Raw genomic sequence first — 576,716 nt, forward strand, 5'->3', positions numbered from 1 at the left:
GGATCTGAGTAGGAAAATTGGTACTGCCTCTTAGCTGGGCCTCCTGTGTGACTCCTCAAATCTGCCACCATGACAACAAGTTTTTGGCTTTCCATTCTTTCATCCTAAAATTGGAGCATGGGTGGTATCCCTAAACCAGGCAGACGTGCAGTTCTGGTCTTAGCGCATCAGGTTGTTGATCACTTTAGTTAGTATCTCTGTCATTTTCAGGCTTTTAAATTTTCCTCAATAGCTGAAATTTCTTCCATTACTAGCTAGCTTTTTCTTTAGACATTCTACATGAGGTCTTTTGAGTTTCTCAAGTTGTTTTCTTGAATTGTATAAGACCTCTTTAATGAATTATATAAGGAATTCATATATTTTTAACTGCCTTCTTTCCTAATATGTTTTGGGTTAGTATTTTCAGGTATTCCCATGGGGTGACAGAAACCAGAGGTGAGTTTTGGGAGCAATTAGTACCCGAAGTAAGTACCACCATCAACCTTTTATCTGGAAGGAAGCCTCCAACTCAGATGGGAGATTCTAGTAGGGCTCAGTGGACTTGAGGGCTGCTCAGGAGCTGTATGTACACTGCTGCTAGAAGTTCAGAACTTGGAGCACCAAAAGTAACACTGTAGCGGGCCTTGTCATTGTTACTTAAAAATACCCTATTACCTCCTTCTCTGGCTGTTTTCAAGCAATACAAGCAAGAGCCTAACTTTCAGGGGCACTGTATCATTCCTTTCTCAGCTGGAGGCTTGTTCTTTGCCCCTAAGACTTACTGGTCCTGACTTAGACTAAGCAAGCAACCTTTAAAATCTGAAGTTGGAAAGGAAATAATGACTTAGAATTATAAAACATTGTTACCTGCAAGAATGACCTTATAACCAACACTTCTGGTGAAGCAGTAGTCCTAGTGTGACTTCTATCTATTTTAGATAGCATTTTTCCCAATTAATAGGGCCCCCTTCAACACAGTGTTAAACAACTAAGTATAAAGAGGCATTTATAATCGCTTGTACCTTCTGAAAGACTGTATTTCTGATAAGTGACTTGTATGGACGAATGCAATATTTAGTTCGCAACTGAGAAGATTACTGCATAATAGATCACACACTGATTAAGAGCATAGCTGTGCTGAAACTGTGGTACCTGGCAGTCTTAAAGCATTTAACATTTAAGTTCTTATGAAATTAATTTGACACTACAAGGAGTAAGCTGTAACATTCATACAGAAAATGTCAGACATCTGATAAATGTTACTTACCAAATGGAACTGAAAGCGATATGGTGAGGAAAAAAGTCCTTGTCTCTAGCAAGCTTCTGAAGCCTAGGCAAATTATTTAGCTCCTTAAAATGGGATTTTGACATCCTGAATTTAATGTGTCTGAAAATAAAGTGTGTGACTCATGAAATAAAGGACACTAAAGCGAAATTTTGAAATAATGAAAAGTTTAGGCCAAAGAGATAAAATAAAAACAGCTGTTGGGAATGAAAAATGGCTGTAGGAATTTAGTTACAAGTACTTCACAAAAACATTTTCATCACATTTACATAATGCAGCATTACAACACAAAGCTAGCTGCTCTCCTGACCAAGCACATTCGCTTTTCTAACAAAAAAAAATTTAGATACGTTTCTTTGCGTGGAATTGTCATATAGGATTTCATTTTTTGGTACAAAACATAGAAAAAAACATTGGCACATTATGTAGTGATAAGTCATTTTTTTCTTCCCGTGTACTAGTTTCAAGTGTTCTGCAATTCCAATTTTCATTTGAAAAAAGTAAATACTATTCAGTTAATTCAGCCTCTGTTTATACCTCTTAAAAATGCAGCATGGAGTACAGAGGATTTGAAAAGGAAACAAAGATATTTTGTTTAGTTTCTAATATTTACAATACATAGAGAAGGGTTGATTGGTAAAAGACAAAGGAAAATCTCAAGTCTGACTTTATGTAATCACAGAAAGTTTTCAAAAGAGCTGTATAAAAATATGCACTTGTGCTTTAGAAGCTTTTAGCATACAATTAAGAGCATAAAATAGTATTTACTGCTTCCCTCTTATGCCTATTTTCTGATATATTTACATATCTTGCAGTCTTTTCTTTTTTACATCATTAAAGCAAAATGGCAAGGTCTCAAATACAGATAGGTTAAAAACTTCTGAACCTTGAAACTTCCCCATTCCTCCCCAAATATATATGTATAGATGGTACACTGCACAACATTCTCCATGGACTTACACCCAGTAAATTTAGAGTGCTTTAATAAAAATTTTAAACAGCAAATGTATATAAATTCTTTAAAAAAAAAAAGTTTATGAAGGGCATTCAAATTTAATGGCTTTTATATACTCACTATGGTGCCTTGTGACTGCTTCTGTAAACCAGAAATAAGGGAAGCTCTTGGATTCCCCCCATAACAAGGTGTGGGTCCCTTCTGCATCACAAAGGGCTTTCTGTTAAGATGAATTCCTTTTATATGAAAGAGGGCTGCTGCAGCCAGTCTACAGAAGGCACTCACCAGGCCAAGGCTGTGGTGTACCGTGGGGCTCACACCATCGATCAAAAGAACTGCTTAGCCATAAGAGACGGTGAAACTAACTACTTTTTATCAATAATTTGGTCCCAGTTGTTTTGCTCATTTTTTATCTAGTTTTTTTTTTCTGTTAGGTATTATGAATTCTTCTCTTGAGGAAAATAGTCAAGCTAAACATGATGGTGACTTTTATGGTAAGAGACAAGCTAAACACTAGCTAAGCTGCTTTGTCATCCAGCAAGATGGGCTCACAGGCACCAAGTCTTTGCTGCTTGTGTCCTGCTAGTTACAGTAAACTAGCTCCATGGCTTGAGGAGGACACACAGGATGACACCAAGACAAAGGATTTTGCCATGTGTTCTGTTGCTAAGTGTTCAAAAGAACATAGATTTTTCTTCATGGCACATAACTTTCTCTAAATGCTGTTTGGGGACTTGAATAGTTCAAAGTCAAATATTAAACACCAGCTCCTTAACCTACACCTCTCCTTTTCAGTATAAAGGAATGCCTCTCATCCACACTGCTGTGATTCATAGTGCCCTTCACAGATCATGGGGTCCCCTTCTCTGTCTTGGCATCAGCTGTCAGATGGAAGTCTCAGACTTTTGCACTTGAGGTCATCTAATGTCTTCCAGTGTTTGTAGTTATCAGCCAAATGTTGCATGAGAGCTGGCAGATGGGCAAAGGCTGCAAGGACATCAAAGAATCACAAGTTAGGTGGCTGGAACATTGGTAAGGCCAGGGCTCTGTGGGATAGATTTGGGCTCAGAATTGGAAGAGAAAGTACCCTAGTGCACATTGTGGCGTGAGAAGGTGGGCTGTCAAACACTACTGTCTGAAATACTAATGGGCCCTTCTAGTTACAAATTGAAAAGGCACTCATCAGCAACATTCCATACAGAGTGTGCTCAGTCTACTCTGATCACAGATTCTGTTTGTATTCTTTCAAGAGTCTCCTCCAATGACAGGCTAAACCTGCTGCGAGCTTTGGAAACCTAGGCTTCCAAGAGGTTACCTTGTTGATGCGGTTACCAAACATCCACTGAGTTTTCTGTAGATGAGGTTCTCTGCAAGGTGCCAGGGATGCAGAAAGTGCACATACCCACCATACCTGGCTACAAACATTGGACAGCTAACTTTTTACACACACCAAAAAAGAAAAAGTAACATTTCACTTACACATTTAGGCCTAGCCTACGTCATTAAGGGTTATCATCATAAAGTCTAACAAAATACTCGGTAGGGGTGACAGAACACCAACTGTCTTACCATCCCAAGCATCAAACATGTCTGTTATGAAGTAGTCAATGAAGGAGATTTGGGATTTGGGGATGCTGCAGGTATTCCGGTCAAACACTGGCATCACCACAGGGAGCCCCTGCCTCTTCTCCTCATCAGTCTACAAGAAAGGAGAACACACAGAGGGCTGCGGCACACGGGGAGCTGTCACAGTAGCATCTCATTTCTCAGAACAGCTCTGAAAATGGGGTCCTCATCCAGTTGTAGATAGGAAGGAATAGGTGCAGCAGGCTCTTGGGGCTTACATAAGTCAACTACCTGATGAGCTGTGGTGACTCAATTCAGCTCTTTGCACTGCGAAGCCTCTTGTACCCTACCAGAGCCTCTCCCGAAGCACTCATCTCAGGGTTCTTAACCCCTTTCTGGAAATTATTGCCAAAGTCACACTAGTAACAGTAGGTACTGACAACAGCTGACATATACAGTGAGGGTGCAGAGCACTGGTGAGTGGAGGTGCTTCTGCCACAAATGAACCAAGGCACCATCACCAAACTGGGCCAGTAGTTACATGCCTGAAGCTTAAAAAGCCATTTTACTTATAAACACCCTCACTGAAGTAGTAAGAATGATTAATCGTATTAAATTTTGACCTTTGGTATAGGTCCTTTTAAAATTCTGTGTTTTGACAAAGTTTAGACAAAGCATAAAGCCCTTACGCTGCACACCAAAGCCTGATAGTTGTCTTGAGAAAAAGCAGTTATGCAACTGAACCGAACCAGCCTCTTCTTGTGGCACATTATTTTTACTTGAATGGCAAACTGTGATTGTTCAGATTTGGGTGTTGGTCATGTGGCTCTCTCAAGGAATGTGTACGTCTGAGTACTTTACACATCAGAGTGTATGTCTGTATAAGGACATAACGTACTGAGCTGAATATTCAGATCGCCATTTTCCTGATGGCGTGCTGAACCAGAGGCCAGCCTAGGTCAAGTGCTTGTGAACATTAGTATAGTCCTTTTTGGGAGAAGGACACCTGACCAAGGAACTTATATTAAGTAACTTAAAAGTGCTGCTTTCCTCTTCCCCATTCATGTCCTTAGAGAATAATTAGGAATAGGATTTCAGGCCCTCTCTGGGGAGCCCATCAGCTTTTGGCTCAGCTTGCTCATTTCAGGTTAATCAAGGAGGCATCCTTAAAATCCCCACTGTTGTTCAAGGAGTGGTTTGGGTTTTTTAACGTCACCCCTTTCTTTCTGGCAAGCTCAGAACAGCCTGTCCTACTTTCCTTCAACTCAGGAGCTCCTCTTCCCAGCCTTGAAAGCTGCAGTTAACTTCCTGAGTACTTGGCTAGCCATCCCCCCGCCAGCACTTCTGGACATTATGAGCCATTCTTTATCCTGTCTTAGTGGTACCGTCCAGCCCTACAGGCCTTCCCAAAGTGCGTGTGACTCATAGCCATTTGTGTGTTTCTGTTTCGGTCACACACATACACTGCAGTCCTTAGTGCCTCCTCTCTGGAAATAGGCCTGTGTTGCAAATGGCATCTTGTGGTCTACTAATTTCTGGATTTTTTTTCCTTCAATTCTCTCACACTGCAAAGTGAACTATGCATTACTACTCTTCTTATATAAAAATTCTGTTTTTCTTCCTTAACTAATTTTATACATGATGCTTTCTCTCCCATAAAGCCCTTTCCTATTTCCACAGATCTAAATCTTTTCAAACAACAAAAGCACAACTTTAATAACCATTTCTCCTTAAGCTCTGTTTTTAAATCTAGGAAACATATCTTTCTGAACTCTGATAGCACTTAACATCCCTCCTTTAGAGATCCTTCCTATTTTTAGCAATGTGTGGACCTATCTATGTCTATACCTCTCCCCTACGGTATTATGAGCTGCCCACAGGCAGGATTGCATCTTATTCCTTTCTCTGTTCCCCACAGTACTCTGTAGAGAGAATAATAACCTAGTAGCGAATGGATGGTGGCCCAGTTTTTGTGGAAGTTCAGGACCTAAAAGTTTGACAATGAAAAGATACTTCCAAAGGCTCAGTTTATCCTCTTTCCCCTAGACAGACTGACCTGTGACCAGCCACATCAGTCACTCTTGATGGAACCATAAGTCTACTCTGGTCCACGGTGAGCCATTTCTTTCCAGGGAGGATTCATTTACTAATTGATAGTTACTCAACTGGAAAATTTCCAGAGTTCTATGACCTAGAGCCATTTCCAGAAGAGAAGTGAAGCTTCCCTAGCTCTCTAGGCAATGTACCTGTGCAAAATACTCCTCAGAGATCCTCCCAGCCCATTCGATGCACAGGTCCAGGGGGCGACATGGATTGGCTACATCTGCACACTTTATCATCATACGCTTGATCAGGATTTGGTTTTCAGGGAAGTTTTTCCCAGTAGGGTTGCATTCACAGTCGCTGCCTTCAATCTGGAAAACAAATGGGTCAAATTAGGGCTAGGATGATGGCAAGACCACAGTGACCAGACATTAGATGTCAGCACACGGCCCCATTTAGACCTGACTGGGACTCAAGTTTTCCCATCTAGTGTAGTCTATAATCTCATATATACACTGACATTTCCTTGTACAAAAATAACCTCAGTCAAGACGAAAACAGTTTAAAACATTCAAGTCCCTCTTAACCACCCATCCCATCCCTTGTTGCCTTCTTCCCCAAAAGTAACTGCTGCACACAGGATTTAGTTTTGTTTTTAGGAGTCTGGTATGTTTTAAAGGAGAGCTTCTCTCCCAGTTTTATCAGAATGTGTAAAAACAACTTCCAGGTGTTGAAAAATACATTAAAGATAGGAAAAAACACATAATATGACCCTTTAATCATTTCTTCATGTATTTCCACTTCTTAGGCCTGCCAGCTCCCTCTCTCTGCTATGACCTTCTGTCCCACCTTGTTTCTTTCTCTTAAGGCATCTTCCACTCATACTTTCCTGGCTGCCGGTCTGCCTGAGAGGTAGCGAGGCATGAGCCGTGTACATTCTGGGGGGCGCTAGGAACGGTGGGCCAGGCCAGGACTGCGTGTGTTTGGTCATGCTTACAAAGACTGGTTGTGCCTTAGTACATATACCTAGTGATGGACGGTAGGGTCCTGAGCCAGGGGCCAGGTCAGGAAGTAGGCTTATGTGACTGCAGTGATAGGAGGCCAGTTACACAAAACCGGGAGGATTGCTCATTTCTTCTATCAAAGACATCATCAGATTGTGTGAAAACACTCAATTAGATTTCCAGAGCTCTGCCGCGCTGAAAACCTACATGACATGTAAGGGGTTTGAGACTAGACCTATTTATTAAACCATCATTGGACAGAATTATGTTCTGAAGGTTATTCTTTTGATCACTTACTGCTGGGAAGATCCTGCTTACCACAGGCGCTGTGGTAAATAATCTCAACAGAAGAATTAGGTAACCTTTCTCAAGTCTAAATTCTGTGATTCTGTGTAATTTTTCCCTCCTGAATCCCCAGATCCCTACTCCTATAGAGTCCCCTGGAAAGAGAGGGCCCTGGCATTATGCTGTGGAATCCCTGGGGTGATGGAGTAGAACAGAGGAGGTGGACACTGTCCCTTCCTCCAGGCTGGTCATGTGATGGGTCCTACAGTTTCCTTACTGATAATCAAGTTGCTTTTAAGACAGCCATTCATCATCCATCCACGTGTAGAACCTTTTTTCAGTGGAAATGAGCAAAAAAAGCTTTTCTAAGTTTACAGGACTATGAACAACAACATGGTTTTGGAGGTCAGTTGATCTCATTTTAAACAACTGAGATGTGACCCCTCTGTGCATGTTTTTAAACCCAAGTTTGTAGGGGCCTCAATGCCAGACTAGGGTATATCAGCAAATTTTAAAAAGGGAAAATTGACAACTGCTTTTCTTTTCAACTAGCACTCACAATTTGACTACATGTAGTCCTCAGGTACTGATATGTTTTGATGCAAATTGGCAGGAATATGGTTCTTTAAAACATCCATTTTTTTCCCTAATACTAAATTTCAGTTTCTATTTTATTTTTTATTTTATTAAGTTGTTTAATTCTACTATAGTTAATATACAGTGTTGAATCACTATATTATATACCTGAAACTGACTTAACAGTTGTCTACATCACTCAACTGTTCATCATGCTAAGTGTACTCTTTCATCATCCTCACGTATCTCCCCCTTCCCTCCAGCCACGTCTCTTCTGGTAACCACCAGTTTGTTCTCTGTAGTCGAGAGTGTTCTTGGTTTGTCTCTTTTAAAATACCATTTTTGAGGTCTAAAATGTCAGAGAATTAGAAAAGACTTTGGATTCCCTAAGATACCACCATTTAGGCCAGCGTCTGCTGTCTGCAGGCCTCTTCTTATTCTTTGGGGGCCTACCTCCTCCTGTTACCATCGGTCTTACATCAGGCCTCTGAGATAAGGAGCTCAGTTACTGGGGACACTGTGGCCAGTACTGCCAGCCTTTCTTTACCAACTCCGAGCAGATACCCACCTTGTATTCAGGGTGAAGAGAAGCTGCGTTGAAGCCAGAGTACCCTCTGATGGAAATAATACTCTGATGTATCTTATGACCGGGGCAATTCTTACCTCAGCTGCCATTGGCTTATTGATGCTGTTCACAAATTTGTTCACATGTTCAAAGTGTTTGGTCATCTCTGTTGCTAAAACCATGTCAATAATAGCTTGGCGCAGTGTTCGATAATGGTTCCTAAAATAACCGGAAGACAAAGGGCCTTGTTCATATCATGTCCAGAAGTAGAACCGTTCTGCTCCCATTTCACCACACTCCTCACAATGTGGGAGGAAGCTAGGGGCACAGAGTTAAGAAATGAGTGCAGATCATAAAAAAGTTTACACGCTCATCTTCCCATCAGCCGGGACTTTTTGACACCATTCCATTTACCCCAGTGAAGCTGACCTTCCTTGTATGGTGTGTGTGTGTGTGTGTGTGTGTGTGTGTGTGTGTGTGTAATGTCACCAGTAGGCACTTCTTTTACAAAGTGTCTTGGCAACTGAAAAACAGTGAGGTGAAAATGACCTGTTCCTTCCCTACACGACTGGCGCAGCAACCTGATGCGCTGTCCCCGTTGCCTTCAATTCAGATGCTGTGATTTCTAGTACAGCGAATTGGCAGTACTGCTTTAGATGATGGCATTGGGGGATCCCTGGGTGGCGCAGCAGTTTGGCGCCTGCCTTTGGCCCAGGGCGCGATCCTGGAGACCCGGGATCGAATCCCACGTCGGGCTCCCGGTGCATGGAGCCTGCTTCTCCCTCTGCCTGTGTCTCTGCCTCTCTCTCTCTCTCTCTCTCTGTGACTATCATAAATAAATTAAAAAAAAAAAAAAAGATGATGGCATTGGAATAATGTTTTCCCATTAATAAGTACTATCTAAATTAGAAGTTCAATGTATGAAATAACAAAACAGCCAAAAATTACTCTCCAGTTCCTATCATCATTTTCTAACTTCCAGGAGCCAGGATGGAGAGCTGAGTAAAATTGGCTCTTGGAGAAAACTCTTGCACAAGTTTCATTATTTTTTTTTAAGATTTATTTATTCATTCAGAGAGAGAGAGACAGGCAGAGACAGAAGCAGGCTCCATGCAGGGAGCCCGATGTGGGACTCGATTCCAGGTCCCCAGGATCACACCCTGGGCTGCAGGCGGCACTAAACCGCTGGGCCACCGGGGCTGCCCTCTTGTACAAGTTTTAAAAACAGTCCTTGACACTGGTGAAACTTTCTGAAGGTGAAATCCTCCATGTTTTCTCAGATTTCTGGAAACCACAGTTTAGGTTCATGTTGACGGATGGCCCCTGAGCCCAGAGTGAGCTCTGTGCTCTGCTTGCCGGTCCAGAAGTCTGCTCTCCAGCCTGGCTGGTGCTGTTTCAAAACAACCACAGCCTGACTGTAGGCTACAGCAGCCGAAGGAACTAACTGTTCCTGTCTGTGCGTAGCTGGCCCACGCTCACTGGATAGAAGTACAACAGCCAGGAAGGGGGAAACCCGCCCAATCCTTTGGGCTCTGACAACTCTGCTGAGACCTGTAGAACAATGCTTATCTCCTCATGAGTTAGGTTTTTAAGGGGCAAAACTTGAACTGGGGCAAGATGAGGAGGGATGCATTTTCCTTGAGGTACACAAAAGGCAGGATGTCCTCCTGGGACATAAAAATACCTGCTGCACCGACCAGCAAGACAATATTTCTAAGTATTTTGCAGTTTGTAAAACATGCTCATGAACTCACTGAAGGTGGAATGAAATTCAGATGAAAGTGATCTGAAAAGCACAGTTAAGCTTATAAGGGCAAGATTACTATTTGACCGTCCGACAATGGTCGGCTATTGTTATTTCTCCTTTTCCTTACCCTACGAAGGAGCTAAGGACTGAATTTCCCACTTACACTTCACAAACCTGAGCACAGCAACCCGAGCACAACAAACCTGTCAATGTTCTTGAAAATGTTGCATTTGCTGTCCTTGACTGTGAGCTGGAAAGCCAGGGCCGTATGGTGACTCTCCAAGACGGCGGTGTCATTATAGAGCACAGCGAGTTCGCTGCCTGCGTTGCACAGGAATGAGTTGGTCCTTCCGGGGTGATCCACATCGTGCACGGTGGCAGCAATCAGTGCCGCCACCTCATCCAGCTGGTCCAGGCTTCCCTGGGGTCGTGGGGAGGTAAGGCTGAACGTTACCATTGAATGACACAGACCTACGCTCCTATCAGTCCCTCAGGAGGGATGGGATTATCAGAATTACTGTTCTAGTGTGATGCGCCTTCTCTGACCTTCTAGAAGTTGAGAGGCTGCCTAGGATACATCGCATTGCCTGGCTGTGCTGTGGAATCTCTGGAGGGAAGCAGTAGTCTGAGCTGTGACAATGAACACCTATTCCAATGGATGCCTAAACTGTTCCCAGAATCCATACACTCCAGTTTTGCAGGAAGAAGGCAAACAGGCCTTTTCAGATGCTTGCCCTGTGGTATTGCTGGGACTCTTGCCCATGAGTGGAGAGAGCAGGAAGTGGCCCATGATGCAAGTATTATTTAATTTGCTTACTCATGCAAAGATGGAGAGAAGGGCAGTAAATGGCACAAATACAACCGAACTCTTCACACAAAGGGAAACGGATTAGAGCCAAGCAGTACAAGACAATCAAGGACAAGAAAAAATTTTCTCAGGAAAACTGAGGCTAAGGCAGCCCTTGCAGTTAGGAACAGAATTCAGCTCCAGGCTAGCAGGTGGCAAAGGCAACAAGGGAGACCCGCTTTCTTGAGCTCTTGTTCCATAATCTGAGAATATAAACCAGAGCGTAAGGGCATACAAGTGGTTTTTTTTGGGGGGCGGGGGGGCATACAAGTGTTTTCTCAAATTATGGCTTTAGGAGGAGGTCATGAAGCAGGCTACTAGCCTGTTGCAGATGCGATCCCTCAGGGGTTCACTCACTCATTGGGATAGGCTTACTGGGCTAGGGTTAGGGCTCGGCGTGCTGGCACTACCCTAACTACGGTGGCGAAGTTTCCACACTAATGGAGCTGACAGCTTGCTGAGGAGGGCACAACACACACACAAGTGCAGGCAATTTACCGTGAGGAGCTAAGAAGGGGTGGACAAGGGCTCTGGGAGTGTAACCCCAAGGCCTGGTCTAGTTTAGGGCAGTGGTGGTGGTTCAGCTTTGTGGGGTGATGGAAATGCCTGTGCTGTCCCTTTGGTAACCCCTGGCCCCGGGGAGCTGCTGGACACTAAAAATGTGGTCAGTGCAACCGTGACCGGAATTGCTCATTTTATTTAACTCTAGTAGTAAACGGCCACATGTGGCCAACGGCCACCACATGGGGCAAAGCGCGTGCTGAGCCGGTGCCTTCTCCAAGGAAGTGACTTGTGCTGGAACCTGAAGGGGGAACAGAACCAGCCCGGCAGAGTGACGGGAGAGAGTTCCAGGCAGAAGAAAATGATGTTCCTGAGGTGAAACCAGAAGCCTGGTTGACTCGGGAAGCTACACCGCGACGGCGGGGCGGGGCGGGGCGGGGCGGGGCGGGGCGGCGGCGCAGGGAGGGGCGGTGCCGAGGAGAGGCTGGGGGCGTGTGGCAGGAGCCGCCCTGCCCCGCCAGGAGCCAGGGGTCTGAGGCTCGGCCTGGGAAGCTCTCTAGAAAGCCGCCCCTCCAGGGGAGCCGCTCCGCTCCGGGCCTGACCCGGAGGGGGTTTCCGCCCTGCGCCCGTGCACGTGCCTAGGTTTCCTGAGCCAGCGGGGCGCGGACGCCGCTCTCGTCTCGCCGCCTCTCCTCAGGCCGCCTCCCTGACGCCCGGGGCGGCGCGGCTTCCGGTCGGGGGAGGTCGCGGAGGTCGCGGAGGTCGGGGGAGGTCGGGGGAGGTGGCGGAGGCCGGGGTCCCCGGCGCCTGGGCGCGTGCGCCGCCCGGCTGGGGTCGGAGCGGACGCCCAGGGGCGTTGGGTGGGACGCGCCGGCGGCCTCGCAGTTGAGCCCGGTGTGTGGCGCGGCGGCCCCGGGGCACCGAGGCCCACGGAGGGAGCCTGCAGCCTCCGCGCACGGCCTTCCCGCGTCAACCACGAGGAGCGCGTCGGGCCGCCGCCTCCGCCTCCGCCTCGCAGCAGCCCGGGAGCGCTGCCTGCCCGGCCGCGCGGCTCCGTGGCGGTTCCTGGGAGCCCAGGACGGAGGAGGACAGTACCGACGTCACGGGCCCGTGCGCCTGGGCCTGGGCGAGGTGCGGAGCTCGGTCGCCGCGGGGAGAGCGAGCGCAGAGGGATCCGGAGGGGCGGCCCGGTAAGACATCCCGGGCCCTCCTCGGGGTCGCGGGTCTGGGGACAAGCCTGGGAACAAGTCCTGCTCAGCAACCCCGGCGGCCGCCCAGCCCGTGCCCTCGGGCTGCGGACCAACGTTCTGAGCTCAGGGGCCCCTTCCACGCCAGTTCTCCAGGGTCCCTCGCAGTTGTGCATTTTCTGATTCTCTGGCAAGATGGTCAGAATTAGAAAATGTCTTCTGAATTTGGAAGTATAGTCTTAGCCTTGTTTCTATTGCTTTTCGAGAAATTCAAGCAGATGTTGAAGATGCAGAACTCACAATGTAAAGAAAATTTCTTAGGGTATGGGAGAATAAGGGAGGTAATAGTGACCAAGAACCCCCTGATTTATCAAGCATGTCATCTCTGTTTTTCTAGAGTGGTTCTGCTTAAGTGAGGTTCATGGCTAACTCAAGACTTCAGGGGCTGCCTTCACTCTGGTCTTGCGTTAATGCTGTAGGTCTTGTCCGCCTCTGGCAGCCTGCAGCCCCAGCCTACAGTGGAGGCCTGGGAACCTATCCATCCGCAGTAAGCATCTGGAAAGGCCTTGGCTCCTCAAAGAAAGGCCCTTACCTATCAACATAGGCACATGTCATCTTTTTTTAGCCATTAGGTGATAAAGATCTTCGAAAGTATTATTTTGGACCACATTCTTTGTTGATGATGAAAGTAAATACCAAGATCAGCTTTTGGCTGACCAGTTTTGGCAAACTCCCCATTTTGGTGACATTTCTGCTGCTTCCGGCTGACCCACTCACGACCACTCTTTTAAGTACCCAAGGTCTTAAGAATAAGGAAATGGTCTCGTCAGGCTGTTGCAGACTGTTAGGAATTTTAGTCTCTAAATAGCAGTTCTTCCAGGGGCATCCACATTCTAAGCCTCAGTTCTAATTGTAGCAAAGGAATTACAAGCTTTACTGTGCAAGTGATAGTAGCTGGGAAGGAGGGGAGAGGGAGATTTCTTGCCGGGTGTACATAGGGCTGTTCTATAAATCAGCACCTGTACATGCCAGTACTGACTTATAGGTAAGATTAAAGGACATCTCAGAATTATGTAAGTCATCAATATATGATGTCCACATTCACACCTACATCAATATATGATGTCCACATTCACACCTACACAAGACACACATACACACACACGTTTATTAGTAGACTGTGGAATGGCTCATTATTGTCTTATAATATGCCGATGGCCAAATTCTGATCCTAATATGTAACCTCTAGACTGAGTAACCATTTGCTGTAATAATTAAGTCCTGTCCAAAGGGCTCCTTGTGAAGACTTGGAGAATGGGTTCATGAAACAGCCAAGCATGTAAAGGAGTCCCTACAGTGACATAAATTATTATTTTAGGCATTTGCAAGAGAGGAGAGCTGGGAGAAAAAGGCCATGTCTTTATAACACCAACATAAGCAGTTAATTTGATAAAAGACCATCAGATTGGTTGCTATATGTACATAGATAGATGTTTTGCCTTCTATATTTATTAAGATTAAGCTCTTGGACCTCCAATTTGGGCAGGTAGCTAGATCATGATAACAAAATCATACCTTCACTCTTTCCTTTCCAAGGAAGAAGGCAGTGGCATGCAGGACATCGGCGGCATGGGTGGAGTTATGGTAAGCATTGGAGGAGTGGTAGTTGGCTTCAATCACTTGGAGCCAGGCCCGAAGAGTAGTTTCAGAGCAGTGCAAAAATTCACATACTCCAAAGCGAGAAAATACCTTTAAGCCCAGGTAAACCAATGGCCTGGAAAACAGGAAAACAAACCTGATTCATGATATTCACTGGTCTTGAAACTGCTTTTTTGATGACACTGGGGAATAGAGGCATTTTTCTTGAGATGTTTTTACTTCATGTGCACAAAGGCATAAAAATATCCCTTCCCCAAATCAGAAGGAGATAGAGCATCTCCTCATCAGTCACCTCTGTACAACTAGGTGCCTCATGGCAGTCATTATATATGATTTTTAGATTGTCTTTAAGTCATATGGTCCTTAGTGGTTCCAGCAACCAGGACCCCTGACAGTCTCCTCTCCATCTCTACTTCCATATAAACTCTGCGCTTCCTCTGTGTTCCCTCAGGAAGTTACTGAGCCTAAGGACAGTGGTCTCAGTGAAGTCCTGTCATTTACAATCATGTTACTTAATTTACAGGTGAGAATCATTCACATCCTATAGACCAACAGCCCCAGAAGAAAGCTGCCCTTCTACTATAGAAGAGGCCTTACTGCATTAGTCTTTTCCCTGCCTCCGAGAGAGATCAAAAGCCAAGTCTGTGGTGCTCTCAAACTCACTTTGTAAGGTGGAGCTTCAACAAGTTTGGGGCTGAGAGTACTTGGAACTCTTGGCTCCCTAGCACAAAGGAATGACCTGAAAAGGACACTCAGTAAGTCCTCATCCTCGGGCATCACCAGGCTAATGGCACATCTTACCCACTCTGTCTCCATAAAGGAGCTCACTCAGGGGCCACAGTCTCTGCTTGTTCGACATTCCAGCATGGCATGAAAGGTAGAACCTGTGAAGTTTCTTGTGGCAAGAACTCACGTCTCCCTCAAAGTTTCCAGATGTGAAAGTCTTGAGCGTGGCCATCAATCTTTCCCCACCTGCAGCCAGAGAAGTCACATACCTTTTATGTGTAACAGCTTCCAATTCAAAGATGTTGAACTCCCAACTTTCCTCATTATCAAGTAATTGAGCGATACAAGGGGGGACATCGTTGATGGTTATTGGCATCGCAAGGTGACTGTGACTCTGGTGCACATCTGAGCAAACAGATGGGGTTGGGGAGGCTGGTTAATTGTGGAATCTTGAGTGCCCCTGAGCATTTGTCATCATCTCATGGTTGCCAATATAAAGGGAGTCTTGAACTTCCAAGGGTAGGAAGATTTTTCACTTCTGAGTTCTTCTCTTACATTATGAAACTTCAAGACCCCCCAGCAGAGAATAAAAATTTTAAAAAATTCCTTTTAACTGTCTGTTTAAATGTACAGAGATCTGCACTTCTTATTCGGACATGCTCAGAGAAGTAATTTTAATTAGGAGACCTGGTTTCAGATGCAGACCCCAAAGACCAGGAACTGCAATGAGACCAACAGGAAGTAACACGAAGGCCCTCCCTGAACAGTAACCCCCACACAGGGGAAGGCACAAGCTGGAGGCCAGTTAGCACTATAAAATGGACAGATGACAACTTACTCTTAGTGAACACATACTCGTTTCCTGACAACCTTCTCAAGCCATCCTGGAATAAAGAAAGCTCCTATTAGAACTGTGCTTTACATGAGCCTAATCATCATTCTCTCCTTTCTTCCATTAGCCAAAGAGAGCTGAATCCTGAATCCCCTCATCTGCAACTCCAAGTTGAAGCTAAAAATTCAATCAGAACAGTATCTACAAGAAGGAGATACTTCTTGTAGATACTTCCCTTCTATAGAGATTAGCCCTGGGAGATGGAGAATTGAGAACGAAGCGGAGAGGACTTCATTCAGGTTTCACACCCGACCTCTCAGTTGCCTTTGTTCTCATACCATCTTTGTCGTCTGGCATCCTGAAGCCACTTTAGTGCAGTCACAGAAAGGGACCTGCCTTTGGATGCGGGTTATTTTGAAGAGACCCCACTTGCCATCATAAGGACTATGTTATTCTTAGATTTATATATTGGGGGACAAAAGCCATAGGCCACATTTTGGGGATGACTTAATGTAAGGCCTTAAATAAACAGTGGGCTAATTTTTGACTAATATCTAAATTTTTTCCCCCACTGTATTTTCTGTTTTGCAACGTGAGCACTGCAACCAGCCTTTATAAGAAAAGTTTCTGGAGGGGATTCCTGGGTGGCTCAGCGGTTGAGCACCTGTTTTCGGCCCAGGGCATGATCCCAGGGTCCCGGGATCAGGTCCCACATCGGGCTCCCTGCATGGAGTCTGCTTCTCCCTTGGCCTGTGTCTCTGCCTCTGTGTGTGTGTGTGTCTTTCATGAATAAATAAATAAAATCTTTAAAAAAAAGTTTATGGATTTGGGATATTTGGAGGGAGGGCAGCATAAGGGAGTGGAAAGAATTCTTATGGTCTCCATTTACTAGACTCTTGAACCAGGCCCCAGATGTTCATGCATCTCTGTTTCCTTCCCTCTGCTTTCTACCCTTGAGTACCTAATTATTTAGATCTTTGCTTAAAAGTCATTGATAATTGCTCATTTCTCTCTCTAGAAAGCGTATGCCAAGGTTTAAAGTATTAATGAGAAGGGTGCCTGGGTGGCTCAGTCGGCTAAGCATCCAGCTCTTAATTTCAGCTCAGGTCATATCTCAAGGTCGTGAGATGGAGCCGCACATAGAACTCACAGGGCGTCTGCTTGCGTTTGTCTCTCTCCCTCTGCTCCCCTCACCCCACTTGTGTGCTCACTCTCTAAGATAAATAAATAAATAAATCTTTAAAAAAGAATTAATGAAGGGCTCCCCTGAAGTCACATCTTGGATCTTTAGGGCAAGAGCTTAATTTTTAAAACGCGATGAGTAGGTGAGTAACAGTGGCTACAAGTGTCCTGCCTATAAGGTAGGTACCACAAGGTATTCCTGTTTCGGTTTTGCCTTTTTCCTGTTCCCTAAAGCCAAATAAAAGTAGGTGGTATCCTACACTGGATCCTCACAGCAGAACCTGCAGAGGGACCACAAGATGGTACAGCAACAGGGGGAAGGAGGGCACACAACTTGGTTCCAAGACCAGATGCTCCTAAAGAGGCTGTGCTGTGGCGCCCTCCTGAATGACCCTTGCCAGGCTTCTCTATAGCTCAAGGCTACTCTGCCCCGGGACGGGCCAGCCGAGGCCAGCCTGGGGACAGGAGAGGAGCAAGAGGTCACCCAAATTACAGGCTCATTAAAGACCTTCAACAGGAGCAAGAATAATGGACTAGAAAGCCAGCATTTGGTGACAGGGCGGGACAGAAACCTTTGAAGTAAACACAGAGATGACTCCTGGAGTTTAGCTTCCCCCTGAGGAACTCCTCCAGTTTCAGCCTCTGGTAAGGACTACACATGAATAATGTGAATCTTCTGTTTTCTTCACTTGCTGATAGATGATGATTATGCCCAATGGATCACAGCACAACACTAGAACAGAGGAGCCAGGGCAACTCTGCTCTGCATCTAGCACATTCCAAAGGCAACTTCTAAATGCGCTGTGGTTTACAGAAAGGATTCTCTAGCTAAGATGTTGGGAACCAGTGCTGCAGCCTAAGTGCAAAACCTTTCATGATATAAAGAGCCTATAGTCCGAGGAGATCTAGCCATAACCCTCAACCGGATACTGGCCCGGGTCACGGGGAAGAGGTCAACAAGGGTTCCACCGCCATCTTAGCCCTTGAGCAACTGCCTATTACTCTTTACTGTAATGAGGATTCTGAAGGACTGTCTCCCATTGCAGTGGTCTGTTAGCTCCATGGAAGGATAAATTCAAGAATTACTTGGATTATACCACACATTAATTTTGATGCAGGTGCTTCTGATTATGCTGACGTTAGCCCACGTGACACGTGTTTCTGCAACTATGGCCATCAGTTTCTATGTTACATATTCTCTGTATTCTGGAAGGCACTTCATGTCCGTCCCCTGCATTTCTGGGTTTTCCTCATCACTCACAGTCATCAGGCCTCCAACCAGATCACTGGTATGGGGATCTTCATCTTTGGTACCCAGCTGAGGGGAATACAGTTCTGTGGTCCGTAAAATTTCTAAAACTCTGTCCAAGGCTTCTGCTACTGTAACAGGGCTGTTTTCTTGGGCTGCATTGATTATATTTATAACCTAAGGAAATAAAGAGAGAAAGAATAAATTGGAGGATATTAGAATTCTAATTCCCCAAAGTTATACATATGCTTGGAATCCATAAGAAATCAGATGGTAACACATTTTATTGTTAAAAATGGTCAAGTTTCCATGGAACCTGTCCGTTCTTTCTGTGGTGTGCCTTTCATCCTCCCCTGCCCCCAAGGGTGTTCCTGCCTCGGGCTCTATATCTTCTCCAGCTCCTTGCTCACCCTTTTCTAGCTCTCTGCTACAGATTGGAGCTCCTGGGAGATTGGTGCAGGTCCTTCTCTCACTCCAGTCCTTCCAGAGATAAGCTATTTCCATGCTTTTGGCTTCATATGATCCATATGCCATAGACTCTCAAATTTACATCTCTGTCTCAACTCCTTTTTGACCTTCAAGTTTGTGTATTTGCCTACTTGACCTATTTCTTGAAATATCTTACTTACATGTCCAAAACGACATTCATGATACTACCCCCTTCTCCCCAATGCAAGTAAGTAAAGAAATCGAAGAAAAAAATGAAAAACAAGAGCTCCTTCTTTGGTTTCTACACTGGAGTAAAACAACACTTTTATTCACCTGTGCTGAAACCCAAAACCTGGGAGGCAGCAGCTGACAACGAGCTTTCCCCAGTTATCCGTCCACCCCCCTAGTGTTGTTCATCACCAAGTTCAATTGATTCTACCCCTAAATATTTCTTCAGCTCTTCGTTTCTATGTCCGCTGCTGTACCTCTAGTCCAACCAAGACCACTTCTTGGACTGGAAATCTGGGAAAGCCCCTAACTGGCCTCTTCTCTTCCATTCTTGACATTTCTATTCCCTTCTCTTCCCCCTCTTCAAACATCCTTACATGCTTCAGTTCTCACTCCAAACATTATTTCCTCGGCAGAGAACTCTCTCTGGTCACCTCACCCAACAGAAATAGGGCCATAATTTCATTTTCTCTTAGAACCCTATTGTTCTCCTTGCTAACAGTTATTGCAATTTGTAACTAAAGATTTATTATGTATTTATTTAATATGTTTCCTCTACAGACTGTAAACTCTAGGTATCAGTAGTAATCCATTCATCACTTTATCTCCAGAAATTAGCCTAGTGCTGGGTAGCCCTGACTGCAGAGTGGAGGCAGCAGCTGCCACTCACCTTTGTGATGGGAGCCTCGATGGTCATGGAATGGATCCTTGCCATGGATGGATAGCGACGATTCTGTAGGCTTGGTGCTGAAGAGAAGTAAAGAAAGTTTTATCTGGTTCTGGTAGCTCAGCTCGGCTCAGTGCACCGAAGGAGCCCTTCATGGACTGGGGACCTGATCCTCATAGGAATGCTTCTCCAGTGCCCTCCACAGAGCAAAGGATTGCTCATCTTTTAATTCTAAGAGGCTGAGAGATCATCAAAAACTACTTGCCAAAGTCTAGAATGGGTGCTCTGGCCTAGAACTTTGATGACAGGCAGGCTTTATGAGTCCCAGTTCCACAAGGGAAATTTCAGAGAAGGTTAATGGGATCCTGAGGCCCATCTCAACAACCTCACATACCCCAGGACTCACTTTACCATAAATCACTAAAGCCCAACTTTGGCAGTTCCTCACTTTCAGGTCCCAGCTGTTGGCCACGTAACTGGATAACTGCAGTGTGAGGGAGGAGGCATGGTCCATGGTCAGGGTCAGGCGTAGATGAGAGTCCACTTCCAGTAGTAATTAGGGCCAAACTGTCCACCTCCCAGAGCCTCTAGGTTCTTAACACCTAGAATCCAGTGGTGGTTCTAGTTCTAATCTACAGAAACTTCCATTTTAAATTTATTCTATTTTAAAAATTTATTTTTAAATTCCAGTACAGTTTTTAAAAGTGATATATTAGTTTCAAGTTTACAATATAGTGATTCAGCAACTCCATACGTTACTCAGTGCTCACCATGGTATGGTATGCTAAGCAGATCTACATTACCTATTTCACACATCCCCCCGCCCCCAACCTCCCCTCTGGTAACCACCAGTTTGTTTTCTATAGGTAAGAGTTCATTGTCTTTATTTGCTTCTTTCTCTGACTGACTTATTTCACAGCATTATACTCTCTAGATCCATCCACGTGGTTACAAACAGCAAGACTCCATGCTTTGTCATAGCTGAGAAATACTACATTGAATCAGTGTTTTTGTATTCTATGGGTAAATACCCAATAATGGAATTACTGAATCTTATGGTAATTCTCCGAGGAACATCCATACTTTTTTCCGTGGTGGCTGCATCAATCTGCATTCCCAACAACTGTGCACAAGAGTTCCTTTTTCTCCATATCCTCACTACCACTTGTTATTTCTTGCATTTTTAAATTTTAGCCATTCTAACTGGTGTGAGGTGATATCTCACTGTGGTTCTGATTTGCATTTCCCTAGTGATGAATGATGTTGATCATCTTTTCATGTGTATGTTGACCAACTTGATGTCTTCTCTGGATAAACATCTTCATGTCTTCTGCCCATTTTTATTCAGATTATTTGTGTTTTTGTTGTTGTGTAAGTATATAATATAAATATATATATATACACACACATACATATGTATAATATCAACCTTTTATTGAGAGGTGCATTTTTAATTATCTTTTCCTATTCAGTAGGTTGGCTTTTAGTTTCTTGATTGTTTCTTTTACTTTACAAAAGCTTTTAATTTTGGTGTAATCACAATAGATTATTTTTGCTTTTGTTTCCCTTGCCTCAGGAGACATATCTAGAAAAATGCTGCTATGGCCAATGTCAGAGAAATTACTGCCTGTGCTCTCTTCCAGGACCTTTATGGTTTGAGGTCTCACATTAATGTTTTCCCATTTCGAGTTCATGTGCATGGTGTGCGAAAGTGGTCCAGTTTCATTCTTTTGCAATGTAGTAGTCTGGTTTTCTGACCACTATTTGTTGAAGAGACTTTTTCCCATTGCATACTCTTTCCTTCCTTGTCAAAGATTATTTAACCATATAATCATAGATTTGTTTCTGGGCTCTCTATTCTGTCCCATTGATTAATGTATCTGTTTTTGTTGTTGTTGTTGTTGTTTTGTTTGTTTGGTTGGTTTTTTGCCAGTACCATATTATTTTGTTTACTATAGCTTTGTAGCATATCTTGAAATCTGAGATTGTGATACTTCTAGTTTTGTTCTTCCTTTTCAAGATTGCTTGGCTATTTGGAGTCCTTTGTGGCTTCATACAAATTCTAGGATTATTTATTCTACTTCTGTGAAAAATGTTGCTGGTATTTAGATAGGGATTGAGTTAAATCTGTAAAATCCTTGGGGTAGTATAGTTATTTTAATAATATTTGTTCTCGGGGATCCCTAGGTGGCGCAGCGGTTTGGCACCTGCCTTTGGCCCAGGGCGCGATCCTGGAGATCCGGGATCGAATCCCACGTCAGGCTCCCGGTGCATGGAGCCTGCTTCTCCCTCTGCCTGTGTCTCTGCCCCTCTCTCTCTCTCTCTCTCTGTGACTATCATAAATAAATAAAAATTTAAAAAAATATTAAATAATATTTGTTCTCCCAATCCATGAGCATGGAGTATCTTTCCATTCATTTGTGTCATCTTCAATTTCTTTCATCAGTGTTTTATATTTTTCAGAGTACAGGTCTTTTCCCTCCTTAGTTAAGTTCATTCTAGGTGTTTTATTAATTTGGTGCAATTGTAAATTGGATTTTTAAAAAAGATTTTATTTATTTATTCATGACAGACAGAGAGAGAGGCAGAGACATAGGCAGAGGGGGAATGCGGGACTCAATCCCAGGACTCCAGGATCATGACCTGAGTGTGAAGGCAGACGCTCAACCACTGAACCACCCAGGTGTTCCGTGTAAATTGGATTGTTTTCCTAATTTCTCTTTCTGCTACTACTTTAGTGGTGCAGAGAAACACAAAGGATATATGTACATTCATTTTTTAATTCTATGACCTTACTGCATTCATTTATGAGTTCTGGTAGTTTTAGAGTTTTCTCTTTCTCTTTTCACTTAATATGGCATTTGCACATAGCAAAAATTTTACTTCTTCCTTATGAACTTGGATGCCTTTTATTCTTTTTTCTTATCTGACTGCTGTGTCTAGTATTTCCAGTACTAAGTTGAATAAAAGTCACAGTGGACATCCTTATCCTATTCCCAATTTTGGAAGAAAAACTCAGTTTTTTGCGTTGAGTATGCTGTTGCCTGTGGGTTTCTTAAATGGCCTTTATTATGTTGATGTATGTTTCCTCTAAACCTGCTTTGTTGAGGGTCTTTATCATCAATAGAGGTTGTACTTTGTCAGATGCCTTGTCTGAATCTATTGAAATGATTATATGGTTTTTGTCCTTCCTCTTATTGATATATCATGTTGACTGTTTTGCAAATATTGAACCTCCCCATTGCATCCCAGTTATAAATCCCACTTGATTGTGATGAATGATTTTTTTTTAAAAAAAAACATTGCGGGATTCATTTTGCTAATGTTTTATTTGGGGATTTTTGCATCTAAATTCATTAGAGTTATTGGTCTCTAGTCCTCCTTTTTTTGTAGCATCTGTATCTGGTTTTGATATCAGAGCAATACTCTCATAGAATGAATTTTGAAGATTTCCAGCCTCTTCTGTTTTTTTGGAATCATTTGAGAAAAATAGGTACTAACTCTTCTTTAAATGTTTGGTAGAAAATAAATAAATAAATAAATAAATAAATAAATAAATAATATATTTGGTAGAATTTGCCTGTTAAGATGTCTGGTCCTAGACTTCTGCTTTTTGGGAGCTTTTTGATTCGTGATTCAGTTTCATTGCTGGTAGGTGGTCTGTTCAAATTTTCTATTTCTTCCTGATTCAGTTTTGTAAGGTTCTATGTTTCTAGAAATTTATCTATTTCTTCCAGGCTGTTCAGTTTGTTGGCATATAATTTTTAATATTATCTTATAATTGTATTTCTGTAGTATTACTTCTCTTTTATTTCTGATTTTGAGTCTTTTTTAATGAATCTGGCTAGAGTCTTAACAATTTTGTTGATCTTTTCAAGAACTATCTCCTGGTTTCTTTCATTCATTCATTCATTCATTCATTCGTTTATTTAAGTTTTAATTTATTTCTGCTCTATTACTTCTTTCCTTCTGCTGGTTTTGAGTTTGATTTGTTCTTTTTTTCTCACTCCTTTACTGTGGTTAGGTTGTTTTTGATTTTTTTTTTGTTCTTGAGGTAGGTCTCAGTCGCTATAAACTTCCATCTTAGAACTGCTTTTGCTATACCCTGAAGATTTTAGACTATTCTGTTTCCATTTTCATGTGTCTTCATGCATGTTCTCATTTCTTCTTTGAATTCTCAATGGACCCACATTCATGTTTAGTAGCATGTTATTTAACCTCCATGTATTTATGTTCCTTTCAGCTTTTTTCATGTGGTTGATTTCTATTTTCAGGTGTTGTGGTTGAAAAAGATGTATGTTATGACTTTGATCTTCTTATATTTGTTGAAAATTTTTTGTGGCCTAATTAGTGATCTTTTTCTGGAGAATGCTCCATCTATACTTGGAAAGAATCTGCTGTTTCAGGATGGAATGTTCTGAATATATCTGTTATATCAATATGGTACAGTGTGTCATTCAAAGCCATGATTCCTTATTGATTTTCTGCTTGGATAATCTGTCCATTGATGTAAGTGGGGTGTTAAAGTCCCCTACAATTATTGTATTACCATAAATTACTTCCTTTATGTTTGTTATTAACTGCTGTATGTATTTGGGTGCTCCCATGTTGGATGCATAAATATTTACAATTGTTCTATCTTCTTGTTGGATTGTTCCCTTTATGAAATATTATCTTTGTCTCTTGTTATAGTCTTTGTGTTACAGTCTGTTTTTTCTAATATAAGCATCATTACCCAGCTCTTTCTTTCACTTCCATTTGCATGATAAATGCATTTCCATCTCTTCACTTTCCATCTGTATGTATCTTTAGGTCTGAAATGAGTGTCTCATGGGCAGCATATAGATGAGTCTTGTTTTTTATCCATTCCATAACCTTTTGTCTTTTGATATTCCAATCAAACATTCCAGTTTAGTTCAAAGTAATTATTTATAGGTATATGCTTATTGCCACTTATGGTTGTTTTTGTGGTTTTTCTCTGCTCCTTTCTTCTCTTGCTCTCTTTTCTTATGGTTTGCTGGCCTTCCTTAGTGATATACTAGAATTCCTTTTTACTTTTTGCATATTGCTGGTTTTTTAAAGTTTATTTTAGGAAGAGAGAATGCAAGTTAGAAGAAGAGCAGAAGGAGAGAGAGAACCTCAAGTAGACTTCCCACTGAGTGCAGAGCCCAAGTGGGGTGGTGGTGGCTTTATCTCACAACCCTGAGATCATGACCTGAGCTGAAACCATGAGTCAGCTGCTTAACTGAATGAGCCACATAGGTGCCCCCATTACTGGTTTTTGGTTTGTGGTTACCATTAGGTTTATATGTAACATCTTATTCATGTAACAACAGTCTATATTAAGTTGATGGTCACTTAATATGAAACCATTCTTTACTCCTCTCACCACTCCCATGTTTTAGGTATATGGTGACATCCTTTTATTTTGTGACTCCCTTGTCTGGTTTCCTGCTTTTTTGTGCTTCCTACATTTCCTACTCTTTCGTATGGTCTTTCCTTTCCACTCAAAAGAATCCCCTTTAACATTTCTCATAGGGCTGATTCAGTGGTGATTAATTCCTTTAACTTTTGTTTGGGAAACTTACTCTCTCCTACTGTGAATGATAACCTTGCTGTATAGAGTATTCTTGGCTCCAGGTATTTTTTCTTTCAGCATGTTGACTAGATCAAGCCTTCTCTTCTGGTCTGCAAAGTTTCTGAAAAATCAGCTGATAGCCTTATGGGCTTTCCCTTGTATGTAATGGTTTCCTTTTCTCCTGCTGCTTTTAAAGTTCTCCCTATCTCACTACTTTTCATCATTTTAATTACTATCCATCTTGGTGTTGACTTCCTTGAGTTCATTTTATTGGGGGCTCTCTGTGCCTTCTGGATCTCTATTTCTGTTTCTTACCCCCAATTTAGGACATTTTCAGCTATTATTTCTTCAGAAAATTTTCTGCTTCTTTCTCTTTCTCTTCTCTTTCTGGGATCTCTATATTGTAAATGTTATTGGGTTTGATGGTGTCACTGAGTTCCCTAAGTCTATTTTCATTTTTAATTATTTTGTTCTCTCTCCTGTTCAGCTTGATTACTTTCCATTACTCTGTCCTCCAGATTGCTGATCCATTCCTTTGCTTCCTCTAGCCTACTATTTATTCCAGCTTGTGTATTTTTAGTTTCAGTTATTGAGTTCTTAATCTGTGGTTCTTTTTGATGGTTTCTATATTTTTGTTAAGGGACCCACTGAGGTCTTCCATTCTTTTCTCAAGTCAAGTTCAGTGAGTATCTTTATGACCATGACTTTAAATTCTCTATCAGCCATATTTCTTTTCTCTGTTTTGTGTAGCTCTGTTGCTGCGATTTTGTCCTATTCTTTCATTTGGGACATATTCCTCTTTCTCCTCATTTTGTCTCTGTTCTTATGTACTAGGAAAGTCATCTACAACTCCTGCTCTTGAAAGTAGTGGCCTTGTGAAGAAGAGGTCCTATAAGGCCCTGCAGTGCAGTGTCCTCTGTTCATCAGAACCTGCTACTTGAGGGCTGTCTTCTCTTTGTTGTATGCACCCTACTGTTGTGACTGAGCAGTTTTTCCTTTGGTCCAGCTGACTGCAATGGCTTTTTGCCTATTGTGGGCAGGGTTTAGTTCCTGTGTTACTAGTGGGCCAGTCTGGGGCTGCCTTGGGCTTGAGTTGAGTCAGGCCAGGCATTTGCCAGAGAGGCAGGAACACTGTTTTCAGGGCACTTCCCTGAGTGTGGTCCTGAGTGTGGTCCTCTGAGAAACTTCTTGGCAGGCAGGGCTTGTAGTCAGACCAGATGCTGGCCCCTAGACCACTGTTAGGGCTGCACCCAAACTGTTGTGTGTGGTTATCTTCCCCTGTTCCCAGAGCAGGAATGACTTTGGAGTGCTGCTAGTCTCTGTTGGGGTTGCTTGCACCTAGCAGGCTTTGGATGGGCTCTGGCCAAGGGCCTATTGTGAGGTGGCAGGTCCACAGGAGAATAGGAGATCCACAGTAAAACTAACCCGATCCAGGCTTCCTTTGGCAGCACCTGAAACCCCGGGCTGAGGCTGGGCTTGCTCAACCCTCTAATGGCCTTCATTTGCCAACTACCCTGGGGCCCACAAAGCGGAGCCACCTCAGGTTCACTGTGGTCTTGGGCAAGTCAAGCCACCTGGGTCCACCATCTGTGCTTCAAATAGCCAGGCTTAGTGGGCTTAGACCTATTAAGTAGGAGACTCTAAGTGAGGGCCCCCTCCAGCAGCCACAACTGTCAGAGCTAGGCCCTAAGACCTGGTACTGTCCCCCAGCTGTGCCACCAGGACCTGGGAAGAGGTATGTCCCTTTCTGACCCAGGTGGACCCTATGTTAGGGTTTGTGTGGGTCTGCTATGTGAAGAGACCTGGAGCTGGGACCTGGCTGAAGAGGGCGAGTTTGCAAGAAAACACCAGGGTGAGATGCACCGTTAGCCAGCTACGTAGTGAGTATGGGCACTGCACTGGTTCCAGTAGGTATCCATGTACCCAAGCTGCAGGGAGGAGAGGAAGTTGGTGCCTGCCAGCTCTTTTGTTTCTGGAGAAGTCTTCCGACCATCCTTGCCCCTACAACACACTCTCTGAGGTTAGTAAACAACGTCCCTCATGTATACCCCAAGCATTATTCAAGCTATTGTTTCTATGCTCTATTTCTGAGGGGCTGTTTGTTGTTCTCTCTCTTTAAGGGCAGGCACTCAGTTTCTCTCACTCTCCTGGCTATCTCAAACTGATTTTTAAAGTACTAATGTTAAGCCCACTGATTGTGGAAACTCTTGAAATTTTGCTCTTCTGTTTTTCAAAGCCAAATGTTATGGGGGTTCCTGGTGCCTGGGGTACCTGGCATGAGGCTCTTTTCTTTCCCCTCTCCAGGGCTGTGTGTCCCTCCCTCCCACGGGTCTGATTAGCTCCCAAACATGGCTCTTCCCTTCCTACTCTCCCCTGTGTGGACTCCTCTCCACACTCAGCTGTGGACTTCTGCTGGTCTTTGGGTTGTTAACTGGGTTCCATCTAGCGGTATCTGTGGGGTGAGGTAAGGGAAGGGTCGTCCTACTCAGCCATTTTGTTTGCCATTTTTGTTTTTAACAGGTAATGCTTCCATGAGGGTAAAAATTCAGAAGGGAGAAGCTTTACTCTAAAAGCCTTGTTTCCAGGGTGTCTGGGTGACTCAGTTGGTTGTGTCTGCCTTCAGCTCAGGTCGGGGTCCTGGGATTGAGCCCTGGGCTGGGCTCCCCACTCAGTGACAAACCTGCTTCTCCCTTTGCCTCTTCCACTCCTGCTGTTTGTGCTTACTGCTCTCTCGTGCGCATTCGCGCTCTCTCTTCATGATCACTCTCTCAAATAAATAAAATATTTAAAAAATATTTAAAAAATAAATAAAAGCCCTATTCTCATCAGATGTTCCTACTACTGCCTGTGAGGCAGGTAGAAGGGACAAAGTCCTCATGTTATAACCGTGATAATTTAATCTAGCCGGTATCCAGAGAGCCCCACCCACCTGCTGCTCAGCCATCACTGCAGCCCTCTTCTGTGTTCTGTACCCCCGCTTCTTCATGTTCTGGAGATGACGATCCTGTCTCAAACTCTACACTGAAAACCCAACTAATTCAGTTTGAATTCTCTCATCCATTATCCTCTCCACCTAAAATGTCCTACGTACATCTGTATATATTTCAGTCCCTCTTTTTTTACATTCTTGGCCCCCATCCTTTGCGTGTCCTGTGATTTATCCATCTTCCTCTCTTAATTATTCATCTCATCTCTAGTCTTCGGTTCTTGCTAGTTTAGCCACTTCCCTCATACTCGGCTTTCCCACTTTGGCCCGAAGGACTGCAAAGTCCCTTACTTGCCCTTCCTATTTATTCTCTGAAGTGGCCATCCTGTTCTCTCCTTTCTCTCACAGTTACTAACCACTCCTCCTCATGCCCCTTAGAATGAATGAGGGAAATCCCACTAGTCTGTTCTCAGTTCTTATGCTCGCTGCTCTCTGCGGCGTGTCCTACTGCTGGCCATCTCCTTTCTCTTGCTCCCCTCTTGTTCCTGTTTCACGACCAGCTCTCCTGTGCTCTGCACTGGCCCTATTTCTCCTGCCTCCCCGCTCACTGAAGGTGTGCCTTCAAGTCTTGGACTTAGACTCTCTTTTCTCCCCCACCTGCCCACCGTCAGGCCCCCACTCCACACACACGCCTTAGAGATTTCCCTCTGCTTACAGCTTCACCTGTCACCTCTAGGACTCCCAAAGCCACATCTCTAGCTCTGAATACCTGTCTTACATTTTAGCTTCCTTGCCACATCCACCAAAATAAAATTCATCATTTTCTCCTCAACCCCTAACCCTAGCCATACATGGATACTCCTACTTTTGAAAATATTACTCATATTTTCCCAGGTACCTAGGAATGAAATTTCAGAATCATCCTTGACTTTCTCATTGCCCTGCAAATCCAAATGATTACTTATGCCTGACTGAACTCAAATAATGTTCTGATAAATTCTGCTTTGCAGAGAAGAACTGTTGTGCTGCTAAATTCTGTCTCACAGTGTTTCTATGACATTTTATTAGGGGTAAAGGTGTGTAACAGGTACACTGAAAACTGGGTTTGCATTTAAATTGGGAAGCCAGGACTCTGGGTTCCCTCTCTGCAACTAGAGTGACCACTGAGCTGCTCTGGTGGTTACGTGGCTCAACACACTTCAGGCCATCCAGGAATAATCATAATATCATTTCTAAGAGGACAAATACTGTAAAAGTAAAAAAATAAAAATAAAAAGGCCTAAAAATATTCAGTTTATAGAGAAAGAAAGCAAGTTTCATTAAAACCCTATTACTTGGGGTTTTATTTATATGCTGACAAATTCTTGAGTATATTTCTCTGTCATCTTCTACACTTTAAAAAGGTCAAGGAAATCTGAAAAACTTCTTACCATCACTGCCTCGAGATGATATCGATTTCACATCAATGGACTCTTTCCGTCTGTTCTTGTATCTGAATGAATGAGACTCTAAGGATTTCAAATTAGTAACAGAAAGTGAGTAGTTTTTAGCTTATTTACAGGTGAAGTTTAGACACATTTCCCTTTATTAAGAAAATGAGATTCCTTTTTAAGCACTACAAATATTTTCAAGAAACAGCAAACTACTTTTTCTTCAAATCATCAACACAAAATTATCAGTCATGTTAATTGTAAAATGATACTCTTGAGGCACCTCATTATATCATGGTAATAGGGCTTATTATTAAGAGTTTTTTCATTTGATTAATAAAATACAATTTTATTTTAAAAATAAAAATTAAAAGGGATGGGATCCCTGGGTGGCGCAGCGGTTTGGCGCCTGCCTTTGGCCCAGGGCGCGATCCTGGAGACCCGGGATCGAATCCCACGTCGGGCTCCCGGTGCATGGAGCCTGCTTCTCCCTCTGCCTGTGTCTCTGCCTCTCTCTCTCTCTCTCTCTCTGTGACTATCATAAATAAATAAAAATTAAAAAAAAAATTAAAAGGGATGCCTGGGTGGCTTAATTGATTAAGCATCTGACTCTTGATTTTGGCTCAGGTCATGATCTTAGGGTCATGGGACCAATCCTCGCATCTAGCTCCACACTCAGTGGGGAGTCTGCTTGAGATTCTTTCCCTCTGCTCCTCCCCACCCCATTGGCGCATGCATGCTCTAAAATAAATAAATAAATCCTTAAAAAAATAAATATTAAAAATTGGGGGAAATTTTTGGGAGTTCATTTTGACTTGAAGAACAGTACATGTAACTGGGTGGGGAAGACTATTAGGGGATATCTGCTGAAATAAAATACTAGTGAAAGCACAGAAACTTGAATTTATTTGAGAAACTAATATGGAGTAATTTTAGGCCCCTCTGAAAGGTCAGACCTCCAGATGGTCTTCTAGGTTGTCCTGAGGATGTAATTTTATCAAATGAGACATACTGCCAATCCCAAGAAGGAAAAGAAGAGGCACATTTTTAATACCAACAATTTGTATGACTTAACTCTCACTTTTGTACCTATTTTCTGAGGAGGAAAAAGCACTTAAATTTTGCTTAAGTCTTTCCCGACTTTGAATTTAACACTCAAAATGTGCTGTTGAATTAATACAAGACTGAAGCACATAGTGCACAGGCTACCAGTCAGGACCAGGAGACAAAAATGTCAGGGCAGCAGAGTTGGCTTCAGAAACTTGCATTTTCAGGGCACTGGATACTTATGGGAGTAACCCAAGTAGCAAGGAGAGGAACTTCATCACAACAGAATTGCTCCTTACTGGGCTAAGAGAGGAGGCAGACAGGCAGGTTCCAGCAGAGAGAGTGCATTTCTAACACCAATAGTCCAAGAAAGAAAAAAAAAAATTCCCATGTTCATAATCCAAGAAAGAAAAAGATGAAATAATACTCTTTTAAGAATTATCTATTAACACCACAAAAGGTACAAGATAAAACAGCAGTTAAGAGAACAAGCTCCAGAGCCCAACTGCCAAACAAAATTCATCTCCACCATGCCATCCACCAGCTGTGTAACCTGGAGGATGTTCGTTCTCTGTGGAGAGAGATCTATCCACATCTATCAAGTGGAGCATCTCATTCATAGGCTCTAGAGGCACATAGGAGTTCGTCCGTGGAAAGCACCTTGCACCGTGCCTGCCACACAGTAACTATGCAGTTCGTGCTGGCTAATGTTACGGGTTACACCTGTTCATTTGCAAATATACCTTCTTTCCAGGCACGTGTGGGATCATGTTACAATATTGCTCTACCATTTGCTGTTTTTTTTTTTTTTTTTTTTTTTTATTCATGATAGGCACACAGTGAGAGAGAGAGAGGCAGAGACACAGGCAGAGGGAGAAGCAGGCTCCATGCACCGGGAGCCTGACGTGGGATTCGATCCCGGATCTCCAGGATCGCGCCCTGGGCCAAAGGCAGGCGCCAAACCGCTGCGCCACCCAGGGATCCCTATTTGCTGTTTTCACTTCAAAATATGTTTTAAATACTTTTTTCCGGATCACCTTTTTAACCATTTACTGTAGTGTCCCAAAAAATCTGGTTCAATTTTAAAAACTTAAATCAATAAGTAAACTTGAATCCTATTTATACAACATAAAGTAAAAAAGCAGAACTATTATGAAGTTGCTCCAATCACCATAACTATACAGCCTTGTCTTAAATGATGTAACTTAAAATATTTACACTGTCCCTTTGCCTCATTTTGTCTTCCAGATTCTATATTGGTGATTTTCCTGACCTTGGATAGGAGTTTCAATATTTATAAAGGTCTCTATGGGTGGCAGTACTTTAAATGACATGGTTAGGATTATATGGCATCTTTCAAACCCTGAAAAAGTCACAGTTATTACTTGCAAGACATTCCTTTAAGTCCTGTTCAGGGATTTAATAATCACACATTCCTAACACTCATTTACCACATAATAAGTTGTCTAACTTAATAAAGATTTAAGATTATATTCAAGATTTTAAAAATCAAGAATTCCTCAAAATTTAAGTTAATAAATAAAACTAAGGTAGTGAAGTTAGTTAGTCTCATGGCTGTAACCATGGCTAGCTGGCTGAATTCTAAATCATTTACTAGAAATTATTCAAAAACATCTAATACTTATTTTTCATGATTTTATCTTAGCTAAAACTAAGAGAATATAAGCAATGGAAATTATTAAAAGCTTGGAGAAATTATTCTTCAATAAAGGCCATTAAATTCAAATAATTCATCGTTCATTCTCCCAACAGATGTTCATGGAATGAATTTAAAAACCAGAGAAAATAAGGATAAAGGAAATTTAAATAAATTTATTCAATGGCAAAAGGGATATAGTGTCAACAAATTTTTAAAGAAACAGCTAACATTTACTGAGCACCTACTCTGCACCAGTGTGTTTCAGTGTTTCAGTATAGAAGTTACCTTATATGATCATTACAGCAATTCTGAAAGCTACGTAGTGTGACCTTCATTTTACCACTGAGAAAATGGGAACTTGGAGAGATTACACAGCTCAAAGTCAAAGAGCTGGTCAAATGGCAGAGCCTATGTTTTCTAAGATGGGATAGTTTCAACTTATCCATGTTCCATGAGCATTTTTATTGAGTCTGTTATGTGCAAGGCAATGCCAGCCACCGTAAAGGATGTGAAAATGCTAGCAACGGTTTTTGTCATCCAGAAGCTACTAAGTTAGCTAAAATGACACTCTTGCTGTAAGTGTTACAAGAAATAAACTAAAACATCAGAGAGAGAGAGAGAGAGAGAGAGAGAGACACGGAGACAGAGACAGAGAAACACACACCCAGAGGGAGGGAGAGAGGCAAGGGCAGAGGAAGGACAAGGAGAGGGGAATGGGAGGATGACACCCAAGGGTTAAATGTCAGGTTACTAATGGATATTAGGTAAACTTCTTCCTGTAGGCTTCATAACAATGAGATGGACTTTGTTAATTCATTTTACAAACAAAGAAACTAAAACTCAGAAGAATCAAATTAGGCCTGAGTAGGCTAAAATACGGACCATCCCAGAAACAAGGAGAGGGACTAAATATGTAGCCCAGGGTCTAACTTTATGCATTAGCAGCGGGGAAAACCACTAACGTGTATGCAGGAGGAAGAATTTTAAATCTTTGAGAGCAGACTGATTTTTCCCTCTAATGATCAGAGAACTCCTAACCTTTCAAATGCAGTAGTCATCTGGTCTCGGCCTCATTTGAAGGTAGAGGACACGAGGACACGAACGGTCAGAGTACTGCCCAAGATACAAAGCAAGGGAGTGGGCGCTGAAACGGTGCCTCAGTGCTCTTGACCTCCAGGCAGGGCAGTCCGCCCTTGCTCATCATACTGTCACCAAGAGCTACTACTGTCACCAGAGCTCCCCTGGACTTCTGGGCCACTCTCTCTTTTGGGTTTATCGGTGCTCCAAGGTCTCTAGCCAGCAAAATAAAACCAGGATGGGGAAAGTATTCAGTAGAAAAGGTTGCCATGAATCAAGATTCCAGACTTTTGAAGCAATTTTGCTTTTATTCTGGCTCTCCAGCCTTCCAGTATCAGTGCTCAAATTTTAGTGATCCAAATTCTGGGGTGGTAAGTGTCAATCTCAACTTTTTCCAAGTAATTTACAGACTTGAACCCACAAATGCCACTGGAGTGTGTAAGAGTGAAATTGAAGTATTCTCACCTGTCTGAGAATTGTCTGCTGAATCACGATGAACCTTGTGAAGCTGAAGTTGTTCAAAAGTTTGGTGAAACAAGAGAAAGAAATTTAAAATATGGTATTAGCTACATTTCCAGCCAAACAATTTCATTAAAAAGCCTGAAGATTTAAGACATCAAGAAGTTACACAGATAATATGAACAGATGAAAGATGTACACCAAGTGATAATACAACGAACGCGCTATTACAATCAGACACATAGAATGGCCGAGCCTGAGAGCAAGGGATTGCCCAAGGGATGTACTTTCTAACCAGGACATCTACCCCTTCCCCCAGCTGTTTCCATTTGGACCACTGCAGAAATGCAGAAAGATAAAAAGCTATAACAAAATTTTTTATAAGGCTAATATGTAACCTACTTATATTTCAGACATGTTAGAAATTTTTCTATAGTATAAAAGTACTCTGAATTTAAACCGAGGGTTTTTAAAAACCTCTCTAAAAAGTTCTTCAAATGCTCCTCAACAATACAGTTGATTTACAAAATGTTTATTCACAATGAGATCTGAACTTATGCAGCTTAACACCTAGTTCCTTCTTACCAAATTTTTTTGTGTCCTAATGATTTTATGCTAACTCAATAAATATCTGTGAAATGATCAAGTCATTAATACTAGGAAATAATAAACATGCTTTGGGATATTGATTTTTTTCTGTTTATAATTAAGACACTGTTACGGGGGTACATCTAGCTATAGCACACTTATAATCACGCTGCTAAATCACCTGTTTCTAGTTTACTTGGACAATCAAGTCTTTGTACCTACTCAATGAGTGGGATAAGTTAATTTGAAAAACGAGACAGGGATCCCTGGGTGGCGCAGCAGTTTGGCGCCTGCCTTTGGCCCAGGGCGCGATCCTGGAGACCCGGGATCGTATCCCAGGTCGGGCTCCCGGTGCATGGAGCCTGCTTCTCCCTCTGCCTGTGTCTCTGCCCCTCTCTCTCTCTCTCTCTCTCTCTCTCTGTGACTATCATAAATAAGAAAGAAAGAAAGAAAGAAAGAAAGAAGAAAGAAAGAAAGAAAGAAAGAAAGAAAAGGAAAAACGAGACAACTCTGAAGGAAGAATGCTATGGTTTAGCAGGACCAACTGTAAGTGCCAGAAGTTCCCCATAGATCAGATAACAGGTACAATGTTCTGGCTTGATGAACCATTGAAAAATAACCACATAAAACTGAAGTGTTAAAAAGAAAGGGGGGGGGGTTCTATGAATCACTCCACCTAGTCTGGTCCACATAATTACAGAAATAATTACACAGCTAGCCCACGTGAGCTCTCGGTCAAAATGTGACTAAGGGCTGTGATACGTTTATCCCATAACTCCAGGACCTTGTTATTTCTTCTGTGAATAACTGCTTTATGTTTTTCCTTTATACATAAAGACCATTTGCTTAAAGGTACTGAGTGCAGCGTGATTTTTTTATACATACCAAGTGACAAGTGAATACTTTTGTCTTGCAAATTGTTACTCAATAAGCTTTAGCTCAAAGGCAAGTATGATCTTTACATACTCAGCTTGTTTCTCTGAATCACAGTCCCTCTCTGCTTCAGGAACACGGTCCTACGACTTTCCTGATTACCCAAAACAGCCCATCTCCTCTTTTGTTGACCATCACAGGTGAGCCGAACGACCTGCGCAGCTCCTACGAGGTCGGCTCAGGTTTTGTGTTCTGTCCAGATGGAGCCGCTGAAGGCAAGGCCCGTGGATGCAGGCCCAGCCCTGCCTTTGGGGCCCGGGCACCCTGGTCCGGGGAAGGAGAGGAGGGCAGGGGGGAGACGAGGCCCCCGGGGCGGGGGGAGGTCTGCTGAGGGAACTTTCCATCTGCCGAGATTTCTCCCCCAGGACACAGATTTTGGCGCTTCTGGAGCTGGACACACTACCCGGCGCACGACCACTGACCCGAGGTGGCTCATCGGCCTCTGACCGACGCTCCAAGGGACAGGAACAAAGCCTGGGAGCACTCCCCGATGTCACTTGCTTTCAAGCCGAGGCTCTGCCCGCACCTGCCGCCGGGCCCTGCGCCAGGCCCCCTTCCCCATCCTCTGCCCAGCATTCCTCGGGGCCTGGGCCCAGGGCTCTGCCCCCCTCTTCCGACCACCGCCCCTCCCGGCCCCTTTTACACCTGAACATTCGCTCACAGGAACCAATTCTTTAGGCATTCCAACTTTGGTCCCGGAGCCTGAACCCCCAGGCATAACTTGGCTGGAGTGCTTCCCCTGGGACTGAGTTCCCACATTTCCCACCTGCGCTGACGGGATCAATGGGGGGAGGTGCTCCCTAGCTGCTGTTTTCAGGGAGGCAGGCAGGTAGGAACCTGGGCCTGAGGCTGTCCTGTGACCACGACCACAGCAGCAGTCCCCCACCTGTCTGGCACCTGCTGGCACCCCTACAGCTACAGTCGGTCTAGGCAGGACGGTGCCCCTGAGCCTCTGACAGGGAGCTGAGGTGTCCGTGCCCGAGCCCCCCACCGGGTACCCACAGCGTCCAATTCCCAACCATGGTCATCTGGCTCTAAAGCCCCTTCCCCTCTGTCATGCCGCTCCCTACAGGGGGACCTGGAAAGGAAGCTCTGGGCCCAGGCCTGTTTAACTGGGGTCTCAGGACACCATTCTCTGTGTGCGAGCAGGCCAGCTGTTCAAAATACCGTCTCCTCTGAAATTATGGAGAAGGCCTGAATCTCTGCTCTCACCAGTTTCTGTGACATGTAAGCCAAAGCAAAGCATAATTCAACGTCCCCGTATCAAGCACTGTCTGTGGACTGTTTTTGTCTGGTTTTCCTCTTGTGAAAGCAAGCCTAAAGTGTAAAATGTGTCCACAGAAGTAATGACTGGGAATTCTGCTATGTGTGTCCCCAGGAAACCCAAAGCCTTAGTGCTAAGTTACTACAGCGTGAATACTGCTGGCCTTGGCCCACACGGCTCTTGCCAGAGCTCAAAGCTGGGATTTCTTAGCAAGTCCTTGGAAGCTTACACCTTGTTTTTTGGGGAAGAACGCATAATTTTAAACCTTTATTTAAAATGTTATAGGTTCCCACAAATGTGATGCTGTCCTTGTGCTAAATGCTTTGTTTACAAAAATTTGTGCTTGGCTCTAAAAGGCACTACAAATTCTAGATTTTGTGTGTATGTGTGTGGGAGAGAGATTTCAGGGTCATCTTATTGTTTTCCTCATCAGGAATAACCATTTAAAATTTTTATTTTCTCCACACACCCACCACAGTATCTAAAACTAAGAGCTTTTGTCAAGGCTGTGGAACAACTGGAACTCTCATACAGTGCTGGAGAGAACAGAAGCTTGTATAATCTCTCTGAAAACAGGGGTGGCAGTTTCTTATAAAATTAAACACATACCTAACCCTAGGACCCTCCTCAGCCTGTAGTTCAGCTCCCAAGTGTTTACCCAAAACAAACAAAAGCATATATTGTTCATAAAAAGACTATTCAAAGGAGCCTAAAACTGGAAAACCCCCAGATATTCATCAATGAGGAAAATTAACTGTGGTCAACTGATGCAATGGAATACTATTCAGCAATAAAAAGAAAAAAGGAAAAAGTTACTGATATATACAACATAGATGCCTCTCAAAACATGGTGACGAGTCAAAGAAGCCAAGCATAAGAGTGTAGACACTGTACACAACTCTAAGACAGGCAAAACTCATTGACAGTTAAGTATTCAGAACAGTGTTCCCTTTAGGGGTGGGAGAGGTTGGAGCAGAGGCAGGGACCACCGGCAAGGCCAGGAGAGCACTTCTGTGATAGTGGATTTGAGACCTTGACAGGGCCTGGGTTACAGAGGTATATGCCCTTGTCAAAACCTAAGGAATGCTATACTTAAGAGCTGTACGTTTCTCTATGTATAATTTTCACCTAAAAAACGAAAAAAAACCTGGAAACAAATACTGAACTCTAGTTAATAATACATGTGACAAAGTACCAAGAGGTGAAATGTCCTGAGATTTACAACTTAGTTTAAAATCTATCAAAGAATAAGATGGATTGATGAATAAATCAAGGGTAGATGGACAGATTGATGATCAAGCAAATTGATAATTACAGAACATAGGTGGTGGCTCCATGTATATCTCCTTGCAGTTCTTCTAACTCTTCTATAGGTTTGAAAAATTTCAGAATAAAATGTGAGGAGATTATACATTCAACTGAGAATATGGGTTCATAGCTAAAAATTGCAAGTCTGAACTATACTTTTTAAATCTGCAGAAATAAGTAGAATGAAGGAGATCAAGAAAAACTTGAAATTGGGCAAGATGAATTACAGGCCATGGTCTCCAGGGCTCCCTACCTACCATGAGCCTAGGCATCAAAATGATGCTCCACTTAAACCATAACTAGTCAATTGTAAATAGTAGCTGTCTTAGAAGCATAGACTTACCCAGTGAACTACTAAATAGATTGATTTTAATGATTTCATTGACTGATTTTATGAATTATATGATTATAAATGAACCTAAATTCTCTTACATCTTATGGGAGAAAACCCCTGAGAAATAATTATATGTAAACAACACTCTTAATACAATATGTTTAGCTTTTTATTTTATTTTTTATTTTTATTTTATTTATTTTTTATTTTATTTTTATTTTATTTTTTAAAGATTGATTGATTGATTGATTAATGAGAGACACAGAGAGAGAGAGGCAGAGACACAGGCGGAGGGAGAAGCAGGCTCCATGCACGGAGCCCAACGTGGGACTCGACCCCGGGCCCCCAGATCAGGCCGTGGGCTGAAGGTGGCGCTAAACCGCTGCGCCACCTGGGCTGCCCTAACTCTTTAAAACTGAAAAGCTGTGAGACTTTTTAGCGGTTAAAATGAGTCAAGGCTAGGATCAGTACAGTAATAAGCAAGTAAGCAAATAAATACTAAATAACTCCTCCAACTTTCATTTCAGAATCCCCAGCCCCGCCCCGAAATGTGACCTGCATTTGGTAGAAATTCCAAAGCTGCTTTTTGTCATTAAGGAACAACCAAGTCCTAAAAGGCATCAGTCTCAATTAAAATCAGCAGATAGCCCAGTATTTAAGCCTGCAGGTCATCTCTGATGTGCCTTTTTCCCTCATCAAATATGGTGAAATCTCCCTTCTCAATAGCTCCGGGACGGCCCCCCTCCTTCCCTCTGCGGCCAGTGCACAGGGCCCGCAGCTCTCCCCTGGCCTCAGCCACCCTCTCCCGGCCCAGCCCATTCTCAAGTCTTCAGTGTAACCTTGAAAAGCTACATTTAATCCTGTCATCCCGCTGCTTAAAACTCCCACTTCCCAGTGGTCTTAGAGCCAGCCTGGTGGGCCAGCCTGGCATGGGCTTTGTGTTGTGGCCTGGCCCCTGCCGCTCTTCTGGGCTCGCCTCTTGCAGGCCACACTGGCCTCCATTCCTCCCTCTTGTTTCCCTAGGCTCTTTACTACCAGAGTCTTTACACATGTGACTCCTCTGCCAAGGAGGAATTTCCAAATCCACTCTCTTCCCTTTGCCTCCTTGCTTCCTAGATCTTCACCAAAAGGCAATTTCCACAGGGAAGCCTTCCCAGATGTTTCCAGCCCACTCCAGTCCCTCATGAGGTCAAGTCCCTCTGCCACATATTCTCCATGGACTTTACCTTTACTGCATCTTCTACAATTCATAACTTTGTATTCATGTGATTGTCTGTTCTCCCTTCAAATTATAAGTTTCATTTAAGAAGGAGCTGCATCTTATTTGATTACCTTTGTATGCTCAGTGCTAACACGGTACGTAGCTCATAGAAGCACAAGAAATTTGGGTGCCTAAGAGAATCAGATTAAGCAGGTTCTTTATCTTATAGGCTGTGGTGGACATACTTAATGATTTGGCCACCATATTGGTCTTTGGTGATTATACTTAACACTGATGTCTCTAAAGACATTAAATAGCAAAGTGTTTCATGGTAAAATAACAATAAAAAATTGTCCATTTTTTAAAACAAATACAGCATTTACTAAAAATTATATCCATATTCCCCGACATTGCCAAATCTATGACAGGCAAAAGAAGTTGGTATGATGGTGAGAAATTGAGGCCCAATACCTCAATGCCATTCCCTGAGCCCACTCCCTGCACCTCTGAGCCATTCCTTGTTACATTTCTAATGTATTCAGTGGAGAAGTAAACATGGTATTTAAAAAAAATTGTCCATATCCATACACATTTATAATGAAATGAAAAGTGAGTTTGAAATATTTCTTGATTATATAGAAGAGTGCTGGCTTTGATGGAAGAAGATTCTGACCAAAGTTGTCAAACTCAGGCTGTACAGACATAACCTGTTTTATCGTGCATCTCTTCATTGCACTATGCAGATATTGCCGATTTTTTGGTTTTTGCATTTTAACAAATTGGAAGTTTCTAGGAACCCTATGTCAACAAAGTCATTTTTCCAATGCCACTTGCTCACTTCATGTCTCTGTGTCCAATTTTGGTAATTCCTGCAATATTTCAAGCATTTTCATTACTACAGTATTTTTTATGGTAATCTGTGATCTTTGATGTTACTACTGTAATTGTTTTTTGGGTGCCGTGACCACGAGCATGTAAGATGGCGAACTTAATCAACAAATGTTATATGCTCTGCTGACTGGCTGTTGCCCCATCCCTCTCTCCCTCATCAAGCCTCCCTGTGCCCTGAGACACAACAATGTTGAAATTAGGCCAATTAATAACCCTACCATGGTCTCTCAGGGTTCAAGTAAAAGGAAGAGTTACATGTCCCTCACTTTAAATCAAAAGCTAGAAATGATTAAGCTTAGTGAGGAAGGCTGTTTAAGGCCGAGAAAGGCTGAGAGAGCTAGGCCTCTTGTACATAACAGGTAGCCAAGCTGTGACCGCCATGGAAAAGTTTGTGAAGAAAATGAAGAGTGCTTCTCCAGTGAACACACAAATAATAAAGTAAAACAGCCTTACTGCTGACATGGAGAAAGTTTTAGTGGCCTGGATACAAGCAAAAAAATTACAATTCACTGAAAGCTCAGTGTATGGTTAGCATTTTTCACAGCAATAATGTATTTTTACGAATGAAAGACCTTGATGTGTGACAGGAAGCCATCAAAATCCCAGACAACATAGGCAGAAACTTCTCTGACCTTGGCCGTAGCAACTTCTTATTAGACACATTACCAAAGGCAAGGGAAACAGCAGCAAAAATGAATTTTTGGGACTTCATCAAGATAAAAAGCTTCTGCAGAGCAAAAGAAACAAACAGAACTAAAAGACGCCTATGGAATCGGAGAAGATACTTGCAAATGACACATCTGATAAAGGGTTAGTATACAAACACATAAAGAACTTATCAAACTCAACACCTCAAAAACAAATAACCCAGTTAAAAAATGGGCAGAAGATACGAATAGATATTTTTTCAAAAAACACATCCAGATGGCTAAGAAATAGCTCATCTCGCGCATGTCAGGATGGCTAAAATTAACAATATAAGACACAACAGGTGGGAGGATGCAGAGAAAGGGGAACCCTCTTGCACTGCTGGTAGGAACGAAAACTGGTGCAGCCACTATGGAAAACAGTATGGAGCTTCCTGAAAAAGTTAAAAATAGAACTACACTATGGTCTAGCAATTGTATTGCTAGATATATACCCAAAGGATACAAAAATACTAATTTGGAGGAATACATGCACCCTGATGTTTATAGCAGCATTATCCTCAATAGCCAAACTATGAAGAGAGCTCAAATATCCTTCGACTGATGAATAGATAAAAAAGATGTGCTAGATACATACAATATAATATTAATCAGCCATCAAAAAGAATGAAATCTTGCCATTTGCAGTGATGTGGATGGAACTGAAGTCTACTGTGCTAAGTGAAATAAGTCAGTTAAAGAGAAATACCCTATCCCTTCACTCCTATGTGGAATTTAAGAAAGAAAACAGATGGTCATATGGGAAGGGGGTACAAAAAAAAAGGAGGGAGGGAATCAAGCCCTAAGAGACTCTTAACAATAGAAACAAACTGAGAGGTGATGGAGGGAGGTGGGTTGGGGATAGGCTGGATGGGTGCTGTGTATTAAGGAGGGCACTTGTTAGGATGAACACTGTAAGTGATGAATCACTGGATTCTGCTCTAGAAATCAATATTGCACTGTTTGTTAACTACCTAAAATTTAAATAAATACACAGTATGTTTAAATCAAGGTATGTACATTGCTTTTTAGAACGAATGCTACTACACACTTAACAGACAACAGTATAGTATAAACATAATTTCTTAAAATTTATTTATTTACTCACAAGAGACACACACACACACAGAGACACAGGCAGAGGGGAAAGCAGGCTCCATGCAGGGAGCCCGAAGTGGGACTCGATCCCAGGACCCCAGGATCACGCCCTGGGCCGAAGGCAGGCGCTCAGTGGTTTAGCTGAACCACCCAGGCTGCCCTATAAACACAATTTTTATATGTACTGGGAGACCCAGTAATTCATCTGACTTGCTTTATTGAGAAATTCACTTCATTGCAGTGGTCTGGAAGCAAGACTGCAATATCTCCAAAGTATGCCTGTATATTGGTTGTTTTTGTGTCACCCTCACTCCCAAATATTATGAAAAGGGGTCAAACTCTGGTTACAATGAAGATAAGTACTATCTCTAAACTGGTATAGCTTGAAGTCAACTTATTAAGAAATGTTTTAAGATTGAACATACTTGACCAACAACTTCAAGACAAAACTGAACGCTTCTGTGTATCTGATAAGACTTCAGTGACACAGTGCAGTCTGAATGCTGGATGAGAGATATGATCACAGAACCAGAGTAATTTGAGACCCTCCCTTCATTTACATGTAATAAAAAGGGCAGTGAGAGCGGTATAACACAGAATTTCTTTGATCATCTTCCTCTACTGAAAATGCTTTGATGAGTATTTCCTCAGATGCTAAAAGTATTTGATGTATAGATCAAAGATGTTTTCTATTTTCAAAAACTATTTTTGTTAATACACTTCTCAAAATTCCCACCCAAACAGCAAACCAACACCAAACAGTGTTCCCCCAAAACAGCAACAGAATACCCCATGCAACTCTCCAGATCCCTACCCTCAGCGATCACAGATACACAGCTCCTAAACCGTGGGCTGGCTGTTGCCACCGTTTTCATGTATTCCCAAGTCTGGGTTATCAAGAGACTGTAGCACCAAGACAAAGGCGAGACTGCATATGTGCCAATCTTGATATTGGTGCTCGATCTCTTTACCTCAGTGAATTTTATGAGTCTTATGTACTCCATACAACAACATCACCTCTTCCCTTTTACCTTAAAATATTACTTATGCCAAAGCAACATGCTTTGTTCTGATATAAATGATCATGCAGGGGCACCTGGCGGCTCAGTGGTTGAGTGTCTGCCTTTAGCTCAGGTCATGATCCTGGGGTCCTGGGATCAAGTCCCACATTGAGCTCCCCGTGGGAAGCTTTCTTCTCCCTCTGCCTATGTCTCTGCCTCTCTCATGAATAAATAAAACCTTTATTTAAAAAATGATAATGCCTATGAACTTTTCAGATGATACAAGATTAAAAAGAAAAATCTCAAGTTGTTTTGTTTTGTTTTGTGGTAATTTGGCATATGCCAAACAAGAACACATACCTCTCCTCTCCACAGTTTGGTATGTTCTGGGAAAACTTCAAACATCCCTCTTCTGTGCAATGCCAGATCTAGTATGTTCAGATGTCACTGGTATCCCATAATCAACATTTTCTTAGCGCACGGCTTAGTGCCCACTGGCCCCATATCCAACATGCATTTGCAAGAGCCATTACAAAGCAGCACTCCTATAGCCAGTGATAACTCCTTTTAAATGGAAACACATTTAATTCAAGGTACCATTCTGGCTTTATGTTTTATCTTTCTTTTTTCCTTGTCCAGTTTCTCTTTTAATGGCTTTCAAATACCTACACTGTAAGTACCACTTTGCTTCATACCTGGCAAATAGTGAATTTCTCAATATGGAAATATGATAATGGTTTTCAAACTTCAGCAACAATCAAAATTGCCTTAAGAGCTTGTGTGGGGCATCACCAGAGTTTCTGATTCACTAGGTCTGGGTGGAGCCTAGAATTTGGATCTCTAACAAGTTCCTAGATGAGGCCAATGCTGTGGATCTGGGGGCCATGCTGTAATACATGGGGACCCCTTACTCAGAGCTCACTGGGCACCGCCAACTTTGCTGACACCAGGGAGCTTGTCCAAACGACCGACTCTCAGACCCACTGAATCAGAATCTGTATTTTTACAGTTAATCTCCAGGTGGTTTTAACATTATAGTTTGAGAATCACTGATTTAAGTGGAAAAATCTCAGGTGCTTGCCAACAGATGTTTAAACATCTCCGTTTCTAGTTGTGTAAACCTGGGAAATTTATGAGCTTCACCAAGTCTCAGTTTCCTAATGGGTAAATGGGGATCAATGCCTACTATTTAGGATCTAAGAAGATTAGGATCTAAGAATGAAATAATGTGCAAAATACCAAGCCTGGTACCTTCTAGGTTGTTTTTTGTTTTGTTTTGTTTTTTTACCAGAATCACCTGGAAGGCTTGTGAAAGCACTTTGTCGGGCTCCACCCCATAAGTCCTCTGTTTCAGCAGATCTGGGTTGAGAATTTGTGTTTCTAAGTTCCCTGTGAGGCTGTGGCTCCTGACCCAGTGGCCTTTCTCTGAGAACCACTGGACTAGTCCATAGAGGGCACCCAGATAATGCTGGTTCCCTTTGCCTTCTCTCTCACAGATGTATCCCTGTTAGTCAAGACTCTGGATTCAGGGATATTTATATTGTTTATTATTTCAGTACTGATTTTAGTTTACAAAACCATTTCCATGAAAGCATTCATTGAGCATATGTGCTGTCATTCACTTATTCTGTGTCCCCTCACTGCTCAGTGACAAAGAGAAACATATCAATAGCTTCAGAAAGTAATTTCATTTTGCTTCAAGTTTCTCGCTCTTAAAGAACTGTCATGGACTGACGGCACTTTTGTGAAACACATTTATGTGTAAACTGTTATCCCTGCTGGATTTTGTCTAGAGAATGAGGGAATTGCAAAGATCACATTTTCCCACTCCTGTTCCACTAGTGCTCAACAGAGAGTCATTCAAATGTTTAATGACACCAGGGGCTTCATTTGCACTGCCATTAGCCTAAAACAGAAGCAATCAGCAGGACCTTTGCCTCATAAATCAGGCCCTTTGGTAGCTACAGCAAAGCCAGGACAGCACAAAGGAAAAATTAATAATAATGAGAGCAGAAGAGTACAACAGCTTTATCACTGTGTGTCCTAAGGTTCTGAAAATGCTGTTCAGTAGAATCTTTGTTTACATTTTGTGAACAATCACCCCAAGGAGAAAAAGGGCATCTCTAATTGTAATCTCATTTTCTAGTTCAACTCAAGAAATATTTATCGGGCCTAAGAGACAAAGATGGTTGGAACACAGTCCCTGCTTTCCAATGATTTACTGTATAACAGGGGACAAAATATAAGTCCTGTCACAACGCATCTATTCATTAAGTGTTCGCTGAGTGTATATACCCTGTGCCAGGTCATGTTTTAGGCTCAGGAGATGTGTCAGAGAACAAGAGAGAGGTCAGTAAACTGGTTCAGAAGTGCCAAAGACAGTATTGCGCAAGGGGTGGGATGCTTATAAATAGGTCAAGAGCATTCCAAAACACGACACCAAATCACCTTGAATCACATCATCAAGTCATTTATTGTTCAGTGTTTTTCCAAGCCTTCTGTGTCCATCAAGGGGAAAGCCTCAGGATAGTGCTGCTATCTGTAACACCCACCACCTTGTAAAGAAAGGGGGCTCAGTCTCACAGTTCAGACAGCCCTGGCTGTCAAGAATTCAATACACTGAGGGGGTTTCTCTATTATATCTCTATTCACTGTTACCTTCTCTTAGTACTAGCGATTATGGTATTCCGCTTTATGGTAGTAATTGTCATAAGGATACTAAGTTTTAAAAGTGACTCTTTCTAAAGAAAAACATGAAGCATAATTAGGTCAGATGATGCCTAGATATGCAAACAGTCAAGGTCCAGGAGTGCCCTAAATCTGGGAAACAGTCGTGAGTGATGTGCCCATCCTTGACCTCCCAAATGCTGTGGCTTCAGGGGAGAACCAGAGCCAGAGGCTGCAGCTCATGAGCTGGAGACGTTGTAGAAGTCACGCTGGCCAGCTCGCAGCTGGATGGACCTGGCAGGCCCTTCCAAGTTTAGTGTCTCCATATGTCAGATGGGTAGGTGCATGCCCAACAGGGTCTGGCACAGCTCCCAGGGGCCATTCCCATCTTCCCTTCCCAGTGGCACTCAGCACAGCCCTCCACTGCCGGGTCACTGGCAGCTGCCAGTCTGAGGGCTGATGCCACCTGTTAAATACTAGTTAATGAGACTCTTCACCTTATTTGGACTGCATAATGCTCCTTTAGGAAGGAAGGCACCAGAGAGGCGTTAAACAACACTCCTCAGTCCTGAGAAGCAGTAACAAGATGGATGAATCAATCAGGATTCATAATTTTTTAAAAAGTATATAAATCCCATGCAGCAGGGACAGATTCCTTTCCCCTTCCAGACACAATAAAAATGCCACTCAGGCCCAAGCAGGAACAGCGTTACTAGAATGGGCTGTAACTGGCCCAAGCAGGAACATCGTTACTAGAATGGGCTGTAACTGGCCCATTCCTTCAAGTTAGTAGTGCCTATGAGTGGAGTCTGGTGATGACAGACTAACGGCAGGAGGACGCCGAAGCTTCCCGGGAGCACAGCTGATCAAAGGGAAAAGATGGCGTGAAATACAGTCATGAGGTCCATTCTCACTTTAAACAGAGATGGAGTTTCATTTCCCCTTATTTTAGCTTTTCTGTTCTATACATTCCAGCACTACTAGGCTGAAGATGTACCAGAAAAAAGTATCTAAAATTCTTGTCTGAAAGCTGCTAGAAGCCCAAACAGACTTAAAATTTAAATACTTTTTATAATAGTTCTGGTCCTGTCCAGGTAACGATTTGGGATCATTCAGACTGGTCCATTTGTCTCACCTGACCCTCTGTGCCTGGGGCTACCTGTGTGGGGCCTTTATCACCAGAAGGTTCTCACACTAGAACCCCTGGAGTCTCAGGCTTCCTCAAGAGATCCAACTAGTAGCCACTGCAAGAGGGTCTGCTTCAGTAGAGAAGACAATGTAGTATAACGATAGGGGCCTGTCTACCACCCTCCCAAGAGGTATATCAGTAGAAACTCCTAGAGATACAGCTGGAGCTTCCTCGGTGCCACATCAGGGGCACAGCATCTAAATCACCACACATGTGGCAACTATTTGAAAGTTTCCTGGGATAGGGATGGTCTGTCTCCTGGTAACTGTCCCAATGTCTAAAAGTCCACATTAACAAAAGAATTCCTCAAGAATTAGAGATCCTAAGACAGATCCATAGGTGTATTCTATCAGACATTTTGGATGGGTTAATATCTATTTTTCTCAAACTATTCCAAAAATAGAATAGGAAGGGAAGCTTCCAAATACATTTCATGGAGCCAACAATACCCTGATGCCAAAGCCAGACAAAGACACCACAGAAAAAGAGAAAACTATAGGCCAATACCCCTGATTAACACATATGCAAAAATCCTCAACAAAATATTACCAAACTGAATTCAACAACATATTAAAAGCATCATTCACCAGGATTAAGTGGAGTGATTCCAGGATGCAAAAATGGTTCAATATCTGCTAATCAATCAACCACAGTGATAAAATGAAAATCACTGAGAAAATCAAAATCATATGATCATCTCAATAGTTGCAGCAAAAGCATTTGACAAAATCCAACATCTGTTCATGATAAAAACTCACAACAATGTATGTTTAAAGGTAACATACCCTCAACACCATAAAGGCCATACAAGACAAGCACAACTAATATCATACTCAATAGTGAAAAACTGAGTTTTGCCTCTAAGATCAAGAACAAGACAAGGATGTCCACTCTTACCACTTTTGCTCAACTCTGGAACTGCTATGCACCGATCAGACAAGAAATAAAAGGTGTCCAAATAGCAAGGAATAAGTCAAAGTGTCACAATGTGCAGATGGCATGATACTCTACATAGAAAATAAAGACTCCACCAAAAACTATTAAAAGTAATAAATGAATTCACTGAGTTTCAGGGTACATAATTAATAGATGGAAATTTGTTGCATTCTGTATACTAATAACAACGTGGCAGAAAAATAAACGAAGAAAGCTACTCCATTTACAATTCCATCAAAAAGAATAAAATACCTAGGACTAAACCAAGGGGGTTAAAGACCTATACTTTGAAAACTATAAAACACTGATGAAAAAAATTGGAGATAACACAAATAAATGGAAAGTATTGTTAAAATATGCACACTCCCCAAAGCGATCTATAGATTTAATGCAATCCCTATCAAAATATCAAAAGAATTTTTCACAGAACTAGAACTAATAATGCGAAAATTTGTATGAAACCAGAAAAGACCATGAATAGCCAAAGCAATCTTAAAAGAAGAACAAAGCTGAACATATCAATCCCAGATTTTAAGATATGCTATGAAGTTACAAATCAAAACAGTATGGTACTGGCACAAAAACAGATACATAGATCAATGGAACAGGATATAGAGGGCAGAAATAAACTTATGTTTGTATTGCCAATTAGGGGAGGCAGGTGGGGGGATGGAAAGACTGGGTGACTGGTACTGAGGGGGGGCACTTGACAGAATGAGCACTGGGTATTATACTATAGTATATACTATACTATACCCAACCCTACAACAAAGGAGGCAAGAATATACTCTGGGGGAAAAGCAAGTCTCTTCAGTAAATGGTGCTGGAAACACTGGTTAGCTACATGCAAGAGAATGAAACTAGACAGCTGTGTTACACAATACACAAAATTAACTCCTAATGGATGAAACACCTAAATGTAAGAGTGAAACATGTGCAATAATCTCTGGACAACAACCTTAGCAATGTTTCTAGATCTGTCTCCTCAGACAAGGGAAACAAAACCAAAAATTAACTACTAGGGCTACACCGAAACCAAAAGCCTTTGCACAGCAAAGGAAAACATCAACAAAATGAAAAAGTAACCTAGTAAGTGAAAGAAGGTATTTGCTAAGGATGCATCTGAAAAGAGATTAATATCTAAAATATACAAAGAACTTATATAGTTTGACATCAAAGTAACAGATAATCTGATTTAAAAATGGGCAGAGGACCTGAATAGACTTTTTTTCCAAAGAAGACATAAAGATGGTCCACAAATACATGAAAAGATGCTTAACATTATCATCAGGGAAATGTAAATCAAAAGCACCTATCGCCTCATGCCTCTTAGAATGGCTAATATCAAAAAAGATAAGAAATAACCAGTGTTGGTGAGGCTGTGGAGGAAAGAGAATCCTCATGCACAGTTGGTGGGAATGTAAATTGGTGCAGCTATTATGGAAAACGATGGAGGTTCCCCAAATAATTAAAAATAGAATTACCATAGAATCCAGTAATTCCACTACTGGGTATGTACCCAAAGAAGACAAAAAGACTAACCTGAAAAGACATATGTTCCCATATGTTTATTGAAATATTTACAATACTCAAGATATGGAAGTAACCTCAGTGCCATCAACAGAAGAATGGATAGAGAAGATGTGGTATGTACACACACACACACACACACACACACACACATGCATACGGGAATATTATTTGGTCATAAAAATGAGTGAAATCTTGCCATTTGAAACAATATGGATGGACCTAGAGGGTACTATCTAAGTAAAATAAGTCTGACCGAGAAAGACAAACCCCATATGATTTCACTTGTATGTGGAATCTAAAAACAGAACAAATGAATAAACAAAAAAAGCAGAAATATTTCTGTAAACACAGAGAGCAAACTGGTGATTACCCGAAGGAAAAGGGTAGAGGGGAGAGGGAAATTGGGTGAAGAGGAATGGTAAGTACAGGCTTCCAGTAAGGGAATAAATAAGTAATAAGGTTAAAAGGTACAGCATAAGGTATATACTCAATGGTATTATAATACTATTATATGGTGACACATGGTAGCTACGCTTGCGAGCATAGCATAATGCATATAGTTGTGGAATGGCTATGTTGTATACCTGAAACTAACAAAACACTGTGTGTCAACTACCCTTAAAAAATTGTCTGATCACATATAAGAAAGAAAGAAAGAAAGAAAGAAAGAAAGAAAGAAAGAAAGAAAGAAAGAAAGAAAGAAAAAGAAAGAAAGATAGATAGATAGATAGATTGATTCTAGAGGTGAGAGGTGTGTGATTGTCCAGTTTAGTCTGAAGCCTTAGGCAGTTAAGTCATCACTGACCTATCACAGAGGGAGGAGGTGCTGGAACCAAGGGCACAGAAATGAAAAGAGATAGGGTGGAAGGACAGATTAAGTGTTCATGCTGTCTTCTGATCAATCTTCAGTGCTCAGAAATAGCAAATATTTGGGTAAATACTAGAAAAAATTTCTCTTAATTTTAAAAAACATATGTTTAGGGAAAAAAATCATAACACTGTCTTGTGGGGTTTATAATATATGTGGATGCAATGTATATGAAAATTATAGCATAAAGGACAGGACAGAGAGTTGGTAAATGTACTTTACAGTTGTAAGTTTTCCATATTTCACAAGAATTGGTACAATACTGGGTTAAGTAGACTGGGTAAGGTTATGGTTGTATATGATACTCTAGATTAACCATTAAAAATTGCAGAGATATGGGGTGCCTGAGTGGCTCATTCAGTTAAATGTCTGACTCTTGGTTTCAGCTCAGGTCATGATCTCAGGGTTGTGAGATTGAGCCCCAAGTCAGGCTCTGTGCTCAATGCAGAGTCTGCTTGAGATACTGTCCCCTCCCTCTCCTTCTGCTCCTCCTCTCCCCATTTGGGCACATGACCTCTCTCTAAAATGAATGAATGAGGAGCACCTGGGTGGCTTAGTGGTTGAGTGTCTACCTTTGGCTCAGGTTGTGATCCCAGGGTCCTGGGATCAAGTCCAGCTTTGGGTTCCCTGCAGGGAGCCTTTCTCTCTCTGCCTGTGTCTCTGCCTCTCTCTGTCTCTCATGAATAAATAAATAAAATATTTAAAAAATAACTTTAGCTTGCACCTTAGGCTAGAAAAAGGACAGCGAGTAAACCTGAAGTAAGGCGAAGAAAGGAAACAATAAAGATCAAAGCAACAATCAATAAAAACAGTGCACATGCACAAATACATACAGATAAAACTGGTGAAACCTAAGGTTTCAGGCCCAGATGAGAAATTCTATGAAACATTTAAAGGATAAATCATGCCAACTCTCAACCTCATCCAAAAGCAAAAATGAATACCAAAACTAAACAAAAACAAAGAGGAAGGAAAACTTGCCCACTTATTTTCTGAGGCCAACATTACATTGATTCCAAAAGTAGATATTATAAGAAAAACTAACATCCCTACATGTATATACATGCAAAAATTCATAACATTTTAGGAAATCAAATCCAACAAATGTGTGTAAAGGATAATACATTCAGTGGAGTTAATCCCAAGTGAAGTTTGATTTAATATTTGAAAATCTATCAATATAATTCACCATATTAACAAACTAAATGAAAAAACTCATCAATAGTTTTTTTTCTTTCTTTATTTTTTCATCAATGGATTTTTTAAAATCATTGATAAATCCAACATCCACTTCCAATTTAGAAAAAGAAAAACTTTAGTAAACTAAGAAAGACTTCCTTGACCTAATCAGTATTATATACAAAAAGAATTATAGTTAATATCATATCTAATGATCAAGGAATGAATGCTCCCCCTACCCCCAAGAATGAGGAACAACGCAAGGACGTCTGCCTTATACTTTCTATTCCATACTGTAATGGAAGTTCTATATAGTGCTAGAAGGCAAGAAAAAGAACTAAAAGCTGAGGGAGGGGCAAGATGGCGGAAGAGTAGGGTCCCCAAATCACCTGTCCCCACCAAATTACCTAGATAACCTTCAAATCATCCTGAATATCTACGAATTCGGCCTGAGATTTAAAGAGAGACCAGCTGGAATGCTACAGTGAGAAGAGTTCGGGCTTCTATCAAGGTAGGAAGACGGGAAAAAAGAAATAAAGAAACAAAGGCCTCCAAGGGGGAGGAGACCCGCGAGGAGCCGGGCTGAGGCTGGGGCGAATGTCCCCAGGACAGGAGAGCCCCGTCCTGGAGAAGCAGGAGCTGCACCGACCTTCCTGGGCGGAAAGGGGCCCGCAGGGAGGTGGAGCAGGACCCAGGAGGGCGGGGATGCCCTCGGGCTCCCGGGGACACTAACAGACACCTGCGCCCCGGGAGAGTGCACCGAGCTCCCTAAGGGCTGGACCCAGAGCAGCTCGGAGGCGGCTCCGGCAGAGGAAGAGGCTCGGTGTGGAGGGGGTTGTGCGACCGAGAGCAGCTCGGGGGGGCTCGAGGGGCGGCTACGCAGGGAGGGGGCTGCGCGGCCGGATAGCGAAACCAAGGGCTCAGGCCCGGGAGCACAGGGCGCTGGGACACAGGCCAGGATCCGGCCTCCCCCCGGGACAGGCAGAGACTGGGAGGGCCCAGGACAGCAAGGATGCTCCTGCCCCAGCTGAGCAGATCACCGCCCCGCCCCGGAGCCACCAGGCCCTGCAGACAGAGAGCTCTGTAGTACTGCGGGAGCTGACTCCAGGGCTCCAGAGCTGGCTGCCACCACTGGGGTTGTTCCTACAGGGGCCTCATGGGGTAAACAACCCCCACTGAGCCCTGCACCAGGCAGGGGGCAGAGCAGCTCCCCCAAGTGCTAACACCTGAAAATCAGCACAACAGGCCCCTCCCCCAGAAGACCAGCTAGACGGACAAGTTCCAAGGGAAGTCAAGGGACTTAAAGTACACAGAATCAGAAGATACATCCCCGTGTTTTTGTTTTTGTTTTGTTTTTTGCTTTTTGATTTCTGTTTGCTTCCCCCAACCTTTTTTCCCTTTCTTTCTTTTTCTTCTCTTTTTTTCCTGTTTTTTCTTCCTTTTTTCTTTTTCTCTTTTCTTTCCTTCTTTCACTCCTCTCTTTTTCTCCTTTTCCCAATACAACTTGTTTTTAGCCACTCTGCACTGAGCAAAATGACCAGAAGGAAAACCTCACCTCAAAAGAAAGAATCAGAAACAGTCCTCTCTCCCACAGAGTTACAAAATTTGGATTACAATTCAATGTCAGAAAGCCAATTCAGAAGCACTATTATACAGCTACTGGTGGCTCTAGAAAAAAGAATAAGGACTCAAGAGACTTCATGACTGCAGAATTTAGAGCTAATCAGGCAGAAATTAAAAATCAATTGAATGAGATGCAATCCAAACTAGAAGTCCTAACGACGAGGGTTAACGAGGTGGAAGAACGAGTGAGTGACATAGAAGACAAGTTGATGGCAAAGAGGGAAACTGAGGAAAAAAGAGACAAACAATTAAAAGACCATGAGGATAGATTAAGGGAAATAAACGACAGCCTGAGGAAGAAAAACATCCGTTTAATTGGGGTTCACGAGGGCGCCGAAAGGGACAGAGGGCCAGAATATGTATTTGAACAAATCATAGCTGAAAACTTTCCTAATGTGGGAAGGGAAACAGGCATTCAGATCCAGGAAATAGAGAGATCCCCCCCTAAAACCAATAAAAACCGTTCAACACCTCGACATCTAATAGTTAAGCTTGCAAATTCCAAAGATAAAGAGAAGATCCTTTAAGCAGCAAGAGACAAGAAATCCCTGACCTTTTTGGGGAGGAATATTAGGGTAACAGCAGACCTCTCCACAGAGACCTGGCAGGCCAGAAAGGGCTGGCAGGATATATTCAGGGTCCTAAATGAGAAGAACATGCAGCCAAGAATACTTTATCCAGAAAGGCTCTCATTCAAAATGGAAGGAGAGATAAAGAGCTTCCAAGACAGGCAGGAACTGAAAGAATATGTGACCTCCAAACCAGCTCTGCAAGAAATTTTAAGGGGGACTCTTCAAATTCCTCTTTAAGAAGAAGTCCAGTGGAACAATCCACAAAAACAAGGACTGAATAGATATCATGATGACACTAAACTCTTATCTTTCAATAGTAACTCTGAATGTGAACGGGCTTAATGACCCCAACAAAAGGCGCAGGGTTTCTGACTGGATAAAAAAGCAGGACCCATCCATTTGCTGTCTACAAGAGACTCATTTTAGACAGAAGGACACCTACAGCCTGAAAATAAAAGGTTGGAGAACCATTTACCATTCAAATGGTCCTCAAAAGAAAGCAGGAGTAGCCATCCTTATATCAGATAAACTAAAATTTACCCCAAAGACTGTAGTGAGAGATGAAGAGGGACACTGTATCATACTTAAAGGATCTATTCAACAAGAGGACTTAACAATCCTCAATATATATGCCCCGAATGTGGGAGCTGCCAAATATTTAAACCAATTAATAACCGAAGTGAAGAAATACTTAGATAATAATACACTTATACTTGGTGACTTCAATCTAGCTCTTTCTATACTAGATAGGTCTTCTAAGCACAACATATCCAAAGAAATGAGAGCTTTAAATGATACACTGGACCAGATGGATTTCACAGATATCTGCAGAACTTTACATCCAAACTCAACTGAATACACATTCTTCTCAAGTGCACATGGAACTTTCTCCAGAATAGACCACATACTGGGTCACAAATCGGGTCTGAACTGATACCAAAAGATTGTGATCGTCCCCTGCATATTCTCAGAACATAATGCCTTGAAATTAGAACTAAATCACAACAAGAAGTTTGGAAGGACCTCAAACACGTGGAGGTTAAGGACCATCCTGCTAAAAGATGAAAGGGTCAACCAGGAAATTAAGGAAGAATTAAAAAGATTCATGGAAACTAATGAGAATGAAGATACAACCGTTCAAAATCTTTGGGATGCAGCAAAAGCAGTCCTGAGGGGGACATACATCACAATACAAGTATCCATTCAAAACCTGGAAAGAACTCAAATACAAAAGCTACCTTACACATAAAGGAGCTAGAGAAAAAACAGCAGATAGATCCTACACCCAGCAGAAGAAGAGAGTTAATTAAGATTCAAGCAGAACTCAACAAAATCGAGACTAGAAGAACTGTGGAACAGATCAACAAAACCAGGAGTTAGTTCTTTGAAAGAATTAATAAGATAGATAAACCATTAGCCAGCCTTATTAACAAGAAGAGAGAGAAGACTCAATAATAAAATCATGAATGAGAAAGGAGAGATCACTAACTACCAACACCAAGGAAATACAAACGATTTTAAAAACATATTATGAACAGCTATACGCCAATAAACTAGGCAATCTAGAAGAAATGGACGCATTCCTGGAAAGCCACAAACTACCAAAACTGGAACAGGAAGAAATAGAAAACCTGAACAGGGTCAATAACCAGGGAGGAAACTGAAGCAGTCATCAAAAACCTCCCAAGACACAAAAGTCCAGGGCCAGATGGCTTCCCAGGGGAATTCTATCAAATGTTTAAAGAAGAAACCATACCTATTCTCCTAAAGCTGTTTGGAAAGATAGAAAGAGATGGAGTACTTCCAAACTCGTTCTATGAGGCCAGCCAGCATCACCTTAATTCCAAAACCAGACAAAGACCCCACCAAAAAGGAGAATTACAGACCAATATCCCTGATGAACATGGATGCAAAAATTCTCAACAAGATACTAGCCAATAGGATCCAAGAGTACATTAAGAAGATTATTCACCATGACCAATTAGGATTTATCCCCAGGACACAAGGCTGGTTCAACACTTGTAAAACAATCATTGTGATTCATCGCATCAACAAGAGAAAAACCAAGAACCATATGATCCTCTCATTAGATGCAGAGAAAGCATTTGACAAAATACAGCATCCATTCCTGATCAAAACTCTCCAGAGTGTAGGGATAGAGGGATCATCCCTCGACATCTTAAAAGCCATCTACGAAAAGCCCACAGCAAATATCATTCTCAATGGGGAAGCACTGGGAGCCTTTCCCCTAAGATCAGGAACAAGACAGGGATGTCCACTCTCACCACTGCTATTCAACATAGTACTGGAAGTCCTAGCCTCAGCAATCAGACAACAAAAAGACATTGAAGGTATTCAAATTGGCAAAGAAGAAGTCAAACTCTCCCTCTTCGCCGATGACATGATACTCTACATAGAAAACCCAAAAGCCTCCACCCCAAGATTGCTAGAACTCATACAGCAATTTGGTAGCGTGGCAGGATACAAAATCAATACCCAGAAATCAATGGCATTTCTATACACTAACAATGAGACTAAAGAAAGAGAAATTAAGGAGTCAATCCCATTTACAATTGCACCCAAAAGCGTAAGATACCAGGATAAACCTAACCAAAGAGGTAAAGGATATATATCCTAAAAACTACAGAACACTTCTGAAAGAAACTGAGGAAGACACAAAGAGATGGAAAAATATTCCATGCTCATGGATTGGCAGAATTAATATTGTGAAAATGTCAGTGTTACCCAGGGCAATTTACACGTTTAATGCAATCCCTATCAAAATACCATGGACTTTCTTCAGAGAGTTAGAACAAATTATTTTAAGATTTGTGTGGAATTAGAAAAGACCCCGAATAGCCAGGGGAATTTTAAAAAAGAAAACCATAGCCGGGGGCATCACAATGCCAGATTTCAGGTTGTACTACAAAGCTGTGGTCATCAAGACAGTGTGGTACTGGCACAAAAACAGACACATAGATCAATGGAACAGAATAGAGAACCCAGAAGTGGACCCTCAAATTTATGGTCAACTAATATTCGATAAAGGAGGAAAGACTATCCACTGGAAGAAAGACAGTCTCTTCAATAAATGGTGCTGGGAAAATTGGACATCCACATGCAGAAGAATGAAACTAGACCACTCTCTTTCACCATACACAAAGATAAACTCAAAATGGATGAAAGATCTAAATGTGAGACAAGATTCCATCAAAATCCTAGAGAAGAACACAGGCAACACCCTTTTTGAACTCGGCCATAGTAACTTCTTGCAAGATACATCCACGAAGGCAAAAGAAACAAAAGCAAAAATGAACTATTGGGACTTCATCAAGATAAGAAGCTTTTGCACAGCAAAGGATACAGTCAACAAAACTAAAAGACAACCTACAGAATGGGAGAAGATATTTGCAAATGACGTATCAGATAACGGGCTAGTTTCCAAGATCTATAAAGAACTTCTTAAATTCAACACCAAAGAAACAAACAATCCAATCATGAAATGGGCAAAAGACATGAAGAGAAATCTCACAGAGGAAGACATAGACATGGCCAACAAGCACATGAGAAAATGCTCTGCATCACTTGCCATCAGGGAAATACAAATCAAAACCACAATGAGATACCACCTCACACCAGTGAGAATGGGGAAAATTAACAAGGCAGGAAACCACAAATGTTGGAGAGGATGTGGAGAAAGGGGAACCCTCTTACACTGTTGGTGGGAATGTGAACTGGTGCAGCCACTCTGGAAAACTGTGGAGGTTCCTCAAAGAGTTAAAAATAGACCTGCCCTACGACCCAGCAATTGCACTGTTGGGGATTTACCCCAAAGATTCAGATGCAATGAAACGCCGGGACACCTGCACCCCGATGTTTATAGCAGCAATGGCCACGATAGCCAAACTGTGGAAGAAGCCTCGGTGTCCATCGAAAGATGAATGGATAAAGAAGATGTGGTTTATGTATACAATGGAATATTCCTCAGCCATTAGAAACGACAAATACCCACCATTTGCTTCAACGTGGATGGAACTGGAGGGTATTATGCTGAGTGAAGTAAGTCAATCGGAGAAGGATAAACATTATATGTTCTCATTCATTTGGGGGATATAAATAATAGTGAAAGGGAAAATAAGGGAAGGGAGAAGAAATGTGTGGGAAATATCAGAAAGGGAGACAGAACATAAAGACTCCTAACTCTGGGAAACGAACTAGGGGTGATGGAAGGGGAGGAGGGTGGGGGGTGGGGGTGAATGGGTGACGGGCACTGAGGGGGGCACTTGACGGGATGAGCACTGGGTGTTATTCTGTATGTTGGTAAATTGAACACCAATAAAAAATAAATTTATTATTAAAAAAAAAAAAGAACTAAAAGCTATCCAGTTTGGAAAAGAAGTAGTAAAACCATCTTTTTTTTTTTTTTTTAAGTGGATGACATCATTGTCTATTTGGAAGAAAATCTGATGGAATCTATAAAAAAGCTACTAAAATAATAAGCTTAGCAATGTTGCAGGATAGAAATTCAATGTGGAGAAATCAACTGTATTTGTATATAATAACAATAAGCAATTAGATACTGAAATTAAGAAAACAATACTACTTAAATAGCATCCCAAAATATGAGATACTTTGAAAGAAATCTGAAAATGGATAGCCAAGACTTGTACACTGCAAACCACAAAATAATATGGAGGGCAGTTAAAGAAGATCTAAACAAATGGAGAGCTAAATGATGTTAATGGATTGCAAAACTCAATGTGTGAAGATATGAATTTTTGCCTAATGTTCAGTTGTAATTCCAGAAGGCTGATTTGCCTGGAAATCAACTGGAGAGTTGATTCCAAAATTCATACAGAGACAAATGAACTAGAATAACCAAAACAACTCTGAGAAAAAAAAAAAGGTTTAAGGATTTACAAACCTGATTACAACATTTATTATGAATCTATAGCAATCTCGGCAGCATTCAGATAGACAAACAGATCAATGGAACAGAACACAGGGCCCAGCATTAGAACCACATGTATATGGTCAATCAATTTTTGATAAAGGTACAAAGGCAATTCAGTGGAGAAAGGACTGTCTCATTAATTGGAGCTTGAAGCAACTGGTTATCCAAATGCCAAAAAATAAAAATAAAAAGGAATTTTAATCCACACCTCCCTCCATATACAAAAATGAACTGAAAATGGACCATAAACCTTAACGTAAGAGGTAAAACAATATATCTTTTGAAAGAAAATATGGGAGAAGGGTCTTGGGTTAAAGATTTCTTAGACACGACAACCAAGGGACATTCCATAAAATATTGATCAATTGGAATTCACAGAACTCCTGTACTTTGGGAAGACACTAAAAAGGGAATGAAAAGATAAGCCACAGGTGGGGAGAAAATATCTGCACATTTATGATAAAGAACTTTTTTCTAGAAAACATAAAAAACTGTCGAAAGTTAACATTAAAGAGACACAACTGAATTCAGAAATGAATTAACTATTTGAACATATGGTTCACCACTGAAGATACGTAGTTTTTATGTAGATGCTCAACATCATTAGTTGCTGGGGATTAAAAATTAAGATATAAAAGAAATATAACTGTCTGATTATGAGTGCCTAAAATTTAAAAATAGACCATTCCAAATGATGGAAAGAATATATGTGTTTGTGGTGATGGCTTCATGGATGTATACACACATCAAAGTTCATCAGATGGTTCATTTGAAGTGTGTGCAGTTTAATGTATGTCAGTTATTCCCCATTCTTTATTTCTTTTAACAGCTGTTAAAAAAGGAATAATTATCTGAGGTTCTACCCTAAGAAGCCAGGGGAAAATAAGACCAAGGTGAGTGGAAGAAATGCAGGAAATAATAAGGGTAAGGACAAGACCAAGAAAACTGATCAACTAAACAAACAGAGAGAAAATGAACAAAAGCCTATATGTCAGTTCTCCTCAAAGATTAACAAAACTGATAAATCTCTACCTACATAGAGCAACAACAAAAAAGACAACAAAAATACCTAACATCAATGATAGACAAATTGGAATTTTCCAAAATTTATGAAAAAGTAGGAAAAAAAAATGTTCCTCTCAAAAATCTTTCCACATAGGAAATTCAGGCCAACATATCTTCATAGGTGACTGTGATAATACATTTAAGGAAGAAATAACACCAATTATATATTATGTAAACTTATTCAGGAAATAGAGGAGAAGGCAATATATTTAAGGCCCTTTAATAGGTCAGCATAATCCTAATATGCAAAACCTAATGAAGAGATTTAAAAAAATAGACCAAGCTCCTTCATAAACAGATGCAAAAGACAGGACCTTTCCTATATGATAAAATCATACACAACCTATAAAGCAACTACTAATATTAATAAACCAAGCTAGTTCACAGGATATAAGGTTAGTAAAAAATCAACTATATTTTTATATGCTAGCAGCAAACATTTGGAAAATGAAATTAGAAATCAATCTCATTTTCTGTAACATCAAAAAACATTAAATACTCAGATATAAATTTAACAGAAATATGTAAGACTTCTATACTGAAAACTACATAATGGTGCTGAGAGAAATTAAAGATTTCAGCAAATGGAGAACTCTACCATGAGCACTGATTGAAAAAATCGATATTCAATTTCAATTCTCTCCAACTGATGTGCAGCTTTAATACAATCCTAATTTCGGCAGGCATTTTTTTTTTGAGGGGGGTAAATGTTAAGCTAATGTTACAACCTATATACAAATGCAAAGAATGTGGAATCCCAAACCAATTTTAAAAAGAACAAAGTAAAAAAATAAAAAATAAAAATAAATAAATAAAAAGAACAAAGTTTAATAATTTTTGTAACTCTGAGACTTACTATAAACAATTAAGAGAGTATAACTGGCATAGGGATTGACAGATTGATGCATGAGAACAGAGCCCAGAATAGAACTATAATCAGAACAGAGTCCAGAATAGACCATATAATAATTTGATCTTTTTGGCAAGGGTGCCAAAGCAATCCAATAGGAAAGTCTTTTCAAGAAATGGTGCTTTATTAACTGTATTTTATGGAAAAATATTAAGCTTGGTGCCATCTCACAACATACACTAAAATGAATTCTAGATGGATTATAAACTTATGTGTAGAAGATAAAACTACAAAGCCTTCAGGGAAAACGTTAAATAAATTTATGACTTGGGGAAAGCTAGGATTTTCTTAGGTCTCAGAAAGCAATAACCATAAAATATTGAAAAATTTATTCAAATTAAAAACTTCTGTTCATCAATAACACGGTTAAGAAAATGAAAATTCACAGAGTAGAAGAAAATATTAGCAAGATATATATCTGAATATAAATGTCTGTTATATATAAAGAAATTCTACAACTCAATAATAAGAATACTGTTGCTGAAAATGGGGAAAAGATTTGAATAGAAGGAGCAGGGGAAGATAATGGAGTAAGAGGATCTTGATCTTACCTCTTCCCAAGGACACATTGGGGTAAGAACTATATATAAGGCATTTACTCTGAAAATGACCTGAACAGTTCTTCCACAGCCAATGAAGGAAAAAAAAAAAAAAAAAGCCACAAACAGAATAACAAAAGGGTCAGGGATGTTAGTCAGGAATCAGAACCGTAATATACCTACCCACAAACAGGAGGGATATCACAGGGACAGAGGCCCTGAGCATCCCAGCTCTGGGGACCTGCACCAGGAAGATGAGACCCCTTAATGTCTGGCTTTGAATATCAGTTGGGCTTAATTCTGGAAGAGACAGAGGTCTACAGGAAAGCAAGACTCTTCCCTTTTTGGGCCAGCATCCTACATCACTTGGTCTAAGACCCCAAACAGAGGCAGTATTTGAAAACTACCCAGGCTATGTCTGAAGGAGATTTATTGACTTCAATAAGGGCATGTACCAGAGGGGCAGGAATTTGCATGAACTTTCCCCAGGAAAAATGCAAATGGGGCCCATTTTTCTTGCCCTCCTTCAGCCCAGTTGGCTGGACACTTGGTGGAGCCTTTTCTGAAACTCTCCAAATACCTTGCAAACATCAATTGCCCTATCCCAGTGTTCTTAGCAGAGACTACCCCACACAACCTGACCATCCTGGCAGGTGACCCTCAAAAGTAGCTCCTTCCCTGTCACACCTGATGGGCAGTTCCTGTAAAGACTGGACACCTCAAAAGTGACTCCAGGCCTCCCCTGGCACGCTCTCACCACCAGCACACCCATGGCAGTTGCACTAGGCCTCTCAGTCAGCTATGCCAGAAGTCACCCCAACCAGCACAGCGCCAGCAGCAGTCATGGCTGGTCAATGCACCAGTCAGGCTGGGTGCTGCCCTGCCTGCATACCTGTACCAGCTACAGCCAGGCCTCCCAGCTAACCATGTCAGGGGGCCAGTGTGGCCCACCAGTGTACCTGTGGCAGTCATGGCACAGTCACAAATGTAGCCCACATGAAGGACACCCCTAGAGCATCTGGTTCTGGTAACTAAGGGGATTTGTGTTACTGGGTCCCAAAGGATGCCTTCTACATAAGATAACTACTTGAAAAACTTAGAGACATAACTGACTTATAAAGTACATAGAAACAAACAGTTAAATAAAATTAGGAAACAGAGGAATATATTCCAAGAACAGGGATTATGTTCCTAAGAACAAGACAAAAATCTCTGAAGGAGAACTAAATGAAACAGAAATAAGCCACCTACCTGATAATGTAATGTTCAAAGTAATGTCATCAAGATGTTCGACTGGCCATGAGAAAAGAGTGGATGAAGAGTGAGAACTAAAAAACAGAAATATATAGAAAAAGAATCAAACCTGAAGATTACAATAACTGAAATGAAAATACACTGGAGGGAACTTCCAGCTGATTAGAAGATTCACAATGGATCAGTGATATGGAAAACAGTAGTGGAAAGCACACAAGCTGATCAGTAAAAAAAAAATAAAAAATTCAACGTGAGGATAGTTCAAGATCTCTATAGTAACATCAAGCATACTGATATTCACATTATAGGGATCTGAGAATGAGAAAAGAGAAAAGGACAGAAAACATAATATTTGAAAAATAATAGCTGAAAACTGCCTTAACCTGGAAGAGAGAACAAACAACTAGGTCCAAGAAGCTAAGAGCCCCAAACAAGAACCTAAAGGTGTCCATACTAAGACACACAGTAAGTAAAATGCCAAAAAAATAAAGATAAAAAGAGAATCTTAAAGGCCATGAGGAAAAGCAAATAGTTTCATACAAGGGAAACCCCATAAAGCCATCAGCTAATTTTTCAGTAGAAATTTGGAGGCCAGAGGGAATTGCATGATATACTCAAAGTGATCAAAGGAAAAATCCTATAACCAACAATACTCTTACCCAGTAAGGATATCATTTAGAATTGAAGGAGAGATAAAGAGTTTTCCAACAAACAATAGTTAAAAAAGTATTTACCACCAGTAAATTTGCCTTATAAAAAATATTAGAAACTTCTTTACATTAAAAAAAAAGCCATAACTAGGAAAAAATCATGAAAGGAAAAAATTTCACTGGTAAAAGCAAGCATATAGTAAAGGTAGCTCAATCACTTACAAAGGTAGTATGGTTAAGAAGAAAAATATAGTAAAATTAATTTCATCTACAAAAATTAATTACACAAAAGAAAAAAATGTTAAATATGCCATCATATACATATATGGGGGACAGTAAAAATTCAGTGCTTTAAGAATGTGTTTGAACTTAAGCAACCACTACTTAATACAGACTACTATATACATGGACTATTATACATGAATCTCATGGTAACAACAAACCAAAAACCTATAATGGATACACAAAAAATAAAGAGAAAGAATCCAAGCGTAGCATGAGAAAAAGTCATCAAATCACAAGAGAGGAAGAGAAGATGAAAGGAAAGAAAGATCTACACAATTACAAAAACAACCAAACCCAAATTAACAAAATGGCAGTAAGTGTATACCTATCAATAATTACTTTAAATGTTAAAGAACTAAGTACTCCAACCAAAAAACATACAGTGAGTAAATGGATTTAAGAAACCAAAACAAAACAAGACTCATTTATATGCTGCCTACTAAAGATTCATTGTGGACCTAAAGACACAAACAGACTGAAGTGAAAGGATACAAAAAGATATTTTATTCAAATGGTAGTGAAAAACAAGCTGGGACAGCAATACTCCCATCAGACAGAAGAGACTTTAAAACAAAGACTGTAATAACAAAGGGCATCACATAATAATAAAGGGATAAACCCAATAAAAGGATGTAACAATTGTAAATATCTATGCATCCATGTAGAAGTATATAAATATATAAAACACATGCCAACAGACCTAAAGGGAGAAACTGACATAAATGTGGTAATAGTAGGGGACTTTAACACTCCACTTAACATCAATGGATAGATCACAGAAACAGAAAATCAGTAAGGAAACAGTGGCTTTGAACAACATATTACACCAGATGGACTTAGCAGAAATATACTATATATATACAGAAAATAGATGAATATACATTCATCCAAAATCGGCAGAATATACATTCTTTTTGAGTGCTCATGGAACATTCTTCAGGATAGATCACGTTAGGCCACAAAACAAGTCTCAAACTTAAGAGCAGTGAAATAATATCAAATGCAATGGTTCAAAATCTTTGGGACACAGATAAAGCAGTTTTAAGAGTACGGGGATAACTCAAAAACTGAGAAAAATCTTAAACAATCTAACCTTACACCTAAAGGAACTAGAAAAAGAAGAACAAGGCCCAAAATTAGTAAAACAAACAGAAAACCGAAACCAAATGATAAAATACAAGCAGAATTAAATGAAATACAGACTAAAAAACACAATAGAAAAGATCAATGAAATAGTTGGTTCTTAAAAAAAAAAAGAAGAAAATGTAGAAATCTTTAGTGAGATTCATCAAGAAAAAAGAGAACACTCAAATAAAAGAAAAAAAGAGGAGGAGACTTCTGGGGAAGATGGCAGAGTAAGAGAACCCAAAACTTACTTTGTCCCCAAGATATAACTAGGTAACATTCACATAAATCAGTGCTAACAACCCAGAAGACAATCCAAAGTCTGGGTCATCAAACTCCACAGTTGAATGTACGGAGAGGCCGTATCAAAGAGGGGAGAAAGGGCAAAGACATGGTGGGAACCTAAAACTCGGGAGGTTGACGGCCTGAGGTCAGTCGGGGAGCCCCAGGCACAGAAAGCCTGAGAAACAGACCAACACACCAGGCATCCTGCAAGGAGAATTCCTATGGCATTTGGCTTTGAAAATCAGAGGGGCCAAACTTTCTGAGTACTTACAAGCAGCAGAACGTAAAGCCTGAAACTTTAAAAAGTAATAACATTCGTGTTACAGGGATCCCAGAAGAACAGAGAGAAAATGGGGCAGAAAATTTCTTTGGAGAAATAATAGCTGAAAACTTCCCTAATGTGGAGAAGGAAACAGATACCCAGATCCAGTAGGCATAGAGATCCACCACCAAAATCAACCCAAGGACGTCCACACCAAGATACACAGTAATCAAAATAGCAAAAAGTAGTGATAGGAAAAAAAAATTTTAAGCAGCAAAAGAAGGCAGTTATACAAAGAAAGCCCCATAAGGCTATAAACAGATATTTCAACAGAAACTTTGCAGGCTAGCTGACAGTGGCATGACACATTCAAAGTGGGGGCAGGGAAAAATATGCAACCAAAAATACCTTTCCAGTAAGGCTAACATTCAAAATAGAAAAAGAGATAAAGAGTTTCTCAAACAAAAACTAAAGAAGTTTATGACCACAAAACCAACCCTAGAAGAAATATTAAAGGAGACTGTCAGTGGAAAGGAAAGATCATAACTGAGAGTATAAAAAGTAGGAAACACAAAAGCAGTAAAAAATAAGTATTTCTGTATAAAATCAGTTAAGGGTTTCACAAAATAAAAGGATGTAAAATATACCATATATCTAAAACTTAAGAAACCATCAACTTAATATAGACTGCTATATGCAGAAGATGTTATATACAAATCTAATGGTAATCACAAATCAAAAACTAGTAATAAACATGCAAAGAATAAAGAGAAAGGAATCCAAGTATATCACTAAAGAAAACCTGCAAACCATGAAAGAGAACAAGATAAATATAAGAGAAAACCCACAAAAATGAACACAAAACAAGTCACAAAATGGCAATAAAAACATAACAGTAATTACATTGAATGTAACTGGACCAAATGCTCCAATCACAAGACACAGGATTGCAGTAGATAAAATATAAAACCAATGTATATGCTGCCTACTAGAGACTTATTTCACACTTAAAAACACCTACAGACTGAATGTAAGGGGATGGAGAAACATTTATCATGAAAATGGATGTCAAAAGAGATAAAAGCTAGAGTAGCAATACTTAGACAAACTAGACTTCATTTTTTTTTAAGATTTATTTATTCAGAGAGAGAGAGAGAGAGAGAGGCAGAGAGAGAAGTGAGTTCCATGCAGGGAGCCCGACGTGGGGCTCAATCCCGGGTCTCCAGGATCACGCCCTGGGCTGCAGGCGGCGCTAAACCGCTGCGCCACCGGGGCTGCCCCAAACTAGACTTCAAAACAAAATTTGTAACAAGAGACAAAGAAGGGCACTATGTAATAATAAAGGGGACAATCCAACAAGAAGATAACAATTGGGAACTCCCAACATGGGAGCACCCAAATAGATAAAACAGTCAATAAACAAACATAAAGGAAATACTTGATAATAGCACAGTGATAGTAGGGGACTGCAGCACCTCACCTGCATCAATGGACAGATGGTCCAGACAGAAAATCAACAAGGAAACAATAGCTTTGAATGACATGATGGACCAGATGGATATTTAACAGACATATTCGGAACACTCCATCCTAAAAGAGCAGAATACAGACTCTTTTCAAGTGCACATGGAACCTCCTCTAGAATAGATCACATTAGCCAAAAATCCAGCCTCAACAAATTCATAAAGATTGAAGTCATATCATGCTTCCCTTCTGACCAAACACTATCAAACTAAAAACCAACTATAAGACAAAATCTGGAAAGACCATATGTATGTGGAGATCAGTAACATGCTACTAAACAATGAATGGGTCAACCGAGAAAGCAAAGAAGAAATAAATTACATGGAAACAAAGGAAAATGAAAACACAATTGTCTAAAATGTTTGGGATGCAGCAAAAGCAGTTTTAAGAGATAAGCTTATAGCAATACAAGCCTCCCTCAAGAAGCAAGAAAAATTTCAAAACAATAACCTAACCTTAAACCTTAAAGAAGTAGAAAAAGGAAAACAAACAAAACCCAAAACCAGCAAAAGAAATAATCAAGATTAGAACAGAAATAAATGACACAAATAAATGACACAGAAACTAAAAAGAAACAATAGATCAGATCAATGAAACTAAGAGCTGTTTCTTTGAAAAGATCAACAAAATTCATAAACCCCTAGCCAGACTCATCCAGAGACAGTGAGCAAGAGAGAGAGAGAGGATTCAAATAAAATCAGAAATGAAAGAAGAGAAATAGAGACCCACACCACCGAAATACAAACCAATTTGAGAGAGTATTATGAAAAAGTATATGGCAACAAACTGAACCACCTAGAAGAAACAGATGAAGTCTTAGAAACATATAACCTGTTAAAACTGAAACAGGAATACATAATTTGAACAAACCAATTATCGGCAAGGAAATTCAATCACTAATTAAAAAACCCAACAACAACAACAACAAAAATCTAGGACCAGACATCTTCACAGGCTAATCTACCTAACATTTAAAGAACTGATACCTCTTTTTCTCAAACCATTCCAAAAAATAGAAAAGGAAGGAAAAGTTCCAAATTCATTCTATGAGGCCTGCATTACCCTGATACCAAAACCAGATAAAAACATCACAAAAAAAGAAAACTATAGGCTAGTAGCTCTAATGAATCCTCAATAAAAATACAAGCCAATCGAATTCGACAATGCATTAAAAAATTCAGGGGCACTTCGATGGCCCAGTCAGTTAAGTGTCTGCCTTCAGCTGAGGTCATGATCTCAGGGTCCTGGGATCAAGCCTCTCATAAGGATCCCTGCTCAGTGGGGAGTCTGCTTCTCACTCCCACTGTTCTTGTGCTCTTGCAGTCTCACTCTCCCTCGCAGATTATTAGATAAAATCTCCTTAAAAAATTCATTTACCACCATCAAATGGGATTTATTCCTAGGATGCAAGGGTGTTACAATATTCACAAATTAACCAATGTGATACATCACATCAATAAGAGATAAGATAAGAACCATATGATTATTTCAACAGATGCAGAAGAGCATCTCACAAAGTACAACATCCATTCAGGACAAAAACCGTCAACAAAGTAGATTTAGGGAGAAAATACCTAAACAATCAAGGCCATAAATGAAAAACTCACAGCTAAAATCATCTTCAATGATTTTGAAAGATCACAGCTTTCTCCCCAAGTTCAGGAATAGGACAAGAATGTCCAATGTCATCACTTCTATTCAACATACTACTGAAATTCCTAAACTGCAGCAATCAGACAACAAAAAGAAATGAATTGCATCCACAATGGTAAGAAAGAAATACAACTTTTACTATTTGCAGATGACATTTTCTATATGTAGAAAACCCTAAATATTCTACCAAAGAACTACTAGAACTGATAAATGAATTCAGTAAAGTCACAGGATACAAAATCAATATACAGAAATTTACAATTGCATCAGAAATAATAAGATACCGGGATGCCTCGGTGGCTTTGAGAGTCTGCCTACGGCTCAAGGTATGATCCCTGGGATCCCAGGATGGAGTCTCCCATCGGGCTCCCCACAGGGAGCCTGCTTCTTCCTCTGCCTATGTCTCTGCCTCTCTCCGTGTGTCTCTCATGAATAAGAAAAATCTTTAAAATAATAATAATAATAATAATAATAATAATAAACCTAGGAATAAACTTAACCTAAGAGGTGAAATACTTGTATTCTGAAAACTATAAAACACTGATGAAAGAAATTGGAGAGGACGTTATGAAATGGAAAAATATTCCATGCTCATGGATTAGAAGAATATTGTCAAAAATGTTTATACTACCCAAACAATCTACACATTTAATACAATCTCTATCAAAATACCAATAGCATTAGAACAAAAATCCTAAAATGTGTACAGCAACACAAAAAATCTTGAATAGCCAAAGCAATCTTTTAAAAAAATTGTTTTAATTGGAGTTCAATTTGCAAACATATAGCATAACACCCAGTGCTCATCCCGTCAAGTGCCCCCCTCAGTGCCCGTCACCCAGTCACCCCATCCCTTTGCCCACCTCCCTTCCACTACCCCTTCTTCATTTCCCAGGGTTAGGTGTCTCTCACGTGCTGTCACCCTCACTGGTATTTCCTACTCATTTTCTCTCCTTTCCCCTTTATTCCCTTTCACTATTTTTTATATTCCCCAAATGAATGAGACCATATAATGTTTGTCCTTCTCTGATTGACTTACTTCACTCAGCATCACACCCTCCAGGTCCATCCACGTCGAAGCAAATGCTGGGTATTTGACGTTTCTGATGGCTGAGGAATATTCCATTGTATACATAGACCACATCTACTTTATCCATCATCTGCGATGGACACCGAGGCTCCCTCCACAGTTTGGCTATTGTGGACATTGCTGCTATAAACATCGGGGTGCGGGTGTCCTGCCGTTTCAGTGCATCTGTATCTTTGGGGTAAATCCCCAGCAGTGCAATTGCTGGGTCGTAAGGCAGGTCTATTTTTAACTCTTTGAGGAACCTCCACACAGTTTTCCAGAGTGGCTGCACCAGTTCACATTCCCACCAAAAGTGCAAGAGGGTTCCCCTTTCTCCACACCCTCTCCAACAGTTGTGGTTTCCTGTCTTGTTAATTTTCACCCTTCTCACTGGTGTGAGGTGGGATCTCACTGTGGCTTTGATTTGTGTTTCCCTGATGGCAAGTGATGCGGAGCATTTTTTCATGTGCTTGTTGGCCATGTCTATGTCTTCCTCGGTGAGATTTCTGTTCATGTCTTTTGCCCATTTCATGATTGGATTGTTTGTTTCTTTGCTGTTGAGTTTAATAAGTTCTTTATAGATGTTGGATATGACCCCTTTACCTGATAGGTCATTTGCAAGTATCTTCTCCCATTCTGTAGGTTGTCTTTTAGTTTTGTTGAGTGTTTCTTTTGCTGTGCAGCAGCTTTTTATCTTGATGAAGTCCCAATAATTCATTTTTGCTTTTGTTTCCCTTGCCTTCATGGATGTATCTTGCAAGAAGTTGCTGTGGCCAAGGTCAAAAAGGGTGTTGCTTGTGTTCTCCTCTAGGATTTTGATGGATTCTTGTCTCACATTAAGATCTTTCATCCATTTTGAGTTTATCTTTGTGTGTGGTGTAAGAGAATGGTCTAGTTTCCTTCTTCTGCACGTGGCTGTCCAGTTTTCCCAGCACCATTTTTCAAAGAGAGTGTCCTTTTTCCAGTGGATAGTCTTTCCTGCTTTGTAGAATATTAATTGACCATAGAGTTGGGGGCCCATTTCTGGATTCTCTATTCTGTTCCATTGATCTATGTGTCTGTTTTTGTGCCAGTACCACACTGTCTTGATGACCACAGTTTTGTAATACAACCTGAAATCCAGCTCTGGTTTTCTAACATTCCCCTGGCTATCCGGGGTCTTTTCTGATTCCACACAAATCTTAAGATGATTTCTTCCAACTCTCTGAAGAAAGTCCATGGTATTTGATAGGGATTGCATTAAATGTGTAAATTGCCCTGGGTAACATTGACATTTTCACAATATTAATTCTTCCAATCCATGAGCATGGAATATTTTTCCATCTCTTTGTGTCTTCCTCAATTTCTTTCAGAAGTGTTCTGTAGTTTTTAGGGTATAGATCCTTTACTCCTTTGGTTAGGTTTATTCCTAGGTATCTTATGCTTTTGGGTGCAATTGTAAATGGGATTGACTCCTTAATTTCTCTTTCTTCAGTCTCATTGTTAGTGTATAGAAATGCCACTGATTTCTGGCCATTGATTTTGTATCCTGCCACACTGCTGAATTGCTGTCTGAGTTCTAGCAATCTTGGGGTGGAGTCTTTTGGGTTTTCTATGTACAGTATCATGTCAAATGTGAAGAGGGAGAGTTTGACTTCTTCTTTGCCAATTTGAATGCCTTTTATTTCTTTTTGTTGCCTGATTGCTGAGGCTAGGACTTCTAGTACTATGTTGAATAGCAGTGGTGAGAGTGGACATCCCTGTCCTGTTCCTGATCTTAGAGGAAAGCGTCCCACAGTGTTTCCCCATTGAGAATGATATTGGCTGTGGGCTTTTCGTAGATGGCTTTGAAGAAGCTGAGGAATGTTCTCTCTATCCCTACAATCTGAAGAGTTTTGATCAGGGATGGATGCTGTATTTTGTTAAATGCTTTCTCTGCATCTATTGAGAGGATCATATGGTTCTTGTTTTTTCTCTTGTTGATATGATCTATCACATTGATTGTTTTATGAGTGTTTAATCAGCCTTGCATCCCAGGGATAAATCCCACTTGGTCATGGTGAATAATCTTCTTAATGTACTGTTGGATCCTATTGGCTAGTATCTTGTTGAGAATTTTTGCATCTGTGTTCATCAGGCATATTGGTCTGTAATTCTCCTTTTTGGTGGGGTCTTTGTCTGGTTTTGGAATTAAGGCGATGCTGGCCTCATAAAATGAGTTTGGAAGTATTTCATCCCTTTCTATCTTTCGGAACAGCTTTAGTAGAATAGGCATTGTTTCTTCTTTAACGTTTGGTAGAATTCCCCTGGGAAGCCATCTGGCCCTGGACTTTTGTGTCTTGGGAGGTTTTTTATGACTGCTTCAATTTCCTCCCTGGTTATCAGCCTGTTCAGGTTTTCTATTTCTTCCTGTTCCAGTTTTGGTAGTTTGTGGTTTTCCAGGAATGCGTCCATTTCTTCTAGATTGCCTAATTTATTGGCATATAGCTGCTCATAATATGCTTTTAAAATCATTTGTATTTCCTTGGTATTGGTTGTGATCTCTCCTTTTTCATTCGTGATTTTATTAATTAGAGTCTTTTCTCTTGTTTTTAATAAAGCTGGATAATGGTTTATCTATCTTACTAATTCTTTCAAAGAACCAACTCCTGATTTTGTTTATCTGTTCTACAGTTCTTCTCATCTCTATTTCATTGAGTTCTGCTCAGATCTTTATTAACTCTCTTCTTTTGCTGGGTGTAGGTTTTATGTTCTGTTCTGTGCAAGGTTAGCTTGTGTATTTGAGTTTTTTTGAGGGATGCTTGTATTGTGATGTATTTCCCTCTCCGGATGGCTTTTTCTGTATCCCAAAGATTTTGAACAGTTGTATATTCATTCTCATTAGTTTCCATGAATCTTTTTAAGTCTTCTCTAATTTCCTAGTTGACCCTTTCATATTTTAGCAGGATGGTCTTTAACCTTCATGTGTTTGAGTTTCTTCCAAATTTCCTCTTGTGACTGAGTTCAATTTTCAAAGCATTATGGTCTGAAAATATTCAGGGGAGAATCCCAATCTTTTGGTATCAGTTAAGACCGGATTTGTGACCCAGTATTTGGTCTATTCCAGAGAAAGTTCCATGTGCACTTGAGAAGAATGTGTATTCAGTTGCATTTGGATATAAAGTTATGTAAATATCTGTGAAATCCATCTGGTCCAGTGTATCATTTAAAGCTCTTATTTCTTTGGAGATGTTGTCCTTATAATATATGTCATTTGCAGAAAGTGCCATGTTGAAGTCTCCCAGTATAAGTGTATTATTATCTAATTATGTCTTTACTTTGGTTATTAATTGATTGATATACTTGGCAGCTCCCACATTAGGGGCATAAATATTCATGATTGTTAGGTCCTCTTGTTGGATAGATCCTTTAAGTATGATATAGTGTCCCTCTCTATCTCTTACTACAGTCTTTGGGATCAACTTTAATTTATCTGATATGAGGATTGCTACCCCTGCTTTCTTTTGAGTACCATTTGAATGGTAAATGGTTCTCCAACTTTTTATTTTCAGGCTGGAGGTGTCCTTAGGTCTAAAATGAGTCCCTTGTAGACTGCAAATAGATGGGTCTTGTATTTTATTTTATTTTATTTCATTTCATTTCATTTTATTTATTTTTTATTGGAATTCAATTTGCCAACATATAGCATAACACCCAGTGCTCATCCCATCAAGTGCCCCCCTCAGTGCCCGTCACCCAGTAGGGTCTTGCTTTTTTATCCAGTCTGAAACACTGTGTCTTTTGATGGGATCATTAAGCCCATTCACATTCAGAGTTACTATTGAAAGATATGAATTTAGTATCATCATAATACCTCTTCAGTCCCTGTTCTTGTGGATTATTTCTTTGGGCTTCCTGTTTCTTTTACCTAGCCCCCCTTAATATTTCTTACAGAAATGGTTTGGTGGTTACATATTCTTTCAGTTTCTGCCTGTCCTGGAAGCTCTTTATCTCTCCTTCTATTCTGAATGACAGCCTTGCTGGATAGAGTATTCTTGGCTACATGTTTTTCTCATTTAGGACCCGGAATATATCCTGCCAGCCCTTTCTGGCCTGCCAGGTCTCTGTGGAGAGGGCTGCTGTTAATCTAATATTTCTCCCCATATAAGTTAGGGATCTCTTGTCTCTTGCTGCTTTAAGGATTCTCTTTATCTTTGGAATTTGCAAGTTTCACTATTAAATGTCAGGGTGTTGAACAGTTTTTATTGATTTTAGAGGGGGATCTCCCTATCTCCTGTATCTGAATGCCTGTTTCCCTCCCCAAGTTAGGGAAGTTCTCAGCTATGATTTGTTCAAATACACTTTCTGCTTCTCTGTCCCTTTCGGTGCCCTCTGGAACCCCAATTAAACATAGATTTTTCCTTCTGAGGCTGTCATTTATTTCCCTTAACCTTTCCTCATGATCTTTTAATCATGAAAAAGGAAAACAAAGCTGGAGGCATCACAATTCCAGACTTCCAGTTTTATCACAAAACTGCAGTAATCAAAACAGTATGGTATCAGCACAAAAAGAGATCAACAGAAAAGGAAATCAAAAATAAACTCACAATTATGTGGTCAACTGCCTCTTCAACAAAGGCGGCAAGAATATGCAATAGGAAAAAGTCTCTTCAACAAATAATGTTGGGCAAACTGGACAGCTACATGAAAGATAATGAAACTGGACTACTCTCTTACACCATACAAACTCAAAATAGATTAAGAAGCTAAATATGAGACATGAAAGCATAAAAATCCTAGAAGAGAGCACAGGCAGAGAAATTCTCTGACATTGGCCATGCCACCATTTTCTAGAAAGGGCTCCTACAACAAGAGAAATAAAAGCAAAAATAAACTACTGGGACCACAACAAAATAAAATGCTTCTGTTAGTGATGGAAACAGTCAACAAAACTAAAAGACAACCTACTGAATGGGAGAAGATATTAGCTAATGACATACCCAACAAACAGCTCCCAAAATATATAAAGAAATACAACTCAACAACCAAAAAACAAATAATCTAATTAAAAGTGGGCAGAAGACACAAACGGACACTTTTCCAAAGAAGACCTCCAGATGGCCGACAGACACATGAAAAGGTGCTCAGTATCACTCTTCATCAGGGAAACTGAAATCAAAACTACAATGAGATACCACCTCACACCTGTCAGAATGGGTAAACTCAACAACACAAGAAACAGCAGGTGTTGGTGAGAATGTGGAAAAAAAGGAACCATTTCTCACTTTTGGTGGGAATGCAAATGGATGCAGTCACTGTGGAAAACCATATGGAGCTTCCTAGAAACTTTAAAAATAGACCTATTCTATGATCCAACAATTGCACTACTGGGCATTTACCCAAAGAATATGAAAACAGTAATTCAAAGAGATACATGCACCTCTATGTTTCCAGCAGCATTATTTATAATAGCCAAGATAATGAAGTAGCCCAAGTGTCAACCTATAGATGAATGGTTAAAGAAGATGTATATATATATATGCATACAATGGCACATTACTGGGTCACAAAAGAATGAAATCTTAACATTTGCAATGACATGGATAGAGCTAGAGTGTATTGCGTTAAGTGAAATCAGTCAGTCAGAAAAAGACAAACACTATATGATTTCACTCATAGGTGGAATTTAAGAAACAAAACAAATGAGCAAAAGTGGGGGGGGAGAGAAAGAAACAAAGAAAGATAATCTTAACTACAGATAACAAATTGGTGGTTACCAGAAAGGAGGAAGGTAAAGGGATGGGAGAAATAGGTGACAGGGACTAAGGAATGGACAGGTCATGATGAGCACTGGGTGATGTTTGGAATTGCTGAATCACTATACTGTACACCTGAAATTAATATAACACTATATGTTAATACTGGAATTAAAATAAGAAAAGAAACAGACTCTTAATTATAGAGAACTGATGGTTAACCAGAGGGGAGGTGGTAGCAGGGGAATGGGTGAAAAAGGTGATGGAGATTAAGGAGGGCACTTGTGATGAGCACTGAGTTACGTAGGGAATTGCTGAATCATTATATTATACACCTATAACTAACATAATACAGTATATTAGCTATAGTGGAATTAAAATAAAACTTTTAAGAATAAAGAGAAAATGTTATGACATCACATAAATACAAAGAATTATGAGACAAATCCAAATATATATATATATATACATACACACACACACACACACACACACACACACACCAGCATAACGGATAACCTAAAAGAAATGGATAGTTCCTAGAAACACAAACTCTTCCAAGAGTGAAATCAGAAAGAAATAGAAAATCTAAACAGACTAAATTACTAGTAACAATTGAATTGGTAATCAAAAAAACCCCCAACAATAAGTCCAGAACCAGATGGCTTCATAGAAGAATTCTACCAAACATTTAAAAAAGAATTAGTACCTCTTCTCAAATTAATCCAAAAAGTACCAGAGGAAAGAATGTTTCCAAACTTATTCTATGAGGATAGCATTACCCTGATACCAAAAGCAGACAAAGACACTACAAAGAAAATTACAGGACAATATCCCTAATGAACATAGATGCAAAAATCCTCAACAAAATATTAGGAAACTGAATTCAATAATATATTAGGAAAATAATTTACTATGATCAAGTGGGATTTATTCCAAGGATGCAAGGTGTTTCAAAATTAACAAATCAAAGTGATACAATCACATTAACAAGATGACAGATTAAAAACAGCATGGTCGGGCAGCCCGGTTGGCTCAGCGGTTTAGTGCCACCTTCAGCCCAGGGTGTAATCCTGGAGACCTGGGATCAAGTCCCACGTCGGGCTCCCTGTATGGAGCCTGCTTCTCCCTCTGCCTGTCTGTGTCTCTATCTCTCTTTCTGTGTGTGACTCTCATGAATAAATCAATAAATAAAATCTTTAAAAAAAAAAACAGCATGGTCATCCCGATAGATGTAGAAAAAGCATTTAACACAGTTTAATACCCATTCACAATAAAAACACTCAACAAAGTCATCATAGAGAGAACATAGACTAAACATAACAAAGTCCGTATATGAAAATTTCACAGCTAATGTCATGCTCAAAAGTGAAAAAATAAAAGCTTTACCTCTAACATCAGGAACAAGACAAGGATATCCACTCTTACCATTTTTATTCAACATAGTACTGGCAGTCCTATCCATAGCAATCAGACAAGACGTAAAAGGCATCCAGTTAGCAATAAAGAAATAAAACTTTCACTATTTGCACATGACATGATACTTGTCATACATAGAAATGCCTCAAGACTCCACCAAAAAAGTATTAGAATAAATGAATCCAGTGATGTTACAGGATACAAAATTAATACATAGAAATCTGTTGTATTTCTATACATTAAGAATAAAGTAGCAGAAAAAGAAATTAAAACAACTCCATTTGTAATTGCACCAAAAAGAATTAAACACCTTTGAAAAAATTTAAGGACGTAAAAGACCTCTATTCTAAAAGTTCTCAAACACTGATGTAAAAAAACCAAATACAAAATAAGCAAATGGAAAGATATACCATGGTCATGTATCAGAAGAATTAATACTGTTAAAATGTCCATATTACCCTAAGAAATCTACAGATTCAATACAATCCCTATTAAAATACAAATAGCATAATTCATGGAGCTAGAAAAATTATCCTAAAATTTGTATGGAGCCACAAAGGACCTCAAATAGCCAAAGCAACCTTGAGAGAAAGGGACAAAGCTGGAGGTATCACAATCTCAGATTATAAGATATACTACAAAACTACCATATTCAAAACAATATGGTACTGGCACAAAAACAGAAACATAGGTCACTAGAACAGGATAGGTAGCCCAGAAATAAGCCCACAGCTATACAGTCAATTAATCTATGATGAGGCAAGAATATACAATGGGAAAAAGCCAGTCTTCAATAAATGGTATTGGAAGAAGCAGACAACCACATGCAAAAGAATGAAACTGGACCATTTTCACACCATACACATAAATAAATTCCATATGGATTAAACACTTCAATATGAGTTCTGAAACCATAAAACTCCTAGAAGAAAACAGGCAGTAATCTCTTGGATATCACCCTTAGCAATGTATTTATGGATAGGTCTCCACAGGCAAGGGAAACAAAAGCAAAAATAAACTACTGGGGCTTCACAAAAATAAAAAGCTTTTTGCATAGCAAAGGAAAACACCAACAAAACAAAAAGGGAACCTACTGAATGGAAGATGAATTTGCAAATGATACATCTAGTAAATGGCTAATATCCAAAATATTAGATAGATATTAGATGTTGACTTATGCAAATCAACACCACAAAAGCAAACAATCCAGTTAAAACATAGGCAAAGGACCTGAATACACATTTTTCTGAAGAAAACCTACAGATGGCCAACAGACATGAAAAGACGGTTGGCATCACTAATCATCAAAAAATACAAATCAAAACCACTATATCACCTCACATCAGCCAGAATGGCTAGTATACAAGAAAAAAAAATAACTGATGAGGTTGTGGAGAAAAGGAAACCCTCCTGCACTGTTGGTGGGAATGTAAATTTGGGAAAACCACCACTGTGGAAAACGGAATGCACGTTCCTCAAAAATTTCAAAATATAAATACCATATGACCCAGGAATTCCATTACTGTATATTTACCCAAAGAAAATGGAAACACTAATTGGAAAAGATACATGCTCTCCTATGTTTATTGCAGCATTATTTACAATAACTAATATATGGAGGCAACCCAAGTATCCATTGATAGATGAATGGATAAAGAAGATGTGGTGTAGGGACACCTCGGTGGCTCAGCAGTTGAGCGTCTGCCTTTGGCTCAGGGTGTGATCCTGGAGTCCCAAGATCAAGTCCCACAAGGGGCTCCCTGCAGGGAGCCTGCTTCTCCCTCTGCCTGTGTCTCTGCCTCTCTCTGTGTGTGTCTCTCATGAATAAATAGAATCTTTTAAAAAAAAAAGATGTGATATATAAATTTATATAAATTTGTACAATGGATTATTGCTCAGACATAAAAGAAGAATGAGATGTTGCCATTTGTGATAATATGAATGGACTTTGGGCATTATGATAAGTGAAGTAAGTTAGACAGAGTAATTCAAATACCAATTCCATTTATATGTAGAATCTAAAAAACAAAACAAACAAAAAAGACTCCTTTTTTTTTAAGACTCCTAAATAGAGAGAACATACTAGGGATTGCCAGAGTGGAGGTAGGTGGAGGGATGGACAAAATAGATAAAGGGAATTAAGAGATGCACGCATCCAGTTATAAATAAATTTCAGAGATGAAAGGTTTAGCATAGAAAATATAATCAATAATATTGTAGTAACACTGAATGGTGACTACACTTAAGAGGATGAGCACTGAGTAATGCATTTAAATACTGAATCAGTATGTTGAATCAATGTGCCCCTGAAGCTATTCTAATAATGTATGTTAATTTACTTTAATAAAAAAATATGGGGATCTCTGGGTGGCTCAGCAGTTTGGCGCCTGCCTTTGGCCCAGGGCGCGATCCTGGAGACCCGGGATCGAGTTCCACATCGGGCTCCCTCCATGGAGCCTGCTTCTCCCTCCTCCTGTGTCTCTGCCTCTTTCTCTCTCTGTGTCTATCAGAAATAAAAATAAATAAATCTTTAAAAAATAAAAATAAATAAAATAAATAAAAAAATATAAACGAACAAAATTTTAAAAATAAATTTTAAAAGAGAAAGGCATACCCATAGAACCTACCATGATTTGAGGAAAATGTGAAGTCATTACAGGACAAAGCAAAAGAAAATTAAAGGATCTAAAGCTAGAGAACTTAATGGCAGCCTAGGATGGTTTGACATTTTAAGAGTTCTAGATTTTAAAATGTCATGAGAACAGGAGAAGCAGCTTCTACCAATCAAGAGGCAACAGACACGTTCACAGACCTCATTAAGAAAATCACTGGGGATCCCTGGGTGGTTCAGTGGTTGGGCACCTGCCTTTGACTCAGGTCATAATCCCAGGATCTGGGATGAAGTCCTGCATCGGGCTCCCTGTGAGGAGCCTGCTTCTCCCTCTGCCTGTGTCTCTGCCTCTCTCTCTCAGTCTGTGTCTCCATGAATAAATAAATAAAATCTTAAAAAAAAAAAAAAGAGAAAGCAAATCATTGAGGAGTAGGGGTACCTGTGAACAGTTTTTTAGTACAGCTAAAGAGCTCTACTCTGGAAAAAAAAAATGTCACAAAGATTATTCATAAAGAAGAGAAGAGAGCACCAGAATTAAGGCAAGAATGGATAGGCTAACTCTACTATTTTGTGCAAGTAAAGTCAGCTTTTATGGTCAGGACTCTCCCATCTATAAAGCTGCTAGCCCCTGAGTCTTGAAGGGAAGAGAGAAGTCCCAGCCACCAGCCTGACAACAGCTATACAATGAGAAGGCCCGGAGAACGAGAGTTCTCGCTGAGTTCAACACCAAAGGTGGCGAAGTGGTGTACCTGCCCTCAAACATAATGTGTCGTATGCAGCCTCTGGATCCAGGGAGTCATAAGGACCTTTGAGGCTCATTAAACATGGTACTCTACAAAAGGGATTGTCGATGCCGCTGAAGACAGCTCCAACACACAGAACATCAGCAGTCTGCAAGGATTACACCATCGAAGGTGCCACTGTGGTTAAAGAAAAAGCTGTAAAGGCCATCAAACCAAAAACAATGAATTCCTGCTAGAGAAAATGGTGTCTAGATGCTGGGTAAGATCTCACAAGCCTGTGACAAAGCCGATGAAGAAAATAATGAAAGAGTGGATATGGCAAAAAAAAAAAAAAAAAAAAAAAAAGGTAGGGAGTGGAGGGTTTCAAGATACAGACCTTGGAGAAATTCAAGAGCGGACAGACATTACACCAGAGGAATTAACGGCAAATGGCTTGATGAGGGAGAGGAGTACTTGCGAACCAGTGTCCGAGGATGAGGCAGGGGATGCAGAAGCAGCAGCGCTGGGAGACACACTGGCAGGACCCGTAGGTACTGCTCAAGGCCGCTGTGACCTCTTTTATGATGCGGCCCCTCCCAGGTGGAGGCGCTGCAGCTGGAGCAAACGCAGGAGGAGGACTGGTAATGTACACGAAAAAGCCAGTCCGATAGGCATTTCAACGTATTTCTGTGAAGTTTCGCCAAGTGTGCGTGCTCCTGCCTTCCCCCTGCCACCTACCTCCGCCCCCCGCCCCGTCCTGCCTATGGCCCCCCGACAGCAAGACCAGCTCCTCGGGTTCCTCCTCCTCAGTCTACTCCCTGTGAAGATAAGACGATGAAGATGTTCGTGAGGATCCACTGCCACTTAATGCGTAGTAAATAATCATGCCATATAGTCAACAAACTTGTCAGTTGCGTACACGTGTGCCTTCGTGTGGAAATCTAGTAACTGTACGGCAAAAACTGTATCACGGTCACCATCGTCGTCATCACCATCATCCCCCGAGTAATCATCGTGTAGAACAGGGCAGGCAAGACTTGTACTGGAGTAGACGGCCCGCTCTTACTAAGGTATAAGGTTAGTGATAGTTAATATGATTCATAATGTGCTTGTTTGGCTTTATAACTCTGCTTTCAAAGAATTACATTACTATACAGAACGTCTCTCATAATTGGAGAAACTGCATAGCAGCCAATCATCTTAGGTAAGTGGTTTTTAAGAAAATATAAGGATGTTTCTAATACAGTATTATGAGCATGACTGTAATACTATATGCCAGAAAAATTTTATGGCCCTTCATTTGCTAGTGTATAGGCTAGGCTACCATGAGGCAACCCTATTGATTACACTAGACTACAATAAAGCAATCACAGTGCTGCCTCATTATCAATGCATGAATCGTTAATGTAAATAAATACAAATTTCCTTTTCACATCATCTTGTCATTTTTGATGTCTGTTGTAAGATGTATAACATACAGCACTCTATCATGTAAGGCAATACTGGTGTTGATACTGATGACTCATTTTGTAAACAGATGGTGTAAACCACAGTATCAATAAATACAGAACAGTACCGTCCATGTACTTTCTCTTATAACATTTCTTGAAACATTTTCTTAAGCTTACTTGATTGTAAGAATACAGTATATAATACATATAACACACAACACATGTGTTCATTGATTATTTTATTAGTAAGGCTTCTGTTCACCCACCAGCTATTGGTAGTTAAGTTTCAGGGGAGTCAAAAGTTTTAGGAGAATTTTTGTGTTGGGGGTCGGCACATACAACCTCCACACTGCTCGAGATTCAACAGTGTTAGTCACCCTCCTAGCACTGTATGGCCTAAAGATTGGAGAAGACGCTGAAAGCCATTGGAACAGTAAGTGTAGTGGGACAAAACCTAACGAAGTGCCTCTCTGCACTGTGATGCAGCTACTGCAGCAGAGGCTCGGAAAGGACAGACGGTCTCTGGAGGGGACATTCAACAGGAGAAAGTGGATCCTCAATCTGCCTTTGAATATCTACCTGAGGCTTGAGGGATAACACTAAAAAGTGTGTCAAGAAGCTGAGCTCTCCAGAGGGGAGTTTCCATGGGGAAAGCATGCACCATGTCAAAGGAGGGACAAGGAGCCAAGCGCTACGACTGTTAAGTCAGACCTCATAGGCAACAGGGAACCAGTGGAAGTTTCTAAGATGCAAATCAATGATCCGAGTGGCATCTTGGGAAGATGAATATGGCATGGAGTGCAGGATGGCTGGGAGGGAAGAGTGGCTTTAACTCAGTGATGTTGGAGAAAGTTAATGTTCTTCTGGAAGAAGAAAAGATGGATCTGAAACACCATCGTGAATCATACTTTTTTCTCTGAATATGCTACCCAAAACGCAATGCTAAAAGTCAAGATTTCTCTCAGGAATCAGACGACTTCCATACTTGAGGAACCCCATCCTCCCAGGGGGAAGTATCAGTCATAAAAGCCATGCCAGCTTCTTTGGCTCCTGCTGAGGAGCTGGAGGTGACAATCATACTCCAGAGGGATGCCCAGTGGAGCCAGTTTATGAGAAGTATGAAAAAAAGAAAAAATAAGTAAAATTAAAAATAAGTGTTGGTTGTTTGTGCCAAGATGTATGCACAGACAACTCACTTAGGTCTGAGATGCAGTGATGTTAGAACCTTAGTAAAATGTAAATATAAAACTTGCCAGGCTATCATTCTATGTTGAGACTCAAAAGTCAAGGACACTGCCAGCAAGACCAGGTGGCAAGTGTGCTTTGGGACAGAGATTCATTCAGGTACAAGAGGGTGTAGCTCTTCTGCACAGACTACTCCCAGGGACGGCACCCACTCTCTGCTCCTACCACTGAACCCAGAGGAGTTCAACTGAGTCCCACAAAATTGAATGCTGGCTCACCTCCAGCTGCTGCATGAGGAACAAAGTCATTATGAAACAAGTTGCTTTCCTTTCATTGTTACAGAGAAATGCTTGCTTTGTGTTTTCTTGGGAAACCGAAGTTTATATCCTGTTCTTTTTAAGTTTACAAACAGTAGTCAGCATGGTCTGAAAAGAACTTTTGAAAGGTCTTCTTCCCCAGCACTTTACCCTCTTGCTCCAACAGGAGCTGATGAGTTGAAAGGCCCCAAAGGGGCTCTTGCCTCTGGAAGGGCTGTTCCAAGCTGACTCTCGTCATCTACTGGCGCTGATGTCCTGAGTGGATACCTTGCACTGAAGGGCCCTTGCTGGGCACCAGGATGCTGCTGGTCATGAGCAAAGCCTAGAACCATGAACCGCCCGCCCCCCCGCTGACATTAGATTTTTAAAGATGCTACAGTTTTAATACCACTTTAAACTCTTAATCCAGGAAACGGCTCCAGAGCAGCTGCTCCAACAATCCTTGTTAACCGACTCATCAAAAGTAAGGCAGCATGCCCAGGGACTGCCCGGTGCTGTAACCTAGCACCTCCAGTGTGTACCGGGAATGATTCTGCTGCTGCGGCCCATGGCGAGCCCCCACTCACCCTAAAGGCTGCATTTCCATAGCGATGAACTCCCCAGGCTCAGGCACAGAGGCTTTCTCTAGGTGCAGGGTCTCAAGGCCACAGTCAAGGATCATGACCTGCCCTGCTCACTGGTCTGAAGCAAAAAGTGGCCCCTGCCCAAGCCCAGTCAATCTGCACAGCTCACCGTCCCCTACAGGATGCTGTTGCTGGGTTCCTTCTGGGGAACACTGTCCCATCACCATGACTATGTAGTCCAGGGACAGGATTAGGGTATTACCCCTCACACAGACCACTTACAGAGAACACTGTGCTTCAGTGCCTAAGGAGTGCAGGCAGTCACCTCACCAGGGGGCCCGACAGGGACCAACAAGGTGTGGCATCTCAGCCCTGGACAGCCACAAGGCCAATGATTTATTGAAAATTACTTTTTAAAAAAATAGATGTTCTCATGGCCTAAAGGGTGCTAGGTGAATTTTTCAAATTTAAATTGAAACAGAAAACTTAATAAATCCCATCTACACCACTACTTTCCCTACCAGATCTCATAACCGTGAAACATTAATATGGAAAAGAAATGGAGAAAAATGCTATCAATCAGCTGAAATGGATAACAAGCCTCGGGATGTAGACCGTGGAATTAATTTTGTTGTATGTGTCCCCAATCTGACTGTAACTGGGAAGTCAAGTGCCTTCAGGTCAGGCCTGCAAAGAGAGAGGCTCCCATATCTGGAACCAATCTCGGGAGGAGTGACATCTGGGCAGAATGTTACCTACCACGCGGGAAGCATCCCTCACATGCTAGGCTCTGCGCTGGGTATTTCCTCAGGAGACAGGCAGGCTCCCCTCTCCCCACAGAGCCAGCAGGGACAGCAGTTTTTCCCAGTAGGCCCTCTCTTAGGTCAATGCCTGTTCTCGAAGCCCTTCTTGACACCTTGCTGGAACTGAGTCCATGGTACGCTCCGTGCTCCCTAGTCCAGATATGGACTGTGGATGAACACAAAGAGGAGCCGCTACTACACCCTAACCCTGCAGCTTTTCTTCCCCTCGATACAAACATTTTCATCCACAAACATTTTTTTTGTGTGCCCTCTGTGGGCCAGGGTGAAGAACGGACTTACAAAGAAGATGAAGACCTGGTCTCACCTCTGGCAGTTCCCACAGAAGCCTGGCCCTCCCTGTGTGAATTAGACACATGCCATCCTTCCATTTGCCTACCTTTTTGTGCCTTTTGGTCAAACCATACTTCTGTCCCTCTATAAAATGTCCAGCAGTAAACTTCCCCAGACTCATCTGACCAATCTTGCAGATCCAAAAACCTCAGAGGCTTCATTCTGTAGCCTTGTGGCTCTTGACCTTGACAGTATATTAGACTCTCCTGGGGGGAGCTCTCTGAAGTGCTCATGCCCAGCCTCTACTAGATCCATTCCATCAGAGCCCCTAAGGCCCAGGAGTTATTTTGTTATTGTTGTTTTTTAACTCACCAGGTAATTGTTGTGTGCAGCCAGGGCTCAGAAACACTGCACTAGCTTTTCATATTCCTCACCTTTTAGCACAAGAGCTTACGGGTGCTGCTGCTCTCCAGAACTGGTGGACAGATGTAAACATTCCTCCCATTGGGATTTCCATGACAGAACAGGCCCAATGTTCCTTATGGAATATCACCTCCTTATTAGGAAACTGCCTTTTACTTCTTTTGTAACCGCAGGGCCAATTCTCTGTAATTAAGACTTAAATTCCTTTTAACAATTCTAATGACCTAAAAGCTTCTCATAAAACTCTATTAATAGACTCAAAGCCATGTGAAGGCAGGCTGTGCTTCTGGTTTCTCTGCATAATATCGTAGCTCTGGCTCATGTTCAGAATGAAAGATAAACAAGCACCAGGAGAACAAATGGCACCAGTTGAGACCAGGCCCTTTGCTTCCTTCCCTCTTACCCCCCATATACAAACATCTCACTTGTTCAGCATACAATTCTACAGAAATCTTGCTTAAGATAATTAGGAAAATATAGTTTAACCCATTCTTTACACTGTAATTCCGGATTTAGGTACAGAATGGTCAGTAAGAAGAGGAGTAAGTGCATGCTTCATCCAGTCTCCTGGAGCACAGCTCTGAAATCCTAATCAGAAGCTCGGGAAATCAGGACACCTGGGTGGCTCAGTGGTTGAGTGCCATCAGCCCGGGTTGTGATCCTGGAATTCCAGGATCAAGTTCCGCATCAGGCTCCCCATAAGGAGACTGCTTCTCCCTCTGCCTATGTCTCTGCCTTCTTTCTATATCTCTCATGAATAAATAAATTCTTAAAAAAAAAAAAAGCTCAGGAAATCTAAGCAAGAATTTGACTTCAAGATTCAAACTTCTCCAAAATGAGGTAGAAAATGTTTAATAGAAAACCCTCCAAATTATTCCTTCTTCTCACATCTTTTTCCAGCAATGGCACTGGAGGAGCCCATCCTTACTGAAATTGTGTTCTTAAAAATTCTCTAAATAAGGTACCACATTTACAGCCACTCTGGAAAACTGTGTGGAGGTTCCTCAAAGAGTTAAAAATAGATCTGCCCTACAACCCAGCAATTGCACTGCTGGAGATTTACCCCAAAGATACAGATGCAGTGAAACACCAGAACATCCGCACCCCAATGTTTATAGCAGCAGCGTCCACAAGAGCCAGACTGTGGAAGAAGCCTTGGTGTCCATCGAAAGATGAGTGGATAAAGAAGATGTGGTCTATGTATACAATGGAATATTCCTCAGCCATTAGAAATGACAAACACCCACCATTTGCTTCGACGTGGATGGAACTGGAAGGTATTATGCTGAGTGAAGTAAGTCAATCAGAGAAGGACAAACATTATATGGTTTCACTCATATGGAGAATATAAGAAATAGTGAAAGGGAATAAAGGGAAAAGGAGAGAAAATGAGTAGGAAATATCAGTGAGGGTGACAGCACGAGAGACTCCTAACTCTGGGAAACAAACAAGGGGTAGTGGAAAGGAAGGTGGGCAGGGGGTTGGGGTGACTGGGTGACAGGCACTGAGGGGGGCACTTGACGGGATGAGCACTGGGTATTATGCTATATGTTGGCAAATTGAACTCCAATAAAAAAATATACAAAAAAAAAAGATACCACATAAAGAAAAGCCCAGAATCTTGAATAAAACCATCCAGGATGAACACTGTGCTGACTACAGTTGAAACAACAGATCCTTTCAGCAAGGATGCTTGAGTTACTATAGCTGAGTTGTTTTGTTTTGTTTTGTTTTGTTTTTAGATTAACCAACTAAGCCACTCAGTCATCCCTATTTTTCTTTCTTTTATTTTTTTTAGATGAGATGAACTACTGGGAGATCCTTCAGAATAAGGACTGTTGACTGGATGGCACACCAGTAAAGATTTAACAACTGGCTCACTGATAAATGCATAAATATCCACACCTAAGTTTACTGTAAACACTACTGATTAAAGAGGTCAGTAAGCTATGGCCCAGGGGTTTTGTAAATATAATTTTACCTGGTTTTCTAAGTGTAATTTTATTATAACATAGCCCGGCTCATTTAATTACATATCACAATTGGGTTATGACTCTTCCTGCTATAGTGGTGGAGTTGAGTAGTTGTGACAGAGACTATAGGGACTTAAATATATACCATCAGAGTCTTTAAGAAAAAAATTTGCCAACTTGACATAAAAGATGTGTAGCAATTTCTAAATACTAAAATAGAAAATATTCTTTCCATAAATTCTATACAGCCAATTGATTCTCATAAAACACTTTTGCTTGACTTTGCTGACCTCTTGTATGAGTAGCCTAGTGATGGTTTCAACTGATGAATATGTAGAGTTTCAACATGAATATGAGTTGACATTTTCACTTACATTAAGCAATAAGGTGAAAGGTGTAATAGAGGTGTAAATAAGGTATAATAGATGCATAGGAACTCCACTCATTGGTTAATGATGTGAATAACTTCTTTGTTGAATCATGTAATAGTTTCTGAATACTGGAGGGGTATTTCTTTATTTTTTTGTGCTATTCATAGTGAAACTGCTACAAATTTGATGTGCATTTAAATTTAATCTGTATTATTAACATTTTCTCCACCATTTTCTCAAGTCTAGAAAATCAACCAAAAAATAAGTCCTGGGAATTTTCAGGTTTAAGAAGGTGACATAGGAGACTCCAGAACTTACCTCTTCCCACAGACACACTAAATCTAAAACTATATATGAAACGATCACCTCTGATCTTTCTTTCTCTGAAAGAAATCCAGAAACGAGCTGAACAACTCCTATACATCAGGCAATTGAGGAGAAAAAAAACCTACATCAAAGTGGGTAGGAGAAGCTAAGAAGCAATATTGCCATAAACCCCACCCCCAGTGGGTCAACACACAATCAGGAGGAAACCCAATTCCTAGCTTATCTGTGGAGTGAAGGGTATGAACCCCAAATCTGGCACCTCAATTTTTATGACTTTCACCTCAGAGATGGACAAACAAAAGATCTAATTTTGTAAGCCAATGGGGCTTGCATTCTTGAGACCCACAAAGCTATAGAGAACTAATAGTTCTTAAAGGGCTCATGAAGACTCACGGTGGCTGACATCTAGGGGACTTTGATATCCAACTTATATCAATGGATAGATAATCCCTACATAAAGACATAAGGAAAGATTGTACTGAAACACATTAGACCAGATGGACTTAACACATATTTGCAGAAAATTCCATCCGAAAGCAGAATACACATTCTTCTCAAGCACACATGGAACATTCTCCACAAGAGAGCATATGTTAGGCCACAAAACAAGTCTTAATAAATTTAAGAAAACCTAAATCATATCAAATATCTTGTCTAACTATAATGCTATGAAACTAAAAATCAATTACAAGAAGACAACGTGAAAATTCACAAATATGTGGAGATTAAACATCATTCTCCTGAACAACCAATGGTCAAAGATTTAAAAAAAAAAAAAAAAAGGAGTTAAAAAATACCTTGAGACAAATGAAAACAAAATGCCACATACTAAAACTTAGGGGATTCAGTATAAGCACTTCTAAGAGGTAAGTTCACAATAATCGATATCTACATTAAGAAACAAGAAAGATCCTGTATAAGTGACCTAAACCTTATACCTCGAGGAACTAGGAAAAGAAAAACTAAGCCCAAAACTAGTAAGAGGAAGGAAATAAAGATCAGAGCACAAATAATGAAATAGAAACTAAAACGACAATAGAAGAGATCAATGAAGCTAAGAATTGGTTTTTTTAAAACAGGAACAAATAGGCAAACCTGTAGCAAGTCTCGCCAAGGAAAGAGAGAGGACTCAAATTAATAAACTGAAAAATAAAAAGAGGAAAATAAATAAAATAAGGCATTACAACTAATACTACAGAATACAAAGGTTCAAAGAGACTTCTATGAACAATTATATACCAAAAGTTGGACAACCTAGAAGAAATGGATTAATTCCTAAAAGAATACAACCTACAAAGACTGAATCATGAAGAAGTAGAAAATCTGAAGAGACCTATTATTAGCAAGAAGAATGAATCAGTAATCAAAAACTTCCCAATGTAGAAAGGTCCAGGACCAGATGGCTACCTTGATTAATTCTAGCAGACATTTTAAAAAGAATTAATGTCAGTTCTTCCCAGTCTTCCAAAAAATTGAAGAAGGAACAGTCCTAAAATCATTTTACCAGGCCAGTGATATCCCAATATCGAAGCCAGACAAGGACACCACAAGAAAGGAAAGTCACAGGCCAACATCTCTCGTGAACACTGAGATAAAAATCTTCAACAAACTATTAGTGAATTAAACTCAACAGCATATTAAAAGGATCATACACCATGATCCAGTTGGATTTATCCCTGGGATGCAAGGATGGGTCAACATTTGTGTATCAATGTGATATACCACATTAACAAAAATGAAAGATACACCATAGCATCATCTCAATAGATGCAGAAGTATTTGATAAAATTCAACATTCACGATAAAAATTCTGAACAGCTTTTCAAAAAAGATGGCACTGAAAGCAAATAAAGAAACTTCTGTTCTTCCCAAAGCTGAAGCCAAAGCAAAGGCTTTGAAGCCAAGAAAGCAGTAGTGAAAATCATCTCGCTGTCACACACACACACACACACACACACACACACACACACACGAAGATCCACATAGCACTGACCTTCTGGCAGCCCAAGGCACTGCAGTAAAGAAGGCAGCCCAAATCTCATCAGAAAAGCTTGACCATTATGCCATTATCCAGTTCCCCGGAACCACTGAGTCAGCAATGAAGAAGTCAAAAAACAGTAACACACTAGTGTTTACTGTGGATGTCAAGGCTAACTGGCACCAGAACAAATAAGCTGTGAAGAAGATCTAGAACACTGACACAGCCAAAGTCGACACCTTTATTAGGCCTGATGGAGAGAAGGTGGCCTATGTTCAGCTGGCTCCAGACTATGATGCTTTCAATGTTGCCAACAAAATTGAGATCACCTAAAGTGAGTCCAGCTAATTATAAATATTTTCACCATTAAAAAAAAAAATGAGTATAGAGGAAATGTACTTTTACATAATAAAGGCTCTATGTGACAAAGCCACATCACACTCAATGTGGAAGAACTAAAACTTTGCCTATATGACTGAGAACTAGATAAGGATGTCCTCTCTTAACACTTTTATTCAACATAGTACTGGAAGTCCTAGCTGTGGCAATTCGCCAAGAAAAGAAAAGATATCCAAATTGAAAAGGAAAAAGGAAAACTGTCACTATTTGCAGATGACATGATCTTATATATGAAAAACCCTCAATAAAGCTCCACTTTTATTGATAAAAAAATTTAACCAAGAAGGTAGAAGACCTTTAATCTGAAAACTGTAGAATATAAGACACTAATAAATACTGAGAAAGATATAATTGGAAACATGTTTCTCTGCTCACGGATTAGAAGAATATCATTACATTGGCCACACTACCTAAAGCAATCTACAGTTTCAATGCAATCCTTGTCAAAATTCCAGTGGTAATTTCACAGAATAGAACAACCCTAATATTTATATGGAAGCACAAAAGACCTCAAAGAGCCAAAGCAATCTTGTACAAGAACAAAGGTGGGGTCATCATGCTCCCCCATTTTAAAGTGTATTACAAAGCGAAAGTATTCAAAACAGTATGGTATTGGCATTAAAATAAACACACAGATGAATGGAACAGAATAGAGATCCCAGAAATGAACCCCCAAATATGTGGTCAATTAACGTATGACAAAAGAACCAAGAATATACAACGGGGAAAGGAGTCTCTTCAATGAATGGTCTGTGAATACTGGACAGCCACATGCAAAGAATGAACCTGGATCATCTTAGACCATACACAAAAATCAACTGAAAAGTAGGTTAAAGGCTTATATGTAAGCTCTGAAAACATAAAACTCCTAGAAGAAGAAAAAAAAACAGAATATCAGGATCTTGACACCTGTCTTGGTGATGGTGTTTTGGTACCAAAAGCAAAGGTGACAAAAGAAAAACAAACAATTGGGACTACAGCAAACTAAAAAGTTTCTTCACAGCAAAGGAAACCAGGAACAGAATGAAAAGGGCAACCTACTGAACATTTCCAAGTCATATATGTGATAAGGGATTAACCCCTAAAATTATATAACAAACTCATACAATTCAATAGCAAGCAATCTGATTTTTAAATGGGCAGAAGATCTGGATAGACATCTTTCTAAGAATGACATACAGATAACCAACAGGTACATGAAAAGGTGCTCAACATCACCATTCCTCAGAGAAACAGAAATCAAAACTACTATGAGATATGAACTCTTATTACTTAAAAGACAAAAAAATAACAAGTATTTGAGAGGATGTGGGGAAAAGGGAATACTTTTACACTGTTGGAAATGTAAACTGGTTTAGCCACTATGGAAAACAGTATGGAGATTACTCAAAACATTAAAAATAGAACTACCATATGATCCAGCAATTCCACTTCTGTTTTTTATTAGAAAGAAATGAAATCACTTTCTGACAAATTTATGTACCCCCTGTTCACTGAGATATTATATCCAATAGCCAATGTATGTAAACAGCCTATGTGTCCATCAACTGATAAGTGGAAAAAGAAAGTGGGAAATACATATACAATTGAATAAAAGAAGGAAATATTCCCACTGGCAACAATATGGATGGACCTTGAGACATTATGACACATGAAATAAGCTAGACAGAGAAAGAAAACCCCATTCACCATATCATCTCACCTATATGTGGAATCTATAAACCAAACCAAACCCCGATCTCCTAGATACAGAGAACAGACTAGCTGCTTAGAAGAAGGAAGTAGGTAAACTGGGTGATGGTGGTCAAAAGAGACAAAGTCCCAGTTATAAGGTAAATAAGGACCGGGGCATAATGCATGCAAGTTGACTGTAATTAACAATACTGTATTGCATATTTGAAAATTACTAAGAGAGTAGATTTTAAATGTTCACAAAGAAAAAAATATTTTAACTGTGGAGTTAATATATTAACTAAATTTACTGTGGAGATAATTTTGCAATACATGCATCAAATCATTATGCTGCACACCTAAAACTATACAATGTTATATGTCAGTTCTACCTCAATGGAAAAAAAAAAAGAACCAATACAGACATACTGTAATCTAGATTAAGCCACAAATATGGATTAAAAGTTTTTGGGTTTTGTCCACTCAAAATAGCTTTCCTGATCATATTTCCCTACAATGAGTTTCTTCGTTCAGAATTTACTATGGGTTCATGTTGTCATAGAATGAACTTCAAGACATAAATAGCTACATATACATACATAAACATTGCTTGAGAGGGAGGGAAGTGTCCATTCACTGTTTGTCTTCATTGTAATGGTATTAAAAGGAGCATTTAAATAGCAAACTAAATAGGTTTTGCCTAAACATAAAAAAGATGTCCTGATTTGTAGTGTTTGCTGATTCGCCTGGTCTAAACATACTCCCAGTCTGTTTGAAGCTACCAACATGATGTCACTGACCGGGGCAGCTCCGCTCCATATGGTATCTCTGTCACACAGATGAAACAAACATAAATGACCTCCAGAATATAGGTCATAACATAATGTGGTAACATATTGAAGAAGTTCTAGATTTTGAATACTTATTAGTTTTGAAAAAATGAACTTCGTGCTTCTATAATTTAAATTTTTAATAGTGGGTGGTTTAACAACTTTCTCACACAGAAAATTAAACCACCAGCTCTACTGAGCTTGTATGAGCTGGTGCCAGTACACCTCTAATTGGAGGCAGAGAGCAGACAGGAAGCTAGAGCAAGATAACCAGAAGTTGCAGTGGGGTGAAAAGAAGGGCACAGAGTCAAGAGCTGTTAGGAAGACACAATCTTCACACTGAGTGGCTTCTAGGATTTAGGGGACACAAGAAAGGAAGTGTGCTGAAGGGGGTTCCCTAGTTTAGGGTAAAGGTGACTAGATGGAGGGTCCCATTAGCCACCTGAGGATTTCAGCAGGAGTGGATGCTGGGAGACACACGCGACCTCAGCCTCAATCCGCCTTGTGACTTCCACTGGGCCAGAGCACCTGGGGGCAACTGATGCTCACTGAATGGATGAATGAATGCTCAGCTTAGACCAAGCATGCCCAAAACGGAAAAGCTCTCAATGTGAAGTAAATAATTTCCTTCTGAGGAGTCAGCCACTAACTGTTGCTTTGGAAAACAAAAAAATTTCCACATAGTGCTAATATCTATAAATTGCATAAAAAATATTAAATAAATAAAATCTGTAACAATCAGGTCTAAGATAATGTGAAAGTCTCCTGGGCTCAATTAGTCTAAGTCTGCTCAGGGAGCAGAATCTTCCATAGTCTGAATGACAAATTAATAAAAATGTAGCCTTTAAAATTTCAGCTCAACTGAGGAGGAAAAAAATCCCTTCTCTTCAAGAGCCAACATAGTATCTCCTGGTTAAATCCTAGTGGTCGTAACTGTGTCTATGCCTATTTACTGCCAGTTACCAAAGCTGACTTTCTTAAGTCAAACTGGTTCTCTTCAGGCCGGCGCCTCCCCCCTCGAGTGGAGCTGGGCTAGCACTGGTGAGAAGGTATGGACAGTTTCACACAGTGGAAAACTTGACTGGCACCTCTGACTTTCCCTTCCCTTTGTTTTTCCCATCTTCCTGTCTGTCCCCAACATGGGCTTCTAGCACAGAGGACAGGATGAGAGAACGGACAGTGCAAAGGAACCCCATCACCATGCAGGGCAGACAGCCCCGGCCCTGCGGTCCTGCTGACCACGCGCGGCCAAGCTGTTCTGACAGGGTGAGGTCACCTTGTTTATCTGCTCCTCCATGGTGCTCAGTGTAGGTCTGCATGCCAGAACGTTCCAAGTTCACCTTCCTCCTCCTCAGCCAGGTCACCCCCTCTCAGCTTCAGACCCCTAGGGACCTTCCTGAAGCCTGTCATGATTGGCCACGGTGGCCACCAGCAACGCCAGCCATGAAGCTGTACCTCTCCATTCCTCTGACCCAAGACTTCCCCACACATCGCTGCATTCTTGGTGTCCCTGCTTGTCCTTGTTCCCTGCTTTGACCTCCTACTTGTCTGCACCCTCAGACACACAGCAGGTACTCCATTTATGTTTGCTCAGGGTTTGGCAGTTCCAGTGTAATTCTCAGGAAAAACTGTGGTTTTGCAACATCAGAGGCCTTTCTTTAAATAGCTTCATGTAAATATGTTCTAAAGCTAAATGGAAAAATTTTGTTTACTTAGTAGCTTTACCAAATACATCAATAAATATTTGGAGCATGTACTGTGAGTATATGTGTACAAACTCTGCATCATGCTAATAGACTAATTATATTAAAATAACTTCTAAATATGAATAGACACTCCAGGGATAACTGAGGTCATGTTTTCAACTGTGGTTCCCTTTTTCTCCAACTTCCTTTTAAGAAGTCAAACTTGGATGTGTGCCTTGGAAGAACATGGAAAATATGAAACAGCACATGAGACCTACTAGCTACACAAAGATCAACACTCTATGTGTAATACTTGTTTGGGAGGACACAGAAGCTTCATGTTTAATTTCCTATGCTCCTGAGCACAAACAGTGGGGTCCCTGCCCCAAGGTGAGAACTGATCCAAACCAGGTGAAGATTAATAGTCCAACAGGTGGGGATCCCTGGGTGGCTCAGCGGTTTGGTGCCTGCCTTTGGCCCGGGGTGCGATCCTGGAGTCCCAGGATCGAGTCCCACGTCAGGCTTCTGGCATGGAGCCTGCTTCTCTCTCTCCTCCTGTGTCTCTGCCTCTCTCTCTCTCTCTCTCTCTCTCTGTCTTTGTCTATCATAAATAAATAAATAAATCTTTTAAAAAAAATAGTCCAACAGGTGACACAGAAGAGAAGCATCACTGTCACCTCATGGCAGGTGCAGGGGAGACATGGCTGGCAGGTTCTGAAAGTCTTCTTGAAGAGAGGAGAAATTGGATTGAATTCTAAAGGACAACGAAGCTGTAAACAGTTGATACCATTAAAAATATGAGATGGATCTCAAATATTGGGCATTTGGGACAAATACAAATATTTGTATCACCAGGGACTAGCAATGAGCAGAAATCATCATGTGATTCCTGTGTGCCTGTCTCCCCTTGCTGCCTGCACCATTATATAGAATGCCATGAGCTATTAGACTGTCTTATTATCAAGGACCGTGTTCGGCCACACCTGGGAGGAGGAGTCCAAAAATCATGAAACGCTTATAGGTCAAGCCACCTATCAGGATGGAAAGGCTTAGGGGGAACAGAAGTTGGCAAATGTGGAGAGAGCAGAAGCCTTGGGATAGGGAAGAGCAAGGATGGTCCATGAGAAGGCCAGTTTGGGGCTGGGAAATGGGAATGGGCCTGGGGGCAGGGGCAGGAAGCTGCCAGTGAGCAAGACACCCAGGTCTCCTGTTGTACACCCAAGAGCTCTAACAGAGAAAGCTAACTTTCTGCTGCAGTTTGAGAATTCATGAAAGGTGCCCCACATCTCCCCAAATAAAAATGCTCCCTAAAGGTCTGCTCAAGTGCAGATCCTCCTCCCATAATAGGGAAAGCATTCTTAGGGGCCTGGGGAGCAGATCACAGCTTCATCCCACGGGAGGCTGTCTGCTGCTGGCTCACTGGCACAAACTAGACTATATGCATGGCTCGTTGACCCCTGTCACCTGAACAAGGGAAGTGGGATTCAGGGTAAGATTTGACAGGGGAAGGAAGGGCTAGACCAGTTGCCCAACAGAAATACTCTGTGAGCCACAAATGTAAACCACATGTGTAATTTTAAATTTTCTAGCACCCTAATTAAAAAGTAGAAACAGGCAAAATTAATTTTAATAATATTTTAGGCACAATATAGGTAAGATACTATCACATGTCATCAATAGAAGTGTACAATACCTTTAATGAGATAATTTACATTCTTTTTCATACTAAGTCTCTGAATTTGAGCATGTAGTTTACATGCACACCTCTAACTAGCCACATTTCACGACTGGACAGGTGGGTCTAGGGCATAGGCTGGGCATGGCTGGAGGAGAGCTGGGGGTCCTCTGCAATGCGGCATCCTGAGCAGTGTGGGTCTGGGGCCCCATACTCAGGAGGGGAGGAATGGATGGCCAGGAGTTAAAAAAAAATCTTTTCTGACTAAATTGAACCCAGAACAGACCCTATCCATGAACCAGTGACCAGAGCTCATAGTATCAGAGTCTGGCAGCCATTCATCTTGTCCAGTAGCTCTTCAACTTCAGAGTGAGTCAGAATCACATGGAGGGCTTCTTAAAACAGATCACCTAGGCCCAACCATGGAGTTTCAATTCTGTAGGTATGACTTCACAATTCCAGCAGATTCCTAGGGCTGCTGCTGCTCTGGGGAGCCACACTTGGAGAACCACTGATCTAGTTGCATTTCTGGCCAGTGGGTGACCTCTCCAGACAGCTTTTCCTACTGAATGCTCAGACTGGTTCTATTTGAATATCTCCCTTAGTGATGGACTCAGTCAGTACCCACAAACTTTGTAGAGGCCTTGTCCATTCTAATAATTCTTCCCAATGTTAAGTCTAATCTTATTCCTTAAAACTTCCCACTGTTTTTGCCTTCATCAGGACCCAGGCCCTCCTTCCCCACATGAACCCTTCACGAAACTGAAGACCTGTTCTTTTTCCTTTCTTACTCCCTGCCACTCTATAGCCTTTGTATCTTGTTTTAGGCACTTCTGGCAGGCTTAGTCATATGCATTATTACTGTAGTAGGTTCTATTTTTCCCTAATCTTTATAGTTTCACGATTAAATAGCATACTATAAAAGAAAATATGAATGAACCTCCAAAACTTGATCTCAAAGCAAGTTTCCATCACAGCAAACTTGGACAATTCAGCTCCCATTTCGGCCCCTACTATTCTAAAACAAGTTATATAGGTGAAAGTGCTTTTAAAGTAACGATCCCCAGGTGCGCCTGGGTGGCTCAGTCAGCTAAGCATCCAACTCTTCATTTCAGCTCAGGTTATGATCTCAGGGTCATGAGGTCAAGCCCTGCGTCAAGTCCATGTCAGGCGCACCTAGCGCGGAGTCAGCTTTCTCTCTCCCTCACCACCACTCTCTCTAAACAGATGAATCTTTTAGAAAAATAAAGCAATGACCCCCAAATGTCCATCCCCATGCTGATGTTAGGCTGTGACAATGCTCCCATCAGTCTGCAATAGAAAAAAAAAATTTTTTTTCCAATAAGCCAAATTTACTCAAGTTCAATAGCTACTCCTTCAGAGATTATGTCCTTCCCTGTTTTTTCATTGCTGAAATAACTTTTCTTCCTGAAATGAGGATGTAGAGGTTGTAAGGGGAATTCCAAAATCAGGTATTTCCCCACTTCCCCACCCCCCGGATCTGAAAAGCCCTGTGCAAAAGGCAGGTCAGACTGCTGCTCTTATTCCATTCTCACCCAGGTTTGTCTTGCAACCTTGATTAGCCAGAAAGCAGCGTGCCTCCTCTGAGCCTGGTCACGGACCTTCCTCTGCTGTAACTCGAAGGAACAGGGAATATTTTCTGGAGCTGTTCATGGGTGTCTGTGCTCCCTGACTTCTCCAAAACAAACAACCTCCTCTTACTGGACAGGCAACCTCTACACCTCTCGAAGTCTTCTCCATGACCTATGAGCTATCCATCCAGGAGAAAAGAGACCAGGTGAGCCAACCAAAGGACACAACACTCCCAGCTGCACTGCCACCCTTTTGCCTGCTGGCTTCCCATAGTCTCTGCCAGGCCCCACGCCTGCCACTGGCATGCTGGCTTTTGGGAGGGCTGTGCTCTCCATATTCTCATGGCCAAGGCTTGGAGGAAAAAGCGAGAATGGGGGAAGCACCAAAGGTGGGCACTGTAGGGACACCAGGGCTGAGGCCTCTCTGCTTTGGCCAGCCAGCTTAGCAGAAGCTAGTGTGAAAGCAGGATCCTAGAAGTCTCCTTTCCCTATACGAGCTTGACCCCTGGACCATGGTAGCAGGTCCCTAAAATTCCACTTTGAGTCATGCATTCAGATTTGGATTTAGACCTCATGAAAAGGCAGAAGTCTTATGGGAATAGGTCCTCATGTCTTATTCATATAAACGGGTTGAGACAGGCTCTGCACCAGGGCACAGGGGTGGCAGGAAGGCAAAGGGCCCAAAGAAATGTGTGCATGAAGGGGATCATTGCTGGGATACCAGACAGATTGTCCCCAGCCTAGGAAAGGGGGTCGTCCAAAGAGAAAATTATCCTCTAGAAATGGGGCTGGCAAGCTTTTCCTATGAAGGGCTAGAGAGTAAATATCTTAGGCTTTATAGGCCACATAGTGTCTGTGGTAACTTCTGTGCCATTGTAGTGGGAAAGCGACCACAACATAACAAAGAGTGGCTATATTCCTCTAAAACTTTCCATATAAAACAGACCATATTTGCCCTGGAGGGTGTAGTTTTGTTGCCCCTCATCCTAGAAGACACCTAAAAAAAATTCTAGCCAGTCTCCTTTGGTCCTGCATCTGTGCTTCACCTGCTCTTGGGTCATACCTCCCCCTGCACTGTACTCTAGTACAGTTTATCTGTCTGGAACCCCCACAGCTTCTGGGGCAGAGACCAGCCCTGGCTCCAGCTCATGTGTTTAAAACGCATTTGGGGAGCAAGAGTGTGCTGTATAAGGGTAGATGCTGTTTACAGCCAACAAACCTCACTGAGCACTTCCAGCCCCTTGGCAACAAGCTACAGGGCTCACACAGGAACGGGGGTCCTTGCTGATGACAAGCACCACCAGAAGATAGCACCCTGGCTTGCAATTTCATTCCTTGTTAAAATGCAAACCCATGGGCGGCTCTTGACGTCAAGGCTAACCTCCAGAAAGCAGCAGGGCCAGAACCGCCTTCAGACAGGCTGCTCCCACCCCCTGGGGAGCCCTTCCCGTCACAGACCCATCACCATTCACTTCAGCCTCCTTAGATGAGGAGGAAAAACACTGTGGCTAGCCAGAGACATAAAAATTCTTTGTTATTGGAAAATCTAAGTGTCTCTCCAGGCCTGTGCTGCACCATTAGGTGACGTCAATGGCTCAGGGTATCCGAGCTCTGCGTTTCCACTCTTCTCAGAACAGCAGCTAATTCACAGCAATAAAGACGTTTCTATTTAGAGCATCAGAAAAGAGGTGGCCCTGTGATTTCTGTATCCCCAAGTCATATACGAAGGGATTGCCTCTTTTCTCTGTGAAGCAGAGAGGGTTTGAAAGTGGCAGGAAGCCAGGAACTTGACATTGAATTCCATTCAGGCTAACCAACAGCTGCAGGACTTACTATGCACCAGGCAGGATAGGCTCACAAAGACAAGGACACCCTGGTGACCCCACCGGAGAGGAGAGGGCAGTTAGGCACACAAAGAGCCATGATAACAGTGCAGGTGATACACAGCAAAGAAGGTACTCAGGGGCTTCAGGAGGGGCATGGCACTTGACATTCCTTGGGATGGACCGTGAAGGATAAGCAGAATTTGGGCTCACATGGTTGCAGGAGTCTGGTGACAAGGAGACTGGGGATCGACTGACTGATAAAGAGAGGAAGGAGGGAGAGCAAACCTAGGTTGGTAGGCAAAGGCTCTGCTTGATTTTGGACATGGACTGTACTTGGCTCATTTCTGGCATGAGCATGAATGAGCCTAGGTGGGTCTGCACTCTGCATGGTAGCTTCACGGCCCATGATAGGCTGGCTGGCCCTGCTTGGGTTCAGGAGGCTGTCTCTAACGAGCCACCAGGATGTCCTACACCTCTCCCTCCATCTATGTCATCTTTCATGTAGACCTCATCCTTCCCCCCAGAATGTGTGAGCTTGGTTGTTGAGAGAATTTATTTTCTCTATGCAGGTCAATTCCTTTCCTTTCCCAGAGGTCTCCAAGGACTTGCCTTTCTATGTGATGGTGATATTAAATGAAAACTTTCTGATTCTAGATGAAATTCTCAGTGTTGAGAGAGGCATTTTATGTTGTACTAAATCTTAAGAAAAAGCATGATTCCCTTTGCTATTCTAGAATATTTCGCTTGAATAGCCAAATCAATCTTGAAGAATAATAAAGCCAGAGGCATCACACTCCCTGATTTTTTTTTTTTGAGATTTTATTTACTTATTCACGAGAGACACAGAGAGAGAAAGAGAGAGAGGCAGAGACACAGGCAGAGGGAGAAGCAGGCTCCATGCAGGGAGCCTGATGTGGGACTCCATCCTGGGACTCTGGGATCACACCCCGAGCCAAAGGCAGACACTCAACCACTGAGCCACCTAGGTGTCCCCATGCTCCCTGATTTTAAACTACATCACAAAGCTATAGTAATCCAAACAGTATGGTGTTAGTATAAAAACATACACATAGATCAATGGATCAGAATAGAGAGCCCAGAAATAAACCCAGATATATATGGTCAATTAATTTATAAGAAGCCAACAATATACAATGGAGAAGGTATAGTCTGTTCAATAAATGGTACTGGGCAAACTTGACAGTCACATGCCAAAGAATGAAACTGAGCAGTTATCTTAGAATATATATAAAAATCAACTCAGGGGATCCCTGGGTGGCGCAGTGGTTTGGCGCCTGCCTTTGGCCCAGGGCACGATCCTGGAGACCCGGTATCAAATCCCATGTCGGGCTCCCGGTGCATGGAGCCTGCTTCTCCCTCTGCCTGTGTCTCTGCCTCTCTCTCTCTCTCTCACTGTGTGCCTATCATAAATAAATAAAATAATTTAAAAAAATAAAAAATAAAAATCAACTCAAAATGGGTGAAATATTTGAACATATGTAATATCTGAAAAAATTACACTCCAAGAAGAAAACACAGAGGCTAAGCTCCCTGATATCAGTCTTGGCTATGATTTTTTGGACAGGACACAAAAGCAAATGCAAAAGAAAGATAAACAATTGAGACTACCAAGTTAAAAAGTTTCTGTGCACCAAGGGAAACCATCAACAAAGCAAAAAGGCAACCTATCAAATGGGAGAAAATATTTGCAAATCATATCAGGTTAAGCATTAATAGCCAAAATATATAGAGAACTCCCATAACTCAATAGCAAAACAAAAAAAAAATCTGACTCAAAAATAGGCAGAAGATCTGAATAGACACTTTTTCAAAGAAGAATTAAAAATGGCCAGGAGGTACATGCAAAAACATTCAACATCACTAGTCATCAGGACAATATAAATAAAAAACACAAGGAGTTATTGACTCACCGCTGTTAGAATGGTTAGTATCAAAAAGATACGAAATGACAAGTGTGGGCTAAGATGCAGAGAAAAAGGAACCCCCATGCACTGTTGGTAGGAATGCATATTGGCACATGCACTATGGAGGTTCTTCAAAAAATTAAAAATGGAACTACCATATGTTATAGCAATTTACTCCTGGACATTTATCCAAGGGAAATGAAAACACTAACTTGAAAGAATATATGCATTCCTATGTTCACTACACCGTGGTTTACAATAGCCAAGGCAGAAACAACCTGTGTCCACTGACGGATGAATGGATAAAGAAAACGTGGAATATATATACAATGGAGTATTATTAGTCATCAGAAAGAAGGAAACTTGCTATTTGCTGCAACATGGATGGACCTTGAGGTCATTGTGCTAAGGATAGACAGAGAAAGACAATACCATATTGTATCACTTCCATGCATAGCTGAAAACAAAAAGAACACCAAACATACAGATACAGAGAACAGGCTAGTTGCTAGAGATGGGGTGGGGGTGGGGGTGGGGGTGAAGGGGGTCAAAAGTACACACTTCCACTTATGAAATAATTAAGTCATGGGGATATAATGTAGAGCACAGTGACTATTGCTAACACTGTAATGTAAACTTGAGAGTTGCTAAGAGAATAGGCTTCAAAAGATCTCACCACAAGAAAAAATTTTGTAATTATGTCTGGTGATACATGTTAACCTGACTTTTGTGTGATCATTTTACAATATTTACCAGTATCAAATCATTATTAAAAAAAAAAAAAAGGTATGGGGACATGGGTACCTCTGATGGGCTGAGACACCAGCTGAAAGTCCTGCACAGCTCACTGTACCCAGGCCCGCCTCCCCATGGGAGCTGCATACTCAAGGCAGAGGGCGGGGGGCAGTTTCTCTCATTGCCTGGCCAGCCTCCACCATCTGAGCCCACACTTTCCAAGTCCCCAATCTGTTCCCCTAAAATTTATTAGGCCCCAAAGACCTTCATATCCTTTCAAGGTATTATCTCTTCTTTTAAAATCTCCATCTACATCAAAGGCTATATTTTGTATTTTCGAACACAGGTCACCGGTAATTATGTTTCTTCACTTACTTTTCAACCAATAAACTTTTAAGTATGAGTGAAAATACACATAATTCAGTATTAAAAGTATAACTTAAAATACATATGTACCAATATCAATATTTCTCCCTGTGATAAAACTATCTTTAAAAGTTCTTAAGTATAGCAACTTATTGAAATTCTGTTACTCCTGAAGACAAGATTGTAATGTATTGTTGTTGTACATGATATAATGGTACAAACAAACAGCGCTCACAATGTTAATTTTTACTAACTTGAAATGATTGTTTTTGATATGAATTTGTATGCATGAAATGCTCAAATACATATAGGCTTTTCATTTGCTTAAGAAATTAAGATAGAAAAATACAGAACATCTTTGTATGGAAGAAGAATTTTATGGTCTCATAAAATATATTAGTTTTTAGTTGCATAGCCAGAAGCTAAATCATAACTTATGTGCACTACTAATAAAGCAGCAAAAGCTTGCAGGAAATTTTTTTTAACTGTTTGTCAAAGGAGCCTAATTTTGCCATAAACCTCCTAAACGGACAACTACAGTGAGCTATGGAGAAAGACAAGCAGGTAACAGTGGTGAGAATGTAATGCGGGGTCAAGCTGACAAAGCAAAGGAAGGAAACTGAATACCATACCTGCTTATTATTGTCAGTGGTACAACACAGTTTCTTGAGGGAGACAAAATGCCTAATTTTCCTAATAACATAAATTATCAGTTATTAGTGAGTCAGATAGGAGATGATTCAACAAGTCAGCAAATGAAAACATCAACAGAATTTCTTGAAGCAAACCCAGGGTCCATGCTAGGGCAGATTAAAATTTCAAACAAAACCTACTCTACAGAAAACCCATTTTTCATACACAGCCCACACATGCCTTGAGAAGCTATGCTTCTCTTTTAGTCACAGTTGGCTCAGAAACACTTTCCTAATGGGTATTTCATTTTGCAACAGATTCCTGAAGCTTGTCTCCTAGCTATCTTCAGCAATAGGATGAAATGCTACTCCTGATAAAATTTGTTTTAATTTTGCTGACACTAATAATTTTACAGCTTATAAAAAAGCAGAAGACTCATTTGGACAATGACCAGATTACACAGTCGCTGTTCTTACATTAATATTTCATATCCTTTGACGGCATGGTCATCACAATGACAGTATTTTTCAGGCAGAGAAAACTCGTCTTATTTCAAGGTTATGGACAGAATCCCAAAACAGCCTACAATCTTGCTCGTGACCACAAGGGAGACCAGAAAAAGACTATCGCTGCCTCAGCCCTGCACAAAAATCACTTTAAGGTAGATTTTCTACTGACGGTGGAGCCAGGAATTCCAGAGAACTCTGTGAGATTATATAGGAAGAGCCAAGAGTCTCCTCTGTCTCTCTTCCTTTGATTCAATTTTCTCTGGAAGACTCTGAAGAGAGCATAGAAAATTCTGGTTATTCTGTAATGAGCTTCACTAAACAGGAAGAGGTAAGATTTACCTACTCTTAATAAGAATTTCCTCTGATAGTGCACTGCCTACAAGTGGGAGAAAAATAGCACTGTGTCTAGACAGAAGAACTTCTCTCTTATCTGTAAAATCAGGAAGATCAGAAAAATTCATTCTGACAGAAATTACCAAGCAATAGTATCTCCTCTGCCTTGGTTACCTAAGAATTCTGGTCACACACACAGTCAATCTTAGCTCAAGTTTTCTGAGAAGATGGTCTAAGGATGATGATAATACCAATGTGACAGCCATCATGGCACTGAGCACGGACTGCTGGTGGAAATGGCCAAGCCACGGGGATGCAGAAGGTCTCTGTCTATGCTCATAACCCTTGTCAGGCCTGCCAGGGCCCCACCACCCAGAGGGAACCTAAATGGCAGAAAATACAAGACAGTATGGTCTCTGGACCAAGGGTTAACAATTTCAAGTCTTAATAAACAAGTAAAATTGGAGAGGAAATGAAATATAAGCATTTTGCTCAATTTACATTGTGTGTGTGTGTGTGTGTGTGTGTGTGTGTGTGTGTGTCTGTTAACCACCCAACAATTTGGAAAGAACTCAGGTAGTCATAAGAGTCATAGGCAAGACTCTCCACTCTGGTTACTGGCCTGACAAAACATCACACAACAGTGTAGGTCTCTTATAATCCATGCTATGAAGCTAATGTTGACCTTCAAGCCAGTTTACTAAAGGCTCCTCAGTGACCTCTTGTCTGGGGATCCTGTTTGGCTTTGTAAACCCTCTCACAAAATTTAACTGGGAGAAGGAAAAGAAATTATGTATTTACCTTCTTAAATAGTCTTGTCTGATAATCAGAGATTAAATGAAATCAGATCACCTCAGCCTGTGGTCAAACACCCCTTTCCCTATGTAACTGTGACCTCCAGCGTGCTCTCTGCCTTGTGGAACAAACCCAGAGCCAGCCCGGAGAAAACCACTACAGAGCCAGTGCCTCAAGGAGAGTAGACTGACTTCCAGTGCAGGACTGAGGCCAGTGAGCCCTGATGTTTTGTTGTTTTTATAACAGGGGAAAGCCTAAACACAGAGGTCAGTGGGGATGATGGAACCACAGGTGACCCAGTGAAGGTGGGCAGCTGGGGAGATGCTTTGTAAAGCCTATAAACAGTAGAAGAGAAGGGGAGGGGAAGCCATGTCTGGGAGCTGTTGGCAGCCGCATGGAATTGTCCCCGGCATATACTACGTACAACCCAACCCACCATATTGGTGGGTCTAATGCTTACACTGGCATTTCAATAAGCAAACCCAAATGCCTATTGAACCCTTCTAAAGAAGGAACCCTTCAACTAAAACGGATCAAGAAATTCACTCTCAAAAAAAAAAAAAAAAAAAAAAAAAAAAAAAAAAAAAGAAATTCACTCTCACCCTCCTTGGCCAATCACTGGGGTGATCTTCACATGCTGTTGGATGCTGTCCCCGGATTTCCGTCTGGCATAGTAAACCCCCTGCCACTCCTACATAGACAAAGAGAGCTCTTAAAATCCTTCCATCAAAGTTTACAGCTACTTCTACAGAGGGTCTTGTCAAGTTAAGCAATACCATTCCAAAAACACCGCTCTATCATTGCATCCATTGCACCCATTACTACCTAAGACTCGTGGACACCGTGCACAAAGACCCCAAAGATCAACATGTCCATCTCCAGACTGGCCTTCCAGTGTCCAAGCTGATGAGTGGGTTGAGTTTCCACTCTCAGTCCTATGGGTGTAGCAGCACCAGGTCAAGGTATTGTTACAGGGTCTCCCTTAAAATCTTCACGGCAACCTCTGAGCTTGATATTATCATCCTTAGTTTATAGATAAGTAAGCCAAGGCTCAGAGATTCTAACTGATTTGCCCACATTAGGAAGTGGAGAATGTGGTTCTAAATTCCTATCTCTTAATTTTTCCTTGAAACCTATCATCTGACTCTCCTACAGAGCATCCTATTAAGACTTCTCTGGGATTAGTCTGGCGCCTAGCAATTTCCATCAATCAAGCAAAGGAGAGTATGAACATTCTTGCTGCCTCTGGACCCAGGGAACCAGCTGGGACAAAGAACCTGGTGTCCTCAAGGGGGATCCTCTGGCACCTCCACTATTTCTAGGAGGGAGGGAATAAATCAGAATCTGAATTTCTCTACAGCCTTTTCTTGCCTCCTCTCTCCCAAGGGCAGCTAACTGGTATGTACACTGGGGTCACTCTCCTGACAAAAATTTTTTTAGAGTACTTGATAATGTCCCACTTCCATTTTCAGCTCACTGCTCTTATTTGTAAAAAATCAATGTTGCCTGTCATATAAACCCAAACTTATTTTATTCCTAAAAAGTGGTCCCCAATTAAAAGAATACAGTACTTATGTAACTACTTCACATCAGAGAAAGCAAGATGAGAGAAATAATCTGAGAAAGCATTCTGCATGCTTAAAAGAAAATGCATCAGGAGGTCCAGCAATAGGAGCCACACTCCTCCTTTGGAGGGAAGGGCTTGGGGAAAGTTGCTGACGGCCCTGACAGCCCTGCCTTCAGCAGCTGCACAAACTGACATGACAGGGAGAATGAGCTATAGGTCTCTACCCAACTGTGATGAGGAAAGAGAACAGAAAAAGGGAAACTGACCAAGAATTGGGCCCTATGTAAATACTGATATGACATACTTCGAGTCACCCCAACACTGGACACACTAAAAACGTGACAGCTGCCTGGGTGGCACTCTGCTCAGAGGTAGGAATGATACTGCAGCAATGACAGGGGCATACAGTCACCCAAAGGATAAACTCTCCTTATGCAAACCCATTAGATTCTGTATCATCCTAAGTACCAGATTCATTTGGTGTCCAAAATTAACCCCAAAATGGACTTACTTTGCAAACCTAAGAGATCTTTCACTTAGTTATCCTGTTAGGAAAGAAGCTCATCTTAAAGACATGACACCTAGAACTCACAGGGAAAAAAGGCACCAGGAGGGGTTTGCAGATCTGCCTGTTTCACCCACCTTGCCTTTCTTGATGCACGTGTTGATGGTGTCGAGAAGGTCTGCCCGGTTCTTATCACTTTTGGGCAGCTCGGCGAGCTCTTTCCCCAGCAGCTCGCCTTTGTGGTAGCCCATCATCCTTTCAAAAGCCGGGTTGACATACTGTGAACAGGAGGTGGTTATAGGTCAGGGTAGGTAAGCTGTGCACCCCCACAAGTGCTTGCTGGCACCCAGAGGAACACACTGGAATATCAATAAGAAGTTCCCTAGATGAGGACTCTCTGATGTGGCTGCCAGCTGGCCCCCTCACATCACTAAGCCTCCTGGACTAGTTGCCTCACTCCCGAGCAGCAGTGTATTCACTCAGCACACCAGAGGATACTGGAAGAAATTCTTTACCAGGAGAAGAACAAGAAGCCCTCGTCTTGTAGAGCCAGCCTCTTGTGGGCCTTATTCATCCTCAATTGCCCATGAAATAAAAAACTCAAAAAATAAAAAGCAGTTAGAATAAAAATTAATTAGTTCAACAGGTCATGGGCTTGTATTAGTCACATCTCTGCAAGGCAGAGATTTGATCTCTCATGCCTCCTTTCTAATTGCCACTATCTACTAACCAACGCTATGGCTTGGGGCCACTTCCCATCTAACCTCAACGATAAATCTGATTAAACAACTTGGGCAGAAAGCAGCCCTTTCATGCTGGGCACACGTGGGCGTGAGAAGAGGTCCCCTCAGCACATTCCGAGGCGAGCAGACTAACACGTTTCTTTCCAAACTCCTGCCCAGGGCCCTGGAATTCAGAGCTTTTCCCTTGCCTGACTCCCGGCTCCCATCTCTACCCTCCAATTTCTTCTCAAAGAATAATCACCAGATGAGATGCTGAATGAGAGGGGGCAAGACAAAGAACATGGGGCAAATGTGACCGTATGGCCTCTAGGTCGTGGATTTCTCTGGACATCATGCCCATCCATCTGCTGCTTCAGACACATCCTTGCAAGCTGTCATCAGCATCACTCCTGCACTCCGCTCTGATGGCAGCGGTAAGGAGCCTGATAATGCAGGGACTCTTGGGGACCTGTTCCCTTAAGAACAAAGCCTCTACTGACACATTAAACCTGGGCACTGGAGGGGCTGGGAAGTTGCTCTGGAGCCTTAGCATGTGGCCTTGTAAGAGCGACAGAAGGGGGTAGTGGCGACATTGTCTTGGTTGATCTCCCGTCACTAACATGGGGTGTGCACCCCCCTGCAGTAGCCACGCAGCATGGCCTCTGCCCACCAGGCTGGCCTGCCCCTGCGGGCTGAGCTGCCTATGCTTTCCTCTCACCTCCGGGCCTCTGCCCACCTGCTCTCTCTACCTACAACGCTCCTTCCCCATCTCCATGCCTCGCCAAATCCCACTCACCACCCCACCCCCGCATGCTGTGCTTGACCCCCTGCCCAGTCTGAGCTGGTGCCACTCCTACAGGCTCGCATTCCCTCCCGTGAAGCTTTCTAATGACTTCTCACGCTCAGTCCAAATTTCTGTTTATTTCTCTCTCTTCCCCACTAGACATAAAAATCCCCAAGGGCAAGGCACCTTAGGCTTTCTCTCTGGATCCTCAAGACTGTCGAGTAAATATGTGATATATGTACTGTTTTCCTTGCTGACAAAATCCTCCTACATTTTCCTGTGTGTTTATTCTACCTTCATTATTAAGTTGAAAATATGGGTACAAGTCATGGCTCTCTGCTCTTGCTAGGGCTCCTGCAACCTCGGAACGCAGCAGGTACTCCGGCGCTTGGACTCTGGAGCCAACACCCTCAAGTTCAAATCCCGGCTCTGCCGATGACTAGCTCTGGGACTGGGGGCAAGCCGCTGGCCTTCCCTGGTGCCCAGCTTCCTCACCCGTAAAATGGCTCTAGTGGTAGTGCCTGGCTCATCAAATGGTCTTAAGAATTACATGAGAATGTAAAAATGCTTAGTACTGTGCCTGGTACATGGTAAGCTGCACGTAAATGTCATAAAGTAAATAGTTTAGATGGATGGACAAAAGGTAAGTACTGCTCCTAAATTGAAGTGTTCCCACTTGACCTCTGAAGCAGTGACACAGAGGCACGTGCTCTTCAGAGGCAGTGTCCGAAGGACTCTGCTATGGGGTAAGAACACATGTGAGACACCCCGTCCACGAGGACTCCTCTTGAAATGCGGGACACAAATGTCATTTTACTTCCCCCTGGCATATAATACCCTCTCTTCAACTTCTTTCTCCTTGCTTTAGAGTTTTATATTCAGATTTGTCAGTGCGTAGTCCATTTCTTCCTGTTCGTGGTAGCGTTGGGGAGGGGAGGACACTCCCACGTTACCTCCCCCAGAGATAAACCACCTGTTGCTCACTACAGAATGAAGGACTCTGTTTCCTGTTCAAGGAGTTACCAATGAGATTACAAATGGGGAAGCAGGGAGAACAGGGAGCCCCTCCTACTCATTATAAAAATCATAACCCAACAGTCCCCTGTCAAAGGGGGGTACAAAGCAAATGTGTTCCATGAATGGAACTGAGGTGCTAGCCTGGATATAAGTGAGGGGGATGTCAGTAGCAAACATGTCTCGGTCTGCAGTCCAGGATGCAGGCCTGAGTGTGTGCAGGCGGGCAGTCACAGGCAGCAACATGAGGAAGTTTTCAGACCCACCTCAAGGAGCAGCCAGAAAAATTCTATAAATACAATCAAACAGGGAACCAGGAAGGAAAGGAAGGAAAGCTCTGCAGTCAGAAAGACATGGCTATGTATTTTGGTTCCAATACTTACTAAATGGGGCTTTCCCTGAGTAAATTCCTTGATCTTGCTGGGCTTCAGTTTCCCCATCTGTATTATGGGACAGTTGTGTCTCTTTTATAGAGTTCCTGAATGTATAGGGGATAACGTTATGAACCTGTTTATGAGGGCCTAGGCAGGGCAGATGCTGAGGGTACAAGAGCAGGGTGTGTCTGTGTGCAGCGGGGGGCTCTGTCGTGAGGCACGGTCTTTGGTTTGTACTGATGACAGCAAGTGCTCCAACTGTAAACTCAGTGCCGTCATGCAAACCAACTGCAGGCAGGCCGGTATCCACTGATGGAAAAGTCTACATTTCAGACTACTGTTTAAGCATAAACGTCTTACCTTCCAACAAATATAGTAAGATGACTTTACTTCAAAAAAGCTTTCTCTACTATACACTTTTCCTTTGGAAGACAACTTTCCCATACAAGCCAGCTCTGTGATTATAAACCAACTGGAGGCAAATACATGAGTACCTTGGAAAATATTTCATTCCTAAAGGCATTTATAAGCACTTACTCTACAATTCTGACAGGTTTCCATGTAATGTAAACGCTGTCTTTACAAATCGCCAACAGATCTGCCCTACCTTGGTCAAAGAAGTCACAGGTTCTTAATCTAAATAATTTTTCATTCTTATTGCATATCTAATTCTCAAACTAAGTCCATCAGTTTTCTTTACACACTTTGATGTTTCTTTCGCCAAAGAAAATAAACAGAAATGTAAGGATTATGGCAAAGCTCCTCAATAAAGGATGGCTCAAACTTGAAAGGTTCTATTCTGACATCTCCGGGTGAAGTGTCTCCATACCTGAATCACATGGTCATCGCTTGTAATTTCTATGGCTTCGTGACAGTGGTCTAATGCTGTAAACACTGAATTACAGGCCCTGAAAGTTGCAAAAGATGGACATTAGTGCTGCTATAAAACCATCAGCATTTCATGTGTTGACTTATCAAAGTAAACAGTTGCCCAAATTCATTAAAACAATGCCCTTTTTGAAGGAAAAAAACCACGCTAGCCTTTCGAACTAAACTAGTTTGAATCAAGAATAGCAAGTATTCTGTGACTATAACACGAAGACGTGGAAACCAGCAAAGTCTTCACGTATCACAGAACAAACCACATAGGTGCTGAGTGAAACCTTAATACTGAACACGAGAGACCAGATAGCAGGAGACCGTCTCTTTAGGCTCCGTGTCTAAGTCAAAGCTGTTGTGTTTCGTTCCTCACGAACGAAATGGTCATGGAAAAGTCAAGACCCCAGCAATGAGGAGAACTTGATTAAGCCCAAATTGAATCTGAGGCATTCTGTTCGCCCTTTTGCAACAGATGAACATTTTTCTCCTCCTTTCTTACTTTCGTGACCCCTGATAAACAAGCCTTTATATGGCACTTTGCTTTCAACCACACCCACTGGCCTGACGGAGGCAGACAGGACTCAACTCCCCCCACCTGGTTAGGCGTAGAGCCCCCCAGGAGGCCCTTCTTGGTGACCTTCTTTGTCCAAGGGGAATATTTGAAATCATTTCCACTTCTCAGCTTCTTGGTTAGATTTTTCAGTACCTTCTAATCCAGTGGAGCTCTAAATACAGCAAGTAATTTACTACCTAACACAGAAAGTATGTAGCTGGTTACTAGAGCTTTGTTATTCGTACAGGCTGTTTAAAGAACCCCAGTGAGGGCTTTCTTACCCATTACAACAAAACAAAACAAAGCAAATTTACTTGATTGATGTTGCTTCTTATAAAACATACTCTGAAGATGTTATTCACTTTCCCCACTCACAGAGGCATCCAACTTTGCCATCCTGTTTTAACCTATTGACAAGGTAGAGGCAGAAAAAACTGAGTGAAGTCTGGTTCTGTATTTTGCCAGTTATGGGACCGTGGGCAACTTTTTATCCTGGCTGGCCCCCGGCTTCCCAATCTATAAAATGAGAACAGCAACACCCATTTTACAGGTTGCTGAAAAAATCAAAATAGTTTATGTGAGGCATTTCTCAAAGTGCTATGGATAATGTAGGAATTCAGCATATAGTCCTTATTATTATTTGTAAGACCCCAGAGCAGTATTTCCTTACTCTCCAACACTTTCAAAGGGCTTTGGTGAGAAGAAAAGTGAATCACAACCTATCTCTTCTCAGGAGTATACTCAAAATATCTAACCAAAAACCGTATTCAAGAATAGCAAGGTAATCAACACGAGGAGTAAAAGATCTTAGCACATTGAAGGGTACAAGAGTCCTACAGTTGTGGAGACGAAGGTAACCAGTATGGGTGAGTAATAAGCGATCACCATAGGGTGAGCTGAGAAGGTAAGCCTAACTTCTCTGAGATTCCTGAAGGGTCCAATAGGTTTTCTTATTTAAACTGCTCCAGTCTAACTAATTTGAACCATGTACTGTCTTAACCATGTATCTGTAAACACAATCTTTTAAAATAAGAAAAAAAGAATAAAAGAGGATTTTAAATTATTACCAAAGTCACTACTAACTTGCTTTTCACAGAGACAAGAGCTAGTCTTATCAGTAGTATTTTCCTGGCATGTGGGTCCAGAACCCAACCTGGCAGCACAGAAGAGTGTTTCCCTTCCTCCAGGAGTCTGATGAGGAAAAGCACACTCTGTGTGGAATAATCCCTACATGTGAGAGCTGGATAATCAAGCTATAACACACTTTATCAAATGATCAATTCCTCTGTTGCCCATTTTGTGAAAGTGTATGTACGCCTCACCTAAGCATTTAAACAGGTACTTTCAGAGTATTAGTGCTTTTGTCGATTCAAGAGCTGCCCTTATGTAAGACTTTAAAGTGTAAAATCTTCAGTGTGATGGCCAATGGAACAAAGCAAATTGTTATCAAGACTCAAGGTAGGAGACCGTGAGGAGGGCCAGCAGACTGTTTTCTCCCAGTGACATGCTGGACTGCACCATGTAGTCCTAGGCTTTAAACCAATTTAGTTGATGGTTCTACTTAAATAAACCTGCAGCAAAATGAGGTAATCAATTTAAATCATGTTCCTAGAGTTTGGGAATTTAATTGCTTGCATTAATTATTAATACTCTTCATGCAGAAGAGCCTTAGCTGTATTAATTTTCTGTTCCTAGGAATCATGTAACTATAGCTCAGATACAATTTTTTATCTTTCAGGTTGAAAAGTTGAAAAACTGGAAAAAGCTCAAAGGGAAGGTAAACTTGATACGGAAACCCATGAAGTACAGGCCATGGAACCACTTCTCCTCACCTTCTAAAAGACCCTTTAAGTTTCTCAATGGACACTGCAAATATTACAGGGGTCCTAGCAGGACGTCGACAAAGAACAGTGGTGTGATGGGGTGCCGAGTGAATCCGACTGAACAACAGGATGCCTGAATCCCTCTCCAAAACTGCCACCAACATACTGGGTAGCTATGATCATCTCAAGAGTCTCCCTGGCTCTCACTGTTTTCCTCTGTCACTGGGGCTGGGATGGTTGATTTGCATTATCTCCTGGATCCTTAACCAAGGATACCCTAGAATCTACTCAAAACACACGCAAATTGAGGCTGCCTGCAACAAGGTAGGACTGTGCAAGGTGGTGGCTTTAGGGAAACCTATATTTGAACCTAAATCCATATCCCAGGAGGTCCAGGAGGAGCAGGAAAAGGGAAGGGGAGGCAGCCAGGGTGGTCACAGACGTGTTCTTGGTCAGCATCAGTCCTGGGTTGCAATGCCACAGGGACCACTTACTTTCAGGTTTCACAGCTTGGACTCTATTCCTGGAGCACAGGGCCTGTCACCCGGGCCCATGCCAGTATAAAGTGCTCTAAAAACTACTTTATACTTAAAAACTATCTACTGATAGTGAATAGTGTAGCATTCCATGGAATACAAGGTTCTATCCCTCAGAGACTTTGATTCTTTTTGAAATTGAGGACTCCTACCATCTTAAGACTGGGAATCAACTAAACATGATGATTTGGGTCTAAGTCCTGGCCAACAGATATCAACTAATATGAAATAATTGCTGGTACTGTGTTAGTATAAACTGATCAGTTTAAATTCTGGGTAAGCAGCTAAATCTTATCTGCATTTTGGATAATATAGCTCTTTTCACAGAAAGGAGATGGAAACATTAGTAGAGGTAAGTGGTCATCATTCACCCCATATTTCCCCAGGCAGTCCCCATTTCATGAGTTGTCCTATTTGATAAGGTAATTGATCAAGCATATGGAGATGTGATTTATTTCTTCTCTGTAGAAATTATCATGGAATTTTAAAATTAAGTAATTGTTTGATCACATAGTCCTCCTTTTTTTTCTTGGCTAAATATGATTACCACACACCAAGACCTGGACAAAAGGGTCTACCTTCAACATTTGACATCATCCTTGCAGTACAGACTGTCCTTGCAGAATGCTAGTAATGTCACATATTTAGCTGCAGCTGGGGGAGGAATTGCAAAGAAAAGTATTATATAATTAGACTATAATTATTCTGGCATTGTATAATAAAAAGCCTCATTTTTCCCATCTGCAGAGAGTGACAGAGTTGCCTGCCTGACTCTGAGATGCAGGTGGGTTCTTTAGATGTCCTTGAATGCGGAGGGAGCTGAGGAGATGATAGAATGGGTCATTCACCCTGACCACTGGGCCACAGGGTATGCAGAAAGAGTCACACCATGCACACACACCCTTCTCCAAAAAAGGGAAGGAAGTTAGAGATGCTTGAGGCAGAACCAGCCAAAAAGCAATGGAAGAAAGTGACCACTTGGTCCATCTCTGGTCTGCGAAGAACACTTCCTTTCCTTTCCCCATTGCAGGGGGCTGCTCTCTAGCTGGCTGCTCATGCCAGGGAAGAGAGGCTCCTTACCAGCCAACCTTAAGCCGCTGTGGAAAGGGATCCGCACATGGGGTAAGCCTACCTTCCTGGCATCACTGCCTGCCTGGGCCAGGTCCATTCACCAACTTCTCACTGATTTGCATTGCTACCTTTAGCCTTTTCATCATGCCCTCCACAATGGGTCCAACTCCTCCAACCAGCTCCCATGCTATCCAGGGGTGAGAAGTTCCAGGATTTACATAGTATTATGTACTTAGAACCTGGCCAAGTTTTGAATCTGTTGAGACCTTTCAAGAATGTTCAGGGCCCTGGCTCTAAGCAAATTTCATCAGCACAATAACCAGCCCTTTCTTTTAACCCTTGCACTTGCTGAGGATGTTTATTTCAAATAGCCAGACCTGCCTTTGCCCTGCTGGCAACCAAGGCACCTCTGACATCCTACATGGGCCACCACATGGAATGTGGCTGAAGAAAACTCCAAACTCAGTTACTGAAAATTATATGAGGGAATCACCTATCAAAGCAGTAAGGGGACAGCCATTCATTTCTGCTGCAGATAATGCACAGTTGAAGAATTAAAACGAAACCCCTCTTTTTCTAATCCTATCTATTGTGAAAACATCGAAAAGTAGTCTTTTATATCAGATAAAGGGCTAGTTTCCAAGATCTATAAAGAACTTATTAAACTCAACACCAAAGAAACAAACAATCCAATCATGAAATGGGCAAAAGACATGAACAGAAATCTCACAGAGGAAGACATAGACATGGCCAACATGCACATGAGAAAATGCTCTGCATCACTTGCCATCAGGGAAATACAAATCAAAACCACAATGAGATACCACCTCACACCGGTGAGAATGGGGCAAATTAACAAGGCAGGAAACAACAAATGTTGGAGGGGATGCGGAGAAAAGGGAACCCTCTTACACTGTTGGTGGGAATGTGAACTGGTGCAGCCACTCTGGAAAACTGTGTGGAGGTTCCTCAAAGAGTTAAAAATGGACCTGCCCTACGACCCAGCAATTGCACTGTTGGGGATTTACCCCAAAGATACAGATGCAGTGAAACGCCGGGACACCTGCACCCCGATGTTTATAGCAGCAATGGCCACGATAGCCAAACTGTGGAAGGAGCCTCGGTGTCCAACGAAAGATGAATGGATAAAGAAGATGTGGTTTATGTATACAATGGAATATTACTCAGCTATTAGAAATGACAAATACCCACCATTTGCTTCAACGTGGATGGAACTGGAGGGTATTATGCTGAGTGAAGTAAGTCAGTCGGAGAAGGACAAACATTATATGTTCTCATTCGTTTGGGGAATATAAATAATAGTGAAAGGGAATATAAGGGAAGGGAGAAGAAATGTGTGGGAAATATCAGAAAGGGAGACAGAACGTAAAGACTGCTAACTCTGGGAAGCGAACTAGGGGTGGTAGAAGGGGAGGAGGGCGGGGGGTGGGAGTGAATGGGTGACGGGCACTGGGGGTTATTCTGTATGTTAGTAAATTGAACACCAATAAAAAATTAAAAAAAAGAAAAAAAAGAAAAAGAAGTCTTTTTATCCCTGACTCAAAACAGTAGAGACCCCAAGGAATAAAAGCAATATACGACATACATAAATTGCTGAAGGCAATGCAGTTTTCTTGAAAAATTCTATAAAGTTCTCTGAAGCTAATACAAGGATACAAAAAAAAACCAAGGGCTTTAAACTTCACTTATATATTCAAAAATCCTTAGTAATATTCCTCACTAAAGACTGCTAAACTAGCTGAATTTCCACTAGTTTGACTTAAAAAAAAAATACTTTCCTAAGAAAGTGACTGTTTATCCCCACATTATTATTTCTTCCTCTTCTTCTTAAGATTTTATTTATTCGTGAGACAAAGAAAGAGAGCATGAGTGGTGGTGGTGTGTGTGGGGGTAGGGGGCAGGTTGCAGAGGCAGAGGGAGAAGCAGATTCCTTGCAAAGCAGGAGCCCGATGTAGGCTTGATCCCAGGACCCTGAGATGAGGATCTGAGCAGAAGGCAGAGGCTTAACTGAGCCACATAGGCACCCTTCCCAACACTATTTCTTAAAGCTCTGTATCCATCAAAAAAGTTACTTCCCTAACCAGGGTAAACCCCAAAAAAGCCTGCCTTTGTGGTTTACTTCCATTTTACTTCCAAGGATGGCAGAAAAAAAAATTAAGTTTACAAATGGTTTGTCCTCTTTGGATGTAAATTAAGTAATCAAGATAAGTATAGTCATTTTCAATGAGATGCTATCTTATTTTTCACTGAGCCTGAAACCATCATGAACTCTGGGTTGGCCAGACAGAGAAACCGTGCCAAGGACCTTCTGGCATCCATACAGCCTGGAGCTGCTAAAGACTGCCCCCACTACCTCCAGGGGCTATAGGTTGACAAGAGCTTCCTCGCTGCCCTTCTCTCTACTTGAGGGGGATAGTTTGAAGGAATTGGGGTCTGAGAGTGTGGTAGAGTGGGGCTGTGCAAAACCAGGCATGAGCTAAGGCCCTAATATCCCCAGACGTCCCAGAAGCAGAACATCCCACCAGCACCTCAATGCCTACACAATCCCATCTCAGAAGTGAGCATCATGAAAAGCCTGCTTTTAAAGCATATACGCCTGTAAAGAGACTTAAAATTTCTTGAAAATACTTCCTCACGTGTTGAAGTGACAAACAGACCTCATGAAATTGCTATCATGGTTACACAGCAATTATTAGGGTTAGCATAGTAAATATACCCATTGGTTTGCCCCTATTCATACCAATCCAAGCAGGAATTTATAAATGTTAAAGTACTAAATAGAAACTAATCCTTAAAGGCTTACTCGTAATCTCAATTTAAGTACATGAAAATTATACAGTACTCTTCCTGGAGTATGATTTTAAAACTGCTGTAAATAGTGGAAAATATTGTACAAAACAAGAAATGCTTTCTCATTTATTTCATTTAAGCAAAGGGCTCCTAGGTTAGATTTGGCCATTTAACCAACTACCATCACCTGTTTAACAGTTTCAAAATCTCTGGGGTTCAGCTAGGAACCTGTGAACAGCAGCCTGATGACAAAAGCTTCTATACAACACTGTTAACCTTGTGTTCCTTCTTATTTTGCTACCTACCGTAATTTGAACTGTGAGCGAACTTCCCCGTGTTCTATTTGAATCAGTTCATTATAGCAAGCAATTATGCTGCTATTCTCCATAAATCTCTGAAAAGAAAACAAAGATAACAGGTAAGACATACAATTACTTCTTAAGTAGTCAAATGAATTTAGTTTTTCCCACCCCAGGTAACTCTGTTACATAAGACAACTTGAGAAGTTGAAAGGAGTTGAGATAAAAAAAAAAAAAAAAATAGTAGTCAAGCTGTTTGCAATGCTTGTTTAAATGTATGAGAAACAGACCAGATTATACTATATATTTAACTCCCTTGATAACAAAGGTGGGGTAAAACTTCATTATGAATACTCACAGGAAAATAAACACACAAGGGCACAGGCTACCTCCTCAATCTCGTTAATTACTGGAACACGTTTGCTTCACATAACACTATGCAAGGTCTTCTAAAACCCAACACTGGACATGTTCAGCATGTGCCACTGAATGAATGATCCTTTTCAAGGCAAGAGACCCCGTCTTGCTTACTTCCTCATCTTCTGATTGCCAACTGCACCCTCCTCTTCTGTCCCACCCCCCCACCCCCCCACACACAGACACACACACTTCCATGCATCTAAGGTGGATGGCTTCTCCCTTGGGGAATAACTCAGGTCACCCACTATTCCAGGGGGAGGCTGGTAGGGGGTAAGCAAAAGGGTGAAGCCGTGAACACACACAGAAGAGAAATACTTTCTCTTTTTATTACAAAGCACAGCTAAACATGGTTAGGTTCAGGCTGAACTTCTGGATGGGTGAAAATTATGTAACAGCCTGTAGCCAAGCTCTGAGCATTGTTAGTGGATGCTTTCTAAGATACTAAAAAGGATCTGTGATAAAAATAAATTTCAAAAATATTGCATTAAACACAGTTGGGCAGGTTTCCTTTTTTAAGACACAAACTTTAGTAGTTAACTTTTGTTGCCTGTTTTTAATTATAAAAGTCAAGCACATTAAGATGTATAAATTCAGAAAAATATAAAGAAAAAAACCCCAAGTCACTGATAATGTCAAAAGCTAGAGATATCATTACATTTGGTTTATTTTCCTTTTTTAAAAAAATAAATTTATTTTTTATTGGTGTTCAATTTACCAACATACAGAATAACACCCAGTGCTCATCCCGTCAAGTGCCCCCCTGAGTGCCCATCACCCATTCCCCCCCACCCCCCGCCCTCCTCCCCTTCCACCACCCCTAGTTCGTTTCCCAGAGTTAGGAGTCTTTATGTTCTGTCTCCCTTTCTGATATTTCCCACACATTTCTTCTCCCTTCCCTTATATTCCCTTTCACTATTATTTATATTCCCCAAATGAATGAGAACATACACTGTTTGTCCTTCTCCGATTGACTTACTTCACTCAGCATAATACCTTAGGCTCCAAAGCCTATATGTATGTAGATACGTAATACATTGATTACAATATATAAAATCAGTATATAAGATCATAATATATTTTCACTTCTACTTCTAATTACTAACTTACTGAGATTTTATTTTTCTTTAGATCCAAGAACTAAACATTGTAGTATTTAGTGAACAATAGCTTTCTACAGGTGATGGTTTCTAAACACTGGAACCCTTGGTTTGTACATAGCTGGCACTTAATGAGTGTGTTTGTAGTCCAAAGGCACAAGATTCTACTACCTCTCTCTGGAGGATTTTCCAGGCTATACTTAACTCATATTACTGAAATGATGTGAATGAATCAAAAGTAGTGGCCTTCAAACTTCAATATGCTATGAATCATCAGGCATTCTGCTAAAAATGTAGATTCCTGGGCCCTACGTTCAGATATTTAAGCATGTTTCTTTAGGCCAGAACTTCTCAGAGCATTCAATATGCTCATTTGCAATGTTGCTAGTGTACACTGTGTATTTCCAGGGGTGGGAAGAACAAGAACAGAGTTCTCACTGATTTCCCAAGCTTATTTGACCACAGACGCCTTTTTTTCCTGGAACATCAGTGCTCCACGGTACAGTTTGGGAACCACTACTTTAGTGGCCCCAATGTGGCATTTGGGGTTAAATAACACATTGTTCCATCTTAACTTTGTCATGACTATGAGCTCTGGCAAACTATTTAGTTATTTTGGGCCTGTTTCCTCCTCTGCAAAAATGGAGAAAATATTAAATCTCTCGAGTGTAGATTAAGTAAATTCCCTCAAATGGAGTCTGACAAATAATCCATCTTAGCTCTCCACTTTCTCCTCCATGGGAAGCCTCCTCAGGAAAGAGGGCCAACCTATGTACCCCTGACAGGCCTAGCTTGTTGCAGTTCACCTAGTAAGTGCTCCACGAACACCTGTTAAGTGTCCTCTCAAATAAAAAGGAGCACAGAAATGTTCATAGAGATGGTGTTGCAATTGCCCTTTGCTAAGTGCGATACTGGTTTGTCAAAGGCTCGGAGGGCACTGAGCACCCTGCAATTGGCAGTCTACATGTGGCTGCTGAAGCTTCCAAGAGAGCTGCTGTGGACTATCTGTTCCCGGATCCCCATTCGGGGACCCACAGGCTGATGCAGTGGCCAATCAGCTAGCAACACAGAGCTGAGCTTCAGCAGATGATTTCACACAAACAAAACAACCCAGAGATGAGAAACAACCTCAAGGAAGGCAAGAATAGCTGGCGTGTTTGCAAGGGTGCTGAGGGAGAAAGCTGCCAAAGACAAGATTTTACCCAAAAAAGGACACTAGCCACCTGGGGCAGCTTTTGCTGATCCCAAGCCACAGTAACTCAGGAGGGGAAAGGCTCAGTAGGTACGGTGTGCTTCCCACAAAGCAGCTCAAGCTATCTGGGGGCACCCTGACCTGGCTGGCACACGGCCTTGGTCAGCCCCAGCCTAAAGATTACCATGTGTTCCCTGACAGGTACCATTTGTCACGTTCCCAAGAAGGTTGCTATCTAAGTAGCTGACTGCAAAAAGCAGCACCATATCCCGACAAAGGAAAATGAAACAGCTAGAGCAGCACTAACAGGTTACAAGACAAAAAGCAAACAGGGGACTTTACCTCCTTAATCTGCTTAGTGGCATTGGCATGCAGAGAGGGCCAGGTGTTTCTCCTGGTATTAAGTGTGCGATCTTAGCCCTCCAGCCAATCTCTAAACCAATCAGAGGCAGGATCAATGAACTAAAAGCTGAATTCCAGGACAGTTAACAGCACCTACGAGGCTCCTCATTGACAGGACCTACAGTGTATCCTGTCATTCTCTCAGTTCCCAGATAATGAGGAAAACCCCGGCATCCTCATGCTCCCATATATCCTACCCCACAGGTAAAGAACAATGTTGGTATGTGGGTCAACATTTAACCTAAAATTTAGGAAACCTGTGAATAATTCTACATTGTTTCTCAGAAAATGAGAAAAAAATATCTCAGTCTCAGCCACACGGCTTGACCATTTTCCTTTTGCAACTTTCCATTCCAAAACTCAGAAGCACTGTCTTAGGCATTCTCATTAAGACACGGCACCTAAGAATAGTGTCCAGAACCAAAGCACCTTTGAGAAAGGCGATGGGAAAAATTGCCAGGAGAGTAAGTGACGCTGCTAAAGAGAAACTCTCAGGCAGCCCCGGTGGCACAGCGGTTTGGCACTGCCTGCAGCCTGGAGTGTGACCCTGGAGACCCGAGATCAAGTCCCATGTTGGGCTCCCTGCATGGAGCTTGCTTCTCCCTCTGCCTGTGTCTCTGCCTCTCAGTCTCTCTCTCTCTGAATAAAATAAATAAATCTTAAAAAAATAAAAATAATGAGAAACACTCATTTCTCCCATATAGTGAACCAGTCTGCGACTTCCGCAAGCACTGTGACTTCCACACTGAAGCATACCGAAGCGCAAAACCACCACGTCACACAGGCAGTTCCTGCTTCTCCCAGGTCTATGACAAGGATTTTTTTTTTTTTAAACCCAAGATAGCAAAGCAGTATTATATATCTGGATCTAACCTATTGGGTGTCTCCTGAGCCTCATGGATTTGGAAGTCCATTTCTCTCCCCAGATTCATAAGTTTCCAGCCATTATTGTTTTAAATATACTTTCTGTTCCTCATTTTTCTCCTTCTGTAATACCTATAATGACAATATTATGTGGTTTTTGGTTTGTTTGGTTGGTTGTTTTTGGTCCACTGTGTCCCATGATTACCGTAAGCTTTCTTCACTCTTTCTTTTTTCTTTATGCTCCTATAATGGGGTAATTTTCTATCCTCCAGGTCACGGATTCCTTCTTCTACATGGTCAAGCCTACTTTTGAAACCTGCTTCTGAATTCTTCAGTTATTGTGTTGCTCCATTCTAGGATTTTCCCTGTTCGGTTTTTTTTTTTTTTTTTTTTTTTTTTTGGATGGCTGCTATTTCCTCAGCAAACTCCTCATTTTATTTGTGCAATTGTTTTCCTAATTCCATTAGCTATTTGTGTTTTCTTGCAGTTCACTCAACTTCCTGCAGAGGATTATTCTGAATTTATTGCCAATTCATAGATCACCATTTCTTTAATGTCAGTTACTGGGGCTTTATTAGTTTCCTTTGGTGGTGTCCTATGTACTCCATTTTTCATGATCCTTGGTTCCTCATATTGGTATCTGCATTTGAATAACTGGGCTAAGCTTAGAGATGTTATAGGTTTGCTTTGGCAGAGACCATTCTTCATCAGTCAGCTCAGTTTGGGTTTCTGAGTGTGATTTCTGGTAATGACCTTGGGCAGGGGGAGCCTGCTATTATAGCCTATTTCAGGGCAAGGCAAGTGTTCAAACTCTCCGGAGGAGTTAGAGGTGTGTGCTACTGGCTGAGGACAGCTACCTAGGACTGCCAACTTGGTTCCCTACCCAAGTGAAGCTATAGGATGGGTTTTAAAGTCAACTGAAGTTCCTGGTCAGGCTTACTAGATGGTCAGGTCTGGGGACTATATTCAGTAGTAGACGAAGCTAGGAACTGGCAGGGAAGCAGGATGGGACCCAAGAGCTGCATAGCTCATTTTTTAGCGACCCAAATTAGGCCAGAGCGTGCACTGATTTCCTGGCCAGGTGAAGCCACCAGGCTTGCCCTATACTCTGTGTCCAAGTACCACTGGATGTAGGGCTGCCGAATGGGCCATGCGGCTTCCTGTGTGCTCTGGTTAGGTTCCCAGGTTGGACAGGCTAAAGGCTGCACTCAATGATGAGTGGGGCTGTGAATTGTTTCCTGCCCCCAGCACAGTCGGAGAAGCAGCTCTAAAGCTAGTAAAACTTAACTCAAGCAGACCTGCTTGCCTTGCCAAGTTCCCTGACTGAATAGGGCCAGTGGCTTTGTTATGCAAACTATCAGTTCTGCTGGCCTGCCCCTCCACTCAAGTGCTTTGGGGCCACACAGCTGCCAGGAGTTATCCTTAGCCATTCTGGGCAGAAGGGGCTGGAAGACACGCCAAAGCCAGTGCGGCTAGGTCTCCCCTTCCCTACCTGGGCAAGAAGAGGAGGGGTCACTCCAGGCTACTCTGAATTTTCCAAACGTGCTCTGCAGGTTGGGAGAGGCTGGGAGCTACCCTCAGCTTCAGCTATGAATTAATCCCTCTGCCTGTGCATAATAAGTAGCACAGAAACACTCCAGGCTGGGTATGGCCTTTATTCTTGGGACAATCAGCTCTGCGTGCCCCCCTCTTAGCTCAAGAGCCACCTGGCTGTATTGTTTCCAGGAGTTGTTGCCAGCCCTTCCGGTCAGACAGGGCCTGAGGCCACACCCCATGGTGGCTGGGATTCCATCCCTTGCCCTGGCAAGCCATTTATAGAACCAGCCCAACTCCTCATCTGAGGATCCAGATCCAGTCGATCTGTATACTGCAGAGTTCCCCGGTCAGAGTGCACCCGTGACGCGGTTTTTTGTTTTGTTTTTGTTTTTTGTATATTTTTTAATTGGAGTTCGATTTACCAACATATAGCGTAACGCCCAGTGCTCATCCTGTCCAGTGCCCCCTCATGATGCGGTTCTGCGCATGAGCAAAACCACCGCTCGGGGTTACTACTTGGGCACCACAGGTATGAGCCTGGTGGGCCAAGAACCACATGCTGGTTGTTGCCAGCCCCACCCCCCTTCTTGGTGACAGTCAGATTCCCAGCGGTTGAGCCACACGGACCCCCCTGCAATTCCTGTGGCGCAAGAGCAGAAGAGGGGCTCCCACAAAGCAACCCTTAATGCTGAGGTAAGGGAGCTCATTGTCACCACGGGGTTCTCTTTCCATTAGAAGATGAGGGGAGACTTCTCTGTATGGGTTCGCACTGGCCCAGGGGAGCAGGCACTGTGGAACTTTCTTGTACCCTGCTTACACAGTCTGACCTGGTCTCTGCAATGCAGGGGGTGCTTGAGCCTCAGTTCCCTGCCCCAAGATTCTCTCAGCAGTCTCTTGTTCTTGAACAGTTGCTGGTCTTGTGAGGAGGGAAGTCAGGAAGAAGCGGAGTCTCTGTTAGTGACATCACCCCTGGAGTAATGCATCTTAAGCTTGAACATCACTGTTATGCACGTAGCTGTCACTCAGAGAACTTCTCTCTGCTGTCATTTACCATTTAAACCAGGAGTTCACAGATGTGAAAGCCATCGTGGGCCTTTCCCTGAGGTACAAGCTCTGGCCAGGCCCTCATGATCACAGAGCCCTGGATGCCAATTTGGTGGACTTAACTCTATCTAATACTCACGTATATTGAAACTCACTGGCTGGACTCATTTAAGTGAGGTCACTTTGGGACTACAGAGTTTTGAGCTGGTACAGTAAGATGTGTTTTTAGGCCATTTACAGTTCTGTAACTAGGATGCATGAAGTTATGAAGGAAAAAGCTTGACTAGCAGTTGCTTGTTACCCTCCTGAAAGTTACTTCCTTTCCCTCACAGTCCTGGAACTCAACTCTCCTAAAGCTTATCCATGGCTATATGGCTGAGCTGTTATGCGACAGTCACGGGTGAGGTGTCAGTACGGGAGAGAGATGTCGAGTTACCTCCTACATACATACCCTGTTGAAGCCTGCATGCAGGAGAGGGAGCACTGAGGTCTCTTCACGGTCACCCGATCTGCAGCAAAGCAGAAAATCCAGTCACTCAGCAGATACAAACCAGGCTTCCTCACACTGAAACATGGAGAGAGAGCCATGAGGCAAGCATGGCTTTTGCTCCAACTGTGGCTTCCTGACCAGCATGTTCTGCCTTCCGGGATGTATCTGCCTTCCGGGCTCTACAGCTGCCTTCCAGATGCAAAAAGAACACCAACAGTAGAGAAAACTCTAGCAGTGTGCCTGAAAGCATCACCACAGGTACACATGAGTGGCCATTTCCAAAGTTGGGCTGTCCTTGAAAGTTCCACCAAATGGATGGGACAAGGCAGGTGCAATGTTCATTCCAGAGACCATTCTGTCCATTATGCTGCCCCCAAACCTTTTGGAAGCCTAACTGGAACCCCAAGACCTGGCTGGGTCCAACTCTCAATGTGAGTAAGACAACTGGCACTTTGGCTAAATGGAAAAGAAGGGTCATCAGGAACGCTGAGTTAGAAGGGAAAAAGAGGAAAAAACAGATCATCGTCCCTCATTTCATGGGAACGTTTCCTACACTGAGCCTACAGCTGGGTCTCAGAAATTCAATTTGAGTACAATGTCTTATCCTGAAGACATGCTGTAGTTGTGCTTCCATCATTAAGAGAGAAATGGTGTCCCTGAGGTAGCCAGCAAGTAATATGGAGTATATACCTTGGAAAACAGAGAAGGAAAATGAAATAAAAGATATTGGGTGGAGGACCAGGTAAAGAACAGGAAGAGAAATCTTGGTGCTTGTCTGTGGTATTGTGTATAGCTCACACCTTCCCTATGGGGGCAAAGCAGTCCTCCTCACTTTTCTACTCAGGAACTCCAGGCTCTACCTTCTTCAAATGATAAATGAGGAAGGGCACAAAAAGAATCTGAAGGTGTTAGTAACATTCTGTTTCATAAGTGGGGTTGTACAAACTCAGTATTTATTTTATTATTGTTCTATATCTATATAAAATATTTTATTATAAAAATAGGGGGGGAAAGAGTGGAAAATAACAAGCCATAGCAATTCATTATTTGTCAAGGATTAGTAAGCATTTTTGCTATGTGATTAGGAAAAAAAAAAAAAAAAACTGTTTCACTTTTGGGTCCACGGAATGAGCCAGCCTGGGAGGATATGGCATGTGGCCTGGTCTACCCCCAGTAGCCATGCACAGGACTTGGATACCCTACTAACACCTCACAGTACCCAGAAGACAAAATACAAGCAAGGGGATGAGGAAGCTGAACACACCTTGGTCCCCCTCACTCACTTCCCTTGAGGCCTCATGTCCCACCAGGATAATGAAGCGGTATGAAACCAACGGGAACACTTTTCCTCCTTTCCTTGGCCCAGCGCCCATTGTAGGAATCAGGTGAAGAAACACAGACCCAAGGAATAATAGCTAAGGAATAGTCTTTGAGTAGGGTAAAACTCTGAAGCCATGATTTCCTCCAGTACGAATATGGCTTTGGAATGCAATATTTCAAATCTCCCTTGGGCCAGGCTTGCCTGAGGGGAGACCTGAACTTTCCTGTCTCTGTGGCTGGCTTGTCACAGAATCGGTGCCAGGTGCCACAATGGGGCTGAGTCCAGTAGGTCTACGTCCTTATCAAGGTATATACTCCATATTACTTGCTGGCCTTCTTCTCTCTGGCATGAAGGATGGCCATTAAACAAATACAAATTATGATTCTGCAAGAATTCCAATGATTGTAGCTTGTACAAACAACTTTTCCTTTTAGATCTTTCATTATAAGGGGTGGCCATTTCAGACAACAACAAACCCAACAGAGCAGCTTCTCATCCCATAGTTTAATCCTCCTGCTTTGTCACCTTCCAACATTGGCAAACATCCTACCATTCTGCTTCTAGACACAGAACAGTCCTGGCCCAAACTATACAATCCTCTCCTTCCAGTGCATTTAGTGCTTCATCATGCTCATGCTGTAATTATTTTTTTCTTTAGTGAAAAACAAGCAGGCTCCCACATCTTCTCTTCAAAGAAAAAAGATAAGTAAGGACTAACTCTCTCCAGACACCTCCCTCAGATTTTCCCTCCATTTCTAGCATGTGATGAGTACAGTACCTCTTTCTTCCTCAGGTGTACTAGTATGGGTTAATAGCAATTAATCTAGGGAGAAATCTAAATATTTCCAGAAACTTGCAAAACCAATAACACCCCCACAAAGCGAGATCTCAGGTTGGTGCTGTGGGGCCAAGGGCATGCCCGCTGCTCTGCTGGCTCAAAGACTAGATTCCATGAGACAGATGTTTCAGAATGAACAGTACTAATCCCAGCTGGGGATGAACGTGAGCTTACGCTTGTGAAACCACCGCAAGGATCACCGTGTGCTCGGAAGGATTGGTGGCCCGAATCGACCTGCAACGAGAAGGCTCCGAGTCAAACCAGGTGATCTGGGCTTTGGGACAATGAATGAATGCAGAATTTCACATTGAAAATGGCACAAAACCCAATCTTCCCCTCAAGAGAAAGTCTGAAAACACATGAAGACAATGAAGAAAGATGCCCTTTGTAGATTAGGACAATCTCTTTGTTTTCCTTTAAAAAAAAAACAAAAACAAACAAACAAACAAAAAACTTCTTTTTTAACGCCTGGGCAGTTGTCCAATGGGTCAGAGCTGCCAATTTTCCACTTCAAAAACTGGCAAATTCCACTTACATTCCATGTTTTCTGACTGAAATTCCACTCTCCAAAGAAACTGGCAGTCCTACAGTTCTCCAGTTATCAGTTTGTACTTAGGGAGCTAATTGTATTGGATCTTTTTTCTTTTAAAATAGTGGAGAGCTCAGAAGGATGACCTTATAACTCAGTCACTGGCAGCTGGACACACTAATTCAGGCTGAAACCTGTAAGAGTGGTACAAAGAGCCACCTCATTTTGGGAGGTTGTTCTGTTGTTTGTGCTCAGATGCTTTTAACAACTGGGTCATGAACTAAAGCTGGGAAACACTGCACTGCAGCCACTGTCACGGTTGTGTCTTTTACTCCATAGGAATTTAACAGGATTAGAATATGTAAGGATATAGAATTTTGAGGTCTGTGTATCTTCTTACAACATGTGCTATTGTATGCTGCAGCTCAGATTCTGAATCATCCTGGTCAGGGCTCGTGAACTGGATGAACTATTAATAAAGGGCCACATACTTGAATCTGAGTACAAATAAGCATGCTTGTTTTGACCCATCTCCTCAGTCTGGACTCTGTTTATTTTGAGATCCCTGGGAAGAGAACCATCATCTCCAAGAACAGAAGGCTCAAGGCTGCTCCCGGGTAATTTGTGAAACAACGTGTATTTGTTGATTTTTCTAGCTATTGGCATTTCAGCTTTTCTGTGCTTCAACATGTCTGTACTACTGCTCCCCTACAAAAAGCCAGCTTGTACAGCTTCATTTCCTTCAACTCTCAAATTTCCCGTCCTTTCTCAAAAAGGTACTTTGCCAATTTCCTATTCCTTGAGACCTCACTCTGTTCAGGGTGGGGTGTGAGGAAGGCTCAGGGAAGTGACCAGCTCTTATGGGCAGTAACAGTTCCCCTGGTAGGTAAATGGTATTTGAACAAACTCCCTAAGTTCAATGCCTTAACTCACTGTGGGACTAGAGGAGTAACTCAAGCCCCCTTTTGAATGCTAGCACAGACTACTTCCAATTCAACCAGCCCACAGCACAGGTCTTGGTAAGATCAAGATACAATTTTTTTCTACCTAAGAGCCAGTTGAATTCTCAGCAGAAATACCAGTTACCATCTAATGAAAAAAACCACATAGTCAGAGGTATGCCCTACTCTCTAAGGCAAATACTAAGCACTTCTCACCTTTGTACAGCCTCTTCCACCACAGTGAGATGTCAAGGCTATAGTGCTAGGCTGTGTTCTAGGAGGTGAGCCTCAAGAGGCTCAAACACTGTTACGAACATAACTGGGCTGGAGCCCATGCTCCCTTAGCTTCTTCTGAAACTGGCTTCCATTTTTGAGGTTGCTCCCTGCTGCTTATCTCTTCTTTCTCATTCCTCCAAAGGAACTGGTATGGTCAGGGAGACCCGGACCTCTTCCTGGTTGAGAGGACAAAGAGGGACTGGAATAGGTGGGGCAAAGGTGTAAGGAAGCATGTTAAGCCAAGGTCCAGTCTAGCTCAAAAATCCAGGATCTTGGACCATGGATGACAACAAAGAATGTACATCTGCCAGGAGTGGGTCCCTAACTCATCTTAGGGGGACATGTACTGGAAGCCATGCATTCAGGAATCTGGTTGCCCTTAACATAAGCAGTAACAGTCAGCAAGTACACTCCCAGATATACAGCCTGGCTTCTGATCTACACAGGTCCCCCATAGGAATACATTTATTAGATAGCAAAACTAAATTTCTTTATATTCAAGGAAGGTTACAAAGCTTTATCTGCTTAATTTCATCTTTATCTGAAGAAGAAATTTTTCTTTTTTACACCTGAAGCTGGTCTTAAATCATTCCATGTATGCACAAAGGATTGTGGTGTTACTACTATAAAATCATGTAAGAAAATTAAGTGAAGGCCAAGGAAAAGTAGATCTAGTTGTAAAGGACCAAATTCTTTCCTGTAGATCGCTTAAAAAGAAAACAATATTTCTTAATACTGAAAGTATCACCCCAATATTTTGACATATATATATATATATATATAATAAAAAAAGGAAAATATTTCTATCCAGAACAATAAGCTTATTTGAGACCAGTAAGACGTTTTAAAATAGGTTCTGTATGAAAAATTCTTCTTTGGGAAACTGAAAATGATCAAAGAATAACAAGGCGATGCCTATGATGAGAAACATCTCTTAATCCAATCATTTCTTGTCAGGGTGCCAAAGGATCTAAGAAGCCACTTCCCTACCTTTCATTTCACTTACTAATATTCAAGAAAATTCCAGCTCCATATGTAATTGGAGTCTGTGTTGGTCTAGCATTTAATTAGTGACCTCTTGCTGTCTAGCTTCAAAGCATATGAGTGCATTTATTTATGAATAGGCATGCATTTTCCCCCCTGGAGTATAAGCGTTCCTGTAAACAAGGGGGGAGTTTGGATCCCTGGAAGCCTTTCTGCTGCAGTAAAGTGGCTTGCCTTTGCTCCACGACTGCTATAGGATCTACCCATCTGTGTCAGGAAGAGAAAAATGTATATTTCACACATTTCTGATGTTCATTTTGGGACAGAATAATTAAGATTAAAATATCTGGTTTAAATCCATACCATATCTGTATAATAAGAACTGTGTGAATTTTAATGTCTCTTGTGTGTGTGCGTGGAATATGAGCAATACTTCGGGGGGAAAAATACCTTGACATTTTTAGACACACCAAGCTCACACCTCTAAATTCACTGGAACTCAAATGTGGAAAAACAGAAAAGGTGAGATAAATCCATAGGAGGAGCTACAGCTTTCAGCACAGAAATCTGCATATACTGCTTAGAAACATCAACACATATTTCAGAAATACTTGGGATTGGAACTAAAGACATCTGTAAGTGACTTTCATTTTAAGCTATTAAGTGAACATTTAAGGAGCATGTTATATTTAGGGAAGGTACCTGCACACCGCCTCTGCGTCAAAGTTTTGAGTTTGTCTGTGATCTATTACAATAATTTCATGATGTTTATCTAGAAAGCATTCGAGGGCTGACTCCGGAGTCCGAGCAATATTGCATCTATAACCAGCTCTGTCACAGGCCCACCAGAATCCATCACTCTGACTATCTTCCTTTGCAAAGATCAGCAAAACCTGAAATACACACAGAAAAGTGTCTTATAAGCAATCATCATCCTTACAGATTATATTACAAACAACCCTACAGTATACTGGTTAAAAATGCAGCATCTAGAGTTGAACTACCCGAGTTCAAATCCCAGCTCCTTCAACTGGTACCAGTGTGTCTTTGAATAATGTATTTCATCTCTTTGTATTTCATCTCCACGGTCAGATGTGCCACACTAGCTCATCGTGAGACCTGCATGAGCCCCGGGGTGGCGCTCAATCACTCTGGTAGCGGCTGTTACTCATTTTTAATTTCCCAATTGGCTTTGTTGTTAAATACATTAAGCAGTGACGTTATTAACAGGATCATTAATACAGCTTAGACTATGGTTTTCACATACACATGTTCAATTCCAGAATAGGTGGTATTGACCTCCCAGTACCTGGAGTCCAACTCTCTAATCTTAGCAGTTAGATCCCTATAAAGACACCCAACCAGTGGTGGAATCTGGAAAGAATGACCATGCAACAAGAAGCTGATGGAGCTGAATTGAGGAAAACTTGTCTCTTTTTGCCTCACTGAGAAGTATAGCCACTGGAAGGAGGTAGCAGGACTTCACCCTGGCTCCCTCACCAGCCCCTGGACTCCAGCACTCAAAGCAGCCTTACCACCACTTAAATTTATTTATTTATTTGTTTGATCACGGTCTATCTTCTCCACTGGCATGAGCTTCAGGACACAAAGACCTGCTTGCCTTGTTCCCAATTACTCCCACCCCTGTGCCCAGCACCAAGCTGGCACTTACTAGCTGCTCAATAAATATCTGGTGAGTTAAAAGTAAACTACCTTTAGAGTTTCCTGCAAAATGCAAAAGGGTTTTGCTATTATTAGAAGTAAGAGGTCCAACAGAAACACATTATTATCTCAAGATATGGATAAGACATTGAATGTACTTCAGCATCCACCTCTATAAACCCTTTAAACAATAATTAGCAACAAAAGGGTTTTTTTCCCTCAACATGAAAAGTCTTTAAGCCAATAACCAGTATCATTCTTGATGATCAAATATAAAATGTGTTTCACTTAAATTCAGAAAGACAAATTGTCCAACCATTACCATTACATTAAAAAAGTTTTTTTTTAATAATTGAAAATTGGCAATAGACTGAAAAACAGACACAATAGTAATAGTAAACCTAATGCATCTACCACTTAGCTTCTGCAATAACCAACTCTGGGCCAATCTGGCTTCATTTCTATCTCTGCTCACTTTTTGACTCTTGGGTTAGTTTGCAGCAAAGCCCCACATATCACATCATTTCAACCATATGAATCTGTTGAAGATAAAGACTGTTCAAAAGAAGAAAGCCACAGTGCCGGCATCTCATACCTAAACCTCCCCAATAGCTCCTTTTTTTATATATATGATTTTTTTTAAAGTAAGCTGTGTTTCTTTTTTTTTTTTAATTTTTATTTATTTTATGATAGTCACATCCCCAATAGCTCCTTAACATTGTTACTTATCTGAATGTATCATGAACGTCACTTTGTTTTACACTGTTTAAAGCATTTCCTGCTTTCCCAAATGCCATGTTTCCATAAGAGATAGAATATTTTTCAAGAGGATTTTGCCATTTTCTTCTTTGTACATGGCTTGAAATCACACCCTAGTAACACCTAAGGCAGCCATACTTATTAAGAGCTCACTCCGGGCCAGGCTCTATCACTCCTCAGTCCAGAGTCTCCTGTATGTTGCTGACCACAGAGGTACTTCCAGGAAGAAGTGGGATGGTGGCTCTTCCAAGAGATATGAAGAGCACAGCTTGTGGATCTGATAATGAAGAGAAAGCCTTCAAACAAAGCTATTAAGGAGACAGCTCTGGTGAAAAAGTCAAGTAGAATAAATTGCTTTGTGTGTAAAAGCAGTAGCCCTCTCCCTGGGTAGCTGTGCTATTAATACGAAAATCTCCATATAATACAGAATGTTAGAAGTGGAGGTGCCTGGGTGGTCAGTGGTTGAGTGTCTGCCTTTGACTCAGGTTGTGATTCAGAGTCCTGGGGTGGAGTCCTGCATCAGGCCACCCCGCAATGAGCCTGCTTCTCCCTCTGCCTCTCTCGCCAGGTCTCTCATGAACAAATAAAATCTTAAAATAAACAAACAAACAATGTTAGAAGTGGTGAGTGCTACTCAGGAGGAGGATCTAAGCGGGAGCAAGAGTGGGTGCTGGTAGCGACAGTTAGTTAAATAGGCCTCACTGACAAAGTAACACATGCACAAATGCCTGAAGTAAACGAACAGGAAGCCAAGTTGATATTTGAAGGGAAAGCATTTCCAGCAGAAGGAATGGCTCCATTGGCCCCTACAGTGGGACGTGTGCCTGGTGTGTTCGAGAAAGTGTGAGAAAGCCAGTGTGACAGAAGGAATGGTGAGAGGAAAAGTCTAGTTCACAGCAGAGGGTTACATCAAGGTAAGTCCATTTGAGGAACTTAAACCAGATTTCATGTGAGAACTCACACAACTGACTCAAAGTGAGAAACTATTAATCATGTATTGTTATTTTCTATAGTTTTGATGCTTTGACATCTAGGGGCTTACTAACCCTAGGGAGACTGTGCCTTCTGAGGGGGGCCCAATTTGTAGAGCTAGCAGAAGACTTGCCTAGGAAAGCACCCTTCAAATGCAAACCAATGCAAAGCCCCTACTCCTGCTACATCTTTTTTTTTTTTTTTCCTGCTACATCTTTTATCACACTTTAATGCATGGAACCACTATCCACCTGCCCTAATCACTCCAGGGCCAAGTACTAAGCAACTAGAGACAATGCTATATATACCCCAGATTCCCTGGAAATGATTCATACTAGCCAAACCTGCTTGGCCTCCCTTACCCATTCCTTTCCACAGAAGCTCCCAAATATGAGAGGCTCTTGCCCATATTTTCCCTTTGCTCTCTCTGCCTCCTGACCAGCCCTGGCGCTATGTGTGTGGTTCTTCATGGCAAGATGTGGTCCCTCCTCTGAGTGACAGACTGTTTAATCATATTCCTTTCCTGATCTGTTGGCCTCACCATACCTGAATAATAAAATCTACTTTTTAAAACAGGGCTATTTCTTCTTCTTCTTCTTCTTCTTCTTCTTCTTCTTCTTCTTCTTCTTCTTCTTCTTCTTCTTCTTTTTTTTTAACAGGACTATTTCTATTATAAAAGCACTCGTGAGAGAATTTCTTTGGGTGGTGTTTAAAATTCTTCCCATTTAAGGGTGACGTATGGAAATTTTAAATTTCTATATTATACACCTGAAACTAATATAACATTGTATGTTAACTAACTGGAATTAAAATCAAAACTTAAAATTCTTCACGTTTGTTTTTAAAAATCAGAAAAACTAGTTTTCAATAATGTAACTCCTAAGTGAAAAAATCTACAGGAATAGGGGCATCTGGGTGGATCAGTGGTTGAGCGTCTGCCTTCTGCTCAGGGTGTGATCCCAGGGTCCTGGGATTGAGTACCACATTGAGCTCCTTGCAGGGAGCCTACTGCTCCTCTGCCTATGTCTCTGCCTCTCTCTCCCCATGTCTCTCATGAATACATTAAATCTTAAAGAAAACCTACAGGAATAAAAATATATGCATTTTAGAGTAAAGTACTATAGTAATTGCCTTTTTTGGATGTATGCCTATCTCAAACATTTTACCTTTTCTAGGAAAGTGACAGGCCCAAATAACCAGGCTTGGACTCTCCATCCCTATCTCCCAGCACAGCTGGGCTAATGATACTGTTAACAGAAATTTGGAATTTGAACAAAAGAGACACTAAGGCAGGGAACTGAAACCTGTGGCTCAGTAATAGAGATAGTAAAAAGCCTTCAACTCCTGCTGTCAAAGTACTTAGAGATGGCTCACTGCCACACTTTGTAAGCCACAGCTTCTCAACTGCTCTTGAATTCTGCAAGGAAAAAAAAAATTTCACAGATATGGTTGTTTTGGGGTTTTTTTTAAGATTTTATTTATTTGAGATAGAGCATGAGCTGGGGGAAGAAGTAGAGGGAGAGGGAGAAGCAGACTCCCTGCTGAGCAGGGAGCCCAACATGGGGCTTGAACCTAGGACCCCAAATCATGATCTGAGCTAAAGGTAAATGTTTAACTGACTGAGCCACCCAGACATCCCACAAATGTGTTTTTTAATTCGTTTATTTACTTGGTTGTATAAGGCAACTCTTACTTAAAACCAAAGAACAAAACCAAAAAGACCTTTAGCACTACAGTTCCTCTCTGTACTTTACTTCCTAATTACCATTATATAGTCTGTTAGAGGTGGCCACTTTTAAATATTTATTGACCATTCACTGAGGTAACTCTCAAAATTTCAGAAAATATACTTTAAAAATCAGTATTAAAGACATATAAATGAATTTGATTTGTGAATAATACCAGACCCTTTTATTTGCTCTACATAACACATAAAATATTCATTCAAAGAGTAGTAGTTATAATCTATCAGATAAGAACTGGTAGTAAAAAGCTGATAGGGATAGACAGTCTAGTCTCCAATCCTAGGAAGCAAGCAGATGAGACTGTCAGGTAAAGATAAACACAATAAATGTACTGAGTGGTGACCACACTGGAGTATGGGCATGACACTAAGACAAGACTCTAGGTTAGGGGAATGGGCAGAAGGAAAAAATTTTGTTAGATTGATCTAACTGCACCGTCATAAACACATCAAAATTGTAGAAGATCTGTTCCAGGGTGAAGCCGGGGACAATGAGGCAATACCTTCCTTCTGGTACAGATCTGGGTTTACTTGGGAACAGTCTAGGAACTGTAGTATAGGCAGAAGAACAGAAGTACAGGCAATCCTTGCTTCCCATGGAGGGGCCAGACTCTAAAAACAACCACAAAAGGCTATCTTAATGATGGTAAAAATGACCATTCTGGGACCTTGGAAATACTTTCCAAACATGAAAAATTTGTGTTGGTTAATAATCACATAATTAAATAAAGTAAAACATTTTTCAGGACACTGTAAATTAAAACATTAGCAACACTGAAAATCAAAATGTTTTCTTTTTACAAAAAACTAAGGGTAGCTTTAATAGTATATACCTTCTCTGAATTAGATAAATTAGGATACAGAGTGAGCATCTTTTCTATGCCTTGGTGCATTATAAAACCCTAAGCCTACTTCAGCTTCCAATATTTGATCCAATATTTTGTCCTTCCCAATTTCAATGTCATGAAATATCCCCTGAGTTCCATTCATTAACATATAGGTTTTTTATTGGTGCCACTTTCTCTGTGACATTTCATTCTTTTCACCACAATCACTTTCCTCACTGATTTTGATCATCATGGCAAGTTGAACTACATTTGGCTGTAGATCTAGATACCCCAACGTGACAGTGGAACATTCACACTGTCTGCTATCTCTTCTCTAACCTCATTTACTTTCAAACTTCAACTTCCCTCTGGCAGTATAACTTCCATTTCTTTGAAGCACTTTCATCTCTGTTGGCTAATTCCCTCTTTCAATGATCTATTGCCATGAGAGAGAACAGATGGCAATAGCTATACACTTTGCTGTCTGTGCTTGAATGGAAGAACAGGGAGCAAAGACCAATTGTGAAGACTAAAAAAGGTGATGTGATTGATTACTGATTGAGACACACAGCTGTTATTTCCATAGTGGTGTGTGGACTCACATGCTAGCAACAGAATCCATATTTACTGCAATTACTCAGAATACCAATGTAATTGTAATCTAAAACATAGGGCAGCCCGGGTAGCTCAACGGTTTAGCGCCCCTTTGGCCCAGGGCGTGATCCTGGAGACCCTGGATTGAGTCCCATGTCAGGCTCCCTGCCTGGAGCCTGTTTCTCCCTCTGCCTGCCTCTCCTCTCTCTCTGTCTCTCATGAATCAATCAATCAATCTTTTAAAAAAAGTAAAACATGTTGTTGGGATCTGGTATGATTTATCTCAACTCTGAAATCTGCACACAATAAAACTGTACAAAGCAAAGGCTACCTGTACTGCTTTTCAAATGTAACTATTAAGAACCCAAACTCCATACAGGGCCTCCCTCCTTTGGCAGAGAGTATGCTACCTGAACCTTCTTAGAGCCACAGTGTTTTATTCATCCCTCCATCCGAGCTAGATAAGGGCTAATGCAGGGTAGAGCTAAGAGAATCAAGTGCTTGGGTCTGGCATGAGCAGCTGCAAAGGGGTAACACAGACCACAGGTAATTAGGGTATATGTGGGGGTGTCCTAGTGGCAATGACAAGAACAGAGGCCAGGACTATCCAGACTCCAGAGCAGGAAGAAACTCTGGAGGTGATCTATCACTCCTCACTCCACAGATGAAGACAGCACCTTCCCAAAGTCAAGCAGCAACAGAGCTGGACCCCCATCTCCTAACTCCTCCTTCAGTGAGCTTTCCAAGGCTCCAGTGGTATTCTCTTGCTTTGCTGGAAATCCTTATAGCCATTCCTTTGACAAGTTTAATCAACAAATGCTTAAAAGTACCTTTGAGGAGAGCAATAACTGGTCTTGGATAGTCAAACTAGAAGGTAACTATTTTCTCTGGTGAAGGCTAATTATGAAAAACATGAAGGTAAAACTAACTTTTCCTCAACCTGGGGAACACAAACCTTCATTATTAGTATTTTTCATCAGTAAGAATGGCTCAACGCATCTCCAAACGCATTCCCAATATATACTATTATGCATCAATTTTCAAAATACTTGGTTTGGCTTTAAGCAAAAACTTGTTAACAAAGAGATTCTAAAATAGACCACATGTGTAGATTATATTAGTTGTATGTACACACTAAACCACTGCCAATCTAAGAGGAGGGACAAATTCAGTAGGAACAAATGGTTTGAAAGCTTTCTTTAAAGTGCTGCTAATAACAGCTATGGTTTGACAAGAATTTAAGGGCTAGCCATTATTCCCCAAATGAATGAGACCATATAATGTTTGTCCTTCTCCGATTGGTTTATTTCACTCAGCATAATACCCTCCAGGTCCATCCACATCAAAGCAAATGGTGGGTATTTGTCATTTCTAATGGCTGAGTAATATTCCATTGTATACATAGACCACATCTTCTTTATCCATTCATCTTTCGATATGTTGGCAAATTGAACTCCAATAAAAAAGGGGGGGGGCTACCCATTAGACTGGGAGTACATTAAACACAGGATCTTATTCAATAATCCTTCAGCAATTCTTTGGAGTTGTGAATTATCCTCAATTTGTAGACCTGGAAACAAAGGGCTGGAATGAGGGACGCCTGGGTGGCTCAGTGGTTGAGCATCTGCCTTCCGCTCAGGTTGTGATCCTGGGGTCTCGGGACAGAGTCCATACTGGGCTCCATGCATGGAGCTTGCTTCTCCCTCTGCCTGTGTCTCTGCCTCTCTCTCTCTCTGTGTCTCTCATGAATAAATAAATAAAATCTTTAAAACAAAACAAAAACCCCAAAGAGTTAGAATGGTTAAGAGACTCACCCGTAGCCACATAACTCTCAAGATTTGAACTGAAGTCAGCCTGACTCCATAGCCTGTGTAGTCATGTTAATTTTTTGTTTTTACCCTCTAAAATATGGGATGAAAATTCCTATCAGGTCTGCAGTTCCACGGAACTGGCCGGGATAGGTGGAAGCCATGCCTTGGAAGTACAATTAAGGACACATAGGATGGGAGATGCTGGCTGCAGCAAGTTGCCACATCTAAACACTCAATCATTTCACTTAATATGTAAGGATAGCTCCCCATGAGGCCACATGATCACCAATATTTAACAGTTCCAGAAAATCCATAACCATATAATATGGAAGAATAAAATTTGAAAATGAAGTACTGCCTTGGTAGGAAAAGCTTAGGCCACAGCTCTGAGTATCATTTGTAAATCCAGTTGAAAAGCCCAGTAGGAGTGGCAGGAAGGGGAAGGACAGCACTCTAAGCAAAAACATGTCAATTCTACACACTGAACAAGTAAATATCCTTGAGGCATTGATGAAGAAAAGGCCACTTCATTTTGAAATGTTGATATGAATCTATTGCCTCGTAACATTTCCTCTACTTTTAGTTTTCTTGCCAAAATGGGAAAAGAGGACTTTTACTATGAGTCACAGCCACTCACCCAGGAGAGATGTCCTCTATGATACCGTGGTGCACTTTTCTCCAGCACCCCCACCCATTCCACTTCTCACACTGCTCTTGCCAGTTCATGGAAGGCATGCAGAGCTCCATGTTACAGGTCCTGACATAGGAGCAAGTTCCCCCAAGTGAATATAGAAATGTACCCTCAAAAGCAACCACATCTTTAAGTATTATTATTATCAGCAAGTACCTTCCAAGCCCTAAGGACTCTGGCTGATGTAGCTTATTAACATTTTCAGCATGCCACTACACTAACAATAGGTATTTTTCACCAAGTCGAGGGAAAACAAAAAACAAGTATAAAAGCTCCAGGACACAGTATGATTTTTCTAAGACAGTTGTAGTATCAGTAGCAGAAGCACAGAAACAGTTAACTAGGTATCATTGTCCTTGAAGCTGGAGTATTAGAAATAATAGAACTGACCAAGCAAACCTCTCTGGGGGGCCAGGGAGCACTGCACAGCCTTTCTTCCCTTGTAGCACCTATTATGGAGCCTTGAACAAACAGATGCTCTGTCAATTGTTTTTGGATGGACTGATGAAACTACATTTCCATAAGACCAAGTAGGATTATGACATCCTTAGTTCTAAGTTGAGCTTGCTTTCTTCTTAAAAACTATCTCTCGATTATTTTCCCTCACTCAGAGAGGGACTCTTGACCACTTCGACCTGCTGTCATTTGGGGACAAACTCATGCAATGGGAATCCAGCAGAGTACACAGTAGCACTAGAAACATTCCTTGCACTGGGTGATGAGTTCACAGTATTCATTTGGTTGTGTCATAGCTTACGAGTGCAAGCTAAAAATAAATCCAAAATTATACACCATTGTTTTTCAGTAATGGAGTATAGTAGAGCTATTACTGGGAATTTAATCCTGCCAAGGACTAGGTCATATTTGAGCTGACAAAACACAATATCTTTGAGACTGTTATAAAATTTGACTGGCAAGCATGCATATTAAAAAATTACTTAAGGGTAATCACCATAAAGAAAAAAAGAAACACAATCTATAGTTTAAAACAGAAAAAATTCTGAAAATTGCCAATTTGACATAAAACAAAAATACAAAGAAAAGGTTAAGAAGATAAAAATGTAAAATTAATAATATCAGTAATCACACTCCATGTAACCAGACTGAATTCACTTATAAGACAAAAAAATCAGGGCAGCCCCGGTGGCGCAGTGGTTTATCGCCGCCTGCAGCCTGGGGTGTGATCCTGGAGACTCGGGATCGAGTCCCACGTCAGGCTTCCTGTATGGAGCCTGCTTATCCCTCTGCCTGTGTCTCTGCCCCTCTCTCTCTGTCTCTATGAATAAATAAAATCTTAAAAAAAAAAAGACAAAAAAATCAGAATAGATTTTGGAAAGATAAAAGCTATATGCTGCTTACAGTAGGCATATTTAATATAAAGTTATAAAAGAAAACTGAGAATGATAGAAAAAACATACCAGAAAAATGTTAACCAACAGATAAAACAGACTATAAGGCAGAAGTTTGAAGAGACACCTCATTATAAAAAGGATAGTCACCAAGAATATATAATAATCAAGAATACATAGTAACACCACAGACTCAAAAAATCAGCAAATATCAGCAGATACGGATATTGACATAGCCAATGCCATAGAAATCAGTCAAAAAATTAAGATATAGTTTGAGTAGCATAATTAATAAGGTTGAATTAATTCATGTATATGGGGACACCTGGGTGGCTTAGCGGTTTGGCACCTACCTTTGGTCCAGGGCATGATCCCGGAGTCCTAGGATCAAATCCCACATCGGGCTCCCTGCATGGAGCCTGCTTCTCGCTCTGCCTGTGTCCCTGTCTCTCTCTTTCTGGGTCTCTCATGAATAAATAAAATATTTTTTAAAAATTCATGTATATGTAATCTTCTATTCAAATAGAGATACATCTTTAAAAGCTTTCTGTGGAATTTCAAAATTGATTACATATTGCCCAAACAATTTGCAACAAAGAATCAGTAACAAAGGCATACAAATCAATGGAGGATCACATGGTCTTTTCAACAAATGAAGGTAGCACAACTAGACATCAATATGAGGATAGAATTGTTCATTCTATACCTGAAAATGAACTTGGGATTAATTAGAGATCTAAAATTAATTGTTAAACAATAGTTTCTAGGGGGAAAAAATGACCTAAGAAATCATCTTCTCAACCTGGGAGTAAAGATTCTTAGAATACAAAAAGCAAGAACCTTAAAATAAATGATATATTAGGCTATATTAAAATTAAGTTTTGCTCAAAAGCCAAAGTTAAGAAAATTTATAGAAGAACCAGGTTGGAAGAAATATTCTCAAAATCTGACAAAAGATTTGCCAAAGGAGTATATGAAGAACTACAATTCAATGATGTTGTAAAGCCAATCCAGGAACACTTAGGTTGTTGAGCATCTGTCTTTGGCTCAGGGCATGATCCTGGGGTCCTGGGATCAAGTCCTGCATCAGGCTCCCTGAAGGGAGCCTGCATTTTCCTCTGCCTATGTCTCTGCCTCTCTCTGTGTCTCTCATGAATAAATAAATAATATTTTTTTAAAAAGCCAATCCAATTAAAAGTAAAAAGATTTTGGAAAAAAAAAAAGATTTTGGGACGCCTGGGTAGCTCAATGGTTGAGTGTTTGCCTTCAGCTCATGGTGTTATCCTTGAGTCCTGGGACTGAGTTCCACATGGGCTCCCTGCATGGAGCCTGCTTCTCCCTCTGCCTATGTCTCTGCCTCTCCTACATGTCTCTCATGAATAAATAAATAAAATCTTAAAAAAAAGATTTAACCAAATATTCACAAAAGATAAAATAATGGCCAATAAACCAATAAAGTGGTGAGCGATATCAGGGAAGAATGCAAATTTAATTCACAATAAGATAAAGAGCTAAAATTAAAAGGGTGAAACTCCCAATTATTACCAAGGATTTGTAGTAACCAGAACTGCCATACTGCTTGCAGTATAAAATAGTAGCAACCTGTTTTGAAAGGACATATGGAAGTCTCTTAAAAAAAAAACTAAACACACCATTGTTCTGGAGTTTCTAGCAAAACAATGAGGCAAATAAAATGAAATTAAAGATATTCAGATTGGAAGGGAAGAACTAATGACATGACCTTATATATAGATAATTCTAAAGAATCCACAAAAAACCCCAAGAGCTAATAAAGGAGTTCAACAAGGTTGCAGGATACAAGATAAATAAACAAAAACAAATTATATTTCTATATGCAAGCAATGAAAAACTCCCACCATGAAATTAAGAAAATAATTCCATTCACCAGAGAATCAAAAAGAATAAAATATTTTAGGAATAAAACATCAAAGACACACTAAACACTATAAAACATTACTGAAAGAAGAAAAAATTTTTTAAAAAGGTAAAAAATCCATATGAACTAGGAGACAAAATTGTTAACACTCCCAAAATTGATTTACAAACTTACTGCCATCACTTAGGGGAGTCACAATTCAAAGCACAGCAATTAAGATAGTGTGGTACTGGAAAAGACCTGAGAACCCAGAAATAAATCTTCACAATTACTGTCAGTTGATTTCTACAAACATGCCAAGACAATTCAATGGGGAAAGAATATTCTTTTTAACAAACGGTGCTCTAACAACTCAATATCCACATATGAAAGAATTAAGCCTTATCTCACATCATATGCAAAAATTAACTCAAAATGGACCACAGAGCTAAAACTCCTAGGAAGAAACAAAGCAGTATGTCTTTGTGACCTTACAGTAGGGAATAGACTCTTACATAGAACAGCAAATGGTTGAATAAAGAAAAAATTCATCATGATGCCTATAGCCTGATCCCTCTCAAATAAAGCTTAAAAATACCCAAAAGCAAAGTAGTTATTATAAATGAACACATATGTATGTAGAATAAGTATACAAACACCTAACATAAAAAATTTCCAAGCAGTGATTACTTCTAGGGAGGAGAGGAGAGGACGACAGAGTTTGGGAGAGGTGTGCATGGGAGGGTGTGTGGGGGGAAGTAGAGTGGAAGGTAATTAAGGGTAATCTATTGTTTCTGGGGGGAAAAAAACAACACAAAACCCTTCAACAGTAAAAGTATACTGTAGTATTTGATAAAAGTGGTGTGGCTATACCCATGTACCTTTATGAATATTTGAAATGCTTTACAATTTGAAAAATTACATTTCTAGAAGAATGAGACATTCTTATCATGATCATTAATTTTCCAGTACAGCACAGGGCAAAAATTAAGGTAAATTAAACTAATTGATCTAAAACTCCACTAATCAAGAAATATTCAGGAAATTGCTTTGGGAATAAACACTATTATTAGATCCTTTGTCATTGCCTTTATTCAAAATGGGAAACAAAGTACATGCCCCCAGAATGATTACTGGAATTTTCCACTTGTTTGTATTCTATACAAATAGTTGTGGCTTATGTTTATTTTAGTAAATTCTTTTTTCTTTCTCTACTCCTAAATTTGCTTTCATCCAACTTTCCCAAGCTTAAATCTCTTCCTTTTGTTTTTTCCTTCCCCCAGATTTGTATTTCCTTTCCTAAGCAACAATAAAACATTATTTTCTTTTCCATTTGCTCATAAATCAAACAGTTCATTCCCTTGTTTGGTTTTCTACTTTCAACTACATGCTTAGTTTGCTTGCATTTTTTCTGCATGTTCACTTTTCCCAAGTACAAGACATGCTTCCAGGTGTAAACAAGTTACTTTTTTAATAGGGCTAAGGCTCATTTATTTAGGCCTATCAGGAAGATGTATATGCAGATGAGGATTTAACAATCACCACTTTTTACTTAAAACAGTACACAAACCCCTATGCACATGTTTCACTGAAGGGACCATTGGATGCTGAGGGCTGTAGAGAGGACAGCTGTCAAGTTGCTGCCATTGTTAGAGTGAGGTGAATACCCCAGGCACCCAACCTTCTCTTCCTAGAGCCACAGCCCTCAGTGTTAGGGTCCAGACAACTGCCTGGCTCAGGCCACAGGGGACAAGAAAGGGGAGCTTCTTGTCATCTTGTCAACACAGCCAACAACAGTTGTCATTTATTTAGACAGTCCACTGCCAAGCTGTCTTGTGGGCACTCAGTCGAATTTCATTTAACTCCTAATTCCCCATGAGAGAGAGGAATTATCTCTACTTTACTGACAGGGCACTGGGTAGAGAAGTCAAGCAATACAAGCAAGATCACATGGCTTTGCTACCTGGCTCAAAGAGCCAAGATTCACATCCAGGTGTGGCTCATAGCAAATGCCCTGCCAGTTGCCACACACAGTTTCTTCCCTTTCTGGCTGCTGCGGGGTATGGAGCAGACCAGTTTTTTGGTGGAAGAGTTGTTCTCCTTCCCAAACCACCATGCACCCTACCTACTCTGTTTATGTTCAAGACAGGGGAGTGTTTAAGTCCTCAAGAAAACAATTTGATTCCTCAAGTATGGTGTTAATAAAAACAAACATTTACAGTAAGGCATATTTACACAGTATTTATGTACACATGGGTGTCTGTAGGATGGCTACGGGCTGTAGTACTGGAAGAGCCCTTCTTTTTTTTTAATTTTTTTTCTAGATTTATTTATTTATTTATGATAGACACACACACACAGGGGGAGAGAGAGAGAGAGAGAGAGGCAGAGACACAGGAGGAGGGAGAAGCAGGCTCCATGCCAGGAGCCCGATGTGGGACGGGACTCCAGGATCGCGCCCTGGGCCAAAGGCAGGCGCCAAACCGCTGAGCCACCCAGGGATCCCCTGGAAGAGCCCTTCTAATGGTGCTCCTATAACCACGTACTCCAAAAACAAAGCACCCATGAATGATGGAGGCGTACCTGAATAGGATCCTGCGTCAGTCTCATGGGCCCAATGCGCACCTCTGCAGAAGAGACCTGCTAAATAAATACCAACATATTAGATGTGTCAAGTCAAACTACAAGAAGTGACAAATTCTTCCTTACTTAGAATATTACATTATACTACTTTGTAGACACTAACTACAAGGATCCAATATACTGATATGGAGTCAGTTTATAAAATGTAATGAGCATAATCCTGGTTTTGTATAAGAATATATACATGTACATGCATTGAAAACATCCTAGAGGATACTATCACATGCTAAGTAGTGGATTTCAGGTTGTCTTTACTTTAAGTACATGGATTTTTAAAACATTGCTTTATGGGAGAAAACCAATAATTATTTTCTGAGCACCTATTATATGCTCAGCACCATACTACAGTTACTTTAAAATCTTAAGTAAAGGTATTTCTCAAATGTGAAAACCAAAACATTTCAAGAGCTGTTCCTCTACTTCTTAATTTTCTTATCTTTATGCTTTAGTAGGAGCCATAAACAGCTTATTCTTACCCGTTTACCACAAATAAACTCATCTGAGTTGCACTTCCTCAAATAAACTGAGGAAGACCATATAAGAGGCAAATTGTGCTCCACGACTTGATCCAGGAATGAGCTTAGGTGTTCAGGGGCCAACACCATCTACCTGCCTTCAGCTGCAAGCAGAAGGCAAGTATTTGTCTGTAATAACTTTGCTCAGATTTCTAAAAGTGGCTCTTTCTAGTAACCTATTGAGGGTCTTGGCCTCACCTCCATGGATTCAATTTTGTTTTTCTCCAAGAGGGAGCAGTCATTTTGCTACCACTTGGAAGCTTATCCTGCATTCTACAGTCAGATAGAACACCTTCAGCAAGCACAAAAGTCAGAGGACTGGAGGCAACAGTAATAAATGAATCAAGGGCCAGAGGAAGCTTTTATCAGTTAACAAAAGCAGAATTTTCTTTAAATTATAATTTTGGGGGCACCCGGGTGGCTCAGTTGGTTAAGCATCTGTCTTCGGTTCAGATCATGATCCCAGGGTCCTTGGATCAAGCCTCACATTGGGCTCCCTGCATGGAGCCTGCTTCTCTCTCTGTCTCTATCTCTCTCTCTGTGTCTCTCATGAATAAATAAATAAAATCTTTTAAAAAAATAAGAAAGAGAAAGAAAAAGAAGGAAGGAAGGAAGGAAGGAAGGAAGGAAGGAAGGAAGGAAGGAAGGAAGGAAGGAAGGAAGGAAGGAAGGAATCTTTAAAAATAAATAGATCAAAAAATTATGATTTTGAAAACTAAAAATTTCCCTTTCTTCTTTCTTCCCTTTTCTCTGTGCTTAATTCCTGGTGGGCATGGTGTGAATCTTCTCCAAAACACGGCTGAATTGGAGACACTCGTTTCCTCTTTAAAATTGATCCCTCAACCCTGGCATCACTGTTTGAAGCAGTGATGCTGGGGGCTTTGGCCTCTCACTCAACCAGCCAGCTTAAAACTCAAAGCCCTATAATGACTGCTCAACAGAGGCTACTGGTCCTCTGTGGTGGGTTCTGCTTGGTGAGGCGGCCTCCAGACAGTGGGCCCTTCTAGTAGGCCTGGCACAATTCTTACCAACTTGGGGTCTCGAGTCCCTGAGCCCACAGACCAGCGATAAGTTCCTTTAGTGTTTTACTGCTGTCTTCAGGTAAAAGAACATGTGATCTTATACTTCTTTCCTTTAAACAAAGCAATATCCTACCAAGTGTTATTGCAGGATACTAGCATGCAGCATAGATGCACAGCCCTCAGAATGATTCCACTGAAAATGATTCAGTGGAATGATTCCCAGGCCTCCTGTGTCACTGGGACTCAGCAGCCCACCCCCCATCCCCAGCTCTACTCAGACACAGTTTTTGTTGTCTGAACCCAACATCATCCTTCAAAAGCAGTGTAACTGCCAGAATTTTACTAAAAAGTTAATAATTAAGCAGTAAAACCAATTTGAGGCAGTAAGATAGAGATCACAGTCCCTGTGATCTCTCTTGGCTTCACTGCACACACCATATACCTAAGCTCCCCTCCAACAGGGCTACAGGTTTTCTCTAGCAAAACTGGCTCCCCAAGGGGTCATCCAGGGGCGGAAAATAAATTAAATATTAAGTATAAAGTTTAAAAGGAATAAAATAAAAAGTGACTCACTTTAGAAGGCTAAGGGACAGAGGACAGGATCCCTGCTAGAAGGGCACAGACTGTCCCCAAAATAATTCACTCTTAACCAATATTTTTCTAACTTTATAAATAACCACCATATGCATGAAGTAGTCATACAAGCACTTTGTGTGTGTGTGTGTGCATGTATGCTGAGAGCTCCCAATACATTCCTGATGAAATCTCTTTAGAACAAATACTATGAAACAGTGTAATGACTGTTGACACACAAATAACTGGATTCTCATAAAGAAAATAATTCTAGGGGATCCCTGGGTGGCTCAGCGGTTTGGTGCCTGCCTTTGGCCCAGGGCATGATCCTGGAGTCCAGGGATGGAGTCCCACATCAGGCTCCCGGCACGGAGCCTGCTTCTCCCTCCTCCTGTGTCTCCCCCCCCCCCCCCCCCCGTCTCTCTCTCTCTATCATAAATAAATAAATAAATAAATAAATAAATAAATCTTTAAAAAAAAAGAAAATAATTCTCATTATTGTCTCCTATTCATTTAGGCCCAAAGGATCCTATTATATATAGTTCAGCTTTTTATGTTGCTGAATTTAGACAGTGCACAGGTCAAGTCACTTTTACATAGGTCATCTTGGTGGGATAAAAGCCCTGAAAGGCAGCATTCATGGGGCTTTAATATCAACATTAAAAGGAAAGCCAATTCTATTTTCCTTATATGTAAGGAAATAGTTACTAATCTGAGTAATTCTGAAATAAAGTCCTTGCATTGTTGTCAACATTCATAAATCTCTTCAACTATAATCATTTTTTTGTCGCGCATTTAATGTCTTTAGAAAACATGATGTTTTTGTTGGAACGATCGAGTAAGCTCAGTATGTTAGCTTCCCAGGGACTATGAGGTTTTGAATAAAGAGGAAGAGGAGCTCTGATGGGAGGAGAAAAACCTTCTGAATCACTTATGATCACAATTCAGAAGGGGGAAGAAAAAAAAACCCTTAAGTTTATTACCTCACTGGGATTTAATAAAGATTTTCACGTACTCTATATCTTTTAATTTGGAGATGTAGATAAGTATTACTTCTTTATGTGTGTGCGCTAATGAGGAAACAGGCCCAGAGTTGAGAAGGTGGTGAAAAAGTGACATGTTAAAACTCCTAGCATATGTTAGATACTGTGGTAGGAACTTAACATGTATTTTCTCAATTCTCAAAATCCATCTCATTATTTTAGCTCTGAATTAGAACAGGCTCAAGTATCCTGTGGTATCAAAGAGATCCAAAATTTCAGTGATCTAATAATATAAGGATTTTTTCATACCAAATGCACTATGGTGCCAAGGTGATTTTCCAAATCAATTCCTCCTTGTGGATACTTAGCAGTCCAGGCTAAGAGACAGTCAGGGGGAGAGTCACAGAAAACTCAGGCATGGGTTTTTAAAACCTCAGCCTGAAAGTTACACAGTACTTGCCCTCAGCCCATTGGTCAGAGCTAGTCACATGGTCCCACTTCACTGTAAGGAGGCAGGACGTCTAAGGAAGCAAAAGGGTTGTAGTTACATAGGCCTTTTTAAACTTTGCCAAGAGAACACCTGATGATCATGTGAACACTCTTCAAGCCCCCAGCTCTCTCCCGGGGACTGTGCTAGGAGGCATTTCCACAGGAGTGACCTTAGTAGGAGACGGGCAATGGCCACGGAGAGTATGGAATTTTCAAAGTAACACTCAACCTAGAACACATCCTTTTCCTGCCATGACAGCAAAGACCCTACAACTTTCTTCCACAGCCTGCATGCATCCAGCGTTTTAACCTCTGCTTGACCCAGTTCGGCAGGAAGCTGCCACTGCAAGCAGAACCAAGGAGACAGTTTCGCAAGTTTGGTAGACCACCTTCAAGACCCCTGCCTCTCCCGTCTCTACCCACTTCCTCCCAGCCCTGTTTCACTGTGTCACTTCTACACCCAAGTTGGGGCCTCAGTTTACCAGCTCCTTTAGTCCTGACCTACACTTAGCTCACTGTCCCTTGGCTTCCATTTTCCCTCTTGGACTCTGCTCCCATTCATCTGACTTTGGTTTCCATGTCCAAGAGAAGTCAATCATCTCAACAGAATGGCAGACCTTATTCTTGTCAGCGCTGAGGGCTAGTACAAGGCAGTGACCAGCAGAGGCAAACCTGCAGCAGGTCTATTCATGGCAGCAGCAGTTTGCAGACACAGAAGCCTACTGCCTACATGTCATCAATCTATGAAGGAGTATTTACGAACATAAACAAGAGACCATTTACTGATGTCTCTGTAACCAAGCCAAGAATCTCCACTTCAAAGGGTGAACTTTGAGCAACTGCAGATGCACAGATCCTCAATTAGTGTATTAGCTCTGATTCCAGGAAGTAAAGAAGTTTGCCAAGGTCACAGGAGCAAGCAAAGGACAGGCTCATAGATAACATAATTCTAGTGCCCAGGGGGAGAGGAGGATAGGACAAGAATGTTAAGAGATACACTTACTAGTCACTCTGACCACACATCTTTCCCCAACAGCCCAATGAGGAAGGACTGTGGGCTGACAGTACAGTCTTAACTATCCCATGTTTACAGTATGTTAGATATTTATATGCATACATATGTATGCAGGTTAACATGCACATGCATATATATGAAGCAAGGTAACCGATTCAGATTCAGGTGAGTTGGCTCTCTATGAAAAAAAGTCCTATTTTGTAGCATTTGCTGATTCTCTGATTTAAATACCTTCACTTCAGCTAATCTCAAGCTAGCAACACAGGTTCCTGCCCATGTGACTGGATCTGTAGCTTTTCATTCTGAATGAAAAAAGTTTGTGAGTGGCAAACTCATTGGTCTTTGCTGGTCTACAAATGATTTTCACTTACTTTTGTTTGATAGTTTAATGAGATACAGAATTCTGGCTGATAGATATTTTCCCCTCAAACTTTAAAGATGGGAGGAAGGAGAGAGTACTTTTGGTTCTCAAGGTGGGAAGATCAAGAATGTTTCATGAAGGCAAATAGGTCATAAAGAACAAGAGACTGGCTTGGGAGAAGAAATTCCAGATATATGGAACAACAGAAGCAAAGGCATGGAGATAAGAAGGCAAAGGTACAATGGCAGAGAAAATGAAGACTGGAAGGGTTGAGGTCAATTCCTGGAAGGTATGTGCCACCATCCTCACCCCCACCCAACCCCTTTTATTTTCCTGTAGGCACCAACCACATTTTAGATTTCTGAGCGGAAAATGAACAGGACCCAATTTAGGACTTGGGGGTGGGGAATAAATCAAACATATAGTTTGTCTACTTTCTGGATAGGTAAGAACAGACCTAGCAAAACACACAGTGCTATGAGTAGGAACTAGAGCAGTGAAATTAAGTGGGGAAAATGTCATAACGAACACGAAAATGACAAAAAAAAAAAAAAAAAAACCCACACAGCTTGGCCCTATTTCAATGGAGAACAAAGTCCAAGATGAAAATCGACTGGTCAGGTCAGGTAGCTAGAAGACATAATCTGGAAAGAAGTCAAGGTAGTTCAGGCTAATTCATCTGTCACTGCACCACACTCCCTGCTGGTGACCTCCACATCTCTGGGTATTTCCGGCTTTTGGAGTTTTCTTAGAGAACCTGGATTAAGGTTTCAGAGCTTGCCTCAAAAAGGAAGCAAGTGAGAACTCGGGAAGAAAAGCAGTTGACCTAGAAAGCCCTTGCTACCCCATCTGCCCAGCACAGCACACCCGCCCCTCGAGCAGCTGCTCGGTGCCCCCACCCTCTGAGGGTTGTCCAAGCCCAGCTGCACCAAGACGCCCCTAATAGCTCTCCTCAGCACCCTACTCTACTGCACAGTTACTTGTTGTATTATTCATTTAGTTAGCTTCCCCTGGGCAAGACCGAGTTTCCTAGGAGATAGAGTGTTCCTCACAGTTTTATCCCCAGCGTCTAGAAGGTAGTCAATAAATAAATGAAACTGAATTCAACTGCTTAAAACCATGTGGGTTTTAAGTAACAGAGTCAGGAATTGAAACTTGATTTTTTCCCCCTAGACACACCCAGTACAACGTTCTTCCATTATGCTCTAGAATTTAGAGAATTCTGACCGCTTTTCTGCCACGAGGTTCTGGACTTCATACTGGTGTTGCTACAGAGATGATCCAGTACCCAGCAATCCCTGCTCAGGTCCTGGTAGTCTGTACTACTGTGAGCAGGGCTGCCACTAGGGCTAAGGAGAAACAAGTGAGGTATGTACGTACATGGGTGTCTGGGCCAGCGTGGCGGGCTTCCTTCGCTTCAGTCATCCACAGAATAAGCTCAAAGTCTGAGTCTTCCCCCTTCAGGGACTTCATATCTGGAACCCCTTCCTCTCCACCCTCAGCAGTACTGAAAATTCACCTAAGTGTACATATGCACACCACCCAGGGCAAGTGTGACCTCACTTCCGTGAGGGAGGGGCGACTCCATGGTAAGTCATGTTGATCACAAAAGGGATCTGCTGTGGGCTCAGAAAAAGGCATTTTTAAATATGTTAATCAACTCTGCCTGCTGTCCTGCTGGCTCTGGCTTTAGTGATTAATTCTCTCAAGGTGCCCCTGTCCACCCTCCATTCCCAGGCCAAAAATCTTTCTTTATTCCTCTGAGCAAGCAAAGTCTGTGTTTGACTTTTGCCTTTTTGTTTCAAGAGCATGCACGTGCACACACACACACCCCTGTAGAGGGAGGCAGAGGGGGTAGGAGAGAGAATCTCACGCAGACTCCCCGCTGAGCACAGAGCCCAATGCCAGGCTCCATCCCACAACCCTGAAATCATGAGCTAAGTCAAAAATCAAGAATTGGATGCTTAATCAATTGAGCCACCCAGGTGCCCCTACTTTTGCCTGTTTCATAGGCCCATACCTGCAGCACTTACTATGAGGCTGCACATCCCTGCCTCATCCTGGCCCCCACTCTATGCCCCCCCCCCGCCCACCCTCTGGCATGCTTTCTTCTGTCTCTTTGTCAGCCATGGGGCCTTGGCAGTGGGCTTTGCCCTCATACTAGCCTCCAGCCCTCCCTTTGCTTTGCTTCCAGCCACCCTAGAGCACCTGCTCTGCTCTGCAGCCCCAGACCTTTCAGTGCCCCGTAGGTGGTTCCAACCCACCCGTCCCCGTCCTGCTGCCAATTCTCTCACCTAGACATTCTCAGCCTATGCTTCATGTTCCAAGTACCTGGGACTTATTATATGTATGAATGCCCAAGTCCTACTTCAAACCACAAGAATAAGAATCTCTAAGGATGGGGCCTGGGAATCAGCATTTTAAAATCACAGGTGAAACTAGGGTTGAGAACCACTGGTCTATCCTGAGCAGACACGTCTGTTGTCAACAGCAGACTCAATTACTTATTAATTTATTTGATATCAAGTGAGTCCTTACCCTGTGAATGGCATCAAAACCCACCCAGTGACCCCCTCCAAAATCACAAGATCACTTAGGCAAGAAAAAGATTCAATCCTTCATATTTGATAATTTCCCCAAACCAGTATCTCCAAATAACAACTTAAAAATGATTAGATCTGTTACAAACAGATGAAAGATTATTCATATTCATTAGATACTCATAGTGGGTGACAGATCTACCAGCTTTGTTTCGTGCTCTCTTTCATGTTCTACTAGAAGAGTACATTCATTTGGCAGCATGATGCTTCATCCCAATACATACAGATAACTACTCATCAAAATATACCACTGTAAAAGACATCAACTTGACTTTTGAAATTTAAAACTTCTATTCAAGAGTGCCTGGGTGGCTCAGTGGTTGAGCATCTGCCTTTGGCTCAGGTCGTAATCCTGGGGTCCTGGGATTGAGTCCTGCACTGGGCTCCCTGCATGGAGCCTGCTTCTCCCTCTGCCTATGTCTCTGCCTCTCTCTCTGTGTTTCTCATGAATAATTAAAATCTTTGTTTAAAAATAAATAAATAAATAAATAAATAAATAAATAAATAAATAAATAAATAAATCTTCTTAAAAAATCAAAGCAAAAGCAAGAGACACTCCAGTAAAGGGCGGGGGGGGGGGGGGAGGGAGAGCCCAAGAGATAATAAAATAAAAATCAGGAAACAATCAAGTATTAGTAACCAGAACGAAAATGTCTAAAAACAATCAGTGAAAAGACAACCAAAAAGGAAGTTGGGCAAAGATGGGAAAAAGAACTCAGAGAAGGAAATATAAATATTAAGAGATGCTCAATCGTTAGTAATCAGGAAAGTAAATTTTAAATTACAATGAGATACTATGTCATACCCAGCCATTTTTTTAAAAAAGCAACAGAATGGTAGAATTAAGATGCTAAACAGTATCAACCAGAAGGTTGACTCACAGGAACTCCTATACTGTTGGTGGGTGTGTAAATTGGTTCAGCCACTTTGAAAAATATTGAGAATTTCTAATAAAGACAAGCATTTATCCTACAATCCAGCTCCTATGTGATACCTGTGGGTTTCTCTGCAGGATAAGAAGGCATTTACAAAAATACTTGGAGCAAAATTCAACAAAAATTTGGAGACAGCCTAATCCATAATCCATTAGCATCCATCACCAGAAAAAAAAGTATTTTGAGGAATATCCATGCAATGGAATATTATACTATGAAAAATATATCAACTAAGAGCTACCCATTCAAAATGGATGAATCTCACAAATGTCAAGTTAAAAAAAAAAGGATTTAGAAAAATACCTCAGAATACCACTTAAAGTTTTAAATTATTTAAAATACTGAATATAGTGCACCTGAGTGGCCCAGCTGGTTAGGCATCTGCCTTCAGGTCATGATCCCAAGATCCTGGGATGGAGCCCCCCCAGTTGGGCTCCCTGCACAGCAGGGAGTCTGCTTCTCCTTCTCCCTCTGCCACTCTCCCCCCACCCTCAGGCTCTCTCTTTCTCTTTCAAAAATAAATAGCAAATAAATAACTGAATATAGTGTAGGAATATTATAACAGTACAGAGAAAAGCTTATAAATTCCCATTTAAGCCATAAGGTCCCACTGGTCGAAAGGAAAAGGGGATATATTTAGGGAAGGAACTACCAGGGCCTTCAGTTACTGTTCATGATCTATTTTTTATTAAGCAGTGAGTAATGACTATATAGGTATTTACTGAATTATTTCCCTCATCTGTTGTCTAAATACTTCAAAAAAAAAAGTTATAATGTATTTTATTGGAAAAGTCTATTTTCTAGTTTATTTTCTAGTTTTGAAATAACATTAACTGAGCAGTAACCACTATACAAATAACCAACACATACTATTTCTTTCTTACTATAAAATCTTTATTTGGTAAAACAAGGTAGTATATTTAAAATTCCTCAAAATATGGATAAAATTTCCTTGAAGCTCAGTAAAATGAAATCCTAGAAAAGTGGGTTGGGACTCAGGGGTCCTTGTTCAAATTAACTGCTCTGTGCCTCATTATGAAGGGGCTTATGAATCCCCCAAGCATCAGCATATAATGGTCACAGCGACTGCACTTGTTTACCACTGAAGAATTTAAACTCTGGGGCATCCATGTGGCACAGTCGGTTAAGCGTCCCACTCCTGGTTTCAGCTCAAGTCATCTCATGGGTTGTGAGATTGAGCCCCATTAGCTGCTTGGGACTTTCTCTCCTTCCTCCCCCCACCCTTTGCTTGCACTCCCTCTCACTCTCTCTAAAATAAATAATTAAAAAAAAAAAAAAGGATTTAAAATTCTATCATGGTTAAGCACCTCACCCAAGGGGCTAGAGTTGAGATTTAAGCCCAGACCCACCTTACTTAGAAGGCCATGCTCTTATATATTCACTAATATTTGTTCTAGAAAAGTCTTAAAATGCTATGCAAAGAAACTAAGTAAAACTTGTAAAAGTGATTTATAATTAAATGAAAGATCTGTTTGAAAGATGAGCATAGGCCAAATGAAGTGGGAGAGCAGAATGTACAGCCTATGCCACAGCCAACACGCTGTCAGTCAAGGAGGGAGACATGGCCTCATGCACAAGATGAGACTGTGATGGGCTTTCCAGCATTGTCTTGCAATGCCCCCCACCCACCCCCTCAATGACTGGGGAATGGACAACAAGGCTATTCTTTCTCAACAAGTATCACTGCTACCCTCAGCTAAGGGGAAAACAGTATCATCCATCACACTGTGCCCAGAAAACATTGCAGTAAGAAAGGATAGGGGCCATCGAGGCCATCCTCAGGCTAAACACATGGGTGCTGTCAGCTCCTAACACAGAAAAGTGGCCAGCATGGCCTAATGGGGGAGGCACCCCCCCTCCTGCCCCAGAAATCAGATGAAAGAAATTATCATTTTTTTAATTTTATTTTTTCCCTTAAATTCTAAGTTTATTTCCTATACTCTAAAGTTCAGAGAAGTTTTTCAGCACTAAATAGTGACACATATCAAGTTTCAGATATTTATTATTCAGTGTAAACCCCAACACAATACACCAACACGATTTTGTGCTTTTAGAGGGGAAATACTTCCTGGATAAGTGGATAATTGTGCGGATGGCTTCTGGAAGACTTTCATTCTAAGCAGCTTTATAGTGAAACATTAATGATAGAAGTCTGGACCTCTTTCTTCAGTTTGCTATAATCTACACTCACTGAGTAGAACTTGTATTGATCATTGAGACCCAGTTGTTCCAAGGTTCTGGGTTATTCTTCCTATCCCAACTAACATCTGGATTGAACAATGCCAAGCACAACACATACAGCGCTGCTCCAGTACCTCCTGCCCCAATAAATATGAAGAGGGGGATCAAGCTCGGATGCTTCTTGGCCTGACTGATGGTCTGGCGTAACATGGTTGCGGCAAGGTCTCCTGTGCAGGAGAAGGAAAAACCGTGTTGCTGCAAGGCCCGGAACTAAGTAATGCCTCTATTTTTTAAATTTTATTTAGGTTCAACTTGCCAATGTATGACACCCTAGCCATGGGAAAAGAATTCTGATACCAATTGGAGGTTGAAATAAAAAGGGAAAAAATGGTCAAGAATACAATCTATTAAATGGGTGAACCCCGAAGGAGGTAAGCACAAGGAAGCCTTATAGAAAACTGGCTTTGGAAGGAAAAAAAAAAAAGAAAAGAAAAAGAAAACCAAAAAACCCTAACTGCACTTAGATACTATGATGTCAAAGGGCTTTACATTACACGTGCAGTCCGAAAACCAAGGCACCCGCTTTACAGACGTGACACTTCTGCCAGGATCACTAGGTTTAGTGTGTAGAAAGATAACACTGATCCCAGATTCCAAAGGTCAAATCCAGAGTCTGAGCTGGAAAGCAGAGGAATTTAGAGGCAACCGCAAAACGTGATATCCCTCAAATACCTTCCTTCCTTTTATTAGGGATATTACTGATAATAAAACTGCCTGGATGGCTTAGCATTTACAATTACATTGTGTAACAGAGGATGAACAAAGCACAGTGGATCTCTAATTATTCAGGAGGCAGTTATCCAGATTGTGGAAAAACCCAGGCATTTCTGATGCTCTTCCAGCCTGCTGCAGGCCTTCTCATGAACATTAAATGAAGGCAAGAGAAAGTTAAAGGGGGTGATATTCAAATCAGTCAATTGTGCTACATGGTCAGCAGTTCTGATAGATTGGATGGGCAAGGGAACAGAAACCATCTGCCAAAAAATGAGTTTGAGGTTTCCTGTGGATTTCAATTATCCATACAGCCTCTGTTCTCAATTTTGTCATTGATAAGCTAGAGTTGCCTTGGAGAACCAATAGCAAAATGTCTCCCCTGCTCAGCTCCAGGACAATCTCACACTAGGGCCCCAGGGACCCTGAAACAACTGTATTTTTCACCACACCTAGTATTGCACCAAAAATTCAACCACGTGTGCTTTCTTGACTCTCGTGTGTCAGGGCCACTCACACTCGTATAAAAGGCAACTATCAATCCCTGAGTCCAGGGATCACATGGACATCAGGATTAATGAATCAGTGTTAAGCTCTGATTCCCAATTAAAAACAAAGCCCATTTAAAATTAAGTAATTCATTTGGAGAGTTAGGTGGTTTTGAAATATCTACTTTATGCGAATGGTATATAAATACTTAGTACTTGAAACTTATATATTAGGAAGTCAATACTCTTAATTAAACATTTGCAAAGTCATGTCACTAGTGGGCTTTTTTAAAATTAAAGGCTTTGAAAATTATAAAAACTGCACTTTTGTGTTCCAAACTCCCTCTCTATATTTACACTTTTTAATCTTATTTTATCAATGTGATCTATTAGAACAGAAATTTGGGAAAATAAAGTTGCTGTTTAATGTTGAAGATTAAAGTTTTGCCTCTTTTCATCCCCTCTTCCTTCTCACCTCCACTACCTTAACCCGACCAGGAAAGTTGTTAGCCAGAAGTTCATTTGAGAAATGATAAACTTGCTCATAGATTAATGATAGATTGCTGAAGTGTAAAGTATTAAATATTTTATTAAGTGAAGAAAGGATGAGAAAATGGAACATTCTCTGCATCGATTTAGTACAATATGCCTTTTTATGTTTTGAAAAGTCATACCATTAAAAAGGGTAAAATAGAACAATTTTAAAATTAAAAAATTAAATTATATTCATGAAAAGTCACGTGTAAAATGCAAATGCCCATTTTTTTAAAGAGTTTGGCTTATTTGGCATAAACAATTATTTTTGAACAGTTATTCATAAAAACCACAATTCGCATCCTAAAAATGTAGGACTTCAGTTAAACACTACACAATTAAAACCTCAGTATTATTAGAAAGCTAGCATGCAAGACAGCTGTCCCTGAGATTGTATCCCCAGGGCTCTGTGATCCCTCCTCTAAGATTTCACACACTAGCAGTCAAGTTCCCACTGTGCCCTGGCCCTCTGGTTCTACTGGGGCTTATATCAAAAGTCAATGGAACAACACCCACAATCTTATTTCTTCTTTTCCAAAAATATTTAAGATTCAGAGACAAGGACAAGGGAACACCGTAGGGGTAAAAGCAATCTCTTTACAGGTGTGGCTGAGCAGAGGAAGGCCCCATAGCAGAACTCTATGAAGTTCAGTTTCATTTTTTCATAGACTTCTATATGTATGGATATACTCTGCCTATATTCCACATCTCTATTTTCTTTTAAATCTTCTATTTCCCTTTCATTTGTTTTTTCTTCTTTTTTCCAACTTCTTCCCCTACAGTGCTTTCTTTTTTTTTTTTTTTTAATTTTTATTTATTTATGATAGTCACACACAGATAGAGAGAGAGAGGCAGAGACACAGGCAGAGGGAGAAGCAGGCTCCATGCACCGGGAGCCCGACGTGGGATTCGATCCCGGGTCTCCAGGATCGTGCCCTGGGCCAAAGGCAGGCGCCAAACCGCTGCGCCACCCAGGGATCCCGCCTACAGTGCTTTCTATATTGTTTATTTATTCTTAAGTGCTTCCATTGGATTTTCATTTCTTAAAGTTTCTTTGGGTTTTTTTTTCTTAATATTTTATTTATTTATTCATGAGAGGCACACAGAGAGAGAGAGGCAGAGACACAGGCAGAGGGAGAAGTAGGCTCCATGCAGGGAGCCCGATGTGGGACTCGGTCCCAGGTCTCCAGGATCACACCCTGGGCCAAAGGTGGCGCTAAACCGCTGAGCCACCCAGGGATCCCCTTAAAATTTCTTTTGTTTTTAGGTCTACACTTCTGAGTAATTTTTTTTAAAGATTTATTTATTTATGATAGACACACACAGAGAGAGAGAGAGAGGCAGAGACACGGGAGGAGGGAGAAGCAGGCTCCATGCCAGGAGCCTGATGCGGGACCCGACCCTGGGACTCCAGGATCGCGCTCTGGGCCAAAGGCAGGCGCTAAACCGCTGAGCCACCCAGGGATCCCCCTCACTTCTGAGTTATTAACTCTCTTTTTCATATCTCTGTTGTTTATCATTTAATCTGTGTTTTTCTAATTTGGATTCCTGCTGTTCTTTCATAGCTTTCAACTGCTTTGTAATTTCTTTTACCTAATTTTGAAATATTAGGTTGCAGCTTTGTCTCTGTTTTATATATTCTTTGAGAATATTAAATCATTTATTGATTATACATGATAATGGATGATACACAAGCTTTAATCCCATCTATAATTTTATCTGATACCATAATTCAATTTAGATATGTTGCATAGGATGTGCCAACAACCATAATAACCAAATAAACTCCAGGACTTCGCTTGGGTGACCCTTTTAACGGTGAACTCCAGGTCACAATACATTAACTGTCAGTTCAACCACACGAAGGTTTGTGGAGACAATGGCTTCTATGCCCAGGCAGGTTGCAAATAAATTTCGAATGGAACCTGGCATCACCCGGAAGGAATCCTAACTTCACACTGTTGGGGTAGTTTACCAAGATGGCTTCAGAGTAGACTAACTTTACACAGCACATTTTTAAAAAGATGCATTTATTCAGCATCATGATCAGACATTTACATTTAGCAAACAGCATGGGTGCATAAAAAAAAAAATCTACATCAAAACCCTTTGCCGGAATGCTTTACACTCTCCACAGAACAGAAACTAAAATAACCTGTTTTATACAATTAGTCACAAATACAGTCCTTGAGTTTTTTGCCCATACACACGTCTAAGACGTGTCTTCTTTGTAGCAGCCAGGCCCTGCCACCACCTGCTCGGCTGAGTTCACAAATCTGTTGTAACCTGTAGCTTCCCTGTCCCTTCTGTGGCTCTCCTCTCCTGCTAAGCTTTGTTTCCTGGCAGTAATTAAAACCTTCCGCCACAGCCATGGCTGCTGCTGCTGCTGCTGGAACCGCCACAGCCACCTTGGTTTCATGGTTTGGCAAAGTATTGGCCTCCACCACCATAGGGGCCAGAGCTTCTGCCTCCAAAATCTCCTCCCTTCGTGGGTCCAAAATTTGAGGATTGATTGTTGTAACTGCCAAAATCGTTACAGCTTCCGCCACCTCCAAAGTTGCTTCCACCATTACCAAATCCGTTCTAGCCATCCCCACCTGCCACCCTGTCCACCACCACCTCGACTGCCACCGAAGCCACCTCGACCACTGAAGTTCCCTCCACGACCAAAGTTGTCATTCCCACCAAAACCACCTCCACGACCACCACCAAAGTTTCCAGAACCACTTCGGCCTCTCTGGCTGGATGAAGCACTAGCCATCTCTTGCTTCGATAGGGCTTTCCTTACCACACAGCTGTGGCCATTCACAGTGTGGTATTTTTGAATGACAATCTTGTCTACAGAGTCATGGTCATCAAATGTCACAAAAGCAAAACCTCTCTTCTTGCCACTGCCTCGGTCAGTCATGATCTCAATCACTTCAATTTTCCCATACTGTTCAAAATAATCTCTTAGATGATGTTCTTCAGTGTCTTCTCTAATGCCGCCAACAAAAATCTTTTGCACAGCTAAGTGGGCACCAGGTCTGTGAGAATCTTCTCGAGACAGCCCTCTTAGGTTCCACCACTCTTCCATCCACCTTGTGTGGCCCTGCACTCATGGCTGCGTCCGCCTCCTCCACGGTGGCCTACGTGGCGAACCCAGAGCCTCTGGGGCGCTTGGTGTCTGGATCTCTCACTACCACATTGCTCAGAATGGCTCCTCAGGCTTCCATCGGTTGTTTCAAAGCTCAAACCTCCGATGAAGGGCTTCCGCAGCTGCTCAGGTCCTTTGGGAGACTCGGACTTAGCCATGACGGCGGTGGGAGGGGAGACTTGAACGATGCTTACTCGGCGGCGTCCAGGGGCACAAAGCTCGTCTGTTTTATAAGCGCGTTGTTCCTGGACGCCTTCCCTGTCTGCCATTCGGAGCCCAGGAAGCACCCTCCACTTCGGCTATTCTTCTCAAACCAACTCTCCAAGCCCCCCACTCCTAGTAAGACTACCCTCCCTTTCTTGTGACGAGTGCTCACGGGCAAGGCCTGGGCCACTAGCCCTCAGAACAAGAAGCCCTTCCAGCTTCCAGCCGTTTCTTCCCGGGAGCTCCTGGTTACTACCGGTGCTTTGGTCCCGACCACTCATACTGTGCAGTTTACACACAGACTCGGATACTTTGCTTTGTAAAAGATGCTCCTTGTGAGTTAACATGGTTCACTAATACTATTGCTCTCTGTCTTCCTTCATGAGGAGAATTAAAGGGATAAGAAAAAGGAGACTGTAAAAGCAGGATCCAAGAAAGAAAAAACTGCTAAGTTGCACTTTATTAAAACTAAAATCTTCTGCTTTAAAGAGTCTGTGAAAAGACTGAAAAGTTAAGCCACAGATAGTGAGAAAGTATTTTCAAACATTTATCTAATAAAAGACTTGTGTCCAAAATATACAAAGAACCCTTAAAACTCAACAATAAGAAAACAAACAATCCAATTGAAAAATGGGCAAAATATCTGGACAGACACCCTAACAAAGAAGATACACAGATGCAAAGATGTTCAGCATCATTTGTCACTACAGAATTGCAAATAAAAACAGTGAGGATACCAATGCACACCTGTTAGGATGGCTAAAATCCAAAAAAAACTGACAATGCCAATTACTGGCAAGAATGATTATTTACAAGAGCAAAAACAAAGAAATTTAAGAATGAAGTCTTTCATTCAAACATTTCTTCAGCAAACATTTTTTTTTCAATTTTTAGTTAAACTTTAGTTAACATATAGTGCAACATTGGTTTCAGGAGTAGAATTCAGTGGTTCATCACTTACATACAACACCCAGAGCTCATCACAGGTGCTCTCCTTAAAACCCATCACCAGCCAGCCAGCCCATCCCCCCACTCTCCTCCCCTCCAGTAACCCTCAGTTTGTTCTTTATCATTAAGAGTTTCATGATTTGTTTTCCTCTCTTTTTCCCCATTCCCATATGATCATCTGTTTTGTTTCTTAAATTCCACATACGAGTGAAATCATGTGGTACTTGTCTTTCTCTGACTTATTTCATTTAGCAATACATTTTAGCTCCATCCATGTCACTACAAATGGCAAGATCTCAGTCTTTTTGGTGGGTAATATTTCATTGTGTGTGTGTGTGTGTGTGTGTGTATATATATATATATATATAACCACTTTTTCTTTATCCACTCATCAGTAGATGGACATCTGGGCTCTTTCCGTAGTTTGGCTATTGCTGATAATCCTGCTATAAACATTGAGATGCATGTGCCCCTTTGAATCTGTATTTTTGTATCCTTTGCGTAAATACCCAATAATGCAATTGCTGGGTCATAGGATAGCTCTATTTTTAACTTTTTGAGGAACCTCCATACTGTTTTCCAGTGTGGCTGCACCAGTTTGCATTTCCATCAACAGTAAAACAGAGTTCCCCTTTCTCCACATCCTTGCCAGCACCTATTGTGTCTTGTGTTGTTAATTTTAGCAATTCAGACAGTTATGAGGTGGTATCTCATCATGGTTTTGATTTGTATATCCCTGATGATGAATGATGTTGAGCATCTTTTCATATGTCTGTTGGCCATCTGGATATCTTCTTTGGAAAAGTGTCTATTTGTGTCTTCTGCCCATTTCTTAACTGGACTGTTTGTTTTTGGGATGTTGAGTTTGATAAGTGCTTTATAGATTTTTGATACTAACCCTTTGTCACGTATGACATTTGCAATTATCTTCTTCCACTCCATAGGCTGCCTTTTAGTTTTGTTGATTGTTTCCTTCACTGTCCAGAAGCTTTTTATCTTGATGAAGTCCCAGTAGTTCATTTTTGCTTTTGTTTCCCTTATCAACATACATTTATTTACTGAGCATCCACTATATTCCAGTCCTGGGGAAAAAACTGCTCACTGTTATATAAGCTAAGTAAAAGGCTTGATTTGGATTGGAACTTAGACTCTCTTACTTCAGAACTTTTGCCTTCACATGGCATACAATACTATACTCCAGACTACCTGAGGGGCATCAAAGAAGACTGACATAAATGGAATGCTATACTGCTTCCTGGATGGGAAGCCAGCATTAAAAAGACATCAAGTCTCTCCTAAATTAATCAAAACATCAATTACTATAAATATCCTAGCACAACAGTTTCTAACTTGTGAAATGTTTCTCAGATCCATGTAGAAGAATCACTACTAGTAACTAAATTATAAAGAAAAAGTTCTGATTATTTTGCTCTGAGAGATGGAGCAACAGACTTCAAAGATAAAACTACAAAACATCATGGTTCTACAACAGAGATGAATGGAAGATAACAGAAAGCCTAGGAATGAAATATATAAATATATTCATATACACATGTGTGTGCACAGTGTAAATTATTCAATCATGAATGATAGGATAACTGATTAACATATGGAGAAAATTTTCGTTAGCTCCATACTTCATGACACATATAACAAGTATGTCCAGACGGGTTAAAATTTTAAATGGAGAAAAAAAACCACCCCATAAGAACACTGAAGAAAAAGTATAGATGAATACATCATTCAAGGGCCTTCCAGGCCCTTGCTAAGAACAACATCAAAGACATAAACACTGAAAGAAATGATTGTTAGATTTTTACTAATAAAATGAATATTTAAAAAGTAAAATAAAAATACAAAAGAAACTGAGAAAAAAATAGTAGTAATGTATAAAAGAAAAGAATGCCATACTTCTATCAGAGTTAAAGGACAGGCAATTCACAAAACAAACACTCAAACAGGCTGTAAAGATTATGCAACAATGGTCAGCCTCGCTGGCAATCCAAAAATGTAAATCAAAACTAGATTCTAATTTAGCTCATCAAATTCCAAAGACTTTACAATGACAATCCCTGATGCTGTTGAAGGTCTGGGGAAAGAAGTGTTTTCTTTGCTGGAGGGAGAGGAAAACTGTCCCAGTGACTCTGCATCACATAACACACACCAAATGCCTTCCCAGACTATAGTAATATAAATGGCTAGAACCTTTAAATATCTTTGAGACTCTCAATTCCCATCCCTTTTCCTCTATTTATACATCCCATGATATTTATCATGTAATAATTTTGCCACCATAACCACAAACTGTCCAGGGCAAGAGGATCCTAGGAGATAGATGAAAACTCCATCCAACCACAGACAGAGAACCAGTAAATGATCAGCTGTGGCAGGTGTATCCCAGCACCCAACACCCATTGCCATCTGCTACAACTAGGACTCACAGATATTTGGTGAGTGGGTGTTCAATTTAACACATCATTAAAATGCAAAAACAAAAAACAAAAAAAAAATCTTTGTAAATGGAAGATTATTCTGCTCCTTGGCACAAAATGCAGGATGCTGGAGAACTAAAGCTGCCAATGTTGCTATTCGGTAAAAGGTTTTTAACACAACACCAAATCTGAAATTCCTTTTTCCCATGTGTAACTAAGGGGCAATAACACATAACCCTGGGAAGGCAGATGCCAGTCTGTATTATTCATGCGTGGATCTCCAGTGCATGGCACAGCACGCATTTGATAAAAGATATATATTATGATGATGATATCTCATTCATTCTTTTGGAAAATACTTACTGAGCCCCACAGTGAGCCAGAAACTAAGTAAGTGCCTTACATTTATAATCTAACTTCATAAGCTGCATCATCAAAGCATAAACTTTTTCTTTAGCTTGCATCAAAATGTAGCCCCAAAACATCTGACTTGCTTACATGAAAACACAAACGTCAATTTCTAGATTAGCTACCTTTACCCTCTCCCCCCATCCCAATACCACAGAAAATCAAGAACTACTTTACATTTTTATTTGTTTTTTATTTTTTAAAATATTTATTTACGAGAGATGAGAGAGAGAGAGAGAGAGAGAGAGAGGCGGAGACACAAGCAGAGGGAGAAGCAGGTTCTGTGCAGGGAGCCTGATGTGGGACTCGATCCCAGGACTCCAGGATCACGCCCTGGGCCGAAAGCAGGCGCTAAACCACTGAACCACCCAGGGATCCCCTTATTTGTATTATTACAAAATATTCTTCCACATATTACCTCCTAGTAAATGATAATTTCCAAGAATTTGGGAATTGGAAGGCTCCCAAAGGATCATCCTCTTTCACTCTTTCATTTTACAGATTGCCAAATAAGGCCTAAGAGGATATGGGATATGTTCAAAATCATACACAGGTAAGATGTCACAGTGAGATAACATTGAGGTCTCCAGGGTTGCAGACCAGTTATACTTCCATCCTTCCCTGATGTTTCTTCCTGGTAATCACCAAAGTGCCTTCCCTTTAATAACAGAAGCATAGATGGCACCAGAGTGGCTCAGTGGTTGAGCATCTGCCTTTGGCTTGGGTTGTGACCCTGGCGTCCCAGGATCAAGTCCTGCATCAGGCTCCCCAGAGGGAGCCTGCTTCTCCCTCTGCCTATGTCTCTGCCTCTCTCTCTATGTCTCGAATGAATGAATGAATGAATGAATGAATGAATGAATAAAATCTTTAAAAAAAGAAAAGCAGCATAGAATACCACATATTTAGGCCTTGCAAAGAGACGATGTTGGAATAGATTTACTTGCAGTCAGCTTTATTCACAATCCTAAATTCATGATTCTGCTTATAATTTAAGAATCTCCCTATATATACCATGTACTTGAGCAAATGGCAGGCAAACCACAAAGGTTAAAAGCCTTTACTAGCAATTCTGGAAGAGATTATAGATTATTTTTTAATGAAAAGGCTAATCATGACCTTAAAAATGTCATGTTAAATGTCTCATTTCATCATTTTCCTCTACAACTTATTTTCCAAAGCCTTCTACAAAATCTGACATAATTTATCCAGCCATAAAACAAGACGGACTAGGGACACCTGAGTGGCACAATCGGTTAAGCATCTGCCTTCAGCTCAGGCCATGATCTCAGAGTCCTAGGATAGAGCCCTACATTGGGCTCCCTGCTTAGGGAGGGATGCTTTTCTCTCTCCTCTGCCCCTCCTCACCCCCTACTTGTGCTCTCTTTCAAATAAATAAATAAAATCTTAAAAAAAAAAAAAGACAGACTAATTAAGCAGTGTCTGAAGCCACTCTCCTAGAACACCTGTCTTTCAGCGTAGACTCATCTATTAGCCAAAGACAAGATACAAATGGCAATATAAAAATCCAGAGAAGAAAAGAAACAGATGGAGGTATGGGAAAAGCAGGTAAGAGCTGACATTCATAAATGTTAGGTAAATCAAGGACAAATTTCCTATAAACTAAACTTAAACTTTTTTTGTGTGTGTGAGCACCAAGGCCAGCTCTGATGTATAACAAGTACATAGCCTGGCAGCCTCAGTCCCACGTTCCTGACAAAGCCCATGGTTAACTGATGACCTTTGACTCATTCAGATGCTACCAGCACAAGGAGACGGGGGTTTGGAAGGAAGCATAAAGGCTTCTTTGGAAGGGCTTGGGGTATTTCCATTGTCTTTAATAGAAGGGAAGCTGGAAAAAAAAAGAAAGAAAAATTGGAGGATTGGGGGAATGGAGATATTTGAATGATCAAGATATAAAATGATGGTTGGAGGTGACAAAAAAAAAAAAAGAAAGAAAGAAAGAAAGAAAAATAAGTCAACTGCCCACTTACTGACATTGACTATGTCTTTTTAGCTGAACAATGAAGAGAAAACAACATTAAGACAAAGAAACAGGGAAAGAAAGGCCTGGGTCCCTGAGTACTAATTAAAACGAACTGGGGCCAACAAGGTGTAAGAGGGAAAAACTGACTGAGGATCAAAGGACCATGTTTTGTTCAAACTCATACATGAACTAGCTGTGTGATCATGAACAGACATCATGACATCACTCTAGGAATCAGTTTTGTAAAATGAGAGTTTTAAGTTTACTTAATACTTCCCCATAGCATACTTAAAAACAAAGAATGGTGGTTGGGAATGTAGGCTACCTAAAACCCCTACATACTCTGTGTCTTCTATTTAAAAATATTTAAGGGGGGATGTGGAGCACATGAGTGGCTCAGTTAGTTAAGCATCGAACTCGATTTCAGCTCAGGTCATGATCTCAGGTCAGATTGTGAGATTGAGCCCCACACTGGGCTCTGCACTGGGTGTGGAGCCTGCTTAAGATTCTCTCTCTCCCTCTTCCTCTGTCTTTCCCCTCCTACTTTCTCTCTCTCTCTCTCTCTCTCAAAAAATAAAAAAACAAAAAATAAAAATAAAATAAAATAAAATAATAAAAATATTACATGGAGATTCTACTTCTAGGTCCTGTATGACCTGGAGCAACTTTAGTATCCTCTATGAACCTCCATTTTCTTGGACCAACTCTCTTACAAGAGAAACTAGAAAATGTGGACAGAATATTTTTTTAAAACATCCACTGTAGGGCAGCCCGGGTGGCTCAGCGGTTTAGCACTGCCTTTGGCCCATGTTGTGATCCTGGAGACCTAGGATCGAGTCTCATGTCGGGCTCCCTGCATGGAGCCTGCTTCTCCCTCTGCCTGTGTCTCTGCCTCTCTCTCTCTCTCTCTCTCTTGCTGTGTCTCTCATGAATAAATAAATAAAATCTTTAAAAAAAAAAGATTACTGTAAAGTATTAGAAAAAATAAACAAAAAAAGTATTAGAGACATTGCAATGCAGTAAGACTTTGTCAGACCAAGATCTGGAAGACAAAAGGAAGATAAGAAGCAAGAATGTGGCTTTTGGTCCCCATATCCCCTTGAAGTTATTGACAGTGCTGATAGCAGCTGACCAGCTGAGCAGAGCTTCCATCCATCTCACAGAGGCAGGAGGACAACACTAGAGTTCAGGGACCATTAGGGAGTAAGGACCTTTGTAAACACCTTAGGCTTTCTGCTAGGACCTCAATGGTCTACTGTGTAAGAATAGGATTGATCTTGAAATAGATCAGCCTTCACATGGGATAAAACCCTTCTCTGAATCATTTCAATCACTGATTAAGTTATTCTCACCTGTCCCTTCCCCAGCTGCCAACTAGATGCAAGAGTAAATTCTGCCTTGAGGAACATGCCATCATATAAAGTCTCAAAATATCTCTGAAATCGCTCAAATACATTATCCAACATTCAATAAAAATAACTAGGTCATAGTGGGGAGGAAAAAATAGACCAAAAACCAAAAAGGGAAAATGATTTTTAAGAGAAAAATATAAATGCATAAAAGATCCAAATAGTGGAGTTATCACACAGAATTGAAGATAACCACAGTTGATATGTTCAAAGAATTAAAAGACATGATAAAAATTTTGGCAAAGAACTAGTAACTATTTTAAAAAATCAAGTGACAATTCCAGTACTGAAAAATACAATAATTAAAAATAGTCACTAAATAGGTGGGTATGGTGAAGGCATGGTGAAGAAAGAGAATCGAAAGATGGAATATATGTCAGAAAAAAGATCCAGACTAAAGTATAGGGAGACAAAATGATGGAAAAAAACAGGAAGGATTTTTTTAAAATCTGGAACGCAGAGAAAAGGGATCATGTATGTACATGTAATGTCCTTCCCAGTAAAATTAGAGAGGGAAGAAGCAATTTTTGAAGAAAATAGCTGAGATTGTCTAATACTGAGAGAATAAGTCAAGCCACAAATTTAAGAAGTACAATGAACTCAAAGAATAAAAAATACAAAGAAAACAACACCTACTCATAAGAGAATAATTGAAAGCAAAATACGAAGTGAAAAATGTTTAAAAATAGCCTAGGAAAAAGACACACTGCTTTAAAGGAGCAATAACAGTAAGACTGACTTCTGGTTTCTTGAGGGAAATAATGGGAGGCAGAACACGACATGCTACCCTCAAAGTGCTGAAATAAATTGCAGGCCAGCCTAGAAATCAATACCTAGTAGTGTGATATACTTCACAAATTATAATAAAATAAAACTATTCAGGGCACCTGGGTGGCTCAGTTGGTTAAGCATCTGCCTTCAGCTCAGGTCATGATCCCAAAGCCCTGGGATCAAGCGCTTCACTGGGCTCCCTACTCGGTGGGGAGTCTGCTTCTCCCTCTCCCTTGGCTGCTACCTGCTTGTACTTGTGCACTTTCGCCCTTGCCTTCTCCTTTTCCCTCTCTCTCTTTCTCTCTCTCTTTCTGTCATATAAATAAATTAAAAATCTTAAAAAAATAAAACTGTTCAGACAATCAAAAACTGAGAATTTGGGGATCCCTTGGTGGCTCAGCGGTTTAGCACCGCCTTCAGCCCAGGACGTGATCCTGGAGACCAGGGATCAAGTCCCACATAGGGCTCCCTGCATGGAGCCTGCTACTCCCTCTACCTGTGTCTGTGTCTCTCTCTGTCTCTGTCTCTGTGTCTCAAATAAATAAATAAATAAAATCTTTAAAGCAAACAAACAAACAAAAACTGAGAATTTGTCACCAGGAGTCTAGCACTGCCTTACAAACTAAAGGGAGATCTTTACTCAACAGGCAAATAATCTAAGATATAAGCTCACAGATGGACAAAAAAATGAGTACCACTGGAAAAGGTAAATGTGTGAGTAAATCTAAATGAATATTGAGTGTAGAAAATAACAGTAATGTGTTCTTGAACTTAAAAATGTAAATAATTAAAATATACAACAAGAGCATAAAATCAGTAGGGAAATGTAAGTATTCTAGAGTCCTTCTGTGGTCTAGAAGAAGGGTAAAGGTTTTAACAACATTAGACTAATGAGAATACTTTTGTAATTCCTACTAATTACAAAAGAATATTAAAGTGTGAAGCTGGGCAGCCCAGGTGGCTCAGTGGTTTAGCATCGCCTTCAGTCCAGGGCGTGATCCTGGAGTCCTGGGATCGAGTCCTGCATCAAGCTCCCTGCATGGAGCCTGCTTCTCCCTCTGCCTGTGTCTCTGCCTCTCTCTGTCTCTGTCTCTCTGAATAAATAAAATCTTTTTAAAAAATAAAATAAAATAAGGTGTGAAGCTAACAAGCTACTACAGTGGAAAGACAGAATAAAACAACAGCAACAAAGAGAAGAAAAATACAAAATATAAGACAGGTGGGGAAAACAAAGCAAATTAGTAAAATGACAGCATTAAATGCCAACATATTACTAACCTATCTAATATAAATGAACAAGGTTCCTCTTCCAGTAAGAGTAAACTCCAAAACCACCAACCCTCTCACCGGTAACAGTGATAAACTCTAGAGAAAAGTAATGACGTGAGGGCTCTGGAGAAGGAACAAACGCAGGCAGTTTTATGAAGGGGACTAGAAACTTGGAGCAAGAGTCCAACATCCGCCAAGTTTCCCAGTTTTTCAGTTTTGTCTTGAAGGCAGGCCACAGTCTCAGCCTGGCATGGGAGCATGGACCTCCAACAGGGGCCTCACCGTCAATCTTGCCTAAGGAGCCAGCGGATTGACTGTGGGGTCTGGAGGGCTGCTAGACAGTGAAGGGAGAATTCTAGCAAAGAGGGAACCAGACAGGGAGAATTCTAAACTCTGCCCAAATCTCTCCCTGAAGTTTGAACCACACGTGCACAGAGCAAATTCCAAGGAGACCAATTCAAGATTAAAAAGCTTAGCTGATATTTGAACTGCCATCCATGTTGGACAACAAGAGTTCGAGTCAACTTAATCACCTGCTAAAACACACAAACAAAATCAACACTCTTCATAGAGCTGTAGCAGAATCTGAAGTCTTCCCAACACATCATTCACATCCCAAATCACTGCACATAAGAAAAATGACCCAGATGTTGGAACTATCAGACAACGATTTTGAAACTATTATAATTATGCTCAACAAAGCAAATAAATATATGCTAGTAACAAATGAAAGAAATCTCAGCCAAATATAGAAAATATAAAAAAAGAAAAAAATGGAATTTTTAGAACAGAAAAAATACAATATCAAAAATAAATATTTGAGGCACCTGAGTGGCTCAGTCCATTAAGCATCTAACTCTTGGTTTCCGCTCAGGTCATGATCTCAGGGTCGTGGGATCACACCCCACATCAAGCACCTGGCTCTGTGCTCAGTGTGGAGGCTGCCTGAGAGTCTTTCCCTCCTCTTCTCCCCTCTCCTTCTACCGCTCACCCCGTGCGCTTGCTCACATGTGCTTTCTTTCTCTCCCTCTCTCTCTCTCTCTCTCCAATAAATGAACAAAATCTTTAGAAAAAGAAAGGATTCCCCAAATGAGATAAATATCAGATTACAGAGGAAAGAATCCGTGAATATGAAAGTAGATCAATAGAAATTATCCAATCTAAAGAAGAAAGAAGAGACCTAGAGACCAAGGGATTTGTGGGCAATATAAAAAGGCAAGTGGAATTCCAGGTGGAGAAAAGAGAATAGGAGATAAAAGTATGGGTGGGGAATAGGCTGAAACATTTCCAAATTTTCAGAAAGACGTATGTCATAAGATGCTACACATTTTATGTCATTATTGCAAATTAGAACAATGATATACACATGTCAATGAGAATGCCAAAAACACAACACCAAATGCTGGTAAGGATGTGGAACAGGAACTCTCATTTATTGCTGGTGAAAATGAAAATGGTATGGCCACTTTGGAAGACAGTTTCGTGGTTTCTTGCCAAACTGAACATACTCCGACTATATGACCAGCAATCATGCTCCTTGGTATTTATCCAAAGGAGCTGAAAACTTGTGTCTACATAAAAACGTGAACCTGGATCTTTACAGCAGTTTTATTCCTAATTGCCAAAATCTGGAAGCACGATGTCCTTTAGTCAGTGAATGGATAAGTAAACTGTGTACATCCAGACAATGGACTATTACCCAGTGCTTTAAAAAAAAAAAAATCTCAAACCATGAAAAGGCCTGGAGGAACCTTAAGTACATATTACTAGGTGAGAAAAACCACCATGCAAAGGGTGCATACTGTAGGAATCCAACTACATAACATTATAAAAAGGTAAAACCAGTGAGACAGTAAAAAGACCAGGTGTGGCCAGGGGCTGGAGGGGAGATGGGATGAGCAGCTGGAGCACTGATGATTTCTGGGCCGGTGCAAGTATTCGGTATGATGTTATGATGGAGGACACACGTCATGATACATGTCATACCCATACGATGTACAAAACCAAGAGTGAACCCCACTGTAAACCATGAACTTTGGGTGATTATGATGTGTCAGTGTGGGTTTTCAATTGATAACAAACACACTACTCTGGTGCAGGATGCTGATATTGGGGGAAGCTGTGCATTTTATGGGAAATCTCTGCACTTTCAGCTCAATTTTTCTGTGAATCTAAAATTGCTCTAAAAATATACTTAAAAGAAACTACTTCAGTGCTTACATACATAATGTAAAAGATATGCAAAATTCTTTTTTTTAATTTATTTTTTTATTGGTGTTCAATTTGCCAACATACAGAATAACCCCCAGTGCCCGTCACCCATTCACTCCCACCCCCCGCCCTCCTCCCCTTCTACCACCCCTAGTTCCTTTCCCAGAGTTAGGAGTCTTTATGTTCTGTCTCCCTTTCTGATATTTCCCACACATTTCTTCTCCCTTCCCTTATATTCCCTTTCACTATTATTTATATTCCCCAAATGAATGAGAACATACACTGTTTGTCCTTCTCCGATTGACTTACTTCACTCAGCATAATACCCTCCAGTTCCAACCACGTTGAAGCAAATGGTGGGTATTTGTCGTTTCTAATGGCTGAGGAATATTCCATTGTATACATAAACCACATCTTCTTTATCCATTCATCTTTCGATGGACACCGAGGCTCCTTCCACAGTTTAGCTATTGTGGACATTGCTGCTAGAAACATCGGGGTGCAGGTGTCCCGGCGTTTCATTGCATCTGAATCTTTGGGGTAAATCCCCAGCAGTGCAATTGCTGGGTCGTAGGGCAGGTCCATTTTTAACTCTTTGAGGAACCTCCACACAGTTTTCCAGAGTGGCTGCACCAGTTCACATTCCCACCAACAGTGTAAGAGGGTTCCCTTTTCTCCGCATCCTCTCCAACATTTGTGGTTTCCTGCCTTGTTAATTTTCCCCATTCTCACTGGTGTGAGGTGGTATCTCATTGTGGTTTTGATTTGTATTTCCCTGATGGCAAGTGATGCAGAGCATTTTCTCATGTGCGTGTTGGCCATGTCTATGTCTTCCTCGGTGAGATTTCTCTTCATGTCTTTTGCCCATTTCATGACTGGATGGTTTATTTCTTTGGTGTTGAGCTTAAGAAGTTCTTTATAGATCTTGGAAACTAGCCCTTTATCTGATATGTCATTTGCAAATATCTTCTCCCATTCTGTAGGTTGTCTTTGAGTTTTGTTGACTGTATCCTTTGCTGTGCAAAAGCTTCTTATCTTGATGAAGTCCCAATAGTCCATTTTTGCTTTTGTTTCTTTTGCCTTCGTGGATGTATCTTGCAAGAAGTTACTGTGGCTGAGTTCAAAGAGGGTGTTGCCTGTGTTCTCCTCTAGGATTTTGATGGAATCTTGTCTCACATTTAGATCTTTCATCCATTTTGAGTTTATCTTTGTGTATGGTGAAAGAGAGTGGTCTAGTTTCATTCTTCTGCATGTGGATGTCCAATTTTCCCAGCACCATTTATTGAAGAGACTGCAAAATTCTTATACTCTCATGAATAATATATCCACACTTTTATTATTAGAACATAGTTAAAATACACAGAATTTAATAAACTCCCAGTCTGGGAGAATGTACAGTGTATCTGTGGCTTCCTGGTATAGCAGGTCCAGCTTGGAAAGCTCTGGAAGAGACACCTCCCCGCCCCCCGAAGGAAGCTCTGGGGAGCATTCCCAAGGTCAGTCTAGGATTGAGGTTCTAATTCTCATGACACGTTGCTTTGCTTGGCATTTTATGATTCCATCAAGGGGGATTCAGAACAACCTTATCCAGGGAGCCTTCTGAAGCAGCTCAGACCTTCTGACCATGTGGCACATACTGCCACATCTGGTCCCTGCCTCAGGCCACCAGGCAGAGAATTCTCGACTTCCAACTTCCCCGCGTCTGCTGAACACTGCTCCACCAGGACTCAGAATCTGCTGTCAGAGAAGATGACTCACAGCCTGACAGCCTTTCCCAAAACTCCAGCAGCTGCTGCAATACCTGACTACCCTGCAGGTGTTGCTGGCACTGCTTCCTCAATGGAAACAGAAGGTCCCAGAAAGTACCAGCGCCATCAGAAAGAAGGAAAGGTCTCCCGGTAGCATGGGGGTGTGAGAAGGCCCTCCAATGCACTCTAATGTCTGGCTTCTGCCCAGGAATGCTTAGTGACATATCATGATAGGATCAGCAAACAAATCCAACTCAGGCAGCGTTCGCTCATTTCCAGCTCTATTCCTGTCCATCACAGTAAGGTAGGTGAGAGCCAGGCTGTCTGAGAGAGTCAGCTGTTCCTCCTTGGGAAGGTGTATCCCCCAAGGCCAGCAGGGAAAAGAAGAGAGCTGGCACCATAGTGCCAGGCTGGGGCACTAGCTCTGCCACATGGCCAGCGCTTGGGGGATGGAGACACGCCTGTAAGTTCAAATCTCAGGGCCCGTCTCGGACCAGGGGACAGTCTGGTGTAGGGGGTGAAAACTCTGGCTTCAGAGGGCCTGGGATTGCATGCACCTCACCTCCCCACCTACTTGCCAGGGGACCTTGGGCAATTATCGAACTTACTGAAGTAAGGTTTGGTTTCCTCATCTCTAAGATGGAAGCCACAGTATGTACCTCTTGGGTTGTTGTATTAAATGAGCTATCTATAAAGTCCTTAGCAGAGTGTTTAAAATGTCAGCTGCCACACTAGCACCACCAGACTCTGATAACTTCAGATCACCCAACAAATGATTCTATTTGGCAGGTGGTCCAGTGGGTATGTGTGTATATGTGTGTGTGTGGAGAAGGAAGGAGGATAGTACACAAAAGAAGCAAAACTTACAGTGGGTCAGAGAACAATGATACGAATCTCCAGATCTGGAGGTGGTAGGTTGAATAATGTCTTCCAAAGAGACCCAGGTCCTAATTCCTGGTATCTGTGAATATTACCTTATATGGGAAAAGGGTCTTTACAGGTGTGATAAATTAAGGATCAGGACATGGGATTATTTTGCATTGTCAAGGTGGGCCTTGATGCAATCAGAAGTGTTTTCGTAGGAGATTAGATGACAGAGGGGGAAAGACAGTGTGACAACAGAAGCAGATTAATGTGACCACAAGCCAAAGAATGCTGGCAGCCACCAGCAGCTGGAAGAGGCAAGGATGAATTCTTTCCAAGAGGCTCCAGGAGGAATCAGCTAAGCTGACAACTTTACTCTGTAGGATTCATTTGGACTTCTGGCCTCCTGAACTGTAAGAGAATAAAGTTCTGTTGTCTCAAGCCACTAAATCTGTAGTAATTTGTTACAGCAACAATAAAACCTAATATGTTAGATGGAAATCATGGCCAATAGCTGGGCATTCAGACAGTAGAAATGAGGCCTGTGGGAAAGAATTGAGAGGTCAGTGCCACAGCCATATTAGCGAGGGTTCACGGTGGGGCTCTCGGACCAGGACAGATCACAGGGAAACCGAGAGCTGAGGCACAGTCCAAGTCCCAAGGGCAGAGCTATCACAGAGGATAGCAAGGCACGGGCACCTAAGCAGCCACTGTGGCCTAGGGCTGGCCCAAACTTCCTGTAAGTCGACCTCAGCAGGTCCAACTCCAGAACCCTGCAGCTGGACCTGCACCCACAAATGTACCATCAGCCCCAGTGCAAGACGCTGTGAGCCAGCTTCTCAAAGTGTATTCTGCAGGCTGGTCCTAGTCTGTGAACTATTGCCCAAGAGCCAGGACATAAGGACAGAAATTGAGAACAAGTGCCTAGAACTTCCAGCAATTGCCATTTTGGGGGAATGTAATTTTATTGCTGTTGATTCAATCTTCTAATAAAATATTTCAGCTTTTTGCATTATTTATTTATTTATTTATTTATTTATTTATTTATTTATTTATGTATGTATGTATGTTTAGGTTCAATTTGCCAAGATACGGTACATCATTAGTTTCAGATGCAGTTTTCAATAATTCATCAGTTGTGTATAACACTCAGTGCGCATCACCGAAAAGGGGAAAAATCAGGAAGACAAACCATGTATGTCTTTTTTAAAAGCCATTTTTCTAGTAACTCATTCTGACTGCATTGGTCTGCAATAAATTTAAAATTAAATATGTACATGCACACTCACAATGCTGGTCCTTTGCCATCAATAGGGCTCCTGACAACTATGTGCCAGGTGCCTGCACCTGAGCAGGGAGGAGGCCTCTGTGGCATGATGTACTGGACAGCTGTTCTGGCAGAGGGCTTGCATATGACCACGTGAAATATGAAGGCCCATGCCTCAAGAGTAATATGATGCACAGGTTTGAAGGCAGTTTGGTGCTCTACTTAACACCCAGTCACCTGCCCTCTCACAGCCTTGGGAATGATCCCACCTATCAGATGAGAAAGAGCACATGTATGGCTCTCAAGGGCAATGCCTTTCCTCACTCCCACTTTACTGCTCAATTAGGGGTCTCCAGTTCCTCTGCACTTCCTCAATGCAAACCAACTCAGTGCCCAGGTGCCTGCTGGGTGGCAGGATGAAGCAGGCCCAGGGGGAGACACCACTACCCATAATGCAGAAAGAGGAAAATATGTGCAGTGAAAATAAAATGACTACTCATGCCATACAAGTTGTACCCATATTGCTCAAATACAGTAGGCTGTTCTGCATCCCTTTCCTCACTCATGCCTCTAGATGAAGGAGGCATGAGTGAGACAAGGATTGTCACTCTCACTTTACTGAAAGTGCAAAGTTGGTTCAGAGAGGCATGCACAGGGTAATGAGTCAAGGGCAGGCTTTGGATGTAAGACCTGCCTTCAACTGCCACCTTTGTCACCACCCCGATGAGTAGTGACATATCTGTACACTGTGAATACTAATATCTGCATCATAGGGTTGTGATAATTAAGCAAAGCAATGTCTGGTAAACACTTGAGACACAGCACCTGGCCCAAAGTCCTCAATAAATGACAACTTTGTAAAAGGGTGGGAAGGGCACATGGGTGGCTCAGTCGGTTAAACATCTGCCTTTGGCTCAGGTCATGATCCTGGGGTCCTGGGATGGAGCCCTGCATGGGCTCCCAGCTCAGTGGGGAGTCTCCTTCTCCCTCTCCCCAATGCTTGCTCGCTCGCTCTGTCTCAAATAAATAAATAAAAATCTTAAAAAAATAAAAAGGGAGGTGAGGTGGGGAGCCATAGTAAGATGAGGAACTCTAAAGACAGGTGTTCTTCTGGCACCTGTGGCGCACCCACAGAAGCTGAGAGTTGCAGCAGCATGACAGACTCTAGACAAATTAAAAGGATATAAAACTAAGAGGGGGACACCTGGGTGGCTCAGCAGTTAAAGTGCCTGCCTTCGGCCCAGAGCGTGATCCTGGAGTCCCGGGATCAAGTCCCGCGTGCAGGACTCCCCTGCAGGGAGCCTGCTTCTCCCTCTGCCTGTGTCTCTGCCTCTCTCTCTCTGTTCTCTCATGAATAATAAATAAAATCTTTAAAAAAAAAAAAAAAAGAACACCAAGAGGGAAAAATACAGTATAAAATAAAAGTAGCTGACATGGGAATAGCAGCACTTGCTCAAGTCACACCTCACATTTTGTAAACGTAATAAAAAATTAACCTGTTGATAAGCACATCATCAAAGAATTGGAAATATGGAATTAAACAAGTTAATGTTTTTGGTGATGTCTGCACTGATTCAAAATTCCCTTTTCTTATTTTTATTATATACACACTTATCAGAACTCCACATAATCACCAGTAGTTAGTAAAATATAACATAGAAATATACTTATAGATGGAACAAAAATAATTTAAAAAAGCAATTAAAATAATTTTGCAAGATGGTTTATATTTACTTTGTTTCAGAAGTTTATAATAATTAAGGTAGTAAACCAAGCACTGTCACAGTCAGGAGTAACAGGAGCCACAAAGCCTCCCCAAACAGTGAATGCACTTGGAGCATTTTCTGAAATACTGACTTAAATTAAACTAGTGTTTATTGGAAAGAGAGAAATTAAAATGATGAAGATTGAGGTTATACTGCTTTCAGTTCTAGTGTTAATAAGCAAAACTATTCACTAAAATATTTTTAAAATTTATTATCGCTCTTTAAAATAACATAGAGTCTTGCTATGATCTCAAGTAGAATTCTTCAGAGACTTGTTCCTGGGATTTCCATCTCAGGGGAACCCAGCAGTTGAAAAACTCAAGATGGATATTCTTGAGTTAGGCCATCCATTAGGACTAGGGATATTTAATGACAACTTGGGATGATGTCACGCTCTCTTCTCTGCCAGAAGTCGGGTTCCTACCCATCAGAACCTAACCAGAGCATGAAGTGCAAGGACAATGGCCCACGTACTGAACAGAGGATCACCCAGGGGACTTTCCTGTCTGGAAGAGGTGGAGGTAAACTTTGACTCTAACTCAGCTGATTAGATTTACAATGAGGACAAAATCAGAAGCCACAATAACCCAGTGATGGTCCTAGGAAACAGCAGAGAGCGGCGGGCTGAGACAGAGAAATGTAAGGGCATCTGGTGCCCAAGAGAACAGCTCCGGTGACCTCAGCCTCCAAACCAGAGCTCTCTGGCCTCAGACCAGAGGTTCGGTAGGTCGGCCTACCGAATGGAGGCCTCATGGAACCTCCTGATGGAGGTTCGGTAGGTTGGCCTTGACTGCCGAAGGATGTATTCTGCGTAGTTTACTTAAGAAATGAGAAACTGTGGACTGTATTTCCAAAGTGATTAAAATGATCATCATTTTAACGTCTTAGTGGTTAACGGAGTAAGGCTCACCTATGCGGAAAATGTGCTCACTGGGAGTCTTCAGCGTCTGACCGTGATGAGTAAAAGAGGCAGGAGAGAGCTGTGATGTGGGGCCGCTGCCCTGAAAACTCAGCATCTCTCCTCTCCATTGCTGGTAAAATGGACGAAAGAGAATAAGAAGAAACAGCGGCATATAATAAATACGAGGCATGAATTCCAAAAATACAACTTCTTGAAAGTAAGCCTAAATTTTGGACATGAAGCAGAAAATGTGTTTTTGCTTTCAAGAGGAACAAATCCAGAAGTAAAATCCCCACCAAGCACACACAGGGCATTCTGCAAGTTAGCGCCGCCACTGCTAGGAGACCCGCTCTGAGGAGATGGAAACACGGCCCAGGGGGCACCAACACCGAGGCCCAGAGGAGCTTCCCGAGCCCAAGGTGGCGTGAGTTTCTGCGGCCGGACGGTCCCAGGCATAGATAAGAGGGACCCCCGACAAACACGTTGATAAAGGCCATCCAAGCAAAACCACATGAATATAAATCTCATCTCACAAAGATAACTTTATAAAAGTGAAATACACAGATGACCTTATAACAAGATAAAAGAATAACATGCTATTTAACTTTATAAATGCAATTTTCTGAAAATCTCCTGTTTCCTACCACAATGCCCCTTGGACAATCAGTCTTCCTTGGATGACTTCAGTCACTCACACATGGTGGGAAACCTGCGACGACAGGGTCTTGGTGAGAACAACCGCCCCAACTACTGGCTTCAGATTCAGAAAAGCCGTGCCTGGCACTCCTGTAGCTAGGGGCTGGGAAGGGGCTGTCAGCAGAGCCACCGTCTGATGATGGCAGAGGAAGTGGCAGCCCTGTGGACTCAGAGAAAACCTGAAATGCTATTAAAAAATGACACTGTGGGCATTTAAAGAGAAGAAAAAATAAATAAATAAATAAATAAATAAATAAATAAATAAATAAATAAGACACTGTAAGAGCACTTCATAATGAGAACTATGACATAATAAGATGAGGTCTTTCTACTTAGGAAAGAGATGTACACATAATATGCTTAAAGAAGATTATTGTCCAGTATCCTACTGCCTTATCATTCATTCATTCATTTCCAATATTTACTTTTCATTTTTTTGGTATCTGAGGGGCTCAGCGTCAATTACCTGAAAATTTCACCGAGATCACTACTGCTGAGCAATACCTTCTTGCCATCTCCAGAGCCCAGTACAGTGACTTAGACACCACAAACACATAGTGCCTGTGTTTCTGGTGCTGACCAGGTAAACGAAAGTGGGATTGAATGACAGAAAAGGAACCAGTGAAGGAGGAGTAAGCACACCAACATGATAACGACAGACTGTGACAACTGCCATGAAGGAAATAAAGCTGATAGTACTGTACACAGTAACTGAGGGGAGAAGATGATTCTGGGATGCTTTCTGAGGAGGAAGACTTTGAGCTGAAACTTGGAAGTATGAAAAGATATTATTCTGCCTTGAGTGGGTAGGGAAGTGTTAGTAGTCAAGTGAAAGGAACTGTAGGTGCAAAATCCCCTGGGGCCAGAAAAGGCTTCAATTATTTACAAAACAGAAAAGAGACCAATGTAATACCACATTTTAAATGCTAAGTGGACTAATGCACAAAGAAACCTCATATGCAAGAAACCACTTCCAGATAATTTCACTAAGCCCCACAGAAGAAGTCTACAAACAAATGAAGTGGAGGCTTAAGACAATCACTTGAGTAATTCAGGCAATTTGTCACACCATTACTATACCCATGCTGCAGACTTTATTATATCATGTAATTACGTCTAAACACAACATAAACCATCCTCTTTGGTTTAGAGGATAATAATATAGATATTTATTCCCCCATTTCACATCATTTTTAAGTTCCCTTTGGTGTGTTCACGAGATAATGATGACTTTTAAGCTTTCCAGTCTCACATGGTTAGATTTTTCTTTCCTTGTTGAGATACATAAGTGAAATTCATCACAATCCACACAGTCTACATGGCTTAGGCGTGGTATGCCCTTGGACGCTCAGGTAAACCAACTGCTGAAATCCTAAAATACTGATGTTTTCACACTATATTTAAGTTGTAATTTTTTCAACTATGGCATTTTAAGAAATATCTTGGAAACACTTTGCAGACAAAGACTTATAATCCTCATAATAATTTCTCACAATTTGTCAAATCTGACTTGTTGCGTGGGTGGATTCTTACGAGTTCATGAGGTACGAAGAATTGCATAGCATGTAGAAAGCGAATACAACTTCTTCAGAGTCTCTGGTAGTATTTTAGTCAAGTCAAGCTATTTCTCTATTACTCCCAGGCTTCACGTACTGAAAAATGTTGCCCCCAAACTGACCACAGGCCACCTTCACAGCACTTCCTACAATTTCCTAACCCTACTGCATTTGTGCCCTCATTACAACAACGTGAAGGTATTCTCTTCAAAGTCAAAGGTAAGTGAAATAATAGGCTCAAAGCTATGTTAAATTTTAAAAAGAGCAAATGGCAGAAAAATTAAAATAGAGTAATGGCCTTGTTTTTGTAAAAAAAAAATCAAATAAAAAGTGTATATAAAAACTTAAATAAACTGACCTGTCACTCTAAGTAAGGAATAAGTACAAATCACCCTTCAGTAAGGAGAAACTACATTGCTCCCAGGGGTCACCTCTGGGTAGGGCTGGAGGAGTAAGGTGATCAGGGAGACAGACTTTAATATATATATGAAGTCTCAGACTTCATATATATATTATGTTTTTTTAATAATATATATGTTTTATATATATATATATGGCAAATGAAGAAACAAATGTCTATATATTTTTTTTGACTGGTGATATTATATGGGTGATTTTTACTTCACTTTCTGTTTCTCAGTATTTCCAAAAGATTAAAAAAAAAAAAAACAGGCCAGTAGATTAAATTTCTGACCACATAACTTCGTCTAGCTGTCAATAAAATCTCACCAACATTTACATGGATTTTTATCTCTATCACAATCTGCACAGCTTAAGTGAACTATGCTCTTGGGCACTCAGGTCCAATTGCTGAAATCCTAAAATACTAATGTTTCCATAAAATATTTAAGTTGTAGGTCTTCCAACCATGACACCTAAATAGTATCTATTTTTCCATCTATTATTTCTCAGAACTGTGCCTTTTCTAATGATTTGATGAGGGTAATCAATTATGATATTTGATGAGATCAATAAAGCAAATTAGTCCTCTTAATTGGAAACCTTAATGTCCCAGAAATGTCAAGATGGTATTTGCTTCTCCATGCGCCCCATGCATTTAGCAAGAAACATGGTGCAGAGTGGCTGGGTTGCCAGGGAACCTACAACTTAGATCAGAGCAGCAGCCCTGGTGCCTAGCACAGTCCCTGGAACACATTAGCTACTCAATAAATATTTGTGGAATGAATGAATGAATAATCATCAGTGTGTGAACAGGCCCACAAGAAAGCAGCAGAAAGTAGAAAGAGCATGAGCTTTGTAATCAGACCAATACATGTTTTAATCCCAGTCCTGCTACATACTAGCTATATGACCTTAAGTAAAATGATTCACTTCTCTGAACTTCGGTTTCCTTACCTATTAATGGGGATAATAAGACCTTCCCACCTCATCAGATTTGTGTGACAATTGATTGAGATAATATACATGTACCTACCTAAATAAACATTAGCGTTCATTAAATCATAGTTCCTCCTTTTTGTGGATAAACTTTTGTCTGAATAATGGAACCATGTGCAGTCCTCTCTTCTCCCCACAACGTGCTTATGGAAAAAAAATTATTATTATGTACTATTTTGTCCACCTAGAATGCTGCTTACCATATTTATTCCTGTCAAACCCAGACTCAACCTCAAGGTCAAGTTGAACAACCACCTTTGCCTCAAAGCTTTTATCACCTATTCCTACCCTCAGCCAAAGGTGAATTATTCTCCATCAAAAAACATATTATCCCACCCACCTCTCTTATATCATAACTTACATACTTTAGAGTCATGTCTACTGGGGACATTGCCCTCCTAGACTGCCAGCTCCCTGAAGGACAAGGGTAATTTCTGTTTCATGACTGCATCCCTCAAAAGCATTGTTCATAGTGCTTTCTAGGTAACAGATGTTTAGGGAATTTTTAAAAACTAAATTAGGAAACTTGATTATATTTTCCCATGGGAAGAATGATATAATAGGCTATTACATGCCTGTTCAAGAAATTGATTTGAAATAAATTACAGAAGAATTAACAGGATAGAAGATCAGATTCAATAACTATAAAAATAACTATAAAATGGTAAAATTAGGCTTCAGGTTCTATAAAATGTGCATAAATGGGAGCTATGTACAGTACATTGATCACAAAAGCTTCAATATAGCACAAAACATATCTATAATCTAAGAAAAAACCTTGCCATGTCATAAATTTCTCCTAACTCCTACAATCAGCTATCACAAATACAAAGCTTTCTTAAAAGTAGGATACCCTGGATAAGCTAGTTTCTTTAGATTGATGCCTTTTTTCTTCCTCACCTTGTAACTGACTTGAAGCAAGCAGATCCATTCAAAATCTTTCAACTGCCTCTCTCTTGCCTTCTCTCTCTTCCCTTCTCAGCACCGAAAACTCATAGTCACCACTTCAATATGGCTCTTGCTAAAACCTTTGGTTATTTTTGTGCCCTTTATATGACGCCACTTCTTCTCAACTATGTCATGTTCTTCTCCTCACAACTACCTTCATGCCTGTTCCTGAGCCAATAGCAGGTGCTAGTGCTTCTTGAACACTATGTGCCAGACATGACACTAAGTCCTCCAAAGATCCCTAACCAGCCACAACCTTACCGGGTGGTAAATGAAGAGTGGGGGTTCTAAATCACACTGGGGCTGGGGTGCTCAAAGGAGGTTTTTCAGAAGAGACAGCTCTCAAATGGAAGTCTTAAGAGACAAGTCAAAGAAGGAAGAAAAGGAACTTCATGTACAAAGGGCACCAAACTATGAAAAAGCAGGGCGCGCTCAATGCTGTAGGTCCCTTCATAACAGATCAGCCAGCTGTGCTATGACGCCCAAGAGACTGGGTAGTGGAGACTATTAGAACAAGCAGAATCAGCTGGGGTTATTTGGCATCTCTCTGGAAGGCACAATTATATTTGAACATATTTGAAGCCATTCCACAGTAAAGCCTTAACCTGTAAATTAACAGGTATCATAACCTTCTAGAAAGAAGTTTTCTTTCAATACAGCCTATCATATTCCTATGACCTTCAGACCAGGGTTCTCAAACTTTCACATGTATACCACACCACCTGGGAGTCTTGTTAAAATGCAGGTTGGTTCCATCGGTTTGAGGATGGGACCTAAGATCTGGCATTTCTAACAGGCTTCCAGATGCTGCTGTTCCTAGGACCACACTTTGAGTACCAAGACTCTGGGAGAGCAGATTCTCCAAGTCACACTGATTGGATTGACATTCCTCCTCCCCCACAACACCCCCCTAAATAACCTGCTCTAAGCTCCAGTTTTCTCATCTTAAAGTGGCTGCTGAGAAAATTAGACGAGAATGTATAAAAGGCATCTGGCACCTGTTCAGCCTTCAAGAAATGGTGGCTCTTACTGGCAGTAGTGAATACCTTTGGGAATTGTCCAAATGTCCACTTTAATATCCTCAAAAAAAAACTGTCCCCATGATTTTGTCAATACCTTCTTTGTTTCATAGTTCAACTTGAAATTTGAAAGATTTTTCTCCATGCCTTCGGCTGCCTCGTCTATACTCCTACCCACCACATTCTCAACTGTCCACCATTGATCTAGGAACAGGGAAACCCTATGGTCTCTTATAAACTGCCATTCTCCTTTACTTCTTTTTATTTTAAGATTGATTAATTTGAGAGAGAGAGAGAAAGAGAAAGAGACATGGGCACTGTTTCAGGAGATTTTGACTCCCTATGTGATTCTGGAGCCCACCTAACTCCTGTCCACCTGGTGAGGAAGCTAGGCCAAGAACTGTAGCTGCTCCCAGAGAAAGCCTGCACCCAGCCAGCCATACTGCACACCTCAGGCAGGAGAGGTATCTCTGGTTGACTCTTCCTTCTGTCAGAGGTTCTCTGCATGGCCCAGTGGACAGAGCTCTCCTGGTCCCACATTTGCATGTGGAGCCAAATTTTAACATCAAGAGCCATCAACAATCTCTATTCTCTGTGCCAAGATGACTAGTTAAGATCAAGATTCAGAAGCTCCAGGGCCCCTCATCCAAACACCATCATCACATCAGTCCATCTCTTAGCAGGTGCTAGCTTCAGTGCTAAGAACACAAAATAAAGGTTTAAGAGGAACCACGGGAAGAAATGAGACAGAGAAAGGACAAAGGTCATTGAAGCTGCTTAATGATAGGTGGCAGTCACTAACCCTTTAGCCAAATCACCTCTCCCATTCCTAATGCCCAGTCACCCTTCCATCAGTTTTGTTTTCTTTTGCTTAACCTTGTAAACAAGGACAATCACTAAGACAATTTGGCATGTACATATGCACTGTTCTATAAGGAGATCTCTTCAAAGACTCTGCTCACTGTTGTGTGTTTCAGGAAACACTCTAATCTCAAATAAACAACTTCCCAATTCACCCACACACAGTGCATTTGCTCACTAAACACACAGCCCTCACCTGAACTCTTCCTTCTGACTGCTCTTGATAGGGGATCTCGTTGTTTCCCGTCCGTCTGCTTCAACATCATACAAGGAAACCCCATGAAAGATAGGGTGGGGTCTTACTTCTCTGGATTGAATCAACATGATGACTACTGAGGCTCGTGAGAAACCTGATTAAGATCTTGATTAGGATCAAGAGCAGGGAACAAGGCAAGTTAGAGAGGGACGAGATTCAGGACAGTGGCTTCAAATTGGGCGGGCACATTGAGGGCTACTCCACCTGAGTCAGCCTCTAGAAGAAAGATTCATCCCAACACCCCTGCTGAGATTTGCCAGGGGGGATGTTCACCATAGTGCTTGCCCCCCACCAGCTCACCTACAGGAGGGAGCCACATACTCAAAAATGAGGCAATGCCCTCACTGCTGCTGTTCAATGTTTTCCTGCTGTTTTTAACAGTGGTGCTAAATCTCCATGAAGTGGGAGTCTATGAATGAATCAAGTGATCAACAAGTAAATCAGAATGCAGGAAGCTGTGCCAAATGGCTTACAGGATATAGAATTCATCAAATTCTGTAGTTAATTTTCAAAAACTCATAAGTATATATATTTTGCTATTTTATTTTTTCATCAACATTTTTTAATAATTAATATTAATGCCTACCAAACTTTCTTTTTCAGGACGACTCTTTTTTTTAAGATTTTATTTATTTATTTGACAGAGAGAGTGCAAGCATGAGTAGGGGGAACAGCAGAGGGAGGAGAAACAGGCCCCCAGTAAGCAGGGAGCCCAATGTTGCACTTGATCCCAAGACCCTGAGATCATGACCCAAGTCAAAGGCAAATGTTTAACCACCTGAACCACCCAGGCACCCCTCAGGAAGACTCTTTAGAGAGAAAACTAAGAAAATAAGAACTAAGACTACAAACGGCCCTATCAAAATTTGTGAGTGAATATTATGCTCTCTTTTTCAGCACATTCAAAGGCTTCTACACTGGAGACTGTGAAATGATTTGTTTGTATGAAATTCATTCACTAAATATCATCTTTCAGCTTCTGAAGTTTTATTGTTAATAATCTTCTCTAATCTCACAGTGTTGTATAAATCGATGCTCAATAAATCATTCTTTCCTGAGCTCTACAGGGATATGTATGTTTCCACATTATGAATGCCTAGTATATAAAGAGAAACACATCCTATACACTTACCACATCCTGTGAAAACATTTCAAAGAGAAGCGTGAACAAAGGCTGAGTTCTCCATTTGATTAAAGTCTGGTTCGATGTTTGGAACAAAGACCTTGCAGATGACTTTGACTAGGTTTTCAAAAGCTCAATTCAATACTATCTAGTATTCATAATTTATCAAGTTGAATTCTCCAGAAAACAGATCAACAGATCTAAGAAATAATAAGCCTCATGCTTTACCCTGAAGACAAGGACTCACAAACTTGAAAACCATGAGGGTAGGAAAAGAGATAGCTGATTCTCATTATTCTCAGTCACCATGTTCTACAAAGTCATTGCAACCAATGAATTAAAAAATATTGAACCACTGTGCCTAGGAGAAATACAGGGTTAGGTTCCTGCAAGCCTGTTTACATTTTTGTCATCTGATCAGTACATAACCTTGTTTTATGTGTGTTTCTGTTTAAAGACATCTTGTTTAATATATTGTTGATTCATTAACAGTGAATTCATGGCCGTAAGCACTGCAACTCATGCCTGAATGTAGTGTATCTAGCACATATATTTTCTTCATGAGGCACATCACAGCTTTCTTGCACTTAGGATCACTAGACACCACTTTAGCACTATGCTTGAGGGCTATGCTAAACAGTGAAAAGCACAAAAATGTGGAAAATGTGACACTAAACAGACTGTGAGAAAAGTACACTTGTTTACAGTGTGAGAGCTGAAACAAGAAGCAGAGCACCGCCTTCTTTGACCTCAGCTGAGGACATACACATCAAATTTTTCACTGCTCTGCCCATGTCCACAAATGACCACAAAAGCACCGTATTGATTTTGGGGTTACAAATAAATTTTAGTGAGCAGGCAAATTCTCAGATACAGAAAGCACAAATAATGAGGATTGACCGTATGTCTCTTCCAGCTCAGGGATAATGCTGCTATGCAGCAGGCCGCCCAAAGGCAGAAGGCACTTCTGAGGCCCACCCCCTCATGCTAGGGTGATGTCCCTTTATTTCCCCGAGCAGCCTGGTCAAAGCAAAGTTTGAGCTGAGCTCTCCAAACGGCCTTAGGAGCAGGGCAGCTCTCACTCCAGTTTCATAGGCTGTACTCCTATCTGTTACCTAGAAAAGAAGAAAAAACAGAGGCAACCCCATATCTATACATCTTGATCAAGGACAATTTGAATTATCTCAGAAGAGCTTGCAGTTTAAACTTCAGCCCATTTTCCCCACAGCATATTTAATCTTGAGAAAAGTGCCTCTTTATCAAGCATTTTGCCTTTTCTAATTAAATTCTGGAAGAACACTCAAAAAAGTTACTCTCCTTTCACGTCCCAGGCACAAACAAACAAGAGGTGACCTCAGGTGGTAGAGAGCCCAGAGAAGGAAGGCACCTCTGAGAAGAGCCACTTAACTAAATCAAATCATGAGATTTTCAAGAGGCCTATCATCCTAGAGAGAGAAGTCAGTGATATGTTAAGGGTAAGAATTTTTAAAAGTTCAAAGGTAGTTTATAATTCTTTTAAAAATACCTATAAGATGAGGACAATTACAAATATAATTTAAAAATTGGAAGAACTATAAGTGTTATATTAAAGACATTGGTAAATTAAGTTGCTTTGGTTAAACAAACAAACAAAAAAAAGATCCCTTAGCTCTGAGCTTTCTGGCAGCAAATGGGAAAAGGCAACATTGTGTGATACACCATTTTCTTTAGATAAAAGCTAACATAACAGATCATCTAATCTAGAAAGAATACATTGTGTGGGTATTAAAATCCAGCATGTATTTATTGTGCCAACACCACCTTTATTCAGGATCTGTCTGTTTCTGAGCCAGCTGATGTTCAGTAGGCATCGCCGCAGCCCGTCCACAGGAGAACCATGAGTGACCGCCAGCCAGATGAGTCTGCTGGCAGAAGACAGGGTAGAGGGCTAGGCCCCCCTCACAGGACATCTTATAAGAACATGACCAGGTGGTCACTAACAATATAAAAAAGGAATCAGCTGACAAAAATCTATAAAACCTAAAGATCTAATAACTGGATAAACAACCAGGAGAGGCCTAGACAAGTGAGGCGCTTCAAAGTCAAAGAATGTCCCTGGAAACAAACTATAGTAAGAATAGCTAAAGGTCTGATTAGATTTCCTGTTACATATTTACCCCTGGAGCCAATTTTGAACAAAATGGCTTATACTTCTCCTGTGTAGAGTTGTTTCATCTATCGAACAGAGCTGATCTCCCACTATATCTTACTCTTAAGAATAATATAATTGTACCCTGCAAAAATGATTTTAAGGGTAAAATCTTGATTTCTTTCTAAATAAGTGTAGATTTGATCACTACAAACAGTAACAACTACCCTTAGGACATTACGACAGACCTGGATAGGTCCTTCTTGTTGAATATATCCAATTGCTACTATTTCCTGGCACTCCTCCCCATTCCCCTGAAATGTCCTCCTACCTGCCCCTATTCTACTACTCTGAACAGGACTCCATTTCCCAGAGTTCTAGAATGATCAACCTTCCTGGTCAGCTTGGGATATTCACACTTGGTTCATACCTGACATAATTAATAAGCACTCACTTTCACTCTCAAAATTGTCATTTAATTTTAATTAAAATAATATAATAATAAGTGTTGGTAAAAACATGGAGATTTTGTAACCCGCATATACTGTTGATTGATATAAAAATATGTGCAGGTGCTCTGCAAAACCAGTCTGGCAGTTTCTCCAAAGATTAATCATAGAAGCAATTCACTCAGCAATTTACACAATTGCATTTCTAGGCTTATGCCCAACAGAAATTAAAATACATGAATATATAAGTTTGTGCATGGATATTTGTATTATCATTTTTCATAACAGCCAAAAAGTAGAAACAACCCAAGTGTCCATCAACTGATAAATGGATAAATAAAATCATATATCCATATGATGGAATATAATTCAGTCATAAAAAGGAATGAAGTACTGTTACACACAACATGCAGGAATTTTGAAAACATTATGTTAAGTGAAGAAGCCAGTTACAAAAGGCCATATACTGTATAAGTCCATTTATATAAAACATCCAGAATAGGCAAATTTATAGAGACAGAAGATTTGTGTTGTTCTGGGGCTGGGAGGTAGCAGTGAGAGGGAACATTGTAGTGATGGCTAATCCACCTAAAATTGATTACGGTAATGGCTGCACAACTCTGGAAATATACTAAATATCACTGAATTGTACACATTAAAGGAGTGAATTGTATGGTAGGTAAATTAAATCTCAATAAGGCTGCTATCATATTAATAATAAATAAGTCAAATAATAATAATAACACCCATCAGGAAATTAGTTATATGATCACTCTTCACAGCACCAAATGCCAAGTAATCAGAGGGGACTAGGAAGCCTTCAGCAATGACCTGGTAAAACCTGCTCAAAAATAAATAAATAAATAAATAAATAAATAAATAAATAAATAAATAAATAAATAAATAAATAAAACCTGTTCAACTTTAATAAACCATGTGATAAGCTAATTATGATATTTTCAAATCATCCTATTTTAATGGTGTGGGGGGAGGAAGCAGGATAATGAGTTCTTATAATTTAGTCTTTCAACAGAAAAGAATCAAATTTTTTCCCGTGAAAGTTTATCAGAACTTTCAACAGCACTTCAGAAACTATGTATCAAACACAAAGCTGTTAGTACTAAAAAGTGAAAATCTTTATTCACTTAAATATGACCCAAGAAACAAGGGGTTTTATTTATTTGAATAAGTTCCAAGAAAATGTTCCACTGAGACATTAGAATATATGAATTAACCCTCGGCAAAATCAGCGTTTGAATAAAACTTCACATTGCTCTTTACTCACTAAAGACAAAACAGTTCCTGTTCCCAAAGAATATTCTGTCCTCAACTCCCACTGAATCTTTGCCCCCCCTGATCACTGCAAAATTCTCCTTGATGGCCTCTGTATGATCTACTAATCATCTTGCTTGGTTTTCTCCATTTTACTTCTCCTTTTTGGTGGAAACTTATAACACTGTGTACAAAGCACATGTGTTACAGTCAACTCAATCGATGTCTATGAAGTGACAACCATGCCCACTTCAATTAGTCTCCAGGAGAGCCTTTAAAAATGCCTTATTATATTAAAAAAAAAAAAGAGTGAAGTCTTCTGTTGAAGATAATCTATCACATGTCAAATAAAAATTTAAAAAAAGGATGAGTACTATTCCTTGTGAAATTAGTTGAGAGAGCCTGAGTGGATGCAGAGGGCACCTACTCCTAAACATGGAGGGTCCTTAAATCTTGTGGTTCACAAAACAGATTTTGGGAAAGAAATCAAGTGTCTCCTTCAGGTCCATCTGGCACCCTCTGAAGGACTGGTCCTGATAGCAGTATGTTACAAGTGCAGTAAAGGCAAAAGTAAAAAACCAGGGGGCACAATGACTTACATATATGGAATAAGAAATGTGATGCAAGGTGCCAAATTAAATATAACCAAAGAAACGTATTTTCTGCATGAATATTGGATACATCCACAAAATACACACACCTGATAATAAGGTATAACTATAAACTATGGAAATCAATTTTTGTGTAAGGGCTATGCAATCAACCCTGTTACTTTCTACTCTTACACAATCATGTGTTTTAAAAATGAACACCAGCATGATGCCTTGAGCATAGATTACTCAATATTTCATTAGGGGTACAAAGTGATAGGGACACCTGTTTCCCTCTCTTGGTTCTATTTTTGAAAAATAATACTGATTATGCGTAATAACCACATGGGGAGATTGTGGACAAGCAAATCAATGATCACTTTAACACTAAAGAACATGTTAAAAAACATATGGAGGTCCCTCCGTCTCCTTTAATCTCCATGAGCTTGTTCCATCTGCCCTCCTATTTCTCTTCATTTTCTGCCTTTTGGGGCCCTTTTTTCTCACCAGATGTTTTCACTAGTCCCACTCCCATTTCCACCTGCAGGGTTTCTTCATCTTTACCAGCCATACTATAGACATGAAGAATACTGGTACTATTTATGAAGTGAGTAAAGAGATGCATTTCCTGCTATTTTTAATACATGCAGTATTATCATAAAAAATTTTTTTCATCTACAAAAAATATAGCCCAAGTTACTTTATCCTGGCAAAGATGCAGAGAGGAAACATGGAAAATAGGAGGCTGTCAGTAAGCTGCAGAGGAACTGCCCTCAAAAGTTACACAGGAGGCACCTGGATAGCTCATTTGGTTCAGTGTTGGCTCAGGTCATGATCTCAGGGTCCTGGGATCTGTCTGGGCTTCCTCTGGGCTCTGCAGTTCAGCAGAGAATCTGCTCCCCATCTCCTCCCTTACCTCCCCCAGCTACTGCGTGTGTGCACATGCACATTCTCTCTCTCTCTCTCTCACTCTATCAAATAAATAAAATATTCTTTTAAAAAATTACACAGGAATAGAAATTATTTCACTGTGAACACAAGACACTTCCCTGAATCCACACATGGAAAATCCCCTTTGCTGCTGAAGGCAAAGTCAGGGAAAACTTCTAAACTTTCGGTGCAGGGCCCAGCCCAACATCTGGCTTCAGAAGACACCAAGACAGTCTTTCTCCATTCTCCCTCATGCATATCCTTGGAAAGCACATCACTAGAATCTCTCATGCATCCAATAGCACTTTACAGATCTTGCTGTGTAGCACAAACCCATTGGCCAACAACCTAGGCAGCTGCCATGAAACAGAAGGGATATCTGGCCATGAACAAACAGATACCCTCTGATGGGAGAAGAAGGAAAGTCTAGCTGAGTTAACAGCTACACTATTTTGTGAAAATGCTAATGATTAATTAGAAACAAAATGGCATAACTGAGAGCAAAACACAGAGAATGATCTGTGGCTCCCAGAGTCTTGCCAAACTGTTATCAATCAGTGCTTAATTTCATGCTGGTTTCTAATACATCTTGATCTACATTAGAGACATTTTCAACTAACCCTTCACTCCCACCTCTCAAAAGGCCTTGGGCTTCCACCCAGGTGCTAAGGGATTAGATCTCTTTCTTGGCATCTTTCCCCCTCTCCATGGAGATGACATTCCTCACCATCACATCTGTATGTACCGTACAGTGAGATCTTTTGAGGAGAACTACAGGCTGGTTTTATTACCTCCACGGGAGAACTCTAACAGGATGGCTTCTGACTTTTTGTAAGCCATGAGACCTTTCCTGAACTTTTTAAAGATGTCAGACCATTTTTATTTTTGGACATTTAAAAGCAACAGACTATAGCGAACTTTCAAATATTCTTAATGGTCTCTCCACAGTCCCACAGAATTGGAAGGGTGTTCTGATCAATACTTCCTACTGTGTTTCTCTGTCTACAGTCAGTATTAGGAGAGTCATGGGCAGCCCAGGTGGCTCAGCGGTTTAGCGCCGCCTTTGGCCCAGGGCCTGATCCTGGAGACCAGGGATCAAGTCCCGCGTTGGGCTCCCTGCATGGAGCCTGCTTCTCCCTCTGCCTGTGTCTCTGCCTCTCTCTCTCTCTGTCTCTGTCTGTCTGTCTGTCTGTCTCTCATGAATAAATAAATAAAATCTTTAAAAAAAAAAAAAAGGAGAGTCATGATTTTATTTTTCATCACTTTTCTGATAAAGAAACAGGGTACTTTGGGGAAATGGACCAACAATTAAGAAGTGAGCTTCAGTGGAAATCATCAATAAAATGCCTGAGGATATATTTTTACTGTGAAATTAGTTAATATTCAAATTCTATGAAACTGATGTCTCTGGATGTACTTAACATTTCCTAGTTTATCAAATCATTAACTTGTACATAAAAATTTTCCAGAAGTATTTACATAAATAATAGCTAATTTTTAAATGTCACTTTTTAGGGGCTCCTGTGGGTGGCTCTATCAGCTGAGCATCCAACTCTTGGTTTCTGCTCAGGTCATGATCTTAAGGTCCTGAGATCGAGTCTCGTGATGGGCTCTGCACTCAGTAGGGAGTCTGCTTGAGATTGTCTCTCTCCCTCTCCCTCTGCCTCTGCCCCTTCCCAGCTCATGCTCAGGCTCTCTCTCTTTAAAATAAATAAATCTGTAAAAAAAAATGAAATAAAATAAACATCACCTTTAAATTGCCCATTCTGGGAAGAGGTCTCTTCCTTTCCAAACCAGATTATAAACTGATAAACTAATCTCGGAGAAATACTCTTGATTCAGCAAGTCCTAAATCTCCACTATCATATTAGAGTTTTTCAAAATAATCTCAAATGACCAAATTAGCTGGTCCTTCATGTTTCATTAATACAATTAATTGTAAATGATAGCTTTATAAATACACTCAAACATTTTTCTACATGTAACAGGATACTAAATGCCCAAAAGCTGAAATAAGAGTTGCCATTCCATAGAGATTTACCTATAGAGGAACTACTAGGATAGAGCTATACATTACCACCAGTCTGAGCTCATGTCCCACCTCTAAGCTATTTGAGAGAAGGCTGAAGATTTGCCAGCTGAATGAGGAAGAATGTTTAAATGGTTGTTGGCTTGGTAGGGATTGCAGTGGAGTTCTCCCTCCTTCTTAGAACCTGAAGGGGAGAGAACATCCCAGGAAGGACAGCAGCAAAAGAACTCCCTCAAGACAGTGGAGGTGCAGAAAGAAATCTGGTATCTGTGTTCCAGGCAGATTTCTTGCTGAGCTGCAGAAGGAAATGCACAGGCCTCCATATATTATCACCAGAAAAGCTGTGGAGAGGCAGGGGCATATATGATAGAAACAAGGACTAACTAGAGCTGCCCCTGATGGGAGAGGGCAAAAGGACAGTGGGTGAAGCCTACATTTCCAGAGTTTGGTAGGGCAAGGATTTGTAATCTGTTCTTTGAGCCAAATAGACAATGGAGAAGGCAACAGCAGACTTAAATCACCTTGAAGGGACCCTATCCAAGAAGGCTGCCTGCCACTGGGGTGAGGTGATGCCAGCAGAAAGATGCTGGAGCTGTACTCCTAAGAGCAGGATCCAAGAGAAAAGGGCATGATACAGGTCAGCTGGAGGGGTGCCTGGCTGGCTCAGATGGTGGAGCATGCAACTCTTGATCTCGGGGTTGTAAGTTTGCACCCCACGTTGGGTGTAGAGTTGACCTAAAAATAAAATCATTTTAAAAATTACTTTTAGGGGATGCCTGGGTGGCTTAGCGGTTTAGCGCCTGCCTTCAGCCTAGAGCGTGATCCTGGAGACCCAGGATCAAGTCCCACATCGGGCTCCATGCATGGAGCCTGCTTCTCCCTCTGCCTGTGTCTCTGCCTCTCATTCTCTCTGTGTGTCTCTATGAATGAATAAATAAAATCTTTAAAAAAATAAAAATAAAAATAAAAACAAAAAATTATTTTTTAAAAAAGGTCAGTTTGAGAGTACATTCCCCCATGCAAAAGATGGAAAAGGCAGGAGCCAGAGAATAAGACAAAAAAAAAAAAAAAAAAAGGCACCAAATTACTCCATGAGAGAAGGTATTCAGAAACCAAGAAAAATATAAGAGACCAAAAAATTCCACCATCTTACTCTCTTGTATCTCTTACTCTCTCTGCCCAGAGCCTGAATAACCAAAAGCCTGTGCAGGAGTGGTGTGAAGTAAGGTGAGCTGAAATAAAAGGCCACACACACCTTCCCTTGAACAGGTTTTGAAGACAAGGTCAGCTTTGAGCTGAAGGAAGCATTAAAAGCATTGCATTGGGGGGAAAAAATGGGTGGTGGGAGTTTCCATTTATATCAGATTAGACTTTTTAATAACTGAAAATAAAACTCAAAAGCTGTTATAGATCCCTGAGATATAGTCCAGGGATGCAGAAGAAAAATCTGATAGAGCAGGTTTCAATGAAGTGATGGGAGAAAAACAAATCTGTCTGTATCCTATTAGGTCCAGCTTGTTCTTTAAAGTATGAGGGTCACTCTGTCATCTATTATTTTCAGTTTTAGGTCACAGAGAAATTCTAAAAGCTACCCAATGATTACTATGTATTAAATCAAAGTTAGAATATGAGGTAAACACTTCTCCCAATCCTGTTTTGTGCTTCTGGAAATGTCTTATCATGGTCCACAAGATCTTAGGCAGTCTAGCTCCTGCCTACTTTTGTGGCCTACCATTGACCATGCTCTCTCAACTCACTCTGTTCCAAACATATTGATAGACTGCCTTGGGTTCTTCCAAAACAGACTCTTTCAGACTTCAGACCTTTGCACATACCTTTTCTTATGCCTGGAACATTCTTCCCCAAATTCTTATTGAGAAAAAGGTGTTGAAACCTCTAACTGGAAATGCAGATTCATCTATTTCTCCTTTAAGTTCTATCAGTATTTATTCCAAAATATTTTGAAGCCCTATTATTATATTTTAGTATTATGTTCTCTTGATTCATTGGCCCCTTTTTATTATGAAATAATATTCATCACTTAATATTCTCAGTTCCAAAATTAATTTTGTTTGATATTACTATAGTTACTTCAACTTTCTTTTGATTAGCATTAGCATGATGTTTCATTTTCTAACATTTGACTTCTAACCTATTTGTGTCTTTACATTCAAGGTGAATGATTTGTTAAAAGCATATAGTTTTCTATATTCTTTTCTGGTATTCCATCTCATAGTCTCTGCCTTTTGAGGTGTTTAGACCACTTACATTTAATATAGTTACTGATATGGTTAGGTTTAGATCTATCACCTCACTCTTTTCCACTTGTCTCTCTGTCCTCAGTTGCCATTTTCCTCTTTTTCTGCCTTTTTATCCTTTTTTTTTTTTTGATTTACCAAATATTTTTTAAAATACTTAATGAATTTTAGTTTCTCTGTTGTCTTATTAGCCTTACCTTTTGTTTTGTCTTGCTTTGTTTTAATTTGGGGATTGATTTAACTTGACATATTCTATGTTCACTATCATTTCAGTTCACTTTTATAGCCCTAGTACCCAAAGAAATACCTCAAATCTATGTGAGGTTCAATAATTTGTTGGTGAAAAAAAGTAATAATAATAATTTGTTGGTGAATAAATTGATACAGAGCTAAGAAAATACCAGTTAAACAAAATACACAAAACATAGAATATTCCTGTTAACTGAATTTGTAATCAAATGAGGGTTGTTGTTCAGAAAACTATATGCTTCTACCATTTCCTGGTTTGATATTTTTTTCTAAAATGTAATAGTTGGGTCTCAAATCTTACAAGTTTAGTGTACTGAAAATAATTTTGCAGTACCTCATTTTCATCATTCTGAACACCAGTGATACTAATGTCTGAACAAAGAGATGGAAGAGAAAGTCCAGAATGGAATAAGTCTCTACAGAGCTCAGGATACACCCGAGAAGTTATTTATTTACTTTCTCTTTGTTTGAAGAAAATTGTAATGTGGTATGCTTTCTCTGTAATCTGACCTCGTCCTTAACACAAAGAGAGGAGAAAATTATGCTAGTTCTTGAAGACTAAAGGAGTATATTTACTGTGTGGTTAAAAAGAGTAAAAGAGAAAAGTCATTTCTGTGCCAGATTCACAGAAACCACTATAAGAATTTTTAAATTGAAATTGAATCAAATAATATTACAATAAGAATAATAACGTGCAAGTGAATAATAAAATTGTCCACACATTTAAATGTAGTCGGGGCATGATAACTAGACCAAACAATGTATTAGAACAGCTCTCACAGAGTCACACTTCTTTTGTGGTACATAAAAATATGAACCTATCATCGCTTTCACGTATTATTTCCAGTTCACAATTCTCTAGGGCAAAAACTATCCTGAAGATGTAAAAATAAACTGATTACTGTAAATAATAATTAAATGATGATAAATGACAAATAATTGTAAGAACTGAAATGTTCTTAGTTCTTACAGGCTTGAAAAGGCTGGTTTGGCTGCCTTACCCCCCACTGCATGTCAAAGCTGGAGATTTAAGACCTTCCTCAATCATCACTGGAAGAGGTACATTTGTTTCTCCTTTTTGACCAGGGGCTGCCCCTAGCAAGGAATGCCAGGTCTTCTATCTCCTCCAACTATGACACTCTGTGACAGCTTCCACAGCCTCAATACATTGCCTAAGGGCAATCTAACCTAGAAGCAAGCAAAGAAAACCAGCAACCCCTAAAAGGGACTTGGTCCCTGGGTGGGGAAAAACAAACTGAATTTAGATGAGTCTCATAAATAGAAGAGACCAAAAAAGAAAAAAAAATTAAAAATTAATGGGCAAGGAAATACAAATCCTCAAAGTGATATAATTAGGACACAAAAAATATTTTCTGAAACTAAAAAGATTTGGGGAAAAAATTTAATTCCATAACCTAACTGAAGGAGAATATTCACTTCCAAGAACAAAATAAGTAGTTTGGAACAGGACTCAGGCAAATTTTCTGTAAAGGTCGAGTTAGGAAATATTTTTTACTTTGTGGGCCATATGTTCTCTGTTGAAATTGCTCAACTTTGCCACCGTAGCATGTAAGCAACCATAGAAAATACACACATAAATGTGCTTGGCTGTGTTCCAATAAAGCTTTATTTATAGAAACAAGCAGTAGGGTGGATTTGGCAAGCAATCTCAAGTTCGTAGATCCCTGGCCTAGAAGGGTCAAATAAAAACATCTATCACAACACAGGAGAAAAAAAAGAAAAGAACTAGATCCAGAATACTTAAAACGCAAAATCAGTAACTCTAGAGGAAAAATGGTCCAGATAAAAACATATAGCCGAAGAACTAACATAAGAAAACTTAGAAAACTAAAAAAGCCTTAAACCTTCAAGTTTAACCAGGCATACCCTGCTGAAATATTTGAACTACCAGAATAAAGAGAAAATTTTATTAATTCACATTAAGAAAGAAAAAGTTACCTAGAAAATAGAGAAAATTATCATTATATTTTTCACCAACGTCAACATTGAAAGCTACAAAATGGAGGAACAATCTTTAACAATGCGAGATACAAGATACATGTGTAAAAACTAGTAGTCTGTCTTGATACTAAAATTAACCTTTAAGAAATAGGTAACCAAGTCCATACATGATAGCAATAACAGCTATAAAACCCAGAAAGGAATACACATTTAAAATATATATTTTAAAATTAATATCGAAACTTTAATTAACATATAAGATTCTGATCCAAATCCCAACAGTTTTTAGAGTAAATGGAAGCAATTATTTTAAAGTTCATATGAAAGAGGGGCACCTGAGTGATTCAGTGGTTGAGCATCTGCCTCTGGCTCAGGTCAGGATCCCTGGGGGTCCTGGGATCAAGGATCATCGGGCTCCCTGCATGGAGCCTGCTTCTCCCTCTGCCTATGCCTCTGCCTCTCTCTGTGTGTCTCTCATGAATAAATAAAATCTTTTTAAAAAATAAAGTTTATATGAAAGAGAACATTAGAATTGACAAGAAAATTTTGTAAAATAATAACAGTGAAAGGAGATGTTCTTCACCAAATATGATATTATAAAGCCATCATATTTAAAATATCATGTTAGGGCAGCCTTGTCGGGACCCCTCTCACCCCTGAGAGCTTCCTCTGTATCTTTAATTAATAAACTTCTGTCCCTTTCCTCAAAAAAAAAATTAAAAATAAACAAAATAAAACATATTATTGGCATGGGAATACATAAATGCATTAACAGAAGAGAATACAGAATCTAAAAACAGACCCAAATGTATGTTGAAACATAATAACTGATGAAAAATGGAAATGAAGGAACTGTTTCATAAATGATACTGGCTTTAATAATTAATTATCTGAAAGGAAACAAAAATTATATGAGATAAAAGATATAGAGCTCAAATGGATTCAAAATCTTTTTTAATTGTAAGAAACTTTGGACACTATGTTAGAACGTCAGCATCTGAGATAATTTCTTAAGCACGTTAGGAAATACAAAACCATAAAGGAAACAACAAACATTTAAATTTTAATAACTATATGACAAAGATATTGAGTCAAATGACAAATGGTAACTGAGGAAAAATCCTGCCACAAAGATGAAATATGAGGCTAATATCCCTAATAAACAAAAGTCTTTCAAAACTGATAAGAAAAAGACAAGTATTTCAATAGAAAAAACATACAGGGTGATGAATAGAAAGTTCACAGAGGAAGAAATGCAAATGACTAATAAATACATGAGAAGATACTTGACTTCATAATGATTAGGAAAATATGAATCAAGAGCAGACATCATTTTTTCCCTGCTCATATTAACAAGAATATAGAACACTGGTAACTTCAATGCTGGCAACAGAGTAGGGGACTAGGCACTCACAGACTGCTGCTGGGAGTGTGAATTCCTCTGATCTTTTTGGAAAGCAAGACACCCTTAGTTTACAACTGCCACTTTGGAGAATTCATCTGCATGAACTAAGAGCACTAAATATAAAGGTATAAGTTAAGAGGCTTATTTGCTGATCTGGTGCCTTGTTTATGGTACCAAAAAACATCTTAAAACATTCATCATGATGAGACAGCAAATGAATTAGGACAAATCTGTACTATGAATATAGAATATTACATGTTGGATCTATAAGTATTGAAATAGAGGGACTCATAGGATGTGAAGATATAAATATTTTTAGCCATTCTTCAAAAAACCGCACATAGCACAAGTGTGTGTGTGTACAATATGATCATGGCTAGAAGGTTGAGACAGTCACACATAAACACTCAGTGTGAACCCTGGTTACTTTGGGAGGAGGGGAAACAGAATGTTGATCTGTACAAATTTATGTTGTTTGTTTTGTTGCAAAAAATAGCAAATGCTTCTGTAACTTGAAAAAATTTCAGTATAGCAAGTTAAAAGAGACCATGAACTTCTGGTTTCCCCACGAGATGATGACAGTTGACTAAATGACAGTTGAATCACTCCCAAAACCATAGATATCCAACCAGGAGGGCAAATGAAACCACCCATAATTCACATCTAGAGTCAAGGCTCATAAAATAATTGGCGGGGCCCAGCACAAAATGAAAATGAGGGGCCCCCACTAGGGCAGAGATACCAATCTCCCATTCCCAGGCGCCCATCACTGCCAGCAACCATGGACCGGCAACCAGCCAGAAATTCCAACTTCTGCGCTAGGAAACACTCTGCACTTGGATCAGTGGTAGACGAGAGGCCCACGCTGAGTCACCCACTGAAAGCTCTGTGACACTGACAGACAGTGACGGCCGCTGCTTTGCCCTGATCCCAACGTCGGCTGCACCTGCTTCCCTGGGGGATCTGGAGGACTGGACAGAGCACAGGCCTCCACCTGCCCATGCAACTAGGCTGCCCCAGCCAGAGAGGGGCAGTGGTTACAGATCGGGGGCAGGACAGGTGGCTGAAGTGATCCAGGAGAGGTGGACAGGTAAGGAGGAGGTAGGATGAAAGGAGGCAGAACCAAGCAGGAGTGTGGGATCCAAGGCCCTGACACATGCCCATCATATCATCACACTTTACTTACAAAACACAAACACAAAGATTAAATTATTAAGAATTTCCAGACAGTGACTACAGAGCACTCAACCTCTTTTGAGAACTGAGCCCCATGGAAATGCTCGGCAGCATGCCCTGAGGCCAGCCTGCCTACGGCATAACCAGGAGATGGAGCACACTAGAACCTTCAATTAATGCACAAGGAGGAAACAAACATCTGTAATCAGCAGAAACCTGGCCAGAGAAGAGAGTCAGGCAGCAGTTTATGGTAGCAGAACAGATGAAGATCACCTCCAGAAACAGCTTCCCACCCTGAATGTGGAAATACTGAAAACAAGCCCGATACTTAAGTACAAAGGAAACAAAAGTCCCATGGAAAGTTCATGGGACTAACAATGGCCATCTCATGTGGGCACTGTTTCCAGAGGGAGGACATAACTGGGGTAGGTCAACATCCCCCTGAAGCTTGATGGTTAAGGCGGAAAAAGAAGTACACAGCAGAAATTAAGGGCCCTTTGGAAAGAAAAGAGATTCACAAAATCAGAAGACACATCAACCCTCCCTCTCTCCCCAAAAGGCACCTTTGATGAAAGAAACACTTCCCTGCACAGAGAGAAGGCATGCATGAACTAGGAAACCTAGGGGGCTCTCACCTCTGCTGTCAGAGTCACTAGTTATTGCTCGTCCAGCCAGGAAAACATAAGACATTTCAAGATGAACAGAAAATGGCAGATGTGAAAGAAATCAACCTTGAAGAACTAAGAGTGATAAAAAGAAAATTAATTCCGATTATGATTCCTTTCATTTCAAGTTACAATGAATGTTCCAACCATTATTCAACTATATTTCAGAAGTAGCAACTTGATTGAAAGGAAAAACAAAACAAAAAAAAACAAAGGCTGGAAAATCAGCCCCTTTCTAAGAAAGGCAGAAGGAAACTAAGTGTGTGCGTCATTACACACCTGGCATTGGGGGTTTGGTGTAACAATACACTGACTGCAGAAAAGAGGCAGTGGGAAAAAAAAAAAAAAAAAACATTAGTGATGGGGATCTTGAAAGACAGCACCAACCTATCATTCTTCACAGCAATTATTTCCATTTTCTTTAGTGACTAAATTTTCTAAATTAAAAGCATTTATTCAAGTAGTTCTGAGATCTTTTCTGCCTACTTCTGAGACTGTTTTTCACGTGGCTGTTTTCTGAGCATGATTCATATCTACTTTAAAAGAGATTCACAATGTCCAAGGTAGCTCTCAATTTCTGAAGAGTTAACACATGAAGTTCTTTCAAGGAGTCCCAGTGTATGTAAACCAGTTGCTAAGCAACAGAATTCTTTTGGAACTGAGACCCAGGATGGATCTGAAAGGTATATTGTAAAATTTTCCAAGCAAAGAGACAATTGTCAAGATCATTCTACTTATTGATTCTACGCAAATTTCCAATCCCTTATCTCCCTTTAGTAACCTTCTGGGCCACATTTAGTGAGTACAATATGAAAGCATACCCCCTATCGATGGTAACAAGAACATGTAAAATAGAAAATACTCAAATTTCCTTATACTCCATTCTACAATCATATTAAATCTATCCACTTAGGAGTGATGTATATATAATTTACACAAGAGAAAAATACCATCTCTTCATATAATGCATTGTCATCTAAGATTGCCCTTCTGTAGGAGTCAATTTCAAGTTTCACGTCAGGGGTGTACAATGAAAACTTCAGGCACAGGGTCCCCCCAATATCTAAAAGTAGAGTATGTCTATGAAACCTAAGTCGAAGTGGCATCGAGTGAAGAAGCAATTACCATTAATTTACGTGGGAAATTTTTTCAGCATCTCCAGACCCAAAAGATAACCTGGCTAAGACTCTTCTGATACCTTAGGACACATCTTGCTGACAAATAAATCACAATAAAACACAGATATTCCGACAGTTCAAAGCCATGGTGGCTGGACGTGGAGACCCCAAGTGTGGTTCCCAGCACGGAGGCTGGCAGTGCCACTCTGGCAGCGGGGCTGGATGCGGATGCTGCCTCAAGGGCTTGCTGCAGAACGAACACTGAATGCTATTTTTGTCTTTCACCTTTTTTTTTTCATTTAAAATGAAAATCCTCCTTGGATTCATTTTGTTTATCAAAAACAGGTACTGAGGTGCCTGGGTGCTCAGTGATCAAGCATCTGTCTTTGGCTCAGGGCATGATCTCGGGGTCCTGCGATCGAGTCCCACATCTGGTTCCCCCCAGGGAGCCTGCTTCTCCTCCTGCCTGTGTCTCTGCCTCTCTCTTTTGTCTCTCATGAATGAATAAATTTTAAAAAAAGATTTTTAAAAAAATGAGGGTACTAATGCAGGTCTTTCATAAAAGCAAAGTGGCATAAAGCAAACTTTCCAAAAGCAGGGATACCTGTATCCCAACTTTTACTCCAAAATGTGTGCTCCAGTCACCCAGGCTGTCTTTGGAGAATGACATCAAATAAAGAAGATAACTATATTCAGAGCAAGTCATCTTCACGTCAATGAAATTTGAAATGAATAAAATATATACATGGGCAATCTTCCATTTCTTTTTCTCTCATACTTGGAAAGTTTTGCTAAGAAGCAGAAAGAAAATGTCAAAATTTTGAAGTGCCTTTACCGATAATTTTGAGGCCAATGCTTCAAGGTGGGAATTTGGAATCTAAGGATGTAAAGGGAGGGGGGGAACTGCTACAAAAAAACAATACACATTAATACCATGAAACGGCACTTCTCACAGTCAACTATTTTTCTCTGCATCCTCACTGGCATTAACAATTAGGTGTTTCCAGGTAAAGAACATATTTTTCAAAAAGCATCTGAGTATGGCAATGATTTATCCTTTAAATGTATACCCATCCATACTAACATTGCAATATACTTGGAACATTGTTTTCTTTGTAATTGCTTTGAGCCAATAAACTCATATATGAAAATACAAGCTGCCTTCATGAGAATGCCTCATGTTGCCCTAAAACAAGCATGATTCGGTCCTGTTTCTTGTACAGTGATTCTGTTGTTACTGCCTTTTTATTGAGTTGCATTTACAGGGAAAAAATTCAGTTCTAGTCACATACATGGTATTTGCTCCCCCAAAATATAATGCTTTAGGATAGGATATGAAGTCACATGAGACTAAACTGGTAAATTGGAAAATGGAAAAGTTGAAATAGGAATTACCTACTCAAATTCTAACGCTTTAAAGATGGTAACAGAAAAATTAATGGAAAGGTTGATCTGAAATGTTTTTTACAAAAGCACCTGCTAATAACCATTCCAAAAAAAACTTCTCCCATCTCAAAGGCTACCTCTTCCAGGAGGAAGGATGAGATAGTTATAGCTAATCCCATTCCGAACAGACTATCAATACCTTTCCACTCATTCCCAGAAAAGGAAATGGGCAGATACAAAAGTATCTTTCTCAAACAGTCACAATGGACAGGGCAGGGCCACTAATCTTGCTGTGCCCAGATCAGAATAGGGAATTGCAACTCTAATAATGGGAAACTAGGAAATTAGGACCAGTTCCCAATAAGGACAATGAAAAATATCCAATAAGATATTTCAGGGGTGCCTGGGTGGCTCAGTGGTTGAGCATCTGCCTTCAGCTCAGGGTGTGATCCTGGGGTTCTGGGATCGAGTCCTGCAGCAGGCTCCCCACAGGGAGCCTGCTTCTCCCTCTGCCTGTGTCTCTTATGAATAAATAAATAAAAATTTTTATTTAAAAAAAAAGATATTTTAAAACATCCTCTCAAAGGCCTCAAAGAGTATTAATGTTTGTGAGGAATTACCAGGCCAAACTCTAGAAGATCAGAACCCAGTTGGGTAAGAGTACTATCCAGAAGTATTTCCTAATTTAAAACAAAATCGTGAAACTGAGCTTCTTATTTTAAGAGATTCAAGGGGAAAAGAAAACTAAAGCCAAGGCTAGGGGCCACCAAAGGTGGAGAATGTAGCAAATGACCAAAGGGTTCATCTGTAGCCCCAAGGGGAAAAGAGTGAGCTAAAGCAAATGAGCCTTTGGACAGACTTGAAGCCTGCTTAGCACCAACTAGGTCATCTGGGGAACCTTAAGCCTTTAGCTCAGATTAAGCCAGTCAGCATCACAATCACCAACCCTTAGCAGAAGCAAAAAAAAAAAAAAAAAAGGCTCTGAAGGATAACCAGGCATGTGTAACAATATAAATGAGAACCTGTACAAACAAAAGAAATAGAGACAGCCTTCACATTTTCAAATCATCAGATGCAGATGGTAACACAACTATGCTTATAACATTCAAAGATAGTGAAAGCAGAGCCTGAAAGTTTCAGAAGAGAACTGAACATTATACTTTAAAAAGTGATTTGGAAGACTTGAAAAAGAACCAAACAAAAACTCTAGAACTAAGGAAAAAAGTAATAAAGATTAATAAATCAGTGGAAAGATTTAACAGCAGATAAGCTACAAATTAACAGAGAATTACTAAACCAAAGGATGTGAGAAAAACTATCCAGAATATATAACAGAAAGACAAAACAACGGAAGAAGGAGCAAGAGACGTGTGGTGGAGAAAGTTCAACATGTATTTACTTGGGAGTTCAAGGGCAGGAGTCAGAAGATGAGGGTAAAGCATCACATGAAGCAGTCATAGCTGAGGGCATTTTAGAACCAGTGAAAGACTCAATCCACTTAAAAGGACTCATAATTTGCCAGTAATCTAAATAAAAAGTCCACACCTACACACATAGCAGTGACACTGTAGAAAATCAAAGACAAGAAAAAAATCTTAAAAGCAGCCAGAAGAAAAAATACAGATGACCTTCAAATGAATCACTTGCAGAATAGATACTTCTCAGCAGCAACAGGGGAAGCCAGGAGACCAGGCAGTGATATCTTCAGTGTGCTGAAAGAAAATAACCGCCAAACTAGAATTCCATACACAGTGAAAATATGCCTCAAGAGTGACAGTGCAATAGGATATTTTTGAACAAAAATAGAGTTTGCCAGCAAGGACCCACACCAAAATGAATAGGGGTGCTCTTCAGGCAGAAGAAAAAAGGTCCCAGGTGGAAGGAATACAAGAAACAAACAAAAAGGACCCCACATTGATCAACCTAAATAACAATGCAGAATGCAGTAACACCTCATGAGGCTTAACATGTACAGGGAAACAGCATATAAGACAACAGCAGCGTGTAAGCCAAAGGGAGATAAACCTTCTGTGTTACTGGAGGCAGGAGCAGTGCTGAGTCACTTTACACTTTGGTAAGTTAGAGGTGCAAGCTCTATTTTCTCTGGTAACCAAGAAAAGACGAGAAATACGTTACTGGGAGGGGGAATCAAACGACTTAAAAAAAAAAAAAATCCACACATGCGATCCATCTAAAAGAAGGCAAGAAAGGAGGGAAACAAAACAGATGGGACAAATAGAAAACCAAAAAAAAAAAAAAAAAAAGTGGTAGATTTAAATCCAAATATATCGGTGATTACATTAAAATATAAATAGATTAAAAGAAAGTTGGTAATGGAATCCAGAACTTTAGAATTCATAGGGGCTTTAAAGCTAATCTAAATTCCAAATTTCACCTCTTGCTCCTATTTAATCCTACTGCTATGAGGATAACATCGAAATTCCTTAGCCTCTTGTGAAGCGCTGCCTGCCTTCCCCGCCTCATTTTTCACCTTCTTTGGTGCTTTCACAGCCACACGTGGCCAATGGCCACCACAGAGGACAGGGCAGCTATCTGAGGAGCTGTGAAATACTCAGTAAAATCTAAAAGACAACACAAACTTTAATGATATTGTATGTTTTGTGATTATGGTGGTAAATTAAATTAATGACTTGAAATACCCTGCTACTGGATAATTAACCTCGATCAGCTATTATGTGATTCCACAAGGCCAGAACTGTGTCTGGTTCATTCACTGGGCATACTTTATACCAGAGTGCCTGGCACATAGTAGGTACCCAACAGTTGATAAACGAATGAACGACATTAATGTGGGACACTGCCCAGCTAATAATTGGTGCACATTAGCCCGTGAGTTATGTAATAGCCTGAAGGCCTGAGGCTGCTAATACTAGTATCTTCAATCTCCTCTGTACGTGATCATCACCATGACCATTACCATCCTAGCTAATCCTCTATACATTTCATTAAGGGCAAGGACCTGTGCCTAAGAACTTTTCATATATTAAATTGCTGAATACTCCTAACAACCCTGTAAGGTAGGTACTGTTACTATTCCCATATTATAAATAAAGAAACCAAGGCACCAATAAGTTAGGGAATCTTGCTCAAGGCTACTAGGCAAACAAATGACAGAGCTGGGCTATGTACCTGGGCTGACTCCGAAGTCCACGCTCTTAGCTATTATTGCCAAAAACCTTCCCTAGTTATCAAACTGTCTGTAAGAATTCATAATGTGGCTGAATGATGCCACTAAAGATGGCTAGTTAATCAAGAGCAGTTGTGTTATGTACATCTATAACTTGACCCAGAAGAAAAATGCACCTTATAATATTCAGCCAAAATGCACTTGCAGAATCATGATACATCTCCTATAGCCTTTCCTATCCTCTCTCTACACCTGCAAAGGGAGAACTCAGTGGCCCTGGAAACATGTCTTGTTCTCTGGAGCTGTCAGCGAAGCCCAAGTTCACCAGTGACACAGGATGAGAAGTTAGTTCAAAGTGTTTATGAGTGACCCAAAGCTACAAAGAGGCTGAGACCTCCCGCACCCCAACCCTACTGTTGGGTTGGAGAGGGAGCTATCATTTTGGGAAGGCAAGGGTGCAGAAGTTATTGTCACATGGGGAAGAAACCTAGGGAGGGCCATGGTGATGAAGATGGGAAGGCAACCCAAAAACTCAAGAGGACTTGCTCTTTACACAGCAAAGATGGACACTTCACACAGATGTGCAGGCTCTGGGGGAAAGGGTTCCTGACCCAGGTCCCTCCTCACACAGCTCAGGCAGGAGGGCCTCACCTGGCCCCATCAACAGTGAACAAGGATTTCTGAATCACAGGACTTCGTTTCAATTTCCAGCTTCAAAAAGAAAAATCTTGAACAAGTTGTTCAACCACTATTTGTTAATTTATAAAAGGTTGCTTGTGAAGACAAAAATACAACAAATGCACCTAAAGAACCTAGCACAGAGTCTGATAAAGAGTGAGCACACAATAAATGAACTTCTTACTCCTCTTACCCATTTTGATGACATGTCCATAGGTGCATGCTTGTCCCCTTAGATATTAGTCTTCTTGTGTTGTTTGTGCTTGTGTAGTTCTTTTTGAAACAGAGGCAAGTAACAAAGGCAGTAATTTAATAATTGTGTAACAGGGACAGATGTACACAGCCTGACCACCAGCAGGAACCTCTGCATATGCCTTCTCATATGAGGCCTGCAGCAACCTGTAATTGCTGTTTTTGTTTTCGCAAGCCTTCGTGTTTTCCAAAGAATCAAACCCAGGCCTGCAGACGCTTTAGCCAAATGACTTCTTGTGTGCCGGAAACTTTGCCCTAAAAACTTAGTTCCTCTCATTCTCACCAGTGGAAAATCAAATGCTTCTTAAGGGCCATGCTTCAGTGACCAAAAGCAAGCAGCCTTAACTGCTGAGAAGTCTGGGTGCTGCTATTGCCTCCCCCAATTCTCCTTACTCTGCATAGTGATTGCTGCAAACGTGGCATGTTGCATCCCACACATTTCTGAGACATCCATTACTTCAGAAAATGCTGCCAGGTAAATTAAGGACAGAGACAAAACTTTAGTTCTAAGTTTTCCTGCCTTTCCCTTGAGTTACAGCACTTTATTTTAAGCTCCTTTCTGCCGCTTGGTAGACGTGGCCATTACAGGTCGGAGAATGTGCATGACGGACCCGAGCCTGCACAACCCTACCAGGGCCGGGCCAGCACTTAACTCTGCCATTTACAAGCTGTGTGGCCTTTCAACCTCTCAACTTCTCAGAGCGTGGATTTCCTCATGTCTCACAGTAACACAGCACGACTGGGATGAGTAAGTGAAGTGTTTATGGGGTTACCTTTTGTAAACAGGAATTAAATGCAGTTTTCCCTTGTATGAAAACATGGGCCATTATACATACTTATTTGGATACAATTTATTAACTACCAGAGGCACCATCCAGAGCATTCTGCTCGTACTGTTGAAGACGTAAAGGCCTTTGCAGCCAGATCCTACTTATATTGACAAATGAACACTGGGAAGCTATGTGCACTAGTTCAGGCTGCCTAACAAAAGCCACAGACTGGGGCTCAAGTAACAGACATTTTTCTTGCAGTTTTGGAGGCTGGAAAGTTCAAGATCCAATGGCCTGTGGATTTGGCTTCTGGTAAGACTCCTCTTCCTGGCTTGCTGCCTTCTCATTGTGTCCTCACATGGCAAAGAGAAGACTGAGCTCTCTGATGTCTCATCTGGTATGGAGACTAATCCTCCTGGATGAGGGCTCCACTTTTTGGACCTCATTTAACCTGAACCACCTCCATAAAAGCTCCATCTTCCAGTCCCAGTGGGGGGTAGGGCTTCAACATATGAATTTGGCAGGGGTGGAGTGGACATAACGCAGCATAGCACTATGTTTGATGTGTCAATTTCCAGAGGTCTTCTGGCATAACTAGATAACCCTTTCCCTACAGATCCTACAAGTGCATCTAACATGCTGTGTGGCCTTTACACCTTTGGTTCATTACAGTAGATGCACATGGAATCCCTTCCTGTAGTGGCAAAGTATACTGGGGTTGAGGACATTTCTGTCACCCAAGGCCAATGGCCATGTTGTGGATGAGGAATAGACTGAAGCTCGTTAAACAAGCTAAATTAATGTGGGATTTTGATTTCCTACTTGATGATACAACGCATACCACTCAGTGTACAGTTATGCTCTTTCCCTGTTCCCTGTCCAGATAGGAAGCTCCTGGTTTCTCTGCATGTTGGCCAAAAATTACTGACTTAACCAATATTTTCTGGGAACTATCCACAAGCCAGGTACTGTTCTAGGCTGCTGGGATCCAACAGTGAATGAAACAGGCAACAATCTCTGCCTTTGAGGAGCTGGCAGTCTAGTTAATACTTATTACCCTTTTACTTTCCATCTTTGTCCTTAGTTTCAGAGTCAGAGCTGGGTTTGGAAGCCCAGCTGGAGACTGTGTGTGACTTTGGGACATCGCTTCACCTCTCTGCACTACTGTTTTCTCAGATGCACTATGAGGAAAAGCAGGCATGGCCCAGATGTGCTGTTAACCCAAACATCGTGTGAGTAACATGCTTTGGATTTTTCTCCATTTGCCTACTTGCAACTTCAGACTTTCCTGCATGGGTCCCTGGACTGCATGTTATGGGAGTGGGGGAATAAAGGCAGGAAGGACCCACAATTGTCAGACTCAGGATATAACTTCTATCTTTCTTGAGAGAAATCAAATCCGTCTAGAACACTGGCCCCCAGGGAGGGACATTTTGCTCTAGATTCAGGAAAGGGACTCCCCAGGTGTACAGGACAGTTCTGCAGGGATTTTGTAAGGATTAATGATATGAGCAGAACCCCAAGCCCAAGGTCTGGCATGTGCACATACTGCAGAAAAGAGATATTGATGAATAGATGAGAAAATTTCACACAGGACACATGAGTTCTGCACAGAGCAGGTAGTTCTCTACCTCCCCACTGGACTAAGAGCCATGGCGGTGGCCCCATATGGCCATTGGGAATACAGTCATTGTGCTATGACATGGAGGGAGGCCCATGTGAGAACAACACAGCCTAAGTCTGAGATCCTGAGGGCCCAGGCACAACTGTAGTGCCAGCATCATGACTCCTGAGTGGAGCCCTGGAGCAGAGGCAGGAGCCCTGTGAAAAGGCTAAAGTAGGCAGCTGATGGCCCAGGAGAAAGAAGGGAAATGTATGTCTGTGTGTCCCTATGCTGGAGAGAGAGGTTATCAGGAAGCCAGAGGTCTCATAATTCTGAGGGTTGGATGCTACCCAGAGAGGCCAAGTTTTGAGGGCTAGTAGGGCTCTGTTGTACCTGGCCTAGAGAAAATGTCCATGACACAAAGATAACATTAACAATCTTTTCTGTGCATTATATTTCTATGTAAAGCACTGTTTACTAATTTTACATATAAATATGACCCTTATAACAGCACAAGAAGTGGGAACTATTGTTATCCCCATCTTACAGATACAGAAATGAAGGCACAGGCAGGTTAAGTAACTTGCCCAAGGTCACACAGGCGGTAATCAGTAGAGTGAAAATCAAACCCAGAGCCCGAGAAGCTCCTACAAGGAAGTACATCATACTGCTCGTTGCTTCCCTCTCCTTAATGAAACTCAGTAACTGTCCACAAGAAGCCCACAGTTCTCCAGCCTCTTCCAGAAGAGCACAGGCTGACTACATTTTTTTTCTGTAAAGGCCCAGATAGTAAATATTTTTGGCTTTGCTGGCCACTTGGTCTCTTCACAACTACTCCACTCAGCCACTGTAGTATGAAATCAGCCATAGACAATACAGAAATGAATGAGTATGGGTCTGTTTCAGTAAAGCATTATTTATGTTCACTGAAATTTGAATTCCATATAATTTTTACCTGTCACAAAAAAAAAAAAAAATGTTCTTCTCCTACTTTTTCTCCCCACTATTTAAAAAATGTAGAAGTTTTTCTTAAGCCTAAACCATATAAAACCAGGTGGCAAGTCAGATTTGGTCTGTGGCTGAAGGCCACACACATCCCTGTTGTAGACACAACTAAGTGTGGCTCTGCCTTTGCTTCCCCACCTCTGCCCCTTCCCCTTCCCTTCCCCTCAGAGAGCTGGGGAGTCCCCATGAACAACCTAACTCCCCTGGGCCCCATGAGGCACTCAGTTATGTGTAGATCAACAAGGTAGATCTGCAGATCAAGCAGGCAGTGCAATAAGTCCACCAAATGACCTAAGATACATTCCTGTTTTTATATTACGACCAGTTAAGGAAGAAATAAAAAAGGTGATGGGAGTGGTAAAAAGTGGTAAAAACACAGATTGAGTCAGAATGACCTTGGTTGGATAAGTTAGGTAATCCTAAGCTTCCGGTTCCTTTTCTGCAATATACCAATCTCCTGGGGCTGCTGTGAAGCTCAAAGGAGATCATGCATGCAGGATGTAAACACACACACAGCCTCCCCCAGGGGAGGAAGACCAAAGGGAAAGGGGAAATGAGGTAGCCATAGGAGGCCCAAGGATGACCACCTCACTCCACTGTCTGAGCCTCAAATTCCCCAAGGACAGGCCCGGTCTTCTTTACGATCAGAGAGACTGCAGATACTCAAAGAGTAGCTGGTGATGATGATGATGAAGATGAGAGGGAGAAGGAGGAGGAGGAGGGGGAGGAGGATGTTCCCCACATGCCTCCTAAAAGAAACTAATGTTTTGCGCATAAAGTCATTGAAAAGTTACAAAGCTTTTGGATGGAGATGCTCTGATTTCAATCTGACTAATATTTTAATAGAAAACGTGTAACAGAGGGGTTGATGTCTTTCCTGGTCTCACTAGTAAAATCTAACCATGATAAACTGGATCTCCAAACCATACTAATTCTCTTGCCAGAGTAGAAATGGATCTAGCTTCTTTCAATGGTTTACACATGGCTTAATTCCAGACAGCTCTGGACCCCCACTATTTTGTTTGTTTTCATCTAATATCCTCCAGAGCTAGTAATATTTGAAACACACTTTAAAACATGGGGATGTAGACGAAATCTGTTTCGCTGGTATCTGTTATTTTCTCCTTAGGCACCTTCGCTAATGATACCTGGTCATCTCTCCTTTCTCTCTATAATTAAAGGGTCTGCACCAATGTTTTCTCTCCTTTATTGGAGAACTTTAGTGTGGGAAATAACATCCAATCTTTCTGTAATTAAAATTCCCGTTATCGGGATCCCTGGGTGGCGCAGCGGTTTGGCGCCTGCCTTTGGCCCAGGGTGCGATCCTGGAGACCCGGGATCGAATCTCACGTCGGGCTCCCGGTGCATGGAGCCTGCTTCTCCCTCTGCCTGTGTCTCTGCCTCTCTCTCTCTCTCTCTCTCTCTGTGTGACTATCATAAATAAATAAATAAATAATTTTTTAAAAAAATTCCCGTTATCAATGAAAGAAGCTGCATCTTTCATTCCTGTGTGATTTAGAAACTTTCCACCTGTCTCTGTAACACACAGTCTCCTCCAGATCTTTTGTGAAGGTCTCAGGTGAGGTCAAACATGTTCCTGTTCAGAACTCTCATTCCTGCAATAAGCAGGCTCGGCTCTCCAGAATGTTCTTCTCCTTGGGTGGCTTCTAACGTGTGTTTATCACTGCTCCTGGTCCATATCCCTGGGAACCCCATGTCTTGCAGCAGGGGTCCTCGAACTGCAGAACACAATGTGGCGCTTGGACGTCAGTCTATCCAAGTACATCCAAATAGAAGTGGTTTTGTTTCTTTCACCAGCACTTTCTCTGTGATTCTTCCATTTCAACAAGCTCAGAAGTTAAATGAACCCATTTTATATTTGTATTTTGTTTGTCATTCAACTGAGAGTTTTACAGAAGGGCTAATTTAAATTTTAACTAAAACTTGGGGCTCACAGGAGGGCTTGTAGACTGGATTCGACTCGCATAGAAATGAACTTAACCCAGAGTGTATGTGTATTCCTGCCTTGTCATTAGTCCAATAATCCTATACCAACATCTTCTGCATCACTGGCGGCTAGTTACCAAAAATTTCCAGTAAAATATTCAGGATAAAGTGTTATACCCATATGTAAATTATTCAAAAGCATCTGAGCTTCTGTTAAGTAAGCAAACAATTATTTAGTACCCATTTTATGCAAAAGACCAGTAATACTGTGTAAAAAGGAATAAAGAAAAATATATAATTCTTATCTCCAAGAGCTCCCTGATTTGCATTTTTACAAAATAAAAATATTTTGCCTTTCAAATACAGATTTCCAAATATTGAGTAATAAAATATTGAAGAAGACTTTTGAATATATAATTACAACCCAGCACAATTTTGATAAATATGTTTACAAAACTTCATAGGAAATGATCAAATTGTTATTCATTTCAGTAAATAAATCCTGATTTTTTAATATAAAAATGAAGGATGAAGAAGAGAAGACAGCTGCAAACAAAAATTGCAATCAACAGAGGAAATGGCAGCCGTTGAAAAGTCTTTTTCCAGGACATTCACTAGAATGCCACCTTTGGAGGAGCAGCTCTTGGTGGGTGATATGCTTACCATAACTCCACCACATACACACCATTGCTCTTCTTCGGTAAGTACTGACAATAATTCACAATAACATTCAAATGCTTATTTAAATACTTTCCTTAGCAGAAATACAGTTAAAAGCATATTACTCTTAAATCTCAAGAAGAACATTAACTGATGTTCAATATGAACTGAAATATCAAGAGGAGGAGAGTAGTTAGATGCCATATATTTAAACAGTGTAAAAGTAATTTGAAGCAGTAAATAGGCATAATGATTTACTTATGTTACAAAACAATCATAGTAAGAAAAATTGCTAATATTTACTAAGCAGCCTATAAAGAACATTACCTATGTTACTTCAGCGAATCACATAGCAACTGTGTCATGGAAACACTATGATTCTTTTCCATTTTACCCACGAAGAAATGGAGGTTAGGGACATTCAGTAGCTTGACCAAGATCACACAGTTACTAAGTAATGAAGCCAAGGCCAGAGTTCAAGTATGTCTAAAGGCAAGGCCAGCTCCCAACCACCTTCCCCGATTCTCTCATGGGATAATGTGTTCTTAAAGAAAAGTTCACATTAGCCTTTTGATGACTTCTCTGGGGAAATGGGAAAGCTACATTGATTTGCTAAGGAAACCACAAGCATCTGGCCAACTCGCATTTCAGATTTTGCTTTTAAAGTTTCCAAAGTTGTTATTTAAAAAACAGAGCTGCTGTCATTGCTAAAATGCCTCTGGAAAAAAAAAAAAAAAAAACCCACCAGCAAGAACCTACCACTTTGCTCACTATCACCATGAACAGTAACAGAATACTTCCTTATAGTTCAGATCCTACCTTAACTTAATCCAACACCAAACCCATGCATGGCACGTGCCAATGAGCCTCCTATAAAACAGCCAGAGGTTCTGGTTCTGGGTAAGATGGAGTGAGCACACCCAATTTTGTCTGACCATCCTAATGCAATTATAAAACCTAGACAGAATGAACGCATGGAGAAGCTATTTGAGAAACTTGGAAAGTAAATAGTAGCAGATGGACTGGAGAAGACAACCAGAAATCAAAGTATCATCAAACTAGTGGTGGGGTGATCATTTTTCTCTCACTAGTATCCCTTGCACTGTATTCAATGCAGTCTGAAAACCACTAGTGCTCTCAAAATAAACTCCAGAAGACACTCTAGTTCTGGCTCAAGCAATGGGAAGGGGGTTTCCTAACACTGACAGGAACGTGGGGGAGACATTTTCCATTTTTAAAAATCTTTCTCCATTCCCTCAGGTCCCAGCCTTCAAGCTATCCTGTGAAAGCAGCAGCAGGAATCCACAGGAGACTAAAACTCTAAAGGAAGAAAAAAATTTCTCTTGAATCAGTGAAGGAGTGGTCTGGAGAGAGTGTTACCATTACTTCTTTTTTTTTTTTAATTTTTTATTTATTTATGATAGTCACACACACACAGAGAGAGAGAGAGAGAGAGAAGCAGGCTCCATGCACCGGGAGCCTGACGTGGGATTCGATCCTGGATCTCCAGGATCGCGCCCTGGGCCAAAGGCAGACGCTAAACCGCTGGGCCACCCAGGAATCCCCACCATTACTTCTTTTTTCTCACTTCACCCTCTCATCACTTGGCTCCAAATGTGGCCACAATTATGGCAAGTGTGCAGCAGAGTGAGATAAAGAAGGGTTCAGAGTTCTGGACAGAGGACCAAGAAGGGGAACCCTAGAGAGCTAAAAAAATACCAAGAGTTGCTGTTTATGTACTGTTGGGGGTACCTCCAAAGTTACACACATGGCACTCATGCTAAACAGCATACCATGCACTTTGACAAGTAATTTCTGAGCTAGACCCCCTTCCAGGCCACAGACTGGCCTCTGCATGGCATCCACACCAGACTGGGCAAAGGGCACTGTAAAGTCTTTGAACATGGAATGTATATGGAAATCACAACTCGCAGAAGACTAATAGGAATTTGTAGTCTGAACCCAGCTGGGTTGATTCCCTCCTGAAGCAAAAATATGAAGATTCACCATAGGATTTATGGATTAAATGTGGGGGTGTATAGTATACAGTAGTCAAAAATAAGACTCTGGATCTGGGCCACCTAGATAAGAATCCTATTCTCATCAGTAACTAGTCTGTGACACTGCACAAATTAGCTAAACTTTCAGTGCCTCAGTTTCTCATATCTATGGGATGGGGGTAATAATGGTACCTACTTCCTCCTAGATTTGTTATAGGAATTAATTGAACCAGTATATGTAAAGTATTTAGTGAGCATATATAAACATGGGCTATTATTTTTAATATTATCATCATCACTATCTCATACCACCACATTTAATCCATCGGAAATTACAACACCTGTGTCTTCAAAATATACTTGGCATTTGACAACTTCTTACTACCTTTGCCATTACCAATGTCAACCAAAGCACTGCCATTTCTCTCCTGAAATATTCCAAGGAGCTCCTAACTGGTCTCTTTCAGACTACTCTCGATGCAGTAGATAGAACAATCCCAGTAAAATAAGTAACTCTTCTGGTCAGAACTCTTCAGTGGCTCCTGCCTGGTTTAAACCAAACATGCTTTAAAGCAAACATTAGAGTCCTTTCAACACACTAAACCGACAATGTGCCCACCTTTCACCTTGCTGACCTCCCCGCCCCCTTCCTCTCTTGTGTGTTCCACTCCACAAATACAGGCCTGCTTGTGTTTCTCTCGAAATGCAAACACATTCTAGACTCAGAGACTCCCTCTGTCTCAGATACTCTTCCTCCAGGTATTCATATGGCTCTCTCCCTCTCCTTCAAGTCTTATCTCAAAAGTCACCTTCCTGGAAGACCCTCTCTGACAATACTTCACAGCAGTTTAGAGCCTGGACTCCCCGAGTAGCCAGGCTGGGTTCCACTTCTGACCTTGCCACTCCCCAGCCGTGTGACTTTAAGTACATTACTTAATTACTCTCTGGGAGTCAGGTTCCTCATCTTTAAAAGAACAATAGTGCAACCTAATAAGGTTGTGAGGATTCACTGAATTAGCTAAGCAATTAAATTGCTTACAGCAGTGCCTGGTACATGGTGGGGGCTGTCGGATTTATTAAATCCAAGAAGCTATGCATTATAAGACACACTTATTTTATCTGCCACTTAAAGAAATCATGTCAATTGAAGTAGCAGATACTGTCAATTATAAGGTGCATCCCAATTTTATAGCTACAAAAATGTTTTTGAAAAAGTACATTTTAGGGGATCCCTGGGTGGCTCAGCGGTTTAGCGCCTGCCTTTGGCCCAGGGCCTGATCCTGGAGACCTGGGATCGAGTCCCACGTCGAGCTCCCGGCACGGAGCCTGCTTCTCCCTCCTCCTGTGTCTCTGCCTCTCTCTCTCTCTCTCTCTATCATGAATAAATAAATTTAAAAAAAGAAAAAGTACATTTTAACATCAATGAAATTCTATATAAGCATTAGCTATTTTATAAGGTCATTTCCTATCCCCTTCCCTGAACTGTTTTCTTCCCTGACACTCATCACTGACATGTCTGTCTTAGTCAGTTCAGGCTGCTGTAACAAAGTACCATAGACAAGGTGGCTTAAAACAACAGACATTTATTTATTTAGACATATTTACAGTTCTAGAGGCTAGAAGTCCTAGATCAGGGTGCCAGCATGATCAAGTTCTGATGAGAGAGTGTCCTTCTAGGGTGCAGACGGTGGACTTCTCATTGTGTCCATATGGCAGAGAAAAGGTGAGGGAGCTCTCTGGAGTCTCTTTGATAAGGACACTAATCCCTTTCATGAGAGTTCATCACATGACCTAATCGACCAACCAAAAGCTCTATCTCCTCATACCATTATAGTAGGGATTAGGATTTCAACATATGAATGGGGTATGGGGGACACAAGTATTCAGTGCATAGGAATATTTATATTTTTATTGGTAGTCTCCCCAAATAGAATGCAGGCTCTGAGAAGACAGGAACTTTCGCCTTTTTTTTTTTTTTTTGCTGCTATAACGAGTATCTTGAGCATTACCTGACACATATAGGCCCCCAGTCAATACATGCTGAACAAATAAATGAATGGAAATGTAAGTGAAAAAAAGAGAAGGACATGAAGGAAATGTTTCTTATTAATCGACAGAGAATTTCAAGATTACAACATAAGACTAAGGACTTTGTATTCCTTGGACTGAGGACACAGCAGGCACTCAACAGTTACTTGCTGCATAGCTGAATGAACAAATAAATGCAACTTTTGCAGTCTCCTGGTCCTTATCTATAAGAGAGTTCCCAACAGAGAAAATATAAGCATAGCCCAGAGAAACTTATTTCCATGCTGGCAGGCAGAGTGCTAAGGAACACACAGGAAACGGGTAAAATGCTGGACAGTTTAAAGCAAAAGCTACTCTTAATACTTCTTCAATTGAATAATATACTAAAAGGCCAATCAGTATAGCTAATTTTTGGTCTATGCCCCAACTTGGAGGGCACACATGCATTCATGCATGCATGCATGCGTGCGCACACACACACACACACACACACACATCAGCACATATAGGTAGGTACTGGAAGGAAGGCAGGGCCATGGGTTTACTCTATGATACAAGCGGGGCCCCCAGGGGACGCCTGGGTGGCTCAGTGGTTTTAGTGCCAGCCTTCGGCTCAGGGCATGATCCTGGAGTCCCGGGATTGAGTTCCGCCTGGGGCTCCCTGTGTGGAGCCTGCTTCTCCCTCTGCTTATGTCTCTGCCTCTGTGTGTGTGTGTGTGTGTGTGTGTGTCTCATGAATAAATAAATAAAATTTTTTTAAAAGAAAAAGAAGAAGAGGTGCCCCCGGGACAGCTGTGGTGCAAAGTATATGACAATCCCTAGGCTTCTGTGGGGTTCCTCTGTGGGATAAATGCTGTCGTAGTTAATGCAGTGACTAGAAGGGAGGTCCTTCCAATGATGTAACGATCACAAGCATTCACTAAGTGTCAGGGACTCTGCTGAGCATTCTGCACATATGCTCTCATCTAATTCTCACTCCTCCCAGAGGAAACAGGTATTCCTCTTACCCCATTAAATAGAGGAGAGAACAGCCTAAGCAGGGCCACTTAATATCAAAGGTGACAAATATCTTGGGACAGTCTTAGTCTCAGCTGTCTGGACTTTAGGGGTCTAGGAATCACAAGGAAGACTCCAGAGGAAAGAGGATAAAGGTCAGACCGCTGTGGAGAAGCATGGGTAGGGAAGGCCAGGCTGGGGTCTCCAGCAAACCAGAGAGTCCAGCTTCTGAGTGCTCACGCTGCTTATTCTCTTCTCTCATCCCTGAGTCTGCATTGAAGTCCTCCTGAACAAGACGATCTTGTCTCATCTCTGCTCTGAGGAAGCCTAGACAGAACCTTAGGTGTGTGGGTTTAGAGGGACTGTGTAAGGAGGGAGGACAGCCCCACTCCCACCCGGAGGCCTGCATGGGGCTAGAAGTCATAGGGGTCAGAGCAGAAGACTAAACACTGTGGGATGGAGTCAAGAGCCACCCAGGCCTTCCAGGGCTCAGTTCTGGGGGCATTTTACCAACAAAGGTGGTATTCCCTACAGGAGGTCAATATTGGAAGCTCATACAAAAACAATAAGCATGTGTACCCTGTTGTCACCAAGAAGTGCATTCCTAGTCTACAACTGGGGAAACAGCCAAAGGTATAAGAAGCAATCCACGAGAACAAAGGGACCTCTGCAAGGGGATCCCACAATGGCTACACAATGTCATTCTCCTGGCTATGGCCATTCTGGACAGCCTAGGGCTCTAGCCAGCCTTTGTCTTCAGCACCTTAAAGGTACCTCCTAGCTCCTGACAATTCTTTTGTACATAATAGGTCTACCAGAAGTACCCAGCGCAAAGTAGGTATTTAGTAATACATACTAAATGAATGAATGAATGAAAATTAGATTTGGGCCTTAAATGTGACTCAGTAAAATGCTGAGTTAAGTTGGTTTGTTCCCATTACCAATCTTAAGACTCATGTCTAGAATCAAACTTTTCCTCCTTAAATGCAAAAAACTCAAACATATATTAAACTTGGAAATATTAATAAAGGTATTTTGAAAAGGTCTAAAACAAATGAGCAGATTTAATTCCATAGAGTAAGAGTCTACTATGCATGCACAAACACATGCACCCATGCACACAGCTGGAGGGTGAGGAATGAAACCCCTGGAGGCAGATGAACTACTAAATACAGTATAAAGTCTCTTTCCAGTTCAGTTCTCCTAAGTACTTTCATTTGAAAGTTTATCCTAATAAGCTAGTGATCAAGATAAACATAGCATCCGCCATACCTATAATGCTAGGAAGTTTTGTCCTCAATTCACAGAAAAGGGAAATATTTCTTCCTTAAAGGCCCTTAGAACTACCACAGGAGGTCAGGGCAGGCTCTGCTCTGGCATCTGCTCTGAGCAAACTGGGGTGTATGGGTGCTTACCAGAGCAAGCCTAGGGCACCATTTTCAAATGATACGCCCTGTGCGATAGACTGACCTATCACTGTCACTTCTCAGCCTGCTCTTGGGGAGGGAGGTCCTGGGGGAGGCGGGCAAGGGGGAAGCAAGCCCAACTGAGCACAGAACTAAAGCTGGGTGCCTTGCTAAGCCTCAGGGTGTTGCTGTGCTGCCTTCCACGTCACTCATAAGCTCTGGAGCCGGGGTCCGTAATAAAACCCCCCAGCAATAAGCCACAGGGTGAAATCATGGCTTTCTTACTCCAAGGACCAGCAGGAAAACAAACTGATTAGCTCCCGTCACTACATACAGCCAAGCCCCAACCAATGTGAAATCTTCCTATACAAAAGACTTACTACGTACAGCAACGCTGCTCTTGAAACTATTGGTTTTTTCATTGTGCTGTTTTATTATTTTTTTTGTCCATTAACCTTGGATTACAGGGTTTTTTAGTCATTAAAAGATAAATTAGTCAGACAAGGCAATGATGCACTCACTTGGTTTCCATGACAACACTTCACAAAAAAGTTCAACCTGCTGCATCACCACAAAGCACTTTGAAAATCATTTCCTAGCAACCCCGCAGGCACCCAGAAACACAGAACTCCATCTGCCCTTTCCTCAGACCTGGGAGAATTCACACGCATGACGACAGAGAAAACAGGTCACTCGGGGGATCCCTGGGTGGCGCAGCGGTTTGGCGCCCGCCTTTGACCCAGGGCGTGATCCTGGAGACCCGGGATCGAATCCCACGTCGGGCTCCCGGTGCATGGAGCCTGCTTCTCCCTCTGCCTGGGTCTCTGCCTCTCTCTCTCTCTCTCTGTGACTATCATGAATAAATAAATAAAATCTTTAAAAAAAAAAAAAAAAAAGAAATTCCTACTGGGCCAATGTAATGGGCGGACAGGGGACGGCCTTGGAATAACTCGCAAGTTATCCCCGCACTATTCAGAAAAAGGGGAACTTAAGAATCCCCGTCTGCCAGTCCGAAAGGCACAGCACAGCCCTCCGTGCTTCAGCGTTCAAGCAGCGCAGGGGTGTGTACCGCACTGTGGGAAAGAAGAAAAATGCAAAGTTTAACAGGCTTCATTAATGAAGTTTACCGTCTAAAAGATAAGTTTTTGTATAAGTAAATATGAAAAACTGGAATATTTTTTTAATGAGAAATGAACATTTTTTTCTCTAAGTCCTCTGAAATAACAGAAAATAGAATGTGCTCACGGACAACCAGCTGGTTACTGGATGAATTGGTTCTCGGATCGCAACCGGCCCCCCAGGCGCGGCCTGCCCCGCCCTGGCCCTGGGAGGCTCCCTCCGGGCCTGCACCCCGCCTCGCTTCCCGCGGCCTCACGGTGGATGCAGCCCGTGGGAGGCACAGGCCGGCAGGCGCGGGGGCCACACGGCGGCTGGTCACCTCTTGCCCACTCCTCCTTGCCTCCGTACCCTGCCCTGCTACTACACGTGCCTTCGTGAACATGGGCTCTTTCCTCCTCCGGCCCCTTCAGCCCGAGGGCCAGTGAGGGTTGCACACCGTTGCCAACAGGGGCACCTCCCTCCACCTAGAATCTCCATTTATGTCTCTTCGTGAGAACCAGATGGGGTAAGCTGCTTCCCCTGGGACCCTGCCTGACGCAACTTTGACAACTGCAATCAATTCTGAATTAACATGTAGCAAAATCTTTTGTCACACAGCTCCCTTTTGACATTATTACCATTATTATCGTTCCTACCCTCTCTGATTATCATACAAAAGAAGCTAGTAAAGAAGGTTTCTTATTTTAAGACTAAATCTGATTCATTTCACTATAACCTGGGAAGAACAGCCTGAAGAGAAGCAGAATGTTTCCTTAGGAACTTTATGTCCATCTACAAAGCAATGTTATTTAGCCAAAATAAGCAGCAGGAAGAATTGGATAAGTAGGAAGGGAAGGTTTCTACAGACCTTCCCTTACGTCCTACTGGGCGAGGGTCTGCATTGCCCGGCTTGTTTTGTGTGCTGTACTGCAAATTTCCGTACCTTCAGCTGCATCCGCATTCACATGAGCATGTAGAAAATGCATTCCAAAAAACTATGCAGGAATTTTGCATGAGCCACCATTTGGGAATTATCTTTACCACCATTGCCTCTAAATTAGCAAAACAAATACCAAGAACCAACACACACTGTGTGACTCATTGTGCCCAAACCAGAAAACTAGACCCACATTTAATTCCAGTGCTTCCAATGTTTTCATATTCATATTAAGCTTCTGAACCAAATCTAAACCTTAGATGCTGATTTGTAAAAATGGTGACCTCTCAGTTGTTACTGTGAGATCTCAACCACATTCGCTCAGTAGCACCTCCTACAGCAGCGAAAGAAAGTGCCATGAAACTCCAAGTCTCTTGCCTTCCCTGCAGATCCTAGCAATAAAAAGCTTCTGTTAGACTGGAGTCGAGGCAACGACTCAAACAGGCAGCTTTTCTTTTCTTTTTTTTTTTTTAATGCACAACTGGGGCCCATCAGATTGTGATTCTAGAACTCTGGAATAGGACTCCACGGGGAACGCTGGCTTATGTGGGTATACGGCTGCACACATGAGTGCAACGCCAGTGGAGAATTATGCCAGGGCTCTGCCTTCCTCAAGTAAAAGGCTGCAGTGTAAATAAAACTGGGTAGAAGCATTAGCACACTTATTCTGGGGGGTGGTCCCCTGAATCTAGTAGAGAACAGAACAAAATTCATGTCAGATTTCAGTTATGGTATCCAGTTAGTTCTTAAAAACAAATCTGAATTAGCCACCAGGGAAATGTAAATCAAACTCACATTAAGATCCAACTTCACACCCACTTGAATGGCTATAATAAAAAAGACAGATAATAACAAGTGTTGGCAAGGATGTGGAGAAACAAGGACCCTCCTACATGCTAGCAAAAATGTAAAATGATGCAGCTGCACTGGAAAATAGTTTGGTGGTTCCTCAAAAAGTTAAACATAGAGTTACCATATGACCAAGCAATTCTACTCTTAGTATATGTCCATGAGAAATGAAAGCAGATGTCCACACAGAAATTTGCACAAGAATGCTCATAGCACCATTTTTCATAACAGCCATCAATTAAACAACACAATGTCCAGAAAAATGGATAAATAAAATGTGGTAGAGCCATACAAATAAGTATTATTTGGCAATAAAGAGGGATAAAATATTGATACCTGCTGCAACATGGATGAACCAGGAAAACATTATGCTAAGTCAAAGAAGCCAGTCACAAAGGGCCACATATTGTATGGGTCCATTTATTGGAAATTTCCAAAATAAGCAAATCTGTGGACTGACAAAGTACATTAGTGGTTGCCAAGCGCTGGGAAATTGGGACTGACTGCTAATAGGTACGGAGCTCCTTTTGGCTGTGATGGAAATATTCTAGAATTAAACCATGATGATGGTTGCACAACACAATGAATATACTAAAAGCCATTGAATTGTACACTTATAAAGTGTACAATGGTGAATTTTATGTTAGGTGATTTATATCTCAAAGAAAGTCGGTGACATGACACTTCATACCTCGTGTTCTGTAGTAGGACTTGTTTTCGGGGAACAGATTACAAGATTCCAACCACTAGGCAGGACTGGCCAGTGGCTCCCCACTTGTGGTCTTAGCTTACTGAAATTCTAACACCAAGTTTTCTTTTATCAAGCTGTTTGTAGGGAAAATGAATTCTGTATTTGATTCTATCTCCTATCACTGAGGCATATGGTTTGCCTAGAAAGTAAATTTACATAGTGACACTGATTAAATTATGAACATAAACATTGTAAAGAACATTTTAGAGTTAAGCTCTCCTGTAGTCAGTCAATAAATTTACAAACCTCTATACACACTTACAGACCTCCTCCTTCCACTCTTCTCCCTCTCCCCCCTCTCTTTCCCCTGATCCTGAACGAGGATGTTCTGCCAAACTAAGCCAAAACCTGGGCCTCATTCCAGATTGTTCCATTTCCCACATCTGCCTCGTCCTGACATCAAATAAGTTCTTGATTTAAAAACATAAAAATCTATTGCTTCTTCTCTATTGCCACTAGTTTAATCCAGGCTCTCTTCATCTCACACCATGAATTACTGCAGAAACTATTGAAATCAATCTTCTTCAATCAAGTGTTGACATCACTCCCCTGCTTAAAATCCTCCCCATGATCCCCTTGATAAAGTCCTCATTCTTTTTTTAGTCTAGTAAAGGAAATACCCCCAAGTCTGACCTTTGCCTTGTATTTCTGACTCTTTCACGTGTCTTCCACACACAGTTCACACTATTTGAACTATTGGATGGTTGTCCTCAGACATCCCATTCTATTTCACCTCCTCAATGTCTGCTCACATTGTTGCCACCACTTAAACATCCTCCTCCCCTGCCTCCTTTCTCCACTACCAAGTTAATACACACCAAATTAATCTTTATATGTTCTTCAAGAAGTTTACACTTAGACAATGCATTACTTGAGAAGCCACTTCCATACCAGGCTGAGCTAGATACTTTTCCTTCATGTTCCTGGGGAACCCTACCTCTTTCAGACACTACAGAGCTACAGTAAAACCTGCATAGCAAGCAGATTCTAATATTGCCCCCAATGATTTCCACCTTCTAGTATTCACACCTTTGTACAATCCCTTCCTCCTGAGGATGGACTAGCCTAATAACTTGTTTCTAATCAATAGAATACAGCAAAAATGACTGGATGTCACATCTACAACTAGGCTATAAAAGATTGTGACTACCAACTTACTAGCAGACTGTCTCTCTTGCTGGCTTTGATGAAGGCCATGTCTAGGAGGTCCATGAGGCAAGGAACTGATGGTAGCCACTGGCCAACAGCCAGCCAAGCACTGAAGCCCTCGCTCTAAAAGCCAGCAAGGAATTGAATCCTGCCAACAGCCATGTCACTAAGCTTAGACTAAGAGGATTCTTCTCCAGTCAAGTCTGCAGATGAGATCAAGCCCTAGCCAACACACCGCAACCTTGTAAGACATTCTGACATAGAGGTCCCAGATAGGCTATACATGGATTCCTGGCCCACAGAAATACAAATGATAAATGTAGGTATCTTAAGCCACTAAATCTGTGGTATTATGTTGCATAGCAATAGACAAATACTTATTTGTATCTCTCTCCATCCTAACTAGAATAGAAACTTCCATACAGAAGGAGTCATCTTATTCACCTTTGTACTCCTAAGTTTAACACAGGTGTTTGATATGCAGTTAGACCCTCAATAAATATTTGTTAAATTGTTGAACTGAACCAGTCTACCCAAACTCTCCCTTTGACAAACAAGCTGCTTTAGTTTGACAGCACCACCTGATGGCTAACACAGGGAACTGTGACCCAACCTTGATTCTCCTTAACAGACAGATAAGCAATTGGCTTCCTTCTTTTAATGACACACAGTGAAGGTACTCCACCTTTAAGAGTGTCTCTTTTGGACATGCACAGGTGTATATCCACTCTTTATATCATTTTTTTTCCATCTCTGTTTCTAATCTGCATTTCCGCCCCCCCCAACCCAATTTCTCTCTCATTCTTTCATATTTGCACTTTCTCTGCTTGTCAGTTTCTCCCCACTGTCAAACCCCAACTTCATGGCACTTCCTCATTCACTTATATACAACTTGTAAGCCAAGAAACTACATTGAGCATTGCTAGTTGATAAAGTTGATGTATCTATATAAGGGAAAAAACAAGACCCATTTATAAATGATATTAAACACGTTTCGAAAAAGCATCCACAGATCAGACGTGTGATTCCACCACAAAAATAGAATCATTTATTTTCTTAAAGATTGATTTATTTATTTTAGAGAGAGAAAGAAAGAGAGAATGAGGGCAGGAGGGGCAGAGGGAGAAGAGGAGCAGACTCCCCACTGAGCATCGCGTCCTGCAACCCCGAGATCATGACCCCAGCCAAAACCCAAAGTCTGTCGCTCAACTGACTAAGCCACCCAAGCGCCTCTAGAATCATCTTCTTAAAACATATAAAAGAATGGGCAGCCCCGGTGGTGCAGCAGTTTAGCGCTGCATGAAGCCCGGGGTTTGATCCTGGGGACCCTGGATCGAGTCCCACGTTGGGCTCCCTGCATGGAGCCTGCTTCTCCCTCTGCCTGTGCCTTTGCCTCTCTCTCTCTCTCTGTGTCTCTATGAATAAATAAATAAAATCTTTAAAAAGAAAAAGAAAAAAGAAAAAACATATAAAAGAATATATATCCATGCATTAAATTTCTAAAAATAAAAAAACAACAATTTGATTTTAGGTCTTAATGATTAAAATTAAGATAAGGAATTACTTATGTTCTAAATCCTGATGAAGAAGGCTCAAGGAAATTCTCTCATTGATGCCGAGCCTCCTGCAGCTTTCCTTGGATGCTGACAGGGTTGATGACTGTGTCAACACACGAAACTCTCAACTAAGATGAAAAGGCAAACCATTTTGCTGCCACGAAAAGGAAGAATTACAGTATTCCACAGATGTTTACCACTGCGGGGACCAGCCTTCTCTAGGAAGCTTGTCTGTGAAATCCCTCATCTCCAAGGAAATGAAACTGTTGCTGATTTAAAAGCAGAAAAGAGCAGGTTTTACACACAGGACAAGCTTCTGCTGGAGAGACTAAGCTGGAGCTTGAGCAAAACCTATATTACTAATTTACAATTCCTAAAGAACTAAAGGGCCCGGTGACAGTTCTCTATGTGACAGGCTAGAAGTTAATGCCCCAGATTAGCAAATATGGCCTTTCTGGAAAAAAACATTTCACTACTGGTAGTAAAAAAAAATTTAGACTTTGTAATATGAAAAAAAAAAAAAGCTATCGGGATAGGGCCATTCTCTGCAGCAACACTTATAATAGCAAAAAATAATGGAAATAATCCAAAAACTATCAATAGAGGGCTGATTAAATAAGCTATAGTACAGATTATAATGGAGCATTATGCAGCTAAAAAAGGAATGAGGAATATCTACTAATTATGATGGAGTTATCTCCAGGATATATTAAGTGAAAAAAGCAAAATGTAGAAAAATGAGTTAGCATGTTACCATTTATCTAAAAAATGAAGGACATAAACATATCTTTGTGTGTAATTAAAACGATAGTATGAAAGCTATAAAAATTTTAAATATATGTACCTATTGGACGGAGGGCATGGAATATAAGTAACAGGGATTAAATCTAAATGTCTCTGAATATACCATATGGTAAAGATTTTACTTTGTACCATGTAAATAATTTACATTATTATAACCAAATTAAATTTTTAAAAAATTTAAAATAAATCAAAAGTAAAATGAAATAAATGAACATAACTGTTCATAACTGTGAGTTCATCACTAACCATTCCACTGTTAGGATTGCTACATAAAAAGGAACTGATTCAAACAACTTAAAAACACAATTAATTCTCCTGATTCGTCCCTAGTAGAATATACTCTAGCGTCAAAAATAACTAGGAAAAAAATACTAAGCTGTTTTCAGTGATGATTCTGAGACTGTTGTGGGTATATTAAGGACAGAACAAATGAGAAATTATCCCAGTGTTGTCAAGAATCAGTATTTATGTCATGGGAAGAGGAAATAGAAATGTAAGACTAATGAGGTTGAAGTAAAGCCTTGTGGTCCTAAATTTGAATTGGAATTAGAAGTATAAACTTGTGGTACATCTTATCTCTAAAAAATATTTATTTCCTGGCAATGTCCACTTAAGAAGCCAAGAAATAATAACCAGCCCATTAGCAATGACCATACCACTGCCTAGATCATGTCTCTAAATCCCATCTTTCAATAAAAAGAATGAGGTTCCTGAGAGAAATTACTGATTCCAGATCAGGGAAAGAACACAATGAAACTGGAACATCTTGTCATACCATCAAGCAAATAAACCTAGTTATCAAAGATAACTAGGAGCCAACGTGGCTACTCCCAGTACCAAAGACAGGACAATTGAGCATCAGTAAGAATAATAATGGCCCCTGGCTGGGACACATCTAATATTTATTTATAAACTCATCAGTTTAAAAAAAAAATAAAAAATAAATAAAAAAATAAACTCATCAGTTTATAACAATACCAAAAACATCACTGGAGGATGGTAAAAATCAAATCACTATTTTAAAAACTGCCAAATAATAAAATAATCAAATACTTATCCTATCTTTCTCATATGAACTGTACTTCAGGATAATCAAATAGTTGATAAAAAGGGAGTTTCTCTTTATAGAAGCATTCCAGAAGTAGTGTAGGGGGAAAATATGAATGGTAGATTTTTGTAATCCCTAATGATTTAACAGTTCCAGGCAACAATCATCAAACATAGCAAAAACAGAGAGAACCCGACATTATGTGCCTCCTGATGGAGGTATATAGAACACTACCTATCAGGTAGTCTTGCCGAAATAAATAGGTAAATAAGCCTGAATCCTACTAAAATATCTCAAGATGGAAGTACCAATACAAAGGGAACAAGAAGACCAGAAGAACATGGTATATGATAACTGCAGGAATGTAATCAGCAAAATCCGGACTGTGGGAAAGTCTGCTGGACAAATAACCCAGTATTTTTAACACACAAATTGTAAGGTTAAAAAGAGAGAAAGGAGGACCTACAGATTAAACGATACTTAGGAAACACATCAACCAATGAGTGGATCTTATTCCAAAGATGATTCAAACAACAATTTTTTAAAAAGATATTTATGAGACAATTAGGAAAATTTGAACATTGTCTTGGTATCTGATGATATTAAGGAATTATTTTAATTTTTAGGTATGCTAACAGCACTGTGGTTATTTTTTAAACAGTCCTAATCTCTTACGGTTACATGCTGAAATACTTGCAGCTAAAATGATATGGTATTTTAGATTTGTTTTAAAATAATCCCAGAGTAGGGGGGAGAGTGGGTGGTGTAGATAAAAGAAAAGGCTTAATTTTATAACTGTTGAAACTGGGTAATATGTACATGCAGTTCCATTATATTATTCTATTTTTGTATGTATTTGAACTTTACCATAATCAAAACTGTTAAATGACAAGCCTTCAAATGTTGGTTTGTATATTGTTATCAACCGTAGACAACACTTAACTGAGAGTGATGTTCAAAGCCAGCAGTGATGTTACGTAAATTATATCAACAATTCTATGAGGTGGTTGCTTTTATTATCCTCCTTAAACAAGGGAAGAAATTGAAAATGAGAAAAGTTAAGTCACAGAGCAAAGTAAGTGGCACACATGAGATTATAACCTAGTTCTCTCTGTCCTCAGATACCAAGTATCCAGTGGGAAAAACGGAAACTACTGTATATATATTAAGCAGAGAGGAATCATTGTAGAGAACTATTTACTAGGTGTTGGAAGGCATGAAAGAGCCAAAAGAAGATGGCAGTGAGCTGGAGAAACAATATGAAAGGATAACCTCCAGAGGTCAGAAACCCTGGCCTGGTACCCACAAGCCTTCCCTCCTCCTCATCAGAGATGCTGGCACCATCACTGTTAAAGTCCTACCACTGCTCCTTCACAGGAGCCACTGCTAATATATCTTCCATTCCTTGACTCCCAATTTCCTACCAGTACCTCCTTGCACAATCTAAGAGGAGACCAGTTGGCAAGAGAATCTGGAAGATGCAGTTTGTAGATTTCTAGCCCCACATATTCCACAGGAGAATATGGAAAATATGGAGCTGAGAACCAAGAGACAAATAACCAACTTCTGTGCTATACTCCCTGTCAAGTTACAACATCAAATCGTAATTGCTCAGTTCAGAACTCTTATGTGAAGTTTTACTTTCTTCCTCTCTTCGTCCATTATAATTCTCTGTTCCTCCAAGCAGTAGCTACTATGCAGCCATTAAGCACTTGAAACGTGCTAGTCCATACTGGGATGTCCTGTAAGTGTAAAATACATTCCAGACTTCAAAGACCTAGTTACACATACACGTACACACGTTGACAGGAACTGAGAAGGTTTACGGGGACTGTACATCTGTGATACTTGCATGGATCTTTTTGACAAGGCATTATTCCCATCTTAGGAGAAGTTACACAGCTTCTCCAAGGTCACAGAGCCTGTATAGGGCAGAGCTAGAACTCAAGCCTGGGCCAGTGAATATCTTCCCATAATACCAGGTTGTATTTTTTGCAGCCACAAAAATTACATGAAAGGAGCTGCAGTGAGGCCTTATACACTGGATCCTCTCAAAAGCTGCAGGGTATTAGAGGCTTGGTAGGAGACTAGCACCAGCAACGCAGGCACTAAGGTGCACCTTCACCTACAGGTATTCAGCAAGCCCTCATCTACAAAGAACGCTTTCAGAGTAAGGACATAACTCAATCAACATAGCTGAAACTATTTCTTCAAGGAAAGTGCCTTCCTAATTTGAATTTGCTCCCTCTGGTCAAAAACTGGCAATTTGAACACCTAAAGTATAATCATGGCAATGAGTTAACACACATCAAATAAATGTGCGATCCATAGTGATTCAAAATGATTCTAAGCAAGCAAAGAAACAAGTAAAACAAAACAAAACAAAAATCCTTGTCACCTTAGGAGAATGCTAGAAAAGAAGATCAACTCGTTATTTTGAAAACTGGAAACAAGAGGAAAGACTGATGGATTCAACCTGCCTTCCCTACATAAACTGTATCCCAGGGAAGCCAACTAGTTGGTGAGTTTTCCTTCTTAGAGATACTGCAGCTAATCAGAAGAAATGATACAACCAGAAGATCACCAGTTTACACTCCCCCAATGACAAATGAATGTAAGCAATGATCATTATTACCGGTCAGCATCACAACAACAACAAAAATACACAACCGTGTGTTTCCTGCTGTGAAAACATAGCATCACTGAAAAAGTACTCTTGACCCACCTCCACCCCCCAAAATTGAGCATAATTTGATCAAACTTGTAAATCTAATTGCAAGTTTCTAGCAAACACAGAAGGCACAAAAACACATTAGATGCACTCTAGGAATGCAAAGAGTCAAATGCAGATGGGGGAAAATCCACAGGACAGACAACCCAGCATCCTCAATAAATGAAGTGCAAGTATACAGATAGAGGGATGGGGAACCTATAGATTAAGAGAGACGTAAGAGATACATCTATCAATCGTAATGAGTGAATTTTTTTTGGATACCCACCAACTGTAAAAACTACTAAAGCAATGAGAAAAATCAATTGATATTAAGTAGTTGCTATAGACTTAAAGTTTACACTCTGCCAGATTTATATGCCGAAATCCCAACCCAGCATGATGGTATTAGGAGGTAGTGCACAAGTCTTGAGGGTGGAGCCCTCAGGAACCCGGTTACTGCCTTTACAAAAGGGATCCCAGGGCGTCCCCTCCCCACCCTGCCGGTCGAGGACATAGTAAGAGAATGCCCGCTGATGAACCAGGAAGCAGCTGCTCACCAGACACCGCATCCGCTGGCACCTTGACCTTGGACTTCACAGCCTCCAGGACCGTGAGAAGTAAGCTTCTCTTGTCCATAACCATCCAGTCTATGGCATTTTGTTGTTGTTGTTTGTTTTGTCATTGCAGCCTGACCTAAAAGAGTAGTCATTCAGTTTTCTGGTGTATAATGGTTTTGAGTTTGTTTGTTTGTTTGTTTGTTTGTTTGTTTGTTTGTTTTAAGAATTCTTAAGACTTAAAAGATATATACACATATATTTGTAGATAAAACAGAAAATAAGCACCTTAAAGAAACAAGCTATACCCCTTTAGTGCCTCTGGAAGTGAATTAGCACGATGAAAAGAGGACAGTGTCACAGTATAGCTCTGCGGAGGTCCTGGTCGCTGCCCCCAGCTCCCTCCCTCACCTCCTCTGAACACCAACCCCCAGGCACCAGAACCACACCACTCTCGAGAACCACTCCCCGAGGCGAATGAGGTGAACATCACAGGTTCTCCCTCAACTGCTTCATCACCCTCTAATTAAACCTGCTTCTCCCAAAGGACACGTGTACAAAAGAAACTCTAGTTCTAATTCAATTTTACGTTTCTTTCACAACATTGTAAATATATTCCAGCTACATAATGGTCTGAATACTTTTTTGGGTTAACCTAGAAACCTAAATCCCATGTATAACGCTGCTTCTATGTGAAAATCCTTTCCCAATACCAACTAGATGGCTTACAAAGTATTTTTGTCACATAATCTGCATATAAAAGCAAGGGTTGTCCTTTTTTTATTATTATTCAAAGTTCTTACTTTTGACACATAGAAGAGGTCCTGGACTTTTACCCCATCTCTCTCCCCCTTCCTGAAAAGCTCCCCAAAGGCGAGAAGAGAATGTGTCTGCAACCCGCCAGCCTGCCAATACCCTGAGGTGGGTCAGGAGAATGGACCATACCCCCTCCCCCTTACCGGCTCCTCCCAAAGGGATGAAGGCTTCTTCAGGTGTCCTCAAGTCTCTGTAGCCTCGAGGTCCTAGGGGGCCAGATCACCGCAGAGAGAGGTAGGTGCTGGGCTTTGGAGAGTTCACCCAGGCTAATGCTGGTGACTCAGCAGACAGGGAAGTCGAACACAGGGACAGAAGGGCTTGTGGGGTGGGGGGAGATCCAATATGAAAAGGGTCCCGGAACTGGCTTTGCAGACTCAGCCTTGAGAGGAAGACGGCAGGAAGCTTCATGCAAAGCCATGAGCCTGAGCCTCGCCCCAGCACCACTTCTCAGAGCGCACACGCGTGTTAGAGGACTCCCGGAAGGCCATATTAACCAGTGCTTGCCCACCACAGACACAGCTGATCCTTTGCTCTGCTCTACCTTTATCTGGCCATGACTGTTTTGGGAATCACCCTCTCAAGGGAACACTGGAAAGGAGATATTGTAGCCCAAGTCTGTATTAAATTGTGGGGAAAAGAAAAACTTTTAGTTCCAACTATGGCTCAGATCAAAACCCTACTGAGGCTTCTGAAGCATCAACTGATAGAGCCGCTTTTGCTTTCCTCACAACCAGCTTCTAGGCCAAGATTGTCAATCAGTTTCATATGCTGAAAGTGAGATGAGTCTTGAATGGCCCCCAGACCACTGGCAGGTAGGGCCATTGGGTCATTACTGGCCTCCACCACCTTTCCTCTCCAGCTGGCCATTGCTCTTACTTGACTCAGCAGGAACCCTGGAGAGGACAAAAGCCTCAACCACTCTGAACTCATCACCTTCCAGGTCTAGAGCTTTAATGTTATTTGTGGATCTGACGTCAGAAAACAGCACTTTTCTTTTTATCCATGTCACCCTGCATGATAGGTTGCTAAAAAATCTTTCATGTGTCTTCCTGTAGAAATTTCCAACACTCAGGGTCTTCTCTCAGTTTTGTGACTCACATAAGCAACTCCATCCCTGTAGCTAATCCTTACACCTTCCGCTGTGAGAGAAAAAGGGGCCTTACATTCACAACATATCGTTTCTTTCCAACAGTATACTACATCCGACAGCACTGAAATGCAGCAATATAAAAACCAACAGAGCTTGTGCAAAATGGCTTTAAGCCCAGTTGTAGACTAATTATTTTGGTTATAGATTTACGCCAAAGAATTTCACACAGAACCATCAAGATAACACCAAGGCCCTGATCTTTAGAGGCAGAAGTTTTGTATAGGTGCAACACTCATGGAAGCCAAACTCCAGCTTCCACCTTCAACTGGCAAGATCCTATGCGACCAAACCGGTGTCTGTGGCAGCAGTTTCCAAAGCTTCAAGATATCACATCTATATTTAAATCCAGTTAGTCACCTACATTGGCCAAATCAATCTACTTGTAAGTGGAATACATTTTCCAATAAAAGACAAATATGTGCTCAAAAATGTTAAAAATCTAAATAAACAAAATCTCATTTTCATTACAAAACCAGACATCATAGCAACTGCAAGCTTATTAAGAGCTAATATTTGTACAATACTTAACAAATTGCCAAGGACTATGTTCAGTTAAAGACAACGACAACTGTCTGCCAAAGCTCCTCCATTGTATGCATTCTACATTCTCCAATCATCTCAAAACAACATGTCAATTCAAGCTAAGAGAAGGGATGACAATGCGTGTAGAGGAGGAGAAACCTCACCCATGAGCCCTCCTCCCCACTGCCCTCGCCTCTACCACCAGTTTATCACCACTCTGCTCTAAATAACTCCACAGTTCCAGCAGCAGTCATGCTTGGCCTTCGAGAGACCTGTGTGAGAGGCAGTAAAGCTTAGTAGTTGGATTTGGAGTTGGATTCAGACAACCTCCTATCCAAATTTCAACCCTCACCTTGAGCAATTTATCCCACCTCTTGGAGACTCCTCTTCCTCATTTGTAAAATGGTAATGACAATTTGTAGCTCATAGTGTTTTTATGTAGATTATGAAGTGGTAGCAAATAGCAAGGACTTGAATAAATCTTGATATTATTACATCCATTCTACACACTTTGTTGCAAAATGTACCAACCAAACATGAAAATTTGAATCATCTTGGAAATAAGAGGGAACCATGAAATATTCCTTCATTGATGGATTATCCAAAAGTAAGAATCTTTTTATTTTTATTATAGCAATCACAAGCTTCTCAACTACTTTTCTGTAAACTGTCCCTAAGGAGTCAGAAAGGAAGAGATGAAATAAGATAATGGTAAAGAGTAAGGCGTCATAATCCTACACAAAAGCTGGCTTTTATCCACCAGCAGGAAAAGGGAAAATGGAGACAAAATTATCAAGAACCAAATCTAAACTAATCTCTACTGTAACCTGTTAAAAAGACAGGCACTGAAGAGGGCACTTGATGGGTGAGCACTGGGTGTTATACTATATGTTGGCAAATCAAACTTAAATAAAAACAAATCAAAAATATTTTTAAGGGTATTTTCTATCTCAAAACATAATAACTACCCAGACTTCCACTGTTAAAGGTAACACCTATTTCTAAAAATGAACTCCTGAGCACATTTAAACATTTTTAAGTTTGTGTGAAATACACATATTCTTTATTGAACATATCAGCTTATAAACACATAGTAAAACTTGCTTATCAACTTTCCCAGGCTTGGAGAAAAGGTGCAGAGAGTAGGAAAACACAAACCGAGCAAAAATGTAATAATAAACTGGCTAAGCTGGGTTCCAACTTAAGGAACATTGAACTTAGAAAGAGTAGAAACACATCTCACAGACCAAACGTTTGTGTCCTCCAAAATCCCATTGCAGCCCTAATCCTGATGGTTATGTGAAGGTGGGACTTTTGGGAGGTAATTAGATTTAAATGAGGTCATGAGGGTGGGGTTCTCATGATGGGCTTATTTCTTCCCATAGAGGAAGAAATGCCAGAGCTTGCCTGCTCTCTGCCTTGTGAGGAGGAAACAAGAAGGTGGCCATCTACAATCCAGGAAGAAGGCTCTCACAAGGCACGGAATCTGCCAGCACCTGCATCTGGACTTCAGCCTCCAGAACGGTGTGAAATAAATGTCCATTGTTTAAGGCACCCTGTTGATGGTATTTTGTTATAGCAGCCCAAGCTGACTAAGAAAGTACCTGAGCAAAGTCAGGGTGGAGAGCGAACTGAGGAGGAGGATTTGTTTTCAGCAGAACCTAAAGGTCTCCAAACAAGGTAACTGGACATATTTTAATGTTATTCGTTATTAAATGGGAAACATAAACAATACATTAAGTGGCCATTTAAAAATGCCATTATTTCAGAAAATCATCAAAATTCCCCATCTCAATTTGAGCTTCCCAGGGTACCTCCAACGATATTCAACATCTTTTAATACTTATTACAGAGAGCCTTCTGGGGTATGGTCAGGACACTGTCCTGCTCTGGAAAACCTCAATCAGCGGGCTCCTTTGCCCTCTGTTTTCCAGATATGTTTGGGCAAAAATGGTACTGGCTGTAGATCAATGGAGAAGAAAACAATAGCATGGAGGTACTTACTCCTTTAGCTCTCTATGCCAGGCCCAGGCCCCCAGTCGCTGCAGTTCTCCTGAAGACCACAGATTCTGGGGGCTTCTCTGACCAGTAGTTTGGGTTCTCCGGCTCCCATAACCATTCCCTACTGTTATCTCTTCGAGGTGGTCACAGTACCCTCTTCTAGTCTCAGGGAGCTTCCTTTTCATTTCTTGCTTTCCTTTCATCTGGCCAACACATCTAAAACAATCTCTTCGTTAGATTAAGTTCAGTTAAGTCCTTGTACATATGTGATCTATTTCCTGCCCAGATACCATTTGACCAGGTGGCGAGGATAAGGAGTTAGTTAGTCTTGCCTCACTTAGGTGCAGGGTTTAATTACAGCCCTCTGACTGGTCACTGGCATCTCCTGTGGGCACTGAGCTCTTTACACTCAGCAGAGAAGCTCAAACAGAAAAGAAAGTAAACACCGTCTGTCCCCCAGTCAGAAGTCTCGACCTAACTTGACAGCGGTCACCTTTGCTGAGCCCCCGACTTCCAGTGCCCACCTGGCCCTGAACTGTCACCTGCTCCTCCAGACTCTGGATTCTGTCTTCCTGCCTGGTTCCATAGGACTCACCGCCTCCTTCCTATTCTGATTCTTGGCCTTAACCCCTCACCGACCTGGTGCTTACCATAGGATCTGTGCTGTTCTCACCAACATGTCCCATCCTGCTCTAGCCCAAGTCCTGCCTGGTGGTCACAGTGGGGTTTCTGTAGAGAAGTATCACCTCTGAAAGTCAGCATCTATACTACGTTATACTTTCTGGCTTGAGGATTTAATTAACAAAATCAAAAGGGAAAATTACCTGATATTTCTTAAAAATTAGTTTAACTACCGAGGAAAGCAGCAGAAGTTAGAAAGATTTGCTCACTGACTATACTTAATATGTTGGAAGAAGGGAGAGGGAATGTGATGAAATGAGCTATGGCAGAAAATAAATTTGAGTTTTACTAAAGCAACTCGCAAGACTCACTCTGGCTTACTAAACTTTATGCCCCATTATAAGATGAAAAATATGGTGAAAAGGATCAGCAAGACTCCAAAAGCTAAGAACTGAATATGAGCCCATATCGTGTCACATCAACCCGTTTTAAGCTCCTCCTTGCCTCACAGTTTCCCACCATGCAGGACACAGCCCCAGCAGGGCAGAGAGGCATATGAGCAGCTGCGATGGCAAAAGCAAGGAACCAGTGGATCCTGAAGGGAAGTCAAACCTCAAAGATCCAGAGTGGACTGGCTACCTGGCCCATACTCTCCTCACTTTGAGATTTTCTGGCCAGCCATGGACGCTCAGAGTTTGACTTCATGAATGGAGATGGCAGGCTGCCCACACAGAAGTAAACTATGATGAAGGCAGGGCTATGACTAGTCCGCCCAACTGCATGTGATACTATCCACTCTGCTAGAGGTAGCCCCAACCGAATTCATTTGGCCAACAGTCAATTCAATTCTTTTAAGAGCCACACCAGCATATCCTAGAAGCTAGTTAAAAATCCAAATCCTCAGGCCCCACTCAAGACCTACTAAACCAGAAATTCTGAGAGTGGGGCCAAGCAATCCACATTTTAAGAAGACTTTCAGGTGATTCTGATGTACACGAGAGAATACTGACTCAGAGAACAAACACGAATGGCTTTTTCCCCCAATAGTTCTACCCCTCCCCCAAGGAAATTACTATAAAAATTATTAATTATTATTATTAATCATCATATTGACCACAAAGCCAGAAAAATATTTATCTTCCTTTTATATACAGTCCAGTGGGTATTATCCTCACTGATTCAGGAAGCCATGGTCCAGATAACATAGAAGTCATTCATCGCTGACTCGGGCACACCTTCTTACGGAAGATTCACCATCCTCATTAGGCTTTGCTTACCAAACTTCGTGGATATTCACTGACTCCCTAGCATCGACCACAGTCTGGCACAAACACTGGCTGAGTGAATAAACGGTCACAATGAACGGAGGAAAGGAGGGAGCTGGCGATGTGCCCATCCACCCAGAGTCATTTGAAAACTAACAACGTCCTGTGCCTGGTCCGGAAAACGGTTAACCCACCCAGAGACGGCTGCACGTTGGCTGTACTGTCAACACTCTTCTCTACAACTGGCTGCCTGGTCGGGCTGCCTCCCCACTGCAGCAGCTGGTATGAGAAAAGAAGACTTGTAAGAAACCCCCCCCCCCTTCTTCCCAGAGAGACCATCCCCCTTGAGGATGTCTGAACAAGAATCATAATAAAACTGGCTCAGTATGAAGAGTGAGTATTCTGCAGGAGTCTCCTGTTGGAGCACTATTTTTAAAAAGGAAAACAAGGAGACAAATTACAAGGAAGTTGCATTTTTACAGCAATTGGGAGACAAATCTAACTTCTTACCAGAAATGGAAACCCATATGATATCGTTGTACTGCATATGAATTATTAATGTTTGTAATTTCTTATATAAATTAGGTATTCAGGAAGGTTCCTATTGACATCATGTTTGACATCATAATGCTTCATCATTCTAAAAGCTTAATGAGATGAATGATTGCTAGAAAAAGGACAGACAGGGATCAAGCACACATTTTTGCACTCTGGGGAATACCAGAGACCAAGTAGATAATGGGAATATGGTTTATAATTGATGTACAAAGAGGAAATTAAAAAACAAACTATCATGACCCAACACCACTGTAAACAGGACCAAATGGCAAGGACTTTATTTTTTCACCTGAGCATTTTGGAAAAGGGGAGTGGGGGGATGCGAGCATGACTAGCAACTATCTCAAACTGCTAAAGCAGAAGAATTCTTATTCTCAAAAGAAATGCAAGCAAAGTTTTTATAAAATTACCTAGTCCACAAAAGTGTATGGAACATATGAAGACTGAAAAATAGTCACAAGCCCTCAAAGGATACTATTTTAAAGCAATTCTGTGATGATAATTCTGCATGATTTATATAGATAATAATTCTGGTCTCAAATATAATTTCAAATATATAGTTTCTGAGACCTACATGTGCAAATTAATGTTGAATCACTGACCCAGCAATTTCATTCCCAACATTCTTAGTAAAAGGTTAGAACGATTTAAGCTCTTATTTGGAAGTCCTGTTGATAAAGCAGTGTGAGTTAAATTCCTATTCAGGTCAAGCCTTTGACACTTCAGCCAAGAAGCAATGATATTTCTACAAGTTTATACTAGCTGCTAATAATTGGGACTCATTTTCCCTCCAGTTTTTCCTCCATTTGCTAAGCAGCCTCTTGAGGGATGTATTAAAACACAGAGAATGAATTCATTCATTATTCTTTCTTTCAATAGACAAACATGGAATATCTAGAGTTGCCAGGTATTAAATTGGGATCCTTGCTACTCTAAAAGGCAGAAATATACAATTTTTCTTGTACAACCAGAAAAAAAATTATCAGAGTTCACAAGTTCTCAGCATTCTGAGCTACTTCAATATCTTTAAACTGCCTTTTCAACAAAAAGGCAAAATGCTATTTTTAAAAATAATATCCCTATTTAATTATTTCACCAAATATATCATTTTAATCCCCTGAAATTTTTCCTAATGCCTTTCTCCTTCTTTCTCTTTTTTTCCTTCTTCCCTTCTTTTTTCTTTCTTTCTTTTTCTCTTTCCTTTCTTTTTCTTTCTGTGAACCAGTGGGAGTGGGGGAAGCTTGACAAAAGAAAAATACAGTGTTTGGCACATGCCCCTATAACAAATGTTCAGCTGGTAAGTTGTTCTATCATGAATCCAGGTGTCCAGTCTTTGGATAGTCTATCGTCACATGGTTAAGATTCAAAGGCTGGAAAAGAAAGCTTATATCCGGTACATAGTAGATGCTCAGTAAATGTTATTTTTTATTATCATGATAATTATATTATCATATTAGATGACTATTACCAGAGAAACACTACAACTATAAATAAACTCTGTTAAGCTTCATGTTACAAGATCAGATCTTATTATAATTAGTTCACTAGAAGAAGCTCTTGGGTCTTCCAGACTGAAGCCAACACATACCATCCTTCTCTTCACCTCTCCACTGAAGGCTGACTATATCCAGGGAAGGCTAGGGGCCTATTCACAGTGGCCAACTGTTGAACAAGTCTCAAACATAAATACATAATCTTTGTTGCCAAATACCAGCACTAATGGTTCCTGGTAATCTGTGGACCATGTAAAATCGATGATTCTAAATAACATTAAGAGTCGTAAAGATGGGGACGCCTGGGTGACTCAGCCATTGGGCGCCTGCCTTGGCCTCAGGGTGTGATCCTGGGTCAGGGGATCCAGTCCCGCATGGTGACCCCCGCGGGGAGCCTGCTTCTCCCTCGGCCTGGGTCTCCGCCTCTCTCTCTCTCTCTCTCTCTCTCTCTCTCTCTCTCTCTCTCTCTCGTGTGTGCGTGTGTGTGTGTGTGTCTCAGGAATAAATAAATAAAATCTTTTTTTAAAAAAGGAGTCATGAAGATGTATTTCTCCCTCTGCACAACGGGATGTGCCATTGTCCCTCTGTCTACTAGAAAATCAAGGGGGCCAGCAGCCGGATTCACCCCGTGAAGATTCTCTTGAATGTGACAGTGTTCTGGGTGCAGGAGGGCACTACGGAAACACGCGTTTTTCTTCCATCGTTAAGAACTTGCTAGTGACTGCTTTCATCACTTAAACACTTTTCCCCCCACTTCCTCAGAATTCCAGTGTCCTGGGGGATGGGGGCACGTTGTGAATCTCCGTCTTCGGACAGCGGCGGGTCCCCTCCCCGAGCCCAGCTGATCCCCCCTGCCCCCCCCCCCCCCCCCACAGCTTGCAGCAGGCCCCGGGTCGGGTCGTGGCCGGGACGGACGGCAGAGCCCGCCTGCACCCCCCGCCCCCAGCTCCCCGCGGGGCGCGCACCCGCCCGGGGCCCGCCCGCCGCTCGGGCTGCAGCCGTCGGCCGCGCCAGGTCCCCCCGCCCCCCGGACGGCTCCCGGGCCTCCAGGGGCCTCCGGGGCTCGGCTCCGCGGCCCTCGCCGCCGCCTCCCGTGGCCCCGCGGCGCCGCCCCGCTCACCTGGACGCTGGCGCAGCTGGTCTGCGTCTCGGCCTCGGCGCTGCTGCAGCAGTGGCGCCGCCGGCCCCGGCAGGTGGTCGCGGCGGGGGCCGCGGGGGCCGCGCCTCCTCCTCCGCCGCCGCCGCCTCCGCCGCCTCCTCCCGGCTCGGCGCGGGCCCTGCGGACGCGGGCGGTGCGGGGGGCGCCCGGCGCGCGGCCCGGGGGAGCGGCGTCGGCGGCGTCGGTCTGCACGAGGAGGCCGTGCAGGGGGGCCGCCGGGCCGCGCGCCACGCGGGAGGTGCGGCGGGGCGAGCCGGCCTCGTCCGCGTCCCGGCAGTAGATCACGCCGCTCTGCGAGACGTGGATGCTGGGGGCGCAGCCCATCCCGCGGCCGGGCTCCCCGCGCCCGCAGCCGCCCGCTCGGGGGGCGCCTCCGGGGGCTGCGCGCGTCACCCCAACTTTCCCTCCCGGGCCATCCTCTCCCCGAGCGGCGAGCGCGCACACACGGCGCCCCGCGCGCACCGGCGGCCGCCACCCTCCGCGCCGCGGCCCCCAGACGCGCTCCCCGCGCCCCCGCCTTCCCCTCCTCCCCGCTCGGCCCGCGCCGCCGCCCGCCCCGCCGCGCCCGGAGCCCGCCCCGCGGCCCGCCCCGCGCCCCCCGCCCCTCTGCCCCCACTTTCGGGGCGCGCCCCGGGCTCCCCAGGGGCCCCCGCCCCGCCCCGCCCGCGCGCCCCGGGCCGGCCCTGCGGGCTGTGCGGCCTGGAGCCTGCGAGGTGCCTCGGGCCCCGGCGAGCGCACTTTCCCACGCTCCCGAGCGGGACCCCGGACGCCCCTGCCCGCAGCCGAGCCCGAGCCCGAGCCCGCCCGCCCGCCTGGGCGCCTCCCCGCGAGCTCGGGGGCGAGCGCGGGCCCGGGTGCGGACCCGACCGTGCGCTGAGCCCCAGAAGCCCAGGCCCGCGCCCGGGGACGGGAGGCCCCGCGGAAGGCCTTTAGGCACAAACGCCCCCAGGCCCGCGCCAGGAACGGAAGGAAGCCGCCCGGGAGGTCCTGGGCTCCCTCCTGCGCAGCCCTCGGCCCCTGCTCGGACGTCACCCGTCTCCCCCGGGCCTCTACCCCGGCCGGTCCCCGCTGTCAAGCACCGTCCGCCACCCAAACCGCCTTCCCTCCCTCCCCTGGGGAGGCACACGTGGGGCAAGCTTCACTCAAAGAAAATGAAGAACACCTTCGGGAGGTATTCCTGGAGAGGCTGATGGAAGGCTGCCGGGCAGCCTCTCCATAACATGGAATGTGGCTCAGGGATGCCATGCGTTGGTTGGCTCCTTGAGGGATCCCTGCCTGCCCCCACAGTGGCCGGGGGAGAAACGGGGTGGTTTAAAAGGACTCAGGGTAGCGTTGTTTACAAACAAGGGCCAGGGCACGAACACAGAGCCATAACGCTAAGGACAAAGGAGTAAGTATCCAATTTGCAATCATTTCTTTGCTTCTTCGCTTCCTTTCTCCATAGCATCAACTTTTAGAGTGGCTGGAGACTTCAAATGACAGCTCCTAACCTCTACGGAGAGGCAACATGTCACCCCGCATCACAAACGCAAATACAGAGAGGAAAGAGCACTGGTCTAACCCAATTCTATCTTTGTTTCTCTGCTGCTCAGTTAGTACTCCAACTTTCCACCTCGCTGTGTCCCGTTATTGCAGAAAAAGTCTAGGCTGTATTTCTAAGGGACAGGCAAATTGCTCATAAAATTTCTGTGCAGGTTGGGTTCCCCAAGAAGCAGATTCTGCAGGGGTGTTTAGCAAGCAAAAAAGTTTATTAGGAAGCCTTGGAATCTACAACTGTAAGGGAAGGAGGGGGGATGGGGAGTGAGGTTGAGCAGGTTGACACACCAAGCTAGGATATGGTCTTAAGGAAACCCTCAACTGTCCCTGCAGGGGGGATTTCTGCACTTGGGACCCATAATTCAAAGTTGTCCTGAGGTGAGGTGGTAGGATGGGCCTTCATGTTCCCACAAGTTGACTTGTAGGCCACCGCAGCAACCTGGGGCACAGTGGCTGTCTTCAGCTGAGCCCATCCCCTTAGGAGGCCAAGAGCTGATCTGAGGGCTTTCAGCGGCCAGCTCTCCCCCAGCTGGAGTGCTAAGGATTTCTCTCCCAGCATCCTGGCTTCCTCCATAGTTCCCTCCAGACTCCCTGGATCCATGACCTTATCCATGCCTATTAAGTGGTCAAGACCAATATAGAGATAATCATTTGAAAAAGGCCCAGGTCTCATGACTGCCATCTGCTCTGCTTCCAAGGGACTGTCCAGAATCTGAGCAAACACCATCAGAGTTAAATTGCAGAACTGCTACTCTCTCTACCAATCCCCGATTAATCATCCCAGGAGTTAATCATTCCTTATCTATGATTCTCTTAAATATATTCCCATTTCAGTCATCCTTCAAGAAGCTACCAATGACAGCTCTTTTTGAAACTTAGAGCCATGTTCATTCTTTTGCCACAGTGTCTACTTCAGTTTCCTTCAGGAATGTGGTTACTATGATGAAACCACCCAGAGAAGAGAAAAGGGCCAGTCACTGGCTGAGGCTTTTGAAGACAAGAAGATAAAACAGAAATTACAAGCAATCTACCTACCAATTCTCTGGTAGAGAATATTGGAGGCTGAATCACAAAGGGACAAGTCACCCAGAAACCAACTTAGATTGAACTTTCTACATTTAAAAAAAGGAGGAGGAGGAGGAGGAGGAGGAGGAGAAGAAGAGAAGAAGAAGAAGAAGAAGAAGAAGAAGAAGAAGAAGAAGAAGAAGAAGAAGACGACGACGACTAAGCCCTAAGAGAATAGATAACATCAAGGTAACTATCAAACAGTACAGAGCTGCTGTAGCATATTAACTGAAACGCTGCGTACTGGGACCAGTACCTTTCCCTGAATGCAACTCTTCCGAGCAGAAGAATGGACTGCACTAGGTATACATTTTCGCTCCCAGTCCCAGAACAGCAAGAGTTCCAACATCTTCCTCAGACACAGCTCCTACTGCCAATTCTGGCTTAGTAAAAGGGGAAAAAATGTGTCCCTAGAATCTCCACCTAGTGTTCTCAGTGGGACTGTGTGACCTGCCCTGTTCTTGGCACAGTTCTGGTCACTGAAACATGTGGAAGTGTGCAAGTGGAGAAGAAATGGTTGACCTGAAATCTTCCCCTTGCTTATCTCTGAGGCCTGAGTTCTTATTTGTAGACGTGATTTCTGGACTGATTCCCATGCCACAATTTCAGTGCATTCCAGGACTACAGCAAAGTCTACAACCTCAGACACTGCAGATAAAAAATTTAGGTTCAAGTTACATAATAGGGCCAGAGAAACCAACATTATAAAAAAATTAAATTAAGTGGAAAAAAATTCCATTACAGTCAATGTCCAAGAAATGAATCAAAAGAAAGCAAATGAAATCAGAAATTTCTTCAAAAAGTAAACCTCAGATATGTCCAGGGTCAGCTGAATGGCCTGCAAGTTTTATACTGATGTCAAATCAGACCCTATTTCAGAATTATGACCCAGAGGCACTGCAAGATTATGAACAATTAAGGTCTTTTCCCACTCTAAAATGGCACGACTCTTCCAGAACTCCTCTAAAGGAGCAGAAAATATGATTAATACATTTTGAACGATTCTTAACCAAAAAGGTTAAAACAATAGCAGCTTTCTGGTTGATCTTTAGATAACCAAACATTTCATCAACCAATCAACCTTACAGAGCTTCTGGATTCAAACTACATTCTTAATGGTGGAGCTTATTGGAAATCTAACCACCTGATAAGTGAAATGAGAGAGTGTATTACGTAGCCTGGTAAAGTGGAAGGTTCATTGAACTCAGAGTGAGGAGAGCAAATCTGAAACCCACTGCTGCCTCTTATAACTGTATAATCTCGGGCAAGTCACTTAACCCCAGGGCCCCAATTTTCTAGATAACTTCCAAACTCTCTAAATCACCAACGTTTGGGGATGCTATGAAATTTTTACTTCCTTTTATTAAATTATTTTTAATTTAGAATAATGGAATCTTTGAACTGAAAGAGTGGTGTCAAACCTACAAATCAGAATCACCCTAAAGAATTTGTCAGAAATAACAATTCCCTGGTCCCATCTCAGAGACTTGGAACCATGGGCCAAGGACAGGTCTAGCATCTGCCAGCAAAGAAAGCGGGTCCAGTGTACCCTTCCCACAGACTCCTTTGGGATCTAGAGTAAAAGTCACAGTCTTTATAAGAGCCTACAAAACCCTACCTGATGTGGCCCCTGCCTGGCCTTTCTCAGCCCTCTTCGCTCTTGCCCTCACTTTCTCTGTACCTGTACCACACTGGCCTCCTTGCAGCTTTTCCAGCAACATTTTTAGCCAGGAGCTCTTCCTCTGATTGTTATTCTGTTCCATCAAATATCATATGGCTAACTCCCTCACCTCCTTTAAGTCTCTGCTCAAATGTCGCCTACGCAATAACTCCTGTTTAAAATCACAACCCACATCCCTCCATTGTCTCTCCATCACTCCTGATTCCCCTCAACCTGCTCTATTTTTCCTTCTTCATGGCACTTATCACCTTCCAGCTTATTATATAATTAGCTCATCTATTATTATGCTGATTGCCTATCTTCTCCCACTAGAACAAAGGCCCTACTAGAGGATGATTTTTTTTTTTTTTGGTTTCTTATTCACTCAAGGATCCCAAATTCCTAGAACAGTGCCTAGCACACAGTAGGTGCTCAAATATTTGTTGAATAAATGAATTTTTTTCCTTCTTCCTCTTTTGCCTTTCTCTTAACTGTTATGACCCAAAATTGCAATTACAAACAAGGGCCAAAAAATTGATTATTTTTTTTTCTTTTAGTGAGTAGAGTTTGATGTTCTATGCTCTTTGTTTTTAAAGTCAGTTTGATCTGATCATTCTCCTCCTTTTGGTAATATACATCAGAAGAAGCCAACAGAAAAAAATAATAATTTATACAAAGATGTTTGTAACACTCTCTGCAATAATGAAACTGGAGATAATCCAAACATCAAATACTTGGGGACTGGCTCAACAAACTGTACTAACATGTCAGAACACCACTACATCAATGTGCACAGATGAAATAATGTTAAGTTAAAAACATGGTATATGTAGATTGATTACAACTATGGAAGATGTGTATCCGTGTGTCAAAGGTCATAAGTGAATATGAAGTGACGCAGATGAGAAACAGGAGTTTTCAGTTTTCTATCAGTCTAACTTAAGATATACCATATATAAAGCAAAGCACATTTGTTTTTACATTAGTGTGCAATTTCCTGAATGCCTCATAGTAAGAAAAAATGGCTATTTCTAAGCAGGTCTTCCTCTGCCTGCATGCGCTTTGCTAGGCATACCATAGGCTCCAAAAATTTTCATTCCATGATGTGAGGCCAAAATCATCCATCCATCCATTCATCCATTCACTCAGCAAATATTTACTGAGTGCCTACCATGTATCAGACACTAACTTGGGGAACAAGACAGAAATAGTCTCTTACATCTATGGAGTTTAGAAGATTATGGAGGGTCGGAAAGACAAACCGTGGTGAAAGTTATACGGAGATCTAAAATGTGTTGCTGTGTGTGAGAGAGAGAGAGATGGGGGTAGGGTTGTGGACCTTTTCTTGGACGAGATAACATGTAAGTTGATTCTCAGAAAACCACATCAAAGGAGCGTCATTCTTTTTCATCCATCCATCCACCTAGCTGCAGTGAGAACATTGGACACCACCACTACGAGGCCCCAGGCACCGTGAGGGTCACACAGAAGTAACAGCCTCAGTACTCGCTCTCAGTTCTATCAGGAATGCAGACATACACACAGAGGAGTGTGTTCACACTTGCTTTGAAAAAATAATCCAAGCCCAGAGAGAAAGATCACTGTGGGTGGAAGTGATGGTGAGGAGATGGAGTATGGCACTTGGAATAAAGGGCAGTATTTGAATAAGTGGAAAAGACGTTCTTGAGAGAATAATGTGGGCAAAGACCTAGAGGTGGGAGGGAGCACACACCAAATGCTTATAGAACAAAAAGTAGATAATTCGAAAAGTGTGTGGTGAAGGGGAAGAGAAGAGAATTATTTTGGCTCTGACCAGGGTAGGCTCTGGCCAGGGAATCAAACACCAGATTAAGAAGTTTGGCAAAATGCTAATTATTGGGAATCACTGGAGTTTTTCAGGAAGACTACCTTAAAAGCAAAAACTTGACTGAGCCTGGTTGCATATTCAAGAAGAACTGGTGAAGGGAGTGAAGAATGGGGATTAGTAAGGAGCTATTATGAGCCAGGGATGACAAAATAAAGACTGGTATGAACTGAGTCAGGTCACCATCACCACCACCACCAAACTAGTATGTGGGGGCCCTGACCTGCAATGTTGACTACATTTGGAGACGGGGCCTCTAAGAAGGTAATTAAGGTTAAATGGGGTCAGAAGGCTGAGACCCTAATCCAGTAGAATTGGTGTCCTTACAGTTAGAGGAAGGGACACCAGAGCTCACTCTTGCTCACGCGCTCCCACGCGCTCCCTCCCTCCCTCCAAAAGGCGTGCGAGGACACAGTGAAAAGGCACCATCTGCTTCAGAACTGGGAAAAATATATTTCTGTTGTTTAAACCACCCAGTCTATGGTATTTTGTTATGGTAGCCTGAGCAGACTAATACCAAGACATTGAGCTGATGGAATTCGTAAGAATAGAAAAGAAGGCAAACTCCAGAGACTTTACTGACAACGAATCCCTGGGATGAGGCGCCGACTCAATGAGGGGCCAGAGAGCCAGTGAGATCAAAACCAATTCCAAAATCTCCATCTTGGCTATCAACATACATATGAGAATGGGGAGCACTCCCAGGAAAAATAAGGCTTGTTTATAAAAGGGATTCTTTACCAGGATTCACACTCTCTGAGGCCCAGAACCTTGGGTCTAGAAACCAGGAAGTATCCACGCAACACCACCACCGGCATTTCAGCATCACCAGAACACAGCTAGGAGGTGAGGGATAGAAGGCCTGGATCCTCTTCTGCGTTCACTGCTGGATCTCTAGCGCTCAGATCCAGAGACAGCACGGGTTCATTACCTGTTGAATGAATCACTGACTTTTATGAAAATAACAGATTCGTCCACCTCTAGGTCCTCCACACTAACAAGTGCACGCCCCCACCCCTTTCCCAGTGTGGTTAAGAAAACAGTCTCGTCAAGACTTCCTTGGGCTTCCCTATGGTATGGTCTACACAGGGATAAGAGTATCTTGCTTCATGGCCAGATTGCTAAATTCAGTTTTTTGATACTTCTGTTTCAAGAACAGCTTTCCAGCCCTGGGATTTTACTTCTTAACTAGATATAGGTGCCTCAAGGCTGCAGCTCACCCGAGGGGCCTGCATTAGCACCTTCTGAGGTTCTGATGTCTTAATCCTCTCCCTTTGGCTGCTAGGGCTGTGAAAGGAGGTGTTCTATGAGGCTTTTGGCAGAAAGTCTCTTCCTTCTCGGAGTTTGACATTTGCTTAGCAGCATGGCACTTCCCGTGTTACACCATTAAACATCTCCAAGGCAACAGTAGCTGGGGACATGACTGATTACATCTTCATACCTCATATGATGTGGCTTATAATAAATTAAGTCAGATATAGGAGACTTTCCGGGGTTCTCCATACCAGCAGCTGTTAAACTTCAGCATATATCAGAAGTATCCAAAATACAAATGGCAGGGCCTGAGAATTTACATTTCTAACTAGTTCCTACATAATGTTGATGCTACTGATCCCAGGTCACACTTTGAAAACCATTGCTATATATAAAGTAAGATATTGAAAAACAAAAGCAATGACTAAAAAAACTCCTCATCGGTGATATGTTATTTTCTGAAGCATAATATAACTTGTATTTAAACCTGAATCTTTGTTCCACAGAGGAATGTCACAAAGCACTATCGGCCACAAACTAATAAGAACTGTAAGATTGCAGATCTCAAGGAGGTCCCTCTGAGCCAGGGACTTTTAAGGACATGACTTCAATGTCCTCACCTCCCCTGGGCCATGGGAGGAGGGGTGGGGGGCTACTTGCAGAAGTAAACCGAATGCTTAAATACACACCAGCAGAAGTACATAATTTTCAGTAGAGTGATTTTTTTTTTCTTAATATACAGCAGTCAAGCCTAGGATGACAAAAGTCCATTAACTTTTAGGAGCACTAAATAAAGTTCCAGGAAGCAGTGGCCTGGGGAGCCAGGGAAAGGAGAGAGTCTACTATAAGTACACAAAGCAGATAAAATTATTTTCAGAACATTGGTTGAATAATAATGATGGAAATGCTCACCACTTGGGAGGAAGCATACTATGTAACAGTCTTGTACTTTACATGTTCTCTCTTTGTATAAAATCTCTGCATGTATGATGTATCTCTGTATGCTTCTCTTCTTTTACCCTTTCCATATAAAATCTCTCAGCATCTCCTCTCTGTTTATATTAACCTGAACCTCCCACCTAGCATGGCTGAGTAATCACTTGCTTTCTCCTGAGCAGGGAGCCATCAAACTTTTATAGGTTATAAAAATCCTACGTAACCCTTTGTAAAAATATATATGGCTAAGGCTATATATACTGCATTTCTCACAGAGATCCAGGAGATTAGGTTTAGATCCTTCTTAATGGAGGATTTTTTAAAATTACCAACATAAACATCAGCATAAAAAGAAAAAAAAAACCATTCTAGATTTTAGAAATGAAAATGACATGTTAGGGAAAATGTAGTATAAGAATTGTCTCTTGTTAAATTAAGAAATCAAGCCGGTATTTAAGATTTTCCTTCTCTTAACATTTTGTGAAAGCTGGAGGCCAGCCACAAAGTCCATACATTTATAAGGCATGTTAACCATTCAAGTGCAGAAAGTTCTATGAGAAATTCATAGCCCAATACAATTCAGATGGCATAAATATCTGCATTAATTATACATTTAAAATCTTCTGTTTCTCCTGTACATACAGTGGTTTAAAACATATATAGGGACTCCTGGGTGGCTCAGCAGTTAAATGTGTGCCTTTGGCTCAGGGCATGATCCCAAGGTCCTGGGATTGAGTCCTGCATTGGGGTCCCCATGAGGAACCTGCTTCTGTCTCTGCCTTTCTCTGTGTGTCTCTCATGAATAAATAAATAAAATCTCTTTAAAAAAAACATATATATAACAATGCGTTAAAGATGCCACATCTACAAGTTATCTCCATCTTGGAAAATATAAAAAGCAAGCCTTGAATGGCCCTTCTTTGAACTCCAACCATGAGGGGCTTAGAAATTCACTGGGAAAAGGTCTGAGAGCCATTTCATAAACAAAATACTATATCAAAAAGCCACGTAAGTCCCAGTTGGAGTGGGTATGTGGGAAAAGAGAATAAGGCATAGGAATCATTGTGGGAATACAGACAGTTCTGCAATAATAAACACAAACCATGCAGTGCAGTTCTTTAAATTTATTTGAAAAAATCAGTAGTTTCTTTCTTTAATTATGGAAGAAGAAAAAAGAACACAAAACATCTCAGATTATATCTTCAAACTTAATAGCAACAACTTTTGTGTAGGATGATGAATAAATATTTGTAGAACGGACTTATTTCTGGCCATGATGAAGAAACAGGGACCCAAAATTTACCTTCCTTCCACTAACAACTAGAAAATTAGATAAAACATATGAAACAACTATATTCAGACATTGGACAATAGGTAACTCAAGACTGTATACCCTGAAAGAAGAGAAATAGATGAGATAAAATATTACTTCAGCTTTCACGCTGGAGGTGCATTCCACACCTTGGAGCAGGGAAGAAATCCCAGGCAGGGTCCAGGGGTTTTGCTAAGTTGCAGTGACAGAAATCAGAGTCTGGAAAGGTGTATGTGACTAGAGTTTATAGGGCAGAGTTTCAGAGAGGAAGCTGTACTTACAAGGCACTCTGAGGAACATGTGAAAGTTTACTAAATACTAAGACATGCATGAATAGGATGAAATTCCACACACCAGGAAGAGAGTGACTGGAAAGCTATAAGCCGAACACTTCACGATGCTCACAATGAAGTAAGAGCCATCAAGATCTCACCAGCCAGAGTGGAGAGTTCTTGTTGATCACTCAGGGCATTCAGTAGAGAACCCAGTGGGCCATGCCTTAAGAGTAAGGCTAAAGGGCAGCCCCCATGGCTCAGCGGTTTAGCGCCGCCTTTGGCCAGGGTGTGATCCTGGAGACCCAGGATTGAGTCCCACGTTGGGCTCCCTGCATGGAGCCTGCTTCTGCCTGTGTCTCTGCCTCTCTCTCTCTCTCTCTCTCTCTCTCTCTGTGTGTGTGTGTGTCTCATGAATAAATAAATTAAATGTTTAAAAAAAAAAGAGTAAGGCTAAAGAATACTTAGAGAAAAGACTATTCCAGACCTACCTTTAGAAGTTTAAAAATAAGCCTCGAAAGGGTCGTATTGAACCAAATTAACTTAGTTATCTCCCAGAACAAAATCCAACATTCTTCAAAGAAACAAAATCTAAACACAACGATGTAATACTCCAAATGCATAGCATACATTCAAAATTACTGGTTATGCCAACAAGCAGAAAAATCCAATGAAAGATTACCTAGTGGAAGTAGAAATAAGAAAATTCGCAGATAAGGGATCCTTGGGTGGCGCAGCGGTTTGGCGCCTGTCTTTGGCCCAGGGCGCGATCCTGGAGACCCAGGATCGAATCCCACGTCCGGCTCCCGGTGCATGGAGCCTGCTTCTCCCTCTGCCTATGTCTCTGCCTCTCTCGCTCTCTCTCTGTGACTATCATAAATAAATAAAAATTAAAAAAAAAAAAGAAAATTCGCAGATAAAAACGATATGCATTATTCGAGTATTGAAAGGAAAACATGAACACTGTGAGAGGAAAAACATGATTTTTTAAATAGAGCCTCTAGAAATGAAAAAGATGAGTTCTGAAATGAAATAGTCAATAGTCGCTGACTAGGACTAAGAGCATATTAGACATTGAAAAATAAAAGATTGGTGAACTAGAAGACATGTTAAGTAAACTATTCAAATTAAAGTGGGAGAAAAAGCTAAAGAAAGACTAACAGAAAAAATAAATAGATAAAAATAAAAATAAAAATAAAAATAAAAAAAAGAAAGACTAACAGAGCCTCAGTGATGCACAAATCTAAGAAATTCAGCAAAACTCGAGCTGGATAAACTAAAAGCACATCACACCAAGACAAAATAGAATATAATTTCTGAAAACTGATAAAAAGAAAACCTTAAAAGGATCCAGAGAAATAGGACATAGTTTAAGTACAGAGATAAGAATACCAGACTTTTCTCATAAGAAACTATGAATGTCAGGGGCACTTGGGTGGCTCAGTAGGTTAAGTATCTGCCTTCGGCTAGGGTCATGATCCTGGGGTCCTGGGATCGAGCTCCTGCTGAGCAGGGAGCCTGCTTCTCCCTCTGCCCCTCCCCATTCCCTCACGCTCGTGCTCTCTTTCTGTCACTCTCTCAAATAAATAAAATATTTTTTTAAAAAGAAACTTAGAAAGCCAGAATTAAAAGAGAGAAATCTTCAAAGTACCATAAAACGAAACTGTCAACCGATATACAGGAAAAATATCTTTCAAAAAATGAAAGTAAATGAAGACTTTCTCAGACAAATAAAAAATTGAGAGAATTCATTACTAGCAATCATTTACTACAAGAAAAGTTCTAAAAATGCTTCAGATGGAAGGAAAATGATACAAGTTAGAAATGTGATTATATCCAAATGACTGAAAAGCATTAAAATAATAAATATGAAGGTATATATGAAGACTTTTTATTCCTTTTAAAAGATAATTAACTTCATAGCAAAATTAATAACAAAGTATTGTGGCTTTTTTGCTTTGTTTTGTTTTTAAAGAAGGAGGGGGGATGCAGAAGGAGAGGAGGAAAGACAATCCCAAGCAGGTTCCACACCCAGTGCAGAGCCTGATGCAAGGCTCAATCTCACAATCCTGAGATCTCACAAAGCTGAGATCAAGAGTCAGACACTCAACTGACTGAGCTACACAGGTGCCCCTGTATTGAGGTATTTATAAAATATATAGAGATAAAACTAATGCCAAAAATAGTATAAGGATGGGAGGGAGTACATAGAAGTATAAGATAAGATTCTTACATCATACACAAAGGAATAGAGAGTTCAATGGAATAAAGTAATGTCCAGACATAGACTAACAATTTTAGGGTTAATTAATTCTCTATCAAAGTACCAAGATATTAATGGAGAAAGTATAGTTTCTTCAACAAATGGTGGTGGAAGACTGGACATCTATATGCCAAGAACAAATAACCCTATGCCGTTATCTCTCACCATACACAAATATAACTTGAAATGGATCTGAGAACTTAAGGAGCTAAAACTAAAAGACTTCTAGAGGTAAACTGGGGAAAAATCTTTATGAATTTGAGGTATGCAAAGATTTCTTTGAAAGAATGTAAAAAACACGAATCATAAAAGAAAAAAATTCATAGGTTGGAATTCATCAAACTTTTAAAAAGTCTTCTCCTTTAAAGATAACTTTAAAAAAATAAAAAGGCAAGCCACAGGCTGGGAGAAATATAATATATTCAAAGACTTAGGAAAAAAATAAAAGACTTAGGAACGCCTGGGTGGCTCAGTGGTTGAGCTTCTGCCTTGGACTCAGGGCGTGATTCCGGGATCCGGGATCAAGTCCCGCATTGGGCTCCCTGCGAGGAGCCTGCATCTCACTCTGTCTATGTCTCTGCCTCTCTCTGTGTCTCTCATGAATAAATAAATTAATCTTTAAAAACACAAAAACAAAGACTTTTATCCAGAATATGTGAAGAAGTCTCACAGTCAATAATCAGAATACTTAATTTAAAAATGGGTCAATGGGCACCTGGCTCACTTCGTTGGTTAAGTAAGCATCTGTCTTGGGCTCGGGTCATGACCCCAGGACCCTGGGATAGCAGAAAGCCTGCTTCTCCCTCTCCCTCTGCCCCTTTGCCTTCACTCCATACACCCTTCCCAACTCATACTCTCTCTGACAAATAAATAGATAAAATATTCTTTAAAAATTGGATCAAAAATTTGGAATAGACACTTCACAACTTAAGACACTAAAAGGACAAAAAGGACATGAAAAAAATGTGCATCATAATTAGTCATCAGTGAAATGCAAATGAAACCACAATGAGATATCACTATACATCCACTAAAATGGCTAAAATGTAAAATACTGACCACATCAGGTTAGTTAACAAGGATGTTGAGCAACTGGAACTTTCATACATTGCTGATGGAAGTGTAAATTAGCGAAATCATTTCTGGAAAACAATCTGACAATTTCTTATTAAACATACACTTACCATACAATCATGACATTTCATTCTGGGCATCCACCCCAGAGAAATGAAAACACATGCCCCTAGATTTGTCCATAGCAGCTTTTTAAATAACAGCCAAAAAATGGAAACAAGCCAAATGCTCACTAGCAGGTGAATAAAAACATTGTGATACATCCATAAAATAGAATACTATTCAATGATAAAATATGACAAACTACTAATACAAATAGTAATGGGGGAAATCTCAAAATCATTAAAGGAGATAGAAGAAAACAGACACTAAGGGCTACATGTATGATTTCACTGATATGAAACTCTAAAAAAGATAAATCTAGCCTATTGGAATAAAAATATTAGTGACTAGTTGGGGACTATGGTTGGTGCTGAGAATTGACTGGGAAGGGGTATAAGGGACAGGGCGATAGAACTGTTCTATATCTAGATTGTGGTAGCAAATATATGGACATACTATGTGATTATATACTATATCAAGACATACACTTTAAAAATATATATGTTACACTAATAATGAAGCAGCAGAAAGAGAAATTAAGAAAACAATTCCATGTATGATTGTACCAAAAATAATAAAATACCTAGGAATAAACTTAATCAAGGAGGTGAAAGATTTGTACACTGAAAAGTATAAAACTCTAATTAAAGAAATTGAAGATGACACAAATGGGAAACTATTCCTTGCTTATGTATTAGAACAAGATATTGTTAAAATGTCCTTAATACTCAAAGCAGTCTACACATTTAATGCAACCCCTATTAAAACACCAACAGCATTTTTCGCAGAACTAAAACAAACAGTCCTAAAATTTAATGGAAGCACAAAAGAACCTGAATAGCCAAAGCAATCTTGAAAAAGAAAAACAAAGCTGCAAGTACCACAATTCCAGATTTCAAATTATACTACAAAGCTGTAGTAATCAATACAGTATGGTACTGGCACAAAAAAAAAAAAAAAAAAAAAAAACCAAAAAAAAACCAGACACACAGATCAATAGAACAGAATATAGATCCCAGAAATAAACCCAGTTATATGGTCAATTCATTTTCCACAAAGGAGGCAAGAATAGGCAATGGAAAAGAGACAGTCTCTTCAACAAATGGTGTTGGGAAAACTGAGCCACTTTCTTACACCATACAAAAAAAAAAATTTTTTTTAATTGATTAAAGACCTAAGTGTGAGACCTGAAACCATAAAAATCCTAGAAGAGAGCACAGGCAGTAATTTCTCTGAAACTGACTGTAGCAACTTTTTTCTAGATATGTCTCCTGAGGCAAGGAAAATAAAAGCAAAAATAAACTACTGGGACTGCATCAAAATAAAAAGCTTCTGTACAACAAAAGAAAGAATCAACAAAACTAAAAGGCAAACTACTGAATGGGCAAAGATATTTGCAAATCGGCATATCTGATAAAGGGTTGCCTTTATATCCAAAATATATAAAGAAATTATAAAACTCAACACCTCCCAAAACAATCCAATTAAAAATGGGCAGAAGACATGGACAGAAGAAGAACAAAGAAGACATCCAGGTGGCCAACAGATACATGAAAAGATGCTCAACATCACTCATCATCAGGGAAATACAAATCAAAACTCCAATGAGGTATCAACTCACACCTGTCAGAAGAGCTAAAATCAAAGCCACAAGAAACAACAAGTGTTGGTGAGGATGTAGAAAAAAGGAACCCTCTTGCACTGTTGGTGGGATTGCAAATTGGTATAGCCATTGTGGAGAACTATATGGAGGCTCCTCAAAAAATTAAAAATAGAAGTATTCTATGATCCAGCAATTGCACTACTAGGTATCTACTAAAAGGATACAAAAACACTATTTCAAAGTGATCTATATCTATATCTATATAGATATATCATGGAATATTACTCAGCCATAAAAAAGAATGAAATCTTGTCCTTTGCAATGGCACGGACGGAGCTAGAGAGTATTATGTTAAGTGAAACAAGGCAGAGAAACCCAAATACCATATGATTTCACTCATATGTGGAATTTAAAAAACAAAACAAGTGAACAAAGGAAAAAGAGAGAGAAAGAAACCAAGAAACAGATTCTTAACTATAAAGAACAAACTGATGGTAACCAGAGGGGAGGTGGGTGAGGAGGTTAGTGAAATAGGTGATGGGGATTAAGGAGTGCACTTGCGATGAGCACTGGGTGATGTGAGGAATTGTTAAATCACTATATTGCACACCTGAAACTAATACAGTACCATATGCTAACTACACTGGAATTAAAATTTTAAAAATTTTATGGTGTATATTTTATTGTATATAAATAATACCTAAAGTTTTTTTTAATTTTCAGCATTTGCCTGATATTATGAACTGCAATATGTCCTCCAAAATTCTTTTTTTTTTTTAAAGATTTTATTTATTTATTCATGAGAGACACTGAGAGAGAGAGGCAGAGACACAGGCAGAAGGAGAAGAAGCAGGCTCCATGCAGGGAGCCAGATGCAGGACTCGATCCCGGGACTCCAGGATCAGGCCCTGGGCTGAAGGCGGCGCTAAACCGCTAAGCCTCCCAGGCTGCCCAAAATTCTTAAGTTGTAGCCTTAACTTCCAATGTGGCTGTATTTGGAAATAGGACTTTTAGGGAGGTGATTAAGGCTAAATGTGGCCATAAGGGCCCAATAGTACTGGTGTTCTTATAAAAAGAGGAACCCCCCCCCATATAGTTTTTCACAATGGCTGCACCAATTTGCATTCCTACCAACAGTGCAAGAGGGTTCCTTTTCTCCCCATCCTCACCAACACTAGTTGTTTCTTGCGGTCTTGAGCACACAGAGAAGATACCATGTGAGGACACAGCGAGAAGGCAGCCATTCACAAGTCATGAAAAGCAGTCTCACAGAAACCAACCCTAAAGTCACCTTGATCTGGGGCTTCTAGCTTTCAGAAATGTGAGAAAGTAAATATCTGTGTTCTAGCCACCCAGCCTGCAATATTTTGTTACAGCAGCCCGAGTAACACACCTGAGCATCAAGCATAAGACAATAATTAAACTCATCATTCCTTGCTAATCATATTATTCTTAGGACTGTTATATCTTCCGCTCACTGAAGCTTTTCTAAAATACATATTGAGAGATCAGCAGTTGCTTTAATTCCGTAAAAGGTCTTCACCAACAGGTAGCCAACATATCAGAGAGCTGGTTTATGTGTTAGACCTGAAGTGATGATGGGAACACAACTTTCAGGCCTGTAAGAGCAACCATTCAAACCAGACAGACATTTTTGGAGCCAAGCAAGAGGAGACAGACTGTAGGAGCATCTCGGTCACATCCCAGTTGTGTGTCAGATCTGATATTAGTGAAAGAATTGCTTTCTCTTGGCTTTTTGTTGAGCCTCACTTGGCACTGGCACAAAAACCATAAATTGTGGGCTTCTCTCTTTTTTTTTCTCTACCATCTCATTTATTAAATGAATTTCTGAAACCAGTGATTCCATTGGTTCTCATCTTTCCACTGATCATGGTTCAGTTATCGAGAGCAATAATTTTTAGCTGACAAACTATGATCCATCCTTCTCCTTTAAAACTATCTTAGGGGAATTCAAATCTGGTTATAAAGAAAGGCTTCTAAGGGGGAGGTGAGCATTTATTCTGACCTTGGCTTATTGAGAAGAGCCGTCACAATCAATGCCTAGCCTCGTATCTCCCTTGAAGGCTCTCTCTTCCAGGAAAACCAAGGGCAAGAACTTATCCAGACCATGGTCACTCTTAATATCAGCCCCAATCATCAGAGTTGAATTCATGAAAAATTCATTAGAATACAAAAGGACAGGGGCCAGGAAGCAAAGACTAAAGACTTATGACAAAAACTGACACCATGTTAGTGGTGCAAGGGGTCTAAGGGATATCCTAAAGTTATCTTAGAGTCTTTCTCACTCCATCTCCTATCTGTCTGCAAATCTTGTTAATTTTATTTAAAACTTAATTCAGAATCTGACCATCATTCCCCATCTTCACTGCTATCATGTAGGTCTGAGCCACCACATCTCTCACCTGGATATTGTGATGCCTCCTAGAAGGTGCCTTAGCTTCATCCTGACTCCCCTCGGGCTCTTCTCAGTGAGGCAGTGGTTTGGGGGATCCCCCACCACCACCAGTTGAAGTCAGATTCCATCACTCCCCTCTCGCTAGGTCTTTATAGCAGGTCTCAAATGTCAGGCCTCCATGACATGGCTGGCCTCGGTCTCTACTGCCATCCCCTTGCTCATGCCCTCCTTGCCACACTGGCCTTCTTGCTGCACCTTGATCTCTTGAACATGCAGGGTCTTTGCATCTGCTATTCCTCCTGCTTGGAATGTGCTTTTTAACTAGCCACATGGCTTCCTTCGGGCCTCAGCTCAAATGTTCCCTTTCCCAGGGAAGCCTTCTCTGACCACCTGATTTAGCAAAGAAGCATTCCCTGTCCCATCCTGGGGAGTCAGTATCGCCCTTTCCTGCTTTACCTTTCTCCCTATCTTTCCCTAGTTTCTCCCTAGGGTGCTTTCTCCCTAGCACAGATGGTCAGCTGACCTTCTTTCTCTCTAATTTTCATTCTTTACCTTCTCCCCACACCAGAAAGTAAGTTCCAAGAAGAGAAAACTGTCTGGCACATGTTGGATGCTCAGTAGTTACTTGTTGCACGAGCAATGGAAACCTGCCCCTCCTACAGAGGAGAAGTTACAGGGAAGAAGTGACCACCCTGGCAGTCTGCATCCTCCCCTGCTGCTCACAGCTCTTACCGACCTCCAGATCCTGCATGGACAGAGACAGAGAAAAGGCCTGCAACCAAGCATGTGCCCCTACACACAGGGCTTGGGGAAGGAACAGGAGGGCTAGCTACACCTGGACCAGGTTAGAGAGAACATGTAGGTCTGTGAGGCAGGTAGGGGCCCATGATGCAGTGGTCTCTGAGCACCCCGTCCCTCCTCCTGAGAGCTACGCTCTCCACCGGCGCTTCTCACCAGTGGACTGACCAGACTGGTCCAGCATGACAAGATATTGATTCTCTCAGCCCTCATTTCACCAAACTGAGACATCTGTGATTACACAAAACATCATCACTTTGCATGCCACTAAGAAAAACATGCTGCCCGTTAAACTATGACATGATGGTCTAATGACAGTACTAGAAGATACAGTTGGTCCCACTAGCCTCTCACAGTTTTGAATGTCTTCATCTATACTGATGGATTAGGTCATTTCTCCTGCCTTTAGTTTAGTTATTTGACACATGATAGGTAATCCTTCGGCACGTGTCTCAATAACAAAGCATAAATCTAGCTTTCTGTACTTGGGGTTATCTTTTCTTTACTGAACACCCTTGGCTGCTACTTTACAAAAACAAACAAAACAAAGCTGAAACTGCATCATCCTCCAATGACAAACATTTGCTTTATCAATATCAAATTTATACCCCATTCTCTATTTCCTTGACTACCTGTGTAGCTGTGTAAACAGTAACTTTTTGTTTCAGTGCTGAATCACAGTGTAACCTTTTTGAAGTCATCTTAATCAGCAATTAAACTCAACCTGTGGATTATCAACAATCCACCCACCTGAACCGAAAAGTTGAAAATATCAGAAGTTAAAACTGAGTAAATACATCTGCAGGTGATGACAAGCACATCACAACTGTTGCCCGGCCCACAGCAATTTAGAAGGTGCTAAGACTCCCACCCCCACCCCCCAGGGATGGCGATCACAGACTCAGACTGCTAATTGACACACAGGGCTTCAGAACAGGAAATACAGGGAGACAGTGTCTGCTACCTCATGGCAAGGCTGGCAGCTACCCCCGATGCAGAGTCTTGGCCTCCATGCACCACGTGGGGAATGCACACGCTGGCTAGGAAGAGTGCGTGGCTCACCTTGCCCCAGAAAAGCCACTGTCCTGGTCTCCTACTGGCTTGTGTACTGCTTCAGGCCTGCGGGCCCAGAGCCCACGACGGCTCCAGGCTCTCCCACCCCTGGTGTAGGCCCAGGAATCTAGAGTTTCCCAATAATCAATACAGATCATCCACCCCAGCAGTAGAGCAATCCACGCTTATCATAACTCCTAATGTTTCCAAGGGAAAGATGCTGTCAGAAGGAAAGTCGGCAACTGTCCTTCCAGGCCCGTCACTGGGCAAAGGTTCCAGGCCTGGCTCTCAGGCACTGACAGAAAGACACCCCCTGATTCTGGGGCCAGTAGAATGGGAAAGGGAACGTCTCAGAAAAACCAAAGTGCTGCTTTTACATACTGCTTTAACAGTTTGAGGCAACTAGGGGAGAATTGCCTCGACAGAAATGGGGAGAATAAAGGGCGACTTAAGGGGATAGTCCCTCGTGTTCCCTTTCAGTTCACAGATCTAACTGTGAACCTGTGTGACCTAAACGAGTGTGAGCTATTGGGAGGTTTACGGTGCTCACATGATCACTCCTCCCGAGGCACACATGCCTCCCTGGAAGCCCCAGAGCTCAAGCAGCAGGCCTCTGGCTTGTCTGTGCCCTGAGGGTGCAGTCGGAGACATCACACTGTGCCTGAAGGGCTCCAGAAACCCCTGAAGTCGCACAGAATAGAGGCCATCACTTTGATCCCCTGGTATGTGCCACACACTCACATATTTTAGCTCACTAGTTCCCCCGCTAACCCTATAAGTACTATTCTTCCCATTTTACAGACGAGGGAACATTGCTGGTAAGGGGCAGGCTGGGATTAGGGCTCAGGCAGCCGGCTTCAGGATTCAGGCTTTCAACCACCGTGCTCATCACCTCACCCACAGCCACTGTCTCACGTTAAATCCAATGTCACTAGCAAAAGCTTACTTGATGCAAGTAATCACACGGGGTCACTTTAAAACAATGCCCAGGGAATTCAGAAAAACAACACTTTGGGTTGGTCAGTAGGCGAGGATGAGAAGTGGAGAGACAGGTGGCTCTGTGATGTGGCTTCAGAAACACTCCGGCCTCCTCAAGCAAAAACAGGGTGACTGCACCTCAGAATGGGCCACAGTGACCAAGACAGTGGATTATGGGCTGACTTGTTTCCCCATAGGTTGAATTATGTTGAATTTCTAGTGCCCCTCCCCCACCACAGAACGTAACCATATTTGGATGGGCCTTTAGAGATCATCAACATTAACCCAGTTTATTAGGCTGGATCCCAATACAGAACATTTATGCTCTTACAAAAAGAAATTCTGGGGCGTGCCACTTGATTAAGCATTGAATGCTTGATTTCGGCTCAGGTCAGGGTCTCAGGGTGGTGAGATCAAGCCCTACTTAAGTCCTGTGCTTAGTGGGAGAGCGCTTGAGATTCTCTGTCTTCTCTCCCTCTGCCCCTCCCCCTGCGCACATGCACCTGCTTGATCTCTCTACCTTCCTCTCTCAAATGAATAAATCTTTTTAAAAAAATTTTTTTAAGAGATTGTGACACAGACAAACAGAAGATCAAGTGAAGATGCAGGGAAAAAATGGTGAAGGGGAGCAGAATGCGCTACCCCAAAATATGCCTCTTTAGCATAAGGATTATTTTGAGCGGATTATTTCTTAAGGAACTGCAAGACACAAAAGGTCTGAAAACAGAGTAGCAGTTAGCCTTTTGTACGGGGAATTTACATGAGAAAGGGATCTTGTACCAGGAAGAAAGCTACTACTGGAGAGAACTTTCCTCTGAAAGACTTATGGGCAGGGCAACCTTTGTTTACCAAACAACCACCTTTCTTACCTTCCCTTGAATTGCCTTTTCCCCTTGGAAACCCCAGACTCCTTTCCCTTTCCTTAAACTCAGGATACTATATAAGCTGCAATCACGTGGCCACCTTTTGACAAGTCTCTTTGTGGGGCCCCGGGTTGTGCGTAAGTATGTGTACATGATTAAAAACGGGTTTTTCTACTGTAGATCTGTTTTTTTACTTCAGGGGGCAGGGTCTCAGCCAAGAATCTAAAAAGACAGAGGGAAAATTATTTTCCTCCTCTACGGTGGCCACCTACAAGCCAAGGAGAGAGACCCTCAGAAGAAATCAACCCTGCTGACATCTTGATGTAGGTCTTGTGGCCTCCGGAACTGTAAGAAAATTAATTTCTGTTGTTTAAGCCACCCAGCCTGTGGTACTTTGTCATGACAGCTCTAGCAAACTAATACACAACGCTAGGTATTTATCATACCCTTTCCTCTTTCTGGACATAGGAAAACATTTTCTACCCTCCCTCCATTGGGGTGAGGTCCCTGTGACTCGTGACCAAAGGACCATAAATAAAAGAAAAACGCTTCATTCTTGGGCTGAGGCCCTTAACGGCAGGTGTTAATTACTCATGGTCCTTCTCCTCCTCTATTGCCCTGGGACCAGGAAGACAGTATGTTCCAGATAACGCAGTTATCAAATGACAAAGCTCCTGTCGGCGTGGCTCCCTCAGTGACTATGTGGGGCAGAGCACTCTGTTAACCTGCTTTGGTCATATAATATAAGAAATAAATAAACTTTTTTTTTAAGCCACCGAGGTTTAAGCTAGCCTATGACTGCAGCATAGGCTAGCTTCCCCTCACCTCATACAGCCTCAGAAAAGACAGACTACCAAAAACATGAGGACTTCATGTGCCATTAGGTGAAACCATATTACATTTTTGTTTTTGTAGGTAAAAATGCTCACATATGTATAATTTCATTTGTTCAACCTCTAATTGCACATATTTGCATAAACAACCTTAGAACCAACAAGTTGTAACCACCTCTAGTTTACAAATAATACAGGTGAGGCCCATTCAGATTCCTGGCTCACCAAAGCCCAGAAACATGTTAGCGGAAGAACTGGACTCCAAACCAAAAATTATATTTCTTTTTGTGAAGGCAAGTTGGCAATATCTATCAAAAAGTACTTATCAAATGGTAAGCATGCTCTTTCACCTAGCAATTCTCCCGCTAGGAATTTACTGACCAGAAATATCTGTACAAATGAGCAGAAATATTTAAATAAGAAGATACACTATGCTAGCAATATGTATGATTGTGAAAATACAGAAATAATCTAAGTGCCCACTTAACGGGAACTGGTTAAATAAATTATGGTTCATCCATAATCTCAAATCTACATAGTTAAAAAAGTTCACATGTAAAAAAAAAAGTTCACATGTTTGGTCCACATGACAAAATACCCAAATCATATTATATAGAAGCATCCTGATAAAAAGTAGGGAAAAAGAATAAATCAGCCCTCATGAAAGGTCTCTTAATCTCCATGCACTGAGGTGTATCTAGTACCTGACATTTGGTAGACACTTTTTGCCCTCCCAACCCTCTCTTGCATTTTGCTTGAATCATTGTAAATAAACCCAAGTAGGTGATCCAACTCTACTACCTACCAGCTGTAGGATCTCAGGCCAGAAGTTCCCACTCTCACACCTATAAAAACTGAAAGAAATAATAGAGCTTCCTTCCAAAGGTGTTGATAAGATTACATTAGACCATGTACATCAGGTGCTTAGAAGGATGCCTGGCCCATAGTAAGTGCTTAGCAGATATTTACCATTATGGTCATGGTAATGAAGATGCTAGTCATCTCTCGAACCGGAAGAAACAAGGTTTCTTGCAGTTTGTGTTGTATCTGCTTATGCTTTCTTTTACCTCTTTAAAAATATATATATATAGTAAGAAAACATAATAAGTCATTCTGCTCATTTCCCTTCCTGAAATTAAATAAAAAGACAAACTTTTTAAAGCAGTGCTTATCCCAATAAACTTTAGCAACGTTAGGTGTTCTAATATTTAATGTGGCTTCTAAAGACAATTTCATTATTTCATTACCAAACCGATAAACTGCTTTTCTGAGGAATTAATAACAATAGAGTCCATCCCCAGGTAAATAAAGTGTTTATCAGGGTTAACGTAAAGTACCTGCACTAGATGTGCAGCACACCTGCCCTCTTCTGCTGAGGGATCAGCTTGGGGTTTCTCCTCCTCTGGTTTCTGAAACACTGTACTGACAGCAAGGGTCTTTCAAATGCACAGAAAGGGCCTTCCACGTGACCACACTCTAACTTAAACGGGACTTTCTATTTGAAGTCCTACCCAGTGCATTGTAAGTATTAACCAACCGGGCTTATCTCCACAGACCTTAAGCCTAAGAGACTTGTGTGCCTCTATAAACAGACTGCAATTAAAATTCCATTCACCCACGATTCACCCACCATTCTGATCCAGTACCTCTTCAGTCCCTGGATGCTCTGGGAACCAAGTCTAAAGCAGGATGCAAAGCACTAGTGAGCATTTGTAGGCTAAGCTTGGCATCTTGCTGCTACAGTGGGCCCCAGGATTAAAGCTTCTTTCTGAGCTTATTGTAGGGGCTGAGTCCCGGCTTTTGCGGAGCTTCCCCAAGGTTTCACAGCTGGTCAGTGTCACCCTAAGGCTGGAACCCAGGACTGGCTTCCCAGTGAATGCTCTCTCCACTGCTGCCGGGTTATCATTCTCCCGTTTCTGCTTCTTGGAAAACCGAGCAAAGTTAAAATAGCTCATTGGAGGTCAGAGGGGCAGGTGATGAATCTCAGGTAATGACATCCCGGAGGGCGAGTCCTCAGCCTCCCCGCCTCCACCGGCCTGTGTCGATGTTTTGGTCGGGGAGACCAAACAGTGTGTCTTGGTGTCTTGGGTGTCTTGACACCCGCCTAGAGTGTCTCTTCTAGGCTGGTACCGGGCGTGTAGCTTCAGGTTGTGCCACCCGCGGCCCGCGGGGCCGGCGCCCACGCCTCGGGGCGGCCGCAGCAGGTGCCGCGGGGGTGCCTCCCCCGCAACCCGCCCGCCCTCGCCCGCCGGCTGCCCGGCGGCCTTTCTTCCTGGGGTTGGCGACTTGGCCGCGGGGACCGGCGTCAAACTGAACCAGCTGGGCCAATTCTGAAGCCGAAAGGACGAGCGGGGCTGGTCGTGGGGTACCTGCGGGCGCCCACCCGCCCATCTCCTGCACCAGCCGGGCCGCGCCTCCTCGGTCCTGGCGACGGGGCGCACTGGGGGGCACCTGGCGCCCGCGGTGGCCCCGGCTCGGAGCGGCTCCCCCGCCTGCGGAAGCCTCCCACCCGCCCCCTCCTACGCCCGGCGCGGGCGCAGTCCTGGCACCCACGGCCCGTCCCCCCCACCGGAGGCGGGCGCTTTGAAGCTCAGGCGCGCTGTGCGTGGCCGCGGGCACCGTCCCGGAGCCGCCGCGCTGTGACAGCGGATGCCCCGCGTCGCGGAGGCCGGGGCGCCGCGGGAGGGCGCGGGGGCTTCTTGCGCAGGACGCCCTGCCTTGCTCCCGGTGGCCGGGCTACTGGGGGGTGGCTTCCCGGGGGACAGGGACGCGGGGCTCTGGGGGTGCCGCAGGGGCGGGGGGCGCGGGGGTCTGGGGGTGCAGCAGGGGCGGGAGGCTCGGGGTGCAGCAGGGGCAGGGGGCGCGGGGGGCACAGGGAGCTCGGGGTGCAGCAGGGGCAGGGGGCGCGGGGGGCACAGGGGGCTCGGGGTGCAGCAGGGGCGGGGGGCTCGGGGTGCAGCAGGGGCGGGAGGCTCGGGGTGCAGCAGGGGCAGGGGGTGCGGGGTGGCACAGGCGGCTGGGAGTGCAGCAGGGGCGGGGGGCGCGGGGGGCTGGGGTGCCGCAGGGGCGGGGGGCGCGGGGGCCTGGGGGTGCCGCAGGGGCGGGAGGCTCGGGGTGCAGCAGGGGCAGGGGGCACGGGGGGCTCGGGGTGCAGCAGGGGCGGGGGGCGCGGGGGGCTCGGGGTGCAGAAGGGGCGGGGGGCGCGGGGGGCTGGGGGTGCCGCAGGGGCGGGGGGCGCGGGGCTCTGGGGGTGCAGCAGGGGCGGGGGCGCGGGGGGCTGGGGGTGCAGCAGGGGCGGGGGGCGCGGCGGCCGGCGGTGCTGCGGGCGGGCCCCCGGGAGGCCGGGAATGGGGCGGGGGCGCGCGAGGGGCTCACCTGGCGGGCGCCCGGCGGGCAGCGCGTGTGCTCCATGCAGGCGGCGGGCACGGCTGCCGCCCCGCTCCGCGCCCCGCGGCCCTTGAGGGTCTGGCGGTCCCGGGGCCTCGGCCGGCGCCTGAGCCTCTTAGAGCCCGCGCTCCCCGGGCGCGCCCCGGGCGGGCGGGTGCCTGGGTCCTAGCGCCCTCCCGGGGGCGGAGCCCCGACTGCGAGCCGGCCTGGCGCCCCCCATAACTGGCCGGCGCCCGGCCCGAGGGCAGTGGACGCTCGCGCAGCACCGCCGGGCGCTGCCGGAGACCGGGGCTCCCACAGCCCGTTCTCTCCCGCTCGCGCCCGCCAGGAAAACACTGAAGAAGCCGACTTGCCTCATTCTGCACCAAATTCGTGTATGGTGCGATTTTAAAGAGATTCTAAGATCAGAGACCTTAGCATTATTAACACGCCCAACGTAGCATAAAGAAATGAATCGGGACACCGGGCGCGCCCAGCGCTGCAGCACCTGCCCGCCTGCGGCCCAGGGGCACCCCGGGGCCGGGGTCCAGTCCGCGTTGGGCTCCCCGCCTGGAGCCCGCCTCTCCCTCTGCCTGGCTCTCTGCCTCTCTCGGTGTCTCTCATGAATAAATCAATAAAAATAAATAAATAAATAAAATATGATTCGCCCTCAAAGTGAAGAACTCCTGTATTCAAATGAATATCTAAACGACACCCTGTTACGTCTGCGCTGGGGGGCCGGAGGGCGGGTAGGATGATCCCTCAGTCGTAGTTACTGCAGACAGTTCACCAGCAGTGGATCAAACGTGGACCAAGCCAAAGGTGCTGCCCCCCTTCTGCCCCCCCCCCCCCCAATCTGTTTGAAGAGCTGGAATCAAAGGTCTGGGCAGATACTACTATGAAGCTTGCAGGCATTTTTAAAAAGCAATTAATTGTACCTACTTTAATGCTCCAGCTGTAAATAAGCCTGGCTTCTTGCTTGCGGTTATGATCACACCTGCCCCATACCTAGCAACTTCAGGGTGGAGGGATTTCTAACAAAGACCTAGAGAGCACCTTCCCTTTCTCCGCTGCCCACAGGGCTGAGTCAGTCCAGTTAAAACCAAGATCAACAACAGCAATCTCTTCCGGCTGACTTTCTCATCCAGAGAGGCTGATGAGATTTCTAATGCCAGAAAAGGAAAACAAATCGTATGAAACTAGTCCATAGGACATGGGGACACAGAAAGACAAACATTATTGTTTTGGAGTTAGCCATAATCTATAAAGGCCAACAATAAGGCATGACAGCGGTATGAATATAGCTTTTATAGTCTTTTTCTAAGGAGCTCAAAGGGTTTTCCCTCAAAAGCACTCCTCTCTGTGTGGAGTCTAACAGTTTTCCCCAACTCCTGGTGTTCATACCTTTATGGAATACCCTCTCCTTGAGTGAGGGGGAAGCCCTGTGACTTGCTTCCCATCCGGAGCAAATGGTGACAGGATGTCACTTCAGTGCTTATATTAAATAGCCCTGCTGGGACACTGTCTCTTGCTGGCTTTGATAGAGCGAAGAGCCACGTTGAGGAGGCCCATGTGGCAAGGAACTGAGAGTACGTCTGGCCAAGAGCCAGTAAGAAACTGAGGCCCTTAGTCCAACAGACTAAAAGGAACTAAGTCTTGGCAACCACCAAGAGAGTTTGAAAGAGAACTCTTCCCTAGTCAAACAGTGAGATGAGACTACGGCCTCAGCGAACACAGGGGACCCAGTGAAGCCATGCTCAGACTTCTGACAGAAACTGAGACGTGTGCTGTTTGAAGCCAGTAAATCTGTGGTAACATGTTATGCACAATAGCAAAACTAACACACTTCCTCCTTCCACAGATGAAAAAGTGAGGCAAAAGGGGAGGCGAAAGGTAGAAGGGCTAAGGTCATTTAAATTGGCAGTGAAGTCCATCATTATGTCATACTCATCTCCTTTTCAAGCCCTGTCCAGACAAGGAAAAGCAAAACAGCAAAGACCTCAAGAGGTGAAAGAGCAATTTCAGACTGAGATGGGGGTAGAGCAACAGAAGAACCTGAAGAAAGTCTGAGGCAAAAAATAACCCAGCAGGTAAAAAGATGCTTTGAAAAACTCAAGGTAAATTGACCCAAGCAAAAAATACACATTTTCAGAAAGAAAAGGAAATAAATTAAAAGAAAAACAGGAATGAAGAAAACTAATAACAAAGAGACAATGAAGAAAAAGCAAAGACACTAACTCATCTGAATCTCTTTCTAATTATTTATTAAAGAAAAACAAAAACCATATTTTCCCCTGTGAATGTGGGGATTTTCCAGAAGAGCTGCTCAAGAAGTCCTAGCAGGCTCTCTGCATATAGCACATGCCTGAGCCGGCAGGTTGTCTACAGTTCCCAAAATATTGCATAAAATAAGATGGCATCTCAAAAGTATCAGCCAGAGTTTGGAGGGCTTGCACCCATTTGTTGGATTTTAAGCATCTTTGGATGCCTAATGTTTCAAGGTTTCCTATCCCACCCTGGCTGCACAATCGAACCCGACACTTAACCCCTGGACATTTCTTGTCATGTACCTTTAAGGGAATTACGGTGTGGTGTATGATTTTCAAAGAAGAGGAGAAGAGGAGGGAGAAGGGAGGAAGAAAAAGAAAGAAGTTAGGAGAAGGAGAGGGAAAGGACAGGAGGCAGAAAAAGCAGGAAGTGGAACTGCAACAAAGGGAAGGAAAGAAAGAAGAAAGAGAAGAAAAGCGAGAAAAAAAAAAAAAAAGAAGGGAAGAAACCAGAGGCACAGAGTTCGAGTCTAGCAGGATTAGGGTCCTTTGAACATGTCACCGGTCATTCAAGACTGAAGATAATGTTGCTGACAAGCTGGTGCTCGTGTAATTGCCACAGTATGAAAGATCAGGACAATCAGGTGCCACCAGTGTTTGATAATTTCTGAAGATATTAAGTCTATCGCTTCATGATCATCAACGTCATTGGCAGCCCATGTATTAAACTCCTTTTGTAATTCTCCCATCTAATTGGCATAGCATCATCCCATTACCCCTCCCTATCCTGAACCAAGGGAATACATAAATAGTATGTAACTGTCCTCCTGACAACAGAGGAACAGACTCCGAGAGGCCACAAGTGTCACTAACATCTGTGGCCTCCCTCCTTCACTAGTAGTTTCACCCCAGTTTTTCCTAATAATATTGCAACCTCAGATACAATCAACCAAAGCTCCTCTTAGGGAACCAAACACAGCTCCTACAGATTTTGAGTCCATACATTTTCCAGCCTGGATCCCTCCCCTCAGGATAGCTCAAGACAAAAAGAGAAGGAAAAGCGAGTTATCATAGGAATGGGTGCTAGCCCCGTGGCCTGGAATTACAAATTTGCAAAGAGGAAATGTGGACTGGGAAGTTCAGTGTTATCAATAAAATATCTCTTCATATTATTTATTAGCAGGAAGTCATAAGCATTAATGATGAGAGCCTTGCCCTTGTATCTGAAGAGAGGACACAGCGTCAAGTGGCTGCCATACATTCCTTTAAGTGTGTTTGAGAGCTGAACCTCTCCCACTCTTCACTGATACTTACACTACACCCAATATACCTATCAATCGATCAAGGGATTTCTAAATAGAAGCAAATTTGCTCAATTTCATAGTTGGCCCTTGAAAAACACAGGTTTGAACTGCCGGGTTCCACTTACACATAGATTTTTTATCACTAAGTACAGTACAGTATACTATGAATGTGTTTTCTCTTCCTTATTATTTTCTTAACACTGCCTTTTCTCTAGCTTACTTTATTGTAAGAATACAGTATATAATACATAACAGACAAAATTTGTGTTGACCAACTATTTATGTTATCAGCAAGGCTTCTGGTCAACAGTAGGCCATTAGTCACTAAGTTTTTGGGGGTTGAGAAGACTAAGAGGAATACAGAGGTAATATAACAATCCAGAAGGAGCTAAGGAGAGCCTAAAGAAGAGCACTGGCCTTAGGAATGGAGGGGAGGGGGAGAACAAGAAAGATACTTGGGAATGGAATAGGACTTGGTAATGGATGAACTGTGAATGGGTGACTCCTGGAAGCAGTACCTCTCGCTAAGACAGGTGCTGCGAGGTGAGTGCAAGCACCTCAAGTGAGCAGTTTGAATCTGTTAGGTCTGAGGACGTGGAACACACAGGAAGATGTCTAGTTGATAAGAGGAAACAGGTCTGCAGGTGGTGGGAAATATTTGGGTTGGAGCTACAAACCCAGCCATCATCAATACACAGATATGAGAAGAAGCACTCAGCAAGAGAGTTAAGGATCCAGCCTCGAGGAGCTTCAAGAGGTGAACACTGAGAGGATTGGAGAAGGAGACTCCAGCAGATGGCAAGTAAGATAACCTGCCCTCTAGCTAGAGGTTGATTCCAGCCTTTTTCCAAGCAAGGACATCAAAACTCAACACTTTCAATGGAGAGTTACTTCCTAACAGAAGTAAAGTTCTTTCAGAAAATGAAAGACAGCTCTGCACGCATGCGCACTCACACTTCATCCAGCAAAACTTTCCAGGGCTGGAAGGTTTTTCATCCTTTAAAAAATGAGATGGGGAGAGGTAGTAGTTTAAAAACATACTTCTGTTTTCTAAATTTATCTAAGAATTAAAATGCATTTCGATCGAATTCCTACAAGTTTAGTAGGCTTTTCAAAATATAGATATAAAAGTATAGATACAGAGAAATTAAAAAACCATTGCCCTTAGATCCTGACCAACACTCTGTTGCTGCCCCCTCCACTCCACCCCTCCTCGCCAACTTGTTTTCAAAGACAAGAAATGTCCCAATTAACAAAACCTCTGGGAATGAAGCAATTTTGTAAAAGAATCGTCCATGTTTTGAAGCCAGCCGTGCACCTTTGTAAATCAGGGGGATCCGAGTTAGTATGGATCATGCAGGTGGCTAATACCACCTGCAAGACTGTTGTACCCTCACGGTTTCTAGCGCTAGAAAATAAACGTGCAGACACAAGCAAACAAACAAGCCTCCTCATGTATTTTCCACTTGTTTGCAAAGAGTTAAAGGTAAATAGTACTAACCCTCCTCCACTTTCTGGGGTCAGTGAGGTTTGTCTAGATGGCCCTCTGCTTCCCTTCTTTACCTGTCCTCTCCTCTTCTCTGGGCTGTGAAAGGACTGCACCCTCTACCTGTGCCCACAGATTGGCTTCTGGCCCTCGTGTGAATGCATTCAAATCAAAATGTTACCTCAGGTATGATGCTGAGTGAAGTAAGTCAGTTGGAGAAGGACAAACATTATATGGTCTCATTCATATGAGGAATATAAGAAATAGTGAAAGGGATTATAGGGGAAAGGAGGGGAACTGAGTGGGAAACATCAGAGGGGGAGACAAACCATGAGAGACTCCTAAATCTGGGAAATGAACAAGGGGTCATGGAAGAGGAGGCGGGCAGGGGGATGGGGTGACTGGGTGCCAGGCGCTGAGGGGGGCACTTGACGGGATGAGCACTGGGTGTTACACTATGTGTTGGCAAATCGAATTCCAATTTTAAAAAATGTCACCTCAGGAATTGGCATTACGCCTCATTTACTTACTAACTACTTTCTTACTCACTGGGGGTAGTGTGTGGAGGAGGTAGTGGGGTACCAGAGACTAAGCAAAGAGGTGGGAAAGTGCTTCAGGACTCAACTCACCTAGGCCGAGACCTCCTCCGGGATTGTCTGCCTATTTCTCCCGCAGTGGCCGGCGCTCCCGCAACCACTGGACCTTCCCGATGGCAAGTCAGTAGCTCCTGCCAGACTAAGCTCCTTAAGGGCTGAGTCTGCATCTAACTTGGTGCTGGATTCCCAGGCACAAAATAAGCACTCAGTAAATGTTCGCTGAATGAATGGATGAATTAATTGGGTTGTAGTAGTTAGAATGGTGTCCTTTTAAGTGACTAAAAAAGGTGGAAAGATTGTTTTTGAAAAAACGACTATTCTTTATTTCTCAAGACCATGAAATGGCCTGTGTTCCCTGGCTGGTGCTAGAAACTGCGACCTAAAAGGTACCAGAGGCAGAAAAACAAACACTGTCATCCCTTGCTTCTCCTAGGTCCAAGAATGTTAGCTCCTGACCCTAACTTTGGATTTTCCTGTCCTAAGACTCCCAGATGTACATTTTATGTTCACTCGTGTTCTCGGCGTTTCATCTGTCACCTCATTCAGACCAACGTTGATGGGGGTATACTAGGCTCCAGACACAGTGCTGGGCCTTGAGGATTTGACAGTGAACAACTCCAGCCTAGTCCCTGGTTGAGTTACTACTTAATGGACTGTCTGAGCCAAAGACGCCTTCACCATCCACCATTCATCTATCTAGCCAACCGATTCCCTGTGTTTCTTATTCTTTATACATTTCTGAGAACAACAACACAGTAAATGAAGGCTTTCTGCACTTTGGGTTGTTTTGGAATCATGGAAATATTAAAGCTAGAGAGGATTGTGCTGGAATCTGTCTGTCTGCTCTTCCAGATGGACTCTATGTCCTCCCTTCCCTGTGCCCTGTGCCCTGGGAGGTGGCCCTGTACAGAACACAGCAATGCATGCCTTGCCCTCTGGCTTCCAGTCGGTTGGCTTCAGCCCCTGTGGGGCATCAACACGGGGGAGAAGGTGGGCGGTAGCTATGGGACTCCACGGCGCACAGGGCTCTTTCCAAGTTCCAACGTTTGCTGTATCGCCTGTGCTAAGGGTGTTACTGTCAGCCTCCAGGTGATAACAGCTTCTGGACTCTCACTAGCGTGTGGATCCTGCATCAGCCCTGCAGTGGGTTTCCTTGTACCTGCCCGCACTCGGGTAGTACAAGCCTTCGTCTGTTTCCTGGAGGGACTCTGATATAAAACCCTTCCCTTTCAACCTCCAGACATGGAATTATAAATTTGTGAAGAACAAGACCTACTTTGAATCTCTGGCCTTTCTGGCAATTTGGAGCAATATTGTGATTATACTACTGTCAGCCTACACAGACTGAATTTTTAATATATATCCTATGGGTTGGACAAAATTATGCCAAGATGAAGGTCAGGCCTGAGATGCCAACTAAAACAGACGTACAAGAAACCAAGTGACAGATACTTGGCATTTCAAATTCCAAGGAGTCACAGCCAGTGGAATCAAGTTCAAACTGGGCTGGGAGGCTGACATCTACCCATTCCAGTTCTTCCCGCAAGTCATACCCTAAACAGGTCAAAGTGCCCCTTCTCAGTGCTCTCCCACCCATTTTGTTCACAAACTACCTGTCTGGACTATTCCTCCCACTCTGGTTTCTGTATATCTAATCCCTTGCCATCTATGAGGCCTCGTGCAAATGGCTTCTCCATAAACGTTCAAGCTTTTTCTGATGATCTCAATCAGGAAATAGCTTGTTTTCCTCAAGATACCTGGAGCATTTTGTTTGTACTCACTCATATTACTCATCACCACTTATGTTGGAATTATTTGCCTTTAGGTGTTTTTCTCACTCCTAAGTCCTGAAGAATCCTGAGGGTAGGACAATATCTTCTATGTCTTTGTTGCTCCTAGAGGACCCACGGCAGTGCTTCAGAAATTGAAGTTTCTAGCTAAATGTTGACTGACTGACTGACTAAATAAATGAATTAATTAACAATGAAAAGTATTTTCCCTTGGGGTGGTCATAAAATTTCTTCTGCATCTCAGAAGACCAAACCATATTTCACTTCTTCATCCAGAAATAGCAAATTCGTAAAAGCAAATGGCACTATATTTGAGGAGAAATATTTTCAGATTGTTTCCATATGTGTTTCTATATATAACAGTTTATGCAATATTTTAAATCAAATTCAACACCATGTGGCCATGTATCTTCTAGAAGCTCATAATGATGATTTAGGTCAGAGCTTAAAACAATAACAGTCAAGTTCTTAACGGAGGTTTGTTCATTTATCCTTCGGTTCTGTTCATTCTCTAGATGTTTCCTTTCTAGGCTTGGCTCCAATGTCACTTTCTGTGACCTTCTGTGAGGCAGGCAAAACTGCTCTGCCTCCTGAGTTTCTATTGCCCTTTTTACAGACCTTGTTGTGGCTTTCATCCCACTGCTCTGTGGTATTAGTGCCCATCTCCCGGTGAGAACAAGGGCTCAAGAGCAGGGACCTCGCCTTATTCACCTACTTCTGTCTTCCCAGCACCTAGAATAACACCTGGCACAGAGGGAGCCTGAGTAAATGTGGTCTAAATTGAATTGGCGTCATGTCAGCTGTGCACTTTGGCACCAAAAACCCAGCCCATGCTTTCTTTGGTTTAAAATCCGTGACATTTATGAATCTCAGGAGATCTAAGAGAACATACACGCACACCTGCTCTTTGGAAGTGGTATCCAGCTTTCTTATCTATACCCAACTATTTAACCTTATCCCAGTTTAGATATCATGGATCACTTCCACATTAACTTCTTTTGTTGGCAGCCGTAGGTTAGCACCTCAGCCCCAATTCAGGAATATGTCCTCCTCTAGCTAATCGATAGCCAGGACCATGTTTCAAGTCAGAGAAGGTGGGAGGAAAGACATCTGGAACACACTGAGCATTTAGTCTGTGCTCAGCCCTTTGCATACCTTACTACTTTGAACCTTCACAATATCTCAGGGTTGGCATTATCCCATCAGCCCCACTTAGTAGCAGGACATCTCCCAGGGTCAATGGAACCATTTGTCTTAGACATGCCACCACTAGAGTGTCTCCAGTGGAGTGAGCATCAGGGTGGGAATAAGAGTTGGGTTCACCTCTAACATCATCTCATCACCACTGGTTCACTAACTTACTGCCTTGCAGACACACTGACTTTTCCATTAATTGAAACCCACCGGATCTTCTCCACACTGGGGGGTTTGTGCATGCTCCCTCTCTGCTGTACTGGTGTTTCTCCTGCTCTCTCTGCCTGGCCAGTTCCTACCAACCCTCCAGCCTCACGAGTCTCAAAGTGTGGCCTCCAAACCGGCAATCTCAGTATCATCCAGGAATTTATTGGAAATGCAAAATCTTAGACACCCCCTCAGACCTACTGAATCAGAAACTCTGCTGGGAGGGTACCCAGAAATCTGTTGCTGTCTTTTTTTTTTTTTTAAGATTCTATTTATTTATTAATGAGAGACACAGAGAGAGGCAGTGACACCAGGCAGAGGGAGAAGCAGGCTCTATGCAGGGAGCCCAATGCGGGACTCGATCCCAGGACTCCAGGATCACACCCTGGACCAAAGGCAGATGCTCAACCACTGAGCCACCCAGGTGGCCCCAGAAATCTTTTTTTTAACAAACTCCAGGGGACTCTGATGCACATTGAAATTTGAGAAGCACTGTTCACAGCTTTATCTGTCAACTCCTCAGAGGAAACTTTCTTGACCCTAGCTCCCCAATCTGTATCATATCCTCACTGTTACTCTCTCATAGTAGTTATTTATGTATTACAAACTGCAAGTTATACAACTGCTTGTGTGCTTGTTTGTTTAAAAAATCTACCTTCCTCAGGGCACTGGGATGGCTCAGTCCATTAAGTGAGTAACTCTTGGTTTTGGCTGAGGTCCTAATCTCTGGTCTTGAGATCGAGGCTCACACTGGGCTCTGCACTCAGCAGGGAGTCTGCTTGAGATTCTCACCCTCCCCTGTCACCCCACTCTAAAATAATAAATAAATATTTTTAAAAATAAATAAATAAATAAATAAATCTTTAAAAAAAAATCTACCTTCCTCACCAGACTGAGTTCTGTGAAGGCAAAGACCATGTATACTCAAAGCCTTATCATGCCTGCCACAGAGTAGGTACTCAATCAATGCTGATTGGTCAGTTTTTCGTAGCCAACCTGGTGTGAGACCCCGGAGTTATTCATGCGTTCACTGTGTGAACTTTTGCTCGAGCCATAAAATACATAGCATGAAACACAGCCAAATCTCATTTATTCACCATCTAAAGACCACTTACGATTCCCTGTGTTTCAGACTTCCTTCCCTGTCTATTGCTGAGAAACCACATGTATAAATAGGGGGTAGGGACAGGGATGGGGATTCAGGCAATTAATTAATTATCAGTAACTTGGGTAAATAATTTAGTGAAGGAGGAGAGCAGAATTCTCAGCTATATTCTATTTTCAGATTCTCAGTGTGTTCTGATCATTCTTGCTTTTTACTCAGAACTACTCTGTAGCCCACACAGAAGGCTCACTGTCCCCATTAACCCAAGGACTCAATCTTCTTTCTCAGGCCTAATGTGTATAATATGGAATCAAGATTCACTTTCTACCTAGGCTTGGTTAGACAGATATTTGGAATTCAATTCCCCCCCAAAAATTTTTAATATAGATATTTCCTGATGGCCAATGGAACAGCTCTATGAGATCCCTCTTGACAAGAGTGTCATTCAATGCTTTCCTAGTTGAGTCTTCACCTTACACAGTAACACCCAGAGGATTGTGGGCAGCTGGCAGCTGGAAGCCACCATGAGTGTTGGAGGTTGGAAAAAGGGGCTATAGTCTTGTCCTGGGTAAGGTGTACTACGGACCGTATGCCATACCTCAATGTTCCCTCCCTAAACCCCAAGACAAAACCCAGTTCACATGAACCTTCAAGGCAGACTTGAGGCAGAGACAGTCCTGGCAGAGGCAGTCCCACCTGACCCAGCTCTACCTTGGACAGCATGGCAAGGATCAGGCCAGCCACATTTCTGTGTTCCTCAGCTCTGCTCTTCCAACACTGGTTCACAAAGACAATTCTTCTCTCCACACTGTGCTGCTGAGTCAAGGGGCTCACTTGTCTCTTCACCTCAATCTTAATCAGCACAATCATATCTGTTCAGTCAGCATATGGATTCTCAACCTTTGCATCTGTCACAAAGAACACTCAGAGGGTGGAATCACTTGTCTGGGCTAAGACTTCCAAGCAGGCCTTCTGTGGGGTTCTCTGATCTCCAGTCCACGGAGGAAGTCTCTATGTGTTAAATGCGGCAGACATGCTTTGTTTTCCTTATCTCATTCAACCCTCATGTTAACTCTCTGTGACACACTCAGTACCTCCCTTTTACAGATGTGGTAACAGAGGCCTAGAAATCCTAAGTACCTTTCCAAGATCAAGAGCTAATAAGGAATCATTTGCACCCTGGACCATCTGTCAACAACTTTCATGCACTTGTCCCAAACAACCTTATACTGAGCCTTGGGAAAGGGACTTCTAAGTGACACCAGCATCCCAGTATAAAACCTAGAGTGTGTCCAGTTATGCCTTGAGCCTGTGGAGTCCACTTGGTGTTACCTTGCCACCAAACTTGGATTTCCTGCAGCTTTGTATTACTGCTGTGTTTTCTGACTGATGGAAATGGCCCATGCCTAGTTCACACCTCCTCTGCCCTTGGACCTCACCTCCACCCCTACACTTGATATAATCACCCATGCCAAGGGGAAGCATGTGACCTGGGCTGATAAGACGTACATAGGCTTCCGGCACTCGTCTAAAGTGGGCTGTTGCAAATGGAATGGGGAAGGCCTGGCCCCAGCTGCTGCACGTGAAGACAGCCCCTTCCTCCTCAAGCAATTCTCACACAGGTAGGCCAGTTAGGGGTGAGATCCCAAGGCAGCTTAGAAGATGTTCTGCTTTCCCACGCTGTGTTTCTACACAAAAGCTTACTCTGGGCCAGTTTTACCTAAACTGACTGAGAAAATTTGCAGAAAGCAAAACCAGGTCAAGCATAGGAACTACCGTAGATTCAATAAAACACAGATCACAGATCTGCTTTCGTTGGTGCTATGGGAGACTCTCGTTTCAAAAACAAAACAAACAAGACATCCGCAATGTAGTCAAGTCCCACTAACACCCATTTCTAAATATCCTGGAAGATTTCGGGTGACAGGAGCTGGCGCTGTGCCACCTCTCAGGGCATGGCTGTCCTGCTTCTCAGTTTTCACATCCTTGGACTCTGTTGGTTTACTAACTCAGAAGGCCTGAGGCCTCTCTTATCACACTTCGGCATCAGAATCCTGAATAGCAAACATCTTCTGAACCGAGTACAAGGAAGTTGAGATTACTCTGGGGTCAGAGGTTGAAAAATATGGTTGAAAAGCTGGCGACAGGAGGCCCTGCTAAAACAGTGGCCGATTGCAGGGACCCAGGCAGGGCTTCCCTTCAGGGCAGGAGGGGCCCTCAGATGCGAGGCTCTACGTCTGGATCTGAGGCCCTGGGAAGTCACGGAGGGAGGCCGCTCGTAGGGCCGAGGCCCCGAGTCCGCAGCTGAGCAAGGAGCAGGGAAGCCCGCCGGGCCCGCCTGGCACCCTTGGCCCATCTGACGGTCACAGACTCGGAGGAGGGCCCGGCGACCGGGGGGGTGCGGGAGGCGCTGAATCCTGCAGGATCCCGAGCTTCCAACCTGAAGTGTTTTCCAGGCTCAGGCACAAAATCATTTGTCATCACTCGGGTCCTAACAGAGAAAAAAATACAATGGAAAATTAGATCCTGTGTCACAATGTCATGGGTATAAATAAAATGAAAGGCAAGCTTGACGTCAGTAATAAGGATTCTCACATTCCACTTCACTTCCTCATCACCAAATATGCAGCTCAATTTACCCCCTTGGGTGGTGGAAACCGGTTAGTGTAAACAGGTGGGGGCTCTGACATCGTGGGGACTGTGTTCCTTTCTCCCTCAAAATTCCCCAGGAGCCCTGGGCAAACAGTCCCAAGGGGGGCCTCACTCCCTGTGCTGGGTGTCCCCTGGGTACGCAGGGACATTCTTAGCAGATGTCACAAATCTTTTCTCTCATTCCTCTGCTTCTCCAGTCTGTATTCTTGTGCTCAAACTTCCATTCTTGGGGACAGCCAGTTGTCACTTCACCAGCTTTCCTGAGCTTGGCTGAAGGGACGTTGCTCTGCCTGGAGAAGAGAAAGGAGAACGAAGGAAGAGGGAGCTGAGTACTCCTTTGCACAGGCTCACAGCGGCCTAGATGGTGGCTTCAGCCTGGGGAATATTGACTCATAATGATTCATATGCTAAACACTCTCTGGGGACCCCCTGGGTGGCTCAGCGGTTGAGGGTCTGCCTTCGGCCCAAGGTGTAATCCTGGAGTCCCAGATTGGGATCGAGTCCCAGGACAGGCTCCCTGCAGGGAGCCTGCTTCTCCCTCTGCCTGTGTCTCTACCTCTCTCTGTCTCACAAATAAATAAATACAATCTTTAAAAAAAAAATAGACACTCTCTGGAATATGATGCCCTAAAGGAACCTCATGGTAGATAATTTTGTAACACAAAATTACTCCCTCCACCCCCACCCCTAAGTTCTATTCCTATATTAGGAGGAATAGCTAGATTACCTAAACTCTACAAGGTTCTTCTCAGAGCATTAAGCAGCCCTGTACTCCAAAGCCAAAAATAGACCTGGCCTGGTACACAATCTAACACACCTTTGTCATCAAAAGTCAGCTCACTTCAAAGCACGCGGAGGAACACTGACAGGCAGTGCCCCGTATGATTAAACCAGGGGTTGTCAATACAACACAGGGATTGATTGGTGTCTGGCATTATCCGGTTCCATGTCCCCTCAAGGGGGATCACTGGACCTCAGATAGTCGTGGAGCCTCTTCTCAGTCTACTCGGTAACCCCTCAGATGGTGGTAACCCATCGTTCTGAATCCAGCACATTCAACAAGCAGGTTCTGGGGCCGTTCTGGGGCCTTCCCGGGGCTGGGGGCCTTCCGGGAGCTGGGGGCCTTCCTGGGACTGGGGGAGCTGTGAGCATGACCCAACCCCACCCTCCCATCTCCGCTCTGACCTGGGGCGGGGGCAGCAGTGGCCTGCAGAGGGCCTTTGGATTTGAGTTTACATATCCGTTCTGGTGCTTCCTGGCTGTTTTGAGTGCCTACCTCAGAGGTTCCCAAGTGCCATGTGAGGTAAGGGATGGAAGGTGCTGCTTGCTCCCCTCTCCCAACTCTCCCACTCACCAGCACTGAATCTGCTGCCTAGAAAGAAAATAAGAAATAGTGAAAGGGACCATAAGGGCAGGGGGGGAACTAAGTGGGAAAAATAAGAGAGGGACTCAAAACATGAGAGACTCCTGACTCTGGAAAACAAACAGGGATTGCAGAGGGGGAGGGGGCTGGGGAGAACGGCGGGGGCGGGGGGAGGGGGGGACTGGGTGACAGGCACTGAGGGGGCACTTGACGGGATGAGCACTGGGTGTTATATACTATATGTTGGCAAATTGAATTTAAATTAAAAAAATTAGTGTTGCATATATGCACAAGGTAGTACTCATTTCCTCATTCTAGCCTGCACACAGGTGAGCACGTGTACACGCACGCGTGCACACACACACACACCCTTAACCTGGCTTTCCAAGTCACAGATTACAATGATATTTTTAGAGCTCGATTTCTACTCTGCTGCCGCTCAAGAAGTAGATTGGATTGATAATGGACTGAAAAGGCATTTGGTCATTTTCCTCTCCATGTGTACTCAGCAGGGCAGAATTTGGTATCACCTAGGCCTCTAGCGCTTCTCATTTAGTGTGTCATTATGGCTGCTGGGGACAGATCTGTGGCCTGAATTCTGGGAGACCTATTTTATAAGATGTGTTTCTGAGACCACAGAAGATTTTTTTCCCCTTTACCATAAGAATCTTATGAGGAAATGTCCTTCAAAATTTGTGCAAGAACTGGCCCAGGGCAGAACACTTTGCACACTGAAGTGCAAAGAGTTAGTTTTTTCCCACTATCTTTCCTGCTTTCTGTCACCAACCTAAGCATTCAGTATCCACATACCACACCTGGCTTCTAGAACCTTCTATGATAGTCTCTGTCCATTTTGACACCACCCAAGCTGTCCTCTTCCTTCCATCTCAAAACTCACCCTTCCTATAAACCTTCCCTCCCAGACATGCTCACTGCTAAATAGATATGGGTTAGCCATGGTGTGGGATGAAAATTCTATGCCAGCAGGTAATGGTTTTAGAAGGTTTTTTTTTTTTTTTTTTTAATTTTTGTTATCGTGATGGTTAAAGGAACCTAGGTGTTTGTCTTAGACCCATTTTAGGGCTTCTCCCATGCCAGGGTAGGTGATAAAGCAGGAGGCAGGAGCCTTGTATTCCCCTTAAAGATGTGATATTCCTCTAACATACTGAGTGTTTTGTTCTTTTTGGACCCAATACCCAAAACCAGCTTGTATTGGACTCAGGAGAGCAGAGTGTCAAAGTTTTAGGAATTTTGCCAGATGGTTGTTGAAACACTGCCATGATTAAAAATGAAATTATATAATTTATTACATTTAATTGTATAAATTAAATAAATAATATTAAAAATTAAATAATTAAATTAATTATATTAAAAATAAAGGTAATAAATACTTAAACCTCATCACTTCCTAATTATTTCATTTTGCATACCCTCACCTATGCCCTTGAAGCTATTTATGCCTAGTAGATCTCTATGTGGGGATATCGCATGTGGGGGGTCATGTCCTCCCAACTCCATGTTCAATGACATCACACTGGTAGCTAGGATTCAGCCCTGGTGGGTAGTATTTACACCGGAGAATTCAGCAAACACAACAGATCAGGGCTTCATTGATTGCCCTTTCCCTGCCAAACCAGAGGTTGAGCACTTACCATCAGCATACGGCTAGTTTGCCTCCCACTGGGCTCAGGAGCCAGGCCTCCAGTCAGCTAGGACTGCTGACATCCGACTTCATGGATGCGGGAGGACAGCTGCAGAACCTCCCCGAAGCTCTGCCCATGCCTTCCCAAAGCCATTTTCCCTAGATAACTTCTGACATTTTCAAGTCATTCTTGCTGTGTCCCCACCACCACCACAGAGACTCACGTGCCGCCCACTGGGGGCTCTCTCGCTTCTCTGTCTGTCCCTCTCTCATAGCCAACACAATCTGTTTGTGGTGAATTCTGTTAACTCCGATACAATTCCAGGGAATTTGAGAGTCTATAGCCTGGGGCTTAGGGGTATCTGACGTATGAGAGGAGAGAAGCAGAAAATGGAATATTTGGGGAAAAAAGGTTACTGTGCATACAATCTCCTATCATTTGGCCCCACAGGTTGACTTCAGAACTGGGAGATGAGTGATTCTCCTCAGTTCTCCACTATGGATATTTTTTTTTTTTGACAGATGCATACTGGAACTGGAATTTTTATAAGTAAACCTATAGCTTTGACCTGTGATTCTCAAGATACTCAGCTTCCCCCCCCCCTCCCGCGCCGCCCGCCAGGGTGAATGGGGTCAAAAGTATTATCCTTAAAAGAATATAATGTCTTGCACTCTACAGAGCCCATCACATTGATTATTATATGAAGCTTTTAGAATAACATTGAGATGGTAGCAACACACACATTATTATTCTCATTATGAACAAAAGAGGCCCAAGAGACCTAACTTAGCATTGCCCACCTAGCTAGTTTGCGAAATGGCTGGGATTAGGTCCCACAGTGCCAAGTGGATTTGAAAATGCCATACCTTACAAAGATCAGAAACATAACATGCGATTATTTTAACCTGAAGTCAACCACGTTGACCCATGTGTTATTCTCTCTTCCTCCTCCAAGGACTCTCATGTCAGCTTTTCACCTGATTCCATGGCAATAAGCTATTTAGAGATTCATCTTGGCCATGCAAACCATTTATTTACTAGAAAGTGAGATTAGGGGTTGACCTTCAGTGTCCTTAACAGATGACACCAGAGTACAAAGAAGAAGACCACAAGGCCAGGGCACTGCAAGGCCACGCAATCAGGATGGGAAGCATGAAGTGGTAAAACTGCCCTACTTGTAAAGCAGAGTATAGGTTCTCAAGGGGTGAACCTACATACCATAAACATCTAAACAATTTTTGTGAAACTGTGGTTTATTAATTCCTGGCTAAAAGATTGAATGACATTAAGCCTTACTAATTTGCTGGCCAACTGGGCAGAGACTGTGTCCAGGGAAGGGAGAGAGGCCAGTTTTTGCAAAACAGCTGTTTACCCAGTCCTTGGGCCAGACCCAAAGAATGGGGAAAAGCAACTCCTTATTATATCCTTGTAAGTGAGAGGTTTTGTTTTACAAACTGTGACTGGAAAAAGTTGTACCAAACTGTTAATAGTGGTTTTTCAAGGAAAAATGAAGACTTTTTAAAAAATTCCCACTATCAACATACAGTTTTTAGCAGATAATCACCTTTTCTCAGTCTTCCTTATACTTTTATTTTTTTCCTTATACTTTTAAAAGCACAATATAACACCTTAAATTTATAAAGCAAGTTGGCCTTTGCAAGGCATTTTGGCCATTACTTCAATTGAGCCATATGAACATCCTGTATCAGAATTTTATCCTTAAAGAAACCAAACCAAAACCTCCCCAAAGACAAAAAAAAAAAAAAAAAAAAAAATTGTGTAGAGAGGGACTTCGCACTGAAGGTAGGGATTGCTATGCCAGCCATTGCTCCAAATCTCTCTCTTAAATTGCTGTGTTCCCTTAGGGGCCACAAAATTTTACTCCTAATCCTCAATCTTACCACAAAATTGAGTTCAGAAGATACTGTTTGGTCCTTCTCTTGATGTTTATTTACATGCCTGCCCCTGGGTAAAATCAATGACAAATGGCAGGACACCAGGGTGGCTCAATGGTTGAGTGTCTGCCTTTGGCTCAGAGCATGATCCTGGGGTCCTGGGATTGAGTCCCTCATCAGGCTCCTTGCAGGGAGCCTGCTTCTCCCTCTGCCTGTGTCTCTGCCTCTCTCTGTCTGTGGCTCATGAATAGATAAATAAAATCTTCAAAAAAAAAATGACAAATGTCTACTTTGAAAAGACAGAAATCATTTTAATGTAACTTTCCCATGAGTAAGAGTAACATTCCCTTTTTACCTGTCTTCTTAATTTGAAATCAAGTAGATTTAGTCTTTAGGTCTGGTTAAAGCAACTTTGGGAATCAATTCTTTGTGTAAATAAGAACTACTGTGACTGGCTGGGATGCTTGGGTGGCTCAGTTGGTTAAGCGTCTGCCTTCAGCTCAGGTCATTATCTCAGGTTCCTGGGATCAAGCCCTGAGTTGGGCTCCCTACTAAGAGGGGAGTCTGCTTTTCCCTCTCCCTCTGTGCTCTCTTCCTCTCCCTTTGTCCTCTCTCTCTCTCTCTCTAGTAAATACATAAAATCTTAAAAGAAAAAAAAAAGAAGTACTGTGCATTCACAGTAGTTAAAAATAATTATTTGGGGCCACCTGTGCACTTGAACCCTGGGCAAAGCAATTTACAAATTAGATCTATGTGATTTCAAAAAGTGGTTGATTTTCCTTCACTGGTAAAATCAAAGCCACTGCATTATTGGTTAGTGATGGGTTAGCTTCCAACTGGGCTAGTTCCAACAAACTCTAATAATCCTATTTTGATTTATTCTCACAAAGTAAACATGACTTCAATATTAAAATCAAGAATATTAAAAAAAATAAAAATAAAATCAAGAATATTCTCATAGGTGATAGATGTATTAATTATCTTCATCTTGGTGATCATTGCACAATATATATGTATATGAAATCATTACAGTGTACATTTTAAGTATAGGTAATTATATTTGTCAATTATTCCTCAATAAAACTGGGAGGAAAGAGGAGAAAAAAAGAATATTCTCACTAAACCCAAATATCAAGATGATTTGATAGAGAAAGGCGACTGCCGTGGAGAACATAATCAGATTTTATTATATCATTGAGGAAAAGAGAGAGAACGAGAAAAAGAAAGGGGAAAAGGGAATGAGAGGGGAAGGAAACAAAACAGAAAAAATATTACCACTAATAAAAGTGTTCAGCCATTCCCAGGGCTGGAAACAGAATGAAAGAACAGAAATGACTCACATGTCTTTATTTTAATATTTAATAAACATGGTATTTTAAATCAGGGGAGGATAGAATATCAATAAATGGTACTGAAATAATATTTTTTTAAAGAAAGAGAGTGAGCAGATGGGGAGGAGTAGAGGGAGAGGGAGAGAGAATCTGATGCAGCTCCCCGACCACCATGGAGCCCGACACAGGGCTGGATCTCATGACCCTGATATCATGATTTCAGCCAAAACCAAAAGTCAGATGTTTAACCGACTGAGCCACCCAGGGGCCCCATAATTTGCTAATATTTTTGAAAAATAATTCAGATAGAATAAAAATTCTCATTTTATTTTAATTTTAGATTAAAATTTTACTATTATGGAAAAGTCAGAAAAGTATAAATGAATAGTTGTCTAATGTTGGGGATAATAGCATCTTTCCAAGAATAACACCAAAGGCATCAGCATAAAGAAAAGACAGATACATCTGATTTCTTAAAATTTTTAAATTTTGCATATCAAAAGCATCCACGATAACAGTCCTTTGTCAGAAATATGTATTGAAAAATATTTTCTCAAAAAAAAATATTTTCTCATATCTATGAGTTGTCTTTTCATTTTCTTAATAATTTATTCTGAGAACACAACAGCATGGATGAATTTCAGAAATGTGTTTTGTGGAAAAAATATACATTGGATGGTTCCACTTATATGAAGTTCTAGAAGAGGAAAAATTTATCCAAAGTGATGGAAATTAGATCTATGTAAAATGGCACAAGGGAATTTTGGGGGGCAACAGAAATGTTCTATATCTTGATTGTGGTCATGGATACATGGGTATATACATTTATCAAAACTCATTAAATTAAAAAAAAACTCATTAAATTGCACACTTAAAGTAGATGCATTTTATTGTATATAAATTATATTACAATTACAGAAAAAAATCCATAGTAAATATCAAGGAAAATGACAAACTGAGAATATTCACAACATCTAAGACAAATAAATTTGTGAGGCCCTCATATACAAAGAACTCTAAAAGTCAATAAGGAAAAAATGAGCATCCCAAAAGAAAAACCACAAAAGGACCTAAAGGAGTAATTCATAAAAGAAAAAACATAAATGGACAGTGACTACGAAAAAGACTCCAACTCTTTGGAAATCAAACAAACATAAATTAGAAAAGGAATATATTATCTGTTAAATTGATTTTTTAAATAATATTAAGTACTTAGGTTTGTTAAGGGCTCAGAGAAAAAGACATTTTCAGAACCCGGGGGGGGGGGGTCGTGGTGTGTAAATTGGTACAGTACTACTGGACGAAAAATTGTCCATATATAGCCAGAGTCGTTTTGCTTTACCGGGACGGGAGATGGAGGGACTATGGGGGCGCATACCTATTTTGCTTCTTCAAATCACCAGAGGGGCAAAGATCCTTAGGTTTATGCCTCTGTTACGTGCTTCTGTCTCAGGAATGAAAATATAACCTCAGTAATTGGGATAACCCAGAATGGGCGCTGTGTAGACCTCAAAATATTATCAACTGACACTCTCTGAGTGTGTAGCCTCTAAGGCAGCAGAGGCATCCAGTCTCCAAACCATAGATGGGGCGCGGTTCGCACCAGCGTGGGCGCTTACGGGGTCCCCCACGGTGGCTGGTGCCCCTGCGGCCCAGGGGAGAGGGCGTCCCTTTCTCCGCTGCGGGGGCTGTCTTCCCTGCCCTGGTCACGGCTGGCGACACGGGACAGAGGGAGAGGGGCTCCATCTAAAGCGAACACGCGGCACAGGAAGCGTCCGTCTGCACCTGGACGCGTGGACAGCGGAAGGGGCGCGCCGGGCTTGGGGGGGCGGATCTGGGCACGGGGACGGCGCAAGGGGCGCGCTGGGCTCCGGGGGGGACCTGGGCACGGGGACGGCGCAAGGGGCGCGCTGGGCTCCGGGGTGGTACCCGGGCACGGAGATAGCGTAAGGGGCGCGCCGGGCTTGGAGGGGACCTGGGCACGGGGACGGCGCAAGGGGCGCGCTGGGCTCCGGGGTGGTACCCGGGCACGGAGATAGCGTAAGGGGCGCGCCGGGCTTGGAGGGGACCTGGGCACAGGGACAGCGCAAGAGGCGCGCCGGGCTCGGGGGGGGGGGGATCTGGGGATCTGGGCACGGGGATGGCGGAAGGGGCGCGCCGGGCTCTGGGGGGGACCTGGGCACGGGGATGACGCAAGGGGTGCGCGGGGCTGGGGGGTGGGACCTGGGCACAGGGACGGTGCAAGGGGCGCGCCGGGCTGGGCAGGGGGCGGGCGGGGCGCAGGTGCCCAGGCCGGAAGGCTAGGCCGGGGCCGCTCCCAGCTGCCGACCGCCTCTCGCGTCCTGAGCTCGGCACCGCACGTGGCGCCGGCCGCCACGGGACCTCCAGGCCGTTCCCGCGCTGTTCCGACGAATCCGGCGCGTCGCCCTAAACGGCGGGAACCTCCAGACACGCCCCCTTCCGGGAGCCTCCCCGCACGACCCCCCCTCTCGCCCCCGCCGTCGTGCGGCCGCACTCGTCTGGCTGGTGGCAGCCTCGCCGCGTCGCCGAGGGCGCGTGCGCGGCACCGGCTGCGCCCCCCAGCTGCGGGCCCTGCTCTCCGGCCCCCGCCGCGGCCCCCGCCGCCCGGCCCTGCGGCCTCCGCCTCCACCGAGTGAGGGCGGAAGCGGCGCCTGCCCCGCGGCTGCGAGCCCGACACCCCGAGGGCCCGGCGCCAGCGCCCAGCGGCGGGCGGTGCCGGGAGGGGAGGCGACGGCCGCTCCAGGGTGGCGCGAGCCCCGGCCGCACGGCACAGGCCAAGTGCCTTCGAGGCGCCGGGCGTTCAGGACGAGGCGCAAGAGAGGCCACACCCGAGGTCTTCACGACACACGCGAACCTCCGGGACATTATGAATTCACCCCGCAAGCACAGACCCGGCACGACGGGTATTGCAGGAAAACAAGAACTTTCCTTCCTCGGCCCCAACTAAGAACGTAAGCCGTGTGCATCCGCGAAGCTGTTGCAGCTGCAGCCTCTGTGGCTTCTGGCCGGAGCCACTGTCAGAATGAACAAGGCCCAGGCCCGCCCTGCTCTCCTCCTTACCGATGTACTGGGCGGACGTAGGTGAGTTCTCTAACGTACCTGAAGACTTCATTCCCTTTCCGAAACCCTTACTGGCTCCCTGCTGCCAGAGCGGTCTGGCCCTCCTGGACCCCCACACTCAAGCTCCCCACACTTCCAAGGGTATTTCGGACTGTCTTCTCTGGCTCTCTATCTAGGAAATTCCTTCTCTCCCTTTAAGAACCAGCCTCAGTGTCAGGCCCCCTGGGAAGCCCTCCATATCCATCACAGCACCGCCAGAAATACAGAAACCATTTTCTCTATTCAAATAGAGTGAATTTAGGGACGCCTGGGTGGCTTAGTCGCTTAAGCGACTGCCTTGGGCTCAGGTCATGATTCTGGGGTCCTAGAATTGAGCTCTGCATTGTTGGGCTCCCTGCTCAGTGGGAAGCCTGCTTCTCCCTCTCCCTCTGCTCTCTCTTTCAGATAAATAAATAAAACCTAAAACAAAACAAAACAAAACTGAATTTAGTATAGGGGATTGATTTCCAGGTGATGGATTGCAGACCCAGGGGAAAGACTAAGCCACCAACCAGCAGACACTGTGGCAAGGCAGAGGTCAGCACCAGCAAGAAGCTGCTCCCACTCTTAGGCTGGAGATGCAAACAGATCCCAGGGTTTGTGATCACTCTGCAGAAGCTGACCCCAGTGGGTCTGTCCAGGAGGAGATGGAGTCATGGCAGAGACCCGGATGCTTTGCAGATTTTGAAGATAGCACTCCAGGCAGAGAAGGAAAGAGAGATACCCTGACTTTCCCTCCCACTCATTCTCCAGTCTGCCACCCTTGCCTCTCATTGGCTGAACCAGCCAGAAGCCAGCTGACACTGGTCTGCAGCCATTCCCCACTCCCAACCCCAAAATAGAGCAAAGCCAAGGAAGACTGAGGGATGGAGCTGTTCCCTTTGCTGACTCCCATAGGTAGATTGTCACTGTCTGTCCTCTGCTCCCTTAACTCTGATCCCATCTCTTTTATAGCCCTGATCTACTAAGCTGTGATTTTTGTGTTTATAAGTCTGTTTTCCTTAATAGATTGTGTAATTCCAAGGAGAAAGACAATGGCCTTATTCATCTTGGTATCCTCAGCTCCTGGTATAATACACGGTACCTAACAGACATTTTCTCTTTACTGGGTATCTGTTAAAAGGAAACTCCTGGAGTCACCACCAGCTAGCCCTCCTTTTCCATCTCCTTGCTTGATTTACCTGTCTTTACTGAACTTTCAGCCCTAAAGAATAAACAAGAAGGAGCTTGGGGTCCATTGAACTCTCTGGGTCTGCAATCCATAACCTTATATTTAAATACACCCAACAACAAATTACAATAATTATTTATACTCAGAGCATCATCAGCATATCAACCTACCTTCCCATAGCTACATGAAAATTATCCACGGAAATTCCCCTCAAATCTCAAGATATAATCCCTCCACCACCCAAGATGTTTCTAGGCCACCTCTCCCTGCTGTTAATCAGAGTGTGCTCAGGGTAAACAAACTAATTTTAAAATCAGCTTAAGCAAAACATAATTAGGAAGATAAATTAGCTGCCCCCCAAATTGCATAATGAATGCCCAAGGAGAAATTATTTTTATTATCTACCATTTTTATTATCTGTGTAATGTTTTCTCCTCCATCATTGTAGATGATACTCAGCTGACAGTGTCAAGAAATACCACAGAATTTAACTCCTGACCTTGATCATCTGCACAATGATTACCAAAGGAGAAAAATAAGCTGCTTTTGTTTTTGTTTTTCTTCTCTTGAATTTACACCACCAGCCCAGCTGTAGAGGAAAAGAAGCCTGTAATTATATTCAGACAATCAGGGTTCAATTCTTGGTTCTGACTTATTGCTGTACAATCACAGGCAAGTTGGGTCACCTCCAAAAAATCAGTTTCTTCACATGTAAAATAAAGGTGATGACAACGCCTACCTCAACAAGAGCCCACGCATGCTTCCTATCTGGTTCTAAGCACTTCATATGAACTAACTCCTTTCATCTTTGTCATAAATAATCTACTGTTATTTTTATTTTACACATAAGGAAACAGGCACAGGGATTAAGGAACCTCCTCAAAGGGTTGTTGTAGAAATTTAGTGTGATTTTATACATTGAAATCATTTAAGTAATTGCCTGAAACATTGTAGGTGCTCAATTGATTTTTTCTTTTACGAGCCCCCCACCACCACTCAACCCACCCCTCCACCAAAATAACTAGTGTTGATAGAAATTGGTTATTAAAGCTTCTTTGTTAAGGGACCTGGATCCTTCTCGTAGCTCTGTACTCACTGTGCCTCAGTTTCCCTCCATGTAAAATGAAATGTCAGACTATATCAGCAGCTGCCAATCAATGGCCTATGAGAGGAACCTGGCCTGCAGTTACATTTTGTTATCTTGCATAATATTTATATTTTTCAAAAGTAGCTTCTAACATTTAAAAATCAGTAAGTCTCTCTCTCTCTCTCTCACACACACACACATACACACACAAACACACACATATTTCAGGCTTCTCTTGAAAAACTGACCCTTATGGCCACATGGGCTCTTATTCCCACAGGTCAACATTCATTCCCAGTGCCTGTGGCCATCCCCTTTTACAAAGGATATCTCTTTCCCAGTTTGCCGTAGTCCCCATTTCTCATAGCTTCTTGCAAACAGGAGTCTTTCCCCCTTCCATCACTAAGAGTCCGTGACAACATTTCCCAGAGGAAGCATCCACTGTAGGGCACCAGAGTTTTTCACTGCATGCTATGGTCCCAAAGGGTGACAATTCATCTCAGTTTAATTAGGACTTACCCCTTTTTTGGACTGAAAGTCCTGCATCCAAGAAACTCCTTCGTCCCAGGCAAACCAGGTAGGTCTTTCTACATCACACCACAAAACAATCCCACAGCGGCCACTCCCATCCCGGACACGAGGATGCCATACTGCACCCGCTTGCTCCTGAGTCTCCTTGGACCATCTGCAGGGCTAAAAGAGTATGCATTTACATACCTGCGCAGGGGCTGGGACAGGCTGAATTAGAGAGCCTAGACCTCGTTATATGTCTGGCTCTCCCGATGGGGCTCTCTATGACCTTACATAGGTCATGCAGTCTCTGGGCCTCTCGGCTCTGCCATTCATTCATTCATTCATTCATTCATTCAACATATACTTTTCAAACGTCTTCCATATGCCAGGCACCATTCTAGGCACTGAGGACATACAGCAATGAATAAGCAAGAATAGGGTCCTTGTCCTTAGAAAACTCACATCTGTAAGAGGAAACAGATATTAAAACAAGTAAACGATATCTGATAAAATTTCAGGTGATTATAATGCCATAAAAAATACCACCAACTACACAAGAGAAGCAAAGGCCACAGGGGCCATCCCCAGTTTTGGTGGGTGCCAAGGAATATCAGAAATAAGTCAAAATTCCACCTCGACTCCTATTTTGAATAATACGTAATTCTTAACTCTGGGATCTTTTGGCGCAAGGGATATATGTAACAATTTAATTTTTCAATGATAAAATCTTTCTCAGTAAAAAACTGCTTTCTGTATGGCTACGATCCATATCCGTATCAAATCTGGGTCTCATACAGATATCAAGCCAAATCCACCCAAATAATAGCACAAGAGCTGAGAAAAGAGAGAAGGCCAAGCTTATTAGCAAATCTGACAACATTTTGTTAAAGTGTAGCTGAAGTCAAGGGGCCCATATGCTAACGCCAGAAGCAGAAAAACAAATGAATGTTTGAATAAATAGTCTGTCCAGTACCTGTCTCTCTCCCCTCCAAAGAGCCATATACTGCCTTAAAGAAGGAAGTAACCACTTTATTTATGTTTTTTAAAATATTTTATTTATTCATGAGAGACACAGACAGAGATAGAGGCAGAGGGAGAAGCAGGCTCCCTGCGGGGAGCCCGATGTGGGACTTGATCCTAGGACCCCAGGATCAGAACCTGAGCTGAAGACAGATGCTCCACCACTGAGCCACCCAGGGGTCCCGGAAGTAACCATTTTATAACAAATTCAGTAAGGGATGCCAGGAAGGTATGCCATTCATTCATTCATTGCAGAAACAGATACTTATAGTACTTACTAATGCCAACATTGTTACTATAAATAATGAAAGAAGATGATACTTAGGAAGCCAAAATATGTCTCTATATTTAAAATAACACTTATTTGATTTTTCTGGTTATAAAATAATAAATCGCTTTTTATAATTTTGAAGCTTAAAAATGTAATACAAGCCATCCTTTAATAAGCCAGGATTTTTCAACCTTGGGACTACTGACATTTGGGGATGAGAAATTCTTTGTTGTGGGCGCTATCTTGTATGCATTGTAGGATGTTTAGCAGCATCCCTGGCCTCTACCCACAAAATGCCACCAGCATCCACCTTACCCCCTGCTACACACAATTTGTTAACACTAAAAATGCCTCCAAGCTTTGCAAATGCCCTACGAGTCAAAATCTCATCTCGTACTTGAAAAATGCTACTGTAAACAATCCACTTTGCTCACACAGTAGGAAGCTCAGCAGTGAAGGCTTATGGGGAGGCCCCTTTTTCCTACAGGCAAATAAATAGGAAATTTCCACCTAGAAGAGCCTTGGCACTACCCTTCCCTCCTTGATGCCAAGACACCAGCCCTCTGGAGAAAGGCAGCACTGTCCCAAGTCTGGGATGGGAGGACAGGGAAGGGGGTGGGGATGGGCAGGCTTGGGCTTTGCTAAGGGGATCAGCAAGCTTCTGGAGCTTACACCATGTGCGTCATGGCTGCTGATCCAGGCCATGCCCCACACCCGCACTCCTCCAAATGAGCTTTGCTAACAGCCCTGGGAGAAAAGCTTCTCCTGTTCGAGGCTTACCCACATGTAAGTCCCGCAGTCTGTGCTGCTCTAAGCCAGGCGGATTAAAATTGTGCCCGTCTATCTTGAGCACGGTTATGAGAGAGTCTCCAAAGCTGGAAGCAGGGCATGCCTGCCCGTCCTCGCCCTACTATAAGGACTTTACAAAGAGCCCATTGTGCACAACCTAATCTGAGATAGAACTAATGCACCTGCCTGGTCATTCACCCCATGCTTTGGCTGGTTCTTCAGAGCAAACGCTAGCTGTATAGAAGCAAACATTTTCAGTTGATAGAAAATGTCAACATGAGCCCAAGTTAGACACAATGTTTTAAGTACCTGTAATCTGAGTCCTGGCTGCTTAGAATGAAAGGGAAATTAGCCTTCGTGTCACCACTTAGTGTCTTAGTTTCAACGGTTCCCAGTCACATAAAGGAGGGGAGGTGAAGAAACAGGGAGAGGGTAAGAGAATCCAGGTTCTGCTTTTATTCATTAATTTCCTAAATATTTGTTGAGTCCCAAAGCTGTGCTCTACACAAGGAGAGAACCTAGCTTTAGGTGGAACATTTAGGGACCGCTCTTCAGCTCCAGCTGCTGTTGCCACAATCGTCTAGAAGTTAGTTTTGCTAGATCTCCTCAATTTCCAAGAGAAACTAGAAAACATGATCTTTATATAAAATCTTTTAGTTTTTAAGAATAGGCTGAATTTTTTTTTAATTTTTATTTATTTATGATAGTCACACACACACACAGAGAGAGAGAGGCAGAGACACAGGCAGAGAGAGAAGCAGGCTCCATGCACCGGGAGCCCGACGTGGGATTCGATCCCGGGTCTCCAGGATCGTGCCCTGGGCCAAAGGCAGGCGCTAAACTGCTGCACCACCCAGGGATCCCTAGGCTGAAATTTTTAAGTGAAAACAAAACAAAAAATCCCTGCGTGGACAAAACCAGTCCAGTTTCCAAGCCTTCAAACTCTAACTTCTGCTTCAGAGACACAAGAAGTAGTGGTTAAGAGTAAGGTGCTGTGTCATGAGCACTAACATATAGAATTGTTGAATTGCTATGTTGAACACCTGACACTAATATAACACTGTATGTTAGCTAAACTGGAGTTAATAGAAAAAACTTAATTAAAAAAAGTGAGGTACTCTGGTTCAACCCCTTGCTTGCTGTGTGACCTTGGGCAAGTTATCCTCAATGTGCCTGTGCCTTACTCTCCTCATGTATAAAGTGAGTATGATAAAGCATATTGTAGATATATTTTTAAAACGTATTTAAATTCAATTAATTAACATATAGTGTTAATATTAGTTTCATAGGTAGAGGTCAGTGATTCATCAGTCTTCTATAACACCCCATGATCATTACATAACGTACCCTCCTTTATGCCCATCACCCAGTTACCCCATCTCCCCACCCCTCTCCAGTAGCCCTCAGTTTGTTTCCTATGATTAAGAGTCTCCTATGGTTTGTCTCCCTCTCTGATTTTGTCTTGTTTTATTTTTCCCTCCCTCCCCCTATGCTCCTCTGTTTTGTTTCTTAAGCTCCACATATAAGTGAAATCCCATATTGTAGATTTAAATGCAAGAATACATATACATGCCCGATCTATAATACCTCAGTAAATGTGAACTATTATTTTTGTAGGTCGTCTGGGCCACTCTCCCAAGAATCTCTTTTAAAACAGCCTTGAGAGTGGAACATTTAATCATTGCTTGTGCACATCCTGAAACATTAAGCTCATGACTTCTGAGGAAATGCCGGTTGTATAATAATCCCCAGATTGCAGTGACTTGATCCAATGTATGTTCATTTATTGCTTATGTCCCAATCCAATGGGACAGAGTGCTCTGTTCTACTCTATGCTCTTCAAATCCATGTACCCCCTACCTGGTGGCTCTACCATCCCTAAGGACATTCCTAGAATCCTCAACTGGGTTCTCTGCTTTCAGCCAGCTAAGAACAAGAAAGAGAAAATGAAAAAAAGAAATTGAGAGAATATCAGGTGTATCACATCTGCACATTCCCATTTGTTGGAACCCTGTCACACTGTCCCAATCTAAAGGAAGTTGGGACATGAAGTGTTCCTCTGCATCCAGGAAGAAAAAATACTGTTGGTGAATCTGAACAATCTCTGCCATGCTCTGCATTCATATAAACACAATTCTGGGGACTTAGATTGTCTACCTGTTTTTTCCAGTCTTGCCCTTCAGGGGAACACACACATGGCAGCAGGAAGACACAAGCTTGGGGACAGGCAGGTATGGATATGAAACTCTATTTCTATACCTGCTTAGTCCAATATTTTGGACCTTGGGCAAATTCCTTTAACTTCTTGTGCCTCAGTTTCCTCATTCAAAAAATGAAGATTGTCAATACTTGGGTTGTTGTAAGGATATGATAATGTATGTGTTAGCACACTGCATAATATCTAGTACATAACCTAGAAGGAGCTCATTTAATGCCAGCGTCTCCTCTTTCACACGAAAGATTTCCAGGCACTTAAAAATGACTATAATTATTTCTGTAAGTTTTCTCTTCTCACAGTTTCATCTTTATTTTCGCTGTTTTCATCATTTTTTATGATATCATTACCAACCCCCTCACTCTCCTGATGGCCATTCCATGGAAATATCCCAGTTTGTTCAGGGACCAAGTATGATATCTGCCTTGGTTCAGGTTTTCAAAATAGATCCTGCCTTGGTTCGGGTTTTGAAAATAGATCCTGTAACAGCATCTGGGTGCAGATAATTTGGGGAGGAAGCTATCTTTAAGAAACACAATGGAAGGAAAAGGGAAAGGAGAAAAATCAATAAATGAGTAGGTTACAGCTTTGGGAAACAGGTTCAATCCAAGAGGGGACTCTGAGGAACAATGCAGAAGTCATCTTAGAATTACCTCATATTCCATGTCTGCTGGATGGGCCATTTATCCATGAAATTCTCTTCTTGTTGGTTTAGGGCAACCAGGAGGTGTTAACTGACTTGAAATTATGGGTTGTGCTGACATTTGGAGGGTTGGCTTTCCAGACTTCTAGAATGCAATGGTGAGAGATACTGTGATGTGATCTTGTATGGACACTGGCAACGTATATGGCAGTGTTCATGCCACAGCTATGGCTAAAGAACGTGGTTCAAAGCATCATAATCTGTGCCACAGTACCGCTAGCAAAAATATTTGGGTGAATCCACCCCACATGTTCATATAGGTTAGGTCTGAGTATAGGGATTATAATGATAGTTATTTTATTTATTTTTGTTTCCCCAAGAACATGTGATGGCCATGAATAAATACTATGATCCAAGAAAGGTTTTGACAGTGCAGAACAGAAGATAAAATAGTTCATTACAAGCAGACTGAGCCTGGGTGGCTCAGTCGGTTAAGCGTCTGCCTTTGGCTCAGGTCATGATCTCAGGGTTCTGGGATCCAGTCCCATGTTGGGCTCCCTGCTCAGTGGGGAGTCTGTTCTCCCCTCTCCCTCTGCCCTTTCCCCACCTGTTCATGCTCTCTCTCTCTCAAATAAATAAATGAATAAAATCTTTTTTAAAAAGACTGAAAAAAAAAGCAGACAGGGTAAAGGAAGAAGTAAAGTTGCTTATATTCATAGGTGACATCATGCTATGCATAGAAAAATCTCAAGGAATTCACATACAAAATGACCAGAACTAAGAAATGAGTTTAGCAAGGTTGCAGGATACCAGGTGAATATTTAAAAATCAGTTGTGTTTCTGTGTTAGCAATGACAAATACAAAACTGAAATTTAAAAAATTCTATTCATAAAGCATAAACTGAAAAGAATATGTAGGCATAAATTAAAGATTATAAGACTTGTATGTTAAAAATTATAAAATGTGATTAGGAGAAATTAATGAAGAATCAAGTAAATGGAGAGACATTACCCATTTCTGGATTGGAAGACTCAGTATTGTCGAAACAGAAATTCTCCCCAAATTCATCATAAGCGCTCTCAAAAAAAAAAAAATCCCAGTAGCTTTTTATTTTATTTTAGCCTCTTTTTTTTTCATGTTTATTTACTTTTTTAGTAAGCTCTACACCAACATGGAGTTCAAGCCCATAACCCTGAAATCAAGAGTTACATGCTCTCCTGATGGAGCCAGCCAAGCACCCCCACCCCAGTAGCTTTTTAAATGGAAACTGACACAGTGATCCTAAAATTTATATAGAAATGCAAAGTATGGTCAAAGCATTTCAAAAAAGAAAAATGAAGTTGGAATACTTACATAACCTGATTTCAAAATTTGCTATGATACTATGAATTGATAGTGTGTGATACTGATGCAAGGACAGACAGACATATAGATCAGTGGGTGAAAATCGAGACTAAAACTTCTAGCAAAAAACATAAGAGAAAATCTTGATAACTTTGGGTTGGGCAAAGTATTCTTAGATAAGGCATCAAAAACACGGCACTTGAAAGACAAAAAGGATCAACTGGACGTCACCAAAATTAAACATTTGCTCCTTAAAATATCATTAAGAAAAATATTTTAACAAGCTACAAGCTAGGAGAAAAATAAACAGAATCATGGATCTTATTAAGGACCATATACAGAAGAAATAAAAAACTCTTAAACTTACTAATAAGACAGTTTGCCTAATTTTTAAATGGGCTAAAGATTCGAATAGATATTTCACTAAAGAAAGTACACAACTGTCTAATTAGCATGTGGAAAGATACCCAAATCATTACTCATTAGGGAAATGCAAATTAATACCACAAATGAGATTACTATGCCAGAAGAGCTATGATGTAAAAGAGAGAAAATACTAAGATCGGTAAGGATATGAAAGAACTGGAACCTTCATACGTTGTTGATAGGTATGTAAAATGTTACAGACACATTGGAAAATAGTTTGACAGTTTCTTCAAAATTTATTTATTTATTTATTTTTTTTTTTTTTTTTTTTTTTTTTTTCTTCAAAATTTAAACACACATTTACCATTCAACCCAGTGATCCACTCTGAGGAATCTACCCCAGAGATAAAAACATACATCCACACCAAGACTTGTATGTGAATAGTTACAGCAGGCATTATTCCTAACAGTCAAAAAACTGGAAACAACCCAAATATCTGTTAACTGATAAATGCATACACACAATATGGTACAACCACACAAGAAAATACATCACTCAGCAGCCAGGGTGAACTTTAGAAAGTGCAAATTAGACTTGTGATTTTAAGGCTCAATATCTAAGAGAATTGTGCTAACTTTATTAACAGGTTTAAAATATGCAAGACTAGGGACGCCTGGATGGCTCAGTGGTTGAGCTCTGCTTTTGGCTCAGGTTGTGGTCCTGGAGTTCAGGGATCGAGTCCCACATCAGGCTCCCTGAGGGGAGCCTGCTTCTCCCTCTGCCTGTGTCTCTGCCTCTGTGTGTGTGTGTGTGTCTCTCATGAATAAATAAAATCTCTAAAAAATTTTTTTAAATAAAAATAAAATAAAATATGCAAGACTATATAAATTTGTATAATGTTATACGTCAGTACCTGTATAAGTCATGCTGGAGTTGACACACACTGTTGCTGACCTGACTCACCTCACTGGTGTGAAGCAGCATCCGGGTTTGCTTGTACTTTCGATTCTCTTTCAATTTTCCTTACTCCTGTGCATGTGCTTAGTGGTGTGTTTAGTTAAAGGATGCCAGTTTCTATAGGATACCCATGTGGACAAGGTCAAAGGCAATAAGAACAAACACAGGTTTCAGTCTGTCCCAGTGGGACAGTATTCCTTATGTTCATGAGATACTAGCCTGCTTGTGATCTTCCCTTCCTGCCTACAGACTTCAAAGGTTTGACTGGGATCGGGTCTGCTTGCAAGTTCGTGTAGCTATCAGAGCATTTAGTTTCTTACAAGTTGTCAAAATGAGATATTCATTTTCTTATCAGTTGGAGGCTGCCTTCAGCTCTTTGCAGTGTGGCCCTCTCCATATGGCAGCTCAAAACATGGCAGCTTGCTCTTTCAAAGCCAGCAAGGGAGAGGGAGTCTTCTAGCGAGGTGGATTATAATCTTAGGTAATAGGGTCATGTACAAATAATCGCATATATCCCATTGTCTTCACTAAACTCTACTACTTAGAAGAAAGTCACAGGCCCCATTAACACTCAAGGGGAAAAAATAAATAAATAAAATTTAAAAATTTAAAAAGTAAAAATTAAAAAAAAAAAAAAAACCCACTCAAGGGGAGATCGTACAAGGGTTTAAACCAGGAAGTGGGAAATGTAAGGCTACCCTAGAGTCTCTCATCACTGCCCATCCTCTGGTCCCCAGTGATCTGTGTCCCTTCCACGTATAAAAAAAAAAAAAAAAATTTACTCCCTCTCAAAATCCTCAAGAACTTTATGCTGTTACATCTGCTTAAAGTCCAGAATTTTATTATCTAAATCAGGTCCAGGTATAGATGAGGCTCTTCGGCATAGTTACTCTCAATCTATAAAACTAAAGACAGGCTATCTGGCTCCCAACATGCCCAACATGCAATGGGGGAACAGATACAGAAAAATAGCTGTAGACACTCCACTTAGAGGGGAGGAATGGAAGGTAAAAAGGAGTTAAGGAATTACTAGTTCAAAGTAGTTTTGAAACGCAGCCTAGCAAACTCTGCCAGAAATCCTTGATTAGATTGCAAGACCTAGGAATAATCCACTCTTGGTTAATAGTTCTTGACTCCACTCTCAGTCATCTTTCCTTTTTCAGGCAAGTTTTACTGTCCTGCTTCCTGCCAGTAGAATTTTGGAGATCTAATGGCCTCCTTGAGTTGGTGACTCTTTCTGTCCCATTCAGTTTAAGTTGGCAGTGCTTTTGCTGACATAGTACATTTCTTAAATGCACTGTGGGTCTCCTGTCACTTTCCCTCCACACAAGAGCAACATTTACCATTCTTTCTGAGACAGGCCCTCCTTCACCTACAGTTCAGATGCTGAAATGCTTAAAGAACAACTCAAATGTGGAAAAGTCCTAATTGTTTGAGGAGTTGTATGAGGCACACCCCTTGATCTGTGAAGAGGGCCCTTTGTGACTGATTACTATTCTGATCCTCTGATCTTCCTGAGGTTTTAACGAAAGCTTGTACAATCACTACTTGGCTTTTTCTCCAGGCTGGGGCTTTTCTCTATGCCACAAGCTTGAAAGTCACTCCTTAATTTTAACATATTTTGCCATTTGGAGACACTAAGAATTCTCAGAGTCATCAAGTCCTGGTTCCTTTTTGATGAACAGTTCTTCTCTAAATTTTTCTTTCCCCCCTTGCATTTTTTAATTTTTTAAAAAAGATTTTATTTATTTATTTATTCATGAGAAACCCAGAGAGAGAGGCAGAGACGTAGGCAGAGGGAGAAGCAGGCTCTATGCAGGGAGCCTGATGTGGGACTGGATCCTGGGACCCTGGGGTCACACTCTGAGCCAAAGGCAGACACACAACTGTGTAGCCACCCAGGCATCCCACTCTCCCCTTGTATTTTACTACATGTGGCAAGATGGACCAGGTGGCACCATCAATACTCACTGGGAATCTTAGTTGATGATCCACTTCATCACATACTTATTCTGCTTTTCCTGTAATGGAGACAATTTCCTTACACTTTCTGTTACGATCTAACAAGAAAACCTTTTCTTTTGGTTTCCAATGACATGTTTATTTCCTTTCGAGTCCTCACTGGCAACATCCTACAAATTTGAGTTTCTGCTTACAGTCGATTCAAGGCTACTTAGGCTTTCTCTATCGTGTTTCTCAAAATTCTTCTAGCCTCTAACCAGTGCCAAAGTCATGCCCACTACAGAAGACATGAACAGACATTTCTCCAAATAAGACATGCAAATGGCCAATAGACATGTGAAAACATGCTCTGCATCACTGGCCATCAGGCAAATACAAATCCAAACCACAATGAGATCCCACCTCACACCCTTGAGAATGGTGAAAATTAACAGGACAGGAAACAACAAATGTTGGAGAGGATGTAGAGGAAGGGGAACCCTCTTGCACTGTTGGTGGGAATGTGACCTGGTGCTGTCACTCTGGAAAACTGTGTGGAGGTTCCTCAAAGAGTTAAAAATAGATCTGCCCTACGACCCAGCAATTGCACTGCTGGGGATTTACCCCAAAGATACAGATGCAGTGAAAGACCGGGACACCTGCACCCCGATGTTTATAGCAGCAATGGCCACGATAGCCAAACTGTGGAAGGAGCCTCCGTGCCTATCAACAGATGATGGATAAGGAAAATGTGGTCTATGTATACAGTGGCACATTACTCAGCCAACAGAAACAACAAATACCCACCATTTGCTTCGACATGGATGGAAATGGAGGGTATTATGCTGAGTGAAGTCAGTCAGTCAGAGGACAATCATCATATGGTTTCACTCATACGGGGAATATAAGAAATAGTGAAAGGGATTATAAGGGAAAGGAGGGGAACTGAGTGGGAAAAATTAGAGAGGGAGACAAACCATGAGAGACTCCTAACTCTGGGAAACGAACGAGGGGTAGTGGTAAGGGAGGTGGGTGGTTATGGGGTGACTGGGTGACGGGTACTGAGGGGGGCACATGACAGGATGAGCACTGAGTGTTATGTTATATGTTGGCAAACAATTTAAATTAAAAAAAGTTTTTAAAAGTCATGCCCACTATTTTGGGTATTTGTTACAGCAGTACTGGACTTTTGGTACCAAAATACAACCCTGTATTTATAAGTTTAATTGATTAGATCTATTAGAATTTTAACTATATGGGAAGTTTTTGTGTTTGTAAGAAATTTCAAAACCCAGCATCTCCTTCCTGTGCTAGTTAGAAATGATATTGTTGGGATCCTTGGGTGGGTCAGTGGTTTGGCGCCTGCCTTTGGCCCAGGGCGTGATCCTGGAGTCCCAGGATCTAATCCCGCGTCAGGCTCCGGGCATGGAGCCTGTTTCTCCCTCTGCCTGTGTCTCTGCCTCTCTCTCTCTCTCTCTCTCTGTGTGTCTATCATGAATAAATAAATAAATCTTAAAAAAAAAGAAATTATATTGTTTGCTTTTGAACTTGAGAAAATTACTGTATCATTAGGAAAGCAAAGATACATATTTTAAAAAGATAGTCTATCCTCCGGAAGACTACAAGAAAACTTTCAAGAGTAAGTATAGTGATAAAGAAGAAGCAAATTTAAATACCTAAGTACTTTACAACAGCTTAAGTTTATTTTTTTTTAAGTTTAAATATAATAGTAAGTTTTGTAACCATTGTGATGTTTCATTTGTGTTTCTGCTTTTTAAGCATTTGTAGCCTTTAAAAGATTCAGATACAGGATATTTGTGATTTTAGCAACATTCAATTAACTTGGAAATTAATAGTAAAATGTCTGGAAAACGCATTTGTTTTTTTGAGGAGAATTTGGATTTTTAGAGAAACACTGTTTAGTCTACTTCTATAGTTAATAAATTAAGCATTCAAAAAATTAAAGATAGCAGTGACCGCGCCTCTTGACGGACAGAGACCCTCCTCCCCCCCCCCCCCCCCCCCCCCCGAGACACTAAAGAATTTAACCAGATGTAAGCTTTCCAGAAAAATTCACGGAGGAGACATGGGAAGCAGCAGGAGGAAGGAGACTGGAGCCAGGCCCCGACCCGTCAAGGGCTGCTGGCCCGCAGAGCAGGGCGGCCGCTGTGCAACGCCGCTGTGCTGACGCCCTCTAGCGCTCAGGCCGCAACGTCGCCTTCCCTGAGCACCAGGACAAGGACGCTTATTGCCAGGCCGGTCATCCATCTGGCTCTCTAGGAAGTTTCATTTGATTAGCGAGATAATTGATGATGATGATGATGATGATGATGATAAATAAGAAGAAGGAGGAGAAGGAGAAGGAGGAGGAGGAGAAGAAGGAGAAGGAGGAGAAGAAGAAGGAGGAGGAGAAGGAGGAGAAGAAGGAGGACAAGGAGAAGGAGAAGGAGGAGAAGAAGGAGGAGAAGGACAAGGAGAAGGAGAAGAGGGAGGAGGAGGAGGAGGAGAAGGAGGAAGAGGAGAAGAGGGAGGAGAAGGAGGAGGAGAAGGAGGAGGAGAAGAAGGAGGAGAAGGAGGAGGAGAAGAAGGAGAAGGACAAGGACAAGGAGGAGGAGGAGGAGGAGGAGGAGAAGAGAAGGAGAAGAAGGAGAAGAGGGAGGAGAAGGAGGAGGAGAAGAAGGAGAAGGAGGAGAAGGAGAAGGACAAGGAGGAGGAGGAGGAGGAGGAGAAGAGGGAGGAGAAGGAGGAGGAGAAGAAATAAGAATACTTAAAAGTCAGGATCCCTGGGTGGCGCAGCGGTTTGGCGCCTGCCTTTGGCCCAGGGCGCGATCCTGGAGACCCGGGATCGAATCCCACGTCAGGCTCCCGGTGCATGGAGCCTGCTTCTCCCTCTGCCTGTGTCTCTGCCTCTCTCTCTGTGTGACTATCATAAATAAATTTAAAAATTTTTTAAAAAAATTAAAAAAAAAAAGAATACTTAAAAGTCTAGAATTTCTGCGGCCAAGGTTCTCGTAGGCTCCTCATGCAGGCTTTGCCAAAGCTCCGGGGCTCCCGATGACGGAGGCTGCGCTGCTTCTCGGTCTCTGCCCCTGTGCGCGGGGCTCCGCGGCTGTGCGCGTCCCCGAGCGGCGCGGCACCATCCTGAGCTCTCCTCCCGCCGGCGGCACTTCGAATCCTTGGAAACAGCTTCTTGTCCGCACCCCAGCCCGCTCCCTGTAAAAGGGGTGTCTTCCTCTGGCCCAGTTTCTGTCCCAGTTAGTTCCTCTGGAGGCGTTTCCCGTTTGGCAGGCCCCGCGCCCCGCGCCCCGCGCCCCGCGCCCCGCGCCCCGCCCGCTCCGGGAGGACCCGCCTTGCCCACGGGGGCGCGCGCAGCCAGGGCCCAGGGCGCGTGGGACGAGCTTCGCCAGAGGACGCGAAGCGGGATTTCTCCTGCCCGGCTGTCCCCACAGAGGCGCCCTCCCGCCTGCGCCCTTCCTAACCTCGGAGCATCTTCCGTGGTGGGAGACAAGGCCGAGCCCGGGGCTGGGGCTGGGGCTGGGGCTGGGGCTGGGGCTGCGGGGCTCCGACCCGGAGGACCGCTGCTCGGGGGACTGGACCGGCCCAAGCCGCTTCTGCGTCGAGGCCGTGTATCTCTTTACAGTTTCAAGCCTGCTGATGAGTCTACTCACACGCTCTTCCCTGGGCCGATGTAGACTTTTCCCTGAAGGGCTATTTTTCAAGACCTTTCATTTACCTGGTCTCCCCTGGCTCCCTTCCAATGTCTCTGAACAGCCTCCACTCAGGGGGCCCAGGACTGAACAGTATGTTTTAATGACTGATATTGGCTATAGATTAAGAATTATATCTGTGAAAATATTTCCATTCTAACACAGCTCATGCTTAACTAAGATTTATAGACCCAAGGGGTCCCTGGCTGCCATATATAGGTTATGTTTCTAAACTTTCTTTGTAGATCGGATATCTGGGCACATTTTCCAACAGAAACAAGATTATATCTGGTACTTGGGCTCCCAGCCCAGCCAACAAAAGCCAATTTAAGTCACAGGGCAATAATGATATCAGTCTGAATTTACAGAAAAAGAATTCTCTGATCTTAAGAATAAGAGAGACAGAAAAATAAAATGGCAGTTCCTTCTTCAGTTTCCAGCAGAGGTTGTTGCTTGGGAACATTTGGAAATGGAAGACTCTTAACTTCAGATCTTTCTCTCATTCGTCTCTAGTTTTCTCCTACGACTCTGGGTCCTTATCCCAGTATCCCAGTGTTATCCAGAATCTCCTACTGCGCTGCCACATTTAGGTCTCCCCACATCCCCCAATTCTCTCTGTTCCAGTACATCTTGGTTCCCTTCTCCCACAATGTAAGGAGCAACGCATTCTTCCAGTGAGGCTAAACCCAGGTGGGTGTTAGAATGACAGGCACCTCACTGAACCAGTTGCCATGAATGAGTTCTCAATAATGTCTCTGGTTTTCAGTGGGTATCTTACTGATCCAAAATACTCTCCTTTGTGCACTTTCAGGCAAGGTCAGGAAATGGAAGAAAAAATACAAGTATATGAGGGAAGATTTTACTGAAGATGGAAGCCATTACAGTAGGTATGCTCATTTTGTCTACTTGGGAGTCTATTCCAAATGGTACCTGCCTGCTTTCCACAGACTCCCTCCTTCTTCCATTTCTGAATCACAGATCCTAAGTTCCAGAGAGTTTTTCATCAGTTACATGATTTTTTTTAATTGCTTTTGAGAAATAGAAAGTTTATCAATGGTTACTCAAGTTCAAAAAAAGAAGAAGAAATGGACTACGAGAGGGCAGGAGGAAGCTGTTGGAGGCAATGGAAATGCCTACTGTCCTGATTATGGTAAAGGTTTCATGGGTATACATTTACCAAAGTTGATCACACTGTACACTTTAAATATATGTGTAGATTATTATACAGCAATTATACCTCAGTAACATTGTAAGAAAAGGGAAAATGCAAAAAAGGCCCATCTGTATGCACATATATATTTTCCTCCTCAGAAGTGACTTTTTTTTTATCATATGTGCCTCAAGTGTTGTTTACAGAAAAGAAATTAAATGAAACAAATAATAGTGAAGTCCCCAACCACAGTTCCAATTCTTCACCCCAATCCCTAGAAGCAACTATCAAGAATTTAGTGGGTATCCCAATCAGTCCATTTGTAATCACTTCATATGCATTCATATGTATTCATAAACAGTACGTATTATGTCTGTGTGCTTTAAAATTTACAAGAATGACAGCATGTACATTTTATTCCACAAATTTCTTTTTTTCTTACAAGCTGACATTATGTAGAGATAAAGATATTTTATGTGTGGATATATTATGTTATAGTTAGGTACAATCTATTCCTTCTAATGACTATTATAATAATTCCTATGATAATTCACATCGCAATATACTATGGGTATTATGATAATTCCTATCACAATATAATAGCACAATAGCAATAGAGGTTGGGGTTTTAAGTATATTACATTTTATTTACCCATTTCCTTTCTGAAAGGTATTTCACTTGTTTTCAACTTTTCATAATTACAAGCAATATTGCAACAAGCTGCAAGGTTTGCAAAACAAATCTCATGGTATTGGCGGTAGGAGTTACTGGGTAGTGACCACCAAGTAAGTGTACAGATAGGTTTTCTATGAGTCAGATGTTGGTAAGGCAAGTGTCCTGCTTCGGGGATCTATGGACTGCATAAAAACAGCCAGCATTGGATATGACCCTGTCTCCAGATTGCAACATAACAAAGCAGCTCTGTGATATATCCTGTTGGGTTGGAGATGATTCAGAGGACACTCCAGTGGCCGATAGAGTTAAATGGGACTTGGTTGGACACACTAGGAATCCAAAGTAGATGACCTTCCATGAAGTAGGTGGGGCAAACGCCTTTAGCAACAAGCCATGAATAACTCAACTGTACCCATTGCTGTTTAAATTTTTGAGAGTTTTCATGTTAAATGAGCATCAGAAAGAGTAGATACAGAGGCACCTGGGTGGCTCAGTCAGTTGACATTCTGACTCTTGGTTTTCGGCTCAGGTCATGATCTCAGGGCCATAGAATCGAGCCCCACTCTATGCTAAGCATGGAGTCTGCTGAGATTCTCTTTCTCCCTCTTCCCTGCCACTCCCCACCCCAACTCTTTCTAAAATAAATATTTTTAAAAAATTATTTTTAAAACCCCAACCTCTATTGCTATGGTGTTTTTTTAAATTTTTGTACGGTATATTTTGATACCTTGTGATTCAGTATATACATATTCCCAAATGTTATATCTTGGTTGTGAATTTTACCTTTCATTATAAAATTACATCTTAAGAGTACGGAGGGGAACATGCAGCAATTCAAGCACTGAGATGATGCAGAAGAGCTCCCCTTCTACTACTATTATTATTAGAGAAACATTGGATGAAATAGTTACATATATAGGTGACAGAGAGAACAGGAACTCTCCAGGTTACAAAAGCAAAGAGGGAACTCAGAGACTGGGCAGTACAGAAGAGCTAACACCACCATAGCCTATTGAGGGTTTGGACCAGCTCCAGGCCAGTAAAAGTTCCTGGGATTTTTTATACCCTTGCAAGCCAATCTGGTGTTGTCCAGTGTGAACAAGGGAGACAACTGGAACTGAGCACTCTCCAAAATCTGAGTCCCTGAGTGCTATGCTGTTGGCAAAAACAAAGTCAGACAAATTCCCATGTCTTCAGGCTGCAGGTGAAAACAAAAGTTCATCCAGAAAAACATGAAACCAAGCCTATGCCATATATTGACACGAGTTCTGAGTTTTCACTGTGAGGTAGAAATGTCAGGCCGAAAAAAAGCATAAAAGCTGGTTGAGAAGTGGTGGTATCTCCAGGACTTGAGGAGAAGCAAACTTACATACACGGTCAAGAGACAATCTAATAACCTAAGGCACACAGCTTTTCCCTGGGGGGACAATCCATGCAGACTATATAAGCTCATAATAAAAATTACAAACCACAGGAGGAAAGCACCTTGAAGGTGGGATCACAAAGTTTAGTGGGACTGAGAGAATTCATTTGTTCATTAATTAATGCCCCCAAAACTAGATAAAACACACGCACAGATGGTGATAAATAAGAATGTTTTAAATGACCTCAAGATTTTTTTTAGGGGCACTTGGGTGGCTCTGTTATGCCTCTGGTTTGGCTCAGGTCATGATCTTGGTGTCCTGGGACTGAGCCCCACGTAGGGGCTCCCTGCTTGGTGGGGAGCCTGCTTCTCCCTCTCCCCCTGCTGTTCCCCCTGCTTGTGCGCTAGTTCCTCTCACTGTCAAATAAATAAATAAAATCTTTTTAAAAAAATCTTCTGTTAAAAAAAAAGAAGATTTTTTAAAGGGAATAGAAAATACCAGAAAAGATAGGAAAATATGTAAAAAGAAAGGCAGATCTAGAAAAGGACCAAACAGTTCTTTAATACATGAAACTTAGAGTCACTGAAAGTCAAAACTAAAGGTCTTTATTTTATTTTTTAAAGATTTTATTTATTTATTCATGAGACACAGAGAGAGAGAGAGGCAGAGGGAAAAGCAGGCTCCCTGCTTGGAGAGAGGGATCCCGATGTGGGTCTCAATCCTGGGACTCCAGGATCACGCCCCAGGCCAAAGGCAGATGCTAAACTGCTGGGCCACACAGGGATCCCCAAAATTAAAGATATTTAATACCTGAATAGAAAATAAGGAAACTGAAACTAAAGAAATGATTCAGAATGCTGCGGACAGAAAAATGGGGAAAAAAATGAATGAGAGTTTTAAGAATCACTAAAAAGACAATAATAAATGACAGAAAGGATATCCAATAAGAGTTATAGGAGGGGTGAGGGGTGCCTGGGTGGCTCAGTCAGTTAGGCAGCTCCGGTCATGACCTCAGGGTCCTGAGATCGAGTTCTGGGTTAGGCTCCATGCTGGGTGTAGAGCCTGCTTCAGATCTCTCTCTCTCTCCTTCTGCCCCTTCCACCCCAGTTTGCTCTCTCGCTCTCTCTCTCTCTCTCTCTCTCTCAAAAAAAAAAAAAAGTAGTTATAGAACAGGTGAATAGAAAATAGAAAATGGGAAAGAGGTAATACTTTGTGAATCATGATCAGTTTTTTCAGAACTGACAAAAGAAAGGGTTTCTTGAACTGACAAGTACGCTCCATCAGTATCTATTGCATAACAAACCATCCCCAAACTGAGTGGATTAAAACAACAATTGTTTAAACCATACTTCTGTGGAATTAAAACAACCCTTTATTTATATCATAGTCTTGAGGGAGAACAACTTGGACTTGGCTCAGGTAAGTGGGCAGCTGTGGTCAGTGGCCAGTGGCCCCACTCACTTCAACTAACTGAGAAATCAAGGGGAAGAGCAAGAGGCTCAGCCCACAGGGTTCCCTGCAGAGCGTGCTCTGTTTTACTTGGCAACCGTCAGGCCAGAGACAAGTTAGCAGTGATCCTAGGCCTCTGTGCTCTGACTTAATGTTTTGCAGCTGGGTTTTCAAATGTGCTGTTGTATACGTGTTCTGGCCCTTTACACAGATTGTGACAGATGTTGACTTACTGGGAACAATTTGGTTTTAAGAGGCAAGTTGGGGTCGTTTTCATTAATAATCTCACATTTCTTTGCCTCTCTCTGTTGCAAGCTTGAGGTTGCTAATTGCTAGTTTTACCTCTGACCACTTCACCTTCCAGATTTAGTGAGAAGTAATTAAATAAAAAACAAATCTCTTAAGTCAGTGTTAGAATTTGCTCTGGTAGGACTGCAGTACTCAGACCTTTTTTTTTCTTTGATTATGGTTAATGATTAAAAGAATCAGCAGGAATTATATTTACATAGTCCTGTAGATTGATGGATGTGAAAAATAGGAAAGATGGGTCTGGACTATGGGAACTGAAAGGAGGTAGAAAACAGGAAGCACAGATCAATGAAAAGGAGATAGCAACAAGATTTTCCTATTTGGGGTTTCCTAAACTATAAATCCCTATTCCTGTCAGCCAAGAAGTGCAAGCTAGAAAGTAATTTGTCTTTTCTAAATAAGCTCCACATTCAAGGTTTTGATAAACTCCTAGGAAATAAGGAAATCATGTTAAAGATTGCAACAGATTTTAGAGTGAGAGTGTCCTGTTTACGTCTGCTCCAGAAACACTTTGTTTTGGAAAGGGCTCTGGGCAGGAAATCCTCACATAATTGTTCTACTCAAAATATATAGGAAAAAAACTGACTGGCAAGAGAGAAAGGTATCACCTATCCTTGCCAATCACTACTGTAATCCATTTAGGATTCAGACAGGGCCAAGAGATGAAGGTTTAGGGAACGGTGGAGACAAGAAATCATTGAGTTCCTTCAGGGTGAGAGGGGCTAACGAGATGGCATCCAGGCTCCAAATTTCCCATCATGGTACCTGTTTCAAATATTCAGACTGAACTGCCCTTGAACCTGTCATATTAGATGTTCAGATCTACAGTCTTAAAAATCTGGTCACTATTAACACAGTAACTCTAAGGGGCTAGGGAAGTGGGAGGAGTCTTTCCTGATGGGGCAACCATGGTTACTTTTAATGACTGTTGGGTGTCTGTGCCTTTGCTTTTATTAATCTGTAGGTTTGGTGCCCCCCTATCCCGCCCGCTTGGCCTTTCCAAGACTTTGAAGTCTCCTTTTAGCTTTTTTCTTTTAAAGATTGTATTTACTTACTTGAGAGTGGGAGAGAATGGGTGGGGGAGGGGCAGAGGGCCAAGCAGTCCCTTGTTGAGAAGGGAGCTCCCCTCCCCCCAGGGCTCTAGGACCCTGAGATCATGACCTGAGCCCAAGGCAGTTGCTTAAATCATGGAGCCACCCAGGCTTCCTTCCTCTTAGCTTTACTGACAGCAAGCTCGAGCAAGCTCTAGCCGGATGACCCCACATCCACCGTATCCTATTTGACTCCTACAAAGGAAAAACGCCCAAATTAGGTAAGATCCGCAAAATGTGAGAACAAGGTAAAGCTCATAGCTAGAACAAGAGGGTGACTTTCTGAAATTTCAGTAAGGAGGCCTTTTCTGCAAGGTGCACAGAAGGTACTTGGCGACTGGATTTTGACCACTTGTGCTTCTTCCTTTGTGTTAAGACACTGAGAACCAGAAACCAGTCTTCCCGGGGCAGCGGCATCAAGGCAGGCCCGACATGGCCACTAGCACAGAAATTCAGATAAGCTGCTTCAACTTTGACTCTGCTTTGGCTGGTGTATCACTGCTAGTGTATCTCCTATCTGCTCCTTCTTCCACATACGACTGAGTCCACTCTCAACCCAATGAGCAGTTACCATTCCATTTCTGACCAGGTCATTTGAAAAAGTGCTCATTCCCAGCTCATTTTCATGCTTTTAGCATTTGGTCCAGCTGTATCTATGGATACCTCCACTGCTGGACTCCCAATCCTGGGCTGGGCTCTCCTGGGATAATCTACACAAGCTAATTATGAACCAGTCATTTACTCTTCATATGAAAAAGCCTGGGAAGATTTGCAGTTTTAAGATGGTAGAAAAAGACATTTTATTCTCCTTTCCCCTCTCAGCAACAAGTAAGATGAAAACAGAAATGCACATGCAGCACTGATGAAACTAGTAGACAATTCTGTTCTCAAACTATATTATATGAAGGTAGGAAGCAACTAGAAGACTCCAGTCTTAGCAGAGAAGAGAAAGATAGAAGGCTTGTACCTGCAGAGAATGAAAGCACCAAGAAGCAAATAGATTTTATGCTGCACACCCCCTGAAAAGATCAAGTTTTGAGGTACTAGTTGGGGTGAGGTAACTGATGAAAATAGGGAGATTCGTTCCAAATCTACTTAATGAGCATTTAGTCCTCATCCTCAACCTAAAGAAAGGGATAAAACCCTTCCCTGCATATATACTTTTTTGGGGAGAAATGAACCAGAAACTTTCTAGTATGGCGGCCTTAGATTCTGGAGTAAAAATACTGAATGATGCAAATGTCTCTTTCTTGTAGTGCTATGATATGCAGCTAAATACAACTAGCTCACACTTGCATCATTTTGTCTGGAGGTCTCTTGGCAGAAATCCAAATATTTTTAGGTACACATTTTAACTTCCAAGTTACCAAACATTTAAAAGCAGTTCATCCTTATATAACACAGATCATCATTTTCTTTTTTAAAATATTTTTAAATTTATTTATTCATGAGAGACACACAGAGAGAGGCAGAGACATAAGCAGAGGGAGAAGAAGGCTCCCCATGGGGAGCCCGATGTGGGGCTTGATCCCAGGACCTTGGTGATATGGGAGAGCTTGGTTATTGTCTCACAGAGTCGAAGAATGAATCTTGAGGACAACAAAGAGTGAGCAAAGTGATAGAAATTTATTAAGCAGAGATACAGAGAAAGCTCTCAAAAGTGGGAGGGATCCTGACAGGGTTGCCACTGAGGGCTTTTATAGTCTGTCTTTTATAGGAAACTGACCAAGGAACTTGGTAAATTTCTTGTCAATATCAGGAGGATATTTAGATGAAACATGGTGACTAGCAACAAACAAGATGTTCTGAGATCCCTGGATGGCTCAGCCGTTGAGGTCTGCCTTCAGCTCAGGGCGTGACCCTGGGGTCCCGGGATCGAGTCCCACATCAGGCTCCCTGCATGGAGCCTGCTTCTCCCTCTGCCTGTGTCTCTGCCTCTCTCTCTCTTTCTCTCTCTCATAAATAAATAAATAAATAAAATCTTAAAAAAAAAAAAAAGAACCAATTTCTGATACCAAAAGCTAATGCCACAAAATGTTACATAACAAATATCCAGAAACTCAGTGCCTTCAAAATAAATGTTCTTTATTACCATTGATCTGTGATTTAGCTGGGGGTTGGTAAAGCTCAGCTGGACTCAGCTGGCCTGCTTTGCTGATTTAGGTTGAACGTCACTAGGACCAATTGGCTTTATTCTTTGTATTACTCATCCTCCTCGAACCCGTGGGCTAGTTATCAACATGTTCTGCTGCTTCTGAGAGCATAGCATGAGAAAGCAAGCTCAACCACATAAATGCTTTTCAACCTCTGCTTACAATATAGCTGCAATATCCCATAAGCCAAAGTAAGTCACATGGCCAAGCCTAGAACCAAAGTTCAGGGACATATATCCCACCCACATAGCTGGGAGGGGGACAGAGAACAGTGAATATTTTTGAATAATCCAATCTACTACATATGGTACTGTGGAATTTTAGATCACCTCCAAAGAGGAAAAGTCATTGGGTCCAACGGATTGGAAATTAGAATGGCAAAACTTCTCAGAGCAATTCCAAAAGTTAGGAGTCAATGGAATGCCTGCCAAATTCTGAATGAAATTATTTAAATCTAGAAGCCTATATCTATCTAAATTAGTCAATTATAAGGCTAGAAGAAGAAATTTTGAGCCATTCAGATTCTCAATTATGTCCCATGTACATTTCTTCAGGAATCTATAGGAGAATAAGATCCACAAAAAAAGAAGGACTAAAACCAAGAAAGAGCAAGAGGAGGAATACAAGAAATAGGAAAAATAGGAAATCTTTTTTTTTTTAAGATTTATTTATTTATTTATTCAGAGAGAGAGAGAGAGAGAGAGAGAGAGGCAGAGACACAGGCAGAGGGAGAAGCAGGCTCCATGCAGGGAGCCTGATGCGGGACTCAATCCCGGGTCTCCAGGATCACACCCCAGGCTGCAGGCGGTGCTAAACCGCTGCACCACCGGGGCTGCCCGGAAATAGGAAATCTAACAGAGGAGAGAGATCAAGGAAATTTCCAGTGTGACAGCACATGGAAGTTCCATACCATTGCATGGCGAGAAAGAGCACTCTGGATTTATAGGGATACTCTCTGGTTCTCTGCAGTGTGGACAATTTAATTGTGTGAAAAATCTAAATAAAATGCTATTATGCAGAATGCGAAAACTCAAGTATATTTACAATGAGAAACTAAGCAAACAAAAAATGGTGCAATTATTAACTCTAGAAAAATACTCAAAAAATGTATATAAAAATATAATTATAATTCACTATGGTTTGATTGTAAACAATGTTTCATATTAAGGTAATCATAAAAATTGTACTATTGGAAGAATAGGAAGAAGAAAGTGAAATCCTATCTACCATAATAGAAAGTAACTAGATAATATCCAACATGGATAAATGAGGAGTAAGTAATATAATACAAATTATTTAGCAATATGGAAGAAATCAATTGACTCCAGAGTGGAATTAGAAAACATGAAGTGTGGGACAAAGGATTGCTATTTTGTAAGTCTTTTTATCAATACTTGACTCTTGTAAAAATGTGTGCATATATTATTCTAATAAATATTTTAAAGGCCTAGGGAAAGGTAATAAAATAAGCCTGTATAATACTTGGTGAGAGCAAATTTCATCCATTTTGTCATTTATTGAATAATCATTTATGCTTGGCACTGGGCATCAAAATAATGATTAACAATGCACAGTGTTTAGTGATTATGAAACAGGTTTGTATATATTAGTCTTATGATTTGATTCTCACAAGTCTGTGAGGTTAACACAGAAACAAACTTACCGTGATACTGATCAATCTTAAGCTTCAAGGCCGCTCAGTGAATGAGCTGCTTCCTAACTCTGGGAACGGTCACTAGTAATATGCTCACACATGACAAGTTTTGGTAAATTATACACCCCCCCAAAATGGCCTTTTGTTAAGATGACTGTTACTTTCCAAATTCCAATGCATCATACTTCCCCTTATGTAGGCTTGGGCATTATTTCTAAATAAATACACATTTTGTATACATCTAATGTATATTCACAATTTTGTATCTTTGCTTAAAAAGGGCTCCTCCTCATATTATCAACTTCAGGCTTTATAAAACCTGAATTAATCCCTGGTATATTATACATGTATATTATACATCCCATATATACATCCATATATATATATCCATATATATACATATTATACATCCCATTTTACAAATTAATGAATAAGGGTAAGTAGCTTTGCCCAGATTTCCACATCTGGATTTAAATTCACGTATTTGAGTTGTCTGACTTCATTTTCTTTCCATTACTCCACAGTATATCTCTAGATGGTGAAAGAAAGGTTAAGAGGCATCAGCTACTTTCCTGGGAAAATCAGTACTGGAACATGGGTGGAAAGGGGGTAAACCTGAGTCATCAGGATTCATATGGTGGTGTTGGGTAACAGGTGGTGCAAAAGATACAAAAGGAAAGGCTCACTGAAAACAAACCACAATGACATATAACCTATCTTCAGTGGGTTCTGCTGAGTGGTTGGAAAGAAATTGCACTAAAATACCTTCTATGAGACACCACATACTTGGAGTAGGAAAAGAAGGTCCCCTTTTTCCAGATGTTTCTCCTTTTATTTTCTTTTTCTTTTTTTTTCTTTTTTTTAGGAAAAAGAAGGAAATTGCACTAAAATACCTTCTATGAGACACCACATACTTGGAGTAGGAAAAGAAGGTCCCCTTTTTCCAGATGTTTCTCCTTTTATTTTATTTTCTTTTTCTTTTTTTTTTTCTTTTTTTTAAATTTTTAAGTAGGCTCCATGTCCAGTGTGGAGCCCAATGTGGGGCCTGAACTCTTTTCCTGAGATCAGGAAATCAAAGACTAATGGATTGAAAGAGACAGTTCTGGGGATTTAGCCCAACTCCTCAATGATGGGAGGCAGACCATGGTGAGAGGCAATATACATAGTGGTTAAGAGCATGGCTGAGGGGCACCTGGCTGGCTTAGTCAGTGGAACATGTGACTCTGGATCTCGGGTTTGTGGGTTCAAGCCCCATATTGGGTGTAGAGATTACTTAAAATCTTTTTTAAAAATGAGCATGTTTATGAGACACAGGGGTGGCTCAGCAGTTGAGCATCTGCCTTCGGCTCAGGGCATGATCCAGGATCTGGAATCGAGTCGCACATCATGCTCCTTGCGAGGAGTCTGCTTCTCCCTCTGCCTGTGTCTGCCTTTCTCTTAAGTAAATAAATAAAATCTTTTTAAAAAATGAACATGTTTGAAGTTAGCTTCTGTCTAGAAGCTGTATGATTCTAAGCAAGTAATCTAATCTCTATGCCTCAGTTTCTTCATTTATAGACTAGGGATAGCAAAATGAGTTCATATTCCCTTATGTACAATTCAGAATCCATAACCCTAAAATTACTTCAAAACTTATTTGGTGGATAGAGCTAATCTGAACTGATTTGGAAGCAAAATCTAACCCAATAGATTCATATAAAGGTATTTATTCCATTGAATGTAAAACTTCACATGCCTCTAACAGACACATGAAAAGATGCTCAATATCATCCATCATCAGGGAAACACAAATCAAAACTATAATGAGCTATCACCTCACACCTATCAGAATAGCTAAAATCAATAACACAAGAAACAACAGGTGTTGGTCAGGATGTGGAGAAAGGGGAACCCTTTGGCCCTGCTGGTGGGAATGCAAACTGGTGCAGCTACTGTGGAAAACAGTATGGAGGTTCTTTAAAAAGGTAAAAATAAAACATCTTATGACCTAGCAATTGCACTACTGGGTACTTACCCAGAGGATAAGAAAAAATACTAATTCAAAGGGACACATACAGCCCATGTTTATAGCAGCATTATCTACAATAGCCAAACTATGGAGAGAGCCTATGTGTCCATTGACTGATCAGTGGATAAAGATGAGGTGGTATATATACAAAATAGAATATTATTCAGCCACAAAAAAAAGAAGGAAATCTTGCCATTTGCAATGACATGGACGGAGCTAGAGAGTATTATGCTAAGCAAAATAAGTCAATCAGAGGAAGACAAATACCATATGATTTCATTCATGTGGCATTTAAGAAATAAAAAAACAAGCAAAAGGTGGGAGGAAAGAGGCAAACCCCAAAACAGACTCTTAACTCTAAAGAACAAACTGATGATTACCAGAGGGGACGTGTAGGAGGAGATAGGGGAAATCAGTGATGGGGATGAAGGACTGCACTTGCTGTGATGAGCACTGGGTGTTACATGGAAGTCTACACTTAAAACTAATATTACACAGTATGTGAACTCTACTTGAATTTAGATTAAAAACTTCTATAAATTTGTATGTCTCACCAAAGAAATACTAATTAATTATGGAGTACAGTCCCCTGAAGGTGTTTTCTAATGCAAGACAGATGTGCCCATGTGCGTTTGTAAAATCCAAAGATTTTTGAAACACATCTGGTCTTACGGCTTTCAGATAAAATACCAGGGATCTGAAGCACCTCTCTATAAGGCCGCTGTAAGGATTAAATCAGTAATGCAGGAAAAGTGCGTAGAATAGTACTTGGTTCAAAATAAGTACTCCAGACATGGGTGTACTATTATCATTGGGAACCCCCTCTATAAGCATATTCCTAAGAGACATTATCTGGCATTTATCTGACTCCTAAGGAGGAGAATTCACTTGTTTATGAGACAACTAGTTCAAATACTAGACATCTCTTTCTCTTAAGATTTTATTTATTTGAGAGAGAGTAAGAGACAGAGAGAGCATGAGATGGGGAGGTTCAGAGGGAGAAACAGACTCTCTGCCAAGCAAGGAGCCCGTCTCAGGGCTTGATCCTGGGACTCCAGGATCATGACCCGACTGAGTCACCCAAGCGCCCCAAATGCTGGACATTTCTAATCTAATCTTATAGTAGCTGAAATTTGCCTTCCTCTAACTTCCCCCTACTGGTCATAGTTAGATTTTAGTATAGCTTTTGTAGATAGCTGCTGTGTCTGCCCTGAGTCTTCTTTCCTCCATGATTAATTGTTCATCATACACTGCTCCCAGACCAACCTGTTAGCTCTGCCCCAACACACTTCAATTTGCCAATATATCCTTCCAAATGTGGTGCCCAAAATAAAACCCAGAAATCCATATGGGTTCTGAGCAGCACAAGTACAGACCATGGTTTTTTTCCTGCTCCAGACTGTGAAAAACAATGGTGTCTCAGTGTGAAAACAGAAGTGAGATGGAAGGAGAAATGGAAAAACACAATCAAGGCCATTGCAGAGTTTCATTAGAAAAACATACTAAAAAAATTCAATTTCAAAGCAATTTTTTTCTGGTTTCCCTGAACTAGATGGAAAACACTGAGCAGCTTAGACCAGTTCAAATATAAGAGTCAAACAGTGTAGAAGTAAGGTCAGTGACGTTACACCAATTCATTTACTGTGAAATACTACAGACAGTACTGCTGGCGCCTGAGTGAAGGTCACGGACCATATCCCACAGCCCAAGAAAAACTAATGATATTCCAACAGGAGGAGGAGAAGAACAGAGCTAAAACAAAACAAAAAATAAAAAAACAAAACCTCTGACAAGTATCAGCACCAATTTACAGTGAATTACTGAGAAACAGAAGGATACTGCTCCCACTGGTGGGCAGCTAGATACTTCCTCATCCTTGATCCCTCTGGTTAAAAAGAACTTGAACAAATAAATCCACTGGAGGGGAAGAAATCCATTTCCAAGGTGGGCAGTGTGATCACTCACTCAAGCTGTGACGGGGAAAACATTCTTCTCCTGCAGTGGCCATCTTGGCTACCTGCATGGGGCGCCTAGAATTCTAGATGTTTTCACGTCTTGGTAAAAATCCAAGAGTTGGTTGGTGAGTACATGGGAATTTGTTATTCTATTCTTTCTACTTTGTGTGTGTTTTAAATTTTCCTAACAAAATGTTTTGAAAAATCCTCAAGCAATTATAACTTTTTAAAACAAATGATGACAGTCTAATTATGGAATCTGTCCTTTTCCCCATACAGAGATACTTTTTTAAACCTCCCCCTCTTTTTTTGAAGATACTTTTTAAACCAGAAGGTACCTTTATTAATAAACTAGCTGGGAAAATCTTAGTAATTTTTTATGTAGACCTATTAAATTATATAGTAGCTTCTAAATCTAGTAACTAAACACAGAAATAAACTATCAGAAAGAATTTTAACACTGCAAAGTGTGTTCCTAGCCATGCTGGTGAATGAAGACCATCAAGTTAATGTCTGGTTGAAAGCAAGGATGTTAGGGGATCCCTGGGTGGCTCAGCCGTTCAGCGCCTGCCTTTGGCCCGGGGTGCGATCCTGGGGTCCCGGGATCGAGTCCTGCATCGGGCTCCTGGCATGGAGCCTGCTTCTCCCTCTGCCTGTGTCTCTGCCTCTCTCTCTCTATCTGTGTCTATCATAAATAAATAAATCTTTAAAAAAAAAAGAAAGAAAGCAAGGATGTTAGTGTGAGAATGTCTAGCCTGGTTTTTCCTTTAGTCCACTGAGGAATAGCTTTGTGATCATATGACTCAGATCAAACCTAATACCAGAATCACACAGATAAAAGAGTAGTCAGAAAAACTGATTAGGCAAATAGACTTTGGCCTACTTCTGTTGAAGTGCATCTAGGAGTGGACCTCCAATTCACTTGGGCTCAAGTAAATGCTCAGAACAGGCAGACAATGCTTTGTATATGGATACTTGGCTAGAGGCAGAGCCTCCAATGTACCAGAGCTCTTGAGCACAATTTCTCATCCTGGCCCTGCCACTGACTCCAGTCACTGCTGCAGGGAATCAATTCCACATAGGCTTGGGCCAGTCTACAATATGGTCCACAATATGGACCTCTAGACTTTGCTCCAGGGTTTCTCTGACAACAAGATCTGTGATGTCTGTGGAAAGCTGCTTGGCAGTGGCACTTGCACAATCCAAAAGTGTTGAGCAATTACTACTTGTTAGGATCTGTTTAGATGGGATGTTGTAGGTGAAAGGAAATAAGGGCCCCATTGCTGGTGGTAAGTGCAGATCCAGCAGCAACACAACTGGTTCTCACTTGGATTGGGATGAGGTACAGGTAGAAGGGAGAAGTTTTGGGTTATGTGGTAGCTGTGCACTTGAACAATATGGAGGCAATGATAATGATAATGATAAAGAATGGGGACTTCATTGGCTTTTGTGACCTTTGGAAGTCTTTAAAAAATGAGATGATGAATTCAGGTTAGGCAATAATCAATTCAAGCACACTGTGAGCTTCAGGTCCATGGCAATGTTTTAAAAACTTTATCTCCTGCAGATGCAGGGAATACCGTCTTGAACATTAAGCCAATGATTTAGTCATAAGGTGATAAAGTCAAAAGGACAGTGAATGCAAACCTTAAGAGGTCTCCTATTTCAAAGTTAGGATCCTAATAGGAAAAGTTTAAGATCTTAAGATCTGGGATAGGATATTCAAGTCTGAGAATATTGACTCACGAGATTGATTTTAATGTACTTAAGCAGAACCAGTCTTCTTCCCCTTGGACAGAAGAGAACATCCTCATCCAGCTAGGAACCCCTGAAAAGAATGCACCTGAATCTTGCCTTGCAAGGTGATGCTTGTCCTCATCAAGATCTTAACCCACCTTCACTCACTATCTCCAGGATAACTGGAGCCAAGTTTTGGTTCAGGTAGGCAGGAAAATACATCATTGCTCCAATAGGAAGTAGTTTACTCAAGAAACTGAAGGCCCTGGCTATTGAATACAGCCGGGAACCTGGAGATGCTAACAAGAGAGAATCTTGAGGATGCTGGGCCAGGGTTGGTAAGTGGATAGCAGAGAAGTCATTGACAGTGGAGCGCTCCTCCTTGATATAAGCTGGCCTGGCAAAAGCCTGCAGCAGTCCACTGCAATGATGGTTTCCTGAGGCTTGGACAAAATGATGGCCTACAATAAATAAGTTGCTGGAATTTGCCTGGCAAAACTCTGAGGAAGAAGTTACAAAGCTCAGGCAAGTGGAAATATTAGAGTAATCTTTTTTGATTATTCACTTAGGGTAGATTACAAAAAGCAGTGATTAGGAATTAACAGAGGTAACATGTAATTTCAATTTCTACAAGCACTTGTTTTTCAAAGGTTTGCAGGAAACACACATAGATGCCACTTTACATAACTGAATTTCATCAAACTCTTTTGTTTCTGTCATTGTCATCAAATGAGCAATACTGGCAAACAAAGCAGTTTATTCTTGAACAGTGGAAAGTAACTGAAAAAAGTATTGTGGTAAAATATACATATATAAAATTTACCATTTAAACTAATAAAAATAAATAAATAAATAAACTAATAGTCCTACTTTCATGTAGGAAAATATTTCCCTAGGGGAAGTGGGATGGCTCCACTGAACTTGAGGACATTACTGCCTCCTGTGAACTCTGGACTCCTCGTGGCAGTAGAGCAGCAAAGAAAGGTGTTAGCATGTTGGCAAGAGGAGCTGGCTCTGATTACCGGTTACATAGTATGTGCAAGCAAGAATAAGCCTGGAATACAGAAGATAAACTGGGACATCGACTGAGGATTCTATGACTGGGGACGATGAAATGGGCGCTTGCAGCAATCATGGCCCTACAAAGACAACTAAAGCCTCCGAGTCCTCAGAGATGAAGGTCTGAAGTGGTGGAAGTAGCCTAGATGGGTCAAAGAACGGGCTGAAAGTGAGAGAAACCTGAGCAGAGTGGGAAAGGGGGATGGCAGGGTAGAGACTTGGGACCTGTTATAGCAGCAGAGCTGGTAACTTCTACTAAGTTTCCTGTATTAAATCTTTGTAGCACCTGGGCCTGGCCATTGCCTCAAAGAAGAGTCTGGACTAAATGCAGAGCATAAAGTATCTAAAATCTAAAAAAGTAAAAGGTTGAACTCTATTAAAAGCCTGTTGCAAGGGCAGCCTGGGTGGCTCAGCGGTTTAGTGCCTGCCTTCCGCCTGGGGCGTGATCCTGGAGACCCGGGATTGAGTCCCATGTCGGGCTCCCTGCATGGAGCCTGCTTCTCCCTCTGCCTGTGTCTCTGCCTCTCTCTCTCTCTCTCTCTCTTTCTGTGTCTCATGAATAAATAAATAAAATCTTTAAAAAAAATAACCTGTTGTAATTTAAAAATATGTCCTCAAAATGCTCTGATGGTCCTTCCTTCAAAAGGTGAAAACTAATTCCCTTCCCCTTAAATGTGGACAATATTTAGTGACTCACTTCTAAGGAAGAGAACACGGTGGAAGTGACGCTGTGTCTCTAGACCTCTGAGACTAAAGGAAAGGCATGTGACATCCATCTCCCAACTCCCATTCCCAGCCTGCACAACCCTCCCCGCCCCCTCTAAATCTCTCTGCCTCCCACTCCATCACTTTCTCTGGGGAAGCCAGGTGCCATGTCATATGGATTCCAAGTCACCCTTAACCATGAGGCCCACGGAGTGGGGGGTGCTTAAGCCTCCTGCCAACAGCCATGTTGTGAGGCACCTGGGAAATGGTTCTTTCAGCCCTAAATCAAGTTTTCAGATAAATGCAGCCCTTGCTTTAAATACTGGATATAATATCATGGGAGACCATGAGCCAGGACCACCCATAAGCTGATCCTGAATCCCTTACCACAGAAACTGTGGATAGTAATTGTTTGTTGGAATACGCTAAGCTTTAGAGTAATAATCCATTATGCAGCAAGGGGCAACTAACACAGTCCTTCTTCTGCAGCACAGTAGATCCTCTTGTCTGACTCTTAACTCTATCGTTGCTGCATGTGACCAGTTCTGCACGGGCTTTGACCAGCTCAGCTGTACACAGGTGCAAGCTGAAGCATCACCCTTAGGCCATGCTGTGTACCTACAAAGGGAATTCTTTTTTTTTTTTTTTTTAGATTTTTATTTATTTATTCACAAGAGACACAGGGAGAGAGAGAGAGAGAGAGAGAGAGAGAAGGAGGCAGAGACATAGGCAGAGGGAGAAGCAGGCTCTACACAGGGATCCCACGTGGGACTTGATCCCGGGTCTCCAGGATCATGCCCTGGGCCGAAGCCAGGCACTGAACCACTGGGGCACCCAGGGATCCCCTACAATGGGAATTCTATAAGGTATAGGGCATCGGCAAGAGGCCTTCCAGCACTCACATGATAGATAGATGCTTTCCCTTTCATCATCCACAAGCTAGGTTCTGACGTAGATTTTGTAAGACTCCTCAGAAGATTCCAATAGGTTTGAACACCACTTGCTCAGTTGTGCCTAACTTGACATTGTATTTTTCTTTTTACCCTACTCTTTATTATGAAAATTTTCAAATGTAAAGAGAAGCTGAAAGAATTTTACAACCAAAGCCATGTAACCATTACCTAGATTGTACAATTAACACTTTACTCTCTATTACATGTCTGCTCATTTATCTATCCCTCCATCTATTCATTATCTTATTTTTAAAGCATTTCAAAGTAATTTGCAGGCAATACTATAATTCACCTCTAAATACTTCAGCGTGGGGACACCTGGGTGGCTCAGCGGTTGAGCGTCTGCTTTCAGCTCAGGGCGTGATCCTGGGGTCCTGGGATGGAGTCCCACATGGGGCTCCCTGCATGGAGCCTGCTTCTTCCTTTGCCTGTGTCTCTGCCCCTCTCTCTCTGTGTCTCTCCTGAATAAATAAATAAATATTTAAATAAATAAATACTCCAACGTGAATATCACTGACTAGAATCCAATATCTTTTGATAATTTTTTTCTTTTAAGGCAAAGTTTACATTCAATGAAATGCAAAAATTTTAAGTGCACCATAAAATAATTTTTGAAAAATAAATTTACCTGTGTAACCCAAACCCTCTGAAGATATATAGCACTCCCTCATGCCCATTTTCTGTCAATCCCCGTTTAAACACATACACAAACTACTGTTTTGATTTTTCTTCATTGTAGATTAGTTTTATCTGTTCTAGAACTTCATACAAATGGAAACATATAGTACTCTTGTGTAAATGGAAACATACAGTATTTCTTTCACCCAACATAGTCTAATACTTATTCATATGTTGTAGCAACAGTCTTCCTTTTTACTGCTGAGCGCTACCCCACAGCATCAACATACCAGTTTACTTATCCATTCTGTAAGTGGGCCATTTCTAGTTTTTGACTATTATAAATAATGCTGCTATGAACATTCTTATACAAGGCTGTTTGTATGCAGATATTTGCACTGAGTAAATATCTAGGAAAGGAACTGCTTGGCCACAGAGATGCTGTGTTTTATTTTATAACAAACTGTCAGACCTCTCCAAAACAGGTGCACCATTTTACACTTACAACGCATCTTCAAATATATCATTCTCACTTCTCCAGTATTTCAGAATTGGCACATCTTCCCAACAATTTATTTCATAAGACCCGTGTTTCTCCTTCAATGTTCATGTGTAGTCAGGGATGTCTATGTATTTCAATATATTTTCATATGTTGAAAATATCTCACTCCCCTTCTGAATACACATCTCTTCCACAGAGAGCACATTCCTCTAGCTGACTTTGAGGGGCCATGGCATAGAGGGTAGGGTCTCTGCAGCAGAAAATGGACATTTCCCATCTTCCTGATTTTCCCGCTCAAGGAATGGCAGCACCATCCGTCCAGGTGAGTGAGTCTATACCAAGGAGTTACCCTTGGAACACTTCTTTACTCCGCATATCCAATCCATGAGTTAGCACTGCCCAGTCTGCCTCTCACTTCTCTGGCTGCCATTCAAGTCTAAGCTTTCAGCTTTGCCTGACCTACTGCAATAATCTCTTGGATGGCATTATATTCCCTGACTTTTGCCCACCTCTTTACAATCTATTCAACATTCTGCAGCCAAACTGATTTTCTCAGTATTAAGGAAAAAGCATTCAGTTGGGCACCATTCAGTATGATGTTAGCTACGAGGTTTTTGTAGAAGCCCTTTAGGTTAAGGGAATTTCCTTCTGTTCCAAGATGGCTAAGTCATGAATGGATACTGAATCCTGGCAATGCTCTTGGTATGGTAAATTACAGGAACTCTGTTACCGAATTACTGAAGGGGATTAGCTAAATGGGAGATAGAGTTGGAAGGACAGAGCAAGATGGAACTGTCTGAAATAACTGGCTGCATTATGCTCTGGTAAAAGCAAAACTAGAGGCTATCTGGCAGTCTCTGCTACCTCCATGATTCTAAGGCAAGTGAGTACATAGCATGTACTCTGAAACTACAGATTCCATCTCAGTCTGTGGTGGACAACTGGGATCCACTCTTCAACTCTCAGAGCACTGTCTTGGGATGCCCCTAGAAAGTTTTGAGTAGTATCCATTCCATCTGCCTTGTTGTCCTTCCACAAACAGCAATTATGACATCTCCAAAATGAAACTGGGGGTGCAGATTACTTCCTATTTATAGGCAGTCCTTATAATTAGCTATTAAACGTCAAGGGCCAAACCCCAAAGTGAAATCTACTTATCAGAGGACAATTAATTAAATTTGACTTTCTCATTAGAAACCTATTGTTTCCCTAACCTTTCATTCAGGACATGGATTCCACGTGATGAATGTCACCTTAAAATTTGTTCTATCAGTCACAACACTCTATTTTACCTACAGAATGGGAGAAAATATCTGCAATACATACATCTGACAAAGAACTTGTATGAAGAATACAAAATAAACTAGTACAATTCAACTATGAAGACAGAAATCAATTAAATATAGGCAAAATTTTTGAAAACACACTTCATGAAACAAGATATATTAATGACCAATAAACACTTGGGGAGGGGCATGTGGGTGGCTCAGTGGTTGAGCGTCTGCCTTTGGCTCAGGTTGTGATCCCGGGGTCCTGGGAGCAAGCCCCTCATTGGGGTCCCCGCAGGGAGCCTGCTTTTCCCTCTGCCTGTGTCTCTGCATCTCTCTCTGTGTCTCTCATGAATAAATAAATAAAACCTTTTTAAATAAATAAATAAATTTTAAAAATGGTAGCATTGGGGTGCCTGGGTGGTTCAATCAGTTAAGTGTCTGCTTTCAGGTTGGGTCACGATCCCAGGGTCCTTGGATCAAGCTCCATATCAGGCTCCCTGCTCAGTGGGGAGTCTGCTTCTCTCTCTCCTATGCGTGTCATTCTGCCTACTTGTGCTCTCCTTCTCTGTCAAATAAGTAAAAAAAATAAAATGGTAACATTTTATTGTACATAAATTGTACTGTAAAATTCATTTTAAAAAACAACAATAAAAAACAAATTCCTAAATGCTGATCTAGCTGTCCATTGTCACCTAAGGAGCATCTACTATACTGAGGCCCCTCGGGGCAAATATGTACCTGGCTCCCAGGCCATCATGTAGTCTCCTAACATGGAGAGGACTAGCCCTACATGAACCCCAACATGGGGCCTGGACCAGGTGCAGGCTGGCGGGCCTTCTGTGCTCCCCTTACCCTCAGATCCCACTTAACTTTTTCAAGGGAATGAAGGGCACCTTCTCCCAAGTAGGGGAGCTCACCTGGTCTCAGGAAGGAGGGGAAGTGGGGTATAAGGAACAGGATATCCCCTTGTCCTGTTTACAACTCATTCAGGGACACCCATCATGGTTTATTGATGACTCATGCCAGGCTGCACACAGTGGTGAGTGTTCAACCTGCTATCCTATTCAATTCTTGTCATAACCCTAAGCCTGACTCCTTCTGTTATGCCAGTTCAAAGAGGAAAAGGCAAAGGAAGTAGAGAAGCTAAGAACCTGTTCCAAGCTCTCAGAGCTACTACATGGCAGGGCTGAACCCAAGCAGCACGATGTCAAAGCCTGTGTTCTGAAGCCCCGTACTGCTTTGCTTGTGAGCTAGCTCTGCTTTTGATCGTCACGACCGTCCTTCCCCTTACCACGCTGCCCCAAGTGCACACGGTTGGGGGCAGGCCCAGAGGACAGTGTTCTGAACAAACAGGACCTAGGCCAGGAACACAGAGTCCTGTTCTCCTCCCTGCTCCAAGCTACATCAAGGGCACCCCAAGTTCAGACTCACATTAAGTCATTTTCTCTGTGATTCAAATACAGAAGTACTTTGGAGAGTCACACAGCAGTCTGGCTATTCCTGTGGAAATATGTAATTTAAGGGGAAAATGGAACTCTGTGTCGCATTCAAATTAAGAACTATCTGAAGAAAGGAGAAAAATATCCCATCCTATTGAGTCATGAGGAAAATACTTACTGTATATCAGGAATGTAAAAGTAGCCTCTGTTTGGAAGTGCAAATCAAATGGGGCCTTGAGCTTATTTCAAGTATTTTTTCTTTTTCTTTTTCTTTTTTTTTAAAGATTTTATTTATTTACTCATAGAGACAGAGAGAGAGAGGCAGAGACACAGGCAGAGGGAGAAGCAGGCTCCATGCAGAGAGCCCGACGTGGGACTCGATTCAGGGTCTCCAGGATCACACCCCGGGCTGCAGGCGGCGCTAAACCGCTGTGCTACCAGGGCTACCCCTCAAGTATTTTTTCATGAAGTATTTTCATTTTCACAACTTGATAAGGCTTCCATATTAAACCAAAGTCAAATGATTTTATATGCTAACTTGAAAACCCTTAAGATCAATGCATTCAACTCCTTTTGAAAAGAACAAACATACTGCAACTGTTCTTTGTAAACAGATTATCATGGCATATAGGTCATTAGTCATTAAGGAACAAGATCCTAGGGATGGGGCTCCTGGCTGATTTTTCTTTGCTCTTGCCCAGAGCATGAAGCTCAGTGTGGGGTGGACACCTCATTTTTCTTGGGCCAACACTCCTTTTAATCAGGGGACCGAAGTCCTCTTCACTGGGGAAACTCCTTCCCCCATTCTGAGTCAAGCAACAGTGGCCAAATCCATCCACCTGACCATACAGGAGAGAAAGCTGGCTGAGCTGGATCTCAACATGCCCTGTCCCAAGATTCTTCACAGTTCCATTAAAGAAAGAGCACAAATGGGGACCTGACAGCCCAAGTGCTGCTGGCAGCTGTGTTTTTGGCTGAGACGGGAAAGTTGCTGTGAGAGAAATAGCCCTCAGGCTTTTCCTCTTTGAGTGGGGATGCACCCCAGCCACCAACCAGGTGTCCTCCAGGGATTTGGTTCCATATGGGATCACACATCAAAGACAAGGCACTATATCACAAACACAAGGTGGTCTATAAGGCACCTGTGGTCTACTTTCATTCTTCTCAAATCCAAGCTAAAGTTACAAAATCAAAGCATTCTTGGCCGCCATTTATAAACAAGTAACCATACTTTGCAGCTTCTATTCTGCCTCAAGTGTCCTGGGGGGCATTTCAGGCCATTCCTATCGTGTAACCCTCCCAACAACCTCACAGGGCAAGGAAGCTACTATTATCAGCCCCCTGTTACAGACACACAAACCAAACAAAATTGGATGCTGAATATTTTGAGATCTTAGTAACTTACCCACACTCACACCATCACTAGCCTTCTGCCCTCACTCTGAGGGCAGCCGTAACACTGCACGGTCTAGATGTGGACTCCTGCTAACCATTCTTGCATAGGCATGAACTACAAAAACAAACCTAAACCAAAAGCCTGGTAACATTCTCCTTTGTTTTAAAAAAACAGGGAGCTACCAAATGGGAAGCTGAACCCAGTGTCTAGAGTTGACCCAGAAAGCCCATCAAACTGGAAATTTCATTCACACACAGTATTGATCCTACAGATAGACACCAGGGAGGGAGCTGAGGGGAGAACTAAGGAAGAGCCTCAGGTTTCTACAGAACGGGCCTTTTTAAAAGTATTTTTTCCTACTGTGGTGAAATATACATAAAACTTAACATTTAACCCTTTTACCTATTTATTTTCAAAGATTTTATTTATTTATTTTACAGAGAGAGTGAGCAGGGGGAGGGGTGGGGGAGAGGGGGAGAGTGAGAGAATCTCTAGCAAATGGAGCCAGACATGGGGCTCGATCTCACAGCCCTGAGATCACCACCTGAGCCAAAATCAAGAGTCGGATGATTAAATGACTAAGCCACCCAGGCGCTCCTCTATGTTAACCCTTTAAAGTGTACACTTCGGTGGCATTAAGTACATTCACATTGCTGTGCAACCATTACCACCATCCATCTCCAGAACTTTTTCACCTAAACTGAAACTCTATGCCCATTAAACATCAACTCCCATCCCCACCCCCAGCCCCAGGCAATCTCCTTTCACTTCCTGTCTTTATGAACTTGATACTGACTACCTCAAATAAGTGGTATAGTATAGGCTTTGAATTTTCAGCTCCTCCGAGTACTTACTGAAACCTACTACTTGTCTAGCACTGTGTTAGATTTTATGGAGGGAATATATAAAATATGCGATCCAATTCCTGCCACGGAGATCATCATACAGTTGACCCTTGAACAACACAGTTTGTATCACGCAGGTTCATTTATATATGGATTTTTAAAAATCAATACAGCACTGTAAATGCACTTCTTTTCCTTGTGATTTTTCTTAATATTTTTTCTCTAGCTTACTTTTTTGAAAGAATATAGTATATAATAAACATAAACTACAAAATACGTGTCAGTTGACTGTTTATGTCATTGGTGAGGCTCTGATTTTCAGCAAGCTGTTAGTAGTTAGTTTTGACTAAGTCAAGTTATATGCAGATTCTTGACTCCCATTGGTGGTGGGGGGTGGTCGATGCCCCAACTCCTGTGTTGTTCAAGGGTCAGCTGTAGTTGAGCTGTGAAGGCAAGGTTAGCTTCTAAAAAACAATGTGAATGTTTACATGCAAGATACCAACTGGAGGACAGGAGAAAGTTAGATGAGAGAGATCCTTACAAGCTGGATAGTCTAAGAAATCTTCATAGGAGGGACACCTGGGTGGCTCAGCAGTTGAGCGTCTGCCTTTGGCTCAGGGAGTGACCCTGGAGTCCCAGTATCGAGTCCCACGTCGGGCTCCCTGCAAGGAGCCTGCTTCTCCCTCTGCCTGTGTCTCTGCCTCTTTCTCTGTGTCTCTCATGAATAAATAAATAATTTTTTAAAATCCTCATAGGACTAGTGACTCGAGGAATGAGAATAAAGTTTGGTGCATAGAGAGGAAGGTTCTGGATTAACTAAATCATTCACAAATCCAGGCAGGATGGATCTTTCCAAGCAGCGAGAGCCAAAGCCAATGGGCCACAGCATTTTCATCCAGTCTCTCCAAGGATAGGATGATTAAACCTAGCTCTTAGAATCTACACATGCAATGGTTTTCTTTTCCTATTGCAAAATAGACACAAAAGAAAATCAAAGGTTCCTTGTTGTTGTTATTCTTTATTATTATCTCAGAAAATAGCCAAACCAGCTCTTTTGTGCAAGTTTGTCTTTTTCACTTGGCAAAAGGAATTGGCAAGGACTTCTGAAACTTGTGTGGAGTGTCTGACACCAGGGTCAGGTCATATCAACTCTGACCACAGCTGGGGACACGGACCCCTGGAGTTGTGGTGAGATAAGCCTCCAGATGTTCACTCTAACCAGCATACAGGTGATTTAAACAAGCAGTCCACATCACCACCCCACCCCTGCCAGCACTTTGAGCAAGTGGCCAGAGAAGCAGCACCCAACAGATCACTTTCTGAGTATAACCCTCAAGGGACTCTGTGTAAGACTAGGAAGGCCAGGGCACCTGAGCGGCTCAGCGGTTGAGTGTCTGCCTTGGGCTCAGGGTGTGATCCTAGAGTCCGGGATCAGGATCGAGTCCTGTATCGGGCTCCCCACATGGAGCCTGCTTCTCCATTCCTGTATCTCTGCCTCTCTCTCTCTGTCTCTCTCTGTCTCTCTGTCTCTCCTGAATGAATAAAATCATTAAAAAAAGAAAGTGGTAAAAAAACAAACCATAAAGTAGTCCTTACTTTAGATATGCACATTCCTTAATGTGTCTCACGGCACACAGGTGGACTTGACTGTCCATGCAACTGAATGTTTGTTAACAGAAACTGCAAGTGTGGGGCCATGTGAAGCAGCCAGAAAGTGTACATGGGCCTTTACAAGGAATTTTACAACTCTAAAAGAAGAAAAAGGTAAGACGGTAGCAAGTAGGACCTGCAAGCCTCCCATAGTCAAGGGCAAGGAGTGGTCCATGGTGAAGGGGTGCACGTAAAGCAACAGAAAACAGGATGGAGACCTGATGGATTCTGAAAAGGTACTGAAATTCTGAGACAAATCCTTGTACTACTTCTTCCCCATAGTTCTGAGAAATGGAAATCAATGTCTAATGCCTCTCTCTGAGTGTTCCCATAGAAGTGGCTGCTACCAGGGCTTTCTTTTCATTCGGGTGACATGGAAACGGCACCCCTGGGAGCTCTACTTTCTAGAGATGGCTACATGGCTGAGGACGGAGCAGCAGCTCAGCGTCCTGGAGAGCACCAGGGCAGGTAACGGGTATCAGGGAAAAGGGAGAACTACAGACCGCGGGAGAGCTACTTAGTACTAATCTGTCATCCATCCATTCTCATTTATTACTTTCTGCTACGTAGTGAGCATGATGAATCTCAGCTTTGGCCCACAATATTGCAGTCGTCCGACTGGCCTACCGGTCTCCTGTACATTTTATTCAAACACCTCCCCGCTATGTCCCCAAAGCCGTATACTTAAAATCTAAATCTATTAACTGTCTGGCTTAAAACTTCCTCCAGGATAAACTTCAAGCTTAGGTCACTATGTTTCAAGCAAAAAGAAATGTGCATTTATGTGTATTTATAGTGAAAATGCAGGGTTTCCAAGATATATTTAAATAATTACCTAAGTCTTCAAGCAAAAAGCCATCCAATGAAATAAGCATAAAGTCTACGTTAACATGTTTTCTGACAGTACATGGCAAAATGAGAAAGCTAAAAAAATAAGGAAGTTGGGTCTGAAAAAGTCAAGAGGTAAGGATTGAAAATAGTCCACTCTGCAGGAATAACTTTTGTTATAATTGTAATGACAAATATAAAATGAAGACATTATCCGAAAGACACATATTCATAGTTAACCAATTAAGCCTCTTCATTTTGGCATGCATTACTTTCTTACCCGCCCTGCTGCCCCAGCTCTGCTTCCTGGGGTCACCTCTCAGAGTGCCTGCCTTCTGTTCTTGCCTCAGTCACTGCACTTGGGGGGAGGGGGTGCAGCTAAGAAAGTAGATACCAGAGTGGCCCCAGAAAGTAGAAGCTTAGAATGTCTGAAGCTCCAAACCTCGGGATGGGGTTCTGGAACCAGATTTTTTAGCTATCTGATAGTAACAAGGACTCCATTTCTACTGGTAAGGGAGTGATGATAACCCTTGGTGTGCTGTAATGGTAGAATAAAGATTCTCACCTGTAATGGATTAAGATGAGGAACAGATGAAAGGGGAAATGTTTATTCAGTAGCTTTGTCTGATCCTATTAAATATGTACATCTAGAAGGAGCTAGCCTGATACACCATTAGAACAGCCTATTAAATTGTCACCTAAGGTGCCATTTGGGGAATGATATCTGTAGGGTTAGGGCACTGTTCTCTAGAGCAAACTGCATGATTTATGGGTCTGTGTCCCCAGTAACTAGAATACATGGGTTCTCAACACTGTATAAGCTATACACAAAACCTGGATCCATATCGTGTCTTTTAATATGGGTATTACAAGTAGCTAGATCAGACTGAAATCTTGCCACTTGCAACAACATGGATAGAACTAGAGTATTATGGTAAGTGAAATAAGTCAGAGAAAGACAAATACCATGTGATTTCACTCACATGTAGAATTTAAGAAAGAAAACAAAGAAAAAAGAGACAAACCAAAAATTAGACTCTTAACTATAGAAAACAAACTGAGGGTTACCAAAGGGGAAGTGGGGGGTGGGGGTGGGTGAAATAGGTGATGGAGATAGAGTACACTTACAATGAGCACTGAGTCATGTACAGAATTACTGAATCGCTATACTGTAAACCTGAAACTAATATAACACTGTATGTTAACTACCCTGGAAATAAATAAATAAATAAATTTTTGTTTTAAAGGTAGCTAGATCATTCCCTTCTCCCAATCCTCAACTCTTTAAACCACCTTCCACTTTTCTCTAGGTCAGCTACGTTGTAGGTTGTAGGCAGCTGCTAACCACTGCTCCCATCCCCTCCCAAAAGAGTAATTCTGAGAATACTTTTCCAGCTAATCTTCCCCACCCATTGTCCATTCCTGCTATTTCCTACCAGGTGCATATCTAGGAATCAGAAATGAAAAACGACACATCACTACCAACCTTAGAGAAATAAAAAGAACCATAAAGGAATACTGGGTACAACTGTATACCAACACATTAGATAACTTGGATGAAATGGACAAACTCCTAGAAAGATATGAACTATCAAGGCTGAATGAAGAAGGAAGAGGTGAGGGGTGCATGGGTGGTTCAGTCAATTAATTGTCTGCCTTCATGATCCTGGGGTTCTGCAATCCAGCCTCATGTCTGCTTCCCTACTCTGTGGGGAGCTTGCTTTTCCCTCTCCCTCTCCCTCTGCTGCTCTCACCACTTATGCTCTCTCTCTCTCTCTCTCATATAAATAATTTTTTTTTTTTTTAAAGGAGGGACGTCTGGGTAGCTCAGCAGTTGAGTGTCTGCCTTTGGCTCAGAGTGTGATCCCCCAGGTCGAGTCCCATATCGGGCTCCCTGCATGGAGCCTGCCTCTCCCTCTACCTAAGTTTCTGCCTCTCTCTGTGTGTCTCTCATGAAAAAATAAATAAAATCTAAAAAAAAAAAAAAAAAAAAAAAGGAAGAGATGATCTGAATAGATCTGTAACAAATGAAAAGATTGAATTAGTAATAAAAAACTATTCATAAAGCTCAGGCCCAGATGGCTTCACTGTAGAAGTCTATCCAAACATTTAAAAAGAACAAGAATTCTTCACAAACTCTTCCAGAAAAAGAGAAGAGGAAGGGATACTTTTCAACTCATTTTATGAGGCCAGTATTATCTGACACCAAAACCAGACGAAAGTGTCACAAGGAGCTACAGACCAAATGCACATACAGAATGTACCAAAAGAGTATGATGCAAGTACACAGCCCTATAATTTTATGTCTTTGAGGTAATCTCCATAAACAGCTTTCTTATGATGGGTTTTCTGTAAGGTCAGACAGCAGATTTCAAGGCTACAATCTTTGGCAAGCATCTGGGGAGTAAATATTCTGTGTTACCAATGAAATGCAGGTCTTTATGCTTTGCTAACTTCCAGAGTTGGGGATAGAAATGAGGTCTTCAGATGAAAACTAAATGTTAGTTTTTTATTGTTAAATGCATGACGAAAGTTAGGGGAACTGCCACTACTAAAGCAAGAACTGACGAGCATTTTTCTTGCTGAAACTTGAACACAGAATGTAGGACAAAGAAGAGTTATTAGATATTTAAGATATATTTTATAATTCATTTAAAATTTCATTTAAAACTACAAGAAAGATATTTTAGATTATAAGAAAATTTAAGCATTGAATCAAACGCAAAAAAGGCTCCATTTCTCTGGATTCGAAAATACATCCAAAACACATCTTGCTAGGATAACAAACATGTAATTCCAGGAGTCGAAACCCTACACTTTTTCAAGTCTGGCTTAAATGTTGCCAGTCTTTTTTTTTTTTTTTTTTTTTTTTAATGTTGCCAGTCTTAAAAAACTGTAGCTGTTTTCAAATTAGTGTGGCACTTGAATGTTTCCTCTTATATCATTTTTCACTTTCTTCTTGGTGTTGCGTTTGTCTTACTATCTCACTGAGGTGTAATCTTCTTGAGGGCAGGAATGATTTCTCCAATCGCCAGACTCCTGCTCAGGTTTAGAATAGTGCTTTTGCTCATAACCAGCACTTTTTTAAAAAAAGATTTATTTCTTTATTCATTCATCCATGACAGACATAGAGAGAGAAGAGAGGCAGAGACACAGGCAGAGGGAGAAGCAGGCTCCGTGCAGGGAGCCCGACGCGGGACTCGATCCCGGGTCTCCAGGATCGCGCCCTGGGCCCAAGGCAGGCATCAAACCGCTGAGCCACCCAGGGATCCCCATAACCAGCACTTATTAAAAACTGTTCTGTGAACTAATGAAAATATCGTGTATCTCATTACATGGTCAGTCTAAAGCCAAACAGATTTTTTAAATACTCAAAGCAAATAAAGGATTGCCAGATATGGTAATCTTTAAAAATACAATAATCCTTAAAAATTTCATTATGAGGCACCTAGGTAGCTTAGCCAGCTAAACGTCTGCCTTTGGCTCAGGTCATGACCCCAGGGCCCTGGGATTGAGCCCAGCATAGGGCTCCCTGCTCAGCCGGGAGTCTGCTTCTCCCTGTTCCTCGTCCTTCCTGATGCACTTGCTCTTGCTCTCAAATAAATAAATAATCTTAAAAAAAAAATTTTTTTTATGAATTAAGCCATGAATAGGAGGTAACTGAACCAGAGTCATTTATACAAGTTGCTGTTCTTTTCAATCAGATTTATAGAAAAAAAATGAGATTGAAGAAAAATTGCTTGAACCAAAGGATGTAAAGTGGTTTGTAACATCGGAATCAGGGATTCCCCGTCCTCCTTTTAGGAGGATGTCGCAATCTGCGCCCACGGTCCTGTGCCTCGCAAGGCTCTTTCGGAGAGCACACTCTCTGGCCCCGCGGGCCGCAAGCGTCGCCCCGCGGTTTGCTTTGGCCGCTGGCACGTGGGCAGCGCGGGGTGTGCGGGGCGGGGGGCGTCGAGCGCGCGCCGCGGAGCGCCAGGGCCCTAACGCGGCCCCGACCGGCGAGTCGCTCGCCCGCGCGGGGGCAGCGCGGAGCCAGCCCGCGGGGTGTGTGCAGCCCGGGGCTCCCTCCCTCCCTCCCGGCTGGCGGTGGGCGGCCGCGCCCTCCCGGAACAGCCTCCTTCGGCCCCGCACGGTCGCGCGCGGAGCCTGCAGCCCGGGACTCGCGGCCTCGCGGCCTCGGCCGGTTCCTGCCGCAGTTAAACTAAAAACACGCATTTTTAAAAGGCGCTAAAGCGCTGCGCCAGTGCCGGCCCCCGGCAAGCGCAGTCCGCCCGCGCGGCCCTCCCCGGCTCTCCGCGGACGCGGGAACTTAAGGGAGGCGCGCGCCCGGGGCTCCGCTCGGGACGGTAGGTCCGCTAGGCCCCCGCGGGGACCGGCGACCCCCCGCCCCGCCCCCCGGCCCGCCCCCCGGCCCGCCTCCCGGCCGCCGCCACGCTCCGGGGGCGCCGCGGTGAGTGCGCGCTCGCGGGAGGCCGGGCGGGCCGGGGCGGGTCAGGCCGCGCACACCGGCCTGGGCCATGGGGGATGGGGGATGGGGGGATGGGGTGGGGGCATGGGGACCAGCCCCAGGGGGTGGGGAGCGGAAGGAGGGGTAGAGACCGGCCCCGGGCGGCGGGGGGATGGGGGATGGGGGGATGGGGACCGGCCCCGGGCGGCGGGGAGCGGAAGGAGGGGGTAGGGACCGGCCCCGGGCGGGGTGCGGGGGGATGGGGACAGGGCGGCGGGGAGCGGAGGGGGGGTGGGGACCGGTACGGGCGGGGGGCGGGGGTCGGGGGGCGCCGCGGTGCCGGGGCGGCCGCAGCCCTTGGGCCGCCGAGCTCGGGGTCGGCAGCGGCGGCCGCAGGTGGCCCCGGCTGGGCGGGAGGGCGCCGTGCAGCGGCTTTCAGCGCCTCGCTCCTGCTCCTTCTCCGGGTCTCCTTTCCAAAAAGTTACTGGGCATATCGGAAATCATCGGCTCTCCTGGTAAAATGGCCTTTTTGCAGTCAGACTTTTAACGGGGCAAACGGCTGGGTGCCCTGCAGTGCGGTCTTTCTCCGAAACTTTCTGAACGTTTTTGGTTTTGGAGGAGAAGCCAAAAGGGAGCCGAACCTCCGACAAGAATCCCCGCCCCCATCTCCATGGCGCTCAAACAAAAGAATTTTCCGATCCTCTTGGAGCAGAGGAGCCCTTTGCTCTAACTACTCCCCGTAGCCAAACGTGCCAAGTTTACCGAGCAAAATTATTTTTCCTTTCTTGAAAGAAAACGTTAAAAAAAAAAAAAAAGAAAACGTAACTACCGTCCAAACTTATAATGAAATGGTGTTTAACAAAAGCTATTTAAAAAAAAAAACCCAAAAGCTATTGTACAAAAAGCTTAATAAACGGACATAATTAGGGAAGTTATTTTATGCATTTTGCACTAGTGTATTATTCGTACACCCTTTTTGGACAAAACTGAATTGAGGCAAAGGAGAATAAATATGCAACAATGTGTCAAGTGGCTAAGAGGCAAAACAAGATAATTCTCAATTAAAAATTCCTTGTATTACAAAGGACTTGAAAGTAGGGCAGCTTTAAATTCCTCTAATTCATACTAAAGTGTGCATTTTGCAAGACAAAATGGATCAACACCCTTCTTTTTTGGGAATATATGTATTAAAGTAAAGTAGGCCTAAAATAAAGGTCCACTATTCATTTTTAGAAATGCATTAAGAGAATACATCTGACCTTATAGCTAATGGTAGAGTTTGGCCTAAGACATTCAGAAAACCTCTCTGACTCACCATACAATTAGCTGTGGGTCCTACACATTTTCTACAATCCATGTGTAACCTTTATCTAAATATTTTCACACTTCCCCCTTTATTGCCTGAGCTAAGTATCCACACTTCACAGTTTGGAGGCATTTTTACTTGCTTTTTAACTTTACCTAAGTTTTCAGCCTGGTGAATTAGTCTGGAATCAGACTAATTTTTCTCTTTAAAAAGATTATTGAGAGAGAGCGTGCATGTACAAGCAGGGGGAGCTGCATGCAGGGGGAGAGGGAGAAGCAGGCTCCCTGTTGAGCAGGAACCAGAGGTGGGACTGGGATCCCAGGACTCTGGGATCATGACCTGAGCTAAAGGCAGATGCTCAACTGACTGAGCCACTCAGGTGCCCCCAGACTAATTTTCTTAATCACCCAGATCTGTTTATAAATAGATTAATCCATGGTTAGTAAGCTAATATTTCAACAGAGATGGATAAGTAAAAGGTGAATGAATTGTGGTTTCCTTGATATTTCAATTGTCAAAGCTAATTATTTGTTTTAATTATTATGTTCTGCTTTAAGTTACTGGTGGATGAAGCAAATGAAAATGATGTTAGTGATTCCACACAAGTCTGTGGGATTTCGCATTAGTCTGAATTCCTTACCCAAGATCCAGGGTCCGCTTACATATATTTATTTGTAATCTGCCAGATTAATCCCTCCGAGGTGACCCAACCTGGCTGTGGAAGGACAAACAGAGCTGTCCCTCACTTGCTGTTCTCTTTTGAGATCATTGCCTGGTTTTTTGGCCTTTCGCCTGCCTAATACTGTGTATGTGTTCAAACAGAAGTATAAAATAATAAAATTCACTTCTATGGGTATTTCATGAGATGATTCTTAATGGGACAGTCATGTATTTTATGTATATACACCCATATTTACACAGATTATTCATCCTGGTTTTGATCTCCCTGATTCTCAATGTTGGTATTCGGGGAGAGGATACTGAGGAATCTGGGTTTTAATCTGACAATCTGATCTTTACCATATGTATCAGAATTATTGCCAGCAGTGTATCTCCAACCAGTCGGTGAGCTTCTGGAAGGATGGAATATGCGGTTCTCCCACTGGCATACTGGGCAGCAAGCCCCTGCCTGACCCTGAGCAGGTGCACAATGAGCAATCTGAATGAGAGTGGATACAGGGAATAGGTTGTAAGCAAAATAATCACATTCATTGGCACCTTTCTGGTAATTTAAAAACTGCTTAAGAAAAAAATTAAGGGAGCTCTTAACTTTTCATTTTCTTCATGTTAGCTAACCATAGAGGTAATAGGTGTGCATTTTCGTTGGTTACTAGGTAAGGACGAAATGTGTATCACAGGGCTCCAGATAATCAGACCTCCCCACCATTTTCTACCCAAGAGAGAGGAGCAACCTATTTTATATAAAGGTCAATTTACAAAGTGAAAATAAATTTGGTTGGGGAGGGAAGATGGATCTGTGATTATTTTTTGCTTTCTATTTTTTTTTAAGATTTTATTTATTTATTCATGAGACACACACACACAGAGAGAGAGAGAGAGAGAGAGAAAGGCAGAGACACAGGCAGAGACACAGGCAGAGGGGGAAGCAGGTTCCATGCAGGGAGCCTGATGAGGGACTCGATCCCTGGTCTCCAAGATCAGGCCCTGGGCCAAAGGCAGGCATTAACTGCTGAGCTACCCAGGGATCCCCTTTTGCTTTCTATTTTCATAAACCCTCAAGAATTCTTCCAGCTTTACCTACTCTATTGAATACCAGTGTCAAAGAGAGAAATAACATTGCCTTTGGCCACTAAGATCTTAATGGGTATGTTTGAGCAGTAAATACTGGTAGCTTCTTTTTGTTCACGCCCTGATGTTATATAGCACTGGAGAGTCCAACAGTGAGATCATTTGCATTATTTGATTTCAGCCACAGGTGTAGAGGTAGAAAATTTTAACATTTTCCTTGACAGATGGAGAGATTGGGACTTGGTGAGCTGGGTCTGAAAAAAGTAGCGTCAAATTCATTGCATTGAATGCAACATCCCTTGAGTGCCGCCTGCGCTGAGCAACCTCCCACACTGGGTTCCCTCCAGGGCCAGATGGCAGCACACTATGCCCCAAGGGACTGTCCCTTATGGTCCCCATAGTTAAGACTGCCTAGCCAACCTGAGCTCACTCACCTGAGGATTGTTTTATAAAATTACTTTGTATTTACATTGTCAGGAGCTACTCTGAATACATGTACACAGGTTGTGTCTTTCCACGTCAGCTTTATCTAATCATAAAGCAACGTTAACATAATTGTAAAAGGCTCAGAATTCCAAATTCAATGACATTTCACTGTGCATTTAACTTGGCTTCACACACGACACACAAAGTACAATATAAAAGTCGCAAAACAAACAAGATACAATAGGGTAAGTTAATGAACCAAATGCACTATCAGTCCATGAGCACACCAGTGAGATAGGTCTCGACCAGTGCAGGTCCGCTCAGCTCTTCCTGGTTCGCCCGTCGAGGATCTCTAGTACGTTCGGAGATCAGTCAGGCAGAACCTGCCTTGGCGGCTACCTTTCTGATGTAGGCGGACACGAAGGGTCGGCATCTGGAAAATATGAGTTTGCTGCAAAAATCTTCCCTTTTTAAAGGAGTTTGATCCATCTAGCTCGTCCAGACTTCTGATTCTACTGATTACCATTTCTTGGTTCCTCCAGGCTCTCTTGGTTCTGCTGGTTCTGACTTCTGGTGGCGCCAGGCTGTTGGCCGTGGTGAGACTCACTCTCAGCTCGTCACCCTTGTCTGGCTCTCCTGATTCATTACACCACCGCCTGACCTGAACCACTGCATCTCCTTCCCCACATACGTGCACACCTGCCGTATACAGAGCTTATCTAAATGTAGCCGCAAATGTGCATGCTCTCTTAATACCTTTCTTCTCTCCTTTTTGTTTACCTCTCCTCGTTCTCCTTTCACACCAGTCGCCACTCCTTCAACCGACAGTGTATCTTCCTCCTTATTTTTCTTCATATATATCCTACATATATTTGTATATTATTTAATAATAATGACATCACATTATACATAGGTTTCTGCATGTGGCTTTTCTCCTTGAAGAGTTCCTCCAGGAATCCCTCTAGGACTTCTAGCAGAGCTCCAATCCATCCTTTTTAATGGCTGCACAATATTCCCGGGCATGAACACGCATTATTTACGCAACCGTTTTCCAGCTGACGGGCATTTCCATGTATCCAGTTTTTTGCCATCCCAGATAATCCTGTAATAAACATCTTAATACATATTACTTTATGTATGAGTACTTTTAGTCCTACAGAATGGATTCCCAGGAATGGGATTTCCCGTTATATCTATTTTTAATTAGCAGAAATTGCCAGATTGCTTTCCTAAAATAGCCTTCACATCTCCACTAGTAATGCATGAACGTCTCCCTTTCTTTGCCTCCCTTCTAGCTTTGGCTGACAGACCTCTTCGTTTTTGTTAGTGTAATGGATCTAAAATGAGACCTTACTATTACTTTAATAGTACTTCCCCCAAATAAGTGATGTGAATCTTTTCACAAATTTCTTGTCCATCTGATGACTTTGTTCTTAGGTCACCTGCCTACTCATATTTCTGGCCCATTTTTCTGTTGAGTTGTTTGTCTTTTTCTTGTCAGTCTGTGAGAGCTCTTCGTGTATCAGGGCTGTGGCTGAAGGTACGAGACTTTTCTCCCAAGCCAACGTGGCGGGCTAGGAGACTGTCGGGATGGCTGAAACACGCCCAGGGGTTGTTGAGCAGAGCTAGATAGGCTGTTCTGACCTGTGGCCACAGACTGCTGGTCACCAGTCAGATACTCAGTCTGAACAGAAGATTGTACTGAGCCAGAATGTAGCTGTGTGCGGAGGACTGAGAAGGTGAGGCAGCCCAGTGCTGTGCTGTCTTCCACCGGTTAAGACCTCCGAGAGTGAAGGCCTGCCAAGGCGGAGGATGTCCCTCTGCCACCCTTGGAGGGGCAGTGCTGTGCTGGCCAACATTTACGGTGCCGCTGCGTGTCCCTGGCTCAGATGAGGCAGTCCACTAAGTCTGAAGGATTAAGACATCAAAATCACTGCTTCTCACTCTTGTTTCCACCTTCACTGTTACAATAGATGGCATTCATGTATGTGGCACTCCTCTGGGCATCCCAGATTTTGAAGAAACCCAGAGACATCTTGCAGGGAAGTAAAGCATGACAGTAATTGGTCACCCCTGGCACTTTTAGGGGCACAGCAGGAATGATCACTCTCAGACTCTGGCATGGGTAAGAGAATCTGAAGCTTATATAGTCTTCAACCCCCAGCTCAACGAAGCGTTATGAGAATGCAAAGCAGTAGTCTTGATATTACAGAAAACCTTTGAATCTCTTAATTTATAAAAAATACAAGGATTCATAATACTATCTTTTCCACTTTTAAATATAACTAGTAATAAAAAAAGGAACTCTGTGAAGAGAGGATTCTAATGTAGAAAAAATGAAATTCTTAAAACAGAAAAAAATTTAGGTAAACTTTGGTTACCAGAAACAATTTCTAATATTAAAATGTGGTCTGAAAAAAAAAAAATAAATAAAATAAAATAAAATAAAATGTGGTCTGTGTACTAACCATAATGTTACATAACCATGACGTTTGCTAAGCATAAAAAAAAAAAATTATCCTTGAAAATGGTCTGTGACTCTCCTCATCCTGTTACTCCCGCTTTGGGGACCTCAGGGATTTAGTAAATCTCTTAGAGGAAATCTAGCCTTTAATTTCTAAAGACTTTTTATACTAATTGGCCTTCATAAGTAACTATATTCAAATCAATGCCAGTTGTGTCACAAGATATGTAAATAGCGATTTCTTTTGTTAGAAGAGGACTGGTACTTTTTTGATGATTCTGGTAAATTTGTTATTTTTTTTAAAAATATGAGTGATATGTTAAATGTCATGCCCGATCCTAACCAGAACAGCTTGGTAGGGGGAAAAATGAGATTTAGAAAACTTTAATGTAACTGTAACAAGACTCTTAGCAATTGAAATAAAAGCTTACACTAAACACTACTATTACTATCACAACTTATTTTTTCTGTTCCCAACTGTGTCTTCCATCATTCCCTGTTATGTTTAACAAAAAAAGATTCTGGAACTTTATTACCTCCACTGCTGCTGCTTCAAAACCTGACAGTACGAGTGGACACTGGCTATCTCACTATGCAGCATAGCCTTGATCTGCCCCCTGAAATAACTTCTCAGAAGAGCTCCAAGCCTACCGTATGTTTTCTTATTATTTTTAAACTTTCAAAACAAGTTTGTTTTAGAATCACACATTTGGTCCTTTGGGAAGTTACTTCCTGAAGAATAAACTTCACTTTTTTTTATCTCCCCTTGTTTGACAGCTTATTGCTGTGACAAACTGTTTTAATAGGAAAGACACTGCAATGATTAGTCACTGGGTTGTGTTCGGATCCTTTCAACCACAGATATTTGTTGGACAGAGCAAGAAGCTATCGCTTTTATTTTCCTTTTTAATTAAATTCATTGATGAAGCTTTTCATCTTTTAAATATATAGAGGGGACCAGTGTGTTGGGATGAGCAGTATAGAAAACTTATTTTATTTGCTTTATAACTGGAGCATCTATGACAGGGCCAGAAAAAAAAAGAAAAAAAGAACACTAGAATAATATGGTGGGGCAGCCCGGGTGGCTCAGCAGTTTAACGCCGCCTTCAGCCCAGGGTTTGATCCTGGGGACCCGGGATTGAGTCCCACATCAGGCTCCTGGCGTTGGAGCCTGCTTCTCCCTCTGCCTGTGTCTCTCTCTCTCTCTCTCTCTCTCTGTGTGTGTCTCTCATGAATAAATAAAATCTTTAAAAAAAAAAAATATGGCACTAGCCTGTATTTCTAGTGTGTGTTTAGGGGGCTGTTTACTGAATTTCTTTTACTCACTGCCTGTCCTCTGCATTTACTTCTAGCACTGCTGATGGTTCTTTAGAACTCAGGATTCATGCTGCTGTGTTTCCACCTGAGAACCGACATCGGCTGGAAACCTTGAAGCAGTGACAGGGACCCTCAAGGCCCACAGGACATGGCCTGCCATCTAATTTAACGGTAAAAATTTGGAACACTGCTTTGTAGATTTCTTTTCCTAAATATGTATATTTTTAAAACGTTTCTTAGTACTGCCATTTTCCTCATAAGGACATTCTTTTTAAATTCACAAAAGAGGGTGCCTGGGGGGCTCAGTGGTTGAGCGTCTGCCTTTGGCCCAGGGCCTGACCCCAGGTCCCAGGATGAGTCCCACATGGGGCTCCCCACAGGGAACCTGCTTCTCCCTCTGCCTGGGTCTCTGCCTCTCTCTGTGGGTCTCATGAATAAATAAATAAAATCCTTAAAATAAATTCACAAAACAAAACTTGAATTTTGAAAAAAGTTCCCTCGTGGAAAGGTTTTTGAAAGGCTGTTCACCACTGGGACCTACACCCTGAGGTTTGAGAAGCGAATTCTTTATTGCCAAGGCTTTCTTTTCGGTTTCTTGCTAGTTTGTTGTGCAGCACGGGGAGGACAGCGAAGGGAGCTTTGCTCTTCTGAGAAGAGGACCGTCCTGAAGGCGAGCGGAGGCGGCCGGTCCAGGCGCCGCACCTGCCCACCACTTGGTACCGGAGCGCCCCTGGCTGCGGGGCGGGGCGGGGCGGGGCGGAGCCGGGGCGGCCGTTGGCGCCCGGCCCGCAGCGCCCGCAGCCCCGGGCCGGCCTCCCCCCTTTCTCCTTCGGGACGCAGGCGCGGCGATGCGGACTGACGAGCTGCCGGCGGCGCCCATGGACACCCCGGGTCCCGGCCGCCGGGGGGCGCCGTCCTGCGAGGCCTGGGGCTACTTCCACCTGGCCGCGGCGCGCCCGGGCCGCGCGGCCGGCCAGTGGGCCACGTGCCGGCTGTGCGGGGAGCAGGTGAGCCCGGGCTTCCACGCGGGCGCCGCGGCGCTGTGGCGGCACCTCGAGGGCGCGCACCGGCGGGAGCTGCAGAAGAGCGCCGCGCGCCCCCCGCCGCCGCCCGCCGGGCCCCCCGCGCCCCCCGCGGCCGCCGAGGGCGACTGGGCGCGCCTGCTGGAGCAGATGGGCGCGCTGGCCGAGCGCTGCCGCGTGCGGGAGCGGGAGCTGGCGCGGCGCGAGGCGGCCGTGGGGCGGGCCCAGCGCGCCCTGGAGCGGAGGCGCCGCGCGCTGCAGCAGGAGGAGCGCGCCGCGGCCCAGGAGCGCCGGCAGCTGCGGGCCGACGCCGAGGCGCTGCGGGCGCGGCTGCGGGACCTGGGCCGCCGCGAAGCCGCGCTGGCCGCCGCCCCCGGCCCGCCCCGCCCCCGCCCAAGGGAGAGCCCGGGGGGCACGCGGACGGCTCCCCGGCGCCGGGATCCTGCTGCTGTAGGGCCGCCCCCCACCCCCGGGGCGCCAGCGCCTGCCTTGGCTGCCCCTGCACTGACCGCTCCAGCCGCTCGCTGGCCTACGTCACCCGGAGCCTTGTACCTGGTGGTGATGTCGGGAAGGCAGAAGCCTCCTTCCGGACCAAAGACAAACCACAGTCCTCGCCAGCCAGGGTGCACGGTGCATGGAAAGGACGGTACAGCGTTCACCCAAGAAGGGCTCTACTCATTTCCTACTGAGTAAATCTCCGGTGAGTTGGCTTGCCCAGCACGAAGCTCTGAAAAGGCGGCCCTTTCGCCTCCACGGCTGCTCTTGGCCCTCCCCAGCGCCTCCCCTGTCGCCCCCGCCCCCCAGCCTGCAGACCACACCTCATGCACCCTGAGTCCCCCCAGCTGTTTCCTTTGCATTTCAAACCCAGAGGCAGCTGTGGGGAGTTGCCTGGCTTCCCTGCCTCACTTCCTTTTAGAAAAATATGACCTCATCCCTCACTGTTAGGATGGGAACTTGGGTTCCCCACATCTCCACCCTCCTCACTTCTAGGCCACAGTAGAAGGAAGGCATCCCTCCCATTTGAGGCCACTTCCACCTTTCTCGGTGTTCATCCCTTCCGCTTCCACCTTTACTGGACCTTTGCTCCATTAGGGTTTCTCCTTTCCTCTGACTTCCTCCCTCCCTCTCCCCAGGCTGCTACTCTTTCTCCGCAGCACCAGGTCTCCCCTGGCACTAAAAAGACTCCCCCAGCCTGGCTGCCCTCAAGTGAACAAGGGGAGAGCTCCAGCTCTCCAAGGGGAGCCCCGTTACCCTTGCCCTATCCTTCCTTCCAGACTTCAGTCCTTCCCTCGTGGTCAGCTTCCCATCCTACCCTGGAACCTTAAGAAGCTGAATTGACAATTTATTTTCAGCCTTCATCTTGCTAGTACAATGAACACCCACATATACCCTCCAACTAGACTGAGCAGTTATTAACATTTTGCCTTAGTTGCTTTTTTGGCCCTCTACCCCAAACATGCATGGCACTTCATCCAGAAGTATTTATATCCCTTTAGCCTCTAAAATTCCCCAATTGTCTCAGAAATGTCTTAATCTTTTCTAAAAAACAAAACAAAAGGGTCCAATCACGGTTCATACATTGCTTTTTGATTATGACTTTGTCTCTTTTAGTCTAGAACAGCTCCCTTTTTTTTCCATGACATTTTTGAGTCCCAGCCATCTGCCTTATAGAATGCCCATTATTCTGGGTCTGTCCGATTGTTTCCTTAAGCCAGTTTATGTACTCACTCTTGACTCACCTACTCTGTGCCAGTGACTCCTGACTACCTCCAGTGTTCCTCCCAGTTCTTCAGGTCCAACCTCTACTGTATGTCTCCACCTCTACTTGTATATCCTGTTACTGCTGATGGAAGGGGCAAATCTGTTCTGTTCCACATCCCCCCTCTTACCTAACAAGTCACTGGGCTCTTAAAATATATAGGTACATAATGCCCATGCATTATCTCACTTTATTCTCATAGCTCCCTGAGGAGGTATTAATACTATGCCCACTTACAGCTACAGAAACTGAGATAGAAAGGGGTTAAATAGCTGGTACAAGATCACAGCTGGTAAACAGTAGCACTGGGATCCAAATCCAGTCTCTACCTCCTACCTGCTGTACTGTCTCTCTTGCTAGTCACTGACCTGACACACCAGTTTCCTCCCTAACTCTGATTCCAGGTAATATTGTCAGAGACCTTATTATGCACTAAGCATTCACCATGTGCCAAATGCTTTACAAGAATAACTGCCTACCATGCAACAACGCCACGACATAATTAATCCTATGCCCATTTTGTAGAGGAAGAGATAATAAGCTCAGGGAGTTAAGTAATGAGGTAGAATGGGATTTGAACTCATGTCACTGAATCCTAGGCCCTGATTTACAGAGTCTGTTTCTACAGAGCATCACACTGTCTTCCTTCTAATGCCACCTGCCAAGCTCAGGCCTCATTTATCATTCATCTGGGGTTCATCTTCCCATCCTTGTCTTCCCCAACTGTCCATTCCTAACACTCAACTAAAGGAATTCTTCTAAGCCAACATTGATTATATCATAATTCCTGCTCAGAGGCCCTCCAAGGTCACCCATCACCTAGTCTTTGACTTTGTAGCCTCTCATCCAAGTGCCCCCACACTGCTACCCGTCTCATCTGTCCCTTCCCCTACATTTACTATATGCCCCATCCCAACTGGACTCCTCATTCTTCCTGACATGCCCTGGTCTTGGCATCTCTATGCATTTGTCTTCCTTCCACTTAAAATGTCCCTTCAATCTCTGAATGTGAAAAATTCTACCCATTTTCAAAGACCAAGCTCAAATTCAATTGCCTGCTTGAAGCCTTCCTTAATTTCCCCTCCCCCCCTTTTAAAGATTTGATTTATTTATTCATGAGAGACACACAGAGAGAAGCAGACACAAGCAGAGGGAGAGGCAGGCTCCATGCAAGGAGCCCGATGCGGGACTCAGTCCCGGGACTCTGGGATCACGCCCTGAGCTGAAGACAGATGCCCAACCACTGAACCACCCAGGCATTCCTCCTTAATTTCTCCTAATTGAAAGATAATTCTTTACTTCTCTGGACTCCTAGCATTTTGTATCTCATAACCCTTAGAACAGGCCATCTGGCATAGATAAGAATAGGCTATATGGGTTCTTGTCTTCCTTCTCCTGCCAGACCCTGAGCCTTTGGGTTATCCTATTCCCACAGTGCCTTGCATATAATAGCTGCTCAATAAATATTTGAGACATTGTACTCCCTTGAAGATTTTTACAAGTTAGTTATTAATATAATTATTCATTTATCATTATTCTGTGTAGAATTCATAGCAGAAAAAAAAATAGCCTAGAAGGAAATAGCAGTAATAATTTTTTAAGCTGTTTAGTCGATAAAGATTTAGTAAGTGTCTGTTATTACACTGTTTGGTTTGAATCCAAACTAGTATGTCATTACTAGTAAGTCATTATCAAGAAATGTTTTTCTTGGGCAGCCCCGGTGGCGCAGCAGTTTAGCGCCGCCTGCAGCCTGGGGTGTGATCCTGGAGACCCGGGATCGAGTTCCGCATCAGGCTCCCTGCATGGAGCCTGCTTCTCCCTCTGCCTGCATCTCTGCCTCTCTCTCTCTCTCTGTCTCTCATGAATAAATAAATAAAATCTTTAAAAAAAAAAATGTTTTTCTTAAAATATTTTTTCATTACACAAGTAACACAAATGCAATGCCTAAATCTAGGAAGAAATCAGAAACACATCCCCCAAAGTCCTGTCACCTTAGTAAAACTTCTATAAATATTTTAATGTATTTTATTCTTTTGTCTTTTACAATCTTTACATTATCCTAATATGTTATTTCAATTAAGTATTGAAATATAACTTCTTCATGTGGATGTATAACTTGGGCTGTAAGAAGAATCTGAACTTTTTAGAAGAAACCTTCTACAAATGTTATTTTATTTCACCAACTGTTAAAACCATTAATATCAGCAAAGATCAACTTTTAGAATCTCAACTGCTCTTCAAGAAAGATGGCCAATGGGAGCACCAATAGCCTCTGTTTAGGGGACAGGGGGAACAATTCGCCTAACTGGTAACTTAGTGCTCGCTGTGGGAGGGAGTTAAGGGAAGAGATTTTACTTTCTGCTTTATATACTTCTGCATTGTTGTACTTTTTTATACCAAGCATGAATTACTTTTATAATCAAAAATAAAATTTACATTTCTCAAATGAGAACTCCTGACCATCAGCATTCCACTTTCTTAGTTAAAATATACAAGATCTCCAACACAAGGACTGATGTAATCCCCATTTTTGGAAAAGCCTAGAGAGAAATGCAGCCTTTGTCCAGTCTAACACTATCATTTGATAGAAGAGAAAAATGAGCCCCAGAGTGACTTGCCCACTATCAGGAGATATGGCTATGGTGGTTCACCTGACTCCAACCTCAACAGATATTGGCCTCTTTGGCCTTGAGGACTTCTGCTGGCTCATCTGTCAAAGCACAAGGGCTGTCAGGACCAATAAGCCAAGCTGGCCTCCACAAAGCATAGATGTAAGTTATAGGTACTGCAATGGTCTATCTATGACACAGTCGGCTCACAGAGTTGTCACTGCTGATGGGTGACAGTCAAGGTGGATTACAGGGACTGCCCTGGCCTCTCTGCCTGTGACACAGCTGACTCACAGAGAACGGTCATTGCTGATGGGTGACAGTGACACACCTCACCTAGATAAGCAGGGCTTCCCTGACTTATGTGATCAGGCTTCCTAACAGAACCACTCACGTGTTGCCTTTGAGAGCAAACACACAGTAGTGAGGTGGATGGCTGGTATGGGGATGCAGAATGCCCTGAACCCAACTCCTGGACTTCTGCCATGATGTAAAGTGATCAGTCATTTCTTTAAGTTAAGATTTGGCAGAAAGGAGGTGGAAGCAAAGCAGGGTACTGACAACCAATGGTGAAACAGCTAGAGCCCTTTATATACCACACCTAAGTTGTCATCCCTGGAGCTGGAGAGGGAGAAGCTGGTTTGGGCTGACTTTCTACTTTAAATAGCTGCCCATGTCTTTAACATCTTAGAAGGGATTCATAAAGACTAGGCTTTTGTTTTGCTGCCACTCAACAGGAAATTCTATTTCTAAAGGTCTGAACTTCTTTCCACAACCTGAATCTGCTTCTTTGTCTGCAAAAAGGACAAGGTGATCATTGAGGTCCTCTTTGTGTCTAACATGGTATGATTACATGAAATACAGCTAAACATCAATTGACCTTTGAGTCAAGGAGTTGTTTGGTTTAACTGCATTTTCTTGTTAGCTACAAATTTAGAAGTAAATGTTGAAAGTGACATGCTTATTCTCAAAAATAACGGGAGTGTATCAAACTTCTTCCATAGTACTGAGGTACTAACTCTATCATTCACTCCCTAGAACTGATAATGTCTGCAACAGCAATGAGTATGCTCTCTGGTACTCACTCTTTCTGTCCTCAAGACACATTGCAGGCAGGGCAAATGTAACTGTCCATACTTAACAAATGAGGCCACACACTTCAACAACATGAAGTGACCTGCAAAAAGTGTACAGCAGATAGGAGGCTGGAGCTCAATCCATGGATCCCCGTCATACCTGCGGCCAAAGAGTTGCACTTCCTCCCAGGCCTCCCTTCTGGCCCACGTCTTCACCAGTGCTATCCTGGCCAAGTGCCTACTGACACTCGGGTTGATGTTGGCTCCTTTCCACCCACAAGTTCTTGTGCTGGAGGCAAGCCAGACCTTTAAGAAGTGAGGATGGCCTTTGTATTAGTTTGCTATTACAGATGTTAACAAACTACCACAAACCTAGCAGCTAAAAACAACCCAAGTTTGTTATCTTACAATTCTGCAGACCAAAAGTATGAAACTGAACTGTCAGCAGAGCTGTGTTCCTTTCTAGAGGCTCTAGATTTTCTTTTTTAACCTTTTCCAGCTTCTGGAGGCTGCCCACATTTCTTGGCTTGTGGCCCCTTCTATCTTCAAGGTCACCAAGGGTCATTCTTTCTCCCATTGCATCAGTCTGCTACCTTCTTCCACATTTAATGGACCCTCTTCCTTATTGTATGGTCAGTTAACCGGTTAGCAACCTAGTTGCTAAAAAAAAAAAAAAAGAGGCCTTTTTTTTTTTTTACATGACTTCATTTGTTTTCTAAGAAATGAACAACAAAAAAACCCCCAGACTCTTAACTTATAGAGAAATGATGGTTAGCAGAGGGGCAGTAGGTGGGGGATGAGGGAAACAGGTGAAGGGGATTAAGGCTCCGTTTCCAGGGATCCCTGGGTGGCGCAGCGGTTTGGCGCCTGCCTTTGGCCCAGGGCGTGATCCTGGAGACCCGGGATCAAATCCCACATCAGGCTCGCGGTGCATGGAGCCTGCTTCTCCCTCTGCCTGTGTCTCTGCCTCTCTCTCTCTCTATCATAAATAAATAAAAATTAAAAAAAAAAAAAAGGCTCCATATCCAGATGAGCACCGAGCAGTACGTCTCCCATTGCATCACTCTGCTACCCTCTTCCACATTTAATGGACCCTCTTCCTTATTGTATGGTCAGTTGGTTAGCAACCTAGTTCTATCTGCAGCTTTAATTCTTCCCTGCCAGATAATATATTGATAGTTTCCAGGGATTAGGACATAGACATTTGGTGGGGGGCAAGGATAGGGGATCTATTATCTGCCTACCACACTCCATTATCCTGCCTGGCTTAGGTTTGGGGGTATGTGAGAAAGGCAAGGTGCTTGATGGAGAGCCCCTATTCCCCATCCAATATTTTAATGGGTGTCCTAATCTCCCTCCGCCTTTGTAAATCTGTGCAGAGAGTGCTCAGACTTTTCTGAAACAGGTACCTGCCAGATGGATGTGAAGGATGCCTCTGGGGATGGAAATTGGAGGCCTCCATAGTGTTGAGAACTATTTAAATATCTGTGTACTACCTAGGATCTGATGGACTAGAAAGGTTAAGTGGTGATGTGTGAGTTGTTAAGCCTTTGGAGTCAGGACTTAAAATTTAAGCTTCCTCCAAAAAAGCGAGTACTAAACATATGATCATTAATAAACATGTTGAAATATTTTTTAAAAGATCTAGGCTTCCAACCATGTACATTCATGTCACCTTAGCAACCACTTTATCTAAAAGTTTCCTCATCAGTAAAATGGGGATAATGTGTATCTTACAGGGTTGTTATGATGAGTAAAATATTTGGGGTAAATTCTGACATACAGTTTAAACTCAGTAACTATAACTTTTTTCTTTTTCTCTAACTTATCTAAATGGGAGCTCAAAAACAAACCAAAGAATCTCAGAAAGAGTAGGTTCGCTGGGATGATTCCTGAGAGTAGCTGCTTGTAAGAAACAAAGGTTTGCCAAGCCATTTTCCTTCATGATACATATCTGAGTTCTCAAATGAGCTAGTCCAGTCAAAATTCTTTAGGACTTGTGACTATGAAGTAGTTTGACCAAAATTACAAGTAAATATATCAAAACCTATCCATCTAAGTACTTTTCCATTCAAAATAGTTACCCTGAAAGACTAAATAGTTATTCCAAAAATGCTTCCATGCTTAAAACATCTCTGGGACTCCTCTTCTAGAGTAGCTCTTGGAGACTCTGGCACATTCTTAAAAACATCCTTAAGTTGGCAAATACTCATCTTTCCAGGAAATTTTGAGTTTTGAAAAGAGCTGCCAGTTATTCAGAGCCCAGTCTAGTAAATATGGTAGATGATTAACCAGGTTAACATTTTTGGTTAATAAGATGCAATTCTAATAAATCAGTAATTATTTTGGTGCAGCTCATAAATTGGCCTTGATAGTGTTATATATTAAGGTTAAGTAAAGGTAGCATGGTCATAGTAGACATTAAAGCCCACTTTAGTGGGTTTATGATGTGAATTAATTCAGATAGCACTGGGAGTCATTACATATTTAAATAGTATTAAATGTTTCTTTTTATGAAAATCGTAATTATGACATTGTCTGAAATCTTATTTCATAGTATTAAAATAAAGGCTTTAAGGAAAAGCATTAAATGCTAATGAAAGCTTTATTATTTCAGTATGTATTCTCCTGGGCCTTTGGTCAAGATAAGTAATGATCAGATGAGTGAGTTGGCAACCTTCCTGGCCTCTGCAGTCTACTAGTAATTGAAGGCTACGTAACACACTCACATGTTTAAATACATTAAGTAATATTCCACCAACTTCTCCCTATCTTTTGCTTTTTTGGACAATGAAATACCATGGCATATTAATACATATGAAAAAAGCTAGCTTTTTGTTGGAAGAATTTCTGAAAAGTCATTCTTACTCAAGCAGGTGGGAGTCACTGTTTGCCTCCATCACATTAACTTCCTCAAGTGTGTCTGCTTCTCATTCTCCAGGGACTTTCTGATCTACATGTTCTCCATCAATTCCAATTTCCATGACCTGATTCATGTTGCTTTTCTTTTTCTTTCTCTTTTTTGGTATTTCAATGATCCATTGTTCAGACTCAGAACCACAGAACCTAGTGTTTGAGCAGGCAGTCACTGCAATTCACAGGTAACTAGTGGAAATACATAACTGAATGAGGGGCTGCAGCCTCAGTAAGGTTTTGTTGTTGTCTACATTCCAAAACCCTGAAAACAATTTTCTTGAAGGCAGAGGATTCTTTATGGGAATTACTTATAGGATTTTAGAAGATTCTTTATAGGACTTTAGGGGAATCTTTATAGGATTCCCCTAAAAAGACCTGGTTTAGGGACAGATGTGAAAACATTTGAAAAACACAAATTTTTCCTTCCCCCTCCACCCTGAGAACTTTGGCTTTTGTCAAAACTTTGAAATGAGCAGAAACTGTTTTGTTTTGTTTTGTTTCTTTGCAGAAACTGTTTTGGATTAATACTCTGGAACTATCAAGGCCTTCATGTGACTACTTGGCCTCTACATTCTACAAATACTATCTAAAAATAAATATAAGCTCCAAGATTACAGGGAATCTTGTCCTATTTACTACTGTATCCTGAGTGCCTAGCATAGTGCCCAGGCTTTCTTAAGCGCCTCAAGGCTACCTGCTAAGTGAATATATGCTGTTCAAAGATTTTACTGTCTGAAATCTAGTCTCTTTTGCAATTCTTCCTATAGTTCTCCTGCTACTACAGTGTACTGAGACTAGGGTGGACCTGTTGGATGTCCCTATCATTTTCTCCAGATGGCTTCATTTCCTAAGTCATGTAGAATCACCCCTTCTTTAAGGAAGACCTCAAAGGGTCACTTACAACACTTTCTACCCTTTCTCACGGTCTATCATCTACTAGTCTCCTGCTCATTCTGCAGTACTTCGTAAGTGTACCTCCTATCATCACCTGAAGGAATAAAGATGACACATGCACTTACTCACCCCACCCCTTCACCCTTCTTTTGACTTCAATAACCACCAAAACAACTCCAGGATGCTACTCCTACAACTATATCCTTGGCTATTGGTAGCATGGCATAATACTAATTAAACTGCTAATATTTGAGGATTTATTGTATTCAGTACCACACAGGCCTTATTTCATTTAAACTTTCCAATAACTCCATAAAGACATTAAGGCATAGAGGCTTAAATAAATTTCTAAACATTGCTCAGCTCAGGAGCGGTAGAGCTCTAATATTAATCCAGATCAGCCGCCGCCCTAACCTGTGCTCCTAACAGTGCACTGGGATGAAAAGAATCAAGATTTACCCTACCTCTGCCACTCTGCCACAGAGACTTTTTGATTTTGAGCAAAATAAAAACCTCTCCAAACCTCAGTTTTCTAATGCATAAAATGCTGAAAAGAATAAAGAAAATAATGTATGTTAGGTGCTTAGCACAGTGTCAGACATACCACAAATATGTGTTCCATCCATCCTACCAACACCTACTCATTGAGCACCTCCTAAACATCCAATGCTGTGATAGGTACTGAAGATACAACACTGAATAAGACCAAAAAGGTCCCTGCCTTCACAGGTCTGCACAGCTCAGTAAGTGCTAAGTATATGATAAATGGAAAAAGGCCTCAAGGAGATCTGTTAGCCTCCACTCAGTCACAGTTATTTTGCTATAAAGCAATCTAATGAGAACACTTTACTGCTTAAAATCCTTCAGGAATTCCTCACTGTAGAAGACATAAAATCCAAATCTTTTTATTATTAGTTTTTAAAGTAGGCTCCACACCCAATGTGGGGCTTGAACTTCCAATCTGGAGAGCCAGAGTTGCATGCTCTACTGACTGAACCACCCAGGTGCCCCAATCTAAATTTCTGAACACAGTACTTGAGAATAGCAATAGGTATGTGGTTCAGTTCCCCTTGCCACCAGCTCGCCGTTAAGCAGTGAAGCCCTTTCTCCGTATGCGAGCTATCTGGAAGCTTGAATTAAAAACCAGGTCATTGTAGACCAATTCTGTTACCAGCATGAGAACTAGAGTCACCAGTTTGGTATCCTAACCCCTTCCCACCAATTACTCATTCACTCATTCATACACAGACACCTGCAGCTCTTTTATGGCAATGACCTACCTAGGTTCTGTCAAACCCTGAAAACCAAAGCTTTAAATCTGGGTGTTTCTAACTGTAGGACACAACCCATCAGGAGATTATGAAATCAAGTTAGTGGTTGGAATCAGTGATTCGGACAACAGAAACAAAGAATATATCAATGAACTAACAGCTAAGCATTGGTATATAAAACCTGTTATAGGGGCACCTGGGTGGCTAAGTCGGTTAAGTGACCGACTGACTCTTGGTCTCGGGCTGGGTCATGATCTCGGGGGTCCTGGGATCGTGCCCCACATTTGGCTCAGTGCTGATCATGGAGTCTCTTGTCCCTCTCCCTCTGCTCCTCCTTCTGCTCTAATAAAATCTTTAAAAAAATAAAAATAAAATCTGTTATAAATGCATATACAACACACGTACTGAGTCATCATATAAACTGCATTTCTTAACAGGACCATGGTCAAAATGGTTTGAAAGCCATGATTTCACATGCTCCGTGTAGCCTCAGTTCCTTCCACATTTCCTAAGTTACACAAAATCCCATATGTATCAAGCCACTTGAAACTCCCCAAACCACCTTTATTTTTCACTGCTTGCCTGTAAGCGTATAAGCCAGTCATGGTACTAGGCACTAGGAATATGGTTGAAAGAAAATCCATGGTCTTGCCCACACAAAACTTAAAGTCTAGACAAAATGTTCTACTAATCAAATTAATTAACATCTGTGAACCAAAGTAAATAGTCTAAATGAAACAAATATAGACTTTTAAGAACATTTATCAAGGGCAATCAATCATTTTAGGGTACAAGGGAGGCATCCCTGAGGAGCATCAATTAGCAGAGATCTAAATGTCAGTTACCCAGGTACAAGGGTACAGAAGAGCAATGCAGACATAACAGAAGTTAAGTGGCCCTAGAGTGAGAGATGGTGTAGCATATTTGAAGAACTGAAAAAAACAGGCCAGCGTGCTGACAGGAAGCGGGAGTGATAAAAGGCAGGATGGGAAAAGCTGGCTGTGGCTAGACCAGGTAGGGCCAGGATTTGGTTTTCTGTCCTCGGAGTACTAGGAAGCCACAGGATGATTTAAATAGGAGGTGATGAAAGAGAAGCTGTGAAGACACTATGTCTGCAGTATGGAGGATGGACTGGATGGAGGGCAAGATGACTGCAGTGGAGACCAGCTGGGAAGTCAGTAGAATAGTCTAGGGTGGGTGTTGACAGCTAACTGATTTACTATATGGGAAATTGGGGGAGGGGATGGAGGGTAAGTGTATGAAATAGAGGCTGACTCCTAGGTTCTAGCTTCCACAATTGGATAGATGGTGCTGCCAGCCGAGAGAACAAACTGGAAAAGACCTACTTTGGAGAAGACTATGGATTCAGTCTTAAATAAGCTTCATTTAAGGTGACTGAGTTGGATATGTATCCTGGCTAAGTCGTGGGTATATAAATGGTAAATGAAATGGGACCCACAAGAGTGAGGTAAATGCCTGGGGCTGAGCCCTGAAGGCCTCTCCATTTCTAAGTGTTGTATTCCTACCTATTATAATTGTGTATGAGTACACATAGGTAAGTACACAATTATATCTGCTTCAAAGGTCACATATATAAATAATAAAATGTGAAAGTCTGCTCGCTTCAACAATTAGTATTAAAAATTTGATGTATACCCTTATGTTTTTAAAAATGAGATCAGGCTATACACAATTTTCTACAATCTGCTTTTTTTTTTTTTTTTAAAGATTTTATTTATTCATTCATGAGAGACCCAGAGAGAGGCAGAGACATAGGCAGAGGGAGAAGCAGGCTCCCTGCAGGGAGCCTGACGTGGGATTCAACGTGGGACTCGATCCCAGGACCTCGGGATCATGCCCTAAGCCAAAGGCAGACGCTCAACCACTGAGCCACCCAGGTACCCCTCTACAATCTGCTTTCTAAAGTCAGTAATGTAGTGAAAATATTCATTATCAGAATTTGATAATTCTAACTTACACATCTGAATGGCTTCAAAGTATTTCACGGTAGGACTGCAAAACAATTTAACCAATCCCACAGAATTCCCAGGGATAGAGAATTGGCTTATCTGGCACCCAGTTACCTGTCCATTCACTATTCACTATATCACTATTCCCTTTCTGCATTATTCACTAAACCCTGATTTTGTTCCAAAAGCAACATGCTCAGCCTCAGGTGATGGCTCATGATGGGCTTAAGCTAAGTGAAACCATACTGTTGCCCACCTTTTCAACTTCCCTTGCAGTGATGGGTAGTCATGTTAAGGACCCTAAGGAGAAGTTTGCTATCAGAGTTTCTAAGTAAGCTCCTGCTTTCCTGCCAAAACAGAACTAACACAAATACTGCTGTCTTTTTTCCTTTTCTTTCCTTTTTGGACATGAATATAATGACAAGAGTTTCAAGTCATTTGCAACTATAAGGCCATAAATCAACACCATGATTAGTAAAAACAGAAAGGCAGAGAGAAAGCCTGGGCTCTGATACACATAGACAAACACAGAAACACTAACTCATTTTATAGAATTCAAATATAGATTGCCACCTTAAAGTGTAAAAGAGTAAGACGAAGTGTTTTGGATTAAAGATTCAGAGCAGAGATATAAGTGATGCTCTACAAAAATAAGAAGCACACTTAAAACAAGATGATAGGGAAACACTGAGAACACCTTTAAGTCTTGGGTCCAGAAACGCCTGCTGGCTCCCTACCAAGTACATCCCTCTGTCCCACAACCTGATGGGACAGCCTTTCTATATAATCTCTGACACCGCTTGCTTTCCCTTGTTTGAGATTTCGATCTTCTTTTGGGTGCTCTTAGAAAATGTACCAAATTAAGACATAATCTCTTACACAAAAAGTTGGAAGGTGTTTGATTTGGGTGAGCCATTAATTTTCATAAGTTCACAACTAAAATAAAAATAAATCATCAGAAGTAAAAACTTTTAAAAGTGGGGAGGGGGGCAGTGGTGCAGCATCTGGGTGGCTCAAGTTGGGTGTCAGACTTCAGCTTGGGTTGTGATCTGTGGGCCCTGGGGTCGACACCACATCAGGCTCTACACCATCCCTCTTCCTTTCCCTCTGCCCCACCTCCCGCTGGTGCATGCATGCATAAATAAAATCTTAAAAAAAAAATAAAACCAGGGAGAAAAATCCTTTTTGATAAACAGTGCTACCTAGCTATTTAATCCTAGAAACAATTTGTTATTTTACTCTAATGATGGTTTCTTCCATACTCAAATTTTGGCAGCTTCTCATGCTTTGGCAAAAATGAAAGACATTAGATTTCCTAAAATTCAGCAACCTGTAGCTCCACTTAAAAATAAACTCAAAAAGGTTACCACAATAGTAAATTTATACTGTGTTGATAAATTATTTAAAATATGAGACACAAAACAATTTTATGTGTAATCCAAATTGTACATAATTCACACCTCTGCTTCTAAACAAATAGAAGCTCACATCTCTGTACTACTTTTACAGTTTACAAAGTGCTTTTATATACATTTTCTCATTTTCTACTCAAAACAGACATGAGAGATAAATACTATTCTTATTTCACAAATGGAAATAGACCCAGACATTATTCAGTCCTTTAACCACCATAGAGTATAGCCCTGAGACTTTAGATCTGCAAAGGGTTTTTTAATAATGCAAATATCACATATATTTCAATTTTTATCACCATTTTCAAGTCTCCATTTTCTTAACAAAAGAAAGCAATGAAAAAGTTTTCCACAATCTAATAATAAAAATGGGAAATATTATATACACAGTTGTATACTTTACTCAGTGAATGAAATCTACCACAATTCTAATTTGGGCCTCCTATATTGTTATCTATATACAGGGCACCAGTACTAGAACCACATGTAAATGACTACATTTCATTCTAAAGCAGAAAAAAAAAACAAAAAAAACAAAAAAAAAAAAACGCAGAACGCTTCTGTTGCCTTCAAGTCTAATGTACATATAGAAGTGTTAGGGTGTGTAGGTGGCTATGAAGGATACAGAAAATTACTTTTTGCAGTTTTGGAATTATAGGGCCTCTGATTATCCCAGCTTAGACTTTAAGGGTCTTGACAATCTGGTCATATGTCTTATCTTTAGTACTAAACTTATCTTTCTTTCCCCACCACCCCTTTTCTTCCTAAGTACTCCAAACCATTCAGAGTAGAAATTCCAACAAGTAGCCTTTATTTCTGAATTGTCTTCCTCATTGTATAATTTTTTTCAAAATTTTCTTTTACTATTTCTCAACCTTAAAGACATTTCTTTATAGTGGATGAGGGAGCGATAGCTTATATTCACTGCCAGAAAAAAAAGTCAGTTCCAGCATAATTTCCCTGCAAAAAGCTAAGAAAAAAGTTCAAAAAAAAGGAAGAGAACAGTGATAACCGGCAGAGTAGTGACATCTGCACTCAGAAAGCTGCACTGCAGTTCTCCAATATTTAAAGTAATGCTACTGTTACTGCTCTGCCAATTTAAGGAAAATTCTGGCTGGTCCTGAGTTCAAAGCAGACCAATATGCTTAAAACATTGGTTCAATGAATCACTCTTTTTGATGTTATAATTATAATGGTTTTATTGCATTTGAAGACATTTTCAATAAATATCTTTGTGTTTGAGGCCTTGGCTAGGCAATCCTCTTGCAGTAGAAATCAGATTTCTCTGGCACAACTCCATTGCCAGCAATGGGATTTATCAAAACTATAAATGCCAGCACATGGAATATTTCAATACTGTACTCAATTGCTCATATCTAAATATTTCAGCTATAAAACAAACCAGATGTAAATGCTTAATATATAGTACAAATCAACAAATTCTTCACAGAAGAAAACAATGAAAGACTAATTTTCCATAATATATCACTTATTCATTAGTTCTTCAGTAATAGTACTTAGAATATTTCAAGAATAATAAAAGTTATGCACCACTATCCCTGTTTTCTCAAGATTTTTTATCTAAGTTCTAAAGACATAAACAAGGATGCATTTAATCAGACTTGTTTTTATAAATTTTGATGTTTCTCTTGTATATCTTATAATAATGAATATATGAAGACACAGACAAATGTACATTTAAATCATTACTGGTTATATGAAATTTGCCTATATAGGTCTTATAAACAAGATAAAAATAACAAAGTTTGATAAGCTCAGCCGTGCCCTGTGAACTTTAGTCTGCTCACAGCATAACCTAATTCAATTATTATTATTAAAAAAATGTTTTTTTTAAAAGCTGCAAACCAGTTTATTACACATTTCAGAATCATGAGGGGGTATATTGTAATACAGTTCCCTCAGGCCACAGACCCTTCGGAGGGAAAAGTTCTGCAATAAAATACGAGTTTCCAAACTCTTTTTTAAAAAAAGCTTGAATTGTGTTCTATGACTGACCTTCACTCTATGGTCCCTTTGACCCAAGGGACGGTCCCTGGGACATCTTTTTGAGATTTAGCTTCTGTGAAGTTTTCAGCAAACCTCTCTCGCGCTTTCTCCCAGTTCTTTTTGCTCTTGTTTTGGAGAAGGTGAACATCTTCAATCGAGGATGGTTTGCCGGTCCCCAAGCCTGCATGTGTTCGCCGAAGCTGAAGCTGGATCTATTACCAAAAGTTAAGCAGAAAACTTACTGTAGAAACTAAATACATTGAAATTTGCTGTATCCAACCTGGTACTTTCACTCTTTGATTTAGAAAGATTGATGTAAAAGAAAAACCTGTCAAATCCATCGAATACATGCAGGAATACATATGATTATACACAAAACTTCAAGTCATCCTTCTACATTGTCTTGTCTATCCATAAGTATAGCTGACTGTACAGAGAACAATATACTCTAAATAGTGATCACCGAATTTCACTGAGATGCCACAGAGGTTGCCCACCCTAACCAGAAGAAAAGGCAATGTACATACTTAAATCTAATGCTGCCCTAGCCTTGCCTAAGAAAGTGAAAGGGTAGATTAAACATTAAGTCATAAAGACAGGGGTGCCTGAGTGGCTCAGTCAGTTAAGCAACCAACTCCTGGTTTTGGTTCAGGTTATGATCTCATGGGTCATGGGACTGAGCCCTGCATCAAGCTTTGTGAGACACAAAGCATGTACACACACACGCTCTAAAATAAATAAATCAGGGGTGCCTGGGTGGCTGAGTGGGTTGGGCGTCTGCCTTTGGCTCAGGTCATGATTCCAGGGTCTCCCAGGGTTCCAGCCCCATGTCTGGCTCCCTGCACAGCAGGGAGCCTGTTTCTTCCTCTGTCCCTCCCCCTGTTCATGTGCTCTCTCTCTTATTCTCTCTCAAATAAATAAAATCCTTAAAAAAAAAAATAAGTAAAATAAGTCAATCCTAAGGAAAAAAAAAGAATCATAAAGAGAATTTGATTATTTTCATAATAAGTGGGGGAAGACTTCTCATTATTTTAAGAACCATTAAAAGTTACCAGTAACTGAATGCCAACTGTATGTTGGGCACCATACTAGGAGCTTTACCTTCATGATATCCCTTAGAAAACAGTTTTTATAATCTCCATTTTTACTATGAAAACTGAAGTCTAAACCTGCCCTAAGTCACACAACTAGTAAGTGACAGAGCACCTATTCTAACAAAGTAATTCTATTTTGTAGATTTGACTATAAAACCCATGTTCTTCTCACTATACCTCAGTAAGAAAGAAAATTCACATTAAACCTCACATTGATCCATTATTACTTAGGTATTAGGTGATTATCAAGAAAGTTCTTTAATCATGTTAGTTTGTAAGGTTTTTGTAAAAGATAATCTAAACCTCTGATGAACCATGGAGACTAAAGAATTAACCACTGTATCGTTTTCCAGACATTATTCCTTCCTCTACTGCTTGTTACATGACCTGATTCTTAAATCTAAAATGGATTATCCAGCTAATACAGAATCTGCCTGTTTGTAAAGTCTCCCTGGATGGCTCAGTTGGTTAAGCATCTGACTCTTGATTTTGGCTCAGGTCATGACCTCATGGTTCTCAAATCAAGCCCCACACAGGGCTACATACTTGGTGAGGACTTTGCTTGAGATTCTCTTTCTTCCTCTCCCTCTGTTCATCCCCGGCACACATGTGTGCACGTGCACTCTCACTAAAATAAATAAATAAAATCTTAAAAAAAAAAATGGGACTCCTGGGTCGCTCAGTCTGTTGAGCGTCTTCCTTTGGCTTGGGTCATGATCTCAGGGTCCTGAGATCGAGCCCCAAGTCAGGCTCCCTGCTCAGCAGGAAGTCTGCTTCTCCCTCCCCCTCTGCCCACCCTCCACTCATGCTCTCTCTCTCTCTCTCAAATAAATGAAGTGTTTAAAAAATAAAATAACACTGTGATTGTTCTTGCAATATTTAGTACCAGATATAGCATGGAAATTATTAATAACAACTAAAAGAAACAGAAGAACCTCAGGCTCAAGAAATGGCATTTATTATCCTAGCTTCAACGAAGGAAAAAAATGTTAAGAGCCTTCCAAAAAATGTTAAAAACAAAACAATGCATGGGGCGCCTAGGTGGTTCAGTGGCTTAAACATCGAACTCTTGATTTTGGCTCTGGTCATAACCAAGGTCATGGGATAGAGCCCCACATCGTCAGGCTCCCTGCTCAGCGAGGAGTCTGCTGGTCTCCCTTTCCCTCTGCTCCTCCTCCTGCTTAAGCTCTTGCTCACTCTCTCTTAAATGAGTAAATCTTTAAAAAAAACAAAAACAAAAAACCCCCACAAAACAATGCATATATATATATGTGTGTGTATTTCCCACATATTATGTATATACATTACCACATATATGTATATTTGGTAATTGTGAATGTCACACAGACGTAATCATGTCCGCCTGTGTTTAATACCATATTCCTGGCACATAAGGTAAACAGTAAATACATTTGCTGTAAGAATAAAGAACGAAAGAAAACATGTCTTACCGGAATTTTCATTCCTCCACCGTCCTTCCCTAGGCCCTCTCCTTTTTTCCAGCCCATCTTCTCCAACATCTTCCGACCTTTGTTGCTATCAGTAATTTCACTTTAAAGAAAATTGAAGTGATAATTGATTTCTAAAAGACTATGTAGGTTACATTTACAATAAATTAATCAAAAGTATATAGAAAACCGTCATTACCTAATAAAGATACACAAATTCTCCTACATATACTACTTAATAGAAAAGCACATTTTATTGCACCAATGACACATGCAAGAATGTTTCTGCAGCAAATCTTATAATATCTACAAGCTGGAAATAACCCAGATATCTATCAATGGTAAATGTATAAATAAACTGTGGCACATTCACGTAAGAGATTATTATACAGCACTGAAAATAAAATATACCTGTTTTGCCCGAGATTGCGAATCCGAGAAACCACCGAGGAGCCGATACTGATGCAAACACACAAGGGTTTATTTACAAGCTTGGGCCTGGGTCCAAGTATACCCGACACAGCGGAGCAGGGACTTGGACCCCGAGACTAAGAGGCGTAGCAACTTTATAGGGGCCAGTGGCCAATGGGATACGCAGAAAGTTGCACAGTCATGCTGGTCCACTTGCAGGTGGCCGATTGAATTACATTTTACCCTAAAGTATCCATTTGAACTGGCCTATCACTGAGCCGATTTCCGATTAGGGTGTGCCCTGGGCTTGACTACGGTGGGGCAGTGCCCTAAGCAGGTCGGCACAAGGTGGGTACAGCACAAAATGGAGTCAGTCCTGCTCTGCTTGTCCAGGGGTAGGGGATTTTTGTTAAATTTCCTGGGTCCCACATACCAAACAAAATAATGTTGTATGAAAAGATTATAGACACAAAATAAATACTGAATTATTCCATTTATTTAAAATTAAAAACAAACTGAATTAATCTGTTCCCACTGGAAGTCAGGAAAGGGGTTGCCTTTTGGGAAGACACAAGAATAGTGATCAAGAGGGGGCACTGGGAGGGTAGGTTCCTGGGGGTTACTGATCATTTTCTATTTCTTCACCAAGAGTGTGTATTCTACAATGGGTTTATCTTATGATATATTATTGATACTGATGCTTTTATTGGTGCACTTTTCTGTATATAAGTTATACATCAATAAAAAATAAAATGAAATAAAAATTCTCATTCCCTATTTGCATTTTGTTCTAGATTTTATGTTCTGCTATTTTAAGGATATTTTATGTTCCATCACCCTGTATTTTCAGTTCTAAAAATGTTAAATTAGCTCTTCAATAATAAGCCAAGCAGTGTCAGACCAATGTATTTCATTTTTTATTTATGCCTTCTAATTTAACTCTAATGCAATGTTTTCCAGTAATTACATCAAAAGTTTTGAAAAAAATTTGGCATGCTGCTTAGTATATCTAATTCATAATGCTGTATTTCATCAAAGCTGACGAATATAAGATGCACTGTTGTTTTATGTACCATTAAGAAAAAATTTCCGTCATACCTAACTAAAACTCTATCCAAGTAGTATATCTTAGAATTAATAAAATACATCTAATCAAAGTTTATGATTAGTTGTCAGTCTTACACAAAAAAATTCTAACTAAACTCTGAATTTATATTCTGAGAAAAAAAATGTAGCTAATATATAATTAAATGCAGAAAAATGGTCATATTGTATGTGCCTCAAAATTACATTTTTCATGTTATCAGTGCCACTTTACCAAAAGGAAAAAACTGAATCAAAGAAAAACAGTATTTCAGAGTCAACAAGAACATAGGTGAATACTGAAATAATTATAAAAAGATCGCAGTCCCCCACCCCCTCAAAAAAACAAAAGAAAAAGCAGTCCCTATTAATTTCTTACTAGTCCAACATTCTAGATATCTAGTATATAAAAATATGTTCACTCAGAGGCACCTGGGTGGCTCAGCTTGTTAAGTGTCTGACTCCAGATTTCAGTTCAGGTCATGATCTTGGGAGTTGTGAGATTGCGCCCCACATCAAACTCTGCACTGAGCATGGAGCTTGCTTGAGATTATCTCCCTCTTCCTCTCCCTCCCCCTGCTTGCATGCGCTCTCTTAAAAGAAAAATGTTCGTTCAAGTGGGCTAGAACATTAGCATGTGTACATATATCTAAGTATATAGAGAATGGAATTCTAATATTAGAGGAAAATGTAACTTAGATACAGTATTTCCATACTTTTATGAACCATTCCTTTAAAGGCTACTTATCAGAATATATAGTCCTATAAGTCTTATCACTCTACAAACGTGATTAGGGTACAAAGAATGTATTGAGCAATTAAAATTTAATACTTACAAATGAACAGATGCAGGAGCATCATCTCTTTGGAAAGTCCCTTCACTTCCAATCTGCTCCCTCCGTTTTCCAGCTCTATCTTTGTATTTTGGATTCTTCAATGCCTTTTCATCTTCATAGTCTGTATTCTTTATAAACATGAAATATTCATTGAAGAAAATTAAAGTGATAAATAAAATGTACTGTCTGTATATTTGCTTTACTTGGCAGATATGGTTCAATGTGGGCTCTATTAAAACAACAAATTAAAATAGACCATGATATAAATTAAGATAATTATACTAGAGTATGCTATTCTCATTCTATCTCCTTTAAAATGTTTATATTACTTCAAACTGTAGAACATAAACCATATATAGAAGATAAATCACATATAAGTTGTAATGTGTAATCATAAAAAAATAATAGAGTGAAAATATAGTACAGTTTGACTTAATACTGTGTCTCATATTCTTGTGAACTGCCAGTATTCAAAGAAATATGTAGAACCCCTGAGTTTGGCAAAAAATCTACTTTTCTCTAAGAAACTAAAAGTTCCAACAGACCTAAAATAGTTTGGTGTTATTCCTTAGGAGAGAAAAATGTATAAAATGCTTAAAAAAATGGAAAAGGGCAGATACTCTCCTACTATGGAAATTATAATAGTTTTTTTGCCTCAATGTAACTCCATTTATAGGATTAGTCAGCCACTCAAGAAATATTTACTGAATAACAAGTGTGTATGCAGAGAAACTTGTAATCCCAGAAGATAGACACATCTGACCTTTAACATGTTACCATCTGACTGGTTCAACAAGAAAAGTAAGCACAAGATGCAGCAGTGGCCCAAAAGAAAGTAGTCAGTTTAGCTTGGGGCTTCAGAGAAGGCTTCTCTTTCCCTTTTTTATGACTTGTTGATCTTTATATAAATTATGACATTCACTGAAAGATGTTAGGGAATGCTAATACAATTCCGGGAAGTACCACAGAAGTTTTTACTTAATTTGTATCTTAAACGGAGAAGAAAATAAAGAACCACCAACCCTAATGGGCTTTCCTCCAAAAGATGAGTTAAAACTTTAAGAAAACATTTCTCACCTGAATATCTTCTATTTTCCTCCCAAATTAGTCCCTCAACATTTTTTCTATTATGATTACTTGTAGTGTGAAAAATCACAAAAAATACAATTTTACAGAAAAATGTTACTTCGGCAGCATTTTTCCAACATCTTCATGAAGCATAAAAACTGCTGGACAAATCCACATAAGAACTCTAGAGTCCAGGGATGCTTGGGTGGCTTAGTGGTTGAATGTCTGCCTTTGGCTCAGGGTGTGATCCCGGTTTGGGGATCGAGTTCTGTATCAGGGTCCCTACGAGCCTGCTTCTCCCTCTATCTCTCTGCCTCTCTTTCTGTGTCTCTCATGAATGAATGAATGAATGAATGAATGAATGAATGAATAAATAAATAAATAAATAAATAAATAAATAAATAAATAAATAAATAAATCTTTTAAAAAAAAAGGGAACTAGATTCCAGGGGCATCTGGCTGGCTCAGTCAGAGAAGCATGCAACTCTTGATCTCGGGATTGTGAGTTCAAGCCTCACATTTGCTGTAGAGATCACTTAAATAAACCAAAAAAACCACCTGGATTCCATATCTAATTCTGTCATTTATCAGCTGAGTGACCCTGATCTTAGTTTCTCAAATGTAAACTGGAGATATTAATTACCTACCTGGTCTACTGATAGGACTAAATGGTAACCCTTTTTTAAACTGTTGTGATATAATTAAGATATAATAAACTACAGGGACGCCTGGGTGGCTCAGTGGTTGAGTGCCTGCCTCTGGCCCAGGGCGTGATCCGGGGGACCCAGGATTGAGTCCTGCATCGGGCTCCCTACTTCTCTCTCTCTCTCTCTGCCTCTCTCTCTATGTCTCTCATGAATAAATAAATAAAATCTTTAAAATATATATATAATAAACTACATATAAAGTATGTAATTACCTCTGAGATTTGTAAACATCTATGAAACCATCACCACAATCAAGACAGTAAATATATGCATCTCCCACAAAAGTATCTTCATCCTTCTTTGTAATCCATCCCTACAGAGCCGAACTTACATCCTTCCTCTCTGGTACCCAGGCTACTCACTAATCTTTCTGTCACAATATGTTAGTTTCCTCTCCTAGACTTTGATGTAAATGGATGTATACAATGCATACTCTTGATGTATGGCTTCTCTCAGCATAAGTATTTTGAGGTTTATCCATATTCCAACCTGTATCATTATCCATGTTCCAACCTGTATCAATAGCTCATGCTTTTTCTATGCTAAAGAGTATTTGACCATATAGATTTACCATAATTTGTTTATCCATTCATGATAGATACGTGAGTTTTTTCCTATTTCTGGTTACTAGAAAAAAAGCTGTTAATACCATAATGAAATATCACTTTCACACCGATGAGAGCAGGTAGTATGCAAAAGACAAGAATAAACAAGTGTTGGTAAGGATGTGGAGAAAAGTGGATCCTTGGGTACTGTTGGTGAGAACGTAAATTAGTGCAACTACATGGAAAACAGAATGGAGGTTCCTCAAAAACTTAAAAAAGAAAATACCACAGGATCCAGGAATTCCACTACTGTGTGTATTTGCCCAAAGAAAATGAAAACACTAATTTGAAAAGATATATGCACTCCTATGTTTACCAGAGCATTATTTACAATAGCTCAGATATGGAAGCAGCCCTTGTGTCCATCAAGAGATGAATGGATAAAGATGTGGTGTGCACACGTATAACGGATTATTACTCAGTGATAAAAAATAATGAGATCTTGCCCTTTGTGAGAACATGGATGGACCAAGAGTTAGTATGCTAATTGAAATTAAGTCAGACAGAAAAATGCAATGTAACTTCACTTGTATATATAGAATCTGAAAAACAAAACAAACAAAAATTAGAAACAGACTTATGAATACAGAAAACAAGGTGGTAGCTGTTAAAGGGGTGGAGAGGTGGAGGGTGGACAAAATAGGTGAAGGAGGTACAAACTTACAGTCATAAAATAAGTCACAGATAAAAACTATAGCATAGGGAATATAGTCTATAATATTTTAATAACATTATATGGTGACAGACTTATTGTAAGGATCATGTAATGTATAGAATTATCAAATCACTAAATCACTATGCTTTCCATCTGAAACTGATGTAACATTGTATGGTAACTACATTTTGATCACAAAAAATAAAATTTTTAAAAAAAGGTTTTCCAAAGAAAGAAAAAAGCTGTCACGAACATTTGTTTATAAGTCTTCATATGAACATATGGTTTCATTTCTCTTGTGTAAATACCTTGGCGTAGAAAGGTGAATCACATGGCAGGCATACATTTAACTTTTAAGGAAACTACTATTTTCCCAAGCAATTGCACCACTTTACATTCTCACCAAAAGTATATGAGAATTCTAATTCCTTCACATGCCTACCAACACTTGACAGGGATTGTCTTTTTACCTAGTTCTAATTTGCAATTCCCTGGTAATACTGGACATCTTTTCATGTGTTTAGCTTCCATCTGTACAGCTGCATTGGTGAAGTGTCTATTCAAATCTTTTGTTCACTTTTAAATTATTTTCTTATTAATGGACAGAAGACATGAATAGACATTTTTCCAAAACAGAAATCCAGATGGCTAACAGACACATGAAAAGATGCTCAACATCACTTATCGTCAGGGAACTACAAATCAAAACAATGAGATACCACCTCCCACCTGTGCAAACAACTAAAATTAATACAGGAAACAACAGATGGTGAGGATGTACAGAAAAGGGAAACCCTCTAACACTGTTGGTGGGAATGCAAACTGGTGCAGCCACTCTGGAAAATGGTATAGAGATTCCTCAAAAAGTTAAAAATAGAACTACCTTATGACCCAGCAATTGCACTACTAGGTATTTACCCAAAGGATACAAAAATACAGATTCGAAAGGATACATGTACCCTCAATGTTTATAGCAGCATTACCAACAATAGTCGAACTATGAAAAGAGCCCAAGTATCCATCAACAGATGAATGGATAAAGAAGAGGTGGTAGATATATACAATGGAGTATTACTAAGCCGTCAAAAATAATGAAATCTTCCCATTTGCAGTGACGTGAATGGAACTAGAGTATATTATGCTAAGTGAACTCAGATAAAGATAAAAATACCATATGATTTCACTTATGTGGAATTTATGAAGCAGATGACTATATGGAAAGGAAGAAAAGACAGAAGTAAACCATATGAGGCTCAACAACAGAACAAATGGAGGGCTGAGAGAGGGAGGTGGATAAGCAATGGGTTAAACAGGTATTGGGTATTAAGGAGGACACTTAGGACAAGCACTAGGTGTTATACCAGGTTAATCACTAAATTCTACTCCTGAAACCATTATTACACCATATGTTAACTAGAATTTAAATAAAATTCTGAAAAATAAGAAATGAATAAATAAATAAAAATAAATTGCTTCCTTAATGAGTTTTGTGATTTCTTTATAAAGTCCAGATATAAGATCTATGATTTTTGTCAGATACAGGATTTATAAATATTTTTCCAAGTCTGTGGCTTATCTTTTCATTCTCTTTTTAAGTAGGTTCTATGCTCAGTGTAGAGCCCAATGAGGGGCTTGAACTCACCACCCTGATCAAGACCTGAGCTGAGATTGAAAGTAGGATGCTCAACCAACTGAGCCACTCAGGCGCCCCACATCTTTTCATTCTCTTAATAGTGTCCTTGGAAGAACAGAAGTTTTGGAGGAAGTGTTATTTATTACTTTGCTCTTTTATGGATTCTGCTTTGGTATTTGATATCTTTAAAAAACAACCTGTATCTAACTTTTTTAAAAAGGTTTGCTTCTAGAAACTTTATGAAGTTTTAAATTTATATTTATGATCCATTTTGAGTTCATTTTTATACATGTTACAAGGTATAGATCAAAGTTCTTTTGTTTGTTTTTGCATATGGCTGTCCAAATGTTCCAGCATTCTTTGTTGGAAAAGGCCATCCTTTCTCCACCAAATTGCCTCTACATCTTTGTTGAAAGCCATATACATATTACCCCTCCCTTACATCTATGTATTTATCTGTGCAATCTATTTCTCAACTCATTATTTTGTTCTCCTGACTTATTCATCTTTATGCCAATACTATACTGTCTTAATGTGGTTTATAAGTTTTGTCTTCCAAAAATGTTCTTCAATGGTACCATTTTAATCCACGTTTTTTAAAAACCAGAAATGACTATTTGAATATTGGGTATTATTATTTTTCTATTCCAGCCTCAACAGTTATTGAGGTAAATAGTAACCAACTAACAAAAATTACATAAATCTCAAAATCATTCTGAATAACTTTTTATATATCAAATGGACTATACAGATTTAAGACATTTTTACTCAAAACCAGAGGCACAATTAACACATGTAACAATATTTAACACTCTTACCTGCAAACCATATTTTACTCGTATTTTCTTTAATTCTTTTCTCCTTTCCAACTCTTTTTCCTCCTTACTTAGTGCTGGACCAACTAAGGAAAAAGTGAGTTTGTTTAAAAAAAAATAAAAACACTAAGTCTGGACAGATATTATATAGAATACTATAATTTAATAATAATAAATTAATACTATTCCATCTGCATATTAACTAAAAGTCCAAATAAACATTACTATAAAAGAATCTTTGGTTGTGGTTACGTCTTTTTTTTTAAGATTTTATTTATTCATTCATGAGAGACAGAGAGAGAGAGAGAGAGAGAGAGGGAGGTAGAGACGCAGGCAGAGGGAGAAGCAGGCTCCATGCTGGGAGCCCGACATGGGACATGGGACTCGATCCCGGGACCCCAGGATCCCGCCCCAAGCCGAAGGCAGGTGCCAAACCATTGAGCCACCCAGGTATCCCCATTGTCCTTTCAATATTCTGGTAACTAAATCTACTTGGAAAGTAAACCAAAACCTGAAGATAATAGGAATGTTACTGTATAGATAACAAAAGAACACTGAACATCTTAATTTTCTGATATATTATAGCAGAATTTCAAACGCAGAAATATCGCTAATTTTCCAAAGGAATACAGGCATATAAAGATCACTGAATCCAAGATTCACATTACTTTGTAATGTGCCATACTCATTTTCATAATCTAGTATGAGAAAACAAAAAATATAAAATGAACACGTATAGTCGGTATTTGAGGGGAAAATTTGATGTGAAAAAAATTACTTCTTACTGGTGCAAAGTATCTATTTAAAATTTAAAAGCCTCTAAAAAAAAATAAAATAAAATAAAATAAAATTTAAAAGCCTTTGATGAGTGGATTTAAGCAAGATAGCAACCTCTTACGGTGTTATTATAGAAAATAATGGCAAAAAAAAAAAAAAAAAAAAAAGAAAAGAATGGCATATATACAGATGATACATCAATGAAACTATCAGGTAAGGGGTGCCTGGGTGGCTCAGTCAGTTGTGTCTGCCTTCAGCTCAGGTCATGATCCCAGGGTCCTGTGATCAAATTCCACACCCGACTCCCTGCTCAGAAGGGAGTCTGCTTCTCCCTCTCTCTCTACCCTTCTCCCCTGCTTGTGTTCTCTCTCTCAAATAAATAAATAAAAATCTTGAAGAAGAAAAGAAGAAAAAACTGTAAGAAGGAAAGCAAACATATTGGGGCACCTGGATGGCATCTGCCTTCAGCTCAGGTCATAATCCCAGGGTCCTGGGATCAAGACCCACATTAGACTCCCTGTTCAGCGAGGAGTCTGCTTCTCCCTCTTCTGCCCACCCACTGCTCAGGCTCGCTCGCTCACTCGCTCTCAAATAAGTAAAATCATAAAAAAGAAAGAAAGAAAGAGGGCCTACATGGCTCAGTCGGTTAAGTGTCTGCCTTCAGCTCAGGTGGTGATCCCAGGTTCCTGGGATAGGGTCCTGTGCCAGGCTCCCTACTCAGCGAGGAACCTCCCTCTCCTCTGAGTTTGCTCTCTCTCACTGTCTGTCTCTCCCTCTCAAATAAATAACATCTTAAAAAAAAAAAAAGGAAGAAAGATAACAAACATATCAACCAATAACTTTTAACACCCTGGCCTATTATTTTCTACACTATTATGTGACAGAGTTTAACTATGGATGACTTTTTCATATCCATAAATAGAAGTCAAAAGAAAACCAATCTTTACTATAATGATGTCACAATTACCCTTTTGAAGGACACTTAGTTATCACAGCAGTGCTGCTTTCAAAGCCTATTAAAATGTATTAGCAAAAATAGCTAATGATTACGAGTCAGAGAACAATCTAATACTATAATAGCACAACTAAATTATTACACAGAAAAATCAACTAAAACAATAATCTACTAGCTTAAAAAAAATGAACTAAAATCATCGACTAGCCTAGGATTCAAATTTCAAATATGTGTCATTTCTTAGTCTCACCTGATAATATTTACTGAAACATAAATATATCTCAATAGAGTATTATATTAATTAGATATGAAGCTGGTAGCTGATACTTTTTTAGAACACTCCAGTGAATTAAACAGAAAAGTTAGCATGCCTACATATAACAATGTTTCACATACCAAAACATTCATCTTTCTTATCAAGACGAAGGTGAGCTCGCACTTGTCCTGGTTCACAGCCATCACAGGTATCACTGCCAGGGTGGATGTGAAAAGACAGTACAGTCTCTCCAATTTTCACTTCATCACCATGCTCAAGTACATAAGGGTCACATTTAGTTTTAGGCTAAAGGAAAAAATTACAAAACAGAAATCCAAGAGAGTTACATAAGATTATTTTACATCTACCATAAGTAATGTCTGATTAAAATAAATACATATTTAGGATGGTTCTCAATGAGATAGACACACATATACACACACACAGCACACATTTCCACAACTTGAGGATGAAATAATGTTCAACCAGTGGAGAAGATACCTGAACTGAGCAACTTCTTTTATATTATCAAAACCCGCTAATCTCATCTCCATGCGTAATCCTAGAGAAATACCCAACCCAAACGTCAAACAATCTATTACCAAAATGAATAACCATTACAGTCAAAAAGATAAAGTGTTAAGGGGTTAAGTGCGTATTTCCCTTTTTTTCCTCCTTTTCTCTGATAATTCAGTTTTATTTCACTTTTTATTCTTACAGACTAAGGCCTCCCCCACTCCCTTCCATATATTTTCTTCCATGTATTATGTGCTAATAATAAGCACCTTGGTGTATGTTAGTGATACAAGTTAACTGGATAGAAAAAACCTCTGTCTTCAAGAAGTACTCAGTTTAGCAACATTTCCATTAAACAGATTTTTTTAAAAATACAAAAAAAGAAGTGCCCTTAAAGTTACACTAACAATATTTACTCTGAATAGCTTTAAGATGCATTTATTTCTAAAACAAGGTATAGATACATAATTAGAAAATAAAACTCAAGAGTTAAGTATCCACTTACTATATACTTTTTTCAGCCCTTTCTGGGAATTCCTTTCCATGTAATACATTTGGGCTTAAATAGTAATCTGAATCAAATGATATGTATAACTATAGCCTTCAGGATTAAAAATTTCAGTTCATTTTTTAAAACTTATGTGTAAATAATTAATTTAATATATATACACTTACCTGAAGAATCTGTTTTCCATTAACAATTGTACCATTTTGACTACCTTGATCCACAAGGACATAACTTTGTAATTCATGGTCAAAATAAATTTCTGCATGAAACTTAAAAAAAAAAATTGAGGTAATTAAAAGTATAATACTTTTTATTTTTAAACCACAGATAACTTCTCTCTCATAGAATATGATAGACTTAAGTCTCTGATAAAAAAGATAAAATAGTAAAAATTGAATTAAGTAAGCTCTACACCCAATGTGGGGTTTGAACTCATGACACCTCAAGATCAACAGTTTAAGCTCTACCAACTTTAGCCAGCCAGGTACCCCCAAATTTTACTATTTTTAATATTTTTTTTTTTACTGAATACAAAAGTATTACAATGCCTCTGGTAGAAATGTGAAGGCTACAGAAGAAAAAGTCACCTATAATTCCACCCACTACTGCTTTTAATAATTTAGTGTCTCCTATTTTCTACTTTTATAATATAATTGAGATTATACTATATAAACAATTTGAAATTATTTTTTCAGCTAATAAAAGTATTGATCTTTATCATTTAAAATTCTTAATACAGAAAGTGATTTCAAACATTCAGGATGAACTTTTTTTTTAAAACATTCTATTTTTTGGGATCCCTGGGTGGCGCAGAGGTTTGGCGCCTGCCTTTGGCCCAGGGCGTGATCCTGGAGACCCAGGATCGAATCCCACATCGGGCTCCCGGTGCATGGAGCCTGCTTCTCCCTCTGCCTGTGTCTCTGCCTCTCTCCCTCTCTCTCTCTGTGACTATCATAAATAAATAAAAAATAAAAAAATAAAAAAAAATAAAACATTCTATTTTTTAAAATAATCTCTATACTTAACATGAGGCTCAAACTCACAACCCCGAGATCAAGAGTCATGTGCTTTACTGACTGTGAGCCAGCCAGGTGCCCCCTCAGGGTGAACCTCTCAGAGCAGTTTTCCAGATTTTCAACACTCAGGACTAATCATTCCCTCCTTGCTCCACAGTACTTTGTTTACGTAACAATTACACTATACAAAGTTACTTCATCTGTGATAGTCGTTGTATGGCTCACAATTACTGCTTCTATTACATTTTTGCTTATTATTCAGTACATAATACAGAGCCTCACATATAATGGGCATATATACTCAGTACATGTCTATCTGATTGTATAAAGAACTGCAGACATGTAATTTACAATTTCATAATACACTGCTGTAGGAATGTAAAACTGCATACCTGCTTTAGAAGGGTATAGCAGTTCCTCAAAAGTTTAGAAAGAATTACCGTAGGACCCAACAATTCTACTTTTAGGTATATATTGAGAGTAATGAAAACATACACTCAAAAACTTGTATGTGAACGTTCATAACAGCATTATTCTTCGTAGCCGAAGAGTAGAAACAATTCAAATGACAACCGATCGATAAACAAAATGTAGTATATCCATATGCTGGTGTTATTATTTGACAATAAAAAGAAATGAATGAACCTTGAAGACATATTAGGTGAAAAAGCGAAGTAAAAACAAATACATTTTATGCGATTCCATTTCCATGACATGCAGAACAAGCAAATCCACAGAAGTAGAAAGGATACTGTGGTCACCTAGGGCTATGGAAGTTGAAAGGAAAAGGGGAGTGACTATTACTATGTTTCTTCTAACTGTGATGAATATGTTCTGAAATGGATTGTGATAATGGCTACACAATTCTAAATACACGAAAAACCTTTGAATTATACACTTTCTTTTTTTTTTTTTTTTGAATTATACACTTTCAATGCATAAATTGTATATGGGATGTGGACTATATCTCAATAAAGTTGTTCTTAAAATTTTTCATAAATAAACTTATTTTAAAGTGTTCCAAACACACAAAAGAATATACTGAACTGGTCTACCCATGACCCAGTGTTAGTAAATTTTGCTGTATTTGCCTCAGATATTTATTTATTTGATTTATTTATTTGACAGAGTTTAAACAGGTGAAGGGCAAAAGGAGAGGGAGAGAGAATCCCCAGCAAATTCCATGCTGAATGTGGAGTCCAACATGGGGCCCAACCTCAGGACCCTGAGATCATGACCTAAGCTGAAATCAAGAGTCAGACACTTAACCAACTGAGCCATCCAGGCTCCCTTGTGTCAAATATTTGAAAGAAAAATTATTCATGCATGTTTAATTCATGCTATCCATACCACACCCTTTTCAAAGGGTTGATATTTAATTATGATGCATCTCTTTATTACTTTCAGCCCATATGTATGCATCCATAAACAATTCACGTTTATTTTACTTGGTTTAGAACTTGACATAAATGGGAATTACAATATATGAATATTTTCTTGAGATGTAATTTATATACAGAAAATTCACAGGACTTAAATTTATAGTTTGATAAGTTCTGACAATCATGTGCTACTGTATGTATTTCTTTTATTTAGCTTCTTTGGCTTAATATTAATATTGTGAGGTATATCCAGTTGTGTACAGTTTTGCCATTCTACTGAATGGTAAATCCACTGTACAGATTCTTCTACATATTTTTCTTCTGATGAACATTCAGAAAACCAAAAAGACAACCTTTTTTTTTTTTTAAGATTTTATTTGTTTATTCATGAGAGACAGAGAGAGGCAGAGACACAGGCACATGGAGAAGCAGGCTCTCCACAGATAGCCAGATGTAGGAGTCAATCCCAGGACCACAAACTGAGCCAAAGGTAGACACTCAACCACTGAGCCACCTTTTAAGATGTTTCTTTCAACATTCTTATACATTCAACCTTCTTGTAGACAATGCAAGGGTTCTTTGGGGGTATATTCTTAAGAATGAAAGTGCTAACTCATAGTATGTGCAAATCTTAAACTTTATTAGATAGTGTTGTATTGTTTTCCAAAGTGGTTGTACCAATTTATATTCCCAAAAGCAATCTATAAGAATTCTTGTTGCTCTATATAGCCTTAAACAACATTCGGTATTATCAGGATCTTCAGTTTTTGTAAGCATAACTTGTGTGAAATTAAATCTCATTATCGTGATTTTAATTGGCATTTCCCCAATTACTACAAAGACTGAAACCTTTCCTTATATTTATTAGCCACATGGATTTCCTCTTCTGTAAATTCTCTTTATGTTCTTTGTACATTTCTTTCAATTGGGTTCTTTAGAATAACAATATCAAAGCATTTTATTTAAATGAAACGATTTGTTTCAAGTCTTTTGACTTGAAACTTTATTCCATAGAACTGTTCTAAATTATGCTCTTAACAGTGATATTTAATAAATATGACAAATGAAAACTGACATCTTGACTTCATTTGTATTTCTTAAAATTTTTAGAAAGACTGAATGGTTTTCATATAGTAATGATATCCTCTGCATTGTGAATTATTTGTCCTTTGCTTACTTACCTCTCAGTGTCACAGTGAAGTCTGAAAAAATGAATTTGTATGAGATTTTAGAACTTAAAAGATATATATTTTGTCATATTTGTCTTACTGTCATAGTCTGCCTTTTTTTTTTATTAAGTAAACTCTACCTCCAACATGGAACTCAAACTCACATCAAGATTAAGGGTTCCATATTCTACTGACTGAGCCAGCAGGTGTCCCACATAGTTTTCCTTTTAAATTTGTTTAACATAACAAGAACTTTAAACTTAAATTATTCAAAATTATCTTGTCTTCTGTTATTTTTTTCCATTTTTTTTTTTAAACTTAGAAGGTATTTCCCTATCCAGGGATAGGAGATTTTATTTTCCCTTAATAGTAATATAAAGTATCTGGGATTTTTTTATTTAATTTTTTTCATCTACCTGAATATGTGATATATTATCAAACTGGTATCACACAGTAACAAACCATTTACCCCAGCACTGAATACCTTAGTCTAAAAGAAAGATCAGTGGCAGCCCTGGTGGCTTTGCGGTTTGGCGCCACCTTCGGCCCAGGGCATGATCCTGGAGACCCAGGATCGAGTCCCACATCGGGCTCCCTGCATGGAGCCTGCTTCTCCCTCTGCCTGTGTGTCTCTGCCTCTCTCTCTCTCTATGTCTCTCATGAATAAATAAAATCTTAAAAAAAAAAAAAAAAAAACAAAAGATCAAGCAGAAATGCCACCACAAAACTACCTATATTTTAGACGGAACTGCTATTTAAATAATAGCTGGGATCGGGGGGTGGGGGTGGCGAGACACCTGAGTGTTTCAGTCGGTTAAGCATCTGCCTTTGGCTCAGGTCATGATTCCAGGGTCCTGGGATGGAGCCCCATGTCTGGAAACATGCGCAGCAGGGAATCTCCTTCTTCTTCTCCCTCTATCCTTTTCCCCTGCTCATGTGTGCACTCTCTAGCTCTCTCTCAAACACATAAATAAAATCTTAATAAATAAATCACAGAGTGGATTTTCTTTGGAGGCAGAAGAATCAAAGGTCATAGTAAAGTAAAAAAGCAAGATAATTTGGTCCATTAGGATTATGAAAAGTTCCTCCCTTCTGAATGAGTTGAGACAAAGTAAAAATAAGTGGACTTTCAAACTATAATGGAAAACAAATTTCATCCCCAAAAGACAAAAATCACATAAAATATATACTTTAGATCCATATTAGTCTATTAAATAGAAACAAAATGTGGATGATGAAAGGTCAGAAAAAGAGAAAGATAGCCACCGAAAAGAGAGGTAGAAAAGTACAGAAAATACAGTAAAAAAAAAGATAAATAGCAAGTATAAAGAATCTCAGTAGCAAAATCTTGTTTTCTACTGGTAACTAAAGTTGCAACTCTGCTCTTACGGTTTGTTTTAAAAACCCAAGTATTCTTTTCCCTGAAACCATTAGAGAAGCAATTAAGAAAAGCTATAAATGGAGATTCTTGGGTGGTGGACACATGGTTTTTGAGTTGTAAAATACTCTGGACTCAACAGTAACCATCTAATAAAATAGCCTGAACCCCGGTGTTGATTCATTTTTGAACTGCCACATCAAGCACATTTGTTTTACTCAATAAATATTTGTTAAATGGGTATTACTTTAATACTTAATCCACATTTCCATTCCTGCTCCAGACTGTTAAAAATTAAATATCATTTCGTTTACTCAAATTTTGATAAAGAATTATTCTCCCAAGCAATGGAATAAACAAATCTGAATTGTTTTCATTTCCTTACTACCTGGACTATTAAACTTTGTAATAAATGAAAAAGTCCCTAAGCTTTCTGTTATAATATGAGTTTATAAAATCCTATCTAGGGTGTTATATTTGAGGAATCAAAGATCTTACCTTACTAACACCAACTTCAGGGATTCGGAGAGTATGCTCCATATCTTTTTCTCTGCAGAGTTAAGTAAATTGTCTTTAATAATTTTTGAACCATATATAGATTAAGCACTCACAGTTAACACAGAAATGATATTAAGATTTTGTCATTGTTTTAAAAGATAATGTTAAAATGCAAGTCCCTCTATCACCCTAAGTCGTTTCCTTAATCCTACTCTAAATGTCCTGTTTGAAAGAAGTCCCAGGATTACTTTTAATTTTGTATACATTTACTCGAGGTTAATAATAAACATCCAAGGGTGCCTGGGTAACTCAGGCAGTTAAGAGTCCAACTCTTGGTTTCCATGATCTCAGGGTCATGAGATTAAGCCCTGAGTCAGGCTCCACACTCAATAAAGAGTCTGCTTGAGATTCTCTCCCTCTGCCCCTCCCCCTACTCATATGCTGTCTCTCTCTCTCTAAATAAAAACCTTTATTAAAAAAAATAACATTAAACATCCAGTGAGATAGCATATCCTTTGTACTAACATCTATCATTTATTCCAGATCTGTTGACTACATTCCCACTTCCATTACTACATGTAAAAGGACCATACTATTCTCCAAGAATTTAAAGCTAAGATATTAAATAGAATATGATTTAAGGATAAATTTTCTTTCCCATTGGGAAGTAATGAAATTATCCTACTCATGATTAAAACCTACCTTTCTACCAAGCTGGTTATGAGTTACAAAGGGGTAAAAGAAACAGAGGATGGGGATTAAATACTCGACAAACACTAGATTTAACTAATTTAAACCTTCAAAGGGCAATTCAAAAAGTAAGAAAATGACAAAATCTCTGTGACAAAGACAAGCCTCAACAATATTTTCTGAGTAGGAGAAAGAAGAACATGGATGTCATTCAGTGTCTGCCTATTCAACAAATATCATGCACATTTTATGATAACTGCTTGAAGAATATATAATCCACTGGAATAAGATAAATACACATAGTAATACTAAACATTTTTACCTTCCAATTGTAGCAGGGTTTACAGCTGTAATGATAAAGAGTGATCCTGTCTGCAACACTGGTGATCTAATAACAATTACTCTAATACATGGGGGCCAAATTTTTTCCTCATCTGCTAAAGAAAAAAACGGGTAAGTATTAATTCAAAAGCTACAGAAAAAATTTCTAGACAGGAATAAAAAGCATCCATAAAATAAAATGTATTGAGGGGTGCCTAGGTGGCTCAATCGGTTTAGCACTTGACTCTTGATTTCACCTCAGGTTGTGATGTTAGGTTTGTGAGATCAAGCCCTGCATAGGGCTCCACACTCAGCACGGAATCTGTTTGTCTCTCTTCCCCTGCTCCTCACCCATCTCCCACCGACTCTCATGCTCGCTCTCTTGCTCGCTCAAATAAAAGTCTTTAAAAAAAATTATGTATCAAAAATCTTAAATTCTTTTTGAAACAACCTTCTAAAATTCTGCTAGATGACATACATAATAAGTAAGGTTTTGGCACTTACCAATTTAGAGTGATCAAACTAAAGATATTCAGCATCTACAATTATATAATAATCAATTCTTTTTTAAGATGTTGGAATTTGAAAAGAATTCAAAGAATTTTTATATTAACTTAGAAAAACTGAGTCGCCCTTAAAAAAAAATGTGAGTGAAACGCATCACTGCATCAAGAACAAAATAAGCTCACTCAGGAGGATCCCTGGGTGGCTTAGCGGTTTGGTGCCTGCCTTTGGCCCAGGGCGCGATCCTGGAGTCCTGGGATCGAGTCCTGTGTCAGGATCCCGACATGGAGCCTGCTTCTTCCCCCTCCTGTGTCTCTGCCTCTCTCCCTCTCTCTCCCTTTCTGTGTCTATCATAAATAAATAAATACATAAATAAATACATAAATACATAAATAAATAAATAATAAATCTTTAAAAAAAATAAGCTCACTCATATAACCTAATATGAAAGTATGTCTTTATGACCTCAAGCTAAAAAAAATGTAAGATATGGAGCACCTGACCAGCATAGTCGGGTGAACATCCAACTCGGTTTCACCTCAGGTTGCAATCTCAGGGTTGGGATATCAAGCCCTGCATCAGGCTCGACAATCAGTGAAGAATCTGCTCCAGATTTTCTCTCTCCCTTCTCCTCTGCCCCTTCCCCTACTCTTTCTTTCTCTAAAATAAATATTTTTTAAAAAATATAAGATTTACCATAATATCTATGTAGCTGAATTCATGGACTACACTTTTTATTTCTTTTAAAGATTTTATTTATTTGAGAGAGAGAGCAAGCAAGGGCAAGGTAAGTGGTAGAGAGAGATGGAAGCTCCCCTCTAAGCAAGGAGCCTGATGCAGGGCTCTCCAGGATCATGACCTGAGCCAAAGGCAGATGCTTAACCAACTGAGCCACCCAAGCACCCTCAGACTACACTTTTTAAAGGCAATTTACTTTTTCACCTCAATTACAAAAGTGGACTACAAATATCTAATCTACGAAAATAGCCTTAATAGATACTTAAGAATGTATGTAACTTGTTTTTGTTCCATTGACTAGGCCAGGCCATTCAATGCAACAGAACTTTAAGATCCAAGTACTGTTTATTCAAATCCTTCCTTCTAAAAATAACCAGAGTGATACTGGTGACCACTTTGCTGGTACTTACATAATTTTCAACAATGTCATTAAAATAATCAGTTTAAAAGTCAGTTTATTTTTAGCAGATACATTATATGAGTAAGTAACATTTTAAACTCTGTTGCTCTTTTACAATGAACAGACTGGGTTATTTACAGAAAATTAAACAATAGTTATTTACTCACCTTCATCCTCAGAATCTTCCGCAGTTACATTGTCTTCACTGGTAATGTCTTCATCGAAACTGTCCTCCGTCTGAGAGTCTGTAATTTCACCTTCTTCTGGCTCACTATCAGTCTCCATGATTTTCTCATCTTTAAATGACGTTGAATTATAAATGCTTTCATTAAGAGAAGATTCTGTAGTCTTTCCACTAACTGAAACAGTAAATTTGGGGGGACTGTTTTTGTAATGAACGTCTATTTTAGCCTTCTTCTTCATATTTGCAAAATCTTCTCCCTCATTGCAGCTTATATGTTCAACACTGGATGCTTTTTGATCCTCTGAATTCAAATCCTGGAATGATAAAGATGTAGAGGGGGGAACAGGGGAAAATATCTTAAACATGACCATCTGCTAACATTTAATGCTAAATGTTTCAACGAATTAGTGAAGACATATATACAACATTATATATGAAATATCAATAGCTATTACCTATATCTCTTCTTCTGTTCCCTTTCTTGATGACATTACCATCCACTTATCACTCAAATCAAAAATCTTTTAGTTATGTTTGACATTCCCTTAACTACCACATGGAATCCGTCACCAAGTGATACAGACTATTTTTATAGTTTATCCCAATTCTCCTTATCTATTCCCTAACTGTCCCAGTACAGGCCCTTATCACATATTGCTTGGAACATGTGATAGCCTAGATCATTTCTGTCCAATGAAAATATAATGCAAGTCATATACATATACTCCAAAATTTCCTAGTAATCATTAAAAAGGTAAAAGTAGGGATCCCTGGGTGGCGCAGCGGTTTGGCGCCTGCCTTTGGCCCAGGGCGCGATCCTGGAGACCCGGGATCGAATCCCACATCAGGCTCCCAGTGCATGGAGCCTGCTTCTCCCTCTGTCTGTGTCTCTGCCTCTCTCTCTCTCTCTCTCTCTCTCTCTCTCTGTGACTATCATAAATAAATAAATAAATAAATAAATTAAAAAGGTAAAAGTAGGTGAAATTCATTTTATCTACCCAGTATTTATAAATTATCATGTATTATATACAAATAAGTTAATCACTCTAAAATTATTAATGAAATACTTTATGTGGATTTTCTATACTAAGTCTTCAAAATTGAGTTTACTAGTTTATACTTACAAAACACCATATTTAGGACAAGCCTCATTTCAAGTGCTCAAGAGCCATGTGTAACTAGTAGCTGGCTACCTTACTGGATAGTGAATGCCTAGAAAATATATTTATCCTAAATTTTTTTTTTAACTTTTAACCAATAATCAAGTCAAAACACATAAAATACAAAATCAGCTTTAATTACAACAGTGATTTAAAGATCCAGATGTGGAAAAAAAATAAAAAAATAAAGATCCAGATGTGGGGCACTTGGTGGCTCAGATGACTAAGCGTCTAACTCTTGGTTTTGGCTCAGGTCATGATCTCATTGATTGTGGGATCGCGCCCCAAAGTCTGGTCCACACTCAGCACACCCTTGGCCCTCCTCCAACTTGCACTTACATGTGAGTGCCCTCTCTTAAAATAAAAAAAATAAATCTTTAAAAAAGAATAAAGATCCAGATGTACCTAATGTAGCAGACCTACAATTTCACTAAAATTTAGTACTTTGATAGAATTGGTCTGATTATACAACAGAAGGTATAGATGAATCAGTTACATCTCTTTTATTCTAAAACTCCAAATTAGGGGGCATAAGTCTTTTATTATTAATGATACATGTGTGCGGTGGCATATAGGACAAATAAATCTATTATTTTGAACTTAAAAGAATCAAGAGTTATTTTCCTTTTTCCTACGGTTTGTAACATACTCTGAATTTTCTTTCTACCTAAAGCAACACAATGAAGTGAATTAGTATGGTCTTGTCACTTTATAAAACATGAGAGCATCTTAAACACATATTTTTAACAGCAGCATAAATTCAGTTTGGAGACCGGCTAAATACTCACAGTGTGATATATACACTCTCACCAATACAAACTCATCAAGGGCCAGAACAAGGACAATAAGCTGAAAAAATATGAGGAGCTTTAAAGTCCACTGTGAATTACAGCTAAAAATTTCCCTATCTATATATTCTTTAAAAAAAAAAAAAAAAAAAAAGTGTGGGGGGAATACCTGGGTGGCTCAGTGGTTGAGCATCTGCCTTTGGCTCACATCGTGATCCTGGGGTCCTGGAATCAAGTTCCACATCAGGCTCCCCAAAGGGAGCCTGCTTCTCCTCTGCCTATCCTATGTCTCTGCCTCTCTATGTGTCTCTCATGAATAAATAGAAACTTAAAAAAAAAAGGCAGTTTCCAATCTCATATATTTTATTATAATTACTGATTATAAGACAACATATGTAGGCGGGGGGAGGGTAAAGGAGTGAAAATGCCAGAGGTGGTACTTAAAAACCATCTACCAGAATGTTAGATAAATATTAAGAGAGAAGAAAGGGGTTTATTTGTGGGCATTGAGGCATATATGCATATTTCAAGTTATTTACACCAATCTCTTTCCACATGTCTCCACTTGCAAAGACTGAGGTTCAAGAGTATCTTTAAAAAAAAAGATAAGGAAGTCTTAAATGGTCTCCCATTTCTTCACAGCTACCTTTTAGAATTTTGGGGAATTCTCAAAATCCCATCAGGATTTTTAAGTCCCTATCCTAGAGTTTGCATATTTTTGAAGAGGGATGGTAAAGATCAGCAGTCATGAGAACCTGGACTAAAATCTCACAAAACACTTTCAAATTTCATTCTCTAGTTTGTCAGAAAAAGTCATTTAAGGTCCCTATATGTTCTTTTCTATTGCTAGACAGTACTTTACAACCTATCCTTTCAAATAGTTCAACTACCAGAAACAGAAAGAAGTCATTAAAACAGAGGTCTCGAAAGCACACTGAAAAATCATTTTTAGTGTTTAATTACACTCTTTTCTATTCCAATGAAAATGAGAAATACAAACAAATCAAATACAGTAAATTCAGAAGAAACCTAATTCCATATGTGAACTTTAGTATTATACATTTTAAAAACTCTTTGACTAAGAGAAACACAGGACATGAAAATTTAAGAGTGAAGTATAAAGTACTTACAATTCACAAAATGCCAGTGTAACAAATAAGCGTCCTCTCCTGCATATAAACCACCAACCTTATCTGTTTAGGGACTACACATAAGAACAGCTGGTAACATTTTTTTATATTTTCCTTCTTTATTTTTTTTAATTTTTTTTTAAATTTATTTATGATAGTCACAGAGAGAGAGAGAGAGAGAGAGAGAGGCAGAGACAAAGGCAGGCGCTAAACCGCTGTGCCACCCAGGGGTCCCTATTTTCCTTCTTTAAATTTAACCCTATATCATAAGCATTTTTAAAATTCTCCCAAATCTTTATAAACTACCATTTTAAGGCCTAAAGAATGCTTTTTCGATTATATATACTATCCTTCTCTTAACCAATATCTTGTAGGCCATTTGAATTCTTAATCTTATTCTGTTCTTAAAAATATTGCTATAGGGACGCCTGGGTGGCTCAGTGGTTGAGTGTCTGCCTTTGGCTCAGGGCGTGATCCTGGAGACCTGGGATCGAGTCCCACATCGGGCTCCCTGCATGGAGCTGCTTCTCCCTCTGCCTGCATCTCTGCTTCTCTCTCTCTCTGTGTCTCTGATGAGTAAATAAATAAAATCTTTAAAAAAAAATTGCTATATAACTACACACGGGCATTTTTCTTTCTTTGGATTTTTTTAAGAGATTTTATTTATTTATTTTAGAGACAGGGCATGTATGCACACACAAGCAAGGGAAGGGGCAGAGGGAGAGGATCTCAAGTAGACTCCATGCTGAGTGCAGAGTCAACATGGGGCTCGATCTCACAACCCCAAGATCATGACCTGAGCTGAAATCAAGTTGGATGCTCAACTAAGCCACCAGATGCCCCTTTCCTTGGATTTTTTAAAAAATTACCTGAAATGAGATTTTTCAGTTAAAGAAGATGAACATGTTTACGATTATTGATACAAAGGGCCAATCTATTTTCCCGAAAGACACCAAGGGTAAGCAATGGGCTCTTGGTTTCAGATGGTGTTGTGATCTCAGGGTCATGGAATCAAGCCCTGCATCGGGCTTCCCGCTATGCAGGGAGTCTGTTTGAGGATTCACTCTTCTCCTTCTGCCTCTCCCCCTGCTCGCTCTCTCTAAAATAAATTAATAAATTATTAAAAGGCAGTGGGGGGGGACAATCTGGGTGGCTCAGGAGTTGAGTGTCTGCTTTTGGCTCAGGTTTGTGATCCTGGGATTGAATCCCACATTTGGTTCTCCACAAGGAGCCTGCTTTTCCCTCTGCCGATGTCTCTGCCTCTCTGTCTCATGAATAAATAAATAAAATCTTAAAAAAAAAAAAAAAACACCAATTTCCACCTTTTTTTTTTTTTTTTGAGATTTTATTTATTTGATAGGGAGGGAGAGCACAAGCAGAGGGAGCAGCAAAAAGAGGGAAATAGAGAAGTAGGCTCCCCACAAAGCAAGAAGCCCGACGTGGGGCTTGACCCCAGGATCATGATCCAAGCCAAAGGCAGGTGTTTAACTGAGCCACCCAGGTACCCTGACATCAACGTATTGATTGAGGGTCTGACTGCTCTTCTTCCAAATTATGTAACACATGAGTATTTTATCTGCCCTAAAACTACCTCCTTCAAATGTTAAGAAACTCTTTCTACTTCTACTAAGAATTTGTGAAAAAGTCCATCTTTGCCACATCTGAATGTTCCTTGGTTGACAGGTTCTGGTATCTTAACTTAATGGGTATGTCTGAAATACAGCTACTCAATGATAATTTTTGGTTTCATCAAAAACTTTGACAAATTATGGTATCATTATTAGGTATATTTTTTAAATTATGAAGACATTACCTTTTCCTCGTTTGCTAAAGAAGAATCTGGATCCTTTCTTTTCTTCTTCAATTTTTTATCCTTACTTTGTTTTGTGCCACAAGTCTGATAAGGTTGCAAATCGACTCGAGAATGAAATTGGTATCGACCACTTTCCACATCACAGTAGTAATATATTCCAGTGGAAGGATCATAATATAGTTGATTTTCCTTTCAAAGTCAAGAAAAAAGTTAAGTTCCAGTCAGATATGATAAAATAAAATTTAAAAATAAACAGAAATGTCAAATATATTCAAAAATAGTAAATGTTTCTTTCTTTTAAGAACTCTATTTTCTGAAGATAATGAGTAAAGACAGAATGAAAAATGCTTCTAAGTTTCCAAAATACTTACCATTCAGTATTTGCTCTAATTTTCCTAGTATAAAAAATGAATACATTCAAATATTAACTTGAATCTCATGAAAATGCCAATATTTTGCCATTTTCATACTTAAGAGAAACAGCAATTTCATATGGTTCAACTTGATACATTAATGAAAATGGTAACAGAATACCTTTTAGAAGTCATGAAAACTAAGGCATGCATCAGAAAAAGCTGACTATATAAAAGTAATTCCAGACTCATTATCCTTATGATTACACAATAATGATTTGGTAGTATAAACACCGCCCCCCCAAACTCTCCTCTCCATGTATAAAACAAATATTTGCCTTTTAGTGCTCATGACTAAAAGCCCCGAAGAAAAATTCAAAAATAAAATTAAGTTCATAAATACATTGTATATAAAGAAATTGATAAACAACTGTCTTCATTAATTCTACTCTAAGGGGATCCCTGGGTGGCTCAGCGGTTTGGTGCCTGCCTTTGGCCCAGGGCACGATCCTGGAGTCCCGGGATCGAGTCCCGCGTCAGGGCTCCCGGCATGGAGCCTGCTTCTCCCTCTGCCTGTGTCTCTGCCTCTCTCTCTCTCTCTCTGTGACTATCATAAAAAAATAAAAAATAAAAAAAAGATAATAATAATAATAATTCTACTCTAAGTAATGAAATAAGTGAAAGAACCATGCAAAAATGAATTTTAGCAAATTATGGATTAAAAACTAGAAAAAAGATATCTGCATTTATTTGATAATGGCCTATACTGTATAACCAAGATTTAATTCAACAGTCTTTATTTTTATTTACTTCATAAATCCATGCAGACCAGACCTGGAAAAGTTTTATGTTATACTAAGGTTAAGCAACTAAAACTGCCTGGAAAAGAGTATTTTTATGTTGATATTACTGGAATTTATTGTCTTGAATTCACTTTGCAGGTCTCTTACAAAAATATTTAGAATTCAATCTCTTCTATAACTAAAAAATTGAATGGAAGCTTTCTAATCTTTACTATTAGTGATACTAAAACTTTACAACTCAAACATGTTTAATCTCTTACCTCTTTCAGTCCAAAATACACTTTCAAAAATATAAGAAAATGATTTAATTACAATAAAATGAAAACTAGTTAAATAAGGGCAAAACAATGAAGTACCTAAAAAAAAAAAAAAAAAAAAAAAAAAAAAAAAAAAAAAAAAAAAAAACAATGAAGTACCTAATTTACTGAAACATATAATCAGCAAAATATAACTAACCATTTACAGAAAAAATGTCAGGAGGAAAGCTACAGAAAGGAAGGTAGGAGAATGATGAAGACTAACATCATACACTTGTATAAACTCTGTATTTTCCTCAAAACCAATTAATAATAGCTATTCTTTGTTTTGTTTTTAAAGATTTTATTTATTTATTCATCAGAGAGAGAGAGAGAGGGGCAGAGACACAGGCAGAGGGAGAAGCAGGCTCCACAAAGGGAGCCCGACGTGGGACTCAATCCCAGGTCTCCAGGATCACACCCTGGGCTGAAGGCAGCACTAAACCGCTGAGCCACCAGGGCTGCCCGCTATTCTCTTTGGTAACAGGAGTTTAAACATTAATTTTCTGGGTATTAATTAGCATTGTCAATTAGCATACTCCTGTGAAAGAAAGTCCTCTCCTTACAAGATATTTAGAGAGTATACCAAGTATAAACCAACAAGCTAATGAAATCCTTTCTCTAACTAAGGTATTTAGGATCATCATTATGTTCCCTAGATAAGTTAACAATAGTTTCAGGGACTGGAATGGTGAACATCTGCTTCACTTTTGGGTACTACATTCTGTAATTTCTGAGGACCAGATCACCTGCCTAGACCACTGAGGCTGAGGTATATAGGTATGTAAGTTCCATCATCATTGTCATCAAATCCTGAATGAAATCCAATTAAGTACCAAAAGTCAACAGTCATAACATTGGATTATATATAAATCAATAACTTTATTTTCTAGTTCTGTCCTAATCAGTGGTCCATTACATATCTTATTCCACACAAATTCCCTCGTTCTCACTGTTTTATTTTTGTTTTGTTTTTTTTTGTTTTTTTTAGTTCTCACTGTTAATATTTTTTAAAAGTGAAATGCTTAAAAGCCATAGAACTTTTAAACTAATAATAAACATACTATTGAGAACTCAAGAAAAAAGACTTTCTCTAGGGCTCAAATGGATTCCTAAGTACTTGAAACAATTTTTAAAAATTTCACATCAGGCCTAGAATTAACAGTGTCACTTCCTTACAAATTCTATGAAAAAACATTAGGTTCTTAAACACTTTACAACAATGCAGTTAACTGTCTGCTTTTATTAATAAATGCTCTAACATTTTTGTGTGTTACTTTACATATAAAAGGTTGATTTTTCTGAAGTACTAATCTAACAATCACAATTAACTTATTAAAAATTTAGAAGTGCAGCATCAAAAGCAATTTTATAACTCTCTACTCATGTCAAATAGCTTTGAATCAAATATAATTTTTCAATCCAGTTTCTTGCTTTTCTTACTTCAGCTTAGGGTTTAATACTTGGTATCAAGCAGCAAGTATACAACCATACAACATTAAACGGTCCAAGATACTTACAGAATCATAATAGAAACCAGTGCTGTGATCAAAATACAGTCCAGTGTTCTCATCATAACTAAATCCAGTCTGAGACACAGCAGCTTCTGCTGCAGCTCTCAAACTTTCAGCTAATGAAGAACCTTCTAAGGATGTATCTTCTGCTGCTAATACAGATGCTGACTCCTAGGTATGATACATTCATATCAAGTAAGTCAAAAACTTCATTTTATCACTTTAAAAGTTAAAAGAAGTAAAAACAATGAATAGACTGAAAGCATTTTAAATAATAAGACTTTAATTTTTGCAATGGAAAGAGATGGCTATCAATTACAGTTTGGTCCCCTTTAAAAAATAGTTACTAGAGTTTTAGTTAATTCAACTTTAACCCAGTTTGTTTTTTTTCTTAAACTGTAATATTCACTGCATCATTATACATAGAATGTTTATAATCTTTGTATATATCGTGATAGATTAAAGAAGAAGTCTATTTTTCTATATAACAACAACAAAAGACACGTTTTTGGGCATCAACAATTTCAGGTTAAGCATTTTATTACCTGGGAATTTGAGGCAAAATGGTCCTCTTCTGCACATTTAGCATGTTCTGTTATATCAGTACCAGTGTAAGCATCATTATCTATTTGTGACTGGTCTTCAGAGTTTAAAGTAGAAGCTTTGATATCCTGATCTTGCTGAACTGAGAGTTCAGTCACTTTATTTGGAAGACTAACATCCTTATAGTATGTCTGATAATAATAATCTGGAGCAAAAACAATTAGGGGATATCATATTAGAAAAATATATATGAAGAGGAGTTAATTCCCAACCACCAACACTGAACATAATACAGGACACGATGCAAACATATGGTATTTTTAAACTGTATACAATTTAACAGATTAAATGGACCGTGCAGATAAATCAGCAGAAGTATCTATCTTTGATTCTAATGTCACCTTCAATACCCTAGCTGTCAAACTAAAAAGTTTTTTAAAAGGTGGATTTGGGGGACACCTGGGTGACTTAGTTGGTTAAGTGTCTGCTTTCGGCTCAGGTCATAATCTCAGGGTCCTGAGATCAAGCCCCAAGTTGGGCTCCCTGCTCAGTGGGGAGTCTGCTTCTCCCTCTGCCTGCCGCAGTCCCTGCTTGTGCTCGCTCTCTTTGACAAATAAAATATTTTAAAAAGTAAATAAAAATAAAAAAGGTAGATTTGGATTTCCCCTAGCAAAAACAAAAAAAGAAAACAGGTGAATAGGTTGTGTGCTATCAATAAAAGAGTAACTCTTAACTTCTAATCATATACCATACTGTTGCATATGGAATGGAGTGGAAATGGAATGACAAATGGAAATAAAGATCAAGAGCTGATTTTTCTGTCAAATTTCTCTCATGATGCTGGCTTTAAAAAAATCATACAAATATGTAACGTTAATACTATTGCTGTGTTTAACAAATTAGTTAAATCACATACTAAATATAAGAAGGCAAAACTTAACGTAAAGATCATTTCCTGTGATCCCTATTTATTAGAACCCAGTTGCTCAATTACTTTGCCTCACAAGGCTACTGATGAGGTCATGGTTGTGAGCTCATCACTCCCGTAAGAGCCTAAGACACCGGCACTGAATGCAATGCTAAGTGGAACGCATCAACCAGAAAACACAGATGCCTGGTTACAAGGAAGGCAGATTCAAGTAGACGATTCACAGCATGGCAAACATTACTCAGTTATGTGCCACTGAAAACACATGAGCAATATAATATATTTACAGAATGACATTTCTGTCTTCCCACCAGAAGAGCATAGAGATTATCTGAAAATACCAAATCATATGAGAAGTCAACATTACAGTTCTCAGCTTTATCTACATGTATGTCTATTTTAAGTTTAAAGTAAATTTACATTCACATCATCTCAACATGATGTGAACGTAATAGCAGTAAGGTATCTTCGCTATAAGCTGAATACCTGAGATTGACCAAGGAGGGTGGTTCTCTGTTTGTACTTCTACATCAGACTTCTTACTGTCTTCATTTCTCCCACAATGGAGTATTTTACTGAGCTCCTCTACCTAAAAGAAAACAAAGCTTTAGAAAAATATATCATATAGCTATCTAATAATATACACACCGTTCTCCTGAAATTATGACATTTTTCTTGGAGAAGTTTTAGAGAAGCACAAAAGGTGCTAGTTTCCTTTTCAGAAAAAATAAAAACACTATAATTAACTTTCTTTCATCTTTCATATTTGCAGAGGGAAATGTTTCTATTTTTATACTCTTGCTAAACCTCAAAATATTCCTTCCAAAAATCAGATGAACTAAAATAGGGCTCTGTGAACAGGATCCCTTATTTCTAACAGTAAGAATGTTTTTATACTAAAATTTTAATCAGCAGTTCTTCCTAAAGAATTAGTTTAAAAACCATTAATACCCATTCACCAGATTAAATTATCTAGCATCATTCAGTGTCCTCCACCTAGAATTAATTATTCACTTAAATATATTAATATTCACTTGTATGTTTTAATGCACTCTTTTTTCTTTAAACAGCAGATAGCAGTCTTATGACTAAACAACTGCAGCAGAAGGGAAGATAGGTCACTGTCTCAGAGGGGCATCTGTCCTCCCTGGGCCTCACTGAATGCCAGGGCCAGAGCAACACTGTGAAAACGCCCATAGCAGATGAGGAGCAATCCCATAAACACACACTTCACATTCAGAAAGAATCTCCGTGTGAGACGTCTACGATAGGCATGAAATTAACTAAAAAACAAGCTTTTAAATACTTAATGACACACAAAGCTTAAAAGGAGAAAGGTGATAAGACTGATTATACACACATTATCTAGCACGTCATTAGTTATCAGATCCTATTAGCACCACTGCTGGAACTAGAATGAAGCAAGCAAGGCATCCAGAGCAGAAAATTTATTTATTCATTTTTTAAAGATTTTATTTATTTATTCATGAGACACAACACAGAGAGAGGCAGAGACATAGGCAGAGGGAGAAGCAGGCTCCTCGAGGGGAGCCTGATGTGGACCCTGGGGTCATGACCTGAGCTCAAGGCAGACTCTCAACCACTGAGCTACCCGGGTGCCCCAGAGCACAAAATTTAAAGAGGACTCATTCTCAGCTCCATACAAGTACAGAGTCTGTACCAGAGAACGAGTACCCCTTACATTTTTTGCCCTGAGTTACTGACTGCCCTGCTCCAGTCCTGGCTCTAGCTACTACCACTATTACTATAAACTTGATAATTTATTTAGTATCTGCTACATGCTTGGCTCCAAACTCAGTACTCTGGATAACCTCTCGTTAATTCTTCCAAACATGTTGCAGAATAGAGGCCCTAATCACTATTTTACATGAGAAACCCAAAGAGACAAAGTAATCTGCCCAAGGTTCAGAGTCTGAAACCTATACTACATTTTTCCATCAGCTCACCTTCAATTCTCAAGCCGACTTTACCACTTCAGATAAAACATTATTTAGTAATTTGAGATGACAGTTAACCAACCTCTACCCACCATCAGGAGAAGCTCACTAAGAGGGTAAAGAAGAGTCATTACTGTCACCAGTAGAGTCAAAGCTTTTTGTGCATTTCAATTTCCCATTAGACTACTATCAAATTCACACTAACAAAATGCTGGCTCTTCGAAGGCTAACAAAAATGTTCTTTTTTTAGATCTTGAGATTAAAAATTGAGAATCATAAAAGGGCTTTTTAAAAGGAATCTTACAGGAATCTTTTGCTCCCCTTCCGTCATGATAGTTTAACCCTCCGTGCGGTCTCCAGGGCAGTCCTCACGCATTTCTCTGCAAGAGCTCACAGTGTCTTCCGAAACGCCACATTAACAAGCTATCCAACAGACACCCTTCACTGCATCTCAGCAGTTATTTTCATAGATCGTTTGATAACCAGAAATAACAAAGGCTACCACTGTTTTAGCGCACAGTCTTCATGTGCAAATTTTAGCAAATATACCAACTATTACAATGGACTAGACAACAGTTTGCCACTAATAATTACATAGACACAACTTGTTGGGAGAGTGTAACTGTCCAACAAACGAAGCTGGAAAAATATATTATGTTCCTGGTTAGTGTCTCTAACAAAAACAATTCTGGCCTCCCAGTTTTCAGCAGAAAACTCAAGCTGGTGCACGCCCAGAAAAACCACCTCTGACACATGCACAGAGCTCAACAGTTTGTAAAACTAGACTGCTCGTTCGTGCCTAATCTGATTTAACCTCCGCGCGCGCGCGCGCGCGCGCGCGGTGCTAACATTGTCATTTTACGGCCAACTGAGGTTCTGGCTTCAAGTCCAGAGCTTTGACACACTCCAAAGGGATGGAGAAAAAAATAATATCCATGTTCCTAGAGCCACGGGAACGTCACCAGCGAGAGTGAAAACTAAGGTGACTCGGGTCGCGCCCCGCGGCAGCTCCTGCACTCCCCAAACCCAGGGCCCGGCCTCGGGCTGGCTGCAGAGGCACCTGCATCTCCTTGCAGGGCTCTCCAGAGCGGCTCGGGGCCCGCCCGGGAGCCCGCCCGGGAGCCCGCCGGCGCCGCGCACCTGGCTGCGGAGCTCCTGGTTGCTGCTCTCCGCGCTCTGGTACAGCCGCTCCGTGTGATGCAGCAGCTTCTCGATCTCCCGCACCTGCCGCTTGCAGCTCCGCAGCTCGCCTTCCAACTTCTCCACCTTCCGCCTCAGCTGGGCCAGCTCGGGCTCCGGGGACGGCGGGGACGGCGGCGACGGCGGGGCCTCGGAGGCCATGGGCCCGGCGCGGGCGGGGGCGCGGGCGGGGGCGGGGCCGGGGGCGCTCACTCGGAGCCGGCCGCCGGCGGGGCCTCAGGCCGCGAGAGCGCGCGGACGCGGAGGGTGGTCCTCGGGCCGGCCGGGCCGCAGCGGCCGCTGGCCATGACGCCTGGCGCTCCCCGCCCGCAGCGAGCGAGGGAAGAGGATGGGCGCAGCGCACCCCGCCAGATGCGGAAACGCAGAGATTTCCTGTCGGTACCTTTCCCCGGCGACCGACAGAGCTGGGGAAACGCCGCAGAAATGGTCGGCGCCGGGCAGCTGGGGCCAGACGCACTCGGAGGACCCCGGGCTGAGCCGGAAGCGGGCGCGCGGGCGGTGGGCGGGGCCGAGCCTGGAGGAAGCTACGGGTCCTGCGAAGGGCCCTGCGGCGCACGCGCGGCCTCCACCTGGGCGGGGCGCCTGCGCCCTGGAGTCCTTTCCGAAGCGGCTGCAAAGCGCTGCGGGCACCTGGAGGGTCGCTGCCTCTGGTCCCAGGTTTTTAACACTTGCAGACGTCGGGGAGCGCGAGTTTCCTCCTCCTCTAAGGTCCTTCCAGCTGCACTAAGAATCGAATTCGCATGAGACAGGCTAATAAGAAAAATTTAATTTAATAGGCATAGATATGAGGAAATCCACATAGACATGAAAATGTAGATAGGTACGATGAGCTCCGCGGGAGTAAAAACGAGGGAGGAGTCAGACTTCAGATGGGGGTGCACTTGCACGGAGCCTAGATGAGCGGTTAGGTGTTTGCCCCACCGCACAGATAAAACTCCTCTCTGTCAGTAAGCCTTATTCGGGAAGACCCCAGTTTGGATTATTCTGTGCGGTTAATGGAGGACAAAGGTGGCCCCGCGGGCTCCTGCCTGCCCGGCACCGGCGAGCAGGAAGCTTCCGCGCTCCGTGCACACTGTCCACTTGGCAGCTCTTCATTCTGCAGCACTTTTCAGGTGTCAACGCAAACTCCAAAAATAATTTGTCAGGGTTTACAGAGATAACGCTCGGCCAGGGCACAACATAGTTCTCTGAGGCTCTGCTTGCTTAATCACTTCTGCTGATGCTGTGAACGTAGGCCCCCCGCAAACGCAAGCAGATTCAGTAGGTCTGAGTTGCAGGAAGGAGCATCCCTGGTAGGAAAATAAGCATCTAAATTCTGTGAAAACGGGGGAGAAAAATGCTCTGGTTCACCGGATCTATTTGGTGTTTCACCCGTGTGAAACTGACCTTGTGGAGGCGAGAAAATTAAGGCCATTCAAGGCCATTCCACTTTAAGCGTTAGCACAAGTACAGCCATCCCAGGCCCCTGTGCATAAGAGCTGAAATTTACATTACTTCAGTTACAGGAAAAAAAAAAAAAAAAAACAGTTTACAGCTTAAAGTCCTAAAAAGCTCCATATTAGAATGAGAACGGAGCCTAAGCCAGTGGGGGGGAAGCCCCATATCAGAATGAGAACAGAGCTCAATGCCCTTGAAAGCCCCATATCAGAATGAGAACAGAGCTCAATGCCCTTGAAAGCCCCATATCAGAATGTCAACAGAACTTGAGCGATTCCTCCCCCCCCCCCGCTTCTGGAGGTCCCCTAGACCAGCCCATAAAACTTAGCTGAAACCCACCTCGGGGTCCAAGTCCCTGCTGCTCCGCTGGGTCGGGTGCACTTGGACCCAAGCTCGAGCTTGTAAATAAACCCTCGTGTGTTTGCATGGGGGTCCGCTCCTTGGTGGTTTCTTGGATTCGCAATCTTGGGCACAACAGCCTTTGTTCACCGGCCTTTAACTGATGAGGGCCCTCCTGAAACATCCTTCCTTCAGCAAGGTGGATCAGAACCATGGTCTGAGCCCAGAGTGCTGTGCCTGAGGCCTACGGAGGTCAGCACCCACCTCTTGCCAGTCCTTTCCCAGGGTCCCTCACAGTGCCTGTCGCATAGCAGGTATCCTTAAAATGTTTGCTGAACACGGCCAAACAAAAGCAACAAAATAAAGGTATGTGGTCAAGCCCCATGTTGGGTGTAGAGATTACTAAAAAATAAAATAAAAAGACTTTTCCAAAGCCCCACTCAATGATTTCTGTTTATATCCCGACACCCACCCTTGCTACAAGTGTGGCTGGCAATTGTGTGTGTATGTGTGTCTTTCTAAACTGCACACATAAAAAATAAAAAACTGCACACATTATTCCCAATAGTAAGAGGTTCTATAAATATGAAAGAGAGGGAAATTACATGGTGAGTAGGTGAACAGCAGTTTTTGCCATAGCTAGTTTTCAGATCAAAAGTTACTTACTGGGGCACCTGGGTGACTCAGTGGGTTAAGCGTCTGCCTTTGGCTCAGGTCGTGATTTCAGAGTCCTGGGATCCAGCCCTGCATCAGGCTCTGCTCAGTAGGGAACCTGCTGCACTCCCTCTGCCTCCACTGTTCCTACTTGTGTGCACATGCTCTCTCCGTCTCTCTGTCTCTCCCTCTCAGTCAAATAAACAAATAAAATCTTAAAAAAAAAAAGTTGCTTACTATAGTGGGCAAGGCCAATGCCCTAGAGAATCATATTACTTGACACTCTTCACAATTTGATTTTGTTTCTGTAATATTTTTTCTTAGCTATTATTTTGTACGTAAGATTATAGTCATAGTTCTTAGTTTACAACACATTATCAACATTGGCCCATGGATGGCTCCTCTTTTTGTTTTAGTTTTAGTGTCACTCTATATCCCCAGTTGCCATTACCACCTTTCTGCCAATGGGCACCCACTCTTATGTGTCTGCTGTACATCTTTAAATATAAATCTATCCTTATATGTTTTGTATGTGTATGCATTTTACCTGAATACTGTTTGGTTTTATTTTTTTTAATACTATTTGGTTTTAAGTCTTACACTGTTTCTTATTTTTTCCACAGTAAAAGATGTTTTAAAAATTCATATATATTGCTATATATACATCAAACTGCTGCATAATATTCCAAAGTATAAGTATACCACATTTAATTTACCCATTAGTGTCAACATCTAAGTTATCTCTAATTGAGATATCAATTAGTCTCCATTGGTACCACAATGAAAACCCTTATTCATTCCACTTTATTGGCCCGTGAATTCATTTCTTTGGAATACGCAGCAAGGCATGTGATCTCTGGTTCCTAGGGCAAACATGTAATTTGATTCTGTTCCACTAGGTTGCTTTCCAGAATGGCTGTATGTTCTCTTCCCTACAGAAGCAGAATTCCCCGCCCCACCTTTGAATCCGGGTTTGGCTGTGTGACTTGTTTTGGCCGCTTGAATGAAGTGACTTCCAGAACAGTGGACCAGTTCTGATGCTACCTTCTCAAGAGGCCCTAGTAGTTCTGCTTGCTTTCTTGAATTTCTTCTATTGCCATGAGAAGAACATGCTCAGGTGTCTGCTGGTCTTAATGGGGGATAAATGACACATGGAACAGATCTGTCCCAGCTAAGCCAGCCTACAGCAGAGGTCCTTGGAAACCCTCAGACACTGGGCAATCCCGGCTAGAGATCAGCCCACCACCACCTCACCCCAGGATTGTGGGAAATAATAAGTGATGCTTAGTGGAAGCCACTGAGTTTGGGGTTGTTTTGTACGTGGCAATAACTGATACTCAACTGATCTAAAGCCATGCCAGGGTCCTGTGGGTTTCAGCAGACTGGAGTCCAAATACCAGAGACCTTTTTATATTCTGCAACGGAGGAATATTGTTTATTAAATAAAACCTGATTTATGTCCAATTTCTTTTGAATGTCATCAATTCTATATTTAATGAAATTTACCCATCATAATTTATGTTGGATCCAATGAGTAGCCAACATTCTCCTATCTGATCCTACTGTTTGATGTCACACAAGGATATCTGGGGAGCCATAGCATTTCAATAGTTCTGATTTATTGCTCCACATTACTTTCAGTCAATTGACCATTACCTGTTTCCTTCCCCTGGAGACCTAAGGAAAGAATGGGTAGGTGTAACACTAAAATTCTGAAGGAAGGGTGAAGGAAGGAAGACAGAGGAAATGAGGCAAGCCCCTCTTCTCCACCCCCAGCTGAAATACTAACATTTTGTATTTTCATTTTGATGTATAATGAATTTTCAAATTACTATCTTGTAAATTTTCTGATGCTTCCCTTCCCCCACCATTCCCTCCCTTACACACATCCGTGATACTGAGAAAGCTGACTCTTTAAGGAGAATCCATCTCCGCTGAACTGATTCTAGGTCTTCAAGATGCAAAATCAATGCTTTAGACTAGAACAGTATTTTCTCAAACTCTATGTTGAAGGACCATTTTTAAAAGTTCCAATTTAAAAAAAAGTTCCAAATCATTACTTTTGTAAAATACAACAAAATATAGGAGAGAATAAAGGATGCAACAGGTGTTGCTGGATAGTATGAAATGATTTCCCTTAAATATTTCATTTTTAAGAGATGCAAGTTAAAGATTGAGCATTTTGTTACCTGGCGACTTACATAGTACTTCTTTGAATGCCACTGGTTATCAGGTCAGGAATTCATTAGTATTAAAATTGGATAAAGAATGTAGAAACTAGCAACCATGCATCATTGCTCATTTCTTTTGAAGCTGTTCGTCACTTGGTGGTGCCTCTTAGGCATCCTATAGCATAAATGGGAAGGCCTTGGCTTTTCTTTAAAAATCACTCAAACCAGCCAATGCTGAACTATATCTAATTGTCCAAAGCTGGGAACATAGATAATCTCTTTGTCCTGAGACTTAACTTGTAAATTTTCTCACTTCATTTCATTTTCTCACTACCTCCAAAGATCCTGGAACTTAATTTAAAATGTGTTTTTGTAGCAGATTCTGCTAGTTGTCAACCCAATAGCCATTCTCTTTTCTTCTTACAAGAGAACCTGAATTTTGTTTAGGATAACAACACACATCAACTGGGTGACCATGTAACATAGTTATACCCAATGAGGTGTAATTAGAAGTCTAGAGGGATGCCTGCTTGGCTGAGCAGTTGAGCATCTGCCTTTGGCTCAGGGGTTGATCCCCAAGTCTCAGGATCAAGTCCCACGTAGGGCTCCCTGCATGGAGCCTGCTTCTCCCTCTGCCTGTGTCTCTGCCTCTCTCTCTGTGTGTGTCAATCATGAATAAATAAATAAAATCTTAAAAAAAAAAAGAAGTCTAGAGGCAAGGTTCCTGGCAAAGCTATTGCTTTCCAATAAAAAAAGGACAGATTCAGCCTTTTGCTTTTGCCCTTCTCTTTTTTATTCTCCTTACCTGGAAAGTGAATAAATATTATGCTGGAGGTAGAGCAGCTTCATTGTGACCATGAGGCAATCATGAACATGAACACCACGTCTTAAGGAAAGCAAACCAGAAGGATAGAAGGATCCTGAGATACTGATGATACTGTGAACTGCTTTGTCTCCACCCCTCCTCTTAGGTGAGAAAAATAATTCCCTTCTAGTTAAGCCATCATGGTTGGATTTCTAGTGCATTCAACCAAATATAAGGCCTAAATGACATAGTCCTTTTTATGTAGAATAGTTCATCTACTGGTTATATGTCTTCATAATTTTTAATAACCTTATTTTTAAATGAGTAAAGCATTTACTACACTGGTCTCTAGGCACATTTTATAGAAGTTTCACTCAATGAACGACTGCTGATTAAATGACACTAAATTTTAGAACTTCTGATTTCCTGTTGTTTTGATTAGCAATGGAAGATTTGAGAATATTCAGGCATCTTTTGTTTTTCCTCCAAGTGACTGTTTCCAGTTAAGAAACATCAGTTGGCTCAGAGATGGAGGTTTTATGTCTTCCAAACTTTTCTCAGAAGTCAAGTATTAATTAGCTGACAAGTCCTCGACAACTGGTATCTTAAAAGTTACTAGGAGTTTGCAAAGAAATTTTTGTAGATTTTTCCACCTGCTTTACATAAAAAGGTTCCTCGCATGTTTTGAAGCTTTTGGCTTTTCTTCTTTCCCTTTGGTAAGTATTAACCAAGAAATGACCTACTGAGGTTGTAACCATGGTGGAAAGAGGAGGCTGACTGTGTGTGTGTGTATGTGTGTGTGTGTGTGTCTGCACTGCACTTGTATATGTTCCATGAGTTCATTTGCAAATTACACTTTTACAAATGAGTAGTAAATTTGCTGTGAAATTAAAACTGCCCTTAAAAATAAATTCCGGGATGCCCAGGTAGCTCAGCTGTTTAGTGCCTGCCTTCTGCCTAGGGCATGATCCTGGAGACCTGGGATCGAGTCCTGCATAGGGCTCCCTGCATGGAGCCTGCTTCTCCCTCTGCCTGTGTCTCTGCCTCTCAATCTCTCTCTCTCTCCCTCTTTCATGAATGAATAAATCAAATCTTAATAAGTAAATAAATAAATAAATTCCATTAAAAAAATAAGTAGCAAATAGTATACCTGTGTACTGAGCACCACCAGCATACATTCAAGACAGCAAGTGTTCAGTATATGCTTGCTGAATTGACGTAAAGAATGTAAAGTATATAGGAGGCCCCGAGTTATATATAGACAGATGGCTGGAGTGGTATAGAACTGCTGAAGTCACAGTTTACAAGCGAAAAAAGTTCTGTGAAATATTGGTGCTGTGTGAGTATCACATGGTCCCACTGCTTCTCAGCATGAGGTGTGGTCCACATGTATATGACAAGAATGCTGTCACTCTGCACTTGGCTCTTTCCACTGAGCCCAGCTTGACTTCATAATCCTCATCTCTTCTCTTTCTTCTTATTCTCTCTGTCCTTCATAATCCTCAGCACAACCAAGCAGGTGGCTATAATCCATCAATGAAATGATCATGTATTGGGACGCCCGGGTGGCTCAGTGGTTGATAGCCTGCCTTCAGCCCAGGGTGTGATCCTGGAGACCCAGGATCGAGTCCCACGTTGGGCTACCTGCATGGAGCCTGCTTCTCCCTCTGCCTGTGTCTCTGCCTCTCTCTCTCTCTCTCTTTCTGTCTCTGTCTCTCTCTCTCTCTCTGTCTCTCATGAGTAAATAAATCAAATCTTTAAAAAAAAAAGAAATGAAATGATCATGTATTTGACAAAGCTTTACATCATCTGTGTAAGAACTGGAGGGTTGGAAACACAGAAGAAGACATAGGCCTTTAGTATGGTTCTGCCAATATTCTTCTTCATTTCTAAAATATATGTAAAATTTTCAAGATGGGCTTTAAAGGCAAACTTGGGTAACATCTATTTGTTTAACATATATTTATGGAACACCAGCTATGTTCCAGGCATGGTGCAGGGCTCTGAGGGTACAATGGTGAATGACGTAGGGGTCAGTTTATTGTCATTTACAGTCTTGTGGGGGAGAGAGACATTATTCAAGAAATCAAACAAAAGTATAATTATAAAATGAGAATAGTGTATCACTAGAACCATATCATCCATCAAATGCAACTTGTTTCATAGAACCACAAGTCTAAAAATGTAACAGAAGTTATGCTTAAAAGACAAAGGTACTAAAAATTATCAGAGAAAACAGAGTAAGGGAAACATTCTTAGAAAAGATAAGGAGCTTAAAAAAGAAAAAAAAAAGTTTAGGAACTGGGTTGGGGGCAAGGAAACATTGCTCAAGAAGAGAAAGCATGCCCTGCCCTGGAAGAGCTAAACAGGTCAATAGGAGAAAGGACCACCATGAAGGCTATTGATGCAGGTCCCAAGAACTGCTTGGAAACTGAGCCATCATCACTTCATCATCACAGGGTAGTTTACCTTGCTTTCATTCAAGGGAATGTTTCCAGCACCTGCACCAGGAGACTCTGATAATACCTTCCTTTGGGATCCATGAGGACTCCTTCCTGCTACATCTTCCGCCACGGATTGGCTAGGAGGATTCACAGACCATTCTCTCTCCCTATTTGCCTGCCCAATGTACACAATACTCCCAAGACACCCAGGAGGACATTAGGATAGGGAGAGGACTGATGAGATCCTGTATTGGATCCCCGAGTGGAGTCGGGGTAGAGAAGCATCGTACACTTGTACTTGAGGTGGGAGTTGCTAAATGAATATATCTTGATGGTGGGAGATACTTCTTCCCTCCCTGCCCTTTTCTCCCCAAGATAGAGCAGTAGCTATTAACAATTCTCTTGGGCAGCCCAGTGGCTCAGCAGTTTAGCGCTGCCTTCGGCCCAGAGCGTGATCCTAGAGACCTGGGATAGTGTCCCACATTGGGCTCCCAGCATGGAGCCTGCTTCTCCCTCTGCCTGTGTCTCTGCCTCTCTCTCTCTCTCTCTCTGTGTGTGTGTATCTCTCATGAATAAATAAATAAAATATATTTTTAAAAAGTCTAAAAAAAAACAATTCTCTTGTAATACTTAATAATATTTAAGAATATAAAAAGAAATTAAAATTAACCAAAGGAAGTATAAGAGTGCCAAGAATACATATATACCTTCTTGATATTTTGAGGTAAAGCCTGGATGTCATCCTATCATTTATTGAAATACATGTACTTCTGGTTTCACTTTTGTTCATGAGAATTTAATGTGAGATCGCAATATAGGATGATTTGCTCACCAAAGTCATGGCATTAATTTGTTGAAACAGTCTCTTAAAGAAAAAAAGACAGAGTGGGCCTATCCACTTCTTTATTATCATCATGTTGATTAAATATCGTCATGGTACTTCATTCAGCACTAAATGTATCTGCATATAATATATTTGTAAATAAATTAAGGTTCATCTAAATATATGCCAAAAACCTGAAAGAGAAAGGCAAAATTGGATGCTCATGCAGGTCATTAGGGTTACAGAAGACATAACAGTGTAGAATTTATAAATTAGTGAAGTGGTATCATGCAGCAGGGACAGGTATGGGTTAGTAAAGTAATTCTTTAAAAAGATTTTATTTATGTATTTGTTAGTTTGTTTATTTATTTGAAAGAGAGCACACATGAGCCAGGGTAGGAGTGGGGAGAGGGAGGAAATAGACTCCGTGCTGAGTGCTGAGCCTAACATGTTCCAACTTGGTCCAGGTCTGGAGCCCTGAGATCATGACCTGAACTGATGTCAGACACTTAACTGACTGAGCCATCCAGACATAACTTTTAGATAGAGCAATGTTGGAGGCAACTAGGTGGCTTACACTGTGCTTCAGTTTCCCCATAAGCAAAATGGAGATCAAGCAATACCCTTCATGTATGATGGTGGGAGGATGAAAAGCAATAATGCAGGTAAAGTACTAAATTTAGAACCTGGCACGTGCTAATATTAATTATTATGATTATTGTTTTCTTTAATGAATGTTTATATAGTGCTTGCTATGTACCAGACATTGTCTAATTATTTTACATAAATAATTCATTTATGTACTATTATGTGGTAGATACTCCTTTAAGCACTGTGTGGGTATTAACTTGTTTCTCATCACAATCTTGTAGAATAAGTGCTATTATTATCATTATCCCACAATCCTGTGGGATAGGTACCTCCATTTACAGATGAAGAAATTGCAGTCCAGAGGAGTGCCTGGGTGGCTCAGTGGTTGAGCATCTGCCTTCAGCTCAGGCTCTGATCCCAGGGTCCTGGGATCAAGTCTCAATTAGGCTCCCTATCAGGAGCCTCTCCCTCTGCTTGTGTCTCTGCCTCTCTCTGTGGGTCTCTCATGAATAAATAAATAAAATCTTAAAAAAAAAAAAAAAAAGAAATTGCAGCCTAGAGATCAGGTAACTCTGTTAAAATAACCAAGCCAGTAAGAGTTAGAGCTGGCATTCAAATTCAGACAATCTGTTTTCAGGGGCAGTGCTCTTAGCCATAGGCCTGTCATCAATTCTCCACACCTTTGCATCATTGTTGTCATCATCACCACCATTCCCTTGAGCCATAAACTGAATATGATGCATGAGGCATTAATGTATATATATTTGTTTATTGATTATAAAGTTTTTTCTACACTATTGATGTTTTCATAAAACATGTATGTCCCTTTTGTAAACAAAATTATATACTTTTATAAGCAAAAGTAGGCCTACTAATGAAAAAAAAAGCATATATGGAATCATTCTAGAAAATTTTAAAAGATTAATGGAACAGGGAAGTGGCTGACTCAGTTAGTAGAGCACAAGACTCTTGATCTCACAGTTATAAGTTTAAGACCCATGTTGGGTGTAGCGATTACTTAAAAAAAAAAAAAAAAAAAAAAAAAAAAAACTTTAAAAAAATGATTAGAATAGCCAAAGGCATGTTGAAAAAAAAACAACAAAGCTGGTGGCATCACAATCCCTGGACTTCAAGCTGTATTACAAAGCTGTAACCATCAAGATGGCATGGTACTGGCACAAAAACAGACACATAGATCAATGGAACAGAATAGAGAACCCAGAAATGGGCCCTCAACTCTATGGTCAACTCATCTTCGACAAAGCAGGAAAGATTTTCCAGTGGGGAAAAAAAAAAGAGAGTCTCTTCAACAAATGCTGCTGGGAAAATTGGACAGCCACATGCAGAAGAATGAAACTGGACCATTTTCTTATACCAGACACAAAAATAAACTCAATGAATGAAAGACCTAAATGTAAAACAGGAATCCATCAAAATCCTAGAGGAGAACAAAGGCAGCAACCTCTTTGACCTTGGCCACAGCAACTTCTTGCTAGATAAGTCTTCAAAGACAAGAGAAACAGAGCAGCTCCGGTGGCTCAGAGGTTTAGCGCCGCCTGCAGCCCGGGGTGTGATCCTGGAGACCCGGGACCAAGTCCCACATTGGGCTTCCTGCATGGAGCCTGCTTCTCCCTCTGCCTGTGTCTCTGCCCCTGCCTCTCTCTCTGAACAAATAAACAGATCTTAAAAAAAAAAAAAAAAAAAAAGACAAGGGAAACAAAAGCAAAAATGAACTATTGGGACTTCATCAAGATAAAAAGTGTTTACACAGCAAGGGAAACAGTCAATAAAATTAAATGACAACTGACAGAATGGGAGAAGATATTTGTGAATGTCTTATCAGATAAAGAACTAGAATCCCAAATCTCTAAAGAACTTATCAAACTCATCGCCCAAAGAACAAAAAATCCAGTCAAGAAATGGGCAGAAGACATGGACATTTTTTCAAAGAAGACATCAAGATAGCTGACCGATAATGAAAAATTGCTCAACGTCACTCATTATCAGGAAAGTACACATCAAAACCACAATGAGATCCCTCATATTAGTCAGAATGGCTAAAATGAACAATTCAAGAAACAACAAATGTTGGAGAGGATGTGGAGAAAGTGGAACCCTCTGATGTTGGTGGGAATGTGACTGGTGCAGCCACTCTGGAAGACAATATGGAGGTTCTCAAAAAGTTAAAAATAGAGCTACCCTATGACCCAGTAATTGTACTACTAGCTATTTATCCAAAGGAAACAAACATAGTGATTCGAAGGGGCACATTCACCCTAATATTTATAGCAGCAATGTCCACAATAGTCAAACTATAGAAAGAGCCCAAATGTCCATCCACAGATAAATGGATAAAGAAGAGGTGGTATGCGGGACACCTGGGTGGCTCAGCAGTTGAGCGTCTGCCTTTGGCTCAGGTCATGATCCTGGGATCCGGAATCGAGTCCCACATCGGGCTCCTCCTGCAAAGAACCTGCTTCTTCCTCTGCCTATGTTTCTGTCTCTGTCTCTCTCTCTCTCTGTCTCCCATGAATAAATGAATAAATCTTTAAAATAAAAAAATAAGAGGTTATATATAGGTTATATATATATATATATATATATACATACACACATATATATATATGAATATTACTTAGCCATCAAAAAGAATGAAATCTTGCCATTTGCAACCACATGGCTGGAAGTGGAGAGAATTATGCTAAGTGAAATAACTCAGAGAAAAACAAATATCATATGTGGAATTTAAGAAACAAAACAAAGGATCATAGGGGAAGGGAGGGAAAATAAAACAAGACAAAATCAGAGACAAAACAAACCATAAGAGACTCTTAACTTTAGGAAATATACTGAAGGCTGCTGGAGGGAAGGTTGAAGGGGAGGGGTAATTGGGTGATGGCATTAAGGAGGGCACTTGATGGAATGAAACTAATAATACACTATATGTTAATTAACTGATTTTAAATTTTTAAAAAGTTTAGTAGAACAAAATATCTGTGAGGAAGTTTAAGGGCTCCTGAATAATTCCATCTTTTTTTAAGGGATTGCTATAAAATCATTTTATTAATCATCTCTGCTTGCCTCTCAAATTAATAGAATGACCAAATATGAAAGCATTTTATAAACTACTTTTTAAAAACCTAAAGAAATATGTTATAATTACCTAGTTTTTATACCCTTACAAGTTCAGAACAGTATTCATTTATATGTGTGATGTAAATAGATCTCTGCATTCATGCACATCCTTGGAAAGTTTCTCAAGAGAATTATATGCCTTTCTATCCATGTCAGTTGACCCTGGGGATGTGGGACTGCTGATCTGACAGGGACTTAACTTCTCTCAAATCCTTTTTACAGAAACCAAAAACAGAAAATGAAGAATATGACAAAACACATTTTGACCAGAAGGTGGCAGTAAAACATCGGTATTTCCCAAAGATTCCAGGCACAAGAATGAACTTCTGGTAGTTGTGACATACCCAAGAAGACAAAATACTGCCTGGAGGTTCTGGTGGTCCAGATCCTGTGGGCACCCCGATACCCCTACCTGTCCCATCCCTGCCCTGGAGAAACCAAGCCTCAGACAAGCGATTATGGGACATAGTGTGATAAGTCCTGCCATCAGAAAAGCACAGGGCTCAAGGAGCAAGGTCATTTATCTGAAAATTATATCCCCATACTAGAATCTTCATTTAAGTTAACTTTATTGCATAAATGGAAGGATTACTGGGATATTGTGATCCTATTATTTTAAATCTTTGATGAAGTTTTTCTATGTATTAATTTTACTGCATCTAAAAACATGATTTCTCTTTGTTCTTCATATAAGGAAAGGCAAAGAAATGGGAGAAATGGTATACTCTTTAATTTGGCCTTCTCACCATTCACCCAGTCAAGAAGACCACTTGAAGTCTCCCTTAATGCTGAGAAATGCACACTGGTGTTGTCTGCTATAGACTGGGCCTGCAGTTCATAAAGGAAAAAAGCTATCCTGGCACTTGTCAGGAAGAATTTATTCAGGAACATTGCCATAGGTGTAGATGTCAAGACTATTGCAATAGGAGAAAGAGATTGGACTCAACTCCAAAATACAACTGAGAAGTTAAAATTTATAACCAGGGGTGGGGGAATTTAAGGAGTCTGACAAAAGGAGACATATGGGTGTGTGGTTTGCAAATCAAAGGCAATTCCACAGGCAAATTGTTTGCTTGCTATCTCTAGGAATTAGCTAACCCTGAGAGGAGCAGCCACTCCCTGTGTTTACAAGGCCCCAGGATGTCAAAGCACCATAAAATATAGAAAAAAAAAATTGAAACATGATTAATACAAAGTGTTTTGCTTCTAGCTTCTAAAACACTATTTCTGTCAACCAATCAAGTACATCATGAAATTAGGAAGCACAGAATAAGCAAGATCATCTGATTTCACCTAATAATAATCATGATAGGTAATTTACTTATTTCAGGATCCCTGGGTGGTGCAGTGGTTTAGCGCCTGCCTTTGGCCTAGGGCTCGATCCTAGAGACCCAGGATCGAATCCCACATCGGGCTCCCTGTGCATGGAGTCTGCTTCTCCCTCTGCCTATGTCTCTGCCTCTCTCTCTCTGTGTGTGTGTGACTATCAAATAAAATTAAAAAAATATTTACTTATTTCCTTCTATATACTACCCTATGCACTTTAAATGCTTAATTTTATTTAATTCACATATTTGAATCTTGGTTGTAGTGAAGGTCATATGCAATAAAGTGCAACAGGATTATACACAAAATTCTACTCCCCCCCCCAAAAAAAGCATATAAGGGGTGCCTCTTAGTTGGTAGAGCATGTGACTCGTAATCTCGAAGTTGTGAGTTTAAGCCCCATGTTGGGCATAGAACAAAACAAAACAAAAATGAGTGTATGCAAAAACTGGTGAAATTTGAGTAAGGACTATAGTCTAGTTAACTGCTCTGTGCCACTTAATTTTTTATTTTGATCATGCACTATGATTAATCAAGATTCCCCCATTGAGGGAAACTAGGTGATGGATAGATGGGGCCTCACTGCACTATTCTTGCAACTTCTTGTGACTCTACAATCATTTCAAAATAAAAAGTTAAAAGTCCTTCAAGGCCAATCTTATTATTATCTCCATTTTACACTGGAGGAAACTAGGCTCTGGGAGGTTAAATAATCTGCCTCAGGTCATTTAGCAAGTAAGTGACAAAATATGTGTGATTCCAATCAAGAGCTGAGGTACCAACAACTTCCCTCCAATGTAGATAATCTCAAATAATAATTCTTGCTACTCATAGAATGTTTCTAGGTTCCAGTAAGTTTTGAAAAATACATAAATAAATTAAATTACCCTACACTGCTTGAAAATTAATCAGCAGTACACTTAGTATAGGAATTGGGACGGGTGTTTAGCAAGAAACAATGAAATGACAATATTGCATTTTATGGGATTCCTTCAACAACAAATTGTAGAATATCAACATTTTATTTATACTATTGTAAAACACCATATATCAGATAAATAGTTATATAAAGACTATATTCATTTACCAAGAAAAATCTTAGACCTGAGTCATAAATAACAGACCACATATTTTGTACAATTCAGTCCTCTCTAATGGGAAATTGACAACATATTCCCAGAATTCTATTTTCATTGTAAGTAGATGTTTCATAGCATTTTCTATGACATACTTGTTAGAAACCGACTTCACTTAGTCTTAATTACAGTAGCAGCACTGGATAGCACTGGATTGACTGAGTAAGCACATCTGATCTCAATGTCTATAAAATGTCAGAAACACATGGCATTCAGAGACCAGTCCCTTTTCTTTAATACATTATGTGCTTGTAGAATTGAATTCATAAAGTATGAGTCAATGATCTCTACAGGTTTATTAACTACTTTGTGTCATTTCCTAAATATTCTCAATTACTTTTATCTTTGGTTATTTCTTTTATCTGGTTTAGTGGGACATGGCCTTATTGGACTCTTAGTAATCAGGTATCACAGAAGGTGTGGGGCAGGCCATTGTTTAGTGTGTTTTGGAGCCGTACTCTGACTAGGTTAATGGACAGGAAGAGATGATGATGTGTCTTTCTCACATATCATTGCCACAGTCCTCATTTCCTCACCCTAAACTGTCTCTATGGAGCAGGCTTTCCTGTAATAGGGAGGGGGTGACCCAGGGTTGGGGAAGGACTAGCTGATACCTAGCACCAACTCCACTCTAGCCTGCCTGCCTACCTGTAATGGGGAAAACCAGCAGAGGTTTTTGTTTTGTTTCATTTTGAAAGATTTATTTAAGTAATCTCTACACCCAACATGGGGCACAGCTCATGACCCTGAGATTAAGAGGGACTTGCTCTTCTCACTAAGCCAGCCAGGCACCACAGCAGAGTTTGATTTAATCAGCCAAAGACTAAAAATAAAGTTTTTAGAGTGGGGTTTATTTATGTAAAATACTGCACAGATTAACTGATGATCATTTACTAAGAGGGAAAAAAAGGGAAAGAAACCATATGAAACCATTAACATTTTTGAGAATTTTGGAGCACCTGTGTGCCTCAGTCAGTTGGGCCGTGGGCTCTTGGTTTTGGCTCAGGTCATGATCTCAGGGTCATGTGATCCCTGCCACCCAACAGCTCCTTGCTCATCGAGGTGTCTGCTTGACATTCTCCCTCTCCCTCTCCATCCGCCCCTCCCCCAACAAAATAAATAAATAAATCTTAAAAAAGAAAATATGTGAGTATTTGAATGAATTCCCATATTCATTTTTTGTCTTACTCATTGTGACTGATTTCAGTTTCATGGATGGTTCTTTATAGTTGACCCTAGAGTTTGACTTTACCAATAGACTTCTATAGACAATGAATCCCATCCAGATACTGAGTGTCATAGGAAATGAATGATATTTTTTAAAAAAGATTTTACTTATTTATCTTTATTAAAGAGGAGGGAAGAGGGAGAGAGAGAATCTCAAGCAGAATCCTTACTGAGCACAGAGCCTGAATGGGGCTCAATCTCATGACTTGAACCAAAATCAAGAATCAGATGCTTATACCAACTAAGCCATGGTCATTTTTAAGTCTCATGTATTTGCAGGTAAGTTTTCTTTATCAAAAGAATGAAGTAGATTTAATGAATAAATACACTTTTCCAATTGTGTGTATTCCACACAATTTGATTAAGGATACAAAAAAGACCTTATGCAACCAATCATGATAACTCTTCTGGGTCATGATGGATTTAAGGGTTGCTGTAACCACACAAGACATTGTGGATCTCTTTGACAAGTGGACCTCAAGCTAACAAGATAGCTGAGGCCAAGAAACAAGATCTTAGCTGACTTTGAAAAGACAAAAATGAGAAATATAAATGTAAACTATAAAGTACATTCACACAGTGAAATGCTTTGCAACTGTCAAGATAGTAATATACGGATATATTGATTATGTATATTTTAAAATTTTTTTCTTAAGTGGGCTACATATCCAACATGGAGCTCAAATTCATAATGCTGAGATTAAGAGTCACACACTCTACTGACTGACTGAGCCAGCCAGGTGCCTTTGATTAAATTTAAATGTATTGTTAACAATGCATATTTTTAGTGTGAAAAATCAGATTGCAAAACACTATACTCATTTCTATATATGTGTACACATGCATAGCAAATAGCCTGGACAGATAAACACCAATATATATATGTATATTGGTAATTTCTCTTTTACTTTTACTTGGGTAGAGTTCTCAGGTTTTAAAATTAACTTATATTAACAAAACTTTAAAGAATAAAATGAAAGAAAAAAGGGAGAACCTATAGTAGCAGAATCTATAGAAACCTGAAAAGTTAACAATTCAGTTAGCATTATTCACTCAAAAAATACTCAGCAAATGTTTATTATCTATCTATGTGCACAGACCTTTGCTATATCCTTTTCCCCCTTTTTAAAAAAGTAAACTCTTTGCTCAACATGGGATTTGAATTTACAACCCCAAGATCAAGAGTTGTACACTCTACCAACAGAGCAAGCCAGGCACCCCTGATCTCTGCTATGTCCTGAGGGAGATTTAAATGTGAGTTAACAACTTTTCTACTGTCAAGGACTTAATCTTAGTAGAGGTAGAGGTACCCATGTTAAAAATGAAAATTAATCCAGAGGCAGAATGAAAGACACAGGAAAAGAACAGACAATGGGCTGCGGGAAGACAGAGGAAGGAGTCAGTGCTGCTGATGAGACGTTGACAAAAAACACAGGACCAGACTGAGAAGGTGACCCCCAAGCTGAGGGTCTCTAATGGCAAAGCTAAGTCCAGTCTTTCACTTCAAAAACTATCTGGATGTGTTGTCGTTTCTTTTTTTTTTTAAGATTTTTATTTATTTATTCATGAGACACAGAGAGAGAGAGAGAGAGAGAGAAAGAGGCAATGACATAGGCAGAGGGAGAAACAGGCCCCATGCAGGGAGCCCGGCGCGGGACTTGATCCCAGGTCTCCAGGATCACACCCCGGGCCCAAGGCGGCGCTAAACCGCTGAGCCACCCAGGCTGCCCAGGATGTGTTGTCATTTAATAGATAAAGTATATTTCTCATCATTTGAACCAATATGCCCAGCAGTATGCCCAATGAATCATGAACAGTAGGCTGATGGCTAGCAGACAAGCTGCAAAGATGCATGGAAGACTTATTTAGGTATACCTAAATATACAATTTATTTGTATATTTATATTTATATATTTATATAAGTTTATATAAATATTGTATATTTATAAATATACAGTTTAGGTACACCTAAATAAGTAGTCTGGCTACCAATTTTGGGAAAGCAAGAAGATAAATTTTTTTCCTTCTGAGGACTTCATCCAAGTTGAACTGTTTAGGTGTCCACTGGACTAAGAGAAAAAGTGGAATGAGAGAGCCATGGCTGTTGATAAGGGATCCACTGACTCACCAAATCACACCACTGACCTTCCATCAGGGGACTCACTGCTGCTTAGTCGCACACACTCTGCATTCTCTCTCCTGCTTATCCAAGCGTTGCATATGGAGCTAAACCTCTTCTGCTCAATTTCAGACCCTGCTGCAAATTATCCTCTGTCCTTGGAGATCAATCACATAGTTAAAAAGAACATGCAGATGTAATTGATGAATATCAAAATCATCAGAATCCAAAGGATTATGATAACGAATGCTCTCTGATGAATAAACTAGTACAGGGATTAACAGATGAGTCCATCAGGATATCAACAATATTATAAAAACACCAGATAATCTCACATCTTGTCTCACCCTTGCTTCATGACTCATCTTGCTCTCCTCAGTTAAGAGGCTCAAAAATTCTCCTGATCATTTGGTTGATGCTAAATGCACACATATTTTGTGGCAAAATTTCAGGTTTGGGATCATTTTCTGATATGCATAATACTGAGGAGGATGTCAATTGTAGCAATTTATTAAAGTTTGAATTTCCTGTTTCAAGAAATGAAATAAAATTGGATGAAAGTATGAACAAAAGACTGGCTAAGAGTTGTGAATGCAGCATACCTAGAGTTTATCCTATAGTGTCTAGGGCTCTTCAATCATTAACAATAAACCTGTCCATTCTACTCAGCAGGGCAGGCTGATCTCTTACCCAAACTGGTGGGAAAGTATTATGTTGCTATTCATCTGAGGTAAGTATACATAACTCATTTGCAACTGGAGATAGCTGATCCATTTCTATTACAGCTTAACTTGCCACTTTGCTGTAAAACATGCACAGATACATCTTTCTTTATGCAATGGGTATATTCTTAGCAAAACTACTTGACAGTTGGATTGTTTCCTTACTGAATTATAATTTAGAGTTCAATAATTCTTTTTCAACTGACAATAATTTGCCCTTAAAAATTGTAACTTTAAAAAATTTCCAACAGGAGCACCTGGGTGGTGCAGTCATGTGGGTGTCCCACTCTTGGTTTTGGCTCTGGTTGTGATCTTGGGGTGGTGAGATCAAGCCCCACCCATGTGGGGTTCCATGCTCAGTGAGGAGTCTGCTTAAGATTCTCTCTCCCTAAAAAAAAAAAAAAAAGATTCTCTCTCCCTCCGCCCCTCCCCGCCTCTCTCTCTCTCTAAAATAAATAAATCTTTTTTTAAATGTTTTATTTATTTATGTATTTATGTATTTATTTTTAGTTTATTTATTCATGAGAGATACAGAGAGGCTGAAACATAGGATACCAGAATCATGACCGAAGGCAAAGGTAGATGTTCAAACACTGAGCCACCCAAGTGCCCCTAAAAAAAAATTTCTTAACAAATTATTCATTACAGTCTGATTACATATGTACATATAGTTTTCTCAGGAAATGACACAAAAAATGCAAAATATGGTCCTGGTTTTCCAATAGCCTAAAATCTAATTATGGGAAGCAAGACATTAGAGACTTTAAACAATTGAAAAACAAGATAGGAAAGTAATGATTAAGTGCAGACAATACTTTGAAAAGAAGGGATTAGAGTAATCTGAAAGAAACAGGTCTCCAGCTGAACCTGAATAATAGAGAATATTTTTAAAAAGGGAATAGAAGGGCACCTGGCTGGCTCAATCAATAGAGCATACGATTCTTGATTTTGGAGTTGTGAGTTTGAGCCCCATGTTGGTTACAGAGATTACTTAAAAATGAAAAAAAAAAAAAAAAAGCTTTAAAAATAAATAAAGGGGAATGGAGGGGGCATTTTAGGCAGTTGACCAACTTGGGAACATATCTGGAGTCACTACTGAACCTGATTTATATGGAGGTAGAAGGACTTTTTGGCAAAGAGAAATACCTTATATAGTTTTCTATTGCTGCTATAACAAATTACCACAGATGTAATGGCCTAAAACAACACAAATGGTGTTTTCTCACTTACATGTGGAATCTAAAAACTACAACAACAACCAAGCTCATAAATACAAAGAACAGATTGGTGGTTGCCAGAGGTGGAACTGGGGAATGGGTGGAATGAGTAAAGGGATCAAAGGATACAAACTTTCAGCTATAAAATAAATAAATCATAGGGATGGCATAGATCATATTTGAAACTTGCTAGAGAGTAAATCTTAAAAGTTCTTGTTAGACCAAAAAATTCTGTAGCTATGTATGGTGACAGATGTTAACTAGACTTAAAGTGGTGATCATTTCACAAAATATACAAATCTCAAATCATTAGTACACTTGAAACTAACATAATGTTGTATGTCAATTATACCTCATTTTTTAAAAAAATGTACTATCTTACAGTTCTGTAGGTTAGAAGCCCAACATGCATCTCACCAGACTAAAGGTCTATGCTCCTTTCTGGAGACTCAAGGGGACAATCTATTTCCTTGTGTTTCCCAGCTTCTAGAGACCTGCCCCATTCCTTTGTTTCCATTCTTATTCCCATGGTTTTAGTCAGGCTCTTATACTCTCACTTGGGATTATAGCAAAACCTGTTAATTGCTCTCCTCTACTTCAATGTGTCCTATACATTAGTTTTGTTTTCTCATTTCTTGAGATGATTTATTTTCTCTTTCCTTTTTAAAATTTTTAAAAAGATTTTATTTATTTCATCATGAGAGAGAGAGAGAGAGAGAGAGGCAGAGACACAGGCAGAGGGAGAAGCAGGCTCCATGCAGGGAGCCCGACGTGGGACTCGATCCCGATCCCGGGTCTCCAGGATCATGCCCTGGGCTGAAGGCAGCGCTAAACCACTGAGCCACCCGGGTTGCCCTTCAATTTTTATTATTATTATTATTATTTTTTTAAGTAGGCTCCGTGCCCAACATGGCACTTGAACTCACAACCCCAAGATTAAGAGTCTCATGTTCTACTGATTGAGGCAGCCAGGTGCCCAAGGTAAGTTTAAGAATTCATTCAAATTCAAAATTCAAATGGTAAAAAAGAGCATATGGTAAAAACATTTCCTTCCCACCTTCGCTGTAGAGTTCCCCTTTCCTCAGCTAACCAATGTTTTTTTTTTTTTTTTCTAACCAATGTTTAAAAGATCCTTGAGCATAAAGTTTTTAGACATTTAGGATTTTAAAATGTATGGGCAGCGGTGCCTTCGAGCAGAATTATGCTATAGTGGTTTTGGCAAATCAGGACTCATTAAAAGCTGTCTCTTTTATTAAACCATCTTTTCTCATATTGCAAATGCGATGCTGTTGAGGCAACCACATCAAATGTGACGATGTGCTAACAGTGGGGTCAAGGGTGACCTCTCTGGAGGGCAGCGCAATACACAGGCCGGGCACCCCCTGCTTCTGGGGGTGCTCCACCCAGGGAGCTATGGCCAGCTTTCGCTTGGTTCAAACCCCTCACGGGAGGCAGCCGTGAAAGGGCCATGGAACACACAGGGTGCTGCCGAGCATCCTCAGGGTGCGGTACCCCCGCGGCTCCCGGGCCCCCACACCCAGCCCCCGGCCCAGGCCTACTGGAGGCAAAGGATTGCTCCCGTCGGTGCTTCCCACGCGGGCCCCACAGCAGCACCAATATCACCCGAGGACTTGTCAGAAATGCAAATCCGCAGGCCTCCCGGACTTACAAAATAGGGAACTCCAGGGGAAAGGGGCATTTTAACCGGTCCTTCAGGTCATTCTGAGGCCAACTCCAGTCTGAGAACCACCGGTTGCGCCTTCGTCTTCTCCACTTGCATGGATGTGGACAATCACCCGGAGCGGGGCGCAGAGGAGGTGGGAAGCTGCTGAAAATCCTACCCCCGCGGCCCACCTCAGACTTCCTGAGTCCAGAGTCTGTAGAGGCACCTCTGACTCTACCTCTAGGGACCACTGAGGATGCGGCCTAAGCGAGTCCTAGGACCAGATACACGATGTTAGGGAAACAAACTTGCCTTATTACTCCCTGAACATATCAGATGATTCTTTTTCAAAGTAAACATCCAGACTGGCCTTACAGCTCCAACAGGATCCTTTCAGACTAGCTAATAAGGAACGGCCTCTTCAGGGATGAGCTTCTCATTTCCGACCCACAGCTGCCTTGTAGTCTGCACCCTGGAATCCTAATTCGCCAGGGAGCCAGACAGGGAAGTACAGAGGCCTTGGCTGTCCCGCTGACAACCACTCCCATAATCAACTCCAAGGTGATGCTCTCCTCGCTGTTACCACACCGAAGCGGACCCTGGGGAGTGAGACCAGAGATGATGAATTTAAGGAGACGTAAAGGTAGAATTTGGGAGCCGGGTACCTGCCTCCTGCCCTGCCTGACAGGACACAGCTCCGAGGAGAGAAGCATGGGAGCGAAATGCTAGTCTTTCCTCCACTGAGTCATATCCTGTAGGCGTCGACAGGCTGCATCACTCTTTAGTTTTAAAAGCAAGAGAACTTTCTCATGCCCAACCCTCCATTCCAAACCCCCTCATCCCTGCCCTGGGGTCTGGAGCAGGCGAATGAAAGAGCAGTGGGTGCATAATTTGTAGGTTTTAGGACTGGGTAAGCCCCACACGTTGGAAGCACTCTGAGAAGCTTCTTCCCAGACCTTGGCTAGAAACCCCGGGGAGAGAGTAATGAGGCCTGCAAGGGTCCAGCTCCCATGAGCAGTGGCTGCAGGAGATGAAGATAGTACATCCAGGGAAATACAGGACAACCATAACTTAAAGAATAACTTCATACGTCCTATTCATTATGCATACTGTGAAGTCGTCCATGTCGCCAGCTATTTTCTTCCAAGTTCGGCTATGCGTCACAGGTCAGGCCACAGCTCGCTAGTCCAGAGTATGTGAGCACAGAGATCATGGGTCCCAGGGACGAGAACGTCATCTGTGACAAACAAGAGCATCACCGTTGCAGGAGAACAATCCAGAGCTGTTAAATGCAGCCAGTATTTCCAAACAGCAATTGCCATGGAGTGTTTTCTGTCCACTGCACTGCTGACCACCACTCTGCAGCCAGGGAGTCTGAAGGCCTGTTTATTCTCTGCACATTCTGTTACACTTGCCCTGACAGCAGAAAGAGAAAGGACATGACGAGGACAGGACAGGGCAAAAATGCAAGTGGAGAGGCAGCTAATGCACGATGACTTCAGGAGGAACACCCGGAGGAATCTCAACCTCCACCTGCTGAAATGAGCTGGTAGTTTGCTTTTGCTTTCCAACCTGGACTTAAAATATCTTTAGGCTATTTTTTTTTTTTTTAAGTAGGCTCCAAGTCCAGCATGGAGCCCAACATGGGGCCGAACTCACAACCCAGAGATCAAGACCTGAGCTGACATCAAGAGCTAGATACTTGATCCACCCAGGCGCCCCTTAGGCCATTTTGCATCAGAAAGAGGAAAGCTCCTAAACTGAACCTGCTGCAGATACCAACGCAGACGCTGGCGCATGAGATGCCCCAGGGACTCACCTCATGCTCATCCCATTGTAGATATCTCCTGTACCATTAATGGTCAGGGAATCAGGGCCATTTGTGGTATAACACCTTTGCTGCCTCATTTTATGCAACTTGCTACATTTTACCCACTAAGAAGACCAAAAATACAAAGAAGCATCTGAACAAAAAGAACAAAGAGTGGCTCCATCTAAAATGCATGTGAACTCGAGAGGACAAGACTCTGTCAGTTTTGTTTGCATTGCTATCAACAAAATGTTTGGGTCCTTCTTCATTTATGTGTTGAAATCCTAACCCCCAAGGTGATGGTAGTAGGAGGTGGGGACCTTTAGGATGTAAATGAGGTGATGAGGGCGGAGCTCTAACAGTTGGCATTAGTGCCCTTATAAAAGAGACCCCAAGGAGCTAGCTCGCCCCTTCCACCCTGTGAGGTTATAATGAAAGAAGTTCATCTACAAACCAGGAAGTGGTTCCAGATATAGAATCAGCCAGGGCTTGATCTTAAACTTTCTAGCCTCTGGAAGAGTGAGAAATAAATTTCTCTTGCTTATAAGCTATTTGGTTTATGGCATTTTTCTTATAGCTGCCCAAATGAATAAGTCATAATTCCAATGTCTAAAACAGTGTCCAACACACAGTAGGTAGCCGGTAGGTATTTATCGCGTAGAAAAGGGTGATCCTTGGTCAGGAGTAGAAGCCAGCACTCTACAGTATCATTGACAAAGATCTCTAATGAGCTTTGTCCTCCATGTTAATGCCTGTTTCATTTGTCACACCAAGGAGGACCAACATATGCCAATATCATTTACCCATATATATGGGATTCATGAAGTTTCTTTGCATTATTTTCCATCAGTTGTGTCTTGTTTTATTACTACATATATATGTTTTACTTTATTGCATGCTTCAAGAGCAGCCCAGAATTATAGATGAATGTCATAGAGCCCTGGGGAGTCATGTGCCTACCTCCCATCCTTGGGAAACAGTGATAAGCCAAAGTAAGTGGTATAGGCATGGAAGGAGCATTAGCCATAATGTAGTCCAAATTCCCTGTTATACACAGAGAATATATACACTGTTATATATTCTTTTCTCTCAGACCAGAAGAGAGAAACCCTATCTGCCTGGACACCATGGAGCATCCCACTCATTCAGAAACATCTTGGCCCCCTAATATCACGGTGATTTAGCACGACTTCTTTGGCTTTCCAGAGTCCTTGCTAAACAAAATGTGCTATTTGGGGAAAGCTAATTGCTACTGGAATCCTTTAAACTGTTTGCTTCCCGTGCTCATTTTAGGGTGTGGGTTTTTAATGATAGGCTTTATGAATAAGTTTATCCAGTGAACTAGGAATGGGATGCAGGACAAATTAGTTCTAAATGGGTGTGGAAATGGTCTAAATTCATTGGACAAGAAAAAAGAAACCTTAACAATCATTTTGGAGAAGCAGCAGACCTTAGAGAATAACCAGGCTGCAGCCAGATAGCCTGAGTTCAAATCCCAGCCTTGCCACTCAGTAGCTCGGGAAGGTCACTCACTAGTTCTTGGTCTCAGTTCTTCCATCTGTCCTTATCCGTAAATAGGAGATAGTAATAGTGGAGTTGGTTTTATAAAGAATTTAGTGTAGCCCCTGATACTTGCAAGTTCTCAATAAATGGAGGCCATTTTTTTTTCTTTCCAGGTCTCTTCAGATGAGACTTTGCTTATATTTGTCACTCATTTCTAGAATAAAGCACATCTAGATCTGTTGTGCATGACCCACTCAATGTCCAAAATTATTGTCCTTCAACTTTAACCAAGGGTACAGGGATGAAGAAAGCTCCAGGGAGGAAATGGTGTTGGAATGCCATGGATGGTGTTCACTCTAAGGTAGACTTTGGAAGTTAAACTTACAGCTTAATAACACCCCCACTTTAATCTATTTGAGGATAGTTTTAAGAATCTGGATTATAAGAGATCCCTGGGTGGCTCTGTGGTTTAGCGTCTGCCTTCGGCCCAGGGCGTGATCCTGGAGACCCGGGATTGGGTCCCAGTCAGGCTCCCTGCATGGAGCCTCCTTCTTCCTCTGCCTGTGTCTCTGCCTCTCTCTCTGTGTCTCCCATGACTAAATACATAACCTTTAAAAAAAATAATCTAGATTGAGTTTAGTGTTTATCCTTATTACTTTAGGTTTTGGGAGGCCTACATCTAAAGAACATAAACATGAGGTCTCAGTACAGTTGAGTAATTCAATTAAACAATTATTTTGGGGGTTTATATCAAATACAAGGCAGTGTCATGTACAAAATTCTGAGGGATGTGAAGGCAACTAAAAAACAGATCTCACTCTTGGGTTTAAACAATAAAGTCTATTGAAAATGATAGTTGAATGCATCTAATGACATTCTTATATAAAAATAGGCAAGGACAGAATCATTTATAAAAGATAATCACATTGTCATGAATTCCTCTTATCTATTTCCAAATGCCTCTTATCTACTTCGCCTCTAACGTCATAGCATTATCCTAAACGTCTATCTCTGAAGTTCACTTCGCTACAAATATCCTCTGGTGAACTGAGAAGTAAATTACATGATCAGAGATTATTCTGGGTGTCATCAAAAAGGAATGAAGGTTTATTTTCTGAGGCAAAAAATAAAGTGACAGTTCCGCAAAATAGAATATGTTCTCGTACCAGCTCATAAGGATAAAGAGCTATAAAAGGCAGAGCAATTTCATGTTAGTTTTCTGGTGAATACCCAATACAATCTTATTTTAAATTTATTTCATGAAATCTTTACAGGAGTATATTATCAATATTCACTTTGGGGTTTTATTGTAGGTTTTAATTACTTACTTGAAATCAAATGTATTAGTACAGAAAACTAAGGGACATGCCTTTAAATGAGATGTTTTACTACCTGAATTATACTTCTTTCATGTTCATGCTGCAGAAGTTTGAACTTCATTAACATTATACAATGCTGAGTTCTAAGTAGGAGCCTTCAACAACAGGTGGTTAGCCAGTTGTCTTTCTAGAAACTTGAGAGTTTTGAGTGCAAATTCTAGTTTGGCATTAGCTCACTGTCAATCTTGCACAAATTTTTCAATCTTGTGTTTGCCTGTACATTAAGAAGAGACAGCCATGTTCTCCAGGTTCACAGAGTTGAGTTTTTGCACACTGGAGGGAAAAAATAAAGATACATAAAAGTCCCTTATGAGGTGTTAAAAAAAAAAAAAAAAACTACCACAAATAGTAGGGATGCCTGGGTGGCTGGCTCAGTGGTGAGCATCTGCCTTTGGCTCAGGATGGGATCCCGGGGTCTGGGATTGAGTCCTACAGGGAGTGGAACTCTCCCTCTACCTGTGTCTCTGCCTCTCTCTGTGTCTCTCATGAATAAATAAATAAAATCTTAAAAAACTAGTAATAGAAATAGTAGTAATAAATCACTACATCTGTTAGAGCACAGTTGTGCCAAGCAACCCAAGTCATACTAGTACGACATATTATCATGGTGCACTGAGCAAAACATACCCACAATAGGATTCAGCCTGTCACAGTGGCACCCAAAGAAAACCTTGTCGACACATATTCTATAACATGTTTAACTACATTTAATAAGCAAATTCACCCATTCAACATATATAATTGTCAGGTCTGATAGTGCAGCACTGGACAAGTTAGACAAGGTCCCCACCCTACTGTAGTTTACCTTCTGGTGGACAATTCCCTGCAGATTTGTCTTTCTCAAGCTTTAACGTGCATATGAGTAATCTGGAAATTTGATTTAAATGCAGACTCTGATTCATTAGGCCTAGTGTTTGATGTGGGGGTTTGCTGTCCAAAACACCACTCTGAATAGCAAGGAACCAGGGAACCAATGTGTTAAACCCTCAAACAACAGGACACCTTAAGAGGAAAATCCTTAAGGACTGACAATGTTATAATATTGAGAATTTCAGGCAGTTGGTGACAGAAGAGGAAGTGGAGATTCATATGAGCAAATGGACTTTTTGTAGCCCATCAATAGAAAGGAGATTTGGGGTGCCTGGGTGCTTCAGTTGATTGGGCTTCCAATTCTTGATTTCAGCTCAGGTCGTGGTTTTGAGGTCATGCGATCAAGCCCTGCATTAGGCTCTGCACTCAGTGGGGAGTCTGCTTAGGATTCTCTCTCCCTCTACCTCTACCCCCGACCCCGCTCAAGCTTGCTTGCACGTGCTCTCTATCTCTCTCCAATAAATAAATAAATCTTAAAAAAAAAAAAAAAAAAAAAAAGGCTGCTCAGAATAGCCCAGAAGCATAAGCCCCAAGTGTAATGACCAGCCTCAAGTTCTCTGGAGGGAAACCTGACCCACAGGTTTCCAGCTCTGATCAAGAGGATTGATTTATATATAGTAAGGATTTTCAACCCTGGCTGCATAGTAGCATCTCAAGACCAATCTTTGGTGGGCTTAGCACCCAGACATCAGTACTTTTGGATATTCCCCAAATGATTCTGATGTGTAGCCAGAATTGAGAACTGTTATCTAGTAGATATGGATCTTTAGAAACAGTTCTTAGGGCAGCCCCAGTGGCTTAGCAGTTTAGCGCTGCCTTTGGCCCAGGGTGTGATCCTGGAGACCCGGGATCGAGTCCTGTGTCCGGCTCCCAGCATGGCGCCTGATTCTCTCTCTTTGTGTATCTCTAACGAATAAATTAAAAAAAATTTTTTTTTAAAAAAAGGCACAATTCTTGTATCAGGAATTTTTATTATTTACTTTAAAGGCAAATTGTTAAATTTTAAGTGTAATTTATTTCGATATATTTTCATAAATCTTTATATATATATACATTCGTAAATCAGGTAAACATCCTTTTATGAAGCATTTACTCTGATTTTTAGCTTGGGGAAAACATGACAACTAATGGGAGAACAGTATGTACAATATAAATGGCAAACAGTGTCATTAGTATATAAAGACTTTCTTTTTGACTTCTTTTATTTTATTTTATTTTATTTATTTATTCATGAGAGACACAGAGAGAGAATGAGAGAGAGAGGCAGAGGGAGAAGCAGGCCCCACACAAGGAGCCCGACGCGGACTCAATCCCAGGTCTCCAGGATCATGCCCTGGGCTGAAGGCGGCGCTAAACCGCTGAGCCACCCAGGCTGCCCTAAAGACTTCTTTAAAACCTTTAATAAAAGACAATCACCACATTTAGAAAATAGGCAAAAGAAATGAAAAAGCAATTCAAAAAGAAAAAAAGTGCATGTGACACATAAGCAGCTTTAAAAGGTCTAACCTCATAGTTAATAAAATAGAACCAAATTGGGATCCCTGGGTGGCTCAGTAGGTTAAGTGTTTGCCTTTGGCTAGGATCCTGATCCCAGAGTCCTGGGATCGAGTCCCACATTGCGCTTTTTGATCAGCAGGGAGCCTGCTTCTCCCTCTGCCTGCTGCTCCCCCTGCTTGTGCAAGCTCTTTCTCTTTCTCTCTAACAAATAAATAAATACAATCAAGAAAGAAAGAAAGAAAGAAAGAAAGAAAGAAAGAAAGAAAGAAAGAAGAAAGAAAGAAAGAAAGAAAGAAAGAAAGAAAGAAAGAAAGAAAGAAATAGAACCAAATTGAATTAATGACAGTTATGAAAGAGAGCAAACAAGAAATTTGGGGAGAAATAAGCTATGGAAGGAGATAAACACTAAAAAGAAAATAATATTATTAATATCTTTGGAGAAGGAAGAGAAGACATTACATTTTTGGAACAAAAACAAGCTAAGTGGTTAAAGGTGTTCCCTTATTCACTGGGCTCCTTTCCATTAAAGCTTTCAGCCTGTATGAATGGCTCACTGCTAAAAGGCCACAGTGCAATGAAGTGGTCCGTGAAGAGAGACCATTCGGGGAGATCCTGGGACCACAGGTACAGGGAGAGATGCCTGACCAGCCCCCAGCTGCTCCATTCCCCTGCCTTTCCAGCTCCACCCATCATCTGAATGCAACCACATGAAGACTCTAAGCCAGAGCCTGGTACTCAGTCGAGTCCTTCCCAAATCCCTCAGACACAGAAACCATGAGAGATAATAAAATGATTATTATTGTTTTGGGATGATTTTTTTTAATTTTTATTTATTTATGATAGTCACACACACACAGAGAGAGAGAGGCAGAGATACAGGCAGAGGGAGAAGCAGGCTCCATGCACCGGGAGCCCGACATGGGATTCGATCCCAGGTCTCCAGGGTCGCACCCTGGGCCAAAGGCAGGCGCCAAACCGCTGCACCACCCAGGGATCCCTGTTTTGGGATGATTTTTAAGCCAGTAACAGATACTAGAAGATTTTTTATTTTTTTTATTTTTTATTTTTATTTTTAATTTTTATTTATGTATGATAGTCACAGAGAGAGAGAGAGAGGCAGAGACAGGCAGAGGGAGAAGCAGGCTCCATGCCCCGGGAGCCCGACGTGGGATTCGATCCCGGGTCTCCAGGATCGCGCCCTGGGCCAAAGGCAGGCGCTAAACCGCTGCACCACCCAGGGATCCCCTGATTTTTTAAAAAAGATTTTATATATGTATTCATGAGAGACACAGAGAGAGAGAGGCCAAAAGCAGACACCCAACTGCTGAGCCACCCAGGCATCCCCAGAAGATTTTTACCTGGAAGTTGAATGCTGCCATAACAAAACTCTAAAACAACTGGCATTTGCCATTGGCACTGGTGAGCAGAAACGGAAGGGCCTTGAGAAAACCATTAGCAGAAGTCTAAAAGCAAGGACCAAGACAAAGCTACCACACTAAATACTTACCAAATACTCAACCCTCAGGCATCATGAGATTTAATAAAGTGATTGTTATTGTTTTAAGCCAGTAAGTGTTGGGATGTTTCGTTATGCAGCTCTAGGTAACCAGGACACCCCACATCTGGTACCGAATTCTAGATAGGTTACTGTTCAGTAGGAGAAGCAGAACCCCCCTGAGTTACACGCGGGGATCGGACATTATACAGTTGTGGGAGCTGGTTAAGGCTGTAGCATCTGCTTCTACTTCTGGTGTCAGGCTTGACATTGGAAACCAACCCCTAATGGCTGTGTAGGAGATTTCCCAGGAGGTGGGTGGAGATTTGAACTATGGAGGTTTGAAGAAGATGCTCCCATGGAAAGCCCTGACTTGAACCTTGACCAAGGTGAGGAAATGGAGCTCTAGGAACAGCCTCTCAGAGACTTTTTCTTTAGATTGTAAGAGAAGTCACATTTTTCACAGTTTTAAATTCTTTCCAGCATATCTTTGAATTCCTTTAATTTCCCTCACTCACTGTGTCACTTTCCCATGGGTGCTGTGACAAAGGACCATAAAGTGGGTGGCTTCAAACAACAGAAATTTATTGTCTCATGGTTCTGGAGGCTGAAACTCTGAAATCAAGGTATTGGCCATGCTCCCTGTAAAGGCTCCGGGGAGAATCCTTCCTTGTGTTTTCCTCACTTCTGGTGGTTGCCGGCAGTCTCTGGAATTCCTTGGCTTGCATCCAGTCTCTGCCTCTTGCATCCAGTCTCTGCCTCCACTGTCACGGGGCCCTATGGGTGTGTCTGTGTCTCTTCATAAGGACACATGATTGGATTTGGGGCTCATCCTAACCAACTGTGACCTCGTCTTAACCAATCACATCTGCAGACTCTATTTCCAAGCAAGATTCCATGCCGAGGCTCCCGGTAGAAATTAATTCAGGGGGACGCTATTCAACCCAAGACACTCATCAGTGAAAACTTCAGTGCAGTGTGGTGATGTTATGCAGGAGCAAAACAGAGCACCAAGAGGAGAAGTGGGACCTGCCCTGCCCTCCTAACCCACCCTTGAGCAGGCATCCCATGGGACAGCAGCCCACGAGGCCTGTGCACCGGGAGCTGCAGGGCGGAGGGGCAGCGTATCAGCTGTTTGGTGCCATATGGTCAGAAGTGTACTTCGCACGACAGGGGTACTGATAGGAAATCACAGTTGCTGGCAAGGGGCAGTCTTCTCCACAGGGAGTTAAGAGGGTGTCACTGGATCCCCTCGGGAGAATGGTGCCCATGCAGGGACCTGGCCAAGGCCACAGGTGCTTGCTCTCCCTCTGGAGCTTTCCTTTGTTGATGTGTCTGCCCTTCTCAGGGTACAGCTTGCCCTTCTGCCGTGGTGCTCCCAACACGCACGACAAGGCGGAAAGAAAGCAAGGTAGCTTTTATTATTTAGCACAAGTCTTCAAGAAAAGGAAAAACCAACCAACCAACCAGAAGCCAGCCTCACTGCCAGGTAACCTCCCGGGGCCTCAGGGCATCAAGCAGGGGCCTCTTGACTTGGGCTCAGGTCTTGAGCCTGGGATCTTGAGCTAGAGCCCAGGGCCAGGCTCCAGGCTGGGTGTGGAGTCTGCTTAAGATTCTCTCCCTCTGCCCCTGCTCCTTCCCCCCTCCACAGTCTCTCTTGCACATGTGCTTTCTTGCTGCCTCTTAAAAACAAACAAGAAAAATAAAATCAAGAAAAGTCATCTTTCTCCACACATATCTCCTTACAGGTCCACGGACCAGTAGCATCAGCCTCACCTGGAAGCTATTAGAGATGCAAAATCTATGACCCACCCCTGAATCAGAATCTGATCTTTGATAAGATCCAAGGAGATTCACATTCACATTAAAGTTTAAGAAGCACCGCCAAAGGTAGATTTTCCTTTCGATAATAACACCACCTGCAGCTGCCTACAGAGGGTGTCTCTTCTGAGGCACCTCTTCTTATCACTAGCCTTGGTGGCCTGATAAGATTTTTTTTCAATAGAGGATAGTCACTGTTTTCTGCAATATGAGGAATTCTTGGCAATTTGGGCTAAGTTTATCATAAAAGTAGGTTCCTAAGCAGTGCTGGGTATTTGGTCCCCAGCTTTTCCGGTGCCCTGTCTAGTTTTAGGGGATATGTTCCTTGACTCTGGGCTCATCTGGTCCGCTCAGAGACTCCCATCAGTGAATCAGGCACCGTATTCCTGCAGCACCAAATGGAGGAGGCTTTTTTTGTTCTAGAAATACTGCCTGGAAACTTTGCCAAAGAAAAGCTCAAAAGCAAGTTTTGTATCTTTTAACCAGGACAGAAGGTCATGCTGTTGCTTCTTATTCATTACAGCGATGATTTCTGGTCTAAACCTTAACCTAAGGATCATTATGAAAATGTTTTGATAGTCAAAACACCCAGTTTGAAGGAATTTCCTTTATTCCTAGCAGACATATGAAATACCACAAACCAGGTCTTTTTTTTTTTTTTTTTTTTTTTTTTTTTTTTTTTTTACATTTTTATTTATTCATGATAGGCACACAGTGAGAGAGAGAGAGGCAGAGACACAGGCAGAGGGAGAAGCAGGCTCCATGCACCGGGAGCCTGACATGGGATTCGATCCCGGATCTCCAGGATCGCGCCCTGGGCCAAAGGCAGGCGCCAAACCGCTGCGCCACCCAGGGATCCCACAAACCAGGTCTTAAAGTGAAATGAAAAATGAGGGAAATGATCCAGATCTTCCCATTAAAAAGTAAGTAATAAAATCAAACCCATTCAACTATCTAGACAATTTCTTTTTTTACCAGACTTTGTGCTTTTTTAATTTGGGGGAAGGGAGGATGGAACAGGATGGATTGTAATGGAAGAGGAGAGCTGGAGCTGTAAATAAGGTCATGTAGGAGAATGGTTGATAATTGATAATTAGGAACAAAAGGAGTCATTGTTGCCGTGAATTAACCTGACAAAGGAAATATCAATTGTTTTCCATTATGAATGAGTAGCTGGATAATCTTGGGTAAATTTCTAAACCTCTTTCTTCTTCAGTTTCTTTTTTTAAAATATTTAGTTATTTATGATAGTCACAGAGAGAGAGAGAGAGAGAGAGAGAGAGGCAGAGACACAGGCAGAGGGAGAAGCAGGCTCCATGCACCGGGAGCCCGACGTGGGATTTGATCCCGGGTCTCCAGGATCACACCCTGGGCCAAAGGCAGGCGCTAAACCCCTGCGCCACCCAGGGATCCCATCTTCCTCAGTTTCTTAATTGGCAAAATGTGGATAATAACACTACCTTCTCTGTGGATTGTTGTAAGATTAGATGAGCTAATATGTGACTATAAACCATTTTACAATGGCGAGTATGTAATAAACACTGAATAAATGTTAGGTTTATGATTATATAGAGAAAAAGTAAATTTTGAGACTAAAAGAATGTGCTAGACCAAAAATTGGGGTATCATTTAAATTAAAATCTACATTCATAAAGAAGTGAAATGAAGAATTGAGGTACTTTAGAAAATGACTACATGGGGAATTTGCCAATGGATCAGGCTTGGGAGAGTTAGTCTGTTAGGGCTGCTACAACAAAAATACTACAAACTGGGTGGCTTATAAGCAATAAACGTATCTCACAGTGCTGGAGGCGGGGAACCCCAAGATCATGGTACCAGCAGATCCAGTATGCCAGCTTCTCACTGTAACCTCATGTGGCAAGAGGGACAGGCAAGGTTTCTTGAGCATAAGGGCACTAATCCCAATCACTTCTCAAAGGATTCACCAAAGTAGCATTACACTGGGGATGAGGATTCCACATATGAATTTGGCGGGGCCACAAACCCCTCCATAGCAGAGGAGTTACCCTGAATTCCTAGTTCTGTTCATCTACATTCATTTAACTAATGGAAATAATCAGTTCCTCACAGCATCTTTACAGACATCACTTTTTGAGATAGAATTTTCAAGAGAAGTATTTTTAAAAATCTACAAAGTATTTGAGAATATTAACCTTTTGTAACAAGGAGAAACAAGATGCCTAATAACACAGTGGCCCTTTCAGATGTACACCAGGGCATCTCCTTCTACCCGCCATACCTTCTAACTTCTTTCCGAACTGATTTTCTCAGCTTGTCTGAGCTACTATCAAACCCATCCACTGACCCTTATATTTTACTGTCTTGTCTTCATTTCTTAAATTTATCACATTTTAAAAAAATGAATCTTCAGGGGCACCTGGGTGGCTCAGTCGGTTAAGCATCTAACTCTTGATTTCAGCTCAGGTCATGATCTCAGGGTTGTGACATTGAGCCCTATGTCGGCCCAGGGGGGAGGCTGTTTAAGATTCTCTCTCTCTCTCTCTCCTTCTGCCCCTTCCTCCCTATGATCTTTTTCTCTCTTAAAAAAATTTTTTTTAAATGAATCTTGAGTGATTTTCCCCCCATAATGTTTTCCTCTTGTCTTATTATGTACATCCCAGATGTTCCTGCAATCCTGGATAGAGCACATTTCATTACTGGCCTGGGGAAACACATTGTTCACTCATGCATGAGGGAGTCCTTTCCAATTCAAGACATTGCTTTGAAAGAGTCTCTCAAATTAGATTTATCAATGAATCTATTCATTGAAAGCTTTTAGCTTTTCACTTAAGATTTGACAACAGCCAGAAAACTTTTGTTAATTGTGAATGTTAGGTGATAATATTCAGTTAGCATGGGTTATAATTAGAATATTGCCTGGAATTTACATGGGAACAATCTTAAGTGTCTGTATAACTGTTGGCTGCTCTTTCTACAGTTCCTCCTAAAAACGAGACAATGACAACTCACACCACTTTTATTTTGGACTTTCTTTTCAGAGACAGTTTATTTGAGTGAGAACAGGGCTTTACTCTGGCCCTTGCCATCTTCAACACCTGCCTCTCAGGTAAATGGGTAGAGGTGATGCAGGGAAGTTCCTAATACATTTGTTGACATCCACTCCTTTGCCTTGTTGTGCTCCTGTACATGAAAGCTAGTTTGTGACTAGAAAGTCACTCGGGGCTACATGGAGAAAGAAAAGACATAATCACCTCACGCCATTCGTTGGTACACAGTGATTTAGCAAAAGCTTTGCTTCCAGCACATTGTGGCTTGGGTACAAGAGAAAGACTTTAAGAGAAAAAAAAATGTTGGTAGTATTTAGTGTGTTGGGGTTCTCTAGAGAAAAAGAACCAATAGGCTCCCTCTTCCTCAGGGGAACTCTCTTTCTTCTCTTAGGACCTTCAACTGATTGGATGAGGCCCATCCACATTACGGTGCTTTACTGCACCATACAGCTTTACTCAAAGTCTACTGATTTAAATGTTCATCTCATATAGCAAATACTTTCACAGCTGTATCCTAACAAGTATTTGAGCAAATATCAAGGTATCATGACCTAGCCAAGTTGACACAAAATATTAGCTATCACATTTGGCCACTCTGAGAAACAGAACGGGGACTGATTTGTTAAAATATCCTCAGACAAATGCCCTAAAATTATTTTGAATGGTGTATTTTGATAAAGGAATAGGACCAAAAAGCTTTCAATGTCACTGCTATGTGGGCAGAAACCCTTCGTGAAAGCAGTGTCTCATATTTTGCTCTAATAGTCTCTAGCAGGGTGGTACAGTAAAATGGTGGTCAAACTTTGATGTCAGATGACTGGAATCTGCATCTACTTCTTTCTGTGTGATTTGAGGCAAATTAATTTTATTTCTCTCTGCTTCGGTTTCTCCATTTGTAAAACGGAGATAGGTTTTTTTTTTTTAATTTTTATTTATTTATGATAGTCACACAGAGAGAGAGAGAGAGGCAGAGACACAGGCAGAGGGAGAAGCAGGCTCCATGCACCAGGAGCCCGACGTGGGATTCGATCCCGGATCTCCAGGATCGCGCCCTGGGCCAAAGGCAGGCGCCAAACCGCTGCGCCACCCAGGGATCCCCGGAGATAGGTTTAAATGTTCTAACTCATTGGAAGTTTGTAGAACAGTGCAAGGTACATATTAAGTGTTCAATAATATTAGTTTTTATTATGCCTTAAGTTAATAAAAAGCCAAACACTTTCTTAATGCTTGTCCATTTTAGAGAGGTTTTTTGGTTTCTTTGTTTTGTTTATAAACCTGTGGCCTTACAGAAATTTATACCTACCTCACCCCTTCCTATCTTTACCCTGGGGTTGACCCTTAGGGGCACTCAGTGTAAGCAAGTTGTTTTTCAATAGGAAGGCCAGGAGAGGGAAGAATTAGAGAGGTTTCCATTTATAAGGAAGGACAGGATGGGTGGAAGGTTGGCTTTCACTGAGCAGATGACAACTTTATGAACCTTGCAAATGAACATAATAATAAAAAAAAAGTTGTGTTTATTCAAGTAATCTCTACACCAAATGTGGGGCTCAAACTCATGACCCTGAGATCAAGAGTCACATTCTCTTCCAACTGAGTCAGCCAGGTACCCCTCAACCACCCCATTTTAAGAAATTGATGAATACTCTCACAGGAAGGCCATTCTAAGAAAAAATAAGTATAACAATTTGATGTTATAAAAACAATCAATTATTTCTTTTACCAAATAAATTCTCATCACTTAAAAGAGCCACCTCTTAGGGTGCCTGGCTGGCTTAGTCAGAAGAGCATGCGACTCTTGATCTCAAGGTTGTGAGTTAGAGCCCCATGTTGGGTATAGAGATTACTTAAACAAAACCTAAAAAAAATTTTTTTTAAATAAAATAGAAGAGCCACCTCTTATTTCCTTTAAATAGCATACTTCTTTATAGCATCTAAGATGAAATTTTAGGGGTGCCCTGGTGGCTCAGTGGGTTGAGCATCTGCCTTTGGCTCAGGTCATGATCCCAGGGTCCTGGGATTGAGCCCTACGTGGGGCTCCCTGCCCAGCAGGGATCCTGCTTCTCCCTCTCCCTCTGCCTGCTGCATCCCCTGCTCATGCTTCTCTCTGTCTCTAATAAATAAATAAAAATCTTTAAAAAAAGATGAAACTTTATAACCAACGTCTTGACTGATAAACAACCTTTCTAAGAAAGACATATTCATAACATCTTCCATGTGACCAGAAAGGTACTTGACACAGAACCTATCTAATTGAAGAGGTAGGTACTCCTGTTTACTCTTGTTTATACTTTACATGTGAGGTAAAATGACTTGCTCAAGGGCACATGAGTGATTAGTGGTTGAATTAGAACTCAGCCTCATGTCTGGTTCTGAAGTCTGGCTGTCTCCCCACCTACCCACCCTCCATTACGATGCCTACTCTCATAGGACTAGATCTTGTTTCTAAAGCTGCATCTTGGGGCAACCCTAGTGGCTCAGCCATTTAGCGTCGCCTTCAGCCCAGGGTGTGATCCTGGAGACCCGGGATCGAGTCCCACGTCGGTCTCCCTGCATGGAGCCTACTTCTCCCTCTGCTTGTGTCTCTGCCTCTCTCTCTGTGTGTCTGTCATGAATAAATAAATAAAATCTTAAAATAAAATAAAATAAAATAAAATAAAATAAAATAAAATAAAATAAATAAATAAAGCTGCATCTTCGGTCCATCCATTCTACATAGGCAAGATTGCACTCCAAGCTGGTCCTCAGCAAAACCGAGGAAGTATACTAAATTTGTCTTTGGCAATACCCCCAATTCCATAGTAAGCTTTCTTTGGCTTTCCCCTAAGGACTCTCAGTCAGCTTGTGGTTTCATCAGGTCCTTTCTGGGTTCCCCAAGAGCCTTAATGGGGCATTCATGTGAATCTGTCTCCTTAGTATCTCACACTCTTAATTCCATGCACCACATACCACATTTCTCCTCCAAAACTTACCTGCCAATTGTCTGTCACATTATAATGCTTAGTGATACCTTATATGGTAAATTAATTACTGATTTCTAAGTTATTTCATTAACCACCTCTACATGGTTTGAATCTTTTAAAGCGATAAAGAACTTATGAATTACTTGCTTAATTTTTTTTTACTTGCTTAATTTTTTTTAAAAAGATTTTACTTATTTATTCATGAGAGACCCAGAGAAAGAGGCAGAGACATAGGCAGAGGGAGAAGCAGGCTGCCCGCAGGGAGCTCGATGTGGGACTCCATCCCTGGACTCCCAGGATCAGGAGCCAAAGGCAAACACTCAATCACTGAGCCACCCAGGTGCCCCAAATTACTTGTTTAATTAAAATACATCCTAGGGGTGCCTGGTGTCTCAGTCAGTTAAGTGATTGACTCTTGATTTTGGCTCAGGTCATGATCTCAGAGTTGTGAGTTTGAGCCCTACATCTCCACTGAGCAAGGAACCTGCTTAAGATTCTCTCCCTCCCTGCCCCTTGGCTCTCCTGTACTCTACCTCTCTAAAAAAACAAACAAGTGAAAAATTTTTTTTTAAAAATTTTAAAAAACCATAAATAAGCAAACCAACCAACAAAAAACATCCTAAAGAACAAAAGGTAAAGAATTTTAAGGGTGCAAAATTTGGTCATATTCTCAGTCAAGTAGGGCTTCTGCTGTCCCTCCAACCATACATAGATTGCCATCATATGGGCTTGCGCTTTGGTCAGCTTGATTACATCAGAGCCATTTATGACATAGGACACATTCTCTTACAGTTTACAAACCTGGAGAGGGAAGTCAGCAGAGAGGAGTACATCTTAAACTCCTGTATCTCATAACCGATCTCGTCACAAAGATGGCAGTTCTCTCTAGCCCCTCCAGCTGTATGTCCTAGCATTGGCATTAAGACTTCCCGTTAAAGCACTAAACACACACACACACACACACACACACACAAAAATAAATAAAAATAAAAAGCACTAAACACTTCTCATTTTCAATTTTTCAGCTACAGAGGGATTGAATACACTTGCTACCAAGAGCAAAGCCAAGAGTCCAATTTGGAGACCTTGATTTTCATTATGTTTTCAAACCCTCAAATCAAGCCTCCTTTCTCTTACTTGGATTTTCTCTTTTGCCTCTCTGCTTCTCTCGTTGCATAGTTTGTCTTAACACATTTAAATGCAAAGAGATAAGTGCGTGGCAATCATTACAAATGACCCATTAGAATTGAAGCCATTCCATCTGTTTATTGAACATACAAATAATTTCTCTTCTGAAATACTACACTGAACAGATAAATGTGTATTCAGATATAATTTCGTATGATTACCCTATAATGGGAGCTCCTAGCCACAATTCTCTATCAGGTGTTGTTAAGCACACAAACTGCCTACCAATAAATCTTGTCCATCAGATCTTTATTTTTCTTTCACAAAGATTCTACTTTCCAGGCAAACTCTGGCAATGTTGCCTACCTATTAAGATAGCAAGAAAAAAAAATCTGAAGTTGAGAAAGAAGAATCTGAAAGAGTCTGTCACAAAAATTTGTCCTGTGTCAAATGTATTTCCTCCCTTAGGAAAAACTACCTAACAGGCCAGGAAAAGTAGGGGTAAAAGGCAAAATTAATTAAATACAAAAGCAGAAACATTAAGTTGCTATGATGGACTTATTTTGCAGTTGAATTAACCAAGGAATGTGTCTAACTAATACTGATAAGAGAGCAGCCCAGATTGAGAAGACTGGTTTAAAAATCACTTTCATAAAAAAATTACTATTAAATTACTTTTATCCATTATTTACTCTTTTTAAAAAAATTTTTTTTTTAATTTTTATTTATTTATGATAGTCACAGAGAGAGAGAGAGGCAGAGACACAGGCAGAGGGAGAAGCAGGCTCCATGCACCGGGAGCCCGACGTGGGATTCGATCCCGGGTCTCCAGGATCGCGCCCTGGGCCAAAGGCAGGCGCCAAACCGCTGCGCCACCCAGGGATCCCCATTATTTACTCTTGAAGCAGGGATTCTCATCCCAAAACCTTGGATGGGCTTCAGGGTCTTATAAGCTTTCAGAAACTTGGGGGTGTTCTTATATATATTGGGCATTTTTTCCCCCTGGGAAATGATCTATAGTTTCCATCAAATTTTCAAAGGAGTCTAGTCTAAGAATCAGTGTATATGGATTCTTTAAGGTATATGGAAAGGTCGGATACAATGAGTTCCGTTACACCTTGGTGTTTGGGAGATCAAAGACGTGTATTTGAGGTATCTTTCTCTGGAAGACAATGAGGTCAGGCCTGTCTGGATAGTTGCCACAAAACCTGACAGGAAAATAAGAGAATAACTGAGAATTGGAATGAGGCAAGCTCCTTGTATGAACTATGGTAACACTCACCACCACTACCACCACCACCATCATCATCTCAGTAACTTAATATAATAAAAATTCACTTCTCATTTATACAAAGTCCAATTTCTGGTCAATAGGCAGCCTTCCATGTGGTCATTCAGTGACCCAGGATCTGGATCCCATGGCTCCATCTTCTTGTATGGTCTTGGATTCCTTTGTTAAACCCTTGATATCTGGGGTGACTGGGTGACGGGCACTGAGGGGGGCACTGGACGGGATGAGCACTGGGTGTTATACTATATGTTGGCAAATCGAATTTCAATAAAATATATATATATATATTTTAAGTGAAATAGGGTATCTCTGGGTGGCTCAGTGGTTTAGCACTGCCGCCTTCAGCCCAGGGCATGATCCTGGGGCCCCAGGATCGAGTCCTGCATCAGGCTCTCTGTATGGAGGCTGCTTCTCCCTCTGCCTGTGTCTCTGCCTCTCTCTCTCCTCTGTGTGTCTCTCATAAATAAATAAATATAATCTCTAAAAAAAAAAATACAAAAAAACCTTGATATCTTGCCAGTAGGTAAGAGAGGAGAGACAGAGGGCATGGAGGATCACATGAGGATAGGACATCATTCTACCCACACTCTTTAAGGCAAAATTCAGTCATATGACCAAACCTGACTGTAAGGGAGGCTGGAAATTGTAGTCTAGCTGTCTATTTAGAGGGTAGAAGAAATGACTTTTGTTGAACACATAATACTTCTGCCCTATCCTTTTAAGTGAAGCAACAGTACCAGGAAGAGGTTGGAGGTCAAGAAAACATGCTGCCTCAGAGACTGGGAGAAAGTCCATTGTCATAGGCAGACCAACATTCTCCACCAACAGTAGGAAGTAGAAGCAGGAGGTAGAAAAGTGCCCAGAGGATAGGATAGGCGAGTGGCATAAGATTTAGAAGCAAAAATGCTCAGAATGTCAGGCATGGAGGCAGGAGGAATTGGGGGATTCAGTGATTAGCAGCAGAGCACAAATCACCTATTTAGTATTCAGGAAGACCGAGGCTAGGAGTGGAAGCTAAGGTACAGTCAGGCTTCTTGACCCAGAGTGAGGTAACCAAGAGCCAGAAGGTTACATCGTGGAGATGAGGGCTGTGCACAGAGGTAAAGAGTCAGCATAGATTATTTATGGGGTGACTCCCTCATGACCAGAATGTTGGATAAGAGCTACCCAGGTTCTTCCTGTCCAAGGTCAGGAAAGGTCCTATGGATGTGCAGAGCCTACAAATAGGGGCCAACTATAAGGAGAGGCCCATGGGAACCTGTCCAGGCCTGACATCATCTACCCTTAAATGTTACCCATGACCTTATACTCCACTTCCCAGTCTAACCCCAGCTTCTTCACAAATGTCCCGGGATGAAAAAGGACAATGAGTCAAACGCTTCAGAAAACAGAGCAAATGCCTCACTAAGAGTATGGGATGGCCTATATTTGCTTATAAGTAATAAATAATAGTAACAACTGACATGTACAAGACATAATTTTTGGGCTTTAATATATACTTAACCACTTAACCCTTTTTTAAAAAGATTTTATTTATTTCTTCATGAGAGACACAGAGAGAGAGGCAGAGACACAGGCAGAGGGAGAAGCAGGCTCCCTGCAGGACTCAATCCCAGACCCCAGGGTCATGCCCTGAATCAAAGGCAGACACCCAACCACTGAGCCACCAAGGCATCCCTTAACCGCTGAATCTTGAGAAAAATGTTTATTTAAAAGATTTACCTTTATTACTCCAGTTTGACAGATGAAAAAAAATGAGCAGCGAGTCTCCTATGTAACTTGTTCAAGTAAGTAGCCGAGGTCTGGCTCCAGAGTCAATGGCCTCAACCACTATGCATACTGCTTCTCTTAGAAAGTCAAATTTGGCCAGAATTTCAGATAACATTTTACTCAGTTAGTGAAGGTGCCAGTGGGGACATACCATGTCACTCTCCTCAGAGATCTCATCCACCATTTTGTTTCCAGAAAAATGCTCCATCCTTTGGAATGAAAGCTAAGACATGGGGGCACCTGCGTGGCTCGGTTGGTTAAACCCCTCCTTTCAGCTCAGGTCCTGATCCCAGGGGCCTGGGAAAAAGCCCCCTATTGGACTCCCTACTCAGCGGGGAGCCTGCTTCTCTCTTTGCCCCCCATCACTCATGTGTGGGCACATGCTTGTGCTCTCTCTCTCTCTCTCAAATAAATAAAATCTTAAAAAAAAAAAAAAAAAAGGACTAAGACATGGATATCCAAAAAATATCTTGGACAGCTCACTGGAGTGTCTGTCCTCTTAAAGAACATGTGCTATGGCACACTAATAAGCTTTGAAGTAAAACATGCCACAGATGAATGCCTGCATACCGCCAGTGTTAGAAGGGCCGCGGTCCCACCCATTTTAGTGCAGTGAGGTTGAGTAGCTTGCATAATGTCCCTTAGGAATAAAAGCAGGTTGTCTTAAGTCCCATGGTAAAAGACTCCCCTGCTTGGGGTACCTGGGTGGCTCAGGGATTGAACGTCTGCCTTTGGCTCAGGTTGTGATCCCAGGGTCCTGGGATCAAGTCCCACGTCAGGCTCCCTGCAGGGAGCCTGCTTCTCCCTCTGCCTGTGTCTCTGCCTCTGTGTGTCTCGTGAATAAATAAATAAAAACCTAAAACAACAAAGACTCCCCTCCTTCCCTCAGATCATTTTTCTGTAATCAGCATACAGGGAGCACAAGCCAGAGACTGCTGACAGTGATGCGAATGCATTCATTCTTAGATTGCAAAAGGACTGTGAAAAAGAAAAGGGTTCAACTTCACAGAATATTATTTTCTATGAAATGAGATAGCCAGTGTCTTCTATAGGTAACTAGGAATTCTATCCATTCAGGCATTTATTCATTCATCCCAGCTTTTATCCTACCATTTATTCATCCATCCACTCATTCATCCTTTCAGGCATTAATTCACTCATTCCAAAATATTGAGCCAAAATTTGCGTTAAATCCTGGGTATTTTTACATCCTCGATCAGTAGTTTTCTTTCTGCCTGGTTTTCAAATTTTGTTAACAAGCCCGGTGTATGGGATTCCAGTACATTTCATTATAAAATGACCTTTGTATTAATTATGTTTCAGGAATCACAATCAGGCCATTAACTGTGGTATAGTTTGCAGCTTCTACCCATCAGTTGAAAAGTGTTCATTTAGGGGTATGTCCTTTCTGGCTCAGGACCTCATTTTTGGCCCCCACGTGTCTAGTATAGACCAAGTGCTTGGTCTCCAGCCAAAGGTGAACAAGCCTTACTCAACAGTAAATGACCCTCAGCACCAAAGAAGTCCTCCTATTTCTGCAAATGTCTATGAGAGCTGTCAGGTCCTTGTTGAGAAGTCCTCCCCATTGGGACAAAAACATGTACTCTCAGTTTTCTTGGGGGATGGTGGAAAAAGGATTTCTGCATCCTGCTTCCCCATCAGGACCATTTGTGTTGTTTGTGCAAATAGTGTAATCCTGCCTCTTGCTCTAAATAATTCTACTCCAGTGGCCCAGAGTTCTACTAGCTGTAAAAACTCTGAAATGACTTAACTCAGCACTTGGTTCTGCATCACATGAGAGAACATTATTTTCTAATGGTAATAAGGGAGGGGTCTACTCAGGAAAACAAAGCAAAATGTCAAGGTGTCAGCATTCTGATACATTTATTCACGTTTGTACTTGTGGATGGAAACTTTTTTCCATGCTACAAAGTTTTGTTAGAAACAAGATGTTACAAATCAATAAATAGTAGCTATAATTTGTTACCTATTACAAATAGAATAACAAACAGATGCAACTACTTTGGTATACACATACACAACCATTGAATTGTTTTCTGCTCTAGGACTGATATGAACACCACCATTTTAATTTCTTTATGGTATTTTCCCTTTAGATACATTTTTTTTTGAGATACAATTTCTTATTGCCCATTGCTGTGCCCTTGCCTTACCATTTCAGGTTTGTAGCATACCAAAGAACAAAAGAAAACTGTTTTTCTACCAAAGGGGGCTATTGTCTGCCATGTGGTCTTTCATATATTACAAATGAAAAAGAAATAAGGTACAAAAAATAACGCATGCTTGTGCACACGGTGTGTCTGCTTGGGTGTGTTGAATGTGTGCTCACGCCTGGGAATACTGACTGGTATGAAAGGCTTTTAACTAGCTGGTCATCAAAATCATATATAATAGCCATTAAAAACTTACTTAGCTAGCAGCATGTACATCACTGGGATTGGTTACTCAAAGACCAGACAAACAGAGTTCTTGGATACTATTTCCACTTGGGTTTTCCAGTTCATATGGTTCCAGCTGGCGGTACTCAAAAGTCACACGGTTTATGTGCTTTCCGCTGGAGACCAGGCGCACCACTGTGTTGTCACAGCCAATTTTCATTTGGGCTATAATTCATGGAAAAAGTAAAAGTTTCACTGCAGGTTGGAAACCACACAAACCATTTCCATTGATAAGACCATTTAAACATAAAGAAATCAAGGGGATGTATCTTCCTCTCACATACTCAACCCATGCATCTGCCATCAGGTGAAATGTTCTGTTTTCATTTTTATTATAATATATAATTAATTGTAGAAAGCTGAAATTGAATTCAGTTTTCTTCATGACCAAAAACACTGTTAGCCAAATAAAAATGGCTGGAAAGTGGAGTTAAAAAGCAAATCACAGAGGGAAAAAAAAGAAAGAAAATCACAGGCCCAACATGGTGTTCTTCAGACCAAGGTACAAAACTAGGGCTAATATCTAATCTAATTGTAATTTCAACCTCCTCTAAAAGGTGGCCTTAACCAGTCAGGAATTTTCTATCAGTGTCTGTGAGTCAGCTACAGGGGCCCTCTCCATCCCTCAAAAGGAAGATGATGCAATCTGGATGACAAGACACCTTGCTTTTCCACCTAAGGGAATGTGGCCTTGTCTGGAACAATCTTTCCCTTTTTTTAGATTTTTTTAAAATTGTATTTATTTATTTCAGAGGGAGAGAGAGCACAAGCATGAGCAGGGGAAGGGCCAGGGGGAGAAGCAGGCTTCCTGGTCTGCAGGGAGCCAGATGCAGGGCTGTATTCTAGGACCTTAGATCATGACCTGAGCCGGAAGCAGGTGCTTAACTGACTGAGCCACCCAGGTGGCCCATGAAACAATCTTTTTCTTTGGACAAATTTCTTGTCCCACCCTCCTTCTATAAAAAAAAAAAAAAACTTCCATTTTGTACAAGGCCTTGGAGACTCCTCTACTTGCTAGATGGAAGGCTGCCCGATTCATGAATTTTTTAATAAAACCAATGAGATTTTACAAATCTATTCAGTTGGATTTTTGTTATTTAACAGAGGCAGTAAGATGTCTCTGCACTTTTCATGTTCTCCCTGCAAGGCTTTCATGGCCAAGGCAGTGGAGGCCAAAGCTCTACCCTGTGCTCTGCGCTTGCTCCATGTTCTCAGCAGGGGCGGCACCACCCTCTAGGGGCAGGTTCCGAGGGGCAGGGGCAGTTTTTGGTTGTCCTACTAAGGACCCAGAGGGTGTTTAGTGGACAGGGCTGGAGGATGGAGTAGACTGCTGGATTTTATGTCGACTAAAAAAAAAATCATCACCTGTTTCTTATTTTCCAAGCCTAGATAGTAACTGTTTATATATAAGCAAGAAATCATTTGCATAGTTTAGATACATGAATATACTTGCTTTGTTGTATTGTCCACCTGTACCTTTTCACTCTCGTTTTTTTCTGGGCTTCTTATATGGAATGGCTTTTGATATCCTGATTTCTCCTAAGTCCAATCTTATTCATTGTTTCTTTTCAATCTTATCAATTATTTGTGTGAGCATCTGGCAATGTTTATATATATCTTCAAGTACAGATGTGACTGAACACCTATACATTGAAACTCATAGCACTTTTATCAAAAATTTCTTTTATTTTTCCAGTGTTGAGCTGGCTGCTGATGCAAGACTTATCTTCTATACAATAATTTTTACTGCTGTTTAATTTTGTCTATCTCCCCCATCAGCACCACTACCTTGTCTCGGTAAGGCCCACATCCTGACACACTCTAGCATTATCACTGCATAACAGGTACTTCACAACCTGTGCCTGGGTTCAAATGAAGTAAAACAGCCAGGTAGTTATTGAGGTAAAAGCCAATTTAGAGACGTAATAAATATAAACCCTTTAATTATTTTTATATAAGCACCTGGGAGTCTAGGTTAAGCTTCTATGAGGAGGTCCAAATTTAATTTTCTTTAAATGATTTGAAAGCTTATTCTTTTCATGATCTTACTCTACACTTTGATATATATAACATGCTCCCTTTCCTTTGTTAATGGTACCTTACTTACTTATTATTTGACTTAACCGCACCAAAATCACTCTGGCTTCAATTACCTACATTTTAAGGCGCGAGTGTTCTTTAGACCTTAATCTACTCTTCTTATCCGGAGCAAATGCATCTCCTCGCAGGTCCCCTCCTGCATGGAAGGATCCAGTGCCTCAGAGGACACAGCAAGAGGTGAGAAAAGCCACATGTACTGACAGCTTAAACCAGCAATTCCCAGCCACCCTCACCCCACCTAAGCATCAACCAATGGAAAATCTTCACTGATCCCTAACAAAGAACTTCTGGTTCTGGGGCGCTTTGGTGGTTCAGTCGCTTAAGCAGCAGCATCTGCCTTCAGTTCTGGTCATGACCCTGGGGTCCTGAGAGGGAGTCCCACATCAGGCTCCCTGCTCAGCGGGGAGCCTGCTTTTCCCTCTTCCTCTGTCACAGCCCCCTTGTGCTCTCTCTGTCTCAAATAAATAAATAAAATCTTAAAAAAAAAAAAAAGAATATTTGGTTCTGTTTGGCATGCTGTACACTAAACTGGTCTTTCATTACCAGTGACCACTTTCAGATTTCAGAATGTATTTCTGGTTTTGCACTACTCTTTCAGAGGCTTGTTTTGCCCCTAGAAGTTGGGGATATTCGGCACTTCTGAGAATTTCTGATAAAGCATATCACTTTCTAATTTACGTATTATGAATAATACATACATATGTATATATATGGAAAAGGTATTTACATATTACTCCATTTTTTAAAAAAGATATTACTTCATTATTATACTATTAGTGGTTGATGATACATCTATTTGATCCATCTATTTTCAGTGAGTAAACTTCTTAGTCTCTAAAGGATGAAAGCAGGGACCTTCAAGAAGGTGGAAAGAGCGAAGAACAAAAAAGCTCTATCATGCTCATGGTTTTATTAGGGCTAACCTTAAACATATACCCTCTTTCTTCAGAGGCTTCTCTCCCAGTGTCAGATATTTTCGTAATGAATTCTCGATATTATACATTTGCTCAAGTGTAAGAATCCTTACATTGGCTCAATGTGCAAAATGGAAGTTTTTTGGGTTGAACTTGCCTGCCCATGTATAAGAAAAAAATCTAAGGTGTTTCATTTAAGGAAGTATCAAGTTTTATTTAAGGAATCTTGATAGGCTCATAAATAATTATCAAAGAAACATCTCACCAGGGCCATGAAATGAATAGCAGAGGTCAGCCAAAGGCATCATCTTGGAAGGGTCCAGTCCAGTTCCTCCCAGCAGCTCTACAAAGTCTCCTATTCCCCCACAACCTGCTGAGGGGTTCTAAGAGAATAAAGCAGAGAAAGATAGCTTTCAACCAATTACAGAAGTCAAACCATTTGACCAATCTCAAGTTGGTGAATTCACTCAATGAGCCCTAGACATCCTGGCAGTGCCATTTAATTTAACAACCAAGACTCCGGAAATTAAGAGACAGTTAAAAGAAAGAGAAAAAAAAAAGATCCTAAGAACTGCTCTTCTAAATCAGTTGAGTAATCATTTTCTTTAAATGTGCATTAAAAAAAATTTATAATCTCAAGAACTGGAATGATGAAATGGGAATCTGTGAATTCCACATAAAATGAATGAAAATTGAATCTAAAAATGCTTTGCTTTTTAAATCATCTGGACATATGTACTGAATTATTCGAATTTCTTAATGCATGCAGCCAGTTTTTATAAATAGGGCTTTTATATCAGTTTGTCCTTCAACTCACCTCTTCTTCTTTATAAAGCACGTTTCCTGCTATTGGGGCAATACTTATCATTTCTACTAATAGGCATTTAGATTAGTTCTAAGAATGTTAAAGAAAGAAGAGAACCCTCCTTTGGGACTCAAGGTAGGTAAAGTTACCATTGTCTTTCTTCTCTCAACTAAAACTAATTTATTTCAAGCTGCTTGAAGCCAGAATGTAATGCAGAAGTAATCCACTATAACTATTTTCCACTGCCCTTCATCTTTCCCACACTGCCTTGTCCACAGCAATTCCTGCACTTTACTTTCCCACAGAAGTAAACCAGCCACTCTCCGTTCCAAATATTGCACTTTGGGCCACCTATCTCCTGTGATCTGCACTGCTAGCCTCGTCAGCATGCCACCTTTGCCCATAGGACCCACACTTAGGAGGGCCTTGTGCTTGGTTTAAGGCTCTGCTGTCACCATCTTGCAATTTTTATTAACTCTAAAATAAGGACCCACACATTTTCATCTTGCACTGTCCCCCATGATCACACAGCCAGCTTTGCCAGTCATCCTCACTGAGGCATACTCTGGAGAGATCTAGCCCAGAGTGCCAAAGTGCTCAGAAGTGAACCGGGTAGACCCTGCCACATAGAGAACAACACCTAAAATAGACAATGTTAAACACACACATACATAAACACACACACATTCAAACATCTAGAAGGCACTGAAATGCAACTAGAACTAAACAACAAATTAGAAAATAACACCAAGTGTTTGGTTAATACAAGGAAGCAGGTGGGGACATACATTTTTTAAGTGTCCACTATCTGCTGGGTCCTCTGCTTAGATGCTCTATACATCATTTCATCCGATAATGAAAGAGAGGCTTCATTAGTCTCCCTCTGTACAGGCTCATGTTCTTGTATGAAGAGTCGCATAAGAGGTGAAGGGAAAAAACCTTAATTGTCTTTCCCTTCAGTAGAGGATGTCCGGGGGGAACATCTCTTAAGACTAGACTTTCCACTTGGTTCTTCAGGGTCTAAATTTCAGTAGGAGGTGGTGAAGGGGAAAAGGCGGGCCCCAGAGAGAGAAATGGGAAGGAAATTGGGAAGAACTAGGAGCTAAAATAAGGGGGAGCCAAACAGAAACAAACAAGTTGGACACACCTGTTCCTTGACACTCGATGACTTTTTTCTCCTCTTCCCAACCTCTCAGGTATTCTCAGGAATGAGAAGTACTTCACAACCTTATTGTGTACAGCTCCTCAGAAGTAATCCCCTGGATTCTTCCATTGAGGATCTGGCTCCCTGGACTAAGCCACTATCATCTCTTGCCTAGATTGTGACAATGGCCCTTGCCGTACTGCTCTGGACCCCATGGCCCATACACCACACAAAGCGAGCATGGCCTTTAAGTAATCCTCTCCCTCCCCCTTTGGACCTTGTTAATTAATTTGGTCATGAGGTCAGTAATTTCCAGCCACTCTCACCGGACCTGAACATAATCAAATGGGTTGTGTCACTTTCCTGCCTGCACCCCTTCAGTGGTTTCCCACTGCACTTATAAACTCAAACTCCTTCATATGCCCTGCTGGGCTCTCCATGCCCTAGCTCTGCCCATCTTCCTGATGCTGTCCAGCATCACCCCTGCTCTAACTTTCTTTTTATTTCTGGAACCCAGCAAGCCCATTGCACTGGCCTATGAATTTAGTGCTTAAAGGAAATTAGATATACACCTTTTTTCAGTGCTGGTCCTATTTATTTGGTTTTCACTGAAATCTGTCTGATTAGGAGCAATAACTGTCTTTGATGTCAGCAAATACATGAGCTATCTTAACCTGGGAAGATGAGAAAGTGAAAGGAAATGAGAGTGACTCAGAGGAAGGAAACTGGCAGTGTTAAAAAAAAAAATGTGGTCAAGCTCAGCATTAATTGTAAACTCCATACAGAAGTTCACAGAAATACAGATTGACGGAGATCCTCAAGTAATATTTTCATGCAAAATGTATTGAATTAAATATAAAGTAAAAAGAACTTCAAGATTTTACTGTATTTTGTGATATAAAAATCCAATTTTATATTTTATGCTACACTTAGCATTCCTTCATCACACAGTTCTGTCACTGAGATACTTCCTTCATGTCATAAAACATTCCAATAATCAAAAAACAGCTGTGTAGATGACTCACACTAGGTTCTGCGAGGAGAGAATTTTTGTCAAAGAGGCAAGTACAAGAGAGTTCAATTGTAATTATATGCCACAACTTTATCAACTGAAAACATTTCTTACATCACAAGAGAAGGAGTCAAGTAATCAGAAAGGGCACCTGAGTAGGCAACGTGCAGCATAAGGGAAATAGAAGGGGCTTTCATCAAAGCAGCGAGGGCAAGCACACCTGCGACCAACAGTTGATGGAAACACATGCTCCCGCAATTTGCTAATGGCCATGTTTGCCCCGTACGATTCCTCCTTCTCTGATGAAGCCATGGTCTTAGTAAGTGATTGGAAATTAAGAAAGCAACTTACCTTTAACTGCAGACCACTTAGGTGGCCCAGGGTGAGATCAGATATTTTGATCACCGCAGGATAAATTATGGAGAAGCTGCAGTTTCGATGCAGATGTGGGACTACCAGGGTAAACCTTCCATTTGGGGTCTGGGAAATCACATTGCAGGCTTTGTGGAAATATAAAATCACATTTTCACTATTTGGTATGCTGGGTTTTTATAGAACTTGATCTTATCCTTATTCGAGGCTCCTGTTTATGGTCTAGGGCCTTGTAGCCTGTCCGAGAATATGTACCACAAGGGCAATTTGGAATTGGGAAGGAGTGGGGTTGGGGGGGTGAGCATAAAAATCACCAGTGATGTATGGTCATTGTAGAAGTTCCTGGGGAGTAAGGGGCTTCTAATCTCAATCTCAAGGAGTTACCTTGTTTACAACAAATATAAGACATAAATTAATAATCAAACAACATTAGCAAGTAGAAGAAGTTCTAGAAACACTTCATTAACTGGGGTCCAAGTTTGAGCTGCATATCTAAAAGAATAAAAGCTCAAAGGTGAGGCCAGAACTCAAACCCTGCCTGCTCTAAACCTTCCTTCACTGAACTTGGAACTATAATGATATTTTTAAAATAATGAAGTTAATAAATTAAAAAACAGTTACAAACAGGCTGAGAAAAAAAGAAAGCAGACTTATGTCTGAATAAATATATGCTGGGTGTTAAGTAGTAAATTGACTAAAAGTTAAAATATTTTAAAAAGAAAATATTAATACTTAACTTTATCATAAGACTTTCTGATTTGTTTTGTATCTCAAATCTAGACTTATAATAAATTTATTCTCCTAACTATGAGACTAGAAGTATCAGAGTTTTGTTGCTCATGGGCCAAAGATTTCTGATTGGTCAGAATAGGTCAGAACTCTTCCTCCTTTGTCTGTTTACATTACACTTAATTTCAAAAAGAACTGAAATCCCTTGGTGATTCTAGAAAATTTTTGATCTCTAACCACATGAAATATAGGAGAAACATTTCATGTTGCTTTGTAGGATTATTCTATTCCGGTCCTCAAAAATAGACTTTTGGGGGGCTTCTTTTTTAAAAAATAAAAATTGCAGGGTAAGTCAATAAATTATTCTGTGGCAGATTAGGCCCCATTCTTCCACCATTTGAAGTGTTAATATTAATACCACTGTATGCAGCCAAAAATGAGTGACTTTTTTTTCTTTTCCTCATTAAAAAAAAAAAAAAAAACACTTTTAGTGAGAAAAATAGTAAGCAAATGAATGAACTCATTTTGATTAGAGTAACATGTTTCAGGCCTGGGCTGTTCACCTTTGCAGCATCTGTGTGTGTACCCATTAGAAATGAAATATATTAGAGTGGTGGGCTCAGACTTAGGAAGCAATGCTGAGGTCCTTCAGTCCAACCCTCTGCTTAGGACATGAAATCCGTCTACCAATCCCAGATAGAACTTTGCCTAAATATCTCTAAGAAAGCAACTTCAGATCTGATTCTTCAAGCTAACCCCAGATCAATGGAATGACTCAGAGGGATTAAAGTTTGCTACTGAATCCATTGTAGTGCCTCAAAAGATTAGAAAAAGACTAAAGAAAAAAACAAAACAAAATTCTACCCACCAAAAATTAATATCCTACCTAGCCTGGGAAATAAATTAAGAACTGTGAATTGATTTTCAGAGTAATGAATAGGAAATATCCTTTAGGTCATCTCTAATGACAAAAGAATTTCCATTCAAATCATTCTTCCCTTCCAATTTTAGTCTGGTGCAATCACACTACCTTTGCAAAGCAGATCTGACCTGCCCTCCATGTCCTGCCTTCCCACTGAGAAGAGAGGGAGCCCACTTACGAAAGAGGTTGGGATCTGTCTTTATGGTGAATGTGAATCCGTTTCCTGGTTCATGGACCCGGAAGAAGATCATGGCCACGTTCTGGGAAGATCTGATGCTCCTTCGGCTAAGCCCACTGTCACAGAAATCTATGTACCGCTCAGTGGTGGGGAGAGGATGATCCTGGGAACTGGGGAATTTCTCCCCCTTGAGAATCCAACCATCAAACACCTTCCAACAGAAAACACAGACATAGATGATTATTCCCATCAACTCCAGAAGTCACAGGTATATCGCAAAGGGAGCAAGTTATCTAGCAATGAGCCTGCAGCCTTAAGTGAACTGACAACCTGCTCTCCCCTGCCTACTTGACTTCCATCTCTCTATATTTTGGCCTTGAAGGTTGTTTGCACCTGTTATTATTAATGATTTTTTTCTTCATAAGCTTTAAAGTATCCAAAGTAAGTAAACTTTATTATACTCTATTTGATAATTTCTTGGTAAATGAAACTATAGACAATTTACATTCTTATCTTGGTCAGGTTTTTTGTCTTTTGTTTTTTTTTTCTTGGTCAGGTTTTGCACACATCCCATCTTCAGAAGAACTCCACACAAGCATGATTTGGGTTTCAGCCTGTCTCTCCCTTCTTCTCATTGACATACTAACAAAATATCTCAAAACTAGCAAAAGAAAAAAAAAAAAAAACTGGAGCAGCAACTTTACCTACTTGCCAAAGGCTAGCTGCACCCACTTTCCTCATTTTGTAACTCTTATTTCATATGAAAATATCAAGAACTACCTTCAATGCTCAAACAGCGATGGCTGTTAGGCCACTTAGGACTTCTTTCCTTCACTTGTTAAAGTTTGTGGTTGGACAAAAAGGTCACTGTTGTATTGACAGGCCTCTTAAAATCACCCCAGGTCTCCAATTTAAGGGTCCAACCTAGCTCCCGTCACCAAAATTACCAGCTAGCTACCTATTACTTCGCGGACTGGTCCTCTTCTAAGGAGTTTGACAGGTTCCAAAATAATTCCACTTGGGATCCTAATCAGGATCACTTCAGGGGGCCTGTGTGGGTGCGGGTGCCTCACAGGAACCCCGAGGGGTGGGCGCGTGGGGAGGTTGGGGCCTGGGGCCTGGGGCCTGGGGGCTGCCTGGGACCTGACTCCCCCGGCTCCGGGGCCTGGGGCAGCCCCCAGAGACCCGCCGGCCTCCACGCAGGGCCAGCCCTCTTGGGGGTCCCCAGCAGCGGTGCCCGTCGGTTTGTCTTATTCCTTTTGGCAAAGATTTTACTTAACACAGAGAGAGAGGCAGAGCCACAGGCGGAGGGAGACGCGGCCCCCGCGGGACCCCCCGCGGGACCCCCCCCCCCGCAGGACCGAGCCCGAGCCCCGGGGTCACGCCCTGGGCGGCAGGGGGGCGCCCCGCAGCTGAGCCCTGAGCCCCGGGGGGCGCGCGGTGGGTTTCTCATCCTGGGGCGCCGGCCGGGAGCGCGGGAGGGGGTCGGAACCGCGGCCTCCGGGGCTGGCCCGGGGCTCACCTTCAGGAAGTCGCCGCCCCGACAGTCGATGGAGACCAGGTCGTAGTGGACGGTGATGAGCTCCTCCGGCTCGGCGATGAGGAAGGCGGCGCAGTGCAGCCGCGGCCGGTCGGCGGTGAAGGTGAACTGACCCGGGAGGCTCAGCATGTCCAGGCACCCTGCGGGGGGCGGCGGGGGGCTGCGGCCACAGGGCGTCGGCCGGCCCGGCTCCGCGGCCCCCGGTGGGAGTCGCCGCCCTGCACCCCGCGCTCCAGGGCAGCCCCCAGCCCTGCGCGGCCCCCGATGGGAGTAGGCCCCCCTGCACCCCCTCCGCAGTCCAGGACAGCCCCCCGCCCCCCCCGGCCCCCCCCCCGGCGCGGCCCCGACCCCCACGGTCCCCCATGGGAGTCGCCCCCGCCGCCCCGCGGTCCAGGACACCCCCCGGCCCCCAGCGCCCCCCGCCCCCCGCCGCCTCGCTCCCCCCCCCCGCCCGCCGAGGAGGCGCCCGCAGCCCCGACTCACGCAGCGCGCGGCGGTACTCGGGCTCCCCGGCCAGGTCCCGCTTCAGGCGGGCGCCCCAGAGCAGGAGGGGGTCGCGGTCCGCCGCTTCCCGCAGCTGCCGGGGAACAGCAAGGAGTCGGGAAAGTTCAGGGTGGGAAGGGGCGGGGGCCGGGCGCTCTCCCTGCCCCGCAGCGAAGGGAATAAAGGAGCGCACCACAGCTCCCGACCCCTTCCATCGGACCAGGGCACCCGCAGGGGCCGGGACAGGGACGCAGAGGCGGGGAGGAAGCCCAGCCTAGGGGAAAGCCGGAGAAAGAAGGGGGAAAGGACGGGGGCGGGGGGGGGGGGGAGCGGGGAGCGGACCCCAGCGGAGGCTGAGCGGCCCCCCCAGGGCCGGCCCGGCACGCAGAGGATGTAGCGGGTCGGCGCGAAGGTGGCTCACCTGCAGGTACCGGGTCTCCCCTCGTAGAGCCATCAGGAAGATCAGAACGAGGTGACACTTAAGTTTGAAAGACGGAGACATGCTGGCCTCGCTTCCGCAGCTGGTTCGCTCGGCTGAAGGTCTCAGGCTTTGCTTCCCGCACCTTCGCCCAGGCTGGGAGCTCGGAGCTGGTAGGGTCCCTTGGCTGGGCCTCTTTTAAAGAGCAGTGAGGCGGGGGGGGGGGGGCTCTCTGCCCTTCACTGATCTGGGCTCAGTAACCATGGGTTACCCTGTCTCGGTGACGAGTGCGCGCTGATGACGAGGGTCCCCCTCTCAGCCGCATATCTTCAGAGTGGTCCAGCGTTATTCATTCACCAAGAATGATTTCAGGCACTTAAAACTTATTGAACTAAACTGTGGGGGAAAGATGGAGGTAAGGCTAAAGAATAAAGGAGGGCACTTCGCCTGAGCTGCCAGGCGCTGGTTTATCTTCTCCTGTGGGTACTTAGGGAAGGAATTCTCCGTGTTGCAAAGCCAAGTGACAAAGTCACACACAACCATAAAATACCCAGACACACATAACCTTATCATGCTGGCTTGTCACAGAACCTTGGATGGAATCATGATCAGAGAATCCAGCTATATTCTCTGATAGCTGGAAACTATCAGAGAATATAGCTGTCACACAATTGCCCACGCCTCTCAGGAAGAAACTTGAGGTGTTTTCATTTTTATTTTTATTTTTCTTGAGTGTTTTTAGTTCCAAACAGAGGCTGAACAGAAGCTGAAGTCTGATTTTGCAGAATATGGCAATAATAATACACCTCAAGCTTCCTTTCTGTCCCTTAGTCTTCGCTTTATCCTGGTCCAGTTTTTTTTTTTTTTTTTTTGGTCCAGTTTTTTGTAAGCATTTCCCCAATGGAATTCTAACTCTGGTATCTATGAACTTCTGGATTTTAGCTGAGCTCTGCCATTTAGCCCAAATGTATACATGGTAGGACACACTCTTGGGCCAGCTAACTGCCGCCATGACCTTGGCGTCCATCCGAACCAGTGAGAGATGCAGTCATTCTATTTCACACCTTCAAATACCTAGATTATTTTAAGACTCTGGTAGAAAGAACTGCCCGGGGGCACCCAGGTGGCTCGTTTAAAGCATCTGCCTTCTGCTCAGGTCCCGATCCCAGGGTGCTGGGATTGAGCTCCACACCTGGCACCTTACTCAGTGGGAGCCTGCTTTTCCCTCTTCCTTTGCCACTTGCCCTGCTTACATTCTTTCTCTCTTTCTTAAATAAATAAATAAATAAATAAATAAAATCTTAAAAAGAAAGAAAGAAGAACAGAAAAAAAAGAAAAGAACTTCCCAGTATTATCAGCAAATATACACGGCTAAATAAATGACTTAGAAATCCAGAAATAAGTATCTTTGCTGATTAGATAGAAGACAGTTGTTGCCCCTTTACGTCAAAATTTGTGGGAAATTGTGGGGCTCTAAACTTTTGGCCTTCCGATTTATGTGCCTAGCAAGGCCACTACAAATTCTACAAACATCATGTTGTTTTTCCTCTCTCTGCCTGATAGAAAACATGATACTACCTGGAGCTTCGTGAACCCGGCCGCCATGTTCTTCTCTCCATCCTGGGACTGTTCCGAGGTCTGAATTTCAGAGAGGGTTCTGAAGAAACCTGAGAGGAATAAGACAGGAGAAAAATAAATGGTTTAACACAAGCTTGCTTGGTCTCAAACCTGCCAGACCATCTTCAGGCCTCTCTCCCTCCCTATTTGGGCCTGAGGAAGTTCAGGCACACTCATTCCACGTGCTATGGCCCATTTTCCTTTTCTGTCAACCCAGCTATAGCCTTCGCCTGCTCCTAGAATTGAGCCCAGCACTTGGCTTGGAGACTCCTGTTTATCCCACTTGCGGGGGTTGGCTTTGGTAGCATCACCATGGAGACAGGCTTCTCCAACCTGCCCTTCACACACATGTCCACACATACACAACAGTGATGTTCCTAACATGGACTCATGACGTTTCCTCCTCAGGAAGTGCACACAGGAAGAGCTGGGATAAATGAGGCCAAACATAGCCACAGACAGATAATATTCTATTTTATATAACAACCCACAAACTATCATATATGGAGGGACTTTATTTCTACCAAATATGTTATATTCACCAGCTTGGCAAATATCTACTAATCCAGTAGAAATGGTTTCTTAGGGTTTTTGATGGTTTGTTTGTTTTAATTAAGAATAACAACAGAAGATACTTGCAAATGATGTATCTGACAAAGGGTTAATATCCAAAATACATAAAGAACTCGTATAAGGCAACATTAAAAAAAAAACCTAACCAGGACGCCTGAGTGGTTCAGCGGTTGTGTCTGCCTTCAGCTCGGGGTGTGATCCTGGGATCCAGGATCCGGGATCAGGTCCCACATTGGGCTCATTGCAAGGAGCCTGCTTCTCCCTCTGCCTGTGTCTCTGCCTCTCTCTCTCTCTCTCTCAATGTGTTGCTCATGAATAAATAAATAAAATCTTTAAAAAAAACCAACCAATCCAAAATAAACAAACAATCTGATTAAAAAATGGGCAAAGTGGGGATCCCTGGGTGGTGCAGCGGTTTGGTGCCTGCCTTTGGCCCAGGGTGCGATCCTGGAGACCCGGGATCGAGTCCCACATCGGGCTCCCAGTGCATGGAGCCTGCTTCTCTCTCTGCCTGTGTCTCTGCCTCTCTCTCTCTCTGTGACTATCATAAAAAAAAAAAAAAAATGGGCAAAGTCATGTCAAAAAAAAAAAAAAATGGGCAGAGGACCCCTGCTTGGCTCAGTCAGTGGAACATGATGCAACTCTTGATCTCGGGGTTGTAAATTCAAGCACCATCTTGGGTGTAGATATAACTTAAAAATAAAAATATTTCTTTAAAGATTTTATTTATTTTATTCGACAGAGAGAGAGAGCATAAGCAGGGGGAGCAGCAGGCAAAAAGAGAGGGAGAAGCAAGCTCCCTGCCGAGCAGGGAGCCTGATGCAGGGCCAGATCCCAGGACCCTAAGATCATGACCTGAGACGAAAGCAGATGTTTAACCAACTGAGCCATCCAGGCACCCCTTTAAAAATAAAATCTTCAATAAATAAATAAAATAAAATGGGCAGAGGAGCTGAAGAGACATTTCCAAAGACATACAGATGTCCAACAGATACATGAGAGGATGCTCAACATCACTCATCATCAGGGAAGTGCAAATCAAAACCATAATTAAGTATCACCTTGTGGCTGTTGGAATGGTAAAATCAAGAGTGCAAGAAACAAGTGGAGAGGACATGGGGAAAAAGGAGCCCTCATGCACTATTGGTGGGAATGCAAATTGGTATAGCCACTGTGGAAAAACAGTATGAAAGTTCTTCAAAAAATTAAAAATAGAGGGTGCCTGGGTGGTTCCATCAACTGATGAATAGATAAGGAAATGTGGTATATGTACAAAGTAGAATATTGCATAGCCATAAAAAAGAATGAGATGGTGACATTTGACATGACATGGATCGACCTAGAGGGTATTATGCTAGGTAAGAAAGACAAATACTATAAGGTTCCACTAATCAATCAATCAATCAATCAATCAACAAATAAAAAACAGAATCAGAACTGTAAAATACAGAGAATAAACTGATGGTTGCCAGAGGAGAGCAGGGCTGGGTGAAATGGGTGAAGGGGAGAGGGAAGCAGAGGCCTCCAGTCTCCCTCCAGTTATGGAAAATAATTCCATAAGTGGAGACTGTTCATTTGTTCAATAAAAGGCAGAGCATAAGGAACACAGTCAATGATCCCATAATAGTGATATAACAGGACAGACGGTAGATGGTCAAATCACTCGGTTGTATACCTAAAACTAATGTAACACTGTGTGTCAATTCTACTCAAAAAAAAAAAAAAAAAAAGTGTAAAAACTATCTAGAACCTATAGGGGAAAACTAAGGAATTGAACAAGGGGACAAAGAGAAGCCAAGTAGCCATTCTCTATGAGCAAAAGTATTTTAAAAATGGGTGAAAGCAATGGGAGAGTAATTTGGATGAGACAGAATAAAAGTTTCTGAAAAATAAGTAGGTCTATACCCGAGGACCAAAGATAAATTGTTTTCATGGACTGGTTTAGTCATTCAAACAACTAGCTTAATATTTCAAAGCCATTTGTCCAACCAAATTGACTGGTTATTTTGAAATACATTCTTAGTAAACCCAGAGTCCCCAGGCATGCTGGCTGGAAATTATCTGCATATTTACCTCCATTCTCTGAATATATTTTTTTTTCTCTCCATATTTTTTTGAGACAACCTCTCTAATGTTGATGTTGATACAGTCTCTGATCAGTGCTTTTGACGTCTTAAACTGTTGTTGGGTGGAGTTAAGACATTCTTTTTGTTAGGCAGGATTAAAGCATTTTTTTCTTTCATGAATCCCGAGAGCAGACTGTCACCTGTGTTAAGCCTCCCGGTCAAGGTGGCCACACAGTATAGAGTGATGTTCAATTCATTAACATGGGCATTGGGGCCAGATTTCAAATTGTGTTGAGACTGAAGAGGCTCACCCAGGCAATTTCTAAGTACGCAGAGGGGACTTGGTGGTTACCCACATGGTGACAGCCAAGTGTAAGCTTATGGAGGCTGCAAATCTCTGAGCTTTCAGGAGGAGCAGGGGACTACTTAATCCCAAATATCTTTCTATTCTAGGGTCAATCCCAATACCCGCTAAAGTATTCCCTGTTTGTAGTAGTTAACTTTTTCTTTTAATCACTTCAACAAAGAACACCACCAATACATGCTCTAGAAGACCTTTCTTTTCCCTTTCCTGCCTGGTACCTTGAAAGCTGGGAAATGGCACATATGATGGAGTTCTTTAAGAAATAAAGATGACTGGGACGCCTGGGTGGCTCAGTGGTTGAACTTCTGCCTTCAGCTCAGGCTGTGATCCCGGGGTCCTGGGGTCGAGTCCTGAACTGGGCTCCCTGCAGGGAGCCTGCTTCTCCAGCTGCCTGTATCTCTGCCTGTCTGTGTGTCTCTTCTGAATAAATAAATAAATAAATAAATAAATAAATAAATAAATAAATAAAATCTTAAAAAAAAGAAAAGAAATAAAAATGACTAAATAAAACTCATTGTTGACCAACAACAACAGAAGACTAATTTTCAGTTGCATTCAAGATGACTTGCTATTTGAATAAATTTGGCTATGTTTTAATGCAATTGTTTTTAATAGATAAGATTTATTTTTCAGATGTTGTTGAGATCAAGAAAGAAGAAACTAAAGAAATACGCTTGGGGAACTATAAACGACCCTTTGAATGAAACCCTCCTCTGTCAGTGATTTTCGAATCAAATCCTTTATTTTCTTTTGTTCTACCTAAGATGACTAGCAATGAGTAGAGATGAGGACTTTTGGGGGTTGTAAGTGATTAATACCAAGTTTGAACTTAAGCAAAAAGGGGAATTATCAGGACCCATGGGCATGTTGCACACTACATGGGCAGAGCACTGGAGCCAGGGGTCTGCAGGCCTGTTTCCTAGTCTATCTCTGGCTGCCCTCCCTTCCCATGTGCCGTGTCTGTGCAGTAAACTGGCCACCAGCAGTTCCTCAGCTTTACATGTTATCATTTGACAAATAAAAATATACCTCAAATCAGTGTTCATGATCTCAGGTCCACACAACTTAGTGAGAAAAGGCTGAGTCCAGGGGATAGGGTCCTGTGGTAACAGGACTGTTCTCACCACAGCCACATGGATGGAGAAAGGGGAAGCAGTTTCCCGAGGGGATGCTGGATTCACAGAATAATAGCTATCTTCAAAAGATGGGAAAAAGCCCAAACAAACAAAACAAAAAACCCTAGCTTAATGACCTCTTTGATCATAAATTTTGTCACCTGTAAAATGATGATGTACAAGGACTATTATTTTAGGAATGAAATATTATATGTCCCACGCAAGGAAAGCTTCCCAACAGTGATGATAGGAGAAAATGAGGGATTGATTAAATGATCCACCCAGATGATCAGCATGAGTCAGAGACGAAGTCTAGACGCAAAACATCTCTGTGTATCCAGGCAGGCAATTGATCCTTCTTCAAAGACAACAGCCTTGGACACTAACCGCACAATTTTATTTTGGGCTTTAAAAATCACTACAGTGGCTGCGAGAGGCGAGGTGGCCCCGCACAGAGCAAGGTGCGGGCGGGGCAGGACGTGCCAGGGATCTGGGGCCTCCTTCTGGGTCCCGAGCTGTTGGCTACATGGTAGAAACAACAGGGCTCTGGATGAAGAGTCCCAAGACCCAGATCCCTGACTGAGAGTTTGCACAAGTTGCTCACTCCATCCCTAAGTTGGGGTGGGTGTAACAGCCAGGATCATGGCAAGAAACAGATGACAGCCTCAGATGGATAATTCGGGGGGAGCTTAATAAAAGGACTGTACAAAGTGGGGGGAGTGCACGGCAACCACAAAGGAGGAGGCAGTTTCATAATTGCTAGTAGAGAGAGCTGTCACCTAGCCTCAGAGGCCACCGGAGGGTGACAGGGGACCAGGGGCCAGGGGAAGATGTCTAGCCTCAGAGGTTGGTAGCTCTCTAAGGTCCTTTGGTGACTTTAAAATTTACCTGCAGGGGGATCCCTGGGTGGTGCCGTGGTTTGGTGCCTACCTTTGGCCCAGGGCATGATCCTGGAGACCCGGGATCGAGTCCCACATCGGGCTCCCGGTGCATGGAGCCTGCTTCTCCCTCTGCCTGTGTGTGTCTCTGCCTCTCTCTCTCTCTGTGACTATCATAAATAAATAAATAAATTAGTAAAAAAATAAAAATAAATAAAATAAATAAAATTTACCTGCAAATCCTTTAACACTCCTGATACAACGTGATGAAAAAGGCCCTTTACCTCTGTGAGCTTCCTCTCTTAAACCCATAACCCAGTCTAATCATGAGTAAAACATCAAATTCCCTAGGGGGGCATCCTACAGCATTACCTGATCCGTCCTCCTCATAACTGACAAGGTCATCAAAAGCAAGGGCACTCTGGGAAACCATCACAGCCAATAGGACCCTACAGAGAGATGACATTAAATGTAATGTGGTATCTTAGATAGGATCTTGAAATGGAAAAAGGTATTAGGTAAAAACTAAAGAAATATGAGACTTTAGTTAATAATGTATCAATATTGGCTCATTAATTGTAACAAATGTGCCATACTAATAACATAAGATGTTGATGATGGGAGAAACTGTGTTGAGTACATGGCAAATCCGTACTATCTGCTCAGTTTTTCTTTAAATCCAAAAGTATTCTTAAAAAATAGTACTTAATAATAAAATACTGCATTTAAAAAAATGGGCATCCACATATGGGCTTTCCAGCATCAGTATCTTTGATATTTGCGAGGCCAGATCCATAGAAAAATTCTTTAAAGATTTTATCTATTTATTTTAGAGAGATAAAGAAATAGAGCAAGCATGAGTGGGGCAAGGGGAGAGGGAGAGGGAGAGAGAATCTCAAGCACACTCCCTGTTGAGCAAGGAGCCTGACACAGCACTTGATCTCACAACCCTGAGATCATGAACTGAGCTGAAATCAAGAATCAGATACTTAACCAAGCCACCCAGGTGCCCCAAGACTCACAGAAATTTTATCTCCAAAGTTTCTCAGGCCTTCAATCTCTTTTAAAATTAGCTCTTAACTATTCATACAAAGCTACACCTCAGTTTTTCCCTAGCACTCTTCTATCTGGCTTCCACCTCTGCCATGCAGCAGAAACTCCCTCACATAGGTCATTCCTAATTTTACATCTGGTGATCATTTTCATTATTCCCTGACTTCTTTGCATTTTTTGGCACTTTCCTGTTTTCTTCCTTTGGAACTCTTATTCCTTTGATTTTAGGTAAACTTGATTTGCTAAAAAAGTCAGACATCTACTAACTTTGAAAACATCAAAAAAGTATTTAAATGCCAATTTTAGGGCAGCCCAGGTGGCTCAGCGGTTCAGCACTGCCTTCGGCCCAGGGCCTGATCCTGGAGACCCAGGATCGAGTCCCAGGCCGGGCTCCCTGCATGGAGCCTGCTTCTTCCTTTGCCTGTGTCTCTGCCTCTGTGTGTGTGTGTGTGTGTGTGTGTGTCTCATGAATAAATAAATAAAATTTTTAAAAATGCCAATTTTATTTCCTATTATTTCACCATATACACACTCACTCACACAATTTTGTGACACAAAATTCAACAGCTGAGTTTGTCTGCATCTTAAATGTAGGAAGGGCAGAATCAAAGAAAAGCTGAAAAATTTTTTTCCTCACAAAATCTTCTCTCTCTCTAAATTTGAAATATAGGATTCTAAAGAAGCAAATAACCTGTAATTGGGGGTTATAATAATTAGCACTTAATGTTATTGACCACGTGTTAGGGCAGCAACAGCATGTGAAAGACAGATGTAGATCCTGAAATTTCAGGTTTAGGTTTAGAAAATTTTGCAGGGGGATCCTGTGTGGCTAAGTCAGGTAAGTGTCAGACTCTTGATTTTTGCTCAGGGTGTGATCTCAGAGTCATGAGATTGAGGCCAGGTTGGTTGGGCTCCGTGCTTAGCAGGGAGTCTGCTTCTTTCCTTCTCCCTCTGCCTCTGCCGCCCACCCCCCGCCCCCGCCCTACTTACACATGGTCTCTCTCTCTAAAATAAAATAAATAAATCTTTAAAAAAAATAAAATACTTTTTTGTGTGATGGGCAAAGGGACAGAGGCACATTCCGTCAGTTTAAAGGCATGAGGTGCTGGTACAACGGGAAGTCTATGGAAAACACACACCCACACACAGAGAGAGCTTAATCCCTACCTTACACCATAGACAAAAATTAATTTGAGAGGGATCACAGCCATTGACATAAAAGCTAAAACTATAAAGCACACAGAAAAAAACACAGAATATCTTTGTAATCCTGGGATAGGCAGATATTTCTTAGGTTACAGAAAGCAGGGCAGCCTGGGTGGCTTAGAGGTTAAGTGCCGCCTTCAGCCTAGGGCGTGATCCCAGAGACCTGGGATCAGGTCCCGTGTTGGCTGCCTGCATGGAGCCTGCTTCTCCCTCTGCCTGTGTCTCCGTCTCTCTCTCTCCGTCTCTCATGAATGAATAAATGAAATCTTAAAAAAAAAAAGAAAGAAAGATAAAAGGTTATAGAAAGTACAAACCATAAAAGAAAAACTGATAAATTGAACTTTGTTAAAATTAAACATTTCTGCTCATCAAAAGATACTATTAAGAAAATGAAAAGACATGTCACAGAAGGGGAGAAAATACCACGAATTCACATATCTGGCAAACAATCATATATAAAGAAAACAATTCTATTTTTTAAATGAACAAATGCTGGGGTGTCTGGGTAGCTCTGTCAGTCATGATCTCAGTCCAGGGATCAAGCCCCTCATAAGGCTCCCCCTCTGCTTGTCCCTCCTCCTTGGCCCCTTCCCCTGCTCGTGCTTGCACATGCATGCTCTCTCTCTCTCTTACTCAAATAAAAGTAAAATCTTCAAAAAACCAAACCAAAATAAAATAAAATGGGAATGGTTTGAATAGTCACCTCACAAAGGAAGATACATAAATTGCCAATAAGTGCACATGAAGGTGCTCAGCATCATCCATCAGCACAAAGTGCAAAATAAAGCTCACTTCACATCCTCTGAAGAGCTGAATTAAAACTTAAAAAAAAAAAATCTTGATGACAGGTTGAGAGACAGACTCTCTCTCAAATAAATAAAATTCCACTGACAGGTGGAAGTTTGGGGAACATGGAGTCCCTGGAGAAGGCATGGAAGCTCTGTGCCCTTTCTCCATAGCTTGCCCTATGCATCTCTTCCCACCAGCTCTGAGTTGTATCCTTTTATCATAAACCAGTAATCTAAAATTCACCATTCATGAAATGCAGCGTGAAGATAGCGAAGCTCACACACACAAAAAAACAGGATGCAAAAGTCTGGGCTCTAGCCAGGCTATTAACTATTATGGCCTAAAGCAGAGCCAAAACGGTGCTGTGCTCTACCCGTGTTATTGTGCCGTATATGCAACCATCTGGAAAACCAGAGCTGCACCAGGATAAGAAAAATGAAAAAAGGAAGACCTGGATTATGTGACATTTTCTGGGCTTTATTCAAGTCCCACAGTTGGCTAAACACAGGGATGAGATACAAATCTAGTAATTTCTAACTTAGAAAACATTAACTTTTTAAAAAACTGACAATGACTTGAAGAAAACTGTAAAAGCAAACCAACTGTAGTGTGCTTATGCAATGGAAAGAACTCGGTAGCAAAAAGAAAGAACTATTGATCCATGTCTCAACACTGATGAGTCCAAAAAAGTTATGTAGAGAAGAGGGGGAAAGCCAGACAAAAAGAGTGCAAGACTTGGCAAAACTACTTTGTGGTGATAAAAATCGGAACAGTGTTTGTTTTGGGGGCTGGGAGGTTGACAGGGCCCAGGAAACTTCTTGGGAGGTAGGAAATGTTCTGTGTCTTGATTGGAGTGGTGGTTACATGGTATATACATTTATCAAAACTCACAAAATTACACAGTTAAGATCTGTGTGTGTTAGCCTACATAAATTATACCTCAGTTAAAAACACTGGGGGATCAAAATCATGGCAAAAAATGCATAATACCTTCTAAAAGCTTCGCGAGAGATGCCAGCACCTTTGTTTCTCTGAGAAAGGCTACTGAGGAGTGACTAAAAGATCTGAGGTAAAATAAGAGAAATTAGAAAAAGAGGGGGCAGCCCGGGTGGCTCAGCGGTTTAGCGCCACCTTTGGCCCAGGGCGTGATCCTGGAGACCCCGGATGGAGTCCCGACATGAATAAATAAATAAAATCTTAAAAAAAAAGAAAAGAAAAGAAAAGAAAAAAAAAGAAAAAGAGGGGATGGGGATGAGAGAACAGAGGAAACAGAACAGGAATGAAAAGGAGAAAAGGAGAAAGACAGAGGGAGGAAAGAAGTCTTGGGGTGCCCCTCATAGTCCTATCCCAGTGCTATCTTCTGAGATAACACCAGCATTTTTTGAATTGTAAAACATGTTAATGTGGGGCACCTGGGTGGCTCAGTCAGTTAAACATCTGCCTGTGGCTCTGACCCCAGGGTCCTGGCATTGAGCACCACCACCACCACCACCCCCGGCTCCCTGCTCAGAAGGGGAGGTCTGCTTCTCTCCCTCCTTCTGCCCTTCCTATTTTTTTTTTTTTTAAGAATTTATCTATTTATTCATGAGAGACACAGAGAGAGGCAGAGACACAGGCAGAGGGAGAAGGCAGCTCCACGCAGGGAGCCCGACGCGGGACTCGATCCCGGGACTCCAGGGTCACGCCCTGGGCGGAAGGCGGCGCTAAACCGCTGAGCCCCCCCGGGCTGCCCCTGCCCTTCCTATTTGTGCTCTCGCTCTCTCATACACACTCTCTCTCAAATAAATAAAATCCAAAACCATAATAATATGTAATGCATGGAGAAGAGTGCATTAAGTGTACAGACACGGTTTAAATGAGACTGATTTGAAGACGCATAACCGTCCAGGCTCCTGCCACTGAGCTTAAGGAACAGCGCTTCGGGGGTCTCTCCCGGGTGCACCCGCCCCGCCTCTGCACAGGGAGCCCATATTCATCCCTTACTCCCTAGGGTCCTGTGTCACCAGCGCGCAGGTCCCTGAGTGCTGTAGGTTCAGGTCTGAAGCCTTCAGAAGAGGTGCACGTGGAGGCTGCGAGGAAGCCTTTCCTGTCCTCTCACCCAGAAGGGCGTCCGGGGGCTGCTGTCTGGGGCCACCGGAAAGGCCGGTGGGTGGGGGTGGGTGAGGGGGTGGGGTTGGGGTTGGGCATTCAGGACTCATCGTTTTGGTTTTGGTGTGCTGCTAGAATTTCACCGCCTGGTGTCCATAATACAGTTTCCCTCAGCAGAGAATGAACCTCCAAACTTCTAGGGGGTGCGGGGTGGGGTGGCTAGCAGGCTCAAGGGCTGAGAAGTGGGGAGAAATCCCATCTTGAGACGCAGCAGCCGTCCCAAGGCTTTGGGCGGCGCCTGCAGCTCGAGGCCTTCCTCCCGCCCGCGCCCTCCGGCACCCTCCGCACCCAACGCGGCCTAGTGCCCTGCAGCAGCCTCCGCCACCTGGGCCTTCTCCAGCCTCAACCTATCAGCCTCCTCACGTCTACTTTCCGGCTTCCGAAATGTAGTTGCTGCCCTCTCCTTTAGAGCTGGTTCTCCACCCCTCCCTTCTTTCTCCCTCCTGCCCTCCCTCCCTCTCTCTTCTTCCCCATCTCCACTTTCAACCTTCCTCTCTCTCTCCCCCACCCCCTCCCACAGCGGGTGTTGTGAACCCATTCACAGGGACTTTAATAGAGTTTCTAATACAGGCAAATAAAAAGGAAGAGCCATAAACCACCCTTGATCCTACCATGTAGATATAACCACGATTAACATTTTGCTATTCCAGATATATATGCATATATATAATTTTCCTTATAAAAATGAGATCATGGTACATACACTATTTTGCAGTATGATTTCTTCATGTCATATACCACAAACATGTTTTTATGTTATTTTTTTTAAATTTTTATTTATTTATGATAGTCAGAGAGAGAGAGGCAGAGACACAGGCAGAGGGAGAAGCAGGCTCCACGCACCGGGAGCCCGACGTGGGATTCGATTCCGGGTCTCCAGGATGGCGCCCTGGGCCAAAGGCAGGCGCTAAACCGCTGCGCCACCCAGGGATCCCTGTTATTATGTTATTAATATACTTTGCCCACGTCACTTAAATGGTGTAACATTCCATTGCTGTGACATTTCATTTAACCAATCATCTATTGAAGAATATTTCTACTGTTCCTAATAATTTACTATTGTACTCAAATGAATGCATAATTTAAGATTCCTTAATTTAGGGACGCCTGGATGGCTCAGCGGTTGAGGCCCGCCTTCAGTTCAGGGCATGATCCTGGAGTCCCAGGATCCAGTCCCACATTGGGCCCCCTGCATGGAGCCTGCTTCTCCTGTCTCTGCCTCTCTCTATTCTCTCATGAATAAATAAATAAAATCTTTATAAATAAATAAATAAAATTTAAAAATCCCTTATTTTGGTTCTTTAGATTTAAAGCTACAGTCCTAAAGGGATCCACCACAGATTCTTAAAGGTGGTATCTCTTTGAGTCTGAGATCAAGAATAAACCAACAGACCATGGAGAAGGTGATATCATTTATGGTATTGGAAGAGAAAGAAATCAATTACTTTTCATAAAGTCGTGTACACTCAGAACAGGATGCCTCCCCCAGTATTCACACATTGCCTTCTTTTCCATTTAGAAGAGAGCTTGAAAGGAAGAGTTAAAAACCTGAGGCACGCTGACAAAGGGGTTCCATCATTTATGAGGCTAAATGGTGGATTTTAGATTGCCACATATGGTATCTCATAACACAACATGCCTGTCTGTGAAGACTTCTGGGTATTCTGAGAGCAAGAAAGGTCAGATTAATCTCAATGATGTGTCAAATTAGTGATAATATTCATTCCATATTGTCATCTGCTCTTTGGCAGGTTTGATAAACCACATGTTAAATTGATTATGCAAATTATCATAGGTAAATTAAAACATCTGCTCCACATATCATCAGATTTCAAGGTGAAAGTCTTCCTGAAGGTGAGTTTTCAGTCCCATACAAAATGTGGCGTATCTTCTGGCTGCCCTGTGTATTGGTTTGCAGTGTCTCTGCTCACCATCGGTATGTTTCTTTTCTTATGCCACGCATCAGATGCTCTATTTTCACAGCCGTGAACCATAAGCTAGTTTGGTTTTCATACAGAATGAAAGAGGACATGATCCATAAAAATGAGAGTGAAAAACATAGCATAACTATAAAAGATTTATCTTTTCACTTCATAAAAGGGTAAGTCATGAGGCCACAAGGCAGATACACAGGCTCTGAGAACTCCTGGAACCTCGTTTCCTCACTTCTTCCTTAGTGAAACTACCTGGCCTTGAGTGTGCGACTGGGCGTTCGTTTTCTCTCCTACCATTGTTTGCATTTTCAGTAAAGAAACATGAATAGTAATACTTCAACTTTAGTTTTCCATATGAGAATCAACTCAGGAGCTTGTTAAAAATGCAAAGATTATCATTGGGTAGGATGGGTGTGGGGGATATAAATAAGTAACTAAACAAAATAAAATCAGTATACTACAACATACGTGACCCTCGAAAACTCTGTGCTATGTGAAATAAGCCAGACACGAGACAAGCATTGTATGCGTCCGCTTCTACGAGCGACCTAGAACAGACAAATTCATAGTGACGGAAAGAATAGTGGGAAACGGGCTGAGGGGAGTGAAGGAGGTTTCTGTGTGATGGGTATAGCGTTTCTGTTTGGGATGATGAAAAAGTTCTGGAAATGGATGGTGCTTGTAACACTACTGAATTGTGCACTTAAAAATGGTTAAAAATGGTAGATCTCATTTTGTGTGTATTTTGCCACGATGAAGAAAAAGATGTGGCCATGAAGAAACGAGACTCGATGAGCTGTATTATTTAAAAATGGGGATCACAATTCCTGTTCCCTGGGTCATTGTGAATATGGAGCGAGCTAATATTTGAAGAAGTGCTGAACACCGGGTCTGGCGTGCCGCAGAAGTCCAGCGGATGGTAGCGCGGCGGCCAAGAAGCAGCTGCACCTTCCACCCGTGGTGTGCTGGGAGGCCTGGGGGGCATGGGGGGCCTAGGAGGTCTGGGGGCCCTGGGGGGCCTGGGAGGTCTAGTGGGCCCGGGAGGTCTGGGGGGCCTGGGAGGCCCGGGAGGTCCGGGGGGCCCGGGCCTCTCACTCGGTGCTTCGCCCCACGGACTTGATCCGACCCGCGTGGTCTCGGGTGCTCGAGGTACCTTCAAGCTGTCCAGGGAAGGCCCCTCCTCCCCCAGGCGTGTCCCCCCCCCCTCCCCCCCGTTCTGGAAGATCGCCCCTGGCCCACTGCTCCCAGCAGGAGCAGCAGGCGGCCTCCTGCGCCCAGGCACGCAGAAGGGGGAGCCTACCCTGGAGCAGCCCGCCTCAGGCTCGTGCCTGCTGCATCTCTGAGGCACCCACCCCAAACCAGCTCCTGAGCCCCTGCTTGGATCTCGCCTCCTGTCTCTCCCCTTTCAACCATCTCAGTTCTACACAAAATTTAGTAAATTGTTGACTCTTCACGAAATACGTCTTTAAACATTCTTTTAAAGAAAACTCCCACGGTTGCAAAGAGCAGGAACTAAGATTATTACACTAAATTAAATCTGATTGTGCAAAGACACCTCTTTGTTTTCTCTTGCATTTAATATTGATGAAGTGAATGTAATTTTGATTTCTAATTAGTTTTGGCTCCCACCGGTACTGAGCTGTTTTTGTTTAAGTCTTAAATATTACAAAGAATCATTAAAGGCTTTTCTTTTCCTGATGTGTAAACTTTTATTTCCCAAACCCCACCAATAAAAAAATCTAGTTTCATTTCCCTTTTATTTTAAAGATGTTTATGAATAAATAAATGGCTTTTCTTTGAAAGGGGTAATAACAACATTCATCTGTGGAATGGAGATAGTGGGAAGCTGAGTGGGGCTTTCTTTTTCTTTCTTTTCTTTTTCTAAAAGATTTTATTTATCTATTTGACAGAGAGAGAGAACAAGTAGGTGCATTGGCAGGCAGGGGGAGAGGGAGAAGCAGGCTCCCCGCTGAGATGGGAGCCCACTTGGAGGCTCTGCCGCAAGACCCTGGTCATGCCGGTCATGCCGAGCCCAGGGCAGACGCTTCACTGACTCAGCCCCCCAGGTGTCCTGGTTCTTTGTATTTCTAACGAGATTTTCATAATGATCTTCACCTCTGGCTGGTCACTATAAAGGCAAAAAATCTCACATTGTTGAAAGCCTGGGAAAAAGCTCAGGAAAACATTTATTTTCCAACCTAGCTGAATTATATTCCTGAGATTGCGCCTATCGGATATCAAAAGACCTAGTTGGCTGTACAAAAAACAAATGAACAAGAACAACAAATCTCATATCAATTTGAGGGAAGAAAAACAACAAAAAGAGTCAACATTAAATGCTTGAATTTATGACCTACTGTGTCGAGATACACAGACACAATACAAATGACCTTTGAAAAACAACCGACATCTTGTGAAAAGATATATTGGGAGGATTTTTGTTATAAGTTTTATATATACATATATATTTCACAAATGAATGAAAAAAATAACATAACTCATAATTTCCCCATCTAGAGATAACCACTATTATAGATGCTAATCCTATTTCTCCATATCTCTTTTCATGTGAATGTGAGTGTGTGTACATGCTGGTGTCAAATTTTATACACTATGACTTAGGTTCACAAAAAAAAAAAAAAAAAAGGAAAGAAAAGAAAAGAAATTTTCTTTCTTCCCTATAAGTGATCTCCTCTTGTTCTCCAGACTGCCTCTTGCCTCTGGATACCAGGCTCCCATAAGCAGTAGACTTCCGATTCCAAACCCAGTGTTCTCAGATTCCCTACCCATCTGGTCCTTTCTACAGCACTTCTCCATCTATTCCGTGGGCTGGAAGTGAGAACACCTGCTACGAATTAAATGTTTGTATCCCCCTAAATTCGTATGTTGAGGTCCTAACCCCTAGTGTGATGGTATTTGCAGATGGGGCCTTTGGGTGATGACTAGGTTTACATGAGGTCATGGGGAGGTGGGTGTCCATATGATGGGATTAGTGTCCCCATAAGAAGAGGAAGAGAGGCCAGAGTGTGCTTTCTCTCCCCTGGACCTTTGAGGACACTGAAGAGAGCTGTCTATGAACAAGGATATAGGCCTGCCTTAGAAACCAAGTCTGCTGTCACCTTGATCTTGGACTTCCCAAACTCCAGGACAGTGAGAAATCAATGTGTTGTTTTGTTTTTTTTTTTAAGATTTTATTTATTGGGATCCCTGGGTGGCGCAGCGGTTTGGCGCCTGCCTTTGGCCCAGGGGGCGATCCTGGAGACCCGGGATCGAATCCCACGTCGGGCTCCCGGTGCATGGAGCCTGCTTCTCCCTCTGCCTGTGTCTCTGCCTCTCTCTCTCTCTCTCTGTGACTATCATAAATAAAATAAAATTAAATTAAATTAAAAAAAAAAGATTTTATTTATTTATTCATGAGGGACATGCAGAGGGAGGCATAGACACAGGCAGAGGGAAAAGCAGGCTCTATGCAGGGAGCCCAGTGTGGGACTCCATCCCAGAACTCCAGGATCACACCCTTGAGCCAAAGGTAGATGCTCAACTGCTGAGCCCCCCAGGCGTCCCTAAATGTGTGTTGTTTAAGCCATCCAATCTATGGTATTTGTTACAGCAGCCTGAGTTGACTAAAACACAACCACATTCTAGCTGTGCAACTCAGGGCGATTTATCCACCTCCCTGTGACTGGGGCTAATTTGCAAAGGCCTGATAATCCTACCTAATTCATTGAGCTGCTGAGAAGACCAACTGAATATGCTGGAAGCTTGACAATTCTTCCAAGTACAAAACAATTCAGCAAATGCTGGTTCCTGCCTCCGCTCTTTCTCTGCCTGAGAAATAGACTCATAGCTAAAGACTGTGCTCGTCTCTTAGGAGTTAATTGAATTGCCAAGGAGGAGATTTATTATCAACGTGTGTTCAGAGGGCTTTCCAGCCCTGCACAAATCACTCTCATGAAATGTCACTGTCCCTGCAAAAAGCAAAAGTACCCTGTAAACTGGGGATTTGCTTGTCTCTCTTGTATTACTGTTTATTTGCTACCAGTGGGTTCATAGGTTTCAAACCTGCTCCTCTGACTTCAGAACAGCCTCTGATCTCACCTCAAAACCACAAATGGCATATTATATATGTACAAAAATACAAGTTAACCACAACTAAGTTTTGTAAGTTCAAGGATTCTTTTCTGGCTCTCCTTAGGATAAGTGCAGAAACCATAGGTTTACACGGGGGACGGGGGGTGGGGTGGGGAGGGAGGAATGAATATCTGTATCTTTTTTTTTTTTTTAATTTATTTATTTATGATAGTCACACAGAGAGAGAGAGAGGCAGAGACATAGGCAGAGGGAGAAGCAGGCTCCATGCACCGGGAGCCCGACGTGGGACTCGATCCCGGGTCTCCAGGATCGCCCCCTGGGCCAAAGGCAGGCGCTAAACCGCTGCGCCACCCAGGGATCCCGAATATCTGTATCTTAAATTAATATCTCAGGTAGAAAACACACGAATATAACTGAATCCACAACTGTTTCTCCATCACAGATCACAAGTCATCATTGAAAGGACCCAAAGGGACCTCTTTATCTATTTATTTTTTAAAGATTTTATGTATGTATTTGAGAGAGAGCACACAGGAGCAAACGGCAGGGGAGGCAGAGGGAGAAGCAGGCTCCCTGCTGAGCAGGGAACCCGGATGCGGATGCCGGCTCGACCAGGAGCCCAGGGCCCGGGTCATGACCTGAGACAAACGCAGGTACTTAACCAACCCAGCCGCCCAGGGGCCCCCAAAGGGGCCCCTTTAAAGACAGATCCGACTTCCTTTGCTCTTTTGCATTTCTGTAAGTGTGCAGACCTGGGCATTGGCTGCCTGCGCAACGTGGGCCACGGCAGCCTGTCAGTTCGCACCCCCTTGCGGGCTGTGTGGGCTGCTCCGGGGTTGCCCCGGGCCCCGGGGCCAGGCCAGCCTGCCGCGCCGCACATGCCTCCTGCAGGGGCCCCAGCCACCCCGATGGGGAGGCCACATCGTCCAACGGCTCCAAACGCCAGGGCCAAGCCCCCGGGACCAAGGAGTCCCGCTGAATGGAGGGGGGCACCCATCTGCGCTCGAGCAGCCTGGGCGGGAGGCAGCGCGGAGGGAGCTTCGCCGCCCCGGGGCTGGGGCCTGACCAACGCGCCTCCCGCCTCAAGGCCCACGCGGGGTCCCGGGGGCCGACCCCCCGCGCGTCCCCCGCGCCCCTCGTGGAGCCTCCACACCGGCGGGGGGCGGAGCTGGTCGGCGGAGAGGCCGGGCCTGGGCGGAGGCCAGCCTGGGCCTCCCGGGCCTCTGCAGGGAGCCAGCGAACCCCGCTCCCACACCTGCTCCCGCACCTGCTCCCGCACCCTCACCCGCTCCCGCACCCTACCGCACCCCACCGCACCCGCACCTGCTCCCGCACCCCATCCGCACTGCTCCTGCACCCGCACCCCACCGCACCCGCACCCACTCCCACACCCCACTGCACCCGCACCCGCACCCGCACCTGCACTCGCACCCGCTCCCGCATCCCATCCACACCCGCTCCCACACCCCACCCGCACCCGCACCCGCTCCCGCACCTGCACTTCACCCGCCCCGCACCCGCACCCGGCTGGGTCCTCTCTGGCTCGGAGTTCTCTGATTTACGAATGAAAATCCGCCCCGGGCAGAACCAGCGGTACCTCTGCGGGGTTCTGGATAAAGCAGACCGGCGCAGGCGGCCGCACCTCAGGGCTCACCGGTCGCCCCTTCACAGAGGTGTACGTGCCTCCCTCCTTTATCTGCTTCTGGTGCCTTCTATTAGCTGGGCCTCCTTCGTTTAGTAGAGGGGTTGGCATCTCTTTCCTGGAGTTAGAAATGGACTTTCCAGGGGAAGTGGGCGCCCGCACGCACAGGCCTCACTCAAGGCTTTTCAACCAAGAAGTGCAGAGAGTACAGAGAGTGCAGGGAGTGCAAGGAGTGCAGGGGGTGCAGGGGGTGCAAGGAGTGCAGGGAGTGCAGGGAGTGCAGGGGGTGCAGGGAGTGCAGGGGGGTGCAGGGAGTGCAGGGGGTGCAGGGAGTGCAGGGACTGCAGGGGGTGCAGAGAGTGCAGGGAGTGCAGGGGGTGCAGGGAGTGCAAAGAGTGCAGGGAGTGCAAGCTCCGTCTGCTTTCTCGCTGCCATGGAAAAAGCCGGCTTGAATACGTAATTCAAAGACCAGCCTTCCCTCTGTGTTGGCACGTGCTGGCAGCGTCGTCTGGCTAGAAGGTTCCACGTTCGTGGCCCTGTAATTTTCCCTCCGGGCTGTCTACCCATCAACGAAGGGGACCGGTGAGCCCCTCCTCTGTGGCTCAGTCCCTAGCGGCGCAGGTACCGCCACAAGGAGCTAAGTAGCTTCTAACCCAGCAAGTGACGCTGGGAGGTGGCGGATGAGAGCCGCACCTGGATGTGAAGCGTTCTTGTTTTCAACTCCTTCTCCAGGGTTTGGAAAGGGAAATGGCAACTATGTGTGGCTGTGACCGGTGGCTGCTCCCTGCGCGAAATTCAGAAAGAAAGCAGCGGCTCCCGGGGGCTTGGCCCTCCCGCCTCAGCCCTCCTCGGTGGGCCTCTGTTGTTGCGGAAAATATGTAAGATAGGACTGGAGGGACGAAGGATTGTCTCCCGGCCCAGAAGATGCACGATCTCATTTTCAAAACGGGCTCCGCAGCCACAGACACAACCCCACTTACATTTAATTCTGCCGTTTAAGATCACTGGGAGGCAATCAAGTTCTGAAATTTCAGGCATCTTTTGTTGCTTGTATGTCCCCCTCTGCCCAGGGGAGAGTATTGATGGCTCAGTTGTAGTCCTGGTTTCCTTCTCAACTGAAAGACCAAAAAGCTATAATCAGAGGTCTCTATTGTGTAAAAATGACAGTAAATTAGACCCTTTGTTTCAAAACAGAGGAGGCAGTTCTGACTCAGGAGCTTCTAAAGGGTACTTGAGATCAATATAGATGAAGGCGCAGGGGTGGCTCTTCCATCTGTCTGCCCAGGCGTATTTAGCACCTGTGTAATGTCAGCAGCCACCTTCTCTGCCCTGTCTTCAGACCAGAGAGGGCAAGGGTGTGGGATGGGGAACACACACACACACACACACACACACACACACACACACACACACAGGCTTGGAGTCAGCCGGACCTCAGCCTGAACCCTGCGCCCACCCCAGCGATGGCTATATATGATCCTGAGAAATTTGCTTTATTGTTCTGAGCCTCAGTTTGCTTATCTGCTAAAGGGTACTAATTCTCACTTAGGCTTGTTGAGAACATGCCTGTACCATGTCACAACATGGGTACAACACAGGGAGAAGGCCTGACCCTAACAAATGCCAATCCTCATCTCCCTAAATCCCCCATTTGTACACCTGTCATTCCATATGTTAAAATTCAAATCCTTATTTCTTCCTTCTCCAAATGCCCTTTGGGCCTCTTTTTATAGTTTTCCAAGTTTTCTTCAAGAGCCTGAGCCCCCATGAGAGGTGTCATTAACTTGCCTGTGCCCTTGAGGTGAATGGTATGGCAATGCAGACTGGTTGTCTGAGAGTGATCGCCTAGGCCTAACTTGTTATCAGGAGGGGATATAAATATAAAGAGAAAGATTGGGCAGCCTGACCTTTTGAGACTTGGAACTCTTCACCATTCACAGTGCATTCGGTCAATCATCTTGAGCATGTACTATGTACTCGGTATTGTTCTAGATGCTGAGGCAAAGAGTGGTAAACAAGACCAATTCCGGTCTGCTCTCCTGAACCTCACAATCTGGTGAAGACAGACTCTCTTAGTCAGGCTGCAGAAATAAATACCATAGACAGGGCGGCTTAAATATCATACATTTATTTCTCAATTCTGGAAGCTGGAAGCCAGAGATCAGGGTCGCAGAAAGGTTGGGTTCTGATGATAGCCCTCTTTCTGGTTTACAGACAGCCTCCTTCTTGCTGTGTCCTCAGCAAAGAGAGAGAAAGAGAGAGAGAGAGAGGGAGAGATTATTTCTCTCCTGTCTCTGCTTATAAGAGCACTAATCTCATCATGAGAGCTCCACCTTCATGACCTAACTGCTCCCCAACACTCTACCTCTAAATATCAAATTGGGAAGTAGGGCTTCAGCATATGGATTTGGGGGGCACACATTTAGTCTATAGCAGACACTTAATGATCAACCACATAAATAATTTTTGATACAAGATGTGCAATGAAGATAAAGAATAGGACCAAGAGTGATTGGTGGAGGGTCCTTTGGAGAAGAAATCCAAACAGCCTCACTGAGGAGGTAATATCTAAACAGGGATGAGAAGGATGAGAAGGGGACACCTGGGTGGCTCAGTGGTTGAGCATCTGCCTTTGGCTCAGGGCATGATCTGGGAGTCCTGGGATCGAGTCCCACATTGGGCTCCCTCATGGAGCCTGCTTCTCCCTCTGCCTGTGTCTCTGCCTTTCTCTCTGGGTCTCTCATGAATAAATAAAATCTTAAAAGAAAAAAAAAAGAGAGAAGGCTGAGAAGGAACCAACCACACAAGGATCTGGGCAGAAGGGAAGCATACTTGGCATCCCTGACAGCATACTCACTCCAGAAAGAAGCCAGGTGACTGGAGCTCAGGGGAAAATGATGTGAGGTGAGGGTAGAGAGGTAGGTAAGAAGCCAGATCACGGAGACTTTGTAAGCCAGGATGAGGGCCATGGGCTTTAGAATAATCTCACCCAGAACCTGAAAGGACCTCAGAGATTCAAATGCCACTTGGATAGGGGCCCTTTGGACAAGTGTCTGCACTGTCTGAGGTTTTTTTTTTTTTTTTTAAGATTATTTATTTATTCATGAGAGACACACAGAGAGAGAGAGAGAGAGGCAGAGAGATAGACAGAGGGAGAAGCAAGCTCCTCGCAGGGAGCCTGATGTGGGACTCAATTCCTGGACCAGGATCACGCCCTGAGCTGAAGGCAGACGCTCAACCACTGAGCCCCCCAGGCATCTCAAATGAAATCTTAAAAAAAAAAAAAAAAAAAGGAAACATATAACTGAAAAAAAAAAAAAGCACTTGTAGGAAATGGGAAGTTGAGAGTAAATCATGTAAATAAATGCAACAGAAGGAAAAGAGAAAGACTCGGGATGACAGGAAGTGACGAGTCCAGACACAGTATATAAAACCTGTTGCTCCTGGAGTAAGATGGGTAAGTGTCAGGGCTCCCCTTATTGCAGTGGCAAGTTATCCCCCCTCTTCTCAACAGGCAGAAGCCCTGGTGATGATTGCTGCTGGGACAGTGAGCCTACAAGGTAGCCCGTAATCATCCCCACCTCCTGATGTTCATACATCTGTGTAATGCCCGTCCACACGGTGCCAGGATTAGTGTGTATGACCAGAAGAATATGGTAAAAGTGACGGTATATCACTTCTGAGGTTAGGTAATAATAATAAAAAAAAAGCGTGACCTCTCTCTGTCCTTTTTTTCTTTAATGGCACACTTTAAAAACCCCATGTCATAAGCAGCCCTAAGGTGGGGAACCCTTGTGACAACAAACTGAAGTCTCCTGCCAACAACCACATGGATGAGGTTACAAAAGGGTCCTCTGGCTCCAGTCAAGTCTTCAGAGACTTGGTCTTCAGAGCTCTGGTCTAAGCCTGACAGCAGCCTCAGGGGCTGTGAACCAGAACCACCCAGCTAAGCAAAGAAATCACTCCTGATTTCTGACCCACAGGAAATATATGAGATGATAAGTGTCTGTTCTTTAAGTGACTAACTTTACATAGCAGCAGATAACTATACTTCTATGATCCCTCTCGTCCATAGCTAACCTATCTGGGGTTCTATAGACCAGCACTTCTTAAATTTTAAAATACATGCTAATCAAAAAAAAATACATGCTAATCACTTGGAAAATTTTGTTGAAAATGCATGTTCTGAGGGGCGTCTGGCTGGTTCAGTCAGAAGAGCATGCAACTCCTGATCTCTGGGTATTGAGTTCGAGCCCCACATTGGAGGTAGAGATTAGTTAAAATAAGATAAAATACACGGCAGCCCCGGTGGCTCTGCAGTTTAGTGCTGCCTTCGGCCCAGGGTGTGATCCTGGGGTCCAAGGATCGAGTCCCACGTTGGACTCCCTGCGTGGAGCCTGCTTCTCCCTCTGCCTGTGTCTCTGCCTCTCTGTGTGTGTCTCTCATGAATAAATAAATAAAATCTTAAAAAAAAAAAAAGAAAGAAAATGCAGTAGTTAAAGTGACATAGGTTATGTGTACTTTATCTCAATAAACCTTTTTAAAATGCATATTCTAATTCAGTAATTCTAGGTCAAGAGTTTCTACATTCCAATAAGCTTTCAGATGAGGCTGTAGAAAACAACTCGCCTCTGATGGAGCTACGTTGGCTTTGTGAGCTGGCTAAGGAAAGCACCCTCATCTCAAAGCAAAGTCTGGGCCTACACTCCCAAGCAAGGCACAGCTGGAAGAGGAACCACCCTGAGTGGGAGAGTATTTTGCATTTGCCTTGGCATTGCCCTCCACCCACCATCTGGGCGGTACAGCACAGGCCCTTGAGACTCTAAAAGCAGGCAACTCGGCATTGCCCAGGGCCTGGTGTGACACAGACTGCACAGCCCCACCAGCGAAATAATTTTAATGAGAATCCAACTGGACTCTAATCAAGGCTCTGGAGCTCACATTCACTGAATGGAAATGTAGTGAGAGAGGAACCAATTAAACTACAAGGAAGCAAATAGGTAAATCCAGAATATGGAGCTTTCCATGGGACTCCCTGGTTTCAGCAATGTGGGCAGAAGGGGAAAATGAGAGGGGACTGCTGAGGAATAAGCAGATTTATTAGATTTAACAACCAAATGTAATTTGTGGATCTTGTTTGGTTTCTAATTCAAACGAACCAAGTACAAGAGGAGGTATTTTGAAACAACTGTGGACATTTGGTTTTGAATGGAGTATTAGATGATACTATGGAATTACGTTTTTAAGTGTGATAGGATGCCTGGCTGGCTCAGTCAGAAGAATGTGTGAGTCTTGATCTCAGGGTCATAAGTTCAAGCCCCACATTGGGTGAAGAGATTACTAAAAAACTAAATAAATACATTTAATTTTTTTGAGATTTATTTATTTATTTGAGAGAGAGCTCATGAGTGAGGGGAGGGGAGGGCCGAGGAAAAGGAAGAAAGAGAGAGAATCCCAAGCAGACTCCCCACTGAGCAGGGAACCGGACCCAGGGCTCCATCCCAGGACCCTGGGATCTGGACCGAAGCCAAAGGCAGATATTTAACCAACTGAGCCACTCAGGTACCTTTAAAAAAATTTTTTTTTTACGTGTGATAATGGCATTAAAAAAAATAAAACGGTCCACATTTCCCCCCTACAATAATCTTTTATTACTTCTGTAAGGAGAAATGGTAAAAAGTTTCATTGTGGCAATTGTCAATGTCAGAGAAGCACATCACACAGCTCTTCAAGCCACAGGGCTGACATGCCACAGGCCCTTCCCCACCGACCCCTCCCCAGTGTTCGGTGTGAGCAGTTTGCTCCAAAGCCCCTAAGTGCTGGGCACTGCTTGAGACAAGCCAGTACTATTCCAGGCAGATCCCCTCCTGAGAGTGATGCTTTCCAAAGATGCTTCCCACTTTCTTTAGCCCTTGAATGAGCACTCAGGGACTTCCTGACATCACAGGCCCACACAATCACTTGAAATCCGGCCAATGGCTGTATAGGATGTTTCTTGCTGATTACTGTAACATTTAAATTGAGCCACTGCCTGTAGTTTATATACTGCTCCAGGTGACTGTTGCTGCTCTGCATTGCAGAGAGTGAGTAGCACTCCATTATGCTCAGATGCACAGCCCTTCATGGAAGGCGGGCAGGCATGCTCCACGTTAGGCAAGAGCCGATGAAGGAAAGCACCGTGTGCATCATTACTTCTTCCCATGCAGTCTTAGTGGTGGACTCAACTTCTAATACCAATTGAAGGAAAATGTGTATATAAAAAAACAAACAAACAAATGTAAAAAGTACTCCAAAATATTCACAAAATGTAAAACACAAATTTATTTTTTTTTTTTTTTTTTTTTTTTTTTTTTTTTTATTTATTTATGATAGGCACACAGTGAGAGAGAGAGAGAGGCAGAGACACAGGCAGAGGGAGAAGCAGGCTCCATGCACCGGAAGCCCGACGTGGGATTCGATCCCGGGTCTCCAGGATCGCGCCCTGGGCCAAAGGCAGGCGCCAAACTGCTGCGCCACCCAGGGATCCCTAAAACACAAATTTAAAAACAAAACCTATTGGCAAAAAATAAAGTTGGATAATGTGCAACATTAGTGAAGATACAGAAAAAAAGACTCATGAAAATGCTGTCAGTATAAATTGGTACAAAGTTTTTGGATGGAAATTTGACACCGTAAATAAGAAATTTAAATACAAATATCTTTGGCATAAAAAATCGATTTCACGGGATCCCTGGGTGGCGCAGCGGTTTGGCGCCTGCCTTTGGCCCAGGGTGCGATCCTGGAGACCCGGGATCGAATCCCACATCGGGCTCCCGGTGCATGGAGCCTGCTTCTCCCTCTGCCTATGTCTCTGCCTCTCTCTCTCTCTGTGTGTGACTATCATAAATAAATAAAAATTTAAAAAAATCGATTTCACTTTTAGGAATTAGCCCTACAGATAGACTCCGCTTTTGAATTTTGTTCCCTCAAAATTCAGATGTTGAAGCCCTAATCCCCGATGTGACTGTATTAAGAGACAGGGACTTTAGGAGGGGCTTTAGATCTTCAGTCTAACGGTAAAGGATTCTTCAGACTTAGCCATATGTTTGAGGTAGAGGGATCGTCTCCCATTTGAAAACTACTGAGTTAGGCAAAGACTCCTCTGATACAATATCAAAAGCATGATCCATTTTTTTAAAATGATAAACTTGATGGGTGCCTGGGTACTCAGTCAGTTAAGTATCTGACTTAAGCTCAAGTCATAAGCTCAGGGTCCTGGGATCCAGCCTCACGTGGGGCTCCCCACCAAGCAGGGAGTCTGTGCTTCTCCCTCTCCCACTGCCCCTCCCCCCTTCATAAGTGCATGTGTGCTCTCTCAGATAAATAAAATCTTTTAAAAATGATACACTTGACTTCTTTAAAATTAAAAATTTCTGCTCTGTAGAAGACAATGTTAAGAGACTAGAAAAGGGGCAGCCTGGGTAGCTCAGCGGTTTAGCACTGCCTTTGGCCCAGGGCGTAATCCTGGAGACCTGAGATCGAGTCCCATGTCCGGCTCCCTGCATGGAGCCTGCTTCTCCCTCTGCCTTTGTCTCTGCCACTCTCTCTCTCTGTCTCTCATGAATAAATAAATAAAATTAAAAAAAAAAAGAGACTAGAAAGGGAGAAAATATTCCCAGAACAGTTTTGACAAAGGTCTTTATAATCTAGAAATATTAAAGAAGTCTCAAAACTCAAGAATAAAAACATAAACCACCCAACTTTTTTAATGGGCCAAAGATTTGAACAGACACTTCACCAAAGAAGACATAGATGGTAAACAAATATATAAAAAGTGTTCAACATCATTAGTCATTAGGAAAATGCAAATTGAAACCACAGTGAGACACCACTTCACACCCATTAGGAAGGTTAAAACTTAAAAATCTGTAATATCAGGAGTACCTGGCTAGCTCAGCGGGTGGAGTGAGCGACTCTTGATCTTGGGGTTGTGAGCTCAAGCCCCATATTGGGTGTAGAGACTGTTTAACTAAATGAGACACCCGGGCACCCCAGGTGTAGGGTTATTTAAAAGTAAAATCTTGGGTGGCTTAAAAGCCACCTGGGTAGCTCAGTCGGTCAAACACCTGCCTTTGGCTCAGGTCATGATCTCAGGTCCTGGGATCAAGCCCTGTGTGGGGTTCCATGCTGAGTGTGAAACAGGCTTTCTCTGCCTCTCCCTCTGCCCCTTCTCTTCCCATCCCCACTCATGCATGCTCTTTCTCAAATAAAATAAAATCTTAATATTTTATGATACCATATTGCACAGCAAGCCCCTCTTAGGTACAGGAGATATGAAAACTTATATCCATACAAAAACCTGTATATTGCAGGTTTCATCACAGTCACTCAAAACTAGAAACAACCCAAATGTCCTTTGATCAGTGAATAGAGAAATTGTGGTACATCTGTGTAATGAAAAAGACTATTGAACAATAAAAAAGAATAAACTACTAATACACAAAAAATCAGGAATCTCAAATTTATTAGGCTAAGTGCAAAAAGCCAGACTCAAAAGTTATATAGTGTATGTTTCTATTTATTTGACACAGAAACCGATGGATCAGTTGGGAAGGGGTGGGAGCAAGGAGTAAGAAGCAACCAGTAACCCTCCCCCTCCTTTTTTTAATCTTGGGATGTTTCTTGTTTGTTTTTAAATTATCTTCTAAAAGAAAACAAATTTCATTATAAGCTGGAATGTCAGATGTATCTGTGGTCAATGCCAAAGCACTCACATAATTTGCAAGATGTATTCATTTCCCGAAGTCTTAAATGTACGTTAAGTGTATGAAAAAGCAAGCCTCTAAAAGTGAAAGTGCTTAGGTGGACATCAGGGGCTTAAAAATGTTCTTGGACCTTCACTTTTCATTGCTCTTAGATGGTACTTGCTCATATATGAGATGACCAAATCACTATCACTTGAAAGTTGCTAATAGAGATTTTTGCCAATAATCCCCTTAGAAAGATCATTTCTGGTTTATCCCTGTGGAACTCCAGGGACGAGCCCTTGGTAACTCGGTGTCTCTCACTGAAGGGGCAGATGGCTCTGTTCTTTGGTTGGCACTCTAACTGCCCAGGGGAAAGCTTTATAATGCTGATGAAGTGAACAAAGAAAATCCTAGGCATTCTCAGGACAAGTTCACTTTAAAAACCATGTGCTTAAACAAACAAAAAAAAAAAAAAAAAAAAAAAAAACCATGTGCTTGGGCAGCCTGGGTGGCCCAGCGGTTTAGCGCTGCCTTGGGCCCAGGGCGTGATCCTGGAGACCCGGGATCGGATCAAGTCCCGCCGCTGGGCTCCCTGCAGGGAGCCTGCTTCTCCCTCTGTCTGTGTCTCTGCCTCTCTCTCTCTCTCTCTCTCTCTGTCTCTCATGAATAAATAAAATGTTAAAAAATACAAAACAAACCCAAAAACAACCCATATGCTTAACTTCTCTGATTTGTTGGTTTTAATGCAGGTGCCAGGGTTAGAAAGAAAAGTACGGTAGTACAGAGCGGAATGTGGTGAGAACAAAGGGTGGCCGAAGAAGTGGTCTCAGCGAAAAAGATATTTTAGTAAGCCAGTGGTAAGGGAGGAATAAAGACATGTAGAGCTAGAATGGCAGGAATTCTCTAATAAAAATAAATAATGCAATTTTTTTCACTGTTTTTGTTTACATTTTTGTTCACTGTTGAAACATCAAAAATTAGGTAAAAGTACAAAGAAAACATTAACATCACTTATAATGCCACCATCATGGTGAGCTCCCTGGTGAGCTTCCTTCCGATCTTTTTCAAGGGATATGGACCCAGACATTACAATTTTGGGTGAGGCCTCAAGACAATAGATATTATATTCCAAAGAAAAGTTGGAGAACACACTGCAAGACTTGTGAGAGATGGGAGAAACTCTGATCACCCACCTCCAGGAGTCATAGATGTGAAAGGTGGGGAGACTGAGAGAAGGTTAGATGTTAGAAGAGGATTCTAGGGAGAGGTCACCTGAATGCTGGGAGGCCCTTGCTCCTCTGCAAACTGCAAACCTCTCTCTCTCCTCCAAAGCTCAGGAAGTCCCTTTTTGGTCTCAGAGGAAATCCTTTCCTCTGGGATAATTCCCTTTCTCTTGATGCTTTCCTTGGAGGCACTTCCCCAAATTTCCTCAATGGCTCAGGTTCTTGAAAACAGAAGCTAGGGACGCCTGGATCGCTCAGTGGTTGAGCATCTGCCTTTGGCCTAGAGCATGATCCTGGGGTCTTGGGATCCAGTCCAACATCAGGCCGCAGGGAGCCTGCTTCTCCCTCTGTCTGTGTCACTGCCTATGTCTCTGCGTCTCTCAAGAATAAATAAATAAAATCTTAAAGAAAGAAAGAAAAACAAAAGCTAGAAAGGGAAGTGATTTTCCTGCAACTATTGCTTCCCACCCCATCTCAGGCCTTCCCTTTGTAAGGGAGCCCTCATCTTGCTGATTCAGGGTATTATGAAAAATTGCAAAAAAAAAAAAAAAAATTGCAAGTAGAAATCAAAAAGGACTTTACCTTCATTTTGACTTCACGCTTTCTAACTGATTAAGTTATTTCCGCGTGGCGCATCAGGACTGCTCTCAGCCAGCAGGACCGTGCGCGGGCCTGAGCCAGGCCGGCGGCGGACTCGGCCTTCACCCCTTCACCGCGCACCTGCACCTGCACGCACGCGCCCACCTCGGGCCCACATTTGCCTTATAGAAACCAGGAAGTATTTTCAGCACTCTGGAGTCTTTAGGGCACCAGACCACGGTCTTCCGGGTGTTGGCCCCACTAAATTAATTCCTTTCTTGTTTCACCACCACTCGACTCTCTGCCTTTGGATTTTGTCCAGCGGCCAGTGGCCAAACCTGGTGTGTCTGAGGCCCCAGGAACCAGGTGCTTGTGTATCCCGGTGCCCCAGCTATAGAAATAAAAACTATAAAAACTCATGCTGAGGCAGTTTTTAAATTTTTTTAAAATTTTTTATTTAAAATCTTAAATTTGGGGATGCCTGGGTGGCTCAGTGGTTGAGTATCTGCCTTTGGCTCCGGGCGTGGTCCTGGAGTCCCAGGATCGAGTCCCACGTCAGGTTTCCTGCGTGGAGCCTGCTTCTCCCTCTGCCTGTGTCTCTGCCTCTCTCTGTGTCTCTCATGAATAAATAAATAAAATCTTTTAAATTAATTAATTAATTAAACAAAATCTTACATTTTAAGATATTAAAATGACCCTGGGATCACAGCCTGAGCCGAAGGCAGAGCTGTGGACTCTGGGCTGGACCAGAGATGTCTGCTCTGTCGCAATTACCCCCGTTTTCAGGTTCATGCTGCCACTTGCTGAGCACTAGCCGTGGCCTGGGCACCTGCCTATCTTGTTTTATCCATAGGAGCTCTAAGTCAGCCACTGGAGGGTACGTAATAATCGTAATAATCATGGATGCACAGATTTCCCTACCTCCTCCTCCCCCCTGATTCAGCAGGACTGGGGTGGGGTCTGAGAATCCCAAAGGTCAAAGTGCCCCCTAGTTAATTCTGATGCAGATGAGCCACTCTAGCTGAGGCTTGCCAAAAAAATGAGGGTAAAGGAGTTCAAAGACTTGCCCAAGACCTTTGACCTGAGGTAGTCTGGAGCACCATTTCCCTTCCCCTTGCCCAGGGTCCTCGGGAATATTCTGTCCAGGTTTCTCCCCCCTGGGCCTCTCTGAACCTCATATCTGTGTTGTCTTATATTCTTCCAAAGGGAATATGCCCCAGCAAGAACTATTTTACAGGTGCCTGCTTCCCAAATGACACCTCCACTCTTTCTTCTTCACCATTTCTATCATCACCATCAGCATCACCTGGGAGTTTGTTAGAAACGCAGGATTTCAGGCCCTGGCCCACACCTACTAAAGCTAAATCAGATCCCGAGGTGATTCACATTCACGTTAAAATTGCAACAGCTGCTGTCCTAGACACTTCTCAGACAGATGCCGATCTGATTGTTTAAGTGAGTCACCATAAAAGCAGTGATTTTCAACCCTGGTTGCATTTAGACTCATCTGATGCTCTTTGAAAAATGCTGATGCCTGGGTCCCATCTCCAGACCAAGAGGATCAGAATCTTTGTGGAAGGTGGAGCTTATTCATAAACATTTCTAGCAATATCTCAGGTAAGTGTAATGTCAAGTTAGGGTTCAAAATCACTGCTTTAACGATTTAAAAATTTTAGGAGAATATTTAGAAACAGGCAAACTGTTGTGAGTAAAAAGCAAAGATGCATAAAGTTGTATAATGATTTTCCATAACACTGAGGATAAATTCCAAATTTCTCATATTAGCACCAGGGCCTTTTGGGATCCTGAGTCCTGTCCACAGTTCTCCAGCCCCATCCCCTCCTCTTCCACCCCTACACACTAGGGGGCGCCAGACCACTTGCATTGACCCCCCCCCCCCAAACTCCCTTGCTTCATACCTGCTGGACTTCACCCAAATTCTCCTTATTTTTTTGTGAAGATTTTCTTTATTTATCTGAGAGGCAGAGGAAGAGGGAGAGAAAGAGAGTGCGAGCAGGTGAGGGGCAGAGGGAGAGGCTGACTCCCCGCTGAGCAGGGAGCCTGATGGGGACTCCATCGTGGGACTCCAGGATCAGGACCTAGCAGAAGGCAGACCCTTAATCCACTGAGCCACCCAGGTGCCCCCCCCCCCCCACATTCTCTTTAAGTTTCCTGTTTCTTTGCCTTATGGAAGGCTCAATTCCAGGGTTTTACCTCTGGAAGGCCCTCCTTGTCCTATTTCTAGCTCTTTGTATTGCCAGCCACATCTCCAGTGCAGGGCCCCAGTCAGGCCTAGGCTACTGTCTCCCGGAAGTCTTGTCTTGCAATAACTACATTGGGGGAAATGTTAAACGGGAGAATGTGCTTGTGCGGAGATGACCCTTGAATATTGTTTAAAGTTGATTAAAACGGCAGCAAATGCACAAGTCAATGTCTATGGGCAGAAGAAATAATCAGTTTTGCTTCCTACAAACTTACGGTGCACAACTAACACACTCACAAAAGAAAACCCACCACCTCCCCCGCTTCACTAGGAAAGAGCTTCTGGGGCATCATGTAATCTTTACTCATTTGATATCTAATCTGACACAAAATTGCTTTTCCTCCCTTTTGATTGAATTTTAGAAACAGCATGAAATGAACACTGTTTTTTTCATTTATTTCTCTATGCTGAGGATGTCCTTCCCTGAATTGGACATGAGGAAAATTTTGAACTTACTTTTCATGTTTTGGTGACTCATTTTAGAATATGTAAACTTCAGGCCAAATTAAAATCAAATATTTCAAAGCCCCTGAGAAACGTTCAGGCTTTCTCTTTCATAAGCAGTATGCCATCTTATAAGAAAAAATGGGACACCTGGGGGTGCTCAGTGGATGAGCGTCTGCCTTTGTGTCAGGGCGTGATTCTACCCACATCCAGGGATCTGTTGGGGATCCAGTCCTGCATCAGGCTCCCTGCAGGGAGCCTGCTTCTCCTTCTGCCTGTGTCTCTGCCTCTCTCTCTCTGTGTCTAGGGTACTTAATTAATTACTAGATAAAAATCTTTTAAAAAGAAAAAAGTCTGAACACTTCTGAAATATGTGGTCCACCTTTTTCTTCTCATTTTTCCCCAACTTTTTGAAAGACAAGAGTATACATTTCTTCTCCTGAATGCTCTTCTAATTTCTCCCTGCCCTGTCTGCTCAGAACCGGCTTAAGAGACACAAAAGTATTACTCTATTTGAAGGAAAAAAATGACAGGTCTTAGCCCTAGAAAACCAACAATTGGCAGGTTCTTTCATTTGTTCATTTAACAAATATTTATTGAACATCTACAGTCTGCCAAACTGGGAGACGGATATTTTTGTAAAGCAAAATCCTTCTCATCTGGGTCATTAACGTTTCTGATGATCTCTATTTTGGTGTAGAGATCGTGTAATGGTCAGTTCTCCATTCTCCTCTTACTCCTTCTCTCAGTGGATTTTAGATTTCACCCTCTTTTCTTCTTCAAGAACTCTCTTCTCTAGGCCTCTGAGGCACCATACTCTCCTAGTTTTCTTTCTATCCTCCTGGCCATGCCTTTGCTGTATGATTTGCTGGCTCTTCTTTCTCCTGACAGCTTTTAGACCTTTCTTCTTCCCCATCTACAAGCTCATCCTAAGTGATCCCCTCTAGTCCTGTTATCATCTAGATGTTAATGACTTCCACATCTGTCTCTCCAATTCCTCTCTTCACCCTGAGCTCTAGACTGGGTCATCTCTACAATTGCCCATGTGGTATCTCTACTTGAATATCCAATAGGCATTTTAAGTGGACATCCCATCCCAAAGTTGTTCCTCTCCCAGCCTTTCCCACTTACTAAATTTGCTTGACCAAAAATCTAAACATTAGAGGTTGTGTTCAGCTGCATGTAACAGAATCCAACTTAACCAGAGAGCAGTCATTCTCTTTTCACATAAAGAGAGGACCAGAGGCAGGTAGACCACGGGCCATGCAGTGCCTCCACAGTGACAACCATGTCCCAGCTCCTTCTATCTCTTTCTTCGCTATCCTTGTGGTTGCAAGCTGGCAGCCTCACCCCCAGCCCTGCATCTACATCCCAATGGGAAGACAAGGAAGGAATCAAGGTGAAAGGCATAGATCCGATATGGAAATAACAAAACATTCCCAGACATTTCCAGGAGACTTCTGCTTATGTCTCATTGTCCAGAACTCTGTTACAACCTCAGTGGCAAGGGAGGCTGGGAAATAGTTTCTTAACTGGGCACATTGCTACCGTGCAAAAATTAGGCTTCTAATATATGGAAGAAAGGAAGAATAGATATGAGACCAGCAATAGTAGTGACCCTCTACCCTGCACTACTCTTTTCTGACACTTCTTCATCAGTTTACTGGCATGTCCTACCACTCCTACCTCCAACCTACTAAACAAATTGATCTCCATTGCTTGAATCCTGGGCTGAGACACACTGTCGTCTCTTGCTCAGAACACAAGAATGGCCTCCTAACTAATCTCCCTCTTCCACACTGGCCCTCTCTATACCCCTTTCTTTACACAGTAGCAGAGGTAAGTGTTTAAAAGTGTAAATCTAGGGATCCCTGGGTGGCGCGGTGGTTTGGCGCCTGCCTTTGGCCCAGGGCGTGATCCTGGAGACCCAGGATCGAATCCCACGTCGGCTCCCGGTACATGGAGCCTGCTTCTACCTCTGCCTGTGTCTCTGCCTCTCTCTCTCTCTCTCTGTGTGACTATCATAAAAAAAAAAAAATTAAAAGTGTAAATCTAGGGGCATCTGGCTGCGTCAGTCAAAAGAGCAAGTGTCTCTTGATCTTGGGTTGTGAGTTTGAGTGCCATTGTGGGTGTAGAGATTACATAAAAATAAAACCTTAAAAGTAATAAATTCATAAAAAGAAAAAGTATATACATTTAATCACACCATTTTCTTTCTAAAATTCTCGAAGAGATCTGTCATAGTCTGGTTTCCCCCAAGCACACTGTGAAACAAGGATTTGCACACAAGTCATTCATTTGAGAGTGCAGACACGCGGAGTGGGGTTATGCAGTGAGGCAGTCCATGGAAGGGGTAGCATCAGGCCAGCCTCCCAGGGCAGGTGACTGAATCTCAACTCCAGGGCCAGCACTGGGAAATGGTGTAAAACACTTGCCTCAGAATTAGGGGACCTGTGGGGCAAGGGAAGGCATATTGATACACCAGACTGGCTGCAGCTCTCCTGGCTTGAATACCTATACCTCGTGTACCCCTCTCCTGACCTGTCTCACTGACAAAGCCAGTACTTTCTTCTATATATCAGCCTTTCTCCTTACAGATCTGCACAACTTCTTCCATTTGAAGAAGAATCACAAGAGGGTGGAAGAGCCACTTAATTTTGCTAATAGGATAAAAAGTTCCAAATACACTTGGAGGGTGATAAATGTCTCTTAGAAGTTTGCTAAGCTTTAGTCTCATTTGAAAGTAGCTAAATTTTGTGGTGCTTCCCCTTTGACAGATTAAAAAAAATACATATAGCATCCTTAATAATATAGGAAAATTTTAAGTATGGCGTATAAGAATTGGACTATTTAAATCAATTTATTAAGGTACACATCACCTAACAATACTATTAATTCTATGTATATGACATCTATAAATGGTATTACTCTAACTATAGGTCTGAAGACTATAGACAAACAGGAAGCAAATAACTATGTGTACTTCTGCCCTTAGATTAGCTTACTAATTATCTTTGTTTTCCTTTCTTCTTCAGTTGTTCTACAAAGTAATCATTACAAGCAACTGTCAGAGCTGCCACCATGACCACGAATTCATTAAAATCCACTTCGTTGTCCTTATTGGCATCCAGGTCCTGCATTACCTTATCAACCAATTGTGGGTCCTTTTGGCTCTAAAAGGAAAAAGAAAATTTCTAACTCCCAGGCTTGGAGGTTCATGACAACTGAAATTGCATTTTCCTTTTATTTATGCTCAAGTTTTTATTTGTTTTAGCATCTAAGGACAATTTCCAAGAGCCCATTTGCAGGTAGACTTAAACCAAGCACCAATTCTAAATGAGTCTAGCTTTCTGCCCCAGGGCCATCTAATTCCATCTCAGACCTAAACACTGAGAGCAAACAGCATCTCATCAAAGTGAGCTGCTCATCCTGAAAATGCATTTACACAACTTCGAGGGGCGAGGGCTAGGACACAAGACACAGAACAAAGCATGCTTTAAAGCCAAAAATAGTAGGTTGCTCTACCTTTCACCAACGATGGAACTTTCAGCAAATCACTTAACATTTCTGAATTTCCTTTTATAAAATGGGAAGAATATCTCCCCACAAAGCTGGAGGATACATCAATACTTTAAAAAAAAAAAAGATTTTATTTATTTGAGAGAGACAGACAAGGAGCATGAGTGGGGGGAGGGGCGGGAGGAAGGGAAGAGGGAAAGGGAGAAGCAGACTTCTTGCTGAGCAGGGAGGCAGACATGGGACTGGATCCCAGGACCCTGAGATCAGGGCCCAAACTGAAGGCAGACACTGAACCAACTGAACAACCCAGGTGCCCCACATCAACACTTGTAAAAGCGCTTGGCACCAGGTTGCTAGGTTTAGTAAATTAAAAATATACAACATCCAGTTAAATGTGAGTTTCAGACGAAAAATGAATAATTTAAGTATGTCTCTAATATTGCATGGGGCACACATTATTTTATCTGTCAGGCCTCTTGGCACAACACCTGACACTCAAAAAAAAAGAGGCACCTAATAAAGCATAGATCTTATAAAGATGACTGCATTTTAGGGGTGGAAAGTAAGGCAAAGGACCCATAGAAGAGGTCAGGCTTCAGAAAGGGGGTGGGACAGTGAAGCATTCACCTCTCCTGTGATTGATGGTTGCTGAGAAAATTTTTTTTTAAGATTTTGTTTATTTACTCATGAGAGACAGAGAGAGAGAGAGAGAGAGAGAGAGAGAGAGAGGCAGAGACACAGGCAGAGGGAAAAGCAGGCTCCTCACAAGGAGCCCAATGTGGGACTGGTTCCTGGGACCCTGGGATCATGACCTGAGCTGAAGGCAGATGCTCAACAGCTGAGCCACCCAGGCATCCCACTGAGAAATATTTCTAAACATCATTCATTCCCTCCAGGAATTCGGGAATTCGCATTGCCCTCTCAATAGGGGCCAACCATTAGAAGGTTGTAAACTTTAATTGATCAAAATCAACTTGGCCAAAAACAATTATAAATTTCACTTGAATAAATCAGTGTGCCAAGTTTCACCTGCTGAACCTTTTATTCTAAATATTATATAATCCAGTAGCCAAACTAAATTTGGGGGCAGGGAGAGGTTCCTAGGGACTCCTAAAATCACTAAAAAGGTACTGTGAAGAACTACCATGTTAAAAGTGTTTACTTCAGGGGCAGTGGGCTGGCTCAGTCCATAGAGCATGTGACTCTTGATCTGAGGTAGGAGTTCAAACCCCACGTTGGGCATAGCGATGACTTAGAAGAAACTTTTTTTTCTTACAGTTTTCCTAGAGAGGGTAAAGTAGAAGAGAAAGTGTCGTAATTACAAACACTGGAGTCTTAATGCAAGGTTTGGACAAATAACATCACGCACGGATAGTGCGCTGTAAAGTCCATTCGAGGCAGCTGCACAAACATTGGAGTCAAGGGTTTTCCTCAAAACAGAAGACCCCCCCAAACACTCCACTGTAAGCCTTGACGTGGAGATTTATTGAACTGCTGGCTATTTTGAGATGTGGTCCTCTCTGGTACCCAGCTGGTCACTGGCCAGATACACCCTATCACTTGGAGTCAGCCTGTGCTTGTTGGACAAAGCTAAGTACTTGTCACTCACTAGAAATCTTGCCACCGCAGCATCAGGTACCCTAGGCTTCCCTGCTGGCCCAATACGAAATATTGATTTTACAGACAGGTGGACAAAGCTCCAGGTAGAACTAGTGCCACTAGTTAGAACTATAACTCCTGGAATAACTGGCTGTATCTCTGCTGTGCCAGGATGTTGATCATTGAGGAAAGCCCACATATCATTTACAACCCCAGGAAACCCCAACCACAGGCAACATGAAGAAAATGACATGCCTAGGTACAGGCGAGCCTCCAGCGACACAGGGGTTAGGGCGGCCGACTCCCCCACACACAGAGGAAAGTCTGCATATAACTTGGGACTCCCCAGAAAGTTCTGACCCACAAATACCTAACTGTTAATAGCCTGCCTGCTGTGGACAGGAAGCCTTACTGATAACACAAACAAGAGATTAACATGTATTTTGTACTTTATAATGTATTACATACTATAGTCTAATGATAGTGTAAGCTAGGAACGCCCAGGTGGCTCAGTGGTAGAGCGTGTGCCTTTGGCCCAGGTTGTGACCCCGGGGTCCCGGATCGAGTCCCACGTCGGGCTCCCTGCATGGAGCCAGCTTCTCCCTCTGCCTGTGTCTCTGCCTCTGTCTGTGGGTCTCTCATGAATAAATAAATAAAACCTTAAGAAAAACAACAACAATAATGCAAGCTAGAGAAAAGGAGACGTTATGAAGAAAATCATAAGAGAAAATACATTTGCCATCCTGCAGTGGAGAAGATGCACATGTAAGAGACCTACGCAGCCCCAACCTGAGCTGTTCAAGGATCAACCGTACACAAAGGCGTCAGCGTTTGCTTGCCCTGGTTGCTGAATTTCAGTACCAGGTGCACTGTTTGTGGCAGGGCCGGGTGTGGGGGGGGGGTACCTGGATGTGCACCTGGCCCACCCTCACCCTTGACCCACTGGGGCTGAAAGCCGCCTCTTGCCGAGAGGAATTCCGGGGGCTCCCGCTGCGGCAGCGTCTTCAGTGCTCCCTGTAGAGCTTGAACCTGTCCCCTTCCTTGCGGGAGTCCTGGTGGAAGGTCCCAGTCATGATGCTCACGGGATCTCCAGCCGGGGGCAGGCATGACACAGTCACCGCCCCAGGGACGGGCCAGCACCCTCGGGCCGGAAACAAACACGTGTTCAAAATCAGCCCCAGCAACTGCACCCAAAGAAAACCTGGCCTCCTGGGTTCTCCCACGCCCAGGTGATGCCCGTTCACCCCATAGCCCAGTTAAAACGTTCTGCACATCCAGGGCAGGCTGGAGAGGAGCCCTCTCCTCCCGAACCCCGACTCCCTCCAAATCTAGCAGTTCCAGCCTATTTGCCAGCCAGCTGTCAGACACCAAATACAGAGTGGGACCAAAACGCAGGTTAAAAAATAATACTTTAAATAAAAATAAAACCTAGATTAAAAATAAATAGATAATGAACAAAAGACCCAACTTTGTACCTGTTCAGCCAGGACCCAGCTCTGTCAACAGGTGTCAAAAACTCTACTCATTTATACCTGGGATTCCACGCAGGCACACCTGTTCCCAAGAAGACCAAAATTACCAGCGACGAGAGGTTCAAGTGGAAGTGCCTCTATGTCTGTTTTTAATTATCAGAAGGAACAGGTGTGTGCTGCTGCCCAGAGGGCCCTCAGCATGGGCTGGCACCCACTGTGCACAGATGAGAAGGCGATGGGAGGCCACAAGGAAGCCTTCTGTACCCTCACTCTGGGAATATGAGTGGAAATCGCAGCCAAGTGCTAGGAAGGTGATGACTGGGAAGAATCTAAGGATAGAAGAGAAAAGAAGAAACCCTGGTTCAAACCTGCAGGCTTCCTAGCAAGGCCATTAGCAAGGTCAAGAGAAAAAACAGAGCAGACAAGTTTACAGTAATCCAGTGAAGGGTTGTGCAGTGTTAAAAAAGGGAGGCGGTGTGAAAGGTCTCCAAATGCCAAGTTAAAAAGGAACAAAGTGATCCCATCTGTGTAACAGCAAAAAAATCCCACAAATATATGTGGGTATATACTTGCATTTTCCCACGGAGTCACCGGAAGGATGCATAAGAAATAGAAGTGGTGACTATCAGGAGCTAGGGGGATAGAGGGTGGTACAGAGTGGCTGGGCTAAGTTTCTCATTTATACATTTCCCACTGATTTTAACTTTTTCAGTTATAGTATTATCTAGCCAAAAAAACTGAAATAGATAAAAAAGCCCAGAGCAGCTGTGTATGCAAGAAACCACATGGAGCAGGGTTCCAAGTGAGAGAGAAAGTGAACAAAGAAAAAGAAGAAGAAAAGCCAGACATTAGCCACTGTGCTTTTATTTTTTTAAGATTTATTTATTTTAGAGAGAGAGAGAGATCACAGGGGGTAGGGGCAGAGGGAGAGGGAGAGAGACTTAAGCAGGTAGCACGGAGTGGGGAGCCAGAGGCGGGCCTTGATCCCACAACACAGAGATCACAACCTGGGCAGAAACCGAGAATTGGGAGGCACTAAACTGACTGTGCCACCCAGGCACCCCTGTCTTTTAAACACAGCCTGTCCTCTCAGGACTGAAAGTCGATTATATAAAAAGTATTATTTGTATTTCCTTTCAACAATCCTGTTGGGATGGAGCCTCCATCAGCCTATTCCCCATTGCTCTTACCACGCACGCACTCCACTGAGGCCTCCCTCCAGGTCCCCAGGGATGTTCTCACTAGATACCTAAAGTCCAATTCTCAAAAATATTTTTAAATTAGTATTTTTTATTAAAGGAATAACGCATTGCTAAAATAATATTTTCAATACGTAAGAGTATAAAATAAAAGTAAAATTCCTTCTCCACCTTTTCCCACCCAGTGCCTCTCCATTAACACTCTCCTGGGTGAGAGGCAGGATCATGATGGCAAGAAGCTCAGACTCCCTGGCCTCAGCTCGCACCACTAACCAGAGGGGTGATCCCAGGCCAGTCACTTGCCACACTGTTTCCCAATCTGTATAAATAAGGTAACAGTTGTACCTACCTAACAGAAAGCATTAAATGAGCTAAAATATGTGCCTCCGTAGTAAATGCTATGTATGTGTCAGCTATTATTACCCTCCCAGAATAAAATACATATGTATACAATTTATGTGAGATACATGTTACATATGTGCCCTTAAACACACATAGATACACAATAGTATCAACATGCGGTACACCTTGTCTTTTTTATTTAATATATTTTAGAAATATTTTTATATCAGCACATAAATTTAGCCCATTCTACTGCACTGGGTGAATGTACCTACATATAGTCAAGAAATATTTATCAGGCATTTCTGTTATGCCAGGCCCTGTGTAAAGATGACGGAAGAACTTGGTCCTTGGAACAAATCTGGTTGTTATTTATTATTTTTTTAAGTAGGCTTCAAACCCAGTGTGGATCCTGATGTGGGGCTTGAACTCATGACTCTGAGATCAACACCTGAGCCGAGATCAAGGTCGGGTGCTTAACCAACTGATGCCACCCAGGCATCCCCTTGTTATTTGGGGGAGATTGTGTTAACTAGATAGAATGCAGGGAACACTGGCAGCTATTTTATGTTGGGTGTTCCTATACAGGAAAACCCCTATGGCTTTGTGATCCTACTTCTCTGGGTCTCCTCATTTCCAAATGCGCTCTTTCTTCTACAACACTTAATATTTACTGCACCACCACGCTACCATTTCTCTCTATTCTTCTCCACCTTGGGCTTCATAATTTTGGTCTCTATTACCAAAATAGAGGTAGCTTCCTTACTTCTCTCACTGCTTTCTGTTCTCCATTCCCATTTCCATTCTGCTATCAGACTAGTTTATGGGAAACGCAAATCAATGCCCTCCCCCCTGGGCATTCAAAAGCCGGACTCTGCCTACAAACTGACCAAAATGCTGTGCTCTTTTTCTTCCTTTTCTTGGCTCATTCTGGGAATCCTTGTTCTATCTACTCCTTGAAGCTCAGTTCAAATATCTCCTCTTGGAAGTTTTGCAGCACTTTCCCAACTTCCAACCCCCACCTCCTGTAGGTGCCCACCTCTGTACACTGGAGCATGTCTTTATCGTTTTTTTTTTTTATCATTTCATTTAGCACACGTTCCTGTAATCAGTTTTGGTTTTGTTTTGTTTTTAGTCTGCCCATATATTCCCCGCTCTCTAGACTTTGAATAAGTCCCTTGATAGATTTGATATCTTTTTCATCTTTGCATTCTATAGAATTTAGCATAAGATCCAATGATATGAGGGAAGTGTTCAGAAATCTTTGCTGCTGGATGGATTAATGAGCCAATGACCCAGGAGAAACTATAAGATCCCACAAGAGTTTAGACTTGTCCAGCTTAATTGTCTAAAGACTTATGTGATTGCCTTTATTTCACACCAAAAATTTTGTTTCATCAAAGGGAGAAACAGACAACAGTCATTTCAAAGAACATAGAGTTTGAATTTGGAACTAAATATTTTCAGATTAAGCTGCTGAAGTTATAAACGCACTCGAATGGGTAAACTCTTACAGAGTATGTATGTCAGCAGTGTATCTAAATCAAATTCGATCACAATTTATCTGGAGAATTCAACCGGCAGGCAAAATTTAATAGAATAGATATTTAAAATTGCAATGTTATAATATGATTAGAGAGATGAGAATGTACTCTCTACGTTCTTGGCTCTTGGGGATCTGTTTGTTTATTTTAAAGATTTTACTTGTTTATTCATGAGAGACAGAGAGAGAAAGAGAGGCAGAGACACAGGCAGAGGGAGAAGCAGGCTCCCCCATGGACTGGATCTCACACCCTCGGATCACACCCTGAACTGAAGGCAAACGCTCAACCGCTGAGCCACCCAGACCTCCTAAGCTCTTGGGGTTTAGAAACAAGGTGGTTTCTACTTGATTAGTGCTTGGCTTTAGCCTAGCTAGATGTTTCTGTTGGTACATGCTGCCTCTTAGTGTCAGACTGCATGACTACATCTAGAAGCCCTCTAAATTCCCAGAATGTGCTTGAGATTGGCCCATCCAGGGCTTATCTGGGATGTAAACCAGCCCCAGCCTCTGCCCTGCAGGAGCCTTTCAGAAAAACAATGTCAAAGCCTTAATAGGACCCTTTCAGGCTAGGAACACCAATTTACAAGTGACGTGAAATCCCAGGGTGGGCACGGAAGACACATCTCTTTATAGCATAGAAAGGTTGTCCGGTCATACTTTACAAGTTCTATTATTACAGTTTGACTTTTCAGTTTCTGGCATGAGTCATAACCCTTAGGGCTAAAACGTACAACTGTGCACTGAAAATAGTGTGCAAAGAATGAGAGAAATAGAAATTTTAGATTGAGAGAGTTCATAAGTAAGGGCTATTTTAGAGGAAAAAAAGTACAAATCCACAGGTAGGAGGCAAAAAAGAGTAGAGCTGTGTAAAGTGGGGCCTTGGCCCTGGAGCCTGAAAGAAAGGAAATATATTAAAAAATCGGCCATCATATTAATTGGGAATGACCAACACCCTTAGGGTGCTGAGCAAAGTTGCCTCCTTAGGAAGTTTCCAGTTTTTGTCTTTTTATGTAACCTTATTCAAACGCTCTGTCATTTTTATAACAATGACATGGACGAATTTACAATTATGTGGAGTAAGATGGAGGGATTACAAGAGGTATAAGGAAACATTTGGGGGTAAGGGATATGCTCATTGTCTTGATTATGGTGATGGTGTATACATATATCAGAACTCATCAAAGTATACATTTAAAATATGTGTGGTTTATTTTATGTCAAATATAACTCAATAAAGCTATTCAAAGAAAGTTTCCTGGAATCACATAACTAGATTATAGCATGCTGAGGTTCAAATCCATGTTTTTCTGACAAAAAATAAAATTATGCAGCTATTTTATTTTATTTTATTTTATGCAGCCTTTTTAAAGTAGAATTAGATAGGGTACCTGGGTGGTTAATTCGATTAAGCGGCTGCCTTCAGCTCAGGTCATGATCTCAGGGTCCTGGGATCCAGCCCCTTGTTGGGCTCCCTGCTCAATGGGGACCCTGCTTCTCTCTCCCTCTGCCCTTCCCCCCTCTTGTGTGTGTGTTCACTCTCTCAAAAGAACAAATAAAATCTGTAAAAAGAAAAAAAAGTAGAATTAGAAAGACTACAGAAGGGAAATTTTTTTTTCAGCAAAATAATTGACAATAGCAAAATGGTAACCATACATGTGCTGTAATGGGGAAAGAAACCTGTGTACATTTAGAGAAGGAAAATACAAATAGTTTTAATAGTTATTTAATGAATTATGGATAGTTTTTTAAATTTTTCAATGCTACTATTAAATTGTATTTTCAGAGGTACCTGAGTGGCTCAGTCGGTTAAGTGACCCTTGATGTCAGCTCATACCATGATCTCAGGATCATGAGATCCATCCCTCAGGGCTCCAGGCTGGGCATGGAACCTCCTTAAGATTCTCTCCCTCTGCCTCTCCCCCCTCTAAAAAAAAAACAAAACATATTTTCAATTAAAACATCAATTGTAATTGTACATTATTTGAAATCGTAATCTATCAGGGCACCTGGGTGGCTCAGTCAGTTGAGCACCTGCCTTGGGCTCAGGTCATGATCTCAGGGTCCTGGGATCCAGCACATATCAGGCTCCCTGCTCTGTGAAGAGTCTGCTTCTTCCCTCCCTCTGCCTGCTGCTCCTCCTGCTTGGCTCTCTCTATCAAATAAATAAATAAAATCTTTATTTTTTTTATAAATAAATAAAATCTTTAAAAGAAATTGTAAACTATCTCCATATTAGGCAATGTTTTTAAAGGTATAATGTTGAATTTTACAACTTAGCCCATAAAATTCTAGATTTGAAATGTTATGTTTTTATATATGCCACAGAAAAGACAACGTAAATATGTAAAAATGTTAATAGGAGTTTTTGTGGGATGAGTTTTCTTTTTTCAGCTTGTATTATTCTTGGTTTTGGAAATTTTATTTTACTTATTTATTTTTAGAATCTTTTTTTTCAAATGTGTTTGTCAGAGAGAAAGAGAAAAAACAGGAACGGGGGGAAGGGCAGAAGCAGAGGGAGAAGCAGGCTCCCCGCTGAGGAGGGAGCCCAGAGGGACTCAGTTCCAGGAGCCCAGGTCATGACCTGTGCAGAAGTGCTTAACCAACTGAACCACCCCGGTGTCTTGGGTTTGGTAATTTTAAATTGTCAGTAATAGCTATACTTTACTTTTATAACCCCCCAAAATGAAATAAAGTATTTTGGGGATCCCTGGGTGGCTCAGAGGTTTAGCGCCTGCCTTTGGCCCAGGGCACAATCCTGGAGTCCCGGGATCAAGTCCCATGTCAGGCTCCCAGCATGGAGCCTGTTTCTCCCTCCTCCTGTGTCTCTGCCTCTCTCATTCTCTCTCTCTCTCTCTCTCTCTCTTTCATAAATAAATACATAAATAAATAAATAAATCTTTAAAAATTTTTGAAATAAAGTATTTTATTTTTTTAAAGAATTTTCATGTAGTTATCCATGAGAGACACAGAGAGAGGCAGAGACACAGGCCAAGGGAGAAGCAGGCTCCCTGCGGGAGCCCAATGCAGGACTCGATCCTGGGACCTGGGGTCACGACCTGAGCCGTAACTGCTGAGCCACCGGGCGCCCTGAAATACTTCTACTCCCTGAAATAAAGTATCTTAAAAATCATCTTGTTCGGGCGGGTGGGGGGAGGGCAGCCCCAGTGGCACAGCAGTTTAGCGCTGCCTGCAGCCCAGGGCATGATCCTGGAGACCCTGGATTGAGTCCCACATCAGGCTCTCTGTAAGATGCCTACTTCTCTGCCTGTGTCTCTGCCTCTCTCTCTGTCTCTATGAATAAATAAATAAAATATTTTTTTAAAAAAATCATGTTGTTGACAAAGCATTTAAGCCACCCGAATACAGATGTTTGGCTGCAATATGCACGGACTCTCCTCAGGCACCTCCCCGGCTGCAAAGCCCGTTTTGCTCACATGATTAAGCAGCACGTATTTGCTCCACAGAGTCTGTGAGAAGGTATCAGTTCAGGACAAATACTTGACTATTACTGAGAAATACACTGCAGATTATTGTGAGATACTAAACTGACCCCAAGGTACATACGTAACTGGACATTTTCTGTGAGAGGAACACACTCAAGTTAATGCCTGGGCAGTTTCTTTTTCCTTGACAAATTTTTTTATTCTAAAATCAGTTGATGGATCAGCATGTGTGCTCACACGTGTGTGCGGGCTGCTCACACATGTGTGCGGGCTGTTCAGAAACAGGACAAGGGGGTGTCTGGGGCGCAGCCAGTTGAGCACTGCCTTGGGCCCAGGGCCTGATCCTGGAGACCGGGGATCGAGTCCCACTTCAGGTTCCCTGCATGGAGCCTGCTTCTCCCTCTGCCTGTGTCTCTGCCTCTCTCTCTCTCTGTCTCTCATGGATGAATAAATAAATAAAATCTTAAAAAAAAAAAAAGTTCTCAGGAATAAAAACTTAAGTGAGGAATTCTCACATGTGGTTTTGGAACGGATAAACGTGCCAAGATCTTACAGAAGAGGGCACTATTTCCTATTTTCTAGAGCAGCCTTCTCTGCAAAGCAGCAATGAAAATGTAGAAGTAACAATGGGTTCTCTGCAAGAGACTTCCTTGAATATCTTAACAGAATTAATACAGGGCTTTTTAAAAATATTCAGTTTAGGGCACCTGGGTGGCTCAGTCGATTAAGCGTCTGCCTTCGGCCCAGGGCCTGATCCCGGGGTCCTGGGGTCAAGTCCCGCATGGGCTCCTTGCTCAGCATGGAGCCTGCTTCTCCCTCTTCCCTCTGCTGTGCCCCCTGCTTGTGCTCTCTGGCTCTGTCAAATAAATAAAATCTTTATTTTAAAAAATGTGCAGTTTAACCAAAAATCAGTTTCTGCTGCTGAAAACATCACCTCAGATCATAAAGTAGCATTGCTTTATCACTCCTCGGGGTCATCTGAGCAATGTCTGCTTAATAAAGCCTCTCTTGATTATTGCCAAACTTTTTTGAAGTTCATTAGTACTTATTTCTCACTTACCTGTTTTTGAGATGCACAGCCCAGAAACCTGAAAGCCTTCCATGCCCCCTCCGCAGTTTCGGGCCACGGGAAGCTGAGAGAGCAGGGCCATCTCAGGACCTTCAGTGGAGAGGCTTCTTAGCCTTCCGTGCTAGCCTCCTCTGGTAAGTGGCAACCCCAAAAGCTTTTTGTCTCTGAAAGTCCATCTGTGCCCAAGCTAATCCCCCCCTCTACTCTCTGCCACAACTGCGGGAGAGTTGCTGGTGCTTGCGCCAGCAGTGGAGCCTGTGACTCTGGACCTCGGGTTTGAGTTCAGGCCCCACACGGGGTGAGGAGATGATTCAAAAATAAAATTATAAAAGACAGACCTCTGCTAAATTGACGCAATCTCGAGGGAGCCCTGCCCTGGGTCCCGATCGCCGCAGACTCTCATGAGGAGCAGGCCGGACCGGCTGGGTTTGCCCATCTCAGGCTGTCCCCAGCCCCGCGGGGTTGGGAGGGACTCTGCGTGCACCTTCCCCGGGGGGCCGACCAGATTCCCTGCAGCTTGGGTTTGCCTCCATGTGACCAAGGTTCCTCAGCTTCAAGCGCAGGGGATAGGGTCCTGGGTGCAGAGATCCTGCACGGCTTGTTTTTCTTTTGGCCTTTAAAACACATGCCTCCAAAAGACCTGGACTCCCAGAAAATTATTTGCTCATTTTCAGGAAGCGAACTCCTCCTATCCCAGCAGCTCAGAAACAGATTAGTGGTGGTAAAAGTTGCTCAGATGTCCTAATCTTAGTCAACTCTGAGTTCTGAAGTTCTTAAAATAATGATACATTTCTCCTGTCTTGATCTGGCTTCCAATTATATGGATATCATATACTTTAATATTTACTTTTCTTTAGCCAAAGCAAACTATTTGGTTACAATTACATAATCTTTTAGATTTTTTTGATGTTCTATGTAGCCACCCAGTTGAGACATTTCTCTTTAGAGTCTATAACCTTACCAGAAAGTTTATTTCTTTTTTTTTTTTTTTTTTTTTAGATTTTATTTATTTATTTGAAAGACAGAGTGATCAAGAGAAAGAGAGAACATGTGCAGGGGGGGTGTTGGCAGAGGGAGCAGCCCGCCCCCCCGCTGAGCAGGGAGCCCAATGTGCTGCTCCATCCCAGGACCCCGGGATCATGACCTGAACTGCAAGTAGATGCTTAAGCAACTGAGCCGCCCAGGCGCCCCCAGAAACTTTATTTCTTATGTATCATCTCTGTAAAGGAATGCGAATTGAAAAACTCTCATACTTACTCACTTATAAACATAATTTATAGTTTTGAAATAAAAGTTCAGAGACCACTTCTGAAGAATTTGTTTTTAGACTTCAGAATGATTAGCCCCACCCTGTTTATCATTACCCTGGAAGATGACTTATTGGATCCCAGATGGTTCGGCCATCTCACCCCACCCTACCCTTGGCCTGCTGTTCTCTGAGCCAGTCTGTGCCAATGACCTGACTGTTGAGAGGAGATAGCGGGAGACTGAGAAGGAATGAAGGACCCTCAGAAATCCCTTGAGTTTCACGTACTTCTGGAACTTCATTTTGATCATCTAGAGAGAGGCTCCACCCTCTTTGTACCCATCAAAAGGTAATGGACAAATTAAAATTGGTCTTAGCAGATCCATGTTTTAGCAAGCAAAATCTTGATTGCTTCAAGTTCTGCATAGGTAAGAACCCCCATTGAGCCCTTTTAAAAACTGGCTAAAGAAAATGGCAGGTTGGGCAGACCAGGTGGCTCAGTGGTTTAGCACCACCTTCGGCCCAGGATATGATCCTGGAGTCCCAGGATCGAGTCCCACGTCGGGTTCCCCTGCATGGAGCCTGCTTCTCCCTCTGCCTGTGTCTCTGCCTCTCTCTCTCTCACTCTGTGTCTCTCATGAATAAATAAATAAAATATTTTTTAAAAATGGCAGTCAAGTTTAATTACAGATGTTCCTGGGAGCTCATGGAGTTATATTTTATTATAAACAACTTTTATTTTTTCTAAGAACCTTAGGTAAGAAATTTCCTGCAGAAGATTCTAGGTTTGATTCTTAAAAACAACACTGGCATGGATCAGGAAGATTTTTATCTGTAGAATCCATTTCAGAGAGAAAATGAATGTGGGTAGGCCCCACATACTTGACATATGCAAGTCCTCTATGGGTGAGTTGTATTTGACACTGTTTCCCGTTCCTGCCTTCCTAAAGTTTCTACTCTCTTTGTTCCCATGATCTCTCAGTATGCTGGTCCCTCCAGCCTCTAACTCTTCTTCCTCCATGTCCTCCCTCCGCAGGAATCTTGTCTTATAATATCTGCCCTTTAAGTGTGGGTATTCTCCATGGCCCTAGGTGATCAATGGAGGCAATTTTATCTACTGTGATGATAGTTCTGCCTTCAAACTCTGAAATTCCAATTTCCAAGTCTGTTTTCTCAACCCTGACCTGAGACCCTCAAGAATCACATCAGTCCCGTTTTACTCCCATTCACCTAGAACATAGACCTATAACTTTTCATGACATGCCAGTTCTGCATAGCCTGGCTATTTGCCTCTTGTGGTGCCCAAGTAGGGTATCTCCCAATTGGGTGGGGGCCCCCAAATGTGGGGCAACCATCGGGTAGAAGCCAGTGGTGTGAGAGGTCAAAGAATTCACTTGAGGCAGAAAAAAAGAGATACAAACTTATTGAATCTACCGCTCGCTTGGGAGCAGGAGAGGTGGGCCGGAGAGCAGAGGAGAGGCTGCAAGGCCGTGGGCGGGGCTGCGTTGAAATGGGGTAGGGGAGGCGTGCAGTGTATGGAATCTTCCCTGTTCTGGGAGCTGTGCCTAGCTGTACGCAGCCTGTTGGGCAGTTAAGGCCAGTGGATATTTTGAGGTGGGTCCTGACGGGCCTGGCCCCTTCTACATTCCATCACTCAAGCCAGTTTGCCTAAAAGCTGGCCTCTCCACCCACCCCTATTATATTGAAACTTCTAGGAGGAGAAATCAGGTTGTGAATTTTATTGCCCTCTCTTTGGACTTGAATTGGTTAGAGGCTCTAGTAAGTAGAAGGCACTTGTCAGCAGTACTTGAGTAACAAAAGCACCCAAACATAATAAGGACATTTGTTATCTCACAGGTAGGGGCTGGTTGTTTTAGGGTTTCAGCCTGTCAGCAAGGACCCAAGATCTTCTGTCCGTGCCGTCCATCATCTTCTATGTGCTAGATCTGATCCCCGACGAGCTCCCTGGTCACATAGTGGCGGTCTCAAGTCCCGGCATTGTGTTTGGATTAGCTATAGAGGATTATCTGGGGAAATCCATATATGTCTCCAGACTCTCTATATTTTATGTTATGTTGTTATGTTATGTTATGTTATGTTATGTTATGTTATGTTAGTTTAGAGAGAGTGTGTGAGAGAGAGAATGAGCAGGAGAGCAGCAGAGGCAGAGGCAGAGGGAGAAGCGGCTCCTCGCTGAGTGGGGAGCCTGATGCAGGGCCTGGATCATGACCTGAGCTGAAGGCAGATGCCAACCAACTGAGCCACCCAGGCGCCCCAGTCTCCAGACTTTCTAAATTTTCTAAAATTATCCCTTTATTCAGTCAGCATAGTAGAGAAAGAAGTTTTCGAACTATATCAGACTGGCCTCCCCCAAAATTGCTAAGCAATTTTGTGTTTTGGGAAAATGCCACTTGACTATTTGAGGGAAGCTGCTAGATTTGGCCTTATACAAGTCTAATGTAGGGGAATGGATGCTGTGTGAACATAATCCTTCCCTCTACGAAAACTCTCAGGAGAAATTTCCATTTGGTCTTTGTGTTGAGAAGAGTCCTGATCTGCCTAAGCAATTATCTTAAAGACGTTGAACTGCCTGGCTGATAAGATGTCCCCTTTTTCTTTGGCTGTTAGAAAGACTAGAGTCAAAGACCAGGTCAAACACATGATTTTACGACTTATATAAACCCAAATACCTCCAGCAGCAGTTTTGGTCAAACTATTTAACAAGTTCCCAATCAGCATTAACAGCAGTTACAAACAATGAGCATCAGTCTGTCTTACTGGCCAGGCATTAAGCTAATGAGGACAGGCCAAAGAGAGAAAGCATAAGAAAAATAATCTAATAAACTATTTTTGTTTTATTCCCACGTGACAGAGATTTGAGTTCAGAAAAATAGTCCATGATGATGAATGGACTGACACTCTGCCTCAGTGTTGGGGAGCAAAAGGGAGTAGAGGGGATGGTGGTAAATTGGACCACCCATGCCCTCTTAGGAATGGGGACCATGCCTTGTCTCCAGATGATTGCTGCCAGACTAGAAGACGGCTCAGAGCTCCTAGAACTTCCACTATTTTTAGGAAAAGCCAGAAATCCTAATTTTTTTAGAACACCTGGATTTTAACTATAACTTAAACCAAAAAACGAACACATCCAACTGAAAATAGACAAAGCTGCAGGCCAATCCGAAGGTTGCGTTCAGCCGAACCCAACCAGCTGTGGCTTCTGCTTCCTGCGGTGTATTAATCTCACTCCACTGCTACCACCCCACTGTACATTTCAGCCTTGTTTTTTCTTCTTCTTTCTCTCCTTAATTTCCAGTTTTTAATTCTCTGTCTTCTTATGTATCACTTTAAATCCTACCTGGGGCAGAGCAGAGCATAAAGAAACAGACTGCAGGACATCCCATCTGGGTGCCATCAACATCTCACACCCCAAGTCACACCGGCCTGTGTTGTTTGTGCCCCTCTAGTTCATATGGGATTGTCCTTGATTTGCTGTCAACAGAATACCCCCACTTGCTGCACTGCATGAACCAGACCCTGAAGGTCACGCAGCTTCTGGTTTCTCCTCCTGTCCTGCCATCTGTTGCCAGGTTTACCCCCTTAGCCCCCCCCTCCCCTCCCCTCCTCTCTCCCTCCTTGGCACAGTGCTGCAGGACCTTACTGTTCTGGACTGAATTACCCTAAGAAACCCTGGCTCACCTTCAATATCCACTTTGAGTGTCTTCAAATTCAGCCTCCTCCCCACCCCCAACCCCCTCCAGCTACCAGGATGCACACCTGACCTCCCCACCATCTCTGAGTTAAATCTAAGCTCCTGGAAGAGCTCCTGCCTGGCTCACCTGCCCCCTTGTCCTCACACTTAACACTGCTCCTGGGACGCTCAGTTGCCCAGCTCAGGCACCAGTCCCCCCCACAGAGGGCTCTGTCACTCCTCAGCTCCTCCCAGCACTCCACCAGCCCTCCTATCGCCCTCCTATCGCTCCGCATGGCCTCAGGCCTTCCTCTATCTCTGCACAGGAAGTAGATTAGAGACTAATCATAAGAGCTCACTTTAATTAACATATACTCTGGCCAAGCACAATTCTAGGCAGTTTAAATGTACTCACTTTATCTTCAAATGTCTTTTTTTTTTTTTTTTTTTTTTAAGTAAGCTCTTCACCCTACCTGGGGCTCGAAGTCACAATCTGACATCAAGAATCCCAGGTTCCACCAACTGAGCTAACCAGGTGCCCCATCATCCTCAAAAATCTTAACAGGAATAACTGGTCCCGGTGTACAGCCCTAAGCGAAGGCGCTGAGAGGTTACGTAGCTTTCCCAAAGTCACCGCCTCGGTCAAGTGAGGGCTTGGGCTCAGGCCCCGGGCTCCAGAAGCACTTCATCTTCACCAACGGGAGACGCACAGGGTGGGGGATCTATCTCAAGCAGCTCCTTCCCTCCCTGTTTACTCAGGGACTGAAGGGCCTTAAGTCATAAATGACCCCAATTCCTGCTTTCCTTCCCGATAAGGACCATGCCTGCCACGCCCTGGTCTGGACTCTTGCAGCCACAGAGGCTTCCTCAGATTCCCAGCCTCGGCTCCTCAGGCGCAGCCCTGGGGAGGAGGCCGGCTCCACGCTCCACCCCCTGGAACGTAGATAAGAGGCCTTCTCCTTACCTCAGCTCCCCAGAAGGCAACCGGAAGGTAACAAGAAAAAAAGAGTGGGGGAAACCTCTTGTTTCTAAATCTAGTATTGGAGTTTGAGGGGGGGGGACTTGGGCCACAGAGAGTGGGGGTTGGGGAGCACAAACTAGGGCAGAGAGCTGTTGCCCTGGGGCAGCCTCTCTAAAAGGTGACCTTACCTTGGCCTCCAAAGAAACACACACAGAGAAATAGAGAGTGAACCCATGAGCAGCCCCATGGTGCCTCAGAACCCTGGGGTTCATCTCCTGGCTCCTGTGACCATCTTGGCTCCTGCTTGACTCTCACTTCACTTGAAAACTTCAGGGTTTCATGTTCCTGTCCAGGCTGAAGGATCCAGAAGTACCTTCAAGGTATAGCTTGGGCTCCCTAGATCTGCTCCAGAGATTTAACTTAATCTTATGTCTCCCCAGACATGTCATGTCTTGCTCATGTCTTCACAGATGCCAGTTCACTTCCGCTCCCAAGAAGACCCCGCAGCCCCGTGTGCTCCTCCTCAGAGCGGCCGGCACTGGGCATGCAGAGCCCGCCTTCAGTGCTGGGCTGAGGCTCTCTCCCCGCCTGGAGAACCGCAGGTCGCAAGACCCAGGGGGGCCGCCTGGGTGGCTCAGGGGTTGAGCATCTGCATTTGGCTCAGGGCGTGGCCCTGGGGTGGGGTGGGGGGGCTCCCTGCAGGGAGCCTGCTTCTGTCTCTGCCTCTCTCTGTGTCTCGAATGAATGATAGAATGAATGAATGAATAAATAAATAAAATAGAAGACAGAGGGGCAGACGCAGCTCAGGAAATGTCCAATACACACAACGCTATCTTGAAAGAAAAAATTCCAGAATAGGTTTCGAAGACTGGAACATTTCTCTTTTTGAAATAACTCTTCTATCCCATCTGAAAACAAAAATTAAGAGGATCTACCCTGTGTCAGGGGACAATGAACGAATAAGTTGTGTCAAAGTAGGTAATTTAAAAATGACACCAAAAGGTACACGTGACTTATCACAAGCTCTGAGCAAGGTGTGTAAGCATCCCTCTACACACACTGACATTCACACTCAGGGCCTTGCCTTAAGTAACCAACCAAACTCAAAACTCCTGACACCATGAGCTACTATGGCAGCTACTCTGGAGGCCTGAGCTCTGGCTGTGGCTGAGGAGGCTGCAGATACGGCTGCTGCCACCCCCAGTGCTAGGGAGGATACGGGTTCTCTGCCTTCTACCCAAATTCTGCCCCAAGAGCCCAACATCTGAGGCCATAAACGGAGTCTCCAAACCTGACTACAATAATCAAACCAAACAAGATCATTCAAGACCAAGCCAAGATAAAAAGCATGGGTAGCTTCTAAGATTTTAGGCATATTTATCACTTAATAATGTTCTCTTTCGTGTCTCCTGGTTTCCTTTATTTGTGCTTTTATAACTGTGATATTTCTCTATTCCTTTTGCAATAAATTATCTTAAAACAGTAAAAAAGGAAAGAGGGGAGGAAGGAGGGAAGGAAGGGAGGGAGGGAGGGAAAGTTAAGAGCGTCCAGAATTCTCCAGCACGGTGGCTGGATCCAGGTGGAGGCTAGGTGGGGGCAGGGGCTGGTCCCTTTTTCTCTGCCTTTGAAGCGTATTGACATTACCAGGAGGCAGCAAAGCCTTAAGAATTTTACTATTCTTAGCTGCTTCCTGTAAATGCAAAATGAACAGACGTATAATCAGTCATTGGCCGACAGAGCCTTCTAATCCCACAGCACGCTTTTTGTATTATCAGTGGAGGGCAAGTAGCAAAATCCAGAATGGGAAGACTGCAAACTGTTTTCCTCAACAAATACATTGTGAGGGGGCAGCCCGGGTGGCACAGCGGTTTGGCGCCGCCTGCAGCCTGGGGTGTGACCCCGGAGACCCCAGATCGAGTCCCATGTTGGGCTCCCTGCATGGGGCCTGCTTCTCCCTCTGCCTGGGTCTCTGCCTCAATCTCTCTGTGTGTGTGTCCCTCATGAATAAATTAAAAAAAAAAAGTTTTTTTTTAAAGAGAGAGAGCTAATACAAAGAGAAATGGGACCAAATGTCCCCCAGGCCAGAACCTTTTAAATGTCACTGCCTTATTGGTGAGAAGGAGCTGGAGAAAAATATGAGGTAAATAAAAGAGGAAAGACACAGCTTCACTTCTTCCAAGACGTCCAGACTGGCAAATATTTAAGACTGCGAAGTCAGTGTTTACAGCAGAGTAGGTAAACAGCCCCACTCATGTAAATTGCTGCAACATCTCAAGAGGACAATTTATTGTGTTAAAGCTTTGATCAAGAAATTCTATTTCAAAAAAAAAAAATTCTATTCTAGCTATTCAGTATATCCAAGGACACTCCCACCCTCAACAGTTCTCTACTGAATCACACTTATCAGCATATTCTAAAGATAACAGAGTCACTCTCATCGCTTGTCTGTCCCACAGTGCTCGGCTCCGTTTCGTAATTAAACTTGCTATACCGGATCATCCGTGGCCGCTTCCTTACTGCTCATTCTCTCTGATTTTTTTTTTTAAAGATTTTATTTACGTATTCATGAGAGACACAGAGAGGCAGAGACATAGGCAGAGGGAGAAGCAGGCTCCAACCACTGGGCCACCCAGGTGCCCCTTCTCATTCTTTCTTGAACACACCCCACTGTGGCTTCCTATCCACCCCATGTGACTGAGACTGGTGATCCTGTCAAGGTCATCAATGCTTTCCATGCAGTGAGACCCACTGGGTCGCTTCTCTGTTTTTACCTCTCATTCCACATGGTTGACCACCCTCTCCTTTACATCCTTGGCTTCTCTTCTTTGGACTTTCTTACAGCCCCAGTGGCCAGTCCTTTCCAGTCTCTTTAACTGGTTCTTTTTCTACTCAAAAGGTTAAGTGCTGGGGTACCTGGCTGGTTAAGTCTGGAGAGCATGTGACTCTTAATCTTGAAGTTGTGAATTCAAGCCCCATGTTGGCTATGGAGGTTACTTAGAAAGAACATCTTTTTTAAAAAGGCATAACAGCCCTTTCTGCCCACCAGTCCTGTCCCCATACTTTAATAAAATGACTTTTTGCACACACATACATACAGACAAAAAAACAAACTAACAAAAAAAAAGGTAGGTCCTCTGACTTAGGCCTACTTCACCTATATCTTCTCCCCTAGGGCATGAGTTTTTGTCTATTTTGCTCTCCACCAAATCCTTTGCTTTAAAAAATGCTAGTGGGGTGGCTGGCTGGTTCAGTTGGTAGAGTGTGAGACTCCTGATCTCAGGGTTATGGGTTTGAGCCCCACTTTGGAATAGAGCTTACTCTAAGGAAAAAATAAAAATGCTAATGATATGGCAAAGACTCAAACCCTTATCTCCAACTTTGATCCAAAAAAAAAAAAAAAATCCAGACTCAGATATCAAAATGTCCTACTCAACAATTTTATTTTTTTAATTTTTTTTAAGGCCCAAACTACTGTTTTTTGTGTTTTGTTTTTTTAAAGAGGCCCAGCAACAGTTTTACATGGATATGTAACAGGTATCTCAAACTCACTCAAGATGCCATGGCTGGCATCTTGGCTCAGCCAAGTGGGTGGCTCAGCCAGTCAGGTATCTGCCTTCGGCTCAGCTCATGATCTCAGGGTCCTGAGATCTGCATCAGGAGATCAGATCAGTGCTGCTCAGTGGGAAGCATTCTTCTCCTTCTCCCTCTGCCCCTACCCACCTCTCATGCTCCCCCTCACTCTCAAATAAATACATACAAACATATATACACATCTTTATTTAAAAAAAAAAAAATGCCACGGCCAAAAAGTTACTCTTGACTTTCAACCCTCAAACCTGCTTACTCCTAATTATTTCACGATCATCCATCAAGAAAAAAATCTGGTGTGCTCTTCCTCAATTTTTGTTTTCCTCACCTTTGTCAACTTTTCATCTAAAACAGTCCAAAGTAAGTTCCCTTCTCTCCATCTCTACCTTCACCCTAATTCCACCCAACATCATCTCTTGCTTGGAATCCTGGAATTTCCTCTTAACTGTTCTTGCTCTCCCTCTTGCACTTCCATACTCCGTATTCTATAGTAGCCATATCCTATAGTAACTTTTTTTTTTAAGATTTTATTTATTTATTTATGAGAGACATACACAGAGAGAGGGAAAGACACAGGCAGAGGGAGAAGCAGGCTCCCTGCAGGGACCCCGACATGGGACTTGATCTCAGGACCCCAGGATCACGCTCTGAGCTGAAGGCAGACACTCAACCACTGGGCCACCCAGGCGTCCCAAGTAAAGCAACCCTATGGCTCCCCACCTAGAATGAAAGTCGAACTCCTGACTCCCTTACAAACCCTTTCGATTCTCTAGTGCCTGCCTTCCTCCAGCCCACGTGATCGCTTTCTCCCCTCACCCTCAACCATTCGCATAAAGCCCTTGATTAGGATCCTCTCCTAGCTGACTCTTATCCTTATGTTGCAATTTAAATTTCATATCCTGGGATGCCTGGGTGGCTCAGTGGTTGAGGGTCTGCCTTTGGCCCAGGGCATGATCCCAGGGTCCAGGGACTGAGTCTCGAATCGGGTTCCCTGCAAGGAGCCTGCCTCTCTCTCTCTATGACTCTCATGAATAAATAACATCTTTTAAAAAATAAAACTCTAAAAGCTAGAGGATTCCTTATAGCATACTATACAAGGGATACAACTATTTAAGATAATGAGGTCAGGGGTGCCTGGCTGGCTCAGTCAACAGATCATTCGACTTGATCTCAGGGTCATGAGTTCAAGCCCCATGTTGGGCATGGAGCCTACTTCAAAAAATAAATTATATATATATGGCTCCCAATGGTTCTTGCCTCCTGGTAATTATACTTTTACTTTGTTACTTTCTATATTGATTGGAGCTCGTCTGTGCAACAGAGTATGGTGGAGATAATGGTGTGTGGTTTCCGAGGCTAGATTCTAAAAGGCATTGCAGCTTCCCACTGTTCTCTTTGAGCACTCATTTTGGGGGAAGCCAATATTTGTGTTATAAGGTCACTCAAGCAGACCTGAGGGCAGGTGCAGGTGGAGATTTGAAACAGAGACTTCTCACCAACAGTCAACTTGTGAGCTCTGTGAGGGAACAGCCCTGGAAGTAGATTCTTCAAACCCAGTTACACCTTCTGATGACAGCAGCCTCATGAGATCCCAAGAAAGAACCTTCTGGCTAAACTACTCCTGATTTCATGGCCCACAGAAACTGTACATGTTTAATACATTTTTTAAAAAAGATTTTATTTATTTGAGAAAGAGAGAGAGTGCATGAATGAGAGAAGGAGGGAGGGCAGCGGGAGAGGGAGAAGCTGGCTCCTCACTAAGCAGGAAGCCTGATGCGGGGGTCAGTCTCAGGACCCTGGGATCATTACCGGAGCTAAAGGGCAGAGGCTTAACCAACCGACTGAGCCACCCAGGTGTCCCTGATTAGTACATTTTTATTCTTGTTTTAAGCCACTAAGTTTTCAGGTTAAGTTTTTATATATAAATACAACTGATATATAGTATAGCTCCTCTTTTACTTAAGTATATTGGTACACGTGCTCATCATACAGGCACAGAGAGTATCTCAAAGGGACACAAAGGGAGTAACTGGGTTCTGTAAGTGGGCAGGGAGGGAATATGTGCTATATCCTTTTATATTCTCAAATTTACTTACTAAACCACTTACTACTTTTATTTTTTAAAGTTTATTTAAAAAACTTTCTAAGTATGGGCCGCCTGGGTGGCTCAGTCATTTAAGCCTCTGACTCTTGGCCATGATCTCGCAGTTGTGGGATCAAGCCCCACATCAGGCTCTGCTCGGTGCGGAGTCTGCTTCAGATTCTTTTTCCCTCCTGCTTTGCCCACCCCGCTTACACACACTCTCTCAAGTAAGTAAAATCTTAAAAAAAAATATTTAAGGGGTGCCTAGGTGGCTCAGTTGGTTAAGTGTGTCTGCCTTTGACTACAGTCGTTATCACGGAGTCCTGGGATCCAGCCTTGTGTCAGGCTCCCAGCTCAGCCAGAGGGCTACTTCTCCCTCTGTCCTTCTCCCCTGCTTGTGTGTACTCTCTCTCTCTTAAATAAATAAATAAAATCTTAAAAAAAAAGATATTTAAGCAAAAGTGTTTAGAGCTAAGGATAAACCAGTGGTGGCCTTTCCCAAGCCTTCTTGTCCTTCCTGTTTTCCTTGACTTCCTCCTACTCTTAAACATCTAACTTTGGAATAGGCTGATACTTTTTAAAGGTTTTCCAGTAGCCAAATACTGGAGGATTGTTTTGTCTTTCATATCAGTGCTTTTCACTGAGAACATCGACCCCATGACTACTAATGCAGGAATCCTGATTTGATTATTTGCATTTAATATAATAATAAGCAATAATGTTGCAGTCGCTGATTGTGGCACAGAGAAATGAACCGCTCACGCTGCTGCTGGGTGCTGGTGGCTTGCCTGGAGTTTGACACGGAGCCACAGGCTGAGGTTTCTGCAGGAGATGGCCTATAACTCTAGCTGAGCCTAATTTCTCACTAATAAAGACAGACACTGAGAAATATCTCACAGAATGACCAACTGGAGGAGGCAAGGGCAGCTCCCACCCAAGCCAGCTGACTCTCCTTCAGTAAAGACAAGGTGTGGTGTGAGTGACTCCTATCACTCCCATTTATATAGATCTCAGTGAAGTTCCCGGGCTTGAAAAAAAAATGTGGGACTTGATCTAGGTTTTTTTTTTTTTCTTCAGAACTGGGGGTGGATGACACATGCCTCTGACTTAGTAGAATCAGAAATTTGTCTCTTAAAAGACACCCAAACTCTGCAGAACCGTAATTTTAATCAATAAGACTCGGGAGAGCAGTGACAAACTTTACCTTTGATTCTGTAACATAGTCCTATCCTCCCAAGGGCCTCCAATGAGTTCAAATTCCAGGAAGAAAGTTGTAATCACTTAAGTATGCATACTGATGAGATGACAGCCCCAGGATTTATGAAATCTTGATAACCAGGAAATTAGTCTGAAATTGCTGCTAGTAACAACAAAGAGGATACGAAATATCCATAAGACAACTCCAAACCAGGCAGTTTAGCTTTAGTGATGGCACAAATCCACATTCGATTTCAAATTAAGAAGACCCTCTTAATTTGAGTGGAGCCAGTGGAGTGCAAAATATTAAAATTTGCTGATGGCTTTAAAAATTTGGACCCCACTGGCGCTTGGGTGGCTCAGTGAGTTAAGTGTCCGACTCTTGGTTTCCACCACCCGTGTCAGGATCTCATGGGCCTTGGGAAGGAAGCTCCATACTCAGCAGGGAGTCTGCTTGAGGACGTGCTCTCCCGCTCCTCTGCCCCTCCCCCTGCCCACTCACATGCATACACGCTCACTCTCTTTCTCTCCAATAAATCTTTAAAAAGAAAAGATTTGATGAAAAATGAACCAACATCGACAACAAACCTCTTCCTTAGGGAACTAAATAATGATCATCCATACATGGAATACTATCCAGTCGTTAAAAATAAGGAGGCAGGGGCACCTGGGTGACTCAGTCGGTTAAGTGTCAGACTCTTGATTTCCACTCGGGTCATGAGATTGAGCCCACATGGGGCTCTGTACTCCGCCCAGAATCTGCTTAAGATTCTCTATCTCCCCCACCCCTCTCTCCCACTCGTGTGAGCTCTCGCTTTAAAATAAATCAATAAAGTCTTTAAAAAAATACTTTAAAGTAATCAGGAAGATCCATATGAATGGATTTATGAGTTAACATATGTATGCATATGTATATATTCATGTATTTCTTAAGAGGTATAGTATATATAGGTATTTTATAGGTAAGTTATTATAAAAATTTGTTTCCTTTGGGAAATGAGAATAGGCATAGGTAGGAAAGAAAATCTTTATTTTATATGTTCTTGTTCAGTTTAATATAACAGCATGTATCATAAAAATGTCTGATAAAGAGATGGCAAATATACCAAAATAAGTTTTTCCACTGCATCAGTCCATACACCACCTGCAGGGCCCTTGTGAGCCATCTGCTTCTGCTTCCTTTTCTTCTGTGCCCACCATCTTTTGCTTTCTTACTTGTAAGATGAAGACAACCTAAGCCTGCTGAGACTCAAAGCAGAGTAGGCAGGGAAGACAAGGTGTAAACTGGCACTAAAGGGGACAGGGAACAGAGCAGAAATGAAATGTCATTAGCAGACAAAGTGACAGCCACAGTGCTACATAGTATTTATGAGTGCATAAATGTGCCGAATATTTAATCCTCATAACTCTATAAGGAAAATATCATTATCTTAATTTCACAAATGAAGAGACTAAGGCACAGGGAAGGATCTTTCCTGAGCTCACAGAACAAGAAATGATGGAGTCAGAGGTCACTCCTGCCTGCCAGCTCAGGAGCTGCACTCTTAACCACTAGGCTATGCTGCTTCAATACAAATTAAAAGAATAAAAGATCGACAGATCAAATGGACGAGCATTTCAGGAAACAGGAAATAGGAGTACTATTTTGGTAGAAATATAAATTACCGAAGCAGGGATCCCTGGGCGGCTCAGCGGTTTAGTGTCTGTCTGTGGCCCAGGGCCTGATCCGAGGGGCCCAGGATTGAGTCCTGCATTGGGCTCCCTGCAGGGAACCTGCTTCTCCCTCTTCCTGTGTTTCTGCCTCTCTCAGTCTCTCATGAATAAATAAATAAATAAGATCTTTATACACATAAATTACTGAAGGTAATTTGGCAAGAGTTACCAAAATTTAGAGTGGTCATCTAACTTATGACCTGGTCATTCTACCTCCAAGAACTTATCCTACAGAAATCCTACAGAAATACTCACAAAGATGTCTACACCGATGTCTAATGCAGTACAGATGTTTTATTATTTTTTTAAAGATTTATTTATTAATAAGAGACACACAGAGGCAGAGACACAGGCAGAGGGAGAAGCAGGCTCCTCGCAGGGAGCCCAATGTGGGACTCTATCCCGGGCCCCTGGGATCACACCCTGGGCCACAGGCACACGCTCAACCACTGAGCCACCCAGGCGTCCCTAGATGTTGTTTTAATAACAAAAGAGAGAGAGAGAGAGAGACTTCAAGAGACATTGCTAGGGAAATGACTAAATGCATCACAATATACCCCCAAATTAAAGTCTGTATCTATTAAAAATGGAGGTCAGCCTATAGACACAGAATGGAAAAAAATTCTGAAATGTTAAATGAAAACAAATATGAAGCAACATGTACTGCATGGCCCTATTCATATAAGAAGTATGGTGTGAGCATCACATTTCTTTTTATAGGAATGATGCTGAGGCTTCCCCTCTCTCATACTCTCCCTCAATAAAACCCTACAAAACATACAACTCAAAAATAAGTCATAAAAAAAGGGGGGGGGTTCATATGTTTCTACAAATCAATCATTACGATAAGATTATTTCAAAAAATCACAAATACAACAGTTACATAAATTCAGTTTGGAAAAGTACCCTGTAAATATATTTTAAATCACATCTCTTTAGTGTTCTTTTCTAGAATGTGGTTCAAACCCAGAGAAGGCATTACAATTTCATATTTGTAGCAAGTGAAGAAAACTGACAATAAATAAATAATCCAACTACAATTCTGAAAAACAAGTGGTAAATGCCATTCTTACTTTGAAACCATCTGTAACTCAAACTGAAGATTCTGAGTCAGTTTAAAGTCACACAAAATTTGTATTTCCACACTTAAAATCTTCAATGTACTTTCCTTGCAGTGATAAGGATACATACAAAAGTTCAAGGGACTGATAAATAACTGAAAGTCCTAATGAGACCATAAACAGATCTTATTACAAGCTACACATAAAAGAGACACAAAGCAGTTTGCTTCTCCATTGGCACCTTGTCAAGTGGAAGCAGCACCCAGACCAGTGGTTCTCAAACCTTGGTGTGCAGGAGCATACGCAGCAGGGGCTTGTTAAAATAGTTTCCTGACTCAGACCCTGAGCCCTCTCATTCTTGAGTCTGATGAACCTGTATTTTTAAACAAGAGGAGGTAGGAGAACCCACTGAACACTGGAAGTCTATGGTCCAATCCGCAGATCGGACTGGCTGCCCTTGGTTGGAATGGAAGCTACCCTGACTCGGAGTAGCTTCTTCACCTCTTTACTTGCCCCATCTGTACAATCGGTCTGATCATCTCTGAGGAACGTGGAAGCTCTAACACGGCTGTGAGTGAGCCCGGATGTAAAAGAAATGTAGTTATAGCTGAGAACGGAGTCTTCGTGCCAACATTAGTTTTTACAAGTCGCTGGGCTTCTGTTTTTTCACCACCTTCTGAAAAGTCTGCTTCTTTTAGTTCCATTTCCGGGAGCACCTGAGTAGAGGAAATCTAAAACTGACATCTCTGTTAATTGGGGGGGACTTTCTTCACGAAACAGGGAAGCTTCCAGCAATCCTGAGAGGTCCTACATATACGTGGTACATGGGGAGACCCACTGGGTTAGGGAGCAACAGGAACACACCCATCACAGTGAGTAGGCTCCAAGGCCTCCTGGACAGTAACAGAGGGGCTGAAAAACTCAGTAAGAGGTTTTTTTTTTTTTTTTTTTTTTTTTATAAATAAGTTTTTATTTATGATAGTCACAGAGAGAGACACAGGCTCCATGCACCGGGAGCCCGACGTGGGATTCGATCCCGGGTCTCCAGGATCGCGCCCTGGGCCAAAGGCAAGCGCCAAACCGCTGCGCCACTCAGGGATCCCTCAGTAAGAGGTTTTGACACTGGTTGAGCTTGAAGAATAAGAGCTGGATTTCCTGGAGAATTTCTTTGATGTGAGGGATACTTGCATCTGCCTGACAGAACGGACACTCCGACAAAGGAGAGCGTGCTTGACGTGGTCCCTGAAGTCTTGTGAAACAAAGTAATAGACGAAGGGATCAATGCAGCTGTTAAGGGTGGACAGGCAGAGAGCCACCATGTACAGGGCATAGACGTGGCTCTGGCTCCAGGTTTTAATCATGAAATAATGTACCACGAGCAGAAGGTTACTGGGGGTAAAGCAGATCAGGTACATGGCCAGGACGGTGACAATGAGCTTGATGGCCCTCTGCCTCTTCTTTCCCGAGTTTTCATCCATAGCAGGAGAGCGGAGTGTTCTGATCATCAGCACATAGGCAGAGGCCGTGAGGCAGGCTGGGAATAGGAAGGCTCCGATGGCCAGAGAGAGGAAATAATTGAACATGTCCCCCACCAACACTTCCTCAGGCAAGACATCATGGCAGGTCGTGATGTTAAGGGCTGGAATGTGCATAGTCTGCCTCACGACATACAGGGGGATGGTAACCAGCAGTATCAGCAGCCATATCCCCAGGGAGACTCCCAAGGCGATGTTTGCCTTCCTCGCGGGGTGCGCGATGGGATTCACGATGACCCAATACCGTTGCACACTGAGGCAGGTCATGAAGAGAATGGAGCAGTACATGTTGCCATAGAAAAAGCCAATGAGTACCTTGCAAAGGGCTTCCCCATAAACCCAGTTGTTGCCATGGATGTGGTAGGCGATCTTCAGCGGGAACCAGACCACAGAAAGGAGGTCTGCCAAGGCCAGGTTGGTCATGTACACCACAGCAGGGTGCTTCTTCTTCGTCCGGAAGAGAAAGACCCACAGAGCCATGCCGTTGCTTGGCAAACCAACCATAAATACAATTGTGTAGACAGTTGGGAGAAAGACAGTAGTCAGTTTTCCAGTGAGGATGGAGGAAGAGACGTCATCCACAGAAAAGCCTTGTTCCACTGTAACTCCTTTCCCAGTGATCTGCAACGAGCTGTCAGTCTTACCAATGAGACTTCTTCCTTTAGAGGTTCTATTGGTTCCTATACAAAAAAGGCAAAGCAGACAAGTGTCAGTACAGAGATCAATCTTTTAGTAGTAATTGTTTACATAAACGTACTTTGGGGCACCCGGGTGGTTCAGCTGGTTAGGTGTCTGACTCTTCGTTTCAGCTGAGGTCATGATCTCAGGGTCGTGAGATTGAGCCCCACTTGTTCCACGCTCAGCTTCGAGTCTGCTTGAGATTCGCTCCCTCTCCTTCCCCCTCCCCACCCCTGCTTACACATGCTCTTCTCTGTCAAATAAGTAAATAAAATCTTTGTCTAAAAGTACTTTAGACAAAGCAGAAGGAGTATATAAAAGACTTAGAAGTGCTTTCTTTGGGTGATGGGATTATGGGTTTTGTTGATTTCTTTGTTGTTTACAATGGTTTTTTATTTGTTTGTTTTTACAGGAAGGTTGTGGGGTACATGTGAAATAGAACATTGATTTCTAGGACTCAAAAAAACCTGACAGTATTTCAATTTATTTTTTACAAACTACCCACAGTTAGTAGTTCCTAACTGTTGTTATAACGGCCATCTATCTCACTCTGGCTGGCACAGGATCCAGCTTGGCTATCAGTCATTCCCAATTCCAAAGTCTGAAATAGCAAGATTTCAATTCAAGGAGCACAAGGGACATTCCCTCTCCACCCACAAGAAGAGCGCAAGCCATGGGCAGGGATTCCCCTGCTTCTGTGTGGGCCTCCTGGAACCTTCCTATGGAGGCCAACTGGCAGGCAAGTCTGGCCTCAGAGTTACTGAATGGGTCAGTGTACTATTTGTGTTCAGACAAATGTGTGCCCTTTCAAGCAAGTACCAGGACAAGCTTAACATTTTATGTCATCATCACCATAGTCACATTAAACTTCAGGAACCACAAACAAATGGCATATGTAGCCTACATCCTGCCTAACTACACGCCTGGGTGGCTCAGTTGGTTTAATGTCTGCCTTCAGCTTGAGTCACAATTCCCAGGGTCTGGAGATGGAGCCCTGTATTGGGCTCTTTGCTCAGTGGGGAGCCTGCTTCTCTGTCTTGGTCTTGCTCGCTCGCTCTCTCTCTCAAATAAATGAAATCTTTAAACATTCCCTTGTTTAAAAAATAAATAAACAAAAGAAGAAGAAAATGAGGGACAACTTGATGACACTAATTCTGAGGAATTCTGAGTGTCTTCACCACGCAGAGAAAACATAGCAAATTGCATCACAGCATGCCAGGGGGAGAGTTAAACTACTCACAAGTGTATTTGATAATTTTTATGCTTAGTCATTCCTCATTTCCTCTCCTAGCTTTGCACCTGAGTTCAGCAGGACTGTTCACTTCTCTTGAGGTTTCCCTGTTAAGAACTAACGGCTGTTAGCTTTGGTAGAGGAATAAAGGGTATAGAAGCCAGTACTTCATTTTTTGTTTACTGTAGTAGATTGAGAGGTAGCTCCTAAAATGAGATGTCCATGACCTAATCCCTAGAATCTGTGATCATTACCTTGTTTAGAAAAAAGATCTTTTGGGGGCAACTGGGTGGCTCAGACAGTTGAATATCCAACTCTTGATTTCAGCTTAGGTCATGATCTTAGGATCATAGGATTAAGTCTTGCATCAGGCTCTGTGCTCCATGGGGAGTCTGCTTGAGATTCTCTCTCCCTCTCCCTCTGCCCCGTCCCCTGCTCATGCACTCCTGTGAGTGAACTCTCAAGTAAATAAATAAATAAATAATCTTTTTTTTTTTTTTTTTTAAGGATCTTTGCAGATGTAATTAAGGATCTTGAGATGAGAAAATCATTCTGGATTATCTGGGTGGGCCCTAAATCCAATGACAAGTGTCTTTATAAGAGAAAGGCAAAGGGAGAATTGAGAGAAACAGAAGACTGAAAGAAGAAAACAGTATGAGGGATCCCTGGGGGGTGGCTCAGCAGTTTGGCGCCTGCCTTTGGCCCAGGGTGCGATCCTGGAGACCCGGGATCGAGTCCCACGTCGGGCTCCTGGCATGGAGCCTGCTTCTCCTTCCTCCTGTGTTTCTGCCTCTCTATCATAAATAAATCTTTAAAAAAAAAAAAGAAAATAAAACAGTATGAAAATGGAGATAGAAGTTGAAATAATGCTGAGAGACAAGCCAACGAATGCCAAGGAACACCAACAACCACAATAAGCTGGAGGAAACAAGGAACAGATTCTCCCCGAGAGCCTTCAGAGGTGCTGACACCTTGATTTCAGACTTCTGACTCCCAAAACTGTGAGTGAATAAATTTTTATTGTATAAAGCTACCACTTTAATAAAAAAAAAAAAAAAAAAAGTTGGGGCGGGGGATGTCTGGGTGACTCAGCAGTTGAACACCTGCCTTCGGCCCAGGGCATGATCCTGGAGTCCCGGGATCGAGTCCCACGTCGAGCTCCCTGCTTGGAGCCTGCTTCTCCCTCTGCCTGTGTCTCTGCCTCTCTCTCTGTCTCATGAATAAATAAATAAAATCTTTAAAAAAAGTAAATAGGTATCCCTGGGTGGCGCAGCGGTTTGGCGCCTGCCTTTGGCCCAGGGCGCGATCCTGGAGACCCGGGATCGAATCCCACGTCGGGCTCCCGGTGCATGGAGCCTGCTTCTCCCTCTGCCTATGTCTCTGCCGCCCCCCCCCCCCCCCCCGTGTGACTATCATAAATAAATTAAAAAAAAAAAAAAAAGAGTTAGTCTCAACAACCATTAAGAAGGAGACTAATTTGGGGTGCCAGGCTCAGTTGGTAGAGCATGCAACTCTTGATCTCTAAGTCGTGAGTCCAAGCCCCAGTTTGGGCAGAGATTATTTAAAATTAATTATAAAATGGAGATTAGTTCAAAAACTTATGACACGTCTACAATGAATAATATTCTCCCTATGAAAGTATGGAAAGGGCAGCCCCAGTGGCGTAGCGGTTTAGTGCCGCCTGCAGCCCAGGGCGTGATCCTGGAGACCCTGGATCAAGTCCCAGTCAGGCTCTCTGGGTGGAGCCTGCTTCTCCCTCTGCCTATGTCTTGGCCTCTCATTCTCTCTCTGTGTCTCTATGAGTAAATAAATAAAATATTTTTAAAAAATAAAAAAAATAAAAGTATGGAAAGATTGCCCTATGCTGACCTTGAGCAGGTAAAGGTAAAAAAATAAAAATAAAAACTGTCAGAGTGTATATAATAAAATCCTTCTATTGTTACAAAATATACATATTTGTGCATGAAAGTCTATTGGGACTGAAGAGAGAATGGGGGATTTTCGCTGTTTTAAAACACTTCTGATTCATGCAACTTTTGGGAGAAATGCATGGAAAACTCTTAACTTTAAAACTACTACTTGTGGGGCACCTGAGTGGCTCAGTCAATGGAGCATTTGACTCTTGGCTTTAGCTCAGGTCACAGTCTCAGGGTTTTGAGATGAGGCTCCATGCTCATCTGGGATCCTGCTCCAGATTCTCTCTTTCCCTCCTCTACCTCTCCTCCCTCTACTTTATAAAAGAACTAAGTATATAAATCTTAAAACTTCTACTTGTTATTTTAAGCATCCTTCTGTGGTCCACCCTCCCCATCAAACCAAGTACTTTGCAACTCTCCTCTTGTATCCTTTTCCCTAGGATCCCCTCACCCCAAATCTATTTGCTTCCAACCTGTGGGAACACAGGCTGAAAATTAAAAGCTTCAATTACCAGAGACCCCTCCCTAGGTATACATTAGCAAATTTTCATGTGTTCTTTCAGAATGAACTGTTTTCTTCTCAACACTTGCCTAGCTAATAAAACCATAAGGTGGTCAAACATAGACTTCACCAAAACGCCATCTATCCAGGTTAACTGGTAACCATGCACAAGGCAAGCAAGAAACCAAACACTTACGTAGTCTCATTTTCCCGTTCATTACAGTATTCTCTCTTTTTACATAACACTGGAAATACCCCATGTGCCTATTCACAGAAGATTACTTTAAAAATTATGATAAATCTTCCTATAACATGTTGTAGAGTTTAAAAATGTTTCATATTGGGATGTCTGGGTGGCTCAGCAGTTGAGTGTCTGCCTTTGGCTCAGGGAGTGATCCTGGGGTCCCGGGATGGAGTCCCACATCGGGCTCCCTGCATGGAGCTGCTTCTCCCTCTGCATGTGTCTCTGCCTCTCTAGCTCTATGAATAAATAAATTAAAAATCTTTTTTAAAAAAAGTGTTTCATATTTAGGGGCACCTAGTGGCTCAGTCAGTGAAGCGACTGACTCTTATTTTTGGCTCAGGTCATGATCTAGAGTCCTGGGATTGAGCCCAGGGTGGGGTTCTGCACTCAGTGCAGGGTCTGCTTGTCTCTCTCCCTCCCCCTCTGCTTCCTTTCAAGCACAGGAAGCAGGCAGGTGCACTCATAAATAAATAAATAAATAAATAAATAAATAAAAATATTTTTAAAAAGATGTTTTATATTTACTGACATGATACTGATGTTTCTATAATCCAATACTATACAAAAATATTTTTTTAAGATTTATTTATTTATTTATTTGAGAGAGGATGCCCATGGAGGGGGCCGGGGGCAGGAGCAAGAGGCAGGGTTTCATCCTTCCATCCGTGAGATCAAAACCAAAAGTCCACAGCTTAACAGATGAAGCCACCCAGGCACTTCACAAAAAAATTTTCTATGTTTTGGGCAGCCCAGGTGGCTCAGCGGTTTAGCACCGCCTTCGGCCCAGGGTGTGATCCTGGAGGCCCGGGATCCGGTCCCACGTCAGGCTCCCTACATGGAGCCTGCTTCTCCCTCTGCATGTGTCTCTGCCTCTCTTCTCTTTGTCTCTCATGAATAAATGAATAAAATCTTTAAAAAATTTTTTTTCTATGTTTTAAGTACATATTTTAATGACTGGATGTATGAAAGCACAGGAAAGGATACAAACCAAAATGCCAGCAGTGGTTTATTTTGGGTACTGAAAATGATTTTTTTTTTTTTTTTTTTAAGTAAGATCCACATCCAGCATGGATCCCAAATCAGGGCATGAACTCGTGATGCCGAGATCAAGACCTGAGCTGAGATCAAGAGTTGGGCACTTAACCCACTGAGCCACCCAGGAGCCCCAAGTTTAATTAAAAAAATTTTGTGGGGAGGCTGCTTAGGACTCTCTCTCCCTCTCCCTCTGCCCCTTCCCGCAATGGTGCTCATATTGCTCTCATAGAGCTTGTCTAGAGCACATACTGCTTGTACAATTCTTAATCAATGACAAAGGGAACAGAAGTTTCAGTCTCTGGGGTGCCTGGGTGCCTCAGCCCCATTAAGCCTCCGCCTTTGGCTCAGGTCATGTCCCAGGGCTCCTGGCTGGAGCCTCCCTGTGGGCTCCCTGCTCAGCAGGAGTCTACTTTTCCCTCTACTTTTCCCTCTACCTCTGCCTGGGCCTCTCCCCCTGGCTCTGGCTTGCATGCTCTCTCTCAAATAAATAAAACCTTTTTTAAAAAAATCATCCTTAAAAAAAAAAAAAAAGAAGCTTGAGTCTCCAAAAGAAAAATAGAATGCATCGTGGGGGACTTCCCAGGCTTGTGACGTGGCAGAAAGAAGCAAGTGCCTAAAATGAGCTCACATAAATGCCCAACTGCCACCCCCTACCCGGCCACTCTAGGCAAGTCCACTCACTTCATTCCTCATTCAGTATTTACTGAGGTCCTTTAGAGAATGAGACTGCTGGACCATGGTGATGAAGATGACACTAGGGCCCTGGCCTCCCAGAGTTTACGATCTACTGGGAGAGGGATCAAACATATGAACACAGATACCGGGATGCCTGGGTAGCTCAGCAGATTAGCCCGCAGGGTGTGATCCTGGAGGCCCAGGATCGGGTCCCACATCGGGCTCCCTGCATGGAGCCTGCTTCTCCCTCTGCCTGTGTCTCTGACTGTCTCTCGGTCTCTCTCTGTGTCTCATGAATAAATGAGAAAACGCACACACACACACACACACACACACACACACACAAATACTTATCAGTTACTGTTGGGTAGGAATGCGTACGTGGTCTGATAGAGTGTTTTCCTTGCTCCCACCCCCAATTCAGGGGCCCCCATCTGTAAGATGACAAGGGGGTATTCTAAGTCTTCTGGGTGAGATCCAAAAAAGACGGGAAAGAAAATCAAACGTAGTATTTGCCCTGCAGCACACTGAGGCGCCTGTGTATGGGTCAAGCTAAAAGGGGATGAGCAAAGAGGTATGCTAAGGGGCAGAAAAACTCGGAGATGCTCTGTTTCTTAATCATATAGTCAATCTAGTTTCAAACTGGGGGGAAAGCTCCATCTACCCTAAGTCTGTCATGTAACTCACCCATTTGGGGAAGTTGCCATGCAACCGGAACAAAAGTATGTGGAGAAAAAAAGCCCTCAAGGTGCAATATTAAATAGTTCCAGTTAACAAGTAACTTGATTTTTTTGTTGTTAAACAAGTTGAACATATTCTTCAGGAATCAGTGCTCCCCTCCCCTGCCCCCAGCCCCATCAATTTGTAAACAACCACCAGCCAGATACTCAGGGCCAGCCTCCCAGGGAGCCGCCTGAATCAGAGAAGCATCATCTACACCTGCGTATTTTCTTTTCTTTTTTTTTTTAAGATGTATGTATGTATGTATTTATTTATTTATTTATTATGATAGACATAGAGAGAGAGAGATAGAGAGAGAGAGGCAGAGACACAGGAGGAGGGAGAAGCAGGCTCCATGCCAGGAGCCCGACATGGGACTCGATCTCGTCTCGATCCCGGGACTCCAGGATCGCTCCCTGGACCAAAGGCAGGCGCTAAACCGCTGAGCCACCAGGGATCCCCCACACCTGCGTATTTTCTTAAATGTGTGCACATACTTAGCTTTACCTCCGATTTTCACGTTTCCAACTTTAAAAGACAAAGGCCAAACGAAAAGCGTTCAGCACAGCTGGTAACAAACGGATGCCTTCCCCCTAACGCCGGCCAGTACAGGGCACGCAGCACCTACAGCAGCCGTTCACCTCCGGAGGGAAAAGAACCACATTCTGCGGTCTCATTCGAATCGACAGTGACTTGCTGTTTTACAGCGCTTTTATGAAGAAGATAAAAGCGAGAAACTGCCTTTTTACAGCAGGTCAGCAAACTTCGCAGGGAAATGAGAACCTCCGTCCTCAGGGTACCCCGGCTGCCCAAGGGACCGCGCACCTGTCGGCGGCCCCGCCCCGCGCCCCCCGCGCCCCGCCCCGCAGGCGGCCGGGGCACACGCACCTGGGGCACCTGGGCGCCGTGGCACCGCGGACGGAGGCGCAGGGCCAAGGTCTCCCGGCCGAACGAGAGGCCCAAGAAGGTTCCACCTGTAACTCGCGGGACGCCCGAGCGCCTCCAGCGCCTTCAGCTCGAGGCCCCGCCCGACGGTGCGCCCTGCCCCGGGCCGTGCCCCCGTCCCAGCAGCTCCGCGCACCCCGAGGAGGAGGTTCCAAGGGCGGAAAAGGGGGTCGCAGGAGGCGAGGTGGGCGCCCCGGGCCTCGGGCTCCCCCCGCGCTGCACCCGCCGACGCCCAGGGGCCCCGGGGCCGGGACGCTGAGGCCTCAGGCCCCTGGATCGCGCCCGCGGCGAGCGCCCCTTCGCTCCGCTCCCCGCCCCGCGCCCGCCGCTCGGCCCGCGACGCCGGGAGGGGATGCCCTGCGCGCACCTGCCCGGGTGCAGCCCCGGCTCCTTAGCCGCAGGAGCCCTCCCCACCCAGCTGCTCACCTTGCACGCTGCCACTGCCGGGGACAGCGGCCGCCAGCAGGACGGCCACCCCCAGCAGCCGCGCGGCGCGCACGCTTCGCATCCTCCTGCTGCCCGCCGCCGGCCGGGCCCGGGGTCGCCGCCGCTCCGCCCGCCTCGCCGGTCTCACCCGCCGCAGTCCCAGCCTGCGCGCCGCTCCCCGAGACCAGAAGTTTCAGTGAAACCCGAGCCTCCCGGCGCACCTGCGCTCGGCCCCGCCCCGGCCCCGGCCCCGCCCCCTGCCGGGGGGCTCCGGGCGCTCCCGCCCACGCGCCGCAGGCGCAGGGCCGCGGGGGGAGGGGGAGCCCGCAGGGCGAGGGGGAGCCCCCAGGGGGAGGAGGAGCCCCCAGGGAGAGGAGGAGCCCCCAGGGAGACGGGGAGCCCGCAGGGGGAAGGGGGAGCGGAGGGGAGGGGGAGCGGGGGGGGGAGCCCGCACGGGGAGGAGGAGCCCCCAGAGGGAGGGGGAGCCCCCAGGGGGAGGGAGGGAGTGGGGGGGAGCCCGCAGGGGGAGGGGGGAGGGGGAGTGGGGGGAGCCCCCAGGGGGAGGGGGGAGGGGGAGTGGGGGGGAGCCCGCAGGGGGAGGGGGAGCCCCCAGGGGGAGGAGGAGCCGCGGGATGGGGGAGCCCCGTGGGGGAGCCGGGGAGTGGGGGTTGCAGCTGAAGTAGCCGCGTCTCGGGACGCACCCGGCAGGAACGTGGGACCCCGCGTTCCTGTAGACTCGGCCATTCCTAGAACCACCCTTACCCTTTAATCACTCCTGGGGACCCGGGGTCGCCGTCCCTTCTCCTCCCCTTTGCTAAACGGAATAAAGCCGGCCCGAACTCAGGGACTTGGTCGTTGGTAATTGGTAGAGGCTTCCCGGTGCAGCGGGCACTGGGGGATGAGTCGCGAGTTGTTGGTTTTTTTTATTTTTATTTTTTTATTTTTTAAGGGATGAGTTCTTAACCTGCAGAGGCAAGACGGTGGCTGCGGACACCGACGAGGCAGAAGGGAGCAGGAAGGAGGGCCCGGCGGGAGGTGAGAGGCGGAGAATCTGGAATTACGTTTCCGCTCCCTGTGAACTAGCTGCCGCCTCCAACAAACCGCTTCACCACCTTCTAGGCTCATTTCCTCTTCCGTGAGATGCAGCAGGGAGGTGATAGTTGGGACAGCCACGTTAAGTGCCAAGAGCTAATGACTTGGAACTGATTTAATGCTAACAGCGAACTGCGCATTACGTATGCTCATTATTGCCATTTTACAGATGAGGAAATGGAGTTTAGAAAGGCAGGGTAAATTGCTCACAGTTATGCAGTTTATAGGCACAGTTTATAAACGCTCCCCACATTTAATATCTAGTCTATGGCCGCCTCTTTTTTCTTTTCTTTTCTTTCTTTTTAAAAAGATTTTATTTATTTGGCAGGGAGCATAAGCAGGGGAAGCAGCAAGCAGAGAGAGGAGCAGGCTCCGGGCTCGGGCTCTGCAGGGAGCCTGGGATCATGAGCTGGCCTAACGCAGATGCTTAACCAATTGAGCCACCCAGGTGCTCCTGACTGCCACTTTCTATTAATCCTTGTACTATAAATGCCTCTAGCAGGGCCTACCCCACACCGGGAGCTGGTAGTCCCAAGAAATAGGTAGAGGGTAGGGCACCTGGGTGGCTCAGTTGGTTAAGCCTCTCAACACACATACAGCCAAGAATGGCCAGGAAAAAGTGTCCAGAATTCTTGTTGTTGTTTAATTTTTTATTTATTTATGATAGGCACAGAGAGAGAGAGAGAGAGAGGCAGAGACATAGGCAGAGGGAGAAGCAGGCTCCATGCACCGGGAGCCTGACGTGGGATTCGATCCCGAGTCTCCAGGATCACGCCCTGGGCCAAAGGCAGGCACTAAACCACTGCGCCACCCAGGGATAACTGTTTTTTTTTTTTTTTTTTTTTTAATATAAGATTCTATTTATTTATGAGTGAAAGACAGTGGGGGGAAGAGCCAAGGGAGAGGGACAAGCAGACTCCATACTGAGCATGGAGTCCCATGTGGGGCTCAATCTCAGGACCCTGAAATCATGACCTGAAACCAGGAGTCAGATGCTTAAGGTCTGAGCCACCCAGAATTCCTTCTAATGGCTGCCTTTCAGTAGGGCATCTCTATGTCTCCAGTTCTTTGGGGAATGTGGTAAGCGGCTAGCCTTGAAATCCTGTAACTCTGTGGGCAAAATCTGGTTTCTCTCCTTGCTAACATTTGTGTGACATTAGAAAAATTACCCTCTTGAAGCTTTATAAAACGGAGTTAATATTTTTGAAGCTTAAAGGGGTTTGAGGATAAAATAAATTATGATCATGTTTGATGCATGGTGAAAGTTCAACAGATAGTCTTTTTCTTTCCTTCCTTTCTCTCTGCAGACTTCTTTACACCCCCAATCTGTAAACTAGCTCTCAGGATGCTGTCTGCCAGGGCCACTTGCCTCAGCTTCTGCGCTCTTTCCTTCACAGGAAAAATTGCCTTCTAGAAGCAGCACAGGGGTCTAACTCATCCTGTCCAGGGGACAGTTCTCATGAGGATCAATACTCTCCCAAGGGTCACTCACTAGGAAAGATACTCATCTCTATGATGTCCCATCAATCTTTCCAAGGCTCCATTTTGATATCTGTAGTCTATTTCTAATGTCTAAAATCTGAAGATGTCCAAAGTACCTTTCCTGTGGGGTGGTTGTAAAGATTTAGTTGCTAAATGCCCATAAATGCTTCTCTTAGCACAGTTCCTAGTATAGAGGAAATACTTAAAAAACGGTAGTTTCTTTTTTTTTTAATTTTATATTCTCAAATTTATTTTTTTATAATAAATTTATTTTTTATTGGTGTTCAATTTACCAACATACAGAATAACACCCAGTGCTCATCCCATCAAGTGCCCCCCTCAGTGCCCGTCACCCATTCACCCCCACCCCCCCTCCTCCCCTTCCACCACCCCTAGTTCGTTTCCCAGAGTTAGGAGTCTTTATGTTCTGTCTCCCTTTCTGATATTTCCCACACATTTCTTCTCCCTTCCCTTATATAGAGTGGCCCAGTCAGAGTCTTCCTCTTTGCAGAGAACAATGCATAAAACTCTGGCCGTTTCGACTTAAATTTTCACTGGTATTTTATGTAAATATGCCTTGAATCATTAACATTTCAAAGAAAATATTTTATTGAGCAATGCTCTAAGTTAATTATCTCATGAGCATGGTTTCTCCCAACAGCCTGACTAAATGAACTATATTATTTAAGTCAGCTTGCCCATGTTTTCCAGTGATTTGTTTTTTGATGTTGATGACCTCTTTGCCCCGAAGGGTTGAGGGTATTGTATGGAGCTGTTGTACAGTACAGAGAAATAAGCACAGCCAATTCCAGATAGCCTGGCTTCCAGGAATTGGGACCTTTGTGCAGTTTTCCTCCCTCTACAATTCTAAGGAAAATAAAGTAAGAAATGGAAGAGACCAGACACTGAGGGAGAAGCCATTTCATTCAGTCAATTCTACAACCATTTATCAAACTCATCAAACTCTTCCTGGAGAAACAAAGATCTAGTCCCTGCACTTGGGTCTTGGCCAAATATAAATGGTGGAAAAGTCACATTCATTCAGTCATTCATTGAACAAACACTCTGAACAAGGTTAGCGGTGATCTTCATTTGGTCAATCCTTTGGTCAATTCTGACTTCAAGTTACTTAACCTAACCGTGAAATTGTACACAATTGAGTTCTCCTGCTTGAATGCTATATGCACTTGGCCTCCAGGACCACTTTTGTCTTGATTTCTCCCCCTACCCACTGGCAACTCATAAGGAGTTCATTTTTTTCTGCTTCTTACTCACCTGCCTGAACTCTACACTCTAGAGTGCCCCTGGTTTTGTCCTTGGCCTTCTTTTCTTTTCAATATACACCATTTCCTTTGGTGATCTAATTCAGTCATGTGGTTTTAAATACCATCTTTATGCAGACAATTCCCAAATCTGTAATTCTAGTCCATATGTCTCCATTTCAGATATGTAACACACACCTCTAGCTACTCAACATTTCTACTTAAACGTGACTATAGGCCTATTAGGTAGGAGTCCAAACCTCAATTCCAGATCTACCTCGCTGCTGTTAGAGTTTTCTCGTCTCCTTAAATTGTACCTCTATTCTTTCAGTTGCTCGGTTCAAAAATGTTGGAGTCATCTTTGACTTCTTTCTCATATTCCACATTGGATCTGTCAACAAGTCATACCATGAAAATACATCCAAAATAGAATGCTGGCTCAAGTTACCATTGTTTTTTACCTGGATTCTTGCAATAACCTTGTGACTTGTCTTTTTCTTGCCTCTGACACTCTACACAGTCTCCTCCCAATACAGTGGTCAGAGTGAACCTGTTAAAATGTGCATCCGATCAGATCACTTCCTTATTTCAAATACTGAAGTAGTTCCCCACTTCCCTCTGAGTACAAACCAAAGTCTGTCAAAAGTGTATATGCATCCTGCCTTCCTTCCCTATATACATGCATGCGCGGGCACACACACACACACCCGCACACCCCCTTTTACTTCATCTCTTTTATTCCCCTCACTCATTCTGCTCCAGCCATGTCTGGAATACTTTCCCCTCAAACACTGCATAGCTTAGGGCTTTACTTCTTTCATATATTTGCTACAACACTCTTTTCTCAGTGGGGCCTGCTAAGAACTACTTATTCAAATTTAGACTCCTGGGGGGACATCTAGGTGGCTCAGTGGTTGAGTGTCTGCCTTGGCTTGGCTCGGGGCATGATCCTGGGTCCTGGGTTCCAGATGAATGGAGTTCCTCATTGAGTCCCTCATCGGGCCTGCTTCTCCCTCTGCCTGTGTCTCTGCCTCTCCCTGTGTCTCTCGTGAATAAATAAATAAAATCTTAAAAAAAAAAATTAGACTCGTGGGTGCCTGGCTGGCTTGGTCGGTGTAGCATATGACTCTTGATCTCGGGGTTGTGAGTTTGAGGCCTACATTGTGTGTAAAGGTTACTTAAAAATAAAATAAAGGTAAAATAATAATAAAATAAAATTGCACTCTGACCCTGTCCTTCCAATCCTCCCTCCCTGGTTTTTTTTCCTCTCTGGCACACATTGCCAGGATAGGTACTCTACTTGTGCTTACTTAATATCTAGTTCTCCCACTGCAACGCAAGCTCCGTGACTACAGAGTTTGTATTTTTTTAAATCTTTTTTAGCTTATGGAATTGTTTAACATTGTAACACCATCTGAAGGTGGCAGTGGTCTTTTACACGCTCATCTCTGTAATGTCAAATTAGTATTTAAGTCCCAGTTTAAATCAGTCCTTAAAATACAGGGAGGCAAATGTCTCAAACACTGTAGAAATCAGCCTTTAAAATGTCAAGGACAGGGATTTATATTTCTTTTGCCCACTGCTTTATTCCCAGTGCTAGAACAGTATCTAGCACATAGAAAGAACTCATACTTGTGGATGAGTCCATTTTTATATGCTGCACACCTACTATCACTCACTGTGAAAATCTAGAATTTTTACATACCGTACACCTACTATCTATCATTCTGCTAAAATTTAGAATTGCAAACATCAGTATCTCTGCTTCCATTGAGTTGATGGTTAAATCTGAAGACCCATGCATGGGCAGCCCAGGTGGCTCAGCGGTTTAGCGCCACCTTTGGCCCAGGATGTGATCCTGGAAACCTGGGATCCAGTCCCGCGTCAGGCTCCCTACGGGGAGCCTGCTTCTCTCTCCCTCTGCTTATGTCTCTGCCTCTCTCTCTCTCTCTCTCTTTCTCTCTCTGTGTCTCTCCTGAATAAATAAATAAAATCTTAAAAAAAAATGAAGACCGATACATCAATAAGTATTGGGGGGTGGAAGTAGTGCTAAGTGATGCTTATTTGAAGGGCATCAGAAAGAATGGGACGCCTGGGTGGCTCAGCGGTTTGGCGCCTGCCTTCGGCCCAGGGCCTGATCCAGGAGTCCCAGGATCGAGTCCCACATCGGGCTCCCTGCATGGAGCCTGCTTCTCCCTTTGCCTGTGTCTCTGCCCCTCTCTATCTCTGTGTCTCTCATGAATAAATAAATAAAATCTTTAAAAAAAAAAAAAAAGAGGGGATCCCTGGGTGGCTCAGCGGTTTGGTGCCTGCCTTCGGCCCGGGGCGTAATCCTGGAGATCTGGGATTGAGTCCCACGTCGGGCTCCCGGTGCATGGAGCCTGCTTCTCCCTCTGCCTGTGTCTCTGCCTCTCTCTCTCTCTCATGAATAAATAAAATCTAAAAAAAAAAAAAAGAATCTCCTTTAAAAAAAAAAAAAAGATAGAATGACTCCTGCCTAGGGGAATCAGAAAAAGCTTTCTAAAGAAGGCATGTGAAGAGAGCCTTGAAGCAAGAATAGTTCACCAGGTAGATTATTTAAGATAATCTATAATACATAAATCTCTAAGTCTTAGTGATTCACTGCAATAGATGTTTATTTCTTACTTAAAGCCAAACCCAGGCACCTGGGTAGCTCAGTGGTTGAGCGTTCAGCTCAGGTTGATTCTGGGGTCCAGGGATCGAGTTCCACATTGGGCTCCCCAGAGGGAGCCTGCTTCTTCCTCAGCCTATATCTCTGCCTCTCTCTTTCTCTCTGTGTCTCTCATGAATAAATAAATAGAGTCTTGAAAAATAATAATAATAAAGCCAAATCCAAGACTAAGTTTGATGGGAGTCTCTCTTCCAAGTGAGTATAAATGAGCTGGGCTTCTCCCATCTTAGGACTCAACCTTCTTCAATTGAAGGCTTCCCAGGTCACTACAGAAGGAAATGTGAAAGGTTGTGTGTATAAGGTTTCCCTGGTCTGAAAGTGGTGCACAATCATTTCTATATTCCACTGACCAGAACTTGGTCACATGGCAACAGCCCACTACAAGAGAAGGCTGTGTTCCCAGAAGGAAGAGAAAAGGAACTCAGTGGACAGCTAACAATCTGTTATTCCGGGTATGATGAAAGTGTGGTGGGTCTGGGGAACACTGTGATGGGAAACCAGTGTATGTAAAGGAGAGTGGCTAGTGACAAAGCTAGAAAAGTAACCAAGACTCACCTATAAAGGGTTTATGTTTACTATGAAGAAGACTTTGAACTTTCATCCTGAAGCCACTAAAGATTAAACTATCCATTCTCAATTCTAGCTTGATAGCACTGAGATTGGCAAGATGGCCTTTGGGGGACCAAAAGAGAAGAATAAATCTGGTTGGAGTTGTAGGTAGAAGAAATAGGGAAAGGAAAAGAGAAGAGAAGAGGAATTAACTCCTACTACAAGTGCTGCCCAAGTGAGCACTCAGCCCTTCCAATCAACTGTTCCCATCTTTTTAAACACCATGTGTCATAAAATGACTATCCTCCATGCCTCGCCCCATCACCCCCATCACCTCATCACGTGCTTATTTCATTAAGTAATCACAGGTACAGATGCTATCACCTGACTCTTTATGAGGTACAGGGTGCCAGTTCTGCTCCCCACAGCATTATCTTTTCAGAACAGTGAGATTGTGGCTATATTTCCCATGACATCACACTCCTTTCAGTGATGCATCATCCGATCACACTTCTAATCCAGTTTGACATTCTTCATATCTCCTGTCCTTAAAAAATTTCCCCAATTGTTTCAATGGCGGAAACAAACAAAAATCTAAAAAGTCAAAACACACATACAAACACACACAAGGATCATAAGCCTAGACAGTAGTTGGTCACAATGCTTGAAATTATCATTTGAAATTATTTCTGTGGGTCCCAAGCACCTTTGGGTAGCTAAACGACCTCCATTACCATCCCAGTCTTTGGGTACCATCCAGACTCCTGTGCTCCACTGCTGACAAGCTGAGATACACAGAGGAGTATGGAGCGATGAGAAGCATAGGTCAGCCTCCTCTTTCTCATAGCAGGGGCTTCTAAGGACCCCTCTATCTCTAATTTATAAATCAAAGTAAACACCTCAGACAGATGGGCTTGAGATGGGGAGCAAGGCCTTCTGGGACAGGGCCCCATGCAGGGCAAGAGGGGCCCGGCTTACTGTGGGACAGGAGGGTGGTGCCAAAGGCAGACGTTGCCACCCTGCTCCTCTTCAGAGGCTCTCAGTGTCAGGAGGACGTCAGGGCTCACCTAGTCTAACCACGAGAGGTGAAAGCACCAGCCCAATTTCAAAGAAGCTTAATTGCTGACTTTTCTTATAAAATCCATCTCAATAACCTCTTTAGGTAAGTGGCAAAAAAAAGAAAAGAAAAGAAAAGAAAAGAAAAGAAAAGAAAAGAAAAGAAAAGAAAAGAAAAGAAAAGAAAAGAAAAGAAAAAAGACCTCTTAGTACAAGAATATGAAAAAATAATAAAAAAATGAAAGTTATTTTCTGATGTAGCAGCTCATAGACTTAGTTGTTTCCTCTTCTCTGCTTCTGGTCTCGGCTGCAAGCTCCATTCACCACTTGCAGTGATTCCGAAGAGGTTCATTCTTACGGTCTCATCTAAAAAAAGAAAGGTTTTTGTTTTCTTTTTATTTTATTATTTTTATTTATTTATTTATTTTTTATTGTTATAAGTTGATTTTCTTTTTTTTTAATTTATTTTTTATTGGTGTTCAATTTACTAACATACAGAATAACCCCCAGTGCCCGTCACACATTCACTCCCACCCCCCGCCCTTCTCCCCTTCCACCACCCCTAGTTCGTTTCCCAGAGTTAGCAGTCTTTACGTTCTGTCTCCCTTTCTGATATTTCCCACACATTTCTTCTCCCTTCCCTTATATTCCCTTTCACTATTATTTATATTCCCCAAATGAATGAGAACATATAATGTTTGTCCTTCTCCGATTGACTTACTTCACTCAGCATAATACCCTCCAGTTCCATCCACGTTGAAGCAAATGGCGGGTATTTGTCATTTCTAATAGCTGAGTAATATTCCATTGTATACATAAACCACATCTTCTTTATCCATTCATCTTTCGTTGGACACCGAGGCTCCTTCCACAGTTTGGCTATCGTGGCCATTGCTGCTATAAACATCGGGGTGCAGGTGTCCCGGCGTTTCATTGCATTTGTATCTTTGGGGTAAATCCCCAACAGTGCAATTGCTGGGTCATAGGGCAGGTATATTTTTAACTGTTTGAGGAACCTCCACACAGGTTTTTGTTTTCTGATCACAAATGCCACACATGCTTATTAAGTTTACCGAGAAAAAGACTGGAAAATACAAAAAGAAGGCAGGGAAGGGGAAGACGGAGGAAGGGTTCAGAGATAACTACTCAGAGCTTTGTACTTCAAGCTGCTTTTTAAAAGTCAGATTGAAATTTTGTTACTTGGTTTTCCTCACTCAACAGCAGTGAACTTTCCTCAAACTGTTAAATATTCTCCCATAGTTCCATTTAAGATCACTGCGGAATATTTCATCTTCTTGTGGATATTAATTTATTGGACCTGCTGAATATCCAGATTATTTCAGGTGTTTATTATGTTTTAGGTAACACAGATACAATACCTTGACAAAGGCCTCTCTTATTTTTTTTTTTTTAAGTTTTTTAAAGATTTTATTTATTGGGATCCCTGGGTGGCGCAGTGGTTTGGGGCCTGCCTTTGGCCCGGGGCGCGATCCTGGAGACCCGGGATGGAATCCCACGTCGGGCTCCCTGCGTGGAGCCTGCTTCTCCCTCTGCCTATGTCTCTGCTTCTCTGTCTCTCTCTGTGTGACTATCATGAATAACTAAATAAAATTTTAAAAAAGATTTTACTTATTCATTCATGAAAGACATAAGAGAGAGGCAGAGACACCGGCAGAGGGAGAAGCAGGCTCCACGCAGGGAGCCCGACGTGGGATTCGATCCCGGGTCTCCAGGATCGCGCCCCGGGCCAAAGGCAGGCCCCAAACCGCTGCCCACCCCCCTCCGCTCCCTGAGCTGCCCCATTTGAGAAGCTTTTAATGATCATTATCAAACTGTCTTTCAGAGACAGAGCACTAAGTTATAGTTCCATCCACAGCGTATGATGTCTGGTGTTAGTTTGTTTCTACATAAGCCTTCCACCCAACGTGGAGCTTAGAGTCCCGAGCTCCAGACCTGAGTCCCCTGCCCTAGGGCCTGAGCTGGCCAGGGGCCCTGGCTGTCAGGATTTTTAAAGATCTTTGCTAATCCTGCCCTTCCGTCAGTATTCACATACTCAAGCTGCAGACTAGGGAAAAGATTTTTCCCAGAGGTGGGAAGAAACTGCGAGCTGGGGAACTAGAGTTGCACAGCATAACTTGAGTGTGAAATCCAGACCCATGTGCCCGAGTAGCTGTGGGTCCCCCTTCGTGGCGCCGCGGGTGGGTGGGCCTCGGAGCCCGCAGTGCCCGCCTCCGCCTCCACTGCAGGTTCCTTCCCTGTGACAGGATAGGACCCCACATCCTACCCTAGCTGCACATCCCACAGGTTGATTGTGACAAGGAAAGAAGAAAAGGTGCGTAAGGGTCCTCAGGAGACCATGAGAGCACTCTGCACACGCACATGCAGGGGATGATTCCTGTGGCTGCACTGACCTCGGTGGATGGTGTGAGAGCGGATCTCAGGTGAATGATCCCTACTCCCTAGTCAACTAGGTCTTCCCTCCGCAGCCCAGCAGGACTTGACCAACGTGCTGGAGACGGCACACCATTCCCGGGGAGAGAGGGCACGCCAGCTGCTTCCTAACAATCCACCGCAAAGTAATTCTGCACGTGTCAAGTGCAAAGAAGCACTTGACAGTGGTCAGGCCTGTCAGAGCAGGAACTGAAGGCCAACGTGTGCTCTCGCCCCGGGCCCCGAGTGTGCTCTCGCGGGCCCCGAGTGTGCTCTCACCCTGGGGTCCTGAAAGCTATTGATTGTTAGTGTCAGGGAACAAGTCCCACCAAGGCCTTGGGAGAGAAGCTGTGGCCCTGAAACAAGCTGGATTTGAGGTCTCTGTCAAGTAACTCTGTCTCTTAGGACCTCCATGGAGCCCGCTCTCATCCTGACCCAATTGCCCTATCAGTCCTTCAATCAGAAATGTCTCCTGCCTATAGGGGCTCCTGGCTGGTTCAGGCGGTAGAGCACAGGACTCTTGATCTCAGGTTGGAAGGTCAGCCCCATGTTGGGTGTAGCTATTACTTAAAAATAAGATCTAAAAAACAGACGTGTCTCTCCTACCTTTAAAGTGTTGTGTAGTCAGGAGGAATGGTCTTGGTCAGGGAGTCCCCCTGGCCTGGGTTAAATCTTGGCTCTGTCACTTGTCGTTCACCCTGGGTCTTCGGTCCCCATGGGGACAATACTACCTACCTTACAAGACCGTTGTGTTCAAAGAACTAGAAGGCCTCACCCCTGGGAGCACCGCAGAGGTGCTTTGGGCTTGGTGGGGGATGCTAGAAGCCGCCATGTGCCTGCATCACCACCCCCCCAAATTAGGAAATGACAGGTGCCCGTGAAAGGCAGCGAGGAGAGCATCTTCGGATTCGAAGTGGAAGATGACCAAGGGCCACACAGAACCAGAGACAAGAGCCACAGCGGTTTAAGCACAGATCTGGAAACGTGGAGGAGGGAGGGTCTGGGAAACCTCAGGAGGCCGCGGGTGGGCCGCGGGGATGGGCCGCTGAGGGAAGTAGTGGGGCCTGCTGATTCCCATCTGTGACCTTCGTTAGCATTTGAAGGCGAAGGCCTTGGTGCAGAACGCCCAGCCTCCGACCCCCAGCCCCCAGCCCCCGGACCCCAGCCCCCAGCCCCCAGCCCTCGAGCCCAAGAGGCCCCTGATTTCTTGAACCCTGGCACCTCTCCCACCAGGCTCTACAAGGGATCCAATCTTTTTCTATCCCAGCTGAAGCCAAAATCTATTTTATTTACAAAACTCGCCAAAGTCTCAGCTCCCTCTATTACTGATCCAATATAGAAAGTGTAGTGATTTTGCAAAGAAAAAAAAAAATTGTAATAATAATAATGGGTTACATGTCAAATTAGTTTTGTTATTTTTATTTTTTTATATATGGAACACTTCACAAATTTGCATGTCTTCTTAGCACAGGGGGCATGCTAATCTTTGCATTGTTCAAATTTTTGGTATACATGCTGCCCAAGTGAGCACAATATGTTGAGTTATTAACTCACTTTCACTATTTCTTACGAAATAGAGGCTAGTATTGCCTGTTAAGTTTTTTAGTAACTAGAGGAAATGAGACTGCCAAGGCAAGCGAGGGTCCAAGAACAGATTTTATTGCAGGCACCCTCGGGCGAGGTTCCACGACTCACGGGGGAAAGAGAGTGAGTCGGGGAAGTCGCGCCAAGACAAGGTGGTCTGGGGTTTACATAACGTTGTAAGGCAGAACGGTTTCTATTGGTTGGCTCATATGCGAAGGAAGGATTGCAATCCAACCAGAGTGACCCTCACTATGCAAAGGAAGGATTGCAATTCGACCAGTCAAAGGTGACTTCCTCCTCTGGGGTTTGAAGGGCATTGGGTTCGGTTGGGGAAGTCCAAAGGAGAGGTGTAAGGGTCTGCCCAAGCTGTCGTCCCAAGTGGAGGTGGTGACAGGAACCTCAGCCATTTGGCGTATCTGCCATCTTGAGGAGTTTCCCTTCCCGCCTGGCCCCAACATTGCCCTTGTGTTAGAAATAACCTGTTTCAGTAGCACATTCAGACACAGACGCCAAAGTCCTAATCTTACAGTGGCTGTGTTCCTTGTACCACTATGTGCCTGCGTTATCAGAAGCTTCCTTGAATTTTTGTACTCTAGGAAGAAATTTGGTGTTTATTTCTTAGGGGAAAAAAAAAGTCAGGCCAATTTTTGGCTTTGGAGCCCAATGATGGCAAGCAGGTGTGTCCAGGGATTCAGGTCTTGATTCTTGAGGTCACTGCATCTGAGGCTGTCTTATCTTCCTCCTTTGAAAGGGAGAACGATAGAGTGGAAAAGCATGGACTCTATTTTATTTTATTTTAAAGATTTTATTTATTTATTCATGAGACACAGAGAGAGGCAGTGACACAGGCAGAGGGAGAAGCAGGCTCCAGGCAGGGAGCCTGATGCGGGATTTGATCCCGGGACCCCAGGGTCACGTCCTGAGCTGAAGGCAGACGCTCAATTGCTGAGCCATCCAGGCGTCCCAAGAGCGAGGACTCTAAAGCACAGATAATCCCAGCTTTGTCCTGCCAGCCCTACAGCCCTGTTATGTATATCCCCTTCGCCCATTGGGCCCAGTTAATTCTGAAATGAGAGTCACTTTAGAAATGCAAGCGGGGGTTCCCTGGGTGGCTCAGCGGTTTGGCGCCTGCCTTTGGCCCAGGGCGCAATCCTGGAGTCCCGGGATCCAGTCGTCGGACTCCCTTCATGGAGCCTGCTTCTCCCTCTGCCTGTGTCACTACCTCTCTCTGTGTCTCTCATGAATAAATAAATAAAATATTAAAATAAATAAATAAACACATATATGATTACTTTATTACTACATCTCCCTGACTCAACATAAGGTCAGAGAGCAGGGGCCCGTCTGGGTGCGCTTGCACGGCACACACAGTGATCAGCTGCCACAATGTATGCTAAGCCCTCAATGGTTTGGGAGGACAGAGACAACCTCCCAAACCATTCCTACACCTCAGCTACAGAAAAGGGGGACTGGGGCTCCAGCTGTACTCACCCAAAAAGTAAAAGCCCCCCTGCTAGCGGTCGGTAAAGCTGAAGGATCCCCAAGAGCTATGCGGTGACACAGTTCCCTGTTCTCAGACCCTTGGACTTCTCCTTGTCTTCACCGCACAGGATGTTGAGGCCAAGATCTTATCTGACTGAAGGAACCACTTGGTCTCTGAGTCAGGCCTCACTGCCGGGGTTCAGATGTGGGCCGAGACTTGGCTGCCTCGTCCCTGGTCTCTCCTATTCCTCTGAGGAAGAACCGTCTGCAGCCCAGACAGGTGTGTAGCGTGTGGGCAGAGGGCCAGCCTTCCCCCCACTCTCCAGGCACCTGCACCTTTCTTCAGAAGTTTGGGCGGTCCACATCTGTACCAGAGAGGTAGCTCTAGCCCAGAGTTTCTTACTGAAAATGTTGACATCTCCCCTTTGGCTCACAAGGTGAACAGTATTTGCAGGGCGCTGCTTGGATCAGGGCCCTCCCCAAAAGACAAGTCTAGTTAGGCCCAAGGGAAAGTGACAACCATCGTCCCCTGAATCTGAGTTGCGTCTGATATAAATTCTTCTCTATTGTATGCAGTGCTGAGAAAGAATACAGTTGACCCTTGAACAACACAGGTTTGAACTGTGTGAGTCCACTTAGACATACATTTTTTGATAATCTTTTTTTTTTTAGATAAAGCATAGCACTGTAAATGTATTTTCTCATTTTCTTTTGCTTACTTTACTGTAAAAATATAGTATGTAATACATAGGACATACAAAATATATGTTACTCAACTGTTTACGTTATTTGTAAGACTTCTAGTCAGCATAAGGCTATTAATAGTTAAGTTTTGGGGGGGATCTAGAAGTTATACAAGGATTTTTGATTATGTGAGGGATGGGTGTCTTTCCCCCCTAACCTTCACATTGTTCAAGAGTTGAGTGTAAATACTAACAACTAAATGGCCCATTGATTTTTTTTAAATAAATTTTTATTTATTTATGATAGTCACAGAGAGAGAGAGAGAGAGAGAGAGAGAGAGGCAGAGACACAGGCAGAGGGAGAAGCAGGCTCCATGCACCGGGAGCCCGACGTGGGATTCGATCCCGGGTCTCCAGGATCGCGCCCCTGGCCAAAGGCAGGCACCAAACCGCTGCGCCACCCAGGGATCCCTGGCCCATTGATTTAAGATTTATTCCACGGGTGCCTCATGGCTCAGCTGTTAAGGTTAAGCTTTCCCGCTCAGATCATAATCTTGGGGGTCCTGGGATTGAGCTCCAAGTCAGGCTTGCTGCTCAATGGGGCATCTGCTTCTCCATCCCCATCTGCCCCTATCCTTCTCCCCAACTTGTGCTCCTGTTCTCTCTCTCAAATAAATAAGTAAAATCTTTTTTATTTTTATTTGTTTTTAAAGATTTTATTTATTTATTCATGAAAGACACAGAAAGAGAGGCAGAGGGAGAAGCAGGCTCCATGCAGGGAGCCCGATGTGGGACTCGATCCTGGGACTACGGGACCGTGCCCTGGGTGGAAGGCAGGTGCTGAACCACTGAGCCACCCAGGTATCAGTAAAATCTTTTTTAAAAAGTAAGATTTATGGGACGCCTGGGTGGCTCAGTGGTTGAGCATCTGCCTTTGGCTCAGGACGTGATCCCCGGGATCCCAGGATCAAGTCCCGCATCTGGCTCCCGGCGTGGAGCCTGCTTCTCCCTCTGCCTGTGTCTCTGCCTCTCTCTGTGGGTCTCTCATGAATAAATAAATAAAATCTTTTTTAAAAATATTTATTCCAGGGATCCCTGGGTGGCGCAGCGGTTTGGCGCCTGCCTTTGGCCCAGGGCACGATCCTGGAGACCCGGGATGGAATCCCACATCAGGCTCCCGGTGCATGGAGCCTGCTTCTCCCTCTCCCTGTGTCTCTGCCTCTCTCTCTCTCTCTCTGTGACTATCGTAAATAAAAAAAATAAAAATAAATATTTATTCCAATTTCATAGGTCTTAGAATATGAAAAAGTTGCACCTTAGAATTGGTGAAAACAGCACCATACAAACTACATACAAACAGCAGATGGCTAAGATTAGCAGTAAGAAGAAAACATTCTCTTGTTCCATCAACAGATCCACCCACGATGGCCTCCGACCGCCGTCTGCTGACAACCGGTGAGCTGCCCCCCACCCCCCAGGCCAACCCTGCACATGTGCACTGGTTCTCCTCCCCTCTCAACAACAGAGACACATCCTCCAGGGTCCCTGCTTCTTTTCTCTGCATGAATAATTTTTTCCTCTCAGCTGGTTCATTTCTAGTGCCTAACATTGTGAAATTATATCTTCCTTCTCTTTCACTTTTAAAGTATTTACCTATCTATCTATTGATAGATCAATCTATTTATCAATCATCTATCTAGTTATCTAAGTAACCTCTATACCCAACGTGGGGCTTGAACTTACAACCCTGAGATCAAGAGTCACACTGAGTCACCAAGCGCCCCCCTCCAATTCCATTTTTAACTGCACATTACACAGAAGTCCTTAAAAGAGATGTCCACTCTTCATCTTCTCATCCTCTCTTCCCATATTTTCCCTTGAACCCTGATGGGAACACCAGGCTTCCCTCACCACCTTTCTGTCAAGGTCCCCATTGGTCTACATTGCCAAGTCCAAGGGTTAGCCATACTCCTTAGCTTAGTTCCCCTCTTGGCAGCAGCTGACTTCCAAGGTACCACTCTCTCCTGGTTCCCCTCTCCCTCCCTGCCCTGAGGACCGTACCCTGCCTGCTCCCACTGCCTGGGTGACCTCACCCAGTCCCATGGTTTTAATTGCCTGTTCTGACTTTAATAACTACTGTTCCCAGCTCTGGCCTCTCCCTTGAACTCAGGGCTCATGTATCCTAATAGCCACCTCAAATTATATATGTCCCAAATCACATTTTTTGAATTCCAGCCTCAAGAAGTCCCCCTGTCTTAATACATGGCAGTTTTCCCAGTTAGTCTGGCCCAAGTCCTCGGAATCTGTCTGACTCATCCTCGACCAGTCATTCTCTCTCACATCTAATCCATCAGCAAATTCTTTCAGATTTCAAAATATCTCTGGAATAAGATCATCTCCCAATGTCTGTTTGCTACCACCCTGGGCCGAGCTACCATCGCCGTTTCCTGGGCGGTTGCAGTGGTCTCCTACTGGTTTCCCCGGCTGGCCCAGTCTCCCACATTCTGTCCCCAAGGCATTGTACGCGGTACCCTGGACCTGGCACGTGTCTGCTCCTACTGTCCTACGGTCCCACCTCAGGTGGGAGGAAAGCCAAAGCTCCCTACAGGAGCTAGCCCTGGCCCCTCCGGTTCCCCTTTCCCTTGCTTCGTCTACTCCAGTGGCGCTGGCCCCTGGCTGGCTCTAGAACACACTGAGCACTGTCCCACCTCAGACAGTTTCTTCTGCCCCCAGACACCGGCTCACCCCTCCCTCTTCACATGCTGGCTCCATGTCACTCCATCAGAGCATCCCACACAGAGTCGCCCTCCCCAGCCTCCTCCGCCGTTCCCTGCTTTCTTTCCCTCACATCTCACCCCCTGGCATTTTGTCTGTCTCTTTTTTATTCCTTGGCTGTGTCTGCAGCCCCCATTTGAATGGGAGCTTCATGAAGTCAGGGATTTTATTCACAGCTGTGTCCTCAGCACCTCAGACACAGTCTGGCACGTGGGAGGTACTCCGTGAAGACTTATAGAGTGAATTCTGACCTTGAAGGAAGCTTTATGCGGAAAGAGTGAGAGCATGACCACTTTTCCTATTCTGTTCTATGACAAGGTCCCTGGGGGTTAAAAGAAAGATGCATGCCATAAGCGTTTCCTGGAAGTTGCCTGAAAACACAGAAAACAGCTGCCTTGTTAGTCCTACAGAAGGCTCATTTCTGAAGGCACCTGGTCCTGGCCCGAGAGTGCCTGTGCAACCGACGAGTGTGGCCAGGCTTCACCTGGTCACTGACATGACCCAGCTGCTGTCCTCTGCCAGGGATCTCCTCATTGTCGCTGCTCACCCCATCCCCTGTCCTCTTCCTCTCACTGCCTGGTGAGGCCTGACCAGCCTTGCTCAACTTCTCTCTCACATTCCCCAACAGTTCTCCCTCTACGCACCCTCAGCTCTTTCTCCAGACCCTACTTAAGCCTTTTGGCACATGTCTAGCCTATATGGCACACGTCTTTGTCTCCGCCTGCCCTGTCTCTCCCCTCCCTGCCAACCCCCACCCCACCCCCGACCCCCTCCTCCAAGACTGGGAAGCATTTGAAGGCTGGGTTGTATCTTACTCATGTCTGTATTCCTAACCCCTCACACAGTGCCTGGCACATTGTAGGTGCTCAAGAACTGTTTGCTGAATGACTGAGTGAACTCTTCATTTTCAACAGACTGGCTTTGTCACAGTTTCCCCAAGACAGGCTGGGCTCATTCTTGGCAAATTTAAATGCTCTCCAAACAGCATTCCCTACCCCCTCATTTCTACACACACACACACACACACAAACACACACACACCTACCCTTCAATAGCTAACTCTTAGTTAAGCAAAATACTTCAGCTCAAAAAACATTTACTGTCAGAGGACCTGGCTGACTCAGGGCAGCATGCAACTCTTGATCTCAAGCCCCATGTTGGGTGTTAGAGATTACTTACTTAAATAAATAAAACTTAAAAAAAGAAAAGATTTTTTTTTTAATTTTTATTTATTTATGATAGTCACAGAGAGACAAAGAGAGAGAGGCAGAGACACAGGCAGAGGGAGAAGCAGGCTCCATGCACCGGGAGCCCGACGTGGGATTCGATCCCGGGTCTCCAGGATCGCGCCCTGGGCCAAAGGCAGGCGCCAAACCGCTGCGCCACCCAGGGATCCCAAGAAAAGATTTTTTAATAAAGCATTTACTGTCTTACTGTCTGTTTACATTGTTCTAGTACTATTACCCAGTGGTTAATGAAGATGAGCTGGTGGCTGATTTATTGGCACAAGGTCTATCAAATATCATTTTCTTCATTAGGCCCTTCTTTATAACTCTAAGCAATGCACATCTTTCCCCTGCCCAAGGACGCACAGGACGGAGAATCGGTTTCCTTGAGAGGCAAGCAAAGCCCCGCGCGAGGTTTTGACTGTGGTGTGTAGGAGCTGGGCCACCTCAGTTTCCTGGTTCAACCTGGCTTTTCCTGCTTACTAGCTGCCTGGCCTTGGCAGGCAGTTACTTTGTATCTGAGCATCTGATCTTTAAAAAAAAAAAAAAAACACTTAAAAAAAAAGAACCTCTTTCTGGGGACTCTGGGGAAGATAACATGAGATACCCCATCTGAAGCACATAGATCATGAGCAATAAATGATAGCTGTTATTATCTCAGTTTAATAGGATTTCTCACGTCTGATGGGATTTATCAACTTCATGAAATATCATGCTGATTTCTTCTAATTCTATCATATATAACTTATCTCTTAAATGACAGTTCATGTTCCTGGAAGGCCGTGGTCATGAGCAACTAGTAGGCCTAGAATAAACATGGAGGAATTAGGTTGTTCCAGTTATATGAGTGAATTCATGGGCTCCCAAGGCTGTTTAGTTTTTGTTTAAAGATTTTATTTATTCATGATAGAGACAGAGAGAGAGGCAGAGACACAGGCAGAGGAAGAAGCAGGCTCCATGCAGGGAGCCCGACGTGGGACTCGATCCTGGGTCTCCAGGATCACGCCCTGGGCTGAAGGCAGAGGCTCAACCACTGAGCCACCAAGTGCCCCTGTTTGTTGTTCACTACTTGGTGGGTCGTTTTCTCAAACCGAGGTTAGGGAGCAGGGGTAGGCTCCTCACTTAGGATCCTGCGTGGGCATGCTCCCCCAGCCCGGGCAGGGCGCAGGGCAGGGGACACAGGCACGGGCAGGGCGCAGGGCAGGGGACACAGGCACGGGCAGGGTGCAGGGCAGGGGACACAGGCACGCGAGGCCGCAGCGACCACGACCACGGCGGAGCAGCCCGAGCACTGCCAGGGAGCTGAGCTGTCCTGGCGCCTGCCTGCACCTGCTGCACGGCCTGAAAGGCCTGCACCTGCTGCACCCCTGCTGGGGGGGGGGGGGGGGTCCGCCGTGGTCCAGCTGCCGCTGCTGCGGGCAGGCGGTGTGACCTCTGCCTCCGTGCTTGCGGAGTGAGCTGACGTGGTAGCCCTCTCCTTTAGAGTCACTGCAAAAGTGGAACAGTAGGTGCCTGGTACTCAGGGAAGGGCTCAATATGTGGCCGGTGTCTTTATGACATGTTGTGTCTTCCTTTGCTCCAGGTCCGTTGCAGTCGTAGGGTAGGCCATCCCCCTGGATCTGCTTTAACACTGCCAGACCTCAGAAAGCACCCTTTGAGCATCACATGGGGGTTTTATTTTATTTTATTTTATTTATTTATTTATTTTAATAGATTTTTATTTGTTTATTCATTAGGGACACACACAGAGAGAGAGGCAGAGACACAGGCAGAGAGAGAAGCAGGCTCCATGCAGGGAGCCCGACGTGGGACTTGATCCCGGGACTCCAAGATCACGCCCTGGGCCAGAGGCAGGCGCTAAACCGCTGAGCCACCCAGGGATCCCCCACGTGGGGGTTTTATGACCAAGAATCTTGCTCTTGCCTCACCCCAGGAGCCTCCTGCCACCCTGAGAGACTGCCCAGACATCCCTAAACATTCTTCCAATCAGGGAGCAGCTGGGGCCCCAGGAAATGCCGAATTTCTTATTGCAATTATTTTTTCTTTTTTCTTTTTTTTTAATTTTATTTATTTACGATAGTCACACAGAGAGAGAGAGGCAGAGACACAGGCAGAGGGAGAAGCAGGCTCCATGCACCAGGAGCCCGATGTGGGACTCGATCCCGGGCCTCCAGGATCGCTCCCTGAGCCAAAGGTAGGCGCTAAACCGCTGCGCCACCCAGGGATCCCCTCTTATTGCAATTATTTTATTTGTATTTTTCAATAATTTGAAATGGTGTGGGAATCAAAATTTTAGAGTGGCCGGAGCTCTGGGGGCAGGATCTCTGAGAAGTAATTAAAGGTACAGGGTTTTTTAAAACAAACAAACAAACAAACAAACAAACAAACAAACAAACATTATGGGACCTAGAGGGAGAATAAAGCATAAGGGTGTAGAGCAGGGAAGGGAAGCGGCAGAGGAAGAAGGCAGATGGGAAAAAGGAAGAAGAGGGGCGCCTAGGTGGCTCAGGGGTTGAGCCTCTGTCTTCGGCTCAGGTCATGATCCCGGGGTCCTGGGATCCAGTTCTGCATTAGGTCCCCGCAGGGAGCCTGCTTCTCCCTCTGCCTGTGTCTCTGCCTCTCTCTTTGTGTGTCTCCTGAATAAATAAATAAAATCTTGAAAGAAAGAAAAAAAGAAGACAGGCAGGAATGAGAAGATGAGAAGTGGATGAGCACAAGACAAGGGAAAAGGCAATGATTGCAAAGATATAAAAAGATACAAGATTATTCTTACAAAATCATTTAACCATGTACAGCGTAAAAGAATGGAAGGAAGCATACTGACGTGAGAACAGTGGTTTGGCAAGATTGGATTATTCTTTATTCTTCCTGCTTATAATGCGGGGTTCTCTGCCCCACTGACGTTGGGCGCGGCCAGATGACTTTCTTTGGCCAATGAAATGCGGGCGGTGCTTGCAGCATGCCAGTGAGGCGAAGTGCAGTATGCCAGTTTCAAGTGAAGGCCTTAAGAGGCGTCATATTTTTCTGCTCACCCTTTTGCATTCTTGTGATCTTCCATGGCAAAAACAGTATCTCCCGAGAGCTGCTGGTCACTGAGGAAGATGAGCAAACATGCGGGAGCAAAACTAACCCAACTCAGCCAGAGCTCAAGCCCCTCCGGGTACTCAGAGTCTCAGTGGACCCAGGAAAGAGGAAATAAATGTATGTGGTTGTAAGCTCTTGATGTTGTAAAGTTGCTTATGCAGCAAAGACTAATTTATCATGATCATCTCTGAATGATGGTTGGTTTTTATTTCCTTCAATTATTTTCTGTATTTTCTGAGTATTTGTGAATAAGTTTGCTTTTAGGGTTAAGAATCAATTAAGCATGAGGAAATATGTATTTCCTACTAGATCCTCCATTATTATGATACAAGATAAGACTTGCCTGAACTGTAAACACATAAGACTGTTAAGACAACTTGAAAAACACAAGTCTACTAATTCCCATGCATTTTCTCTCCTATTCCTCTTTCTGCAGAGTTAAGAATTAAGTTCACATTTCTGTTGCCTTAGCAGATACTCTTAGTGTTTTGAAAGAGCAGCTATTTCTGAGGTTATGTTTGAGGCTCTGATTACAACACACGCAAAGGCTAGCTCAGGGGCCTGGGAGATCTGGGCTGGTTTGAGAGAATTAACACAAAGGTAATTCTCTGTAAGTAGTAATTCTCTAAGAACCCCTTTGGTCAGAATAATTTTTTACTTTATTGATTTTTCTCACTCATGAGGCATAGTGGTGAGAGAATAAAATAACAGGGGTAGGAAGGGAACCATCAAGAGATGGGGTGGAGGAGGCAGATGGGGATGAAGAAAATGAATCAGAAAGCAGAAATTGAGGCAGGGGGTAGGGGTGGGGTGGGGGAGAAGTGGGAAAGAGGTAGTGTAACTAGGAGGACCTGAGGCTGCAGGCAGGACTAGCCAAGGTGACTCCAGACCTCGAGTGGCTTGGCTGCTCACTGTCCACACTGCATTCATTGTCTACACCTGCAGTAAGCCAGTACCGCTAAGCCATACTTGCCCTGCCTTTCCAGCCTGCCCTCTCTCTTCTCTCACCCTCATCATGGCTCACTCACTTTGTTTCCTATCTTCCTGTCCCCCTCCAAAGTTCTCTCCAATTCTTCTCAGGCCTTCCAAAGTCTGACCACCCTTCAAGGCTCTGCTCCCCAAAGCATCCCTAAGTCGCTGAGGTTGCCCTTCTCTGAACTCTGGGCTACATCTCTTTCCTGAGTCTCCAGGCTCATGAATCTGATCCCACCCCCTTTGGTGTCTCCAGTAACTCAAGTATGCGTGACTTTACCAAAGCATACATGAGGACGCCGGCTCTCGGGGGCCGGGATCTGGGGTGGGTTGTTGTTCACTGCTGTATCCCAGAGTCCAGAAGAGTGCTCAGCAGCACGCAGGCCTTCACGAAGTACAGCTGAACGAATGAATGTGTTAGCAGCCAGCAGCCACAGCTTGCTTCTATTGCATTGCTTATGGTGCTTCCTGGCTCTCTAGTGTCCCCAGCTGACCGGCAAAACGCCTTTAGGACACAAAGCTGTGCACATAGGTGATTTATTCACTGATTAAACAGCCAAGTTCCACAGTAGATCAGGCTCAGGACCAAAGCCATCTTCCTCAAATCCTAGGAACCATGGACTAACTCAAGGATCAAGTCCCGCATCAGGCTCCCAGCGTGAAGCCTGCTTCTCCCTCTGTCTGTGTCCCTGCCTCTCTCTCTCTCTGTGTCTCTCATGAATAAATAAATAAAATCTTAACAACAAAAAAAGAGGTGTATTCCTATCTATTCATTTTGAGCCCTGCTGCTATGTCAGTCTGATGCTTTCCGAGTGTTTTGTTCTCATCATTCTTTGTTATCTCAGCTACACGCCTGTCCCTCTGTCCCGCCTGTGAGCAGGGCCTGAGCTGCACACCCCCCCCCCCACCTGCCCTGGGCTTCCGGCCCTGGCTTGGACCAGGCTCGCACTGCTGGCGGCTGGAAGCCAGGGCTGTGATTTGCTGCCAGTGACATCACTCCGGCAGCCTTCCTCCCCAGATGTGCGTGGGCTGTGTCCCAGCGCCCTGCTGCACAGCAGCGACAGGACGCGACAGGAAGCCAGCGTCTAGAATTGCTGCCCGCCCTAGCCTCAGGGGCCCTCAGTGGCATTCTTTGACCCCGCGGGCTCCGTGGGGAGCTCTTGTCCACCAGCCACCAGCCACTGTGGTGGGTGGAGCGCTCTGGTCCCGCTCGCTCGTTGGCCCCACACACGGACGTGCTATGGGAATGACTAAGACTCACATCACCGCACATTAGGAAGCAATTATCTGAAAACAGATTTGTCCCCTGAGTCATCCAGTGTGTTCGCTGGCGTCCCTCTCTCTCTTTCAAAAATCAGCCAGCAGTAAAGTAACGCAAATGTCCTATAGGGCCTCCTGCTGCATTTGTCAGGAGATAACATATCTGCTCTAGATGGATTTACAGATTATTACTTTTGCTTGTATTGTGTTACTAAAGCTGCCCTGTTCTAACCCTAGATTTATTCTCCCAAGAAGAATGGTTTTCAGGATTAATTTTTTTTTGCCTTTCACTCCTTTGTTTGATAGATGACTAATACTGCTTTCATTAGCTCACCAACTACTTGGCTTCGGTTCTTTTTCTTTACTCTCTCTCCCTCCCTCCTTCTCCCCCCACCCCCATTTTGTTTTATTATTTCAACCTAAAACATTTTTTTAATTAAAGAAAAAAAAATTCTAAGTTCTCTCTACACCCGCCGTGGGGCTCAAACTCACACCCCAAGATCAAGAATTGCATGTTCCACCGATGTGAATATTTGTTTTAAAGATATGAATATTTGGGGGGCACTGAGTGGCTCAGCTGGTTAAGCATCCAACTCCTGATTTCAGCTCAAGTCATGATCTCAGGGTCCTGGGATCCAGCCAAATGGGGCTCCGCACTCAGCAGGGAGTCTGCGTGGGTTTTTGTCTCCCGCCCCCTCTGCCCCTCGCTGCTCCCCATGTGGGCACACGCTCTCTTTCTCTAAAATAAATAAATAAATCTCAAAAAATAAAGGTATGAATATTTTGATATTGTCTTCATATTCTGTATGAGTTCGCCACCACAAACCGGACAGACCTGTCTTGTCTCAGGGTTCGGGAGGGCAGCGCCTGAAGTCAGTACAGGCCTGGGAGGCGGGCATGGGCAGGGCCGCTCCCTCCGGAGGCGCCGGAGACCATCCCTTCCTTGCCTCCTCCAGCTTCTGGCGGCAGCTGGGCCTCCGTCACCCCTGCCATCTGTCTCTGTGGTCGCTCCCTCCTTCTCTTCTGTGGGAACCGAATCTCCCCTTGCCTCTCTAGTGCTGGCATTTAGGGCTCACCTGGCTAATCCAGGGTAATGTCTTCATGGCAAGATCCTTAATCTGCTCCCGTCTGCGAAGACTCCTTTTCCTCATGAGGTCACATTTACCGGTGCCGGGGTTGGGATCACACGTCCTTCAGTGGCTGTTGCTTGGCCTGCTGCATTTTTGATTCCCCGCTCCCCACCATGCCACGGAATATTTTGTATCTACACGCAAAGGTTGGTAGAGAAAGAGATAACGGAAGGAAAAGCAAATCTAGAGGAAGCAGAAGATGGAGAAGAGGTCTTTCCTTGCCTGTGAATACCCTCGGGGCTAATGGCCCTCCTGGCACTCCCCTGGTCCCCTGAGGGACGAGGGGAGGGGGGGACCTCTCCACCCACAGGCCAGGGTAGCCCACAGACTTCTCTCCCCTCTCCCTGGGCCACCAGAGCACCAGTACATGACACGGGCTCATCCAAAAAGATGTTCTCCCCAGGGGTTTGACCTCAAGGGGGAGATACACAGAGGCCTGGAGAGCTGGAACTTACCCCAGGGCAGTGGTGTCCATGGCCAGGAGCAGCCAGGTCTGGTGTGGGACCTTGTCACCTCCCCAGTTTCCTGCTCTCTCCCCAGCACTGCTTCTCCAACGTTCCTTTTTCCTTCTTCCCTCCCCCTCCAACATTCCGATTCCTTCTGGGAGCTGCTGAATGACCTGCCAGCACTTTCCTTCTTTGCTGAAGTTAGCCCAAGGAGGTCTCTGCTGCTTGTAACCAAGAATCCTCCTAGATTCTTGGAAACTGCCAGCTCTGAAGCTTTCTTTGATAAAGCCGGGCAGCAGCTTTGGCTCCAGGGAAGGCCCTCGCTGGAGGGGGGCAGGCAATGCGGGCAGGGGTCTGTGAGGCCACCGCGGGCCTATGGGAGACACCTAGATGTCTGCGTGATTAAAAAAAAAGTGGTTTCGTGTTAGGAATCACCGCACAGAATTTGAAAAGAAGGAAACTGATATGGTTCTCAGCCCAGACTATACGCCCTGTGAAAAATATGTGTGCTACTGTCTTTACGACCCTGAAATTAATTGCAGAATTAATATAACTTAGGTGTTTATATAACCTTAAAGGGTCAACAAAACATAAAGGAAAAAGTTTGTATATAAATAAGTATAAAAGGAATACAAATTATTTTATTATTTCTTTTAAATATTTTATTTATTTATTTGAGGGAGAAAGAGAGCTATCGAGAGAGAGAGAGAGAGAGAGAGAGAGAGAGAGAGAGAGCGTGAGCGCAGAGGGGAGAGGGAGAAGCAGATCCTCACTGGGCAGGGAGCCGCACACAGCGCTTGATCCCAGGACCCCTGGCTCATGGCCTGAGCTGAAGACAGACTCCTAATGACTGAGCCACCAGGCACCAGTCATTAGGCGATACAAATTATTAAAGAAAATAATGTTAAATAAAAATACAGGCTTCAACATGTATACAGATACATGACCACGTTAGAGGACCCCACAAGTTTATAATCTCACAAATACGCAAGTGAGAATCCCACCCCACTGAATGAAAAGTACGGATCACAGAGCCGGGCATGGAGTGTGATTAGATGTCTTCTGAGAAGCAGAAGCTGCAGGTGCACACGTGTCCCTGCATGGGATGTATGGACAGGAAGGGACAGGCGATGGCTGCAGTCACCTCTGAGGAAGGAAGAGCTGGGGAGCCGGAGGAAGAAAGAAGCCTTTGACATTTTGCTCACTGTTTGTATACTTTGTGCCATTAATAAAATCAATGTGTCACTACTTCTGTAATAAAAAATGTAAAAGGCAGGAAAGAAAGTGAGCAGAGCAGCATCGTGTGCCGCCAGCTGGGAGGGGAATGGCCCGGTGAGCAGGAGTGAGGGCCCAAGGGGGGCGCTGCTTCGGAGCTGCAGACTCTCTGGCTCCCGGAGGAGCGGGCTTTGTTTTCTGCCAAGGTCATTAGCAGGAGTCTGGCAATTAGTCACCTGCCAGCTACACTGTTGGGAGGCCCTGGCGCTTCCTTATTTACAGGCTCACGGAGTTGTTGGGGATACTGTCACTCCGTCCTGGATAGGATCCTCCCCTGGGGAGCTCACTCACCCAGGGCTCTCCGGGCCATCCACTTGCCCTGTGGCAGCCTTCAGGCCAAACGCCTAGGGGTCCTTCTTTGGTTTATGCAACAGACATTAACTAACAACAAAGCTAAATAGGGCACTTCTTTGCTTGCCAAAATCTAAAAGCATTGGCAACGGCATTGGATTTAAATTCCAGCAGTGGGGGCACCTGGGGGGCTCAGTAGTTGAGCATCTGCCTCAGCTCAGGGCGTGACCCCGGGGGGTCCTGGGAGCAGTCCCACTTCAGGTTCCCTGTATGGAGCCTGCTGCTCCCTCTGCCTGTGTCTCTGCCTCTCTCTCCGGGTCTCTCATGAATAAATAAATAAATAAATAAATAAATAAATAAATAAATAAAAAAGATAAATCCCAGCATTGGGTGTTATACTATATGTTGGTAAATTGAATTTAAATAAAATTAAAATAAATAAATAAATTCCTGCGCTACACCTTGATATTCTCCAAGCTTTCCTTTCCTTGTCCTTGATATGAGGATAATAATATATTTACTTAATAGGATTTGTTAGGAGTAATAGATAATGTATGCCAAGCACAAATTTAAAAAAACGGAAAGGGATTTCAGCTGCGGCCTACTGTGGGCAGACAGGGAGGCTGACTTCGGGCAGGTTAACTGAGGAATTTTCCGGGGATCACAGATCCGTAATCTTTTCAGTTCAGAGCTGTATTAGTCTGGGTTCTCCAGGGAAATAGAACCAATAGGGCATAAATAAGGCATAGGCTCGCACCATCGTGGGGGCTGAGAAGTCCCAGGAGCGGCAGGCAGCAGGCAGTTCCAGTGTGAGTGTGAGGGCCTGAGAGCCAGGGAAGCCAGCCATGCAAGTTCTAGTCTAAGTCCAAGTCCAAAGGAAAGGAAGACTGATGTCCTGGCTGGGACACAACCAGTCATAGAGTGAATTCTGGCTCTCCTTGCCTTTTTTTTTTTTTTTTTTAATTAAGATTTTATTTACTTATTCATGAGAGACACAGAGAGAGGCAGAGGGAGAAGCAGGCTCCCTGTGGGGCTTGACCCGGGACCCCGGGATCACACCCTGAGCCCCCCAAGCGCCCCTTAACCAGCCTTTTCCTTGTATTGGGCCTTCGGTGGATTGGATGGGGGCACCTACATTGGGGATTCCAATCTGCTTTACACCGGCTACGAATTCAAATGTCACACTTCTACAAACACCCTCACAGACACACCCAGAATAATAAGCAACTATCTGGCGCCCTATGGTCCAGGCAAGTCGACACATACAATTAACCATCACACAATGTCCAAGATAAAATCCAGAATCTTATAGCAGTTGAGGGAGGTGGTTAAAATGAAGACTCTCTACCTGTGACCTACTGAATCAGAGTTATTGCTCAAAGAAGTCTCTCTATATGTTATTCCTTAATGGAATTTTATTTTTTAAATTTTATCATTTTTTATTTTTTATTTTATTTTTTTTTTAAGATTTTATTTATTTATTCATGAGAAACACAGAGAGGAGAGAGAGAGAGAGGGGCAGAGGCACAGGCAGAGGGAGAAGCAGGCTCCACGCAGGGAGCCCTATGTGGGACTCCATCCCAGGTCTCCAGGATCATCCCCTGGGCTGAAGGTGGTGCTAAACCGCTGAGCCACCTGGGCTGCCCTAATTTTATCATTTTTTAAAGATTTTATTTATTCATGAGACACAGAGAGAGAGAGAGAGAGAGGCAGAGACACAGGCAGAGGGAGAAGCAGGCTCCATGCAGGGAGCCCGACACAGGGATCCCGAGTCTCCGGGATCACACCCCGGGCTGAAGGCAGCGCTAAACCGCTGAGCCACCTGCGCTGCCCAGAAGTCTATATTTTTAAGAAGTTCCTCAAAGGCTTCCTTATGTTACAGCCAAAGACCTGCTGCTTTAGATTCTGACAAATTTTGGGAATATGGAAGGATGTCAGAACCCCATAGTCACAGGGAGGGGAATGCGGTATCTATACTGCTGGGAGGACAAAGACCATTTCCCTATAACTTACAGCCCATTGACAAACACTTGAGACAGGCAGAGAGGAGCATTCCTCCGGGAATCCCACCGTCTTAGTGTTAATGCCCTGCTAGAGGGAGAAACAACCTTAGCCTGACAATAGCCAAGCCTCCAGGATCCTGTTAGTGTCCTTTAACACAGGATAATCCTTTTGGAAACTTCCTTTGTCTCTACACCTCCCAACTTAAAAGTCTATAATCAATCGCGCCTCACCATCCCCAAGCAGCTTTCTGCCCACGGGTCCTGTCTCCGTGCTTTAATAAAACCATCTGTTTTGCACCCAAAACGTTTCAAGAATTCTTTCTCGACGGTTCGGTCCCAGACCCCACGTCAAGTCACATCACATGCCTGATGGTATATGAACTAGTTTCAAAAGGGAAGGGGGAGTTTATGTGGATCTAAGTGTTAATTTACCACAGGCCAGGAGCCAGTCTGAGTCAGTAGTGCTCCCGGGCACGCCCTCTCTCCTGCCTGCACCTCAGAGTAATTTCACCAATTTTTGTTCAGAGTCCAAATGACAAAGGACCTTGCCCGCGGGATTGTTCCTCTTCTGGAGTGAGTCATACTTTACTGCTAATTCCTTTTCCTCCTCAAGCTTGCTTCCTTCCCATCCCCCGAGGGTTGAGGGGTTTGTTTTTCCCCAAAATTAAACTCTTACTCTACCAAGGAAATCCTTTTTTTTCTATATAGTTATCAAGATTTCTCCCTTTCCCTTTGTGTGTGTTTCTGAACTTTGAGAAGCTTTTATATTCTAAGTGATGTAATGATCTTTCTTCCCCTCCACTGAGAAGAGATTTAAAGCTGAGAATAGATTCTCAGCTTTAAAATGTATACACATATTTAGGGCAGCCTGGGTGGCTCAGCGGTTTAGTGTCACCTTGGGCCCAGGGCGTGATCCTGGAGGCCTGGGATCGAGTCCGAAGTCGGGCTCCCTGCGTGGAGCCTGCTTCTCCCTCTGCCTGTGCCTGCCTCTCTGTGTCTCTCATGAATAAATAAGTACAATCTTTAAAAAAAATGTATATGCACATTTAATTTTTTAAATGTATGTAAAATTGAAGTATTACATCCCTACAAAAAGTGGATATAAGCATGCTACTTTATGAAGTTTTACAAAGTGAATATACCCATATAAGCAGAGCCCGGATCACGAAGCAGAGTGTTACTAGGACACCAGAAGGTCCCCTAACATCCCTTCCACTTGTTGGTCCTCATCAGGTAACAGTTGTTCTAACTTCTAGAAGGATTGATTCATTTTCTCTCTTTTTTAACTTTTGAATTTGATATGAGTGGAATCATGTTCTCTGGCTTCTGCTCATTCAGCCAGAGAGACTTACTACGTGGTTGCTGGTGGTTTGAACTTTCCTCCCTGTCCCTGCCTTATGCCACTTTGGTTATCCTACCAGTCATGTTATCCATCCCTTTTTTTTTTTTTTTAAGATTTTATTAATTTATTCATGAGAGACACAGAGAGGGAGGCAGAGACACAGGCAGAGGGAGAAGCAGGCTCCTCACAGGGAGCCCGATGCGGACAGATCCCGGACTCTGGGATCACGATCTGGGATCACGACCTGAGCCGAAGGCAGACCCTTAACTGTAGAGCCACTCAGGTTCCCCTCTCCATCCTCTTTTTTAATGGGCATTTGTGTTTCCAGTTTTTGGCTATTGCAAGTAGTGTGAAGGGTTTATACTGCGTCCTGGTTTTGAGAGGGGGATGTTAGATATTCAAGTTAAAAAAACAGAGATTGCTTGTGGCAAATAATAGAAACAAATGAACATTCCACAGATTCCTCTGCTCACCCAGAAAATGGCTCCCGGGGTTGAAAAGCCTGATGGGAGGGAGGGACAAAGAGAGAATGATTTAAAGTTCCTCCCCCGTCCATCCCTATTTGCATCTCCAAGGCAACTCCATGCTGGTCCTGCCAGTTTGGCCTAAATCGGCAGCTTTTCAAAGCACCTGCTGTGCATCCCAATTGATCCATTTAGAGGCTCTCGGATGGATTCATTGTTATTTGGCCCACAGACCAAGAGAGAGGCTCTGTCGTCAGCCAGTTCGGTTAGAAGTCTTACCGAGTGCTCTGGGGTGTTCTCACCTTCCTTTCAGGGGTCACAAAGATCCAGTTCCATAGAATAAGGGTAGATTTGAGCTGAAACGACCCGAGGGTGCATCTAGTCCAGCTCCTCATTTTACAGGGTAGGACACTGAGTCTCAGACAGCTGAAGTGCTTGAGATTATCTTGAGTTGAGGGATGAGCTACAGGAGGATTTAAAACCACATCTTTGGGACACCTGGGTGGCTCAGTGGTTGAGCGTCTGCCTTTGGTTCAGGGTGTGATCCTGGTCCGAGGATCGAGTCCCGTGTTGGCCTCCCCCGCAGGGAGCCTGCTTCTCCCTCTGCCTGTGTCTCTACCTCTCTCTCCTTCTGTATGAATAAATAAATAAATAAAATCTTTAAGGAAACAAAAACCAGACTCTTAAAAAAGATTTTATTATTATTTCAATATTTTTAAAAGTTTATTTATTTAAGTAATCTCTATCCCCAGTGTGGAGCTCGATCTCATGACTCAGATCAAGTCGCGTGCTCCACTGACTGAGCCAGCAGGTGCCCCAGAAACAGAACTCTGGAGAAGTAGTGGTTGCCAGAGGGGAGGTGGCTGGGGGCCCGGGAAACAGGTGAGAGATTAAGAGGACACTTGTGATGAGCACTGAGTATCAAATTGTTGAATCATGAGCAGCCCCGGTGGCCCAGCGGTTTGGCCCCGCCTTCAGCCCGGGGTGTGATCCTGGAGATCGGGGATCGAGTCCCACGTTGGGCTCCCTGCAGGGAGCCTGCTTCTCCCTCTGCCTGTGTCTCTGCCTCTCTCTCTCTGGGTCTCTCATGAATAAAGTCTTTCTTAAAAAAAGTGTTGAATCATTATATTTCACACTTGAAACTAATATACCACTATATACTAATAATATGTGAATTTTTAAAAAGGCCTACAATTTCAGAAACTATTTTCACAACTATTGTTTTTCCCATCTCTAGAGTTTTGTATCAGAGAGAGGATATAAAAACCCTTTCTATTTGCCAAACACTAGGACAAACATAAAGGTTCTTGAGTTGAAACACACTCCTGAAAAAAAAAAAAAAAAAGAAAAGAAACACACTCCTGGAGCTCACCATCTTAAGAAAGGGGACACAGGCAAGGAAAAATTCCAGAGCCCTGTGCTGGGCTGGGTTTGTGCAAGGGATGCTGTGGGAATGAATAATGGGGACGGGAGGACCGGACCAGCCCAGACTTGTGGGAGAGTCAGGGGAGTTTCCCAAAGGTGACTCCCGCCGGATCATTTTGCTGCAGGAAAAGGAATTGGCTAGTTACACCTCCCCTGGTCAGGAAGGGCCATCACCTTCTGTTTGTGCCAGGTCTCTCTCCACTCCTGTCTTCTCCCTCTTACACATACCCACTTACACCAAGTTTTTAAGCTTTCCCCATATTTTCTAGGTATAAATAGTTTGGGGCTTCTAAAACCTGTGCCTTATATTTTACTCTGTTTCCACGGTGATGATCACCTTGGTTACTTCTGACTCCCACCACCAGCAGCAATGATGCCTAAACAGGCCCTGGGTCCTTAGGTTCTGTAAGATCAGTTCCAGGACACGTACTCAGAGGCGGGTCTCCGGGTAACATGCATATACCTATCTGTTGCAAGTACCACCAGACTGATGAAATTCTGGAATGTAGGTGAGGTTTGGTGGGGGGAGGTCCAGAGCCCACGGCTAAGAAAGAATTCTTGAGACATTTTTGGTGCAAAATTGTGGTTTTATTAAAGCTGGGGACAGGAGCCGTGGGCAGGGAGAGCTGCTGCCCCGGGCCTGGGAGGGGATGCTGATTATATCCCTGGGAGTGGGGAGGGGTTTGAGGATAGCGTCCTCCCGAAGGAGCTTTGGAAGCCAGGTTTCCAGGACCTGGAGGGGCAGCTATTGTTAGGAAAAGGTCACTTACCACCATCTAATGAGACCTGAGTCATGAGACCCTACAGATCTGTATCAGTGGGCCACGTGCTTGGGGATGATTGCCAGCTTGTATCTTGGGGGTAGAGATAAAGGGAATTTCTAAAGGAATTTTTGTATGTTAAAGTAGACGTACAGGCTCCTGGGGGTCGGGCTAAGCTTGCCTCTGCCCTTAGCAAAGTCTGAACATCGAGGCAGTTGAGTCCGTAGAGGAAGGTCCCTCTGCCTGTTTCAGGGACTCATCAGTGTGCTCTGTCCTCAGCTAGTCCTCTGGTCCCCATCAAGACTGCTGTACTGCTTTATACTTCAGTGTAGGGGATCCAGTCTGCAGAGGGAGGGAGTGTGTTAAGGGTGCCCAAGCTTTTTTTTTTCTTTTTAAGTAAACTCTATCCCCAACATGGGGCTTAAACTGACGACCCCAGGCTTGAGAGTTGCATGCTCTCTAGACTGAGCCAGCCAGGTGCCCTGAGAGTACACCAGCTTCTTAAAGGCTTTGCCCTGGATGTGGTGCATACAGTTCATTGGCAAGTTCAGTGGTCACGATGTGCCATTTAGCTGCAAAGAATCTGGGAAATGTGATCCTGGGATTGGCAGCTGCTTCCCCAAAACAAATCAATTATGGAGGATGAAAATAGACTTCCATGGGAAAAGGACCTAGTACAGCTTTGTTCAACTCTGAGTGAGAAAGGAAGCCATCTGAGAGTTGGCTGCAGATGTTATATCTCATCCCTAAGTACTTCAGTGTGAATATCCTAAAAATAGGGACACCCTATACAACCACAGTATCATTATTAGAACATTAACAACAATATCCTAATATTATCTGATATGTAGTCCATGTTCAAATCTCAAATTGTTATGTAAATGATTTTGGAAATCATATTTATTAAAACACATAGATGAATGCACATGCAGTTCCAGTTCTCCCTCCACTACCTCTATATTGTCTCCTCTTAGGTTCAGAGGATTATTATTACTATTTTAATTTATTTATATATTTTTTATTTGTTTTTTTTTTTAAGACTTTATCTCAGGGAAAGAGAGTGAACGGGAGAGAATATTTTTTTTCTCTAAGATTTTATTTATTTATTCATGAGAGACACAGAGGCAGAGACACAGGCAGAGGGAGAAGCAGGCTCCTTGCTGGGAGCCAGATGGGGGATTTGATCCCGGGACCCCAGGATCACGGGGTCCTGGGATCGAGGCAGAAGCTCAGCCACTCAGCCATGAGAGGAACAGAATCTGAAACGGACTCTGCTCTGAGCGCAGGGCCCCACTCAGGGCTCCATCCTACAACCAGAGATCAGGATCCAAGCCATAACCAGGAGTCTGATGCTCAACCCAAGGAGCCACCCAGGCACCCCTTACTTATTGAGTGTTAAGTAGGCTCCACAGCCAGCATGGAGCCCAACATGGGCCTGAGCCCGTGGCCCTGAGAGCAAGGCCCCGAGACTAAGACCTGAGCTGAGACCGACAGTCTGCCATCTAACCCCCTGACCCACCAGGTGCCCCATATTATTGCTTTTTCTTAAAAAAAAAAAAAAAAAAAAAAAAAAAAAAATCACCCTGGAATGCTGTTCAGGAAGATGCAGTTTGCCAGCAGGACGGTAGGGGGCCCCACAGACCCGTTCTGCTATTCTCCAGAGCAGTGATTTTCCGCTATAGCAAAAGCGGGTGCCGTGTCTGGGGTAAGCTTCCCGCTGTGGTGCAGGTGCACCTGTGACTTCAGGGAACACTCAGGAAACCACAATGTCACCAGTTTCCTTATGGAAAGTTATAAGGACTTCAAAGCAAATTTAAATTTTATTCCACTAAAAAGTCAACTCAAGCCACACATTACTTTTTCTCCGTGGTTTTCAAAACTGTGCTATGAAATCAATTAAGCAAAAAACTAATTCCTGGAGCTAACTACTTAAAGGCAATGATGACAGTAATTTCAAAGATAATATATACAAGTCAAATTTCCAGTAGTTTCCATAATTCCACATTACATCACATTACCTCAAAGTATACATGGACATGGTTAAAAGAAAAACAACACATAGTTAAAAGGATTTTTTAAAAATCAATTCCTCCCCCCCCCCCCTTTTGTATCTTTCCTCTTTTCAGAAACAGTTTTTAACAATTATCTGGTTTTAGTTCTTCTGGATGTTGTTACCACCATAAGCTTCTAAATTTTTTTTTTTTAAGATTTTATTTATTTATTCATGAGAGACAGAGAGAAAGAGAGAGAGAGAGAGAGAGAGAGAGAGACACAGGCAGAGGGAGAAGCAGGCTCCATGTACCGGGAGCCCGATGTGGGACTCGATCCCGGGTCTTCGGGATCAGGCCCTGGGCCCAAGGCAGGCGCTAAACTGCTGGGCCACCCGGGCTGCCCTGACAGATACGTTCTTGACATTGAAGCCCACATTGTCCCCAGGAAGAGCCTCACTCAAAGCTTCATGGCGCATTTCACCAGACTTTACTTCAGTTGTAACATTGATCAGAGCAAAGGCGACCACCATGCCAGGCTTACGAACACCAGACTCCCCTCGGCCCACAGGGATGGTACCAATACCACCAATTTTGGAGACATCCTGGAGGGGCAGATGCAAGGGCTCATCAGCTGGACGAGCCGGGGCAGGGTGCAACCCCGAGCTCCGAGCAGCGTGCTTCCACGGGCACTCCCTTCGTCACGGGGGACTCTCATCCCTTGAACCAAGGCGGGTTAGCACTTGGCTCCAGCACGTTGCCAGCATTCCAACCAGGGATCGGCACACATGCTACCGTGTCGGGGCTGTAGCCAATTTCCTTAATGTAGGTGCTGACTTCCTTGACGACTTCCTCGCATCTCTCTAGGCTGCAGGGTGGCTCCGTGGAATCCATGTTGTTAACACCAACAGTTAGTTGTTTTACACCCAGTGTGTAAGCCAGAAGGGCACGCTCACGGGTCTGCCCATTCTTGGAGACACCTGCTTCAAATTCGCCAACACCAGCAGCCACAATCAGGACGGCACAGTCAGCCTGAGATGTGCCTGGAACCATGTCTTTGATAAAGTCTCTGTGTCCTGGGACATCAGTGATGGTCACATAATACTTGCTGGTCTCGAATTTCCACAGGGAGATACCAGTGGTGATACCACGTTCACGTTCAGCTTTCAGTTCATCCAAGACCCAGGCGTACTTGAAGGAGCCTTTTCCCATCTCAGCAGCCTCCTCCCCAAATTTTTCGATCCCACCGCATTGGTAGATGAGATGGCCAGTAGTGCTCGACTTGCCCGAATCTTCGTGTCCAATGATGACGATGTTGGTGCGAGTCTTTTCCTTTCCCATTTTGGTTTAGGTTTAGCGGTGGTTTTCATGACACCTGTGTTCTGGCAGCAAACCCGTTGCGAAAAAGTCAGTTTCTATTTTTTTAGTCTTTTTTTTTTTTTTTTTTTTAAGATGTATTTATTTATTTGAGAGCAAGAGAGTGAGTGAGGGTGAGAGAGAGCACCAGAGGGGAGGGGCAGGGGGAGAGGGAGAAGACAATTTAAGAGACTAGAAAAGGGGCAGCCTGGGTAGCTCAGCGGTTTAGCACTGCCTTTGGCCCAGGGTGTAATCCTGGAGACCTGAGATCGAGTCCCATGTCTGGCTCCCTGCATGGAGCCTGCTTCTCCCTCTGCCTCTCTCTCTCTCTCTCTCTCTCTGTGTCTTTCATGAATAAATAAATAAAATCTTTAAAAATGTATATACACTTTAACTCCTAGTTTTTACTCCATCCATTTCACACACAAACCCCCGACTCTGCACAAACGAATGAGGATATTACCATCCCTGCTGGGCCCTCCACCTCCTCTCCTTCCTTCACCTTCTAGCCTCTGCCACCTGAGCCTTTGCTTTCACACGATCAAAGCTGACAACATTTTCATTCTGTCCTTTGACCATCAAGCTGTCCTTGTTGGGTAGGGCCTAACATGGACAATCAGCAAACTGATTATATTAATACAACTACGTGAATATATTATTTACATAAAAGCCATGATTATGTTTCCCTCTCCATAGGTGTAATGTCTATTCCCTCACGCTGCCAGGAGTGAATATGTCTAATATGAAGGTATCAAAATTCTTCTGTCTCATATTCTTTCAACTGCTCAAAATTCTACCATAGTTTGCTTCATATTTGGATTATCAATTTCTTGCATAGATTTCCCCCTTGGACTTCTAACTTCCTTTTTTAAAAAAGACTTTACTTAGGGGCACCTGGGTGGCTCTGTCAGTTGGGCATCTGCCTTCAGCTCAGGTCATGATCCTGAGGTCCTGGGATGGAGCCCTGCATCAGGCTCCCTGCTCAGTGGAGAGCCTGTTTCTCAGGTCCCTTTGCTCTTGCTCTCTCTCTGTCAAATAAAGAAGTAAAATCTTTTTTAAAAAATAAATATTTTATTTATTTATTCATGAGAGACACAGAGAGAGGCAGAGATATAGGCAGAGGGAAAAGCAGGCTCCCTGTAAGGATCCTGATGTGGGACTTGAACCCAGGACCCGAGCCAAAGGTAGATGCTCAACCACTGAGCCACCCAGGCGTCCCCTAACTTCCTTTCTTAATGAAGAAGAAACAGGACTTTGCCTCCAGTTTCCTCCCCTCACCCTTTTTCTCCAGTTTCTTACTTATTTTATATATTGCCTAGAATCCCATCTGTTGTTCCCTTTTTTTTTTTTTTAAGATTTATTTATTTATTTGAGAGACAGAGTGAGAGCTTTCGGGGAGAGGCAGAAAGAGAGGAGAGAATTTCAAGCAGACTCTGCGCTGAGTGCAGAGCTCCAGGCGGGGCTTGATCCCATGACCCGGAGATCATTACCCAGGTGGAAATCAGGAGCTGGCCGCGGAACCAACCCCGCTGCCCTGGAGCTCCCAATCTGTTGTTGTCCGTGGTGCTCTTCTCACGCCCAAACACTGATCGTTTGCAGAGCTCTCAACCTGGCTTGATTCCTCCATGGCTTGTATCTCACATCTTTTTTTCTCTTCCTTGGGGCTTTTCCTTTTTTACTGGAGCACATCCTCAAGCAAACTCATTTGAAAGGGTATGTGGCAAGTGAAGTTTATCTGCTTTAATTTTTTTTAAACATTTTATTTATTTATTTATTCATGAGAGACACAGAGACAGAGGCAGAGACAGAGGCAGAGGGAGAAACAGGCTCCATGCAGGGAGCCCGATGTGGGACTCGATCCCGGATTCCGGGATCAGGACCCGAGCCAAAGGCAGACGCTCAACCTCTGAGCTATCCAGGCGTCCCTGCTTTAATTTTCTTTAAAGATTTTATTTTTTTAAAGTAATCTCTACACCCAACTTGGGGCTTGAACTCACAACCCCAAGATCAAGAATCTCATGCTCCACTGGCTGGGCCAGCTGGGCACCCTAAAAGTCTTGCCTTTCGGCATTGTCTCTTCAGCCTCTTTCCCAGTTTCCCCTTCTTAGTGGAGACTCCAGTCCAAACCCACCCTGGGCCTTTGTCAGGCAGAGAAGATCCACTGTGGCGGGGATCCTCCTGCACATTTCCTGTACTTTGCTCCCCCTGTGTACGCATTCAGGTCCTCTTTCCAGGTCTCACATTAGTTGCAATCTCTTAACTGCTGATGCCCAAGCCATCCCTCATTGCCTTTGTGACTATGGATTTAGACCCTTTTACATTCCTTGTCACTTCAGGAGGATCTTGGGAAGGAAGGAAATCTATATGTTCAGATCACTTCTTGAATCAGAACCTGTTTCATATACATTTGTATATTTGCCTTTTTGTTTGTGTTTATAAATACCAGAGCTGCATTTAACTATTTTGCTAAAAAAAGAGCCCCCCAAAACAAAAAACAAACAATCCGGAAACTACTGCCATGTGTTTGTGGAACATTTTTGCAAACTTCAGTAGGTCCTTTGGATGCTTAGGAATTACTGATGGTTAAGGCTAAAAAAAGAAACACACAAGGAATGTATGACTCCTGCAAGTTAAAGGATACAGCCCTGATTAGTTCTCAGATCAAGCGGCTAGGAATCCACAAGCTTCCTGAAATCGTACTTTATATAGAAAAATCACTGGTCCGGTTCCTGATAAGTTTCTAATTTCCAAGAGCAGAAGAGATACTTGGGTTTACAGCCTCGGCAAAAGGCAAGAGAGCCAAGCCCGTGAGGAATTAATAATGCCAGTAAGCAAAGTAGTTATGATTCTCAGGACCCTTTCACTGTCAATTCTGATGATTTATTTCAACAAAAGTCTGTCTTAGCAGGGTAATCATGCCTGTAGAAAAATGGCAGTGTTTGAGCTCTCGAGGAGTATGTATGGATTTTGTGGATCTTACCTTTCTTGGAAGGACTGAGGATCAGTTAGAATTTTCATAGTTAGGTAAAGAGTCTTATTTGAGATAAATTATACTTAGCTTTCTTGTAAAATCTACAAATAATATAAAAACTACAAATGTAAGGGACACAGAATAATAGCACTCTGTCTCTTTAATTACAGCAGTGGGCTACAGGTAAATTAGCAGAGGTTTGTTAGTTTTCTGTAAGAATATCATGTGTCTTTTTAGAAGATTTTATTTATTTATTCATGAGAGACAGAGAGAGGCAGAGACCCAGGCAGAGGGAGAAGCAGGCTCCACGCAGGGAGCCCGATGTGGGGCTCGATCCTGGGACCCTGGGGTCATGCCCTGGGTCGCAGGCAGGTGCTCAACCGCTCAGCCACCCGGGGACCCTGAGTATCATGTTTTTATATTGCTAATCATCTTCTTAAAATATATACGCCCACTGTAAATTGTTGGAATGACCGCATATTTTTTGAAGATTTTATTAATTTATTTGAGAGAGAAAGAGAACGTGTGTGTGTGGGGGGCATGAATGGGGGCGGATCCCCGGGGAGCCCGGAGCCCCATGCGGAGCGCCACCCCAGCACCCTGGGGCCGCCCGCCGAGGGGAAGGCAGGCGCCCGGGGCCGCAGGTCAGTCAAGTTCTGCCCAAAGCCCACTGGGCCCACTTTCCCTCTGTGCTTTGCTTCCTTGGGCCCCAGCCCGTACTCGGTGAATCAAGGGAGAGCCAGGGGGAGGTAATAGGGAGATGGTGGGATCGGGCCTAAGGTGCCAGGTGCCTGCGGCGCTGCGGGCTGCAGCGGGCGGAGAGGCGGGCACCGGGCCCTTACCCGTCAGGGGTGGCACCCGGCTTCGGGGCTGCCCCGACCCATCCCCAGAGTACGGGCCCCTCGGGCTCACGGCCTGCACCCCGCTGGGGCCAGTGACACCACTTCGCCCCCGGGTCTGCGGGGCTCGGGGCGCTGGGCCACCTGGAGCTGGGCCACCTGGAGCCCGAGCCTTGTCGCGTGCTCTCCCCCGCAGGTGTTGGGACTGGCACCCATCGAGGGCTCGAGCGCCGTAGCCACGCACGGCACCCTCTGAGGGCTGTGGGACCGCATGCCCAGGGAGGAGAGGGCGACCGGCCAGTGACCCTGAAGACCTGGAATCGTCTTTCTCAGCTCAGGGAGGCTGCCCGGCCCCCAGGTGTCCACCGCACCACCCAGGTCTCAAGCCTGGCAGGAGGGGCCACTTCTAAAGACCATGTTCAGGGGCGCCCGGGGCTCAGTGGTGGGGCGCCCGCTCGGCCAGGGCGGGACCCCGGGGTCCGGGATCGTCCCTGCGTGGGGCCTGCTTCTCCCACTGCCTGTGTCTCTGCGTCTCTCTCTCTCTCTCTCTCTCATGAATAAACAAAATCTTTAAAAATCAAATCAAATCAAATAAAAGCTATGTTCACAACAGCAGTCTCCTCAGGTAGGAATCCCCCCCTGACCGGGCCAGCTCTAGAAAGGTCCTCTGTATGAGGAAAGAAAACCAAGTGAGTGAACATAAATCACCCCTCGCCCTAGACCCACCCGGTGGACAAACCTAAGTCTGGCTACTTGCCACCAGTGGCAAATTTTGCAGTGTGGGCTCCTTTGCCAAGAGTTTTGTCTTCTGTCTTTTCCACTGGTAGTGGGGGTGGGGGTGCCACATGTGCCTGACACTAGCAGCTCGGCAGCGAGTGTGCAGGGACACAGAGGCCCTGGGCTCCGTGCACCCGCCCTGAGGACCTGATGGAGGGTTTCCAAGGGTAGACCAACACCCTGAACAGCCCAGAGCCCACGTGGGACCAGAGGCCAAGGCCAAACCACGGCCTCCTGGGAAGCCAGCTCCTTCAAATGCTAAGTAAACGTTCCCTGAGAGAAGCTGACCCCAGGCGTGAGATTCTTTCCTAAGTTAGGTCATCTGCAAAGTGGTTTGGAAAAAGTCCAGGCAGCCTCGGGACCTGAATCGATGACCTGAATAATATGCAGTTTGTAGGACAGAAACCCGCTGCTTTAAAAACGGATCTTGGCAGAGCTCTGTGCGTTTGCAGTGTCGCACCTGGCCTGGAGTCTGTCTCACGTGGGCCCGTGAGTCCCCACCACCCCCCAAAGCCGGCAGGACAGGCCCTGAGAACTCAGGAGGCCAGTGTCAAGGACACAAGGCGACAGCTCAGCTGGCTGCAGCGCTCTCTGTGGATGTCGCCACGGAGATCAGATTTTAGGTTCTTTCGATGCTTTGTCGTTCGTTTTACTGGACAGTTTACCAAGCACGGAGTGTGCGAAGTGTAACGGGAAACGACCTACAGGCCAGGGCCTGTCAGGGGGTTACAGGTGCACCTGACAGGAGCTGCTCCCTCCGGCCCTGACCCCGCTCCCTGGTGCCCTTAGTACCCGGCCGGGGCAGGAGGAGGGGACCAGTCACATTCTTGAGTGTCTTTCTTTCTTCTTTCTTTCTTTCTTTCTTTCTTTCTTTCTTTCTTTCTTTCTTTCTTTCTTTCTTCTTTCTTTCTTTCTTTCTTTTCTTTCTTTCTTTCTTTCCTTTCCTTTCCTTTCCTTCCTTTCCTTCCTTTCCTTTCCTTTCCTTTCCTTCCTTCCTTCTCCTCTCCTCTCCTCTCCTCTCCTCTCCTCTCCTCTCCTCTCCTCTCCTCTCCTCTCCTCTCCTCTCCTCTCCTCTCCTCTCCTCTCCTCTCCTCTCCTTTCCTTTCTTAAAATCTATGTATTTACTTGAGAGGGGAGGGCACACGGCAGGGAGGGGCAGCGGCAAAGGAGACACAGACCCTTGAGCAGGGAGCCCGCTGTGGGCCGCGACCCCAGGACCCGGGAAAGTTTCCAAACAGGCTTGGGGGGGCGCCTGGGTGGCTCAGGCCACGGGAGTCTGGAGCCGCTTCGCCCCCCTGCCCCCACTCTCCAGGACACACGCCATGCACACTCTCTCCCTGTCAAATAAATGAATAAAATCTTTAAAAAATTAAAGAGGCTTTGAGAAAGTAATTCTGGGGGAGCTCCTGATGCCAATGGCAAGTTGGGTTGGCTCCTTCGAAAATGAATCCGGTTTTGCTTTCAGGGTAAGTGTGGAACGGAGTGAACACCACCGGCCCAGAGGCTGGGAGACCGTCGCAGCGGCATCTCTCTCACTAACTGCCTCTACGTGGCCTTGGGTTTCCACCCTTACCCGTGAGAGAGGTGTCTGCCCAGCCCACCTCCGAGGCCGGCACTCTCGGCCCTGCAGTGTCCCATGTGGCAGGACTCTGGGAGACACGGCTCCTGCCATCGGGAGAGACCCCAAAACCACAGCCCTGCCCTCGGGTGCCAGTGGGCAGGGAGTCACTGAGCTGCAATGAAGAGGCCGAGGACAGCAGGGAGCACGGGTGTCACGGTGGGCTCACCCCCAGGCACCCACAAGCTGAACCCAGATCCAGCACCGTCCCTTTGCCCTCCCTTTTTATGTCAAAGGCATGATAATACCTGCTCCTATATTTATGCAGTGTAGCTCCTGTCCCTTTCCTTGGCTTTGCAGAATGTGGGGATAGAGAAGTCCTTGGTCTCTTTGTGCTTAGCTGAAGCTAGAGCCCTGAAAATACACGTGATGGAAGCTCGATTCAGTCCTTAAGAAGGAGAAACTGAAAGCAATTTACCAAGGCGCAGCCCTTTACATCCACATAATGCAACATCCAGAGGATGAAACAATCTCTCTTCCTTTTAAAATCCAGGAAACTTCTTTTCCTACAAATTTCTAGGATACCTTCCTTGTGTGTCATTGGCCTCCTGAATCAGGGCACATAGCTGTTCCTGAGTAACCCCTGGGTCCAGGGGCTGGACTGCGATCCGACGTGGCAGGCCCACTGCTGGGGCTGGGGCTGGAGCGGGCCTTCCTGGAGCCACACGGGCTGTGCGATGGCCAGAGCCTCGAGAGACTTGGTAAGAGTCACACCACTACGGGGAAGGACAAAAGGAAGAACGGAGGGGGCTCTCGTGACCAGAACTAGCCTCCGCAAATTTCTTAGATAACCTTCCAGAACATTTCATCCAGAGTTTCTGGTTCTGTGGGGCAGGGCAAGGAAGGCCACACCATCAGCGTATGTATCACATGGGACCCTCCGCCAGGTGCCGTGTTTTACAGACCCTCTCACGTTAAGCCTTAGAACAGTGCGGCGCTGGCTGCGCGGGGTGGGCTCCCGTTTTAGACACGGGGAAGCCGAGGCCCAGTGAACGTCAACGACGTGCCTGGAGACTCAGGACTAGTCAAGATGGAAATAAAATGAACAGTGTGGGCTCCGTGGCTGTGAAGTTACACCTACGCTGCTTCCTCTGTGTACCTGCCGCCCACCCAACCTCTCCGCTTGCTGGTCCTTCTCTAGAAGCTTCTGGCCTGCAACCTCAGCTCCCCCAACACCCCACTCCTAGGGCCACGTGTCATCTTGTGTCCCCAATAACTTGGGGCTCTGCCTTTTGCCTCTGGTGTTCACACCATCCTTCTCCACCCAACTCCCCTCTCTGACCCCGCGGCTCCCCCGTGTCCCTGGTCGCCTGCCCATCTTCCTAGCCTGTGAGCCCTCCTGCTTTCTTTCCTCTCTAACGTGTTGGGACTCTGCGGCCACCATTGCACTGGCCCTTGGTGCACCCCTCCGTTTCCTCACCCCCGGTGCCCCCCCCTCGTTAACTACAGGCCTCCCTCACCGATTTTCCTTCTTCTTCTGACTCCTTTTTTTTAAAAGATTTTATTTATTTATTCATGAGACACACACACACACACACACACACACACACACACAGAGGCAGAGACCACACACAGGCAGAGGGAGAAGCAGGCTCAATGCAGGGAGCCCGATGTGGGACTTGATCCCGGGTCTCCAGGATCAGGCCCTGGGCTGCAGGCGGCACTAAACCACTGAGCCACCCGGGCTGCCCAATACCAAACATTTCTATCATCCCTTCTTGACCCTTTAGAGTCAGTTTTCCCCTCCACCCCCAACTCCAGGCAACCTCTGATCTGCCTTCTGTCAGTATAGATTGGTTTGTATTTTCTAGAATTCCATGTAAATGGAATCATGCAATATATACTCTTGTATCTGCCTTCTTTTCACTCAGCATAATATTTGAGATTCATCCATGTTGGTGAGTATTTCACAAGTTTCTTCCTTTTTATTGCCAAGTAGTATTCACTGTATGAATACATCACAGTTGTATTACCCATTCATCCATGATAGTCATACGGGTTGTTTCCAGTTTTAAGGCTGTTATGAATACAAACTGTGCTAACCATTCTTTTTTTTTTTTTTTTTTTTTTTTTAAGATTTTATTTTAGGATGCCTGGGTGGTTCAGCGGTTGAGTGTCTGTCTTTGGCTCAGGGCGTGATCCCAGGGTCTGGTGATTGAGTCCCAGATCGGGCTTCCTATGAGAAGCCTGCCTCTCCCTCTGTTCTCTGCCTCTCTCTCTGTTCTCTCATGAATAAATGTAAAAAAAGATTTTATTTATTTGTTTGAGAGAGCAAGTGAGTGCATGAGTGGGAGGGAAAGACACAGGCAGAGGGAGAAGTAGACTCCCTGCTGAATAGGGAGCCCGATGCAGAGCACGATCCCAGGACCCTGAGATCATGACCTGAGCCAAAGGCAGGCACTTAACCAACCGAGCCACCCAGGTGCCCCTGTTGTAAACATTTTTATGTAAATCTTTGTGTGGAAAAATGTTTTTATTTTTCTTGAGCAAACACCTAAGAGTAGAATAGCAATGTTATAAGATAGTATGTGTTTAACTTTATAAAAGAAACTGCCGACAGATGGCCTTCTAGCGGAATTCTACCAAACATTTAAAAAAAATATTTTATTTATTTATTTGACAGAGAGAGCACAAGCAGGGGGTGTGTTAGGCAGAGGGGGAGGGAGAAGCAGGGCACCTGCTGAGCAGGGAGCCCAGTGCAGGGCTTGACCCTAGGCCCCTGAGCCAAAGGCAGACACTTAACCAACTGAGCCACTCAGGCACCCCTCTACCAAACATTTAAAGAAGAATTAATACCTGTTATCCTGAAGCTATTTCAAAAAATAGAAATGGGAGGAAACCTTCCAAACTTTTCCTATGAGGCCAGCATTACCTTGATCTCAAAACTAGATAAAGACCCCACCAAAAAAGGAGAATTACTGACCAATATCCCTGATGAACACAGATGCAAAAATTCTCTTCAAGATACTAGCCAATAGGATCCAACAGTACATCAGAAAGATTATTCACCATCACCAAGTGGGATCTATTCCTGGGCTGCAAGAGTGGTTCAACACCCACAAATACTACATTAATAAAAGAAAGGACAAGAACCATCTGATCTTCTCAATAGATGCAAAAAAAAAAAAAAAAAAGCATTTGACAAAAGACAGCATCCTTTCTTGATTAAACTCCATGTAGGGACAGAGGGAACATATGTCAATATCATAAAACCCACAGCAAATATCATCCTCAATGGGGAAAGACTGACAGCTTTTCCCCTAAGGTCAGGAATGCCACAGGCATGTCCACTCTCACCTCTGTTGTTAAACATAGTCCTGGGAATCCTCGCCTCAGTAATCAGACAACAAAAAGAAGTAAAAGGCAACCAAATTGGCAAAGAAGAAATCAAACTCTCCCTCTCTGGACATGATACTCTATGTGGGACTCCACCCCAAAACTACTAGAACTCATACAGGAATTCAGCAAAGTCACAGGACATAAAAATCAATGCACAGAAGTCAGTTACATTTTTATACACTAACAATGAGGCAGAAGAAAGAGACATCAAGGAATTGATCTCGTTTACAATTGCCATAAGATACCTAGGAATAAACCTAACCAAAGAGGTAAAGGATCTGTATTCTGAAAACTATAGAACACTCATGAAAGAAATTGAAGAAGACACAAAGAAATGGGAAAACATTCCATGCTTATGGATCAGAAGAACAAATATTCTTAAAATGTCTATGCTACCCAGAGCAATTTGCACATTCGAGGAAACCCCTATCAAAATACCACCAACATTTTTCATAGATCCAGAAAAAACAAATCCTAAAATTTGTATGGAACCAGAAAAAACCCCGAATAGCCAAATGTTGAAATACAAACTAAAGCTAGTGGCATCACAATCCTGGACTTCAAGCTGTACTACAAAGCTGTGATCATCAAGACAGTGTGGTACTGGCACAAAAACAGACACATAGATCAATAAAACAGAACAGAGAACCCAGAAATGGGCCCTCAACTCTATGGTCAACTAATATTTGACAAAGCAGGAAAGACTATCCACTGGAAAAAGGTCAGTCCCTTCAATAAATGGTGCTGGGAAAATTGGCCAACCACGTGCAGAAGAATGAAACTAGATCATTCTCTTACACCAGACTCTCTTACACCAGAGTTTGAGATAAACTCAAAATAGGGAAAAACCTAAATGTGAGATAGCAATCCATCAATCCTAGAGGAGAACACAGCTGGCAACTTCTGTGACCTTGGCCCCAGCAACTTCTTACTAGATATGTTTTCAAAGGCAAGGGAAACAAAAGCAAAAATGAACTATTGGGACTTCATTAAGATAAAAACCTTCTGCACAGCAAAGGAAACAGTTGGCAAAACTAAAAGACAACCAGCAAAATGGGAGAAGATATTTGCAAATGTCTTAACAGATAAGGGGCTAGTATCCAAGATCTATAAAGAACTTATCAAACTCAACACCTAAAAAAACAAAAAACAGTAAAAAAAATGGGCAGATGACACGAACAGATATTTCTCCAAATAGGACATTCAAATGGCCAACAGACATGAAAAAATGTTCCACATCACTCGGCATCAGGGAAATACAAATCAAAACCACAATGAGATACCACCTCACACCAGTCAGAATGGCTAAAATTAACAACACAGGATACAACAGATGTTGGCGAGGATGAGGAGAAAGGGGAACCCTCTTGCAGTGTGGGTGGGAATGTGAACTGGTGCAGCCACCCTGGAAAGCTGTGTGGAGGTTCCTCAAAGAGTTAAAAATAGGGGTGTTGGGTGGCTCAGTCATTTAAGTGTCTGCCTTTGGCTCAGGTCATGATCTTGAAGTCCTGGGCTCAAGCCCCACATCGGGCTCCCTGCTCCTCAAACAGCCTGCTTCTTCCTCTTCCTCTGCCTGCTACTCCGCCTGTTTGTGCTCTCTCTCTCGCTCTAAAATAACTAAATAAAATCTTTTTTTTAAAAGAAAGTTAAAAATAAAGCTATCTATGACTCAGCAATTGCTCTACTGAGTATTTATCCAAAAGATACAAACACAGTGAATTGAAGGGTCACCTGCCCCCCACTGTTTACAGCAGCAACATCCACAATAGTCAAACTATGGAAAGAGCCTGGATGTCTATTGCGAGATGGATGGATAAAGAAGAGGTGATATATATATAGATATAATGGAATATCATGTAGCCATCAAAAAGAATTAAATCTTGCCGTTTGTAACCACGTGGATGGAACTAGAGGGTATTATTCTAAGTGAAGTAAGTCAATCGGGGAAAGGCAATATATGATTTCACTCATATGTGGAATTTAAGGAACAAAAAAGATAAACATAGGAGAAGGGAAGGAAAAATAAAATAAGATGAAAACAGAGAAAGACAAACCATAAGAGACTCTTAACTCTAGGAAATAAACTGAGGGCTGCTGGAGGGAAGGTGGCAGGGAGAGATAATTGAGTGATGGGCATTAAGGAGGACACTTGATGGAATGAGCACTGGGTGTTATATGTGATTGATGAATTACTAAATTCTACCTCTGAAACTAATAATATGGTATGTTATTTTTTATTTTTATTTTTTATTTATTTTATTTTATTTTTAAAAAAATTTTTAAAGTTATTTTAAAAAAAAAATATTTTATTTATTTATTCATGAGACATACAGAGAGAGAAGCAGAGACACAGGCAGAGGGAGAAGCAGGCTCCCTGAGGGGAGCCCGGATGTGGGACTCTATCCCCGATCCCCGGATCACCCCCTGGGCCCAAGGCAGATGCTCAACCACTGAGCCCCCAGGCGTCCCTGGTATATGTTAATGAAATTGAATTTAAATACATTAAAACAAAAAAAAAAAAAGAAAGAAAACGAGTAAAGGAAAAAAGAAAGACACAAACCAAAAAAGAAAAAGATAAAGAAAAAGAAACTGCTAAGTTTTTTTCTAAAAAGAAAGTTCCATTTTTTTTTAAAGATTTTATTTATTCATTCATGAGAGACACAGAGAGAGAGAGAGAGAGAGAGAGAGAGAGAGACAGGCAGAGACACATGCAGAGGGAGAAGCAGGCTCCATGCAGGGAGCCTGACATGGGACTGGATCCCGGGTCTCCAGGATCACGCCCTGGACTGAAGGCGGCGCTAAACCACTGAGCCACTCGGGCTGCTCAGATTGTGCCATTTTAAAAAAGATTTTGTTGTATTTATCAATTTTAGAGAGAGAGTACACATGCACATGTGCACATTTGTGAGTAAGGGGAGGAGTAGAGAGAGAGAGAGAGAGAGAGAGAGAGAGAGAGAGAGAATTCCAAGCAGACTGTGCTGAGCCCAGAGCCAGACATGTGGCTTCATCCCACGCCTCTGGGATCATGACCTAAGCTGAAATCAAGAGTCAGACACTTTAGCTGACTGAGCCACCCGGGCACCCTGAGGTTGTGCCATTTTAAAAACACATGCCACCAGCAATGTAGGGCAGTTTCGGTTGCCTCCCATTCTTGTTAGGGCATCCTTCCATCTGAAAATTTCTCTGGCTTCCTCTGACTGAGCTCAGAGGGCAACCAGGAACAAGTCCTAAACTGTACCTCTGGGCACCAGGGGCAAGTGCGAAGGGAAAGGACAAAGTGGAGAAAGCGTGTATCTAGGTAAGGTGATGCTGTGTGGGGGTTTGTGTGTATCTCAGCACAGGGGGCGTAGGGGTGGCTCCAGTCTGAGGTCAGTGCATGACCATCTACGAAGGAAACACCCATTGCATCAAGTGCTACTATATACCCAAATCCCATCTCCAAACCTACAGAATAGGCTAGACTATGCGTGTCTAGACTCCACGAACTACATATGGCCTGATGACCGTCACCAAGTCCTACCTCTCACCTCGTATCAGAGGGAAATGCTCTATTTCTAGTTACTGCACACCAGCCAGCAGTACTGAATGTGGTTGGGTCAAGAAATGTCAAATGTCTAAATAATTCCACAGGCATATTAAAGCACTTGAAAATTCTAGTTAAAAGGTTATTATTAGTATTATTATTATTTTTTGCATCTGGGTGAGGCTGCTGATAGCATCTGAGGCAATGTTATCTTAAGAAACAAAGTTTATTTATTAAAATAAGCAAAATAGCAATTGAAATTAAGTTAAATGGGAAGCAGAAACCAGTATTACCTCTGACATTTGTTTCACAAACCTTTCTTAAGGGTAACTTGGTGAGCATGACTCTAAAAATGCAAAGATTTGAATCAGTACTGAAACACTAAAAATAATCTTAAAAAACATGTTGACAAAGAAGGGTGAAAACTATTTGATCACATCACTTTCCCCCAACTGGCTTGTTAGTACATCAGCACCCTTGTCAAAGGAAGTCAGAGAGTTAAGAGCAAATCTTCAATTAAAATCTTCATTTTTTCAGGACGCCTGGGTGGCTCAGCAGTTAAGCATCTGCCTTCAGCTCAGGGCATGATCCCGGGTCCTGTGATCAAGTCCCGCATCGGGCTCCCTGCATGGAACCTGCTTCTCCCTCTGCCTGTGTCTCTGTGTCTCTCATAAATAAATAAAATATTTTTAAAAATCTTCGATTGTCTTTGGTAGGACTTGAAAGTGTATACTTCACGTTTCTGCAGCTACTTCCCTGGGATCAGTACTCATCTTCTCCTCTTTCACACCCAACAGTGGTAAGACGTGTGTTGGCTGAGCTGAGTCTGGGACCCAGGGCTTTGACATGCATTTTTTTTTTTAATTTTTTATTTATTTATGATAGTCACAGAGAGAGAGAGAGAGAGAGAGAGGCAGAGACACAGGCAGAGGGAGAAGCAGGCTCCATGCACCAGGAGCCCGACGTGGGATTCGATCCTGAGTCTCCAGGATCGCGCCCTGGGCCAAAGGCAGGCGCTAAACCGCTGTGCCACCCAGGGATCCCGACATGTATTTTTATAATCTTTCTGCAGACATTAAAAAATATTTAAACAACTAAAAAATCTTCAGCACTCATGGCCATGTTGTAATAAAAGTACAGTATTTGAATGCTAAGCCATTTCTTTAAGGATCATTGTTAAGTTTTCAGACATTGTGTACAGATTTCAATGATGTCAATTTGCCATGTGACTTTGAAATTCCTTTTACTAAAGGGGCAGTGTCTACTTCTCCATCCCCTTGAATCTGGGAGGGCTTGTGTCTTGCTTTGGCCAATAGAATGTGACTGTAGTGAGGATGTGCCAATTCCAATCTCAGACCTCAAGATGTCCTGCACGTTTCCTTCTTCTTTGCTTCTCTGCCATTGCCATGAGAATATGTCAGGATTAACATGCTGGAGGATAGGAGACCCATGGAGCACAGTTAAGTTGCCCCAGTTATCCCAGTCAAGACCTTCCTAAATTGGCTAACAGATTCCCAGAATATATCAGAACTATTTACCTGACTATCCCAGAGCATGAGCAATAAATGCTTATTGTTCTATACCTTTGGGGTTTTGTGTGGTTTGCTATGCAGCAATGCCTGATTGATGTTGTATGTCAACAGGGGGTGTTGCTATTGTTGCTGTTTTCAAGTAGACCCCATGCCCAACGTGGGGTTTGAATTCAGGAACCTGAGATTAAGAGCTGCATGTTCTACCAACTGAGCCAGTTAGGTACCCCCTCAACAGGAGTGTTTAAAACTCAAAAATACCATTTAAAAATAAAATGGCCAATTATATACTCTCTTTTTGCTTCTGAAAAGTTTTGTTTCCAGATTATTTTTAAAAGGTTTTATTTATTTATTTAAAAGATTTATTTATTTATTTGAGATAGAGAGCAAGCAGGAGCTGGAAGGGCAGAGGGAGAGGGAAAGAGAATCTGAAGCAGACTCCAGTCTGAGTGCAGAGGCCAATGCAGGGCTTGATCTTATAACCCTGAGGCTCAATCTCATGACACAATCTCAGGGTCATGAGATCACAACCTGAGCCATATTTTTGGGAGATCATAACCTGAGTCAAAACCAAGAGTCAGTTGCTTAACCGACTGTGCCACTCAAGTGCCCCTTAAGTTTATTTATACAATCTTTGCACCCAATGTGGGGCTTGAATTCCTGACTCTGAGATCAAGAGTCACATGCTCCACCATCTGGGATCATGACCTGAGCCAAAGGCAGAGGCGTAACCCCTCAGCCACCCAGGTGCCCCCAGAAATTTCTTTAATATTAGTTCCGTTGTGCTTAAAGTTGGGTGCGCATAAGAATCATGCCTGCTCCTTGTTAAAAATGTGGATGGTCCAGGCCCCATTGCAAAAATTCTGATTATAGGTGTGGGATAGAGCCCAGAAATCTGCATTATCACAAGCAGCTCAAATAATTATCATGGATTACGTTTTGAGGAACACTCAGTATAGTCACATCTGTGTGGCTCTCTCAAGTACCCATGCTGCCTTCACCGTACAGAAATAACGAGTCCGTGGTGCTTGATTCAGTCTCACTAAATTGATCATTTAATTTGATAACTAGGGCAGCCCAGGTGGCTCAGTGGTTTAGCGCCTCCCTCAGCCCCGGGCGTGATTCTGGAGACCTGGGATCGAGTCCCACATCGGGCTCCCTGCATGGAGCCTGCTTCTCCCTCTGCCTGTGTCTCTGCCTCTCTCTCTCTGTGTGTCTCTCATGAATAAATAAATAAAATCTTAAAAAAAACAATTTGATAACTATAACTAAAGGAGTAAGTGAAATTAAGTACCCCAAAACAGGGTGTCAAGTAGGGTAGAAGTTAAAGAAATAAAGCTCTGGTATTTTTTAAAAAGACTTTATTTAGGGACTCCTGGATGACTCAGCAGTTGAGTGTCTGCCTTTGGCTCAGGACGTGATCCTGGGGTCCTGGAATCAAGTTCCATATCAGGCTCCTTGCACAGAGCCTGCTTCTCCTGTCTCTGCCTCTCTCTCTCTCTGCCTCTCTCTGTGTCTCTCATGAATAAGTAAATAAAATCTTAAAAAAAAAAAAAAGATTTTATTTAAATATTTATTTTGGGGAATAGGGAGAGGGAGAGAGTCTCAAGCAGACTCTTTGCTGAGTACAGAGCTCAACTTGGAACTCAACTTCATGACCCTGAGATCTTGACTTGAGCTGAAACCAATACTCAGACGCTTTACCAAATGAGCCACCCAGGCACTTCACTCTAGCATTTTTTTTTTTTTTTTAAGTAGCTTATGGTGTCTGCCTTTGCTTCACATCATGATTCCATGGTCTTGGGATCAAGCCCTGCATCAGGCTTCCTGCTCAGCGAGGAATCTGCTTCTCTTTCTCCCTCTGCTCCTTCCCTTATTTGTGCTGTCTCTCTTTGGCCCATTCTCTCTCTCTCAAATAAATAAATAAAATCTTAAAAAAAATAAACAAAGGAGCTTATGGAAGAATTAATCAGATTGTTCAAATACAAGATAATATGTGGGTTATATACATAACTTACTTTAAATAATAAGAGGACTGACATAATTATGCAATCAGTCAAAATAAAGCTTTAGTTTTGAGGAAATAATGTTTGGCACTTAATGAGGAAAGATGAATTCCATGGGAAAATAAATGAGCAGCCCTTTTGGTGTAAGTATAAAGTCTATAAAAGGAAAAAGTCCAGCTCTGGTTATGTTTATTGACAAAATACTGTGCTAGGGACGCCTGGGTGGCTCAGACGCCTGGGTGGCTGGTTAGGGACACCTGGTTAGGGACGCCTGGGTGGCTCAGAGGTTGAGTACCTGCCTTGGGCTCAGGGTGTGACCCCGGGGTCATGGGATCGAGTCCCACGTCGGGCTCCCTGCAAGGAGCCTGCTTCTCCTTCTACCTGTGTCTTGGCCTCTCTGTGTCTCTCATGAATAAATAAATAAACTCTAAAAAAATAGAGTCTGGCTGGTTAAAGACATTTTTATGTTTTTAAGTTTTGAAGAATTCCAAGGTTCCACAGTTAATTTTGGAATAATCTTGAAAGTGCTGAACATGGGTGTGAAAATCAGAATTTTCTAACATTTTTATCCTCTGCTTGAATAAAAATATTGAGGCATGAAGTACTAATTATGGTGAGGAGATGCTCAAGAGTCTGTTAAAAAATTATAGCAGGCCAGGGATCCCTGGGTGGTTTAGCAGTCTAGTGCCGCCTTTGGCCCAGGGCATGATCCTGGAGACCTGGGATCAAGTCCCACGTTGGGCTCCCTGCATGGAGCCTGCTTCTCTCTCTGCCTCTGTATCTCTCATGAATAAATAAATAAAATCTTAAAAAAAAAAATTACAGCAGGCATAGCACCACATACCTTTGCACTTTGGGAAGAGAAGAATGTGGTAAGAGAGGCTTTTGTTTTCCTATTTGTTTGATTATTTAATGTTTGTTTTTTTTTTTAATATCATTGCTTTTTGTTAGAGAAGTTGTATCTAGTCAGGAAAATGGTAGGAAATACATTAAAAGGAAAAAGTAGTTCCACTCTCCAAACACAAGTTTAAATAGATTGGCATATTTCCCATTAGCCTTTGTTAATAGATCCCACACAGGCCTATTTTTTTTCTTCCATATTGTTGGTTTCATACTGTATATACATCATTGCATTTCGCTTTTTAAAAAATTAAATATTATAGGCACTTCTCAGTTATATGCACACCATACATGCCTTTTAAATGGGTGTGATCCTCTTCAGAGAAGTAGTGCTTGAGGGTTGAACATCTAGACGGTTTCCAGGCTTTTACTAATATGTAAATAAGGATGTTATTAAAAACTAGAAATTTATTGTCTCTTTTTTGTTGTTGTTGTTACTTAAAATGATCTCTTGAGGATTGATTTCCAAAAGTCATGCAACTGGATCCAAGGTTATGGACATCTTAGGGGTGAGACATTTTGTCAAATTGTTTTCCTAAAGCATGCCTACCAGCTTTCTCTTACTCTCGTTGTTTTTTCAATTTTTTAAAAAAAGACATCTATTTATTTGAGAGAGAGCAAGCAAGCATGCAGGGGTGGGGGTCAGAGGAAGTAGACTGAAAGGGAGAGAAAGTCTCAAGGAGACTCTGGGGTGAGTGAGGAGCCAGACGTGGGGCTCGATCTCACAACCCTGAGATCACGACCTGAGCTGAAACTAAGAATCCCATGCTTAACTGACTGGGCCACCCAGACACCCGTATTTGCTGGTTTTTATATTTTCTTTCTTGCCTTCCTTCTGTAGGAACCTGCTTGTAGCCATCCTAGAAAAAAAACAAAAACAAAAACCCGTTGCTAATTAGGCAGGAGCCAGGGCCAGCTTGTGTTAAATTGCAGATAAATGATTATTGCCAAGTACCACATTTTTTCATATAGTTTTTTTTTTTTTTTAAGATTTTATTTATTTATTCATGAGAGACACAGAGAGGGAGAGAGAGAGAGGCAGAGACACAGGCAGAGGGAGGAGCTGGCTCCATGCAGGGAGCCCGACACGGGACTCGATCCCGTGTCTCCGGGATCATGCCCTGGGCCGAAGGCGGCACTGAACCTCTGGGCCACCTGCGCTGCCCTCATATAGTTCTTCTTTAACTATTTAGTAGTTTTTTCATCCTTGTAAAAGGGCTTCCAGGATAAAGAATTTGCCCCAGAATTTATGGTGCATGCATGTGCTGCAAACGCAGGTTCCTAGAATCGACCCAACACTGTTTTCTCGCAGGCACGGTGGAGTCACACATCCCTTCAGGGTGACCCATGGGCTGACTCATTTGCCTTAGGGTTTCCATAGCTGCTCATCCCTGCACCACCAAGGCTGAAGCTCCTGGTGCTGACGAGTATCCCCAGGATGTCCCTGAAGTCACAATTCTTTGGCCAGACCCAGAAACAAGAAACAGCTGTGCTTTCCGGTAACCAGGCCCTGTTGCTATCTGCTGGGTGTTATCTGTACAAACAGGGGTGGGGAGCCGCCACTGTAAATCCCCAGCCTCCTGTGAATTAGTTCTATGTATGAGATTAGAACCTTTTAAGCTATCTC

At 42.5% G+C, this 576,716-nt stretch overlaps 6 protein-coding genes, 5 long non-coding RNA genes, 2 other non-coding genes and 3 pseudogenes across 32 annotated transcripts; 6 read left to right on the top strand and 10 right to left on the bottom strand.

Annotated features, from left to right (window-relative positions):
• Positions 1-1,414: 1,414 nt before the first annotated feature.
• On the bottom strand, positions 1,415-267,079 carry PDE8B (phosphodiesterase 8B). Of its 7 annotated transcripts, none has more exons than XM_035714326.2 (22): positions 267,065-267,079; positions 143,998-144,057; positions 129,832-130,022; positions 126,574-126,633; positions 124,202-124,259; positions 117,202-117,290; positions 110,053-110,131; positions 106,467-106,607; positions 104,860-104,948; positions 102,620-102,680; positions 33,696-33,738; positions 29,447-29,524; positions 19,516-19,592; positions 18,201-18,365; positions 15,764-15,809; positions 15,195-15,330; positions 14,116-14,314; positions 10,209-10,426; positions 8,357-8,477; positions 6,032-6,199; positions 3,789-3,918; positions 1,415-3,206 (listed from the first exon to the last, which is right to left on the bottom strand). In XM_035714326.2, exons 2-22 carry the CDS (start codon positions 144,022-144,024, stop codon positions 3,097-3,099), a joined length of 2,286 nt encoding a protein of 761 aa, XP_035570219.1. In that variant the 5' UTR covers positions 144,025-144,057; positions 267,065-267,079; the 3' UTR covers positions 1,415-3,096. The 7 variants fall into 7 exon arrangements, with proteins under 7 accessions (XP_035570219.1, XP_035570218.1, XP_035570217.1 ...); XM_035714325.2 differs by lacking the exon at positions 267,065-267,079 and adding an exon at positions 266,132-266,261 and having other exon boundaries at positions 143,998-144,054; XM_035714324.2 differs by lacking the exon at positions 267,065-267,079 and adding an exon at positions 266,132-266,237.
• On the top strand, positions 11,584-15,878 carry LOC112653208 (uncharacterized). 2 transcript variants are annotated; one of them, XR_003131974.3, is made up of 4 exons: positions 11,584-11,728; positions 12,938-13,087; positions 14,137-14,184; positions 14,723-15,878. It is a non-coding gene; the product is annotated as an uncharacterized LOC112653208 (long non-coding RNA). The 2 variants fall into 2 exon arrangements; XR_003131972.3 differs by lacking the exon at positions 11,584-11,728 and adding an exon at positions 12,158-12,543.
• Positions 154,544-154,968, bottom strand: LOC112653207 (cytochrome c oxidase subunit NDUFA4-like; annotated as a pseudogene).
• On the bottom strand, positions 158,062-160,449 carry LOC112653206 (heterogeneous nuclear ribonucleoprotein A1-like; annotated as a pseudogene).
• Positions 267,080-276,039: 8,960 nt separating the features above from the next.
• Positions 276,040-393,859, bottom strand: AGGF1 (angiogenic factor with G-patch and FHA domains 1). 11 transcript variants are annotated; one of them, XR_004814303.2, is made up of 21 exons: positions 393,635-393,859; positions 391,023-391,125; positions 389,611-389,813; positions 389,072-389,236; positions 386,100-386,288; positions 381,192-381,522; positions 379,384-379,498; positions 378,372-378,423; positions 373,096-373,197; positions 372,045-372,210; positions 369,920-370,002; positions 364,434-364,561; positions 362,107-362,206; positions 359,571-359,773; positions 349,252-349,397; positions 322,657-322,825; positions 295,795-295,929; positions 290,853-291,026; positions 280,000-280,095; positions 278,667-279,013; positions 276,040-278,562 (listed from the first exon to the last, which is right to left on the bottom strand). XR_004814303.2 is itself a non-coding variant. In XM_025437820.3 (15 exons), the coding sequence occupies exons 1-14, from the start codon at positions 393,833-393,835 to the stop codon at positions 359,573-359,575; spliced, it is 2,139 nt and encodes a 712-aa protein (XP_025293605.1). In that variant the 5' UTR covers positions 393,836-393,859; the 3' UTR covers positions 347,418-349,397; positions 359,571-359,572. The 11 variants fall into 11 exon arrangements, 3 of the variants coding, with proteins under 3 accessions (XP_025293605.1, XP_025293604.1, XP_025293607.1); XR_004814299.2 differs by lacking the exons at positions 276,040-278,562; positions 278,667-279,013; positions 280,000-280,095 and adding an exon at positions 288,298-289,835; XR_007409774.1 differs by lacking the exons at positions 276,040-278,562; positions 278,667-279,013; positions 280,000-280,095; positions 349,252-349,397 and adding an exon at positions 288,298-289,835.
• LOC118354220 (uncharacterized) lies at positions 287,474-290,250 on the top strand. Its single transcript, XR_004814309.2, has 2 exons — positions 287,474-288,057; positions 289,695-290,250. It is a non-coding gene; the product is annotated as an uncharacterized LOC118354220 (long non-coding RNA).
• On the top strand, positions 335,729-344,025 carry ZBED3 (zinc finger BED-type containing 3; the record flags this gene model as incomplete). Its single annotated transcript, XM_049107602.1, has 2 exons — positions 335,729-342,796; positions 343,228-344,025. A coding segment is annotated over exon 2 (552 nt), but the record flags the coding sequence as incomplete, so codon positions are not given.
• Positions 340,569-340,706, top strand: LOC112654218 (small nucleolar RNA SNORA47). Its single transcript, XR_003132879.1, has one exon. It is a non-coding gene; the product is annotated as a small nucleolar RNA SNORA47 (small nucleolar RNA).
• Positions 344,041-352,621, top strand: LOC118354221 (uncharacterized). The gene is made up of 2 exons (XR_004814314.2): positions 344,041-344,347; positions 352,516-352,621. It is a non-coding gene; the product is annotated as an uncharacterized LOC118354221 (long non-coding RNA).
• A 32,551-nt stretch (positions 393,860-426,410) lies between the features above and the next one.
• On the top strand, positions 426,411-441,063 carry LOC112653191 (uncharacterized). Its single transcript, XR_003131965.3, has 4 exons — positions 426,411-426,522; positions 426,748-426,801; positions 428,899-428,966; positions 440,744-441,063. It is a non-coding gene; the product is annotated as an uncharacterized LOC112653191 (long non-coding RNA).
• LOC112653187 (corticotropin releasing hormone binding protein) lies at positions 437,924-449,656 on the bottom strand. The gene is made up of 7 exons (XM_025437112.3): positions 449,136-449,656; positions 448,715-448,808; positions 448,214-448,371; positions 446,692-446,902; positions 444,842-444,990; positions 441,795-441,912; positions 437,924-438,680 (listed from the first exon to the last, which is right to left on the bottom strand). Exons 1-7 carry the CDS (start codon positions 449,214-449,216, stop codon positions 438,523-438,525), a joined length of 969 nt encoding a protein of 322 aa, XP_025292897.1. The 5' UTR covers positions 449,217-449,656; the 3' UTR covers positions 437,924-438,522.
• Positions 449,657-484,852: 35,196 nt separating this feature from the next.
• Positions 484,853-496,112, bottom strand: S100Z (S100 calcium binding protein Z). Its single transcript, XM_025438312.1, is given in 4 exon segments — positions 484,853-485,017; positions 487,929-487,981; positions 487,984-488,103; positions 496,022-496,112. Coding segments are annotated over 4 exon segments (429 nt in total).
• A 13,697-nt stretch (positions 496,113-509,809) lies between these two features.
• F2RL1 (F2R like trypsin receptor 1) lies at positions 509,810-521,695 on the bottom strand. 2 transcript variants are annotated; one of them, XM_049108364.1, is made up of 3 exons: positions 521,478-521,694; positions 512,684-513,785; positions 509,810-512,501 (listed from the first exon to the last, which is right to left on the bottom strand). In XM_049108364.1, the coding sequence occupies exons 1-3, from the start codon at positions 521,557-521,559 to the stop codon at positions 512,492-512,494; spliced, it is 1,194 nt and encodes a 397-aa protein (XP_048964321.1). In that variant the 5' UTR covers positions 521,560-521,694; the 3' UTR covers positions 509,810-512,491. The 2 variants fall into 2 exon arrangements, with proteins under 2 accessions (XP_048964321.1, XP_048964322.1); XM_049108365.1 differs by lacking the exon at positions 509,810-512,501 and having other exon boundaries at positions 512,674-513,785; positions 521,478-521,695.
• An 11,751-nt stretch (positions 521,696-533,446) lies between these two features.
• LOC112653188 (uncharacterized) lies at positions 533,447-546,829 on the bottom strand. 2 transcript variants are annotated; one of them, XR_003131961.3, is made up of 3 exons: positions 546,692-546,829; positions 546,183-546,370; positions 533,447-534,366 (listed from the first exon to the last, which is right to left on the bottom strand). It is a non-coding gene; the product is annotated as an uncharacterized LOC112653188 (long non-coding RNA). The 2 variants fall into 2 exon arrangements; XR_003131962.3 differs by lacking the exon at positions 533,447-534,366 and adding an exon at positions 542,476-542,882.
• Positions 533,467-533,571, bottom strand: LOC112654190 (U6 spliceosomal RNA). Its single transcript, XR_003132853.1, has one exon. It is a non-coding gene; the product is annotated as a U6 spliceosomal RNA (small nuclear RNA).
• Positions 546,830-556,669: 9,840 nt separating the features above from the next.
• Positions 556,670-557,572, bottom strand: LOC118354161 (elongation factor 1-alpha 1-like; annotated as a pseudogene).
• Between the last annotated feature and the right edge of the window lie 19,144 nt (positions 557,573-576,716).

This window comes from Canis lupus, chromosome 3, assembly GCF_003254725.2.
Source record: "Canis lupus dingo isolate Sandy chromosome 3, ASM325472v2, whole genome shotgun sequence".
Taxonomy (NCBI): Eukaryota; Metazoa; Chordata; class Mammalia; order Carnivora; family Canidae; genus Canis; species Canis lupus.

What these genes read in the sequence shown, in the direction of transcription:
- PDE8B (XM_025437146.3), bottom strand. Translation starts at nt 241,198, where the DNA reads ATGGGCTGCGCCCCCAGCATCCACGTCTCGCAGAGCGGCGTGATCTAC. An exon ending in TTGGAAAGGAAAGAGTGAAG is followed by an intron (nt 10,427 to 14,115) that starts GTATGATTTTGT and finishes CCACGACCCCAG; the next exon opens with GGAAGCCTGGACCAGCTGGA. An exon ending in CTGAGGAGTATTTTGCACAG is followed by an intron (nt 3,919 to 6,031) that starts GTACATTGCCTA and finishes CCTTTCTTGTAG; the next exon opens with ACTGATGAGGAGAAGAGGCA.
- AGGF1 (XM_025437820.3), bottom strand. Translation starts at nt 393,835, where the DNA reads ATGGCCTCCGAGGCCCCGCCGTCGCCGCCGTCCCCGCCGTCCCCGGAG. An exon ending in ATGGAAAACAGATTCTTCAG is followed by an intron (nt 372,211 to 373,095) that starts GTAAGTGTATAT and finishes TTTTTCCTTTAG; the next exon opens with CCTAAAACTAAATGTGACCC. An exon ending in TAAGAAAGATGAATGTTTTG is followed by an intron (nt 370,003 to 372,044) that starts GTATGTGAAACA and finishes CTTTTTCCTTAG; the next exon opens with TTGGTCCAGCACTAAGTAAG.
- LOC112653187 (XM_025437112.3), bottom strand. Translation starts at nt 449,216, where the DNA reads ATGTCTCCGTCTTTCAAACTTAAGTGTCACCTCGTTCTGATCTTCCTG. An exon ending in CGAGTACCGCCGCGCGCTGC is followed by an intron (nt 448,372 to 448,714) that starts GTGAGTCGGGGC and finishes CGCCCCCCGCAG; the next exon opens with GGTGCCTGGACATGCTGAGC. An exon ending in GGGGCGGCGACTTCCTGAAG is followed by an intron (nt 446,903 to 448,213) that starts GTGAGCCCCGGG and finishes TTCTGTTGGAAG; the next exon opens with GTGTTTGATGGTTGGATTCT.
- F2RL1 (XM_049108364.1), bottom strand. Translation starts at nt 521,559, where the DNA reads ATGCGAAGCGTGCGCGCCGCGCGGCTGCTGGGGGTGGCCGTCCTGCTG. An exon ending in CGGCAGTGGCAGCGTGCAAG is followed by an intron (nt 513,786 to 521,477) that starts GTGAGCAGCTGG and finishes TTTTTTGTATAG; the next exon opens with GAACCAATAGAACCTCTAAA.